Here is a 576716-nt window from a genome sequence, read left to right as displayed (position 1 = left end):
TGTGTGCTGATGTATATCAGAATAATAAAACAGAATACCAAACATAATGTTACAGCAAAACCAAAGGTGCAGAGAAAGATCAACTCTAATATATAAGGGGTCCATTAATAAGTCTGACAACAGTGGGGAAGAAACTATCCTTAAATCTGTTGTGAGATGTTTTCAAACCTTTCTTTCTTCTGCCTGATGAAAGAGGGTAGAAGAGATTATAACCAGGGTGGGAGGGTCTTTGACTATATTGGTTGATTTTCTGAGGTAATTGGAAGTGTAGACAGCGTCAATGGAAGGAAAGAAGGTTTTTGTGTTGGACTGAGCTATGTTCACAACTCTCTATGATTCCTTTCCATCTTGGGCAGAGTGGTTGTCATTACCAGGCTGTGATGCATCCAAATAGGATGCTTTCTATGGTGCATCTATAAAAAAAATTGGTAAGAGTCATTGTGGACATGCTGAACTTGCTTAACCTTCAGAGGAAGTAGAGGCATCGGTGTGCTTTCTTGACAATAGAGTCAGCGTGGATGAACCAGAATAGATTGTTGGTGATACTTACTCCTAGGAACTTGAAGCTCTCGACCATCTCCACTTCATCACCATTGGTACAGTCAGGAGTGTGCCCTCCACTCTGCTTCCTGAAGTCAATTACCTTCAGTTTGCTGACATTAATGGAGAGATTGTTGATTGGGTTAATCAAATTGAAAAGTGTAGCTGCAACAACAAATTCATGGATTGCATGAGGGATAATTTCTCATAGGATTATGTAATGGAGCCAACCAGACAACAGGCTGTCTTGGATCTCATAATGGGTAACGAGGCAGGTTTAATGAATGACATTTAGATAAAGGATCCACAAGGAAGTAGTGATCATAATATGATAGAATTTAATGTGCAATTCAAGAGTGAGAAACTTGGATCGGAAACATCTGTGTTTAACTCAAATAAGGAGAATTGCCATGAAATAAAGGTGGAGTATGCAAAAGTGTATTGAGCAGATAGATTCACAGAAATGATAGTAAGCAAGCAGTAGCAGACAGGTAAGGAGGTAATCAGTAACTCTCAGCAAAAGTCTCCTAATTTTGAGTTAAACACAGATGTTTCCAATCCAAGTTTCTCATTCTTGAATTGTACATTAAATTCTATCATGTTATGATCACTACTTCCAGTAAGGAGAAAAGATTCTAAGAGAGAGATAAACTAACCATGGCTGGCCACAGAAGTTAGACAATGCAAGTCAGGGATGATGTGAACATCCAAGTCAGTCAGAGTGAGTGAGAAGTCTATCAACAAACAAAGAGCTTGAAGATACACCCAGTGTATCCCTGAATGTAACATGTTCTTGCTGCAGTATTTCAATGATAGTTCCAGTACATGCCAAGGGATAACATTGAAATACAGAAGCATCTTGTAAGTGGATTGGGAGATGTGCCCACATGGGTCATAGGGCTGGCAGATGTCAGATGCAAATGTCTTTGGACATGGGGTATGTGTGGTCAGTGCCACGGAAGGTACCCTGCTGTCCTGATGTTGATGCACTATGGAGGTCATTTGAGGTTTGCAGTGAGTTGACCCCCTGAAGAACTCACTCTAGTTTCCATGTCACATTATCATGACGGCTAGTTTGTTTGGCAAGTTTGGTAAAAATGCAACCAAAATATTAATGTGGTTGGTTGAGTCGTACACAAGGCAATGAAACTCTGGTGTCTTGAACTCCACCCATTTGTTCACCACTACATCCACGCCACCTCTCCTGGTACATGGGATTGGAAAAAGGGGGGTTGCTACAAGACCTGGGTGCCCTTGTACACAATTGCTGAAAGTTAGCATGCAGGTGCATCAGGCAATAAAGAAGGCAAATGGCATGTTGGTCTTTTTAGCAAAAGGATTTCATGACAGGAGCAGGGCCTTGGTGAGGCCAGACCTGGAATATTGTGTACGTTTTGGTCTCCTTACCTGAGGAAGGGTGTTCTGGCTCTAGAGGGAGAGCAATAAACGTTTACCTGACTGATTCCTGGGATGCAGGAGTGATGTAGGACTATTTTCAATGAACCTTAGATAAATGCGACATGATCACACAAAAACCTATAAAATTCTCATGGGACTAGTCAGGGTAAATTCAGGAAGGATGTTCCTGATGACCAGGGAATCCTGAACCAGGGGTTACAGCCTAAAGACACAGGGAAAGCCATTTAGGAATGAGATGAGGAATGAGAATGGTGAACTATAGAATTCTCTGCCACACTAAGTAGTTGAGGCCAAAAAAGTGAATGTTTTCAGGAAGGAGATAAATGTAGGACTAAAGGGATCAAAGGGTTTGGAGAGCAAGCAGATACAGGATACTGAGTTGGATGACCAGCCATGATAATATTGAATGGCAGAGCAGATTTGAAGAGCCAAATGGGCTACTCCTCCTCTTTTCCATGTTTCATCATGTCATTCCTCCATAATAAGGTTAGAAGTTGGAGGTGTTCAATAATTGCTGCGTAATATTCAACAACTTAGACATTGAAGCAGTCTGTGTCCATATGAAGCAAGCCGTGGACAACATCCAGGTTTGCAGTGGTGCATAATATTCCTGCTTCGCAAGTGTCAAAAGCAATGACCAACTTCAACAATAGAGAATCTAACAGTCATTCTATGACATTTGATGGCATCACTATCATTGAATCTCCCAAATGCCTGGATGAGTACTTCTTCAACCACATTGAATAAGTTTGACACGACCAGGACAAAGCAGCCCACCTGATTAACACACTATCCACTATCTTCAGCAATCACTTTCTTAATCACTGACACATAATAACAGCAGTGTGCACCACCTACTTGAGACACTGCATGTGGAATGAACTGACAGTGGTGGATGCAGGTACAGTTACTACATTTAAAAGACATTTGGACCAGTACATGAAAAGGAAAGATTTAGAGGAATATTGGCCAAACACAGGCAAGTGGGGATGGTTTGGTTTGGGAAATTTGGTCAGCATGAGTTCAACCAAAGGGTTTGTATCTGTGCTGTATGATTCTATGAGACCATTAAATTACAAGAGAAAGCATATAAGAAGGCTAAAGTCAGTGATAGTCCTGAAGACTGGGATAAAATCAGAATTCAGCAAAGGTGGACAAATGAAAGTAAAGAAAGAGACAATAAACTACAAGGGAAAACTAGTGAGGAATATAAAAACTGACAATAACAGCTTCTTTAAAAATATATATTGACCAAAAAGAGAGGTCAAAGTAAATATATGCCCCTTAGAAAAGAATCTGGGGAGATGGTTTTAAGGAACAAGAAAATGTCAAAGGTGTTACACAGATGCTTTGCATCAGTATTTATGCTGGAAGATACTGTGAACATCCTATTAAAACTAAAGAATACACAGAGGGGAGTTAAATACCATCATCATCACTTGAGGAGTAGTATTAGACAAACTAATGGAGCTGAAGGCGGATACGTTCCTGGCCCAGCTGGTTTGCATCCTTGGATTCTAAAAGAGGTAGCTACAGAGATGTTGTGTCAGACCAATATATTAGAGTTTTTTAAGGAAGTCTCAGCCAGAGTGTATCAGAACCAGTGGATGTCTTGTATTTGAACTTCCAGAAGGCATTCAACAAGATACATCACAAAAGGTTAAGTCATATAATAAGGCACACTGTGTTGGAGATAGTGTATTGGCATGGAGAGAGAATTGGCTCACGGGCAGGAAACAGTAAGTGGGGATAAGGGGTTCTTTCTCAGGTTGGCAACCTGTGACCAGCTGGGTTCCACAGGGGTTGGTGCTGAGACCAGAACTGATTACAATATAGATTCATAACTTGGAAGATGGACGTGAACATACAGTAGCCAAATTTGCCGATGACACTAAAATAGGGTGATACAAACCCTTTCTAGTTTGTGGTGAGATATTGGTAAGTTAATTAAGTGGGCAAGAAGTTAGCAAATGGAGCATAATGTGCGAAGTTGCTTATTTTGGAAGTGAGAATAAAAGAACAGAATATTATTTATGTTGAGGAAATACTGCAGAAAGCTGCAACACAAAGGGACTTGCAGGTTCTTGTGCATGAAACACAGAAAGCTAGCACACAGGTGTTAGCAGGTAATCAGGAAGGCTAAGGGAATGTTAGCCCTTATTTCAATGGGATTGGCAGGTAAGAGTAGGGAAACCTTACTTACAAGGTGATGGTGAGACGATATCTCAAGTCTTGTGTGCAGTTTTGGCCTTTTTTTAAGGAAGGATATCATTTCATTGGAGGCAGTTCACAAAATTTCACTAGGATGCTATTTGATTGTCTTATGAGCAATAGTTAAACAGGTTGGGACTCTGCTCACTGGAGTTTAGAAGAATGAGAGATGATCTCATTGAAATATGTAGGGTTCTTAAGAACTTGACAGGGTAAATGCTGGGAAGATGTTTCCCTTCATGGGAGGGTGCAGGACCAGAAAACATATCTTAGAATAAAGGGGCACTAATTTAAAACTGAGATCAAGAAGAATTTCTTCTCTCATGGGTTTGCGACAGAGAGCTGTGGGTGCAGAGTCCATGTGTATATTTAAAGCTTCTAGGTTTAGATAGACAGATAGAGAATGGGCGTGAGGAATGTTGGATCAGCCATGGTCCACCTGAATGGTAGAGCAGGCTTGAGGGGCTGAATGGCCTCCTTTTGTTCTTTTATTTAATTGTCTTATGGAAGGAGATGCACTGAGAACAGGTGCACAATAAGAAATGGGAGAAACTGTGATTGGCTTCCCTGACACACAAAAGTCATTGAATCTTTTCTGGTACTGGATCCAGGTTCTCTGCTCACTGTTGTGTGACCGTCAGTTATGCTTTGTTCAAGAGAGTTGGATTTCTTTCCATTTGGGGGAAAAAAGAACTTCATTCCTGATCCTCCTGCCTGGCAGCAGCATCTCTGGGGAGGTATCTAATAGCCTGGAAACCAGCCATCATAAAATATTTGCATTTTCTTTGACAACTTGCACCAGTATTTCGCTTCATACGGTGAGGCCTCCTTTGAAAAGGTGCATTCAGTTTTTAAATGCAATCTAGACTGCCGCTGGAATTTGCAATCTGTGGGTGGGAGGCTTGTAACAGACATGATGGGCTGGTCTTCCATCTATCAATCTCATGGTCATGAGGCTCTGTTGCTAAAGGCAGCTGTGACATCATTCACCAGGCAAAAACAAAATCAAAGCACCCTTTCATTGGCTTTTTAGAGAGGGGGCTTGCAGTGGACAGAATGTTGTTTGACCTCTGTTATTTAGGTTTTTAAAAATATACAAAACTGTAGGAGGACCTCACTGACTAAACTCTTCGCAAGCCAGACAAAAACACTCCAGCACCAATACCGATTTGTTCATGGAGATTAGACCCAATTTGTGGATCAGAGAAAATAACTAAAAAGACCCAGATTTATCAACAGCACGTGATTTCTACCCTTACCTGAATGGATGCCTTTCTGGGGAAGTTTTTTTTTGTTAAACCACCCACGGCATGGGGCAGCACAGTGGCTCAGTGGTGAGTACTGCTGCTAACTCAATAATGATTCTTTGGTTTTGCCGGTATTGAGAGCTAGGTTGTTCTCAGTGCACAAATTTTCCAGGTCCTCCACCTCCCGTCTGTAGTCTGTTTCATCACCATCTGAGATTCAACAGACTATAGTGGTGTCATCAGCAAAGTTGTAAATGGCATGAGTCTGGTATTTGGCAACACAGTCATGGGTATACAGTGAGTACAGTAGGGGGCTGAGTACTCACCCCTGGGGGGCTCCAGTGTTGAGTGTTAGTGAGGATGAAATATTGTCCCAGCTCTTCACTGAATGTGGTCTGTTGGTCAGGAAACTGAGGATCCAGTTACAGAGAATGGGCTTAGTCCAAGGTCACTAAGTTTAGTAATCAGTCTTGAGGGGATAATAGTGTTGAAGGCTGAACTGTAGTCAATGAGAAGGATTCTTATGGAGCTGTTCTTGGTGTCAAGATGTTCTAGGGAGAAGAGAAGTGCAAGTGATATGGCATCTGACATGGATCTGTTGGTCCGATAGGCAAGTTGGAGTGAGTCAAGAGTACTGAGGAGGCTGGAGTTGATTAATGCCATGACCAGCCTTTCAAAGCACTTCATGACCACCGAAGTTAGGGCCACTGGGTGGTAGTCATTGAGACATGCTGTATGAGCCTTCTTAGGTACAGGGATGATGTTGACCCTCTTGTAACAGGCAGGGACAGTGGCCTGCTGCAGGGAGACGTTGAAGATGTCCGAGAAGACCTTTGCTAGTTGATCTGTGCATGCTCTGAGTGCACGGCCTGGTATTCCATCTGGTCCCATCGCTTTCCTTGGATTCACACGAAGGAAAACTGACCTGACCCCTGATGCAGTGACTGTAGGGATAGGTTCGTCAGGACTTGTCGGAATAGATGTTACCTCTCCACTGAAATTCTGCTCAAAGCGAGCATAGAAGGCGTTGAGGTGATCTGGGAGGGATATGTCATCGTCTACTATCTTGCACTGTCTCTTTTTAGAACCTGTGATGTCATTCAGACTTTGCCGTGGTCGCTGGGTATCTGTCTGGGTCTCTAGTTTGGGTCAGTATTGGTCCTTGGCGGTCTTAATGGGTCTGCGAAGGTCATACTTGGCTTCTTTATATTTGAGTGAGTCTCCTGATCTGAAGGCCTCACTCTTGGTTTTCAGCAGGTTTTGTATGTCCTGATTTATCCAGGTTTTCCTGTTGAGGAACACCCGGACTGACTTCCTCGGTATACAGTCCTCCACATACTTGTTGATAACGTTTGTGATAGTGGTGGTGTACTCATCCAAAGTACCTGTGGACTGTTTGAACATGGTCCTACTATCCGATTGCAGACAGCACCGGAATCAATTCAAGGGATGTGGGCTTCACTACCAAGGTGAGCATTTATTGTTCATCACTAATTACCTTAAAAAAAGATGGGGATGAGCTACATTCTTCAATCACTGTCATTCACAGGGAGCACCAACATGTAACTGAATAATGATGAAGTTACACTCGTATAATTCTAGGTTAAGATGGCCTGGGCATGGAGGGGAAGGTGGCAAGTAGTGGTGTTCCCACATGACTTGCTCTCCTTGTAAAGGTCACAGGTTTGGAAGATGCTGAGGAAGTCTTTGGGAGATGATATACATTGCAGCCATACTGTGTGAAGGCAGAGGGAGTGGATTTGTTAGTTGATGGATGGGCTTCTGATCAACTGGCTGATAATCAGATGCTGTTGAGTTTATTCCATGTTTTTAAAACTGCATTCACCCAGGGAAGTGGAGAGGATCCCACCACACTCCTGACTTGGGCCCTGTAGATGGTTCCTTGGGCAAGCTTTGAGGAGTCAATTGGTGAATTACTCACCACAAAGTTTCTAGCCAATACCTGCAGTTGTAAACACAGTATTCACACCTTACCCAATTACATTTCTTTTCACGAGTGAAGTCTAGAGTATTGATTGGGGACTTCAGTAATGATTATGCAGCATTCAATGTTAAGGGGAGATGGTTACACTCCCTTGTTGAAGAAGCCCATTGTCCAGCATTCGTCAGCTGTAAATGTTACAGTCCCAGTTATGAGCCCAACCCTAGATTTTACCTAAAGCTGCTGCATGTTAGCACAGACTGATTCATCTGCTGAGGAATTGTGAGCATCTTCATTTCTTCAGTGCAAGAGCTGAAGATGGTTGAGCCTGGGACAAAACAGTTCCTGCAGCGATGTCCCGGATTGAGATGATTAGACTAAAATGACTAAAAGCTATCTTGTAAGACTTGAGCCAGTGGAGAATTTCCCCCTGACTTCCGACAAATTTAAACGTGAAAGGGCTCCTTTTGGTCGAATGTGCTTTAGGCCAAGGAAAGTTTCCTTTTACCCTGCCTCTATAGTTTGGGCTTTTTGTTCATCAATGAACCAGGATTGTAATGAGATCTGGAGCTAAGTATTCCTGGCAGATTCCAATGTGAGAGCCAGTGAATTTGTTATTAGTGAGCAAATGTCACTCAGTTGCGCCATTGATAACACCTTTGATCACTTTGCTGATAATTGAGAGTAGCTAGACAGGACCATAATTGCTGCATTGGATTTGGCTTGCTTAAAGATCCAAGCAATTCTTTTTTTACTTTGTAGGAAAACTAGCAGTATTAAAGCTGTACTTGAAAAGTTCGGCTAGAAATACAAACACTTTTGGAACACAATTCTTCAGAACATCACCAAGACATCATCAGGACCTTTAGCCTTTATCAAGTGTGTTCAGCTATTGCTTTATCATATGGCATGGACCGATTACATTGGTGATTGGGGAAACCTGAGGAAGATGAGGAGAAGTTGGTCATCTACTCAGCATTTCTGACTGAAGATAGTTCCAATTGTTTCACCCTTATCTTACACAACATAGGGTTTGCCATCATTGCTGAAAATGTTTAGGGAATCTCCTTTTCCTGTTAGTTGTTTAATTCACCACCATTCACAGCTGGTAGAGCTTTGACCTGATCCATTGGTTAAGGGATTGCTTAGCCCTATCTAGAACCTGCTGCTTTTGCTGTTTAGCATACACGTAGTCCTATTTGCAGTGTCACCAGGTTAACATCCTGTTTTTAGGTAAATCTAATCCTACTCTTTGGCATCTTTTTCTACATTCTTGAATCAGGATTAGTCATGTAGCTAGTTGGAAATGATAAAGAAATATGCCACACCAAGGAGGTACAGAACAATAGAACAAAATTCTGTTGTGAAAGGTGAAACTGTGAAACTGCACCTTCTCTCACCCAACAATCATATGTGTGTGTACCAAGTAGTTAGTAAACACAGATGATTTTATTCTGCCTCCCTAGCCCCTCCCTGTTGAGCTCAATATCAGATTCCTGGCCCAACACCAGCTGCGATCAGCTGACCTCATAAAGCATGACAGGAAGGGAAGCTTTAAACCTTTATAGTTTCTCCCTACCTAAGTTATACCTTTATCCAGTGAGGACAGTTTTGAATCTTGCTTGATCTCTGCACTTGATGGGACTCAGGTTGACCAGATTCGGATATCCTGATGAGTGGAAGGTAAATGTTAATCAGGGAGGTTCCACTCACTGGCGTACATCCTGAGGTGGCAGCAAGGCAACATTCAAACCATTTTACATCTGGATTTGCAGAGTGCTGACTCTGATTTGCTTTTGTGAAATCAGCCAATCACCTGAAACAACAGATGCTTCGAATCATCAACACTGTCAGAATTGGAATAGTGACCGCTTTTTTGTGATGTGGAATATGCCACCTCGGGAGTAATTGGGACTTGAACCTGAACCTTCTGGCTCACAGGTACGGACATTACAACTACACCATAAGAACTCTGGCATCAGCTGTATCACTGAAGTTCTTGGGCAACCAATTTCATTATTTCATGTCAGATGATTCAATTTAAAACTGAGCCTGTTCAGTTAATAAAGAAGAAAAGGTATGTAACCTCATTGCAAAACAGAATCTGATATCTGTTATTCTATTGCAGGGGAGTTATCTGATTAGTTTGTGGTGATGTCAGTATCCAGCACATTGTGAAATGATTGTCATGGTGATTTATCCTGTATGTTAAAACTAGCAAAAATTGTTCTGATGTAGCTGCTTTCCATTTATAAAGGAATAAAGCCTAATTAAAATGTATGCTCTCTTAATAAAGGTGCAACTACTGTATTTGTTCCTTGGAACAAGTTAACCAGTTCCTTGTGTGCTAGGCACTGATGTCATTTTGACATATCATAGATTAGAAATTTGGAGATTTTTTTTCCAAGTTTTAAACAACCTGGCTTTTGTGACAGAATTGTGACAACATTGTGAAAACTAACCACTCTCAAGTCTGTGTGGTTCAAACAAGGCCCTGATATATTATTTGAGCATAAACCAGGGATAAGCTCTTCTTAACTTTCCCAAAGAACCTACCAAAAATACTGGTTTGCAGCACACAATTATAGTTCTTAACTTCATGCAGACTACTGTTATCGCAACTTTCAGCCTTGGGTCTGCTAGCTTCCTTAGTAATTCAAATGTCGTATCTGTTCTTTATCTCTTTGTTCTTTGTAGCAATGAATGAAATGCTTACACAGCCTCCGAATGTTACAACATGGGGAAAAAAAACAAGCATAGTCACATCACTAATTTCAAGACATATGGTGTACTTTAATGTTAATCGTAGAAATATTAAGCTCTTCATTCCCACCTCAATACTATTGAAACTAGCTGGCAAAGTTTTGCAGTAAATTTACACTGTCAACAAAAAATGTTGACTTGTCTTTGGGAATAGCATAGAGTTTTAAATTTGTGGCCTTTAAGCTGTGATCATTTGTAAATCTTCTGTGAACCTTCTTGGAACTCACTGGCCAGTTAAGTGTAATGATTTCAAAATGAATAGTTGAAATGATCAATTAGAAATGATTTCCCGTCATTGAATTTGTAATATACCTGGCCTGACAAGAAAATGACACCCTTTTTAGTATAAATTGTGATAAATTAATGTAAACAAGGGATAGAAAGTGCCATAATTGAAATAGCTGTGGTATTACATTAATTGACATTATCAGCACCTCATGGCATCTGTCACCTCTGTCAGAATAAGATTCAAAGTAAGGATTGGCTGAGGTAGTTTGCTGTCACAAATCCTTTTTTCAGTCTATACTTTGTCCAGAACCAGTCTAATGGTTAGTGGAAAAGGATATACAACCATTGAGTATTTACAAAACTGGCATGGTCCTTAGCTAACAAGATTGTTTATTGCAAGAGTACAATGACATTACACGTCAGGTATAATTACTAAGATTTTTGGGAGCTATGCCATAGGCTAGTGTACCACTTACTGCCTCACACACCAAATTGTGTGTGACAGTCACAAAAGGGATGGAGTTCGATATCACAATAACATGAACTATCTTCAAAATTTAATACTTTGTACCACATCCAGATCTACTGTTGAAATGCTGTAACAAATTGACTTTCATTTCATTCTGACTTCATGATGGAGGGGAATTTCTTTTGACATGGTCAAATGGGCAGATCCCAAGATGCCATTGTCACCTTCCAAAAACCTTGGAAAATTCCGGAAGATTTGGAATCAAAATCATCACCTATATTAGGTTGTAGTTCAAAACAGAACCACAACACAATGAATGTGTAACAGCGAGAAATGAGAACTCTGATAAGTGTGGCCAATTGGACTCTTCAGAAAGTATTGGCAGCACCTTCAGTCCCTCAAAAACAAAGAAATGTCCTGCAAAATGGGGAATTTCCAGAGAAGTGGAAATCACGCAACAGGGAAAAATGTTCCTGAAGTTAAAGCTCCCAGAACAAAAAGTGAAGACAACGGTTCTACGGACAATCAGAGAGAATAAAACAGATTCTGGACCATCAGTGTAAAAGTACAATGCTTTGAAACAGAATTTAAACCCAACATGAAGCAAACGTTGCAACACTGACAATCAGCTGCCTGTGGTTGAAGTCTGTGAGAGTCCGATCAATAAACATATAGGTCCAAGGTGCAGAAATTACGGGGGCCAAATTACCAAGACATTTAGCCACAGCTAGCAAAATGCCAGTGAAGCATTATATATATTAAGAAATCTAATTTTTAAGCAAAACGGAATGGACTCACCTAAGTCTCAGTGACAGCGAATGTTTATTTTAGAATGGAGAAGGAAGAGAATTTCAACAAGAATTTCCAAAGCTATTTAAAATCTTGAAGAAGAAGCATGACAATACTCTGGGGTAGCACGGTGGCTCAGTGGTTAGCTCAGTGGTTAGCATTGCTGCCTCACAGCGCCAGGGATCCAGGTTCGATTTCAGCCTTAGGCGATTGTCTGTGTGGAGTTTGCACATCCTCCCTGTGTCTGGATAGGTTATCTCCGGATGCTCTGGTTTCCTCCCACAGTACACAGATGTGCAGGTTAGGTGAATTGGCCATGCTAAATTGCCTATAGTGTTCAGGGATGTGTAGATTGGGTGCATGAGTCATGGGAAATATTGGGGAATGGATCTGGGTGTGATGGTCTTCGGAGGTTCGGTGTGGACTTGTTGGGCCAAATGGCCCATTTCCACAATGTAGGGATTCTATGATGGTTAAAAAAAATGCTAAACCCTGAACAAGCTTTGAGAAGATTTGTAGCTCAGGGTGAGGTTCTGGATGTAGGTTTGCTCACTGAGCTGGAAGGTTCATTTTCAGACGTTTCATCACCATACTAAGTAACATCTTCGATGAGGCTCTGGACGAAGGACTGCTGGTAGTTCTTACTTTCTATTTATATGTTTGGGAGCCCCTATTTATTTGTATGGTGACAGAATGTCTGAAAATGAACCTTCCAACTCAGCGAGCCAACCTACATCCAGATGCTAAACCTTGCTCATATCATAGTAACAGGAGCAATACAAAGATGCTCAGGGGTGATAGCTGTCCCCAGACAGGAGAAGAACAAGATTGATAAAAGATCCCTCCAGCTGTTTGTCTAAAACCAAAAACAACATATTCAAACAAAGTTGAATCCCAACTCACCAATGTCAATAATTTTGGAATCACTGTCTTTTAAAATGGAAATTAGGAATATGTTTTGCAGTTGCCTGTCTATGAACGCTTACTTTTTGACTTTGCCTTCACCAGTTTTGTATTTGTCCTTGTGTAGTATATTACAATATTTTATCAATAAACATGCTATAGAGTTACTTTCATTTGGTTACATCAGAAATGAATCACCAGAATCTTAACTCCCACACTTTCGTTATCAAGAGCTACACCATAAGAAAGTGGAAACCTCCTCTGCAGTTTAAAGAACAGGAGTGCTGTGTTTTGATGAGACTGATAATGTTAAACCAGTTTTTTGTTTAAAGGAAGCAAATTAAAGAGGACTTCGGTTTTGTTTTAGCCATTTTTATCTGGAAACCATGAATATGCAAATTAATGTGCAGATGTCCTAAAGAGAAGAGGGAATCCATTCATTAATATGGTCACTTGCATTATACAAAAATTCTTTAATACATGTCATTTTAGTTCCTACATCAGGGGTTACCTGAAGGTTGCTATCAACCAGATCTTGCCTATTATTTGGAAAGCCAACAATGTCCCTTTCCAGGGAGGCCTACCAAACCATGATATGGAAATGCCGGTGTTGGACTGGGGTGTACAAAGTTAAAAATCACACAACACCAGGTTATAGTCCAACAGGTTTAATTGGAAGCGCACCAGCTTTCGGAGCAATGCTCCTTCATCAGGTGATAGACTCTGAAAGCTGGTGTGCTTCCAATTAAACCTCTTGTACCAAACCATAAACAGGCAGTAGTGAGGTCACCAGCAAGCCTTCACCTAGAATCAGGACCACAGGGCAGAAATCTCACCCACCAAGATGCCAATCACTCAAGAGTTAATGACTCCTGTGCCCAGATAGCACAGCAGGGAAGACAGTGTCTGTTTCAGGACAAACCTTCAACCAAGTCTCAGGATTATGAAGCAACCTTGACCAGAGATCAGTAATATTAGGAGAAGGTTCATAGAGCAGAGGTCATGGGTAGAGGAGTTGGCTGAAAAGGCACGGGGTAGCTTTCTGTATTGACCCCACTTCCCATTGTCAAGTCCTACAGTCAGGCCCTCAGCGCCATTGATCAAGTGACCTCCTCCCATTGGCTGACAAGCCAGCCACACAGTTTTAGCTGTCATGCACATTGCTTAGCAGCAAGCTTACCTCCAGCCTAGGTTTGTCCTAACACTGGCTGATGAGGCCCCTAAGTGAACATGAATTATCCACTTACTGGTTTCAATTGGCCAGAGGTGTGTAATAACAGCTGTGAATAGCTTGTAGAAAAATAGTTTGAGCTGTTTTCAATCTGGGAAGTGGTCTACCCCCTCCTTCCACTCATTATCACAAAATCACAGAATTATTCCAGTACAGAGGGAGGCTTTTTAGCCTATTGTGTCTACGTTGGCTCTGAACGTTTTAACTTGAAACCAGTCTCCTGCCTTTCCCTAAAATGCCCTAAATACAGATGCAAATGGATGGATGACCTGCTACCAGAGATTTGCCAATGCCAGAGCAAACTAAACATTTTGAGGGATTATTATTACTCCAAGTTTCTCCCTGTCCTGTGGTTTTGCTAATTAATAACACAAAGTTCAAACTAGCTGTTTTATTTTATGTCTTCCAAAGGAAATTGATTATAGTTATGTAAATCAAACTACTGAGTCATGGTGCGATATGCCTTTTGGCCCAGACATAGGGACAATACCACTGCACAACAAGACCCTCAGGCAGATGATTATATGATTGGCTTTGTTTAGAAATTACATTTGTTATACACTACGAGTTTCTGGTCAATCATCACGAAGGCTTTTCTATTACCACTTTTGCTCATAGAGTTCTAAAATATTAGCTATGGGCAAAATAGAAGGAATCGGTGCTAAATTTTCATTCTCTGACATTAATACTCAAAGGGAATATTTTGGTGGTCTGACTGAATCAAATGGAACATTACAGTTTACAGGTTGGGGTCTCCATGTGTAAAATGTGCAGGAAAGAAATTCTCATGAATATTGAACTATTTCCACAGACAAGATTGTTAATTTTTTTTTCTTTAAGAGTAATACCAAAATGTTTTCAATTTGTTTAAGATCATTTGGCAAGTTACACTGTCCTGTTTGTGCAGCAGTAATTTCGAAGAATCGTTTCAGTTTTGAGGATAGGTTGAACAAGGTGGGAGTGGTCTCCTTTAAAGAAGCAGTGCAGACATGATGGCTCAAATGGCCTCCTTCAGTGGCAAAAGACTTCTGTCATTCTAAGATCCTGATAAGGGCCAGGCTTGAGTAAACATAGATTGAAGCTAGGGTACAGTATCCCAATGCCCTGCCTCAGTTTGTTTATCTAAGGCTCTCAACTTGGATTCCCTTAGAATCATAGAATCCCTACAGTGTCGAAGCAGGCTATTTGGCCCATTTAATCCACACTGACCCACCAAAGAACATCCCACCCAGACCCAGCCATCCTTGTAACCCCATGTTTCCCATGGCTAATTCACCTAGTCTGCATATCCCTGGACACCATTTGCAATTTAGCATGGCTGATCCACTTAAACTGCAAATCTTTTGACAGTGTGAGGAAATCTGAGGAAACCCCATGGACATGGGGAGAATGTGCTAATTCCACACAGTCACCAATGATGGAATCAAGCCTGGATCCCTGGCATTGTGAGGCAACAGTACTAACCACCTTGTGATGCAAGTTATAACACCTGTAATTCAACGAGGTTAAATTTCATCTCTACCACTTGGAGAAAGTTGCCCATCCATTGTAGAAACTGTGTGAATATCATCCCATTGATATCCATAGATGAGTTGTACAATGGGCAGACAATTCACTTTTCCAGGTCAATGTTTGGACAAAAGAGTTGAAAATGACACTGACTTACAGACCACATACATTATAATACACTAACTAGATCAGTGCTGAATTTTCATACAAAATCCAAATAGTTGTCAGATCATAATAACTAAATAAAATGAAACGTTGACCATCCCGCTGATAATGAGTATCCGGATGAGGATATTTGGGGTGGGGGAGGGAGCATGATGTTTGAGAAAAGCTTACATCATTTATCAATCCTCTCTTGCCTTTGTTCAGAATTTCAGATTGAGAGTAAGGCTTAGTGTAAGTCACACATCTACTTTACATTCTTGCAAAACTAATTTTTCTAATCACCAATGATTAAATTATTTTGCCCTTGAAAAGATGCCCAATTAATAAAAGAGGCTGCTGGTAAGAAATTCTGATTGTAGCTGGTTTTGATCAGTTTATTTCCAAAGTAAGCAATGATATAAATATTAATGCAAAAGAGAGTTGACTTAATCCCATTGGACATTACAGAAAAATAAAGTGCTGGTTGGCATGGTCTGAAGTAAAATCGGAGGCCTTGGTTTTGAGAAAAAAAACTAATGTTCCTTGTAACTTCTTTTGAATCTTTATACCAATAGTTAAGATGTGTAAATATGTCTAGTTTATGTGATTCTTGCATCCATCCAATTAGTACAACTTCGATTTTGCAATTCAGAAACTCGAACCCATTTAACAAAAACCCTGGTTTAAGCAATGAAATGGCAATATTGCAATTCATTCATATGACTATTCATGTAACTCAACTGATGGTCAACTGGAGATTAAAAGGATTTTGAGCTAGAGTTCAAAAACTGTTCAGCTGTAACATAGCACCAGTAGTTGTTCAACAGTTTTTGGGTGCATGAATCTATGTGAAACACTAAAATAGATGGCATTACTGTTTGGAAGAGCTCCAAATGTATATGTAGGAAGCCCAGGCCGATCCAGCAGTAGCACCTTCTTTGTGTAATAACGAGGCATTGTAGGATTGTCACATTCAATGTAAAGCCATCCATGTGCTCTGTGCATCATCACATGGTGTCATGAGCAATTAATGTAATCTTTATTCAGTACTAAAGCTTTAGAGGGCACACACTACAGCTTGCTGTGGACTGAAGAGAGAAATACTTGTGTCAATCAGTATTGTATTGCAGTGTTTTGCTTTGTTAATTTATTTTGTAAATTGGTTAGACTCTTAAATACTTTTTTTTTGGCTTCTCCATGCCAGGTCTTTGCCATTCTGCTGAATTAGTAAAGCCTTGGTTCTGTGGAAGAGTTGTCAAGGTGCCAGAGCTGCGTGTTTTCACATCTCCTGCCTGCCTGCTGCAGTCTGTGCCTCCTCGCACATTGTGCAAGCAGCTCCTCTTGCAGAAAGAGAACAGTACGGGGAGTCCAGACAGAAAAGGATATTGTTCAGGGGAAACTGCAGCAGAACCTACAGAGGAGTGAGCAAAACCATCAACATGGGAGCAGCTCATGGCAAAAAGGTAGAGTCCTTTGTTCCTCATCTTGGTTTATCACTTTACATAATGAAAGAGGGGTCAGAACTCTTAGTAGCACATAAAATATGGGACTACACTACTAATATCTTATGTGCTGATTGTGAATGATTGCCTATATTGAAGTTAAGTACCAGCTGCCAAGAAGAACTGAAATAAACTGATTGTTATCTGAAAATAGAGAAGTAAGTTGTGGGATTGCATTGCTTTAAGCATGTTCAGTTTAAATGATTAACAAAAATGAAGTACAGGTTTTATTTATGTTTATCAGTAAAAACATGGATTCTTCCCTGATCTATTTTTTTCTCATACTTTGCCTTATTGTCTGGTTTTATCCAATGTAACAGATTGGGCACATTTAAATGTGTGGTATAGGAAACAGGAAAGATTGTGGGTATTGAAAACGTGGAGTTAGAATATTAATAATCTAACATTGGATCTGTACTTGCAATTCTTATCTTACTGGCATAGTTCTTACTACAGTAGAGCTTCCCAAAATAGTGTGATTGTAAGACAGTGAGTATTTGACAAAAAGGGCAAGACGATTCTGTTGAGTTGGCTGCTTATAGCTTTAAATTAAGGGGTGGTAGGTATAGGACAGATGTTAGGGGTAGATTCTTTACTTAGCGAGTCGTGAGTTCATGGAATGCCCTGCCAGTAGCAGTGGTGGACTCGCCCTCTTTATGGGCATTTAAACGGGCATTGGATAGACATATGGAGGATAGTGGGCTAGTGTAGGTTAGGTGGGCTTGGATCGGCTCAACATCGAGGGCCAAAGGGCCTGTACTGCGTTGTATTTTTCGATGTCCTACGTTCTATGTTCTTTCCCTTTGGCCAATGGTAGGGTGGTATAGCTGCTCACAGATTGAACAAAATTGACCATTGACCATTTCTGGAGTTCAGATGTTGACTGACCACAGGATCATTTATCCGTGAACATACACTGTCAAAGAGTAGATGGCTGGGCAAGATTCTAGAGTGGTTCATGCATGTGAAACTGTACCCTGCGAGTAAGTAATGTCTTCAGGGGAAGCGAAAGAGAAAACTTGAGGCACGAATTTCTCCTATCTACTTTGGCTCATGCTCAATGTAATTTGAAAGTTGAGTGGCTGTTGTTTATGTTTATGTATTTATCTTCAGCCAAATCTATTTTGGCCTCTTCCTGACCTCCCCAACATCACAGATACCAGCCATCAATGAATTTAATTCACTCCAAATGATATCACGAAACAGAAGAAGACTGCAAAGGCTGTGGGCCCTCACAATGCCCCTGCAATAGTACTGCCATCTTGTACTCTAGAACGTGCTAAACAAAGCAGTTTCAGTGTTATACCAGAACTATAACACTGGTACCTATCTGGCAATGTGGCAGATTGCCCAGGTATGACCTGTACACACAAAGTAGGACAAATGCAATTGCTTATTAATGTACTCTCAACTGTTGACAAAGTGATGAAAGGGATCCTCCCAACAGTGCTAACAGTGGCACTTCCTAAAGATTAACCTGCTCACTGATACTCAGTTTAGGTTCTATCAGGGCCACTCATTATAACCTTGATCCAAACTTAGTTGAAAAAAGGCTGAACTCCAGACATGACTGCCCTTGACATCAAGGGAAAATTTGACTGAGTGTGGCACTAAGGAGCCCTAATAAAACGGAAGTCCATGAGAAGCCAGAGATAACTAGCACAGAAGAAAATAATGTGGTTATTTGAGGTTAGTCATCTCAATCTGTCGTTCAAAATCTGAGTCAAAATCCTGCAACTCCTTCCCTAATTGTATTATGGGTGTCCCTACAACAAATTGATTGCAGCAGTTGAAGAAAGCAGCTCTTTACCAGCTTCACAATGACAATTAGGAATGGTCAATAAACAACACAGCCAGCAACACCCACAACCTTTCAATGAATTGTTTAAAAATATATATTGTAAATGGTGGATCTTGCAAGGCCATTGAACCATAGTGTAGCATTGTTTCTTAGGTAATAATTGGGAGTGAGAACTTTTGCCATTTACATGTGCTAAAGTCACTTGTAACGGACATATCCCAACTGAGATCAATTAATTCAGCACACCTCTGACTGAATGTTAAGGGTCTTGTGGTGCAGTGGTAGTATCCCTACCTCTGAACCAAGAGGCCTAGATTCAAATCCCACCTGCTTCAGAGGTGTGACATAATATCTCTGAACAGGTTGGTTAGAAAATATCTCAGACTGATAGTCATGGTCAATCAGGAAAGATTGAAGAGGCAGAGTTCTCTAGAGAACAAAACTGAGGGGTGACCTAACGGAAGCCTGTAAAATTATGAAAGGATATCAAAGGGTGGATACAGAGATAATGGCTACATTTGATGGGACGAATTAAACTAAATACCATAAATTTAAAACAGTCATAAATAAATCTCTTAGGAATTCAGGGGAAACTTACAGTTAAAAGACAGAGTCCTGTATCACAAGAAGAAATTATTGTATATTGCATTTTCATTTTTATGGTTATGAACTCAGTATATCTCCAGACTCATCATGGACAATTGGATGGCAAGTCATTTTGTTAAAAAGACGACATTGTTAATTTGTTAGTATCTGTATAGGTTTTTTAAGACCATCAAGCATGATATTTAAAAGACCAAGCACTGTAGATTCATTGCTGAGTCATTGGGTTAGCATACTGTCTTTTTACCTCTGATATTTTGGTTTAGATCAAGCTCCAAATAATGTAAAAGTTTCCTTTCTCAACCAGCTGCAAAGTGTTCTAACTGAAATTAATTTAGAGAGCTTCGTTCCAGTTTCTATTGGATATAGCTCAACCGTGTGAAAACAACTTAACTTGCCAAATGGGTGTCCTAATTCAGGGAGATTCCAGTCAAAGTTATGAATAACTAAGGCATCACATGTAAAGGTAAAGTCACTGGTGTGCTACCAGACCATAGGGCTGTTCTCTCATTAAAGAGAGACAACTGGTGGCAGTTTACCCTGAGGATCACCTGAGGAGAGAGGTTAAGAAGGAGAGTCCTTCACGATAATGTCAGATGGTAGAGGAATGGAATCCACGCTGTTGGCGTTATTCTGCATCACAAGCCAACCCTCCAGCTAAGTTAGCATTGCAGTCAGAGTCTAGGATTACAGAACTTGTTCTGGCTCGCAAAAGAAGCTTCACTTTGCATCTATGCCATCTACACCTGACTTGTGAATGTTTGATCTGATACTGACACTTGGGGCCAATAGAGAAATTGGTGTTTTATTTTGCAAGATTGATAGTGCTAATTTTTATGATCACAAGTATTTATCAAAATGGTTCCCTGTTTTTATTATAAACTAAAATTCCTCACATATATCAGTGCTGCTTCTAGAAATGCTCATAATCATACTGTCCTAGTAGATACTTTTCATCCTCTTCCTAATTGTATTTCCATATTTTTAGATATTTCTCTGTATTAAAGATGCTATACAAATGTGCCTTTTCCTTTAGATACTTATTATTGAACTCATGGGAGTTCACTTTTTTTTGGAGAAGATGATGGTGAGCTATCAGCCTGAATTTCTGTGGTCCATGGCATGCAGGGACACCTACAATACTGTTAGGAAGGGAGTTAGTGACAGTGAAGGAAAGGCAATATAGTTTCAAGTCACGATGATGTGCGGCTTCAGTGAGGACTTGCATATGGCTGTGTTTCCACATACCGGCTGCCCTTGGTGGAGACCATTGGTTTTGAAGGTGCGAGTGGAAGGGCCTTGGTGAGTTACTGCTGTGTATCTTGTAGATGTGAAGTCATTGGAGCTGCACTCATCCACGAAAGTGGAGACTATTTCATCCTACTCCTGACTTCTACCTTGGACAGAGTTTGTGAGAAGTAAGTGAGTTAATCACCTCAAAATACCTGACCTTTGACCTGCTCTTGTAACCACTTATATAGCTGGTCCAGTTCAACATCTGGTCAATGGTTACTAGCAGGGTGTTGATAATCAGAGTCGCCAGATTCTCTCTTGATGGAAATGGCTGTTACTTGGCACTTGTGTGGTGTGAATATTACTTGCTACACTTATCAGCCCATTCTGACGTTGTCCAGTACTAGCTCATATGCACAAGGACTGTTTAAGAATCTGTGTCGGGAATGATACTGAACATTGTGCAATTATCAGTGAACATTCCCACTTCTGACTAGTAAATGTTCCCAATTCTAACCTTATGATGGAGGGAAGCTTGTCGATGATGGGCTGAAGATGGTTAGGCCTAGAACACTACCCTGAGGAACTCCTGCAGAGATGTATTGGGGCTGAGATGATTGAACTTCAGCAAACCACAACCATCTTCCTCTATGTCAGGTGTATGGAGAGTTTTCCCCCTCATACCCATTGACCCCAGTTTTGCAAGGGCTCATTGATTTTGTATTCAGTCATTTGCTTTCTTGATGTTAAGTCCCTCTCACCTCACCTCTAGAACTCAGCTCTTTGTCTGAACCCAAAGCTGAAATAAGAACCGAAAGAACTGTGACTGCTATAAATCAGAAACAAAAACAGAAATTGTTGGAAAAGCTTAGCAAATCTGACAGCATCTATGAAAAAAAAATCAGAGTTAATGTTTTGGGGCTGGTAACCCTTCCTCAGTTCGGAGGTCTCCGTTCTCAGTTCTTGACAGATGCTGCCAGACCTGCTGAGCTTTTCCAGCAGTTTCTGTTTTTGTTTTTGAAGGCTATAATGAGATCAGGAGGTGACTGGCTCTGATGGAACTCAAACCTAGTGTTTGTGAGCAGGTTATTACTTTGCGGATGCCATTAAATAACATGTCAACATCTCCTTCCATTAGTTTCCTGATGAGTGAGACTGGACTGATAAGGTGGTGAGTGGCTGGGTTGGATTTCTCGACTTTCTCTCTATTGGACATACCTGGACCATTTTCCACTTTGTCGGGTAGAATCCAGATGTTTTGGCTGTACTGGAACAACTTGGCTAGGGGCACAGTTAGTTCTGGAGCATGGGTCTTCAATATTATTACTGGAATGTTATGACTCATAGCTTTTGCAGTTTCTTGATATCGTGTGGAGTGATTTGAATTAGTTAAAGACTAACATCTGTGATCCTGAGGACCTCAGGCAGATGCTGCAATAGATCATCCACTCAGCTTGTCTGACTGAAGGTGGATACAATTTCTTCAGTTTTTTCTTTTATACTGATGGGCTGAGCTCCCCTCTCATTCAAAATGAAGGCTCTTTCTCTTGTTTGGCTGTCAATTTTTAAAGATATTACAGGTGCTCTCAATTCTAAAAGTTATTTGCACTTAGGCCTAATCCATTTAGCAAAATAAATCTAAGAGGTGATTTAAACCCCTCCCACCACCACCAACACCATGCCCACGAAGGATGTTAAGAATTGAGTCACTGTCCTGCTCTACTGCTGAATGATGCATTCACTCCAATGGTATTTTAACTGTTTTGGGAGGATGCTGGCCATTGCTTGTTCAGTGCCTGATGCCAATCCAGAAGATCGCTCCCCAAACATATCTTTGCTGGGAATTACTCATGTAAGCCCTTGGCCAAGACTTGTCAGTTCTGGTTCACTGTTGCCCCATCACGGATGATGGATCTAAATGCAAACCAGGCATTAAGTGAGACCCAGGAGTTACCTTGGCAAGCTTGGGGTGAGATTGATCCTCATTTACTGGATCCACACTTGCTCTTCACCTCCAGTTAGATTAGATCAGATTTCCTACTGTGTGGAAACAGGCCCTTCAGCCCAACAAGTCCACACCGACCCTCCGAAGAGTAACCCACCCAGACTCATTTCCCTATATTTCCCCCTGACTAATACACTTAATACTAGGGGCAGCAGTGAGGCAGCAGTGCTAACCACTGAGCCACCATGCTGCCCCCAAATCAGGTGGGCATCAGATGCCCCAAATTAGGGAGCATAATTTTGACATTTTGTGAACTAGCCCAAAATAATGCAATTAATTATCCTTCAGGATGTTTATCTTATGTTGAATAAATCTAAAAAGGAAAAATGTGCAGCGGGAAAAGAGAAGTGAAAGGATGAATTGGACAACTCTTTCGATGAGCTAGCACAGACACAAGGAGCCAAATCGTCAGCCAAATGGGACTTAACATTTACTCCTGAATAAAATAAGTATTCTTCTAGTTGGGGCATGAGACTTGCAGTTGTTCCATTCACAATTACTTCTGTCATGTATTCATTCAGCCAATTTAGATAAATTTTCAAATGGTTTTCAAGGCACTGGTAGAGACAAGTGAGTCTTAGAGTATTTTCTGATTTTTTTTATTCACTCATAGAATATGGGTGTCACTGGCTGTGCTAGTATTTATTACCCATCCCTAGTTGCCCTTAAGAAGAGTCACTGAGCTGCCTCCCTGAATCACTGTTTAGTAGAGATTTCCTCACAATGCTGTTAGCAGTCATGGTCACAAGATAACAGATATTCCCAAGGCTCCCTGTGATGCTGGCTGGTACAGAAAGATATGCAGCTTAATTTTCCTTGTTTACTTTCGCTAGCCCAAAGTTTTTGTTTGCCTCCTGCTTTATACTGAAAAGACAGAAATATTGGATGAAATCTTCTGCTTTTATTGATGGTGAGCTTGGAGGCAGTAAAGAAATTTCATTGAGTTGAGGCGGGTACATTAACAACATTTGAAAGGCATTTGGACATGGGTAGGAAAGGTTTTGAAGGATAAGGCCAAGTGCAGGGAAATGGAATTATTGTGGAGGGACATTTTGGTTGGCATGGATCAGTTTGAGCCAAAGGGCCTGTCTCTGTGCTGTAGGATTCTATGACTCTGAGTGGAATTGTGATGTACTTGAACCCATTGCTTTCCCACAGCCACCATAAGTATGTTTAGAGTGGGAAGGCCCACATTCAACCTCATCAGCAATTACATGGTTCATTAATGATCATTAAGGGCCTCATCCTGAACTATGTATTGTTTTGTTCCATGATCCTGGCACGCTGGTGTGTAAACTTCCTGCGGGAGCCATGATCTCTCCGTAGTACCACTGATAATGAGCTGCTGACCTTCCATTTGGCCAGCAGCTCTCAGTGGGTGAGACTTCCACACACTCCCATCCTTCCCTACCCCCCTCCCAAGTGTCCTGATTCAAGGGAAAGACCCAATGGTGGCCTCACCATTGCCATATTAGGTTATGGTTTGATTCGCTTTCTGGAAAAGAGGCAACACAGGTCTCTCACCAGCTCTCCCACAGACTAGACCCCTGACACTTCAACAAGATTCCAAAGCATAGTGTTTCCTGACTCCAATTGAGGAATAGCTAACAAAAGCCTGGTATTTGAATGTACAATGGGATTTCTGTCTGCAGTGCAACTCAAGTCAATTGAAGGAGTTAAAGGAAGTAATGGATTCAGAGGTCAGATGATGTGTGTGTGTACTGCTCCAGATTTGTTCCTATGCTTTGAGGTAATCCAAACCTCATGACTACATTGCTGCTTTTAGCTTCCTCCGACTTATCCTTTTTTTTGCTGAAAGATAAAAATCCAATGTAAGCATGAACTGAACACTAAAAAAGCAAGTAAAATCAAAGAGAAATTGGAAGCCTTTTTAGAACTCAAAATACGAATTTAACAATTGAGAATCAGACAGAACACATTTTGTTCTTCATCTTATTAGCTTATTGTCCCACTGCAGTAATTTAAAAATATTTCATATTTCACTGGTGCAGAATGAATCATCTGTAGAATTATTATATTAGCTCAACGCTCCCATACTTTACTGTGTGATTCATTAATTAATCATCCAGGTTATCAAGTTAGTGCATTAAATCGATCTTGTAGATGTTTACATGACTGATGCATTCTCTGGTTCTCAATCAAAGTCAAAACGTGAGTTTTTTTTTATTCCAGTTCTTTCCAAGAACTCTGTAGCAGATCCTCACCTTGCCTGCTTCCCCTCAAAGAACACTCCATCGTTTCCCTTCCCCCACCCCAGCAACTCTAACATACCCCTCCCCAGAATCTCTAATCCTCTCCAGAATCTCCACCTTGCTTTTGCCCTTCCCTAGAACCTCCACCCTGCCCTCTCCCCATCCCCCTCCCTAGAAACTCCACCCTGCCCGCTCCCCATCCCCCTCCCCAGAAACTCCACCCTACCCTCTTCCCATCCCCCTCCCAGAACCTCCACCCTGCTCTCTCCTCATCCCCCTCCCCAGAAACTCCACCCTGTCCCCTTCCATTCCCTAGAAGTTTCACCCTGCTCTCTCCTCTCCCAGAAACCCCACCCTGCTCTCTCCTCTCCCAGAAACCCCACCCTACCGTCACACCTCCCAAGACGCTCCATCCTGCTCCTTCCCCCGAATCTCTACCTTGCACCCTCCCCAGAAACTCCACCTTGCCCCCTTAAATGTTGTAACAGTTTTGCCTCTAACACCCTTAAAGGCACCGAGTTCCAAATTCTCACCACCCTCTGGGTGAAAACATATTCCTCACATCCCCTCTAAACGTCCTGCCCTTTACCTTAAATCTATGCCCCTGATCATTGATCCCTCCACCAAGGGGAAAAGTACATTCCTGTCTGCCTTATCTATGTCTCTCATAATTTTATACATCTCAGTCATGTCATCACTCAGTCCTCTCTACTCCAAGGAAAATCGCCCCAGTCTATCCAATCTTTCTATTACTAAAACTCTCCAATCCGGGCAACATCCTGCTAAAGAAGCTCTGCACGCTCTCCAGTACCATCACAACCTTCCTATAATGTAGATTCCAGAACTTCCACACAATACTCTAATTGTGGTGGACCAATGTTTTATACAGTTTCAGTATAACCTTCTAGCTGTTAAATTCAATGTCTTGGACAATGTAGGCGTGAATCCCATATGAGTTCCTAACCACTTTATCTACCTATCCTGTTACATTAACAGAAGGGTGAACATGAACAGCAAGGTCACTCTCATCCTTGGTGTTCACCATATACTCACTTACCCTCCTACCTTATTTGTCCTGCTCAAGTCCACCACCACACACTTATCCAGATTAACCTCCATTTGTTGCTTATCTGCCCATCTGACCAGCCAGTCTGTACCCTTCTGTAAAACTAATGTTATCCTCCTCACTGTTTAGCAACCCACCAATTCTAATGTCATCCGCAAACTTACTGACCAACACTCCGATATTCAAGTGTAAATCATTTATGTATAGCACAAACAGCAAAAGGCCAAATGCTGATCCCTGCAGAATCCCACTGGACACAGGCTTCCAGTTACAAAAACATCCCTTGACCATCATTCTCTCCTTCCCGCCAATTCTGTATCCAATTAGAAAACATTCCTTGCATCCCATAGACTCTTACCTTTGCTATCAGTCTCCCATGTTGGACCTTATTGAACTATTAGACTCATCAAATGCAGTGTCCTCAACTACATACCTGGTTAATCAAGTTGGTCAGAAATGATGTCTCCTTTATCAAAACAATGCTGACTGTTTTTGATTAATCCCCAACTCTCCAGATGCAGATTAATTGTGTCCCTAAGAATTACTTCCAATAGTTTCATCACCACTGAGGTTAGACTTACCAGCCTGTAGTTTTCTGGTTCATCCTTTGCTCTCTTCTTAAATAACTTCCTTCAGTCCGCTGGCACCTCCCCCAAAGCCAGAGAGGAATTGTAGTGTTTTGTTTTTCCAACAGCATGATGTCAACATTACTTCAACAAAGTGAATAAAGGGGTTAAACGTTGGTCAAAGGATCAAAGAGCTGAACCTTCACTAGAGGTATTACTGTAGACTTTGATTTAATTGCCTTAAAAATTGTCAAATTAAAATGCTAAACAAAAAGAAATCCAAAAAAAATGAGCCTATCTTGATGGCATAGACAGTTGGTATTGTTCCAATGTTTTAAATGGGACTTCGAAACAATTTCATGCAACATAGCCATTTTATTCCCATTTAAAGCATAATCAAATTCATTGATAGTGGGATAGATATGTTTATAGACTAAGAAAATTGAATAATAATAACTCAGTAAAATTATGTTGGAATGTATTTTACATGAAAGCACACATAAACACAAGAATTAGTTTCAGGATGAAACCAATCTGCCCTTTGAGCCAAGCCATTTCATCGGAACATGGCTGATGGCATCAACTCCACTTTCTTCCCTGACGCCATAATCTTTACTCACTAGTTCATTAAAAATACGTCTAACTCATCTTTGAATTTATTCAATGATCCAGCACCTGTTGCTCACTGGGGAAGAGAATCCCACAGTCTAATGACCCTCCATCTCTTTAAACTGCCTGTCAAACTGTGAAAGCAAAATTTCAGATGAGATAAATATACCTTCTGAAATTCAGCCAAGCATTCATAATGATATAATAGCCTTTGTGGAAATGTCTAAAAAGAAATTAAAACTGTAGATCCAAATGATAATTTATTTTCTAATCTGAACTAAATGACATTTAGATTGAAGTAGACCAGCAGAGTGTTTTTCTTAATTTTCATTGAAAATTTGTCTGTTTGGTCATATTTAAAAGGTAGTTTTAACAATTCAGATCATGATACTTAACCAGACCTTATTCAACTTTCAAGAGCATTTACATCTACTCCATCAATTTGTAACTTTCATTCTGCAGTTTAAATCCATACAACAGTCAAGAAGGGTATTTTTAAACTCAATGCCAAGTTCTAAAAACCGTCCTGAGTTTGAGATTTTTAAAATCAATCAACCAAAGTCCCTTTTCCCCTCAGCAAAAATGGGACATGTCAGAAATGAAAGCAGGAGCTCTGCCTATTTATAAGGGTCCTAATGAGAAAGTAAGTTGTAAGCAAGATGCAAAGAGAATATGGATAGTTCATGTTGTTTAGATAAAAATGTGGCCAATATGATGCAATGTGAGATAGCATGAAATTATCTACTTTGGTCAGGAAATAGCAAAGCAGAACATTTAAGAAGATGTGAGGTGAGTAAGTGTTAGTATTCAGTGGTAATTGGGTGTTATGGCAGGCCATCAATCACAAAAAGTTAGCAAAGAGGTAGAACAACTGATTAGCAGGGCAAAACCCTGATTGGAAAAGATGGGAATACAAAATTTAAGGTAGTCTTTCAATTACGTTGATTTGGTAAAAAAACGTTGAGAATATTTATGCAGCTTTGATCTTCTGATCTAAGGAAGAGGTGCAAAAAAGAATTCACTAGATGCGAAGGCTGTTTTAAGATGAAAGATTAATTAGAATGGGCCTATATTCTCCACAACAAAAATGAGAAGTGGTCTCGTTGAAACAGAAAAGGTTCTGAAAGAGCTTGACAGGGTGGTTGTTGAATGGCTATAAACTCTGACTGAAGCATCCTGTGCAAGTTTGAGGGCTGGACTTTCCAGCAGGATGAAGGAGGCAGAATGGAGAATGAGTGAGCTATCTCATCTGAATTAATCAAATGCTGGACATTCTATCAGTGGCTAGTGGGAAGGCACTTATCAACGCGACAGTGGCTAGTGGAAAGGCAGTTATTAGTGTGACAGTGGTCTCACCCCTGATCTGGAGTTTAGCAAAGGTTATTATCTGCAGTATGGTGAACAGAATTCAGTAACAGCTACAAGTTTAAAGACCCCCTAGTATCTCTGAATGTCTCTATTTTGGCCAACTCAAAAACTGCAATAAATGTTTTCAAAAATCACAAAGACATTGTTGTCATGTTCACAAACAGAATCTGCTCCTTTATGCATGATTTCAGTGACAGGTCTTTACTTCTGCCCTCTTGGCATTCCTCTACAAGCTACCATAAAGCACTTCTTAATATTTTCCCATCTGATGGATGAGAAATGCCACAAAAGATTGTGCACAAGTAGCTCTTTAACAAGCTTAATAACTTGTTAATTGGCCATTTCAAAATGGCAGACAGGCTTCTGATTTTGGCATCCGTTCACCTTCCATTATTTCTGAGACTAGCATAATGACATTGCATTGTCACCCAATGTTATCACGTTGTATTTTCTATATGTGCAGGAGGGTGGCCCACTCTTTATGCAGTTTCAGAATAAGGAGTTGGTCATTTAGCACTGAGGTGACAAGAAACCTCTTCACTCAGAGCAAGATGATTCTTTGGTGCACTTGAGTATTGAGTTGATTGAGTGTCTACAAAACCAAAGTCAATATTGTTTTGGATCCAAAAGAAATTGAAGCAAATGGGAACAGGGTAGCAGAGTGGATTTGATTTAAAAGTTCAGTGTCATCTCTTTTGGACTGCAGAAAAGATTTGCTGGATAATGAGGTCTGGTTCTGTTCCTATTTCTTACATTCTCATGACCCATAGCTCCTGCACTGCACTGCATGTTATGTTGCCATTTAAAAACATATTCATGGATATAATGGGGATGGTGTCACAGCTAAGAATCAGACATTTATTCACAGCTGCACAATTTCTTTCCAATGTGATTTACAACTATCAGGAAAGCAGCAATATTAGGGACTATTGACTAAGAAGGGGAATAAAGCCTCTGGTATTGAAGAGGAAACAGCAGTCCAGACTTTGTGATAAAAATAGCAACGAGTTTATCAATTCTCACCATTAACGATTCAATTGGACAACAGCTATCAAGTGACTGCATGTTAGTAAATTAAGAGAAGCAATGGTCCTGCACTCCACAGCCTTCATTAAGTCATTACCTTTCCAAGAGACTAGATTGAAACGAATGGAAAACCAATAGTTTGCTGTACTTCAAGAGTAGATATCCAATAAACAGGCCAGAAAATGTTAAGGTTTGTCTGTGTTAGTGTAAGTAAACTAATAACAGCATGACACAGTTCTTAATTCCTGACAACAATCTCTTGAGCATTGAAAGATAACTTGTGCAAATCCTTCAAATTTTAGTCATTGGGAAAAAAAGCTAATTTTTATTTTACACCTTTTCTTCTTCTTTCATTTCTCTCTTAAGTATGACATGCCATTTTTATTTTGTCTACCCCACACATTCAGTTTCCTTTCCTAACCAACATTTCTTGGTTAAGCTGTATTGGGACAAAATTCAAAACTCCCAAAGATAGGTGCAGGGATCCACTCCACCTCATTGAAATGCATACGGCTGGCCAACTTTCCAGCCAGCATTAACCACACTGTTTAATAATTGGGTGTGTCATGAAGGGAGCTAATATTCTGAGTTGCTAACACCGCTTAAGACTAACCTGCACTGCACCAAGCTAAGAGAAATGCCTTAAAAAAGGAGGTTCACTGGATAATTAGAAATCATGGTTGCACAGGAAAGAATGGGAATGGCAGAGTATCAAGTTCCAATGTATTTGGATACTGTTTTGAAAGTCTGAGTGGACAGGTGAAATGAAGGAGATGTGTCATGTGTATTCACAAAGGCAAAGCATACCCTTTATACCCATTCAAAAGGTTGTGGAAACAGATAACCCTTACAGTCAATGCTAGGAATCAAGCCTCCAGGATCTGGATGCATAAGAATTTCAATGACATTGTGTGAATGGTAAAGGTAAGTAAATGCATCTTCAGTATGGCATGGTGGTTCAGTGGTTAGCACTGCTCCTCACAGCAACAGGGACCTAGTTTTGATTCCAGCCTTGGACAACTATCTGTGCAAACTCCACACATTCTTCCTGTGTTTGCATGGGTTTTCTTCGGGTGCTCCGTTTTCCTCCCACAGTTTTCCTCCCACAAAGACAAACAGATTACATGGATTGGCCATGCTAGATTGCCCGTAGTGTTCAGGGTTGTGTAGGATAGGAGGATTAACCATGGAAAGTGCAGAGTTACAGGGATAGGGTTAGGGGTGGGTTTTGGGAGGGATGCTATTCAGAGGGTCGGTGTGGATTTGATGAGCCAAGTGGCCTGCTTTCATACTGTAGGGATTCTATGATTCTATAAAATACTACATTCAACCAGCTACACAATCAGCATTAACTACTGCTGAAGTCACGAAACCTCCATCACTCAGTACCAGCAATCTTTATCATTCAGATGTCATCAACTTGATAGAGACCAGTAAAGTGTTAACTTTTATTTTAAATCTTAAAAATCCAGAAGTTTACTGCAAGAATGAAGCCACAAGGTAGATAGTTAAAATCCAATGTATTTTATTTCATAAAAGTCACACAATAAGAAAATTAGTAATTGCACTCCATTATAAATAGTCAGTACATTAAAGATATTACAAGTACAATGATAACAAATGCTTTTACTGTAAAACAAATTTCTTAACTCAACGTTCCTTCTCCACTCATTCGGCGTGCACTCCCAATATACGCCCCAAGATATTTGTTAGAAATTGGAAGATTGAGCATTTGGCCTGAGTACTCTTTTAAATATCTGTATAAGGGCTTTACTTTCTTGGATTTTCTGCTTACTTCTGGCAAAGTTGTCATTTTAAAGGTCTTCCAACAGTCCAATGATTGTAGACTCCCAAATCACACCAAGCACAGCAACTGTCTTAATTGTAGAGACCTTGAGTCAAAACTCTCCTGGTTTTGAATATTCTGTAACTCTGGAGTTTTCTCTCTCTCACTGTGTCTGTCTGTCTGTCTGTCTCTCTCTCCTCCTCTCCTCTCCACTTCTCAAGTTGGCTATCCCAATTCACCGCTACAGGGGCAGCACCCTGCCTCACAGTGCCAGGGACTTGGCTCGATTCTAGCTTTGACCTACTGACTGTGTGGAGTTTTCACATTAACCTGGATTCCCTTCGGGTGCTCCAGTTTCCTCCCAGAGTCCAAAATGTTCAGTTTAAGTGGATTGACTGCTGTAAAGTGGTAAATTGTAAATTGCCATGGTAAATTACATAGAATGTTACAGCGCAGTACAGGCCCTTCAGCCCTCGATGTTGCGCCGACCTGTGAAAATAATCTAATGCCCATCTAACTTACACCTTTCCATTATTATCTATATGTATGTCCAATGCCCATTTAAATGCCCTTAACGTGGGCAAGTCTGCTACTGTTGCAGTCAGGCTGTTCCACACCTCTCCCACTCTCTGAGTGAAAAAACTACCCCTAATATATGTCCTAAGCCTATCACCCCTCAATTTAAAGCTATGTCCCCTTGTGTTAGCCTTCACCATCCGAGGAAAAAGGCTCTCACTGTCCACCTATCTAACCCTCTGACTATTTAAATGTCTCAATTAAGTCACCTCTAAACCTTCCTGCTCCAATGAAAACACCTCGGTTCCCTTAGCCTTTCCTCATTAGACCTTCCTTCTATAGCAGGCAACATCCTAGTAAATCTCCTCTGAACCCTTTCCAAAGCTTCCACATCCTTCCTATAATGCAGTGACCAGAACTGCAGCAATACTCCAGGCACGGCTTTACCCGTGTCTTGTATAGCTGAAGCATGGCCTTGTGGCTCCTAAATTCAATCTCCCTAACAATGAACATAAATACACCATATGCCTCTTAACAACCCTATCAAACTGTGTAGCAGCTTTCAGGAGTCTGTGCACCAGGACACTGAGATCTCTCTGTTCATCGACACTGCCAAGAATTTTACAATTAGCCCAGTACTCTGCATTCCTGTTATTTCTTCCAAAGTGAACTGCCTCACACTTTTCTGCAAGAAACTCCATTTGCCACTTCTCAGTGCAGTTCTGCATCTTACCTATGTCCCTCTGTAACCTACAACATCCTTCCGCACTATTCACAACTCTGCCGACCTTCGTGTTATCTGCGAATTTACTAACCCATCCTTCTACGCCGACATCCAGATCATTTATGAAACTGACAAACAGCAGTGGCTCCAAAACAGATCCTAGCAGCACACCATTGGTAACTGAACACCAGGATGAACATTTCCCATCAACCACCACCCTCTGTCTTCTTTCAGCTAGTCAATTTCTGATTCAAATCGCTAAAGCACCTTCAATCCTGAAAATATGTATTTTGTGCAATAGCCTACCATGTGGAACCTTATCAAATGCCTTACTGAAGTCCATATACACCACATCAACCGCTTTACCATCATCCACATGTATTGTCACCTTCTCAAAGATCTCAATAAGGTTAGTGAGGCACGACCTACCCTTCACAAAACCGTGTTGACTATCCCTAATTAAATTATTCCTTTCCAGATTATTATAAATCCTACCTCTTATAACCTTTTCCAACACCTTACCCACAACTGAAGTAAGGCTCACCGGGCTATCCGGAATCACCTTCTTAAACAAGGAAACAACATTTGCTATCCTCCAGTCTTCTGGCACTACACCTGTCAACAATGATGACATGTCGCTCAAAACCAAAGGCTCTGCAATTTCTTCCCTGGCTTCCCAGAGAATCTGAGGATAAATCCCATCCAGCCCAGGGGTAATATCTATTTTCAGGTCTTCCAAAACCTCCTCTTTGTTGATCGCAATCCATATAATCTTGTAGTCTGTATCTCCATTCTCACTAATATTCCCTTTTTCCAATGTGAATGTAAATATAAATTGTCCCATAGGATCCAGTGATGTGCAGGTTGGGTGGATTAGCCACTGTAAAATACGGCGTTGTGGGGATAGGGGTAGGGGAGTGGGTCTGGGTAAGATGCTCTTTAGAGGGTCATTGTAGACTCAATGGCCCAAATGGCCTCTACTGCACTGTAGGGATTCTATGGTTTTTCTTGGAGTTTTGCAGTTACCAGAGGGTTGAACTCTTTTCCAGCATTTCAAGAGATGCTTCCTGCAGCAAGCTTGATCTAAACTAAAAACTAATGAGAATTTAGACTCATGCTATCATGTCTATATTAGACTAACACCCCCTCTCCCACAGCTGATAAATTGACTAACTTGAAGTTATTGCTTGAGACCAGAGCCACACTGGCAATTACTATGAGCAACTTGTTGTTGACATTTTCCTATCGTTCATCTCTGAAGTAACTTATCATATGTTCACTTAATGGAAGCAAACTGCAGTAAAGCTCCTTCCTAAACATGGTGGTGACCAGGACAGGGATCTAGGCAGAGCTTTGTCAGATTCAGCGAAGTTGATTTTGGAGGCATTTTGCCTGATTGGTTTTGTGCCTGTCTTCAATAAGTAAACTAATATTTGTTCAATGGATCTTCAAAATTTCTTTGGTTCTCTCTTGTGTCTCTGAAACACAGTCCATGTCTCTCCGCATTACAAGAATGTGGTGATGACAGTAGCTCTGTATCCTAATTTGGAGATGCCGGTGTTGGACTGGGGTGTACAAAGTTAAAAATCACACAACACCGGGTTATAGTCCAACAGGTTTAACTGGAAGCACACTAGCTTTCGAGGCGTCGCTCCTTCATCAGGTGATAGTGGAGAGCTCAATCCTAACACACAGAATTTATAGCAAAAATACATCACACTGTAAATTTTTGCTATAAATTCTGTGTGTTAGGATTGAGCTCTCCACTATCACCTGATGAAGGAGCGACACTCTGAAAGCTAGTGTGCTTCCAATTAAACCTGTTGGACTATAACCTGGTGTTGTGTGATTTTTAACTCTATATCCTAAGACTTCCATTGACTTAATACATCCCACACAGTGTGACCACCTTCAAAAATATATGCCCATGAACTCCAAGGTCTGTGTGTTGATGCACATTCTTTAGACTAATGTTATAATGTCAATAATAAAACAAAGAACTGTAGATGCTGGAAATCTGAACCAAAACCAGAAATTGCTCAGAGAAATGCAGCATTTGTGGGGAGAAAACAGAATCAAATTTTTGAGTCCAGTGATTCTTCATTAGAGCCATAATGTCTATATTAGACTTGCATCCCCCACCCCCGCCACCGCCCCCACCTGGCAGTTTAACTGTCTAACTTGTAGTTACTAGAAATGCCTTTGAACCCTTTCTTGAACAAGGTGTTATATTTGCCACTTTCTAATCTTCTGACACCTGCCCTATACATAGGGTAGACTGAAGTGCTACGTCATTTGATAGCACAGTTGGCAATACTTCTATAATGCTTTACTGATGCTGAAACAAGTCATTGACCAAAATGTGTGGTTCTGCTTGCTCTCGGTACAGAATACCTAGTCAACTTTCCACTCTGTCAGGTGCATATCAGTGTGGCTGCTGTACTGGAGTAGCTTGCATGGGAGCACAGCTAGATCCAAAGTACAGGAATTTTTGCCCTACTAACCAGAGTGTTGCAATGTGAGACAACAGAAACTGAACTGAAATATAGAAATTCAGAGTTATGTAAACCAAATTAAACTGGCCAGTATCTTCATGGAACAAGTGCCTGCATTCTTTCCATTCTTCACATGAAGAAAGTGAAATTAATTGAGATGGAATATCTACGCTCTAATGACTTCAATAACAATTGATTTCACCAAATAGATAGCATTACAGAGAACAAATTGTGCATATGTTGAGTCTAAATCTGCTCTCAAAATACATACTGAATTGTGATTAATGTTAATGTACTGCAATAAACTTTTCCAATTTTTGCTGTCCTTGCATTAAATTTTATAGAACTAGATTCATGGAAAGAGAACAACATAAATTGACTAGCATCAAAGACATGGAAAACTAAGCTGTATTCACTGGATCAAAGAGTGTCAGAGAAGAACCAGGAAATATATTCAATATTTTGCAGGTGTTTCAGAGACGACATAGTCAAAGAGATTTTTTTGCTAGTAATTAATTGGTAACAGATTGACATAAACTTGAGATTAGAGTTAGAAGAAAAACAGAGATTAGCAATATGCCCTTCATGCATCATCTTAGTACATTATCACTCGTAATTATTAAAGTTAAAATGCAATATTTAAAAACGGATAAGACAGAGAAATATTGAAGGTACAAAGAAATTGGATTAGCTTTGATGTAGAGCAAGCTCTGGAAAAGACCCAATGAGCAATAAAGCTTCCTTTTGTATTGACATTTTTATGTGGGTGAGACACAATGAAATAACTGACTGATAGAATGTCAAAGGAATTTTGCCACAATGCAGTATTTCAAAGGAACCTATGTCCACGGTAACAGCACAGTAAATTAGAAGTGCAACATAATGACCGATAATAGCATGAAGAATATAATTTTGCTCAGACATTATGGTGATTTACCTGCAGTCTTATTAGCATGAATACTGCAATAAATGATCACCTCAGGACTATTAATGACCACAATGGACAGCAAATAATGTAATCTCTGAACTATAATCTTGAGGAGGAATATATTTATATGCAGTCAATCAGTTGACAGAGAATTCAAGTGTCAAGGTGAGGAAGTGAAATAATATTGAAGCAATCCATATTTAGGAGGAAAGTTCTGTACTTTGTAATTGTAATTATTATTAAATTCCGCTTGGAATTAACTAAAACTGTGTTTTGCACTATATTATCTGAATTCACACTACCTTGGTGAATCTAATATAATTTAGAGAAGGAAGTCTGCCACTCTTACCTGGTCTGGCCTACAAGTGACTCCAGACTTACATCAATGTGGATGATTCTGAAAAGATTCAGCGATCCCACTTAGTTGTACCATGCTGCTACAAATTGTAAAGGAAAAAACATTCAGATAAGAAATTTTTGGAGGAATATGGGTCAAGCATTGGCAGCTGGAACCAGTTTAATTTGGAATTGTGATTGACATGGACTAGTTGGACCAGGGAGTCTGTTTCCATGCTATATGGCCCTGCAACTCTGACTACAGCCTGGTGTTCTGAAGAAGATAGCTGAGGAGATTGTTTGCCATCATTGGTTGAAACATTGAGTATAGAAGTTGAGATGTCATGCTGTGGCTGTACAGGACATTGGCGAGGCCGCTTTTAGAATGCTGTGTTCAATTCTGGTCACCATTCTATAGGACAGATGTGGTTAAGCTTGAGAGGGTAAATAAAAGTTTTACAGGGATGTTGCCAGAACTGGGTGTTTTGAATTATAAGGAGAGGCTGAATAGGCTGGGTCTTTTTTGCCCTGGAACATTAGAGGCTGACAGTGACCTGAGGAGGTTTATAGAATCATGAGAGGCCTGGATAAGGTGAATAGCCAAAATCTTTTCCCTGGGGTGGGGGAGGCCAAAACTAGGGGGCATATATTTCAGGTGAGAGGGGAAAGATATAAAAGAGACTTAGGCAACTTTTTCATGCAGTGGGTGGTGCATGTGTGGAATGAGCTGCCAGAGGAAGTGGTGGAGTCTGGTGCAATTGCAACATTTAAAATGCATCTGGATGGGTATATGAATAGAAAGGGTTTAGAGGGATATGGGCCGGGTGCTGGCAAATGGGGCTAGATTAGGTTTGGATATCTGGTCAGCGTGGATGAGTTGGACTGAAGGGTCTATTTCCATGCTGCACATCTCTATGGCTCTAAAGAAATGAAACTGGATGGACCACTTGGAAACTTGGATATAGGCAGTGGAAACACAGCTGTGTTGACCCCACAAAGTTTCCGTACCAACATCTGTGGGCTCGAGCCAAAATTGGGAGAGCTGTCCCATGGACTAGTGAAGCAGCTGCCTGGCATTGTCTGTAACGCATGCTTCCATTAATATGACTAAGTTTCAGACATCACCATTCCTGTCCGATCAGCAAGACAGACTCATTGAATCTGGGGTAAGGGCCAGAGTGCACGGTGGTATACAAATGGGAGAGAGTTGCCCTCGGAGTCCAGATATTAACTCCAGACCCCTGTAAGCTCATGATATCTGGTCAACAGTGGACAAGGATACATCCTGCTGATTACTACCAACCAATACTGTCTGCTGATAAATCAGCACTCCTCAAGTTGAGCACCACTGAGAGAAAAAACTGAGGGTGACAAGTGTCAAGAATGTACTCTGTGTGGGGAACCTCAATGTCCATCACAAAGCATTTCTTGGAGCTAAACTGCTAATGATGCTGGTCAAGACCTAAGGGCCATGGCTACTAGACTGAGCCTGAGGCAAGTGGTGAGGGAACCAAGGAGAGGCAAGTGGAGAGGGAAAATTCTACTTGAACATGTCCTCACTAATCTACCAATAGCAGATGCATTGGTCCAATGCTGCCGATAGTTTTTTTTAGATTAGATTAGATTACCTACAGTATGGAAACAGGCCCCCAACAAGTCCACACTGATCCTCCAAAGAGCAACCATCCAGACCTATTCCCCTACACCTAACACTATGGGCAATTTAGCATGGCCAATTCACCTAACCTGCACATGTTTTCTGCTTTCTGCCCCTATCTTCTTGAACAGAGGGTTTATGTTTCTAAATTCCAGTCTAATGTAACCTTTCCTGAATCTCGGAATTTTGGAAAAATAACATCAAAACATCTACTACCTCATTAGCCACCCTCTTCCCGGAGACTTACCAGCCCATCTCTCCTTCAGTTTGCTTAGTACCACTTCCCTCATGCTTGTATTTTCACAACGTTTCTCTCTTCTTTCCACCTACTGATTTACAATTATTCCTGCAATTTTTTTTATACTCTCTCTGTGAATCTCTCTGTGAAGACAAAAACAAAATAATTGTTCCTTTCATTTTGTTATCTACAGTTAAAAACCCGTTCTCACTCTTCCAATCACTAACAGTTACTTTACATCAATAAAAGCAGATGCTGGAGATCTGAAATAAAAGCAGAAAGCGCTGGAGAAACACAAAAGGCCTGGCTGCATTCTGTGAAGTGGGAAAGGGAGATAAATCTAGTTAATATCGAGTTTAAAGACACTTCTTTCTTGGAGAAACTCTTGCTTTACATTCCCACCTAACTTCCTATTATACTCAAATTTCTCCCTCCAGAAGCACCTTTTTAACATTCTCTGCTGTCTTTATATTCTGACATGATGTGCCACTCATCTTCGAAGAGTTATACTTTGTTCTTTGTGTTTGATACTTTTCCTAACTTTACTTAACCACAGGTAATGGGTCCTCCCTTTAGAATTTTTCTTTGTAGTAGGAATAAGTTATTCTGCATGTTCTAAAATATATCTTTTAATATCTAACTCTGTAATTCTGTTGATCTATTCCCTAGTCTTGTATGTCATTTCACTGCAGCTAGCTCAGCTCAACATAGTTGCCTTTATTTAGGTTTAAGTCACTTGTCTCGGACCCAATCTTCTTCCTTTCAAACTTGGTGTAACATTTAATCATATTGTGGTCGCTGCTACCTAGGGATCTCTTTACTCTGAGGTAATTAATTAATTGTGTTCCATTACATAATTCCAAGTGTAATATAACCTGTTCTCTGGTCAATTCCAAAATGTGTTGCTCTAAGAAGCCGTCTTAAATGCATCTGTGAACTCATCAAAGCGATCGTAACCAAGCTGATTTTTCCAGTTCATATGTAGATTAAGTCACCATGGTTATTTGCATCTCTTTATCACAAGCACCCACTATTTCTTCTTGTATATTTTGTTCCACATTGTGATTACAGTTAGGAGCATTGGAAAGCAGTAGATCATTCAATCAGTCAAATCTGTTCTGCTATTGAATATGATCACGGCTAAAAGAACATTTGAATACCTTTTAATCAACCCATAATCCTGGATGCCATTTGTAATCACAAAGCCATTACTCTCTCCCTGAAATAAACTCAAAGACAAGCTTCCATAGCCCTCTGCGGTAGAGAATTCCAAAACATCACAGTCCTCTAACTTAAAAAAGAATCTTCGTCTTGGAGCTCAGTAGTTTATTTTTGAAATGAGCCCTGGTCTCAGAGTCCCCAAGCAGGGGAAGCATCACATCTGCATCTGTATTTTGTAAATTTCCATGAGATTACTTCTCATTGTTTGAAGCTGTAGACAATACAGGCCTAGTTTGACGAATCTCTCTTCATAGGACAGAGGCCGTCATCGGAAGAGCAAACCTGATGACCTTAGTTCATCTGGTTTCATTCCTTCAATGATAGAAATATCTCACCTAAGGTAAAGAGACCAAAACTGCACACAATACTCCAGGTACAGTCCAACCAAGCTCCTAAACAATTGAAGCAAGACTTCACTACTCCTGTACTCAAATCCCCTTGAAATAAAGGCTAACATTTCATTAGCCTTCAGTGACTTATAGACAAGGACAGCCAAGCCCCTTTGTACATCCACATGTTTTAACCTTCTGCCATTTAAGAAATGGTCTGTACATCTGTACCTTCAATATTTTTTCCACATTGTGTTCCATCTGCCATGTTCTTGCCCATTCACCCTTTACCCTCACATTTTCACTCAGCTCCTGACATCATTGCAGCTTGGTTCAAACATAGATAGAAGAGCAGAATTCCAGAGTTGAGGTGTGAGTGATTGCCTATGACATCAAAGCCATTTTTGACAGACTATGACCTAGCAGAACTGGAATTAATGGGAATCAGGGAGAAAGCTCACTGCTGTTTGGAATCGTACATGGCACGAAGAAAGATAGTTGACTGTTGAAGGTCAACATCTTAGCCCAGAAGCAGGAGGAGTTCCTCAGGGTCATGTTCCAGACCCAGCCATTTGAGTTGTTTCTTCAATGACCTTCCCTCCATCATAAGGTCAACATTGAGTGTTTACTGATGATTGTATAATGTTCGGTAGAGTTCATGATTCCTCAGATACTGAAGCAGTCTTTCCACATTCAGCAACTCCTGGATAGATTCCAGACTTAGGCTGTTAAGTGGCAAATATCATTTGCACCTAACAAATTCCAGGTAATGACCATCTTCACCCTGGTATCTCTGGAGAAGGAGCACATGGTGTCTACCAACACCCTTGAGATCTTCAGGGAAAGGTGAGCACCACGCAGGGAGTGGAGTGTATTATTTCCCACTCCAGCCCTATTTTGATTTAATCCCTGCCCTCCCCTTCACTGTTTGAACACGCAGCATTGCCTTTTAATGTGAAAGGCACTGCTTGTCACTGGCCACTTGGGTGTTTCCTTTCCGCCTGGTGGTGGCATATAAATAAAGATTTACACACTTGTTGCTTTTCACTGTGTCTGACACCTGCACCATCGCCAACAAAAGCGAACCTACCCCTCATCCTTGTCAATATCATTACCAGCACTGAATCCCCCACTAGCAACATCCTAGGGAAATTACCACTACCTGCAAGTTCCCACCTGAGCCACACATCATCTTTACTCAGAGCTGTATTGTCATTTCTTGGCTATTGCAGAGTCAAATTCCTGGAACTTCCTTCCCAACACCACATCCAAGCTGTACCCATGCCCAAGGAGTGCAGCAGTTCATAAGAACATAAGAAATCAAAGCAGGAGTAAACCATTGAGCCCCTTGACCCTGCTTTGCCAATCAATAAGATCATGGCTGAGTTTTTCATGGACTCAGCTCCACTCGCATGAATCAACGCCACTGCCCCATGGCCAAACACTTTAACTCCCCCTCCCACTCGCCAAGGACATGCAGGTCCTGGACCTCCTCCATTGCCAGTCCTCAAACACCTGACAGCTGGAGAAAGAACGCCTCATCTTCCACCTTGGGACACTCCAACTACACGGGATCAATGTAGATTTCACCAGTTTCCTCATTTCCCCTCCCCCCAACCTTACCCCAGATCCAAATTTCCAACTCTGCACTGCCCTCTTGACCTGTTCTATCTGTCCATCTTCCTTCCTGCCTGTCCGTTCCACCCTCCTCTCTGACCTATCACCTTCAGTCACACCTTCATCTACTTATCACATTCCCAGCTACCTTCCCCCCAGACTCACCCCCCACCTATTTATCCCTCAGCACCCTTGGACCACCCCTTCGTTCTGGATGAAGAGCTTATGTTCGAAACATTGATTCTCCTGCCGCTCGGATGCTGCCCGACCGGCTGTGCTTTTCCAGCGCCACACTCTTCAACTCCACTCACCCACCCACGCACTATAATCCTTAATTTCATTACAGTTCAAAAATCTACCCATCTTTGCCTTAAAAACACTCAACAAGATAGCCTCGACTGCTTCAGAATTCGACAGATAGATGGCAAATTACCAACATTTTCTCCAGGGCAATTAGGGAGAGGCAACAAATGCTGACCTAGAAAGTGACACCCACAGCTCATGAATGAACATAGAAATAACTTGCCTAACATTGAAAATCTGCTAGTACCTTTAAAAACTGAGAAGAAATATACAAATGTTCGGAATCAACAATGAGGACGCAAAAAGCTGAACAAGTTACTGCATGTCCATCAGGTATAACTCTTCATACTCCAGTTCTGATCAATGATTACATCCAAGTCATTATCTTGTCATTTCTCTCTGCAGATGCCAACATATTTCTTGTGTTTCTCCACAACCCTCTCACTAATAATGCTCACTTGTCAATGTCATAAAATATAAGTCTGCTGAACATTCTGCATCATTGCATTCTGACAACCACCACTGTCACAAAAAGGAATAAGAAGGAAATAAAACCATTTGAAATGCCATTACGCAGCTACAGTATGTGATGACAGGCAAGCTGAAGAACACAATAAAGAAGGTGGTAGAAAACGGGAGAATTCCAATTATAAAATGTTAAGCATATACACACGTGAGTGCATTGCTAATCTAAACACCCAGTTAACTGAACTCATTAAAACTGACAGCTGGAACTTAGCTTTATAACTTACCACTCAGTATTTTAATTCAGACAAGAAATCAAGTGGATCACTTTTTTTTGTTGAGCTAAGGAAATCTTGCAATGTGGGTGATGGGAATAACGCAAAGTTTATAATGATAGACAGTCTTTTCCATGAACAATTCGCGATTGCTGTTCAGACGGTGAATTTTCTCCTCCATGTGCATTGATGTGCCAATATGGACTTAAAAGGTTTGAATACTGGCATGAATGATTACAAATCAGCTAATAGACAGCATCAGGGAAGCACATTTTTATCCAGAAACAGATGATAAGGGTCAGTGTGGAATATTTGGGTGATCAAACTTCCTGCAGTTGTTATTCTTCACCCTGTCTTGACCTGAGTAGATTTGATCAGTTTTTACTTGGAAGGGATTAGGATCAATTTACTAACTCTGAAGCAGACAGTTGTGCTGGATTAGTGAGTCTGTGGTATTTGAAAAAGACCTGATTACCACTGCAGTCCAAAGGTTCCCAGAACTTTATTGCACTAGGTTTAGGAACTCAGTGCTATGATCAGAATGGCCCAGCAGGAAAGATCAGACTTTTAAGGAATCCAAATGGTTGTGGATTTTGAGGAATAGGTGACAGACGGCAGTCTCTCGACACACTCAACCAGCTGGTTATATGGCTCTAACAGAGCGGGTGGTTGTGGGGGACAGATGCTGCTGTCTTGAGATGCAGCAGCATCACCTGTGAAGGCAGGCCTGTCTGTTCAGGGGCTGTCCCTCAGCATCTCTGCGGCACTGCATGGGGACAAAAACAAGAGTGATAGGACTCTGTGAAAATACAATTTGCTGACACAAATTTCTATTCTTCCATGCAAATGCACATGGGAGGCAGTCCAGGGAAGGGTCACTAGGTTGATCCTGGGTTTGGAAGGGTTATTTTAGAAGGAGAGGTTGAGTAGGTTGAATTTGTACTCATTGGCGTTTAGAATAATGAGAGGTGACTTTATTGAACCATACGTTAGGGGCAGATGCAGAAAGGTTATTTCACCTTGTAGGCCGGTAAAGGACATAAACTCAGAATAAAAGGTTACACATTTAAGACAGACGTGAGGATAGTTAATCTGTGGAGTTTTTTTAACCCCATTGAGTTGTTGTGGCTAGGTGGCTAAGGCTGAGACAGACAGATTTTTAATCAGTCTGGGAATCAACGGTTGTGGGAAAGCAACAGGAAGGTGCAGTTGAGAAATACCAGATCATCCAGGATCTCATTGAATGGCAGAACAGATGAATTGTGTAAATCATGTTCTGCCATGCTTTTGTGGTTGGTTTGTTTTGGCATGAGCTCATTTTCCAGATTTTGGGATATCCTGACATACGAAAGGTTCTGTACAAATGCTCTTTTGACTATAAAATACAGGAGCAGAATCATAGAATCCCTACAGTATGGAAACAGGCCCTTTAGCTCAACAAGCCCACACTGACCCTCTAAGTTGGGCATTTGGCCCATTGAGTCCGTTCTGCCATTCAATGAGATCCTGGATGATCTGGTATTTCTCAACTGCACCTTCCTGTTGCTTTCCCACAACCGTTGATTTCCAGACTGATTAAAAATCTGTCTGTCCCAGCCTTAGCCACCTAGCCACAACAGCTCAATGGGGTTAAAAAAAACTCCACAAATTAACTATCCTCATCTCTGTCTTAAATGTGTAACCTTTTATTCTGAGTTTATGTCCTTTCCTGGCCTACAAGGTGAAATAACCTTTCTGCATCTGCCCCTAACGTATGGTTAAATAAAGTCACCTCTCATTATTCTAAATGCCAATGAGTACAAATTCAACCTACTCAACCTCTCCTTCTAAAATAACCCTTCCAAACCCAGGATCAACTGAGTGACTTTTCTCTGGATTGCGTCCCATGACATTATATTTGGAAGGCTCCTGTGACACGATGACGGTGTCCCTGCTCCTGGGCCAAAAGACCATTGCAGCATACAGGAGCAGAATTAGGCTATGTGGCCCATTGAGTGCTCCACCATTCAATCATGACTGATATGTTTCTCAGCCCCATTCTCCTGTAATCTTTTATCCCCTTATTAATCAAGAACCTACCTATCTCTGCCTCAAAGGCACTCAATGTCTTGGCCTACACAGGCATCTACAGCAAGGCGTTCCACAGCATCACTGCCATCTGGCTGAAACAATTCCTCCTTATCTCAGTTTTAAAGAGCCATCCCTTCACTCTGAGGCTGTGACCTCAAGTCCGAATCTCTCCTCCTAATGGAAATATCTTCTCCACATTTTGCACTGTTCAGGTCTCTCTGTATTCTGTGTTCAGATCCCCCCTCCTCCTTCTAGACTCTATCAAGTACAGACTAACAATCCTCAATCATTCCTTATATGACAAGCCCTTCATTCCTGGAATCATTTTTGTAAACCACCTCTGGACACCCTCCAAGGCCAGCATGTCCTCCCTCCGGTTTGGGCCCAAGATGTCTCACCATATTCCAGACACAGTCGAACAAAAGCCTTATAAAAATCTGAGATAGCAGCACAGTGGGGCTCTTTTCCTTTTCCTTCCCTTTTTTTGTGTGTTTTTTTCCCTTCTGTCTTCTTCCTTATTTCTTCTCAACCTCAGTCTCCTGGCCTCAGCACGAACCCAGCAAGGTATCCCCTTGGCCTGCCGTAGTGCCCTCCCAGCCTGGTATGAAAGTCTCTTGGTAACCACTCAGCCCGGCTTGGCAGTCCCTGATCCTGGCATGGCATAATCTCAGGCCACACGGCAGTCTCTCAGCCCGGCATGGCATCATCTCAGCCCGGCATGGTGGCCTCTTGGCCTAGCCTGGCATCCTCTCTGCCTGGCGCAGCAGTCTCTCAGCCTGGCACGGCAGTCTCTCAGGCCATATGGCAGTCTCTCAGCCTGGCTTGGTGGCCTTTCGGCTCAACACGGCATCCTCCCTGACTGGCGCAGCAGTCTCTCAGCCCAATGTGGCAGTCTGTCAGCCCGAAGTGGCCATCTCTCAGCCCGGCATAGCATCCTCCCAGCCTGGCGCAGCAATCTCTCGGTCCAGCGTGGTGACCTTTCGGCCAAGCGCAGCAGTCTCTCGGCCCAGCGCAGCAGTCTCTCGGCACGGCATAGCAGTATCTTGGCACGGCATAGCAGTCTCTTTGCCTGGCATGGTAGTCTCTCAGTCTAGCGTGGTGACCTCTTGGTGCGGCATGGTGGCCTCTTGGCCCAGTGCAGCAGTCTATTGGCCCGGCGTAACAGTCACACCCAGCTTGGTGTGGACCGTTGTACTAAACATTTCATTTCTCTATTTTCTAATACATTCCTATAATCTGCAATGCTAGGCTTTATATATATTTATTTTTCTAATTTTCTAAGGACTTGTGCTGAAGAATCTGTACCTACATATCTTGTACCTAAGATACCACCATTAGTGGTGACTTGTAAACCTTTTCACTGTACTTATTTGAGTATGTGTGACAATAAAGCTAATTGAATTCAATTTAATTATACACCCTCAGCTTTACATCTCTGCTCTTGTATTGCTGCCATCTTTAAATGAATGCTAACATTGCAGTTGCCTTCTTAACTGCTAACTGAACCTACATGTTAACCTTAAGAGAATCCTGAATTAGGATTCCTAAGTCCCTTTGTGGTTCAGATTTCCTAAGCCTTTCCCCATTTTGAAAATAGTCTATGTCTCTGTCCTTCCTACTAAAGTGCATAACCTCACACTTACCTACATCGTATTCCACCTGCCACTTCTTTGCCCACTCTCCTAGCCTGTCCAAATCCTCCTTCAGCCTCCTCAACACAAGTCAGCATTGGTAAACCATAAGGTCATGTTTGCTCTTGGACTAACTTTCACACCCCTTCAGCTGTTCAACACACTACCTCTCCCTCCAACTGTCTTTGTGTCATCTGCAAACACAGTAAGAGTGCCCTCAGTTCCCGATTCTTAATGTATAACGTGAATAGTTATGGTTCCAACACTGACTAGCGGAACTCCACTAGTCACTGGCATTATCCCTTTATCCCTTCTCCCCGCCTTCTGCCAGTCAGTCAATCCTCTATCCAAGCCAGAATCCTAACCCTAACATTATGGGTGCTTATCTTGTTTAGCATCCTCCTGCATGGCACCTTGTAAAAGGCCTTCTGGAAAACCAAATCGATCTTGTCCACTATCCTCCATCTAACTTTCTCCTTATCTCGTCATAGGATTCTAAAAGAATTGTCAGGCCTGATTCTCCCCTGGATGACACCGTGCTACTCAGCCTTATTTTGCAATGCACCTCCAAGAACTCTGAAATCTCATCCTTAATAATCTTAAAAATCTTACAAATGACCAAGATCAGGCTAACTGGTCAATGATGCACTATCTTCTGCCTCCCTTCTTTCTTAAACAACTATGTTACATTGGCTATTTTCCCGTCCTCGGCAGCCTCCCTCATTCCAGTGATTCTTCAAAGTTCACCATCAATACCTCTACAATCTCTTCAGCTACCTCCTTCAGAACTCAGAGGTTGCAGTCCAGCTGGATAGGTTGTCCATCTTCAGACCTTTCACCTTCCCTAGTTCTGCCCTTTTAGTGATGGCCACTGCACTCATCTTTGCTCTATGTCTCTTTTAATGTTCTGATGCCTTCCATTGTGAAACATGATGCATTGTACCTATTCAGTCCCTCTGCCATTTCTTTGTTTTGCATGAATACCTCTCCAGCCTCATTTATCGGCAGTCCGATGGCCACTCTTGCCTCTCTCTTACCTTGTATAAATCCAAAAAAAACTGTTGTGATCTTCTTTTATATTACTAGCTAGCTTACACTCATATTTCATCTTCTTGCCCCTTATTGTTTTTCTTAGTGGCTCTCTCTGCTAATTTTTATAGCCTTCCCAATCCTTTGGCTTCCCATTAATTTTCACAACATTATGTCCTTTGAATGAAGGTCTAGGTTGAAGAGAGGTGGCATATCATGTCCGAGCAGATTGATTAAAATAATTATTTTTCCTTAGGTAAGGGGACCAAAACTGGTCACGGTATTCTCCTTATTGCCCACCTGAATTTGAGATTTGCTTTTAGTGATTTGTGCATGGGAACCTTCAAATCTCTGAGCTGTAGCTTTCTGCAGTCTTTCCCCATTTAAGTAGTATTCAGCTCCAGTGTTCTTCCTGCCAAAGTGCATATTCTCATATTTCTGCACATTATATTTCATCTGCAAAGTTTTTGACCACTCATTTAACCTGTTGATATCCCTCTGCAGACACTTTGCATCATCCTGACCTCCTGCCTTCTCACCTATTTTTTGTGTTCCCTTCCAACCCATTTTTGTCACCTTTTCAGGTAATTTCTAACAGCAAACTCTCATATCCTACATTTTAGATTCCAGATTGGGACCTCAGCACATAATTTGAAGTTCCTTGTTTCAAATTTGTCCATGTATCTATATTAACAGGAGCTGTGTCTTCCTCCTTACTGTGGAATTTGTCAGTAAATGTTTTGAACAAACTGTCTATCCTCCTCTTAACCAGTCACTTGACACCTCGTGTGATTGGAATTAATTGCACCAATATAAGAATGATTTCTCCCTTCCACCTCTATTTTGGTTTATCCCTCAGTCTCACTAAAGCTTTGAGTAATGGGAAATTCAGATGTTCTATTAAAATTGCTGGCAAGATCTCCATGTTGGCTGTTTTTGCAACAACCAAAGGGGTTATTGGTAACTCTATTGTCCTAAAGTAATAAACAAATTAAGTTTTCTTTTAAGTTGTTTATTTTCAATTCTGGTCAAATTGTATTGTATTTTCCCCATTTCCAATTAGCCTTATTCTATCCGGGAAGGGAAATTCTGATCTACCTGTACAGATTGTCAGTTCTGTGTCAGCCTAGTCAGTTTCTCTTCCAGCGGTATCGCTTGTAATAAACTGTTTGTCAATTTCACTTTGAACAGTGTTTTGTGATCTCCATCTTATTGGGCAGATTTCTCCAACACCAGGCAACATTCTGGAAAACCTTTTCTGTATGCTGTCCAAAGGATCCACCTTCTTCTGGTACTCTGGTGGTCAGAACTGTATACAATATTCTAAAAATGGCCGAACTAAAGTTCCATAAAGTTGCAGCATAACTTGCCTATCTGTATACTCAATGCCCCTTCCAATGAAGGCAAGCATGCCATTGGCCTTTCTTAACTACCTTATCTACTGGCGTTGACATTTTCAGTGATCTGTGAACCTGGACACCCAGATCCCTCTACATTTCAATACTCTAAGGGTTCTATCATTCACTGTATAAGTTCACATGTGTTTGACCTTTCAAAATGCATCACCTCACATTTGTGTGGATTAAACTGCATCTGCCATTTTTCTGCCCATGCCTCCTGATTTATATCCTGCTGTATCCTCTGACAATCCTCCTCACTATCCGCAACTCCACCAATCTTTGTATCATCTGCAAACTTACTAATTAGACCAGCTACATTTTCCTCTAAATCATTCATATAGACCACGAACAACAGAGGTCCCAGCACTGATCCCTGTGGAACTCCACTAGTCACAGCCCTCCATTCTGAAAAGCATCCTTCCACAATTGCCCTCTGTCTCCTATGATTAAGACAGTTCTGTATCCATCTTGCCAGCTAACCCCGATACCATGTGACTTCACATTTTTTACCAGCCTGCCATGAGGGACCTTGTCAAGGGCTCTACTGAAGTTCATGTAAGCAACATCAACTGCTTTTCCCTCATTAATCATAAGACCATAAGACATAGGAGTGGAAGTAAGGCCATTCAGCCCATTGAGTCCACTCCGCCATTCAATCATGGCTGATGGGCATTTCAACTCCACTTAACCGCATTCTCCCCGTAGCCCTTAATTCCTCATGATATCAAGAATATATCAATCTCTGCCTTGAAGACATTTAGCGTCCCGGCCTCCACTGCACTCTGCGGCAATGAATTGCACAGGCCCACCACTCTCTGGCTAAAGAAATGTCTTCGCATTTCTGTTCTGAATTGACCCCTCTAATTTTAAGGCTGTGTCCACGGGTCCTCGTCTCCTCGCCTAACGGAAACAATTTCCTAGCATCCACCCTTTCCAAGCCATGTATTATCATGTAAGTTTCTATTAAGTCTCCCCTTAATCTTCTAAACTCCAATGAGTACAATCCCAGGATCCTCAGCCATTCCTCATATGTTAGACCAACCATTCCAGGGATCATCCGAGTGAATCTCCGCTGGACACGTTCCAGTGCCAGTATGTCCTTCCTGAGATGTGGGGACCAAAACTGGACACAGTACTCCAAATGGGGTCTAACCAGAGCTTTATAAAGTCTCAGTAGCACAACGGTGCTTTTATATTCCAACCCTCTTGAGATAAGTGACAACATTGCATTCGCTTTCTTAATCACGGACTCAACCTGCATGTTTACCTTTAGAGAATCCTTGACTAGCACTCCCAGATCCCTTTGTACTTTAGCTTTACGAATTTTCTCACCATTTAGAAAGTAGTCTATGGTTTTATTATTTTTGCCAAAGTGCAAGACCTCGCATTTGCTCACATTGAATTCCATCAGCCATTTCCTGGACCACTCTCCCAAACTGTCTAGATCATTCTGTAGCTTCCCCACTTCCTCAGTACTACCTGCCTGGCCACCTAACTTTGTATCATCTGCAAACTTTGCTAGAATGCCCCCAGTCCCTTCATCCAGATCATTAATATATAATGCGAATAGCTGTGGCCCCAACACTGAACCCTGCGGGACACCGCTTGCCACTGGCTGCCATTCTGAAAAAGAATGGCTGCCATTCCCAACTCTCTGCCTTCTGTCAGACAGCCAATCCTCAATCTATCCCAGTAGCTCACCTCGAACACCATGGGCCCTCACCTTGCTCAGCAGCCTCCCATGTGGCACCTTATCAAAGGCCTTTTGGAAGTCTAGATAGACCACATCCACTGGGTTTCACTGGTCTAACCTACTTGTCACCTCTTCAAAGAATTCCAACAGGTTTGTCAGGCATGACCTCCCCTTACTAAATCCATGTTGACTTGTTCTAATCAGACTCTGCTCCACTCTGCTCTGAATCATCTTCATCACCTCTCAAAAAACTCAATCAAGTTAGTGAGGCATTACCTCCCCTACACAAAACCATGCTGTCTATCGCTATTAAGTCCATTTGTTTCTAAATGCGTATAGATCTTTTCCCTGAGAATCTTTTCCAATAATTTCCCTACCACTAACATACCACTTCCTCGGTTTCGGTGTTGTTGCATTTGAACAATTGGATACACTGATGATTTACTGGTGGTGAAAAATGCCAGTGGTGATTTGGTGATGGGGAAAACTGTTCAGTTGTGTAAAAGAGCACTTCTGGATTAAAGAAGAAAGTAAGTGTGATTGCTTTGTTAGATTAATGAAATAGGCTGCCACTTTGTTTGGTGTCCTCAGTTACTGTAGATAATGCTCAAACCCTCCAGCATCTTGAAGCTGGAATCCCATTTTGCTTTTTAAAGCCTTGTGAATTTACATTTTTAAAAACACAACCAATAAAATATCTCATCCCTAAATCCTCACACTACGAAAGGGAAAAAGTGTCAAAAATCAAAATTCTATAATTGGTTCTATAAAATAAAAACATTTACAACTTAAACAAGAGAGAAGTCATATATAAAACTAATAAAGAATCCTGCGTTATAATGTTTTAGTCGGTCTCTTGTGGCACAGCAGTCGTGACCCTGTCTCTGATCCAAGCGGCCTGGTTTCAAATCCTACCTATTCTAGACACTTGAACAGAGTGTTTAGAGAATAACTATAGTGCTGTCAGCGCATTAGACTTGGCGTCTATTCTGTTCACTATACTACAATTGAACAGTGAATCCAGCGTTCTAATTATTCACAAGAAAATAGCCAAACTATCTAATTAGGATTCATTCAAGTTTTAGGTGATTAAGACTCATGTCCAGCGTTAAATGGAATGCATCCACTGATGCTGGAGAAAGTGGAAGTGTAAGTTGCAGGGAACTGACCAGGTGTTCTGTTCTTAGACTCAAGAGAGGGTGTCAGAGAGAAGGAGAGGTGCAGATGCTCCATGCTTATTCAGGAGAGAATGTGGAGATGGGCCCAACTGCTATGGACCAGTTAGTTTGGCTTTAGTGGTGGAAAGGCTTTTAGACACAGTTGTACAGGGTTAGATTATTGGTGAGTTCTAGAATATAGTGAAAGTGTGTTTAACTCACTTAAGTATTTTGAGGGTTTGATAGGGATGGTGCTGCTGGTGTGCATTCATTTCCAGGGTATTTGGTGAGGTGCCACATGCAGGTTTGTGGGCAAGGTTTAGACCTCATGAAGTATGTTGACAATGTGAATGTGAAACTGACTGAGTGACAGGAAACAGGTCAGTGGTGAATGGTTGCCTGTTGGACTGGAGGGAAGTTTACAGTAAAGGTGGTGTTAGGATCCCAGCTCTCTCAGTTGTATATTGAAAGCAACCTTAGTGCATTGTGTACAATTTCAAAATTTGGAGCAATACCAAAATTAGATATTGTGAACTTTGAGGAGGACAGTGGAGAACCTCAAAAGGACATAGACACATTGATCAAATGAGTAGACAAATAGTAGATGAAAGTTACTGCTGCGAAGACGTATGAAGAACTTAGCTCCAGTTAGAGTATTGTATATAAGTATGGCTGTTATGCTAGGAAATATACAAAGACAGTAGAAATAGTTCAATGAAATTTTATTGAGAATGGTTTCAGGAATGAGGAACTTCAGTTACATAGTTTGGAAAAGTTGGGACTCCTCTTCTTGGAGGAGAAGGTTGAGCGGAAATGTAATGGAAGTTTTCAAAATCATGTTCAGTTTGAACAGAATAGACAGAGAAACTGTTGCCATTGGTGGTTGCAGCAAGAACCAGCGTGCACAGACTTTAGATAATTAGCAAAAGAGGCAATGGCAACTTGAAAAATTAAACCGCAGCAAGTGGTTAGGATCTGGAATGCAGTGCCTTGGACTAAGGCAGAGGCAGATTCAACTGAGGTTTTCAAAAGGGAATTGGATCCTTATCTGAAAAGTAAAAATTTGCAGAGATAAGAGGAAGCAGTAACCATGAAGGGTCAATATAGGCAAAGCAGACTGAATGGTTTCCTTTCATTCTGTGATTCCATCCTCAAATTGTGCTTTTGGAGTTGGACATCAAGAAGCCATTGAATCTAAATCTTCAAATTCCAACTTGGATTCTGAATTTGTCCATGCTGAATCAGTACAGATCGGATTGTGCAGGCAACTCCTTATTAATTGCCGTGTCCACTTTTTCATGAATTTATTTGCAGTTTGAATTAATGTGACAATAATTCTAATTGCTTTTGAGAATGCAAAACCAGTCTATAATTCTGTTTTAAATAAATATTTGACCAGAATTGAGAATAAACAACTTAAAAGAAAACTTAATTTGTTTACTACTTTAGGACAATGGAGTTACCAATAACCTCTTTGGTTGTTGCAAAAACAGCCAACATGGAGATCTTGCCAGCAAATTTAATAGAACATCTGAATTTCCCATTACTCAAAGCTTTAATTGATTAATTAACCACATAAATAGTTGTTTTTCTTTTGTCCCCCAGTAATCCAGTTCTATCCTGTCACACAACATTGTTCAAATTGACGCTAAAGAAGATTCTAGCTGCACCAGGAAGATAATTTATTATCTGTGCTTACAAACTGGCAGCCAGCCCTGGCTTTAACTATTTTTAGATGACTGACTTCATTAGAAATAAAAGATTGTTCAACTAACATTGGTTTTCTCCAATTTGTAAAACAGACAGAGCTTACTTCTGCCTTCTTGCCAGTTTCTGCACTTTCTCTTTTGAAATCTGTTTTCTGACATATGGGCCTGTGAATATGAGTAATCATAAGAATATCAGAAGTATGAGCAGCTGTAGGCCATTTGTCCTCTCAAGCCTACCCTGCCTTTCTATAAAATCATGGCTTATCTGTCCCAGGCCACAGCTACTCTTTCTTCTGTTCTCAGCATCAATTTCAGTGATCGTTGTTCATGTTCATACCTTGCCAGCAGCTAATGGAAGGCTGTCTAACCACGGGAGAGCAACAGAGTCATCCCAGATTCTGTTTCCAACTTACTTCCAGATGCTTGTAGTATTAAGAAGGTATCATTCAATAAAGATTGGAAACTGCAATCCTCGCCTGTTCCACACTACGTGTAACTGAAAATAGGCGAGATGAATTGCTGCAGTGCATCTTATAGATGTGATTCATTGCTGTCACTGTGTACTAATAGTGAAGAAAATGAAAGTTTAAAATGTGGATGGCATGATCATCAGTTGAGTTATAGAATCACTATAGTGTGGAAACAGGCTCTTCAGCCCAACAAATCCACACCAACCCTCTGAAGAATAACCCACCCAGACCCATTCCCCTACATTTACCCCTGACTGATACACCTAGCCTACACATCCCTGAACACTGTGGGCAATTTAGCATGGCCAATTCATCTAACCTGCACATCCTTGGATTGTGGGAGGAAACCAGAGCAAATCCACGCAGACATGGGGAGAATGTGCAAACTCCACACAGACAGTCACCGAGGCTGGAATCAAACTCGGGTCCCTGGTGCTAACCGCTGAGCCACCGTGCAACCCGAGGTGGTTTTGAATAGCTTGAGAGTTGTTGGAGCTATACTCCCCTGGTTCAGTGTAGAAAACTCTATTGCATTCCTAACATGTGCTATACGTGACAGATATGCTCTGGGGAGTCAATAGGAAAGTTACTTGCTGCAGAGTACCCAGCCTCTGACATATTCTTGTACTCAGAGTATTTAAAAGGCTGATCCAGTTCAGTCCCTGATTAATGGTAACTCCAGAATGTCAACGGTAGGAATTCAGCAATGGTGATGGATGTCATTGGATATCAAGTAGAGCTGCCTAGATTCTCTATCTTGTTGGCAATAGTTGGTGAGAATGTCATTTGCTATTTATCAGGCCAAGCCTAAATATTGTCCAGATATGGCTGCATGTGGGCACAGATTGCTCCATTATGTGAGGAGTTGTGATGGTACTGTAGATTGTGTGAATATCAGTGAAATTCACACTTCTCATCGTATGCTGGAGAGCAAACCATTATCGAAGCAGCTGAAAATGGTTGTTCATAGGACATGAGCGTGCCATCTGTTGTGATGTCACTGCTGAGATGTTTGACCTCCAAAAATCCTTTATGCTAAATATAATTTCAACCAGTAGAGGAGTCTTCTCATGATTCCCATTGATTTGAATATTACTAGATTGATTCTTAAGGTCCCATAGTTAGTCAAATAGTGCAATAATTTTGCACTCACAATACCTTTTGAGTTCAGCTCTTTTGTCTATATTTTACCCAAAACTTTATTAAGGTCAGGAGAAGGGTCGTTAACATTCATTTAGAGCAGGGATGTACTGCTGAGCCTGTATTAGGCTTGATCAGACCACATTTGGAAAATTGTGAACAGTTTTAGGTCCCATATCTAAAGAAGGATGTGCTGATCTTGGAGGAAGTCTACAGGACGTCTACAAGAATGATCCTGGGGATGAAGGACTTGTTATATGAGGAGCAGTTGAGGACTCTGGGTTTGTACTTGTAGTTTAGAAGGGTGGGAGGAGATCTGATGGAAACTTATACAATACTGAGAGGCCTGGATAGTATGGATGTGGAGAAAATGTTTCCACTAGATAGGAGAGACTAAGATCCACAACCTCAGAGTGAAGAGACAACTCTTTAGAACTGAGCTGAGGAGGAGTTTCTTTGGCCAGAGGGTGGTGAATCTGTGGAACTCCTTGCCACAGAAGATTGTGAAGGCCAAGTCATTAAGTGCAGTTAAGACTGAATTCAGTGGGTTCTAGCTTAGAAAGTGGGCTGGTGAAGCCCTGAGTGAGACTCTGGCGGTGGCATGGCATGGACAGGGAACCCCAGAGTGGGACTGTAGCAGTGGAGAAGGAAAGTTTGGACTCTCTTCAAGTTTTTTTGTTCTAAGTTAACATGAATGGTGCCTATGTATGGCAATGGTACACATTTTTCACTGTATTTTATATTGAATACACCAGATAATAAATGACTCAAATAAAAAAAAACAAATGTTATGGAGAGAAGCCAGGAGAATAAGGTTGAGAAATATATCAGCCATGCTCAAATGGTCAGGCAGACTCGATGGGCTGACTGACCTAATTCTGCCCCATATCCTTGTGGTCTTGTTGTCCTGCTGGAACTCACAATGTGCATTGTTGAGCAAAACTGTCCATGTTCCAATTCATAGCACTGTCAATGAAATCTTCCACTATTTCGCTGATAAGAGTAGACAGCATGGTAATTGTCCAAAGTGGATGTGACCTGCTTCTTGTCCCTGCAGGACATAACTGCTCAATGTTCTGCATCACTGGATATATGCTAGATTTGCAGATGTATTGAAACGACTTGGATCGAGGGGTGGGTAGTTCTATAATACAACTCTTCAGTACTACAGATGGATGTTGTCAGGGCCCATAGCCTTTGTAAGTGAGTGTCTTCAACCATTTCCTGATTTCACCTGAAGACTGGAATCTATGATGTTGGAGACCTCAGTAAAAGGCCAAGATGGATCATTCACTTGACAGGTAGGGTGCTAATGTTTCAGCTTTGTCATTTGCACTGGTATGCTGGAGTCCCCATTGTTAAGGATAGAATTTATAAAGCCTTATTCTTTGGTTATTTGTTCGATTATCCACCACTGTTCCCAATTAGACATGGCAGGATTACAGATCTATGAACGATCTATTTTGGGAGTGCTTACCACTGTCTACTTTATGCTCCTTCAGGTATGCATGTAGGCCAGCCAGGTCTACACCTCATTTTTAGGTATGCCTGATGCTGGCTCTAGTTTGTTCTCCTACACTCGTCAAGATTGATCTTCTGGTTTAATAGTAGTGGTAAAGTGAAAGATATACCAGGCCATGATTGTGGTGAAATGGAATTCCTCTGCTGTGGATTGCCCACAGTGTTTCATAGATGTCCAGTGAGCATCTGCTCAGCTTATTCTGAAACTATTGAAGTTTGCACAGTATTTGTGTCACACAATATAATGTAGGATATTCTTAGCATTGAAATGGAACATCTTCTCCATAAGAACTGTACAGTGGTCACTATCACAATACTGTCATGAATGTATCTGTCTGGATCAAGTTGATTGGTAAGGAAGAGTTCAAGATCAGGTAGATATTTTCCCCTCTTGTCAAATCTGTCACCTCCTGCAAGCTCAGTCTTGCCACTATATATATCAGGACTTGGCCAGCTAACGGCACGACTGAGTCATTCTTGCTAAAAGACCCTCTGTGCTATCTGATTACTCGCTCAGATTTGCCTTGAAGATATGGGAAAATTTAATATTAATCCATTAAGGGCCAGTAGAGTTCAGCCACAGCATTCCGTTCAAAATTATGCTCAGACAAAGAACAGAAGTTTCAACTGATGTTGTTGCTTTCCAATTGATGGATCATGTGTTTTAAGTTACTAGCAAACTTCTTTCACCATATGTTGATATCAGGTGATACAAATAGAAAAAAAACACATTCCAGAAGTGACAGATATCATATTTCTTTTTTTAAAAGTTTCCTACTATCCAACCCTTCTCTCGATTTTCTTTGCAAAAGTTGTTTGAGCAGAAACTTTTGATAATTGAATGATTATCCCTTGCATATTCGTTTTGATAATGCTGCTCTTTCTTTAGATCACTGGAAGAAATAACAAATTATGTTCTTGACATCTCCAGCTGAGTAGGCAGAAGCTAATGAGGTTTGAACACAAAGTTTGGATCATTCTTCCACAGGAACTGTTAAAGAATTAAATAATAGCACAGCTCCAAAACATGTTGTAGTTATATTTAATATTTATAGATGCAACTACAGATCCAAAAATAACTTATTTTCATTGTGAATAATGTTTTTTGAATTATGTATGAAATACTCTGACAGTGGTGAATTGGATAACTTAGAATAAGTTGAGACATTTTCACATGTAAATGTCATAATATTAGAGATTTTCTGCAGCACAACACAGAACAATGCAAATAGAATCAGAAAACTCTTAATTATAATATGAATGTTAAAAGATCCCTTGAATTTTACCAAAAACTTAATATTCCGTCTTCTACATTGGAGTTTATAGAACTTATTCCAAGATCATGCCAAGCACAGTCAATTTCCTATAGAAAGAGTTCTTCTGTGCAGTTGCCTAGATTTCTCTCAGATTACACCTTCTTATTGAAGGTAATTGGAGCTACACTGCATTGATGGAAAACATCAGGAAGCACTGTATTGCAATGTAATTCAATGTTTTCTGGGTAACCTAAATGCAAAGAAAGCTGTTGCATTTGATTTTTTTGATTCCTTCATGGTTTGTGGGCATTGCTGGTGAGACCTGTATTTACTGCCCAGAAGGGGGTTAACGTGCAAACAAGGAATAAGTTACCACTTTGCCCTTCAAGCCTGCTCTGCCATTGCTGACCTGATTTTAACCTGAATTCTTATATTCTTGTAAATCTCTAATAATTTTTTATCCCCTTGGTAATCAAATATTTAAGGTAATCCCCTTGCCTTAAATATACCTAAAGGCATCCATTGCCTTTTGAGAAAGGGTTCCAAAACTCTCAAAACTCTGATAGAAAAAGTGTTTCCATATCTGTTTTAAATGGACACCATTTTTAAACTATGACCTCTAGGTCTAGATTCTCCCATATGAGGAAATATCCTTTCACTACTCACACAATCAAGTCCCCTCAGCTTCTTATATATCTCAATTAAGTCACTTCAAAGGATAAAGGCCTAGCCTATCTCACCATTCCTCAAAAGGCAATTCACTCATTCCTGGTATTAATCTAGTAAACCTTTTCTGAACTGCTTCCAGTACATTAATATCCTTCCAGGTAGTACCATGACCAGTATCATACACAATACTCCAGATGCAGTCTCACCAATACCCTATATCAATGAAGCATGACCTCCCTAATCTTGCATTTGATTCCCCTCATAATAAACAACAACTTTCTATTAGCTTTCCTAATTACTTGCTGTACCTGCATATTGACCTTTTGTGATTCATGCACTAGGACACCCAAATCTCTCTGTATCTCCAAGCTCTGCAGCTACTCACCATTTTGATAGTAATCTTAATTTTTATTCTTTCTGCCAAACTTCAAAATTTACCACATTGTACTCCATTTGCCAGATATTTCCCCACTCAACAATCTCTATCCCTTTGGAGGCCCCTTGTGTCCTCTTCACAACTCACTTTCCTGCCTATCTTTGTGTCATCAGCAGATTTAGCCATCATTCCTTTGATCCCTACATCCAAATTATTTGTATAAATTGTAAAGAATTGGGGCCCCAGCACCGATCCCTGGCATACCATTCATATCATCCTGCCAGCCTGAAAAATACCCACTTATTTCTACCCTCTGTTTCCTGTTAGCAAACCAATCATCATCCATGCCAATATGTTACTCCCCAGACCATGGGGAGTATTTTCTGCAATAACTTTTGATGTGGCAATACACCCACTGGTTCCCTTTACCTGCGGCACAAAATACTTACAGTCATAGAGACGTACAGTTCAGAAAAATGTCCTTCAACCTATCATGCCTGTGATGGTCAAAAACAATGATCGAACTATTCTAATCCCATCTTCTAGCACTTGACCTACAGCATTGTTTGTCTTACATCACAAGTACATGTCTAAATATTTCTTGAATTTGAGAGTTTCTGCTTGTACTGCCCTTACAACCACTGAGTTCCAAATTGCCATCACCCTCTGGGTGAAAAAGATTTTCCTCACATGGTCTGTAAACCTTCTGCTACTACCTTAAATCTTTGCCCCTGGTCATTGATCCCTCTATCAAGGAGAAAAGTTACTTCTTCAAAAAACTCCAATAAATTAGTTAAACATGATTTTCCTTTGACAAAGCCATGTTGGCTTTGTCTGATTACCTTTAACTTATCAAAGTGCCTTTAATAATAGCTTCTAAAATTTTCTCTCTGAGCGATGGTTAAGCCCATTGACCTGTAGTTTCTAGATTCCTGCCTCCCTCCCTTTTTGAATAAATAAGTTACAGTAGATATTTTCCAGATTAAAAGAACATTCCCTGAATTTAATGATTGGATATTCAAAATCAATGCACCAACTATTTCACTGGCTACTTCTCTTAAGAATCTAGGATGAAATCCACCAGAAACTGGGGATGTATCAACTTGTAGTTCCATCATTTTACTCTGTGCTACTTCCTTGGTAGTTGTAATTTACTTGAGTCCCTCCCTCTCTTTAAATTCCTGATTTACAACTATTTTCTTCTAGTGAACACCAAAATAAAACATTTTTACAATTCATCTGCCTTCTCATTACCCTCCATTGTTCATTCTCCAGATTCATTTTCTATAGGACCAAAACTTACTTTGATAACTCTTTTTTAAAATTTCCTACTTTTTTATATCTTTTTGGCTTTGAGTTTAATGCTATCTTTAACATATTTTAGTTCACCACAGGTGGCAAGTCCGTCTCATAAAAGTTTTCTTATTTATATTTATTCTGTGCTTTCTGGACATATTCTCTCAAATGTTTACCACTGCATCTCTATTGACTTGTCCCTAGAGTAAATTTCTAGATCACTTTCACTACCTCTGACTTGATGGTACTAGTTAAGTGGGGGATACGCTACGCCATGAGGTTGCAGAATTTGTTGGAGTATGATTTTGCTGCTGCTGGTGGGCCACTATGTCTCATGGATACCCAGTCTTGAGTTCCTAGATCTATTTGAAGTCTGTCCCTTTTAGCTTGGTGATAGTGCCACACAATACAATGCAGAGTACTCTCAATGTGAACCCAGGACTTCATCTCCACAAAGACTGTGAATTGTGAGCTGGAAATTGACTTTGGAGTAACTAGGAGCCATATTTTTAATGTGAAAGGAGAAGATTTAAAAAGGACAGGCGGAACTACTTTTTTACACAGAGAGAGGTTAGTATATGGAATAAATTGCCAGAGGCAGTAGTGAATGCAGGTAGAGTTATAGTATTTAAATGATAGTAGGATAAGTATATGAATAGAAAAATTTTGGAGGGATATAGGCCAAATGCAGGCAGATGGAACTACTTTAGTTTGGGAAATGGTTGGTTTGGACTAGTTGGACCAAAGGATCTGACTGTAGGATTCTATAACAGACTAAATTGAAATAACTACACAGAGGCTAATATCCTGTCACCGAGCCACCCTTTATCTACACATGAACAGTCCTTGACTATTGTCCTGCTTTATTCAGAGTCAGAGTGTTCGTTTCTCTGACACTCCCCATTTTGTATATCAGCTAGAACTCCCTGATTAGACCAGATTAACAGCCCCAATCAGGGAACTCATATTCTCTGAAGTCCACCTGGCTGACCTCATCATAATCACTGCAGAAACCAGCTTTGTTTATTGTGAGGCAGGCCTGGAGGTTAATTGCAGGCTGATCCTTGATGTGGGTTTGAACAGACACAGCAACTCTGGGAAGAGTATTGTGTTGAAACAAATAGCGGGAGTTGGCTATTAGCAAGATTTGTACAAGAGAATTGGTTCCAGAAAGTCAGATGAGAGAGGATGGCAGTTATTGATTAGTTATTATAACTTCAGGAAGAGACAATCAGTCTATTCGGGCTGAATCAGAATTGATTTTTTAAAACGGTTTTCTGGGAGATGGTTTTTGGCTCCTGCATGAAAATTTGAAAGTTCCCTGCCTAATCCACTACATCAGAAATGCAAAAGAGTAGAAAGCTGAGTTGAAAATGTTGCTGCCTTTACCTGAGTGAACTGAGAAAGTGACCCTGATTGCAGATTCCTGAAAAGCAAGGAAGGAGCCCGGTCCTGTGCCTGTGAAATAACATACAGTGTCATGAAAACCATTTAAGTAAACCTGCCAGTTTGGTTATTTTCTTTTATCCATTCCTTCCCTGTGTTTGCTTGTCTGTCTTTCCTTTGTATGAATGAGGTCCAAAAACAAATGTTTTAGTTTTGAGGCAAAGACATTAATGAGCCTACCTTGGTGTTTAAGTTTTCCTCTACTGAAGTTATTGCATACTTAATAAATGGTTAAGTCTTTTGTATGAGATACAAAACAAGTGTCTGGAATTAATTATTCACAAAGTTTGAGATTGGTTATGCAAATCGTAGGGTTAATATTGAATTAGATCTATGAATTAATGTTAATATGTTGCGAATACAAAGGTAGAAAGTCTGATTTGGTTCTGTCTGCCTCCAGGATGTAGCACGCTTTCCCATACTGTCATGAACAAATGAATATACAGCAGGCAGATCAATGACAATGAGGTCTGGTATGTTTTCCTTCTTGCTGATTCCCTCACCAACAGCAGCAGAGTTCTCATCTCCTGAGGCATCGGTGTTCCTGCTGCAGTCCAAAAATAAGGACTCCCTGAGGTCTTTAACACTTTGCAGAGACCTTGTAGAAACCCTGGAGCTGTGCTTGAGACCCAGTTTGAACAAAAGATTAACTCTGATTTAAGTTCTTTTTATTCTTTTTGTAACTCAAAATGGTGCAGGATTGTGGCAAAAAGCACTTTTCACTGAATCTTCCTAGATATATGTGAGAAAAGAATAAAATAAAATACGAGGTAAATAAAATAAGTAAAATCACCTGCCACAGATCCAGTCCAGCGGCAACACCCTTTAGGACTTGGCCGGCTCAGTCAGTAATGGTGCTGCCAAGCCAGTCTTGGTTATGAACATTCAAGTCCCTCATCCAGATTATATCCTCTGCCCTTGCCACCTTAAATGCTTCCTCCTAGAGGTGTTGAATATAGAGGAGCACTGATTCATCAGCCAAGGATGGAAATCAGTAACCGTTCTTCTTGCCCATGTTTGACCTGATGCCATGATACTCCATGGGGTCTGGAGTCAACTTTGAGATTTCCCAGGATAACTGCCTCTCGAGTGTATGCCACTGTACCACCAGTTCTGCTGGATGTGTCAGTCAGATAGGATGAAACTAGTGTTGGTGATGGTGGTTTCTGGGACATTGGCTTCAGGATATAATTCTGTTAGTGTGACTGTCAAACTTTTGCTGAGAGTCAGATTTGTGGAGAGAGATGCAGAGTTAATGCTTTGAGTTCAAAGTTACTCCTCTTCTTCATACAAAAGACTTGAGCTGGTCATTTGTTAGTTCCATAACTGGCAGTAATTCAAACATATTTATATATTCCAATTATAATTCAAGTAGCTCCTCTGGGGAATTACCTTAAAAATCAAGGCTTTGCTGTCCAAGCAATAAATGATTCTTCTTCCGCTGTTGAGTACCACTGGTGATTTCCATTGCTGCTTTGTCGATAGGGCAGGATCGAAGGTCTTTCACATTCCCCTCAGTGATTATTGTCTTTGGTGAGTTTCACAAACTCACTGTTTCTGTTCCATAGGGTTAGAATGCAGAATATACAGTAACATGAATTAGTGTCATCTGTTTTATAATGAGATTCATGTGAATTAAGATGATGTAACTGATCCCATGATTCAGAATCGGAAGAATGAAGACATCAGTCTAAAATGAGAATGTGAAGAGAGGGGAGTTAGGAACTACACTAGAGAGCTGTATTTGAAACCTTACTATTACAGGAGTTGGGGAGCTTTCATTAGTTGTCAGGGGCAAACAGTCAGAGAGACCAAAAACCTGAGTTACATCAGACCACAGTCTCATCGTGTTTGTAGCAGTATTGCCTTAAAGCACCAAACAAAGCACCAGCCATCTTGATGAAAACACTTCAGTCTGTTTCAAGACATGACCAGCTTGAGTCTTTTGTGTGAGAAGTCATTTCAGACTCAAAATATTCACTCTGTTTCTCTCTCCACATATCTGTCCTTTTAAAAGTCCAATTTCCAATTCCAGCCAATGAATGAAAAATTAATATTACATGTAAGTACATCTCTGTGACACTCTACACATGCCTCCTCCCACACCCTCCATCTGTAGTAGTGAGTTCCACATTTTGCCTACTCTCTGGGTAAAGACGTTTCTGCTGAATCTTTTATTGAATTTATTAATGACTACTTTATTCATAGCCTTCAGTTTTTGTCTTGTTCAGAAGTGGAAAAGTCACCCTGTCAAACCCTTCCATAATCGTATTGACATCTATCAGCTCACACCTTCTTTATAGAGTAAAACAATACTTAAAATAAAAATGCGATGGCTTTCCTATGAAATAATTATTTGCCTATTTAAGGCTTGCTACCTTGTTGTTGCTAATTTCAACTGTAAACAGGTGTGACAATCTTACCAATGCCACATTACATCTGAGGGAAGCTAAATTGCTTAAGAATGATTTTGCAAAGGTGCTTTTGTATTCAGATCTGACTGATTAGCTAGCATCTGAATTTCTTTTTCTGTGAAATCAGCATTTCAACTCAATTTCAGACCATAATGGATTTAGCACTGCTCTCTACTCATGTCTACCTGTTTACTTCCCTATTTCTTAATATCTTAGACCTTCTGTCCACCCTAATCTTCCCATAAAGGTGGCAACTGATACTTGGATAGAATTCCATTCATGTAAGTTGTCTTTCAGCATCTTGTCAAAGTGGACACTGTTTGTACGTGGGACCGGAGAAACTACCTTTTGATTATGGGTGAGAGCCACTAAACCCATGATGAAAACTAATAAATGATTGATTCTGTGTTTTTACAAATTGTCACACATTTCCTTCCATGAAAGGTTCCTGGATAATGATCAGAAGTAAGAATTTTGGCTTCTTTTTCAAACTTGCAGTATCCCCATTCCTATTCATCTGAAATCAACTTGAACCTATGCTTTTTAAACTTTATCTGCTTCATTTGTCATAATTTCTTTATAGACTTGTTCATGAACAACTTTGGATGCATTATTTCTTATCAGTTGGAGTTTGTGTGGAATTTGTACATTGGTAGTTTACCTGGTGGTTTAAGGACAGATATATCTCCACTTCCACTATTGATTCTGCAGAAGTCATATCTATGTTAAATCCTGGTTGAACTCAAATACAAATATTTTTATAATTATTCTGCACAGTTAAGTCCAGGTTTATATCTTCTGAAATCAAAAGATGAAAAGATATATACGCTTCTTCCTTTTCATTTTCCAGATATTATCTGAACATTTGGATTTTGTTTATAGTTGCTACTTCGTGACATATTTTATAAGTCTGTACTTTTTCCTGATATATCCACACGCAAAGTTACCCATTTTACATTGGAGGATGGGGCTTTAACGTTTTATGATACTGGTTTGAGAACATGGCTACCTTTCTTTTATAATCTGGGTAATAACGGACTTCTCCACCTATAAAGCAGTGAACTATATTCTTAAAATGTCCCTGGTGCTGAATTTGTATAATGAACAAGGTATCACTTAATTAATCATAATTCATAGGATCCCATTCAGCCTGTCAAAGTCATCTTGACAGAGGAGTTAACAAGTACTCCTAAACCTCTGAGCTCTGCAGTTTTTCCCCACAAGTACTTATCCAATCCATTTATGAAGTTATGCAAGAATAGTTTCTTGAAACTAAATTAACAAAGGAATCGGATTCTGTGTTCCAGACTATCTTGGATTTTCCCCTTCTGTATTTTATCTTTATGATTCGTCATTCAACATATTGCTACTTGTAAATTACTTGACCTGTCTTGTTGTTGCCTATTTCAAACAGATATCATTAGCAACAAACCATAATGTTTAGATTTGGTGATACTGTAATTAAACTTATCAGTAGGGCCATTTTCAATATTGGGACAGATGTTCCCATTTTTATATTCAGTTAATGGCTTGTATTGTTAAGTACATTTGTATTTTCTCAGTAATAATGCTGACTTTTTAAGGTCTCTCCTCTTTCACAGAGTTTTGTTCAAATGAAATGAATTAAATAAAATGAATGAGACAGATTTACAAAAATGTTTAATAGATACAATATAAAGTGAGAAGCTATTAATTATTTGATATGCTATTTAAAGTAGGGACAGTTCATTACGAGCTAGATTTAGAAACTTGTCTCACATATGAAAATAGCATTGAAGAATAAAATAACTAATAAATTCTACAAGTGCTGGAAGACTGCAGCAGAAATACAGCAATATTTCTAAATATCCTTTCCTTCTGCCCACTTCTCTTTCTGCTTGTATGCGTATATTAATTCATACCACATATCACAGACCGTAATAACTTAGAAGTAGGTTGTTTCACTCAGATACATTTATGAAAATGTACTTCAGCTTGAATTTGTGAAAGTGAACATTTGATTACTTAAAATGCTCTCGAGTTTCTTGAATTTGTTGTGTAATGTTGAATCTGTATTGTGTTGTAAAGATTCTTTAAGTATTATAGTCAACAGGCACTTGCCCATGTGCATTTTTAAGGGTTACTTCAGAGTGTCCATTGGCTTCTCCTGCACATCTGATTTGTGATTTTAAATTCAGTGGCATAACCTTGTTCCTGTCCTACATTTTTAATACTTCATTAATCAATCTGTTATAACAAAAAAAAATTTGGAATAATTGTAGTTGTCTCACATCAGTGAGACAATGATAATTAGTAACTTAAAATCAGCTTCGACCAAAGAGGAAGCGAGCAGACAGTGGTTTAATGACCAATGAGGGGAGTAAGATGTAGTTGTAGAAAGGAGGGACAACAGTAGGAGTTCCATTTGGCCAAACAATTCATTTATTTATTGGCAAAGTACCGTGGATGCTGGAAATCTGAAATAAACACATAAAGTGCTGCTGAACCTCAGCAGGTCTGCCAGCATCTGGAGAGACAGAAACAGAGTAAACATTTTGAATCAAGTATGACTCTTCTGCAACTCTGAAGAAATCATACTGGAGTCAAAGTGTTAAATCTATTCCTCTGTCCACAGATGCTGACTGATTTGTTAAGTTTCCACAGCATTTTCTATGTTTGTCACTTATTTATTGGTGCAATAGTTGCATCTTTTGTTTATAATGATTAAAAGTGAATTCGGCTGACTGAAATGCAGAAAAAAACAGTCCTGGAAATCACTGAGAGCTCAGATACCGTCTTCAAATGACTGACCCCCCCCCCCCCTCCCCCTCCCCCGCCCCCCTCTCCAAATGAAGACAGACAGACTGACAATCTGGGTAAATTCAGAGTGCTGATCATTCTCAAATAAAAAACACACATGCCCATCACACAGGCTTCACATCTGACTTTTTGAGAGGAAAAAGGAAACTTCAGAAAACTCCAGAGTCCCAGAGGAGAGACATTGGATCAGTTATCCGAATAATCAAATATCCGAATGAAATACTGCCCGCCCATCTCATTCGGATAATCGAGGTTCCTCTGTGTTCAGTTTATAGAATAAATTGCTCTGATGCTGAATCTCTCTAATAACACCTGCCTATCATTATAACTCACTTCCTTTCCTTTAAGACACTTATCAGAACTAACTGGGATGTTCAACAATGTTAAAGCTACCATTTTAATGTAAATTGTTATTTGTTTATTATTTTCAAAGATGGAAATGTCTGACTGGAGTTACATTCTGTATAATGGCACTTTGGATTTCAGACCCACTTATATCAGCAATGAGGTTGATATGGAGCAGACCAAGGCTGAAAATATGAAAAAAAGATAAGAACCAACCTCAGTGGTTACTCGGGGTACAGTAACAATTCATAACTTAAAAAAAAGGACCACACTGACAGTGTTGAGACAACCATTGAAGATAGCAATGTTTGTTGGCTCTCTTGGCAGTCTGAGGAAAGTCGAAAACTGTGGAAAAGCACAACAGGTCAGACAGCATCCGAGGAGCAAGAGAGTTGACATTCCATGCATACATTCTTCATCAGGAATGTGGAGTGGGGGAAGAGGGTTGGGAAATAAATAGGAGGGTGGGCTGGAGAAAGTAGCTGGGAAGGCGATAGGTAGATGCAGGTGGGGGTTGATGGTGATAGGTCAGGGGAGGGTGGAGCAGAAAGGTGGGAAGGAAGATGGACAGGTAGGACAGTTCAAGAGAGCGGTGCTGAGTTGGAGAGTTGGATCTGGGATGAGGAGGGAGGGAGGGAGATAAGGAAACTGGTTAAGTAAGGTTGGAATTTGAGTTGCTGGCATGATCGTTTATAACCATTGGGGATCAGGAAATGGGGGAATAACCAGACTAAGGCAATAACTGGACAGGCTGAAGAGTAGGGTGGGGAACATAAACAGCTAACAACAGGCGACATGAGTGGAGATGAGTAGTGGTCAGTAAATAAATTCTCTCATAAATATATCAGATTTCCAGATCAATGTTTTAGACTTTCTCAATGAACCAAGCCACAATTATTTAATTCTGGTAATGTGGGGCATGTGGCTTGCTGGTCTAGATGTATGATTCTCACTTGGATGAGAAGGTTGAGGGGTGGTTGGTAAATTTGTAGATGACACAAGGTTGGAGGTGCCGTTGATAGTATCGAGGGTTAATGCAGGCTGCAGCGCGACATAGACAGGATGCAGAGCTGGGCTGGGAAATGGCAAATGGAGTTCAACCTGGATAAAGGATTAAAGACAGGATTCTTGGCAGCGTGGAGGAACAGAGGGATCTTGGTGTGCAAGTGTATAGATCCCTCAAAGTTGCCACCCAAGTGAATAGGATCGTTGAGAAAGCATATGGTGTTTTGGCTTTCATTAACAAGGGGATCAAGTTTAAAAGCCGCGAGGTTTTGATGCAGTTCTACAAGTCCCTGGTGAGACCACACTTTGAATATTGTGTCCAGTTCTGGTCGGACTATTACGGGAAAGATACAGAGGCTTTGGAGAGGGTACAAAGAAGGTTTACCAGGATGCTGCCTGGGCTGGAGGGCTTGCCTTATGAAGAGAGGTTAACTAAGCTCGGACTTTTCTCTCTGGAGAGAAGGAGGAAGAGAGGTGACCTGATCGAGGTGTACAAGATAATGAGAGGAATGAATAGAGTCAATAGCAAGAGACTTTTCCCCAGGGCAGGATTGACTGGCACGAGGAGTCATAGTTTTAAGGTATTAGGAGAAAGGTGTAGAGGGGACGTCGGAAAAAGGTTCTTTATGCAGAGAGTTGTGAATGCATGGAATGCATTGCCGGCAGTGGTGTGGAAGCAGGGTCATTTGGGGCATTTAAGCGACTGCTGGATATGTACATGGATAGCAGTGAGTTGAGGGGTGTGTAGGTTAAGTTATTTTATTTTACATTAGGATTAACCCTCAGCACAACATCGTGGGCCAAAGGGCCTGTTCTGTGCTGTACCTTTCTATGTTCTGTCTTTTATGCTCTATGTTCTATGGTAAAGTTGTCTCAGTAGTAGTAAACTATTCTATATGAACTGAAAATAAGAGATATGCATAGATTCCCTTACATTCTTGGATGACAATGAAATGAACTTTTGATGGTTGTGATTGAGGTCTTGGAAGGTTTGGAAGTTCCTGGAGAAAGTGGGGTGGTACAGTGGCTCAGTGATTAGCATACTGCCTCCCAGTGCCAGGGACCAGGGTTCAATTCCCACCTCAGGAGACTGTCTAGAGTTTGCACATTCTCCCAATGTCTGTGTAGGATTCCTCTGGATGCTCTGGTTACCTCCCACAGTCCAAATATGTGCAGGTTAGGTGGATTGGCCATGCTAAGTTGTTGCAAAGTCTCCAGGGATGTGCAGGCTGGGTGAATTAATTATAATAATACAGGGGTAGGGTGAAAGGCTGGGGCTGGCTGGGATGCTTGTTGCAAGGTCTGTGCAAACTCAATGGCTGAATGGCTTCTTTCCATACTGTAGAGATTCTATGACCAAGGAGTTACTCGAAGATTGATTGACTCTGCCCAAATTAAGGCGATCTCTCTTGGCCAGATGAATATGCCTGTTAGAGATTGAGACGTGGCCATTTGGTTGCATGTCTATGGTGGAGTGGGAGGGGGAGTTGAAGTGTTGAGTTACGGGGTGGTTGGGTTGATTGGTCCGGGTGTCCCAGAGGTGTTCTCGAAACGTTGTGCAAGTAGGCGGCCTGTCTCCCCAATTTCCATATCTGCCACAAATTCACCTGCACCTACACACACATCATTTACTGCATCCGCTGCACCCAATGTGGCCTCCTCTATACTGGGGAGACAGGCCGCCTACTTGCGGAACGTTTCAGAGAACACCTCTGGGACATCCAGACCAACCAACCCAACCACCCTGTGGCTCAACATTTCAACTCCCCCTCCCACTCCACCAAAGACATGCAGGTCCTTGGACTCCTCCATCGCAGACCATAGCAACACGATGGTGGTAAAAACAATGACTGCAGATGCTGGAAACCAGATTCTGGATTAGTGGTGCTGGAAGAGCACAGCAGTTCAGGCAGCATCTGAGGAGCAGTAAAATTGACGTTTTGGGCAAAAGCCCTTCATCAGGAATAAGGCAGACAGCCAGAAACGTGGAGAGATAAGCTAGTAGAAGTGGGTGAGGGTGGAGAGAATGGAGCATGCAGTACAATAGGTGAGTGGGGGAGGGGATGAATGTGATAGGTCAGGGAGGAGGGTGGAGTGGATAGGTGGAAAAGAAGATAGGCAGGTAGGACATGTCATGAGGACAGTGCTGAGCTGGAAGTTTGGAGCTAGGGTGAGGTGGGGGAAGGGGAAATGAGGAAACTGTTGAAATCCACATTGATGCCCTGGGGTTGAAGTGTTCCGAGGTGGAAGATGAGGCATTCTTCCTCCAGGCGTCTGGTGGTGAGGGAGCGGCAGTGAAGGAGGCCCAGGACTTCCATGTCCTTGGCAGAGTAGGAGGGGGAGTTGAAATGTTGGGCCATAGGGCGGTGTGGTTGATTGGTGCGGGTGTCCCGGAGATGTTCCCTAAAGCGCTCTGCTAGGAAGCGTCCAGTCTCCCCAATGTAGAGGGGACTGCCTTGGGAGCAATGGATGCAATAAATAATATTAGTGGACGTGCAGGTAAAACTTTGATGGATGTGGAAGGCTCCTTTAGGGCCTTGGATGGAGGTGAGGGTGGAGGTATGGGCGCAGGTTTTGCAGTTCCTGTGGTGGCAGGGGAACATATCAGGATGGGTTGTAGGGAGGCGTGGACCTGACCAGGTAGTCACGGAGGGAACGGTCTTTGTGGAAAGTGGAAAGGGGTGGGGAGGGAAATATATCCCTGGTGGTGGGGTCTTTTTGGAGGTGGCAGAAATGTCGGCGGATGATTTGGCTTATGCGAAGGTTGGTAGGGTGGAAGGTGAGCACCAGGGGCATTCTGTCCTTGTTATGGTTGGAGGGGTAGGGTCTGAAAGCGGAGATGCGGGATGTGGACGGGATTCATTGGAGGGCATCTTTAACCACGTGGGAAGGGAAATTGCGGTCTCTAAAGAAGGAGGCCATCTGGTGTGTTCTGTGGTGGAACTGGTCCTCCTGGGAGCAGATACGGCGGAGGCGGAGGAATTGGGAATACGGGATGGCATTTTTGCAAGAGGTAGGGTGGGAAGAGGTGTAATCCAGGTAGCTGTGGAAGTCGGTGGGTTTGTAAAAAATATCAGCGTTAATTCGGTCGTCATTAATGGAGATGGAGAGGTCCAGGAAGGGGAGGGAGGTGTCAGAGATGGTCCAGATAAATTTAAGGTCAGGGTAGAATGTGTTGGTGAAGTTGATGAATTGCTCAACCTCCTCGCGGGAGCATGGAGTGGCGCCAATGCAGTCATCAGTGTCGCGGAGGAAGAGGTGGGGAGTGGTGCCGTTGTAATTACGGAAAATCGACTGTTCTATGTAGCCAACAAAGAGACAGGCATAGCTGGGGCCCATACATGTCCATGGCCACCCCTTTGGTCTGGAGGATTCGAAGGAGAAATTGTTAAGGGTGAGGGCCAGTTCGGCCAATCGAATGAGAGTGTCGGTGGAAGGGTACTGTTGGGGACTACGGGAGAGGAAAAAACGGAGGGCTTGAAGGCCCCGCTCATGGCGGATGGAGGTGTAGAGGGATTGGATATTCATGGTGAAGATGAGACGTTGGGGGCCGGGGAAACGGAAGTCTTGAAGGAGGTGGAGGGCGTAGGTGGTGTCACAAACGTATGTGGGGAGTTCCTGGACTAGGAGGATAGTACGGTGTCGAGGTAGGTAGAGATGAGTTCAGTGGGGCAGGAGCATGCTGAGACAATGGGTCAGCCAGGGTGGTCAGGCTTGTGGATCTTGGGAAGGAGATAGAACCGGGCAGTGCGGGGTTCCCGGACTATGAGGTTGGAAGCTGTGGGTGGGATATCTCCTGAGGTGATGAGGTTCTGTATGGTCTGGGAGATGATAGTTTGGTGATGGGAGGTGGGGTCATGGTCGAGGGGGCGGTAGGAAGAGGTGTCCCTGAGTTGGCGTTTGGCTTCAGCGGTGTAGAGGTCAGTGCGCCAGACTACCACTGCGCCCCCTTTATCTGCTGGCTTGATGGTGATGTAGCAACACGACAGCTGGAGGAAGAGCACCTCATCTTCCGCCTAGGAACTCTCCAATCACAAAGGATGAACTCAGATTTCTCCAGTTTCCTCATTTCCCCTCCCCCCACCTTGTCTCAGTCCCAACCCTCAAACTCAGCACCACCTTCTTAACCTGCAATCTTCTTCCTGACATCTCCACCCCCAACCCCACTCTGGCCTATCACCCTCACCTTATCACCCTTACCTTAACCTCCTTCCACCTATTGCATTTCTAACGCCCCTCCCCAAGTCCCTCCTCCCTACCTTTTATGTTAGCCTGCTTGGCACACTTTCCTCATTCCTGAAGAAGGGCTCATGGCCGAAACGTCGATTCTCCTGCTCCTGAGATGCTGCCTGATCTGCTGCGCTTTTCCAGCAACACATTTTCAGCCACGTGGCTGTCATAACTTGAACCAAACTCCATACAGACATTACTGTCTCAGATCTCATGACCCCAAAAATTTTAGCCAGCGAACCCTCTTGGAGTCCCAACTTATACTTTGGGGGGACCCCTGGGTTAGGGTCTAGGCAGACAAAGTTTGGTGGAGCAAATAAAATTGGGAATGGACAAGAAATTGGAATTCCAGGAGTGCAGAGATCCCAGTAAGTTGTAGGGCTAGAGATCCAGTAGTGTCAGTGAAGAAACCTTCCCAGGGTTTCCCATGTTGTTTACTGAGCTCTCCTTTGGCATTGTAATAGGAGAATAGGACGCTCTGTGACAGCTGTATGTGATCCTAGATCCAATAGTCCTGCCACAAAGAACTGTCTGCTGTTGGCGTGGGATTCTCTTTGTGCATTATACAAATGAGACATGTGATACAATTAGATCAAAGAAAAACTGGACAAAAATGTTGCTGATTTCTAGTTGTATCTTGCCTTGTTCTAAGCTTCAAACCTAAAATTATTCTCTTGAGTGGCAATTCAGATGGACACATTCACTGTAGCGAGCTGTTTTGTGCACAGAGTCTACTTCCTGACCAATGACCTACATACTTCTCATTCTACAGGATTTTGTCATTATTTTTCAACAAAAAGAAATTGGTGGGGAAATGCTGTACGTTATTTGCTTCCACGTTAATTAAAATGCATTTTATATTTTTTCTGTGACAGTGTTTAAAACATTTTCAGGGATAAATACATACCTGGTTCAGGTTGAGTGCAAACATTGGCTGGTTTGATTTGGTAAAACGTTGGGTTTGTCCTTCATTAGGATTTTATTTCCTTTGGAAGTGAGAGATCTGTATTTGGAACAGCAATTCTCCTTATACTCTGCATAATGAGGACTTCCCTCAGCATTACATTACCAGCTCTGCATCTCCTAAATATCATTCACACTCCAACATCTTTGTTATTGGTTTCATGATGTGCTTTTAAACTGTAATTTTCTGTTACTGTCCAGATGGCAAGAAGTCGACAAATATTTCCTCATGCAGTTTTAGAAAAAATTTTATTTCAATAAAATGCATGTTATCAGCGAGTGGCATTTCTCCCTCTCCAGAATTTCGATGATCAGAGTTGAAAGGCATTAACCTGTTCCAAACCTTCAAATTTGCTGATGTGACAAACAACATACAATAAGACTTACGAGACACGATATCCAAGAAACCTCAAACCCACAAATAAAATCATTAAAGTGTACAACTGAATATTTGACTGGAATTATCTGAGCCCAGTGGAGAAGGTTTTGGCAGTGGGACAGGGAGGGAAATTCAGAGATAGAAAGATCAGGCTGACTCCCTGATCTCCTTTTGTCATAACTGCCCCGAGAAAAGTGGTAATGAACTACATTCTCAAACAGCTACAGATCTAGGGTATGGTCACCCATGGTGCTGCTAGGAAAAGAGTTCCAGGATTTTGAGTGAGGCAACACATGTCCAAGTCAGAATGGTGTGTGACTTAGAAGGCAACATGCAAGTTATGATTTGGAGATGCTGGTGTTGGACTGGGGTGTACAAAGTTAAAAATCACACAACACCAGGTTAGAGTCCAATAGGTTTATTTGGCAGCACTCGCTTTGGAGCGTGGCTCCTTCATCTGGTGGTTGTGGATAGGTGATAGATGGTACAAATTGTTGCTACCATGTCAGTGTTGGAGGTAGTGAATGTTGAAGATGGTTGATGAAGTTCCATTTAAGTGAGCTGCTTTATTCTGGATATTATCAAGCTTCTTGAGTGTTGCTGGAGCTAAGCAAGTGGAGTGTATTGTGACTTGTGTTTTGTAGATGGTAGATGGGCTTTGGGAGAGTCAAGAGGTCAGTTACTTGTCCCAGGATTCCTAGCTTGGGACCTCCTCTTGCAGCCACAATATTTATATGGCCTGCTCAAGATTTTCTCAGGAGGGAGTTGCAAGGGTAATGGAAAACCATGTGGTAACAAAGCGTCAGCAGTTGAAGAAATTGGTGAGGGAATTGCATTTCAGTTTTGTATACCTTTACTATTTCCTCTCAGGGTGTAAGCGATCCTGCAGTGTTCTTCATTTAGCAGCTCCCAGGAAGTGAATGCATTGGAAGACACCTGGTATCTTCAGCTTTCAATGAGATCCATGAATAATCAGAAGTTAATAAGATCCAAATAGGATCTTGGGATTTTCATGCTAACTCAGGCCAAACTCCTGCGTTACTTTTAAACGTTTATCAATAAACTATGCACAATAGGAAGGCTTCAGAGCTCCATGTACTGTCAAGGTTCCAAGCTCCCAGCAGAGTACTAGTCATGACCATTTCAAAACAGCTTTCCTCCAAGATCTACCTGAATATTTGTTCTATCCTTTCTGTATAAATGGGAAGCCTCAGGATAAGGAGAAGAGGAAGAGCTGTTAATTGGCCATGTCCTATAAAATTAAACTCACAGAAACAATATGGAAAAGGGCCCAGTCTGCAGCTAGAAATCGTCCCAATGCTCCAATTTTTAAAGGGAGAGAATTATAGTTTTTGTCTTTCAAAATATAGAAACCAGCATTAATGTTTGTGAGGAATGAGTAACTCCAAGGTCACACAGAATTTTCAAAATTAAACCTACCCACAGTGGGAAAGATGCTGGAGTCTATTATAAAGGATGAAATTACAACACATCTGGATAGTAGTAACAGGATAGATCAGAGTCAGCATGGATTTATGAAGAGGAAATCATGCTTGGCTAATCTTCTGGAATTTTATGAGGATGCAACTCTGAAGATGGACGAGAGAGTTCCAGTAGATGTAGCGTACCTGGACTTTCAGAAAGCTTTTGATAAAGTCCCAAATAGGAGGTTAGTGAGCAAAATTATGGCGCATGGTATTGAGGGCAAAGTACTAACTTGGATTGAAAGTTGGTTGGCTGACAGGAAACAAAGAGTAATGATAAACGGCTCCATTTCAAAATGGCAGGCAGTGACCAGTGGGGTACCGCAGGGATCACTGATGGGACCACAGCTTTTTACAATATATATTAATGATATAGAAGATGGTTTTAATAATAATATTAGCAAATTTGCTGATGACACAAAGCTGAGTGGCAGGGTGAAATGTGAGGAGGATGTTAGGAGATTACAGGGTGACCTAGACAGGTTAGGTGAGTGTTCAGATGCATGGCAGATGCAGTTTAATGTAGATAAATGTATGGTTATCTACTTTGGTGGCAAGAACAGGAAGGCAGATTACTGCCTAAATGGAATCAATTTAGGTAAAGAGGCAGTACAAAGAGATCTGGGTGTTCTTGTACACCAGTCAATGAAGGTAAGCATTCAGGTACAGCAGGTAGTGAAGAAGGCTAATAGCATGCTGGCCTTCATAACAAGAGGGATTGAGTATAGAAGCAAAGAGGTTCTTCTGTAGCTGCACAGGATGCAGGTGAGACCACACCTGGAATATTGTGTGCAGTTCTGGTTTCCAAATTTGAGGAAAGAAATTCTGGCTATTGGGGGAGTGCAGCGTATGTTCACGAGGTCAATTCCTGGAATGGCGGGACTACCTTACGCTGAAGGACTGGAGCGACTGGGCTTGTATACCCTTGAGTTTAGAAGACTGAGAGGGGATCTGATTGAGAGATATAAGATTATTAAAGAATTGGACACTCTGGAGGCAGGAAACATGCTTCCGCTGATGGGTGAGTGCCGAACCAAAGGACACAGCTTAAAAATACGTGGTAGACCATTTAGGACAGAGATGAGGAGAAACTTCTTCACCCAGAGAGTGGTGGCTGTGTGGAATGCTTTGCCCCAGAGGGCAGTAGAGGCCCAGTCTCTGGTTTCATTTAAGAAAGAGTTGGATAGAGCTCTCAGTGGAATCAAGGGTTATGGAGATAAGGCAGGAAAAGGGTACTGATTAAGGGTGATCAGACATGATCATATTGAATGGTGGTGCAGGCTTGAAGGGCAGAATGGCCTACTCCTGCACCTATTGTCTATTGTCTATTGACTATAACAACAACGTGAAGCTAACAAGGGTCAAATTTAGATGGAAAATTCTACAGGATTGTTTTGTAATGGTCATGGAAATAAGATTGTAAAATTTTCAAGTAACTTAAATTGTTTGGAATTCTCTGTGTGCTTTCTGCTGCCAGGTTATTATGTTTCAAAATAAATTAAAATACTTGAAAATAGTTTCATGTAAATGATAATAAGCTGCAAATGCAAAGCTATTTTACCTGTTAATGGAATATCCTTTCACATAAGAGATGAAAAGTAGCTGCAGAATCAAAACAGCAAGTGAGAATTTGAATATTGTTGAAAAGAAAGTCATGTTGCCACAACATTTTGTCTTGCATTCATCAGGATAAATGCAAGGATCCCAAATGTAAGGAACCATGTATTTTTCCTTTTGGATTATAAACTAGTGGCTCTCAATAGATTTAACAAATTGCAGAGGTAAGACGAATTGCTCACCACAGAGTTCCTATCCTCTGACCTGATTTTCTAGCCATTGTATTTACACGGCTAGTCCAGCTCAGTTTCTGTTCAGTACTGATCAGCAGGTTGTGGATCATGGGAAATTCAGCAATGGTAATGCCATTAAAAGCCAAGGGGCAATGATTTGAATCTCTTGTTGAAGATTGCCATTGCCTAGCACCTTTGTGACATGAATGTTGCTTGCCAATTATCAGCCAAAGCTAGATATTGTCCAGGTATTGCTGCATATGAACACGGTATGCTTCAGTAACTGAGGATTGCAAATGGTGTTGGACATTGTACAATTATTGGCGAACATCCCCACTCCTGCCCTGTAGAAACTCTTCTTATTTTTATATATTCAGTTGGCTTTCTCTTGTACTCTTGATTTCTCACTCTTTATTAGCCTTATTGTCATTTTTTGCTGTTTGTTACATTCATTGCAATCTTCAGACCTACCCCTCATCTTTACAAAATCATATGCTTGTTCTTTCAATATGATACTATCTTTAGTTTCCTTAGTTAGGCACAGATAATGCATCCTTCTTTGACAATCCTTCTTGCTGGCCCAGATGTAATTCTTGCTAGTTTTATAGATGGAAATGCTATTTAACATCACTTCCTAATTATGCATTTTGAAGAGGCAGAAAATCACAGATGAATCTTTTAAAGGTCTGTTTTAAGTATTTGGCATTTCTCCTATTACACTTCCTGAGAATGTGGGTGGCATATTTTAAACAAAACTGCTAAACAAGAGCTGTCAGTACTACTCCACATTCAAATAACGGAGGTGAATGTCTGTATGAAAGCCAAGCAATAATAATATTACTGATCCTCAGGATTTCACAGGATATATGACCCAGCAACAGGCCATTCAGCCCAACCAGTCTTTAACAGATAGGAGGAGGATCCATTTGAGCCTTCTCCTAACTGGTCTCATCTGAATCTTGTGTTATTGCTCTTGATTCCTTTCCCTTTCAAATATTTGTCTAGCTTCTGGTCAATTGCCTTCATACTATTTGCTTCCACATTATCGCCACTTTTCAGTTTGGGTTCTTCTGAATTCCTTATTAGATTGCCTAACATCGATCTTGACCTTTAGTTATAATCCTCCCCATAAGTGGAAACGGTCTCTCTGCACTCATTCTCAAACCCTTTCATAATTGTAAGGCTCTCTGACAATTCACACTTCAGATTTTTTTCTTTTCAAGAGGAAAGTAACACAACTTGTCAATCCTTTCCTGATATATATAACCACATGTGTTTGATATCATCCTTCTAAAGTATTCTCTGCACCCTCTGTGTACTTTTCATAAGGTAGCAATCACAGTTGCAATCATTACTTTGAATGTGGTCTAACCAAGATTTGATACAGGTGTACCATAATTTGCCCAGTTTCCAATTTTATTCTTCTATAAATAATACCCAGTTCTTGGTTTGCTTGTTTTACAGGCTAGCTTAACCATGGCAAATGATTGATGTATTTGTTCCTCTGAGATCCCTTTGCGCTTCCACCCCAACTAGACTGATACCTAACAAGCAATGTGACTTGCTTATTTCAGCCAAAATGTACAGTGTCATGTATTTCTGTGAAAAACATCATTTGCCAATTTGACCATTCTGCAAGTTCATTAATGTCACCTGTCATATTGATTACCTCTATCCCTCAATATGATGACATTTGCAAAGTGAAAAGCTATATTTATGATTTAAAAGGCTACATTATAAATTGTAAAGAGCAACGATCTCAGCATTGACTCGAGTGAAACATGTTTCCCACCTTCGGCTACTCTGAATAACAATCCATTACTCCCATGACCAGGCTTGGCCTTGAAGCGGCTAGCAATCTGTTTTGCCACTTGAGTGTTGTTTGAGTTGTATTCCATGGTGTCGGACTTCTTGTATGTTGTTAGAGCTGCACTCATCCAGAACGTTGTCTGTAACATATGATTCTGTGAGTACGACTATAATGCTGTCACTTTGCAAGTCTGTGAGACAATGATCCCAATTTTGACACAAACCACAGATGTTATTAATGAGAACTTTGTAGAGTCAACAGAGCGAGTTTGGTGTCGTCATTAATGGTGCTGAACTTAATGCCAGGTGGTCGATCCAGTTTCATTCTTTTGAGATCTTTAGTGGTTTGATGGAATTGAATTGTTTACTAGGCCATTACAGAGGATAGTTAGGAATCAATCCCGTTGTTGTGGGTCTGGGGTTGCAAATAGGCATGTAAGAGCAGCAGAATTCTTTTCCTGAATGGCATTAATGAAACAGATGTTTTATTTTAATGGCAATGAACGATGATTTAATGGTTATTATTAGGTTTTTTTTATTCCAGATTTTTAAATTCTAATTCTGCCATCTACTGTGGTGAGACTCAAACACAAGTCCCTACAGTATTAACTTAGTCCCTGGATTAGTGGTCCAGTGACAATACCACATTGCCATCTCTTCACCAATTCCCAGCTTCTAACCTGTTGTTGCAGCCACAGACTTAGATTAGATTAGACTTACAGTGTGGAAACAGGCCCTTCGGCCCAACAAGTCCACACCGACCCGCCGAAGCGAAACCCACCCATACCCCTACATTACCCCTTACCTAACACTATGGGCAATTTAGCATGGCCAATTCACCTGACCCGCACATCTTTGGACTGTGGGAGGAAACCGGAGCACCCGGAGGAAACCCACACAGACACGGGGAGAACGTGCAAACTCCACACAGTCAGTCGCCTGAGTCGGGAATTGAACCCGGGTCTTCAGGCGCTGTGAGGCAGCAGTGCTAACCACTGTGCCACCGCGCCGCCCGCTTGATGCACCAATTCAATTTCTGGTCAGTGATTATCTCAGTGTTGATGGTGGGTAATCAGTGATGAGAATGCTTTAAGTGTCAAGGGATGTTGGTTATTGGAGATTGTCACTGCCTCATACTTTTGTGGCACATATGCAAATTGACACTTAATCAGCCCAAGCCTGAACCAGCTCCTGTTGCATATTGGTACAAGCTGTTTCTGTATCTGAAGACTGATGAATGGTATTGAACAGTATGTAAGCATCAGTGAACATTCCCACATCTGACCATATGATGGAAGAATTGTTATTAATGATGCAACTGAAGACGGTTGGGCCAAAGTGACTTTCATGAGGATCTCCTGCAGAGATGTCTTTGGACTGAGATGATTAATCTCTCACAACCACAACTATCTTCCTTTTTTATGCAGAATGACTTCAACTAATGGAGAGATTCCTCGTGTTCCTATTGCTCAGCCCAGTGTCATCTTCTGCCTCCATTGTTTGGCATGTGCGAGTAGCCTTGTGTCATGTTGTGCTGCTCCCGGCTGCCCTCCTGCACTTTTCATTGAACCAGGATTGGTTCCCCAGCTTGATGGTGCTGGAAAAACACAGCAAGTCAGGCAGCATCCGAGGAGCAGGAGAATCGACGTTTCAAGCGAAAGCCCTTCATCAGGAATGCCCAAAACATCGATTCTCCTGCTCCTCAGATGCTACTTGATGTGCTGTGCTTTTCCAGCGCCATACTCTCGACTCTGATCTCCAGCATCTGCAGTTCTCACTTTCTTCCCAGCTTCATGATAATAGTAGGCTCAGGGATACTTTGGGCCATGGGTTATTTTGTGTGGTCAAATACAATTAAATCAGATGTTAAAGGGAAAGAGGAAATTCAAACAACTACAAACACCATGGAAAGAGTACGGAGAAAATTATTAGAAAGAAAAGCTGACAGGTCTTTACATCCCAATGGATTTCATCCTGGGATCTCAAAACAAGTGGCTGCTGTGATTGTAGGTGCATTGATTTTAATATTCCAAACAATTCCCTAGATTTTGGAAGAGTTCCATCAGACCAGAAAATAGTAAGCATGACTCCCCTATTTAAGAAAGAAGGGAGACAGAAAGGAGGAGATAAGGACCACTTAGAAATTCTCAACACAATCAGAGCAGATTCAATATAGATTTGTGAAAGGGAAGTTTTATTTAACTTTTTCAAGGAAGTAACAAGCAACACTGATAAAGGGGAACCTGTCAATGTGGTGAACTTAAATTTTCAGAACGCATTTGACAAAGTGCCAAATCAAAGGTTACTACATAAAATAAGAGCTCATGCTGTCAGTGTTCGTATTTTAGCATAGCTAAGACTTCATTAGCTAACAGGAAACAGAATAGGAACAAATGGGACATTTTCAAGTTGGCAAGATGAGATGAGTGGAGAGCTAATGGGGTCAATTATTTACAATTCATCTCAGTGATTTGGATGAAAGAATCAAAGGTATGGTAGCTACATTTGCTGATGCCATAAAGGTAAGTAGGAAAGTAAGTTGTGAAGAGGGCATATGGAATTTCCAAAGGGACAGGTAGGCTAAGTGAATGGGCAAAAATTTGGCGGATGTAGTAAAATGTGGGAAAATCTGAACATGCCCTTTTTAATGGCAAGAATTGAAAAGCAGTACATTTTTAAATGAAGAAAGATTGCAGACCTCTGAGATACAGAGGATCTGCTTGCCCTGTTACAGGAATCAAAAAATGTTAGTACAGAAGTATATGTGTGTAAGAAAGAATAGACAAAAAAATTGTGGTTTATTGCAAAAGGAATGGAATATAAAAATAGGGTTTTTTTTAGGGAACTGTAAGTTGCTACAGCAGGACTTTGATGAGATGACATCTGGAGTTCTGTGTACAGGTTTTGTTTTCCTTATTTATGCAAGATTATAAATATATTAGAAGCAACTCAGAGGAGATTTCATTGACTGACTCTTGGGATGCAGAGCTGTTTTCCTGTGAATAAAGTTTGAACTGGTTGAGTCTATATCCATTTGAGTTTAGAAGAATGAGGTGTTATTTTTGGAACATATAAAATCTTGAGGGGACTTGACAGGGTAGATACTGAAAGGATGCTTCCCCTTGTGGGAGAGATTCAAACTATGGTTTGAAAATAAAGGCTCTTCCACTTAAGACAGAGATGAGGAGGGTTGTGAGACTTTGGAACACTTTTCCCTAAAAAACAGTGGAAACAAAATCATTCAGCACTTTTAAGGCAGAGATAGATAATTCTTGAAGAAGATTATCAGGAGCAGACCAGAATATGAAACTGAGGTTGCAGTCAGAACGGTCACATTTTTTTGAATGATGACATAAGCTCGAGGGGCCGAATGGCCCTCTCCTGTTCCTAATTCAGAGTCTGTATGTTTGTAGGTGTAATGAACTCAGATAAAACGTTGTGATAGCCGGGATGGATTTGGATTATTGTCAACTCATTTAGCACACACACAACTCCTGACAATATTCTGAAATATTTCAATTATGTGAGATGTAAAATTGTGACTTGTTAATCAGTAATTGGTTATTCATTGGCAAATTTGACATTATGTATGATACAGCCCATTCTAACTGGCCTTCGACGGAATTCTAATAATTAGCTTTTGTGAAACATATGTTGACTAACTCTTCCAGTTACCAACAGAGGGTAGTGTTTGCAAAGCTAAAATCTGAAACCTGTCCTTCATTTGATTCAGTGGAAGTTTTCTGTAAATTCACAAAAACCCAATAAAAAGTTTCTAAGTTAGCTGAGTCATTCACACTGAAAGCAACATCATTAACTGTGCTCCTTGTGAGTAATTTGAGTGTAGCCTTCATGGATACAGTTGTTCTGAATTTCCAAAGGTTTTGCATTCAATTGTCAGAACTCAATAGAATTGAATTTAAGCAGAATTGGAGCCAGAAGTTATTGACTTCAGCATATGCTGGCTGAGTAAAACAATCCATTAATTCATTCAAATGCTGTCCCTGCTTCGATGTAAGTGGATACTGGAGCCAGTTATGTCCTGCAAGGTCCTGAAAATCCCATTGAGATAAATGGCATAAAAAAAGAAAATGCTACAAAATACTCATCAGGCAGCATCTGTGAATAGAGGAAAACAGAGTTAACATTTCACCTCAGTGGCGAAAGTGAGGACTGCAGATGCTGGAGCTCAGAGTCAAGATTAGAGTGGTGTTGGAAAAGCACAGCAGGTCAAGCAGCATCCGAGGAGCAGGAAGATCAAAGTTTCAGGCAAAAGCCCTTCATCAGGATTTCAGGTCAGTGACCTGTTTTCAGACTGGAAACTGATCAGAATTCATCAACTAATACAGATTGGCAGCAATGAGTGCATCATCTGCAAGATTCACTGCAGCAATTCACCACGGAGCCTTTGGTAACACCTTTTAAACCTGTGAGCTCAAACATCTATAAGTTTCCATTCAACTCCCACAGCATCCTGACTCAGATCTGTTCCTTCACTGTCACTGGGTCAGCATCCTGGAATCAACAGAATGCAGATGTCCTACATCCCAAGGGCTAAATTTGTTCAAGGAGCCAGCTCACCACCATCTTCTCCAGAGCAGTTAAGCATGGGCAGTAAATGATGATCTGGCCAGTAATGCCCACATTCTATGAAGGAAATATGTTTCAAAGGAAGACCAGAAGTAAATGGGCCCATTGTTTTCTGCCACCACTGAGTGTGCCTATCTCCTGCCGTCGTTCACTTCTGTTCTGGAACGATCAGAGGACTGTAGAGTGTAGGCCAAGTGACAGTCACCCAGTGGTGAATGGTCCATTAGGTTGATTAACAGGTCTATAAAGGTCAGTCCAATATGGCAACAGTTGGCATGCAGTTTCGCACTGAGGCTGAAACACAGCAAAGGGTAAGCCTGGCATTAAATTCAACCAGGAAGCACCAGCTCCTGACCTGCCATAACTGCAGGCCAAAGCTGCAGCCATTGACTATCCAGTGGAGAAGTTCCAGTTTTGCATCTGTTGCATCGCTTGAATTTAGTTTTTTACGATCACTTCTGAGGGCACCTCCATCTTGAAGCATCATCTATCTCTTCCGTCATTAGCAGCATTCACTTTTGAAGACGAAGCTACAGACCCCAGTTACTGAAGGTCCTGTCTTGGAAGGCTGCCTACTGAAATGAAATGGATGTCAAGTAGGCACTGTGACCAATAATCGACATACACATCAAAACTCACTGACCAAACATGGCGTCCATATAGAACAAAAACTTAATCATGAGCTGTTTTCCTCACCATTGACATGGCTGAGCATTAATTCAGACATTAATTTTATATTTTATTTAATATTTTCAGCAGCTGAGGTATTTTAATTTTAATTTTGTGAGATAAATTATTTATATTTGATGTTGTGGAAAGAACAATATCAATCAAGACACTGAGATAGCCACAAAAATAGACGACATGAGTGGACACTAATGAGGCTGGTGGAGTATAATGTGGAAAAATGTGACTTACTTTAGTTCACTTTAGTAGGAACAATAGCAAGTAAGATATTAAACTTTTTAAATGTTGGTGTTTGGAGGGACTTGACTCACCTCAGAAAAGTGACACTGAAAGTTAACGGGTAGATACGGTAAACAATTAAGAAGGAAAATAGCATATCTATTTATAAGGTGGTTGGTGTTAATTAGAGTTTAACAGGTCTTGCTAAAATAATAGAGGGATTTAGGAAGACCATACCTGGAGTACTAAGCACAGCTTTGGTCTCATTATCAAAGGATGGGATGTATTTATCTTGAAGGTGATGCAACAGAACTGCACTAGATTGATTCCTGGAATGTGAGGATTCTCCTAAGCTGAGTGCTTGACTGGAGTTTAAAAGAATGAAATATATTCTTATTAAAAATATATAAAATTCTGAGAAAGCTTGACATTGAGTGACTTTCTCCCATGGCTGGAGGATCTTGACCCAAAATGCATGGTGAAGGTGGTTAATCATTTAAAACTGAAGTAAAATGCAATTTCTTCCCTTGTAGGTTTTCAAATCTTTGTCTTGTTCTGTCTCAGAGGACTGTGGATCTTGAAGTCATTGAATATACTCAACGCTGAGATTTATTGGAATCAAAGTATATGGAGATCAGATAGGAAAGTGGAATTGAGATCCAAGATCAGTGATGATCTTACTGAGAGATGGTGTAAGCTCGAGGGACTGTATAACCTACTTCTGCATTCATTTCTTATATTCTTTTGTTCTTTGGATTCATCAGATCTAGCAGATAGTGTCTCACGTAAACATCACATTCAAAACTGCCACACCTCACAATGCAGCATTCCTTCAGTACTGCAATAAAAGTCAATTAGGATCAAAATCTGGGGAAAACAATTTGATTCAACTTTCCTTTGCAATGCAGCTTGTTATAGAGGAGGGCTTTTATAACCAATCAAAAGTCTGAGTGAATGAATTTTAACAATTTAAGCTGAGATGAACACAACTTTTGAATCTTGAGTCTTTTTCATAACAAGAAAACTCCTAACGTTTCAGTATTTTAGAGACCTAGCTGTATCTATCCCAACGGCCTTTCATTTCCCCCTCCACTGAACAGTACACTCCTCCAGCCATGTGGAATTAATTTCTTGTGTAAAACGGTAATTTGAGAATAGCCAGTAATAGGATATTTCAGAATGCTTGAACATACTGGCCTGAGTATTCAAAACTATATTAAGCCTTTTATGTCTTTGTCAAGGTGCTGAATAAAAATGATTAATGAAAAGGTTAATGAGATGATACAATATGATGCAAGCTTGGAAGCATTAGTCTGTGAAGATGCAAGATTCATCAGGTCATTCAGAAATTCTAAGCTAAACATTTTCAATTCAGGTAGCCCTCAATGTAATATTAAGCACCAAAATACAGAATAAATATCATTTTGTTTACAGTAAACAAAAGAAATCAATCGATTAATGTGTTTTACCATTATACAAAGTTGAAATGAATGCAACTTTAAAGTAAGATTATTGGGCAAGCAATGTTTTCTAAACTGAGATGCAACCTCCATGATGAATAAGACGGTGTTATTTTCTGGGTCTGTAGATTGTGAAGGAGCAAAAATGACCTTTAATAGAGTGATATGTACTTCTTGCCAGATGTGGGAGTTTAAAGAGAGTTTAAAGTTTACAGTGGATTATATCTAGGAGAAAGTGAGGACTGCAGATCCTTGGAGATCAGAGCTGAAAAATGTGTTGCTGGAAAAGCGCAGCAGGTCAGGCAGCATCCAAGGAGCAGGAGAATCGATGTTTTGGACATAAGCCCTTCTTCAGGAAGGGCTCCTGAAGAAGGGCTTATGCCCAAAACGTCGATTCTCCGGCTCCATGGATGCTGCCTGACCTGCTGCGCTTTTCCAGCCACACGTTTTTTGGTGCGGATTATATCTGTCATAAATGCTGTAGGCTGCGAATCTTATCAGATTGAATGGATCAGTTGGAGTTATAGTTAAAAGCAATGAGGAATTTGCAACAGCAACAGTATGTGATGGATGGCAGTTATTGGAAGGTGAGAAAGTCTCAGATACAGTCACATAGATGGATTAACTCCAAGAAAGGTAAGAGAGGTAGGCAGCTGGTGCAGGAGTCTTTTGTGGATATACCCATTTCAAACACTTGTGCTGTTTTGGAAAATATAGGGGATGATAAATTCTCAGGGGAACATAGCACAAACAGCCAAGTTTCTGGTATTGAGACTGGCTCTAATGCAACGAGGGGTACATCAGGTTCCAAGAGATCAATTGTGTTAGATGATTCTCTAGTCCAAGGTACAGACAGATGTTTCTGTGCCCAGCAGCGAAAAAGCAGAATGGTGTGTTGCTTCCCTGGTGCCAGGATCAAGGATGTCTCCGAGAGGGTGCAGAATGTTCTCACGGGGGAGAGGGGCCAGCAAGAGGTCATTGTCCTCATTGGAACCAACGACATTGGAAGGGAAAAGGTTGAAATTCTGAAGGGAGATTACAGAGAGTTAGGCAGAAATTTAAAAAGGAGGTCCTCAAAAGTAGTAATTTCTAGATTACTCCCAGTGCTATGAGTGAGTGAGGGCAGGAATAGGAGGAAAGAGCAGATAAATGCATGGCTGAGGAGCTGGTGTATGGGAGAAGGATTCACATTTTTGGATCATTGGAATCTCTTTTGGGGTAGAAATTACCTGTACAAGAAGGACGGATTGCACCTAAATTGGAAGGGGACTAATATACTGGCAGGAAAATTTGCTAGAGCTGCTTGGGAGGATTTAAAAGCTAGTAAGGTGGGGGGGGGGGGGGGGACCCAGGGAGATAGTGAGGAAAGAGATCAATCTTAGGCTGGTATAGCTGAGAACAGAAGTGAGTCAACCAGTCAGGGCAGGCACGGATAAGGTAGGATTAATAAATTAAACTACATTTATTTCAATGCAAGGGGCCTAACAGGCAGATGAACTCAGGGTTAGGAACATGAGACTGGGATATCATAGCAATTACAGAAACATGGCTCAGGGATGGGCAGGACTGGCAACTTAATGTTCCAGGATACAAATGCTACAGAAAGGATAGAAAGGGAGGCAAGAGAGGAGGAGGAGTGGCAATTTTGATAAGGGATAGCATTACAACTGTCCTGAGGGAGGATATTCCCAGAAATACATCCAGGGAAGTTATTTGGGTGGTGAAAATGTGTTGCTGGAAAAGCGCAGCAGCAACACATTTTCAGCTCTGATCTCCAGCATCTGCAGACCTCACTTTTCTCCTCGAAGTTATTTGGGTGGAACTAAGAAGTAAGAAAAGGATGATCACCTTATTGGAATTGTATTATTCACCCCCTAATAGTCAGAGGAAAATTGGGAAACAAATTTGTATGGAGATCTCAGCTATCTGTAAGAATAATAGGGTGGTTATGGTAGGGGATGTTAACTTTCCAAACATAGACTGGAACGGTCATTGTGTTAAGGGTTTAGATGGAGAGGAATTTGTTAAGTATGTACAAGAAAATTTTCTGATTCAGTACGTGGATGTACCTACTAGAGAAGGTGCAAAACCTGACCTACTCTTGGGAAATAAGGCAGGGTAGGTGACTGAGGTGTCAATGGGGGAACACTTAGGGGCCAGCGACCATAATTCTATTAGATTTTAAATAATGATGGAAAAGGATGGATCAGATCTAAAAGTTGTTCTAAATTGGAGAAAGGCTAATTTTGATGGTATCTGGCAAGAACTTTCAAAAGCTGATTGGGGGCAGATGTTCGCAGGTAAAGGGACAGCTGGAAAATGAGAATCCTTCAGAAATGAGATAACGAGAATCCAGAGAAAGTATATTCCTGTTAGGGTGAAAGGAAAGGCTGATGGGTATAGGGAATGCTGGATGACTAAAGAAATTGAGGGTTTGTTTAAGAAAAAGAAGGAAGCATATGTCAGGTATAGACAGGAAAGATCGAGTGAATCCTGAGAAGAGTATAAAGGAAGTAGGAGTATACTTAAGAGGAAAATCAGGAGGGCATAAAGGGAACATGACATAGATTTGGCAACTAGAGTTAAGGAGAATACAAAGAGTTTTTACAAATACATAAAGGACAAAAAAGTAACTCGGGAGAGAATACCTCCGCTCCACCCTTGCAGCCATGCGTCGCTACCTACATTCCCTGCAATCAGCCGTACCCCAGCTCAGGACAACACTCTCACAAACTTGTAAAGGACCTCTACTGTTCTTCATCTACAGAAGAATCCACACACTAAACAAACAGTTCTTCCTAGCCATATCAGAAATTAAAGACAGTAAGTACCGAAAACTTTCATGTACTTACCCCCACACTCGTGGTTCCTCAATAGTCATTCCTGATGAAGGGCTCTGGCCCGAAATGTCGAATTTCCTGTTCCTTGGATGCTGCCTGACCTGCTGCGCTTTAACCAGCAACACATTTTCACCCCTCAAAGATCAGAAAGGCAGCCTTTGTGTGAAGCCACAGAAAATGGGGCAGATACTAAATGAGTATCTTGCATCAGTATTTACTATGGAAAAGGATATGGAAGATATAGACTGTAGGGAAATAGATGGCGACACTTTGCATAATGTCCATATTACAGAGGAGGAAGTAATGGATGTCTTGAAATAGGTAAAAGTGGATAAATCCCCAAGACCTGATCAGGTGTACCCTAGAACTTTATGGAAAGCTAGAGAAGTGATTGCTGAGTCTCTTGTTGAGATATTTGTATCATCGATAGTCACAGGTGAGGTGCCGGAAGACTGGAGGGTGGATAACGTAGTGCCACTGTTTACGGAGGGTGGTACGGACAAGCCAGGGAACTATAGACCAATGAGCCTGACGTCTGTGGTGGGCAAGTTGTTGGAGGGAATCCTGTATATGTATTTGGAAAGGCAAGGACTGATTCGGGATAGTCAACATGGCTTTGCACTTGAGAAATCTTGTGTCACAAACTTGATTGAGTTTTTTGAGGAAGTAATAAAGAGGATTGATGAGGGCAGAGCAGTAGATGTGACCTGTATGGACTTCAGTAAGGCATTCAACAAGGTTCCCCATGGGAGACTGATTAGCAAGGTTAGATCTCACGGAATACAGGGAGAACTAGCCATTTGGATACAGAACTGGCTCAAAGGTAGAAGACAGAGGGTGGTTGTGGAGGGTTGTTTTTCAGACTGGAGACCTGTGATCAGTGGAGTGTCACAAGGATCGGTGCTGGGCCCTCTACTTTTTGTCATTTACATAAATGATTTGGATGCGAGCATAAGAGATACAGTTAGTAAGTTTGCAGATGACACCAAAATTGGAGGTGTAGTGGACAGCGAAGAGGATTACCTCAGGTTACAACAGGATCTTGACCAGATGGGCTAATGGGCTGAGAAGTGGCAGATGGAGTTTAATTCAGATAAATGCGAGGTGCTGCATTTTGGGAAAGCAAATGCACGACTTATACACTTAATGGTAAGATCCTAGGGAGTCTTGCTGAACAAAGAGACCTTGGAGTGCAAGTACATAGTTCCTTGAAAGTGGAGTCGCAGGTAGATAGGATAGTGAAGAAGGCGTTTGGTATGCTTTTCTTTATTGGTCAGAGCATTGAGTACAGGAGTTGGGAGGTCATGTTGAGGCTGTACAGGACATTGGTTAGGCCACTGTTGGAATATTATGTGCAATTCTGGTCTCGCTGCTATTGGAAGGATGCTGTGAAACTTGAAAGGGTTCAGAAAAGATTTATAAGGATGTTGCCAGGGTTGGAAGGTTTGAGCTACAGGGAGAGATTGAACAGGCTGGGGCTGTTTTCCCTGGAGCATCAGAAGCTTAGGGGTGACCATATGGAAGTTTATAAAATCATGAGGGACATGGATTGGATAAACAGATAGTCTTTTCCCTGGGGTGAGGCAATTCAGAACTAGAGGGCATAGGTTTAGGGTGAGAGGGGAAACATTTAAAAGGGACCGAAGGGGCAACTTTTTCACATATGCATGGACTGAGCTACCGGAGGTGTTGATGGCTGGTACAATTATTATTTTTAAAAAGCATATGACTGGTCATATGAGTAGGAAGGGTTTAGAAGGACAGTTGCTGGCAAATGGGACTAGATTACGTTAGGATATCTAGTCAGCTTGAACAAATTGTACCAAAGGATTTGTTTCTGTGCTGTACATTTGTATGACTCTCTGACTGAAATAACTCCATGGAAGCCAGGCTCCCATCACCACATCACCCTTTATCTACACATGCACAGTACATGGAGTCTGATCAACTAGCTCAGAGCCAGTCCCTAGATTGAGAAGAATCTTGGACACTGCTGTTTATTTCTGTAAGCCAGGACTCCCTGATTGGCCCAGGTTAACAGCCTCAATCAGGGAAATCATACTCAATGAGATCCACTCAGCCCTTATTCTAATCACAATATTAACCAAATAAATTTTCCATTAGAACATAGAGCAGTACAGGACAGGAACAGATCCTTCTGCCCACCATGACTATGTCAGCCATGATGTCATTCTAAACTAATTCCATCTGCCTGCACATGCTCCATATCCCTCTATTCCCTGGCTGTTCATGTGTCTGTTTAGATGACTCTTAAACATTACAATCATATTTGTTTGTACCACCTCCCCTGGCAATGCATTCCAGGCACATATTACCCTCTGTGTAAAAAAACTTGCCTTGCACATCTCCTTTAAACTCATTTCCCCCACCCCTCCTCTCCCCACCCCCTCCACTCACCTTAAATCTATGTCCATATCGACATTTCCACACTAGGTAAAAGATTCCAAATCTCCATCTAATTTATGCCTCTCATGATTTTACATACTTCAGGGATTTTACATAGGGCGGCACGGTGGCACAGTGGTTAGCACTGCTGCCTCACAGCGCCAGGGACCTGGGTTCAATTCCCGCCTCAGGCGACTGACTGTGTGGAGTTTGCACATTCTCCCCGTGTCTGCGTGGGTTTCCTCCGGGTGCTCCGGTTTCCTCCCACAGTCCAAAGATGTGTGGGTCAGGCCATGCTAAATTGCCTGTAGTGTTAGGTAAGGGGTATATGTAGGGGTATGGGTGGGTTGCGCTTCGGCGGGTCGGTGTGGACTTGTTGGGCCGAAGGGCCTGTTTCCACACTGTAAGTAATCTAATCTTCTATCAGGTCACCCTCAGTCTCTGACTCTAGAATGAAAACAATCCAAGTTTTTCCAACCTTTCCTCATAGCTAATACACTGCAATCCAAGCAATGTCCTGGTAAATTTCTTTTGCCCCTTTTCCAAGGTCTCCACATCCTTCCTATAGTGTACCGACCAGAACTGCATGCAGTACTCCAAATGTGACCTCACTAAAGTTTTATGCACCTACAAAACTACTTGCCAACTTTTATACTCAATGCCCTGACCAGTGAAGGAGTTATGGACTTGCACCTCAAGATCCCTCTGTTTATCAATGCTGCAAAGGGTCCTGCCATTTACTGTATGTCTTCTTCTTGCATTTGGCCTTCCAATGCATCACCTCAAACTTTCCATTCTAAGCTCCATCTGCTATTTCCCTACCCTACTTTCCAACTGATCTGAATCCTGCTGTGTCATTTGACAGCCTTCCTCACTATCTACAAGTCATCAATTTTTGTGTTGCCTGCAAAATTACTTGTAAACTTACAAGTAAATATACAAGTAAATCCAGTCCCTAAGAATTTTCTCCAATAGTTTTCCTACCACTGATGTAAAGTTCTTCAACCTATAATTTCCTGGGTTATCTCTGTTGCCCTTCTTAAACAAATGAACAACTTTGGCTATTCGCCATCTTCTGGGACCTTACCTGTGGCTAAAGAGGATACCAAGGTCTCTGTCAAGGTCCCAGCAATCTTCCCCTTTTGTCCCTGAGTATCTATGGATAGATCCCATCAAGCCCTGGGCACTTTGCTACCTCAATATTTTTCAAGACACTCAATACCACCCATTTTTTGATATTGGCATACTTCATATTGTCAACATACTCACTACCCCACCTCCATCTTACCATAATCCACGTGATGAATACCAATGTAAAGTACTCATTAAAGACATCACCCACTTCCTCTCACTGACTGTAAAGTGTAGAGATGGCATTGGGGGCAGCAAGTTATCCCAGCGCATTTATGGAGGGAGAGTGAGCCATGAGTGGTGGAAAGGAAGCCCAGCACTGGGGAGAGTGGACCTAGTGCCAAGGAGAGCAAACTCTTACTTACTTTTCCAGGTGAGCACAAGACCTTGGAATCAGCGGCTGCTACATTGGTGGAGATGCGGTCGGCCAAGCAGTGAGAGATGGCACCTGAGAATCAACAACTTCAACATCAGTTAGAACTAGCATAGTTGGCGATGAGGCAGTAGTGATTCCAAGTTGGTTCAGAACTCAAACACAGATGGATTTCTCTTTAAGTTATATCTTTTCATTTTCTTTGCATTCTTAGAACTATCATAATAATGCCGTGGTGATGAATGAAAGCTTTTCACTATATTTTATTATCTTTCACACTGTAAAATAGACAATAAATAAATAAATTAATTAATTCATACATAAGTTCATTCCTTTGATAATGAGTGGACCTAAACTTTCCCTAGCTCCCCTCTTGCTCTTAATATACTAATAAGATGCCCCAGATTTCTCCTTTATCCCACTTTCCAAGGACTTTTCAGTGCCCTGTTTAGATCTCCTAATTACTTATGTTCTTTCCTGCTACATTTATATTCCTCAAGGACCTTGTCATAAACCTTACATATGCTTCATTTTTCTTTTTGACTAATCTTTCAATATCTCTCATCATCCAGGGTCCCTGAATCTTGCTGTCTGTAACTTTCATCCTCGTAGGAACATGCTGACCCTGAACTCTGATCAACTGACCTTTAAAAGACTCCCATGTGTCAGATATGGATTTACCCTCAAACAGCAGTCCCAATCTAATTTCTCCAGTTCCTGCCTACTACTGTTGTAATTAGCCTTCCGTCAATTTAGCATTTTCACCCGAGGACCAATCTCATCCTTATTCATAACTAAAAATTTACAGAATTATAATCACTGTTTCTAAAATGTTCCCCCTCTGAAACTTTGATCACCAGGCCAAGCTCATTCCCGAGGACAAGGCCTAGTACAGCCCCTTCCCGATTGGACTATCTAATTATTGTGCCAAGAAGTGCTCTTGGAAGCACATAAATTCAGCCCCATCTGAGCCTCTTGACTGGGAGTCCCAGTCAATATTGGGAAATTAAAATCAGCCAGTACAACAACCCCGTTGTTTTTACATCCCTCCATGATCTGCTCACATGTCTGTTCCTCTTTCTCCTGCTGGCCACTGGGAGATCTATAATATAATCTCATCATAGTAGCTAAACCTTTCTTATCCTTGAGTCCTACCCTTACGGCCTTGCTTGGTGAGCCTTTCAGGATGTCCTCTCTTAGTGCAGCTGTGACATTCCTTAATCAATAATACAACCACCCCCCACCCCTATTACATCCCTCTCTATGATCCTGAAACATCTAAACCCTGGAATGTTGAGCTGCCATTCCTGCAATGGTTACAACATTGTAGTTCCAGATACCAACCCAAGCTCTAGGTTCATCTGCCTCATTTGTTATTTTCCTTGCATTATAATAAGTACACTTCAGACCGCTAATCACACTGCATTCATTAACCTGGACCTGTTCTTCCTATTAAACTTACTTGCCTTAAACTCTACCATCTCATCAATCACTCCACATGCTGACCTACCACTTTGGTTCCCAATTCCCTGCCATGTAAGTTTAAGCCCTCCCAAGCGGCAAACCTCCTTGCCGAATGAGGTGCCACCTGTCCTTCTTGTATAGGTCCTACCTGCCCTGAAAGAGATCTCAATGATCCAAATACCTGAAGCCCTCCCTTCTGCACCAGCTCTTCAGACACACATTCAACTTTATTATCTTCCTATTTCTGGCCTGGCCTGCACTACTTAAGATATTCACTAATTTGAGACGGTATCAAAGGAAATCTGAGAGCATGACGTGTTTTGTAGTATATCCAAAGACATAAGGGTTATATTGTTCTTCCCAAATACATTATCTCCCAATTTATTTTGGATCTAAGGTCATGTTTCAGCTAATGGAACACACAGACTTGACTACAGAGGTGTCAGTTGCACTAGATCTGAGAAGTAGTGTTGGGAGACTTGAATTGTAATAAACACCCATTGTGAGCATTACGTCAACTGAAACCTCATTGACACAATGATGGGGGAAAGAAAATCAGAGGGACACAAGCTAGTCTGGGAGAGACAAGGTCATGAGAGATTTGAACACAAGAATGAGAATTTTAAATTTAAGATATTGCTGAACTGGGAACTAGTGTAGGATAAAGAGCTTGGAGTGATGGGTAAGTGGAATTTGGTGCAAGATCGAAAGTGGGCACAGAGTTATACAAACTGTATTATTGCTGCTGATGCCTCAAACTATTCAGCACTTCTTGCCTCCTGTTACCCCCTGCTACCTGAATAGTGTACCACAGAGTTCTAAACATTCAGACTTGCACAAAATGGTATTAACCCCAAATGTGCACAAAGTTGCAATCACTGATAGCAAAGATCTTATCACTAATATATCCAGATCCTTTAACTTGGAAACTAGTATTCAAAGCCATTGACGGATGCTGTAAAAGGAACACTCACCACCTCATAAAAGTACCATTAAACAAGACAAATTAAGCACACTCAAATAGCCTGTGTAATAGACACATAGCCCTACAAGGACATATGCATATTATTTCAACTGTGTGATTTTAGGGTTAACCAGGATGACGGCAGCAGTTGAAAGTAGTGATAGGCAGGATTCCAAAATAGCCTATCTGTGGTGTTGGGAAAGGAATGTTAAAGAATGAGAATGGTGCCAGGTCGTCTGGTATTGAATAGGGAGTGAAAGGCATGAATAGAGCTTTTTGTAGAATTTATCAGAAAGAGATAAGAAACTATGTCTGACAGATTCGGACACTCTTGTAAAAAGAACCATGAAGGGAGATTAATGGTACTGCCCAAAGTTGCAAAGGGAGCATCATTCAGTATGGCTACATAACAGACACAAAATGTTTATGTATTTGTTGGAAGTAGCTAGGATATGATGATGTAATGGCACGATGTGGAGAAAATATAATATTCCCAGTAAAAACACAGAACATCTAAATTCCTGAAAACCTTTATTTATCTTGTTTAGTCAAAGCAGCACACTAACAAGTACAGTAATATCAGATGAGTCCATTGCACAAGTTTGTTTGTTTCTAATATATTGTCTGTATATTGATTGCATAAAGTGTGTTAAACAGTATTTTGAGTCTATAACTATATTAAAGATTGCATGGGAAATAGTATTTGTGTGAGGGTCTATGCAGACGTAGGTCACGTCACCAGGGAAGGCAGTGTCAAGTATAACTGCTTGCGTGGTCCCTGAGCCATTCTTCAAAGCTGTCAAGGATAATGTCACATGCATTACTATCTATACACCCCCATAGCTTTGCTTGACCCAGGAATTCACTGTAAGTCTGCATGACATCACTAGAAGCAGCATGAAGCAAACAAATTTCTCCCTCAAACTACCCCATCTACCCTACAGCTGACGCACCTTTAATTCCAATGGCTCCATCACACACACCAACAAACACTGATATACAAAATTCTTTACATCCTATTCTCAAAGGCTATAGTGCATCAATAGATCACTAATACGCTCACAAAAGTAATTCATGAGTAAGTACCTAACACAAATACAACAGACAAAAAAACTAGCTCTTGTGCTCTTCTAAATTGCATAGGAAAAATAATCATAAAATGGTAATTTTCAATTTAAGTTTAACTTACTTTTCCATTTGTGAAAGGAACTTTAAGCTGGGTTGCTCCCATACCTCTTTTCTAGACCATTCAATTGCAGACACAATCACTCACCCTTTAAAGCACACTTATTCACTTTCAACACCATGACAACAATTTGAACAGCGTGATTTGAAAGGGTCACAGTCGCCAAGTCTGTCAGGTCAGCCTCATTCACACTGACAGACATTCTTTCTATTTCTTGCCTCCTTGTGCATCCCCACCCGGTCTCCAGGATTAACATGTCATTCACATCTACTCCATTTACTGGCTCAGCCCTCTAATTCATCTCTCTCTCTCTCCATTAGATTTCCCAAAATCTCAATCAAAATGGAGTCACCAGAAGCAAATCCCTCCAAAAAAATTTGATTTGTATAGCTTGGTCGGATTGCATCTAAATAGAGCCAGAACTGAGTTCATTCTGAGTGGTTCACTGGTGCTATTCGAGATTGTTTAAGCTAACTCAGTAAAAGTGTGACCGGGACCTAGGTGGTGGATAGATAGAGGCCCAATAACTGGGGCCTGGATGTCTTCTAGCATGCTCAGGCCAAGAGCAGCAGTGAGGCCTATGATTTCTGTCCCTGCCCCGAGGTGTGTGAACAAGAAGGAAATATCAGAGAGGAGTAGAAAGATACAGAACACCATGAGAGAGAGGACATACTAGAGTTGGGAATAGTAGATTATTAGTTGATGTCAGCATAAAGAAGAAAATAATAAAAGTCATAATGAAGTAATAAATCAGGGCTAATGTGAATCTGTGAACATATGGAGGCTATCTAATAAGATGGATAACTATCGGCACAGATGGACAAGTGGAAAAATGATGTTGAAGCTATAAAAGAACCTAGCTCAAAGTTGGATAGGATAGGTGTTAACTATTCCTGGGTGTAAGATGCTCAGGTAAGAAAGAAAAGGGAGAGGTAGGGATTAGGAAGTATTAGATTAGGAGAGTACTACAGTGCTAGCAAAAGAGAATGTACTAGACACATCTAGGGCAGAATTGATTTGGTTAGAGCTAAACAATAAGAAAAGCATGCAAATACATTGCTCAGTGTGGTCAGTAATTAGTGGGAAAGATACAGAGGTGCAAATTTTCAAAATAATGACAAAAAGGTGCAAGATTTATAAGGTGGTCTTAACAGAGGACTTCAATTATCCAAATATAAACCAGGTTAGAAATAGTGCAAAGATCAGAGAGGGCAACAGTTCATACAGCGGGTTCAAGAAAATGTTTAGTAGCAGCATGTTTCCAGTCTAATGTCACAGCAAACACTCCTGGACTTCATTCGTGGGAATGAAATGGCCAATTGAATTGAATATCAGGAAGAAAACATTTAAAAGACAGTGAACCTTGTTTCATGAATTTAGGCTGGCTATGGCAAAGATCCCAGAATAGTTCACAATAACAATAATAAGCTGAGGAAAGCCTGCTTCAATGAGGTGAGAATGGATTTGGTCTGAAGGATTGACTGGAGAAACAATAGCTGAACAATGGGCTACCATCAAAGTTGAGATACTTCCAGCACAGTTGAGGTATACTCCCTTGAAGGGGAAACAAATCCAAAGCTCCCTAAGTGACAAAAGGGATAGATATCGAGATGATGAAGAAAAACTATGTTTATGACTGATGTCAGGTGGATAATGCAATTGAAAATCTGGCTGATTGTAAAACATTCAGAGGAAGGATGAACAAAACAAAGAAGGGAAGTGAAGAAGGATTGTGAACAGAGACTGATGCCATAAGACATAGGAATAAAAGTAAACAATTCAGCTCATTGAATCTACTCAATAAGATTTGAATTTGCAACTCCACTTTCCTCATAATCCTTGATTCTTTTCTTGAATAAAAATCAGTCTTAGCCTTGAAAATATTTAATGATCCAGCCTTGATAGCCATCTGCAGTAAAGAATTCTACAGATTCTCTACCCTCTGAGAGAAATTTTCATCTTTGTCTTAAATGGGTGACCCCTTATTTCCTTTCTGGTCTCCTACAAAGTGAAGCAACTTTTTCACATTCACCCTACCAAGTCTCTAAGAACCTCCTATATTTCTGTAAGGATGCTTATCATTCTTCTAAACACAAATGAGTACAGATCAACCTATTCAATCTCTCCTCATACAGCAGTATGTTCATAGCCAGGATCAACCAAGTGAAATGTCTCTGAACTGTCTCAAATGTCAGTATACTTTTCCTTAGATAAGGGGCCCAAAACTTCACAATATTCCAGTTGTGGTCTGATTCATACCTCGTGTAGCTTACCAAAACATCTGAACTTTTGTACTCAATTCCCTTTGAAAGGCCAACATTCTATTTACCATAAATGAAAGCTGAAAGAACTGTGGATGCTGGAAATTAGAAACAAAAACAGAAGTTGCTGGGAAAATTGGAGCCTCCTGTGAAGCGCTGCTTTGATGTTTCTTCTGGTATTTATAGTGGTTTGTTCTTGCCGCTTCCGGGTGTCAGTTTCAGCTGTAGTAGTTTGTATGTGGGGTCCAGGTCGATGTGTCTGTTGATGAAACTGAAACTGACACCCGGAAACGGCAAGAACATCCATCAACAGACACATCGACCTGGACCCCACATACAAACTACTACAGCTGAAACTGACACCCGGAAGCGGCAAGAACAAACCACTATAAATACTGGAAGAAACATCAAAGCAGCGCTTCACAGGAGGCTCCAATAGCACTGATGATGTTCCCTAGCCAGGGAACGAAACGTTTGCAGCAAAAACTTCCAGCTCGGCGAACAGAACCACAACAACGGACACCTGAGCTACAAATCTTCAACCAGACTTTTGCTGGGAAAACTCAGCAGGCCTGGCAGCATGTGTGGAGAGAAATCAGAATTAATGTTTTGGGTTTCTCTCGGGAACTGAACAGCCTTCTGGACTGAATATCAAGTTAGCAATTTTAGGACTTGGCATACCTTCTCCAAAGTCCTTACCCTGACCCCAACACCTGAGGCCTTGTTATAAAGTTGTGTAAAAAGTGAGGTCTGCAGATGCTGGAGATCAGAGCTGAAAATGTGTTGCTGGTTAAAGCACAGCAGGTCAGGCAGCATCCAAGGAACAGGAAAATCAGGCCTCCTGATGAAGGGCTCTGGCCCGAAACATCGAACCTCCTTTTCCTTGGATGCTGCCTGACCTGCTGTGCTTTAACCAGCAACACATTTTCAGCTTGTTATAAAGTTGGTCCGCTTTACGCAGCACCCATTGTTAACCACTAATAGTTCCCATTAGTAGTTATTCATTGTCCTAGCTGATAGTTATCCACTCCTTTGTCTGTTCAACTGTTCTTCTCTCTCCTTGCACTCTTTCTCCACCTATTGTTGACTCCTTACACCTTTCTCCCACCATATCAAACAACAATGAGTCAGAATACAGGAAGGAGATAGATTGCTTGGTATCATGGTGCAATAATAACAATCCCTGTCTCAATGACAGCAAAACAAAAAAACTGATCATTGACTTCAGGAAGAAAGGAGGAGGAGGACATGCCCCCATCTACATCAAAGGAGCTGAGGTGGTGGGTGTCAAGAGTGTCAAGTTCCTAGCAGTGATGACAACCAACAGTCTGTCCTGGATACAATGGTCAAGAAGATGCAGCAACACCTTTTCTTCCTCTGGAGGCTAAGGAAATTTTGTGTGTCCATAAGGACCCTCACCAACATTTATGGATGTACCATAGAAAGCATTCCATCTTGTGCATAATGGCCTGGTAAGGCAATTGCTCTGCCCCGTTCCAGAAGAAACTACAGAAAGTTGCTTGCACAGCCCAGACCATCGCGGAAGTCAACTTCCCATCCATGGGCTCCATTTACACTTCTTGTTGCCACAGAAAGTTTGCCAGCATCATCAAAAGTCCCCTCCCATCCCAGTAATGCTCTGTTCTCAATCTCTTCCATCAGGCAGAAGGTACAGAAGCTTGAACACACAAATCAACAGGTTCAAGTGCAGTTTTTTTCCCTGTTGTTATTAGACTGCTGAATGGACCTCTCTAACTTCAAATAATTGTTGATTTTGCTCAAGATGATCTTGCTTTGTGTACTTCCTATGCAGCTGTAACCTTGTATGCCTCGTTCTGTCTAAGCATCCCATGATCTGTATGTCCTTGTTTGCTATGATCTGTCTGTGCTGCACACAAAACAAAGCTTTTCACTGTACTTAGATTAGATTAGATTCCTTCGGCCCAACAAGTCCACACCGACCCTCTGAAGAGTAACCCACCCAGAACCATTCCCCTACATTTAGCCCTGCACCTAAAACTACGGGCAATTTAGCATGGCCAATTCACCTAACCTGCACATCTTTGGACTGTGGGAGGAAACCAGAGCACTTGGGGGAAACCCGCGCATACATGGGGAGAATGTACAAACTCCACACAGACAGTTGCCCGAAGGCAGGAATTGAACTCAGATCCCTGGCACTGTGAGGCAGTAGTGCTAACACTGAGCCACCGTGCCGCCCATGTGACTACAATAAATCAAATCAAAATCAAATCATTCAACTCCAGAATGCTCCCTGACAAAATGCATTACCTCATATTTTCTCACACCAAGTTCCATCTGCACACTTCACAATCAACATAAAAGGAAATGCACATTCCTGTTTCAGTATTGTAAAAGAGGGGCTAAAAACGTGTTTAGGGCCGATTTAGAATCAGAAATGGGATTTACACTTGGAGGCTGTGGGCATAGCTAAGGTTTTAAGTGAATACTTTGTACCTGACCCCACCCCCATCACCAAACCATCGTCTCCCAGACCATACAGGACCTCATCACCTCAGGAGATCTCCCACCCACAGCTTCCAACCTCATAGTCCGGGTACCTCCTTCCCAAGATCCACAAGCCTGGCCACCCTGGCAAACCCATTGTCTCAGCATGCTCCTGCCCCACTGAACCCATCTCTACCTACCTCGACACCGTCCTATCCCCCTTAGTCCAGGAACTCCCCACATACGTTCAAGCCACCACCCACGCCCTCCACCTCCTCCAAGACCTCCGTTTCCCAGGCCCACAACGCCTCATCTTCACCATGGATATCCAATCCCTCTACACCTCCATCCGCCATGACCAGGGCTTCCAAGCCCTCCGTTTTTCCTCTCCCGACATCTCCAACAGTACCCTTCCACCGACACTCTTATTCGTTTGGCCGAACTGGTCCTCACCCTTAACAATTTCTCCTTTGAATCCTCCCACTTCCTCCAGACCAAAGGGGTAGCCATGGGCACACGCATGGTCCCTAGCTATGCCTGTCTCTTTGTTGGCTACGTAGAACAGCTGATCTTCCGTAATTACACCGGCACCACTCCCCACCTCTTCCTCCGTTACATTGATGACTGCATTGGTGCCACCTCGTGCTCCCGCGAGGAGGTTGAGCAATTCATCAACTTCACCAACACATTCCATCCTGACTTTAAATTTACCTGGACCATCTCTGAAACCTCTCTCCCCTTCCTGGACCTCTCTATCTCCATTAATGACAACCGACTTGACACTGACATTTTTACAAACCCACCGACTCCCACAGCTACCTGGATTACACCTCTTCCCACCCTATCTCTTGCAAAAATGCCATCCCGTATTCCAAATTCCTCCAACTCCGCTGGATCTGCTCCCAGGAGGACCAGTTCCACCATAGAACACACCAGATGGCCTCTTTCTTTAGAGATCGCAATTTCACTTCCCACATGGTTAAAGATGTCCTCCAACGCATCTCGTCCACTTCCCGCACCTCCGCCCTCAGACCCCACCCCTCCAACCGTAACAAGGACAGAACGCCCCTGGTGCTCACCTTCCACCCTACAAACCTTCGCATAAACCAAATCATCGGCCGACATTTCCGCCACCTCCAAAAAGACCCCACCACCAGGGATATATTTCCCTCCCCACCCCTTTCCGCCTTCCGCAGAGACCGTTCCCTCCGTGACTACATGGTCAGGTCCACGCCTCCCTACAATCCACCCTCCCATCCTGGCACTTTCCCCTGCCACCGCCGGAACTGTAAAACCTATGCCCACACTTCTTCCCTCACCTCTATCCAAGGCTCTAAAGGAGCCTTCCACATCCATCAAAGTTTTACCTGCACATCCACTAATATCATTTATTGTATCCGTTGCTCCCGATGCGGTCTCCTCTACATTGGGGAGACTGAGCACCTCCTAGCAGAACGCTTTAGGGAACAACTCCGGGACACTGGCACCAATCAACCACACCACCCCGTGGCCCAACATTTCAATTGCCCCTCCCACTCTGCTGAGGACATGGAGGTCCTGGGCCTCCTTCACCGCCGCTCCCTTACCACCAGACGCCTGGAGGAAGAACGTCTCATCTTCCGCCTCGGAACACTTCAACCCCTGGGCATCAATGTGGACTTCAACAGCTTCCTCATTTCCCCTTCCCCCACCTCACCCTAGTTACAAACTTCCAGCTCAGCACTGTCCGCATGACTTGTCTGGACTTGTCCGACCTGCCTATCTCCTTTTCCACCTATCCACTCCACCCTCTCCTCCCTGACCTATCACCTTCATCCCCTCCCCCACTCACCCCTTGTACTCTATGCTACTCTCTCCCCACCCCACCCTCCTCTAGCTTATCTCTCCATGCTTCAGGCTCACTGCCTTTATTCCTGATGAAGGGCTTCTGCCCGAAACGTTGATTTCGCTGCACCTTGGATGCTGCCTGAACTGCTGTGCTCTTCCAGCACCACTAATCCTGACTGCTATTCGAGGTAAAGATTGTTCAGATTTCATCATTAAGAGAAAATATTTGTACTTATTGTAAACACATTTAATTTTTACAAATGGAGACAGGTACATGGATAGGATAGGTATGGAGCGATACATTCCAAATGCGGGCAAATGGAACAATTTCAAATGTGAAAACTGGGTGCTATGGACAAGTTGGACCGTAGGGCCAGTTGTTATGCTGGAAATCTCTATGATTCTAAATGCCAGAGAAAAGAGAAGATTACTAAGCTACTGTTACGAGACTTAAACTTTATCCCTTTAAAACAACAAATGAACATGCACCCATCCAGGATTAAGAAAGACAAGAGACAGACTATCTGTCACAGATACTATGAGTAGAAGAATATAGACAGGGAAAAGAAAATTCTGAATATCAAAACTCCAGATCACGACTGCAGGTTAAATTGCCTTAGATCCATTTGGTTTCAGCATTGATGAAATATTGTTGACTGTAAAGCAATACTCGTTTGTCACTTTGATAGTTGATCCAATGGACCTGGGTCTTTACTTGAACTAAATTTCTTACTTTAAATTTCTTGTTTCATTTGTCCTTTTACACACTAAGGGAAGTTTTCTGTTTGCCGGCCCTGGAGGTCTCTTGCTACGCTGGATTTACAGATCTATCACAATCTCCAGTTGGATTAATTCCAGGGCTGTCGTCAGGCAGTTCTTCTCTCAGAATTCCTGGTGCCACTCTGTCTCAGATTATCCACCTCACTGCATCAAAAAGCAACATTGTCTTACACAGCTGAAAATATGCACCACTTGATTGTTCCAAAACTGTTGGTACTTCAGTGATATAGCAGGATCTGATTTCTGTTCCAGCTGCTAGTCCAAAAAAAGAAAACTATGTGGTCCCTTACAACAGTTTGAGTATCCTAGGCTTTATTACCAGCAGCATAGAACACAACAGCAATAGGACTATGTTAAATGTGTACAGGACATGAGTTCAGCCTCAGCTGGAGAATTGCATCCATTCCTGGGAATCACACAGTAGGAGGCATGTAATGACATTGGAGAAAGTGTAGAAAAAATTGAAGAGAATGGTTCCAGTGCTGAGGAATTTTAACTATGAGGATATGTTGCAGAAGTAGACACTCAGTTGGTTGGAGAAATGAAGACTGAGAGAAGATTTGATGGAAGTGTTCAATATCAGGAGGGATTTGGACAGATAGAATGAAACTGTTCCTGTTTGTGAAAGTATTGTGAATAAGGGGGCATATATATAGAAAAATCTGTTTTTGCAGTGAGTTGTTAAGGTCTGCAATGCCCTGCCTGAGCGTATAATGGAGGTAAGTTTAACCAAAGAATTCCAAAAGGAATGGAATGGTTATTTCAAAAGGGAGAATATGCAAGGTTATTGGGAGAAGGGAAAGGAAAGGCATTGAGTGAGCAAATGACTGCAGATGCTGGAATCTGTACAAAAAACATGCAAGCTCTCTCTCCATGGATGTTGCCTGACCCACTGTGATCTCCAGCACTTGTTGTTTTCAGTATGGCATTGGGTGAGATGCTTATTTAAAAAGCCAGTGCAGACGTGATGGGTCAAATGGCTTTCCTTCTGCAGTATGACAGGACTGTGATATTCTCCCGTTGAAAGAGGCTGAACAAGTTCACAAAGCTGTTTAAAGCAGCATATGGGATCCTTGGATTTGTAAATAAGCAACTCAATGTGCAAAGCACTACAAAGTTATGCTTTAGATGAGCTCCAATGAGTGAGCATTGTGCTCAGTTCTGGCACCAGCCTTGGTAAAGGATGTCAAATCTTGATGAGGATTCAAAGGAGAATTTACCAGAATGATGCCAAGGATGAGAGACTGTCGTTGTGTAAATAACTAGAGAAGCTGGGATTTTTCTCTCAACAGCAGAGCATGCTCAGTAAAGTTTTAACAGAGGTATTTAAAATTATGACAGACTTTTATGAAGTAAATAGGAAGAAACTGTTTTCACTGGCAGGACGGTCAGTAACAAGAGTGCACAAGATTTAACAAATTGGCAAAATAACCAGTGAGTGGTTTTGGGTGAATTGGTTGGAATTAACAATCATATATGGAAAGATGTTGCGAAGATGAACTATTTCCAATTACTAAGGATTGGTGGTTTGTGAAAAAGCCACAATTTGCTTGGTGGAAGAAATCACACAAACAAAAACGAAATGTGACTTTTCTCAGTCAATGAGAAATAATTACATTTAAAATATGTGGTTGGCTTACACATAGGCTGAATTTTTGGTGCTCCCCCGAAGGTGACAGCGAAGACAGAAATCCTCAAGGAATATCAGTGGAAGTCGATGTCCTAGTTTCAAGGTGTTGACAATGAACATAATGAAGCACAGGACAGGAATCCTGCTCCCATCCCCATTAAGTCATTCAACACTGTTTTAAAGACTCATTAAAAGCTCGTGGAAAAGGTATGGCTGGGATATGTAAAGGTCCAGGTAAGTCTTAGAAACTGACATGTTTAGAACAGTGAAGCAGACTGAGTTATAGCTGCCCTAATTACAATACCAAATCTCATACAAAAATCAGTGGGGGAACGGGAATATAGACACTTGGTACAGGGCACCAAAGTGCTGCATTATTAGCAAAGAGAGTGGGTATTCAGCTACCTCTGGCATCACTGAGGCAGCTAGCAAGTGGCAAAAGTGCCAAGGTCACTTGCGCAGCTAATTGTCCAGGTCAAATGCTTCAGTTGGTGGTGAGGCATGACTGTCAGATTCTGTGTCCCAAGGTGATGAAGGCAACACCCTTCAGGAAAAGTGCTGATGCCTGAGCATTGGGAGAGAAGGAAGGGCAGGAAAGCCAACTAAGTTCAAACCCCTAAAGCAGGATCAACCACTAGAGATAACATTACCTGGAGATGACTGAGAACCAATGTCCTGGTCACTCTTCTGTTCACTAGTCACAGACATTAATGTCCTTATTGGAAAACCTCACACCACTGGCTGCCAAGACCTGCCAGTGGTCATCAAAGTCATTGTGGGATTGAAACCCTTCACTTGTGCCTCATTTGAAGGATCTGCTGTGGATGGTCATGGCATCTTCAGAAAGTTTGCTTACTGCTGCTTTTGCTGGTCACTAATGACTTTTTTGCTAGAGCTAGTCACAGAATCACAGAATTGTTACAGTGCAGGATGAGGACATTTGGCCCACTGTGTCTGCATTGGCTCACGAAATGGGTATCATTACCTAGTGTTAATTGCCTCTTTATTTTCCCCATACTCTTGAACATAGAATAATTCCATCTTGAATGCCTCAAATGAACCTGTCTTCACCACAATTTCAGGCAGTGCATTTCGCAGCCTAACTGCTCACTTTCTGCAGAAGCTTTTCACCACTGCACCCACAGCCAGAACCTCCCAAGGAAAGGGGCAGTATCACATCTATCTCTGAATACAGTATTTTAATTTTAATCTCTGAATAAGCATGGTGGTTATTTTATAATAATAGCTTCTAATGATGCTGTTCTAACAAGATCAATTATTTTCTCTATATCTGTGCTATTGAAAGCTTTCACTGTTTTGAAGACGTCCATTAGGTCATCCCTCAGTCTTCTCAAGACAAAGGAGACTGAGCCTGGCAATTCTTTCCTGGTATGATATATAAGCACACATTTCTGATGCCTTCCTTGTCAATTTTCTCTGTATCCTCTCCAATGCTTCTAGATCCTTTCAAAACGCAGTAACCAAAACTGCACATGCTAACCTTAAGTGTGGTCCAACTAATATTTAATACAGACTTAACAAATATTCATTCCTTAGTATCTGTGAGGATTCCATTTCTGAAAATCCCAGGGAATAATGAATTCGCATGTGCAGACCTTAATAATTGATGGTGAAAATAGGGTTAGTTTCCTGGACTCAAGATTCTGACTTTGTGCCTCTTATTTTTGGATTTTTTTGGGGTTAAAATAATAAGCATTAAAATATCTGAAATGAAAGTTAATATTGATAGAATAAAATATTTAAAACTATTGTAATGTATTGCAACTTACCGATTAGAGCAGTAAATTCTGCATTATAGGACTGGGCATTGTTGAGGAGGTTATGAATGGTTACTGGGTGTGGTAAGAGTAGGACAGTGCAGACATGCTCCCCTCCTAGCCAGTCTCCCCCAATGATGCACCCTCCTCTTCTACCTCCATCTGACAGATGTCCTGAACCTATTCATCCTCCTCAGAACCTGTGTCCTTGCTCATGGAAGTATGAGGAGAGCAGCTCTGTACTGGAATAGGTCAGCAGCGAGAGAGAGATTACTGTGTAAGTGAAAGTGTTTGCAGATAGGTGAGTTTTGTCCACGGATTTTGAATGATTGGTTACTTTTCTTTACTATGTATAGACAAATTCACGATTTGTGAGTTTGCAGATACAGAGGAATGACAGCATCTTATTCATCTTTCAATTCTATCCTTGTTGAGGTAAAGCATTTGTACTTGTTTAATTTTTTTTAATGACTTGCTAATCCACAGTCCATTTTTACCTGATGGTTGTATTTATATTTAGAGAACCCTTTGCCACTGTACTCCACTTTTATCTTCCAAGTAATGTAACCTCCCAGTTATTCCTACCAGTATATCCTGTGCACGCCAGTTAGACATCCAATACGAGCCTGATATCAATTAAGAGTTCACCCCGTGACAATCTAAACTTTAGTCAGATTTCCACAAGAGGTGGCTTACTGATGCACAAACAGACCACCCAACTCCTTTCGTCCTCTTCAGTGAAAATTCAGCCCCACGTGTTTGCAAACCAGAGTGAACCAATTTCATTGAGGTTTGCTGTGACTGTAGACTGCTTTCAATGATGTGGTGTAATTCATGCCTTGTTCCTGCTTTGAATGTGTTTAATTTTGTCCTTTCATGTGTGCACAATAGGTCACCATAGACAGGTATTTCTGTGCACTGTTTCATTTCATGTGTGTTAATAATTGATCACTTTTCCTATAATAAGCTAAAGTAATTTTTAACCCGGCCACTAACAATATAATATTAAATGTCCTTTTGTATTTCTTTATTATCCAAATTCAATCCAGAGAAATGATAGTCTTCAAAACTCTTCCACAGCTTAACTTGCATGAACTTGTAACCTTTGCAAACCAATGTAATAGTTTCTGTACTCACACTGAAAAAGTTGTATTCGGTCAGTTAACATCAGAAGTGGAATTTCTGCTTTGATCCAGTTACACCGAGGTTAATAAATGTCAATCATCACAGAATCTAGTGAGAAGAATAAAACCTGTCATTTTGAATATCTTCAAAGATGATCTTTCTGATCATCTAGTTTGCCCAGTAATTTGTTCACATTTCCTGGAGCAGCACATTAAAGTTATGCAAGGGTTTATTGAAATAACTCAAGCCTGGAGCCAACATTACCATATTTCTTGGACACATGCCTGTTTGAGAGCTAGGAGCCTGATACCAGGCAGTTGCGGCTCACTTGAGCTCCCCTCTGAACGAAGAGAGAAACTGTTGCAATTTGCAACCTGCAGATTTGGTGTTCTGGATTCTTCAATCCTGGTTGAGATGTGGTCAGGTGGAGGGACATCCCCAGCACCCCCCTCCCCCCCCCACTTCCACCCCAAGAGGGCAGAAAGCCTTCTAAGCAATGCCTCCAGTGTAAGTGAGAAGAGGTTGTGGGGGCAGTCAGTGGTCAGTGCTTAGCTGTCTGGAATCAGCTGAATGCCTATTAAACAATCTGGTTCAATGTACTGGTTGATATGTTTCCAACTCAGAGTCGAGAGTATGGTACTGGAAAAGCACAGCAGGTCAGGTAACATCTGAGGACCAGGAGAATCATTTCTGATGAAGGACTTATGCCTGAAACTTTGATTCTCCTGCTCCTCGGATGCTGCCTGACCTGCTGTGCTTTTCTAGCACCACACTCTTGACTCTGAGTTGGAAACATATCAACCAGTACATTGAACCAGATTGTTTAATAGGCATTCAGCTGATTCCAGACAGCTAAGCACTGGCCACTGACTTCAGCATCTGCAGTCCTCACTTTCTCCATATTTCCAACTCAATACGCTTGCAAGCATAACCTTGCCTATTGAATGCCTAAGTGTCAGTTTTGTTCTTAAAAATTGCACAGAACCTCCGAGCATCATCTCTATGCAAAGTTAGTTGTGTATCTTCAAGTAAACCTTACTTTTTTCTATTCATATGTGGTCATGGACATTGTTGGCTGGGCCAATATTTATTGCCCATCCCTAGTTGCCCTTGAGAAAGTGGTGGCAAGCTGCCTTCTTGAACAATAAGCTGTCCAGGTGCTGTAGATAGACCCACACATTCGTTAGGGAGGAAGTTCCAAGATTTTGATGTAGCAATAGTGAAGAAATGGCTATATTTCCAAATCCAGTGTGGTGAATGGTTTGGAGAGGAATGTGCTAGTGATGTTGTTCCCAAGTATCTGTTGCCCTTGTCCTTCTATATGGAAATGGCTGTGTTTGGAAAGTATTGTTTAAGGTTCTTTGGCGAGTTTATGCAGTACATCTTGTAGATATTGCATGTTGCTACTACTGACTGATTGTCATCACATTCACAAACATTCAATCAAGTGAGCTGCTTTGTCCTGGATGGTGTCAAGCTTATTGAGTGCTGTCGGAGTTGAACTCATCCAGGCGTGTAGGGACTGTACTGAATTAAAGGTGTTTGTGTGAAAATGCTTTCAAAATGTTCAGTGAATCTACCTCCACTGTTCTCTGGTGTGAGAGTGCCAAAGACTCTCAAACCTCAGAGACAAAAGAAAACTCCTCATCTCCATCTTAAATAGAAGACACCCTATTCTTAGAATGTGTCCCCGAGTTCTCGTCTGTCTCACAGAGGAAAACATACTTTCAGCACCTAGCCTGTCAAGTTCTTTCAGGATTGTATATGTTGCAGTAAGATCACTTCTTACTCTTCTAGACCATCATTTGTGGTAAAATGTTACCAATCTATGAACTTTTAGACATTCTAACTTGGATAAAATGTTAACATGCGTTTTCTTAATATGTTTATTGGTTGATACGAATGCAAAAGGTGACAGGATTACTACTGCAATAATAAAGGTGAGAAACTTTTCATGTTACAGAAGCTGATGGAATATTTTCACACCTATTTTGCTTAAAATTCCGAGTGCTTTCAAGCAGTTCTAGAATAAACTAGCATCAGTGACATGAGTTTGAATTATGTGCCTCATTCATAGGATTGTTGTTTATTATATTTGATTTCCACTGGCTGTACAAGACATCTAATTCAATTGTGAAATGAGTTGGAAGAATATCAAGAATAGTCTTATCGTGGTATCTGTTCAATGAAAAACAAGCAAGGGTGCCAATAATTTTAAGAGAGTTAGAGACTGGGAAATGCCTGTGAAAGGGAGCAGTGTCTGACTAAGTATTGCCTAGCAACTACTGAAGTTGACACAATAACCTCACATAGAAAAATGGAACGATACAAAAGCTCTTTTGTTTATGCAATTCAAGTTTTGCAGTGTTGCTATGAATTACGTAGTGATTTCTTAAAACTATTGGGAACATTTTTACAACTCTGCATTTGTATTGGCTATCTTACTATTTTGTGGTTCCCAGAAATGGTTTAGCATGCCTTAGGTTACTTCCAATAGCACAATGCCAATGTGACATCAGCTCAACTACGATAGTGACAAGCATGTAATGATAGGTAGATTGGTATAACAACATCACCAGACATTTCAATTCAATGCATTTGGGATTCTGACAATACAGATACCACAAACTGAATAATTTCACCAGTTGTGAAGATCATGTTAATTTACTGTCATTAACTAGCAATTCTTCAAAGAAAAGCACAGGTAATTTTACCAATGGAACATGGGATTCTCAATCTGAGACAGTGAGGTAGAATTTCTGACAGATTGTGGAGGGTTTTCCAGCATAATTCACCTGAAATCGCCAAAACCAGCACACGAAATTGAGATGCTACAAACCTAAATGATGCCCAGTGCAGAGAGTATTTCCAAGATCTTTTGCATTGACTTAAAGGATTTTGCATTGAAAGTCAATCATGCCCTCAAAACTGACCATGTCCCCAGAACAAATTAATCATCAGGGCAAATTTCTGTTATTGATTTTCATTTTTGACCCTTCAAGAATGCTGTTAGCATTAAGCAACATTTTTAGTGCAAGAGCTGAATAAGCTTTTAAATATAGTGTTTAATTAACCAATATTATATATTAACAAAACATGTAAATATATCTTTATTTTCTTAAGTCAATTCAATGTTAATTGAAATTTGGATTTTTCACAGGTGATAGTCCAGTCTTTCTGACTGAAATGCTTCTTGTTTTGATTAAATGCAGGTTCAGCAAGGTTGCATTCCCAGCCACCATCTCCACTGCTCACTCATGTGTAAAAATTGGAGTACTGCTTTTAAACTCACATCCAGCAACAAAGCATCATTTACCAAATGAATCACGTAATCTTAGGCTTGATTTACAAGTAATTACACTACACTCCCACTGTTATAGGAAATCCAGTTAACAGGGATAGCTGTTTTGATTCATGAAAAGATCTACAAATAAACAGACTGCTCTGTATAAGCTGCTATGGCTAATTGTTAATAGCAAGGGCTTCCACCAGATATTAAAGTCATTGGCATCTAAAACCCCATCCAATTTCAGAAAGAGAAATGTATGATTGACCATGTATTAATTTCTTTATAGAGCGCATTGTCAGATATAACCACAGGTTTGCATCCAAGGTACCAATAAAAACTCTCCTTTTGTTCCCATCAATTGTTATTGTTACTAAATTTCAGATGGATTATAGTGGCCACTTTTATTGGTGGTGCACTTTTTCTTACATTGGAGAACACATTGGCAACTCTGTTTCAACAATACTAAATGAAACTGAACCACCTTACCACTCTTAACTATGTCAGGTAATATTTTAATGCAAGAAAAAATAATCCACTTCAAAGTCCTGCTTGATAGAAGTGGCGCATAGAGGATTTGATGTTCAACAATATAAAAATGAGTCTGAGTGGAAATTTGAGCAAAACAATCAATTCAGAGAATGAATGCAATTTTAAGTATTATTTGCACATGAATTGCTGATAGCACACAAACATAAAAATACACATTTATGTTGAAATCTGTTTCTATTCCACTATCAATATCAATATGCTTAAATATTTGGACCATTTATGGATGTGAGACTTTTGCTATTAGTAGTACAGAACCTGAGTGTTGCTGAAAAGAGACATTTAGAATTTTTGAGTTACTTTGCCTTTCTAGGATTCTTTGAGATAGACCAATCACTTTTCAGTTCCAAAACTGAGGGCCTTTGTCCCATTTGTGTGCCTGTGTCTTACACAGAAAACAATTATTTGTAGGTGCCAGTGTTGAACTGGGTGCACAAAGTTAAAAAACAGTCACACAACACCAGGTTATGGTCCAAAAGGTTCATTTGGAAGCACTAGCTTTTGGAGTGCTGTTCCTTCATCAGGTGGTTAAGGAGTATAAGATCAGAGGACACAGAATTTATAGCAAAAGACTTTGATCTTCACTTACAACTTTAAGCCTACAGATGGCCACTTGTACTATATTTTTCAAAACAAAAACTGTGTCAAGTGAACTAAACTCTTGTCTCTGAAGGCAGATCATGTAAAGCTACTATGTACAAATTACAAATGCACAATGCTGTGATAGGTAGGAAAATGGCCTCAATCATTTTAGAAGAAAGAACTACTGGGAAATTAATTTATGTGAATCCTTTTGAAGTGTACTGGTTTTGAGTTACTCTTTTGAGACACAGTATACAGCTAACTGAACCAACTGTATCCATGTGACACTGTATTAATTCAACAACAATGATTTTTTTAAAGCAGCATAGCAGGAAGCTCAGATCAGGTCCAGTTATTGTTAGTACTTGTACAGTCCTGATGGTGATTCTGCCAGCGATAACATTGTTAATGAATGAATTCTGTTCAAGCAGTGTAACTACATTGACTATTTAAATCTGATTCAATTTACTCTCTGCATGTCACCAAAAGCATTTCTGATATTTACACCTGGGAGGAATGGATAACATTACTTGAGGAGAACCACAGTCAAGAGTGTGGTGCTGGAAAAGCACAGCAGGTCAGGCAGCATCCAAGGAGCAGGAGACTTGACATTTTGAGCATAAGCCCTTCATCAGGGCTTCATTCCTGATGAAGAGCTTATGCCCAAAATGTCAATTCTCCTGCTCTTCGGGTGCTGCCTGACCTGCTGTGCTTTTCCAGCACCATACTCTCGACTCTGATCTCCAGCACCTGCAGTCCTCACTTTCTCCTTGAGAAGCACCATAGTTGTTCACCACTACCGTTCCTATATTTTAATGGGTTTGATCGCAGTCATAAACAAAGAGGATAATTGTCATCTCCTCTATATTGTTGGTTATGATGAAGAAAATCTTATTGATGTTTCTTGTCAAAGCATGGGCTCATTTTCTAAGCTTGACTGGCTGATATACATCTCAGAAAATTGCAAATGTATTTCTTCATTAATTCTTCAGGGGAGTTATTCTATGTTTCCACACAGGTTAAATAATTCTCTTAACAATAGAGCAAATGCTGGAAATATGACACTTCTAGCAGAACATTGGGCAGAAACTGGGGAAAAAAAATTCTCAAACAGTCAATTTGGCCAATGAAAAACATGCAAATATTTATGTGCATATCCATGAATATTTTTCACTTTTTTTCTTGCAGAAAGAATATTCTTTGCAATCCAAGTCACAAAGTGAAAATAGACAACACATACTGAATGGCTCGGGTAAGCTCTCATTCTAAGTTATATGAAGTCCAGCCAGAACAAAACTATATGAATGCAAATTTTAAACAAACATTGGATCCACATTAGAAAATGTAGCCAAATGAGATTAAGTTCAAGTCACTCCTGTCAATGACTAAACTGATTGTCCAAAGGGTATATTTATGTTAAGATCCATTGAAGATCCCTTAGAGACAATAACATGCTTATATCATGTTGAACCACAAATCATAGGGAAGGTTTTTGAATATGCAATTGAAATGTGATTATTACATTCAAGCATGGAATTTGCATCAACTGGTCCCACAACTTCATCAAAAATGTAGTTTACCCCATATAATGAGGCCTTCTCCGCAGTTCCACAGAAAGGGTGCAGCCTTGAAAATACCAAATCAAACTGAGATTTTACAAACAATTTCAATCAATACTTATTTTCCTCAGTATGGGAGTCTCAATGTTGTGCTGTTTTTAATGGACGAAATGCATTTGTTAATGCTTGAACAAGAAATTAGGAAATTCCATCATTGCACATTTACATTTTACTTTGGCAGTGATGTTCTACTGTTTTCAAAGGCACAGGGTAATGTTACTGCTTGTCCAAATTCTTGAATGTATTGTCAGGGGCAAGATTGCCTCCTCAATTACAGCATACAAGCATCGTTAAATCTATTACTACTCAACCCCTTCATATCATTACCTTAACGCGTCTGTGGTCATATGAAAACATTCTTTGGCATGTAAACCTGTAATGTCTACCATGTAGTCTCAAAACATTCTGACTGGCAACTCATGTCTAACTTGGAGATTGTGTTTGACCAATCTCCTGGACTTCTTGAGGAGGTCATATGTGCTGTGAATCAATGGGAACCAGTGTATGTACTGTGTTTAGATTTCTTGAAGGCTTTTGATAAGGTGCCACATTGAATGTTACTATGAAAAACGAAAGCTTGTGGTTTAGGAGTAGCATATTGGTATGGTTGGCTAACAGGAAACAGAGAATAGGCACAAATATATCTTTTTCAGGTTGGCAAGATTTAATGAATAGTGTGCCACAGGAATTGGTGCTGTGACTTCAACTGTTTACAACCTATATAAATAACTTGGATCAATGGACAGAAGGTTTGGTTGTCAAATTTGCTGATGACACAATAATAGGTGTGAAAGTAATTAATGAAGAAGATGTGAGGCTACAAAAAGATATAGGAATGAAGTGATGGAGCAATGATCTAGCAAATAAAGTATAATATGGGAACATAGGAAATTATCCATTTTGACAGGAAGAATAAAAAAGGATATTATCTAAATGGTGAGAGATTGCGGATTCATGAATCACAAAAAGGTTGGTACGCAGGTGCAACGAGTAATTAGGAAAGCTCATAGCATGTTATCATTGACCATAAGGAGAAGTGAATATGTGAATATGGTATAGAAGTGATGGCCTCATGGTATTATCACTGTACTATTAATCCAGAGACACAGGTAATATCCTGGGGCCCCAGGGTCAAATCCTGTCATGGCAGGTGGTAGAGTTTGAGTTCAATAAAAATCAGGAATTAAAGGTCAAATGGAACCACTTGCTAATTGTCAGATAAACACATTGAGTTCACTAAAGTTCTTTAGTGAAGGTAAAGAACTTTACCTACTCCAGATGGTAGTTGAAGCTTAATTGTCCTGTGGGCAATAAGGGATGGTGAATAAATTATGTTCTATCGGTAATAAATGATGCCAATATCCCACAAATGGAGAAAGATTTTGCTTCAGTTAAACAGGAAACTGGTGGTGCACATCACATTACTTACAGTGTAGAAACAGGCCCTTTGGCCCAACAAGTCCACACCAACCCTCCGAAGAGGAACACCCCCCCCATATTTACCTCTTCACCTAACACTATGGGTAATTTTAGAATGGCCAATTCACCTAACCTGCACATCTTTGGACTGTGGGAGGAAACCAGAGCACTCAGAGAAAACCCACGTAGACATGGGGAGAATGTGCAAACTCCACACAGACAGTTGCCCGAGGCAGGAATTGAACCCGAGTCTCTGGTACTGTGAGACAGCAGTGCTAACCACTGTGCCACCATGCCACCCACTGTACTGTGTACAATATTAGTCAACTTAATTCTGACAGAAGGATGTAACTGCATTGTAGACAGTTCAGAAAATGTTTACCAGATGAATACCTGAATGAGAGGGAAACAAACAGAAATTTCTGGAGAAACTCAGAAGGTTGGCAGCATCTATGGAGAGAAAACAGATTGAATACGTCAGGTCAAGTGACCTTTCTTCAGAACTAAGTAACAACAAAAGTAATGACAGTGTACTGTGAGAAAGATTTGAATGGAAATCCTATTTTACCTGAATGAGAGGATTGTCTTATAGGGTAGACTTGTATTCACTCGCGTTAAGAAGACTTCAATGAAGCACAGAAGACTGTGAGGAATCTTGGCAGGATACATATGGAGAGGATGTTTTCTCCCATTGGTGAACCTAGAACTAGGGGTCACTATTTAAAACTCAGCAGATGTTCTGATATGTCTGGGTTTATCCACTTGAAGAAGCTTTTAAGTGTTTTTTTAAAAAAACACTTGAACAATGAAAGGGGAGCGGCCAGTTCTCCCAGTTCCGGGTTTGGTTTTAGCAAGCTGTTTTGTTCGCAGTTGCTGGTCAGGTTTTAGCTGGGAGCCCAGAGAAGCTGCTGGACCCAAAGAAACAGCTCCATGCTGATCCTCTCTCTCTATCGCTCCTGTAAGAACCTGGGTTTGAATTTACCTTTTTGCCAGAGTGTATGTTATGGGATGTTGCAGGTATTTGGAAAAGCTGTTCATTAATTTGTATTTTCATGTCAGTTGGGTTTTCAAGTAGTTATGTTATTCTAAATTCAGTTTTCTTTTGTTCATGTTTATGTTTTGTTTAAGATTGAGTGGTTGGGCCAGCTGCATCACCTTTGGAATATCCACTTTACACCTGCTTACAACAATTAGAAATGTTCGGGTCTGGGCTGCCTTTTTGAAAGATTTTGAGGGGGCCTGCATCTAAGGATATTAAAATCTAAGGATATTAAAGGAATAGCTACAGAGGTAGTGGATGCACTGGTAATAATCTTCCAGCAATTCAAACATTCTGGAAAAGTCCCAGAGGATTAGAAAACTGTGAATGCAATAGCTTTATTTAGAAAGAGAAGGAGACAAAGGCCAGTTAGCCTAATGTCACTTATTGGGAAATTGTTAGATTCCATTATAAAGGATGTATCAGCAGAGCAGCATCAGCATGGTTTCGCAAAGAGGAAGTCATGCTTGACTAAAATTTACGAGAATTCTTTGAGGAGGTAACAAGCAGGATAAATAAAGGTGAAGCTGTGGGTGTAATATATTTGGATTCTCAGAAGGCACTTGACAAGGTACCATACATCAGGCTACTTTAATAACATAATAGCCTATGATACCAGTAGTAGTACAGAGCATGGAGAGAGGATTGGCTAATGAGTAGAAGACAGAGAGTTAGAATAAGGGAGGCATTTTCAGAAAAGCAACATGTAACTAATGTACTGCTATAGTGATCAGTGCTGGGGTCACAGTTATTTTCAATATATATCAATGACCTGGATAAGTAATGTGAAGGTGCTATAATCAAGTTTGCAGGTAACACAACAATAGGTGGGAAGGCAGGTGGTGAGGATAACACTTCCTGAGGGATATAAACAGGTTAAGTGAGTGGCAAAAACATGGCAGATGAAATATGATATGGGAAAATGTGAGGTAATGCACTTTGGCAGGAAAGATAGAGGAGTTGAATATTATTCAAATGGAGAAATACTAGAGAAAGCTACAGTGAAATTTGGGGGTCCTTATACATGAATTAAGACAAGCTAGTATCCAAGTTCAGCAGGCAATAGGGATGGCAAATGAAATGTTCGCCTTTATCTCAAAGGGAATAGAGTATCAAAGTAGGAATGTTTTGCTAAAACTATACATGGCACAAGTTATTCCACACCTGGAACTCTGTGAACAGTTTTGAGCCATTTATCCTAGAAAAGATATACTAGCATTGGAGGCAGTCCAGAGAAGGTACATTATATATTAAAGGAGTGTGGTTTTATGAGAAGAGGTTGAGTAAGTCAGTTGAGTAAGTTAGTGAGAGGTTAAGTACTCATTGGAGTTTAGAACAATGAGAGGTGGAGTTATTTTTAATCAGTGAGGGAATCAAGGGTTACAGGAAATTGCAGGAAAGTGGACCTGAGCATGACCACGTCAGCCATGATCTCATTGAATGGCAGAGTAGATTTGATTGGCTGAATGGCCAACTCCTGCTCTGATATCTCAATGTCTAAAGAATAAATCATACATTAAATCATATTTTTTATCTTTTAATCTAGTTGTTCATTCATAATACGGACAATGGACAGCCAGAAAATTGACAAAATACTGAAATCTCTGGTATTAAAATAGAATAACATCTCATCTCAGTCTGTGGACAGGAAGATCAGAATACTTTTATTTATTGTTTTACATGATGACAAATGTTTTTTTGCATTCACACCAAGAGCCTTCAAAACCTATATAATTCTAATGCAATAATAAAAGCAAAATGCTGCAGAAGCTGAAAGTCTGAAATAAAGACAATAAGCGCTGAAATAAACTCAGCAGGACTGGTATCGTCAGAGAAAGCAATTGTTAATGCTTTGAATTAAATATTATTTCTTCAGAACTTAAGTTCCAAAGACTTGAAACATTAATGCTCCACAGATTCTGCTAGAACTGCTGAGTTTTTCTCTTATTTTCTGTTTTAATTCTGAAGCAGTTTGGGGGTGCTGGGAAACCTGAAAACGGTTCACAATACCAATGTTACAGATCTCCTGTAAAATCAGTAACCAGAGCATAAGATTTGCATTGAACTATGGATGCTGAGTACATAAGAGATGATTCTTCCCAGCAGATGTACTTAAAACTACAGGTGTTTTCAGTTTTCTCTCCATTTCTTCTGTCTCAGCTAGAAAGACTTAGTGTGTGTGTGTGTGTGTGTGTGTCTCTACACTGAGGCCTTAGCTACCTGTACAGGTTGACTGTACAGGGGCTTGTCGTCAATCTGTTTAGCGAACACCACTCTCAAAGTGTATACATAGTACCTTTTGATGGATGGCTAGTCCTTACAATTGGATAGAACAGGATTTGGAAGTTACTGAAAACAAATTTTTGTTGTGAATAGTATCATAAATATAGCATTTTAGCACATTCATCAATATTTCACAAGCTCAGCAAGAGCCTCAAATTCAAGGTGCTTTATTACGATAAATTTGTTCTCAATTATGTCTCACTGAAATGCAAGTGTACGTTGTATGTGACGGTTCAGCACATCTTTTAAAACAGACACGCATAGTTCATTATATACAAAGTCATGATGTGATATCACAGTCAAGTGTTGATAGAAAGTTTTTTTTAATAGATTTATTTTTCCTGAAAAATGTCTACTTTTGCCATAGACTTCTGCATGTACGGGTAAACCTTAAAATGAATTTGTGAGAAGTAATGTAAGTTTGTCCTTTTTCAATTGCAATCTCCCATGAGTTTAAAATTTAAGACCATAAGAAGTAAGAAAACAAGTAGACTTTTCCAATCCTCAATCATGACTGATCCAACATTCCTTACTTTCACTTTGCTGTCCTTTCCTTGTAATCCTTGATTCCCCTGCTGATAAAGGATTTATCTAATTCAGCTTTATATATACGCAAGGAATTTGCTCCCATGTTCTCTGTGGTAGAGTTCCAATGACTCATAACCCTCCTAGAGAGGATATTGGGCGACACGGTGGCACAGTGGTTAGCACTGCTGCCTCACAGCGCCAGAGATCTGGGTTCATTTCCCGCCTCAGGCGACTCTGTGTGGAGTTTGCACATTCTCCCCGTGACTGTGTGGGTTTCCTTTGGGTGCTCTGGTTTCCTTCCACAATCCAAAAATGTGCAGATTAGTTGAATTAGCCATGCCAAATTGCCCGTAGTGTTAGGTGAAGGTGTAAATGTAGGGGAATGGGTCTGGGTGGGCTACGGTTAGGTATGGACTTGTTGGGCCGAAGTGCCTGTTTCCACACTGTAAATAATCTAATCTAATTTAACTGTCACCCTGCCAGTCCACATGTTGACGTATCTTCTTGAATTGCTGCAGCCTCTGTAATAATAGAGTCTCAATAATGCTGCTCATTCAGTATGTCAGGGATTTTGACCTAGTAGCAGTTAAAGAATTGTAACACGTGCAACTTTGGATACACTATGACCTGATGAAAAATTGACAGATAATGGTGTTTCAATGCATCGACTGTCTTCTTACTCAAGGCAGTTAAACTACTGTTGCAAAATCTGTACGATAGCATTGTACAGCAACAATGAAAGGAATGGGTCTTCACAGGCTCAGCAATGAGGTGCACAGACTGTTTTGTCCTGGATGGTGTTGAGCTTGAGTGTTGCTGTCTCACCCATCCAAGCACATGAAGAGTGGTCCATCACATTTCTGGTTTGTGCCTCCATTGTGTTGAAGAGGTTTTGAGGAGTCATGAGGTGAGCTATTCACTGAACAATACCTAACATCTGAGCTGTTCTAGTAATGATGGTGTTGATTTAGCTGGCCCAATTAAGTTTGTGTCAGGATCCAATAAATGAAACAACCCCATAGGTAAAGTGTCAGAATTCTCATGAATAACTTTCATGGTTGATTTTTATGAGATCAGGAAAGTTTGATTTCACTTATTTTCACCATCTTTATGATGAACGTCTGTAGAAACCTCACTCGACACCTTGCAACTAGACATTTCAAATTCTCCTTAGGATTGGAAGATGTTTAAAGTGTGAGCAGAATTTTTTTAAAGAAGTGTTGCATTGACTTCTGGGTATCATGTGGTTTTCTATCTGTACATTACTAAAATGACTTTAATATTCCAAAGAGTTGTGTCAGGATGCAAAATGTTTCCAATGATCCTATGATAGCACTCCATGATCAACTCTATCTTTTCCTGTCTTTTTGGCTCTTCCTGATTCAGGATTTATAAAAACTGAAAAACTCTAAGTGTCAGTTTTTTAAAGATATATTTTTATTGACAAATAGATTTTTTAATATTGCAAAATTAAATGTCAGTTTTGATGATGTAGATTAGATTAGATTACTTACAGTGTGGAAACAGGCCCTTCAGCCCAACAAGTCCACACCGACCCGCCAAAGCACAACCCACCCATACCCCTACATTTACCCCTTACCTAACACTACGGGCAATTTAGCATGGCCAATTCACCTGACCCGCACATCTTTGGACTGTGGGAGGAAACCGGAGCACCCAGAGGAAACCCACGCAGACACGGGGAGAACGTGCAAACTCCACACAGTCTGTCGCCTGAGTCGGGAATTGAACCCGGGTCGCAGGCGCTGTGAGGCAGCAGTGCTAATCACTGTGCCACCGTGCCGCCCATGTAGTTTCATGTAATCTTGAAGACTAGAGTAACCAAGTCTTTGTGCTTAATTTCAAGTTTCATAAGTATTAATGTTGATAGGTTAAAGGTACAGCTTGAATTCCTTTTCTTAAGCACGTAACATTCTTACATAAACACTGATATCTTCTGAATTAGTGAAGGTTGGTTAAGTAAATGTTTCTCAGAGGTAAATTTAAAAATTGAAAATATGTAAGATCAATGCAAATGAAAGTAATTAATTCAATTATGCATCAAGTGAAACATGGGTGTAATTGGCTTATAACATCCTTTTATTTGAATTCTCTTGTGTTTACTTCTGTGGGGTGTATATATATTGTCCCAGGGCAATGTTTGAATTGATTTGGTAGAACAATGACGAAAAGAACAATACAAAAGTTATGCAGAGGAGGATGCAACTCATAAATTGATTACTCACATTGCTGTGATCAGAACCAGTTTAACTATTTATCAAACAAAAATTTTTAATAATTTGTATTGTCTGATTCCTCTACCCTGCACAAGTTTTCCCATACCATAAAGGTGGACAGGGTTCTTGCTCTCAAGTGACACCACAGAGGCCATGAAGGACTATGTCTTCAGCTTTTTTCTGTTGCCATTTCAATAATGCCCATTCCATGCACTTCTATCTGCGAATGACTCGGCTAAGTTTGGCAAGTCAAATTTAGGGATTGTTAAAAATCTTTTTATTGATTGTTGTTCTGAGGTATTGTGTTATAGGCTATCTTTATTGATTCACTCATAGGCTCACTATATTCATTAATACAAGATTCCCATTCATTCATTCATTCATAATCTTTTATTAACCCATTATTTACTATAACATGGCTTCATTCAGTCATTCATAAAACCGAGGATCGGTACTATCCAAATTTAAAAGCAACCCTTTCAAATCCATTATTGCATTTCCACACCTTATCAGTCCTTGCTCAGCATACAGAACAATACCATCCCCATTAAGTTTCCACAAAACATTATAATATTAATCAGCCATTACCAACCATCTCCTGGACCTGAATAGATTAAATATCTGTTAAATACCTTTTAACTGGGCCATTATCCCTTTAAGTGTTTGCGTGAAATTGTATGAATGAATGAAACTCATTCCAGCTAATAGTAAATAAATCTCACGATCTAGCTGCAGTTATCAGTTTAATATCCTTTATTCTTTTTTTAAGTATAGGTACAATTTTTAACTTATTTAGAGCATATAGGTCTAGCGTTTTTTACTAATATTTAAGAACTTAGAAGACAAAGGGCTAATACCTCCTAATTATGCAAGCAGACTGGACAGATGTCTCATCAGAAGTAGCAGCCAGCACTTAGCACATGGAGTCATTGAAATGTATAGCACGGAAACAGACCCTTTGGTCCAACTCATCCACGCCGACCAAATATCCCAACCCAATCTAGTCCCACCTGCCAGCACCCGGCCCATATCCCTCCAAACCCTTCCTATTCATATACCCATCCAGCTGTTTTTTAAATTTGTAATTGTACAAGCCTCCACCACTTCCTCCGGCAGCTCATTCCACACACGCACCACCCTCTGCGTGAAAAAGTTGCCCCTTAGGTCTTTTATATCTTTTCCCTCTCACCTAAACCTATGCCCTCTAGTTCTGGACTCACCCATCCCAGGAAAAAGACCTTGTCTATTCATCCTATCCATGCTCCTCATGACTTTATAAACCTCTATAAGGTTTATAACCTCTTCTGCGTCAGGCAGAACAAGGGAATCTTGAGTAGACAACACGTATGGTTCTTGGGGAGCAAACCTTATCTAAAATACTTTAATGCACTTCCACTAAAACTCCTACGATGGGGTGAACTATGTATGTCAAGGCAGATTGTCATTTAGTTTTCCTGGATCCTTTTATTAGTCACTATCTTGTTTTCTTGAATTTCAATGTCATTCCAAATAAAAATGACCACCCTCTAAATGTACCCAAGGATCTTTGGCTTTCAATGTTTCCCACTTGATTTTCTCAGTTTTGTTGCCAAATGTGGAAACTGAAAAATGTAAAACCATCTAAGTTGTAAATGTCAAGATTCTTAATTAGATCTGACAGGGCAGTTCTTCATGCTGGTCATGGATGGCTGATAACTGTAGAAATGGCAAACCTCATGATTTTGTCTGAATTGAATTGAATTCAATTTATTGTCACGTGTACCAAGGCACAGTGAAAAGCTTTGTCTTGCGAGTAATACAGGCAGATCACATAGTTAAGCAGTATAGACAGTAAATAATAGGTAAACAGCAAATAAATAGGTAATCTTGAATTTATCATAATGATGGCACCATCATTCTGAGCTTAACATATGAATTCAGGCATGGTTAGGAACACGGGACTGGGATATCATAGCAATTACAGAAACATGGCTCAGGGATGGACAGAACTGGCAGCTTAATGTTCCAGGATACAGATGCTATAGGAAGGACAGAAAAGGGGGCAGAGAGAGGGGGAGAGGCCTTTTTGATAAAGGATAGCATTACTGCTGTACTTAGGGACGATATTCCTGGGAATACATCCAGGGAAGTTATTTGGGTGGAACTGAGAAATAAGAAAGAGATGATCACCTTATTGGGATTGTATTACAGACCTCCTAATAGTCAGAGGGGAATTGAGAAACAAATTTGTAAGGAGCTCTCAGTTATCTGTAAGAATAATAAGGTGGTTATGATAAGGGATTTTAACTTTCCAAACATAGACTGGGGCTGCCATAATGTTAAGGGTTTAGACAGAGAGGAATTTGTTAAGTGTGTACAAGAAAATTTTCTGATTCAGTATGTGGATGTACCTATTCGACAAAGTGCAAAACTTGCCCTAATCTTGGCAAATAAGGCAGGGCAGATGACTGAGGTGTCAGTGGGGGAGCACTCTGGGACCAGTGACCATAGTTCTATTAGTTTCAAAATAGTGATGGAAAAGGATAGAGCGGATCTAAAAGTTGAAGTTCTAAATTGGAGGAAGGCAAGAACTTTCAAAAGCTGATTGGGGGCAGATGTTCACAGGTAAAGGGATGGCTGGAAAATGGGAAGCTTTAAGAAATGAGATAACGAGAATTCAGAGACAATATATTCCTGTTTCGGTGAAAGGAAAGGCTGGTAAGTGTAGGGAAAGCTGGATGAATAGAGAAGTAGAGGTTTTGGTTAAGAAAAAAAAAGGAAGCATATGTCAGGTATAGATAACAGACATCAAATGAATCCTTAGAAGAGTAAAAAGGCAGTATTAGTGTACTTCTGAGGGAAATCAGGAGAGTAAAAAGGGCAAATACAGTTAAGGAGAATCCAAAGGGATTTTATAAATACATTAAGGACAAAAGGGTAACTAGGGAGAGAATAGGGCTCCTCCAACACCAGCAAGGCGGCCTTTGTGTGGAGCTGCAGGAAATGGAAGAGATACTAAACGAGTACTTTGCATCAGTATTTGCTGTAGAAAAGGACAAGGAAGATACAGAATGTGGGGAAATAGATGGTGACATTTTGAAAAATGTCCATATTACAGAGGAGAGGGTGCTGGATGTCTTGAAACAAATAAAGGTGGATAAATCCCTAGAACTCTGTGGGAAGTTAGGGAAGTGATTGCTGAGGTATTTGTATCATTGTTAGTCACAGGTGAAATGCCGGAAGACTGAAGGTTGGCTAACATGGTACCTTTATTTAAGAAAGGTGGTAAGGAAAAGCCAGGGAACTCTAGATCGGTGAGCCTGACATTGCTGATGGGCAGATTGTTGGAGGGATTCTGAAGTGACAGGATTTATATGAACTGATTATGGATAGTCAGCGTGGCTTTGTGGGTGGAAAATCATGTCTCATGAACTTGACTGAGTTTTTTGAAGAAATAACAAACAGGATTGATGAGGATACAATGATAGGCATGATCTATATAGACTTCAGTAAGACATTCGACAAGGTTCCTCATGGGAGACTGGTTAGCAAGGTTAGATCTCATGGAATACAGGGAGAACTAGCCACTTGGATACAGATCTGGCTTGAAGTTAGAAGACAGAAGGTGATGGTGGAGGTCTGTGACCAGTGGTGTGCCACAAGGATCGGTTCTGGGTCCACTATTTTTGTCAATTATATAAATGATTTGGATGTGAACATAAGTTTGCAGATGACACCAAAATTGGAGGTGCAGAAGACAGCGAAGAAGGTTACCTGAGAGTATACAGGATCTTGATCAGATGGTCCAATGGGCTGAGGAGTGGCAGATAGAGTTACTTTAGGTAAATGTGAGCTGCTGCATTTTGGGAAAGTAAATCAGACTAATACACTGAATGGTAAGATCCTGGACAGTGTTGCTGAACAAAGCGACCTTGGAGTGCAGGTTCATAGTTCCTTGAAATGGAATTACAGGTGGATAGGATAGTGAAAAAGGTATTTGATATGCTTTCCTTTATTGGTCAGAGTATTGAGTAGAGGTGTTGGGAGGTCATGTTGCAGCTGTACTGGACATTGGTTAGGCCACTGTTGGAATACTGTGTGCAAATCTGGTCTCCTTCCTATCGAGAGGATGTTGTTAAACTTGAAAGGGCTCAGAAAAGATTTACAGGGATGTCTCCAGGGTTGGAGGATTTGAGCTATAGGGAGAGGCTGAATACACTGTTTCCCCTGGAGTGTCGGAGGCTGAGGGGCGACCGTATGGTGGTTTATTTAATTGTTAGGGGCATGGATAGGATAAATAGACAAGGTCTTTTCCTAGAGGCAGGGAAATCCAGAACTGGAGGGCATAAATTTAGGGTAAGAGGGGAAAGATATAAAAGGGACCTAAGGGACATCCTTTTCACACCAAAGGTGTGCGTGAATGGAAAGAGGTGCCAGAGGAGGCAGTGAACGCTGGTACAACTACAGCATTTCAAAGGCTGGATATATGAACAGGAAGGATTTAGAGGGATGTGGGCCAAGTGCTGGCAAATGAGACTAGATTAGGATAGGCTATCAGGTCAGCATGGATGGATTGGACCGAAGGGTCTGTTTCTGTGCTGTACATCTCAATGACTCTCTGAAAAGAACATGAGAATTTACTTCCCCATTCATGAGAAACCAAGTCTATCTCAAATCAAATTTGAACATGAGAAGCTTTCTTAATTCCTTTTTGCTTCACTGAGATCATCTTGTACTGCCACAATCTTGCTTTGCAGACAGATTTGATTCTTGAATCTGCACTTTCAATGACTCCTGTTACTTATTAGTCATAAACATAGCCACCACCCATGTTTCAGTAACCTCCCTTGGGAGATGAGTGATAACATAACAATGTAGTTAAATTTGGGAAAAGAAGTCCTGAGTCATCTCCAAATCCAAATGAGGAGGATATTAAAGTCACTATCCAATATATCTCCATAACACAGTCAATAAACTCAACACCATCAATACCTCATGTTAATACAGTGCCTCTGATAGAAGACCACTCCAGGATACAAGCATGGGAGAAATGAGACAGAAATATATAAATCTCAGGAGGTAAGGACACAAATCTATGGTGATAAACTCAAATAAATGTCCAAAAGCTTATTTAAAACAAAATTAGTTCTGAGAAGTTTTAAAGGCGGAGGAAGAAGTGGCAAAGTGCAGAAGTTTGGATTTGCAGCTGCAGTGCTCCAAAGTGTAGAGAAGGCAAACTCAGAGGAGCAGAGAATGTGAGCTTGGGCAGAGAGTTGCATGAAGTGAACCTGTGGAGAAAGTTCATCACAGAAATAATAAGCAAATAATATACCAACAAGACAAAACTCTTTACATCTGGGTAAGGAGTCACTGTGATATTTTGGGTTTTATTAGCTAACTTATCAAATTCAATTTCTACTGCGTTTTTGTTACACCACTGTCTTACAGTTTTACGAATACACACGGGCTTCAGCAATATATTTCCACTTCCCAAACTATCCGGGGGGGGGGGGGAAGGAGGTGGCCGATTGGGTAATGCTGAATAAAGTCAGCCTCTGCTCCAACTCCATTCACTTTTTGACATTTATCAACATTGTGGCTCAGGCCAATCTGTGGGGAACCCCTGTCCCGCCCACCGAGCCCTCTGAATGGACAGCTAGCTGATTGGACTTTGTTCGGGGAATGTTGTCAGTCACTGTGCAAACATTCGCTGCTCATAGATGGGACCTACCTTTTCTCGTGTTATTCACTGTTTCTCCAATTTTCAGTGGCTAGAAAATTTTCGTGAGTTATTTTGTTCCGTTTCACTTAGTTTAAATGAAGTAACAGGGACCTGCACGTATTGATGGGATATCTAAACAATGCCAAGTTATTCTGAGGTGAATTCCGGGTCACTGAGTTTAAATAGTTTTCAGCAGGTAATTTGTTTTATTGGCTCTTGAGTAGAATATCTGGGAACAGCCATGTACAGACTAGCAGCTATTCAGTAAACATTTACAGTCAGCTGCTTAACGAAATATTTAAAATTTTACTGTAGTTGTTTTAAGATGAACTCGACTTTTCACACTGTTGGTATTTTCTGTCCAATTTGGCCCCAGAGTTATTCTTTAAAGTAACCCTACATATTAAATTCTATCAAGCACAAACTTGGTATGGAACTTGATTCCAAAATCCTTTCAAGTAGTGAGTTTTAGATTTTTTTTAGCAGCCCACTGGAAAATAAACCTTATCTCCTATTAGGGCTTTTGTTATTCTATTTTAAATCTAAGGTTTCTGTTTTATTGTCTCCCTTCCCACAAGATGAGGTGAATGGAGCAAAGCTATAGAAACCCTTTAGTTGTTTTGAATAATTGTGAGGACTCCTCAACTTTATTTTGCTGTAAGGAAAACATGTGAAATCTGTCATGCCTCTGTATAGGAGAATGTTTTCATTCCTGGTCAACATAACTTTGTCCTCAAAAGGCCTTTGGTATTCTTGCTAAAGTGTGATCTTCACAATCTTATGCATGCAATATGTTGACTGAGACCAAACCAGAGATCTGTAAAAGACTAGAATATCTTTCTTGTTTTTGTAGTCCATGCCTCAATTAATAAAGTCTCACACTTCATATTATTTCCTAACTGCCTTATCAATCTGCCCTTTCTCCTTTAAAGTCTTGAGTATGCATGTTTCACTCTCCTGCATCCATTCATATTTAAAATAGGAACAAGACCATTTGGCCTTTTCACCTCTGACATTCAACAGTGTCATGATCTCCACTGACCATTCTGGACAAGTGACACTTCAAAATGAACCCAGGTTTGAAAGGTCGCATATTTAATTTTTACAGTTATTCAACATGGTGGTTAATCACTAAGGCATTCATGTGGGGCTGCAGATATCTTTTAACAATGGAACATAAGTCTTTTATACAAAAGGAAGAAACAAACAATATTTACATACAAGATAGCTAAAAGAACTTAACAAACATCAAAACAAAGATTCAACTGGTTTTCCAATACTATCCATAAGAAACTCAATCCCAGAGAAATATCATTCCATCCTCAACTTTTTAAAATATTCCTTTCTCTGACTTTCCTTAGTCTCTCTTTCTTGAACTTTAGAGACAATTTTAAGATTTCTTACTGGTTCCTATGACCTAAACTTGTTCCGTTTTTAAAAACAATTGAAGACTTCTATGCAAGCCCTCTTGGGCTGGAAGCACCATTGATCAGAAACCAGTTGTACTGTTGTGGCTGGTTCCCCTGAGCTAAACCAAAAAAATTAGGTCCCTTGCTTAGAGATATGGGTGGCACGGTGGCACAGTGGTTAGCACTGCTGCCTCACAGCGCCAGAGACCGGGGTTCAATTCCTGCCTCAGGCAACTGTCTGTGTGGAGTTTGCACATTCTCCCTGTGTCTGCGTGGGTTTCCTCCCACAATCTAAAAATGTGCAGGTTAGGTGAATTGGCCATTCTAAATTGCCCATAGTGTTAGGTGAAGGGGTAAACGTAGAGGAATGGTCTGGGTGGGTTGTTCTTTGGAGGGTCGGTGTGGACTTGTTGGGCCGAAGGGCCTGTTTCCGCACTGTAAGTAATCTAATCTAATGTGTAATGAACTCAATTCTTCTGGACTAATATTTTGAACATTCTGAAGTGAAAACTAAGCTAGTTGCCTTAATGCATTTGCATTACTTTCACAAACCCAACAATATAAACATTTTTATCCATTCGTGCAACAGGGGATCTCCTAGACATTTGAGCTACTACAGTCTTATTCTTTCCTGGAATTAATATATTTGGACCACTGTTCCAAATTGACTCTGACCTTTCAAAAAAAACCCTCAAAGAAATTACCTACATCCATCTGCTTCTATTTTGAAATTCAAATTTTAAAAAATTATGGATTTTCAATCCCAACAGAATAATGGCAGATCTTCTAGCTTGACTCTGCTTGGCCATCCTCAAATTCCTTTGTTTCTTTAGTACCCACCAATCTGTTGACCTCTGTCTTGAATGGGTTCAGTGACTGAGCATTTTTAGCTCTATGGGATAGAAAATTCCAAAGGTTTATCATGCATTGAGTGAAGAAGTTTCTTTTTGTTTATGACTTGGAGGTACTGGTGTTGGACTGGGGTGTACAAAGTTAAAAATCACACATCACCAGGTTATAGTCCAACAGGTTACATTCTCAAGTGAACTTGAAAATGTAACTTTAAGAATGTTCTGGGATTTATACATGAAAGAACTGAAATTACACCCTCACTCATGGAGCAAAGACATTTTTACTCAACTTAGTCTTAACTGACTAGCATCCTTATTGATTTTTCCTATTCCTCGGATGCTGCCTGACCTGCTGTGCTTTTCCAGCAGCACTCTAATCTAGACTCTGATTTCCAACATCTGCAGTCCTCACATTTGCTCACTCTAAAAGATGAGAGACTTAACAAACAATCCAGGTATTTTTCAGTATGTAATTTCAGTTACATCACACTGAACTTTTCCTATAAATTCTGTGCTGAAATCTAGTGCTTACAATTAAACCTGTTGGACTATAACCTGGTGTTGTGTGATCTTTTTGTTTACAGTCTTGAGTGGCTGACATCTCTTATTTTGAGACTGTTCTAAATTCACCAGCCAGAGGAGTCATTTCCTTAGCACTTACCATTTATTATAACCTATATAATACTGCTTCACCATTGTTTCTCCTGATGTTTATCACTCCACAATTAACAATATGGAATTGTATTGCAATGCTTCTGACAATTCCAATGCTTCTGTCCATTTTACTAGTCTGTGGCTTCTTGAAGCCTTACTGTTATCATTTTTAAATTTTAGCAGTAAATAGTGTCATCTGCAAACCTTAAAACTGTACTCCTATATGTCCTAGCTGAAAATGTGTTGCTGCGCTTTTCCAGCAACACATTTTCAGCTCTGATCTCCAGCATCTGCAGTCCTCACTTTCTCCTATATGTCCTAATCATTTACTTATAGACTATGTATTTATGATACTAACTTTCTGTATTTTCAAATATAGAAGATTGGTCCTAATACTGACTTTATGACCCCATGGTATATGTTGGTCCATCAAAAAAATATATTCACTATTACTGCTGCATATTATCATTTGTACCCAAGTTACACCCTGAATACTACGTTGCTTCTGTTTTTGAATATTTATGTTGTACTGCTGTTTTTCAATTGCTTTTTTTGAAATTGTTGTATACTTCTCCTGCATGCCCATTATGATCCCGTTCAAAGTTATAAAATAACCCCAATCAAGTTAGTCAAATGTGACTTGCCTTTAATAAAGCTGTTGTTGGCTGTTCATAATTATCTTACGCATTTCAAATGAAATTTAGTTTTCCCTATAGTAGCTTTCATCAGCTATCTAGAATGCATCATATCTGGGCCAAGTGCCTGAGTCAATTTGAGGGTCAACCATTTTCTAATCTCTCCATTGTACATTTTTTTAAATTATCCAATATCTCTGATCCCCTATACAATACTACAGTGTTAACTTCATTCTCTTCTGTGAAGACAGAAGCAAAGTACTTATTCGGCACCTCTACATTGCTAAAAGTGAGGACTGCAGATGCTGGAGATTACAGTCGGGTGTGTGATGCTGGAAAAGCACAGCAGGACAGGCAGCATCTGAGGAGCAGGACAATCAAACACTTTTTTGCCCGAAACATTGATTCTCCTGCTCCTTGGATGCTGCCTGACCTGCTGTGCTTTTCCAGCACTACACTCTCGACCTCTACTATGCCCTCATTCTCTCAGTCTTGGTTCAGTTGATAGCATGCTTCTGAACCACAGGGTTAGAGGTTCAAGTTTCACTCTCAGGCTTGAGTGCAAAAATCAAGGTTGACACTTCAATGTAATACTGATCTTGGAACACTTCATTGGAGATGCTATCTTTGAATTAAGATATTTAAACAGCGTTTAACATGGATGTAAAAGCATTATTCAAAGAAGAGCAGTAACGTTATTCTCATCTCTCCACTCAATATTTGTCTCTCAAACAGCATCACAAAAAAAACATATTATCTGGTCATAATCACATTACTGTTTGTGGAAGTTCACTGAGGGCAAATTGGCTGCTATGTTTTCGATGTTACAACAGAAACACATTGCATTGGCTGAAAAACACTCTATCCAGAAGGCACGACCAGTGCCATTATAAATGGAAGTCTTTCCTTTTGTTACTAAATCAGTCCCATCGTTCCTTAAAATATACATTTGCTATTTATAATTGTAAGGTTGGAGGGTTTCTTCTTATCTAATCTTTCACTTTACTCACTCTTTGCACTTTATCACTTCTCACGATGTATTCTATCTGGCTTTCAATTGCATTTTGAGTAATTTTTGAGAGAAACAATTTGCAAACATTTCCCATTGCTTCAGTGGTATCTGTTGGCTGCACCACAACAGAATCACATTGTTTGTTGCAGCATAAAATTAGGGATGATCAGGAAGTCCAACAAGCTAACTTGCAATATCCCCATTAATGCGAACAAAAACATTTCTTCTTTTTGTTTGATCAGAACAGACCAGTTCAATATTCTAACTAAAAGTATATTAACTTTTGTTTGTTAATTCAAATGGTGAGAGCATTAGTAGCTGGGTCAGCATTTACTGTTCATCCCTAGTTGAGAAGGTGGTAGTGAACTGCTGCCTTGAACTGATGCAGTTCATTTGGTGCATCTACAATCCTGTTAGGGAGGGAATTTCAAGATTTTGATTCAGCAACAGTGAATGAATGGCAATATATTTCCAAGTCAGGACGTGCCTGGCTTGGAGTGAACTTGCAGATAGCAGTGTTCCTATATATCCTGCTGCCCTTGTCCTTCTAGATCATGGTGGTAATGAGTTTGGAAGATGCTATTAACATGCCTTGGTGATTTTCTGCAACACATCTTTTGGACAGTATGCATTGCTGCTACTGAGTACTGATGATGGAGGAAGTGAATGCCAGTAAAGCTGACTCCTTTGTCCTGGATGGTGATTATCTTTTTGAATGTTCTTAGAGGTGCATTCATCCAGACAGGTGATAAGCATTCCATCACACTCATGACTTGTGTCTTGTAGGTGATGGACATGCTGTGGGGAATCAGGAAATGAGTTCCTTACTGCAGGACTCCTAGCCTCTGACCTGCTATTGTAATCACAGTATTGATATAGCTAGTCAAATTCAGTTTATGGTCAATGGTAATCTCTAAGATACTGATGGTGAGCGATATAGTGATGCCATCAAATGTCCATGAGTAATGTTAGATTATCTCTTGTTGGAGATGGTCATTGCCTGACACTTGCATGCTGAGAGTGTTACTTACCAGTTGTCAGTCCAAACCCAGATATTGTTCAAGTCTTGTTGCATTTGCTTATGGACTGCTTGAATATCTGATTACATGCGAGTGGCACTGAACATTGTACAATCATTGGCCAACATCCCTGCTTCTGGATGGAAGGTCATTGATGAAGCAGCTGAAGATACTTGGATCTAGATACTAGCCTGAGGAATTCCTGCAGAGATGTCATGGAGCTGAGATGACTGACCTTCACAAGCACAACCAGTGTCTTTCTGCCGGGTAAGACTTCAACCAGTGAAGAGCTTTTCCTTGATTCCCATTAACTCAATCTTACTCGGGCTCCTGATATCATACTTGGCTAAATACGGCCTCTTGCCTCACCCTGGAATTCAGTTGTTTTGAACCAAGCTGTAATGAAGTCATTTGTGAGTAGCCTTGTCAGAACCCATACCAAGGGTCAGTAAGCAGGTTATTGCTAAGCAAGTGCTGCTTGATAACACTGATGACCCCTTTGATCAGTTTACTGATGATCGAGAATAGACTAGGGCATTAATGGCCGATTGGATTTATCCAATTTTTTTTTGTGTACAAAATGTACCTAGACAATTTTCCACATTGTCATGTAGCTGTCAACATTGTGACTCAACTGGAACAGCTTAGCTAGGGTGTAGCAAGTTCTGGAGCACAAGGCTACAGTAATATTGCCAGATGGTTTTGGAACATGTTTTTGTGGTTCCTGCATCTTTCGCCATTTCTTGATAGAGTACCACGTGAATCAAATTGACTGAGAGCTAACATCTCTGACAAAGCCCCAGTTCTAATGGATTGCATCTGTGATAATTTAAAATAATCTGGGGAGGAAACAGTATTGTAGGGAGTGCTGGTCAGTTTATTGTACAGCAGCTCCCTGGTTTAAACGCTGAGCTTATGTAGTGGTGGTGAAAAACACAGGAAGCAGATGCTTCAGAGGCAAAGGAAACTCTGGATTTTATTAAAAACAAGCAAAATTGTGAAAAAAAAAAATATATATATAAAATCCCTGACAAGAAAATGAATATTTACCAAAAAAATGCAATGCATCAAGAGAAATGTGACTTGTCTGATAGCCACTAACACCTCAATTAACCCTTGCAACATCAATTTAGTATAGTGGCTTTTTAATTACAGAGAGTTGTTAATTACTAGATGATGGGAAAAGAGAGAGAGGAGAGGAAACGCGAATCTTGGGGTCCTATCCTGCTTCCCTTCTTTGGGGGTGCCCTGCACCATCAGCCCCGAAACCCACCCTTCCTACCCTATCTTACTGAGCTGGGACAGAGGGTCTCGATGATCTTATGCTCACCCCCAAAGTGGCTTTTGTTGGCTTGGACAGTGGTGGGTGTCCCTGGCGCTGCCCCTAGTCAGTCTCTCTGCTTTCCAGTCAGTACGTGGAGGTTCATGGATGAGAAGATCGCTCACGCTCCTTCCTTTCCTGAGTCTGTGACTGGCTGTGGCTGATTTCTTGATGCTGGCTGGACTACTGGTTGAACCACACCAGAGATCAGGGTTCCCCAGTTATACTGACTGTCGATTTCCATTATTTCCCACCAAATCTGGATTTGATCTCTGAGCTGTTGTCCTTCCTTGTGGGGCTTAATGAGCTTCCTGAGTATTAGATGAGGTGTAAATGGTTCTTCAATTAAAGTGAATGAGTTTCCGTTAGTTTTGAATATCCACTATTGCTCTTAGATGAGTGTAGGTTAAGGTGTTGCTGATAGTGTGAAGGCCTTCCCATTCAAGGCAAACAGGTTTGCATGTTGTACAATGATGCAGAATGTTCAGTATCTCTGCTTCCAAGCAAATGTTTAAAAGTTGAATGGTTTTGTAGGCTCCAGATTGTCTCAGTTGTTTTCTCTGCAGACTGGTGTTTATTGTCTATTAGAAGAAAGCGAGGACTGCAGATGCTGGAGACCAGAGTCGAGAGTGTGGTGCTGGAAAAGCGCAGCAGGTCAGGCAGCATCCAAAGAGCAGGAGAATCGACATTTTAGGCATAAGCTGTTCATCAAGGATAAAGGTCATTGCCTTTTAGCTGAGGCATTTGCGGGGGCCTTCCATTAGCTTTATAAGCTAAACCCCTGTTCCAGACAGCTACCTGTAAGCTTGCATATTGCCTCATCTGTCTCAGCCAGTGACCTCAGAGAGTTTTAGTTCAAATGTGAATTTCACAACCTCCTGTCCCAAGTTCAGAGGGTTTTAGTCCAGGATATCTGATGGGAGTTTTTGCCCCACCTTATATTATAGACATCACTGCTCATTTAAAAAAAAAGTTAGAAAAATACAGACTGATAGCTGAAGCAATTCTGTAGAAACTACTTTTTATTTTCCTGTATTGTTCATTGTGGATTGAAGCAGCAAAAGAACTGTTTGTAAAAGAAAGATTGTGGAAAGGATTCCTGCACGTTTTCCAAAAGTAAGTTATCAGCACTTATTGTAAGTGTTGTTGACACTGTTGCTTTTTAACCAGTGAGGGAAGCTTTGTTGTGGATGAACTGGCACCAAGGAGGTGTGTATGAAGTGAGATTCAGCCTGCAACAAGTAGCTGATTGGTCAGTGTACTTGTCAACAACGATGTGAAAACATCTAGGTAGCTGAACAACTTTTAGGTGTGAACAATAAGGTCAGAAGCCGTTGGGTCCCTGGAAAAGAAGGTACTTTGCTTTGCTCTGCAGTTTTTTTTAAAAAAACCCTAAAGCCTGAAAAGAGCCAGTTTATTTTTCCTCACCATATTGCTCCTGCCATTACAGAAATTTGGTTTAGAGCAGGGCAGGACTGACAGCTCAATGTTCCAGGGTTTAGATGTTTCATGATAATAGAAAGGGATGTAAAAGTGATTGGGGAATTGCAATACTGATTAAGGAGAAAGTGCAGCTGCACTAAGAGAGGACATATTGGATATGGGTAGAACTCAGAAATAAGAAAGGTGCGATCACTATGATGGGGTTACATTACAGGCGTCCCAATAGCCAATGGGTGATAGAAGAAAAGACACGTGGAACAGATCATGGAAAGAGGTAAAAACAGCAGGGTTTTTGTATTGGATGATTTTAATTTTCCCAATATTGACTAGGACTCCTTTAACACCAGGGGCTTAGATGGGGCCGAATTTGTTTGGTGCATCCATGTGGATAGTCCAACTAGGGAAGTGGTTGTACGAGACAGTCATAGTATCATACAGCATGGAAATCCTTCGGTCCAACTTGTCTGCACCGACCGGACATCATTAACAAATCTAGTCCCATTTGCCAGCATTTGGACCATACTCTTCTCAACTCTTCCTTTTCCTATACCAATCCAGATACCTTTTAAATGTGGTAATTGCATCCACCTCCACCACTTCTTGTGGTAGTAAGTTCCATACACGCACCACCATCTGTGTGAAAAAGGTTCATTTTAAATCTTTCCCCTCTTACTGTAAACCTATGTCCTCTAGTTTTGGGCTCCACCACCACAGTCCGGGAACCCCGCACAGATGGGTTCTACCTCCCACTTCCTCCAGACCAAAGGGGTAGCCATGGGCACACATATGGGCCCCAGCTATGCCTGTCTCTTTGTTGGCTACATAGAACAGTTGACCTTCCGTAATTACACCGGCACCACTCCCCACCTCTTCCTCTGCTACATTGATGACTGCATTGGCGCCACCTCGTGCTCCCGCGAGGAGGTTGAGCAATTCATCAACTTCACCAACACATTCCACTCTGAACTTAAATTTACCTGGACCATCTCTGACACCTCCCTCCCCTTCCTGGATCTCTCCATCTCCATTAATGACGACCGACTCGACACTGACATTTTTTACAAACCCACCGACTCCCACAGCTACCTGGATTACACCCCTTCCCACCCTACCTCTTGCAAAAATGCCATCCCGTATTCCCAATTCCTCTGCCTCCGCCGTATCTGCTCCTAGGAGGACCAGTTCCACCACAGAACACACCAGATGGCCTCCTTCTTTAGAGACTGCAATTTCCCTTCCCACTTGGTTAAAGATGCCCTCCAACGCATCTCGTCCACATCCCGCAACTCCAACCATAACAAGGACAGAACGTCCCGGTGCTCACCTTCCACCCTACTAACCTTCGCATAAACCAAATCATCCGCCGACATTTCTGTCACCTCCAAAAAGACCCCACCACCAGGGATATATTTCCCTCCCACCCGTTTCTGCCTTCCGCAAAGACCGTTCCCTCCGTGACTGTCTGGTCAGGTCCACGCCCCCCTACAACCCACTCTCCCATCCTGGCACTTTCCCCTGCCACCGCAGGAACTGTAAAACCTGTGCCCACATCTCCTCCCTCACCTCTATCCAAGGCCCTAAAGGAGTCTTCCACATCCATCAAAGTTTTACCAGCACATCCACTAATATCATTTATTGTATTCGTTGCTCCCGATGCTGTCTTCTCTACATTGGGGAGACTCGGCGCATCCTAGCAGAGCGCTTTAGGGAACATCTCTGGGACACCCGCACCAATCAACCACACTGCCCCGTGGTCCAACATTTCAACTCCTCCTCCCACTCTGCCGAGGACGTGGAGGTCCTGGGCCTCTTTCACCACCGCTCCCTCACCACCAGACCCTGGAGGAAGAACGCCTCATCTTCCGCCTCGGAACACTTCAACCCCAGCACATCAATGTGAACTTCAACAGTTTCCTCATTTCCCCTTCCCCCCACCTCACCCGAGTTACAAACTTCCAGCTCAGCACTGTCACCATGACTTGTCCGGACTTGTCCTACCTGCCTAGCTCCTTTTCCACCTATCCACTCCACCCTCTTCTCCCTGACCTATCACCTTCATCCCTTCCCCCACTCACCTATTGTACTCTATGCTACTTTCTCCCCACCCCCACCCTCCTCTAGCTTATCTCTCCACGCTTCAGGCTCACTGCCTTTATTCCTGATGAAGGACTTTTGCCCAAAACGTCGATTTCGCTGCACCTTGGATGCTGCCTGAACTGCTGTGCTCTTCCAGCACCACTGATCCAGAATCTGGTTTCCAGTATCTGTAGTCATTGTTTTTACCAGGAAAAAGACCTTGCTTATTCGCCCTATCCATGCCCCTCATAGTTAAAAATCACACACCAGGTTATAGTCCAACAAATTTAATTGGAAGCACTAGCTTTCATGCTCCTCATGATTTTATAAACCTCTATAAGGTCACCCCTCAGCCTTCATGCTCCAGGGTATGAGCATGGCCAGGTAATCAAAGTTTCAGTGGGAAGTATTTCGGGAACGGTAGTTTTCTTAGAATCTCTACAGTGTGGAAACAGGCAATTTGTCCAACAAGTCCACACAGACCCTCCGAAGAGTAACCCACCCAGACCCATCTCCCTACCCTATTACTCTACATTTACCCCTGATGAATGCACCTAGCCTACGCATCCCTGAACACTGTACGCAATTTAGCATGGCTAATTCACCTGACCTAAACACCTTTGGATTGTGGGAGGAGACTGAGACAGACACAGGGAAAATGTACAAACTCCACACAGACAGTCGCCTGAGGCTGGAATCGAACCCAAGTCCCTGGTGCTGTGAGGCAGCAGTGCTAACCACTGAACCACTTTGATGCCATTATTAGTCATAATTCCATAAGTTTTAAGGTAGTTATAGATAAGAATAACTTTCTTCAGGTGACAGTGGTAAATTTAGGGAAAGCTAATCACAACAGTCATTAAAGGCCAGTTGATCAGAATTCAGGTGTTGAAAGCATGAATGCTGGTTCCACTTTGGGAAATGTCAGCAGTGACGAGTCATTCCAGCTAAGTTTTGGGGGCTAGGGCATCATAGGGGTAGGGTAGGCAATTAATCAGGTAAGTTTGGTAAGGTGCTGAAACGAAACTCTGATCAAACCTTGCAGAAGAAAACCCCTCTGTAGAACCTGATCAAACTTGTACTGAGTCAACTAACTGTATGACTCAGCCCAATCTCTTCCAAGATGCTTCAGCATTCTAGCAGAAACCAAAACAGGAGGCCATGATTTAAACTGACAGAAGATTGCATGCTGAGTGACACTCAGTTCTGTATCTCCTCAAAGTCATGATTTTGAACGTTTTCACATTTTGTTTCAAATCATCAGCTCCAGAACGTCTGATGGAAACAAATCTTAGCTACAGAAATGGTAAAGGCGGTCCAAGAGTTAATTTATTAACTTTCAGGAAAATAAAAATGGGTCTTCAGTGATGATAGCACTTCTTTTTACAAAATGTGTCCTTTCTGAAGGGAAATGCTGCAAGCTTCCAGTCTGTTTGCTCTCAATATGTTGAAGGGTAAGAGAAGCAGCCTCCTGTTTGAGCTGTCTGAAGCTGACAGCAGGAGAGGCTGGAGTTCTGCAGCAGGGCGAGCCACGTGACTCATCTTTCTGCTGTTCAGGCTGAGCTGCAATAGACTTCATACATTGCAGACAGGACTGGGGAGGGGAACCCAAGAGAGCAGAAACCAATGAAACAATTCACTTCTCGGATCCATTAGTTTGAGAGAGGTACGCAGCAATAGGAAAACATTGCCTGAAGTCTCAGAAAATGTGGGAGCAGACAAGAGCTCCAGCTAGGCCGTCCCAGGGACTGTTGGTTAAATCAGGTAATTACAAATGTGTAAATGTGAGGATGTGATAGTTTAAGCCTGCTCAAAACATTAGGCATGATTCACCTGAATATTACTTTTTTATCTGATTCATTCTTTGAATAAGGAAGCATTTAAATAAAAACATATTCTTTGAATTTTAAGGCATTGTTTGAACATTAAGGATCTCGAACAGAGCACAGAAATTTGTTAAGACGGTAACTAGTTTAACCTGTACTACAGGATGCGATTTTATTATGTAATTTACTTTGCAAAGCTTTCTCTATATAAAAATAATGTTTCTGTTGTTTAGAATATGAAAATACAGAGTTTTAAGGGATTTGTTTCCAAACGTGAAAAAGAAACTTGTCTTTTGTAAAATCAACTCGTCCTTTTTCTCGCCTTGCTAAACAACTACACACATTCCTATTCCCTAGTGGATACTAAGAACAGAAGTTCCTGCTGGCAGGGCTGTATGTCAAGGCAACACCTTACAGTTAGTGTTTGTTTGCTCTGACGCTGAATGACAAGAGAAACAAGTTCTAACATTGATTTGTGTCTATGCAAGGGGCAGCCTTTGCTGCACTTGGAGAGATTTTGTACATGAAAGGATAAAGCTGCTGTTGAGTGACCATGGCAACCTTCTGTTATATAAATGAGAACATAAGCAATTTTAGGGAAAATTGCACTAATAAGAGATGGAAAGTAGCATTTTTTTTAAAGAAATAACAACCCCACATTTTCTTTTCTCAATAAAATAATTGAACTAGTGTATATTAGTGCATTCTTCTTTATTAATGCAAATGTGAGCACATTGCAAATTCAATGACCATATGGAGAAAAAGCATAAGTTGACAAAGTTTTTAATTTTTAACATAGCAATCGAATAATACGAAATAGAGCAATGCATATTCATGAGCTGTAATCTGCTTTTAATTTCATTCAAGTGGAAAAGTTCACACAGTGACCTAAATTGTCCCCAATAGGTTTTCGGAGCCAAATGCTTAGTTGAGTTTGATAGGAAGTTTAATTGAAAGAAAAGGCAAATTTAAACTCTAACGCCATTTAATATTTCCACTTTTTGGTGGACGTGAGCATTAGTTTAGTGATCAATCATCTCCAATTTGTTTAGATTTTTCATAAAATTGAAAATACTGAGATAAGAGTCAATCTGATTTTCTTATTCACTCACCACTTTGCTCAAGGGATCCTTGGCGATGATGGGAATTGATGGCAAAAGCCTGCTTGTTACTATGGTAATTTGTGATTTTTGTTCTTTATGCTTTCCTAGACTAAAATCCAGTTCAGCTGTTACGTATGTGCAGTGTGTATTCAACTTCACAACTGACTACAAATTTATAAAGGCAAAAGTGAGGACTGCAAATGCTGGAGATTAGAGTCGAGTGTGGAAAAGCATAGCAAGTCAGGCAGCATCCAAGGAGCAAGGGAATCAACCTTTCAGACAAAAGCCCTTCGTCAGGAATGAGGCTGAGAGCTGAGGGGGTGGTGAGATAAATGGGATGGGGGGGGTGGGGCTATGAGGAAGGTAGCTGAGTGTGATAGGTAGATGGAGATGGAGGTGGGGATAATCATGATAGGTTGGGGAGGAGAGTGGAGCAGATAGGTGGGAAAGAAGATGGATAGGTAGGACAGGTTATGAGGGTGGTGCAGAGTTGGAAGTTTGGAACTGGGATAAAGTGGGGGGAGGGGAACTGAGGAAACTGGTGAAATCTACATTGATGGCATGGGGTTGGAGGGTCCCAAGGCAGAACAGAGCCATTCTTCCTCCAGGCGTTGGGCAGTTAGGGAGTGGTGATGGTTTTTATTTCTCAGGTCCTGCACCATCTCCATTGCCTTGGAATTTCCTACAAGGGGACAGCCTGGAAGTTTCAACTCAAATGATGCTATCTTCTAATGTCAAATTAGACCTAAATTTCCTGCTATATTTTTAGTATAGATGAAACTGCAAAAAATGAATGTGCATAATGGAAAATGCTAAACTCGCATGTATATATTCTGTTCCTGAATTTTACTAAAGTTTTGCAAGTTTCTTTTGGTGCCATTCCCATGGTGTCTGTGCAACAAGCACAAAAATTGAAGAATTTTAAGCATAAAAATTAAAGTTGTACATCCCAATAAGAACAACTCATGTTTCTGCAATCTTTTTCAATGATTTTAAAACCATCATACTGAAAGCACACCCTAACATCAACATAAATTATGTTGGGATTTTCTCTAATTGTCGAGGAGAAAGTGAGGACTGCAGATGCTGGAGATCAGAGCTGAAAATGTGTTGCTGGAAAAATGCAGCAGGTCAGGCAGCATCCTAGGAACAGGAGAATCGACATTTCGGGCATAAGCCCTTCATTCCTGAAGAAGGGCTTATGTCCGAAACATCGATTCTCCTGTTCCTTGGATGTTGCCTGACCTGCTGCGCTTTTCCAGCAACACATTTTCAGCTCATTTTCTCTAATTATACTCATTTGACTGCTTCAACGATTTAAGCTGGATCATTTTGATGGAAGAAAATTTAAATTAACGACCTAATGAGAAAACAGTTTTTTAAAAGATACTTTAGTCATTTGGAATTAGGTTTCTTCCAATTGGGAGATTGGATCTAAGTTTCAACTGCTTGCTTTCTAATGATAAACCTATTTTCTATTAAACAAACTTTGCTGACTTATTCATAAAAATGTCAATGAATATTTCATAAAGGAAACATTTTAAATGTATTGTTTTTAAAACACCAAATTTTGGTCATTCAAGACAAAGTTTGCGTTCAGTGTTACACAAATAAATTAGGGAGAAATCTGGGCCTGAGGGAAATACTTAAAATGAGTGTGATATTGGGAGCGTATTTAGGAGCCCTGACCAGGGAAGCTTTTCCCATTTTTGTAATGACTTGTACAAGAACATAAAAATTTGCACAACAATCACAGTGGAGTGCTAGAAATAGGACTTTGTTCCCCAATGCACCTGAAAATCTAGTTTAAAATTTGGGAGAGCCTAAACACTTGGAATTGCAGGAGCCTGGTTTGGGAAGCTCTAACTTAAAGTGGATCCATTACTACAGGTGGAGAGAGCCAGTATAAATACTTGAGATTTGGAGGTATTGTTTTTATGTGCATAAATTGTGCCCAAAATTCCATGATTGTTTAGTAAGGATAATTGTTTTGTTTTATTTGTGCATATACTGGTGCAAAAATATCAGATCAAATTTAGTACCAATGGAAAATTGTCTAACTACAAATTGAAGCATCATTGCTGTCAGAAAATTAGTGATAACAATCAAAAAGTAAATGTATCCTGAAATACCATAGATATCAGTATATAAGTCATCTGTCAAAGCTTCAAACTTCCTCAAAACTGTCATTGACTTATACTGCAATTTTAGAAGCAAATCATCAGCATGAGTATATGTGGTCGCCATTTTGAAATGGCATTGATATTGGACTTTATGGGCATGTTTTAACTCTTGCACATCTTTACAACACAACCTGTCTCAATTGCTTTGAAAGAAAACCCAAAGAACTGCATATGCTGGAAATCTGAAACACAAACAGAAATTGCCACAGGAGCTCAGTAGGTCTGGCAGCATCTCTGGAGAGAAAGTTTTTTGAGTTTTGAGTCCAGTGACGACCTCCAGAAGAAGTTTCGAGAACAAGATCATGGCTGACTTAACAGCTTAATGCCATTTTCCTCCCTGTATCCGTATCCCTTAATATCTTTAGATTAGATTAGATTCCCTACAGTATGGAAAAAGGCCCTTCGGCCCAATAAGTCCACACCAACCCTCCGAAGAGTAACCCACCCAGACCCATTGCCCTACATTTACCCCTGACTAATGCACTTAACACTATGGGCAATTTACCATGGCTAATTCACCTGACCGGCACATCTTTGGAATGTGGAAGGAAACCAGAGCACCTGGAGGAAACCCACGCAGACACGGGGAGAATGTGCAAACTCCACACAGACAGTCGTCCAAGGCAGGAATCAAATCTGGGTCCCTGGTGTAGTGAGGCAACAGTGCTAACCACTGAGCCACCCTATAGAAATCTATCATAGAAACATAGGTTCAGGAGTAGGCCATTTGGCCCTTTGAGCCTTCACCACCATTCAATATGATCATGGCTAATCATGCAGTTTGAGTACCCCACTCCTGCCCTCTGTCCATACCTCTTGATCCATTTAGCAGTAAGGGCCACGTCCAGCTCCCTCTTGAATATATCAAACAAACTGGCCCCAGCAGCTTCCTGCAGGAGAGAATTCCACAGGTTCATAAGTCTGAATGCAGAAATTCTTCCTCATCTCAGTCCTGGATGACATACCGCTTTATTCTTAGACTCTGACCCTAGTTCTGGATTTGTCCAACATCGGGAAGATTCTTCCCACATCTAACCTATCCAGTCCTGTCATGATTTCATATGTTTCTCTGAGATCCCCCTCTATTCTTCTAAATTCCAGTGAGGACAAGCCCATTTGATCTAGTCTTCCTTCATACGTCAGTCTTGCCAACTCAGGAACCAGTCTGGTGAACTTTCACTGGACTCCTTCAATAGCAAGAATGTCTTTCCTCTGACTAGGAGACTAAAACTGCACACAATACTCAAGATGTGGCCTCACCTCATTAGATTTCCTAGCTGACTGCTGCATCTGCACACCAACCTTCAGTAACTATTCTACCATGACACCTAGGTCTCGTTGCATCTCACCATTTCCTAATCTGCCACCATTCAGATAATAATCTGCCTTCCTTTTCTTGTAAGCAAAAGTGAGGACTGCATATGCTGGAGATGCCCTCATGACCTGTCCTATTTGTCCATCTTCCTTCCCACCTATCGGCTCCACCCTCCCCTCTGACCTATTACTATTATCCCACCTCCATCCACCTATCGCACTCTCAGCTACCTTCCCCCACAGCCACCACCCATTTAACTCTCCACCCCCTTGGCCACAAGCCTCATTCCTGATGAAGGGCTTTTGCCCGAAATGTCAACTCTCCTGCTCCTCGGATGCTGCCTGACCTGCTGTGCTTTTCCAGCACTACACTCTTGACTTCCTGTTCTTGTATCCATTTATCCACATGTTGCATTTACCCACTCAGCCAGCCTGTCCAAGTCACCCTGCTACCTCTTAGCATCCTTCTCATAGCACAAACTGCCACCCAACTTGGTGTTGCTTCGTTCACTTGTCTTGAACTTATTTGATGGCTGAGCATCTACAACCCCTAATGAGAAGATGCTAAAAATCATCACCGTCTGAGTGATGAAATTTCTCCTTACCATAGTCTTAAATGGATTTTCTGAGACAGTATTTTCTGGTCTTAGGCTTCACAGCCAGAAAAATATCTTTCCTTCCATCCTTCCTTCATTTATCCTGTTAGACCTTGTCAGAATTGCATGCTTCAATGAGATCACCACCTCTCTTTCTTTGAAACTCTAGAGAATATGGGCCCATTTTCTTTAATTTCTCCTCCCAGGATAGTCCTGCTATCCTAGTCTGGTGAAATTTCATCAACACCCTGTATGGTAAAGATATCCTTCCTTAGAAAAGGAAATCAAAACTGGTTACCCATACTAAAAGATGAAAGACTTAACAATGATCTAGGTTTGTTCACTATATCATTTTGCTTGAATGACACTAATCTTTTGCTATAAATTTTGTGCCTTATGGTCCTGCTTCACAACCACCCGATGAAGGAGCAACGCTTCGAAAGCTAGTGCTTCCAAATAAACCTGGTGTTGTGTGATTTTTAACATTCCAAACTAGATTCTGATAATTCGCAGACTTGGGGATTACAATCTTATGTTTGTAATCATCTAAATCAAAACACATCTAAATCAAATTATGTGGTTTGTGTATAGTGAGTACTGATTCTTGTGATACCCCACTAATTACAACCTGTCAATCTAACAATAACCGGTTTATTCTTACTGACTTATCTCTGATAATGAATTCTCCATTTATGACCGTATATTACCCCTAATTCCATGTGTTCTAATTCTGACTAGCCTTCTGTTTTAAGTTTCCCCAAAAATCTAATGTATCACATCACATTTTAAAATCTTTTCCCTTTAAAGAGCCATGACTCTCCTTTCATAGATCCATGCTGACTCTACCAATCCAACTATAATTTTCTAAGTGACCTATTGTAATTCTAGCTGATGTTATTATGGAACAAGTCAAGTACCAAACTGAAATCTAGCTTGATCGATCGTATTGTGTTTTGTTTTTAATGGGGTGGTCTCTCACTGAAAAAGAGCAGGCAGTGTTCCAAATTTGGCTTATTAAGCAAAGAAAGATGGAATAGACTAAACTATTTATACATAACATGCCTCAAGATTATGAAACACAAGGTAGAAATATAATTTTATTAATCCCAAAACATTCACTTGACAGTAGCCAAAAGCACCCTTGTATAGTACTCACAACAGAGAAAAATCTCTTTCCCTAACCTCTCGATAATCTTAAATTAATTGTGACTTCAAATCCTAATTTGGAAAAAAATGAGTCTTTTCCTTGAGCTTTCGCACATGTTTTAAACATTCTCAGTTTCAGAGTTTATCCAAATATTTCTCCTCTGAGATTATCACTAACCTTCTTACTCTATAGTAATCTTGTTTTACTATCTTAACCCCTTCTTGATGAGTAGTGATTTATGAATCCACTTTCATCAAAGGGCTTCTGCAGAACCTGTCCAAACTGAAAACCTAAAAAATGTTTTCCCAAAGCTTACAGGTGTTTTCCTTCAGTTTAAGAAAAAGCACAATTTGACAACATTGACACAGAAGCTATGATGCATAATTATTAACCTTTTGTTCTAAGCCCCGGCTAAGGTATAGAAAAAGCCATTAGCTTTGAAAGCTATTCCCTTCAGTTGTTATAAAGGAAATCACCGTGGCAATGGAGATACTGAAAAGTTAATAATGAAATTCCTCAAATACACAGAAACGCCATACATTATTATTTCAAAAACTCCAGTGTTAAAGTAAATGACATTGAAATATATTGGAATCTCACAGTCCAGTCATTGCATTCTTTATAATAAATTCTAATATGATAGTAATTGCTAATGTTAACTTAGCAAGTTTGTGTTCCCTGTGTTTTCTCTCCCTTTCTTAAATTATGATATTCCATTTGCTACCTTCCAATCTACAGGTGCTGTTCCAAAATCTATAAAATTTTGGAAGGCAATCACCAATGCATCCACTATCTCTGTATCACTTCTTTCAGCATTCTGGGATGCAGGTTATCAGGTCCAAGGGATATATTCACTTGTAATACTATTTCTGTAGTACTTCTTGTTAACTAATATTAAATCCTTTTCAGTTTCTCATTTTTGTTAGTCTCTTAGTTCCCTTTCTAGGAGATTTTCCATATCTTTGTCAATGAGGTCAGCCACACAAAGTGTTTGGCTTATGCTCGAAACGTCGAATTCTCTATTCCTGAGATGCTGCCTGGCCTGCTGTGCTTTGACCAGCAACACATTTGCAGCACACAAAGTGTTTGTTGACTTAAATATATTTGTCTCTGCTAATCTTCCTTCTAAAATATCTATGGAGTTTTGTTTACAGTCTGCCTTTTATATTTCTGACATCTTGATTCTCACATAAAATTTTTCCCAATCCTCAGGTCTACTACTTTTTGGCAACTGTATCGGCACTTTTGTGTCGTTTGTCAATCTACTATTGCTGATTTGCTCCCCATGTCTTTGCAGTTATTTTTAGATTTAAGATGTTTGGAACCAAAGATAGTTCACTTTCAAATTTGATGCACACTCCATCATTACAGTCAGTTTCCTTAAAGGTTTCTTTCCTATGAAATTTATATTTGGCCCTTTCTCATTGCACATTGCTAGATCTTAGATAGCTAATTAGTTGGTTACTCAACATACAGTTTACAAACCATCTTGCATACTATCCAGGAAATTGTTCTCCATGTCATTACTGCTTATTAGATTTAGCCAGTCAATATGTAGTTTGAAGTTAGCGTTACTATATCCAACTCTGATTTCCGAATTTATATCTTGCACTCCGTTACGATGCAGGCCTATAAATGAGCCCCACCAATATTCGCTAACTCTTGGTTAGCTCCACCCGAACCGATCTTACATCTTGTGTGCTTTGATCTAAGATTCTGTCTCACTAAGGGATTGCTCTCATCCTTTGTTAACAGTGCTTTCCCACTCTCTCTTCTGTTTTCTTCATAAGTGTTGAATACTCCGAGCGTTCAGTTGCCAGCTTGGTCACCTTGCAGCTAAGTCCTTGTACTGGCAGTGACATCATAAAGGCAAAATATTGCAGATGCTGGAAATCTGAAACAAACAGAGAATGCTGGAGAAACTCAGCAGGTCTGACAGCAGAAGTTCTGAAGAAGTGTCATACCGCACTCGAATAGTTAACTCTGTTTTTCTCTTGTCAGATGCTGAGAGTGTGGCAAATTTCTTCAGCATTCTGTAATTGTTTCTGTTTACTTCCGTTTGGGCTGTCAATCCATCTGCCTTGTTGTAAATGCTGCATGTATTCAGGCAGAGTGCCTTTTTTAAAAAAAAATCACAGCTTCTAACCTTATATCCTGGTTCGCTCCATTTGAACACCATGTCCCTTTCTGTTACACTCTCATTATCAATTTTCATTTTTCAACTTTGCAAACTTTACACTTTAATTTGTCACATCTTCTCTCACTTGATTCCTTATTCCCACTACTTAGTTCAAAACCGTATGTAAAATTCACTGGAACACATTTCTCAGCATGGTTTGGGTAAAGACCACCCCTTAACAATCTTTGAGCCATGCATTTAATGCTCTAATCCTATTTACCCTGCTCCAATTTGATTTTAGCTCATGTAAATATCCCACAGTCCTGCTTTTTGTTTTATCTGTTCATGTTCTCTCAGCAGAACCTGTTTCCTAGATCCGTCAATGTCTTTGGTATTCGCATGAATGATGGCAACTCAATCTTCTTCCTGTCATTGTAAGACCCTTTCACCGTCAGGGCAGAAGTGCTGAACCCTGGCACTACATGCAGCATTGCTATTTGAACACCAAGACGCTCAATTGCGGAGAACTGTGTCTATACACAGACTATCCTCTACTACCATGACAATCTTTTTAATTCCCTCCACAGTCCCCCTTGAATGTCTTTCTTTACCGCAATGCCATAGTCAATTTGTTCCTCTATCCCACAGCTACACAAAGTGCAAGAGCCTCAACAATTGAAATGGGCACTCCACTTCTACTTGCTCAAACTCCAGAACTTTCTCTCTTGCAGTCACACCCTCCAGTCCCTGGCTACTGACTAAACCAGATGAACTTATCTAAATTGGTGTGTCCACCTCCTCAAAAGGGTAACCATGTAATAGATTTGCTAATGTTGGTAAGTCTTATTTTTATTCCCAGTCACTTGGGTTTTGACAGATGGATGAGGAAAACTACCAGGATGGATGCTGCTGTCTGTCTGGGCCATCCTCACTCTCTCTCTCTTTTCTCACTGGCACTGTTTCTCTTTGACAGTTTTGATAGCAGGGCCTAGGAGTTTGGTCAGATCTAGTAATTCCTTTATTTTGCTATAAACTATTCCAAAATAGCTGAGTCAAGGGGGCTTTGTGAATTCCTACATGATGATAATATGCTGATTCAATAACAGAAATTGCTGGAAAAACTTAGGTCTGGCAGCATTGGTAGAGAGAGAAAAATAATGGCAATTGTTTGAGTGAAAGTTATTTCTTTCTCCCCAGATGCTGTCAAACCTGCTTTGTTCCTTCAGCACTTTTCTTAATTATTGCAGATCCCCTGCAAGCTACAGTATTCTGTGTTTATTTATGAAATGTTGATGAATCAGATGTGTACTAAAGGAAGACAGCCTTTGTAAATGTCATTTAGAGATGCAGGGAGAGACATTGCCAAATTGACTGCAAATAATGTAGAGATTTGCAGGTATCAGGAACAAAGCAAAATGTTTAACCTTTTCTTCCTCAAGTAGCTGAGATATGTCCATGGCTCCAGCATTCGAAACAAAGCCTGGATTCACTGTGTGAAAGGAGAGCAGAGACTGAGAAGTGACTGATTAAGTGATTCACAGCTGGTCGTACAGAGTGCAGGCTGAGTGCCAGTCACACAGCCATGACTCTGAATTGGCATTAGCATTTGATGGAGAAAGTGAGGACTGCAGATGCTGGAGATCAGAGCTGAAAATGTGTTGCTGGAAAAGCGCAGCAGGTCAGGCAGCATCCAAGGAGCAGGAGAATCGATGTTTCGGGCATGAGCCCTTCTTCCTTTGATTAGCATTTGATGGCCAACCTGCTTTTTGGAATAGTGTGTACGCAGACAGGCTTGGCTTCCTCTGTTCAGTGCCTATTGATGTGAGGCAACCATCCCCGCGCGAGAGTCTCTAAATTGTTCAGCAAATGCTTGCAAGTGAAGATGCTGTGCTCATGCTAATGTCAAAAGACTAGTAATCCAGAGAGCTGGGCTACTGCTCTGGGGACATGAGTACAAAATCCACTGTGGCGAATAGTGGAATTTGAATTCAGTTAATAAATTTGGAACTGAATGCGTGTCTCTAGAATAGTTACCATCAAACTATGAATATATAGCAAGTAAAAACTGTGATTGAGGTAAATCCCAAACAACAACAGAAATTGCTGGGGAAGCCCAGCAGGCCTGGAATCATCTGTGAAGAGAAATCTGAGTTAATGTTTCGGGTTGAGTTCTGAGGAAGGGTCACTTGACCTGAAACATTAACTCTGATTTCTCTCTGCCAGACCTGTTGAGCTTTTCCAGCAATTTCTGTTGCTGTTTATAAATGTAATTTAAAGAGGGCTATTTAAAATCTGTTTTCACTAAACTATTTTCGAGAAGAAAATCAGTTGCCTTTACATGTTGTGGCCACCTATGACTCCAGGTCCACAGTAATGTGTACTCTGAAGTTGCTGAGCAAGTCATAGAGTCACAGAGATGTACAGCACAGAAACAGACCCTTCGGTCCAACCTGTCCATGCCGACCAGGTATCCCAACTCCATCTAGTCCCACCTGCCAGCACCCAGTCCATATCGCTCCAAAACCTTCCTATTCATATAACCATTCAAATGCCTTTTAAATGTTGCAATTGTACCAGCCTCCACCACTTCATTCCATACACGAATCATCCTCTGTGTGAAAAAGTTGCCCCTTAGGTCCTTTTTATATCTTTCCCCTCTCACCCTAAACCTATGCCCTCGAGTTCTGGACTTCCCCATCCCAGGGAAAAGACTTTGTCTATTTATCCTATCCATGCCCCTCATAATTTTGTAAACCTCTATAAGGTCACCCTTCAGCCTCCGAATCTCCAGGGAAAACAGCCCCAGCCTGTTCAGCCTCTCCCCATAGCACAAATCCTCCAACCCTGGCAACATCCTTGTAAATCTTTTCTGAATCCTTTCAAGTTTCACAACATCTTTCCGATAGGAAAGAAACCAGAATTGCACACAGCATTCCAACAGTGGCCTAACCAATGTCCTGTACAGCCGCAACATGACCTCCCAACTCCTATACTCAGTACTCTGACCAATAAAGGAAAGCATACCAAACGCTGCCTTCACTATCCTATCTACCTGCAACTCCACTTTCAAGGAGTTATGAACCTGCCCTGTAAGGTCTCTTTGTTCAGCAACACTCCCTAGGACCTTACCATTAAGTGTATAAGCCCTGCTAAGATTTGCTTTCCCAAAATGCAGTCTGATTTTTCGCTGCTGGCCACAGAAACATTTATCTGGACCTCGGACGAGAGAGTCCTCTAACACAATTGATCTCTTGGAACCCGACGTACCCCTCATTGCATTAGAGCCAGTCTCAATATCAGAAACTAGGCTGTTCGTACTACGTTCTCCTGTGAATCGATTTTCCAAAACAACATACTTGTATGAAATGGGGATAGCCACAGGTGACTCCTGCACTAACTGCCTACCTTTCTTGCCTTTCCTGGAATTAACCCATCTATGTGACTGTATCTGTGATTTTTCCCCCTTTTCTATGACTGCCATCTATCACATACCATTGCTGTTGCAAATTCCTCATTGCCTCTAACTGTCTCTCCAACCGATCCATTTGATCTGATAGGATTCGCAACCAATAGCATTTATTGCAGATAAAATCCACAGTGACCCGTAAACTCTCCTTAAACTCCCACATCTGACAAGTCATTCAGCACAAGAACAGTTAGGGATGAACAATTAATGCTTGACTGAGTTTTTTTGATGAAGTAACAAAGAAGATTGATGAGGGCAGAGCAATAAATGTGATCTATATGGACTTCAGCAAGGTGTTTGACAAGGTTCCCCATGGGAGACTGATTAGCAAGGTTAGATCTCGTGGAATACAGGGAGAACTAGCCATTTGGATACAGAACTGGCTCAAAGGTAGAAGTCAGAGGGTGGTGGTAGAGGGTTGCTTTTCAGGCTGGAGACCTGTGACTAGTGGAGTGTCACAAGGATCGGTGCTGGGTCCTCTACTTTTTGTTCTTTACATAAATGATTTGGATGCGAGAATAAGAGGTACAGTTAGTAAGTTTGCAGATGACACCAAAATGGGAGGTGTAGTGGACAGAGAAGAGGGTTACCTCAGATTACAACAGGATCTTGACCAGATGGGCCAATGGGCTGAGAAGTGGTGGATGGAGTTTAATTCAGATAAATGAGAGGTGCTGCATTTTGGGAAAGCAAATCTTAGCAGGACTTGTACACTTAATGGTAAGGTCCTAGGCAGTGTTGCTGAACAAAGAGACTTTGGAGTACAGGTTCATAGCTCCTTGAAAGTGGAGTTGCAGGTCAATAGGATAGTGAGGGTGGCGTTTGGTATGCTTTCCTTTATTGGTCAGAGTATTGAGTACAAGAGTTGGGAGGTCATGTTGCAGCTGTACAGGACATTGGTTAGGCCACTGTTGGAATATTGCATTAAATTCTGGTCTCCTTCCTATCGGAAAGATGTTGTGAAACTTGAAAGGGTTCAGAAAAGATTTACAAGGATGTTGCCAAGGTTAAAGGATCAGAGCTACAGGAAGAGGCTGAACAGGCTGGGGCTGTTTTCCCTGGAGCGTCAGAGGCTGAGGGGTGATATTATAGAGGTTTACAAAATTATGAGGGGCATGGATAGAGTAAATAAACAAAGTCTTTTCCCTGGGGTCAGGGCATCCAGAACTAGAGGGCATAGGTTTAGGGTGAGAGGGGAAAGACATAAGAGATCTAGGGGGCAACTTTTTCACGCAGAGGGTGATACGCGTATGGAATAAGCTGCCAGAGGATGTGGTGGAGGCTGGTACAATTGCAACATTTAAGAGGCATTTGGATGGATATATGAATAGGCAGGGTTTGGAGGGATATGGGCTAGGTGCTGGCAGGTGGGACTAGATTGGGTTGGGATATCTGGTCGGCATGGACAGGTTGGACAGAAGGGTCTGTTTCCATGCTGTACATCTCTATGATTCTATGACTCTAAATGCCGGCCTCGTTAGCAATGCTCAGTTTGCATGAAAGAACAAACAAATGGTCAAATAACTAGTGTGCAGTATACCACAATGAGATGTGGAGAAGTGAGGGATGGAATGAAAATTGGAGATGTAATGGCGCGTTGTGCAGTGATTCTGACAGAGTGAAAGAAGTGGTGGATCTGAGTCTTCTGTTCAGTGAACTTGCAATGTTGGAGATGTAACAGAATAAGTGTAGTATGTTACTATGACAACCCTGGTGATGTCATTGAATATTTAGCATTGTAGCCATGTTCTGAGAACTAAGAACCCTGGCCTTGATTTCCTCTTTGTCTTTCACTAGCAGTGGAAATATTGTCCAGAAAACCTATTGCCTCTTGTGGTTGAGGAAGTCTCTCCTCCTATCTTGTAACATCATGCAAGGTGCCATCAGAACTATGCCCTGTCAGTATTTGTCACAGCAATTCCACAGTGCAGGATTGTGTTCCTGGCGTCTACAGCTAGTGTGCAGCTCCTACACTGGTTTATACAATTATTGTGATGGTAATGTTATAAGTGATTTCTGTCTAGGCTTTCTGAATCTCCGGAGAATAGTTCCTGACACTTGGCTAACTATTCTAACTCTAGGGATCTGATTCAGAACAACCAGGTCCTGCCTCCGAACTCTGCCAACCGCGGACTGTCCTTTAACCCTTGTATCAAGGGAGACTGTCCGCAAGGTTAAGTTCAAAAAGGCGAACTCCAAGTTGACTGGTATCAGCCCTTATCCCCACCAGCTATCACTTCTCCCGTGGCAAATCGAAATACTGCGAGACACACACAAACGGAGCAACAGATGTTTATTCAATCTTCGAAGATTGGGCGAGTTCCAAAAGGGACTTCGGAAGTCGCAACGGGAGATTTTATAGCACTAATACTTCTACATTATTTTTCCATTCAAATACATTGGTGATAATTTCATTGGTTTAAACATCTCACGCTATGGATTTTTCTTACATCAAAAATCATTAATGACAATTCCATTGGTTAAAGCATTTCACGCTTTTCTCTGCCAATTTCTTTAATTAAAATGTTATATTATTTTACAATTTATCTTCATGTTCTATTAGTTATAACATTTGTTGATTTTTGTGTATGTCATGAAAAGAGCTTTCATTGTATTTTGCCCTCTGTGTCTAATCGAAGCATTCCTTGGTTTCTTGCCCAAGGTTACCATGTTCCTGGCTTTACAGAGGTAACTTCTAGTTCATGCTTCATTATGGCCTAGTCAATCATTAGTTTCATAATTTAGCTTCTATTCATTAAACCTCAGTTTTAGTACAGAAATTACCCCACTCATACCAAGAGAATGTGTGTGTGTGAGTGAGTGTGTGTGTATGTGTGTGGGTTTATGTGTGTGTATGTGTGTGGGTTTATGTGTGAGGTGTGTGTGGGTTTATGTGTGAGGTGTGTGTGGGTTTATGTGTGTGGTGTGTGTGTGTGTGTGTGTGTGTGTGTGTATGTTGTGTGTAGGTGTGTGTGTGTAGGTGTGTGTGTGTGTGTGTGTGTGTTGTGTGTAGGTGTGTGTGTGTGTGTGTGTTGTGTGTAGGTGTGTGTGTGTATGTTGTGTGTAGGTGTGTGTGTGTGTGTATGTTGTGTGTAGGTGTGGGTGTGTGTGTATGTTGTGTGTATGTGTGGGTGTGTGTGTGTAGGTGTGTATGTGTGGGTGTGTGTGTGTAGGTGTGTGTGTGTGTGTAGGTGTGTGTGTGTGTGTGTAGGTGTGTGTGTGTGTGTGTAGGTGTGTGTGTGTTGTGTGCAGGTGTGTGTGTGTGTGTATGAGTGAGTGTGTGTGTGTGTGTAGGTGTGTGTATGTGTGTGGGTTTATGTGTGAGGTGTGTATGTGTGTTATGTGTGTGTGTGGGTTTATGTATGATGTGTGTGTGTGTATGTTGTGTGTGTGTGAGTGCGTGTGTAGGTGTGTGTATGTGTATGAGTGAGTGTAGGTGTGTGTATGTGTGTGGGTTTATGTGTGTTATGTGTGTGTGTGTGTGTGTGTGTGTGTGTGTGTGTGTGTGTGTGTATATAAATGCATGAAACTGCAGAAATTACATTAACCATATCAGTAATGAGGAGGCAGCATGAATATTACATTGTACTTGGGACAGCATCATCAAATGCAGATTGTCTATTTTAAGGCTAAATCAAATGTCTTAATCAGTGAGCCTTTGCACAGCTGTCCATGAAAATCATTGGCAAATTCTTCTTTTTTTTGATTTTAGAATAGAAAACAACTTCAGCTAATTTTCCTAAGCTTCAGCCAGTGAGACAACCTCTGGCAAATTATTCTTTTCCGTTGAAAGCATACTGAAGTGCTGTAATTGAAAGATGTCATAAACAGTAAAGGATTGTTGTGTAAATTTCTACTTGCTGCACAGGCTGAGGAAAGCCCACCACCCACCACCCATTCTCACCACATTCTCCAGAGGGCTCATTGGGAGAGTAGCCTGAGCTGCTGCATCACTGCCTGTTGGGAATTGCACCATCTCGGATCGTAAGACCCTACAATGGATCGTGAGGACAGCTGAGAAGAAGCTCTTCCCTCCATTACAGACATTTACTCCACACGCTGCAATGGAAAGGCTAAGAGCACTGTGAAAGACCCCACACACCCCTCACTCAAACTCTTCTCCCTCCTGTAATCTGGCAGAAGATACCAGATAATACGGTCTCTCACAGGCAGACTGTGCAACAGTTTCTTCCCCCAAGCCCCCCTCAGGCTCCTTAACACAGTATAATCAGACTCTTTCCCATCTGAATTTCTTTTGTATTGCTGCTAGATAAATGTCTATCATTCATCCTCCTTCTGTTACACTGTAATTTGCGTGTTTTGCACTTCTTATGCACTGTATGCCATGTACAATTGTGTAGTTTGTGCTGTCAATGTTGCACCCTCAGTAGTGGAGGAACACTGTCTCATTTTACTGTATCTGTTGTATAATGGTAGAAATGGTAAATAAAAACTCCTCTAGAGTCATAGAGATGTACAACACAGAAACAGACTCTTTGGTCCAACCCGTCCATGCCGACCTGATACCCCAATCCAATCTAATCCCACCTGCCAGCACCCGGCCCATATCCCTCCGAACCCTTCCTGTTCATATACCCATCCAAATGCCTTTTAAATGTTGCAATTGTACCAGCCTTCACCACATCCTCTGGCAGCTCATTCCATACACGCACCACCCTCTGCGTGAAAAAGTTGCCCCTGAGGTCTCTTTTATATCTTTCCCCTCTCACCCTAAATTTATGCCCTCTAGTTCTGGATTCCCTGACCCCGGGAAAAGACTTTGTATATTTATCCTATCCATGCCCCTCATAATTTTGGAAACCTATATAAGGTCACCCCTCCGCCTCCGACGCTCCAGGGAAAACAGCCCCAGCCTGTTCAGCCTCTCCCTATAGCTCAAATCCTCCAACCCTGGCAACATTCTTGTAAATCTTTTCTGAACCCTTTCAAGTTTCACAACATCTTTCAGATAGGAAGGAGACCAGAATTGCACGCAATATTCCAACAGTGGCCTCCCAACTCTTGGACTCAATACTCTGACCAACAAAGGAAGGCATACCAAACGCCTTCTTCACTATCCTAACTACCTGCGACTCCACTTTCAAGGAGCTATGAACCTGCAGTTCAAAGTCTCTTTGTTCAGCAACACTCCCTAGGACCATACCATTAAGTGTATAAGTCCTGCTAAGATTTGCTTTCTTGTGAGGTTTAGCCATTCATAACTAATTCGCTTATGTTTCATTGGCTAAATGCTCAGACTTTACTGCATGGAAGGTAAGTTAATTAGAATCTCATTAGATATGTTTGTTAGATCTTTTTACAAGCTTAAATTACATTGAATTTTTTTTAATTGCACGTAAGTAATCTTGAGGACAATGATGCATGATTTCTTTGCATTCCTTCCTCTTTCCAAAATCAATTTGATAATATTTTCAATGTTACCTTTTAAAATATATTTTGTGTCTCTGTCTAATTATGGTTAAATACCAAATAGTTAGGTTGACTGGGTAAATATAGAACAATATGAGGAGTGAAAAGAGCTGTAAGGCTAAGTAGTTAGTACCATCTATCAACTTGGTTTTCATCTCGTTCACTGGCTTGGATCCAAACATAAAAGGCGAAATCATAAGGTTTTTTTTATTGACTAATTATAAATTGTGTCAAATGCCAGGGGGATTTCTCTGTGCAACATCTAATGAGTTTTCTTGCATTATCATCCCAAGCTCACCTTATCAACTACCTACCTCCACCCTGTGAGGCACCTTTTAGCCAATGCTATCCTGGTTCTCCCACTTGCTTTAATCAGTAGAGCTCGCCACTCTCTTGATATTGCAGAATGAGTTGGAATCCCTTGCACTGGTGTCATATTTAAAAAGGATATATACACCTGGACAAACACGGTCAGACTAGAGGAGGCCACAACATCAGTCACTGCCAGCCTGATCTGAGATTCCCACCCAGGCCATTGTGCTATCTGGCGAAGTAAAGCAAGTGCTACTGTCTTCATTCTGCTACCTCAGTCTGCTATTCTATCTTTCGTACCACACCCAACTCCCAACAAGACTTGTGCTATACAATTCTCTCTCATGTGCAAGCACCTTCCCCCCCCCCAATTCCCACATTGCTAACACTACATGGCCTTTGTGCTGCCCATCTGCACCAACACCAACATCTGTGAGACCTACTTTCACCCCCTTACTCTCATTCCAAGAACTAACAGCCCATATTAGGCCAGAAAGAGCCAAGAACAAGTGGCGAGCTGCCCAGCATTTGGACTCCTCACTCCATATGAAGAAAGGACCCTGACTGAATCAAGCCCCTGGACTGGTATCAGAGGCTGCCCCTTTGGCTCGCTTTGCCGAAAACTCTGACTTGACTGAGGCAGGCTGACACCCCTGACAAACTTGCTGGCATTGTGTTAGCATTAAACAGCAAGGCAGGATAAAAGTAATATGATCCTGGTAGCTCTGGCTATAGGGCAAACAATGCAAGGCAGCTATGCTATGTGGATCCAGCCAGGCTTAGTATGAGTAAAAGCTGACAGCAAGGAGGCTGCCCGGAGATGCGGCCTGGTCTAATTGATGAACTGAGTGTTTGTGCATGGGTGCAAAGGGTTCTTGCTGCAGCAGTGCAGTGATAATTACTGGTGCAGCTTGAAGTCTAGTAGCCTGGTTCAAGTAAATCAGAGATGTGCTATGATGATGCAGAGAGGCTGGCAGGTGCCAGGGTCTGTGGATGTGAATGTGTGGGTTCACTGCCATAGCAGTATTTGCTGACACCAGTAACTATGCATGTGCATTAATTGGGCAAGCACTGATGGCATCACAGATTTTATATATGATGTGCAAATGTATTACTGTGCATGCACAGGGAAGCGTGTACAATTTTGAGTTGGACTTCACTGTTGGGGAGAGGGATGCTGGATGCAGGACAGAGGGATCCCCTGGAATGAAAAAGCCCCAGAAACTGAAGGTTTAGTTGGGGTGGGAGATGACGAGAAGATTTCAGAATGCAGGAGGGAGTTGCACAAGGAGGGCCCAGGAGCTGGGATTCCCTCTCCCCCTTCCACACTCATCCTTAGCTCTCTTCACAGGTCCTGCCAATCTCTTTTCCCCTCCCAACCCTCAAAATCTGCACATGTGCTTTAAATTGTACGTGTCAGGTCAGTAAACGCATCTTCCTGTGAATAAGCAACTCGCTACTCCTTAGTGAAAATCTCATCTCAGCATCCAGAGTTCTGTTGGAACATATAATTAATTTCTCAAGAAACTCCTCACAAAACTTTCCATGTAGTTATTTCTGAATATCGTGCCATAGCATAGCTTATTCAGGCTCCTGTAAAATTCCATCCATAGAATTAATTGTAGACTGAAATTTGTCTTTTTTGAGAAAAATAGCTGAATTAAGTATAACCTTTTAGAGTACTATGTCCCACCAATGTTTTGTGAAAGTGAACCTTTAAAATCCATATAAGTCAGTGCCTGTACGTTTGTATAAAGCGATGTTGTATTCTTACTAAAGACAAAACAAAGTATGGCCTTTACACTGAGACTTCCCATGAGAAGCAGGAACAGGTTAAAGTTTTGTAAGAGACTCTAGAATTGGAAAGCAAGGAAGGTTTGGAGAGCCGATTAACATTCACAAAGTGTATGTGAAAGATGATTTGTTAAAATGCGTACCTGGTGTGGTCAGACTTGATCAATTTAGAAAGTTGGATGGTTATTTCATAGAAGAATATGGAATTTAACAGACTACATTCAAGATTTGAAAAAATTCTCTTTAAAAAAAAAGATATTTTTATTAGAAATTTAATATTTTGACAGATTTACAAAAATAAACAGAACTTTCAGGCACAAACATTAATATAAAAATAGATCTTAAATATATAATCATCAAAATTCAAAGAAATGATACTAAAGAAGAAAGAAAAACAATGAAACTCAGTTAACTACTAATCTAATCCACAATTATCCAGAGTGTATAGTTGAGTCACTTACATCCTTCAAACAAGAGAAAATGTTCTCTAATACACTCATAACAGTATAATAAAAAGGAAACCATTTCCAAACAATAAGAACAAAAAAAAAATAAAACATGTTTGAATGGAGATCCTCCCCCTTGTTCTCAGGGGGCCTTACTTCCTTTCTAAAGGTCCACCATATCCTCTCCCAAACAGTGTCCCACCCTTGACCCGGGCGCTCCTTAATAGGATTTAGATATAATACCGAGCTAGAGTTAACAGTGAGCGCCCCACCCCCACCCCTCCCCACCCATACCTGAGTATATCTGATAGCATCAATGCCACGTACAAACACACATAACTATAAAATTACAACTCCAACAGATTACAGTTAAGTATAATAACATAAAATAGCAAGGGAAGACAACCCTGCTCCCAGAAGCAAAAGTAAAGTAAAGTATCCACTTCTCCCCACGGAGTGTGGAAGAGGCAAGCCAACATAAATTGTCTCTTACGATTTATTTAAACGAGTCTAAAAGTTCCTTAGCCTCTTCTGGTGATCTAAAATTATACTCGGATCCTTCGTGAAAAAAAAATTCTCTTTGGAGATATCCAACTCCAATTTTTGCTTTAAAAATTGTTGGCCTGTGCTAAGATATCAAACATAGACTCCTACTATTAAAAGAAGGAAACCCATAAAAACATAGAAAATTGGAGCAGGAGTAGGCCATTTGGCCCTTCAAGCCTACTCTGCCTTCAATATGATCATGGCTGATCATCCAACATAGTACCCTGTTTCTGCTATCTCCCCATACCTTTTGATCTCTTTAGCCTAAGAATTATATCTAACTCCTTGAAAACGTTCAATGTTTTGTCCTCAATTTCTTTCTGTGACACAGGATTCCACAGGCTCATCATTCTCTGGGTGAAGAAATTTCTCCTCATCTCAGTTTTAAATAACCTACACAGTATCCACAAACTGTGAACCCTGGTTTGGGGGTTTTCAAAACATATTTTTGAAAAGATGTCAGAGGCCTCATCACCTTCCTGGGGAAACATTCATTCCAGGTAGCTTTTGTAGCTCTAGCTCAAGTGGGACATTCATTGCTTCAACAAAGAATGGAGAGTTCAATGATAGCATCAATGCTGACTGCCAACATACAGGGTGGAAGTGCCAGGAAAGGAGAATTATAATTAAAAGGAGTGAGAGTAATGTTATCCCTGGCAATTAGAACAAGTGACAGGAATTAGGGATTCAGAAGAGAAATTAACTCCCAGGGATGTCCAGCTATTTTATTGAAACCAGGCACAACACAGAAGATTTGAAAGAAGAAGATTGTGATAGTGTTAAGGCAGAGTGAATTGTACAAGAAGCGCCAGGCCAGCAATAAATGTTTTATTTGCAAATTCATTCATTTGCACTACATTGGAGTATGTCCACTGTGGGAAGTGGATTGGATTGGATTGAAATATTACGTTTATCCTTTAAAAAGTATGGCCTGGAGTAAAATTGTAAGCTATGAGAGTTGGATGGGGATGATAACATACTGAGTTAAAAATCTCACAACACCAGTTGTGCGATTTTTAACTTTGTACACTCCAGTCCAACATCGACATCTCCAAATGATGATAACATACTGAAATCACTAAAAATAGTGTTAGTTCCCTGTAATGTCACACACTGGGGAAAGCAGTTTAACAGTGTACTATTGAGCAGGTTGCCTATGAAAGAGACTGAGTTGAAACTGGACATCAAATGTGACCAGGTAATTGCTTTTGATATTTCAGTGGAGTATGGTTTACACAATACAGATGTTGGAGAAGATAGATGTTGTCAAAGGAATACAATAATCAAAGTGTGAAGCAAGTATTATTGGTATCAAGAGAGGAGTTCAATGGAAAAAAAGGCCACTTATCTTTAAAACTGTATTGGTTGCAGTCCCACCAATCTTATGTGTTAAAAATCTGACTGATGGATATGGGAATAAAAGGCGATGAGGAGAATAAACTTGCAACGTATTGCTTATGTCCATATATAAAAATGATATTGGAGGATGTCATCATGGCCCATACTGAGTCTACTTTTATCAAGACTTGAACAAACTTGTAGAAATGGACCTGCAAGTATGGAATAAAGGGTTTTAGTTTGTGTTACATAGATGCGATGATGAGATTTAATCTCTCCAGAGTGATATTGTTAAAGAGAAATGTGTTATAATGAACAAGCCAATGGAGAAATGAACAGGGAGCAGAGTGGATCCACCAGCTAAATTCCTAACTGATAAGAGGGAGATTTGTGTGAATCTGTGAGAAAATAAGGACATTGTCATGATCATACTAATGAAAAATCGCTTTAGTTTTGGATATGTGAAAGAAACCAAGCAGTAATAAATGCTTTATAAAATCATAGTAGACCAACCAAGTTGTAAATTAGTATTTACCCTGGGCATGAGTAGTCCATTAAACGACTCGCTGCCCATGATTATCAGCTATTATCAACCTTTTTGGAAAAGATCCAAAAATTCCTTTTTCATAATGATAGATCATCCTCCGACTTGGGAAAGGGCTACAACTGACTCCACTTTTCTATCTGAACAGCATGTGAATGCCTTGGATTTAAGTTTGAGGTGCCAGAGAAAGTTCCAGCCTTCCAGTACCATATAAAGCCATAAGAAATTCATTTTAACCTAGGGATATGCGGCATAACAGAAGGACAGGAAGTGGAAAGGTCTGGGTAAGATTATAAATAATGATGGGAAAATGGTAATTTTACAACATGTCAACCAAACCATTAATGATCCATTCTTTGAGGTTAATTGACACAGATTACCAGTGTTCCCTTTGAAGTAGCTCACCTGTATGTGCAGCCCCTCCAAAGTTCCATGCATGGCAATTAGGCATCAATCACAGCATTGATTTCTGGCTCTGGACATCAGAAGCCCATGCAGCCAGAAAGCAAGTTACAGGCAACGCTACAGGTGACTCATTTTTTCAGAATCTGAATATATCGTAGAAAGTAATGAGACACCACATCTTCTGCTTACACATGTTGAACAATTGTAAGAATCAGATTGTGGCGGATGAGGGCTGACTGAATATGGAGAAAGGGTTAGTGATGTAGAACAGTGTTATTTGCCTCAGGGGTAACAACAAAATGTTGTTACCAAAATAACATGCATATTCCTGATGAAAGGCTTTTGCCCGAAACATTGATTTTCCTGCTCATCGGATACTGCCTGACCGGCTGTGCTTTTCCAGCACCACTCTAATCTAGACTCTGATTTCCGGCATCTGTAGTCCTCACTTTTGCCTATGCCAGAAAAAGTCAACGAATGGAGGAATGCCACAATCACAGGGAAACCCACCACTTATTGCAAACATTTGATGCTCAGAATGAGATATCTATGGACTGACATTTGAGGCCAAGATGTTTTCTGGCCTTGCACAAAGTACAAGTTCTGAAATTGAGCCTGCAGGTAAATGTGGATTGAGTCCACGTGGGGCTTTGGGGTTTGGGTCACAGGAGTTCGTATTTGGCGGAGGGTTTTTTTGTTGGGTCTTGTGACACTGCAGGGGAGGATGTCAGGTCAGATCGGGTCTGGTCTGGGGTTGGGAGAAGGGTGTTGGATCCATAGAGGCACTGGGAATTGTGGAGCAGCAAAGTTGTGGGTCAGGATCTGAGGACTGCAAAGAGTAGGTGTTGTACATATTTAAAGGTTAAAATGGGGTCAGTTTAGTACCATCCCATCTCACTGATTTTAAACAGAGGCTTTTAGAGGGTTCCAGGTATAGTCTGTAAACCATTGCATCATGTAAATGTATTAAGTTCAGTGCTGATGCTTGCCATGTGTGTATGGAACAGGTATAAGTACCCAAAATAGTTAGTTTCAACTAACCTGCTGTGGGTGAAAGCACAACAGCAATCCGATCAGTGATACTGTTATAACTGAGATGGGATGAGTGTATATTGTCTCTTTAGTCCCACTACTCTGAACGTCACTACATAAAATTAAATATTCAACCCAGTTACTGATATTGGCAATTGTATGCTTTAGTCTAGACCTAATTATTTTAATCAAACAGTAAAAGTAATCCAAGATGGAGGATGGGAAAAATTTGTGGCTGTAACAGTTGCTCCTTTTTTGAGGGACTTTAAGTGCTGGAGGTGATTTCCTCAAATTGCACGAGCAGCAATTACTGTTTTATATGCTTTTGCATTGTTTTGGAACTTTGGGAAAAAAAAATCAAAACAACAGCAGTTTTCAAAGGGAGAAGAACAGACAAAGAAAGCACATGGTGAAGTCACTGCAGGAAAAAGAGAGAGAACCTGCATAGTTACCGCCTTTGATGTTTGAATTCGTGTATCGCTGAACATCGGGGTGCATCTGGGAAAATTAACAAACAGTGAAATTCACAACTAATCTTGGAGGAACTGTTGGGTGAAGTTCACAGCACAGAATCAGATAAGTTAACTGTTGTTTTAAGTGTGGCCTACAGAGAATCTGCAGTAGTGAGTAGTGTGGGTTCTTTCTTGATTATATGTTTTTGGAGATATGTCTCTTGATTAAACTTAAAATATAAGCCATAACTATTCATTTAACCTGAGGCAGTGTTTGTAGAGGAATAAGGCGGTGTTATTTTCTGGGTCTGTGGATTGTGAAGGAGCAAAAATGGCCTTTAATAGAGTGATATGTACTTCTTGTCAGATGTGTGAGTTGAAAGAGAGTTTAAGGGTTACTGCAGATTATATCTACCATAAATGCTGCTGGCTGCGAATCTTATCAGATTGAATGGATCTGTTGGAGAGACAGTTAGCAGCAATGAGGAATTTGCAACAGCAACAGTGTATAATGGATGGCAGTTATAGAAAGGGGAGAAAGTCTCAGATATAGTCACATTGATGGGTTAACTCCAGGAAAGGTAAGAGAGGTAGACAGCTAGTGCAGGAGTCTTTTGTGGATATACCCATTTCAAACAGGTATGCTGTTTTGGAAAATGTAGGGGGTGATGGATTCTCAGGGGAATGTAGCACGAACAGCCAAGTTTCTGGTATTGAGACTGGCTCCAATGCAACGAGGGGTATGTCGGGTTCCAAGAGATCAGTTGTGTTAGGGGATTCTCCAGTTCGAGGTACAGACAGACATTTCTGTGGCCAGCAGCGAAAAAGGAGAATGGTGTGTTGTTTCCCTGGTGCCAGGATCAAGGATGTCTCCGAGAGGCTGCAGAATGTTCTCACGGGGGAGAGGGGCCAGCAAGAGGTCATTGCCCATATTGGAACCAACGACATTGGAAGAGAAAAGGTTGAGATTCTAAAGGGAGATTACAGAGAGTTAGGCAGAAATTTAAAAAGGAGGTCCACGAGAGTAGTAATATCTGGATTACTCCCAGTGCTATGAGTGAGTGAGGGTAGGAATAGGAGGATAGAGCAGATGAATGCATGGCTGAGGAGCTGGCGTATGGGAGAAGGATTCATATTTTTGGATCATTGGAATTTCTTTTGGGGTAGAAGTGACCTGTACAAGAAGGACAGATTGCACCTAAATTGGAAGGAGACTAATATAGTGGCAGGGAAATTTGCTAGAACTGCTCGGGAGGATTTAAACTAGAAAGGTGAGGGGGTGGAGGGAAGTGGGGTGGGACCTGGGAGATAGTGAGGAAAGAGATCAATCTGAGACTGGTACAGTTGAGAACAGAAGTGAGTCAAACAGGCAGGGACAAGGTAGGACTAATGAATTAAATTGCATTTATTTCAGTGCAAGGGGCCTAACAGGGAAGGTAGACGAACTTGGGGCATGGCTAGGAACATGGGACTGGGATATCATAGCAATTACAGAAACATGGCTCAGGGATGGGCAAGACTGGCAACTTAATGTTCCAGGATACAAATGCTACAGGAAGGATAGAAAGGGAGGCAAGAGAGGTGGGGGTGTGTGTGGGGGGGGGGGGGGCGGGGGGAGCGAGGGAGGAGTACTACAGCTGTACTGAGGGAGGATTTTCCCGGAGATACATCCAGGGAGGTTATTTGGGTGGAATTGTATTATAGATGCCCTAATGATCAGAGGGAAATTGAGAAACAAACTTGTCAGCTATCTGTAAGAATAATAGGTAAAAACAATGACTGCAGATGCTGGAAACCCGAATCTGGATCAGTGGTGCTGGAAGAGCACAGCAGTTCAGGCAGCATCCAACGAGCAGCGAAATCGACGTTTCGGGCAAAAGCCCTTCATCAGGAATAAAGGCAGTGAGCTGGAAGCATGGAGAGATAAACTTGAGGAGGGTGGGGTGGGGGGAGAGTAGCATAGAGTACAATGGGTGAGTGGGGGAGGAGATGAAGGTGATAGGTCAGGGAGGAGAGGGTGGAGTGGATAGGTGAAAAAGTAGATAGACAGGTCGGACAAGTCCGGACAAGTCATGGGGACAGTGCTGAACTGGAAGTGGGGTGGGGGAAGGGGAAGTGAGGAAGCTGTTGAAGTCCACATTGATGCCCTGGGGTTGAAGTGTTCCAAGGCAGAAGATGAGGTGTTCTTCCTCCAGGCGCCTGGTGGTGAGGGAGCGGCGGTGAAGGAGGCCCAGGACCTCCATGTCCTCGGCAGAGTGTGAGGGGGAGTTGAAATGTTGGGCCACGGGGCGGTGTGGTTGATTGGTGCGGGTATCTCGGAGATGTTCCCTAAAGCACTCTGATAGGAGGCGCCCAGTCCCCCCAATGTAGAGGAGACTGCATCGGGAGCAACGGATACAATAAATGATATTAGTGGATGTGCAGATAAAACTTTGATGGATGTGGAAGGCTCCTTTAGGGCCTTGGATAGAGGTGAGGGAGGAGGTGTGGGCATAGGTTTTACTGTTCCGGCGGTGGCAGGGGAAAGTGCCAGGATGGGAGGGTGGGTCGTAGGGGGGCGTGGACCTGACCAGGTAGTCACGGAGGGAACAGTCTTTACGGAAGGGGGCAAGGGGTGGGGAGGGAAATATATCCCTGGTGGTGGGGTCTTTTTGGAGGTAGGGTGGTTATGGTAGGGGATTTTAACTTCCCAAACATCGACTGGGACTGCCATAGTGTTAAAGGTTTAGATGGAGAGGAATTTGTTAAGTGCGTACAAGACAATTTTCTGATTCAGTATGTGAATGTACCTACTAGAGAAGGTGCAAAACCTGACCTACTCTTGGGAAATAAGGCAGGGCAGGTGACTGAGGTGTCAATGGGTGAGCACTTTGGGGCCAGCGACCATAATTCTATTATATTTAAAATAGTGATAGAGAAGGATAGACCAGATCTATAAGTTGAAATCTAAGTTGGAGAAAGGCCAATTTTGACTGTATTAGGCAAGAACTTTCAAAAGCTGATTGGGGGCAAATGTTCGCAGGTAAAGGGACGGCTGGAAAATGGGAAATCTTCAGAAATGAGATAACAAGAATCCAGAGAAAGTATGTTCCTGTCAGGGTGAAAGGAAAGGCTGGTAGGTATAGGGAAAGCTGGATGACGAAAGAAATTGAGGGTTTGGCTAAGAAAAAGAAGGAAGCAGAAGGGCTTTTGCCCGAAACATCGATTTCGCTGCTCGTTGGATGCTGCCTGAACTGCTGTGCTCTTCCAGCACCACTGATCCAGAATCTGGTTTCCAGCATCTGCAGTCATTGTTTTTACCTATATGTAAGGTATAGACAGGATAGATCGAGTGAATCATTAAAAGAGTATAAAGGCAGTAGGAGTATACTCGAGGGAAATCAGGAGGGCAAAAAGGGGCATGAAATAGCTTTGGCAAATAGAATTAAGGAGAATCCAAAGAGTATTTACAAATACATTAATGGCAAAAGGGTAACTAGGGAGGGTATAGGGCCCCTCAAAGATCAGCAAGGTGGCCTTTATGTGGAGCCGCAGAAAACGGGGGAGACACTAAATGAGTATTTTGCATCAGTATTTACTGTGGAAAAGGATATGGAAGATATAGACTGTAGGGAAGGAGGTGCTGGATGTCTTGATACACATAAAAGTGGAAAAATCCCCAGGACCTGATCAGGTGTACCTGAGAACTCTGTGGGAAGCTAGAGAAGTGATTGCTGGGCCTCTTGCTGAGAATTTTGTATAATCGATAGTAACAGGTGAGGTGCCTAAAGACTGGAGGTTGGCAAACATGGTGCCACTGTTTAAGAAGGGTGGTCAGGACAAGCCAGGGAACTATAGACCAGTGAGCCTGACGTTGGTGGTGGGCAAGTTGTTGGAGGGGAATCCTGAGGGACAGGATGTACATGTATTTGGAAAGGCAAGGACTGATTAGAGATAGTCAACATGGCTTTGTGCGTGAGAAATCATGTCTCACAAACTTGATTTAGTTTTTTGAGGAAGTAACAAAGAGGATTGATGAGGGCAGAGCGGTAGATCTGATCTATATGGACTTCAGTAAGATGCTCGACAAAGTTCCCCATGGGAGACTGTTAGCAAGGTTAGATCTCACGGAATACATGGAGAACTAACCATTTGAATACAGAACTGGCTCAAGGGTAGAAGACAGACTGTTGGTGGAGGGTTGTTTTTCAGATTGGAGGCCTGTGACCAGTGGAGTGCCACAAGGATCGGTACTGCGTCTTCTACTTTTTGTCATTTACTTAAGTGATTTGGATGCGAGCATAAGAGTACAGTTAGTAAGTTTGCAGATGACACCAAAATTGGAGGTGTAGTGGACAGCAAAGAGGGTTATCTCAGATTACAACAGGATCTTGACCAGATGGGCCAATGGGCTGAGAAGTGGCAGATGGAGTTTAATTCCGATAAATGCAAGGTGCTGCATTTTGGGAAAGCAAATCATAGCAGAACGTATACACTTAATGGTAAGGTCCAAGGGAGTGTTGCTGAACAAAGAGACCTTGGAGTGCAGGTTCATAGCTCCTTGAAAGTGGAGTTGCAGGTAGATAGGATAGTGAGGGTGGCATTTGGTATGCGTTCCTTTATTGGTCAGAATGTTGGATACAGGAGTTGGGAGGTCATGTTGCAGCTGGTACAGGCCATTGGTTAGGCCTCTGTTGGAATATTGCTTGCAATTCTAGTCTCCTTCCTATCGGAAAGATGTTGGGAAACCTGAAAGGGTTCAGAAAAGATTTACAAGGATGTTGCCATGGTTGGAGGATTTGAGCTATACGGAGAGGCTGAACAGGCTGGGGCTGTTTTCCCTGGAGTGTCGGTGGCGGAGGGGTGACCTTATAGAGGTTTACAAAATTATGAGGGGCATGGATAGGGTAAATAGGCAAAGTCTTTTCTCTGGTGTCAGGGAGTCCAGAGCTAGAAGGCATAGGTTTAGGGTGAGAGTGAAAGATATAAAAGAGACCTAAGGGGCAACTTTTTCACGCAGAGGGTGGTACGTGTATGGAATGAGCTGCCAGAGGAAGTGGTGGAGGCTGGTACAATTGCAACATTTAAGAGGCATTTGGATGGATATATGAATAGGAAGGGTTTGGAGGGATATGGCCAGGTGCTGGCAGATGGGACTAGATTGGGTTGGGATATCTGGTTGGCATGGACGGGTTGGACCGAAGGGTCTGTTTCCATCTCTAATTAAAAAAGTATTGATTATATTTTACAATTATTCTTATATGCACACACTCCATCTACCCAGTAAAATAAATAAGAAAACCGATTTCATTGCTGAATTCCATTTTGTGAGAGAAAAACATGGCCAGTAATTGTCAGTGCTTGAAAGTGTTACTACTGAAAATGATATTCTGTATTCAACTTGTATCACTTTTACTTTAATACCTGAGAATTTCATGAACTAAAATGGGTTTTAAAGGAAAGCATCTTTCCTGATGAAGGGCTTTTGCCAGAAATATCGATTTTCCTGCTCCTCGGATGCTGCCTGACCTGCTGTGCTTTTCCAGCAGCACTCTAATCTTGGCCTTAACAGCAATGCTACTGACCTAAATTGGCTAATCTGATCACCTGGAGGTTATGAAATTGTCTATACCAGAATTATCATGTCAGTCAAGAGGCATTAAAGCTCAGTACGGCTCAAGAAATTTGCATTGCTTGTTTTACTCACTCTTATGTTATGAATTCACTTTGGAAGGTGAAAGGTCCATCTTTCAGTTAGCTAGACTGGAAAAGCAATGAGCAGATGCGAGAATATACAAGTGGATCTCTATCAACAGTTGCTACTGGGGAGAGATGAGGAAACATGGATGAAACTTCTCATCTCCACCTCAGAAAACAGTGTCTGGTGATTTTAGCAACAACAACTGTGCAATAGTAGCTAAACAATCTAGACTTGGGTCGTTCTGACAAGGCAAGGGTTCTAAGAGCTTTAAACTGTGATTTTCTTTTTCCTACTTGACTAGTAGACATCCCTCTTACATTACTCTCCTCTTTGTAAACTTACCCTATGCGTGTGTGTATGTCTTTGAATATTGTTTTTACTTTTTCTTTCTTCTGGGGTATCAGCTTAACAAAAATCTCTCTTTTTGCTCAAAGCATTGTAACTACTTGGCCCCTTCATTTTGACCTAGTTAAGAGTTCTGTTTGAACTGTGATTGCTATGGCTTGAAAAAAACCTGAAAACTTGTTGCAATTCATTGAGTGGGGTTGATGAGAACAGAGTCAATCACCTTTCATCCTCCGGTCATAACAAAGTCAAAGAAGATCAGCTGTAGAATGTTCAGGTAGCTGTCTGGTGTTCTGGCATTTGTGGACAGGTCTCCAAACGTACATAGAGTCATAGTGATGCACAGCATGGAAACAGACCCTTCTGTCCAACTCATCCACGCTGACCAGATATCCCAGCCCAGTCTAGTCCCACCTGCCAGCACCCGGCCCATATTCCTCCAAACTCTCCCTATTCATATACCCATCCTGATGCCTTATAAATGCTGCAATTGACTAGCCTCCTCCACTTCCTCTGGCAGCTCATTCCATTTATGTACTACCCTCTGCATGGAAAAAGTTACTCCTTAAGTTTCTTTTATATCTTTCACTCTCACCCTCATCCTAAACCTATGCCCTCTAGTTCTGGACTCCTCCCACACCAGGAATGTGCCATGTGATTTCATAAACCTCTATAAGGTCAGCCCTCAGCCTCCGACACTCCTGGGAAAACAGCCCTAGCCTATTCAACCTCTCCATATAGCTCAAATCGTCCGACCTTGGCAATATCCTTGTAAATCTTTTCTGAACCCTTTCAAGTTGCACAACATCTTTCCGATAGAAACGGAGACCAGAATTGCACGTAATATTCCAAAAGTGACCTAACCAAAGTCCCGTACAGCTGCAACATGACCTCCCAACTCCTGTACTCAATACTCTGACCAAAAAAGGAAAGCATACCAAACGCCGCCTTCACTATCCTATCTACCTGCGACTTCATTTTCAATGAGCTATGAACCTGCACTCCAAGGTCTCTTTCTTCAGCAACACTCCCTAGGACCTGACCATTAGGTGTATAAGTCCTGCTGAGATTTGGTTTCCCAAAATGCAGCACCTCTCATTTATCTAAATTAAACTCCATCTGCCACTTCTCAGCCTACTGGCTCATCTGATCAAGATCCTGTTGTAATCTGAGGTAACCTTCTTCATTGTCCACTACACCTCTAATTTTGATGTCATTTGCAAACTTACTAACTATACCTCTTATGCTCACATCCAAATCATTTACATAAATGATGAAAAATAGTGGATCCAGCACCGATTCTTGTGGCACTCCACTGGTTACAGGCCTCCAGTCTGAAAAGCAACCTTCTACCACTACTCTCTGTCTTCTACCTTCAAGCCAGTTCTGTATCCAAATCCAGGCTAGCTCTCCTTGTATTCCGTGAGATCTAACCTTGCTAAATAATCTCCCATGGTGAACTTTGTTGAATGCCTTACTGAAGTCCATGTAGATGACGTCTACCGCTCTGCCCTCATCAATTTTGTTACTTTGCTACTTCTTTTAAAAAAAAACTCAATCGAGTTTGTGAGACATGATTTCCCACGCACAAAGCAAGCCATGCTGACTATACCTAATCAATCCTTGCCTTTCCAAATACATGTAAATCCTGTCCCTCAGGATTCCCTCCTTTCAGTGACACCTTTCTTAAAGAAAATCCAGTTTTCTACAGAATTAGGTTTTAAAATGCAAGCGGTCCGGAAAGTATAATGGAAGCCTTCATATAATATGCAACAAGACAGCCTGAGAGTCATGGTACTGAATTTGTAAGGCTGTAGCTTTTAGACAGCTGTTTGTTCAAGCAGGTAATCCCTCTAACTTTTTGTGATTTACATCATAGTACTTACTTTAAGTTTAAGATACATTTGTAATGTTTATCGGGATCTCCCTGACTTCAAAAACTGCAGATACTGAACTTTGAGTCTCATTCTACATGAATGTGATAGTACAGTAAGTCCGGTTTTAAAAATATAATCCCAATACTACATAAAACTTGGACTAATTGTAGAATTGGACTTGCAATCATTCTCACTTTGAATCTAAATCATTGTTGTCTAGTTTCACTGATGACAGCCCTGTTTCTCAGTGAACTTGATGCTGCCCTTTCCAATAGCAGATGGTACCACCCATCCTTCTTCAAATAAACAATATTGTTAAAAGGTTTAGTATGACTAATAGCAAAATCATGAAAGGGCCAAACCTTCAAATCAAATAGTTTTTAAAGATACAGTATAAGGCTAACCTGTTTCATCATAAATTCATTATATTAGTAATTCTCCTTTGCCATCTGCAAGAAGTGCTAATTCGGGTATTAAGTAAATCTTGCAGTTGGAATTACTTACTTTTGTGTAAAGTCTGAAATGTTGTCTGAATTTCCACCAGGAAAGAGGATGGTGACAGCAAATCTCCCAGCTGAATTTTACACCACAATGAGCTGTAGATTCCTCTTGCAACATTTATGGCTCTTGGTAACACTGAACTGATCTTCGCAATAGAAAAAATTATTTTAAAAAAAGGCTATCACTTATTTAAATGCTCCTGTAACTATTTTTGTAACAATTTTTAAAACGCTTTCTATTTGTTTGTTCCTTTCTCTGCTGCTTGCATTCTTCCTGTGATTAACACCTTGTTCATAAACAACTGTTTATTCTCACTTTATCAATTACTCCTAATGTAAGGCTAGTCTTTATTCCATACTTTTCTGTATGTTTATCTTATGCATTCCCTTTTCGTCTTGTGATGTCTTCCGCTATCTTTTTACCTTTTAACAGGAACCCTGCTTAGAGACCAACTTGGTTCCCTGTTAGGTGGGGAGATGATACATCAATAGCTACTGTAACTAAATTAACTTTTTTTTCTATATCAAAACCTGGAGAGCAAAAATATTTGGAAGCAGGTGGATTTTTCTTTTGGTTCCTAATTTGGGTTGGGTTGGGTTTCCTCATGGTACAGATCACCTTTGAGAGTCAATGGACTCTGCTCCCTTATTCGAGGGACTAGGCTCATTGAAAGTGTACATGTGTGGTGTGAACTGCTCATGCCTGTAGTAGAGCTGGCAATGGTAGAAGTCATCCTGACTCAGTAAAGTTCTAGGTGTGCATTATCACATTGAACCCCCCAATCTGTCATTTTGAGATTTTAAAAACTTATCACCTCCTACCTTTGTCTTTCACTCCACGTTTCTGCAGGTTTCCCCTTCCTTTTGGTGGGCAGGAGGCTAAAGGTTTTGAGCTCTGACCCAACTCAATATCAGAGTCCTGGGATTGGCCATTAGATTGGCTACCATGAATCAGAAACTTCCCCTGGGATGCCTATTGCAGGGCCTGTTAATCTCAGATCCATTTGCATGTTTTGACCAGATGTTGCAATTTAACATTGCGTCAATGAAACTGTATGTAAGCAAATATAATGTATGCTTTTGGGGTATTTTGTGAACTTGATCCACTATGACCTAAATTTACCTTCACACCAGGACCAATCCCCAGGACCTGATCAGGTGTATCCGAGAATTCGGTGGGAAATTAGGGAAGTGATTGCTGGGCCCCTTGCTGAGATACTTGTATCATCGATAGTCACAGGTGAGGTGCCAGAAGACTGGAAGTTAGCTAACGTGGTGCCACTATTTAAGAAGGGTGGTAAGGACAAGCCAAGGAACTATAGGCCAGTGAGCCTGATGTGGGTGGTGGGCAAGTTGTTGGAAGGAATCCTGAGAGACAGGATGTACATGTATTTGGAAATGCAAGGACTGATTAGGGATAGTCAGCATGGCTTTGTGCGTGGAAAATCATGTTTCACGAACTTGATTGGGTTTTTTGAAGAAGTAACAAAGACAATTGATGAGGGCAGAGTAGTGGACTTATCTGTATGGACTTCGGTAAGCTGTTCGACAAGGTTCCCCATGGGAGACTGGTTAGCATGGTTAGATCTCATGGAATACAAGGAGAACTAGCCATTTGGATACAGAATTGGCTCAAACATAGAAGACAGAGTGGTGGTGGAGGGTTGTTTTTCAGACTAAAAGCCTGTGACCAATGGAGTGCCACAAAGATTGGCACTGGGTCCATTTTATATAAATGTTTTGGATGTGAGCATAAGAGGTATGGTTAGTAAGTTTGCAGATGACACCAAAATTGGAGGTGTAGTGGACAGTGAAGAAGGTTACCTCAGATTACAACATGGTCTTGATCAGATGGGCCAATTGGCTAAGAAGCGGCAGATGGAGTTTAGTTTAGATAAATGCGAGGTGCTGCACTTTGGGAAAGCATAGTTTAGCAGGACTTATGCACTTAATGGTCAAGTCCTAGGGAGTGTTGCTGAACAAAGAGACCTTGGAGTGCAGGTTCATAGCTCCTTGAAAGTGGAGTCACAGGTAGATAATATAGTGAAGAGGGTATTTGGTATGCTTTCTTTTATTGAGTACAGGAGTTGGGAGGTCATGTTGTGACTGTACAGGACATTGGTTAGGCTACTGTTGGAATATTGCATGCAATTCTAGTCTCCTTCCTATTGGAAAGATGTTGTGAAACTTGAAAGGATTCAGAAAAGATTTACAAGAATGTTACCAAGGGGGATTTGAGCTATGGGGAGAGGTTGAATAGGCTGGGCTTTTTTTCCCTGGAGTGTCAGAGACTGAGGGGTGACCTTATAGAGGTTTACAAAATGATGAGGGGCATGGATAGGCTAAATAGGCAAAGTCTTTTCCCTGGGGTGGGGTAGTCCAGAACTAGAGGGCATAGGTGTAGGGTGAGAGGGGAAAGATGTAAAAGAGACCTAAGGGGCAACTTTTTCACACAGAGGGTGCTACGTATATGGAATGATCTGCCAGAGGAAGTGGTGGAGGCTGGTACAATTGCAACATTTAAAAGGCATGTGGATGGATGTATGAATAGGGAGGATTTTGAGGGATATGGGCTGGGTGTTGGCAGGTGGGACTAGATTGGGTTGGGATATCTGGTTGGCATGGATGAGTTGGACCAAAGGGTCTGTTTCCGAGCTGTACATCTCTCTGACCATCAATTTGATATAAATTATAATGACATATTCAAATCAAAATGTCAGAAGTTTCATAATGCAATATTTGGTTGTTTTCTCGATATTTATAAAAGTGTTTCTGGAGGCAATCCCTTGTTATCTGGTTACTTGACTTCTCACCAGTGTGTTTAGAAAAGGATGCCAAAAATATCTTTGTTTGACATCCAGCATTGAGTGAGCTCTGTAACATCTTATTCCTGAACTTAAGGCTGTAAATCACCACCCTCTGTGACTGCTCTAAGTTTTGTCCTAAATTTCATCCCTGACCACTGACGTTGGCTGAAAAAACTGTTCCAAACTATGTCAGCTGGTAGTCTGTCTGACCCAGAGCACCGCCATCATAAAAACCAATTCCACAATAATGTGCCCTACCTCTGCCCTACTGTATTCTATCTATGAATACCAACATAATTGATGGATTTTCCAAGAAGTGTTTTCTGAAATTCAATTTGAAATAGACTTTTTCATTTTGCAAATTCTTCTGATGAAAGCTATTTGATCATTGTACCTGAGAGATGCAGTTGAATAGCATTTCCTTTTTAACAGTCTTGATTAATAAATCTTCATGACCACTCTCTCAAATGCTTTACTGCCAATGAAGTACTTTCTGTACTACTCATTGATGAAAAGATACAGTATTATTCCCAATAAAAATCTGTAAAACATGCTGTTTAAGTTAACATATCTGGAAATAGTCTAATGCTAATCTGATTGATTCAGTAACGTGAGACTAGTTTTATTTTTAAGAAGTGTAACAATGAGACAGAATTAATACCAAAATTAGGTGAAAGAACATCAGTACTAGTGTAAAAACCTCGGAGATGACGTGCTTGCCTTAATCATGACATTTAGATGGAAACTTTAAGATAAATGATAGAGTTCACTATTACCATGCAAATGACTTTTATGGTTTGGAAACTCCTTCATTGAAGTCCAAAGCATGGTTATCTTCATGCAGGGAGAAGCATTCCTGGCACAGCCAGTACCATAACTCAGTATTGGAATGTTGAAACATCATTTCGAAAGGCAGTGGGTTTAAGTGAGAATGAATATTATAACTTAAACAAGTAAACACCATCATAGTGCTTGTGAAATCCATTGTGAAATTGTACTTTAAACTGTTGACATTTAAGAAATAGACAGTAGGTTTGATCTAGTGAGGCTATGCTCATGATCCAGACTAGGCAATGCTATAAAGGGAATGTTAACAGCTGCAAATGTGAACTATTTGTTTGGAATTTGAAGATAAGTGAATGCAGTAACCACTTAGCTGCCATTTCTTTCCATTTTGATCAAGTGCTCAAGTTTGCATCTCAGAGTGACATAGTCATTTACATAAGCAAAGAGCTACATTTTATAACCAAATGGTTCAGAAATTTCGTTCTCGCTCAATAGAAGGATCTGCCACCAATTCTCTTTCCTTTCACTGGGTCAAAGGGCCGAATTGGCTTAGTGGTGAAAGATCAACCGGGTGCTCCGGTTTCCTCCCACAGTCCAAAAATGTGCAGGTTAGGTGAATTGGCCATGCTAAATTGCCCGTAGTGTTTGATGAAGGGATGAAATGTAAGGGAATGGGTCTGGGTTGGTTGCGCTTCGGCAGGTCAGTGTGGATTCGTTGGGCTGAAGGGCCTGTTTCCACACTGTAAGTAATCTAAATCAACCATATTGAGTGTTAACAAGAAAATGCTGTTGTCTTAACAAGATATAACTCCTATCTGGTACATATTGCTATCAGATTATGTTAGTTTGTTAGATGTTGATACTGAGACCTGAATATTATGTTTTTTGTTGGAGAGATTCTCACCATGATGTCAAGCAAGCGTTCTGTAAAATCTTATTAAACTTGCCATTTTACCTGCTGTTCCTGCTCTGATGGTGCCTATCACATATGATATCCATCCTCTTTGCATCCTGGAACAACTTACTGCTTGCTGGATATCCTAGAACTGACCATTGTCGCCTGATGCCATCTTTAAATGCCTGTTGTACACCTGGATAAGTACGGTCAGTCCAGAACTGCCCTACATGATTGCTGATGTTTACCCCAAACATGGCAGATACAGTCCCGGATTCTTGTTTTCTCCTTCTCCCAAAACCAGCTGAGGAGTCCAGTCACTAGTATATGCCAGCTCAGTCCAAGGTTGTCGATAAAGCAGTCTCAGCCACCTGGAAGAATGCACTGCAAGAAGGAGGTCACCTGCATTAATACAACTGTCTCTGTCCAATACCATGCCCTCACTCCATCAGCTACTGCATCCACTTATTACCAAGCTACGTGCTCTACCACTCTCACTGTTGCCTGAAACATCTTGCCCACTTTTCCTCCCCATCTCCTCCAGCCTGTGATATCACTAGCCCCCATATAGCCACTGCACCTGCTTACTCACATACTCAGGACACCTCCCCCTCCACCTGCAGTGGCAGTAATAGCTGTGCCACTTTCATCTCCCATCTTCACAGAGGACAGCAGCCAACAACAGGGCTGAGAGTTGGGCCATGGGCTACATGTCATTTGGCTTCTCACCCCTCATAAGGAGAGGATCCTGACTCTGACTTACTGTGCCAGGATATAATGAGCAAAGGCTATCACCCTTGACTGGACTGAGGCTTGCTGGCAACTGTAACAAGCTTCCAGGCTTTGAACTCGCACCAGATGGCTCGGTAGGACAGAGTTAATATGAGGTTGTATCTTTGGCTGAGGGGGTAAATTACAAAAAGGCAAAGCAAGGCAATGCATGGATGTTGCAACAATCCAGCTAAGTTCAGTGGGAGAGTGAATGCTATGAGACTGTGAGAGTCCAGTCCGTTAGCTGGTCATGTGCCTGAACACAGTGTACTTGTAGCAGCATTACAATGGTAGTCGTCAGTGCAGCACTGAAGTGCAGAAGCTTCCTGTAAGTGAGACGGAGATGCATCATGATGGTTTTAGAGGCTGGCAAGCATCAGATGCCAATGTCTGTGGAAGTGGTGTGCACGTGGCCTGTGCGTATGGAGGGTGCCCAAGATATTGGTACCTGAATTTAAAGATAGAGATTGTTTGGGGTGAACAGTGAGCTGAAGCTGTGAAAATCCCATTCTGGTATCACTTTCAAACTTTCCTGATGGTTAGTTTGTACGCTGAGATTGATAAGATCACAACCAGAATACTAATGTGATGTGTTGGGCTGTTAACAAAGTGTTAAATAACCAATAATGAGCATTGTTTGGGAACTCGTTGCTGCCTAACATGATGGGCCTGGCTCAACATGTCACCTGATTTAGCCACGCATCTCGTCATAGTCCACATTGATCAGAATCTGATAGGAGAAGAGGCTTTTGAGGACTCCTGTGGCACTGTCCGAACTGCTGTAGAGATGAATCATGGCATGTCTGGAACAGGTTGATTAGAATTATCTGAGGAGACCTGTAAATGTAGATTTTCATTCTATCCTGTTCAGAACACCCTATATAATGATCTGCCTTATTTCCAGCCAAGCCAATGACTTTAATGGTGGAATATTCCATGTAGTTAGATCATGCCAGACCCATCATGGCAGGATTCATGCAGAAAATCACCTTTTGAACTTGAAGCTTATCAGGTAATGCTCAGCATTTGATGTCCTTGGGGTCCTGCAGGAAAAGGAAAGGGCAGATCCTGTTGGTTCTATGAGCAGACTGTAAAAATAACTTGGCAGAATTTATAAATACACACCATGATAGTAACTGGCTAACATTGAGAGAGACCCTTCCTTTCAGTCCTTCCTACCTGCCCAGAATATCTTTGTTTTTGAAACATTTTCCGCTTCCTTGTGGGATTCATATATATATAATCCCCACCGTGTAAAAGCAGGTCATTCGGCCTATCAATACCTCACCAACCCTTCAAAGAGCATCTCATGCAGACCCACTCCTTACCTTATCCCTGCATTTCCTATGGTTAGTTCACCTAACCTATACATCTCTGATGTGCCTTTATAAAGAAGGGCTGGATAGAGATGCTATGCAGTAGTCTGCTTTACAGGTTGTTTCCCAAGCCTGCACATTAGGACAAAGATCATTTGTGCCTGGAGAATGCCTGTAGAAGGCATTCCTTTTTGGTCTGCCCAAAATTTGCTAGTCTACTAATGCAAGGAGTTGTTGTCAATTCATTGCTCTAGACCAGCATATTCTAAAGCCCAGGACTACGTGCTGAGCGTCAGATTAGAGCATGTGCTTAGGGTAACTACCACGTAGGTGTCATGGGGAAAGGTTGCTGTCCAGGCCTTTCAGTTAAAGTACACCAATGACACTTTTTCAAATCCTGTATATAGCCCTGTAAGGCTGTTTGTCTTCCAAAGAATGCAATAGTGAACATCAAGAGCTTTTGAAGTTGTCTTGAGACACCTGAAGATTGAAACAAGATTCATAAAAATGTTTATTTCTCTGTTTTCTCAAAAAATTAAAATTCAGTTTGAAATGTGTTGCCTTCAGGTTGCATACCTTCTAGTATGTAACGTATGTTGTAAGTAATGAGGCTGTTACAATTCAGACACCCAAGAGTGGAACACAATGTTCGAAGACACATTGAATTTTCTTGTAAATTCTGTAATTTTCAAGTGGAAACAGTTCATAATGTTTTTAGAGGTTTTATGAATAAAGTATATTTTTGGTAAAAATTACGTTAGAGATTACATTTAAGTTCCACCCATTGTTGTATAAGGTAACGGTTCTGAGGGGATTAATGTTCATGTTACATTGTCTCCTTCCACAGACTGAGACAGGGAGTTTTACGCTAGCTTTCAGAGCAGATCTAAGCAGTACCAATTCCCTAAGGTCCTCATAATTATGTCCAAACAAATGAAGTTGTACTTATTGCTATCAGAAGATAAACCTTCTAAATCCTCCTCTAAAAATATGGTGATCTGCCCTCTACTATTCTTCACTGCATACTGCAAAGACAAAAGAGCATTGTGGGCAGTGAGTTACCTCAAACAGCGCTTACTCAGTAAAACAAACTAGGTGCGGTCGTATATATCACAAAGTTCCAAGAATGATCATCTAGAGAAAGTATTCCATTCATCACAAATAGAACAATTATATTTACAATATTTTTCCTTTGTGTCTCTCTGTCTGTCTGTCTGTCTCTCTCTCTCTCTCTCTCTCTTTCCTCCCAGCACCCACCCCGTCCGTCTCTGTCTCTGTTCAGCTGTCTACATTGCCAGAAGATCAAAAATCATGTTCAAAGTGTAAAAGGAAAGCATATTCTGAGAGCAGAGCTAAAGGTTTTATATTGTGACTGATACCCATTCACTGAAAGAACTTTGGAAACAAATAATTTTATACTGGGACTTTTGGCTTGATAAAGGAGGAGCTGAAAAATGTGTTGCTGGAAAAGCGCAGCAGGTCAGGCAGCATCCAAGGAACAGGAGAATCAACGTTTCGGGCATAAGCCCTTCAGGAATGAGGAGGGTGTGCCAAGCAGGCTAAGATAAAAGGTAGGGAGGAGGGACTTGGGGGAGGGGCGTTGAGAATGCAACAGGTGGAAGGAGGTTAAGGTGAGGGTGATGGGCCGGAGAGGGGGTGGGGGCGGAGAGGTTGGGAAGAAGATTGCAGGTCAAGAAGGTGGTGCTGAGTCTGAGGGTTGGGACTGAGATAAGGTGGAGGGAGGGGAAATGAGGAAGCTGGAGAAATCTGCATTCATCCCTTGTGGTTGGAGGGTTCCTAGGTGGAAGATGAGGCACTTTTCCTCTAGGCGTCGTGTTGCCATGGTCTGGCGATGGAGGAGGCCAAGGACCTGCATGTCCTTGGTGGAGTGGGAGGGGGAGTTAAAGTGTTCAGGCACAGGGCAGTTGGGTTGGTTGGTGCGGGTGTCCCAGAGGTGTTCTCTGAAACGTTCCGCAAGTAAGCGGCCTGTCTCCCCAATGTAGAGGAGGTCACATCGGGTGCAGCGGATACAGTAAATGATGTGTGTGGAGGTGCAGGTGAATTTGTGGTGGATATGGAAGGATCCCATGGGGCCTTGGAGGGAAGTAAGGGGGGGAGGTGTGGGCGCAAGTTTTGCATTTCTTGCGGTTGTAGGGGAAGGTGCCGGGAGTGGAGGTTGGGTTGGTTGGGGGTGTGGACCTGACGAGGGAGTCGCTTTCCGGAACGCTGATAGGGGAGGGGAGGGAAATATATCCATGGTGGTGGGGTCTGTTTGGAGGTGGCGGAAATGACGAAGGATGATGCGATGTATCTGGAGGTTGGTGGGGTGGTAGGTGAGGACCAGTGGGGTTCTGTCCTGGTGGCAATTGGAGGGGCGGGGTTCAAGGGCGGAGGAGCGGGAAGTGGAGGAAATGCGGTGGGGAGCATCGTCAACCATGTCTGAGAGGAAATTGCGATCTTTGAAGAAGGAGGCCATCTGTGTTATTCGGTATTGGAATTGGTCCTCCTGGGAGCAGATGCAGCAGAGGTGAAGGAGTTGGGAATATGGGATGGTGGTTTTACAGGGGGCAGGGTGGGAGGCGGTGTTATCTAGGTAGCTGTGGGAGTCGGTCGGTTTATAGTGAATGTCCATGTTGAGTCGGTCGCCCGAGGTAGAAATGGAGAGGTCTAGGAAGGGGAGGGAGGATTCTGAGACTGTCTAGGTAAATTTGAGGTCAGGGTGGAAGGTGTTAGTAAAGTGGATGAACTGTTCAACCTCCTCGTGGGAGCACGAGGCAGCGCCGATACAGTCATCGATGTAGTGGAGGAAAAGGTGGGGGGTGGTGCCAGTGTAGCTGTGGAAAATGGACTGTTCCACATATCCGACGAAGAGGCAGGCATAGCTGGGGCCCATGCGAGTGCCCATGGCTACCTCCTTTGGTTTGGAGGAAGTGGGAGGATTGGAAAGAGAAGTTGTTCAGAGTGAGGACCAGTTCAGTCAGTCGAAGGAGGGTGTCAGTAGAAGGGTACTGGTAGGGTCGGCGGGAAAGGAAGATGCGGAAGGCTTTGAGGCCTTCATGATGGGGGATGGAGGTGTATTGGGACTGGATGTCCATGGTGAAGATAAGGCATTGGGGGCCGGGGAAGCGAAAATCATGGAGGAGGTGGAGGGTGTTGGTGGTGTCCAAAACGTAGGTGGGAGTTCTTGGACTAAGGGGGACAGGACTGTGTCGAGGTATGCAGAGATGAGTTCGGTGGAGCAGGTGCAGGCTGGGTCAGCCGGGGCAGTCAGGTTTGTGGATTTTGGGCAGGAGGTAGAAATGGGTGGTGCGGGGTTGTGGGATGATGAGGTTGGAGGCGGTGGATGGGAGATCCCCTGAGGTGATGATGGTTTGGTGGTGGGAGGCGGGGTCATGGTCAAGGGGGCAGTAGGAGGAGGTGTCCAGAGCTGGTGTTTAGCCTCAGCGGCGTAAAGGTCAGTGCGCCAAACTACTACCGCGCTTCCCTTATCTGCCAGTTTGATAGTGAGGTTGGGGTTGGAGCGGAGGGAGTGGAGGGCTGTACGTTGCGAGGGTGAGAGGTTGGAGTGGGTAAGAGGGGTGGACAGGTTGAGGGGTTAATGTTGCGGCGCCAGTTGGCTATGACTACATCGAGGGCGGGTAAGTGGCCAGCACAGGGTGCCCAGGTGGATGGGCTGTATTGGAGGCAAGAGAAGAGGTCGTCAGAGGGTGGGCGAGAATCCTGGCTGAAGAAGTAGGCGCGGAGGTGAAAATGGCAGAAGAATTGTTCGATGTCTCGCTGCGTGTTGAACTCGTTAATCCGGGAGCGTAGGGGGACGAAGGTGAGGCCTTTGCTTAATTGTCATTTGTGTTACCATAGCCTATTCTCTCATAATATAAATGTTTCTCCAGCCCAAGGTCCAACTGGTCTGTTACAAACTTGAACAAAATAGAGCTGACAACTTCAAACCAGAAACCAAGAGAGACTTTGTGTATTATAGAAATGTCCAATCTGTCTCGGTGACTTAGATTTCTTGTGTGTTGTGTCATAAAAATGAAAGAATGTTGACTGCCCTGCAGCTTGCATTAAGGTAAGCATGTGACCAGCTGCAACTTCCCCTCTAATTCTTTGCTTTTGTATGTCAAAGATCCACTTTCAGACTGTTGAGTTGTTGGCTTTTTTCAAAGATATTTCTGTTGACCAGGCTACTTATCATTTTTCTTGGTTAATATATTTACATCAATTACCCTTACCCGATGCCTGAAGTAAAGGACTGCTCCATGTTGTGTTCAACTTTATTTGTGATGCAGGAAGGTGAGCCTGAAGGGTGTAAGGAGGTTCGAGTAGTGTGCTGACTGCTCGGCTCTACGCTGATAACTAGCTTCTGCAACCACTTCTACCTCCCTTTCATGACCATGCTGGGAAATAGTACTTCTTCCTGCACTTCTATCTCCATGAATTCAAAGGTATCAGCATAAGTGTTAGCGCCTTGTACAAGTGTAAATGGTGATGTTGGGTGCTATGCCGTTAAGTGTTTCATTGGTAAGGCTACGCTTTGCTTCTCTGTCCCATAATCTGGGTAATAAGTACAAGTACTTTAAAACACTTTTTTTCTCATTCATCATTGCCCTTTTAAGTAATGGAATAGAAAACCCAAGTTCTTGATAGGACAACATTGAGTAATTAATTATTCTGGAGGCTAAGGGATGTTGGCATGAATTTGGCATGTACAAGCTGGCTGACAACTTGACCTCTTATATAGGGTTGTGCTGTCTGTCTCCATGTCAGTGTAGGCCAGCATAATTTATTCACTGGTTGCCAGGGCTTTTTGTATTTCTGTTTGCCCCTGCCGTTCCCTGTCTCTGTTAAAATGACATGCAAACATGACAAGCTAGAAATGAACTGTTACACTATAGACATTACAAATATACGGGACCCCTCAAATTGAAAACAAAATTCTTTGCTGTGATATGTTCACCCAATTGGCTGTTGGTGTAGGCTAAGTGCACCTCAGTTGTGGAATAGGTTATAAGAGAAGGGTGTTTATTGTTAGAGATTTACAAAACTTTGGTTCAGCCACAGCTGTAGGATTGTGTGGAGTTCTGGGCACCACAGGACAGGAAGGATGTAACTGTACTGAAGGGGCTGCAGAGGAGGTTCACTAGGATGTTGCCTGGGTTGGAGGGAATGCTGCATAGGTTTGGTTTGTTTTCTTTGAAGCAGAGAAAGCCCAAGGACATGACTGAGGTGTACAAGATTGAGGAGCATGGACAGTGTAGATAGAAAGCAGCTGTTCCCTGGCTGAAGGGCAATAACTAGGGGCATACTTTTATCATGAAAGGCAAGAGGTTTGAGGAAGAGTTTCTTTTCCACACAGGCTGGTGAGAATTTGGATGGCACTGCCTGAGAGAGTAGCAGTGACAAGAAATCTCAATCTTTAAAAGGTAGGTGGATGAGTACTTGAAACGACATAACAGTCTTGTCCTAGGCATATTGCTGGAATGTGGGATTAGTGTAGATAGGTTGGTGCATACTAGAAGAGCCAAAAAGTCTCTTCTGTGCTGTATGATTCTGACTTGTAAAAATACATTACAATAAAAGGTTTCCACTGAATTTTCTTATAGATTCTGAAATTTAACTTGTACCCATTCTGGCATTTTGATAGAAATACATCATAATTTTGATAGAAATTATCATAATACTAATATATATTCTCAGGTGTATAGCCTGAGAGCAAAACATTTCAAGTGGAAATTGCAGAAAATGTAATAGACACGAACATTTCTCTAAACGTCAGGTTTCTCTGAGATGCCTCAATAAAATTTCAATATTCTTAATTGTCACAATGTAAGTTTTTTTTTGTAAGGCACACAACCCAAGATATTTGTCAGTTTTCAGCCCTGCAGTTTACCATGCCTGCAAAGACTTGGACAGTAAACTTTCTCCAGCGAGGCTGGTAGCTAGAGGGAATGCTGGATGACTAAAGAAATTGAGGGTTTGGTTAAGAAAAAGAAGGAAGCATTTGTCAGGTATAGACAGGATAGATCGAGAGAATCCTTAGAAGAGTATAAAGAAAGTTGGAGTATACTTAAGAGGGAAATCAAGAGGGCAAAAAGGGGACATGAGATAGCTTGGCAAATACAATTAAGGAAAATCCAAAGGGTTTTTACAAATGTATTAAGGACAAAAGGGTAACTAGGGAGAGAATAGGGCCCCTCAAAGATCAGCAAGGCGGCCTTTGTGTGGAACCACAGAAAATGGGGGAGATACTAAATTAATATTTTGCATCAATATTTACTGTGGAAAAGGATATGGAAGATATAGACTGTAGGGAAATAGATGGTGACATCTTGCAAAATGTCCAGATTACAGAGGAGGAAGTGCTGGATGTCTTGGAATGGTTAACGGTGGATAAATCCCCAGGACCTGATCAGGTGTACCCGAGAACTCTGCGGGAAGTTAGAGAAGTGATTGCTGGGCCTCTTGCTGAGATATTTGTATCATCGATAGTAACAGGTGAGGTGCCGGAAGACTAGAGGTTGGCAAACATGGTGCCACTGTTTAAGAACGGCAGAAAAGACAAGCCAGGGAACTATAGACCAGTGAGCCTGACCTCGGTGGTGGGCAAGTTGTTGGAGGGAATCCTGAGGGACAGGATGTACATGTATTTGGAAAGGCAAGGACTGATTTGGGATAGTCAACATGGCTTTGTGCGTGGGAAACCATGTCTCGCAAACTTGATTGAGTTTTTTGAGGAAGTAACAAAGAAGATTGATGAGGGCAGAGCAGTAGATGTGATCTATATGGACTTCAGTAAGGCGTTTGACAAGGTTCCCCATAGGAGACTGATTAGCAAGGTTAGATCTCATGGAATAAAGGGAGAACTAGCCATTTCGATACAGAACTGGCTCAAAGGTAAAAGACAGAGGGTGGTGGTGGAGGGTTGTTTTTCAGACTGGAGGCCTGTGACCAGTGAAGTGCCACAAGGATCGGTACTGGGTCCTCTACTTTTTGTCATATACATAAATGATTTGGATGTGAGCATAAAAGGTACAGGTAGTAAGTTTGCAGATGACATCAAAATTGGAGGTGTAGTGAACAGCGAAGAGGTTTACCTCAGATTACAACAGGATCTGGACCAGATGGGCCAATGGGCTGAGAAGTGGCAGATGGAGTTTAATTCAGATAAATGCGAGGTGCTGCATTTTGAGAAAGCAAGTCTTAGCATGACTTATACACTTAATGGTAAGGTCCTGGAGAGACCTTGGAGTGCAGGTTCATGCTCCTTGAAAGTGGAGTCGCAGGTAGATAGGATAGTGAAGAAGGCATTTGGTATGCTTTCCTTTATTGGTCAGAGTATTGAGTACAGGAGTTGGAAGGTCATGTTGTGGCTGTACAGGACATTGGTTCAGCCACTGTTGGAATATTGCGTGCAATTCTGGTTTCCTTCCTATCGGAAAGATGTTGTGAAACTTGAAAGGGTTTAGGAAAGATTTAGAAAGATGTTGCCAGGGTTGGAGGATTTGAGCTATAGAGAGAGGCTGAACAGGCTGGGGCTGTTTTCCCTGGAGCGTTGGAGGCTGCGGGGTGACCTTATGGAGGTTTACAAAATTATGAGGGGCATGGATAGGCTAAATAGACAAGGTCTTATCCCTGGGGTGGGGGAGTCCAGAACTAGAGGGCATAGGTGTAGGGTGAGAGGGGAAAGATGTAAAAGAGACCTAAGGGGCAACCTTTTCACACAGAGGGTGGTACATGTATGGAATGAGCTGCCAGAGGATGTGGTGGAGGCTGGTATGTTTGCAACATTTAAGAGGCATTTGGATGAATGTATGAATAAGGAGGGTTTGGAAGGATATGGACCGGGTACTGGCAGGTGGGACTAGATTGGGTTGGGATGTCTGATCGGCGTGGACAGGTTGGACCGAAGGGTGTGTTTCCATGCTGTACATCTCTATGACTAGTTCCTTCAAGGCACCTAGATTGAGCCAGTCTGAAATGGTCGGTTAAAATTAGCTCTTGTACTGGAAGATCAGCAAGTTTCAGGCAGCCTAAAGAGTGTCTTTCACTGAGCTGATGGTTCTTTCGGCATGGTTAATGTGTATGGGCCAGGTGGATCCCATGGACAACAGAATCCTGTGTCACAGAGTTCTTGGGAAGAACCTTTACAAAAACCACGGCATTTCTCTCCAGACCTTCCTCATAAAGACACACTCCATGAGGAGGGAGACAGCAGTCTATTTTCCCCCACTCCCACCTCCACAGTCACTTTGAGCCAAGCAGTGTCTCAATGCTTGTTTGGAAGATTTGGAAATGAAACTTTCTTCCAAATGTCTTTGTCAATCTGCTTGGAGAAACATAGGATCCAAAATCTCCTTTTGCTGCAGAGCCTTGAGGACATTGTTGACAAGTCCATCAGGCAAGTAAAGGTGTTCACATTTCTGTCAGTTTGCCTTGTCAAATTTAAATGACTTCTGTAAGTGATAAATGTTGTCAGTTGTACTTTTGTCCATGTTTTTTTTGTCACATTTACTATATAACATCGTAGAAATGATATGGTTAAGAATAAGACCATTTGGCCCATAATTTCTGTGTTAGTGCTCTGAGCATTTTGGCTTTGTGACAATCTTCTACCTTTTCCCAATAATACTACATATTTAAAATAATCCTTTGCTGCCCTCTTAAATGTTTCAGGCAAACCCACCTTCTCCATCTTCCAGACTCTGCCTTCCGGACCTTCCTTACTTGCTGTGCAATAGTCTTGTTTCTCTTCTCACATTTGCTTCTTTTACAAAACACTTTCAATCTATGATTTCTGGTCCCCAATCAATTTTATGAGCAGGAACGGTTTCTCCCTATCTAATTTGTCCAGATGCCTCATGATTTTGAAAACTCCCATCAGATCTCCTCTCAACACTTCCTCTGTTTTCTCTTCTCCAACGTCTCTGATATATTCTCATAGTGGAATGAAATTTTTCATCCTTGGAATCATTTTTGTAAACATTTTATGCACTTTCTCCAATGCATTCACATCCTTCCTAAGTTGCAGTGCCCAGAACTATATAAAATACTCCAGCTGAAGTCTAACCAATAATGCACATAGATTCAGTACAACCTCCCTTCTCCTGAAATCTATGCTCCTATTTATGAAGCCTAGAATACTGTATGCTGTATTAGTTGCTCTCACTGCTGATCTGCCACATTTAATAACTTATGCACACATTCCTATGTCTCTCTGCTCCTCTGCACCTTTACACAAATGATTCTATCTCAAGGTAGTTTGCTTTCAACTTATGGTAGGTATGCAGGTGCATTTATTTTAATTCTTGCATATTTATTGCTTAGGAATGCAGAAAATTGATCAACTAATCATCTTACTTTGTCCCACACCTTTTTCCCAATTTCTAACAAATTCAAGCCTTCAAGAATTATGCATTTCACAGCACTATTAAATTTACCATTGATCTGTAGTTTAGCTTAGTGCAAATTTATTTAAAGGCCTCAATCAGCATTACTCTTGAGCTTTTCAATTGCAATTAACACACTTGTCTCCAAGACCCATTTATCCATAATTCTCCAGATGTAGTAATCTGAGTTTGCATGGAGTGAAGAATTTCCTACAATGCAATACGCCAAATCTTAATCAATTTATAAACACTGTCCCCTCTTACAATAACAGAAATTCAGTTTTCAAGATATGAGAGAACCAGTTGGATAGCTAATCTGTCATAGAGTGAAAAAGCACAAAGGAATTTAGTTTTCTACAAAAACTCGAGGAATTTTATCTGAGCATTAATCTGATAGATTCATTTGCCATTCTCAAAATGCCAGTAAAGAGTTGCAGAGTTAATTTTGAAAGGCGTATGAGAATTATGGAAGCCATACTAATTTTGTTTATATTTAGAAATTGTGAATAATTATTGTTTACAGCAAATGCAATTTAGATTTCTAGGCCTCTTTTTTTTTCCCTCCACCCTGTCCCTTGGGAAATTCCAACAAATTTCTACCTTGATCTGATTTCAGGCGTGACAAGGAGCCCCATACAGAGGGATCATATTTTAAAAGGCAGAGGTGTGACCTGAAGCATTCCTTGCTTTGTGCACATCATCTTAGCCATGGACATGACAAAGACCTGCCCAACTTCAAGCTTGCTGATGAAAGCAGGCACGAGCTTGGGGATAATGTGCAGTAGTTTTATTTTAAATTTGCGTGTGCACCTCCTGTTCTATTATATCACACAGTTTGCATGTTACTGTACTCTTTTGAGATACATACTCATCATATCATCACAACACCATAGCATAATCTGAGGGTATATTGCAGTTCAGTTAACAGCTCCTGGGCTCGGGTATGCTGGAAATCCGAGCCAAACCCGTCATGTGGAGCTGGGCTGAGATCTCAATGCCAAGCAGAGATGAGACCTCCTCACTGGGCCATTTGAAGACCCAAAATCCACCTCTAAAGCAAGTACCTCCATGTCAAGCTGAGATCTCCACGCTGGGACTCGACCTTCACACTGGGCTGCTGGAATATCCAAAGCCTCCAAAGACTACCTCTATGATGGGACAAGAATGCCACTCCAGGCCTTTTCTAGACAAGACCGCCACACCGGGAACCACGCCTGGACCGGGAGAAAATCCCTTCCACCAAAGTTACTAAAAGATTAGAAATACTTTTTTTAAAAAAGTATAAGGAGAAAAGTAAAGCAGATGGAATAGAAGAGCTCTTGGCTCCTCGACTGATGAGCCCACATGTTGTACTTCATTACAAATGGTCATGTAAACATTGCTGCACAAAGTACAATAATTGCTGGAGACAAATTAAATCACATCACTCCATCCTGTCTGGCACACACTGAGGGTCATTTTGACTTTGGCTGCTGATTTAAAGTGGGCAATATTGATTCAACTCCCTGTTATACACTATCACCCAATGATCATTTCCATTATGTTCAGCTTCTAAGTTACTCCCTATTGTATGTGAGCTCTCATATTGTCTAATATAAGAATGTGTTTCACATTTGAAGAATGCCTTTGGAAGGTAGAGGTAAACACACCAGAAAATACAAATAGTCCTCCACCAGTGCAGGTATTCCATTATTGCAGATCTCTGGTACACCTTCAGTGTGGCAAAGCTTTTTAACACCAGAAAGATATTGTCTTGTCGGTCACATCCAGTTTCGGGCCTTGTGCAAAATCAGATGATTTCATTGGGTTAATGTCTTTTTTATTAAAATCTCTATCCAGAGGAAGTGTGGATCATGTTGAAGCTGTGAAGAGTGGTGTGCCACAAGGATCGGTGCTGGGTCCACTGCTTTTCATCATTTAAATAAATGATTTGGATGTGAATGTAGGAGGTATAGTTGGTAAGTTTGCAGATGACAACAAGATTGGAGGTGTAGTGGACAGTGAAGAATGTTACCTCAGAGTACAATGGGATTACAATGAGTTTAATTGAGAGCATTGAGTATAGGAGTTAGGAGGTCATGTTGTGGCTGTACAGGACATTGGTTAGGCCACCTTTGGAATATGGCATGCAGTTTTGGTCTCCTTCCTTTCCTTCAAGTTATAAAACTTGAAAGGGTTCTGTAAAGGTTTACAAGAATGTTGCCAGGGTTTAGAGGATTTGACCTATAGGAAGAGGCTGAATAGACTGGGGCTGTTTTCCCTGGAGTGACTGAGGCTGACCTTTATAGAGGTTTATAAAATCATGAGGGGCATGGATAGGATAAATAGACAAACTCTTTTCCCTGGGGTGGGGGAGTTCAGAAGTAAAGGACATTGGTTCAGGGTGCGAGGGGAAAGCTATAAAAGGGACCTAAGGGGCAACATTTCCACAAGGAGAGTGGTGTGTGTATGGAATGACCTGCCAGAGGATGTGGTGGAGGGCTGGTACAATTACAGCATTTAAAAAGCAGTTGGATGGATATTTGAATAAGAAGGGTTTGGAGGGAAATCGGCCATGCGCTGGCAAATGGGACTAGATTAGGTTAGGATATCTGATCAGCTTGGACAAGTTGGACCGAAGAGTCTGTTTCCGTGCTGTACATCTCTATGACTTTATGTCTCAATAAGCAGTTGCAGTATTCTGTTCCTTGTGGTCACTCTGTAATTGCTATTCAAAAGCAATGTTCTTGAACAGCCACTAAAATGTACTTGGGAGTTCCTGGCTTCCAGCTTCACTCTGAGACAAATGACTGTGTTCATTATCTGATGTGTTATGGTAGTTTGCAGTTTGTATCAATATGGTAAGCTAATATATGAAAGAATGCACTAAATCTTATCTGGCAGTACTGGCAAAAAATCTGAAGAACACAATAAAAGTAGGAACATTAAAAATGAACTAGCACTTCTGGATGTGAGCTTCAATTATTTGGTGCCTTGCAACAGTTATTGAACAAGGCATTATCTCCTGCAAACAATTGTTCAGGGAAAATCAATGCTGTGCTAACGATGATTTACAGGCATCCATCCCTTCTCTAAATTGGGTTGACAGTTTATTTTTGTTGACAATATTAACCTAATTATTTTCTCTCTAGCCTCCATGTACTCTGAAAGGCACAGCAATCCCTCGGAGATCAGAAGCCTCATGGCTGAACCTGATTACTTTGATGATAATCCCGAGCTCATCAGGCCCAAGAAGCTTCTCAATCCAGTCAAAGCCTCTAGGAGTCACCAAGAACTGCATCGAGAACTCCTCATGAACCAGAAACGGTGAGGAAACTATGAAGAGTATCACCTTAATTTGGTTCTGCACTGCTTTACTAAATTATATTGAGATGGTGAATCTTACAGTAGATTTAGGGATCTAACAGGCGATAGGAAGCTATTATTTGGAACCAATAGTACTCCCTTTTTTTTAAATCAGACAAACAAAGAAATGCGTAAAAGTGGATAAATCCCCAGGACCTGATCAGGTGTACCCTAAAACTCTGTGCAAAGGTATGGAAGTGATTGCTGGGTCTCTTATTGAGGTATTTGTATCATCGATAATCACAGGTGAGGTGCCGGAAGACTGGAGGTTGGCTAATGTGCCACTGTTTAAGAAAGGTAGTAAGGACAAGTCTGGGAACTAAAGGCCGGTGAGCCTAATGTCGGTGGTGGGCAAGTTGTTGGAGGGAATTCTGAGAAACAGGATGTACATGTATTTGGAAAGGCAAGGACTGATAAGGGATAGTCGACATGGCTTTGTGCATGGGAAATCATGGCTCACAAACTTGATTGAGTTTTTTGAAGAAGGAACAAAAAGGATCGATGAGGGCAGAGTGGTGGACGTGATCAAGATGGACTTCAGTAAGGCATTCGACAATGTTCCCCCGGGAGACTACTTAGCAAGGTTAGATCTCATGGAATACAGGGAGAACTAGCCACTTGAATAAAGAACTGGCTCAAAGGTAGAAGACAGTGGGTAGTGTTGGAGATTACTTTTCAGACTGGAGGCCTGTGACCAGTGGAATGCCACAAGGATCGGTGCCTGGGTCCACCACTTTTTGTCATTTACGTAAATGATTTGGATGTGAGCCTAAGAGGTATAGTTAGTAAATTTACAGATGACACCAAAATTGGAGGTGTAGTGGACAACAAAGAAGGTTACCTCAGATTACAACAGGATCTTGATCAGATGGGCCGTTGGGCTGAGAAGAGGCAGATAGAATTTAATTTAGATAAATGTGAAGTGCTGCATTTTGGAAAGCAAATCTTAGCAGGACTTATACACATAATGGTAAGGTCCTAGGGAGTGTTGCTAAACAGAGACCTTGGAGTGCAGGTTCATAGCTCCTTGAAAGTGGAGTTGCAGGTAGATAGGATAGTGAAGGAGTTGTTTGGTGTGCTTTCCTTTATTGGTTAGAATATTGAGTATAGGAGTTGGGAGGTCAAGTTGTGGCTGTACAGGACATTGGTTCAGCCACTGTTGGAATATTGCATGCAATTCTGGTCTCCTTCCTATCGGAAAGATGTTGTGAAACTTGAAAGGGTTCAGAAAAGGTTTACAAAGATGTTACAGAGGGTTGGAGGATTTGAGCTATAGGGAGAGATTGAATAGTCTGGCAGTTTTCCCTGGAATGTCATGATCTTATAGAGGTTTACAAAATCATGAGGGGTATGGTTGATTGAATAGACAAAGTCTCTTCCCTGGGGTGTGGGTGGGGTCCGGAACCAGAGGACATAGGTTTAAGGTGAGAGGGGAAAGATATAAAAGAGACTGAAGGGGCAACGTTTTCATGCAGAGGATGGTACATGTATGGAATGAGTTGCCAGTGGAAGTGGTAGAGGCTGGTACAACTCTGGATGGGTATATGAATAGGAATGGTTTGGAGGGATATGGGCCTGCTGCTCGCAAGTGGGACTAGATTGCGTTAGGATATCTGGTCGGCATGGACAAGTTGGACCTAAGGGTCTGTTTCTGTGCTTTACATCTCTATGACTCTGACTCTAATCAAAGTTGGAGATGTGCCCAGCAATCTGTATAATTCTATAGCAAACTGTTCAGTGTAAATTTTACCAGACAGAATATGTGGAGTTTGTGCTCTTCAATTTGGAAAGTGAAGATGTAAAATGAGGGAATGATGTTAGTCAGTGCTCAACCTGTGACCTTTGATTTCTTTCATTTACTTATGTGATTTGGAATTAAAGTATTAAAAACAAAGGAACAGAATGTTTTGATTACCTTAATATAAAAGAATAGCAAGTTATGTAATGAATTGTATTTTATGTAATGCCACAAGGAAAAATTGGGATTATTTAAAATATTTATTTTTGCCTTACCTGATTTTCTGATTTATTGTGCCGTATACACATACCTTCTAAAAAGATTCTTTTGATAGGATATGACCACCCCACTTGCCGTCAAGGTGATAATGAATTGTTATCTTCACTTGCTGCCGTAGATGTCCTTTTGGTTCATCCAGAGGGGAAAGGATCTCCCAGATTTTTGATCCAGCAACTTTGCAGGAATGACAATATAGTTCCAAGTCAGGCTGGTATAAGGTTTGGAGTATAGCTTGCAGGTGGTGATATTCCCATGCATCTGCTGCACTTATCCTTTTAGATGGTAGAGATTGCAGGTTTGGAAGGTGCTGCTTAAAAGGCCTCGTGATTGCAGTGCATCTTGTATCTAATTGGGTGCTGCCACTGTGCATTGGTGTTGGATTTTGGGAATGGGGTATCAATCAAGCAAACCAAAAGGTTTGAAAAATGTGCTGGAAAAGCACAGCAGGCCAGGCAGCATCTGAGGAGCAGGAGAATCGACGTTTCGGGCATAAGCCATTCCTGAAGAATGACCTGCTGTGTTTTTCTAGCACCACATTTTTCAACTCTGGTACTCCAGCATCTGCAGTCCTCACTTTCTCCTAATCCCAAAAGGTGTCAAGCTTTGAGTGTTGGTGGAGCTGGACTTAACCAGGTGATGGATAGTATTCCACCACCTGAGATACTCTAGACCTTGAGGCCAAGATGAATCATCCAATCGGTACTTCTGTCTGAAGATTATTGTAAATACTTCAGCTTTGTCTTTTGCACTGATGCGGTGGGCTCCCCCATTGTTGTGGGTGAGGACATTTGTAGAGCTTTCTCCTCCAGCTCCATCACCATTCACAGCTGGATATGTCAAGTCTTTAGAGGTTAGGTCAGGCTCACTGGTTGTGAAATTGTTTAGATATATTTGTCTCTTGCTGCTTATGGTGTTTAGCATACAAATAGTCCTAATTTGTTACTTAACCAATACTTCAGTTTTAGGTATGTATGGTGCTGCTCCCTCTTACATTTCTCATTGAGGCAGGGTTTATCTTGTATTTTGATGATAATGGTAGACTAGGGTATACTCCAGGTCATACAGTTACATTATGGTTGAATACCATCCAATGGTTCACAGCACCTCGTAGGGGTCCAGTCTTAAACTGCTAGGTTTGTTATTCATCTCATTTGACATGGTGGCAATGTCATATAAGACAGTAGTCAATGAAAAGATGAGTTTCCACAAGGACTTCATGGTGATCACTCTGTGACATACAGATCGATAAGAATAAAGCTTAGTAGGTTACACTCTTGTTGCCCCCTTCACCACTTGCCACATACCCAGTCTAGCAGCTTGTCCTCTTAAGACCTGGGTCATTAATGTGCACCCAAACTACTCTTGGTGATGGACATTGAAATCCCCATGCAGTGTGTACACTGTGCTCTTACCACCCTCAGTGTTTTTTCCAACTGGTATTCAATACAATGGAGTATTGATTAATCAGCTGAGGTGGTGAGGAGAGGGGAGTAGGCGGAGGAGGAAGATTGTAATCAGCAGGAGATTTCCTTACCCATGTTTAGCCTGGTGCCATGAGACTTTGTGGAATGCAGGGTGCACTTTGAGAGCTCTCAGAAACCTCTGGACAGTTGGACAGAATACCCTCCAAGAAGATCACGGCAATGAACGTTGCCGATTGCATCATGTTTACCTAATCATAGTTTATCAGGCTATTGCTTGACTTGCCTGTTATCCAGCTGTTTTCAATTTTGGCAGACACCTCCAGATACAAGTACAAAACATGTCATCAGGTGAATATAGTGGGTATGCCCTTGATGTTTCCTGTGGGTGCTACATATATTCAGTCTGGTTTTATTGTTTTGTTACTTTCTTGTAGCAGTTTAGTACAACTAAGTGATTTGCTAGGGCATTTGAGAGTCAACCACTACACTGTGGGTCTGTAATCACATGTAGAAAAGGCTAACAAAGCACAGCGGATACCCTTCCATAAAAGACCTCCATGAAAGAAATCTTTGTTCTTTATGACAACTAATAATAGTTTTGTGGTATCATTACTGAGAATAGCTTTCAAATCCAGACTTTTTTTTGAATGAATGGATTAATTAGTTAATTGAATTTGGATTCCGTCACTGATGTGGTAGGATCTTAACCCATACCTTCAGGCATTGACCATAGTCCAGGGATTATGCCTAACCCTAATCTATCTCCCCAATTGAAATGATTCAGAATGCACATTTTTTGTCTAGTATAAATAAGACCTGGGACTGTAAGTAAGTGTTGAATAAGAAATGTTATTTGAGCTGAGCTATCTCTAGTAAATAGTCAATCAAGTTCATTGCAACTGGCACAATGGGGTCAAATGCTTGTAACTAAAATCCTTTTAGAACTAACAATGATTGCATTTTTTTTTAATGCAAGCGAATTTTCTGCACAAATAGTAAGTGAAGTTTTCAGGAGATGTGAATATTCTTAGTTTTCTGTTCCCCAGATTAGATTCTAACAGATGAAGACTGAGATAGGAAATCAAACCAGATTGAAATGAATGGCCAAGGAGGTTGGGGATTTGGCTGAAATTTGCCAACAAATAAGAGCTCAGGAAAGAGGTAAAGCAAATTGGGACTTTCCCCTTTTGTGGAAGGAAAGCATTTTACTGCTGCATGGTGTATCATTATTACAAAAACTGTGTTGCACATTCAAGTGCTTTTCCTATGGCTATTCTTCACATTCAAACAGGTTGTAAAATATGAGATGTAGTGACCACACAGCCCAGCCCTATATTGTCTGATGCTGCTAGTGTTTTGGTTAAGCAGAAATGCTACGCTATATTGCTTTCACCTATTGGATTTCAAGATCCTGGGGAATCCATGTTTTCCGATAACATCCAGCCACTCCACTGATCAATTCCAATTTATAGACCAATCAAAACCAGGAGACATTTAGCAGACATGAGGAACTTATCCAGGACAAAATTAAAAATTCAAAAAAGAAACCTCTCCATAACTGTCCATGATTCTAAGATGATCTCCAGCTTTGATCCTAATTGGAGACTTGATGCCTGGCAAGAAACTGAAGAATTTTCCCACCAATAAAAACAAGAAGTAAATATTCTAGTATCAATGAGCAAGAGGTATGTGCGATCAGTTCTTGCTGGTGTGCTGCAGTGATTGGTGCTGGGTCCACTGGTTTTTGTCATATCTAAATGATTTGGAGGTGAATACAAGAGGTAAATTGGAGGTGTAGTATACAGCAAAGAAGGTTACCTCAGCGGAAAATAGGACCTTGCTTAGGTGAGCTGATGGGCCAAGGACTTGCAGATGTATTTTAATATAAATAACTGTGAGATGCTGCATCTTGGTAGGGCAAATCAGGGCAGGACTTGTACACTTAAATAGTAGGCCCTGGGGAGCGTTGCCAAACAAATAGACTTCGAAGGGCAGGTTCATATTTCCTTGAAAGTGGAGTTCCAAATAGACAGGGTAGTAAAGCAGGTGTTGGGTTTGCTTGCCTTTATTGATCAGTATATTGAGTTTAGCAGTTGGGAGGTCGTGCTGCAGCCATGTAGGACATTGGTTAGGCCATTATGGAATACTGTTTGCAATTCTGCTGTACCAGCTTTAGGAAGGATGTTGGTTCAGAGAAGAGTTACAAGGATATTGCCTGGGTGGAGAGTTTGAAATATAGAGAGAAGCTGAATAGGCTGGAGCTATTTTCTCTGGACTGTTGGAGGCAGAGGGATGACCTTAGAGGTTTATACAGTCATGAGGGGTAATCATAAATAGGGTGAATAGTCAAGGTCTTTTCGCCAGGATGGGGTAGTCCAAAACTAGAGGATGTAGGTTTAAAAGGAGTGGGGACAGATTTAAACGGAACCTAAGAGGCAGCATTTTCACGTAGAGGGTGGTACATGTGTGGAATGAGCTGACAGAGGAAATGATGGAGGCTGGTACAATTACAACATTTAAAAGGCATCTGGATGGGTACATGAATAGGAAGGGTTTTGAGAGATATGAGCCAAATCTGCCAAATGGATTAGATTAATTTAGGATATCTGGACAGGTTGGACTGAAGGTTCTGTTTCTGTGCTGTACATCTATGGCTGTATGACTGTCAGCCAGCTCAATTGGTTGGCAGCTCTCTGTGAGAGTCTTGCTGCCAGTGGAGGATGCAGGTCCCTGCAGAAGTTTGTTTAACGCATCCACAACCCAAAACAGTGGATCTATAACTGGCCAGTTGGTTGACTGTGCACTTCTCTTCTGGGGTTGGGGGAGAGAAGGCACAAGCCATAGAACATAGAACATTACAGCGCAGTACAGGCCCTTCAGCCCTCAGTGTTGCACCAAACTATGAAACCAATCTGAAGCCCATCTAACCTCCATTATCCCATTCTCGTCCATATGCCTATCCAATGATTTCAATGCCTTTAAAGTGAATGAGTCTACAACTGTTGCAGGCAGTGTATTCCATGCCCCTACTACTCTCTGAGTAAAGAAACTATTTCTGATATCTGACCTATATCAATCATCCTTTAATTTAAAGCTATGTCCCCTCATGCTAGCCATCACCATCCAAAGAGAAAGGCTCTCACTGTCCAACCGATCTAACCCTCTGATTATCTTATACATCTCAATTAAGTCACCTCTCAACCTTCTTCTCTCTGATGAAAACAGCCTCAAGACCCTCAGCCTTTCCTCATAAGACCTTCCCTCCATACCAGGCAACATCCTAGAAAATCTCCTTTGAACCCTTTCCAAAGCTTCCACATCCTTCCTATAATGTGGTGACCAGAACTGTATGCAATATTCCAAATGTGGCCGCACCAGAGTTTTGAACAGCTGCAGCATGTCCTCATGGCTCCGAAACGCAATCCTTTTACTAATAAAAGTTAACACACCATATGCCTTCTCAACAATCCTATCAACCAGGGTGGCAACTTTCAAGGATCTGTATACCTGGACACTGAGATCTCTCTACCAAGAATCTTACCATTAGCCCAGTACTCTGCATTCCTGTTACTCCTTCCAAAGTGAATCACCTCACACTTTTCTGCAATAAAGTCCATTTGCCACCTCTCAGTCCAGCTCTGCAGCTTATCTATGGCTCTCTGTAACCTGCAACAACCTGCACTAACCACATCTCGACCGACCTTGGTGTCATCCGCAAATTTAATAACCCATCCTTCTATGCCCTCATCCAGGTTGTTTATAAAAATGACAAACAACAGTGGACCCAAAATACACCACTAATAACTGAACTCCAGGATGAATATTTCCCATCAGCCGCCACCCTCCATCTTCTTTCAGCTAGCCGATTTCTGATCCAAACCACTAAATCACCCTCAATGCCATGCCTCAGTATTTCGTGCAATAGCCTACCATGGGGAATCTTATCAAAGTAAAAAATGAGGTCTGCAGATGCTGGAGATCACAGCTGAAAATGTGTTGCTGGTTAAAGCACAGCAGGTTAGGCAGCATCTCAGGAATAGGGAATTCGACATTTCGAGCATAAGCCCTTCATCAGGAATGAGAGAGAGTAGCCAAGCAGGCTAAGATAAAAGGTAGGGAGGAGGGACTTGGGGGAGGGGCGATGGAGGTGGGATAGGTGGAAGGAGGTCAAGGTGAGGGTGATAGGCCGGAGTGGGGTGGGGGCGGAGAGGTCAGTAAGGAGATTGCAGGTTAGGAGGGCGGTGCTGAGTTGAGGGAACCGACTGAGACAAGATGGGGGGAGGGGAAATGAGGAAACTGGAGAAATCTGAATTCATACCTTGTGGTTGGAGGGTTCCCAGGCGGAAGATGAGGCTCTCCTCCTCCAGCCGTCGTGTTGTTATGTTCTGCCGGTGGAGGAGTCCAAGGACCTGCATGTCCTCGGTGGAGTGGGAGGGAGAGTTAAAGTGTTGAGCCACAGGGTGGTTGGGTTGGTTGGTCCGGGCGGCCCAGAGGTGTCCTCTGAAGCGTTCCGCAAGTAAGCGGCCTGTCTCCCCAATATAGAGGAGGCCACATCGGGTGCAGCGGATGCAATAGATGATGTGTGTGGAGGTACAGATGAACTTGTCACCATCAAACCCGCAGACAAGGGAGGCGCGGTGGTAGTTTGGCGCACTGACCTTTATACCGCTGAGGCCAAACGCCAGCTCGCGGACGCCTCCTCTTATCGCCCCCTTGACCACGACCCCACCTCCCACCAAACCATCATCTCCCAGACCATCCATGACCTCATCACCTCAGGGGATCTCCCATCCACCGCCTCCAACCTCATAGTCCCACAACCCCGCACCGCCCGTTTCTACCTCCTGCCCAAAATCCACAAACCTGCCTGCCCCGGCCGATCCATTGTCTCAGCCTGCTCCTGCCCCACCGAACTCATCTCCCAATACCTCGACACGGTCCTGTCCCCTTTAGTCCAAGAACTCCCCACCTACGTTCGGGACACCACCCACGCCCTCCACCTCCTCCAGGATTTTCGCTTCCCCGGTCCCCAACGCCTTATTTTCACTATGGACATCCAGTCCCTGTACACCTCCATCCCCCATCACGAAGGACTCAAAGCCCTCCGCTTCTTCCTTTCCCACCGCACCAACCAGTACCCTTCCACTGACACCCTCCTTCGACTGACTGAACTGGTCCTCACCCTGAATAACTTCTCTTTTCAATCCTCCCACTTCCTCCAAACTAAAGGAGTTGCCATGGGCACCCGCATGGGCCCCAGCTATGCCTGCCTCTTCGTAGGATATGTGGAACAGTCCATCTTCCGCAACTACACTGGCACCACCCCCCACCTTTTCCTCCGCTACATCGATGACTATATCGACGCTGCCTCGTGCTCCCACGAGGAGGTTGACCAGTTCATCAACTTTACTAACACCTTCCATCCCGACCTCAAATTCACCTGGACTGTCTCAGACTCCTCCCTCCCCTTCCTAGACCTTTCCATCTCTATCTCGGGCGACCGACTCAACACAGACATCTACTATAAACTGACTGACTCCCACAGCTACCTGGACTACACCTCCTCCCACCCTGCCCCCTGTAAAAACGCCATCCCATATTCCCAATTCCTTCGTCTCCGCCGCATCTGCTCCCAGGAGGACCAATTCCAACACCGCACAGCCCAGATGGCCTCCTTCTTCAAGGACCGCAGATTCCCCCCAAACGTGATCGACGATGCCCTCCACCGCATCTCCTCCACTTCCCGCTCCTCCGCCCTTGAGCCCCGCTCCTCCAACCGCCACCAAGACAGAACCCCACTGGTTCTCACCTACCACCCCACCAACCTCCGCATACAACGTATCATCCGCCGTCATTTCCGCCACCTCCAAACGGACCCCACCACCAAGGATATATTTCCCTCCCCTCCCCTATCAGCGTTCCGCAAGGACCACTCCCTTCGTGACTCCCTCGTCAGATCCACACCCCCCCACCAACCCAACCTCCACCCCCGGCACCTTCCCCTGCAACCGCAGGAAATGTAAAACTTGCGCCCACACCTCCACACTCACTTCCCTCCAAGGCCCCAAGGGATCCTTCCATATCCGCCACAAGTTCACCTGTACCTCCACACACATCATCTATTGCATCCGCTGCACCCGATGTGGCCTCCTCTATATTGGGGAGACAGGCCGCTTACTTGCGGAACGCTTCAGAGAACACCTCTGGGCCGCCCGGACCAACCAACCCAACCACCCCGTGGCTCAACACTTTAACTCTCCCTCCCACTCCACCGAGGACATGCAGGTCCTTGGACTCCTCCACCGGCAGAACATAACAACACGACGGCTGGAGGAGGAGCGCCTCATCTTCCGCCTGGGAACCCTCCAACCACAAGGTATGAATTCGGATTTCTCCAGTTTCCTCATTTCCCCTCCCCCCACCTTGTCTCAGTCGGTTCCCTCAACTCAGCACCGCCCTCCTAACCTGCAATCTCCATACTGACCTCTCCGCCCCCACCCCACTCCGGCCTATCACCCTCACCTTGACCTCCTTCCACCTATCCCACCTCCATCGCCCCTCCCCCAAGTCCCTCCTCCCTACCTTTTATCTTAGCCTGCTTGGCTACTCTCTCTCATTCCTGATGAAGGGCTTATGCTCGAAACATCGAATTCCCTATTCCTGAATCTTATCAAAGGCCTTACTGAAATCCATATACACCACATCAGCTGCTTTACCCTCATCCACCTGTTTGGTTGCCTTCTCAAAGAACTCAATAAGGTTTGTGAGGCACAACCTACCCTTCACAAAATCATGTTGACTATCCCTAACCAACGTATTCCTTTCTGGATGATTATAAATCCCATTCCTTATAATCCTTTCCAACACTTTACCCACAACTGAAGTAAGGCTAACAGGTCTATAATTTCCAGGGTTGTCTCTACTCCCCTTCTTGAACAAGGGGACATTTGGTATCCTCCAGTCGTCTGGTACTATTCCTGTAGACAATGACGACATAAGGTTCAAAGCCAAAGGCTCGGCAGTCTCCTCCCTGGCTTCCCAAAGAATCCTTGGATAAATCCTATCCGGTCCAGGGGACATATCTATTTGTACACTTTCCAGAATTGCTAACACCGCCTCCTCGTGCACCTTAATCCATCTAGTCTGGTAGCCTGTATCTCAGTATTCTCCTCAAGCACATTGTCTTTTTATTGTGTGAATACTGATGAAAAGTATTCATGTAGTGCTTCCCCTATCTCCTCTGATGCCATGCACAACTTCCCATTACTAGGTTTGATTGGCCCTAATCTTACTCTAGTCATTCTTTTATTCCTGATGTGCCTAGAGAAAACCTGAGGGTTTTCCTTGATCCTATCCGCCAACAACTTTTCATGTCACCTCTTGCTCTTCTTACTCTCTCTTTTAGGATCCATCCCTCTAAACTTTGGTAAGAGTAGTCAGATCATGTCACCTTAATCTTGATAGAACCTTCTCTTTGGCCAGAAATGCATTTTATGAAACAGTGAACTAGCAGAATGCTTAGGTGCGTGAGTTACTTAATAAGACCTCTGTATGCTTCATTGTGTGCTGGAACCAAAATAAATGGCCAGTCACGTTAACTACTGAGCAACAATTAATTGAGTTAGTTAATTAGAAACCCCTCCATATAATTAAACAAAACACGGCGGCACGGTGGCACAGTGGTTAGCACTGCTGCCTCACAGCACCAGAGACCCGGGTTCAATTCCCGCCTCAGGCGACTGACTGTGTGGAGTTTGCACATTCTCCCCGTGTCTGCGTTGGTTTCCTCCAGGTACTCCGGTTTCCTCCCACAGCCCAAAAATGCGCAGGTTAGATGAATTGGCCACGCTAAATTGCCCGTAGTGTTAGGTGCAGCAGTAAATGTAGGGGGGTGGGTACGCTTTGGCGGGTCGGTGTGGACTTGTTGGGCCAAAGCGCCTGTTTCCACACTGTAAGTAATCTAATCTAATCTAAACAAGAGTAGGTGTGAACTTCAGAGACGGCTGGAAATAAGATTGGCAGATCGTTAAATCACAATTAATTTAAAAATACAACTCAAGTGATAAATGGCTTGAACAGTCAAAGTTTATCTTTGGTCAAATTGTCACAAAGTTATTTGTTTCCCATTGTTCTAAGGAGTGAAAGAAGTTAAAAGTTTATTTTTGTTTTAGAAATCCTGGTAGTGGCCTTTATTGCATATGTTTCTGGTTTTGTAGTGTACTTTGTATCTTCACCTTGTTAATATTGCCCTTTTACCTTGGAGTTTTGGTTTGATAATTAACAGGAATCCAAGGAAAAGAGTAAAAATGCACAGGTTTTGTTATTTGTCTTCAGAATAAACCTCTGTACTGAGCAGATAGTGAGCATGAGACCTTGGGCCAGATTTTCAAGGAGTGGCAATCTCACTCTGGTTACCCCTCTGCAGTTTTTCACATTAAGCAAGAGCTCTGCAGTTCTGATAGGAACAGGTTCATTCAGAAATGTGGAGCTGTGTTTTAAATCTGACAGGTCCTTTTAGTATAGGGTAGCCTTTATTTAACTGCAGCGATTCCCTCCGAATTCTCTGATTTAGATAGATATTTTTAGAGGTTCCAGGGTTAGGAGAATTGCAAGTAGAATCTTCGATTCCTCAGAGAATGCCAGAGAATGTCTGTAAGTAACTAAACTAAAGAAGGAAAGGGGAAAACCATCTCTACGTTGAGTTCAGTAAGACACTGCCTTGTTTTTCTGGACATTATAATTTGTTGAAAGGTTTGGTGTACCAATCAATTCCCTAAGGCATTTATGGTATTTGTTGCCACTGCTCTCACAATGTTCTCTATATTTTCAAGACATTCATTGATTTTGTCAGAGCTGACGACAGCCTCAAGCAAACTCTTTGATTGGCACAGCCAACACTGGGTAAATTAAATAGAGGTCAAAAAAATCAACATGGCTAAAAATCAATCTGACTTAAAGGAAGCCCTATATTTTAATCCAACTCCACTCTTCTGTTGCTGTTGATATAGTTGCTGCTTTGTTTACCATCAGATTAATGGATGCATTAGAAATCACACTGAGGAGAAACATCATAGGCTGCATTATGTTGACCCAGTGCAGAAGCTGAATATCCTTCAGGTTGTAAATTTGCTTGTTGAGCTGGAAGATTTATTTTCAGACAATTCATCACCATACTAGGTAACTTCATCAGTAAGCCTCTGGTAAAGTGCTGGTGATATGTCCCGCTTTCTATTATGTGTCGTGGTCCCTTAAGGTGTGTGATATCATTTCTCAGAAGTTGGCAAATGGGATCCAAATCGATGTGTTTATTGATGAAGTTCTGGTTTGAATGTCAGGCCTCTAGGAATTCCATGCATGTCTCTCTTTAGCCTGTCCTGGGATGGATGTGTTGTCCCAGTCAAAGTGGTGCCCTTCTTTCAAATTCTACTTTCAGTTGCCCAGTTCTGTTCACTGTGCATTTACATTCATGGGCGGCACGGTGGCACAGTGGTTAGCACTGCTGCCTCACAGCGCCTGAGACCCGGGTTCAATTCCCGACTCAGGCGACTGACTGTGTGGAGTTTGCACGTTCTCCCCGTGTCTGCGTGGGTTTCCTCCGGGTGCTCCGGTTTCCTCCCACAGTCCAAAGATGTGCGGGTCAGGTGAATTGGCCATGCTAAATTGCCCGTAGTATTAGGTAAGGGGTAAATGTAGGGGCATGGGTGGGGTTGCGCTTCGGCGGGTCGGTGTGGACTTGTTGGGCCAAAGGGCCTGTTTCCACACTGTAAATCTAATCTAATCTAATCTAATCTAAAAAATTCACACAGTTTAACCCTACCCATATTTCTTCCTTGCCCATTGGAAGGCGACTATTTCTTCATTCACTGTCAACATTCAAGCCTTCCATCGCTTTCTTTTCCCCATTTCTCAACTCTCTTTTGCCCTCTCTAGCACTTCCAATACTAAGCCCATTAGTCACCCCAACCCCTGGTGCTTTCTTCAACTCTCTTACATGGATTGATCACTCTCATATGGATTGGTAAGTAGAATAGGTTTAATTTGTTGATAAATCTGTAACCAGTTTTCTTAACAGATAAACTGATCATTTTCAGTTATGGAGCAAATTCTATATACGTCATTGGTTTAGCATGCTGCCGGTTATGTAGGGTCATCTCGGTTCTTGACTCATTATTGTACTCTGCTGTTAAAGGCATACCATCACCTGTGAGATGCAGGAAAGGTTAACTTGGAGAAAGGAAAGCTGGGATAGATTATATTTTCATAGTAGAACTCTCTGACTCTGTAGCATCAGCAGTCCTCACTTTCTCTCAGCAGATGAAATTTTATGCAGGCAAGTTCTGAAAGTACTCCAGACTGGCAGATAAAATAAATGACTATATGAACTGAACTGAAATAGTTCTGATTGGAATTTAGAAAGACTCTAGAACTTAAAATTTGACGTGACAACGCAGAACCACAATGAACAAAGGCAATGGAATAGAGGAACTATTTAACCAAAAGAGTGGAATGCAAAAACAAGCTTGATCAAACTGTGTATCCCTGCTGTGGTAGGATCGAAAGGAATCTCAGAAATAGGGGAGGATCAGAAACAACCTGGGTAATCTGAGGAGTAAGCTTTGTGATCTGAGCAGTCAAGTATTGACCTCACACAACTGACCATGTAGTGTACTCCTCAATGCAGTAGAACATGGAGGATTCTTAACAAGAGAGACTAGCGAATGTCTGGATGTTGGACATCGTGGATCTTATTTCAATTTATGCAGCACAATCCACATCATGCGGATAAAGGAGAGATTGTAAATTCAGTGGGATTACTGAAATCTGTCTTCACCTCCCAGTAATACTCAAGAAAGAGAGCATCGCATGTGAGAGCATGTAGGTGAATGCTTACAGTTCAAGGTGAATGGAATGAAACTCCTTGTTCTGGAACAGCCAGAACTGTCATTGTGAGTTGTGGCCCACAGGTGATACTTGTAAAGTTACCAGTAATGAAATAATTGTGGTCAGTCTGTAATGACTAAAGACATGGTCAAGATTAATCGTGGCCAGGATTTGTACCCTGCAATTTTGGACACTGGATATGTAGTTCACATGCAGAACAATACGACTATAGACAAAAACAGAAATTGCTGGAGAAACTCAGCAGGTCCAGCAGCACTTGTGGGGAAAACAGAAGAAAAGAGAGTTCACATTTTGAGTCTGGGGGCATTTCGTAAGAACATTTTATTTTGTATCATTATAGATGTCTACACCCTGTTCTGTGTAAAGGCCTGATTAATGCAGTTCTCCATGAAGAGATATCACTCACAAGTGGAGCGTATGTGCTGAGACAGAAAAAACTACTTACCCCACCCATTCCAGGTGTGTTTGCAGCCATTGTCCATTTCCATCATACATTTATAAATTGGACAAGGATGGAAGGTGACTTTATTGAGTGAGTCACAGACATATCTTAGTAATCTGGCCACAAACCTTTATGTTACTTCCTCCCCTGCACTCCCTGTTAACTACATCAATAGAAAGCTTGTGCATGCTCTTGCAGCATGTTCTTGGTAAGCTCTAATATTTACATCTTCATCTCCCAATATTACCTCATGAACCCCAGCTCTACAGCTTAGACATGCTAACTTTGGTGCTGCACTGTTTCCCCACACTCCATCAAAATCATGGTGGTGACTATCAGTTTGCCACTTCTCACCTACAGTAACCCATGTCATTATTGTCTCCCACCCTTATATGGCCTGTTTCATGGATTGAAGCAAAGTGCATCTGAGGACTCCTTGCTTGGTCTCTTAGCACTAATTCACTTTGTGTCTATTTGAATGCTTCCAGTGTCTCCGCCTTGCCTTGTAATGTCTCGTTCAGAATGCACAGGCTCACCATACTTCTGTGTTGTCTTATCTTTTAGTTCAGACACAAAACCAAGCAGCTTGTCATGGTTATCAGCAAAGATCAGTCAAAGGAGCAGAACCTGCTGTGTATCACTGTTGCATCAATCTTACAATTAAAGCATGTGCCAGAACTTATGTGACAAACAAACTGAAGGTGTGTCATGCAAATGGCCCGGTCTCAAAGGCTAAAGCAAGTAGTCCTCACTCAGATTAAGGAGGGAGAGCAGTCGTCATTTGAGGGGTGTCACCACAGTTTGTTAGGGGCAGTGTGTGATCTCGCTCCAAGAGCATGGCCATGGTCAGTCAGCTGTTGGGACAGTCTGGGTCAGTGGTCCCATATCAATGTAGGTGACTGGGCCCCAGCCTTTCCTGCAGGTACATTGCATCCAGGCCTGAGATTCTTGTTAAGTCAGTCAGGGAGCTGTACAGAAATTAGTCAGGGTCCAGTCACTCATATACATATGTCAGTCATATACATATGTCAGTCACTGTACCAATTACAGAGGAACCTCAATTATCCAGCTGGGCAGGGAGTATTTGGTTCAGATAATCAAATGCAGGATTACCGAGGTTCCTCTGTAATAGCTTTCAGAGATCTGTGCAGCGGTGATTAACATTACTGGAAAATTGGTGTCACAATGTGATGCTGATGTATTCTCAGTGCTAACCTCTGTGGACAAAGGATGCAAGTGGTTGCACGCCCTGAGATACCACCTGGAGGTGCCCACTCTAACTTCCATATCATGTATTGTCATTGTCCAGTTTCTTGTACCATGTGGGGAAAAAAGAAAATTACATAGAATTTAGGTGAGTTTGGGTATTAAGGAGGTGCAAATTCCATTGGCCTGCATGTTGTGCTTCTGCTCCATTGCTGTGTTTCTATTGACTAATGTTTAATAGTTTTAGGGGCCATGTGACCAATTCAGAACGGAGTAATAGAGTCATAGAGATGTACAGCATGGAAACAGACCCTTCAGTCCAACCTGTCCATGCCGACCAGATATCCCAACCTAATCTAGTCCCACCTGCCAGCACCCAGCCCATATCCCTCCAAACCCTTCCTATTCATATACCCATCCAAATGTCTCTTAAATGTTGCAATTGTACCAGTCTCCAGTTTAGCCTTTCTTTATCTTTGCTGTTCAGTTAAGGATTTATAAACATCAGGGTGCCTGATGCCCAAGTTGGGGTGAATAACTTGATTGTTGGCAAAGTGAATGAAGTAGTAACTCTCTGACAGACATACAATGTGTGGCACTCCATAAAATGTGCTCAATGAAATAAGAATCAAGTTTATTAAGAAATAAAATTAGTGAAATTCAAATACTTTCATTGATAATATTGGTCTAATTTAACTTGTCTGTTTTGAAAATATTGATTTAAAACCTTCTCACAGTCTAAAATAGTGTTTGACAATGAGTTTGTAAATAAAATTGAATAATGTTGCCATTAACTTCCAGCTTAACAGCTGTATAACAAAGCAGGTAATTGCAAAACAAACATTGTGGGAAACATCAATATATGATCAGATAATGACAAAAGCAGATCTAATACAATATCTTTACAATCAAGATAAACTATACTGCAACAGAGGTGATTCACTTTTAACAAAGTTAAAATGATACACATTCTGGAAGTCTGAAATAAATAAAAACAGAAAATGTTGTTAATGATCAACAAGTGCAGCAGTACATGCAGAAAGAAAAAACGTTGGGTAAACATTTTGGGTCAACTACCTTTTCATCTGAACTGGAAGTCTGAAATAAATAAAAACAGAAAATGTTGTTAATGATCAACAAGTGCAGCAGTACATGCAGAAAGAAAAAACGTTGGGTAAACATTTTGGGTCAACTACCTTTTCATCTGAACTGGAAGTCTGAAATAAATAAAAACAGAAAATGTTGTTAATGATCAACAAGTGCAGCAGTACATGCAGAAAGAAAAAACGTTGGGTAAACATTTTGGGTCAACTACCTTTTCATCTGAACTGGAAAGATCAAAGAATGTAACTGACTTTAGGAAAGTACAACAGTGGGGAAAATGGTTGTGAAGGGGAAATGAGAATGAAGGAGAAAGGTTACTAATAGGGTAGAAAGCAGGTGAGATTAAATAAGCAAAGCAATGTTGATGAAAGGCAGTAAACAGGGGTAATTGGCCAAGTACAAGATTCCTGATGAAGGGCTTTTGCCTGAAACATCGATTTCACTGCTCCTTGGACGCTGCCTGAACTGTTGTGTTCTTCTAGCACCACTAATCCAAGTACAAAGATGAGTTTAGTGGAGACAAACAGTTATAGAAAATAGCACAAAAGGGAGAGGGAATGGGAAACCAGAGTAAAAGGCTGCTATGGTCTTGAATTGTAACAGATGAAAGGCAGATGGACCCCAGGTGGTGAACTGGAGTGTGTTCACAACACAGGAGCTAGCACTCCACTGTGAAGCATGGCAGATGCACACTCAACACTGGTAACAGGAGGAGAATTTTAACAGGCATTCATGTTGATCTTAATCCATTTCCAAATCACAACTGCATCAGGTTAAACAAAAGCTGATGGGCTACTAAATTACTGTGCACACTTTAGGAGTAGCAGGACAAAAAGGGCAGCTCCTGAAGGGAAATTACAGGAAAGTACAGTGTATATTAAAACAAAGCAGAAATGATCCATCAAAATTCCAAACACGGCTCAGAATTTTGAAGACTACTCCCAAGGGCTTCTCCTAGATTTTTCTTTGGCTCTGACAACCTTTTATACATTTGTTTAAAATACACAACTCTTTTGCTGCAGGATTCAAGTTTCAAAGCAACATTTGATATCGTGTATGTGCAATGCCACTCCACTGACTGGTACAGCCATCCTCTGTTGTTAACATGGTCAATAGAAAATGAGTGGGTTGATGAGTTGTAAAACTGTTAAATTCAGTCAAAAAAGTGCCCAGGAGATTTTTCATCCCCTTTTTGTATTGTTGCTTTCCTCTCCTTTCCCACTAACAGCCCCATCTGGTAAATTGGGTATTTTACAAATCTTTGATTTAATTATAACTAAGGTGGCAGAAAGGAAATGTGTTGGGAACGTCACAGACTTAGCTTTTGCTTTATGTTGAGCTTGTTGCGGTAAGAGTAATAGAGTTGTACAGCACGAAGCAGAACCCTCAGTCCAACTCGTCCATACTAAGTAGACATCCCAATCTGACCAAGTCACATTTGGTCCATATCCCTCTAAACCCTTCTTATTCATATACCCATATCTCCAATTTGTTTTGAAGTGTTAATAAACAAGAGACAAGATATTAAGCGGGGTACTGCACTTCACCCTTCAGCAGGGATTGCAACATACTGATCATGGGTGACGATGGTTTCAAATCTTAAGTGATGCTCCACCGAGGTCAAATGGTCTCTTGACACGTGCATCAAAAATAATCATGGGAACAAATCTCATAAGTATAATGAAATTATTTATCACAAAATACAAATTTACATTAAGTTACGTCCAAGACAATTGGTAATCAGCAATCTACATGATACCAAACTATGTTATAATGTGACTCCTCTGTCAAACCCTTTCAGCTTACATTCCAGATGTACATGAAGAAAGAGATGTCTGCAGATGCTGAAGATTAGAGTCAAAAGAAGTGGCACCGGAAAAGCACAGCCGGTCAGGCAGCATCTGAGGAGCATGAGAGTTGATATTTCAAGCATAAGCTCTTTGTCAGGACCGAGCTGACGAAGAGCTTATTCTCGAAATGTTGACTCTCCTGCTCCTCAGATGTTGCCTGAACGGCTGTGCTTTTCCAACGCCACACCTTTTGATTGCAGATGTACATGTTGAGTTGTTGGTTAACTGCTACTTATAAGAGTTTCCTGTTGGCATGTTTGCCTCTGAGGTTTGTTTGAATGCCTTAATGAGTCAGATTGGATTTTTTCAGAGATTTACCTGAATGTTCAGTATTTTTGTTTGTGTATTTTTTCCCTCCATGGTAGAAGGAAGGACCAGTGGATGATCTTTTTGTGCATTTCATTTCTCTTTATTTTTATAATCCAGATATATATTAGCTGTAATTTAAGAACATATAAAGTATTATCTTGTAAATTGGGGAGGTAACTCCTTATTTACTCAATTATTCTGACTTGCATGTCTCTGAAGTTTAAAATCTGATTGAAGATTTGTAGTTCGGGTATCCGTTGTTGTGGTTCTGCTCGCCGAGCTGGAAGTTTTTGCTGCAAACGTTTCGTTCCCTGGCTAGGGAACATCATCAGTGCTGTTGGAGCCTCGTGTGAAGCGCTGCTTTGATGTTTCTTCCGGTATTTATATTGGTTTGTTCTTGCCGCTTCCGGGTGTCAGTTTCAACACACACAAACGAAGCTGCATCAGGACACTATTCAAAAGGGCCACAACACACTGCAGTACACCAGAACTGCGAAAAGAGGAACAGGAACATCTGTACAAGGTATTTGCCAAAAACGGACACCCACGCAACTTTATCACCAGAAGCCTAAGAGATAGACCGAGGAACGAGGACATGCCACAACCAAAAGGACTAGCCACTCTACCATACGTCAGGAGCGTCTCAGAACTGACAGCCAGACTACTGCGACCCTTAGGACTCATAACAGCACACAAGCCAACATCCACGCTCAGACAACAACTCACTAGAACAAAGGACCCAATACCCAGCATGAGCCAAACTAACGTAGTTTACAAAATACCATGCAAGGACTGCACAAAACACTATATAGGACAAACAGGAAGACAGCTAACAATCCGCATCCATGCACATCAGCTAGCCACAAAACAACACGACCAGCTATCTCTAGTAGCCATACACTCAGACAACCAGCAACATGAATTTGACTGGGAAAACACTACCATCATAGGACAAGCCAGACAGAGAACAGCCAGAGAATTCCTAGAAGCATGGCATTCATCCCCAAACTCCATCAACAGACACATTGACCTGGACACCATATACAAACCACTACAGCTGAAACTGACACCCGGAAACGGCAAGAACATCCATCAACAGACACATCGACCTGGACCCCACATACAAATCACTGCAGCTGAAACTGACACCCGGAAGCGGCAAGAACAAACCAATCTAAATACCGGAAGAAACATCAAAGCAGCGCTTCACACGAGGCTCCAACAGCACTGATGATGTTCCCTAGCCAGGGAACGAAACGTTTGCAGCAAAAACTTCCAGCTCGGCGAGCAGAACCACAACTGTCTCTGAAGTATCAGGAGCTCCAGATTCACATCAGTGTGACACCAGCAAAACCTGTAGAAGCAAAATTTGGCTTTGATTTTCCATGGACAAAGCCACCAGAGATTTCAGTTAACATTTTTTGTTGCAGAGGTTTGGGTTCTGAAAACAAGCCAGAGCTGCAGAGGGTGCTGGAATACCGGCGGAGAGATCAGCTGATTCGACAGAGAAAGGAGGAAGAGGAGGCAAGGAAAATCAAATCTCCTTTTGAACTTCAGCTTCAAAAAAGACAGCAAAGATTAGAGCAGGTTTGTGTTGTATGTGCACCTTGTCTTTGAGAGAATTCACCTTTTTAAGAGCTCCTGGGCTTTGTATATTGAATGACTGCAATGTTTGCAAGCTGTTGGTTTGCTGAATAACTTGAATGCTTTACTCTTTTAAGTAAACTAACTGACAATTAACCAAAGCTCATAATCAATTGACAATTAGATCATTATTAACATCCGTTTGAATAAACAGATATTCTACGGAATTCTCAATGTTTGTGTTGTGACTATTCTATTTTTCTCTAGTTACTTGGGATTTAACAGCTTTTTAGGCTCAACTTCTCCATCGTTGGCAATCTCAAAAGATACCTGATGTAACCCCAAAAAGATTCCTAGGCTCCATCCCCAGGGTGTTCTAGGACTATGTCTGAAGGGATAGGCCTGCTATCTAAAAGAACTATGCTGTGAAAGACCTGCTGTTAGCTCTAATCTCTACATTCTGACTCCCAGGAAATCCCAAATCTGATTTTCAGAGTGCTGACAATTTGACAATTAAATGGTCAAGGATTGCACATCCATGAACTATGCGTCATTGCAATCCTAGTGGGACTTGGGATTCCTGGCATCTGCTGACTTTTTTTTGTCATAGCAGGGATGTCCATCCTCCTGACAAGAACCTAGGCAGTTGTGTTTTTCAAGCACCATGTATTAGTTATTTCTGCTGTCAACAATTGAGACGACAGTTTGAAGATGAAGCCAAGTGGATTATTTTCTTAAAATTGGTTCCTTCCCTTTCTGATGCTGACAGTTTAGTAACTGTACAGTTCATCTGTACAGCTTCATCTATGATGTCATTAACCAAACCAACCTTAGTGATGAACATTGAGTTCCTCAATGTTTTGTATCCATGATTCCTTTAATGATTTCTGAACGTGATATTCAATATTGGGGAGTTATGCTTTATCAATATTACTGAAACATTAATTGAGATGGGTGGGACAGGAGAATCTGCACAAAGTTCCAGCATCAACTTCCAAAATTGTCAGAGCCATTCCTACCTGACTGTTTAGCATTGTAAGCCCATCTCTATTACATATATCTCCCTGGTGGGAGCAGGACATATCCATGATAACGGTAGAACAGTTTGGAAAGTTGTCCCTGAGTGCCCCCATGGCAGTCTGTAGCAATGCTGATTAGTCTGTGTGACTGCTTGCCCAACTTGGTTGCTGGTCTCCCTATGTTGTTGCTGAAACTGCTTAATGGCACAACACCTTTACAACATTTAAAAAATGTTATTGCAAGGGGTAAAAATAAACTTTGTAATTGTTACGGAATCTGAGATGGGATGAATGGGATTTGTAAAGAAAGCTTTACAATCTTCCGAATAGCAATAGGATAATTCAGTAAATCCTTGATGATCAGTGAGTACTAAATCAAGAAGAGACAGTCATTAATCTAATATGTTATGTAGGGACCTGATCAACTGTACGTAATGCTTCACAACATCTGTGGGTCACTTGTAGCAAGTTCAAGTCAAAATCTATGCAAGAACCCATTATAATATTTACATGTTGTAAATGTTATCTTGCAGTTGGAACGAGAACAAGAGAGGAGTGGAGAGGAACAAGAGAATGCTCCTGAATTTATCAAAGTCAAAGAAAATTTACGGAAAACCTCCACTTTCAGTACAGAACAGAAAGCTGGTTAATGCTGCGCCTTCCTGCCTCAACTGAATTTAACTGGTTGGTTAAACTTGGCACCAGTTCTACTTGACTCATTTGCTATGCGATCATTGTAGAGTTCATTTAATGTTCTTGTCTTACTTCAGAGAATAATGAAATATGAAATGTTTATTCTGCTGTGAATGGATGGCCAGCCTTTTTGGATATAAAGAATGTTGTTTCCATTCACTCACCAAATCTGGTTATTTGGTGAACACACTAGAGTACTGTCTATGGTGAAGATAGCAGTTTGAAGAAAGACGAACAGTTAGTGTCCACTGACACTAGATGAAGCTGGAAGGTGATATGCTAAAGCAGAGTTTGAGTGATCATCAACACTATAAATCCATTACACACTGCTAAAACTGATGATATGATCTGCATTGAGTTAATTATGTTCTTGCAAACATTGCATAATTTTTATGCAAAGGTCCTTCCATCTAAATAACATCAACTGATTTTTTGCAGTAGTGATTCTTAATTGTTTAATGAGAACATAATAGAGTGTTCCCTTTGACAGGATGGCATAGTGAGACATATTACAATATTGGGTTTTGTATCATCAAACCAAGTTTTTGTGCCTGCATTTGACCAGATTTTCAATGACTCATGTGTCTTGGTTTATTGATACAATTATATTTGAATTAAAAGGTTATGACTAGAAGATTACATCATTGTAAATGCTGCATATATATTTTACTATTAATCTTGAGTTCCTGATCAACAGTAAGATAAATGATAGTAGTAGTATTTTATGGATAAATCCTTGTATAGATACACACATATACAGCCTTCAGCTAAATTCACAAGAATCTGCCGGGAAGATTCAGAGCTGTAAGCTGCTGATTTTTAGCAATTGAATTTAGATAAAAGAACACCTTGTATTTTGGAAATATATACCATGTTTCTCAGTGGGATAATTGTCTATACACGTGGGTTGAGTAATGACTGGGGTCTGCACAATTATAACTTTTACAGCAAACAGAGTAACAATTGACCTAAACACTTTAGAAATCTGTAAGTATCTTCCAGACAATATTTTAAATTCTGTACTAATCTTATTAAGACATTACTGTAGTAAGTTATTAGCTTGGTACTTTTCTTTAATGCTTCATTACTTTATTCAGTCTTCAGAAATCACGAAATGTAACCTGACAGAGCATGTAGAATTTCATGGACATAGCACAAGAAATAAAGTGACTACTGGTTTAAGGTCAAACTTATTTTTTTAAGAAGTGCTCATGTGGTTAATTGGTGCAGTATTTTTATATGTTTCATGTTATTTCACTTATATATTTCACAATACTAATATAAGTTTTGGTATTTAGTCTTGAGGTCATGGATACAATGCTTACTGTAAAAAAAAAACCTTAATTGGTTATGAATGTAACTCTGAAATCACTTAAAGTATATTTGAATTTGGGCTGCTGTTAGCTTTGCTCTCTGTGTATTAGATTCACAGTATATAAATTTGAAATGTTTTCTTGCATTTTACTTGAACACGGTTGTGAAAAAGTACAGTTTGGCTAACACTGTTTAAATGACAGTTAGTATTGTTTATAATGGTAATAGTTATCTGTATATGTTTGCAAATATTGCCTTTGAGATGTTACTGAATAGGTATTGACTGTTGGGTAAGTTTTATACCTATCACATCACTACACTAAACCATAGTCTGATAAAATATATCAAGCACCACTAATTATGGAATGGATTTTATTTTTCTCACTGCTCCTTTTTTGGGGATTTATTACTTTTCTGTGTATAAAATGTGTATCAAATTCACGTCACCATGAATGTGGTTATAGTTACTCAGTTCAATTAATAATTACAGGAAAAAAACTGTTACATTCAGCTGTACTGACACCATCTCTGTTTGTGTCATTGTACCTTATAACTTTGAAATAAAATAGATGCTTATTTTACTTTGTGGAAACTAATGGTTTAATTAGGTTTATATTTTTTGCTTCAAGAATTGCAATTACCATAATATTACAATATTTTATACATTCCAAATAAATTGTTACTGCTACTTACAGACAACTATTGGCATTTTACAAGACTTAGAGCTGAGGAGGAAGATTTTCCATCACAGGCACCCAATCGTGACCTCATTTGGTTTAGATTGACCTATCAATGAATGAATTACATTTTGAAATGTAATCATTGTTCTTGCTGCAGCCAGGATACACATAGCAAGATACCAAAAACAGCAAATGACCAACGAATCAATCATGAAGGACTCTGTTCTACCAAGAGTCATGAGAGCATTTATATTGCCCTAAAGAGGCAGAAAGTGTATTATCTTAACATCTTAACTAATCGAAGGGGCCTTGATAATGCAGAATTCCCTCCAGAATGAAGTATTATTATGTATTGAAATCTGACTAAGATGATACTTGTTTGTACATTTCAAAGCAATATGTCTTATCGTCCAGTTTATCTAATTTTGTTGCTAAGAGAGCTAAACTCTTAATTCCATTAATAACTTACATCTAACATATTCAAGATTCAAGAACATGAATATTTATATATCATAAAATACTTCAAAGTAGATGCAAATTTTTTTATAACAATCTTCGGTGCATTTCTTTTTACTTGGCAGTTTTCCATGGACTTCGAGTACAGATATTTCTATCTGCTGATGTTGAATTACGTAAACATAAGTTGTCTGGAAGATCCTCAACGCTAACCAGAGTTAACAGTGTGGAAGCTTGAAACTTGGTCTTTGACCGAATGTTGGGGCTGGCACATTCCAAAGTCCAAGACTACATGCTAAGAGACAAACTAAGGGGCTGGCACGATGGCAGTGTTTCGCACTGCTGCCTCACAGCACCAGAGACCTGGGTTCAATTCCCACCTCAGGCAACTGTCTGTGTGGAGTTTGCACATTCTCCCCGTGTCTGCATGGGTTTCCTCCGGGTGCTCCGGTTTCCTCCCACAGTCCAAAAAATGCGTAGGTTAGGTGAATTGACCAAGCTAAATTGCCCATAGTGTTAGGTGAAGCGGTAAATGTAGGGGAATGGGTCTGGGTGGGTTGCTCTTCAGAGGGTCGGTGTGGACTTGTTGGGCCGAAGGGCCTGTTTCCATACTGTACGTAATCTAATCTAATCTAAGTTTTTGGACAATTGCTGTGAAAGTTCAGTGGGGAAAGTCCACTGTATGAGGTCTCCCTGCTGAAGTTAAATGGGGGCCCTCCGAGTGTCCTCCAATCTTCAGGTCAGCGTCCTCGAAGGCGAACTTTGAGATATGCGACAACGCAAAATCATCGAGCAGAAGCTGATAGCAAAGTTCCATACCCATGAAGATAGTCTCAACCATGATCTTGGATTCATGTCAGACTGCAGGTAACCCCGCCATACTATATACTCTCCTCTCACACACACACACGCACACTTATACAGAACCTCTCCCACACACAAACACACTCACGTTCACTCGCTCTTGCTCATCCATACACACACACCGACACGGAGGAATTATTTCATTCAAGATTCTTTTTGGTCAAAAAAAAGGACCTTAGCTTAAAACATAGATTCAATTTGGGTCCCCACACCTAAAGTGCATTGTCTAAACTAAGATATCACCCCTTTGTACATTGATAAAATCTTGCTCCAGATAGCAGATTGTGATGGTGAAAACAACAAATGCTCGAGATCCCAGCGGGTCAGGCATTTATGGAGGGAGAGCAAGGTAACGTGTTCTGTGATTTAATAAAAATAAAGAACTGCAGTTGCTGAAAATCAGAAACAGAAAGTTGCTGGAAAGCTGAGCAAGTCTGGCAGCATCTGATAGAATCAGAGTCAATGTTTCCCATCCAGACCTGCAATCACTACTGCACGTGTTAGCTGTTGATCCAATCCACAGAGGGACAGGGCGGGTTGCACCAATAGGAGGCGGTATGGGCAGGGCTCTGCTGGTGGCAGGTCCCAGGCACAGGTCATTGCCCAGCCAGTTGCTGGAGAATGGCGGCGGTGAAGGGCCCGTACAAAGTACAGTCCGCAGCTATCAACCCGGACATTGCGAGCGAGAGGACGGCGCCGGGATTCCCGCTGGAGAAGTTAGTGAACCTGTTAGATGGCGGCGCGGAGCGCACTCGGATCCGGAGAGCGGTTGGTGAGTAACAGGCGGAACGGGGAACAGTGTCTGATCCCCCCCGGGGAAACAGTGCCTGACCCCCCCCCGGGGAACAGTGCCTGACCGCCCCCCGGGGAGGGGAGGGGGAACAGTGCCTGATCGCCCCCCGGGGAGGGGAGGGGGAACAGTGCCTGATCGCCCCCCGGGGAAACAGTGCCTGACCCCCCCCCCCGGGGAACAGTGCCTGACCGCCCCCCGGGGAGGGGAGGGGGAACAGTGCCTGATCGCCCCCCGGGGAGGGGAGGGGGAACAGTGCCTGACCGCCCCCCGGGGAGGGGAGGGGGAACAGTGCCTGATCGCCCCCCGGGGAGGGGAGGGGGAACAGTGCCTGACCGTCCCCCCGGGGAGGGGAGGGGGAACAGTGCCTGACCGTCCCCCCGGGGAGGGGAGGGGGAACAGTGCCTGACCGTCCCCCCGGGGAGGGGAGGGGGAACAGTGCCTGACCGCCCCCCCGGGGAAACAGTGCCTGACCCCCCCCCCCGGGGAACAGTGCCTGACCGCCCCCCGGGGAGGGGAGGGGGAACAGTGCCTGATCGCCCCCCGGGGAGGGGAGGGGGAACAGTGCCTGACCGTCCCCCCGGGGAGGGGAGGGGGAACAGTGCCTGACCCCCCCCGGGGAGGGGAGGGGGAACAGTGCCTGACCGCCCCCCGGGGAGGGGGAACAGTGCCTGACCGCCCCCCGGGGAGGGGAGGGGGAACAGTGCCTGACCGCCCCCCGGGGAGGGGAGGGGGAACAGTGCCTGACCCCCCCCCCGGGGGAACAGTGCCTGACCCCCCCCCCCGGGGGAACAGTGCCTGACCCCCCGGGGAGGGGGAACAGTGCCTGACCCCCCGGGGAGGGGAGGGGGAACAGTGCCTGACCCCCCCCCTGGGGAGGGGAGGGGGAACAGTGCCTGACCACCCCCGGGGACAGTGTCTGATCCCCCCCCCGGGGAGAGGGAACAGTGCCTGACCACCCCCCCGGGGAGGGGAGGGGGAACAGTGCCTGACCCCCCCCCCCCCGGGGAGGGGAGGGGGAACAGTGCCTGACCACCCCCGGGGACAGTGTCTGATCCCCCCCGGGGAGAGGGAACAGTGCCTGACCGTCCCCCCGGGGAGGGGAGGGGGAACAGTGCCTGACCGCCCCCCCGGGGAAACAGTGCCTGACCCCCCCCCTGGGGAGGGGAGGGGGAACAGTGCCTGACCGCCCCCCGGGGAGGGGAGGGGGAACAGTGCCTGACCGCCCCCCGGGGAGGGGAGGGGGAACAGTGCCTGACCCCCCCCCTGGGGAGGGGAGGGGGAACAGTGCCTGACCCCCCCCGGGGAGGGGAGGGGGAACAGTGCCTGACCCCCCCCTGGGGAGGGGAGGGGGAACAGTGCCTGACCCCCCCCCTGGGGAGGGGAGGGGGAACAGTGCCTGACCCCCCCCCCCCCGTGGAGGGGAGGGGGAACAGTGCCTGACCCCCCCGGGGAGGGGAGAGGGAACAGTGCCTGACCGCCCACCCCTGGGGGAACAGTGCCTGACCGCCCACCCCTGGGGAGGGGAGGGGGAACAGTGCCTGACCCCCCCCCCGGGGAGGGGAGGGGGAACAGTGCCTGACCCCCCCCCTGTGGAGGGGAGGGGGAACAGTGCCTGACCCCCCCCCCTGTGGAGGGGAGGGGGAACAGTGCCTGACCCCCCCCCCTGTGGAGGGGAGGGGGAACAGTGCCTGACCGCCCACCCCTGGGGGAACAGTGCCCGACCGCCCACCCCTGGGGAGGGGAGAGAGAACAGTGCCTGACCCCACCCCCCTCCCGGGGAGGGGAGGGGGAACAGTGCCTGACCACCCCCCGGGGAGGGGAGAGGGAACAGTGCCTGACCGCCCACCCCTGGGGGAACAGTGCCCGACCGCCCACCCCTGGGGAGGGGAGAGAGAACAGTGCCTGACCCCACCCCCCTCCCGGGGAGGGGAGGGGGAACAGTGCCTGACCACTCCCCCCCACTTCCGGGGAGGGGAGGGGGAACAGTGCCTGACCGCCCCCCCCCCCCCCCCCCTTCCGGGGAGGGGAAGGGGAACAGTGCCTGACCGCCCCCCCCTTCCGGGGAGGGGAGGGGGAACAGTGCCTGACCGCCACCCCCCCTTCCGGGGAGGGGAGGGGGAACAGTGCCTGACCGCGCCCCCTTCCGGGGAGGGGAGGGGGAACAGTGCCTGATTCTCCCCCCCCCCCCCCCCCCCCCTTTCCGGGGAGGGGAGGGGGAACAGTGCCTGACCGCCCCGCCCCTCCCCCCTTCCGGGGAGGGGAGGGGGAACAGTGCCTGACCGCCCCCCCCCCCCCCCCTTCCGGGGAGGGGAGGGGGAACAGTGCCTGACCGCCCACCCCTGGGGGAACAGTGCCCGACCGCCCACCCCTGGGGAGGGGAGAGAGAACAGTGCCTGACCCCACCCCCCTCCCGGGGAGGGGAGGGGGAACAGTGCCTGACCGCCCCCCCCCCCCCCCCCCCTTCCGGGGAGGGGAAGGGGAACAGTGCCTGACCGCCCCGCCCCTCCCCCCTTCCGGGGAGGGGAGGGGGAACAGTGCCTGACCGCCCCCCCCCCCCCCCCTTCCGGGGAGGGGAGGGGGAACAGTGCCTGACCGCCCCCCCCCCCCCCTTCCGGGGAGGGGAGGGGGAACAGTGCCTGACCGCCACCCCCCCTTCCGGGGAGGGGAGGGGGAACAGTGCCTGATTCTCCCCCCCCCCCCCCCCCCTTTCCGGGGAGGGGAGGGGGAACAGTGCCTGACCGCCCCCCCCCCCCCCCCTTCCGGGGAGGGGAGGGGGAACAGTGCCTGACCGCCACCCCCCCTTCCGGGGAGGGGAGGGGGAACAGTGCCTGACCGCGCCCCCTTCCGGGGAGGGGAGGGGGAACAGTGCCTGATTCTCCCCCCCCCTTTCCGGGGAAACAGTGCCTGACCCTGGGGGAAGGGGGCAGTACCTGTCCGGTTGGGATTGTGGGGTGGGGGAGGGGAGAGTGACCATGCGTGACAGAGTTGGAGTGGGAGGGGAGCAGTGCTAGGGCCTGTCACTTTAGGGAGGTGTAGGGGGGTCTGTGCCTGTCGTATCGGGATGGTGGGGCTGGAGCAGTAAGGGATGACAGTGACTGTCGCATTTGGGGCGGTAGTGGTGGGTGATAGTGCCTGTCATATGGGAAGAGGTTGCGGGTGCTGTGGGAGGTGACGGTGCCTGTCCTATCGGAGGTGATGGTGGGGAGGAACAAGTGGGAGCACAGAAGAGAATTCAATTAACAATGAAATGAGTCGCGTTTTAGATCCTCAACTTTGATTAAATCGACATTAGTTTTGAATTGGTTCAATTTAAGTAATATTAAATGTTTTAATTTCATTTACTTTCTTTCTTTTATTAGAACATGTCATTAATGGTGATACTGTATTTAGTCGAGAAAATGAGTATTTCTTGACACCGACTGAGCAGTATGAGTTAGCTGTGAAAAGAGCAGTACACCTGTGGCAGAAAATGAAGGAATTGGGATGGATGGATGATGGACCTGAGATGCAGTTTGCTTATAGGTATATTTTATGACCTAGGAGAAAGTGAGGACGGCAGATGCTGGAGATCAGAGCTGAAAATGTGTTGCTGGAAAGGCGCAACAGGTCAGGCAGCATCCAAGGAACAGGAGAATCGACGTTTCGGGCATGAGCCCTTCAGGAAAAGGGCTCGTGCCCAAAACGTCAATTCTCCTGCTCCCTGGATGCTGCCTGACCTGTTGCGCCTTTCCAGCAACACATCTTCAGCATATTTTATAACCTGTTTGTAAGAGTTCCCACTCCCTCGGGTATCAAACACGATAAGAGATCTACTATCAGTTTTGTTCCAGTGATGTCACAAGAAAGTGCATGTGTGGTCTGAACTCAAGTCTTCATTTCCTTCTGTGGAAATATTCCAGTCAAACACTGCTCCACAGTATTTTAACTAGAGTCAAAAATAGACGATGCATGGAGTCAAAGGCATATATCAACACTAAAGCATAGTTGCTATGGCATTTTGTGTCAAACTGAGAATATTGGCTATAGTATAAATTTTTTGTTTTTAAGAACACTGATGCATTCACAAGCAAAATATAATTATAAAAGGCATGATCTCAAATAAGATACCTTTGCTGTAAAATTATCTCTTTCAAGTTACTTATGCTCAGTCTTGTGACCTGCGTCTAAATTCTTGTTACAGTATGTTTGGTTTCTATGTCCTGTTTTTTTGATTTCAGAAAACCTTTTGTGTTTGCATGGTGGCATTACCTAATTACTCATTGTTCACATTGTTTTACATTCTGAACTGATGTAAAGAAATCTTTTTGGGTATGAATGAAACTGACTCAACTTTCTCTCCACATTTTACCAACCTTACTACAAACCAAAAGTCTCAAATCCCTGTCAAGATATTTCTAATCACTCTCTGTTCAGAGATGTTGTGACCTACCTAGGACCAGGTGGGATTTTAACTATGGCTCCTGGTCCAAAGGTAGGAGCACTACCATTGCCCTGCAAGAGCCCTCCAAACAAATTCCTCTTATCTCAAGTCCACAAACCTGCTTTTAACTACCAGCACCATTCACAAGGAGTTTTGAAAGTGTCCTCTTGTGGTGCAATAGTAGTATATCTAACCCTGAATTGAGAGACCTGGGTTCAAAACCCACCTGCTCCAGAAGTGTACAATAACATCTCTGAACAGGTTGATTGGGGAAAAAACAGGACAAAGAGGTATGAGGACTCTTGTAGTTCAGTGGTATTGTCTTATCTCTGAGCTAGGTGGGCCGAGTTCATGTTCTACCTGCTAACATCTGTGAATATGTCAAGTAGAAAAATGTCAATAAAGGCTTTTAAAGTTTACAGAATACAACTGGATGAGTAGGTAAGGACCAAGATACTCAGTCTACATTCATGTGCCATTCATTTGAAATACTGGAATTTCTGTGAATTGCTATTCTGCTCATCCCTGTTCTTGTGCTTGGCTTTTTACTTGAGGAAAGCATTTTTGTTATCGAGTCCTTCAGTATTTCCTTTGTCATCCATACTAGTCTCCCATTTTTCTCTCGCTTGTTAGTCTGTAGTTAGAAGCTGTTAACAGACGTGGAAATTTTCCATCTTCCTCCTTCCTCTTTCAAAATTGTGGTCCATTTTGGTGGCTCTAGCATAAACTTGATGCTAAACTCTACTGCATCTTGGTCACTATTTGCAAAACACTCATACTTCAGCTGTGGGTTCAATACAACCAGGTTCATTAATTGCTTAGCCAAGCCATTCTCACCTGGTCTGGCCGACATATGACTTCAGACCCTCAGTTTGATACTTAACTGCCTTTTCATATGGACCTGTAACTGTTCTCGTCAAGGGCACTTAGGAATGGGCTAACCCCATATATCCTGTTCATTATAGCCAGAAATCTGATTTCTCACCTCTTACTCTCATTGAAATCTTCCAAACTTACCTTGAGTAAACTGAAGATTTAATTAAATGAAACCAGATATTAATTTTTAAGCTGTCACATTTCATGGATTGTAAGACAGTGTCCAAAGTAATTGTGGAAAGCATGAGTTCTGAAGAAAAACATGAGTTCTGAAACTTTAACTCTCTTTCTCCCCCCACAGATGCTACTAGACCTGCTCAGTTTCTCCAGCACCTTTCTTTTGTTTATTTTATAATCAAACTAAGAACCCTTTCTACTCAAAAACAAATAGGGTACTTTATTCCTAAGGCGGGCTGGCTTATTTTTGCCATTATATTTCTTTCTTCTAACTTAAAACTGTTGCCAGATTTCAACTCTTGTTCTAAACCACAAATGTATATCTTACAGTCCTCTTTACAAAAGCAGAGAATACTTTCCAGTACAGGGCTTTGTCAGTAAGGGGGATTTGGTGAGGTGATGACATAGTGGTAACCCTACTACTAGTCGCCCAAGGGCCTGGGCTCAAATTCAACTATTGTGGAATTTTAAATCGAATTTAAATCTGGAATTAAAAATTAGCCCCATTAGTTATAATCATGAAACCTATGCCATAAGAATCCACCTGATTCATTGATGCCCTCCTGAGGGGAAGAAATCTGCCCTCCTGACCTAGTCTAGCCTACATGTGACTCCAGACCCACAGATTAACTCTTAACTGCCTTTTTATAAAGACTGGTAACCATTGCAGTCAACGGCACTTGGGGATGGGCCAGCCCCACAACCCTTTGTGAAAGAATAAAGAAAAGAAAGCCTTTGGAATATTGGAGATGTGTTCTTCACCTCAGAATTCCAAGCTTTTGACTCTGTGCTTTCTCCTGGCTTTAGAATCATGGGAAGAAATTTGGCTTTTGTAGTCCACAACGGAGTCTTTATACCAACCATCACAGAACTGGGAACAGACGCACAAATTGCCAAGTGGGTTCCACTGGCTAAGGATTATCAAATTATTGGAACCTATGCTCAAACTGAACTAGGCCATGGTAAGAGGACAAATTGACAAGCTAATATTTGAGCACTTTTTCCAGCACAATTATATTGTACCAGTTGATTTATGCTTCATAATTTTACAGAATCAAACTCCGATAAATTAGGCTTTTAGAATTTACAGAAGTCAGCTTCTAAGTGAATATTGGTGCTTAATGTACTATGGCCCAAATCAGAGGAAAGTGTTTCTGTTGTGAACCAGACAAATAAATTCTGATCTTGGTTGTGCAACCATTCAGTCAAATTCACAATGGCTCCTTTCTGAAAATAATTTAATGACTATCAATTTTAGATCAAGTTATAGATCAGTTTAATACTACTCTGTTCCAGTAACTGATATCTGGCTGTCTAGCAGACTTTGTTTATATAATTGAGGTAGTTGAATAGATATGCCATTTCAGTTAGGTACATATAGTAATCAGTTTAGAATATTTGTATGATTGGAACCTCTAAGCAATACTTTACTAAAGTCAACAATGCAGCCAAACCTGGCTCAAACTCATCAGCTGAACCTGAAATAAGTGACAACCAGAAAGAATAGTAGTCTTTTGACGGTAAATGAATCAACTTTTCTTTTCCATCTGTCATCTCTCATTTTCCATTTATCCCGGTCTTAATCAGTATGCTTGCTGTTCATTTTTAAGGCACCTATCTTCGAGGACTAGAAACAACTGCATCCTTTGATCCTTCCAACCAGGATTTCATCCTCAACACACCAAAACCATCATCAATAAAGTGGTGGCCTGGTGACTGTAAGCCTCAAAACCTTTCACTCACTAGACTTAAAAAGTCATTCATTTCTGTCTGTCACTGACCATATAGTTGCTTTGAATTAAAATGGATTTCTAACTCCAGAAAATCTATGTACATTGTACTCCTATAATTCAAGACTATAACATTACAGGTGCTATCTAAATGCATGTTGTTGAAGTATAATGGCCTTGGCCTTGCTGGAATCAAGTGTATTGTGGTGTATGTCCTCAGCTAGATCTTTTCTGAATGCTTCACTTCATTGAATTGCTCCACCATTTCTTGCTGGAATTGAGAGCTTATAATGGTGAGATGATGAAATGAATTCTTTTGAATCTGAATGAATGACAGAATCAACAGTGTTTTTAACAAATAAAATTTGAGGGTGGAGAAAGAAACCATAACATTGGAGAAAGAAAGTTAATTGGGGTCAAATCAAGTGCTAAAGAAAGATAGAGAGATGGGAAATTGAGAAAGTAAAGACAGTTAAAACCTGTCAGCAACAATTCAATACATGAAGGGATGAAACTGAATTAATTGGCATTGTATTGTCAATTATCACTTTTGTTTAAAATATAGAAAATTATGCCTAACTGTTAAAAGTGTAAACTATTACACAATTCAGGGGCAATTAGTGTGTAAATCGAGCATTCTTAAAAATACCAGGAAGGCTATTAACACAATGCCGTTTGTTTGAAACAAACAGAATATTGTAAATTGACCAACAAGTTGGGGGACAAGCTTTAATATAATCTATTGCATTTTATTAGAGAGGTCTTAATAAAATGTATTTACTGCTGTCAGTGGGTAGGTCGGCAAATCACGCTGTGGTTTTGGCGCAGCTGTATATCCAGGAGAAGTGCCACGGGATGCATGCTTTCATTGTTCAGATTCGCAATCTACTGGACCATTCAGCTTTGCCAGGTAACATTCTGCTTGTTTTATTTTCCTGACAGTTTGGAAGTCTTTTTAGTAATAAAGTCTGCCTTGTCTTATTCTGACAATGGATGAGTTATAATGAAGTACTGTTTTCATTGTTATGCTAATAAATTACACAGCTATGTTGCCTCTGATTAATAACACTGAACTTACCCAAGTGTCCTGTTATAACTTCTTTAATGAGAGCTTCTAATCATTTCTCTCTGATAGATGTTAAGCTAACTGGCCTGTAGTTTCTTGCTTTTTGTCTTCCTCTTTGAATAAATATGCCATCTTCCAATCTGATGGCAGTTCTCCAAATCGAGGAATTTGGAAAATAACCAATACATCAACTATTTTACTACCCGCTTGTTTTAAGACCCCAGGATGAAGTTGATCCGGATCTAGGCGCTTGGTAAAAACTATGACTGCAGATGCTGGAAACCATATTCTGGATCAGTGGTGCTGGAAGAGCACAGCAGTTCAGGCAGCTGAAGGACTCAAAAATAAGGATGGAAAAATTAGAGTACCGGCCAAAGCTAACCAGAAATATAAAAACAGTTAATAAGGAGATTCAACAAATTTTTTTTAAAGAGAAAGAGTTAGCTAAGTGAACATTGGTCCCACAGCAAGTGAAATTGGACAATTAATAATGGAAACCAAGGAAATTCAGATCAACTGAACAAGAATTTGGCATCAATCTTCAACATAAAAGATACAAATAACATCTTGGAAGCTGCAAAAAGTCAGGATTTTCAATGCATGGAGAAACTCAGAAAAATCAAAATCACCAGACCGCGCACCCTTCCCCAATAAGAAGTGATACTTAGTAACTTATTTAAACTGTGGGCAGACAAGTGCCTAGATCCGGGATCAGTGGTGCTGGAAGAGCACAGCAGTTCAGGCAGCATCCAAAGTGCAGCGAAATCAACGTTTTGGGCAAAAGCCCTTCATCAGGAATAAAGGCTGTGAGCCTGAAGTGTGGACAGATAAGCTAGAGGAGGGTGAGGGTGGGGAGAAAGTAGCATAGAGTACAATGGGTGAGTAGGGGAGGGGATGAAGGTGATAGGTCAGGGAGTAGAGGGTGGAGTGGATAGGTGGAAAAGGAGATAGGCAGGTAGGACAAGTCATGGGAAATAATTAGGCAAGTTAGCCTTGGAAAGAAAGTCCTTACTCCCCAACTCTATAGTTAAGTGCTGGCCAAGAAGGCCTACCAGCAACCTCCTGAGTTAATGTTCTTACCCACCCTACAAGAAAAAGAAAAAAAATCCCTTCTCTTTACTGGATCCTCTGAACTGGGGGTTCTGACCAATGGACTTCAGAACTAGAAGTTACCAGACCCTGATTTAGCCAAAAGCATGTGGTAACCAGGTCACCAAGACTGAGTTTTGTCTGTCAGATGTTAATGAGCTAATTGATGGGTGATCAGGTGAGTTCGCTGGCCAGTGGACATGGCGTGTTTGTCACTGCCTAACATATTAGTTTCCACATTTAGAAATATGTTAAATTTTCACCCTCCAAAAACAGAGGACACAGGAAAGAGGAACAGGAATGAGCTATTCAGCCCATTGAGCCTACTTTCCCACTAAATTATATTCAGACAGTTATCTTCCATAATTTTATGCTGTAGAGAAGTCCACAGGCTCTCACCTTCTGAGCTAAGAAATTTCTCCTCTGTCATAAGTGATCTCCTGCATTTCCTGAGAATGTGATGCATTGTTCTCGAGCCCAGCTCAGGAAAATATCATCCTACATCCAGTCTGTCTGGCTTGTCATGTTATACATTTCATTGAGATCTCTGCTCTTCTAAACTCAAAGAATACAGACCTGATTGACCCACTATCCTCATAAAACAATGCTGCCATCTTCAGTACCAAACTAGTGAGCCTTCATTGCACTTGTTCAGTAGAAAATCTCTCTGAAAATCCAAAGGCATTCAGAAACTTCTGGTATTTCCTTCTCAATTCTACTAGTTTCATCTTCAAAAAAGTCCAGTAGGTTTGCTAAACCTGTTTTTCCCTTTCATAAATCCACATTGATTTTGTCTAAGTGCCTTGTTAGTACTTCCTTTATAGACACTGTAATATTTTCCCTAATAATGACATTACACTAACTTGTTAATAATTCCCTGTTTTCTCCATCCCTCCATTTTTTTTTGAAGTGTTGGGGTTATTTTTGTCATCTGCCAATCTGCTGGGACTGTTCCTGAATCAACAGAATTTTGGAATAGGGTGATCAATGCATTCACTAATTTGCATATACCTTGGCATCCTGGAATGTAGATCATCAAGCCCCTGGGGATTTATCATCTTTCAGACCTATTAATTTCTCCAGGGCTTTTTAAAAAGTCTAATACTAGATTAGATTAGATTTCCTACAGTGTGGAAACAGGCCCTTTGGCCCAGAGGTCCACATCGACCCTCCAAAGAGTAAGCCATCCAGACCCATTTCCCTCTGACTAATGCACCTAACAACAATAGATGGGCAATTTAGCATGGCCAGTCCACCTGACCTGCACATCTTTGGAGTGTGGGAGGAAACCAGAGCACCTGGAGGAAACCCATGTAGGCAGACAGTCTGCCTGAGGCTAGAATTGAACCTGGGACCCTGGTGCTGTGAGGCAGCAGTGCTAACCACTGAGCCACCTTGCCACCCCAATTTCCTCTACTAATTTCCTCCTATTTCTCCTTACTAGAACCTTGGTTCCCTAACATTTCTAGAAAGTTCTATTTGTTTTCTTGCACGAGGACAGAACTAAAGTTATTTAATTGCTCTGCCATTTCCTTATTATCAACTGTCCTGTTTCAGAATGTAAGGTACCTTAATTTCTCTTCATTAACGTTTTTCTTTATACACATTTACAAAAGCTTTTACAGTCCACTCAGTTTGATGCGAAATATATGCAAATTAAATAAAATCTTGAGCAAATAAAAAGTTATCTAAAAAGCAGTACAAAGTTTGGTGATCTGTCCAGGATTGAAATTTGATGTAGTCTTCTGATGGAGGAGACATCTTCTCACTACAGGTCTTGAATTAATATGTCAATATTTGGCGGAGGACAGAGTAAAAATGTGATTCTGTCTTCACTTTAGGCCTTGACTTTATCTTTGATGTAGATTTTGTGGAGGAACTGACTTAAGCCTTTCACCTCTTGGTGAAGCTCATCCTGCTTTTGTGAATACACCCTCTTTTTAACTGTTTGTAAAGGGAACATTGTGATAAAGTTCAATTCTTTGCACATCTAAAAAGAAGAATTACTTGAGAAAGGGGACTGAGGGGGAAAGTTTCTCAATTTTCCCATTACCTGCATGGATTCAAGCATCTGGGTGGCACAGTGGTTAGCACTGTTGCCTCACAGCGCCAGAGACCTGGGTTCAATTCCCAACTCAGGCGACTGTGTGGAGTTTGCATGTTCTCCCCGTGTCTGCGTGGGTTTCCTCCGGGTGCTTCGGTTTCATCCCACAGTCCAAAGATGTGCGGGTCAGGTGAATTGGCCATGCTAAATTGCCCGTAGTGCTAGGTAAGGGGTAAATGTAGGGGTATGGGTGGGTTGCGCTTTGGCGGGTCAATGTGGACTTGTTGGGCCAAAGGGCCTGTTTCTACACTAAGTAATCTAATCTAATCTAATCGTAACACAATGGTTAATGTGAGAGCACCAAGATTTTACTCAGCTGACTTTATGATAGATTCCATTTTCTTAAATGACACGGTAAGGATTATTAGAGTTATGGAACATGAATGGTTCTGTAATCTTTGTCAGTTTGTTGAATATGGGAATTTCCATCCCTGGGAGAACTTAAATTCAGGACTGGGGTCCCTGATTTGAGTGTCAAATTTACAAACATGATCCCATACATGCTTTTTAAAATTTAAATACCCAACATATGAATATTTCTTACACATTCGACTGCTTTCCATTGTCCTGAATTGTGTTCCAAGTCGAACAATTTGACTTGCCAATGGACTGTAGAATAGGACCCATTTGTAACCCAGGGACTGCCTGTAAATTTAATAAAATCTGGAATAAAAACTTAATATCACTGGTGATCATGAAACCACTGGATTTCCAGGAAAAAAAAACCTGGAAAAAAAAACCATCTGATTAGGCAATGACCTTCATGAAAATGAGTCTGCTATCTGGAGACAGCCTGGCTTCCATGCGACTGCCTTCTGAAGATAGCCAAGTGCGCTACTCATTGCACTCGGGAATGAGTAGTGATCACCAACACTACAAATTAGTTTGGGATATACAATAAATGCCAGTCTTGCTAATGATGTCATCATCCAAGGAAGATTTAATAAGAAATGGACAATAATGCTAATGCAAATTTAATGTAACTCCAGGTGTCAAGATTGGAGATATCGGTCCAAAGATGGCCTTTGAACATGTTGACAATGGATATTTAATGTTGCAAAATGTTCGTATTCCCAAGGAGAATATGCTGAACAGACATAGTGAGGTATTTAATTAAATTTCTTCACATAGTTCTTAAGCTGGAATTTTCAATTGAAAAAATATATACTTGGGATATTTGAAGTCATTCACAAGGCAACATTTATAGCCCTTAGTTGCTCTTGAGAAGAGTGTACAGGCCATTTCGCTAGGAGAATAAATAAATGCAGAACATCTCCCCAAAAAAACTGAATCAATCTCATTCCATTGCTTTGGAATTTGGTAGTTTTAAAAGCTAATTTTTGTGATGGCGGTATGCTTTCTGAAACCACTGTAGTTTCTGTGCTAAAGGTGAGGAGCTAAAATTTGAATTTAGGCAACAAGTATATGTAGATTTTTATTAAGCACAAAATAGTTTTTCAATTTAAAAGAATACTATAAAATGGCTGTGAGAATACTGATTGAACCCTGTGACCCTGTACTGCTGATTTGTGGAATTAAACTGAAATTCAATAAGAAGATAAATACTGACACGTTAATTGACCATTCGAACTAACCTTGAACTGATACATGGCTTGACAATTTACATAAAAAAGATTTCTTTTCCAAGGAATACCATTAGATTAGCCTGTTGTCAATCGTGTCACCATATTACAGTTGATTGGACTTTTCTTGTAATTAAGAACCCTTTCCCAGGAAATATCATTGGTATAACTTGCTGTAAATCATGTTAGCTTATTATATGTGTTTGGCCTTTCTTGTAATTAAGGTTGTACTGCCTCTTAAAAAAAACATAAATAATGTGTAATTTTCAAATGTAATTGCGCAACTTCACCATGGAACACAGAAGCCTTGACCTCTGTGTTGCTGGATAGAATTGTATCAAGGTACCTTAATTCAATAAACTAATGACCCTTGCTTTTGAACAGACTTTTTGTTGATTCTTTTGACCGATCTCGAAACAAGAGGCCCCTCTTGAGGGGTCATGGACCTTCAAAGGTGCTTTTACAAGTCTGTTAGATAAAGAATATTTCAAATTTTGATCCAGCAGCAATTAAGGAATGGCAATATATGTTGAAGTCAGATTGAGTGACCTGGAGGGAATGCTATGGCCCTTTATGTTGATGGTATAGAAATTTTGTGAAACTGTAGATGTTGGGTGTCATGGGAATAGGTTAAATTTTTTTTGTGAAAAACAAAGTGATGAGGACCACAACCCACATTGACTAAAGCTACATTGCTACATTCTCTAAATATTGCTGTGCTGATGATATGCCAGTCTTGCCTTTTAGAATGTGAATAGCTTATGTTATGATAAAGCCTCCTGCTTAATTTAAAACCAGGAATACCAAAAAGATTTATCACATGCAGTAATCTGTAAAAGTCGAGTGGTCAAGAACTACTTAAAGTAAAAATTAACAACTTTATTCCTTAAAATATAATAGAGAATAATGAACTAACCATTATAGACAATTTCTTTCTCTAAACTATCTTTTAGCTTCCCTTCTATAATACTAGTCCGATAAAACTCCCAATTAAAATTTACAAAACAACACTACTTTTCTCAAAACCCAGGCAGTTGTGGGTTCTTGTCTTCAGATCTTCCACTGTCATCTTTTCTCATTGTTAGGAATTTCTGCGTTATACGTTACTGATTGAAAAGGTACTTTTTTAAGAGAGATTTTTTTGAAGCAGTCTCTTACTTGCTAGGACATGGCAGATCTCCTCTCAAGTGATCAATTTTCCCCAGTCTTAAACTCCAGAGCATCAGTTTGTGTCATTGGTGTTTAAGATATGTCAATATATTCAATTCAAACTTGATTAGAGTTTTGTGTGTTCTGGGTATAATTCAAACTGATTGGCAGAATTGAAATTTGCCTTTGTCTCTGGGCCACTCAGTGAGTGCTGTTACTTTGTAAATTCTCCACCACTCTGTGTACTTGCCAAGCCCTTCTCTCTCTGAAAGATACACCCACATCTTCATAACGCTTATAAATTTCATATGCCAGTCTTGCAGATTATAATTCATGCGCAGAATAATGTTCGATATTAATTACTCCTTGTTCTGTTAGAAATACCACTTCTTTTACATTAATCCCTTCTGCCATTCTAGGTTACTTCAGATGGCCGCTACATTAAAAAATCGTTCGACAGAATCAATTACATTGCTATGGTATTAACTCGAGTGAAGATAATAGCTTCAGAAATGGTGATTCCTCTTTCCAAAGCCTGTGTTATTGCTCTTCGATATTCTGTGGTGAGACGCCAATCAGAGTTAAAGCCTGGGTATGTTGGAATTCTGTCACTTAATAAATATTTGTATGGAGTGAGTGTTTGCTTACATATTAACGGTACATTTAAGTGTTTTTTAACTTTTGCTGCAAATTTTACTTCCAAAGTAAAAGCAGCTTTACTTGAAGGAATTTTCAGATATTTAATCTGAAAACTATTTTTATGGAAATATACAATAAATTTCTCACCAGTACATTTAGGTGCTGATTGCAACATAAGAATTTTAAAATTTTCAAGATCAGCAAATGTCTTTAGATTCAACAAATGTGGATGATAGATCAGCCTATTTGCATAATATTCTTGATATAATCCTTGAAATGAAGGAAATGTACCGAATAATGGATATTTAATGTTGTAAAATGTTCGTATTCCAAGATCAGTACACTGAACAGATATAGTGAGGTATTTAATTAAAGTTCTTGGAATTCTTAAACTGGAGTTTATTTCTGAACTAGACCTCATTGTCTTGATGCAGTTACTGTTTGCTTAAGAACTTCTACTGGTAGAGTGTAGTGCAGGAAAAGCACAGCAGGTCAGGCAGCATCCAAGGAGCAAGAGAATCGACATTTCTGGCAAAAGCCCTTCATGAGGAATGATTCCTAATGAAGAGCTTTTGCCCAGAACGTCGATTCTCCTGCTCCACGAATGCTACCCAACCTGCTGTGCTTTTCCTGCACTACACTCTCCACTCTAATCTCCAGAATCTGCAGTCCTCACTTTTGCCTAACTTCTACTGATGGCTAATTAGGCAAGTTTGTTCCCAACATCTAACATAGAATTCTACCTCGCATTCTTTCTTGCCCCTAAGTTATAAATTTTTAAACTATGCATTGTTGTATCTGAACCCTTAATCAGACTGAACATTCTGACTTCTTCATTTTTGACAGTCACCTCAATAATGTAGAGAACTTTAAATATGTTTACGCCCAATCTCCTCTTTCTCAAAGAAAGTAAACCTAGTTTTTCTAACCATTCTTAATATATTCTGATTCCTGCAGTCATCTTGGGTACCCTTCTTTGTACTCTTCCATGTACAATAAAATCCTACAATGCAGTGATAACTTGCCACAGTATGACAGTTAGGATGAAACCAAATGTTGTACATTAACCCTGTAGTACAACCTGTTACTCCCCATTCCTTTCCTAATAGTTATATTTTTCACTGAAACCAAGTTTGATTTCATAGTTTTCAGTAGTGATTCCATTAATAATGTATCTATTAACTGAATTGTTGCAAACCAACAAAGAAGATGGTAGTTCCAGTTGAGAAAATGTTTAACACAAAAATTACATTATGTCAAAGATTACCATTTAAAAAGGACCGATAATACCTGTCTGGTTAACGTCTTCATTCAACATTCAGAGGAGAAAATGAGGACTGCAGATGCTGGAGATCAGAGTCGAGAGTGTCTTGCTGGAACAGCACAGCAGGTCAGGCAACATCCAAGGAGCAGGTGAATCCAAGTTTCGGGCATAAGCCCTTCATCATGATTCCTGGAGAATGGCTTATGCCCAGAATGTCGATTCTCCTGCTCCTCGGATGCTGCCTGACCAGCTGTGCTTTTCCAGCAAGATGCTCTCAACTCATTCAACATTCAGCTTTGTGATTCATGGTTTTGAAGTTGTGATCTGCCCTCAGTGAAATGGAAGCAAAAATTCTCGATTATCAGACCCAGCAACAGAAGCTTCTTCCCCAGCTGGCAACAACATTTGCCTTTCATTTCATGTCCTCATCATTGGATACCTTCTGCAACCAAGTGAAAGTACAGATCAAAAGCAAGGGAGATGCCTCATCATTGCCTGAGGTAAGATAATTTGTCTTAATGCTAATTTTAGGAATGTACAGATAGAGCAACATGCAATCTGCACAATAATCAGGATTAAAACCATTGCATCTGCAGCCCAGACTTTTAAAATGATTTATAGGAAACATGCAAGTCATATCAGCTGCCAATTTCTTAAGGTGCAACATACCAGCAGTGCTAGTGCGTAATAGTGATTTAAAATCAGTGAAATAGCATATTTACATGCAAGTATTAGTGGAGGGTAGCTTGGAACTAATGACTTTCTGACACAGGCAAAACTGATGCCATCGAACCAAGCTGACGTTACCTACAGAAATGTGAGAAAATATCAGAAAAAATGCATAATGTGTTAACTTTAAATATCAGCATTTCTGAGGAATGTAAAGCAGTCTTAAATTTGCCTATGATTTATCAACCAGTATATTTCTGTTCAGAATGACGTTTTACACAGTTAGTCATTTTGCTTTATGGACTCAAGCTCCGATCCCTAAATGTGATGTAATTGATGCACTTTGTGCAGTGTGTTCTCAGAAAAAGCTTAGTATCTGAAAGTGTTTAATAAGAGTGAGTTTCCATCTCCCAATATGATGAACAGCATGTGGAACTGAACTGATTCATATCATACAGTTTGTCAATGTGACCATCGGAGTGGTTTAATAAATATTTTAGACACATTATTAAATTCAAGATGTGAAAAGATTATTTGCAATTTTAATTTTAGAATGTTATGACATATCAATCTAATCTGTCTCATTTTTATTTCTTTGTCAGTTTTTTTCTTTCAACTTCATCTCAGAATCTTTAAACTCTGTTCTTGAGACCTGACAAAAATATGCCTTGAACATTTTAATTGAGTAAGTCTATTTGAGATGTACTCTAAAAATCATAGGCAAAGCCTTCCTGTAGGATAAAATCAACTGAAGAAGTTGAGGTCAGTGTCAGAAACTGGACCATCTCTCTCTGTCTGTCTATAAAAATGGTTAGTAATTGCCAAATTTTGTGTGTCTCAGACTGAGCTGCTACTTTTGTAGATTTAATTGAATCATCTACCCAAAAGCACCTAGATTAAGAGCAACAATAAGTAAAATACATAAAAATACCTGGGGAGAAAGCAGGAACAGGATACTAAGTTGGAGCTTGCTATTCAATAGACCAAATGGGCCTAATCCTCCTATTTCTATGTTTCAGTAAATACCTTTGTAATGTGGCAATTAAGATGTAAAATGCAACAATGCATTTATAATATGTTTCAGTATTGAAAGCATCAGTAATGAGAGAAAAACTTGTGAGTTTTCAAACTAAATTCAGGAAAATATGGCAGATAATTGTGATTTTGTACGCACACTTGCTAGTAAATTTTGTTCTGCTAACAGTGGAGAATGTTACACTCCAGAAGATCTGAACTTTACAGACTTCACAAATTAATTAGGAAAAACAGATGCTAGAGATATTCAAAATAATGGATCTAGTCAAATTTGATGTGGAGAGACCACTCCAATTGGTGGAAAGATTGAGTACCCAGAGCGTATATACTTATCATGAGTGACATAAAAAACAGAAGTGACACAAGACAAAACTTTTTTTTAACAGTGTGCTATTAGAATCTGAATTCTCAGAATAAGGGGCCTCTCATTTCAGAGAGAGATGAGAGGAGAAATCTCTTATTTGGGGATAATGAATTCATGGAATTCTTTACCACAAAAGACTGTCATCTTTGGCTTGCTGAGATAGACAGATGTTTCATCTGTAAGGGAATCAAGGGTTATGGAGTTGAGGGTGATTTAGATCAGCCATGGTCTAATTGAATGGCAAAACAGACTTGATGGGCTAAATGGCCTACTTTTGCTCCTATATGTTTTGGGCTTAAAAGGTCATGGCTGATCTGCCCCTGGCCTCAAATCCTCTTGCATGCCAGCTCATCATGACCCTGAACTCCTGATATTTCACAAATTGATCCTCCACTTGTTTCCCATACTGTAGGGAATCTAATCTAATGTAAACTTCTAGATATTTTAGTAGTCTAGCCTCCACAACACTCTAGGTTAGAGTATTTCAGATATTTGCTACCATTTGAGATAACAAATTCCTTTGTATCTCCGTTTTAAATGAAATGGCCCCTTGTTCTGTAACTCTGTCCCTTAGTTTGAGATTACCCCACCAGTGAAACAGTGACCTAATCTGTCAAGCCCTGCCCCTTTGAGAATCTTGCAGGTTTCAAAAAGATCGCTCTCATTCTTCTAAACTAATAAATGAAAAACTAATCTGTTTAGCTATTCTTGATGAGGTAACTCTTTATCCTAGGAATTGGCCTAATGCCAGAATACCCTTTTCTAAATGTGGGAACAAAAACTACACAGTACTCCAGCCTCAACAACACCCTGCACTATTGAAACAAGACACTTCCATTCTTAATAAACTCGAAACTCAAGCAATAAAATTTCATTTGCCGCCTTATTTACTTGCTGCATCTGCATGCTAACTTTTTGTTTCAAGCACAAGGTTGCACAGGTCCTTCGGTGCTGCACATTTTTGTAGTCTGTCTCTATTTAAAAGCATGACTGAAAAGCATGATCTTACTTTTTTCTTACATTAAACCAATTTTTGCCCATTCACTCAACGTATCTGTATGCCTTTGCAGATTCCTTATGCCTGCATCACAACGTATCTTGCCACATGATTTAATTATATCAGCAAATTTCGTTGCACTGTTCCTTTTCCAACTCATTAAGATAGATAGTAAATAATTGAGACCCAAGGACTGAGGCATGTGGCTGCTATGTTACTTACTTCTTTATGTGACTACACTTGGGAAAAACATTTCATGAACTGTGATCCGTTGATAGAGAAATACTGGCCAATAAAATACTTCCTTGAAGAAAAAGAGAAAATGACAGCCTTCTGATATTTCTTAATAGAGAATTGGTCAATACTTGTCCAACTTTTTATTCCTCTGCAGCTCCATGCCTTGTCAGCAGGTCTGAAAGCTTTGATATCAGATGCCTGCAGTGCTGGAGTCGAAGTGTGTCGCAGAGCTTGTGGTGGCCATGGTTACTCAAAACTGAGTGGTTTACCCTCTCTTTACACTCGGGTGGTAGCCTCCTGTACATATGAAGGGGAAAACACTGTATTGCAATTGCAGACTGCACGGTATGATAGAAACGTCTTTAAATATTATAAGATTGCTCTTTAAAGTCTGTTTCAAGTCTAGTACTTAGAGTTATAGTTATAAAGCTCAGAAACAAACCCTTCAGTCCGATTTATCCATACCAACTAGATATCCTAATCTGACCTAGTCCCATATCCCTCTAAACCTCTCCTGTTCATATACCCATCTAGATGCCTTTTAAATGTTGTAATTGTACCTATTTACACCAGTTCTTCTGGCAGCTTGCTCCATATATGCGCCACCCTCTGCATGAAAAAGTAGTCCCTCAGGTCCCTTTTAAATCTTTCGCCTTTCACCTTAAACCTATGCTGCCTAGTTTTGGAGCCCCACCATGGAAAAAAAGACCTTAGCTAGTCACCCCATTCATATCTTAATGATTTTATAAGCCTCTATAAGATCACCCATCAGCCTTTGATGCTCCAGGGAAAATTACCCCAGCCTCTCCCAATAGCTGTTATTCTTCGTAAGTATCTATAAGCCTATAAATCCATAGGGAAATATATTACATGTTCAAATAACAGCACTGCTGCTATCCCAGTGTGCTGTACTACACTTGGATACACACCAATCTTTCCTCATTGTTGACAAACCCCGACCTGTAGGAATAAAGCTGCCCACCCTTCCATATTTCGCTGCCTAAGATCTGGACTAGATGATTCTGCATTTACAGCACAATCTATACACCAGTTCTGCTGCAAGCTTCTGTGTCAGACGAGCATTCAGGACATCTGAGGACTTGATGTTGCAAACTCCGTAATAATCCAAACTCCAAATTGCCTCTGTTGAGACCATTACCTCAGACCAGCTCCTGGAGCTGTGCCTTCAGTCCAACTTTAGCTGTTTTGACTCAACTTGCACATCAGACAGAGTTTGACTTTTGAATCTAGCTTACCCCCGACACAAATTAAAATAAATTATAGGAAATGGTAGACTTTCCAAATTGCTGTCTAATGATGTTAATTTGCTAGTGTAAATATTTAATGATGAAAGCAGTTTCTAGACTATATTTCATATGTTTTTGGTAGTGTAGCATTCTTTTATTTTAAAGTAGATGAGGATTTTGTACAGCTTTGTAAAATGAAATATGCAAAATTATAAAATGGAATTTGCATGGTATCTTTTTAAATAGCTCAGCTTTGCAATGAAGATGATTTACTATCAAATGTTTCTATGTAATTGATACAATATTTGTTAAATTTTGCTTGCATTCCAATGTTGAGCCATAATTAACTTGCCAAGCAGTCCTAACAGAGACTTGGACACACAAATCAACTTTAGAGCTGTATTGAACAGTAAATGATTACAAGCAAGCACATACATCAGCTATGTTTGCAAGTAGGATATCCAGTGGGAGTAAGAGCTCCTCCTAGCTATAGGAGATTGTAATTTTGAGTGCCAAATGATGCTCAAGTCCATTCCCCTAATTTATATCTTGAGACTCCCCTATTTTGGTCATAATGTGATTTAATCACAACACTACATGGTATGCTTTTTGTCTAAGCTGTGAAAAATCAGCAGTCCACTTCTGTATTTCAAATGCATCTTCTTGGTATAAAATTAATGTTTTTTTCTGCAATTTTATCCAGTCTGTGTTTTATAGCCAAAACAGCTGTTTTAAACCTCACTGCTCTATTCTCCTCCTCTAGGCATTTTACAAGGTTTGTAGTTAATCAGACGTGCCAACTACGTTATGGTAGTCGTTTGTTATGTCACGTTGTCAGCTTAGCATGTTTTACATTTTCAGGGTGGGTAGGGCATGAATTTATATTGACAGCTTGACAGAGAATGCTGACCACCTGGTGTTGACCTTGGGGGAGGCGATGGCCTAGTGGTATTATCATTCGACTTTTAATCCAGAAACCCAGAATAATGTTCTGGCGATCTGGGTTTGAATCCCGCCATTGTAGAATTTGAATTCAATAATAAAAATCTGGAACTAAGAGTCGACTGATGACCATGAAATCATTGTCAATTGTCAGAAAAACCTATCTGGTTCACTTATGTCCTATAGGAAAGGAAATCTGCCATCCTTACCTGGTCTGGCCTAAATGTGACAACAATGGGGTTGACTCTCACTGCCATTCAGTTGTATCAATCGCTAGATACGACTACAGAACAAACAAATAAAACCGTACGGACCACTTGGCATCGATCTTGGAATTGCAAAAGACAACGGCAAAAACACAAACAGCCCTGTCGACAATGCAAAGTCCTCCTTATGGGGGCTAGTTCCGAAATTGGGAGAGCTGCCTCACGGACTAGTCAAGCAACAGCCTGATGTAGTCATTCTTACGGAATCATGCCTTACAGATAACACCCCGGACATCACCATTACCATCCCTGGATATGTCCTGTCCTGTCAGCAGGGCAGACCCAGCAGAGGTGGCAACACAGTGGTCTACAGTCGGGAAGGAGTTGCCATGGGAGTCCTTGACATTGACTCATGACCTCAGGTTAAACATGGGCAAGGAAACCTCTTACTGGTTACTATATACTACTTTGGCTGATAATTCAGTACTCCCCCATTTTGAACAATACCTACAGGGTGGCAACGGCGCAAAATGTCCTCTGGGTGGGGGATTTCAATATCCATCACCAAGAGTGGCTCAGTAGCAGCATTACTGATTGAGCTGGTTGGGTTCTAAAGGATATAACTGCTAGACTGGGTCTGCGGCAGGTGCTGAATGAACCAGCAAGAGGAAAAAACATACTTGACCTCATCCTTACTAATCTGTCGGCTGCAGAAGCATCTGTCCGTGACAGTTTAGGTAAAAGTGAGCACTGCACTGTCCTTGTGGAGATGAAGTCCTGCCTTGAGAATCACCTCCACCGTGTTGCCATGCGCTATCACCATGCTAAATGGGACAGACTTCGAACTGATCTAGCAGCTCAAGACGAGGCATCCACGAGGCGCTGTGGGCCACCAATAGAAGTAGAACTGAACTCCAGCACAATCTGCAATCTCATGGCCTGGCATATCCCCCACTCAACCATTACCATCAAGCTAGGGGATCAACCCTGGTTCAATGGACAGTGCAGGAGGGCATGTCAGGAGCAGCAGCAGATATACCTAAAAATGAGGTCTCAACCTGGTAAAACCACCAAACAGGACTAATTGCGTGCCAAACGGCATTAACAGCAAGTGATAAACAGAATGAAGGGTTCCCACAACCAATAGATCAGATCTAAATTCTGCAGTCCTTCCACATCCAGTTGTGAATGGTTGTGAACAATTAAACAACTCTGTAGAGGAGGAGTCTCCACGAATATCCCCATCCTCCATGATGGAGAAACCAGCACATTAGTGCAAAAGATAAGGCTGATGCGTTTGCAACAATCTTCAGTCAGAAGTGCTGAGTGGATGATCCATCTCTGGCTTTTCAGCATCACAGGTATCTGTCTCCAGCCAATTTGATTCACTCTACATAATATTAAGAAACAAGCTGGAGGCACTGAATACTACAATGGCAATGGGCCCTGATAACGTTCCGGCAATAGTACTGAGGACGTGCTCCAGAACTTGCAGCTCCCCTGGCCAGCTCTTTCAGTACAGTTACAACACTGGCATCTACTCGACAATGTGGAAAATTGCCTAGGTATGTTCTGTACACCAAAAGCAGGACAAATGCAATCCTGCCAATTACCACCCAATTAGTCCGCTCTCCATCATCAGTAAAGTGATTGGAAGGGGTCATCAACAGTGCTATCAAGCAGCACCTGCTCAGCAACAACCTGCTCAGTGATGCCAGTTTGAGTTTCGCCCGGGTCACTCTGCTCCTGATCTCATTACAGTCTTGGTTCAAACATGGACGTGAGAGTGACAGCCCTTGATATCAAGCTCGCATTTGATTGAGTATGGCATTAAGGAGCACTGGCAAAACTGGAATCAGTGGGTATTGGGGGCAAACACTCTGCTAGTTAGAGTAATACCTGGCACAAAGGAAGATGGTTATGGAGGGTCAGTCATCTCAGCTCCAGGACATCTCTGCAGGAGTCCCTCAGGGTAGTGACCTAGGCCCAACAATCTTCAGCTGCTTCATCAACGACCTTCCCTCTGTCATAAGGTCAGAAATGGGGATGTTCGCCGATGATTGCACAGTGTTCAACACCCATTCAGGACTCCTCAGATATGGAAGCAATCCATACTCAAATGCAACAAGATCTGGACAATATCCAGGCTTGGGTCGACAAGTGGCAAGTAACATTTGCGCCGCACAAATGCCAGACAAAGACCGTCACCGATAAGAGACATTCTAACCACTGCCCTTTGATATTCAACGGTATTGCCATCACTGAATCCCCCACTGTCAACATCCTTGGGGTGACCGTTGACCAGAAACTCAACTGGACTCTCACATAAACACAGTGGCTACAAGTGCAGGTCAAAGCTTAGGGATTCTGCGGTGAGTAACTCACCTCCTGACACCTTGAAGTCTATCCATCATTTACAAGGCACGGGTCAGGATTGTGATGGAGTACTCCCCACTTTCCTGGATGGGTGCAGCTGCAACAACACTCAAGAAGCTTGACACCATCCAGGACACAGCAATCCACTTGATTGGCACTACATCTACAAACATTCAGTCCCTCCACCACTGACGGCCAGTAGCAGCAGTGTGTACCATCTACAAGATGTACTGCAGAAATTCAGCAAAGATCCTTAGATAGCACCTTCCAAACCCATGACTACTTCCATCTAGAAGGACAAGGGCAACAGGTACTTAGGAACACCATCACTTGCAAGTTTCCTCCAAGCCATTCACCACCCTGACTTGGAAATATACAGTCGTTCCTTCATAGTCATTGAGTCAAAATCCTGGAATTCCCTCCCTATTGGCATTGTGGGTTAATCCACAGCAAGTGGACTGCAGCAATTCAAGAAAGCAGCTCATCACCACTTTCTCAAAGGCCAGTAGGGATGGGTCATCCAGCAATGCCCAAGTCCCACAAATGAATAAAATAAACGTAAGAGTCATGAGCATCCATACAGGCTGAGTCAGTGCTTTTTCAGTAGCTCATTACTTTGTGGTATTTTGATTAGGTTACTGGTCAGTCATAGAATAAGGGGAGGCAATGGGCTAGTGGTATTATCACTGGACTATTAATCCAGAGACCCAGGTAATGTTCTCGGACATGTGTTCAAATCCTGCCACAACAGATGGTGGAATTTGAATTCAATAAAAATATCTGGAATTAAGAGTCTAATGACCATTTTTGGAAAAAACCCATGTGGTTTACTAATGTCCTTTTAGGGAAGGAAACTGTCATCTTTACATGGTCTGGCCTACATGTGACCTGAGACCCACTGTAATGTGAATGATTCTTCACTGCCCTCTGGGATATTAGAGATGGATAATAAATGCTGTTCTAGTTAACAACGCTCTCATCCTGTGAATGAATAAGAAAACAAATGGTTACGAGAAGAAGATGGAGAAGTTTCAAAAGTTTTAAAAACATAATTTGATACCAAACTGAAATATACTAAATAGGGAAAGATTCTACAGCAAAGCAGTTTAATAAATTAATAACTTGTGAAATCTGGACCAAGTAGCCTCTGTGTCAATAGTCCTGTAGCTAAATTCAGTTTCTTGCAGTCATTGGGTAGGGCCAATCTGCATTTATGAAATTGCCCTGCTATAAGTTTACATTTTAACCTACTGGAACTAATGTAATTTTTCTTCTCTATTTAGGTTTCTAATCAAGTGCCTTAACAAAATAGATTGTGGTGAGCCTCTGCCCCAGTCTGTCTCTTACCTGTGTGAACCGGTAACTTCTCATTGTTCTGCAAAGGAAAAAAATGATTTCCTCAAACCATTCATTTATATAGAGTCCTACAAGCACAGGGCACACAGGTCAGTAACATTACTATTTGGGATTGGAATGTATCAATGACATAGATTCGGAATGAGCAGAAGAGTGTGGAAAAAACTTTCTAAAAGAACTTTTAAATCATTGTATGTCTTTTAAAATTGACTCAGCAAGTATCCATAGGAAAAAAATTCCCCAAATGTAATGTCACATGACATTCACAGCATGCGAATGCCCGGCATGTTGCCAACAAGAGATAATTTAACTATCGCCCTTTCAGTTCCTGGCCACCAACTAGAAAACACAGTCTTTTGTCAGTTGTTGCAGAAATCCATTTGGAATCCTTTAGGTAGGAAATCTACTGTCCTTACCTTATCTGGCCTACATGTGACTCTAGACTGTCAGCAATGCAGTTGACTCTTAACTGCCCTCTGAAATGGCCAAGCATTTTACACATGTTATGGACCAGGCCAGAACCCCTCAAAGCATTTCAAGAAAGTAGCCCAGACCCTAACTCCGCTAGTTGGTTTAAGCAGGTGCAAAGCGGATATCCCAGGAGTGATGCAGTTGGTCAAGCAACTTAGTCTGTTGGGTTTCAGATAGGTTAAGTTATAACTATCGACTTAATGATGCTGTTCCCAATACTTGCAACAATCCCCTTGACACAAAAGGTAAAATCAAACACTGGGTCTTACAGGAGAGAAGTCAAAGAGAGAGTTTCAACATGAATCTGCTTCTTTGGGTCCAGCAGCTTCACAACTGCCTGACTGCTTTCAGTGAATAGCCAGACCAGACCAGACCAAACCAAACCAAAGAAAAGCTGAACTGGGGGAACTGGCCACTTCCCTTTCATTGTACAGGTTTTTTTTAAACTTAAATGCCTTTTGCCTGAAGCAGTATCTGTTAGCTATAATCAATTTGGGCCTAAAGTCCTTCAAACTTAGACTTTTCAGAGTCTGTCTTTTATGACCTCTGAGGAAAAAAAAAGCCAAGGACACCATAACCTTGTTAAAGGAGCAGCATCATCACACCTACTTGAAGGTCAAATAGGAGAGGGCAATAAACTTTGACCTGACCAGTGATGTCCACATCCCACGAACAGTTCGGAAAAGTTTCCCTTTAGTCTACTCCAAAGGAAATGAATGAGCTTCAAGTTTACTCCTGGTCAAGTAAACTGTAAACTTTAGATGCATTATAATAAAGTAAGGTGATGATTCATTTGGCAAGACTATATTAGTTGGATCTTACCATGTGGTAAGCCACAATCTACGCCTGTTTTTGTCCTAATATGAGAGCACTTGGGATTTGAACAACAATCTTGAGTAGCATGTTCAGCCATTGATAGCACAAACAGTAGTTGAAAACACAAACAGGATTGTTGGATGTGGTATTCAACAAAAACAGCATCATTGTGGATTGTGTGAAGCTTCGGGACATTTTAAAGTGAATCCGTTGGAATGGGAATCAAAAAGACCAAGCCACACCAATGGGTAATGACTTTAGTGCAGTATTTTCTCTTAGAATTGGAAGAAAAACAAAACAGTAGTTGTGATTGTACAGTGAGTAACAGCTAATCCACAGGATGGTGAAAGCAGATACACAATATTGACAGCCAGTGAAGGCAATTTGCTAATGACCCATTCAATCATGTAGTGACCTAGTCAGTGTCTTCTGAGATTTACCAAATGTAATTCGAACAACATCACTTGTTTCGAATGAATGTAATGTCATGATCAAAATGTTATTCACTTGATACCTTTGATAGGACAAAATTAATGAAGCTGCCATCCTGAAAATTACAGCTTGTTTCTTGTTAAATTCACAAAGCTAAAAATCAGCAAAGTTTGCAAAGCAAAAGTTGTTGCATAATATTTTCCATTAAGTAAAACTTTACTGATTAAATTGGACACATATAAAAGTAAGGTACTCCAGTGGATTTTTTATTACAATTCTCCTAGTGCAAGGAGAAATTGTCTTGATTCTCCATTTAAATTAAAATCGAAAAACTTCCTAAATTCGATGAATGGCATTGAACTGGCCCTGATCTGGCAGTGAAATTAGGCTTTGTGCAGGAAATAGCTAATGAATGCAAAGGAATAATAATCATCATAGTGAACAGAATAATAAACCATATTGCCAATACAAGCCTGAAGCAGTAATGTTGAAACAGGACAGTGCTCCATTCAGACCAGAACATAATATAAATTTAGAAGTCAAATAGTGATATAAACATTCTACATAGAAGTGATATCTGAGCTGTGGACATGATAGTGAGGCCATCACTTGTTAGTATATTAGGATACCTTTTACCATAAACAATAATGTAATTGGAATTTAATATTCATTAAAAGGAAATAATATTAAGTGTCAATATAGTGTAATTTTGTAGTGCAGAACAATCTTTTTCAGTAATGATACCATACACTCATTCAATTTAGAGTCATTTTGAATCTGATTAATTGTCTTTTAAGATTACTCTGTCGTGTGTTGTTCTATTTCCTTCAGACTGATTAAGGATGCTGGGATCAAGTTGCAGTCTCTGCTTCAGTCTGGGGTTGAGCAACATGTTGCCTGGAATAGCACTTCTGTACAGCTTGCAAGGGCTGCTGTTGTAAGATTATGGTTTATATGTTCTCATTACTTTTAGTCAAAAAGTAAACAATGATTAAACATACACCCATAATTATATTGCAGTTACATGTTCCCTGAATCTCCAAGTTATCGTTGCATTAGTGCCACGTTAACCAAATGCAAGTCGAAATAGCTTAACCTGTACACCCAAATCACAAATTGATTCCATCCTGAGAGAGCAAAATGATTTGAAAAAGTCATATTGGGATATGAGAGAAAATTGCAAATAAAGAAAGCCTTGATTTGATCAGCAAAAGTGTATTTTGATTTCATGCAAGGGATAGGGTCCCACTTGATGACACAGTGAGGAAGATGTGTGAAATTTCAACCCCAGACCCCAGGCCTACTCTCCCATTACAGAGACAGGTGACTGGACGTAGTTTAATCTGAGGATTGCCTCAAGCGAGGGGAGACGTTGAGAAGGAGAATCCTTCGTCGTAACTTCAACTACATATGTATGAATGATTTACTTCCTGAAAATATAGAAGATTTCAGTATAGACTACAAATGTCCACAGCAACATGATATGTCATCAAGCGCTATCATTTTTTGTCTTCAAATTTCACAAGTGTCTTCTCCTGTCTATTTAATAATTTGCATTAATTTTACATTAGTATGTGGAGGCACTGAGGAAAAATATATATGTTGAAACATGAAAATTAATTCAATTAATCTAACTTGTCAAATGTAAGGTCCGTCTGCTCAGATCACTTTCATGTTTTTGCCTTTGCCAACCCTTCTATATTAAAGTACAGCCATTCCTTTTGCAAAGTTGCTTATATGTAAAATACTGTTGGCTTATCCATGATCAGATCTACCTTTCAAAACAGTGTGCAGCACTTACGTTTTGCATCACTTCGTGTCTTAGATCATGCTAAACAAAAAGCCATTCCAGGTGTAATAATGCGCACTGCATTTGGTTTTATTCGTTTATTAGAATACCAGCTTCTTAACTGGATTTTTTAGCTTTTGTCTAGTAAAGTGTTTTTATTTACAAATGCCTGGTAATTATGCAATAGTGAAAGAGTTAACTGTGATAGGACTAGTTCACATAACGTAATGAATGAATAATACTCTATTTCCACTTTCCCTACTGACTCCATTATGTAATAAATTAAATATAGTCATAACATTTATTAATTTTGTTCTTAACCTCACTTACTAAAATACTTTTAGTAAGAATACTTTGAGAAAAGAAGTGTTTGTTGAGTTTGGGTTCCATTTATTCTGTATTTTGACATTCCAGGCTCATTGCCATTACATAGTTGTGAAGAACTTTGTTGAGACACTGGAAAAATTGAAGTTTGAGCCTGAACTCCAGCAAGTGGTCAAAATGTTGTGTGATCTTTACGCACTGACTGGCATACTAGACAACGCTGGGGATTTCTTATATGATGGCTTTCTGACTGGAAAACAACTAGACTTGATGACTACCTCTCAACAGCGTCTTCTATCCCTTGTCCGGTAAAGTCACTGCTTTGTGTACATTCCATTTCAATGAGAAAAAAATATATAGATCTAATGTATTTTGTAGTCTTCACTTGGTAACCAGATGAAACAAAAAATCGCTAACTATTGGAGAGTGGATTTCATTACTATCATCAACTCCATTTTATGCAAAATTGACGAGATCTAACTTTCAAAACAATATACAGTGCTTATATTTTTTATCACTTCTCTTAAATCATGCTGAACAAGTTGGTGTTTGTGATTTTAGTTCATGTGTAGCTGGGTGGGACTACAGCTACTGCAGTTGTAGACTCAGTACTCTTGTCAATAGTACCAGTGATTTAGTTCTGATATATGTTTTAGATTGATAAAATCATAAGATGCAAAAAAAGAAATAGACTTCTGATATAAAATTAGTTCAAATCTTATTAATTATCTATTGTAATGTTTCTTGAAAAGCTAAAGATTTTAACTGCAGTTGAGAGTACTGAGAGTGAAGAATTCATCTGAAGACACACCTCAAAACCAGAAAAGCAAAATGTCAGCATGCTCATTTCAGCAAGAAAATGTTACAGCAAGTTGTTAATTTGTTTGTATTACTAATGAATACCAGTACTTCCATTAATATTTATATGAATATGCAAAAACATATCCTAATGAAAAATTCTGTTTTTAGGAAAAAGGCTGTCTCCATAGCTGATGCATTTGATTATCCTGACAAACAGCTGAATTCTGCAATTGGTAATTATGATGGCTATGCTTACCAGCACCTCTTTGAATGGGTTCAGAAAGCCCCCACAAATGCAAAGGTACCCTGAGTTTCATTCATTTGAATAACACATTGTACATGCAGCCCATCCAGTGGTGGCGCCTGTAAGATTTCTTTTGTGCATGCATGTCTTATGTCTCAACTCACAGGGATAGTGTACTAAAAGTCAGCCCCACTATTCCTAGGGTTGTCAGAAAAGTTAAAGTTCTTTAAACATACACAATGATTCCCTCAATTTACTGGTCTTCTAGACCCAGTTTTCTATACTTAGCAAGAATGACTAATTATTACAATTAATTGGAATCTAATTGCAGGTAAATAATTACAAACAGCATGCCCTTCTGAGGTCTGTTTGAGGCAACTACCAAGGTTAGAGGGAATGTTATTTACTAACTATTGCCATATAACACTAGTAATTGAAACTATAATCCCTTTATAAACTCCCTTTTTATATGCACATATAAACACACACACACTAGTCTTTTGTTCCCAAGTTAAGTTGGTCCTTTTCAGAAGATTTTTTTCTCTGTCTTCTGTTTCCAAATGCTTCCATTGGTTTTCAAGAGGCAGAAAGTGGCTGGTTCACTTCATGTTTCTTGACTTATCAATTAAGAGTCACAACTTACAGCAACTGCAGAGGGAAAGATTAACTAGTTTTCTTCAGAATAAAGTGGGTTTTGACAGCAGAGAACAGAGGAAAAACCTGAGCTGGTGGACATCTGATCACTTCTCTGGATTTGAATTCAAACCCCATGCTGATCAGTTCCCTGAGGAACATTCACACAGGCAAATGGCCATAGACCTATTAACTGCTTGTCACCAAGCAAAGCTCCATCTGAGTACAACCATGCATGGCATTAGTGTTTGATTACTTGCTTTTCAAAATAGACTGCAATCCTTGCAAAATACTGGCTTTAAAACAGTTCTTTCTCAATTCAATCCACAATTACAAAAACGCTAAAAGGTTAGTCTTTACGCTTTGTTAAAACACACCCACAGTTTTGCTGTAAACAAAGAAATCTGCTTTTCTTGTCAATCTGTCCCCACATTACTGGCCTAACTGATGACATTCAAATCTCATGAAGGATAATAAAACAAAAATTGTCCTTTAATTCTATGGGTTCATTATTGTTGGAGTTATAGCTCACAGTCTTTGACTGTTATTGTTTAAAACAAGAATGTTATTATAAACTATTCACAGTTATAAGCACATTTCCTTACACTAGCTTCTTTCCATGCTACTTTCTTTTTTAATCATGAACTCAGAGTCCATGTCACTTCCTCTTTTGACATCACAGACTATTACGGTTAATCCTTTATAGGTCTTAATACGATATATCAGCAGGCCTGAGTTGCAAACAAATTCAGTTCTCGACTCTTTGCAAGTATAAAAAAGCCATTCATAAGTATAGGAAATGTTTGTATGTCTGATCTTTACAATTATACTGCATATGGGATCCCATTTGTAAGCATAACCATTCATAAATTGGGGACCCCCACAAGCCATTATACTACAGATTCTGCATCTATAAAATTGAAAGTATAGTTGATGCATTTACTGGAAGAGGGATCTTTCTATGTTGTTAATGGTAAATGACAATTGGGGTTGTTTACTAAAATATTCATGCGAAAATATGAAATCAAAAATCAACATTCACCTTAAGTTATAGAGTACAACAGTTAACTCAATTTCTGTCTTAAAATTTACATTGTCTTGTCGCAGCAGTGATATTTGCTTTGTTTCCTCGATATGACATTCAGGTACATATTTCTTGCATTTTTGGTACCCTATACACATCTAAACATCTAATCTGTTCTATGGACTCAAATAATGACATATCGAAATAATGGAGTATTGTAAGGTGGATTGATAAGTTGAAATCACACCAGCTAGTTCATTTCCTTATTCCCATTAACCCCATCAAGACTCCATTTGATCCCAGGTCATACACCATCCTTACAATTAATACTGTACGTGCTGATTTGTATTTTAGGAGTGTATGAAAGAGAAAGAACTTGAATCCACAGTATCTTATGCTTGAATGTCGTAATGTGTCTATTAATTATTTTGCAGCCTATTTTTTTTTTAAAGTAGTCTGTTGTTTAATAGGCATATGCAGAGCCAATATGCAAAGCAAGTTCTATGAACAGTAAATAAATAGCTAATCTGTTTTGATTGTGTTTAAGGACTAGATACTGACTGAAATATTGGCAAACCTTTCCAACTCCTCATTGAAAGTATTGTAGGATCTGTCATATTTGTTTATGTAGTACCTCAAACAGTGCATCACTTCCTCAGTACTCCACTGTGGTAGTTTAGTTTATATGCCCAAGTATTCTGACTCAGTCGGATTACGACTGAAATGAAGATAAAAAGAGAAAATATTTAAGTGCTGTTGGGGGAAGAAAAACTGGTGAATGAAACTAATTGGATAACTCCTTTTATAGATCAGCACTTTGGGCTAAATGTCCACCTCCTTTCTGTATCATTCAATAAGGTTTTGCATCTTGTAATGTTGGTTAACTTCCCTGCTGCTAATAAAATAACATTTTCTGGAGTTTAATTTCCAACATCCTTTTCCTTTCATAATTGTCCTGCATTCTTGTTAGCTAGAGCTGATTATCTTTATGAAAATAAAAACATAAATGAATAAAGCAACAAATAATATTGAATTGTATCTAGGATCAGTTAGAATGTAGTGATCATAATTTGTCTAACTTAAATGGAAACAGACCTTTCAGTCCAACTCGTCCGTGTCAACCAGTCCCTCAAGAATAGAGATGTGATGAAGGTGTTCAGAATTATGAGGTATCTTGACAGCATGGATAGAGACAAATTGAATCCATTGATTTGAGAACCAGAGGACACTTAAGGTGCAGGACAAAAGAAGCAACAATAACATGAGGAAAGTTTTTAATACGCACTGAGTGGTTAAAATCTGGAATGTGCTACCCAAGTGTGGTAGAGGCAAATCCATCCAAAACATTGCATTCAAAAGAAAACTGCATTATTATTTGAAGAGAAAAGATGTGCTGAGTGGTTCTAGGAAAGCGAAGGTAGTATGACTAGCTAAGTTGTTCTTGCATGAACATGCTGAACTGAATAGCGGCCTAGGAGAAAGTGAAGACTGCAGATGCTGGAGATCAGTCGAAGATTGTGGTGCTGGAAAAGCACAGTAGGTCAAGCAGCATCCAAGGAGCAGGAGAGTTGTTTCATCAGGAATCCACCTCGCTTTCAATTAGAACAGTCCAACATGGAATCAATTTAGGTAAAGGGGCAGTAGAAAGAGATCTGGGTGTTCTTGTACACCAGTCAATGAAAGTAAGCATGCAGGTACAGCAGGTAATGAAGAAGGCTAATAGCATGCTGGCCTTCATAACAAGAGGGATTGAGTATAGAAGCAAAGAGGTTCTTCTGCAGCTGTACAGGGCCCTGGTGAGACCACATCTGGAGTATTGTGTGCAGTTCTGGTCTCCAAATTTTGAGGAAAGACATTCTGGCTATTGAGAGAGTGCAGCGTAGGTTCACGAGGTCAATTCCTGGAATGGTGGGACTACCTTACACTGAAAGACTGGAGCGACTGGGCTTGAATACCCTTGAGTTTAGAAGACTGAGAGGGGATCTGATTGAGACATATAAGATTATTAAAGGTTTGGACACTCTGGAGGCAGGAAACGTGTTTCCGCTGATGGGTGAGTGCCGAACCAGAGGACACAGTTTAAAAATACGGGGTAGACCATTTAGGACAGAGATGAGGAGAAACTTCTTCACCCAGGGGGGTGGTTGTGTGGAATGCTCTGCCCAGAGGGCAGTGGAGGCCTAGTCTCTGGATTCATTTAAGAAAGAATTGGATAGAGCTCTCAAGGATATTGGAATCAAGGGTTATGGAGATAAGGCAGGAACAGGATACTGATTTAAGGATGATCAGCCATGATCATATTGAATAGTGATCCAGGCTCGAAGGGCAGAATGGCATACTCCTGTACCTATTGTCTATTGTAACTTTCTGGCTTTGATTTGCTGCTGATTTTAATGGTTAAGACTATTAACAGTATGGAATACTGTTTGTCATAAGTCGTTGCAAGACTAATAATGGCTTCCTGTGTAATAACCATTGATCCTGATTCAAAAGGTTGTTGCAAAAAAAAAGTTGCCAGTCTCCTGTTATATCTTCCAAGCACGTAACACCTGATGTGATTTGCCAGCCTAGAACTATCTCAGTAAGAGAATCATAAACACACAGTCCACACTTTTTCAATTACATGCAATAGCAATGTAAGATGTTAGGATTAACTCGTGGGTCAAAGTACTTTAAGCTTTATTCATACATTTGCTGTTGGTTTAGAAGGGTATTGCTAATCTAGAAGGTGTTCAGCTATGAGAGTAGATCTTCCCAAGTGCTGTCAAAGTTCTTGCGTATTTAATTCTATAATGTTCTATGAAACTTTGATTTTGTCCTTTAGATTGTATAATGGAAGTAAATGCATTGGTTATGAAATTCCATTGAAATGCAGGGATATTCTTGCGAAAATGGAGCAATTCTTTGCATTTATTGTTGTCAACATTTGAAAGTAAATAGTTTATTGGATTTTTGTTTCCACAGGTAAACCCTGCATATGAGAAATATCTGAAGCCTCGCTTTCAATTAGCACAGTCCAAGTTGTAATTTTCTGGATTTGTTTTGCTGCTGAATTTAATGGTTAAGACTACGTTAACAGCATAGAATATTGATTATCATAAACAATTGCAAGTGGCCACTATGACTCTTGACAGCCAGGTTTATTCACAATAATCAAAAATGTTAGTTGTTGAACTAAGGTTCACTTGATTTCTTTTCAAATTTCTAATGAATATCTACTTGTTTTCAGAGAAATTAAAAATCCTTACTCAGTGCCTGATCTATGATACCAATAATTTCAGAAGGCTCAGGATTTGAATGCATTCTTTTTTTATGCTGCTTACAACTATAAAACATATTTCTATATCCATTCATTTTACTAACATTAGCCTTATCAGATTTCATTTAATGTATCATATGTTAACTATTAAATAAACCAGGGAGAGCACTGCTTCATTACAACAATTCTTGTAAGAACCAAATAATGTAACATTTAAGGTGTATGGTCTCCTTTCTCCTACTTCCCCACTAAACTCACACCTGCAAGTTATGCTAATCATGTAAGCATATACAAATTTTTGAAATAGAGAACTCAAGATCTCCAATGGATTTAACTCTGTCAAATCTCACTTCAGTTGAAATTCTGATATTTTGTCAGATTCCTGATCAAAATCTCCAGCTAACGTGGAAAATGAGCTTTCTTGCACGCAACACTACCTAGGCTACAAACTTGAAATTTAAAACAGCACATTCTAAAATTGAATACACAGTGCAACTGCTATGGTTTGTGATCTTTAATTCAGTCATAAAGACAAAGTAATTGTTGAACCATTTGGTTCATGTAGAGAATTAAAATATCACCTTAACACTTCTATTTGAACGAATATGCCACTCAAAACACTTTTTTTAGGAGTTCCATTCAGTTCCCTATGACCAAACTTGTTAAATAAAATTAGGTTGAGTAATGTTGCTTCATCCACTTGGTGATTTTAAAGTAATAAATAGCAGTTTAAAATACATCATGCTCAGCAAAATCTTTGGTGCTAAAATATATATTCAGCATCTTTGTTAAACTATGGCAATAATTCAAAGATGTTTACACAAATGTAATATACGCTATACATAATATTATGTATAATATACTTGCTCTGCAGTGCACTCCATCAGATGAACTGGTGCAAAAATTGCCAATTATTGCTTTAAAATAAAACAAGCTAGTTTCTGCAATTACAGTTTGGGGTAAATACACAAGGCTCACTGTGACAAAGGTTTAGCAGATCAATGCAAAGAACATGAAGGAAACATTTCTCCATATGGTTGCTGCAGAAATATCAACACAAATCAAATTTTACATCAGGTAAAAGATGAATGCTGAAAATCGATGATTTTCCAAGGGTCCTAAAGTTACATCATGGAAATTCACAGATTTAAAAAATCAGCTCACATTATATTCATTTAAATACACTTTACTAACAAGTTTAAAACGATGTTGGGCAGAGATTTCACAGACTAAATCTTCATTTAAAGAAGAAAAATGTACAAAGACAATGTTTTGATCTATTCGAACTATTTATTTCATCCATATATGGAGAGAACAGAGAAAAACTACAATTTCATGTACTTGCTTGAAGAAAACAAATCTAGAATATATTGTTAACAAAACATTAAAGGAGTATGTATCTTACATTTTAATACCTTCTCTCAACAGCATCATTTGGTTACACTATGCATAGGGAATACTTTGCTATTGTACAAAAAGTAACCTTTCAATAGAAGAATTGAAGAACATGGTTACCTGGATATTCAGTTACATTGTGTCATATAGTGTGCCATAACTCTTTATTGTGTGGTTATGTCATTTACCACCATAAGAATGGTCAGTCTTCAGTTTTTCGTGCCAGTCTACAAAAAGTCCAGTTGTGTTCCACTGTGTTCTCATTGGCTCTTTCACTCATGTGATGTACCCTTGTCATTCTGATAGTAAAGCCTTGCTTTGCAATGTACTCCATTAGATGAACACGAAGAGACACCTCCTGATGATAATCACAAGGTCCAAATGTGAAGGACACCTGGAAGTCTCTGGTATCCATCATGTGTTTGTTCCATTTTGTGAAATAGTTTGAAATACCCTCCAGCAGTGAGTGAACTTTAGTAGTGATAGTCAGCTGTGTGATTATAACAGCTACTGGATTTGAATATTTGGAAAGTTTGCGGGTGCTAGACAGTTCCACCACCTCCTCAAAGGTATCTAATGGATAAAGGGGCTTGGGATCATTCAGACAGTGAATCAAAGGCTCTATCTGATAAAAATCTGCCTCCTTTCTTAGGAGGTCAATTTCTTTGAAGCCATGAGGTAGCGTCAAAGCCGCAGTCCTTAAAAAATTCAAGATGTATCTGAAGAGAGGTCCATCTCTATCAATGAAGTAGTTTCCTTGAGAGTCTTTGGCAGTGGGGAAATCACCCCTAAACATGACTCCTAACATGGAGTCTGGGTATCTGGTTAGTGTGGATATTGATGTTGAATATAAGTGTCCTCCGACGTTAAGGGTGACCGGATCAGCCATCTGTAGTGAGCAAAGGAAATGCAGGCCATGAATTGTTACAACAGAAGTTTCTTTACCCATATTACCATAGTCAGACACATCCATATTGTTCAATTTATATAAAAACATTTTCAGTAGGTGTTTCATTTGTCCGCTGTCCAAGTGATATTTTTGAAAGAATAAAAATCTCATACAAATGACATTTTAGGTAAAACAGTATGCAAACCAACATAATTTTGAAACTCTAACTATGGAAGGCATCAAATTTAAATTAAAGTTATTCATTATGTAGATCCAAACACTGAATAAAATTTTGTCTGTTTTTCTTTTCCAAAGTTCAAATATTGTTGTTGCATGAGTATATCCTTGAGGTAATGTATGTATTTTTTTAACTATGAAAGACATCAAGGAGCCTTAGCATAACTAGGGTCAATGGGAATCGGGAAACTTCCTACTAGTCGCAGTCCTACCTAACACAAAAGGAAATCATGGTGGTTGTGATCAGTTATCTCTGTAGAAATCCCTCAGGATAGTGGCTTGGGCCTAATCATCTGTGGTTGCTTCAACGACCTTCCCTGCATCATAATGTCATATGGGAGTTGTGCAATGTTAAAGAGAATTCCCAACTCCCTCAGATATTACAGCAGACCATGTCAAATGCAGCAAGACCTGGACGATATCCAGGTCAGCTTGGGCTGACAAACTGGCAATAAGATTCACAGCATCCAAGTGCCAGACAAACTCCATCTCCAGCAAGAGAGAATCTAACCATTTCCCATTGACACCAGCACAACTGAGTCCCTATCAAAATTCTAGGGCTTACTATTGACCAGAAATCAAATTGGATTAGCTACATCAATACTGAGGCTGCAAAAGAAGATCAGAGATCAAAGGTTCTGTGATGAGAAACTCACCTCCAGACTCCTCAAGCCTGTCCAGCATCTACAGGGCAAAGTCAGGAATGTGATGGATCAATTTCTTGGATGTACACTGCTCCAAAACTCTCAAAGTTTGAAACAAGAGAATAAAGTAGCATAACCAAATGGCACCATGTCAACAAACATATTCCCTCCGCCACTGACACTTAGTAGTAGCGTGCGTACCATCTACAAGACGTACTGCAGAAATTCACCACGTCTTCCCAGCACCTTCCAAACCCTTGACCATTTCCACAAAGAAGGACAATGGCATAGGATGCTAACCCTAACCATCACCTGCAATTTCTTCTCCAAGACGCTCATCATCCTGATTTGGAAATATATTACTGGTCCTTGTATTGCTGAGACAAAATCCTGAAACTTCCTCCCTAATGGTATTATGGAGTGGGGACACCTGCACTAAATAAATTGCAGACATACTAAAGCTTATGGAGGTGCTGCCAAGTGTGGAAAGACCACCATCTAAGGTCTTTTGCCAAAGTACAGCAGGCAGGGGTCCATTCAGTTCTTGGATTTTCCCAATGCCTCAGAAATGCCTATAGATTAATTGTAAGAATAGAGAAAGACAAACCCCAATGCTTCCTCTCTGTGAGTAAAGACAATATAGATCTGAACAGCTTTCTAACTGTATGCACAAAAAGACTTATGAATAAAAGTATATTTTTTTCAATAAATCTTTTACCAGTTTAGTATCTGATACATATGAATGTACACTCCAGCATCTGCAGTGCTCACTTTCGCCTACAAGGATAGACCAGATCTAAAAGATGAAGTTATAAATTGGAGAAAGGCCAAATTTGACAGTATTAGGCAAGAACTTTCAAAAGCTGATTGGGGGCAGATGTTCGCAGGTAAAGGGACGGCTGGAAAATAGGAAACCTTCAGAAATGAGATAACGAGAATCCAGGGTGAAAGGCAAGGCTGGTAGGTACAGGGAATGCTGGATGACTAAAGAAATTGAGGGTTTACTTAAGAAAAAGAAGAAAGCATGTATGAGATGATGACAGGATGGATTGAGTGAATCCTTAGAAGAGTATAAAGGCAGTAGGAGTACACTTGAGGGAAATGAGGAGGGCAGAAAGGGGACATGAGATAGCTTTGGCAAATAGATTTAAAGAGAATCCAAAGTGTTTTTTACAAATGCATTAAAGACAAAAAGATAACTAAGGACAGAATAGGGCCCCGTCAAAGATCAGCAAGGCGGCCTTTGTGTGGAACTGCAGAAAATGGAGATACTAAATGAGTATTTTGCGTCAGTATTTACTGTGGAAAAGGATATAGAAAGTAGCAAAATAGATGGTGACATCTTTCAAAATGTCTATATTACAGAAAAGGAATTGCTGGATGTCTTGAAATGCATAAAGGTGGACAAATCCCCAGGACCTGATCAGGTGTACCCAAGAACTCTGTGGGAAGCTAGAGAAGTGATTGCTGGGCCTCTTGCTGAGATATTTGTATCATCGATAGTCACAGGTGAGGTGCCGGAAGACTGGGGGTTGGCTAACGTGGTACTACTCTTTAAGAAGGGTAGTAAGGACAAACCAGGAACTATAGATCAGTGAACCTGACGTCAGTGGTGGGCAAGTTGTTGGAGGGAAGCCTGAGGGACAGGATGTACATTATTTTGAAAGGCAAGGACTGATTAGGGATAGTCAACATGGCTTTGTGCGTGGGAAATCATGTCTCACAAACTTGATTGAGTTTTTTGAAGAAGTAACAAAGAGGACTGATGAGGGCAGAGCGGTAGATGTGATCTATATGGATTTCAGTAAGACGTTTGACAAGGTTCCCCGTGAGAGACTGATTAGCAAGGTTAGATCTCACGGAATACAGGGAGAACCATCCATTTGGATACAGAACTGGCTCAAAGGTAGGAGACAGAGGGTAGCGGTGGAGGGTTGTTTTTCAGACTGGAGGCCTATGACCAGTGGAGTGCCACAAGGATTGGTGCTGGGTCCTCTACTTTTTGTCATTTACATAAATGATTTGGATGCGAGCATAACAGATACAGTTAGTAAGTTTACAGATGACACCAAAATTGGGGGTGTAGTGGACAGTGAAAAACGTTACCTCAGATTACAACAGGATCTTGATCAGATGAGCCAATGGGCCAAGAATTGGCAGATGAAGTTTAATTCAGATAAATGCAAGGTTTTGGGAAAGCAAATCTTAGCAGGACGTATACACTTAATGGTAAGGTTAAAGAGACCTTGGAGTGCAGGTTCATAGCTCCTTGAAAATGGAGTCACAGGTAGAAAGGATAGTGAAGAAGGCATTTGGTATGCTTTCTTTATTGGTCAGAGTATTGAGTACAAGAGTTGGGAGGTCTTGTTGGGCTGTACAGGATATTGGTTAGGCACGGTTGGAATATTGCATGCAATTCTGGTCTCCTTGCTATTGGAAAGATGTTGTGAAAGGGTTCAGAAAAGATTTACAAGGATGTTGGCAGGGTTGGAGGATTTAAGCTATGGGGAGAGGCTGAACAGGCTGGGGCTGTTTTCCCTGGAGTGTCGGAGGCTGAGGGATGACCTTATAGAGGTTTACAAAATTGAGGGGCATGAATAGGATAAATAAACAAAGTCTTTTTCCCTGGGGTGGGAGAGTCCAGAACTAGAGGGCATAGGTTTAGGGTGAGAGGGGAAAGATATAAAAGGGACCTAAGGGGCAACTTTTTCACATAGAGGATGGTACGTGTATGAAATGAGCTGCCAGAGGAAGTAGTGGAGGCTTGTACAATTGCAACTTTTAAAGGGCATTTGGATAGATATATGAATAGGAAGGGTTTGGCGAGATATGGGTCGGGTGCTGGCAAATGGGACTAGATTGGGTTGGGATATCTGGTCAGCATAGACAGGTTGGACCAAAGGGTTTGTTTCCATGCTCTACATCTCTATGACTCTATAAATTGTTCCTAGCCTAAGAAAAAAAAATCTGCAGATTAGCTGTACGCATTGAGAAAGTCAAACACCAATTTTTTTTTCAGTATACCAACACTGTATAGATCTGAACTGTTTTATTAACTATGTACATAAATATTTTTTTAAAAAAAGATTGCACTGATTCGAGAAAGCAACTCACCACCTCAAAAGCAGCCAGGGATGAACAATAATCGATGGCCAAGCCAGCAATGTCAAAACCCAGTGAATGAATAAAGTACTGCCCAGTTAATTTTTCGCTGTCGACGTTGTTGTAACCAATCAGAACAGTGCAATAGCTTATAAATAATATAAATTAGAATGAGCCCCCCGCCCCCACCACCACCAATATGTGCAGGTAAATTCATTAAAATGATTCATGAGCCTTTTTCCTCATTTTAGTTCATCTTTAAGTGTGGATGCAATGATATCGAAGCCAACAATGAAAGACGATAGAATACTAATTATGTATTTGCCCGAAAAAAAGCTAACAGAAAATGAATACTGCAGATGCTAGAGATCAGAGTCGAGAGTGTGGGTGCTGAAAAAGCACAGCAGGTCAAGCAGCATCTGAGGGGCAGGAATATCAACATTTCGGGCATAAGCCCTTCATTTTAAAAAAGAGTCGCCTGGTTGAGGGTAGGTTGAACTATACTCAAATCTCGAGGTAAGCTCTGCGATTCCCAATCTGTTCTCCCTCCACTTGTCCGAACACACACACAACTGTGAGACTGCAGCTCCCCTGGACAGGCCGGCCGGACGGCCGCCACGCAGCAGCAGCTCCGTCCCCTGGCCGACCACACGCGCTCGCCGAGGACACCAATAGCAGGCGCCCTGGTACCCACACACGCCTGCTTGCTTTCGCCGGCCAGCCTGCCGGTTCTTACCGCCTGGCTCCAGTCTCCATTATCCATTCGCTCCGGGCGCTTTGATCAAAGCTCAAACCTCCGCACAGCCACCGCTGAATCCGCGCATGCGTGCATAGACAGGCGGACGGCGAGCATGCGTACTAGCTATCACCATGGCGTGTCCCTTTGAGCCGGGCACCGCCATCTTTGATAAAGGCAATACGACTTTGATCAAAATGAGGACTCGCTCATGAACGAAGCTGCGGAGACTTCAAGTGGGAAATCCAGAGATACTCAAGGGATTTTCAAGTTTTTAAATATATGCTTGGTATTAAAGTTTAAATACTGCCTTGAACCAGTACTCAAATGACTGAGAAGCCAATTCTTCAAGCATTATTCAGATCAATGTAGACCTGGATTAATATTGAGATAACTAAAGGTAATTCGCCTCAAGCAAACCTTTGGAAACGGATTGAAAATCTGGCCTTTGCACAACAAAAAATAGTAGTGAATTACATCCGTTCTGGACAAACTGCAACAATTTCGTTCCGATATCCAGGCAATAAACATAATTATCTTCACTACATTGTAATAATCCTTAAGTGAATGGCTGCGCCTCAAAACACATCGAGAAGTCTACATCACTGATTGAAAAACGGTTATTTACATTTGAGAATAACATGATTTTTAAAATCTTTGCGTTTGTACGTGTCCAAGCTAAAACAAAAGAATCTACACGAAACATTTTGCAATTATTATCGGTTAGAGAAAGAACAGATGAATTGCTATAATGAACTGGAAGCAGAAATATTGCATTACCGTTATTCTATAGTTGTCTGCTCACCAACTGCAAGCAATATGTACAGTATATCAGCTTCGTGCAATAGAGCAAATGATTTCCTCCCTGTTGCTTTGGTAATCCACTCATCAAAGCGACTAACCAACTAAATCTTAATAAATTATACAATATTATTTCCTAAAGTGTCAAACCCAAGTATGTAATGTATAAAATATTTAAGATGTTGGAAAGTCCAACATGAAAGGTACTTGTAAATTATGACTTCAAGAGTAGGTTTGAATATATTACTGGTCTAGTGCGGTTCTATGCATGTTTATAATTTGGTTTTTTTAATTCATTCATGGGGTGCATGAGTTGCTGGCTAAGGTAGTATTTATTACACATCCTAATTGCCCTGAAGAAGGTGGCAGTGAACTGTCTTCATAAACCACTGCAGTCCATTTGCTGCACCTAGAGTTGAAAAGTGTGGCTGCTAGAAAAGCAGAGCAGGTCAGGCAGGATCCGAGAAACAGGAGAGTCCACGTTTCAGGCATAAGCTCTTCAACGGGAATGTGGGTTTGGACGCTGAGAGATAAATAGAAGTGTGGGGATGGGGCGGGGGGGGGGGGGGGGGAAGGACAGCTGAGAAGGTAAATGCAGGTGGGGGGGTCATTGTGATAGTTCAGTGGGGAGGGTGGAGCGAATATGTGGAAAGGAAGATGGACAGGTCAAGAGGGCGTTCTTGCTGTAGTAAAGTAAGAGCCACCAATGTCGCTATGGAGGACATTTCCAGGACTTAGACTCACCAGTATTGAAGGAGCAATAATATATTTCCCAGACAGGAATGTGAGTGGATTGGAAATGAACTTGAAGGTGGTAGTATTCCCATGTCTTTGCTCTCCTTAATGGATTGGAAGGTGCTGTGTGAATTTCTGTGAGTTTTGTACATGATACACACTGCTGCGACTGAGCATCAACCGGAGTGGAGGTGAAGGAAATGAATTTTGTTGGTGCGATGCTAGTAAGGCAGACTGCTTTGTCCTGCCAGGTGTTAAGCTACATGAGTGTTGTTGGAGCTGTACCAATCTAAGCAAATAGGGAGTAATTAAGGGAGTTGCACACTTAATTTGTGCCTTATAGATGGTGAAAGGGCTTTGAGGAATCAGAAGCACCTGCAGGATTCTTAGCTTCCAAACTGTGAGTTTTGAGAAGATTTGTAGCTCAGGTTGAGGTTCTGGGTGTAGGCTTGCTCGCTGAGCTGGAAGGTTCATTTTCAGACGTTTCATCACCATACTAGGTAACACTTTCAGTGAGCCTCTGGATGAAGCACTGTTGATGATTCCTGCTTTCTATTTATATGTTTGAGTTTCTTTGAGTTGGTGATGTCGTTTCCTGTGGTGATGTCATTTCCTGTTCTCGAAAGCCTCTATAAAGTCACCCCTCAGCCTCCAAAGCTCCAGGAAGAATAGCTCCTCCTATTCAACCTCTCCCTATAGCTCAAACCTCCAACCCGACAACATTCTTGTAAATCGTTTCCAACTTTTCAGGTTTAACAACATTCTTCCTAAAGTAGACAGACCAGAATTAAACACAATAGTTCGAAAGTGGCCTAACCAATGTTCTGTAAAGTCACAACATGACATCCCAGATCCTATACTTAATGCACTAACAAAAAAAGGCAAGTGTACCAAATACCTTCTTCACGACCTTGTTTAACTGTGACTCCATCTTTAAAGAACTATGAACCTGCAACACAAGATCTTTTTGTATCATCCTATAATATTGTTACTGCATTCCATAGCAGAGATAAGTGATAGGGAAGGGCCGTGAGATGTGGGGAAGTGAATTGGCAGCGAGGGTTGGGGATGATTTTTGATAGGTTCCCTCTTTCTTAAGTCAGGTATAATCGAGGGATACCTCCCATGACCAATTCCACCCTATCCTACACCATGTCAGCAGCTTGTAAACAACCATAAATGGGGCTGAAGGCTCCAAAGGGCCTCTCACATGCTTCTGTATTCAGTATAGAGAATACAAAAACATTCCATTTGTAGCTAAGAATCAGGATGTGGAAGGATGAGAGCAATTTACAAAAGTAAATCACCAAGGAAACAGTACAGAGTATAATGGAGCTGCTGGATTTCATTCGACAGTTTTGAAAGAAGAGGCTAATGACATAGTAGATGTATTGTTGTTAATATTTCAAAGTTTACTAGATTCTGGAAAGGTTTCAACAAATTGGAAATTACCAAATATAACCCCTCTCTTCCAGCAAGGAGTGAGGCAATGAAACAGGAAACTGCATGCCAGACATCTGTCATAGGGAAACAATTTGAATTGATCATTTAGGTGGTTATAGCTGGGCATTTACAAAAAGTCAAGGTAACTAAGAAGAGTCAGTATGGTGTTGTGAAAGGGAAATCATGTTTAACCGAGGTGAGCACTTCGGGGACAGTGACCACAACTCGGTGACTTTTACTTTAGTGATGGAGAGGGATAATCGTGCGCCGCAGGGCAAGAGTTATAGCTGGGGGCAGGGAAATTATGATGCAGTGAGGCATGACTTGGGATGTGTGGATTGGAAAAACAGGCTTCAAGAGAAGAACACTAATGAGATGTGGGGATTGTTCAAGGAGCAGCTACTGCGTGTCCTCGATAGGTATGTACCAGTCAGGCATGGTGTAAAGGGCCTTGTGAGGCAGCCGTGGTTTAGTAAGGAATTGGAGTCCCTTGTGAAAGGGAAGAAGGCGGCATATGTAAAGATGAGGCGTGAAGGTTCAGTAGGGGCGTAAGGAGCTAAAGAGGGAGCTAAGAGAAGCGAGAAGGGGACATGAAAAGTCTTTAGCTGGTAGGATTAGGGAAAACCCAAAGGCTTTCTATAGGTATGTCAAGAATAAAAGGATGACTAGGGTAGGTATCGGTCCAGTCAAGGATAGTAGTGGGAAGTTGTGTGTGGAGGCGGAGGAGATTGGAGAGACATTAAATCAGTACTTTTCATCAGTATTCACTCAGGAACAGGACACTGTTGCTGATGTGAATATGGAATCACAAATAATTAGAATGGATGCCCTGGAAATATGCAGGGAAGAGGTTTTGGGAATATTGGAAAGGATGATGGCATTTACCCCAGGATCCTATGGGAAGCTAGGGAGGAGATAGCAGAGCCATTGGCCTGGATTTTTATGTCGTCATTGTCAACGGGAATAGTACCAGAGGACTGGAGGATAGCGAATGTGGTCCCATTGTTCAAGAAAGGGAGTAGGGATAGCCCTAGTAACTATAGGCCAGTGAGTCTGACTTCAGTGGTGGGCAAAGTCTTAGAGAGAATGGTAAGGGATAAGATTTATGAACATCTGGGTAGGAATAACGTGATCAGGGATAGCCAGCATGGTTTTGTGAAGGGCAGGTCGTGCCTCACAAACCTTATTGAGTTCTTTGAGAAGGTGACTAAGGAAGTGGATGAGGGTAAAGCAGTAGAGGTTGTGTATATGGATTTTAGTAAGGCGTTCGATAAGGTTCCCCATGGTAGGCTAATGCTAAAACTACGGAGGTATGGCATTGAGGATACATTAGAGGTTTGGATTAGGAATTGGCTGGCTGGAAGGAGACAGAGGGTAGTAGTTGATGGATTATGTTCATCTTGGAGCGCAGTTACTAGCGGTGTACCACAAGGATCTGTTTTGGGACCATTGCTTTTTGTTATCTTTATAAATGATCTAGAGGAAGGACTTGAAAGCTGGGTAAGCAAGTTTGCGGATGACACAAAAGTCGGTGGAGTTGTGGATAGTGAGGAAGGAAGTGGTAGGTTACAGCGGGATATAGATAAGTTGCAGAGCTGGGCGGAAATGTGGCAAATGGAATTCAATGTAGCTAAGTGCGAAGTCGTTCACTTTGGTAGGAATAACAAGATGATGGATTACTGGGCTAATGGTAGGCTACTTGGTAGTGTGGATGAGCAGAGGGATCTTGGTGTCCATGTACACAGATCTCTGAAAGTTGCCACCCAGGTAAATAGTGCTGTGAGGAAGGCATATGGTGTACTGGGCTTTATTGGCAGAGGAATTGAGTTCCGGAGTCCTGAGGTCATGTTGCAGTTGTATAAGACTCTGGTGAGGCCTCATCTGGAGTATTGTGTGCAGTTTTGGTCGCCATACTATAGGAAGGATGTGGAAGCTTTAGAACGAGTGCAGAGGAGGTTTACCAGGATGTTGCCTGGAATGGTAGGAAAATCTTATGAGGAAAGGCTGAGACACTTGGGGCTGTTCTCATTGGAGAAAAGAAGGTTTAGGGGAGATCTGATAGAAGTGTATAAGATGATTAGGGGTTTAGATAGGGTAGATACTAAGAACCTTTTACCGCTAATGGAGTCAGGTGTTACTAGGGGACATAGCTTTAAATTAAGGGGTGGTAGGTATAGGACAGATGTTAGGGGTAGATTCTTCACACAGCGGGTTGTGAGTTCATGGAATGCCCTGCCTGTATCAGTGGTGAACTCTCCTTCTTTATGGTCATTTAAGTGGGCATTGGATAGGCACTTGGAAGTTATTGGGCTAGTATAGGTTAGGTAGGATTCGGTCGGCGCAACATCGAGGGCCGAAGGGCCTGTACTGCGCTGTATCCTTCTATGTTCTATGTTCTATTGCAGTTCTTTGAAGGAATAACATGTAATGTGGATTGGGGGAGACCACTGACATTCTGTAATTGGATTTCTGGAATGCATTTGACAAGCTACCACATGAAAGGTTTTTGTGTAAAATAAAAACATATAGTGCAGGAGCAACATGCGAGCATGGATTGAAGATTAGTTGAGTCACAAAAAACAGAGAATAGGCTTAAATGGAATTTTGTTTCTGACTGGCAGGATGAGATGACTGGAGTCCCACAGGAATACTCCAGCTTCAATGTTTTACAGTTTACATCAATTACTTAAGTGAGGAAAACGAAGAAATGGTAGCTAATTTTTTGTTTGTTGTGAGGATGACATCAGGAGGTTGCAGACCAATATAGATAGGTTGAGTGGCAGACCTATGTTAAGTTAACGTAACTTAAATTAAGTCTGGCAAACAGAGAACAATGTGGGAAACGGTTTAATTTTTCACCTCTGCAAATGTGTTGCTGGTCAAAGCACAGCAGGCCAGGCAGCATCTCAGGAATAGAGAATTCGACGTTTCGAGCATATGCTCGAAACGTCGAATTCTCTATTCCTGAGATGCTGCCTGGCCTGCTGTGCTTTGACCAGCAACACATTTTCAGCTGTGATCTCCAGCATCTGCAGACCTCATTTTTTACTCGATAATTTTTCACCTCGGCAGTATTAGAGGTCCGTCTTATTGTTTCAATACTATGTGAAAAATTGGAAGACAAACAACAATTTAGACATATTCTGAATTGAAAAGGGCACTACGTGGTCTTATAAAGAATGAATTCAACAACTCAATATGTGCTGTAAGCTACCTGATGTTTACTGAAAATAGATTTTGTAGAGGCCAAGCAAAGAATTCAAGGAGAAAAGAAATCTGGTTGATGACCCTAGATTACACAAAAACATGGTTTTGAAAACAAGGCAGAAGAGTGCTTCTATTATTAATAATTGTCTCATGGCCCTTTCTGTTGTACAGACCTAAAGATCAGTGTTATGACACGAGGTAAACTCTCCTGCTTACCTGTAAATCAGCAACACAGAAAAGATTTTTCCTGTGCAGTATCTGTGAAAAGTCAAGAGGCTGAGAATGATTTAAGGTAAAAATTAACAACGTTATTTCTTGAAGTATAACAGAAAATAATTAACTAACAACTATTTACAACCCCTCTTTAACCTCTCTTTTACCTTCCCTTCTATAATACTAGTCTGATAAAACTCCCAATGACAATTTACAAAACAAAATTCTTATCTCAAAACCAGGCAGCTTTCAGTTTTCTCTGTATTCCAGTCATCTTTTCTTATTCTTGGGGATTCTGCTCCACAGGTTACTGATCGATAAAAAGAGCTATTTTTCAGACAGTCTTTAAATGCTGGTAGCTTGGCAGTTCTCCTCTCAACTGTCTAATTTTTCCCAGTCTTATACCTCCAAAGCATCGGGTTGTATCATTGGCTTTTAAGATATTCAATATACTAAATTCAAACTGGATTGGAGTTTGGTATTTTTGGGGATATAACTGATTGGTCTAATTCAAATCTGCGTTGTCATTTCCAGGCAACCAGCTCCCCTAGCTACCCCAGTAGCTGGAGCACATGTTACATTGTATCTTTTTCTGAACAATTGGTGCTGTCAGGTAGTTTTTTTGATAGCTTTTAACTCTCTTAAAATTACAGTACACCCATATCTTCATCACATCATTTTCCAAGTAAATGTTACTGGAAACCCGATAAAGTTTCTAAATATAAATATTTCTTATGGCCTTGTGAAATGTGAAAACTGGACTATGACCACTTTCCAAAGGGTAAGGTTGATTATAATCAGAACAGAACATCCTCCATCAGCTGTCAGCAATTTGAATTCTTAAATAGAAAACCCAGCTGACCACAAGATTATCATATTCTATCCTTCATTTTCAACACTTGGCCAACAGGAATATTTGTTCCTTTTGCATTTAGTTAAGTATCATCTCTGCAGTGACTGTTGTCTTTTTGTGTTCAATATGTCTGTGTTTGGAATCAATCTAATTCTGGATCACTGCTTAGAGGTTAACCTGTGTTTGCCACTTATTTGTAAGCCTAAGATTTATATTATAATAAATACATTGTTTTGAGTTCATCAAAGAAGCCTGGTGTAGCACTGTTTTATTCTGGATAATAGAACAAAAGAGAAGCATTTGACCATATTGGTGATTGAATTATATTCATAAATGATAATCATGCACATTTATACTAATGGTGTAATTCATGAAGTAGTGAGGCAGGACTATTGTCATTTTCCTCCTGTGATAGTTGTAATACAGGAAGAATAAAAATGTATATTACCTAAACAGAGAATGACTGCAAAATTCCAAAATGCAGAGATGTAGGTGTTCTAGCATGGGTCCCAAAAAAATTAGTATCCAAGTACAGCAAATAATTCAGAAAATTCAAAAAATTCAAATGCACATTTTATATCAAGAAAATTATCATGAGATAAGAATGTTTTTGCTTCAGTTATAAACAGGGCATTAATGAGACCACATTCAAATACCGTGTGAAAATTTGGACTCCTTATTTAAGGAAGGATGTAAATGCATTGAAATAATTCAGAGTCAGTTTACTAGAATGATACCTGTTTGTCTACTGAAGGTGGGTTGGACAGGTTGGCCTTTTTATCACTGGATTTCAAAAGTGCTTGCGGTGAGTTGATTGAAGTATGCAAGTTCCTGAACAGTTTTGACAAGCTAGGGAATCATTAGGAAATCATGAGCAGCATGGCGGTTCAGTGGTTGGGGTTAGCACTGCTGCCTCACAGCACTAGGTGCCTGGGTTCGATTCCTACCTCAGGCGACTGTCTGTGTGAAGTTAGCACATTCTCCCTGTGTCTGCATGGGTTTCCTCCAGGTGTTCTGGTTTCCTCCCACAGTCCAAAGATGTGCAGATCAGGTGAATTGGCCATGAGAAATTGCCCATAGTGTTCAGTACATTTGTCAGGGGAATGGGTCGGTGTGGACTTGTTGGGCCAAATGGCCTGTTTCCTCACTGTAGTTAATCTAATGTAACCAAACCCTATTTCCAATCCAAATTACCCCCTTACCTTTTTAAGTATTCTGTGCTGATGATTCCTGAAGCTGGTGGCTCCAGGTATGAATCCAACAACAAAGTGAATTGGCATGGAAGTCACATAGCAGTCAGTGTGCTATATTTTGAGATTTAGATGTCCAATGGCAAAGTCCACTACTTTGACAATTTCTGTGGCAGAGTAAGGAATAACTGGGGTTGTTTGCCAACCGGGTGAGGGAAATAGGGTGCCAAGAAGGCGAGGTGCCACCTGGGTAGCAGACCAGGCAGGTAGGGTATCAGATAAGTGAATGAGCGACTGATTCCGGCATTAGGAGGTGGTTCATGGCTCAGCTGCTCAGTTCTGGAGAGTTCAGAGTAACTGGTGTGGTGGTCGGATCCAAAAAAGAGGGGAGGCCCAGGGGATGTCAGTTCCTTTCGGGTCGGAAAATATCAAAAGACCAGTCAGACAGGGAGAGTTGGAGGGAGGGTGTCGGTTCTGGGAGACTTCAGGCTGTGGGCTGTTATCAGTTCAGGTTGGGCAGCATGGTAGCACAGTGGTTAGCACTGCTGCCTCACATCGCCAGAGACTCGGGTTCAATTCCCGCCTCAGGCAACTGTCTGTGAGGAGTTTGCACATTCTCCCCATTTCTGCGTGGGTTTCCTCCGGGTGTTCTGGTTTCCTCCCACCGTCCAAAAATGTGCAGGTTAGGTGAATTGGCCATGCTAAATTGCCCATAGTGTTAGGTGAAGGGGTAAATGTAGGAGAATGGGTCTGGGTGGATTGCTGTTTGGAGGGTCGGTATGGACTTGTTGGGCCGAAGGGCCTGTTTCCACACTGTAAGTAATCTAATGTAATGTAAGTAATATAATCTTAATTGTTGGCGTGTTCTAGGAATGAGGGTTGTCAAATCTAGAGACCCTCTGACTGTTGGTGTGGGAAAGGGCCACAGAGGTGTGAAGCTGGCCAGAGGTGGAGGGTTGTTTCAGTTCTGAGGGCCTCTCAGGTACAAGAGGAGGAATGGCCAGTGTCCAGCTGGGAGTGGGAAATGATCATGTCCAACAGTGGGTGGGGCATGTGGGTGGTGTGTGGGGGAGGGGCCTAAGTGAGGGGTAAGGCCAGGAAGACATTGCCAGGACACAAACAAACTACTTGGTAAAAATTGAAAAGAACAAGTGCTGGAGATCACAGTTGGTCAGGCAGCATCCGTGAAGAGACAGCAAGTTAACATTTCAAGTCTAGATAAGTCTTGTACAGAGCTGAAGTGAAGTGTGATGGGGGCAGCATTTAGTCTATAGCTTGGGGAGTGTGGGATGCTGGTGGAAAAAAGATGTTCAAAGTTCAGATTAAGTGACTGGAATGTGAGAATGGCAGAACAATGTGTCCAACTGCCAGATTTGAAAGGACAATTACTGGGTGGGCGCGGTTTGGAGGACATGATTACAAGGTAATGGAAAGGGAAGTCACGGAATTAGAATTTAAAGATGTGAAAACAGGCCCTTTGGCCCAACAAGTTCACACCAACCCTCCAAAGAGTAACCCACACAGACCCATTTCCCCTATCCTATTACTCTACTTATTCCTTGACTAATGAACATAACCGACACATCCCCAAACACTATGGGCAATTTAGCATGGCCAATTCACCTGCCTGCACATCTTTGGATTGTGGGAGGAACCGGAGCACCTGGAGGAAATCCACGCAAAAACAGGGAGAAGGTGCAAACTCCACGTAGACAATTGACTGAGGCTAGAATCAAACCCAGGTCCCTGGTGTTGTGAGGCAGCAGTGCTAACCATTGAGCCAACATGCTCAGGGTTCACAGTTTACAGATGTTGAACTCAATATTAAATCTAGAAAGCTGTTGAGTGTCTAGTCTGAAGCTGAGACTGGACACTCTAGTTCCTCCAGTTTGTGATGTGATTCCCTGGAGTACTGAAACTCAGTAGGTCTGGCAGCATCAGTGGAGAGAAAACAGAGTTAACGTTTCAAGTCCATTGACCCTTCACCAGAACTGATTGTAGCTAGGAAGTGTTTAATATAAGAAGGTAATCATATCGATTCTCCCAGGCTGACATTTACCCATTACTTTGTCTGCCCCACTGTCTCTCTCTCTCTCTCTCTGGGCTCCATCTTCACCTATCAGTTCTGAAGAAGGGTCATTTCTCTCCATAATGCTGCCGGTTCTGCTGAACTTTCGCAGCAGCTTGTTATTTTGTTACTGATTTCCAGCATCCGCAGTTCTTCGGTTAATTTAGGACGAGCCTTAACAGTAACAGAACCTGGAAAGCAGACAGCGAAGAGGGCGTGGCGTGGGTGGAGGGTGCGGAATTTGAGGAGGAGGTCGACCACGAGGGGAGGCGGAACGGGGCGGGGCCTGAATGGGAGAGGCGGGGCCTGAAAGGCAGGTGTTTCCTGGAGTGGAAGGCCCTGGACGATGGACGGTTCATGTGGTGGAGGGCCTTGCGGTGGCGGCTCACGCGGAAGGAGGCGGGGCCAGGCTTTTACCCCGACTGCGGCGGAACGTCACCCCCCCGCATTGCGCGATGACGTCAAACGGTCTCTATAATACGTATTACAAATGACCAACGATCAGAGACGGTCTCAGCATCACGCGTTTTGATTGGTCGATGCTTTTTGTTAGAAGGTCTCCTTGAAGAGGACAAGGAAAAATGGCGGCGTTGAGGAGTTTGTTTTGTGCAGGGAAGGTACGACGGTCCTTTGCATTGGGGACAGAAATTCATCGATTAAATTGCAGCAGTCTCGGTGCCTCTATCTGAGCAGTAACGATGACTTGTTTTTGTTTGTACAGAATACTTTTGGCGTGTTGTCACGGAAGGAGTTTCATCGGTCGGCTGTCGCCGCGGCTCAGGTAAAGCGGGTCACCTTCTGTCACTGCCTGCGAATGAGAAGAGTTTGTCGTTTGTTTTATCGCGGCTGTGATCTGTGGTGCTTGTTTAGTCAAGAATTGAAGGAATTTCAACTTCACTTATTTGTAGGAGTTCTGAAGAAGCATTACTGCACTCAAAATGTTAGCTCTGTTTTCTCTTCACAGATGTTGTCAGACCTGAGTTTTCCAAGTTTTGTTTTTGTTTTTATTTTAATTTTCCTGTTTAATAATACATTTGTTCTTTTAATGTTGTCAAGTCTTTGGGAATCTTCTACTGGATGTCACCACTGAAAAATAAGCCCAATTGATTGAATTCATGGTTTATATGGATGGTGTACAAATGTTTTTTCTTTGTTAGACAGTCTAGAATAAAAGGTCATAGATTATAGAATGAGAGAAGGTACTTCTGTTAGAGGGTTGTGAATCTATGGAACTCTGTCCCAGAGTGCAGTCATGGCAGAATCTATCAACAAGTTCAGGAAAAAAATAGATATTTTTCTGATGAAAAGTGGGATAGAGGGCTATAAGTGTAGTGATTGCAATAACTTCAGCCAGGTAGACCTCAGAAAATGATTTCCCTGAGGGGCTGTTAATCCAGTCCAATATCAGGGAGCCTTGGCTGAGAGATATAAACAGGAGTATCACCGTTTCTGTTCAGTATAAGAGCTGGCTCTGAGCAAGTCAGACTCGCATCAGGTATTATGTAGGTGTGAATAAAGGGTGACTTGGTGTTGGGATATCAGCATCTGGAGTTATTTCAGTGGCGATGAGTGGGATGCAGACCTAGCCATGTTGGTGGGACAGCACATAGTGCCATCAAGTACACTAGTTACTGACAGCGGCTCCCCTGTGTTCATGGGAATAGTCGGATAAACCCTGGACTGCATTACAAGTCAACTATACAGGTCCTTTCATTGGCTTAATGCTCTTGGTCATTGTGAATGCACAATCAAAGTGATTGAAATTTCATAGATCATTGGGGTGACGATTGAAGAGTTACAAGCATCTTTTGCAATGCATAGGCTCCTGGAAGTGTTGGTCACAGACAATGGGCCATCATTGAGAAAGGGAACGGGTGTTGAAGAGTGAACCTGCAACAGGAGAGTCAATGCCAGATACGAAGACTCTGAGAGACAATTTACTTCTGGGGATGAATTTTAGTGCTGATACAACGAAAATGGCCCTGCATGGGTAAGAGGCATGATTGATGTGAGGTTGGGTCCATGACATACAAAGCTTAGGTATGTGGACTACATGAAAGCTGCAAACTCTCAAGAGACAGGAGCAAAACTTATCTGATTCCTTAGAACATCTGGAAAGGCTTTTGGAACCCATAGGTTCTCTCCCTCCATCTAGCCTTGAAGAAAGCTCATGAGTCTGAAATCAACACAGCGGATGCCACAGTTTTGATAACTTCACTGCCTGACAAAGAGCATGAATTTCTTCCAAGATTTCCAAGCACAAGAGGCTCACTTTGATCCAGTACATACCGTTCATATCAGAGGTTGAGTTGGAGGAACCGGACCTGGTGTGTAAATGCCCCAGGAGAGGCTACAAGCAAAGAGCAGGCCTACGTCACTGAAGGTAGTGGGTGAAGGGTGTAGTGACCGCAATGAAGTCAGCTAAGTGGGCCTCCTAGAATAGTCTCCTGTTTGGGGCTGTGTCATAAGTACTATTCGTTCTGAAAACTGGCTCTGAGGAATCTGGACCAATGTCTACTACTGTACATGTGCGAATAAAGGATGACTTTGTGACTGGATACTGGCCTCTCTGAAGTTACTTCAGGAAGGAGGCAGGAAAGTGGAGTTAAGATCAGCCATTATCATGTTAAATGGCCAAGCAGACTCAAAGGACTGAATTGCCTACTCCCTCTCCTAATTGCTTTGTTCTGATATTTAATGGTGGTTTAAAAAAATGTCTTAATTCCAAAATATTGAGATTTTTAAAAAAAAAATGCATTTGTTAATTTTCATCATTGTATATTTGAGGTCTATGAGGAAAGGACAAACTGTTTTTGTGTAATAACATTAGGGAATTACATTAAAAAAGTAAGATATGAGTGGAGGACTTGAAACTGATTTTAAAAAAAGTGATATCTAACTGAAAATCAAAATACCTGTAAAAGTTTGAGAAAATGTGTGAACGGTCACTGTCTAAAAATATTTCCTAAATACCAGCAAATGAAAAGCAACCAGCAGAATTTCCCAAACCTGTTTCTATTTTAACTATTTTTGGCTGTTCTGTTGATTTTTCATAAGTGAAGTCAAAATTCTAGCCTCTTTATTTATTAATCAGATTATTTTCATACTATTCTAGTTGACCTATCGAGATGCTCTTACCCAGGCCTTGGATGAGGAAATTGAGAGAGATGAAACTGTATTTCTACTTGGAGAAGAGGTAGCACAGTATGATGGTGCATACAAGGTAAGCTAATGCTGGTGATGTGCCACTTTTTGTACATTTAGCACTAAATATGGCTGTACATATTCACGGTTCTACTTCTGCAGGTGAGCCGTGGACTGTGGAAGAAGTGGGGAGATAAGAGAATCATAGACACTCCTATTTCAGAGGTATATCTTATTAAGCAACCATTTTATCTTTAATGTGCATTTATTAACTTCACGTGTAAAATTGTTACACCTTTCTTTCAGATGGGTTTTGCAGGAATTGCAGTTGGTGCTGCCATGGTATGTACTTTTTTTTTACTGTACCTTATTCACAGGGAATTAATATTTGGAGCACTGAACCTTTTTTTTTAAAAAAAGCTTGTCTGTTTATCATTAAAGTTGATACACTTGGTTTCATAACAGAAAAGATTATATCAATTTTCCTTTGTCATAATGAAACTGTACTCAAAACTTAGTTTTTTTACATTAAGTCAACATATCAGGAGTCTACCATGAAAATATTTAAAATATTGAGTTACTTTTTAAATCTCAAGGCTAGTGCATATGAATGTGACTTGTAATATGTCCTTGGAGCAATAAGGTCAGATTCTTAATATTAACTCTTCACTGACTTATTAGGCTGGCTTGAGGCCCATTTGTGAATTCATGACCTTCAATTTCTCACTGCAAGCCATCGACCAAGTTATAAATTCTGCTGCCAAAACATACTACATGTCAGCAGGTGCAGTTCCTGTTCCCATAGTCTTTAGAGGTCCGAACGGTTCTTCAGCTGGAGTGGCAGCTCAGCATTCACAGTGCTTCGCGGCCTGGTATAGTCACTGTCCTGGCCTAAAAGTGATTAGTCCTTGGAGTGCTGAAGATGCCAAAGGCTTGCTAAAATCTGCTATTCGAGATGATAACCCTGGTAAGTTTTGAAAGGTTTTATTTTAAGGTTCTATTTCAGACGTATATTGTTAGAATGTATCAAGAGACCCACATTGCCATTCTTGTCAACGAACAAAATATGCTACAAATGTGGGTAATCACTTGGTGATACTACGAAACAGGAGTACTTGTATACCAAGCAGCAAGTGTTAGAGCCAAGTCATCCCACAACCAACAGATTAGGTCACTGCTTTGCAGTTCTGCCGCATCCAGTCATGACTGTGTGGTATCATAGCTCCAGGACAAATCTGCAGAAGTTCGTCAGAGTAATGTCCTAGGTTCAACCATTTTCAGCTGCTTCATCAGTGATCTGGGTCCAGGTTAGAAGTGGGGATGTTCACCAATGATTGCAAATGCTGCTGAATGTTACGCAAAGTGCGAAAGATAGTCAGTGTCCAGGCTTTGGTTGAAAAGTGGCAATACATATTTGTACCACACAAATGCCAGGCAATGATTATCTCCAATAAGAGACAATCTAACACCACTCCTTGCTATTCAATAGCATTACCAACAACATCCTGGGGGCTACCAAATGGGCTCACAAACAGTGGCTACCAGAACCGGTCAGAAGCTAGGAATACTGCACCAAGCAACTTGCCTCCTGGCTCCCCAAAAGGCACAAGTCAAAAGTGTAATAGAATTCCCCCAGCCAATTTGCCTGGATGAGTGCAGGTACAATAACACTGAAGCTTGACAATCCAGGACAAATCAGTCTGGTGATTAGCATCACATCCACAAATATCCAATCCCTCCATTGCTGATGCTCAGCAGTCAAAATTGCCAAATATCCTTAAATGGGATCTTCCACACCTACAATCACTACTTCCTGCATAGAGTTTGCACATTGACCAATGTCGACTTTTGGTTTCCACCGCTTGTTCCAGTTGCCCCTCTCAGTCCAAAAATGTGCAGGTTAGTTGGATTGGCCATGCCAAATTGTCCAGGGATGAGCAGGCTAGATGGGTTACAGGGATAACATGGGAAGTGGATCTGGATGGGATGCTCTTCAGGAGATCAGTGCAGACTTGACAGGTCAAATGGTGCCTCTCTGCATTTGTGGGGATTCTATGATCAAGAAAGACAAGGGCAGCAAATACATGGTAACCTGCAAAGTGGGCAGCTTGGAGAAGTTGGGCCAAAGGGCTTGTTTCCATGCTGAAGAAAATGTTCCCCTCGAAGCCACTATCAATACCTACTTAGAAATAAATTGCCGTTCTTTCATTGTTACTCGGTCAAAATCTTGGAATTCCATTCCTAAGGGCGTTGTGTCTACCTGCAGAATATGGGCTGCAGTAGTTCAAGAAGAAAGCTCACCATTACCTTCTCAAGGGCAACTAGCGAAGGGCAGTAGATGCTAGTACAACCACTGACAGCTACATCCCATGAGTGAAATTTTTGTTTTTTAAAAAACTTGATTTTTATTGCCTTTCCCAGGTTTTGTCCAAGAAGTCTAGTTGCATATGTTTTTAATGTTGAGAAATAAAGTTTGGAGGCAGCGCTTTTGAAGTTTTTTTTTTACAAAATCTTTAACTGATCTTCATTAACTGATTTGTCAGATATGCAGCTGCAAAGTGAACTGTGACTTGTCATTTATAGTCTTGAATGTTTATTTTAGGCTTGAACATTTTTCTGATCCCGATTTGAGTTGGTAAACACTAATCACTGGAACTCTTTTAGTTTTCTCCATTGAATCTACAAATAATTTTTTTTTGAAAGCCAATAGTTCATCACCTTTTAACTTTGATCTTTTTTCAAACTTTTATTAAATTTCTCATCAAATTCCAAAGGAAAGTGGGCAGGTGATGAATATGGTTATAGTTGTAAATATGCAGCATATCTCACAGCATGCACTAACCACTCCTTATATTGCAGTTGTTTTCTTGGAAAATGAACTGTTGTATGGAGTGCCTTTTGAAGTTTCTGAGGAATTCCAGTCAAAGGACTTTGTTATTCCAATAGGAAAAGCCAAAGTGGAAAAAGAAGGTAAGAATGTATTTTTTTAAAAGAAAGCTACACTTTGAATTTAACAAATGTTCAACAATAATAATTTAAATCAGTTCAATAACTTCATATTCTAATAGTTAATGCTTCTCTTCTCATGTTGGTGTAATGTCCTTTCCTCAGCCATTACATCTGCACGCTTCCTAAATCTTCTTTGGTTTAATGCTTTTGGCTGAAGTGGCCCTCCCATTTCCAAAATAATCATAACTGTTTTCAGTAATTTCCAATAGTGCTCCTCCCAACTCCTGATTAGTACCCTTCTTTAATTTATTGCTTCATATTAATTGTTAGATTAGGACATTTCTTCTTGAACTGAAATGTTGGTTTGATTTTCAGTTTGCTGTAGTAACCTGTATAGCAGTTTAAAAATATATCTTCAGAGTCAGTTGTAGTGGGACCAAAAGGATTGCTGCACATTTTAATATGGACCAAGCCAAGTCCCCTCAATTTTATAAAGGTACAGGTCATTCTGCTATAACGTGCATTTCGTTAACACGAATTTAGTATAATACAATTGACAAATTGTGGACACTGTTTCCAAAGTGTAGAGTTTTAATGGGGGCAATTGTGGCCCTATTAGTTTAAATGGTGCTGCTATTACGTGATTTTTTTTAACACTGTATTGCACAAGAACAGAACTATCGTGTTATAGCCGAACTGACTGCCTAAACCTTAACTTTTCTTTATTTTAAAGGAAGATGTGAAGTGGGTGTTCCAGGTGTGATGCAACCAGTCAAACCACTTGGCCTAAGCAAAACAATCTTTATTTAAAGACTGTAGTTGAAACACTAACAAAAGAAAGCGGAATTTAGAATAACTTAACCGACCCAAAAAAGCAACTTCACTAAGTAACTGTTCCAATTCAGTAATATCCCATAAACACACCCCTTGGCAAAAAGGTAAGTTCAAACACTTTCTTACAGGCAGGAGAGAACAACATCTAGAGACATTTCAGAGAAAGTCAGTTAGGAATCATTTCCTGAAGTTTGCAACCCTTCTGGACTCCAACATCTTGTGATTGCTACAGCTTTTTAAAAAAAACTAGGAGAACTGCCCACTTCCCTTCCATTGTACAACTCTTCTTTTTAAAAAAAAACGAAGGATCCCTAGATTCTTTGGCACCTTTTCAGCCTTTATAACCTCTCTTCAAAAACACATAAGAGAAAGTAATTTTTTTAAAAATGATAGCATTGTCACATCTTGTGCCTTTTTTCTTTTTTTAAAAAAAAATCAATATTACAAAGGTGGCTTCATTTTGAAACCCTTCGTCTTACTGTCACTGTACTGCGCTGTAATGTTTTCTGTTCTATATACATCGTCTGTAACCCTGTAAGCATTCACTACTGTGTCCTATTTTAGGCTGTTTACGTCTGCCACTAAATACCTCAGTCTGTCTTCATCTTTAAATTTCTCCAAAAATTTTAATGGGTTATGATCAGTATATACAATTATCTCGTCTCAATTGTGGAATATTTCCGTTGATGAATGTTCAATTTCCTGGATAAATACCCAATAAGTTTTTCAGTTTTTTTTGTCGTCGTCTTGTAAGGGTACAGTACTGACACCCATATCACTCACATTGATAGCCACCTTGAATGGCTTTGTGTAATTAGGTGTGGCTAACACCAGGACAGTGGTAACACAGCTTTCTGACTATCTGCCATCCACTGAAGTTTCTTGCATTACTTCATTAGGTCAGTGGATCAGCCACACCACTAAAATTCAATAACTTTTTTTTTCTGATAAAACCCACTAAATCTCAGGAATCATAATACTGCTGCCTTTGGCAGTATGGGAAGCTCCCCAATAACTTGCCTTTTCACATTCCATAGGGCCAGTAACATGGCCCAGGAACATGACTTGGGCTTTGACGAACTCACTTTTAGCCAGGTTTATCTCCAAACCTGCCTCCTTGAAGTTGACCGAATATTTTTGATAAATGCTGCAAACATTCCTTCCATATGTGACTAAAACATTCAGGTCGTCAATGTATAGCTCACAATTGGGTAATCTAGGAATTACTTTATTGGTTAGTCTTTGAAATGTGGCTCGTGCATTTTTCAAACCAGTGGCATATCTTTAAATTGGTGTGGTCCGTTCGGTGTTATGAAAGCTAAAATTGTCTTCTGATTCAGATAAAGGTATGTGACAGTATCTTCTGAATAAGTCCAACTTGGAAATATAAGTTGTTTGTCCCACCTTCTCAATAGTCTTCCAAACATGAAATTGAATATAAATCCAACTTTGAAACTGCTTTGACTTTGTGATAGTCTACACACATTTATTAGGTATCATCTGGTTTTGGCAGCATTATTACAGTGTTGCTCCATTCACTGCAACTCACTTCGATTTATGCTGTCTTGGAGCATGCATTCAACTCTCTTTGAACCTGTACTACTTACAGGGTTAAGTCTGTAAGGATGTTGTTTAATTGGAATAGTATTTCCTATATTTACTTCATGCACAATTAAATTAATACTTCCCTGCTTATTCCCACATATCTCCCCATGTGATAGTAATAACTCATTCCAGTCATTTTGATTTTCTCTGGAAATTAATTCAATTTTTGAGAACTTCCTCATTGTCCAATCTAATTTTGAGGCATGTCCAGTTCAGAATCCTCTGAACTTGGTTCTTCACTCTGTTGTAACCAGTAACACCTACTCCTTTTTGTTTTCCTTCCCTATCAAAATACTTTATCTCCTTCTCATTCAATTTCTTTTTGATTTGATAAGGTACACTAAGCCTTGCCTTTAGAGAATCACCTACCATTGGAAGTAACACACATGCTTTATCTCTGTTAGTAAAATTGTGAATTTTTGATTTCTTGTCTGCTTCTGTCTCATTATGTGCTTTGATACTTTTAAATGGACTCTAACCAATTCTCTCACTCCGTTAAATTTTAGGGAATGATTCGACATAGTTGAAATATGTACTGTCTGAAATATGACTGATAAATTTCAATTTAATTAATTTCAATGGTCCTCTCACGTCAAGCTGAAAAACTAAATCAAGTGGACTGAATTTCGTCAATTCATTTAGTGAATGGCAAAAAGTACAAACGCAATTCCTTTAGCTCAGTCATCTGGGTAGTCTTGACAATAAGCCCTTAACGTGGTCTTTAAAGTTTGATGCCACCATTCTAATGCTCCCTGTGATTCTGGTTGGTTTGCTGTGGATCTGAATTGTTTTATTCATAAACTATCCACAACTTCCCTGAATAATTTTGAAGTAAAATTTGCCCCATCATCTGATTGTATCTCTGTCTGTATCTAATGAAAAATTTTAGTAATTCCTCTGTAATTTTTTTTATCTGTGATGTTGCATAATGGAATGGCCTCTGGAAATCCAGTGGACACATTCATTTTTGCTAATCAATACTATTTCTATTTTTTATTTTAGATAGGGGTCAGAGATGTACAGCATGGAAACAGATACTTTGGTCCGACTCATCCATGCTGACCAGATATCCTAAATTAATCTAGTCCCATTTGCCAGCACTTGGCCCACATCCCTCTAAACCCTTCCTTTTCATATACCCATCCAGATGCTGTTTTAAAAAATGCAATTGTACCAGCCTCCTCCACTTCCTCTGGCAGCTCATTCCATACATACACCACCTTTTTATATCTTTCCCCTCTCACCCTAAACCCATGCCCTCTAGTTCTGGACGACTCCACCCTAGGGAAAAGACCTTGTCTGTTTATCCTATCCATTCTCGCTCATGATTTTATAAACCTCTATATAGTCACCCCTCAGCCTCTGATGTTACAGGGAAAACAGCCCCAGCCTGTTCAGCCTCTCCCTATAGCTCAAATCCTCCAACCCTGGCAACATCCTTGTAAATCTTTTCTGAACCCTTTCAAGTTTGATCCAAGGTGGAGGATGGAAAGAAAAGGGTCCTATGTGATCAATTAAAACCGTTGTTTTTAAAAAAGTTAATTTCTCTGAACTAAAACCATTCACTTTGTCTTTCACTTATTCTTGTTTTTCTCATCCATCTGATCAATCATGGTCTCTGATAATTCAACTTCATCTGTATTCTTTGATTTTTCCTCTTGTTTCAACTGGTGGTTTTGTGACCTTTTACCCCACAGGAAAAATCGCAGGATTTACTTTCTGTAATCCCTCAGATGGCTGATTTTTGTTTTATCTGGGTTTTCATTCACTCCTGTGATCCAGCTATATCGTTACCAAGGACAAATTGTATTCCTGGAGCTGAGAGTTTCTTCACTACTCCTACCACCACTTCTCTACTCTTCACCGGACTCTCCAACCTCACTCTACATAATGGAGTACTTTTTGTCTCCCCATGAATTCCATCGACTAACTCTTCCTCAGTAATCCTTGTCTCCTCCTCCTCTGAACATCAGAGATTGACATGATCCTGTATCTCTTAAAACTGTAACTTTATCTGCTGCTCCTGGCCAGTGTGAGTAAACCTTATCTTTGCAAGTACAGGGGAACCTTGATTATCCGAACGAGATGGGCGGGCACTGTTTTGTTCAGATAATCGATTTTATTCGGTTAATCGATTTTTAAATGCCTTTCCTCGAGGGCTAGGAGTTTTTAAAGTCTGCTCCTTGTCAAGAGAGTAGCAGCAGTACACAGTGTGAGAAACACTGCCCCCATCCCCTCCCATTCAACCCTGTCCAACAGTGCCCCCCAGCCTCCTCCCCCCCCCCCCCCCCCCCGGCAAAACCTGTCTGCAACACTGCACCCCCGCCCCGACACTGCCCCTACCTCCCAGCACAAAGCGCGTGAGCCCATGCCCCACATCACCCCATGCGCCCCCTCTCCGGGGCAACTGGACTGGACACCAACAACAAGACTGCTGTTGCTGCTGGCTTTGTGGTGCAAGTCTCCAAATAGCATGTGCCCACACACAGCTTTCTTTACTGCAACTTTTTGACCGTTTCCATGTTTGTCCTGTGCAGGACAATGTTGGAGAGATTGTGGGGAAGTGGGGGGGGCGGGGTGGATTTAGGGTACAGCCCTCTGTAGAACTTCAGGGAAAGTGTGGGGAGAGAGAGGGCGGAAGGTCAGTCATTTGGAGACTGAGCTTGTTTAATCACTAAACAAAAGACGTGATCACTGTTGGAAACACGTCTTTGATGTAATGTTTCTATTGGGACCTCACGATCTTCTTCGAATAGTCCGATTTTTGGATAATCAAGGTTCCCCTGTAAAAGGTTTAAGAAGATCTGGCACTTCCTTTGCAACAAATGTCTGACTAGGTTGTACGTTCTGGTACAGCTTTTTAGCCTCCGTTGTGCTTTCCTTTGCCCCTTTTTAACAAAATTCATTGGCTTCTCCTGTTCTCCTATACCTGTTTTCCCAGTGCTTTTTCTAAACCGCCAACACTCTTACTTTAAAAGGCCTACTTCATTGCATTGAATACACCTGAACCTTTTAACTTGTCTTTCCCCTTCATAGCTTTCCTTTTTTAACCTTATAATAAGTTATCCTTTTTATTCTCCTCAATGAGATCTACTTTTCCCTTATCACCTGAGAATTTCTCTTTTTCCCCAATTTCTATCGCTGACACTGTTTGATCCTTTCAAACTCCATGTCTGTTTAACTAGGGCCCCTTCCTGAAACATCTGTCGGCTTATTTATCGTTCTGGTCAAATTGAAGCAATGCTTGGACATATTTAAATAGATCCCCACCAGGCCTTTAGCTACGATGGGTTTGCTTATCCTCCTCAGTAAGCCTAACTTCTACCTTCACCTCCGTCCTTTTAAATTTACTTTCTTGTTGAATTACCAACTTCTGAAGTTCAAACTGTCTCCTTCTCCCTTCTGCTAGGGCTTTCCCCTCCTCTTTGCTTTTGATCTGCCAGGGAGACTTTCTTTCTCCCTCTCCCTCTCCCTCTTCTGATTCTAACTGTAATGCAGATTTTTTTTATCGCCCCCCCCCCCCCCCCCCCCCCCCCCCCCCAACCCCCCTTCCCGTTCAAGCTGCTTCATCTGCATTTGAATGACATTCTGATGGAATTTCCAACAAATTTAAATGTTGACCAATTGCTGCAATTATCTCCTTTTCTCACCATACAAAAGCAACCCTGTCTGCCAATTCCAACAGCTTTGCCTTGCTCACTTCTTATAAAGCTCCTGAAGTCACTTCTTCCACTCTCAAAACCTTTAGTGACTGCAACAGCCATTGCTACTTTAAAGTACAGTTTAAACCAACCAAATTCAAGCCCTGAAACAAAGACACTAATACTTAGCACTCACCACCTTTGAATCCAACAACCAAGTTAAATTCAAGTTAGAATTATAGAATTGTCCCAGGTAAGCCCCCAGCCTGTTATCTGCCAGGCCAGACCCCTGAAACTATTTTAACGTGGCAGCCTGGACCTTAGTCTATTACTTTTTAAAAAAAGGTGGATGTGATTTGGGTGTTCCAGATGTGATGCAACTGGTCAAGCCACTGGCTTTAAGCAAAACAGAATGTATTTCAACACCCCAGTTGAAACACAAACAAAAAAAAAATTGAATTTAGAACAACTTAACTATTGGAAAATGTAACCAACATGATATAGCAATTCAACTAAGTAACTGTTCCAATTCAGTAAACTCCCATAAACACACCTTTGCAAAAAAAGTAAATTCAAACACTGATTCTTGCAGACAAGAGGAAACAACGTCCAAAGAGATTTCAGAGGAAGTAGGTTAGGAATCCTTTTCTGGAAGCTTGCAACCCTTCTGAGCTCCAACATTTTGTGACTGACTGCTACAACTTTTTTTTTTTAAAAAACTAGATAAAGTTGATATGGGGAACAGCCCCCCCCCCCCCCCCCCCCCTTTTTTTAAAAAAGAAACCCGAAGTCTCCCTTGACTCTGGATCTTTGCAATCTCTGCTCAAAATATCTGGGACAAAAATTACCTTTTTAAAGCGACAGCATCATCACAATATCAAGTCAGGAAAAGGAAGAATTGTCAGAAGATGAGGAGACTTCTGTAAGCCACAACTGGGTTTTGATGGGTAATCAAATATCAATCATAGCAGGGGAATAAGAAGTCTGGTCCAAAGTGGAAAGTCCATATAGGAATGGAAGAAGGGGAAAGATAGTTAGGAAAAGATGGGTAGTTTTGGTAAAATAAAGAAGATAATTTTATAACCAGCACATCTCACTGAAATACTTCCAATACAATAGACACCATATACAGTAGCAGAATGTGCTGTGAAGAGTCTGTGTATGCAGAATAATCCTTCATTGAGAGTAACTGGTTCTTGCTTCCAGTGCCAAAGGGACTACCCTATATGGAACATGTGGGCATTCTTGCCTTTTATGAACTGAGCCTTTTCCAGACAACCTAATCTTTTAACTGATGGCTCCCTATAAGTAAATAGGTGTAAAGTGTACAATTGCGGGTACTCTGTATTTTATTATTTGCCTAAGAGAATGTGTCAGCTCGAATACAACTTACAATTATTTTGAGTGGAAGGTAGCCCAGTCTAAGTATTCAAAAAAAATTAATAAAATTAAACTTGGGTAAACCCCAATGTTGATTAGTATTGGTTTCTGTTTTTAAAAATGAGAACAAGTGGTAGATTAATAAGTTGTCAGACCAGTCAGATGAGCAAGTCTTTCTCAATATTGCACACGGTGAGAAATAATGACTGAGTTAAAGCAATTTAACTCTGTAAAAACACATCATGCAGAAGGAATAATTTGGACTTGGCAATATTAAAAATTGTTGATATTTGATAGTAAAACTAACACTAATCAAGCATGCAAAGGGATACGAAAATGCATGAGCAATTTTTTTTATACTAGGTAGTTAGGAGGCAAATTTTAATGTGAATCGGGGTGAAAGTATGCTGATAAGAAAAATGTAGTTATCACTTGCAACTTGGAAAATAGAAAACTGATCAGGGTAGAAGAATAGTGGAATCTAGGGATATAGATCAGAAAATCATTACAAGTTGAACTTCAAGTCAGCAAAGTATTTAGTGACCACAAAGCACTTACATTTATTTCTAACGGCATTGCCTTCAGTAGTAATGAAGTTATGTTGAACTTGTATAGGACTTGGTTGAGTTTGTACTTGAGTGCATAATTCCAATTCCAAAACAATCCTAGAACTAGGAGATAACAGCAATCGGGTAAGATCAGAGGTAGGGTCTTTTTCCTTAGAAAACAGAAGCCTTCGAGATCTGATCGGGATGGTTAAAAGAATGAATGGATTACGTAGGGTGAGTGGATTGTTTCTACTTATGGGGAAGTCTAAAATTACAGAACATCTTTTTTAAAACGGTAACTGATTAAATTAGTAGAGAAATGAGAAATTACTTGGAGCTACAGGAAGTGTTTGGAGGCAAATAGATTAATTTTTTAAAAAATGAAACTAGATGAGTATGTGCAAGAGCAGGGGTTCAAAATATATGAAGAAAGGCTGGGATTAATTAGATGGAATGAGAGGAGATTGTATAAGTACTAGCATAGGCTGGTTGGGCTGAATGGCCTGTATATGAAGGACAGACTCAGCAAACAGTTCCAGCATTTTCTTGGTTCATTTGTACTATGGATATTTGAAGACTGAGCATTTGTCTTCTGGTGCCTAGCTGCCAAGTGGCCATTCTTAATGTATGAGCTTAGCTTTTTAACTAGGTATCACAAATATGACTGATCTTGTACTTACTTGAATCTGCACATTTTACTTTCTAGCATTGTATCTCCCCTTGTGCAGACCTGTTATGATGCTTCTCTACTGCCATCCATATTGAGATTTATTTTATTATCTTTAGTGGTTTCCTCCTATGCAACAAAATTTATTGATGTGCACATTAAACACTATTGCACATCTTGATTTGAGTAATGATGGAAGTTGACTTAATCCATATTTTTAAAAGAACATTATTTGAGTACTGTTTCAGAGCAGTAACTACAACAGATGATCAAGCAGATCATCTACACTATTCCCAATTGGGAAAATGACCTGTGGACTTGATTGGTAAAGAAGTCTTTGCACTTTTTTCTTATTGTTTACTCTTCCCCTCCTTCCCCACCCTGTGGCACTGCTGAGATTAATTCCAACATGCTTCAGTGAATGCAGCTTAATTCTCATGCAAGTAATCTGTGTTATCATCCTTGTACTTCCCACTTTTGTGATTAAAGTGACCAGCTGACTACAATATCCAATACCTCCATGTGTGTATCAATTTGCTAACTTAATGGCTTTATAATTTGTTTCTCTCCTATATGTTGTGCCTGAATTTGAAACTAACTTGATATGTAGTGTTTTTAAATAATAATAATCATAGTTTTTATTTTGTAGGAACTAATGTCACTTTAGTTGCACACTCCAGAAGTGTGGGGCATTGTCTGGATGCAGCTGTTGCTCTTGCAAAGGAAGGCATTGATTGTGAGGTGGGTGACTGAGAAAGAATAAGACTGGTATATATAAAGCTGAAATGTAGCAAGTAGAGAAGGTGAATACGAATTATTAAGACTTTTGAGGAAACGTTCAAATGTTAACTGATTTACTTCCTCCTCATGTCTTCAATAGCTAATGTCATTTAAGTTGCTTTGTCCAACCAATTGTTCAGGGTGGAATGGTGGCTTATCGGTTCGCACTGCTGCCTCAATGCCAGGGACCCTCAGGCGAACTGTGTGAAGTTTGTATATTCTCCCCGCATCTGCGTGAGTTTTCTTAGTGCTCCGGTTTCCTCCCACAATACAAAGATGTGCAGGTTAGATGGATTGGCCATGCTAAATTTCCTGTAGTGTCCAAGGATGTGCAGGCTAGTTGGGTTAGCCATGGGAAATGCAGGGTCTCAAGGACCGGGCAGGAGTATGGGTCTGGGTGGGATGCTGTTCTGATTTTGGTGTGGACTCAATGGGCTAAATTGCCTACTTCAACACTGTTGGGATTCTATATAAATTCATTACATGTCAAAACTTGATCATTTTGCCTGCTTACTTTTTATTGTAATTTAATAAGATCAGATAGGGAAAAACCTTCTGATATTTAAAAAAGAATTAACCAAATAAGTGTTGATCCTGTAGAACATAGTCTGGGGTATTCGTACTCTAGGATAAAGAGGAGGCAGACAAGTTGAACATGTATTTTGTGTCAGTCCTCACTTGTGAGGATATAAGTAACATCTCCAATAACTAAATCAGGAATTGAAAGAGGAGTAACTCAAAGTTACAATTATTAGGGAAGTAATACTGAATAAATTGTTGAAATTGAGAGTTGACAAGTCCCTGGGACCTGATGGATTTTATTCTAGTGTCTTAAAAGTAGCTCATGAGAGTTGATGCATTGATTTTTAATTTTTAAAAAATTCATTATATTCTGGGAATGTTCCTTTAAAATGGAAAACAGCTAATGTAACTGCTTTATTTAGAAACAATAGCTTGGTTAACATTTGCCATAGGGTTAAAGGTGTTATAACAAGGTACTTGGGTAAGTTTTGTGGTAATCAGCAGAGCTAACATAGTCTTGTCGAAAATAAATTGTTTAATTTATCAGTTCTTTTGAAGAAGTAACTTCTATTGTAGATTAGAGGGGAATCAATGGATGTATTATACTTGGATATCCAGAACGTATTTGATGTGCCACATCAAAAGTTGTTGTGGAAAATTCAAGCTCATGGTATAGGGGTAACACATTGGCACTGATATGATTGGCTTGTTAACAGGAAGCAGAGAAGAGGAATAAATGGATTTTTTCAGGCTGGCAGAACATCACGAGTGTGCCACAAGGTCAGTGCTGAGGCCCCACCTCGTTGCATTCAAAATTACTCATTTAAAGGGATTGAAGGTATCGTGTCTAAATTTGTTACATACATAGGAAAGTGAGTTGTGAAATAGACTTGAAGACCATTAAGTGAGTGGGTAAAGATCTGGAAAATGGAGTACTGTGTGGGAAAGCTCTACTTTGAACGAAAAATAAAAATAAGCATTATTTAAATGGTGAGAGGTCACAGCTCTGAAATGCAGAGAGATCTAGGTGTTGTAGTGCACAAATTGTAGAAGGTTAGTATACAGGCACAGCAAAGAATCGAGAAAACTAATTGAATATTATTTCATTGCAAGGCAAATTGAATGCAAATTTTGCAAGGCAAATTAAGGAGGTTATGTTTCAATTTATACTGGGCATTAGGGAAACCATATCTGAAGTATTGTATACAGACTGCTCACCATGCTTGCAGAGGTATGTTAATGCATTGGAAGTAGTTCAGGGAGCTTACTAGACTAGTACCTAGAAAGAGCAAGATGGGTGGACATCAAAAGAATGTTTCTTCTTGAGACAATCTAACATTAAGGGTCAAGGTTAAAAAGAAAGGGTTGCCCATTTGAAACAAATGAGGAAAGCATTTATCTGAGGGCTTGGTCTTTGGAATTCCCTGCCTCAAAAGACAGAGCCTTTAAATATTTTAAAGCAGCGGTAGATTCTTGATTATTGAGAATATGCAGGAAGATAAGGTTAAGTTTAAAATCCGATCAGCCGGTATCTTATTGAATGATGGAGCAGGCTTGAAGAACTCAATGGCCTACGCTTCCACGTTCATATATTGTATACTACATGCCAGCCCCTTGTTGTCACTGGAAGAACAACAGATTTTGAAAGGAAATTTAATTTTCTTTTTAAAATGTATTTGTGTTAAATGATCTGACCTGAATACCTCTAGCCACCTTTTGCTTTTGTACAGGATGATTTAAACTAGAAAGTTACCATGTGAGAATTTTGAGTTGAGAGCGCACATCTGGAACAATCTAATATATTGTTTATTATTGACCACCTGGTGTCACTAGTATTTATCGCCTAAGTTTGGTGTGTTGAATATCTGTAAATCTCCAATTTTTAAAGGGCAGAAACATTTGCTTGGAAGAATTTTCATGAAAAGATGAAAGTAGCTATCATAGAATCATAAAATCCCTACAATGTGGAAAGAGGCCTACATTGATCCTCCAAGGGTATCCTCCCCAACCCTTTCCCCATAAGCCTGCATTTATCATTATGCAGGTTAGGCGGATTAACACTTTTTGACTGTGGGAGGAAACCCATGCAGACATGGGGAGAACATTCAAATTCCACCCAGTCACCAAACACTGAAATCTAACCTGTCTCCCTGAGTCACTATGCTGCCCAAGTCTTATTAATAGTAAACCCAAAGCTGTTGGCTAAGAAAGTTCGCAGGATCTGGAATTTTTTTGAAACTGTTTGACAAATATTGTCTTTTAAATACAGAAAATCCCAGCATTTTTGTTTGAAACCTCTTGAGGATGCTGCTCCTTTAACAAGGGTTATGTTGTCCTTGTTTTTTTTCCCAAAAAGGCCATAAACGACACCAGAGTCTGAAAAGTCTATGGTTGAAGGTTTTAGATTAGATTAGACTTACAGTGTGGAAACAGGCCCTTCGGCCCAACAAGTCCACACCGACCCACCGAAGCGCAACCCACCCATACCCCTACATTTACCCCTTACCTAACACTATGGGCAATTTAGCATGGCCAATTCACCTGACCCGCACATCTTTGTGACTGTGGGAGGAAACCGGAGCACCCGGAGGAAACCCACGCAGACACGGGGAGAACGTGCAAACTCCACACAGTCAGTCGCCTGAGTCGGGAATTGAACCCGGGTCTACAGGCGCTGTGAGGCAGCAGTGCTAACCACTGTGCCACCGTTAGGACCAATTAGATTACAGGTAACAGGTATGCCTCAGGCCAATGGCTTTTAAGTTTTTAAAAAAAAACACTTGTACAATGAAAGGTGAGTGGCCAGTACTTCCAGCTCACTTTTTTTCTTTCTCTGGTTTAGTTTGATTTTAGTACAGTAGAGTTGGAAAAAGTTGCTGGACCCCAAAGAAGCAGGTCCTTCTCCCCTGTAAGATCCTGTGTTTTGATTTCTTTCAAACCTTTTTTTGTGCCTAGGGGTGTTTATAGGGATTTTTACAAGTATTTGAATAGCATCATTTAAGTTGGGTTTTCAGATGGGTTGTTGTTCTGTATTCTGTTCTCTTCTTTGTTTCCTTTGGTAATCTTGTAAATAAATTCTGTTTTTAAAACTAAGTGGTTTGACCTACTGCGTCCCTCCTGGAATATGTTACACCTGCTTAATACAACTAGCCACGCTTTGGTCTGGGCTACTTTCTTGAAATGTTTTGAGAAGCTCTGGCCTGGTCTATAACAACAGATTGAACACTGGAGGAAATATATCAGCCAAACTATATGGCTGGCAATAGTTTCAGTAGATGGGATTCAGTCAAAAGGACTATCTTGTTAAATTCCATTTCCTTCTTGGTAAAGATTTATGATATGTTGCATTAAATGCAAAATTAAGAGTACTCATCAACATTTGTATTATTCCAGGTCATTAATATGCGTACAATTAGACCTCTGGATATTGAAACAATTGAAGCGAGTGTGATGAAGACCAATCACCTGGTGACAGTTGAGGGCGGTTGGCCACAGTTTGGAGTGGGTGCTGAAATTTGTGCCAGAATAATGGAAGGTAAAGTGATGCAGATTAAATAATATCAATATGTAAGACATTGGTTTTCCAAATTTATTTGCTTATTTCACTTGTAACCGAATGTAGACTTCTGAAATTTACAATAGTTTGCAATCTTGTTGAACTATAACTTTTTTTTCTTTTAAAAACAGGACCAGCATTTAACTACCTGGATGCCCCAGCTGTACGTGTCACTGGTGCAGATATTCCTATGCCTTATGCAAAAATCTTGGAAGATAACTCCGTGCCTCAGATTAAAGATATAATTTTTTCAGTGAAGAAGGTACTCAATGTGTAATTGTACTCAGTTTCTTTTCCCCCACCACTCCTTTCATTGGTGTATAAAAGTTTTTAATATTTGCTGGAAGATCCAAAATATTATGTGCCATGCGCTATTAGAAAAGTATTACTTTAAAAAGGATGTGGACTTTTAACTTGAACTGTGGTAATGCTCATATTCAATAATAAGATTTTTGCCTCTTCCCTAATTATATATTGGAGGTAGTGTACACAGCTCCAAAATAATTAGCATGGTACCAGTGAGATGTTTAAAGTGTGAAAATAGCTTGGATGTTGAATATGCTGAAAGGTTTGGAGAATCTGAATGATAGATTCTAACAGAAATGAGTATTTTAAGTAGATTATGCTATCTAGAAAACAAAATTTCTGGACCTAGCAGTTTTGAAAAGGGAGGTTATGCCCATTTAATGAAAGGATTGATCATCACTCTTTGGGAAACTTAGTACCTAATAATTAATTGATGTAAACATATCCAACGGGCTTTATTTAAATGTTGCCTTGTATCTTTGTTCAATTGAGTCTTTAATATTCACATTTGTCACTTGGGGACTTTATGAAAAAGGTAGCAGCATTAATACACAACTATTTATGATCCAAAAAAATGCACATTGATTAGTTTAAAAGTAAGTCAACCTCCTTGCTGTATTTTGAGTTGAGTTATGTCAGTGTCAATTGTATTTACAAGTTTGATTTGAGGGGATTCAGTTGTATTACACCAGTGCAAATTAAAATCAGTTATTAAAAAACCAAGTTGTTCTTTTTTTTGGAAAATGATTCTTCCTCCCAAAATCCTTTTGGCAACTACATTTTTACTGCTGTACAGCAGGATTAAATCTCTAAAATATTAAGCAGTTTTAGTTGCATTTTGGAAATTTATGATTTTTAAAATTACAGCCAACCAATAGGATTGATTTGTTTTGTTACTTATTCAATAATGAATCAGGGAGAGTCACTTTAGTTTTGAAATTAGGAATCTACCCAAGCTTGACATTGACCGTGTTACTGAAAAATATGGGTTCCTAACTGCATTAAGTACCAGTCATAAGGTTGAAATCACAAATGAATTGAATAAAGTCATTAAGTCCAAGCTTTGACCACCTAATAAATGAGTGATCATAGTCATTAAAACTCAAGCAAGGTTTCAAATACCAAGTTACTTGAACTGTTTGCATCTTCTGAAACATGCAAGAGAGGATTGTTGTGATGATTCGACACCCTACATAAAAGTACAGCCACATTTTAAAGAAAACATCTTACCAATTTTGGAAAAAGGCTGGAGACTGACTTACAACTGAAAATTCCCATGTGTTTTACTGAGTGTGTGAAATGGAGACAATCATTCTTAACATTGTCAACCTCCAGAAAAAAGTTACTGTATGGCCCTTTTGAAAATTCTGTATTCTTCTTGTTGCACAAACTCATTTAAAATGCTGAAAAAAAAGTAATGACCAAGAAGAAAAAAAATGCTCAAGAAAATTTTGAATGGCAGTTTGGAGGTTTGTTACATGGGAGTAGCCCTAGTAGTCTTCTCCCTTCTATTGCTCTGTTAGAAACATAAAGCTGTTCATTATTGAATTTTCATAGCAAACAAAATGGTGAACAATTATTAATAAAAATATTAAAACAATATTTAATTGTTTACAAGAAAATTTGTACAGATAATATACCACCAATCTTTCTGCATAGAAACAGCTGTTTCTTTAAGGTAAAACACAATTGTATCGTTAAAGTGCACTTTCTTCAGAATTTCAAGAGTATTAGGTGATTATGGTCAAACTGTAGCTAGTATTTTTAAGATACATCATCATGAAACAATCATTGCTATTTTTGCACTGCTTCAAATAAAATCATTGCAGAACATTTGGTTCCACAGGCTAAACTTACTGACAACTGCTAAGAGAGAGAGAGAATCTACTTCAGAAATAGCCATGTCCAGAAGAGGGCACAGCAAGCCCATAAGTAAATCTTTACACATTTGGCAGCAACACAGATCTTTAAAAAGCATTTGCTTTGAAAAGGAATGATTGTCCTGGACCAAACTCCACTCCACTCCACTCCACGTGCCCATTTTCTTCACTCATCAGAATTTCAAGTTTGGTATTCAAAGCAGACCAGTAGCAATGCCATTTTGTATTATTTGATTGTAGGGACACTGCGGTCATTTGTATCTGTAGGCTTCAAGTGCCCCTTTTTAAAGCTTTGAATTGAACTAAGTAAGGCTGCTCTACCTGCACCATTGGCAGTAGAAATTGATTGTGATGGAAGATCAGACTCAGACGTTGGAGGTGCAACTGGTGGTGGAGGAACTAGTGAAACTCCTGTAGATTAAGGAGAAAAGAAAAATAAGTTTTTTGTTGCCTAATGTTAAATATACATTAATCAACAAATAAGGAAAGTTAATATCTTGGCTATCACTCTAGAGCAGTGTATAGCCAAAATGTCATGTTTTTGTAGATATTGACATATGGGTTATCATTGTGACTTTATTTTTGACAATATTTACAAGCATCAAAAATGACCTGTATTTTTCTTTAGACATAAATAATTGCACTCCAGTCTAATTTATTCACTGAAAGCATTTTAACTAGAAGCACTCAGTTGTAAAAATTAAAGATGCAAACCAAGACATTTAAACCCACAGCTGGTAGAAAGAGGTTCAACATTAAAGTTTTGAAATTGAGTTCACAAAGAACAAAAGCAGCAAATTTCAACTGAATTACTGCAGGGTGCACCATCAAATTCCTGATTGGGATCAGAGGAGAGGCAGTCTATTCTTTCTCTGGCAGAGGGGGAGAAAAAAAAATGGAATGCTAATACAAACCCTAATAATTGGTTACATTACTAATGATTTGGAAACTGTATGAGAATATTATATCTATTAAGCAATATGACTGGTGCAGGAGATCCAAACATTGTTGCATGGATTGTAGCATTAGAAACAACAAAATAGCAGCTGTGCAGAACAATAGGAAGTAACACCACTGAATTGGATGTTGGTGATGGAAGCAGTGTCTTTTCCAAATGGAGTACTACTGTAATTTATTATAGACTAGAAGGTAAACAATTTCTATATAATATTCATTAAATGTCACACATTTGAAGTAGAGACTATGTAAGGTGTTGTAATATTACCTGAATGCATCTGACTAGAGCCAGGCAGAAATGGACATAGTTTACCATTCAGTCACTATTGCTGGAAGTGCACCAGTGGAGAGGTTAGCTGGAAACAGAATCCATATTGCCAATTTGCAATGGACCTAACTTTTTTGTCTCCCTTCCCCCATATCACCCAAAAAAGTGTTTTTTTTTCTCTTCAAAGTAAAGTACTTTACCTATTCCGTCCCTAATCAGTCCTCTGCATTCCTATTCTCCCACAATTGTACCATGGTTGACGAACTCTGTACAAGATTTCTTGCCACTCTCCAACAAATCTACTGTGGCACTTTTCATATTCTCTCCTTTTGCTGTCTCAAACAGAAAGGAGAATGTGAAAGACAGTAATTCTTTAACAATATCTGGTCACTTTATGTACTATGTGATTTAGTTGGTCACAACTGGGCTCTTATTTGAAGCCTCTACACTTAAATGCTACTACCACAGCCCTTGCCAATGTGTCACCTTCCTTTGGACATTCAAACGAATCCAACCTCATCTTGTTTCTAGAATCCTTTTCATCTACTGCTCCATTCCAAGTTTCCTTGAGATATTCTTCTTCTCCTCCCTCCAACTTCTACAACAATAGACTCATTGCCTGTGACAGTTGTCATTTTCCCATCTTGCCTTCAAATCAGCAATGCCCTCTTCTTCCACAAATATCTTCCCATCCATATTAACAGCCAACATCCTGAAGCTCTCTTTAGTAATCCCCTTTCAAATGCCAAAATCATGATTAACAAAATCAAATTACATCCTTGAATCACTCATTACTGACAACATTTACTTTATTTAAAAACTATTTTAAATGTGCCCATTAAGAAAGCATTTCCTCCAAATCACAAACTGTCAGCAGCTTTTGGTTTTCTATTTAATGTGATATAACTGCAGATCAGAGTTTCACCAAAATCTGAGCAAAACCACAACTACCTTTCATCTCAGTAGTTCTACTGTTAAAACTGAAAATTGGGATCTTAAGACTAAGGGCAAAAAAGCTATCCATTCCTAAATTGGTTGGCCACATTAGTCTCCCTACCAGGTTACATTATCATCTGCCAAAATCTCTCAGCATTCCAGCATCATGCTAGATTACAGTTAACCAAGGGCTCCTTTTCTTGCCATGAATGAAAATTCTTGGAGGTTGAACCCAAACTGATTTTCTAACTATATCCCCTCCATTAGCTATTTCTAGTTCTTTAGTATTATCCAACTCTGGTCATCCCTCCACTCACATTGCTGAAACCCTCATTCATGTCTTTGACACCTTCATATTTAACAAATCTAATATTCTTCAGGTTGCATTTTAATCCTCCAGTCTCTAAACTATAGCTCACACAAACTTTAGCAACATGCAACTTTCTCTGACATTGTTACATCACGCCCTGTTTGGTTAATGTAGGAAATCACTTAGGGGACCACTGTATTTAAATCAAATCACTCATTACTGACATTTGCCCTATTTAAAAACTACTTCAAATCTGCCCAATTAGAAAGCATTTCCTCCAAATGTTCTAAATAGCTAGTGGAGGGGATATGGTTAGAAAGCCAGCTTGGGTTCAACCTCCAAGAATCATCATTCATGGTTTTGGTTAGGGCTGGTTTGGTGCTGTGACAAGAGATGGTAAGCTGTTTTCAGGTCTTCACGTAGAAGCTTCAGCACAGTCATGACAGTGGTTTCCTTGAGAGAAAAGGAAAGCTGGCAATTTTTTGTTACAAGAATGGAAAGATGGAGGGTTTGTGTTTTAAGGGGATGAGTGACGACAGTAGTAATTGATAGTTTTAAAACTAATAACAGCAAGACTGCGAGAATGATGCCTAGCCTAGAACACTTAGGGGACCACTGTATTTAAATCTTTCATTAATGTCATAATTACCTCTAGCCTGCAAAATCTTTAAAGCACATTTTGATTCTTGCGTCTTCTGCATATTTCCTTCATCACACTATTGTGGTTTGGGGTTCAGATACGGAGGCATCAAACTATGAAATTCCCTCCATAAACACAATCCCTTTCTCAAGTAAATCCTCTAAAGCATTTTGGGCAAGGAATCCATTTTTTCATTGCACCCTGGGACAGATTTGTGTTAAAGCCACCTACTGCAAGATTGTTGAACAACGATAAGCATTTTGCCAATGTTGAAAATAATGAACAGAAACATTGGAGAAGCTCAGGTCCAGCAGCATCTGTGAGAGAAACAGAGTTAAGTGGTTCAAGTCTGGTATGACTTCTTGAGAACAGAAGACTCATACCAGACCTGAAACATTCACTCTGTTTCTCCCTCCACAGATGCTGACAGACCTGCTGGGCTTATTGGAAGTTACTGTTGTTTGCATAGTATGCACTGTACAAGCTCAAACAAAGAATTGGTACTTGAGATAAAAGGGGGAAAATAACAAAGGTAAAATAGAACAGACATACAAAGAATTTTGGAGCCAGGAGTTCAATTATAAAAGTTATCTGGTTCAAAAAAAGATTCCACCTCCACTGTTCTCCCAACCAAGAATGATTGCAATTGTTAAGAGCAAACTGATTCACCTTGATGACTGTGACCTCTTTCTGTAGCCTTAAGTTTTAGGGTGGTCTACATTACCCCAAAGTCAGGCTCAAAATGGTGTGTGCTCTACAGCAAAGACAGCATAGAAAGAGAGAAGCAATAAGTCATTACCAAGAACAAGGCATTCTGGACAATATACAAAATACAACAATGACTTTCAGACAGATGAATTACCATAGAAAACAATAAAGATAAAAGATTCCTTATTACACCAAGTGTCACATAGGTTTGAATGTTTTTGGATGTCTTCATATCACACTTTACAAATGTATCAAGTTCTCACAAGGCAGAATTAAAAAACATAAAAACAAAATATGATGGATGCTGGAAATCTGAAATTAAAACTGAAAATACTGGATATTGGACTGCAGCACCATCATCAAAGCAGGTCACCACCATCTTGCCTAGGGCAACTAGGGATAGGCAATAAATGCTGGTACAACTAGCAATGACCACGTCCCATGGATGAATTTTTTAAAACTCTAGATCAAGCAACATTTGTGCAGTAAGACAGAGTTAATGTTTAATTTTGATAACCTTTCATTCTGGAAATGTCTGTTAACCAGAACCACTTTCTTCTACAGCCTAATCTGCTGAGTATTTCCAGTATTTTGTTTTTAATCCCAATAACTAATGTTGTCTGCAAGAAAAAAAATGAAGAAAAACAGGCGAGAAAAGGACAAATAAAACATATGTACACAAAACAAAACAGCAGAAATTCTCATAAATAATACCCAGTCACAGTTCTCCACAGCACTGCCATAACCATAGCTCGAGACTTCACAATTAACAGCCAAGAACATCTTCCTTTCCTAGCTTAACAACACTGCTTCCCCAGCTCTAATGCCTCTCCTGGATTTGTGTGCCATAACACTCCCTCAAAACAAAATAGACTTAGATATAGTTACAGTAATTGAAACAAAATGAATGATTTACAGGAAGTCAATTAAGCAGAATCTAAACATTTTCATTTATACAGCACAGAATAAATATAAAAAATGATTAGGTTGCAGAAACCAATGGTCAGAACATAGCCTAATAATGAATGTTATAACCCAAGAAAAATAAGTTGAATGATAGATTATAGAACACTTCTTATTTTTAATACTGCATACAGAAGTCCCTTGCACGTCAGTGATGAAATGACCAATAGAAAGGAAAAGCATTTAGAACAGGGAGGAAAAGGAAGCTAATGCATTGTTTAGAATTTGTTGCTGTCAGATTTTCGGAAGTTTAGGTTTGCTGAATGAATACATAAAGCCAAATCTTTTGCCATTAAAAACAAAAACATTGGACCGAAAATGTAACTGTACCATACAACTATACAATTATAGTGATTTCAGCATGACTTTGCGAAATCCAGAAAACTCAAAAGACTACACTAATACCTGAACATTAATAATGTGGGAGTGTGACTATTAAATTTAGTGGTTTGAGCACATAAACAAAACATTAAAATTCCTGAATGGCATACAACATAAACATTTCACTTATAACTAACTTAAATCCTTCTGTTATTACTCACTGAGTATCCACAAAGAAAAATAAATGATGAACTGTGTTTTCAGAAGATATTGGGCAACATGGTAAACTTGTGTTTTGTAAAGTAGAAGGTCAGTACATGAGTTCACAGCATTTTCCACACACAGCACATTACCTTAGTAAAGCTCTGTCATAAACAGATGATAAACCAAGTAGTGCATCTGTGGCTATCCTCAACAACTGAATTTAAATAGAACCTTTCAGACACAAAAATATCCCAAAGTGATTCAAGAAGATGTAATCACAAAACTGGATCCCAAAATTTGGGGGTGGTGGAGGGATCATAAAAAGCTGAATCAAAAATGTAGATTTTAGTGAAAAGAGAAGCGAAGGTGTTTAAAGTTGAACAGAATACTGAGATTGTGAAACGCCAGCTTCAAAAGTCACTAGGGAGTTGGAGGAGGCACGAGCAAAGTTACATGTTTTATGGCAGAGCTGAAGGTTTGCTTTAGTCATAGAGATTTAGTCTTCCCAAACCTGACAGTAGACAGGCAATTGAGAGGTTGAGAGAGAGAGACACGTTGGAAGAAAAACAGAGTGTCAGTGCATATGTAGAAGCTGACCCATCTACAAATAGCATTCTGCCTTCAGTTACGACAAGGAGGAAGAGAATGTTCCAAAGTTGATCCTTTGGTTAACCACAAAAATAGAAGATGGAAGTGGGATGAGCAGACATTCCTGAAAATATCCAATCAAAATTGGAGAATGTGTGGAACCAAGTATTCACAGAACAACTGCACTGGCCAGTGAAGAGGAGCCATCAAAAGACCAGGCTGCAGAGGTCAAGGAGGAATAATGCGGCACAATCTCACAATATATCATTGGTGAGTTTGCTTAGGGCCATTTCAAGAGAAAGCAGAAGAGAAATTCAAATACAATGTGGGAAAATGAACACAGATTTGGGAGGTGCAATATGTTTAAGGATCGAAAAGAAAACAGAACGTTGCATTGAGCTCCATTAAAGATAGTTTCCTCGATATATCTTTGTCACTCCAACAATAACAATGACAGTTACTGCCTGCTACTGGCATGGCACGGGGTTGCTATCAATTAACTGGTTATAATTTATTTTAAGGTTCAGAGGTCAAAGCCAAAAGGCGACTTTTTTTAAACTTTACATAATACGATGGCCGATCACGCTAATTTGATCAATTGTATCAAAATTGACCTGTAGAAATGACTTGGGAAAATTTGTACTTGGTTTCCAATTGCCATGTTGAAATACTACGCCTAAATATCAAAGGGTGCAACAACTAATTCAGTGACTACTTAACACCGCATAAGATCTGTGTATAAAGTACAAAGTTTCTAGAGACGGGAAGGAATGCAAAATGTTGTAAAGTAAAAACCGTAGCTTTTATGCTGCTTTTGAAAGAGTGTAGGTCTGGCTTAATAGTGATATCAATTGCAGTTAAGAAATGATTATCTGGTGTACTTGTCAATTGAACAATGCAAAGCGACCATAAGTGAACTGGACCTGCCAGACAATGTAAAGAAACTTGCCTGAATTAGTGCAGCGCCAACAACACTCAAGAAGCCTGATGGCATACAGGACATGACAACCCACTTGACTGGCACCCCATCTACAACTTTCAACAGTCAATCCTTCCATCACCAATGCAGAATGGCACCAATACATACAACATGCAAGATGCATTACAGCAATTCAAGGCTCCTTTGATCACACATCTCAAACGCACAATCTTTGTTGTATAGATGTATGGGAATACTTCTGTCTGCAACTCAAACCATTTTCATTTGGAAGTATGTTGCTATTTCTTTGCCCCTCCCCTAGCAGTACTAGGGTTATATAAACATTACATTAACTGCAGCAGTTCAAGGCGGTGGTTCAATACCAATTTTTCAAGAGCACTTAGAAATGGGCAAGAAATGCTGGCTTTGACCAGTTATGAAAAAAATAAAAGAACCTTCATTTGTTATTTAATAATATATTCAGACTAATATTGTAATAAATGAAGGCATTACCTCAGTTTGAGAAAAGTTAATACATTTACAAATGTTGAAATTGCTGTTTTAGTGTTTCCCAAAGAGCTGCATATAAGCACTAGGCTTTCCTTCATGTATCTTGATTTGATCATTTTCAATTTCAAAATGTTTGTACAACTGAATAACTCTGCTTTTTAAAGAAACTTGACAACAGAACATTAATTAGAAATAAAAACAGAAATGCTGGAGAAACTCATGAGGTCTGGCAGTATCTGTGGAGAGAAAACAAACTCAATGTTGTGACTCTTTCAGAATAATGCTATTTCACTCCACTGCACGCTGAAAAATATCTGCAAAGTAGGTGTGTATTTGAATACGGCAGAATGGCCTTCTTCAAATTGTTAAATTTGTGGATATATCTTAAATTCATCAATGAGAATGCAGTGCTGAGTACAAACATTTTAAAAAGATTTTCCCTGCCCTCCAAATATAGGAAAATAAGATATCTACTCAGCCTTTCAAACACATTGAGCCATTCAATTAGATTATGGCTAACCTATATTTTTACACCATTTATCTATCTTCATCACATATCTTTTAGTGCCCTCACCAAAAATAAGTCATTCAATCTCAGCCTGGAAAATTTAAATTTACCCACATCTCTAAGCTTTCAAGGAATGAGATTTTAACTCACCTCGCTCAAGCAAATGTTTGCTGATTTCACCAGAGGAAGTAGTTTCTCATATTTGAATATCATGATAATTTTAAACACCTCAATTAGATCACTCCTCAAACCTTCTAAATTAAAAATTATGTCAACCAAGTTTAAGAGTGCTTTAAGCTCTGTTTTTATTCTTGCAAAATTATACTGTTCCAATTCAAACACAAAACTAATTAATAGTGGATAAAAAACACTTATATTACATAAAGATATGAAACAATATGAGACAAAGAACATGAATGAGCACCAGAACCCAAATCCTTAAAATCAGTGGCTGGCCTTCCTAGATGTTCTCTAATCAACCTATTCAGAGGCGTATTATTCACTTCTGGCTTGCGTGGAACTTGAACCCGGGCCTCCTGGCTAAGAGGAATGGACCACTGCACCACAACAGACCAATGGCTGACCTCCTAAAAATGTTGCTCGCTGTTCAGGAAGACAATCATTGTCCTATTGACTGAGTGACAATTTAAGTCCACTATGTGGAATGGGTGCATTCCATATGATGATAAGGTAAATTAGTAGTTGCTCCCTAGTTACTCCTGAAAGCAAACATTAAAAAAAAGTACTTTTCTTCTTTACTCATGCCAATTCTAAACATTTGAAATATGTGTTTAAATTATAGAGTCAGATAGCACAGAAACCAACCCTTCAGTCCAACTCATCTGTGCCAATCAGGTTTCCCAAAGTGAACGGATTCCATTTGCCTGTATTTGGCCAAGATCCCTCTAAACCTTTTTTGTTCATGTCCCTGTCCAAATGCCTTTTACAAGTTGTAACTGTACCTACATCTACTTCTTCCTCTGGCAACTCATTGCATATTGGACCATCCTGTGTGAAATTATTACAATATCTGCGGAATTGTTTTCCACGGTTTCAGTTACCCGCAATTTACAACGGCCCGAACGTATTATAGAAAACCTTCCCGAACCAGGGACCGGGGGCTGCCGGGAAGGTAAATTTCCACATTTAAATTAATGGGTTCACTCCTATCCGTGTTTTTGAACATATCCCCCGCAGGTACACAGGGGACTACTGTACTCAGTTAGTTGCACAAAATTAGAATTAATTTCGTTAATATGCTTACATAAGCCCTGGGCGGGAAACCTCCAATATAATCTGATAATGGCAAACCTTGAAAAAACATTTTAACACTAATTGTCATAATATCGTTAGATGAATTAATGATTTGAGCTTGGATTTTTAAGAATAAGTTAGTAATTTGCTATTGTTCTAAAATAAGACAACTGTTAATAACACAATGACACATCATTTTCATGTTAAGAAACACTTGTACCTACCAGTTGATGGAGGAGTAGGAGAAGATGGTGATGTTAGAGGAGAACTGGCACCAGAGCCTGAAGAGAAAATTATAAATTGAAAAGGAATGAATACTCAAATTTTATTTATTCAATACTGACAAATAAATATTTTGTTTTAAAATGCTGAAAGAACTACCAAAGTGGTCATCAGCCCAATGTTTCCTTAAATGTCACAAGCATTCCTTCCCATGTTCTACAATACTACAAATCCATAGAAATGCTCAAATTGGTCTGGGGATAATACACAATTTTCAACTATGTGTCCTTTGTAGTTCATTTGTAGTGTGTTCATTGCATTGATTCAGCTGGATTCTGTACAACTCACAGATGAAATACTGGATCTCAAATTGACTGAAGCTTATAAAATCCATGGAACCCACTGAAATCTTTTGGCTCAGTGATGAAAAAGTCCTACTAAAAGTTTTTTTTCATTCCCAACAGCAAACACAACAAAAGCTTTATTTGATTGTCGATGCTTGCTTAATAGTGTGATCAGATGACTTGCTTGAGATCAGCACCGTACAACCTTCATTTGCCACCATGTGCTACACATTGACTTCTGGGCAATATATAATCTGCAAAAATAAAGGTGAACAGTAGCAGTTTGTTTTCTTCATTTTTCTTGACTCTGCCTTTCAAAATATGGTTATTGATCATAGCTTTTGTGTAAATATGTAAAATTATGGACTTTGAATAAAAACTAAATTTACAATTTTAAGAACAAGTAGGTTTAGTTTTTTAAGGCATGGCACAACAGCACAGCAGTTAGCACTTCTGCCTCACAGCGTCAAGGACCTGGGTTCAATTCCAGTCCTGGGTGACTATCTGCGGGGAGATTCACGGTCTCCCCATGTCGGTGTGGGTTTCCATTGATGCTCGTTTCCTCCCCCAGTCCAAAGATGTGCAGATTAGGTGGACTGGCCATGCTCAAACAGTCATAGTGTCCAGGAATGTGCAGGCTAAGTAGATCAGCCAGGGGAAATGTGGGTTATGGGTATAGAATGGGGGTGGAAGTTCCTCAGAGGGTCAATGCACTATAGGAATTATATGATTCTTATATTCCCCTTAAAATTAATCATTTTAAAAGATGTAATGAAGAATAATGTATGAATAACCTTCAGAGGATGCCATCTTTCAGATTAGGTGTTAAAACAAAGCCCCAGGTCTCTCAGGTAGACATCAATGGCCGCTCAGAACTATTTTGAAGAGCAGATGAATTATGACTACATCCTGTCGCTCAATGAACATAAATTATCTGGTCATCATCAGATTGCTGTTTGGGGTGTTTTATCTGCCCAAATGGGTGGACACAACAGTGATCACATTTTAAAATTACTTCACTTTCTGAACTCCAAGGCTCCACAGAAATGAAAGTCTATTTTCCCCTTTTCTTTAAATTCATAAAACATTAAAAATACTTAAATTTTACTGAATTAAACCTTGGTACTATTGATATGACAAACTGGCAAATGAAGGAGTAGGCTATTCGACCCTTTGAGCTTGCTCAACCATTCAGAACAATCTTGGCGGATTGTCCAATTCACTACCCTGTATCCACCTTCTTCCCATTCCATTTAATCCCTTTAACCCCAAGACCTATATCCAACTCCTTGAAAACAATCAGTGTTTGAGCCTGAACTATTTTCTGTGGCAGAGAATTCCATTGGCTCGGTGAAGAAATTCCTCCTCATCTCAGTCCTAAATGGCCTGCTGCATATCCTTAAAACTTTTGACCTTTTTTAGGGTGTAGGTTTGCTCGCTGAGCTGTAGGTTTGATATCCAAACGTTTCATTACCTGGCTAGGTAACATCATCAGTGGCAACCTCCAAGTGAAGCTTAAAATGAAGCTTCACTTGGAGGTTGCCACTGATGATGTTACCTAGCCAGGTAATGAAACGTTTGGATATCAAACCTACAGCTCAGCGAGCAAACCTACACCCTAAACCTCAACCTGAGCTACAAACCTTCACAAATTTTTACCTTTTGTTTATGGACTCCCCATCCTTCCTGCATTTCCCTGTCTAGTCCTGTTAGAATTTTATAGGTATCTTCCCTCATTCATCTACATTCCAGTGAATACAGTCCTAACCAGTTTCTCTTCGTATGTCAGCCCTGTCATCTCAAGAATCAGTCAGGTAAACCTTCACTGCACTCTCCCCATAGCCAGAATATCCTTCCTCATAAGGAGACCAACACAGCACACACCAAGACCTTGTACAATTTTTTTTCCTTATTCACTCTTGGGATGTGGGTGTCACTGGCTCTGCCAATCTTTTTGCTGAGCATTTTTGCCCTGGAGGTGGTGGTGATGAGCTGTTTTCTTGAATTGCTGCAGACAATGTGCTGTAGGTGGACTGACAATGCAGTTAGGGAGAGAATTCCAAGATTTTGACCAGCAACACTGCTGGAACTGAGATATATTTCCAAATCAATTGGAAGAAATCATCTTTGCTCATGTACTTGAATCCTTTCACTGTGAAGGTCAATATATCATGTGCCTTCATCATCAGCTGCACCCACACCTTGAGTAACTGATGTCATTCAGATAATAATCTACCTTTCTGTTTTTGCTACCCAAGTGAATAACCTCACATTCACATACATTATACTTTGTCTGCCATATGTTTGCCCACTCACTCAACTTGTACAATTCACACTGAAGCATCTCTGCATCCATCCCACAGTTCACCCTCCCACCTTGCTTTGTGTCACCAGCAAACCTAGAGATATTACATTTACTTTCCTCAGCTGAATCATTAGAATGTACTTTGAATAGCTGGGGTACAGGCAGTGATCTCTGCACTACCTCACTAGTCACTGGCATCTCAAAAAAAAACACCCATTCATTCCTTCTCAGTTTCCTGTTTGTCATAACGTTCCCCATCCATTTTAGTATTCTGTCCCCAATCCTCTGCACTTTAAGTTACATTCTTTTTCAATTAGGTTAGTGTGGGCAGCATCCATTGAGAATGAGTTGCACTGTACAAAACTTTGACATTTAATTAAAACCAATATATTCAGTAGCTCCATTTGAACATTACCCTAAGAGTTTATTGAAGAATGGCCCAGGAATTTTAACTATTAAAAATAACTTTAAAACAGACATCTTTCTTCACTAACTTGAATTAATTGCTAAAGAAACATACCAGAGTTCACATTGTTTGAGTTGCTGCTTTTAGCTGAGATGTCCACTTCATTTTCAGTTACAGACTGCTTTGATTTCTGCTCATAAGAAAAAGCATATTTTATTTTAAAAGACTGAGAAATACCTATGAAATACAACTATACCATACTACAGTCATGCAATCAGAGAAACAGCAAACTTCAGTGTATCGTGCAATGCTCATTAGAAATGAACATGCAATAAAGCAGATAAAAATATAAAATATAGATAGCTGCAAATTAATTCAGAAAAGCTAAAGGACAAGTAAAATAATGTAACTAGACCTCTCTTGAATCAATTTTTGTTACCTTGGCTTGCTACAATAAAAGAACAGAAGAGTTTTATTATTTAAGAAACAAAGCCACAGTTTTATAGAGTTATTCGGACTAAAATTGAATATTAATTTAAAAATATGAACAAAATTAAATATCATCTTTACTAAACAAAGGCATCCTATCATTGCATTGTTTTTCTAGTACATCTCTTAGCAAGCTGTTCAGTTTGAATGATTGTTAGTAAAGGCAGTGTTTCATAGGAATGCCATCGAGGAATGCTACATCACTGTTTAGTGCAGAAGCACCTCCCTCCAGTCAGAAGAGTAGTCTACTTGGCCAGCTTTCTGGTGTTCTGTAAAGTGCTGCCTACTGAGTTCCAGGCCAGGGAGCCTTGATGCTGCTAGTGTTACCTTCCTAATGCCCAGGTCAAACCTGGAGCCAATATCTTTCACCCCAAGCACGAGAAAACTGCCTGGTTGAACAGCAGCATTACAACGTGATCTCTTCTGCACTCCCCCCATCCCCCCATACCGTGAACTTTGACCACAGTAGGGCCATCTGCACATACCCCAACTGGTATGATATTATGATGCAGGGAATGTAGTGGCAGCAGCCACACAGGCAGAGATTCATTCTGAATCAGGGACATCTGTTGCCAGTTACTGACATCACCGTCACCATCTGTGCATGCAACCATTTTCACAGCCATCTTTACTTGTGTGCTAATCATTTCATTTATTAAAATGTTAGAATAAATGTTCAAACAATAATGTTTTAAAATCTTTTTAACTTTAATTTACCTTTCTTGCCAAAGTCTTCCTCCTCTTCTTCTCTTCCTCTGATCCATGATGAGATTGTGCCCGTGTCAGCCTCTTATACCGATGAAGCTTTTGGAAAAGAAACAAATTGAAATAATGATTCCTGGCAGCATTAGAAAATTTACAAGATATGTTCTAACTATTCTACGAGTTTGTGCTGATATACTTGACTTTCTGTTTATCAGTGGTAAAGTAGGAAAGATTTTTGCCCTGCTTTCACAGGGTACTGGTGCCATTGTATTGTGTGGGGCTAAGGTTTCAACTCACTTCAACTCTGCCACCATCTTGGGCCTTCTGCCAGTGATTTCTGCATTATCTAAATCAGGTCAGGTCCTCATCAACCTATGCATATCTGGGTCCTCAGGCACAAATAGGATCCTGAGGGAGTTATGTGAAGCATTGTACAAGTATCTGCCATAAATTCTCTACTCCAGAAAACCTGGTGAATAGAAAGGGACTGTTAGAAGGCAAGGTTAAAATTATTTCATTGGGTACAGAAGTACTCCTCCGGTATCCTCAAGATCAACATGATCCTCTATAATCTATAACCAATCTCACCTTCCTACTGGTTGGGTCAGCTTATGAAATGCCTACAAATGTGCAGAATCAGACCTAGAAATCTGCAACAGTACAGGTTTTTGAAACATGCAAGACTCAGTCCTTAAAATGCAACAGGCCTCTTAGCAAAAGGACCGCTCTTAGAATAAAAAAAGATCAGATGGCTTTCTTGTCAGTCAACCTGTTTAGACATGTTATGACACACCTTTACAGCAGGTGGGACTTGAATATGAACTTTCTGGCCTAAAGGTAGGGACACGGTCACTACGCTGCCAGAGACCCTGAGCAGCCACCTGATGATTGACATTTTTCCACATTTAGACAGAACATTCATCATTTAAAACATACAGAAGTAGTTACAATCCAGAAAATAGAAATCTAACTTCTTCTGCATTATTCAATCTCTTCTTCATTTCTTATTTCAGAGAGTGACGCTTGCTAATTTACTGTGTCACAGGTGCTAGTCGACAATTTGTTTTGCATAAATTCAGATAAAGAAAGATGACAGGCTTTTCAATTGTGGTGAAACAACCCTAATCCTACCTCCAATGCATTCAATGTGCACTTTCCAATGGTGTTCAAGACAACTGTATTCAAACATTCAAGACTAGGTGCCCGAACTGATTTCTTTTCCCTTCATGATCCAAGGACTGACAGACTAGACTACATTAGATTAGATTCCCTAAAGTGTTGGAAACAGACCTTTCAGCCCAACAAGTCCACATCAACTCTCCAGAGAGTAACCTGCTCAGACCCATTTCCCTCTTACTAATGCACCTAACACAATGGGCAACTTAGTGTGGCCAATTCACCTGACCTGCACATCTTTGGATTGTGGGAGGAAAAAGTTTAAGCACCTTGCACATATAGTTTTGCCACATTGATTTATAATATCAATTGCATTTTCTATTTAGTCAGCAGTAAATGAGTGTGCTTTAAAAAAAAACAACATTCAAAACAAATGAGAAATTTCAATAAACCGCAGAAATCCTCGATGTTGTAGCTCTAATATATAGCCAAACCTGCACTGAAACATCAAGTATAATCAGGAATATTTTGCACTCTGATCATATATTAGAGATGTTTGAAATAAAGGAATGCTGATCTTGATTTCATTTTAGATTTGGATTGTAAAGTCAAATATTCATGAGGCTGCCACAAACTGCATGATACAAATATCAGATTACCTCTAAATCAGGAAAGCTATCTGTTACGTGAAGTTTTAGTTAGATGAATCATCGTAGCACATGGACTGACTCAGAGAGAAACCTCTGATGTCACTTACAGTCTAAACATGCAACAAACTCCTCACCTCGTCACATACAACTCAGGCAAAAGCCAAGCACATCACTGATAACATGTTAACCGCAGCCAAAGAAAAGCTGAAAATAGCAGACTGAATGCAGACAGAGCTAAGACATTTCTACACTTCTCTACATTATCAATAACAACACCATGTTCCAAGATAGAAATGCACTTTGAATCCAAAATGGCATCATCTTAATTTCTAGACATGTTACAGACTTAACACTGTAGCCTGGGGTTTTTTTATTCAAAAGTAAGGGCCTGTTAAACTCACAGCTCTTTGTTCTTCATTTAGCTTGTTCTCCATGCATTCTTTTGCTGTTTTTAAAGCTTCCTTCAGTTTTGTAGGGATCTGCCACAAAAATAATTCCAAATGTTAGACACTAGTCCATTTCTTTTTGCAGCTTTCTACATGTATAAATGGTATTTAAACTGCTTTTCTTGGGAAGAAATAGCAATTGCCTCAAAATTAGAAAACTTATTCATTTGTGTAATTTTTTTGTAAATCATTAACAACCAAATCAGAAAATTTTTAGAAACTCCATTTGCCTGGCATGTTTTCATGTTTTCAAAAAATCAAAAGCATATGAAGAGGTTTTTGCTATTCATTCATTTGAAACTTTCGTAATGGCTGGCCAGTGCATCAACTCCGTCCATCTCCCTGAAAACAAAAGATGCTGGAGATCACAACAGATCACACACCATCCATGGAGAGAAAGCAAACATTTTCAGTCTAGATGACTCTTAGAGTCATAGAGAAGTACAGCATGGAAACAGACCCTTCGGTCCAACCCGTCCATGCCGACCAGATATCCCAACCCACTCTAGTCCCTCCTGCTAGCACCCGGCCCACATCCCTCCAAACCCTTCCTATTCATATACTCAGGAGAATCAATGTTTCGGGCATAAGCCCTTCTTCAGGAATGAGCCCTAATTCCTGAAGAAGGGCTTATGCCCAAAATGTCAATTCTCCTGCTCCTCGGATGCTGCCTGGCCTGCTGCGCTTTTCCAGCGCCACACTTTTCAACTCTGGCCTCCAGCATCTGCAGTCCTCACTTTCTCCCATCCAAACGCCTCTTAAATGTTGCAATTGTACCAACCTCCACCAATTCCTCTGGCAGCTCATTCCATACATGTACCACCCTTTGTGTGAAAAAGTTGCCCCTTAGGTCTCTTTTATATCTTTCCCCTCTCACCCAAAACTATGCCTTCTAGTTCTGGACTCCCCGACCCCAGGGAAAAGACTTTGCCTATTTACCCTATCCATGCCCCTCATAATTTTGTAAACCTCTATAAGGTCACCCCTCAACCTCCAATGCTCCAGGGAATACAGTCCCAGCCTGTTCAGCATCTCCCTATAGCTCAAATCCTCCAACCCTGGCAACATCCTTGTAAATCTTTTCTGAACCCTTTCAAGTTTTACAACATCTTTCCGATAGAAAGGAGATTAGAATTGCACGCAATATTCCGACATTGGCCTCACCAATGTCCTGAACAGCTGCAACATGACCTCAATTCACTTTCAAGGAGCTATGAACCTGCACTCCAAGGTCTCTTCATTAGAGCTGATGTGGGATGTGGAGAGGACAGCATTTACGCAATAGTAATGGTGGGTGGGTTGGGGTAAACAGAGAAGTGCACTGGGGGAGAAAGGGTGCTAATAGTGCAGATTAAGTGATCAGAATGTGAGAATGGCAAAACAATGGTGTGTCTAACTGCCAGACTGGAAAGAAGACAGTCCCACTCGGATAGGGGCAAGGGAATGTAACAAGTAAAGCTAAAAGGGAAGAAATGGGAGTGAGTTCACAATTTGAAGGTGTTGAACTTAACATTAAGTCCAGAAGATTGCAAAGTGTCTGAAGATGAGATGTTGTGATTCACTACAGCATTGCAGCATGCTGATGATAGACAAGTGGACATGTGAGCAGGACAGTGTTAAATTAACCGGCTACAGGAAGGTTAAGGCAAAGTGGTTACCCAATCTACATTTGGTTTCTCCAATGTAGAGCAGGGCACACTGGGTGCTGTGAATACACAAGATTGATGTGCCCACCATTGTTCCTTATTGCTCAATAGCCTTATCTCAAAAAAAAGTATCAATTTCAGTCTTGAAAATTTCAACTGATTTTGTATCCACAGTCTTTTGCAACTGGGGTGGGGAGTTATGTTTTTGACTGGGGGCCGGGGGGAATTGTATGCCCCACATTTCCACTATTACTTGTATAGAACTAGTGCTTACTTAGCAAATAGATCTGAACATTGGGAAAGATTGCTAACAATGCTCGAGAAAGATATTTTAAACTTGTGTAGGTCAGGGTCTTGTGTATTAAAAGATGCAGCTTCTAGCACATGTAAACATGCCACACTGCAGCCCAACTGACTGGCCTAAATTTGTAGACAACACAAACACATGTAGTGTGCCTTTTTCAAATCAATGATGATGGTCATTGGCTGGTACATTTCTCAGGGCAATGCTCTCACCAATCAAATCAACCTGCCTGTTATAAAATGTAAACAGTGCTTGGCAGTCAATCATCATTTGGTACAATATATTACAAAAAATAAAGAAAATTTACAGCCCAGGAACAGGCCCTTCGGCCCTCCAAGCCTGAGCCGATCCAAATCAGCTGTCTAAACCTGTCGCCTAATTCCTAAGTATCTGAATCCCTCTGCTCCCCACCTACCTACGCATCTGTCCAGATGCATCTTAAATTAATCTACCACGCCTGCCTCCACTACCTCTGCTGGCAATGCATTCCAGACACCCACCACCCTCTGTGTGAAGTACTTACCGCGTGTATCCCCCTTGAACTTCCCACCTCTCACCTTGAAAGCGTGACCTCCCGTTATTGAATCCTTCACCCTGGGAAAAAGCTTGTCCCTATCCACCCTGTCTATACCCTTCATGATTTTGTAAACCTCATTCAGGTCCCCCCTCAAATCTCCTTTTTTCTAAAAAAAGTAAACCTAACCTACTCAACCTTTCTTCATAGCTAGCACCTTCCATTCCAGGCAACATTCTCGTAAACCTTCTCTGCATCCCCTTCAAAGCGTCCACATCCTTTTGGTAATGTGGCACCCAGAACTGTACACAGTATTCTAAATGCGGCCGATCTAATGTCGTGTACAATTTTAACATGACTTGCCAGCTCTTATACTCAATACCCCGTCCGATGAAGGCAAGCATACTATATGCCTTCCTGACCACTCTATCCACTTGTGCAGCAACCTTCAGGGTACAATGGACCTGCACTCCCAGATCTCTCTGCCCATCAACTTTTCCCAAGGCTCTTCCATTCATTGTATAATTCACTCTCGAATTAGTTTTGCCTAAATGCATCACCTCACAGTTGTCTGGATCGAAAACCATCTGCCACTTTTCCGCCCAACTCTCCAGTCTTTCTATACCCTCCTGTATTCTCTGACAGAACCTTATGCTTTCCATTACTCCACCAATCTTCATGTCATCTGCAAACCTGATCATATAAACAGTGCCCTCTTCCAGATCATTTATGTATATTACAAACAACAGTGGTCTCAACACTGATCCCTGTGGAACACCACTGGTCACCTTTCTCCATTTTGAGAAACTCCCTTCAACTACTACTGTCTCCTGTTGCTCAACCAGTTCTTTATCCACCTAGCTAGAACACCCTGCACACCATGTGACTTCACTTTCTCCATCAGTCTACCATGGGGAACCTTATCAAACACCTTACTAAAGTCCATGTATATGACAGCAACAGCCCTTCCTTCATCTATCAACTTGGTCACTTCCTTGAAGAACTCCATTAAGTTGGTAAAGCATGATCTCCCCTACACAAAACCATGTTGCTTATCACTGATAAGCCCATTCTTTTCTAAATATAAATAAATCCTATCCCTCAGTACCTTCTCCAGCAACTTTCCCACCACTGATGTCAGACTCACTGGTCTGTAGTTACCTGGAATATCTCTACTACCCTTCTTGTACAAGGGGACAACATGAGCAACCGTCCAGTCCTCCGGCACCTCACCTGTATTTAAGGATGCCACAAAGATATCTGTCAGGGCCCCAGCTATTTCCTCTCTCGCCTCCCTCAGCAACCTGGGATAGATCCCATCCAGTTCTGGGGATTTGTCCACCTTAATAACCTCTAGCCTACCCAACACATCTTCCCTACTTATGTAAACGTGATCCAGACTAATCAAACTTCTATCTCTAATCTCAGCATTCATCATGTCCCTCGCCTCGGTGAACACTGATGCAAAATAATCATTCAGAATCTCACCCATTCGCTCAGGCTCGACACACAGCCTTCCTTCATTATCCTTTAGTGGACCAATCCTTTCCCTAGTTACCTGCTTGCTTCTTATATAAGAATAAAATGCTTTGGGATTCTCCTTAATTCTACTCGCTAAAGCTATTTCATGGCCCCTTTTCCTCGTTTAAGACTTGTCCTACTCTTCCGATATTCCTCCAGGGCCCGTTCTATTATTAGCTGCCTGGACCTTATGTACGCTTCCCTTTTCCTCTTGGCTTGTCGTACAATTTCTCCTGCCATCCAGAGTTCACAAATCTTTCCCTTCCTATCCTTTGCCTTCCACGGGACATGCTTATCCTGCACTATCTTTGAAAGCCTCCCACATCTCAAATGTCGACTTCCCTTCAAATAGCTGCGTCCAATCCACATTTCCGAGCTCCTGCCTAATTTTGATACAATTGGCCTTGACCCAGTTTAGTACTCTTCCCTTAGGACCATTCTCATCATTGACAGAATTGTGGTCACTGTTCCCAAAGAAACCCCCACCGTAACCTCTACCACTTGTCCTGGCTCGTTCCCCAGTACCAGGTCCAATATGACCCCTTTGCTTGTCGGACTATTGACATACTGCTCTAGAAAACTCTCCTGGACGCTTCTTACAAATTCTACCCCATCCAGACCTCTGACGCTAAGTGTACCCCAGTCAATGTTGGGAAAATTAAAATCTCCCATCACCACTACCCTATTGCCTCTACATTTTTCCATTACTGTTTACCTATTTGTTCTTCTACCTCAGGCTCACTGTTGGGAGGCCTGTAATACAGCCCCAACAATGTAACTGCACCCTTATTTCTCAGCTCCACCCATAATGCCTCACTACCCAAGATCTCCATGGTGAGCTTCTTTAGCACAGCCGTGATATCATCCCTGACCAGCAATGCAACTTCCCCCCGCCTCCCACCTTTTACTTCCTTCCCTATCCTGTCAGAAGCGTCTATATCAGGGAACATTTAGTTGCCAATCACCATGCCCTTCCTTCAACCAAGTCTCTGTGATTGCAATAATGTCATACTCCCAGCCACCAATCCAAGACCTAAATTCATCTGCCTTACACACTATACTCCTTGCATTAAAGTAGATGCATTTCAGGCCACCAGATTTTTGCGCTCATCTTCTCTCTGCGTACTCTGAGGGATAGGATTTATGACTATTTGGCAAAGCATAGTGTGATTAAAGGTAGTCAGCATGGCTTTGTGAGGGGCAGGTCATGCCTCAGAAATCTTACTGAGTTCTTTGAGGAGGTAACAAGACAGTTGAGGATGGTCGAACAGTGGATGTGGTGTATATGGATTTCAGCACGGCATTTGATAGGGTTCCCCATGGTAGGCTCATTCATAAAGTCAGGATACAGGGAGATTTAGCTATCTGGATTCAGAATTGGCTGGCTAACAAAAGGCAGAGAGTGGTTGTAGATGGAAAGTATTCTGCCTGGAAGACAGTGTTGAGTGGGGCCCTGCAGGGCTCTGTTCTTGGGCCTCTGCTCTTTGTAGTTTTTATAAATTACTTGGATAAGGAGGTCGAGGGGTGAGTTAGTAAATTTGCAGATGACACAAAGGTTGGAGGTGTCATCGACAGTATAGAGGGCTACTGCAGGCTACAGTGCGACAATGACAGGATGCAGAGCTGGAATGAGAAATGGCAGATGGAGTTCAACCTGGATAAATGTGAAGTGAAGCAATTTGGAAGGTCGAACTCGAATGCTGAATATATGATTAAAGACAGGATTCTTAGTGTGGAGGAACAGAGAGATCTGAGTGTGCAAGTATATAGATCCCTCAAAGTTGCCACCCAAGTGGATGGGGTTGTTAAGAAAGCATATGGTATTTTGGCTTTCATTTACATGAGTATAGAGTTTAAGAGCTGCGAGGTTTTGCTGCAGCTCTACAAGTCCCTGGTGAGACTAGACTTGGAATATTGTCCAGCTCTGATCTCCAGCATCTGCAGTCCTCACTTTCTCCTAGAAGATTTTAACCTATTGCGAATTCTCTTGCAAGGATGCCTTCCTTGAAGAAGCTCTCTTCCTCATTCCTGAAGAAGGGCTCATGCCCGAAACGCCGACTCTCCTGCTCCTTGGATGCTGCCTGACCTGCTGCGCTTTTCCAGCAACACATTTTCAGCTCCAGTTCTGGTCACCCTACTATAGGAAAGATACAGAGGCTTTGGAGAAGGTGCAAAGAAGGTTTACCAGGATGCTGCCTGGACTGGAGGGCTTGCCTTATGAAGAAAGATTGAATAAGCTCAGACTTTTCTCTCTGGAGAGGAGGAGGAAGAGAGGAAACCTGATCAAGGTGTACAAAATAATGAGAGGAATAGATAGAGTCAATAGTCAGAGACTTTTCCCCAGGGCAGGATTGATTGGCATGAGAAGTCATAGTTTGAAGATATTAGGAGGAAGGTATAAAGGAGACGTCGGAGGTAGGTTCTTTACACAGAGTTGTGAATGCATGGAATGCGTTGCCAGCGGTGATGGTGGAAGCAAAGTCATTGGGGACATTTAAGTGATTGCTGGACATGCACATAGATAGTAGTGAGTTGAAGGGTGCATAGGTTAAGATACTATATTTTACATTAGGATTAAGTCTCGGCACAACATCGTGGGCCTAAGGGCCTGTTCTGTGCTGTACTTTTCTATGTTTTATGTTCTACTCTTCCCTTTAGTAATGCTACATTCATAATTCTTACAGTCTCCAGTCTCCACCTCACTGCCTACTTCTCTTCTGGCTCCCAGCCCCCTGCCACATTAGTTTAAAACCTCCCCAACAGCAAAAACTCCCCCAAGGACATTGGTTCTGGCCTGGTTCAGATGTAGACCGTTATACAGCACATAAACAGACCCCTCGGCCCAACTCAAACCAACATTACTTCCTAAACCGAACTAGCCCCATTTGCCTGTTTTTGCCCACATCCCTCTAAATCTTTGTCTTGACCAGAGCATCAAGATCTCTAGTCATCCAGTATTCCCTATCCTACCAGACCTGTCCTTCACACTAACCAAGCAGGCCACCAGTGGCGTTAATGCATTGAATAGTCAAACTACTGAGTTCATGACAGATGGAGAAAAGCAGTTCATAGGCCACTAATTTGCCTTTGACTTCAGGACAGAAGAATCATGTTTTCAGATCTGAAGAGAGTTTAGACCCACCACAAAAGAAATTTAGTTTGTGAAGCCTTCAAACTGAGATTTTGTCTAGAAGCTTGCAAGTTGTCAGAACAGGAGAGGTTAGGCTACAAGATCAGAAAGGCTTCATACCAGCAGGAAGAAACTGTAAAAACTGCTTCAACAGTCTTTTAAAATAAGAAATTAAGGAGTTAAGTTAGCAGTGATATTTCTCTGGAATTGAGCATTTGTGAAAGGTTATTAGTAGGAAAAGACTGAATCTTTGATTTCATGATTTGTGTTAAGAATTTTCTAAAATGACTTATATATAGCTTTGTTTTTCCTCTTCTTCCATATAATAACCTGGTCGCCTTTAGTTAAACAACATTTTCAGTCATACATATATTCAGTATGTAATTTACCATGGTAAGCAACTGAATAAATTAAAGTTTGAGCTATCAAGCCAGGTTTCATTCTGGGGTCTGAATTGTTCAGTATTATCATCAACTGGGATCTTAACACTATGAACCATCACGAGAGAAAGCAATCATAATAAATCTAACATTCAAATGTAACATTGCCATTGTTGAATCTCCTATCAATATCCTGGGAGTTACCATTGATCAGAAACTGAACTAGACCAGACAAATAAATATTATGGCCAAAAGAGAACATCCAAGGCTAGGAATTCTGTGGCGAGTGAGTCACCACCTGTCTCCTCATTGCCTGCCTACCATCTAAAAGGCACGTCAGGTGTGTGATAGATTACTCTCCACTTGCTCAGAAGAATGCAGCTCCCACATCGGAAAGGTTTGACACCATCCAGAGTTGAGTAGTCCATTTGCTTGGCACCCCGACAAGACCTTAAATATTCATTCCCTCCACCACCGATGCACAGTAGCAGAGTGTGTGCCATCTACAAGATGCACTGCTGTAGCTCAACAAAGATCCTCCAACCAGCACTTTCCAAATCTATGACCTCAAGCAGCTACAAGGAGAAGGGCAGCAGATGCCCAGGAACACTATCACCTTCAGGTTCCCCTCCAAGCCATTCAACAACCTGACTTGGAACAATATCACTGTCCCTTCACTGCCAACCAGTGCATCAAAATCCTGGAACTCCCATCCTAACAGTTCCTCTAACTCAAGGGCAGCTTATCACCAACTTCGCCAGGATAATTAGGGACTGACAATAAACATTAGCCTAGCCAGTAACACATCTGATGAATGAATGAATGAATGAATGAATGAATGAAAAAACAGAAAAGGCTGATACATTCCCCTGTTATGAAATTAAAGATTTTTTTAAAATTATGAAACAATCTGATATACAAATAGGGATGGGTTTTTTTTCTTTTACACATAGGGGAGGCAAAATCCACAAAGTAAGACATCACTGAAAAAATGGCAACAGGAAATTAGGAAGAAAGCTCTTTACCCAATGAGTGAAACAAATATGGAATATGTGATCTCAGTGAAAAAATTAAGCTGTTTGCTTATAAATCTTAAGCACGCACCACTTCTGTAAAGTGTACAAAAGCCTTACCTTAAATTGAGGCTTTTCAGTATTAAGCAGCACAACATCATTGAATAACCTGAAATGTGACAAGGAAGCAATCATTAAAACATTAAAATCATTAAATCTTTAAAAATTACCTATTTGCTAGTTTTTTATTTGGAGGTTTGGCAGCAGTTCTGCATTAAAAGATTGCTACTCTTCCTTATCAAGTAGGACCAAACAAACCTGCAGTATACAAATATTTGAAGAAAACAAAATTGAAATGGTTTCTTTGAAAACAAAGCACCATTATACTTATTTCTAAAACACCTTGGTCATGATTGCTCACTTTAGAGAATGGTTCACCAGCAAGAATTTATGGATGTCTGGAGATCCATAGGAATCTTCCAAGTGTTTGCAAAATACTGTCAGAAATCTTACAGAGAATCCAGCTGTATGGTGGATGATGTGGGTAGTAAAGGTAGCCTTGGTGTGAGCCTTGCAGCCACCACATACAACAGTGGCTTAGCTTTTCCAATCAATTGGGAAGTGCACATGGAGGGGTTACAAGCACAGAGATTGCTACGTTGTGCATTAAATGTCTAAATAAATACCTGCCTTCCTAAATGTATTAAAACACGCTTCACTTCATATGGAAAACTATATAAGATAAATGAAATGGGGCCCGGTTCAGTGAAGTTCACTTAAAAGAGATTCCATTGCTAAAATTAATTCAGAACCACTGACTTAAAAAAAAAATGCCGATTGATAGGAACCTTAAAATAATTGATCACAAAATTCTTGTCAAAAATCCAGATGCTCTGTGGTAAAAGAACATTACAATATTCTAGTTATGAAGCAAAAAAATATCAGTTTGAAAAATGTGTGTGTTTCCGCAGACAAGACACATGCTCGAATACTTGAAAGTTTCCATTCTGCTAAACAATAGTCTGGGAAACAGTGATCAAACAATTGAGACCACATTGATGATATCTAACACCTATAAACACTATTAGTGGACATGGATGTCACAGTGGGCCTCAAACTCTATGCCAGGGCTCATTCCATATCAGTGTATCTATTATTTCAGTCAGTTTGCTGTGTGTAAATTTCATGTAGAGATAGCAGATATCTTACTCCATAGGGTCCATTTAGCCAATGAAACATCAGAGTCAAAACAATTTTATCAGTCTGCTAGCTTCCCCAGAATCCAACACGAATTTCTCTCAATGACTCACTTGAGTCTTGCATTAAATGCATAAGTAGTTTTCTACAAAAATATCCAATTGTTTGTTAATGGCAACAGAAAATCCCACAATATCATATTAGGCAGTAGCAACACAATGTGTGGGTTCCTGTCTGGAGTCTGTTCTGTCTATGTTTACTTTTTTCCATCTTCTTTCTTTGTTTTTCCTTACTTCAACTTCCTTATTTTTTGCAGAGTGTTTGGCAGCTTCAGCGCATCTGATGTAAGATTTCTTCCCGGCAGTGGTGGCAGAGGAAATGGAATGTGCACTCCTGGTGGTGGCAGTGAAGAAGGGAGTGGGTTTGTGTTCCTGGCAGCAGTGGTGGAGGAGGGAAACAAGAATGTGTCCCCAGAGAGATGAGTTTGGGCCCAGTGGCCTCAATAGTGGCTGCACTGCCGAGATCGGCCCAGCTCAGACTCGTGGAGGTGACTTTGTTGGTAGAGACAAGGTGGCACCAAAGAGTTGTGACTCCAGCTTGTGACTGGCTTGTCCTGGTGTTAGCATTGGTTTTTGCGTGGTGGTGGAAGAGTCCAGATCCAGGCCCATATAACCCTTTTATGCACTTAAGGAGGGCTGTAATATTGAACTTTTAACTTATTTCATGGTTTTCTACTTTATATTTATGATTTTGTACCTAGGTACCTTTCGAACTAAGATGGTGCCAGGAATGGCGACTTTGTGCACTTTTCACTGTACTTTTGTACTTGAGCACACATGACAATAAAATCTAATTCTAATTCTATTGAGACAAACCTGTGTTTACCTCTTACTTGAAGCAAGATGATTTCTGCTGGCAAAACGTATAGCTGTTTCTTATGCCAACTACGTTGTTACAGCATAGCTTCTGTTAGGGCAGTGATGCAACATTATCACTGTTATCTGTAAATAACAACGTACACGCCCATACAATACAGCAATCTCCAACATTTATCTAGGACATGAAATAACCTTCTGACAACGCCCAAATAATGCACATGTCATTGCTTCATTTGTACCCACTGAAATTCATATTTGAAGCATTCCATGGTTAAAGCCTTCATATTTTACCGTATGTACAGCAAAACAGGAGTGGCTTGGATCATTTTTATTCGTGCTTATGTATGCAAGTGCTGAACAGAAATCGTAATCCTTTATGCAAATCTGTAAACAACAAAGACATGATTTTCCTTCTCATATCCATGACAACCTGAAGATTCTGGAAGCTATATTCATTATGAAGATGTTTTCCCACTGTTAGAAAACTAGCTAATTCTAGGAGAGGGATCATACCGTCTCAGTAAAATAGGTTTTTTTCTCTGACCTCTCACTCGTAGCAGTGCCTAATCAGCTGCTTTTTCACTACTTTCGGTGCTCTGTGTCCACTCTGATATTATTGGCCACAAACACACACTACTTTGTGTGCATTTTCAATCAATGTCAGAACTCAATAGGTCCTTGAAACGATGATAAAGGACAGATTACACAGTGCTGAAGTGCACGGACTATGAAACACTGCTAAAATAGGAAGATCACAAGTTCAACACACAGCACAGTAACCAATTTCAATGCACAGAGCATTCCAATAGTGACTCCTTCATAATGTTTAAAATCACTTCTGCCAAAGAAATATTATTAAAAACCAAAAAAAATTCAGATAGCACAGGTTATAATTAAGTAAAGAAAATGCCTTAATTGTTTTTATCTCCCATTACAATTATTTGAATCATCACAGAATCATAAAACCATAGTGTGGAATCAGGCCATTCAACCCATTGAGTCTGCACCAAACAGCATTCCACCCAGACCCACCCACTACCTTATCCCTATAACCCTGCATTTCCCATAGCTAACCCACCTACCTGCACATCCCTGACACTGTGGGGCAATTTAGCATGGTCAATCCATCTAACCTGCGGGAGAAAACTAAAGCACCTGGAGGAAAGCATAGGGTAAATATGCACGCTCACACAGTCAGTCACCCGAGGGTGGAATTGAATCTGGGTCCCTGGCATTGTAAGGCAGCAGTGCGATATACTGAGCCACCATGCCACCCTAAAGACTATTAGGTGAACAAGATTTTTAACTGAATTTTAATATCATCATCTAGTGGGATTCGAAACAGCACTGCCTGTGGTTCTGGATTGCTAATTCAGTGACATTACCATAATGCCACCACCTCCCCTTGAAGGAAACCAAATATCAATTCAAATGAATTGCATCCTACTGTTCAGTATAACTAGCTTTCTGTAAATTACAAGTGTTGCTCTGAAGCTTCCTGAGATTTACAAAACATATGTATTATTCATAGAAGTAATGCTCACACAAGCAACACAACAGCACAACAACATAAAAATTCTTGCTTAGACCACAGATAAATCAACCACCAAGTTACCAGGTGTCTGCAGTTGTGCTAAGAAATTTAAAAGGGCCATAAACTTAAACAATCTGTGCATTCCAAAAACAAAAGAGGGGACATTGGTGAAACCACTAGCAGTCAGTCCAAGTGATATATCAACCAAGGACAACATTCAAAAAATGCTAAAAAACACAGGATAGATCCATGCTTTAATATCCTCATTCTGTGGAGGTCTTCATTTTGTTCATGTCCTACACTGCAATCCTTTGAATTCTGTCAGATAACAACATTGACACATGGCTCAACATAGAGTCATAGAGATGTACAGCATGGAAACAGACCCTTCAGTCCAACCCGCCCACGCCGACCAAATATCCCAACCCAATCTAGTCCCACCTGCCAGCACCCGCCTATATTCGTCCAAACCCTTCCTATTCATATACCCATCCAAATGCCTCTTAAATATTGCAATTGTACCAGCTTCCACCACATGCTCTGGCAGCTCATTCCATACACGTACCACCTTCTGCGTGAAAAAGTTGCCCTTTATGTCTCTTTTATATCTTTCCCCTCTCACCCTAAACCTATGCCCTCTAGTTCTGGACTCCCTGACCCCAGGGAAAAGACTTTGTCTATTTATCCTATCTATGCCCCTCATAATTTTGTAAACCTCTATAAGGTCACCCCTCAGCCTCCGACGCTCCAGGTAAATCAGCCCCAGCCTGTTCAGCCTCTCCCTGTAGCTCAGATCCTCCAACCCTGGCAACATCCTTGTAAATCCTTTCTGAACCCTTTCAAGTTTCACAACATCTTTCCAAGGGGAAGGAGACCAGAATTGCACGCAATATTCCAACAGTGGCCTAACCAATGTCCTGTACAGCCGCAACATGACCTCCCAACTCCTGTACTCAATACTCTGACCAATAAAAGGAAAGCATACCAAACGCCTTCTTCACTATCCTGCACTCCAAGGTCTCTTTGTTCAGCAACACTCCCTAGGACCTTACCATTAAGTATAGAAGTCCTGCTAAGATTTGTTTTCTCAAAATGCAGCACCTCACATTTATCGGAATTAAACCCCATCTGGCACTTCTCAGTCCATTGGCCCGTCTGTCTCAGGGAAGCCACAAACAGATGTCCAGGGACACATTGATCAGGTAGTTGGCTGAAGGCAGTAATGACCAGAAATTCCTTTGCAATAATGGATTCAATGGTACACCTCAAAGTTACTTTCAGAGTGTGAATTTTGCTTCAAGAGTAGCGGAGATTCGCAAACTGGTTTACATGTGGCTCGTACAAATTCAGGCAATTTGACACACAAATCTACAAAATAAGGTAACAAAATAAATCCGTGTCCAAATAACTTTCATTTTATCATGCACTGAAAGATAAAAATGGTTGCTGTATTGCTATGAAAAGTTGCTAAAGCAGGAAGCCTAAGATAAGTGCTTTCTCACTTACGGTGTCTCCAACAGCTGGGCAATCGTTGGCATGTTTGTTTTCCAGGCTTCTGCAGAAAGGATAGACTGCAACACAGATACTGTAAAGAAAATAAAACTCAGGTTCCATTTTTATGCACCGTCCTGCTTCTTTCACACATTTTGTTTCATCAAATGAACCTAAAAAAACAGAAGACTAGCAAATATGCACTGGAAAAAATGTATAACATGTAATGAATACCTCACCTACAGTAGCAAGTAGGAAATAGTCAACAAAAATGGACAATGCAGTAGCTTGGAGCTAATAATACAGAATCATAGAGATAATGTACAGAAATAAACCATTTAGCCATGACAGTTATGCTGGCGTTCTCTTCAAATGCTGTTTTCTTAATTCAGGTCCAAAAACCTTTGAGAGGCAAATATGATAAACATGAATACCCTCTTCAAAAGGGCATAAGCAGATATTGGGCAAGAGAAATCTAATCTGCAGTTCACAAAAAACATGTTCCATCAACTGACACAAGGTGGTTCTAGCAGCAGACTCTAACTTATAATGCCCCAGCACAAATTGACCCAATACTAAACTAACAATCTCATTAGGTTATAAACACTGACATTAAATCCCACTTGAACAAGTGTTCAGTGAATAAATTTATTGTATCATCCTTGGACCTAAAAATCAAAAACCCTGAACAGAGTTATATTAACTAACTCAACTGGAGTAGTAGCAAAGCTGATATAATCAGTTTTACCAGGCTGAGTGTTTTCCTGTGACCATCATCTAAGGATTTTCCAGCCATAAACGTGTGAATAAAAGATAAAAACAGGATCTTAATAGAAAATAACAGCGCAGTACAGGCCCTTTGGCCCTCAATATTGCACCGACCTGTGAAACCAAATCAGAAGCCCATCTAACCTACATTATTCTATTCTAGTCCATATGCCTATCCAATTACCATTTAAACGTCCGTAAAGTTGGCAAGTCTACTACTGTTGCAGGCAGGTTGTCCCACACCCCTACTACTCTTTGAGTAAAGAAACCACCTCTGACATCTGTCCTATGTCTATCACCCCTCAATTTAAAGCTATGTCCCCTTGTGCTAGCCATCACTGTCCACCTTATCTAACCCTCTGATAACAGTTACATAGCTTATTGATATTGACTGTACAGAGATACATGCATGGACAGTATCCCTGAATAAGTCTCATCCTTTAGGAAAGGAACTGCATGTACAAAAAAAGGGGAGAAGGAAAATTTGATTTAATTATCTTTGAAAACCCCAAACTTCAGGGTCATAATGATTTCTCTGGAACTGTTAGAGCATTTGAAGTCTGCTGTTAAAATCTGTAGCTAACTCCAACTACAAATTCAGAAGTTAAGACACTTCAGAATGGCTGCCTACTCCAAAGTAAATTCAAAATATGTGCTATTTAAGGCAACTTGCCTAAAAAAAACCCACTGCTTTAAGAATTTTAAATATTGCAAAATCAATATAATATGCCTGAACACAAATATGAACTATTCCAAAGCTGTATCTTTTTTAGTTGTGTTCACAGATTATACCAAGTGAGCAATATTTAGAGGAAAGGTCCAAGGTGCCGTACCCATTCAAAAGCAAAACACAAGATTCCACATATGCAAAAATCTGGCATTCTACACAACAACAAAGTTTACTCAACAGTATAATACCTAGCAACATATATTCAAGTCAGAATGATGTACGACCTGGAGAGGAGATTCTCTTATAAACGATGGAGGTTATAGGACTGAGATACATTACAAAAGTAGCCCTAGCAAATTACTGCAGTGCATCCTATAGATATAAACACATCAGCTAGTGATTGGGGAGTGGAAATAACAATTGGAATGTTTGAAAGTTATAAAAATTCACTGCATAATTGAACTCAAAGAATCAGAATTGTACCTTTGTATCATCTTCCCTTACATCAACTAATACATACCAGCAACAATCAATAAAGACAAGACTTTTAAAAATTCTAACCTATATCTGTTGATGGAACAGATGGAAAACTGTCCACTGGCACAGAATCTGGCGGCCTTCCATATGTAATTTCATACAGCAAATGGCCAAAGGAATAAACATCAATGGCTTCTGTTGTCTAACAGTATACAAATATACAGAACAAATATTAGAAGTGCTAAAAGAGATCAAATATTTTGATGTTAAAATTCAGTCTTTTTTTAATTAAACTTTCAAAGCAATCTTAACCAAAGACACACAAATGAATGAATTAGGAGCAGGAATAAGCCGTTGTGCTACCAATACCGTTAGAATCCTCACTGGTATTTCATTGTTTTTATTCTTTTATCAATTTTGCTTTGGAACTGTGAACTGGGATTGTGACCTGAAGATGATTTGTGGACTTTAGGAAAACTTACAGTAAAAGGAAATCAACAGAGCAAACAAGTTTTTGTTTGTTGAGAGGCCAGGCCTGATGATTAATTGGATGCTGATGCTGGACTAAAGTGTTCCTACGGATACAGCAAGCCTAGGAAGAGCATTGTGCTTAAATTGAAAGCAAAAGTTGGCTAGTAATTGGATTTGATTTCTGCAAGTCTGAACGAGACCCGACATTCAAACAGGTGGCAGATGTTGAATGGTAATTGGGGTTTCAGGAAAAGAAGGTGAATCTGTTAGGGTGAAACCAGAGTTGGAGTTGTTCTTTTCAAAGGTTTTATCTGGGAGAAGGGTTTGGCTGATGACACAGCTTGAAGATTTGAAACCTCCACACCTAACCTCCCTCACCAGCCTTTGGAAGCACAAACAGTAGAAAGTTGAGTTACAAGTGTCTGTGACTGAGTGAACTGAGGTGACCCTGATCAGTATCTCCAGAAAAGCAAAAAGGAATCCATATCTATGGCTGCGAAACAACATAAGATGAAAACCATTTAGGTAAGCTGGCCAGTTATGTTATTTTCTTTAATTTAGCCCATACCTGTGTGCGTTTGTCCCTCTTTTATGTAACTGGGGGTTGTAAACAAATGTTTTACATTTAAAATATGGACATTAATTAGACTACTGTGCTTGAAATAAATATTGGGTGTCTTCAATGGTTTTAATTTTACTGTACTGCAAGTGCAGAGTAGAAGGCAGTGTGTCTCCATGTTACAACAAGGCTCACAGTTGATCTGATGTTCTTCACACGCCTGCTTACTCCCACTAGCCTTTCACCCCTCGTTTTTTTAAGAATCTATCCACCTCTGGCTTAATTAAGTTCAAAGACTCTGTTTCCCCCACCTTTTGGAGGAAGAGTGTTCCAAAGACTCGACCCTCACAGAAATAAAATTTTCAACTGTCTTAAATGAGGAACCACTGACTTTAAACAGTGACCTTTTGTTCTACATTCTTCCACAAGAGAAAAAATCCTCTCCACATCCATCCTGTTAAAATTTCTCAGGAGCTTATGCTTCAATAAAAGTTTCTTCTTATTCTAAACCCAAACAGATACAATCTGAGCCTGTCCAACATTTTCTTATAAGACAGCCGATTCATTCAACATTTTACTCTCAAAACTTTTCTGAACTGCTTCTAATACGTGCGCAGCCTTCCATAAATAAGGAGACCAATATTATACATAGTACTCCAGACACTGGACAATGCCTTATCTACCAAACAAAAACTTTTCCACTTTGGTATTCAATTCCCGTAAAACTAAAGCATTCTATTAGCTTTCTTAATTACTTCCTGTACCTGCATACTAATCTTATGTGATTTATGTACTAGGATCCCTAGATTCCTCTGCAATCTCTCACCATTTAGATCATATGCTTTTTCTCTTCTACCTACCAAAATGAACAATTTCACGTTTTCTCACATTATACTCCTTTTGCCATATCTTTGCCCAGTCACCAAATCTACATAACTTTGTGATGTAATAAGAAAGAGCTATCACACTTGACTCAGCCCTATTTCCACTTTGTCCTTAACTTATAGGAAAGCAACTCCATCCCTCTTCCCTTCTCAAGACCCTACCCACCAATGCTCTTCTTCAAACTAAACAGTAAAACAACTAAAATAATTTGCAACGGATATTCAATGTGACGCATTAAGGAGTGCAAAATTCCACCTTAATAAAAACGCAAAAAAGGGTGGTAACGAATCAACCAGCTATTACACCACACCAGGTTTTCATGGTGGATAACAGCTGAATTTTACTCAATATTATCTGGAGGGAACAGAACCTATCCTAATCAGCCTCAGTTAACTAGCCTTAGCTAGTGAGAGTTGGTTTGTAAATTGGTTTGTAAAACAAAACAAAAAGGATCCAGTCTTTTTCGTACAAGCAACAAATCAGTATTTTTAGATTTAACCTATTATGAACAATTTTAAATTTAGTCCATTTTCTATTCCGCAAAATAGTAACTGTTTCATAGACAACAGTGTTAAAAAAACCCTTTAATTCCAGTCTTAACTGGATTCAATTTCATCTGCCATGACTGAATCAAATGATGCTAAACAGGGGCTGCTAGATAAAGGATTTTATCTTCAGATATTTTATCTTACAAAGCTAATTGCTTCGTATAAGTTGTCTTCTTTAGATAATGTAAGCAGCACTATGCATATCATCATATCATTTCAACTGCAAGGGAAGTAATTAGGATATAAATCAACAGTGTGATATGAAAGCAAGTGAAAGGTAACAGCCTTAAATGAAAGAAACATTATTTACATTGATTTTTCTGGACTGTGTATAGTAAGCTCTATAGTAGCTGGGCAATCCTAGTAACGAGTTTTCTAAATCCAGTAATTTACACGTATCTCCATCAAGCATCACATTCGAAGGATGAAGATGTCCATATGGAATTCTTTTTTCATGAAGAAACTTCAACACCTGAAATTTAAATCAAATTAATCACTTAAGTCAAACAAGAAAAGTCACAAAAGACAAGAAGAATTCTCTTTAAATGAATATTAAATAGAGTTACTAAACAACAATTTGATAGGGAGGGTAACAGCAAAGTCGATTTACCTCAAGTATTTGTCGCCCAAAAGTTTTTATTTGTTGAAGATCAAGCCCCTGGATTTTCTTAGGGTTGCAGTATTTCTTTACAAAAGGATCTTTTGGCTTAGCCTTTATGCAAAATAAACAACTACTTTTAGCAAAATTGGTTTCTTGTTGTTGGTGCTTAAATATCACATTTTGGAATATTCTGAAAGTGAACCAAATAACTGATGTATTACTGATTTGCGACTGGCACTATTCTTAACAAGACAGCAACTGACCGACTGATCTGCCATGAACAGTCAAACAGTTGATATTCTTTGTTACCCTAGCAGGATGTAAGATACAAAACTATATTTTATATTCACAAATATTTAAAATCCGATAGATATTTGTACCTCAGTAAATGAATAAAAATGCATTTATTTAGCCATTTACAAGATTGTATAATGTACTTGCTTCAGAACATTCAATTACATTATTTGAACAATATGGAAATAACCATCTGCTATAAATCAACCACTAACGTTTAGAAAACTGCAGGACTTTTACTAATTTGACCAAATCTCCACTTCACACTTTTGCCAGCAGACAATGCATGCATAGAACTGCTCAAAATAGAATCCAAATAAACTACGATATGGAAATGTTAATCAGAAAGCTCAACAATATGCCCTCAACTTTGAACAGCTACTTACTTACATAATTCTTTTTACACTAAATTTTCAGCAACCATTTCTTATTTTCAAAGATGTCCTGAACAACCTACCAGTACAACCTGAAGATGGCTCTCCAGAGAGTAAGTGGACTGTATTTTCAATTGCATAAAAGTTCTGGAATGAAAGTTCCAGGTCCACAGCAGGTCAGTTACTGATTAGCCTTGCCCGAAGTGCAATTTAAAATTTAACTTGATTAGAATTTTCTGGAGAAACATAAGTGTGCCAGTGTGCTGTAAAGTTGATACCCTTATTCTTTGTTGGTATGTGAAAGTAAAAGTTCAAATCATGTTTAGAAATACTGCCAGGAAAGATCATTGGAAACTATAAAACAGTAATATGCTGTTTAATGTGGCTTACCTTACAGATATAATCTCTTAGCGTTCCTTTCTCATTATACATTCGGATTACAAGTGCTGATGAGTCACTCGCTGTGGCAAAGGTTACAGGGTAGATATATGGATGCTAGAGGTTAAAATAAAACGTATCTTTTTCAGAACAGAAGCCAGCTCATGCTGAAAGTTTACTAACAGATTTGAATTCATAAAAACATAATGACCAGTGGCTTAAGGGTCACAAAGTGCTGAACCACATCGACCAGATATCCAACCCAAACTCTGGTGAAGGGCTCATGCCCGAAACATCGATTCTCCTGCTCCTCAGATGCTGCCTGACCTGCTGTGCTTTTCCAGCACCACACTCTCGATTCTAACCTGCAGTCCTCACTTTCACCTGATAGTACAGGGACCCTAACAGTAAGGGGCTCAAAGAAAATGTCTGTGATTAAAACTGTCTACCTCTGACTAGTATTTTAGCCTGTGTTTAATTTGATATCGTATTTAATTACTGTCCTCTGTATAATTATGTCAAAAAGGCATTTGCCTTTTTTTATTTCTTGTATTATCTTTAGCTTTCGAAGTTAAATAAACACAGATTCTTTTGCTATGAAACACCTGTCTACTGCCTTCCTTGTTTCACATTTCCTAAATAAGTCCATTATCAGAACCATGGATCTGGGGGTGATTCGAACCACCTATATATTAAAAAAAATCAGCAAATTACTGATTGCAAACCAGAAACCCTACAGAGGACAGGAGACACCAGTGTTCTGTTTGAGACGGGGATGCGAGTCCAGAGTTTCAATCTCTGATTCAGCAACTTGGGAAGCACATATGCATGGATGTCAGATGAGAAAGGGCATTCACTTTGATGTCACAAGTTTGAATATTTCACCACTGAACAGAGTAAACAAATTGCTGTGTAATTGAAGACATGCATATTTGTTTTATTCTAACTTTTTTTTGATTTAGTATGTTAGGAACATGACTAGATCAGCAGTTTTATGCTGTGAGAAATGAAGAGCAAATAATGTCACATTCTGATGAGAGATCAGTAACCTTTGTGTTTTTTTTAAAAAACTAAACAAATAAAACTGCAAGGTTTCACCATTTTGAACAAACAACAATCCTAGCTGGGATACAGACAGACTCTAATCTCGTACCTTTATGCATTATCGGAGCTGAGATGTCACTTTTTAAAAAAACATTGATAAAACCTTAGGTTATCTCCAAACTGTTACTTGAAAGAAGTTCTGGGATTTACATATTAATCAATCGAAACCCGCATCCCCATTCTAAGTGATTAAAGACTTAGCAGCAGTGTAGATTTGTTCAATATATCGCATCAGTTATATAACATTTTGATCTTTTACTATAAATTCTGTATCCTATGATCCTGCCCTACTAGTTCACTAGCTCCACAAAGGAGCAGTGCTCCAAAAGTTTAAACCTGGTGTGTGATTTTATAGTCCACCAGGTTTATTTGGAAGCTCGAGCTTTCGAAGCTCTTCTTCCTCAGGTGGTTGTGGAGCAGAATCATAAGACAGACTTTATAGCAATAGGATTGCAGTGTCATTGAATGTAATATTAAACAAATTTAGTTGGAATCTTTCATCTTTTAGAATGATCATTTTGGTTTTGGCTTCTTCATATGTAAATCACAGAATTTTTTTTTTTAAAAGCTACATTCTCAAGATAGCTTGTAACAACAGGAGCCATCTCAACTCAGATAATACACTGAAGGTGCGAAGTTAAAGTCTGTGTCCCAATGTTAGGTCAGACTGATTCTATTTCTAAAGTGGGACTTACAGAATCTTACATTGGTTAATGCAGTTTTTGAGCAAAATAAAATGTAGCTCTGCAGGAAATTTCACCCCACAAACATGTGCATGCAAGGGAGACCGAGTGAGTGTGTGCATGTGGAGGTGTGAGTGACTGTGAGAGAGTGTGCCTGTGAGAGAGTGTAATGGGGTATAAGTCTGTGAAAGGGTGTCTGTGTGGGTGTTAGTGTAGGGGGTTATGTATGAGCATATGAGATAGAGCTTGTGTACAAGAGATGGTCTGAGTGAGTGTGTGGATCTGCGTGAGTGCGTGCATGCATGTGTGTGAGAGTGTGCATAGTGCAGTGGAGTCACTGTGAATGAACTCAAGATCCTGATTGAGGCCAAAAGTTGGTGCTTTCAAATAAACCCAGTGGATGAAAACCTGTTGTTGTTGTTGTTGTTGTTGTTAAGTGATTTTTAACTTTGTTAACCCCATTTCAACACCTGCACTCCATAGTCTGGGTTCAGAATAGCAATACAATCTACAATATCTTATCTATAATTCATCTTAGTTCTAACACCCAGTAGTAACATCTGGTAAACATTAGTAATATACTGTGATTAAACACCCTATAGCATGCATCAAATCGCAAATACAATCAAAGACCGATCCCACGGATTTCTCAGCAACTCGTTCCAGGCATTAATGATATGGTAGGTCATAACCTCTTACTAAACTTTATTTTTACAGGTTGGCCTTGAAACTCCCTTGCAAGAGCTGTTGTGTCATGGACTAACTCAACAACTGTTCCTGTTGTTGTCAATCATCCAACTGTCCTGAGTTTATGTTCCTATTGACTATGAGCCCAGTCTGATTTTTGCTTCCTCAACCTTAAGCAAGCTTCCTTCTTACTCTTGACTAGATGTTCCACATCTCTTGTCATCCAAGGTTCCTTCGCCCTACCATCCTTTCCTTGCCTCAGTGGGACAAACAATTCCAGCACTTGCAGCAAGTGCTCCCTAAACAACCTCCATACTTCTGTCACACATTTCCTGAGAATATCTGCTCCCAATTTATTCTCCACAGTTCCTGCCTAATAACATTGTAATCCCCCCGCCCTCAATTGAATATTTTGGCATATCGTCTGCTCCTATCCTTCTCCATGACTGATTGATTACTTACAGACCAAGAAGGTAAAAGTTTCATTGTTGATTGAAGATCTTTGTCAGACAGAAACATATCTGGACCAAAGTCAGCCTACAAACAGATCACAAAACAAACAAAAAAGGTGAAGATATACAAATGACATACTGGTACAAACATGTGAATTCAGAGGAGTGGGCCTTCAGCCCTTCGAGCATGATCCACCATGGCTGATTGATTGTATACTCAATTCTGCATTCCTGACAATCTAATGACCTATCACAAGAAGGGTATCTACCTCTGTTCCCACCCTTTTCATTAACAGACTTCCAAAAAGTCTCCTGCCTCCAAAAAACATTCATCTCACCTGCTTTAAATGGGTAACACCTAGCCCTCATTCTACATTCTCCTGAAGGAGGTAACACCCTCTCTCCATGTCTACCCTGTTAATGGTCCTCAGATTAGATTAGATTGGGTTCCCTACAGCATGGAACAGGCCCTTCGGCCCAACAAGTCCCGAACCTCCAAAGAGTAACCCACCCAGAATTGCGTGGGTTTCCTCCGGGTGCTCCGGTTTCCTCCCACAATCCAAAGATGTGCAGGTCAGGTGAATTGGCCATGCTAAATTTCCCCTGGTGTTAGGTAAGGGACAAATCTAGGAGTATGGGTGGGTTTCGGGTCGGTGTGGACTTGTTGGGCCGAAGGGCCTGTTTCCACACTGTAAGCAATCTAATCTAATCTAAACCCATTTCCCTCTGACTAATGCACCTAACACTATGGCCAATTCAACTGACCTGCACATCTTTGGACTGTGGGAGGAAACTGGAGCACTTGGAGGAAACCCACGCAGACATGGGGAGAATGTGCAAACTCCACACAAACAGACAGTCGCCCAAGGCTGGAATCAAACCTGGGACCCTGGTGCTGTGAGGCAGCACTGCTAATCACTGAGCCACCGTGCCGCCCCAGGATTCTAGATTATATCAAGCCATTTCTTACTCTAAACTCCAGCGAAAGCAAGATTGTCTAAGCTGTACCTGCAAGCCAACCCTCTCATTCCAGGTATTTGTCTGGTAAGCCTTCTCAAAACTGCCTGCAATGCATTTTCATCCAATGTTAAATTAGGTGATGAATAGTTTGAACAGTGATCCAGCTGTGGTCTCACCCATGCCCTGTATAACTAAAAGATAACCGCTCTACTTTTGTATTCAATTCCTTTGTAATAAACTATAACATGCCATTAGCTTTTTTTAATTACTTGTTATGCTTGCATACTAACCTTTTGCAACTAATGCAGGAGGACACTAAAACCCTTCTGCATATCGGATCTTTGCAATATCTTATTTGTATAATGATTTTACAATTCTTCCTACTATAATGGACAATTTCACATTTCACACATTTAAACTTCATTTTCCAAAGCTTTGCCCACTCACTTAACACAACTATATCTTTTTGTAGCGTCCTTACATCCTCTTCACAACTTACTTTTCAACTTATCTTTGGGTTGTCAGCAAGTTTGGCATTCCATCCTCTCATCCAAGTCATTTATATAAGTTGTAATGAGTTGAGCAGCAATTCCTGTGACAACAACTCCTAACATCTTCCCAACCTGAAAAAGACCCATTTGTACCTCCTCTGCTCCCTGTTAGTCAGCCAATCTTCTGTCCATGCCATATGGTACACACCTACAACATTATTTTTTATTTTCTGCAATAATATTTGATATGGCAGGTTAGCAAATATCTTTTGGAAATCTAAGTACACAACATCACCAGTCCCCTCAAAAAACACCAATAGTTTGGTTAAAAGAGTTCTCTTTCACAAAATCATGTTAACTCTATCTGATTACCTTCAACACATCCAAGTGCCCTGCTGTAACTGCTGTAATAATAGCTTCCAAAATTTTCCATGAAACAGACATTAAGCTAACTAGCCTGTAGTTTCTGATTTTCCTTTTTGAATAATTACATTTGTTATCTGACAATCTAATGAAGAGGGAGTTTTTTTCCTTCTATTCAGTCACAGGATGAGTGTGTTGCTGGCTAGGTCAACATTTATTGCCCATTCCTAATTGCTCAGGGCAAATAAGAATCAATCACATTCCTCTGGGTCTGGAGTCACATGTAGGCCAAACCAGGTAAGGATGGCAATTTCCCTCCCTGAAGGACATTAGTGAATGGGTTTTTCTGACAATCAACAATGGATTCCTGATCAGACTCTTAATTCCAGATTTTTAAAAATTCAAATTCTACAATCTGCTGAGGTGGAATTTGAATTCAGGTCCCAGAACATTACCTGAGTCTCTGATTAAATAGTCCAGTGACAAAAACATTAGGCCATCACCTCCCCAAACTTTAACTCACAGGTCTTTAAAAAATTAAAACCAATGCATCATCTATCTCACTAGTCACTTATTAAAAAAAAATCCCAGGACAGTGGTTTTCAACAACAAGGTGAGAAATATGCCTCAAAATGTTCAGAAAACTGCACTGTTTACCTCAGTATCCATGTATCTGCTTTCGTCTGGAGTCTTAGTGTCTATTACTGAAGGCGGCATCACCTGACACCAAATGCTCCAGAGCCATGCATGTGTAGACTTTCAATGTCACAAATATGTAATGGAAAAAAAATAGATGTACCGTGTAACTTGATACCAAAAAGGGTTGATAACCACAGCTCTAGGATTAAACAAAAACAGAAATGGCTGGAGAAACTCAGTAAGTCTGAGACTCTTCATCAGATTTGAACAGTGAACTCTGCTTTCTCCCCACAGATTCTTCCAGACGTGCTGAGTCTCTTGGTAAGTTTTGTTCAGACCATCAGCATCCATAGCTTTGTTTTGCTGCCCATGATGAATTCCATCAAGACAAAGGTCACCTGTCAAACTGCAGTTCCAAGAATTTACTCAGTAGCACTTCTCTGGAAATTGAGATTTGCGGAGTTTCTCTCTCTCTCTCCCATATTCTCATTTATCACTGATTTTGCAACGCTGCTTTTATTATGTGAAGATTGATGCTAAATACCACTTCAATTCATCTCTGTTCAGTTTCACTTTCAACAGGACCAAAATTCGCTTTGTTGATTTGTTTCTTCTTCAAATACTTACCTTACTAGTTATTTTATAATTTTGCCTGGCTTTCTCTTGTACTTCAATTTTTCTCTGAATGTTTTGATCATTCTTTGCATTTTTCAAAATATTCTGTCCAATCTTTTGACGTGACACCTGTCTTGGCATTAGGTTGGCTTCAGAACATTCACAAACTATCTTGAAAATGTTGTATAAATTCCCCTAGGTGACCTTTGCCCATCGCCATGCTTTTTAGTGTTTCTACCTTTATGCTTCGCTCAACCATGAACTTACTGTGCGGGTGGCCTCCCCTAACAAATTACTTCTTGCCTTTATAATTTCTCACTTCTACCCACAGTTTTGAGATCTAGCTTACTTGGGCTAGATCATCCCTCTCAAATTTTGCCAATATCATCATTCACTAAAAGAGCAACCCTCCACATTTTCCTAGATTCCTGTCGTTTCTAAATTTCCTGCAACATTCAGAGTTCAGGTCCCAAATCATGTTATCCTGAAGCCATTTCTCTGGAGTCGCTATCATTTCAGATCTATTTGCACTGTCACTTTGGCTGTTTTGTTTTGAATGTTCTGTGCATTCAGAGATATAGCCTTTTCCTAAATTTTAGTCTTATTTATTGTTAAACTCTCAAGATTTGTGCGCTCTAGCCATGCATGCACCTCTCCAATGTGCTTTGCCCGGTGTCAATTTGCACATGGCTCAGCTAATAATGCAGAGATTGCAACTTGTGAGGGTCTTGCTCACCAGGCTGACTACAATAACTTCATCTTTATCCTGCCTATCAGTGCCATTGACTTAGACCACAATGACAAGATCCTCCACCTCCCAGTTCAAATTCCTCTCTATCTGCAAGCAGATGTTCCAAGCCTTGGCACCAAGCACGCAATACAGCTGTCTGGAATCATGCTGCTTGTTGCAGCAAAGTGCGCTATTCCCATCACTTTACTTTCCCCTAATACCACTTCTTCATCCTCGCCCCCAGTTATAAATGTTGCAAGTTTGAACATGAATAAACTATATTAAAGTGAAAATTACTACATAAAAATCATTCCATTGAGCAGAATAAGTATTTCAAGATTAATATTCTAAACCAGAAAATCGTATGTAAGGATATACCTTAACTGTTAACTTTTGCATTATAAACTCTCATGCGCAGATTTACAATAGAAACTGACAATGCTAAGTTGTCACACTGCAGTTCAACTTTCCCAAATGAATCTCCATCATTGCTTAGGAAATTTTGAAGACAACCAAAGATTGCCAATAATAGTGAAATATCCGAGAAGCTTTATAATATTATACACCAATGTTTAACCTGACAACAGAAAGCTAAGTTCAGCTTGTACAATTATTTCCATTGTAGGCCATGTATATTTGGTGTTTAATTCAGGGAGAATTTGCAGGAGAAGTAAAAGTGAAAAGGCCAGACAGCATCAATCTACAACACCAGGTTATAGTCCAGCAGGTTTATTTGGAAGACACTAGCTTTCAAAGCACTGCTTCTTCTTTAAATGGGTGTGGAGCAGAATCATAAGACATAGACTTTATAGCAACAGATCGCAGTATCATGGAACTATCATACCAGCATACGTGGAACTACAACTTCATACTTGTCATTCCACACAAAAGCATTTTGCTAATGAATCCTCCAAGGGAGTTCAGTTCAAACTCCGTGATTTGACCATTATGTTCAAGACTCCAAAGGTTACAGTGGAGTGAAATTTATAAATTCGAGTTCATGATTTTAGCCATTTAAATCAAACTTACCCAACTTAATACTTGCCGCTCTTTGGGTCGATCCTTACTTTTTATCAAAAAGTGCCGTTTTCTTAATCTCCAACCTTGGAAAAACAAGGAAACACTAAGCAATTTATAGCTGTATAAATTATCTACAATTTTAAAATCAATGTTAATGAAAACATTAGTATAATGTACAATACAAACTTTTTAAATTGCATAGTCAGCATCTGACATTATTGTATTCCAAACCTTTCCCCAGTATTTCAGTACTTTCCAGTATTACAAAAGTTAATTCTATCCGATCTCAGCGCAGACAAAAAAAAAAGTTACAGCTTAAAAAAAATTCACAAACTTTACTAAATATAAAGTTTGAAGCTGATTAAACTATTGCATGTTCTTTGATATATGACAAAAAGATATCCTGTGAAATCTGGTTTCAAAATCTAGTATAGTATCTATATGTTCATGCAACAATTGGTCAACACCAGTGTAGTTTTATACCACAGATCACACCAAAGGTTGCCAGTGAATACAGAACAAAATAGGACAATTTTTGCATTTCTATATAAATTTATAATAACTGATATGAAAGGTAATTATTAAATCAATAAAAAACCTATTTTACAATAATTCTTAAACTACTCTTTTCATGTGGTGGCACGGTGGCTATGTGGTTCGCACTGCTGCCTCACAGCACCAGGATCCCAGGTTCGATTCCAGCCTTGGGTGATTGTCTGTGTGGAGTTTGCACATTCTCCGTGTCTGCGTGGGTTTCCTACAGGTGCTCCGGTTTCCTCCCACAGTCCAAAGATGCGCAGATCAGGTGAATTGGCCATGCTAAATTGCCCATTGGGTGTGCTACTCTTCGGAGGGTCAGTGTGGACTTGCTGGGCCGAAGAGCCAGCTTCCACACTATAAGGAATCTAATCTAATCTAATCTAATTATTAGCTATAGCAAGAATTCAAATCATTTTAAAAATTAACATTGAACATTCTCTTACATTATTCATGCCCTAAGAATTAATTTGTAACGCACATCTCTTGAAGCTAGCAAATTGAGAGCAAGCATGAAGCTTAGGGTAAAAATCAGATAATGCACAAAGCTTTGCAGAGTATGGGCAAAGGACCAGGCTAAAGAGGCAAAGTTACAGAAAAGACCTGAAATAAATAATGTTGACAGTGGAGCACAGACGATGCCAAAAGTAGAGTACAGTGTGGATTTTAGTCAAATCTAAAACTTGTAAAAGTCCACACATTTGCACTGTGTTTGTGTTAACAGAATTTCATGTCTTTTCAGGTGATCTCTCTTTTTATTCTTTCACTTACATTTATTGCCTATCCCCATTTGCTCTTAAACAGAGTGTTTGCTCGGCAATTTCGAAGACAGTTAGGAGTCAACCTCATTGCTGTGGGTCTGCATTATTAATTTTGCGACTAGAGAAGGATAGCAGATTTACTTCGCTAAAGAGCATTAGTGAACTACATGGGTTTTAAAAAAAAATCAATGAAAGCTGCCAGGGTCACCATCACCAGTACTTGCTATATATTCCAAGTTTATTAATAGACTTTAAATTCAAACAGGTTTCATGGTGAAATTCAAAGCCAAATCCCAGAGCATTAGTTTTGGAATACTAGTCCAGTGACCTTATCAGTTCACCACCACTTCCTCTACTTCACAACAAAAAGCATACAATAATCCATTTGCCTCAGAACTTAAATTTAATATAATACCATTATCTGCATCTTGGATATTTTTTAAAACCTTAAAATCTGATTGGATTGCATTGATTTTGAAGGAATACACTTTGCAAAGAATACTTAAGCTGGATACAAGGTTTTGGCTTTGGTGAATAACCAACATAGAACTAAGTTGAGAAGACATTTTACAAAACTGATGAACATTCAATCTATGCAAAAGGATATGGCAAGCACAAGAGTGCAAGATTTTAAAAAAAGTAGAATGTTTATCATCACCAGGACTCATCTTGATTAACAATGAGATAAAAGATTTTTTTTGTCAACTGTTAAGGTCCTCTGTGAAAAACATTAAGGAAGCCACAACCCACTGATATAATCAAGGAACTACTTACAATTCAATACTAGCCAGAGAGGTGACAACTTTAAAAACAATGTCATTGCAACTAGGAATAAAAATAATCACAAGAACAGAGAGATGCTTACACCACATTAGCAAACCTTTCTGCATGTACTGGAAACAAGCAAGAGTGTTTTCTAAACCCTAATTATGAAACATCTCTCCTCAATAAGCACAACAGTTCACACAATAAAAATGCTCACTCACCTATTTCCTTCAGTGGTTCTACCACCTCCCAGTTTGGTTCAGAACGGAAGAACATGGATACCTGCTGTAAGGCGATTTCTGTTTTGCATGTTAGAGAGAGGGAAAAAAGGATTGTAGACCATTACATAAACATGTCCAATTCAGAAAAATGAAAAATAAGTCAGTCTTAAACTGATAAAGAAACAAAAATGGCTTTAAAAATGGTTTACAGTACTCATTATACTTGATAGGAATATGGGATATGCAGTAACTAACAACTGTGACTTAAGGGTTACTATTTATAGAAACAACACGGGTTTGCAAATCTTAATTGGTTCATTGATTCAGCTGCAAGAACTTGCAATGCTTTTCCCCTTTTCAGTTTATTCCATTTAATTTTAAACATGAGTTGCTCAACAATGAAACATCAATTTTGACTAAATCAATGGAAATAATTTAACTATCATATTGCTCTTAGACTCTCAGACTACATTTAAAATAAAACTTAATTCTTCATGTGTAAGGAGCTCACTAATCACAGCTAAGATAGCAGAGCGACAAGAGGCTACAACTGGCCACAGGTTCCCATACCAGGAACAATGAAAAGTCAACTCAAAAGATCATAAGCTTCCAAATCCTATCCAGAAATCTGTTAGTGAAATATATGAGCCAATGATATGATAGCATTGCCCTAGACTTAATGATGACTGCTTCACAAATCAATGCCCAAGTTCAAACACAAAAAATAGCACCTGTGCAAAGCACTCAATGAATGTCGCCACTTGCAAACCAAATAAAAGCCAGGAGTGAACAATGATTTAACTAATGAAAGCCAAAAAGGAGAGTAACTCTAATTTCAGTTAAAGTTTAAGAACTAAAGAAGCTGAATTTTTACTGTTTTCAACCCTTAACTTAAACCAATGCCTTTACAAATATCTATCGTGTTTAAAAATAATATTTACATTTTAAGAGCTTTGCACAAGAACAGAAAATTCCATTCTCTGTTTCTTCTTTCTCACCATACCCATTGATTCTTTTCACCCCAAGAGCTATATTGTTGTTGCAGCAATTACCAATTCAATCATCCAAAACAGTGTACTAATTCATCGAGGATGCAATTTTCAGTAACTCAACTTAAAACTAAATCAAATGATAGTAAAGCACATAAGTCCACTTTTGAAGCACTGACCAGTGTAGTTCGATGAATAGTTGGTGGGATCAAGAAATTTTTTAACCAGTTCACAGTTTGACAGCATATGCTGTGTTGTGATGAAATTCAGGTAATTCTGAAGTCCTTCTTGTCTTTCTGCTATGAACTCAGGGTCCATATTTCCAATGAGCTTTTTGGGAGGTAGAGGTAGGATTAGGCCCGAGATCTGTAATAAACTCAAATTTAGTGTAACTGTAAGAACACTGATTACTTGACAACATTATTTTACGGCAGAAGTGGGTACTGCAGATGCTGGAAATCAGAGTCTAGATTAGAGTGGTGCTGGAAAAGCACAACAGGTCAGGCAGCATCCTGACCTGCTGTGCTTTCCCAGCACCACTCTAATCTAGACCCCAACATTATTTTATGTTTATGATTTAACAAATTTATATTCCACAACAGTAAATTTATTCTTCTGACTTGCAAGCATTATAATGGCAACTTCTAATAATGTATAATAATGCACAGTTGTCATAGAAAACAGTAGTGGTGGAAGGATCTACAGAATGGAGATCAGTAGCTGGTGATGTTCTGCAAGAAGATTTGTTGTTTGTAATGCATATATAAATGATCTGGAGAAAAATGTAGGTGGTCTAATTAGTAAGTCTGCAGAAGACACCAAAATTGGCAGAGTTGCAGATTGTGAGGAGGATTGTCAAAGGATACAGTGAGAGATAGATAGATTGTGAAACTGGGCAGAGAAATGGCAGATGGAGTTTAATCCAGACAAATGCAAGGTGATGCATTTCGGAAGATCAAATTCAGGTTTGAGTTATACAATAAATGGTAGAACCCTCAGGAGCATTGACATATAGAAAGATCTGGGTATACAGAGTGGCACTACAGGTGGTCAAGGAGGCATACAGCACACTTACCTTCATCGGCTAGGGCACTAAATATAAAAGTTGGCAAGTTATGTTACAACTGTATAAATTTGGAATACTGTATGCAGTTCTGGTTGCCACACTACCAGAAGAATGGGGATGTTTTGGAGAAGGTGCAAAGATATTACCAGGATATTGCCTGATCTGAAGGGTTTTAGTTACGATGAGAGGTTGGATAAACTTGAATTGTTTTCACTGGAAAGACAAAGGCTGAGGAGCGACCTGATCAAGATCTTCAAAATGTTGAGGGGCTTGGATAGGGTGGATAATCAGAGGCTTTTTCCCTGGGGTGGAGAGGTCAACTACAAAAAGCACAGAATCAAGGTGAGAGGGGGGTACGTTTAGGGGAGATGTGTGGTGAAAGATTTTCACGCTGAGTTTGGGGAGTTCCTGGAATGCACAACCAGTGGAGGTGGTAGAAGCAGGCACTTTAGCAATGTTTAAGGCAATGTCTTGATAGGTGAATTAACAGGAGATGAACATGAGGGGTAGAAATCATGTACGAGTAATAAGTAGGAGGTCTAAATCAAGATTAGTAATCAGCTTGGTGGGCTAAAAGGTCTGTTCCTGTGCTGTACTATACTATATAATTTTAAAATATTCATTAGCAATTATTCTATGACAAAATAAGATTTAAATTTTTAGTCTTTGTAATATTCTGCAAGCTGACCTTTTTAAGATATAAAATTAGTACAAAATTAATGACATTTTGGAATTCCATCCACCAAACTTTGAATGACTCAGTTTTTATATTTTATTCCTTTAATCTTTAATATTAAGATTTGCTCACTGGAATGCTTTCTCTTAGTAAGTCAGACATTTTTCAAAATTTTACAAAACTGGTCTGCTCCTGGAGCATATTAAAAATAAAGGAAAATAATAATAAATGAGATACCTGTAAACTAGCATTCAGGACATCAAAGTCACTGTATCTTCTGATAACCTGAAAATAAAAAAAAACTATTATAAATCATTACTGTTTGCCTTTAGATTCTGTAATTACACTGCATAGATATAAAATAATGCCAGGCTCAATAAATGAGCATCTTTTGATTTATTAAAAAAATCGTAAAATCTTCAATTTAACCTTAATAGTAAACTACCATTCTATGGATGATGATATTCCTGGGGTGAAAATGTTACCAAATGTGATTACTACCCAGGAAATGATGATAGTCAAGGGCACAATGAACTTACAATCTGACAGGACAAAATTTCCCTCCACTCAGTGGACATGCCACACAAAACTGTGCTCAATTTTGCACTATTTGGCAATTTCATTCAGATGGTACAGGTTAACTAGTGTCATAAATTGAAAAATACCACACTGACAGAGCAGATGGTTTTTGTGGAGGCATAGTCTTAGGAGCTGTATTTAGTGCTGAAACTGAATGCCTTAAATGGGGTCTTCTTTCCCAGAGCACCAAGACCTCACAGAGGTTTATAAAACCATGTGGGGTGTGGATAGGGTGAATAGCCAAGTTGTTTTTCCCAGGGTAGGGGAGTCCAAAACTAGAGGACATAGGTTCAAAGTGAGAGGGGAGAGATTTAAAAGGGACTTGAGGGGGTAACGTTTGAGGGGGGGCTTAAATGAGCTGCCAGAGGAAGTGGTGGAAGCAAGTAAAATTATGACATTTAGAAGTCATCTAGAGGGTATATGAATAGGAAGGGTTTAGCGAGATATGTTTCAATGCTAATTAAGTGCATTGACGTCTAGTTACTGCACACAATATGTTCACAATAAAATCCAAAAAAAATGACATAACAATTAGACGAATGGATTTTCACCAGAGGGGTAAGTATTAGGCAGAATGTGAGGGATAACTTCCCCTTCCTCCACTGATCTATAGTTACAGCTATAGATTCTTTTATGTCCACCTGAAGACAAAGAGGCCTGATTACATTATTTCCTCAGCACTATGTTGAAATATCTGCCTGGATTTTGAATTTATGTTTCTAATTCAAACTTCTGTCTCAAGGATGGGAGTGTTACACTGAATCATATTCGTTACTATGATATAGGGAAATAATAGTCTGATTAAGTTAGAGACACTTCACAATTTTACCACATATTAAGACCAGAAATTCTCAAATGGCCACATCAAAACTAGGGTGGTCATAACGGTTTTTTAAAAATTCATTATCAGGATGTGACTGTTGCTGGCCCAATGGCCTTTGAAAAAACTATGAGACACTTTCCTGAACCAATGCAATCAATGTGGTATTGATACAGCCACAAATGTTTTGTTTTGCCACAATGGTTTGATGCAACTGAGTAGCTTGCTACTTCAGAGAGCAGTTAAGAGACAATCATGGTGTTACAGGTCTGGGATCACAGATAACCCAGAACAAATAAAGATGGCAGATTTCTTTCCCTAAAGAAGGGTGGAAAACCAGGTAAGTTTCTATGATAATCCAGTAGCTTCACTATCATTATTGAGACCTAATTTGAATTCAGATTAATTGAAATTAAATTCTCCCAGCTACCATTTTTAAACTCTTATCTCCTCAGCATTAGCCCAGACCTCTGGATTGCTAGATCATTGACATTACCATTTTGCTACAGAGTCACTCCTCACAGATAATTATAAAGCACCTTTAGTACTTCATAGGAACACTGGGAAACTGGAGAGGAAAAATTAAAGTCTGCACAAAAAGGAAACTTCCCCTGCAACATTTTCGTAGAAAAATTATTCATATAGAAAATCCACATTATTTAACTTAATCCCAGAAATAAAGTGACTTCATAATTCAGAAATGACAAGGCAGTACTTAATTATTTTTATTTCATCTCTAGTAACCAAGTAGAGGTTGCTTCGGTTAACAGAAAATAAATCAATTCAGAGTAAAGCCGAATTTCAATAGCTATTGTATGACAAAACCAGTGCTTCTTTTTTGCAAACTATTAGCACATTAAATTACTTGTCCCCTTGACGTCAAGCATATTTGAATTAAATTATTGACTCAGTACTTGTATTTATTCAGTAAGGTGGGCATACATAAAGAACAAGTTGTTCTTAGGCAACTGCTCTTTATTAGAAGATAGATAATGATTGGTTACCTTCTAGGTGCTATACACAATTAACTGATAAAAATGTAATAGGGTGAAAGAATTACATTGAAATTATATACCTGCCAACTGTTTTCTGCTGAAACTCCACGTTGTACACGAATAATGTATTCCTATAAAAGTAAATGAGATTTGCAAATTAGAGCAAGGCAGGAACATAATGCCTCATTCTTTTAAAGTACAATACAATGGGCTGAAATTTGAGCATGCCAACAATTGTTGCTGGTTCAGAAATTAGATTTTTAGTTCAGAGCAGCAGATTGCTTTAAACTGGCTTTGTAAGAAAAGGCAAACCCAGGAGTAATGTCTAAGATATGAAGTTCAAATTCTAGTTTTCTTCGTTAGTTACAGTCATACAGCATAGAAAACAGACCCTTTTGTCCAACTCATCCATCCCATTTGCCAGCATTTGGCCCATATTCCTCTAAACCCTTTCTATTCATATACCCATCCAAATGCCTTTTAAAAGTCATAACTGTACCTGCCTCCACCACTTTCTCTTGCAGCTCATTCCATACATACACCACCCTCTGCATGAAAAAGTTACCCTTCAGGTCCCTTATAAATTTTTCCCCTCTCACCTTAAACCTAATATACACACTAATTTTTCCAACTTACAAAAAAGACCTTGGCTAATCATCCTATCCATTCCCCTAATGATTTGACAGACCTCAATAAAGGTCACCCCCTCAGCCTCCAACGCTCGAGAGGAAAAAAGCCCCAGCCTATTCAGCTTCTTCCTATCACCCAAACACTCCAGTCCCAGAAACATCCTTGTAAATCTTTTCTGAACCTTCACAGATTTAACAACATTCTTCCTATAGAAAGGCAACCAGAATTGTATACAGAGCTCTATAAGTTGCCACAACATGACATCCCAACTCCTAAACTCAATGTTCTGACCAATGAAGGCAAGCATGCCAAATGCCTTTTCTAGCACCCTCTCTATCTGCAACACCCAAGGCCCTGCATCCAGGATAGGAGAGAAGCAAGGGAGAAAACTGCATAGGTACAAACCACAATCATCCATTCCTACTTAGGTGGAACCAAAGGACTGGAGAGCTACAAATGTTAGATCTTAATCAAAAAAGGGTGTAAGGATAAACCCACTACCAGCAGGCCCATCAGTTTAATCTTCTGGTGAGAAAGCTTTGAAAGATGATGAGTTTGGGCAAAAGTATTGGCATTTGGACAAGTGTAGATTAATAGGGAACACCAGCACAGATGTGTTAAGGGTAAATCCTGTTTATCTAATTTAATTTAGTGTTTTTGATGAGAGTGACAGAAATGATTGATGAGGGTAATGAAGTTGGCGTGGAGTACACTGACTTTAAAAAGACATTTGATAAAATGCCACTTAATAGATTTGACAGCAAAGTTAAAGCCAACAGAATAATAGGGACAGTGGCAGTAAGGACATAAACTTGGCTAAGTGACAGGAAACAAAGAACAATGATGAACAGTTGTTTCAAACTACAGGAAGATTTACGAGTGGGGTTTCTCAGAGATCAGTACAATGACCATAGTTTTTCAAAATAAATGACCGAGACTTGGTTGTGTAGGATGTCACTTCAGAATGTGGAGATGATACAGAATTTGTACAAATTGCGAACTGTGAAGAGAGCAATGATTGACTTCAAGAGGGCATTGACAGGCTCATGGAATGAACAGACACACGGCAGATGAAAAAAATAAATGCAGTGAAGTGTTATTGCAATATATTTTGGTCAGAACAACAAAGAAAAAAATACAAAATAAGGACCCAATTCTAAAGTGGGAGAAAATGAGGACTGCAGATGTTGGAGAGTCAGAGTCAAAAAGGGTGGGACTGGAAAAGCACAATTCTAAAACAGGTGCAGCATTTGGGTAAATGTGCTCAAATCATTCAGGCAAGTTGAGACAGTCAATGATAAAATAGATGGGATCCTGGACTTCACAGACAGAAGCACAAAATATAAAATCAAGGAATGTATGATAAATGTTTATAAAAAGTTTGGCTTTGGTTGAATTGAAGTGTTGGATCCAATTTTGGGCCCATACTTTATGGGGCAAGTGAAGGCAACAGAAAGAATGTAGAATGGGTTAATGAGAGTGGATTCGGGCACAATACTAACAATGCACAATGTTTAAACCACAATTGTATTCACTTACGCTTAGCATATTTTTGTAATTTATGACCTTTTAAATATTTTGGCTTAATGAGGTAATTTGTTACTTTTGCCTTAACTGACAAAGAATGGGTACTGAGCCTGACAGGGAAATTCATTAAAGGAAAAGTCAAGACATGCTATGCTGTCTCTCACTAAGATCATTTTACAAGATAATAAATTAAATGTTATCCTAGGTGCATTTGTTCCCAAAAAAAATTATGTTTTTTTTCAAAAAAGCTTTTTGCATAAACACAAGCATTTCAAACAGCAATAAATAATGCAGCAGGGGAAAAAAAACAAAGAAATTCACACAGTAAACAGGAAACAATATTCAACAAGCAGATGCTGATGTCCAGCATGAAAACCAGAGGGAACACTTCTCGGATTATTTGGTGATATAATTACCTGATACTTAAGCACCATAAGTAGCTTTAACACAATAATATATCCCAAGAAGTTTTAAAGAATGTGCAATGAAATAATATACATCAAGCCACATAAGAAAATAACAAGAGGCAGCCAGGTCACAAGGTAGGTTAAGAGAAATTAAGCTTCCGGGAGGTAGAAACATGCAATGGTTGCGAGAGGAAATGCAGAGCTTTGGACATAAAACAAAAATTGGACACAAGCAAAGAAAAGGACAAAAATAACAGTGTAAAAGATACACTCATTGGAGATGAAACAGGATTAAAAAACAATGCAAGATACCATAGAACACAACTTTCCAGTATAGAATACATAACAAAAGGCTCTAAATTTCTCTCATTTAAAGAGACTACTTTCACACAGAAAATTCTAAAATTTGATCTGAGTTTCCTTTGGCAGTGACACGTTGCACACTAAACAACTTAACTGAATTTTAATAAAAACTTCAAATCTCATTTTCAACAAACAACTTTTTGTATTTTTTCTTAATTAGATCAGTAACTTTTATTTTGGCGACACCAATATTCTCAAAAATACTTAGAATTTTACAAAACTGCAACTTGGCAGTTGAGATAAGGGAGACAGACTGATCGGGAGGTCATTTAAACTGTATTATGCATATTGTATACTCAAACACTTTCACTGAGAGAACAGTAGGAAAATTTCATGGTAAGAAACTTCAGTCCTGAAATCTAACCCAAACTTTTAATAAAGGAAGTGAAATGACTGAGTTAGTTGAAGAATGCACATATTTATTTTCATTCTACAAATAGCATCAGAAAGGAGGAAGTTCCACCACACATTCGGAAAGCTCACTGGCAGATATTTAAGAAATAGTTCATGACTTACAACAAGGATATATCGCACTGAGGAAGGACTCAAGGAAGGGGATAAACTGACCTTTATTAACCTAGGAAGTTAAGGATAATATCAAATTGAAAGAGAAAAAAAAATACAATGTGGCAAGTGGCAAAATAACCATCACTGGGGAAAATATACTGCAGAAAAAGGCCAATCAGTCCTTCAAACAGATGAGTTGTGTTCTATGTTGTTTTACACGAAATAGCTACAAAGGCAGTGACTGCACTGGTAGTAATGGGGAAGCAATGGCCTTGTGGTATTATCACTGCTATAGGGAGAGGCTGAATAGGCTGGGGCTATTTTCCCTGAAGCATCAGAGGTTGAGGGGTGATCCTACAGAAATTTAGAAGATCATAATGGGCATGGATAAGGTCTTTTTCCTAGGGTAGGGCAGTCCAAAACTAGAGGACATAGATTTAAGGCGAGAGGGAAAAATTTAAAAGGGACCTAAGGGGCAACATTTTCACACAGATGATGCATGCATGGAATGAACTGCCAGAGGAAGTGGTGCAGCCAGGTACAATTACAATATTTAAAATGCATCTGATAGGTTTATGAATATAAAGGGGTAGAAGGATATGCGCCAAATGCTGGCAAATAGGACTAGGATATATTGGGGTGGTCTGGTCTGGTCAGATTGGAGGAGTTGAACTGTTTCTGTGCTGTACATCTCTATGATGCTAGACTAGCAATGCAGACACCGAGGTCCAAGTTCAAATCCCTCCAAGGAAGATGGGTAGAATTTTAAAAACTGAGATGTACAGTCTAATTATGATCATGAAACCATTGCTGATTGTCAGGTAAAACCAACATGGGTCCGAATGAAGAGGAATAAATAGTGCAACTGTCACATCAGATGTCAATTCTGACTTTAATCAGGGTTCTGGCAGAACTGTTCAGAGATATTTAAACATGTAAATTCAAGCAATAATTCAGCAGGGGTATTTTTAACTTATGTGTAGGATAGAAGTATACTTGAGCAGTTGCTGCAAACTCGAGGAATGGTTGTTAATTAAAGTTATGACTACTCATAAGCTTTTACAGTAACAAACAGAATACAAAAATATTAACACTTCAATAAATACAGGTCAGTTGGAACGTGTGTAGTAATGAACCAAGTGAGAAATACGGCACCAAGCTGGAGGCGGGGGGACCCCTGGATGTTGCAGCCCTTCGCCAGTGTCAGTCCAGGGACAGAGCAGATACTGAACACTGCAATAATTTCACAAACATGAACAGCCCCAGCTCTCCGGGGAGTGACGGGGCTTCCAGCCGAAAGGAAGGCTCGGGATCCCGGCCTGTCGCTTGCCACAAGCCGGCTTTCACATCAGCTCGCAGCCGGCACCAGGCCGGCTTCCAGAGCGGAGCCGCGGCCTAGGCACCTCCTCCGCACTGTCCCGGGCCCCTGGGGCCTGGGGCCTGGGGCCTGGGGCCAGGCCTCTCTCTCTCCGCACTCACCGTGTGTGATTGCAGGTTCTGGCTGGCCTCGATCAGACAGCTCAGCGGCACCGTGTCGTCCAGCAGCACCTTGCCCGGGCTCTTCTTCTCCATGAACGCCATTACTAGGGCAGGCAGGCAGGCTGGGTGGGTGGGTGCTCGGCAACATGTGAGGGCACAGCCCGCGGGGTCCTACACTCCGCCCTTCACTGACCCCCCCGCGCTATACACACACACACACACACACAGCCCGCGGGTCCTACACTCCACCCCCCACTGACCCTCCCCGCCCCCCCCCCCGCGCTATACACACACACACACAGAGCCCGCGGGGTCCTACACTCCACCCCTCACTGACCCTCCCCGCCCCCCCCCGCGCTATACACACACACACACAGAGCCCGCGGGGTCCTACACTCCGCCCCCCACTGACCCTCCCCGCCCCCGCCCCCGCCCCGCTGTACACACACACACACACACAACCCGCGGGGTCCTACACTCTACCCTCACACTGAGCTAGGGACACCTCTGGCACTCAGTATCCCCACCGCGTTGTATATACACATACACACAGAGGAGGAAAACCACTGGAACACACAGGTGAAGTACGCTGGAAAGGTGCCAGGTCACAATGCACAGTTGCAACAGAGCCCGGGAGAAGGCTATATTCGTCATTTTTTAAAAATGCTTGAAACTAATTGGAAAATAGATCTGAAGTGCCTGAAATATAAAGATGTGTCATCCTGCAGAAATCAGTTAAATAATCAAGGACAAAGGAAGCGTGAATTTTGCAACTTATAATAACCCCTCTTTAAATATATAAAGTGTATTTCGAATTAAATCGGATCGAAACATCATTTATACAGCTTACACGCAGCATGTTTTAAGAAATGATTCGTCGGCACTTGTCATTGCTTAATGTCACTCACTGGCAACGACGTAAAAGCATATTCTAAAGAAACACGCTAGTGAGACTCTAAGCGTGAATACGTAAGGAAACAACAGTGGTAGGAGTTAGGTGTATATTTAGAATAATAGCAGGCAGTGTCATAAGACTAAATACCAGGAGAATAGGAGAAAAGTTGAAAACACAGGAAGGCAAAGAGAGACGATGACGTTAAATTATCAAGGAACATACAACAAGACAACATAATATTTTACAGACACATCAATTAAAAAAGGTTGTGATAGGAATATGGCTATTATTGGATAGAAAGGGTGACACCACAGGGGAGATTAAAGAGATAACAAAAGTTTTAAATAATCATTTTCATTTTAGCGTTTATCAGGAATAAAGAACAAGTAGATATGAGATTAAATCGTGAGATTATCAATTATATCAGTGCTTTTGAAATTAAAACAAGAACTTATCGAATAAGCTAATCAAATTCAAAAGATTTCTGCCCCAGATGGACTGCATTTTAAAAGAATCCAGGAAAGAGAGGTGTTACACATTATTAATTCATTAGAGTAAGGTGTAGTGCCAGAGGACTGGTTGATAACTAATAAAATTTATATATTTAAGAATACGAACAGAACATATCCAGGTAAGTTTGGACAAGTTAACTTAACATAGAATCGTAGAATCCCTACATTACATAAGAAACCATCCAGTCTGCACCAGCCCTCCAAAGAGCATCTCACCCAATCTCCATAACCCCACATTTACCATGGCTAATCCATCTGGTCTGCACTTCCTGGACACTACAGGGCAATTTAGCATGGTCAATCCACATAGAGATGGACAGCATGGAAACAGACCCTTCGGTCCAACCCATCCCCATGCCAACCAGATATCCCAACCCAATCTAGTCCCATCTGCCAGCACTCGGCCCATATCCTTCCAAACCCTTCCTATTCATATAAAGTAAAAAATGAGGTCTGCAGATGCTGGAGATCACAGCTGCAAATGTGTTGCTGGTCAAAGCACAGCAGGCCAGGCAGCATCTCAGGAATAGAGAATTCAACGTTTCGAGCATAAGCCCTTCATCAGGAATAAGAGAGAGAGCCAAGCAGGCTAAGATAAAAGGTAGGGAGGAGGGACTAGGGGAAGGGGCGATGGAGGTGGGATAGGTGGAAGGAGGTCAAGGTGAGGGTGCAGAGGAGATGACCTGGGGGTGCAGTGAGAGAGGGACTCACTGAAATCCTTGTAGAGGGAGGAAGAGAGCTTCTTCAAGGAAGGCATCCTTGTAAGAGGATTCGCAGTAGGTTAAAATCTTCGAGTAAAAAATGAGGTCTGCAGATGCTGGAGATCACAGCTGCAAATGTGTTGCTGGTCAAAGCACAGCAGGCCAGGCAGCATCTCAGGAATAGAGAATTCGACGTTTCGAGCATAAGCCCTTCATCAGGAATAAGAGAGAGAGCCAAGCAGGCTAAGATAAAAGGTAGGGAGGAGGGACTAGGGGGAGGGGCGATGGTGGTGGGATAGGTGGAAGGAGGTCAAGGTGAGGGTGCAGAGGAGATGACCTGGGGGGTGCAGTGAGAGAGGGACTCACTGAAATCCTTGTAGAGGGAGGAAGAGAGCTTCTTCAAGGAAGGCATCCTTGTAAGAGGATTCGCAGTAGGTTAAAATCTTCGAGTAAAAAATGAGGTCTGCAGATGCTGGAGATCACAGCTGCAAATGTGTTGCTGGTCAAAGCACAGCAGGCCAGGCAGCATCTCAGGAATAGAGAATTCGACGTTTCGAGCATAAGCCCTTCATCAGGAATAAGAGAGAGAGCCAAGCAGGCTAAGATAAAAGGTAGGGAGGAGGGCTTCCTATTCATATACCCATCCAAATGCCTTTTAAATGTTGCAATTGTATCAGCCTCCACCACATCCTCTGGCAGCTCATTCCATACATGTACCACCCTCTGTGTGAAAACGTTGCCCCTTATGTCTCTTTTACATCTTTCCCCTCTGACCGTAAATCTATGCCCTCTAGTTCTGGACTCCCCAACCCCAGGGAAAAGACTTTGTCTATTTATCCTTTCCATGTCCCTCATGATTTTGTGAACCTCTATAAGGTCACCCCTCAACCTCAGACGCTCCAGGTAAAACAACACCAGCCTGTTCAGCCTCTCCCTATAGCTCAAATCCTCCAACCCTGGCAACATCCTTAAAAACCTTTTCTGAACCCTTTCAAATTTCACAACATCTTTGGAGTATGGGAGGAAACTGGCGGAAACTCATGCAGACACAGGGAGAATGAACAAACGCCACACAGTCAACCCAAGGCTGGAATTGAACCCAGGCCCCTGGTGCTGTAAGGCAGTGGTGACATCAGTTTTAGGAAATGTAAAGGAATCCATACTGAATGAGACCATTGAAGAACACCTCAAAAATAAATACATGATAATGAACAGTCAGTGTGGATTTCAAAAGGGAAAATCTTACTTGAACAATTCTTGATTTTTCTGAAGAGATAACTTAGAAAGTAGAAGGTAATGCAATAAACATGGTTTATCTGGATTTTCAAAAGGTCTGTAAATAAGTTGTCCCATAACAGATCAATGAAAATAAAGAATATGAAGTCAGGAGCCAACTGGCAGAATGTATTGCTAACTTGCATCAAGACATGAAGCAGACAGCCAGATGAAGGATAGCTATTCAAAATGGCAGACGCTGGCAAGTGCTGTTCCAAAAAGATCAGTGTTGGGATCACTGCTGTTCTTGTTTTACAGTAATGAGTTGGACCTTGGAATTGTAAACACAGTTTCTCAATTTGCACCAAATTGGGGGTGGGATCCCGAGTGTTTAGGAGGACCTCAACAAATTATAAAAGGACATTAATAAATAATTGGTAAATTAAGTTCAACACAAGTAAATGTGGGGATATTTTGGTCGGAAGAATCTAGAGATCAGTTATTAGTTAGAAAGTGCAGGACCATATAGGGTAAAGGAGCAAAGAAATCCCAGGATATAAATACACTGTCACAAAGCTAGTTCATTTTTTTTCAAAAGCTGTTCCTTGGATCAAGGAGACTCTGTCCTTGACTTTTTTCAGAGGGGTAATAAACCCGGCCGGGGTCTGATCGGTCTGGTTTGGTACAGAGATTAAGGGGGATTGAGAGACCTTTTTTAAAATATGTAAACAGATGAGACTTCAGGCTAAAGTGGTCATGTTTTAGAAGTGACCTCTATAATGAAAGGGGAGTGGTCAGCTCTCTATAGCTGAGCTGAGCAGTAGAGTTCAGTCCAGAACTGGTTGGAAGTTCAACAGTGAGCTGTGTGGAAACAAACTCTCTCTCTCTCTCTCTCTTTCTGCCTTCTAACTTTAACTTGTAAGTATCTGGTCCTTTTTTGTACTGTGTTTTAAAGGAGTTTTGCTCATTGGGACTGTTTTGAATATTCAGAACAGCATACTTAAGTCTAGTTTGGATAGACTGAGTTCTGTAGGGGTTCTTTATTCTGCTCTTCATGTTTCATTGTGTAATTTTGTGAATACATTTTTTGACTGTTTTAAACCTGGTAGTCAACCTCGCTACCTTAATCCGGGTAATTTTCACTGTACACTTACGAAACAAATTGCAAAGTTATGGTCTGGGCTGCCTACTTAAGAAGGTTTTGAGTGGTCTAGTCTAGCCCATAACAACACTAATCATTAAAAGTTGTAGTTAGGCCATTATGAAAGAAGCACTTCAATTTCTCGGCTTTATTTCTAGAAGAATAGTATTGATAAGTGATAAAATAATCCTGAATCGTGGTTAGATCACATTTAACCGTATAGAATGCAGTTCTTATCAAAGTATTAAAAACAGGATATAGAGGCACTGGAGCAGGTACAGAGAGAATTTACTAGGATAGCTTCGGAAATGCTTGGGTATACATTTCAGGATGGACAGTCCGAGTTTCTTTTATCTTGACAAAAAGCTGGGGGTTATCTAATAGAGATCTTTAAGATTATCAAAGATTTTAAAGACTGGATAGAAAGAGGATATCTCCTCTTGCAGAGGAGAACATAACTAGAGGAAATCAATATCAGATAGGTATCAGAAAATCCAACAGGGAATTCAAAAGAAATGTTCTTACTTAAAGAGTGATGAGAATGTGAAACTCAAGCACCACAGTGAGTGGTTAAAGCAAATAATATATCTGTATTTAAGGGAAAGCTAGTCCAGCATAAGGAGGAGATGGTCCTAAAGGTAGATTTGGAAAAATGATGGCAGGCTTGAGTAGGTCACATCTCTGGACTAGTCTGGTCAAATAGCCTTTTTTTTAATGCAGTATATCTTACGCAGTCCTATGCAATGTAAACTATTTAAAAATACAAATCTCAGTGGAGTTAAATATTTTAAAATGACTTAAAATTCACAATACAACATCTGAAAATGACTGCCTAAGATTCTGCATATATTTTTACGTGTTAGTCTCTTAGGAGAGCAAGGAATTTTTTAAATTACATATTATCATATTTTCAGCAAAGCTCCTCAGTTTATTATTGTCGAAACGTGTGGCACTGGAAAAGCATAGCAGGTCAGGCAGCATCTGAGGAGCTGGAACATCGATGTTTCAGGCATAAACCCTTCATTAGGTATGTTGGGGGGGGGGGTTGTGGGGAAGTTGGCGGCTGAGAGATAAATAGGATGGTGGGGGTGGGTCTGGGGGAAGACAGCTGGGAAGCATTCCATGAGTTCACCTTCCATTCCCAACACCCTCCCTTGCTGCCGTAAGAGGTGTAAAATTTGTGCCCACATCTCCACCCTGACCTCCATCCATGACCTGAAAGGATCCTTCCACGTCCAGCACAGATTTTTCTGCATATACAATGACCTCATCTACTGTGTCCATCGCTCTCAATGTGGTCTCCTCTATGTTAGGGAGACAGAATGCCAACTCTCAGAACGTTTCAGGGAATTTTTCTGGGACACACGCATCAAACAATCCCACCATCCTGTAGCCAACCACTTCAACTCCCCCTCACACTCTGCCAAGGAATACAAGTCCTGGCCCTCCTCCACCACCAAATCCAAGCACCCGACGCCTGGAGGAAGAATACCTCATCTTCCATCTTAGGACCCTCTAACCACATGACATCAAGGTCAATTTCACCAATTTCCTTATCTCCCCTACCCCCACCTCATCCCAGATCCAACCCACCAACTCGGCACCCCCACCCTTGAACTGTCTTACCTTCCCATTTTTCTTCCCACCTATATGCTCCACCCTCCCCTCTGACTAATCACTAGCATCCCACACCTTCATCTACCTATTGTCTTCGCAGCTACATTGCCCCACGCCCAGCTCGACTCCCACCCTCCTATTTACCTCTCAGCCCCCTTCCCCTCACCCCACCTTCCTGATGAAGGGCTTATGCCCAAAACTTTGATTCTCCTCCTCCTCGAATACTGCCTGACCTGCTTTCCTTTACAGCACCACATTTTTTGACTCTGATCACTAGCATCTGCAGTCCTCACTTTCTGCTCAGTTAATTATGCTAAGTCTTTGCTTCAAACCTGTCTCTGCAAATAAATGTAGACAATTCCAATCATAATTCAGAGCTAAGAAATACAAGAATGTATAAAATTCATCCTCATTGTTACATTCAAAATTACAGATTCTAGCAAGGGCTTGTAAAATCCAGTCATTGGTCAAAAAAACTTGTTGATTATTGATTTGCAATTTGCTGCTCAACAGCACCACACATCAAGAAAGCATCAGAGCATCAGAGATCAATGCTGAGTCACTGCCCAGCAGAAAATCATCAAATATAAAATTTGAGCACCAAAACAAGACAAAATTTCAAAGTACTTTAATACATAGACAGAAAACAAGTGCAGGGATAAAATTCATTGATGCAGTACCTCACTACTAGAATGTTATATTTATCACAGAACAACAATAAAATATAGAACAAAAGAAAGGTATTTGTTCCTTCAAGCCCACCAAAAAAAGGTGAAGCCAGCATAGAAATGATTGGTCAGTTGTGAACTTCAAGTCACCATATAGTTAATGCAAAGCTTAAGCATTATTTAATCAGGATTAACTGAGATTGTGACAGCGCAGCAAGATACAGCTTCGGTTGAACAACCTCTGTGGCCCCAAAGCAATAATTTTACAGACCCCATAGCCTCAAAAAGGTCTTTCAAAGGTTTATGTTCTGACATTTTATATTTCTGCTTTAACCTCGCTTGTAAGTTCCAATTTTTATTTCAATAACTGCACAGTGATTTATATTCTCTGGTTTTTTTCTACTTTCTGCTTTACTACTGATGAGAATTATTCAATTTTATTTGCTGATTAAGTTGCCTGCTGACTACCTTATTGCTGCACCCCACATGCACTATAGAAGGCAACAAATTCAAAGTGACAATAAAGGGCATCTGTGCTTTTGAATCCATTGCAAGTTTTCTGGGAAGCTTTCTGAAGATCGGTGGTCAGCACTATTCCTACACTATTAACTGTACATTTTTGGCCTTTTGATGTTCCTCATTTTATACATAGTATAAATTGTTGGTGAATTAGAGAACTAAGTACTAATAAAGCATGGCAAATAATATAATAGGGAAAAAGGATTCTGGGTAATCCAAGATAGAGGACAAGGAAAAATATCTGGCTGTAACAGGCTGCTCCTTTTTTGAGGTAGTTTATGTGTTGAAAGTGATTTCCTCAAATTACAGAAGCAGCAATTACTGTTTTATGTGCAGTTGCATTGTTTTGGAATTTTTGGAGCAAAAAAAGCCAAACAACAATGAAATTCACAACTAATCTTGGAGGATTGTTGAGAGACGCCACAGTATAGAAACAGATAAGTGAATATTTTTAGGTGTGGCCTTAGAGTAAGTCTGCAGTAGTGAATAGAGTGGGTTCTTCCTTGATTATAAGTTTTATTGAGATGTGTCTCTTGATTAAACTTAAAAATATAAACCGTAAGTACTAATTTAGCCTGGAGTCGTGTTTTGTAGAGGAATAAGACAGTACTATTTTCTCAGTCTGTAGATTGAAAGAAGCAAAAATGGCCTTTAGTAGAGTGATATGATCTTCCTGTCGGATGTGGGAGTTCAGGGAGAGCTTTTGTGTTACTGAGGATTATATCTGCAATAAATGCCGTTGGTTGCGAATTCTATCAGATTGAATGAATCGGTTGGAGAGACAGATAAAGGCAATGAGGAATTTATAAGCGCAAAGGGTGTGATGGATGGCAGTTATAGGAAGGGAGAAAAGTTGCAGGTACAATCACATAGATAGGTTAACTCCAGGAAAGGTTGGAGAGGTAGGCAGGTAGTGCAGGAGTCTTCTGTGGCTATCCCCATTTCAAACAAAAATACCGTTTTGGAAAATGTAGGCATGATGGATTCTCAGAGGAATATAGCATGAACAGCCAAGTGTCTGGTATCAAGACTAGCTCTAATGCAATGAGGGGAACATCAGGTTCCAAGAGATCAATTGTGTTAGGGGACTCTCTAGTCCGAGGCACAGATGTTTCTGTGGCTAGCAACGAAAAATCAGAATGGTGTGCTGCCTCCCTGGTGCCAAGATCAATGATGTCTCAGAGAAGGTGCAAAATGTTCTCAAGGGGGAGAGGGACCATCAGGAGTCATTGTACACATTGGAACCAATGACAAAGGAAGGGAAAAGGATGAGATTCTGAATGGAGAATATAAAGAGTTAGGCAGGCATTTTAAAAAAAAATCCTCGAGAGTAGTAATATCTGGATTACTGCCGTTGCGACAAGCTAGTGAGGACAGGAGTAGGACGATGGAGCAGATGAATGCATCTGCTAAGGAGCTGGTGTATGGGAGAAAGATTTACATTTTTGAATCATTGGAATCTCTTCAGGGGTAGAAGTGAACTGTACAAGAAGGATGGATTGGACCTGAATTGGAAGGGGACTAATATACTGTTTAAAATCTGATTGAAGATTTGTAGCTCGGGTATCCGTTGTTGTGGTTCTGCTCGCTGAGCTGGAAGTTTTTGCTGCAAACGTTTCGTTCCCTGGCTAGGGAACATCATCAGTGCTGTTGGAGCCTCGTGTGAAGCGCTGCTTTGATGTTTCTTCCGGTATTTATATTGGTTTGTTCTTGCCGCTTCCGGGTGTCAGTTTCAGCTGCAGTGATTTGTATATGGTGTCCAGGTCAATGTGTCTGTTGATGGAGTTTGGGGATGAATGCCATGCTTCTAGGAATTCTCTGGCTGTTCTCAGAGAATTCCTAGAAGCATGGCATTCATCCCCAAACTCCATCAACAGACACATTGACCTGGACACCATATACAAATCACTGCAGCTGAAACTGACACCCGGAAGCGGCAAGAACAAACCAATATAAATACCGGAAGAAACATCAAAGCAGCGCTTCACACGAGGCTCCAACAGCACTGATGATGTTCCCTAGCCAGGGAACGAAACGTTTGCAGCAAAAACTTCCAGCTCGGTGAGCAGAACCACAACAACTAATATACTGGTAGGGAGATTTGCTAGAGCTGCTCGGGAGATTTACACTATTAAGGTGGGGGGGGGGGATGGGAATGGGACCCAGGGAGATAGTGAGGAAAGACATCAATGTGAGACTGGTACAGTTGAGAACAGAAGTGAGTCAAACAGTCAGGGACAAGGTAGGACTAATAAGTTAAACTGCATCATTTAAAGGGAACGCAGATGAAATCAGGGCATGGTTAGGAACTTGGGACTGGGATATCATAGCAAATACAGAAACATGGCTCAGGAATGGACAGGACTCACAGCTTAATGTTCCAGGGTACAAATGCTATAGGAAGGACAGAAAGGGAGGCAAGAATGGAGGGGGAGTGGTGTTTTTGATAAGGAATAGCATTACAGCGTGCTGAGGGAGGATATTCCTGGAAATATATCCAGGGAAGTTATTAGAGTTGAACTGTGAAATAAGAAAGGGATGATCACCTTATTGGGATCGTATTATAGACCCCCTAATAGTCAGAGGGAAATTGAGAAACAGATTTGTAAGGAGATCTCAGTTATCTGTAAGAATAATAGGGTGATTATGGTAGGGGATTTTGACTTTCCAAACATTGACTGGGACTGCCATAGTTTTAAGGGTTCAGATGGAGAGGAATTTGTTAAGTGTGTACAAGACAATTTTCTGATTCAATATGTGGATGTGTCTACTAGAGAAGGTGCAAAACCTGACCTACTCTTGGGAAATAAGGCAGGGCAGTAAGTGGGGGAACACTATGGGGCCAGCGACCATAATTCTATTAGTTTTAAAATTGTGATGGAAAAGGATAGACCAGATCTAAAAGTTGAAGTTCTAAAATTGGAGGAAGGCTAATTTTGAAGTTATCAAGCAAGAAATTTCAAAAGCTGATTGGGGGTCAGATGTTTGCAAGTAAAGGAACAGCTGAAAAATGGGAAATCTTCAGAAATGAGATAACAAGAGTCCAGAGAAAGTATATTCCTGTTAGCGTGAAAGGAAAGGTTGTTAGGTGTAGGGAATGCCAGATGAATAGAGAAATTGAGAGTTTGGTTAAGAAAAAGAAGGAAGCATAAGTCAAGTATAAACAGGATAGATGGAGTGAATCCTTAGAAGAGTGTTAAGGCAATAGGAGTATATTTAAGAGGGAAATCAGGATGGCAAAATGGGATCATGTGATAGCTTTGGCAAACAGAGTTAACATGGTGCCACTGTTTAAGAAGGGTGGTAAGGGCAAGCCAGGGAATATCCAGTGAGCCTGATGTCGGTGGTGGGCAAGTTGTTGGAGGGAATTCTGAGGGACAGGATGTACATGTACTTGGAAAGGCAAGGACTAATTAGGGATAGTCAACATGGCTTTGTGTGTGGGAAATCATATCTCACAAACTTGATTGAGTTTTGTGAAGAAGTAACAAAGAGAATTAATGAGGGCAGAGCTACGGACGTGACATATATGGAGTCAAGATTAGAGTGATGCTGGAAAAGCATAGGCAGCATCCAAGGAGCAGGAAAATCGATGTTTCGGGCAGAAGCCTTTCATCAGGAATGAGGCTGGGACCCTCTGGAATGGAGAGATAAATGGGAGGTGGGTGGGGGTGGTGGTGCAGAGGAGGTAGCTAAGAGTGCAATAGGTGGATGGAGGTGGGAATAAAAGTGATTTCCACACAGATAGTGTGGAAGATGCAAGATGCCATCATCATGAATTTTGTATCAGAACACTTTGAAAACAGTGGTAGAATCAGACATAGTCAGTGGATATGGAAAAGGGAGATCAAGCTTGAAAACACACTGGAGTTCTTCAAGGATGTAATGAGTTGATTGGGGGAGCCAATGGATATTGTTTACTTGGACTATCAGAAGGCATTTAACAAAGTCCCAAATAAAAGATTAATGTGTAAAATTAAATTGCATGGGATTGAGGTAGTGTATTGATATGGATAGAAATTTTGTTAGCAAACAGAAAATGGCTCTTTTTCTGACTTGCAGGCAGTTAATTGTGGGATATACAGGGATTGATACTTAGGACCCCAGCTATTCATAATATTTAATGATTTAAAAGAGGTAACTAAATATATCTCAAAATTTGTAATTAACACGAAGTTGGGTGAAAAGGGTAAGCTACAAGGGGAATGCAGAAATGTTAGTGTGATTTGGACTGGCTCAGTAGTGGGCAAATGCATGGCAGATTCAATATAATATGAATAAATGTGAGGTTATCCACTTTGGCAGCAAAAATCGGAAGGCAGATTATTTTTTGAGTGGTAAAAATTTGAGAGAGAGAATGTTCAATGAGACCTGGCTGTCCTCGTGCATTGGTCATTGAAAGTAAATGTGCAGGTGCAGAAGCCAGTAAAGAAAGCAAACTGCATGTTGGCCTTCATAACAAGAGGATGTGAGTTCAAGAACAAGGATATGTTTCTGCAATTGTACAGGGCATTGGTGAGTCCACACTTGAGTATTTTGTGCAGTTTTGGTCTTCTTTATCTCAGGAAGGATGTGCTGGATATAGTGGAGCAGTGAAGGCTTATCAAATTGATTCTTGAGATGGCAGGACTGATGTATGAGGAGACAGGTTAGATGCAGAAAGGATGTTCCCAATGGTGGGGGAGTCTAGAACCAGGCTTCATAGTGTAATGATAATGAATAAATCTTTTAGAATTGAGATGAGGAGAAACTTCTTCACCAGAGAATGGTGAGCCTGTGGAATTCATTACAATAGAAAATGATGGAGGTTAAAACGTTATGTATTTACATGGAAGTAGATATTGCTCTTGTTGCTAAAGGGATCATCAAGGTGTGTGGCGGGGGTGGAGGAGGAGGAGGAAGACCGAGGGCAGGACTACATTATTGAGGTCATTGATCAGCCATGATCATATTGAGTGGGGGGAGCAGACTCAAAAGCTTGAATGACTTACTCCTGATCCTATCTTCTATGTTTTAATGTATTTGATTGCAGACAGTAAAAGCAAGAGGGTTTTCTGGTCAGCCATCCTGCAGAAGGCAACATCACATAATTGCTGTACATTTCTATAAGGCAGACCAATCCAATGGAAGTCCATGGCCAAATCTCCCCAGCGATTTGACAGAAATGGTGAAAAACATTTTTTTGACTCTATGACAACAACATTTATGGCCTATTTGTGTCACTTCATCAAAATCTACCAAAGATAAAAAAAATTAGATTAGCTTTTAATTTGCTTTCAACTGTGAATAAACTTGTTTCTGCCACTGATTTGTTGTCAGGAGATCTGCTATCATGGTGTGCCACTTAACATGTTTATATTATCCTCTCATGCTCATCTACAACCAGTCTGTGACAGCCAAATCTAACTAAGTCTAAGTCAATCCCTCTTCAGGCTGTCCTCAATCTACCAGAGAGCCCAATAGCTTTTCAGCTTTAATCTTATGGTCAAAATACATATATTTCATTTTCTGGATGTCATTTTAGAGGTTGGTCTTGCAATTTCAAGTACTTTTTCTTTTGTCTTATGGTGTGTTTGTGTAAGTTTTAACATTTATTTTAGCATCTACATTTGAAGGGTGAACTTGCCTTCCACGGATATTTATTGTCCAGGTTTCTGAGCCTTATGGAAATGTGGATAGAATGAAGCATTATCCCAGGTTTCTTTTCTTTATTATAAGCCTGAGTTTTCCTGTTGTTAATATTATTCATTTCATGAAATCTCTTCTGGTTACTTCTATCCTTCTCCTAACTTCTGCATGACATCTACCATCTTCTGTTATAATTTGTCCAAAATAGACAAATGTCTTGTTCCAGTGGGTCACAATCTACTTCAATCATTACTGCTTTCTGCTAATATATCCCTTTTAATTACTATTGTTTTGGTGCTTTAATATTCATACTCAAATCTATATTCTAAATGTTGAGGTTTCCCTTGAAGTATTATCATTTGTAAAACTTACTCAGGTTCTGCAGTGTACCACAACTTCGTCATCAGTATGCCACTAATTTGTTAAATGCATACTTCCAATTTTTACCCTAAAAGTAAATCTAATCTCTGAATATTTGCTGTGTATGTATATTGACTAAATTCAGTGACAGTTCACAGCCTTTTATATTCCTTTTTTCATGTTAAGTAATAATATAGCAATTTTAGAAAAGGGCTGGTGCATGAATAAACTCAAAAATCCATAACTTCTATCCTAGTTGTGCCACTGTATCATTTACTGTGCAAAAATGGCTTGTATGGTGACTAAGTGTTAGGAGTCCTGCACTTCTACAGGCTGAGAGATTTGGCTTACCAACAATCTCCAAAACAGGGCCCAAGCTATTTTTCATTGTGCAAGGTTGAGATACTGTGCATCAAAACCTACCTGTAGGTATATTGGTACTTCTTGTAATTTCCAGGTGAGTACAAGACGTTAAGGGATATTTTTATTATTGAAAGATTGTGTCCCCTTTACAATGTTAGCACATCTCTAGTTGCCCTTCTGACGTACTGTTGACGTTGAACCAATTTCTTATATCGTTGCACACCATGTGCTGAAGGTGACCTATAGCGCTATTTGGCAGAGTGTTTCTGGACTTTGCTTAGCAATGTTGAAGGAGAGATGGTATAATTCCACTTCATGTTGATGTGTGACTTCATATCAGACCTCCACCATCTTTAATATTCTACTTATTGCCCCAGACATTCTCTGTTCGAGGTAATCTGTTTGTAAAACTTGAAGTTTTAGTTTCACTTTAATTCTCAGAACAAAGTAAAGTGGAAGACTATGTTAAGACAGCCAATCTAAGTGTTTACTAGCCTGGATTAGTTACAAAACCCATCCCAAAAAGAAGAACAAATGTTGCCACAAATTTTTCACAAGTTACAAGACAGTATTTACAATCATTGGTATTTATTTTAAATAATATTCAATGGCTGATATGTTTGTAATAATCAGTTTTCAACTTACTTGAATTTTCAATCATTTCCACAGAACATTAATTTACAAATACTCACATGCCCAAATAACTTTTCCAAGTTATTTTTCAGTTTCAATGATAAATTCATACACTTTGATCTCTATTCTCTGGCAACATGATCTTCACTTCCCCCTTCATTATAACTTTCTTAGTTTCTTTGACAATACATGAAACAGCAATCCAAGCTATTGACCTCCTTATTTTAATAACATCTGCAATTGCTGAGGCCTGCTCACCTATGTACAAGGGTGCTAAAAACCGGAGTTCCTGGGATAGAAGAACACATCCGGGTACCTTGGTTCCCAAAACGGCAGACATTAATCCACAAACCAATACACCATGCACAACTAGCTTTCCAAACTTGTTGTCTTTGGCAAAATCTTCATTAAGATGTAATGGGTTAGTATCACCAGTTAACTCTGAAAAGGTGAATACATCACTCTGTGAAAAAGCTTTAGTAAGTTCAGCTCTTTCGCCAACCTGAAGATGCACAGTCCGAAGAAAAGCATTTTGTGGTATCAACATGCTGCTTGTGTGCCAGTGACCCATCTTTAATGGGCTCTGAAAGATACGAAGTATAACTCTTTGAGTACAAAATAGCATTTTTTAGAGCGGTCACTTTAAACACCTGTTAATTGTCAATGACCTCAGTTTAACACCAATTCTCTACTGTTGCCCGATAGTGCAAGAAGAAATGGCGAGACCTATACAATAAAGAGATAAAAATGCAATTAATTACCAATTAAAAACAACAATCAGGTTGTTTTAAATTCTTTTTAACTACATTTGGAGATTTAAAATATAAAGATTAGTTTCCTTTCTCCCATCAGGAGATATTACATTTTGATGGGTTTTTCCACAACTACAGAATTGGAGAAAGAAATATAAAATCAATATCCAATACATCGTTCTTCCAGATCTGCTCCAGTGATCATTCCAACCAAATAAACATCCCAACAAAATGCCTTGTCCTGCTGAATTCAGACATCACAGTTGGTCTTGTTCTCAGTGAATTTCAAGATTCTACTAGAATTTGGGCTGTTACAGTTTTCCTCAACCTTGAAACCAGTTTATACTCTATAGTACAATGGTCTAAATGATTAATAGGAAAATAGACATTATTGTTATAAGTGTAACACAGCTATATGTAGGAGATAGGCAGAGTAGAAGGGAGATAAAGAGACAAGGGAATACAGGCAATAATCACAAAGAGATAATATAAATATGGATGAATTGAAATTAATTTCAAGTGAAATAATCTGAAGATTCAACATGTTGGAAAATGAAAGAATAGTAATAAATGAAAAAGAGAAAGAGACAAACAGCAGGTGGAAATGAAAAGTACAACTCCAAGGAACAAAAATAACACTTCACTTTAAATTATTGCTAAAATAAATAAAAATTTGAATTAAATTAAAGAATGGATACTTTAGTGATTTGGATTCATAGTGATTTGCAACATTGTAAAAGCCAGGTTTATGTTTTCTTTGATAAAAATAACTATTAATATAACCGCTAGGTAACAGCTGAAGAACAGCAGTTTTCTATTTTGTTTTGTGGTTAAAGAATAACTTAAAGATTATTTTTTCTATAATAAACAAATACAATACCTGCATCACTCTGAAAGCACACTTCTGATTTTGATAAGATCCCAGCAGGGTCAGTGCACTCCACAGCTTCACAAGGCCACTGTAAACATATATACTTTTAATAAAACTTGCAAGAGTTAGACATTGACATTTGTTTTAGTGTTCTTCGTTCAAACATTTAAAATTCGCATAGTGACTTTAAACTAATATTCCAAAATACTTAACCGATAAAGCAATATAAAATGCAACCTAAAGAGAGATTGAGCAACAATTTAAACTCTTTTTCTAAAAATAATGCTTAAGTCTTCAGGGAGGGCTTGGAGGTGCGAAGTGTGAGGTTTAACAGGAGAATCGACAGCACAGGGCTCAAATGATGAAAGAATGTGGTGCAGAAAATAAAAAGTGGGCTATACTAGAAGAGTCAAAGGAACAGAGTTTGAAGTAGAATGGGTGAAGGATATTACTGAGAAGGTCAAGTTGTAAAAATAATTTAAACAAAGATAATTTTATATCTGAGGTATTTAGTGACCTTGAACCAGTAAGGTCATTGAGGACATGGAAGATGTATGAGCAATGCAGACAGAGTTCACACCACATGTTCAAGTTGATGTACAGGAAGCACTACTTTGAGGTACATGTGTGGTGACAGCTTACCACCACCTTCTCAAAGGCAATTAAGATATAGGCATAAATGTTTGCATTGTCATCACAGCCCAAGAAAGCATTTTAGAAAAAGTATTCCAGTTACAGATGGGTTGAAGCTGGGGCAAAGGCAGAACAAATTACAAATTTAAACCTGATGGGTTATGTGATGAAAGGATCAGGAAACAAAGCTCAGCTTGGCAAAATTGCAAACAATAGGGCTCACAATACAGAGTTGAAGGCTAAAAACAATGGTTTCAGTCTTTCCTAATATTTAGCTGTAGATAAACCCAAAGAGAAAACAGGATACCTGTCAAGCACAAAGGAGGAGAGAACACATGAGAGATATGGTGGAAATGTAGTCCTAAATGTAGCCCCCCTGGAAACTAATGTGTGCTTACAATTGTTGTGGTTCTGTTCGCCGAGCTGGAAGTTTTTGCTGCAAACGTTTCATTCCCTGGCTAGGGAACATCATCAGTGCTACTGGAGCCTCCTGTGAAGCGCTGCTTTGATGTTTCTTCCGGTATTTATTCCGGTATTCCGGCAGCGCTTCACAGGAGGCTCCAATAGCACTGATGATGTTCCCTAGCCAGGGAACGAAACGTTTGCAGCAAAAACTTCCAGCTCGGCGAACAGAACCACAACAACGGATACCCGAGCTACAAATCTTCAACCAGACTGTGCTTACAATTATATTGATAAGGGGCAGCTTGTTAATCGTGAACAAATTGTGACCAAAAATGCATTTTTTCAATAACCTGAGCAGGATAAATTAGGTAACTGTGGAACCAAGTGAGGTCATTCAATTGAGCTGGATAACAGAGGAACTTCATTGACGAATCTGCCAACATTAGGAAAAAGATTGTGAAAGGATAATAAAATGCAATACATATGTGTAAGTTTTGCCATTGATCAGGATTGTTTCAGTTATCTGGCAAAGATGGTTAGCTGGACAGAGATCAAAATAAACTGTTACAGAAAAATTGAGCATAGATTTGGGAAGGACCACTATGTTCAAACACTTGAGACTAAAGGGAGAGTGGAGATGTAATTGCAGTTTGCAAAGACAGAAGGGTGAAAGTTGCCTTCGTCTGGAGGGCATGGCAATTTTGAAAGAATGAAGGAAAAGATCTAAGGAGACAATATTTTTTTTAAATGCCATTGAGCATTTTTGGCAAGGAAAGGAAATTTAATGTAGTCACTTAGTAGTAATGGACTAATGAAAGTAGGACCTGGGTCTTACAAAAAAGCTGATCTCAGAGGGCACAAGGGAAGATGATAGGAGAGAAATGGCAGAAGTAGTTAAATTCATAGGTAAAACAAGGGAGCTTGAGATTCAGTGTTAAAAATGACAACACCAGCTTATAGTCCAACAAGTTTATTCGCAAGTACTAGCTTTTGGAGCGCTGCTCCTTCATTAGGTAGCTGTGGAGCAGGTTCATAAAATACAGAACTTATAGCAAAAGATTACAGTGTCATGCAACCAAAATGATATATTGAACAAATGTAGATTGCTGTTTAGTCTTTCGGCGTAGCAGCACTAGGGTCCCAGGTTGAATTCCAGCCTTGGGTGAGTATCTGTGTGGAGTGTGCACATTCGCCTTGTGTCTGCGTGGGTTTCCTCCCACAGTTCAAAGACGTGCAGGTCAGGTGAATTGGCCATGTTAAATTGTCCATAGTGTTAGGTGCATTAGTCAGAGAGAAATGGGTCACTCTTCGGAGGGGAGGTGTGGACTTGTTGGGCCATATGGCCTGTTTCCACAATGTAGGGAATCTAACCTTTTAGAATGGGTTGCAGGTTTCACCAGAAGTTTAGAGGAGGGACAGAGTGTGTGAGAGAGAGAGCGAGTGCGAGCGAGAGAGAGAAAGAAAGAGAGAGAGATGTTTGATATATTAGGAATGAATAGCAAGCTCTTGTTCCCTTCCATAATGATTGCAAAGAAAAGTCTGGTTCTGGCAGAAGACAGTACTTGACCTAGTCATGCACCATAAACCAGTTTTCCACCTGGAACTTTTTCATTTTTGAGTTCAATAAGGCTTTTTTCAAATAAAAATGTACTACAATGATTTTTTAAGTTATATTTATCATAATAAAGTACCTTTAGATCATCACTATGCACACCCACCTGCTTCTTACTCTCAATGTAGCTGTCAATGTTGTTTCTTCATATCTCAATACATCAACAGGTAAGGCAGCTCCAAACTGCAAAATAAATATTTTAAGAACATTAATCTTTAGAATGACAGGCATGAATTTCTAAAGCATACTGAAATAAATACATTTTCCAAAGGAAACTGAGTATGGATATATACTCTTGTTAAACTCTACACAGTTTGTGAATTATTTGTGATACAGAGATTGGAATAAATAATCATCTGTATGGATGATACAACAATGTTTAATCACACACCTACTGGCATCTAGAACACCACTACAAATCCTGAAATTCCCTACCCAACAGCATTTCTGGGGTAGCTACACCAAATTGAACCACTGTGGTTCGAGGCGGCACTACCACCTTCTCATTGGCAACTCGGGATGAACAAAAAAATGCTCAACCCCGAGCAGCACGGTGGCTCTGTGGTTAGCACTATTGCCTCACAGCACCAGGGTCCCAGGTTTGATTCTAGCCTCGGGCGACTGCCTGTGTGGAGTTTGCACAGTGTCTGCGTGGGTTTCCTCCCACAGTCCAAAGATGCGCAGGTCAGGTGAATTGGCCACGCTAAATTGCTCGTAGTGTTAGGTGCATTAGTCAGAGGGAAATGGGACTGGGTAGGTTACTCTTCGGAGGGGCGGTGTAGACTTGTTGGGCCGAAGGACCTATTTCTACACAATAGGGAGTCTAATCTAATCTGACAACGATATCCTATGAATGAATTAAAGGAAAAGTGCAATCGCACCTGTGGTGTACAGGACAATATCAAATGTGGATTGGGTGTTTTCCTACTGGGAAGTGGGCAACTTAAATTTGAGGGCTCCAAACTGCCTGCAGATATTGAAAGGGTCACTTGTCTAAAACAAGTCTAAACATTTTCATTAGCAAACCATACCAATCTTGACCTTAAGATAGAGGGAAGGTCATTGAGAAAGCAACTAATGATATTTGGAGAATTGAGAGAGGAAAGAAAGATAGACAACAATAAAGTACCCAGTGATTCTGGAATACAGACAAGAAACAAATAGTAAAACTAAACTACAAAACAAAATCTGGAACAGAAGTGTGTTTGTGAGGACACAAGGCTGAAGATGATCAATGAGATAGGATGAGATGAAGTCATTCAGAGATTTGAAAATGGAGATAAGATGCAGAAAGGAATTTGTTGCAGCTGGGAAGGGTGATGTTGATGGAAACAAAACCAAATGCAGACGAGGATACAGGTCATGGTTAGGGAACATTTAAGATATGAAGATTTGAGATGAAAGCAAGTTGCTTAGTGATTCAAAGTCGATGAGGTAACAAAAAGCTGTGGTCACAGTCACAGACTGCTGGCTCTGACTTTGATCTGCAGTTTTTGTTGCAATAAAAATAATTTTTGCTGCACATAGTTCAGGTAGCTACTGGCAGGCATTCTGAAATATTAGAGGATCTGCAGCTGGCTGTTCAAGATATTATTGCTGAACTATACTATTACAGAATTGCTGGACTACTTTATAGGAATAGAAAAACTGGATCCAAAGAGAAGCAGATTTTTTCTTGATAACAGAACTTTGCCAAATAGGGTATTTGGGGCTGAAAGTCAATAGCAATATCCAGATTTAGGTTGGGGGTGGAGAAGGGAGGATCAAAGCAAACTTATATCAACTGCTGACGATGAATGCTGCAACGTCGTGGTAGAGTATAGAAAAGCCAAGGAATGTCAGTACCAAGGATGCTAACTAACTCCCAGGGAGCAGAAAAGAAGACAACTTTATGAATGCTACAGTCATAGTTCAAAATGAGCAATTCTTTCCTCCCTCTGAAGATTTGTTTTGTTCAAAAATGGCAACAATGACATAAAACTTGGTATTTGTTCTTTCAGTTTTCAACTGGCAGAATTACTAAGTCAGCCACGAACCTCTATCAGGAAAAGAGCAAATGATTTGTACAGTTTATCATTAATTTCCTGCAGGTTAGGACTGGTGACAGTACAGTTATGGTTATGCACTGGATCAGAGTTGAGTGTAGTGTGCTGGAAAAGCACAGCAGGTCAGGCAGCATCTGAACAGCAGGAGTATCGACATTTCAGGCATAAGTCCTTCATCAGTCCTCACTTTCTCCTATACACTGGATCAGTCTGGTTTACTCATGATCCTCAGGGAAAGAAGTCCGGCCTATGAGTTTCAACGTGGTTGACTGTTACCTGCCCTGAGATGGCATAGCAAACCATTCAGTTAAGGGATACAGAGGGCTGTGCAATAAATGCTGGTCTTGCCAACAATACCCACAGCCCAATAAATCCTGACCTGTGGTTCACAAAGGAGTGTGCTGACACATAAATGGTATGAATAAATTAAGGAATATGTATGAAGGAGAGTAATAAAGGTTGTTAGAGTGGAACTTATATCATATTTTCCAACCCTAAGGGGGAATTACAAGCTAGAGCTTATAAGAGGAATCAGAGTGAAGATGTTAAGGAAGGTCCCAATTACAATATCTCAACAGAAAAGTGGAAACTTTTGCCTCCAGGAACAACTTACTTTAGCAACGCTTGGAGACATGAACAATTACATAGTGACTCTAAACTAATAAGATTTTATGAAAAATACATCCAAATCTCGGGAGCATTTTTTTATAAGGAGAGTCATTACCCTACTTAATCTGCTTGTAAAGAATTGTCATTTAAAGAATAAGACAGCAATCAATGATTGTTTCCTGTCATTGAGTTAGTCTTACAATAAAAGTTGAACCATAGCTGCTATCAATTAGTTCTGTGAAGGTAACTCACTACTTAAATGTAGTCAAGACCTGGATACAAGTCCCATCTGTCTTGGATGTGTGTTGTGTGTACACGAATGGGTTGATTAATTTTTATTTAGAAAAAGATCCAACCTCAAACAAAGTACTTCAGCATAGCTTCTGACGTATGGTTCCCTCATGCCAAGCTGAGTTCTGCCGTGCTGTTCGTTTGAACTGAACACAGATCAGCTACATTCATATATTCAGTGATTTTAAAAAATGAATTACATCTAATAATTCTCAAAACATTGGTAAACATTTATTCAACAGTGTCTGGAAGGAGGTCACCTGTCCAGCATTGTCAGGTGGGAGCTAATCCTAATGAATAGAAAGATGAATAAAATTTGAGGAGACAAAAACATTCTGAAGAAATAACATTTTTAAGAAACCAATCATTCTACAATGTAGAACACAACCAAAACCAGAAATTGGTGGGAAATCTCAGCAGGTCCGACAGCATCTATAGAGAAACGTCGAATTTCCTGTTCCTTGGGTGCTGACTAACCTGCTGTGCTTTAACCAGCAACACATTTTCAGCTCTGATCTCCAGCATCTGAAGACCTCACTTTTTACTCGTAGACTCTTCTGGAGTACACGTTACCGGAATATCTACTCTAGACAATTGATCTTTTGATGCAAAAGTTCGGTCATATGTCACAATCACTCAAATTACCACTATCCAGCTCCTGAACTACCACATCCTATTCTTCAGGACCTTCAGCACAATACAAGAACGTCTGGGTTGCAGGGTGCTTCATCTACTTCTATTAACTGCATAGAATCCACAATTTTGTAATTAATTCAAATTAACAATGAGGAACTAATCTTAATCGTTGACTACTGTGTTTGATTATACCTTACCATCACAACATTACTTTATCAAGGCTTTAAATTTTTAACAATCCTTTCATTTACTATACAACAAATATTTTGAGTTAAATTCTGTCCCAGATGGTGTTATACAGTGCAGAACTTTCAGAATTTTCTTCAAACTGTCAGGCTTAGAATGTCAACCCTATTGCATTTAATATATTCAAATACTTAGGAAAAAGGGTAGTACCTTTACAGTAGCAGGACTATGAGAACAGAAGGCAGTTTGGAATTTCATGCTAAAATCTGCGTTGCCAATCATCTGAAGGGATTTCTTTTTGCATGAACCCACATTTCCCAGTATAATTAGCAACTCGTAGTCTGATCAGCTCAGGTGTATGCACCATGCTACAGATTACCATATGATACCTTTTACCAAGTCATTTGCTGAAAATACTTTTAGCTATGATATCTGAGACTATGATGTTCATTCTTATTGCACATCGCCAGTACACTTTACATACTTCACATTTGCCAATAATTCTGTACCCGCCTGGTGTAGTCTTCATCAACTACACCAGCATCTTTGACAAGCAGTGTGAATAGATTTTCCATGTAACTTTAATACAATTTGCTTATTTTCCTCTTTCTTATCACTTGGTTCCATTACTACTCGTCTAACATCATATTTTGTTAAGGGGATATAATAAAGCTTTCACTGGGTAGAATGCAGGTGACTTACCAAAAGAATCAGCCTTTTCAAGCTAATGATGAAGCGCTTTTGCCCGAAACACTGATTTTCCTGCTTCTCGGATGCTGTCTGACCTGCTGTACTTTTCCAGCACCACTCTAATCTAGACTCGGATCTCCAGTATCTGCAGTCCTCACTTTCACTTTTTCAAGCTAATGTCCATTTCCATTCAGTTCTATTTGAGACTTTTTAGTAGAAAGTTTACTCAGAGGATTTTTGTTATTTCATGGGATGCGAATGTTGCTGGCTAGGCCAGCATTTGTTGTTCGTCATTGCCCTCTGGCTTAGTGACATGCTAGGCCATTTCAGAATTCAGAATGAGAGTTAAGAATCAAACAAACTGAGTCAACCACCACATCCAGAGTCACATTTAGGCAAAATAGGTAAAGCTGTCTAGTTTCCTTTCCCATAGATACATTTTTATGGCTTTTGAAGATAGTTTCATGTTTGAGAAATTAGTATTCAATTCAGAACTATTAATTGAATTCAAATTCTACCAACTGCCATGGTAAATTATTCAAAGCTACATCCTCAGGGCATGAGCATGGGCACCTGGAATACTTCCACAGTGACATTACAATACCACCATCTATGCAGAGAAGGGATCCCACATCAGTATTTTAAAAAAGTTTACTCCAGCAATTTTTTGTGGAATTACAATCATCTCTAGTAACCTTGATGCACTGGCACTAGCAAACCTAAAGGTTCCTCCTACTTGGAACAATTTTCAAATCTTTTTGCTCCCTCTCTCAAACCTTCACATCAACCCGAAAGTGTATGGTGTCAGAGTTAGATAAAAGAATGCAAATGAGACCAAATTGCCAAATGGCATAAAGTGGAGGTCATAACATTTCACAAACCCAGGTCAGTCTGTTGGAAACATATCACTGCCCTACACAACACACTAAAAACACCCATACTGCCTTTGTAGTAAGAGATTTAGTAAAGTAGTTCTAGATAATTAATATTTTGCTCGAAATTGCCTTTTCAATTCAAATTTTATGGGACAATGTCTCCCTTTTCCACAATGTGGAGGAGCCGATTTTGGACTGGGGTGGACAAAGTTAAAAATCACACAACACCAGGTTATAGTCCAATAGATTTATTTGGAAGCACTAGCTTTAGGAGCACCATTCCTTCATTAGATAGTTGTGGAGCAGGATCATAAGACAAAATTTATAGCAAAAAGATTACAGTGTCATGCAACTGAAATGATATAATGAACAAGCCTAGATTGTTGTTAAGTCATGTTCTCAAGATGACTTATGGTTGTATATAAAAAAGTGACATCTCACCTCAGACAATACATTAAAAGTGTGAGGTTAGGGTTTGTCTATATCCCATCTTGAGTCAGACTGGTTCTATTTCCAAAGTGGACTCTAGCCTCACATCTTTAATGCATTGTCTGAGGTGAGATGTCACGTTTTTAAATAAAACCTTATGTTAAGTCAAGAATGTGACTTAGAAGTAGTTCTGGGATTTACATATTAACGAACCAAAACCTGCAACCCATTCTAAAAATGAAAGACGCAACAACAATCTAGCTTTATTCAATGTGTCATATCAGTTGCATGGCACTCTAATCTTTTGCTATAAATTCTTTCTTATAGTCCTGCTCCACAACTATCTGAAGAAGGAGCAGCGCTTCGAAAGCTAGTGTTTCCAAATAAACCTGTTGGACTGTATCCTGGTGTTGTGTGATTTTTAACTGAATCCCTTTTCAATAGCGTGTCACTATCTGGACGTTACATTCAGTCTGTATTCCCTTGCGAGACCGATTGAGCCATAAATGATAGTACCAGGGGGTGGAATACCGGATTATTGCACTCATACCTCTCCGTGCAAATCCTTCAGCGCCGAAACGATCAACTGTTTAAAGTGAGCAGCGCTCACCTTGAACGCAGGCCTCGTTTCCCCAAACTCTCTGTTTTAAAAAGAAACGAAACCGGAGTGAGTGCAGTCGAACAGGGGGAACTCAAAGATCGGCGTGGTGCCGAGGAATCGGGAGATATTTCTCACTCACAGGCCGACCTTCAGGTAGTGGTAAAGGCAGCTGTTTCTGGAAACGTGCCGCTCGTAGGCCGCAACTTCCCGCTCCTCCCCCGGACTGTTCATGGCGACGGCCCGCTCCAAACTGACAGGCAGCTCGAGCGGACTGCCAGAGCTCGTCACCCGGCAACGGCCGGCCACCGGAACGTCACTTCCCGTTCTGTCCCCGGGCAACGGCCGGCCACCGGAACGTCACTTCCCGTTCTGTCCCCGGGCAACGGCCGGCCACCGGAACGTCACTTCCCGGTCTGTCTCCCGGCAACCGTCGGTCACCTTCCGTAAAGCGCATGCGCCATCCACCCTGACCGTGGGTATTCCCCAGGCAACTTGCTCTGAAATAAAGGAAGTGAAGAACCTGTTAATTTTTTAGAAACTTGGATTAGTTTAGCGACCGGAATGCACTATAAGGTAGAAGACGGGGATAAAATAAAGAACTGCAGACGCTGGACATCTGAAACTAAAACCGAAATTGCTAATGCTAACGAATAAAATTTAAGATGAGACCAAAATATTCTAAAGAGATAATATTTTAAGAAACCAATCATTCTACCATGAAGACACAAACAGAAATTGCTGCAGAAACTAAGCAGGTCTGGAGAGAGAAGGCAGAGTCAGTGTTTCTTTATTGGACTTGAAAGGTTAATGAGAAATAGGCAGCTAACGTAGAGTGTACCAAACATTTATACCAACGTTTTCCTCGCTACAGTCAGATTTGAAGGACCACAGGATCCGAAACATCAACTCTGTTTTCTCTCCATGGATTAGATTAGTTTCCCACAGTATGAGAACAGGTTCATTTGGCCCAAAAGGTCTACAGCGACCCTCTGTCAGCGAGACTGGTACTCTGCTTGAGAAGGTAGATTCCGGATCAGTGGTGCTGGAAGAGCACAGCAGTTCAGGCAGCATCTGAGGAGCAGAGAAATTGACGTTCATTCCTGATGAAGGGCTCTTGCCCGAAACGTCGATTTCGCTGCTCCTCGGATGCTGCCTGAACTGCTGTGCTCTTCCAGCACCACTGATCCGGAATCTGGTTTCCAGCATCTGCAGTCATTCTTTTTACCTTCTTGAGAAGGTAGAAGTGGAGCATCACCTTTGCATTTGCAATTATAAAAGTTCAGGATGATCACAGTCTCCTGCGCCTCGGATACTACCTGACCTGCTGTGTTTCCTCTGACTAATGCACCTAACACTATAGGCATTTTTAGCATGTTGAAAATGTGTTGCTGGTTTCAGAAACGTCGAATTTCCTGTTCCTTGGATGCTGCCTAACCTGCTGTGCTTTAACCAGCAACACATTTTCAACTGTGATCTCCAGCATCTGCAGACCTCACTTTTTACTCGCATTTTTAGCATGGCCAATTCATCTGACTTGCACATTATTGGACTGTGGGAGGAAACCGGAGCACCCAGAGGAAACCTATGCAGACATTGGCAGAACGTGCAAACTCCACACAGTCACCTGAGGCTGGGATCGAACCCTGGTTCCTGGCACTGTGAAGCTGCTGGTCTCCAGTTTACGCATCCATTCTGCAGCTCCCACTTCCATCTATAAAGACTGTGATCATCTTGAACTTTTACAATTGCAAATGCAAAGGTGATGCTCCACTTCTACCTTCTCAAGCAGAGTACCAGTCACACCCTACTTACAGTCACACCCTGCTGTCAATGACCACTGATCAAATCAGATGACTGTAGTCTAAGGGATATGACCAAAGTGTTCAAATAACTTGCGCCCTCCCAGATGCATCTCAGTGTGTACAGGTCAATCTGCAGTTCAAGGAGGCCAAATCGAACTTCTCGGAGTACACATACTTAATCCACGCATGCTTCTCCTAGGTCACGCTGGTGTCCTGGACATCCCACAGTCACAACTCACTACCATAATAAAGTCAACCGGGAAGGCAATTTATTTGAAATTTTTAACAAAACCTTACAATAACTAAAAATTTGTGAATTTTGACAGATAGATGAGCAAAATATCCACCAACCAATCATTTATCTGTTACTCTTATGACTTTTTTAACAGCAACGTCAGTCCCTGGACTTCAGGTTTTCTTGCAAGTTTAAACAGTGAAACTGCTGATAATCGTTTGTTTGTTTAAACTGTGAAACTCCTATTTCTCTCCTTTTGCTGTTTTGAACTGTGAAACTTGTGCTTTTTATCATTGATTTAAACTTTGAAACTGCTGCATTTCCCTTTGCAGCATCTTTCAGAATAATCCAGATATATTAAGGTGCTGAATATAGCTCTTTTTAAATAATGCACAGCAGATGATCCTTCAAAGACATGATCATGTGCCTATTCAAAGAAACTTTAAAAAACAGAAGATATGTTGCGGGGGTGTGGGTGGTACTAAATCAAGGCCAGCAATATCCTTCCCAAAAAGATAGGGGAATAGTAAAGCATGTGAAATTGGGTCCATCTGGTGTGCCCTCGTGTTTGCAGTAGTAATGTCAAATGTTGCAGATTTCGAAGCTGCTGCGTGACTTTGAAATGTAGATTCTCCGGCTCCTCGAATGCTGCCTGGCCTGCTGTGTTTTTCCAGCACTACATTCGTGACTCAGATCGCCAGCATCTGCAGTCCTCACTTTCTCCTGTACAAATCAATGCCAAGGGTAACATGGAAGTCTAATTTATAGAATGTATCTGGAATTGTTTCTTTGAGCAGTACATTGCAGAACCTACCTGGGAACAGGTTATTCTAGATCTAGTAATGTGTGATGAGCTGGAATTGATTATAGATCTTGTAGTTAAGTATCCTTTGGGGTTAGCAATCACAAAATAGTAGAACATCAAATTCAATTTGAGGAATAGCAACTTAGAACTCAAACTACTGTCCTCAACTTAAATTAGGGCAATTACAGAAGCATTAAGAAAGCATTCTCTAAAGTGTACTGGGAACATAGATAAAGAGGAATGTCAATGGATGAGTAGTGGCAGATATTTAAATAGATATTTCATAACGCTCAGCAAATTCCAATTAAAAAAGGACTTGATGAGAAGGATGAACCACCAGTGGTTAACAAAAGCAGTCAAGCAGTGTATCCGACCAAAACCTAAGTGATGGAAACCCAGAGGATTGGGAATTTTTTTTTAGGATGAGGAGTGGATGACTAAAAAACTATAAAAAGGAGAAATTTCATGATGAAAGTAAATTGGCAAGAAATACAAAAACAAACAGCAAGCGCTCTATGGATATGCAAAAAGTAAGTAAGTAGGTTAAAAGCAAGTATAGGACCATTGGAGAATGTGACTGGGGAATTAATAACAGAAAAATGGTAAATAATTTAAACCAATATTGTGTATTGATCTTCACAGTGAAGGACACTGTAAACATCCCACTGTAAACTCCAGGAGAATTCCAGCAGATTGGTTAATCTCGAATGTGACGTCTCTGTTAAGAAGAAAGATTGAAAGCAGGAAATTATAAGCTAGTTAGACAAACAATTGTTGCTGGGAAAATGCTGGAGTTTCTTATTAAGGAAGAAATAGCAGGACATTTAGAAAATCTGGACACAAACCAAGTCAACATGATTTCTGAAAGGGAAATCATGTTTAACAAATTAACAAAGTTTCTTTGAGGATATAATGAGCAGAGTTCAATATGGGGAATCAGGTAAATGATTTTCAGAAGGCATTCAATAAGGTTATTGCACCAGATTGGAACTCTCAAATTTGGGATAATTGCACAGATTGAGGACTGGCTAACACACTAAAGAGAGAAAGTCAGGAATAATGGGTCTTTTTCAAATTGGAAAGATGTAACTAGTGGAGTGTTACAAGGATCAATCCTGGCTCCTCAGTTATTTACTATCCAATTTACTATTTATTCTCCAATGACTTGGAGGAGGGCACAGAATGGAATGTGTCCAAATCTGCTAAAAATAGGTGGGAGGGCATATGGTGATGAAGACAGAAGGAAACGTCAAGGGGTTGGAGACGAGTTGAGTAAGTGACAAAAACTTGGCAGATGGATTTTAATGTAGGAGAGTGTGGAGGTGTTGCACTTTGGTAGGAATAAAGGGTACACTGTTACTTAAGTCGAGGGAGACTCTTAGGAAAGTGCACCATAGAGGGATTTGGGTGTTCTTGTGCACAAACCACACATGGTTAGCATGCACTTACAACAAGTAATTAAGATGGCGAATAGAATTCTGTCTTTTACTGCTAGGAGTACGAAGTTTGGAAAAGGCAAGATGTGTTACAAGTGTACATACTGTTTGTGATGCCATACCTGAAGAAATGTGTACGGATTTTGTCTCTAGATTTAAGAAAGGATATATTGGCGACAGTTCAAAAGAGATTTATCAGGCTAATTGCTGGGATTAAAGGATTAACTTATCAAGAATGGCTAAACAGGATCTTTATTCATTACAGTTTAGAAGATTGAGAGGTGTTCTTATTGAAATGTACAAGATTCTGAAAGGGTTTGACAGATTTTGAGAAAATGCTTTAACCAATGGGACAATCTTAAACATAGAACATAGAATATTACAGTGCAGTACAGGCCCTTTGTCCCTCAATGTTGCGCCAACCAGTCATACCAATCTGAAGCCCATCCCACCTACACTATTCCATGTTCGTCCATATGCTTGTCCAATGACGACTTAAATGTACTTAAGGTTGGCGAATCTACTACCGTTGCAGGCAAAGCATTACATACCCTTACTACTCTCTGAGTAAAGAAAATACCTCTGACATCTGTCCTATATCTATCACCCCTCAATTTAAAGCTATGCCCCTCGTGTTCGCTGTCACCATTCTTGGAAAAAGGCTCTCCATGTCCACCCTACCTAACCCTCTGATTATCTTATATGTCTCTATTAAGTCACCTCTCAACCTTCTTCTCTCTAGCGAAAACAGCCTCAAGTCCCTCAGCCTTTCCTCGTAAGACCTTCCCTCCATACCAGGCAACATCCTAGTAAATCTCCTCTGCACCCTTTCCAAGGCTTCCACAACCTAAACATCCTTCGTCACTATCCACAACTCCACCGACCTTCGTGTCATCTGCAAATTTATTAACCCACCCTTCTATACCCTCATCCAGGTTGTTTATAAAAATGATGAACAGCAGTGGACCCAACACTGACCCTTGCTGTACACCACTGGAAACTGGACTCCAGGATGAACATTTCCCAACAACCACCACCCTCTATCTTCTTTCAGCAAGCCAATTACTGATCCAAACTGCTATATCTCCCACAATCCCATTCCTCTGCATTTCGTACAATGGCCTACTGTGGGGAACATTATCGAATGCCTTGCTGAAATCCATATACACCACACCAACCGGTTTACACTCATCTACCTGTTTGGTCACCTTCTCAAAGAACTCAATAAGGTTTGTGAGGCACGACCTACTCTTCACAAAACTGTGCTGACTATCCCTAATCAAATTATTCTTTTCTAGATGATTATAAATCCTATCTCTTATAATTTTTTCCAACACTTTACCAACAACTGAAGTAAGGGAATCTTGACCTAGGAGACATCATTAGAGAATAAGGAGACACTCAAAACAGATGTGAAGGAGTTTCTTCTTTTAAAGGATTGTGAATGTCTGAAATTTTCTGCCCCAGAGTGTGTGGAGGCTACATCATTGACAATAGAGCACTCAATGAATGGCAAGACACTAGGAAGATCAGAGGGATTGTGGGGTGCTTGTCCATAGATCCCTGAAGGAACAAGTTAATAGGGTGGTTAAGAAGGCATACGGAAAACATACTTTTATCAGTTGTGGCTTAGATTAAAAGAGCAAGGAAGATATATTGGAGCTGTACAAACTTTGGTTTGGTTCGGAGTTCTGAGTGCAATTTTGTTCTGCACAGAAAGAATGTGATTGCATTGAAAGGGGTGCAGAGGGAAATTGTCAAGATGTTTCCTGGTTTGGAGCATTTTTTAGATATGAAGAGAGGCTGGATAAGCTTGAGTTGTTTTGTTTAGAGCTGAAAATGTGTTGCTGGAAAGGTGCAGCAGGTCAGGCAGCATCCAAGGAACAGGAAATTCGGCGTTGCGGGCACAAGCCCTTCATCAGGAATTCTTATTTTGTTTAGAGCAGAGAAAATTCAAGGAGGGACCTGACTGATGTGTTTCAGATTGAGGGGCATGGACAGGGTGGATAGGAAGCAGCTGTTGCCTTTAGTTGAGGGATTAATAATGAACATAATTTTAAAGTGAAGGTAGGACATTTAGAGGGAATTTGAGGAAAAGATCTTTCACTCAGAAGTTGGTGGGGACCTAGAAGGCAAAAGATGGGAGTGTAGTAGAGGCAGAAAATCTCAACTTTTAAAAATTACGTCAGTGGGTACCTGAAATGTCATACCATTCAAGACTACGGGCCAAGTGCTGGAATGTGGGATTAGTGTAGATAGGTGGTGCATTTACGATAGGCCAAAGGGCCTCTTCTGTGCTATAGGATTCTCTGTGCAATGCTTCAGATTTCTGGCATGACCTATGAATCTAAAGAGGATTGGAAAATTATGGCAGGTGCTTCTGTAATTTTCTCCTCTACATTCCTCAGTATCCTGGGACACATCTGATCTGATCTGATCTGCTGACCTCTCATATTTAAATATATTCATAATTTCTAACACACTTTCTTTATCAACTATTCGCATATCCAGCATTTCAACTACCTCTTTGAATATAACTTTGACAGGATCTCCCTGACAGATACTCTCTGCTTCCCTATGTAAATTATCTTTTTGCTCCCTAACCATTCCTATTCCTTTTTTGGTTTTCTGTTTACTACTTACGTACCAACCCGAAACCTTTTTGCATACACTAGTGCTTATTTTTATTCTGGTGCTTAAGTACAAATAAACATACAAAAAAAACTGTTAAGATTTGCAGTTAATTTACCTACTTAAAGATGCTTGCTGAGGAGATGCAAAGGCTAAATACTTTATTCGATATTGGATGCTTTAGGGGCTTTTACAGGTAAAATAAGTTATGTAACACTCATGTCCACTCACAAGAGAGAGAAAACATGGGTTGGTGTTTGAGGTAAACTCTGAAGGATAAGAGCTGAAAATGTGATGCTGGTTAAAGCACAGCAGGTCAGGCAGCATCCAAGGAACAGGAAATTCGACGTTTCGGGCCAGAGCCCTTCATCAGGAATGAATGGATAAGTCCATGCTAACACACTTGGACCATTTGAGAAGTCATGAAGCTATGAGACACTGAAGAAAAAAGAAGAATAAAGACAACTGGGGGTCTAACGATACTTAGGATGAAATGTAAAAATGTGTGTAAGGAGTGAATTCATCACAGAAAGCAAAACAATGATCAGGAGATTTATTTTTATTTTTTTCTATAACATGCATATTTAAAATTACTCCTGTACATTAACTGGATGTAATCAAATGGAAGAAGTTCAAAAAAAATTATTTTCATTCCTCGTTTCAACAAACTTGTTGTACTCTAAGGTACAGCATTATTTACTCATGTACCTAAATAATGCAAATGTCAGTCAGGGAGCTAAACACTTGCTAGCATCTGCAACATATATTGAATTATAAGGCTGAACATAAATTTTTCAAAGAAATCTCATTCATAACTCCTGACCTTGTGAAAAATAACCAATTACATCCCCATCAGATTATTCCGGTAAGCAAGCTGATTTTCTTCAAATAGTCTATTGGATATCTTTTCCAGTTATACCTTTGCCTTATTCACAAATCTGCAATAAACAGGATAGCTAACAGCAGGTAGGCTGGGGTCTTCACTTCTGTGGCCCCCGACCATTCATTTATGCTACATCATTTTAATATTTTCAATCAGAAAAGTTCTAAAATTAAAGGATATTAATCATTTTATTAAATTTAGCACTTAGGCTGAGAAAGATAAACAATAAATAAACAAAGAACCGAAAATGCATTGTGTATAATTAGTAACTTAGTACAACTTAGCAAACCCAGGATAAGCAAGGCAAACTTTCAAAATACAAACCTCTCCCAATTCACGCAAAGAGATATTGGCTCTAGAAAGTCACTCCACAGGATACAATCTTTTCCGTGATGTATATTCTTATAGACTGTAAGTGAACCCACCCATGGTACCACATTCAAAAGCAATATGCTTATGACAGAGAGTCAGAGGAAGAAGGAAGAAACTACTTTTTCTGACAGTTCTACTTTCATTCCTTAGTCACAGAGATGAAAAGATATTACAGAACTCAGTTCTAGAAAGCAATGCTAATATTAACATATTTCCAAAGTTTTCAGTGAAAGTTTTTTATGGAAAAACTGTTTACTTGGATCTTAAAATATTCATGAACAAAAGCATTTCAATCTCAGTTATACATTTTAGTATCCCTAGTAAACTATAACACTTCCCATTTGACTTAGAACATCCCCATACTTATTGATCTTTCCTGCAGATTTCAGTACCATGAACTGAATTCCCATCAACATCAGTTGCTGAAATGGAGCACAATGAGGGCTGCTGTTTCAACCTGTTTTGAGGTGCAACACTCATAGTCATAATTCAAGAGTTAGTGCAATTTGCCAAATAATTGTAGACAAACTCAGCTGATGCATTATTCCTTTCTCAACACTCATGGGATTCCAGCACTTGACTGCTAAAACAATTAAACTTGTTTCCACAATTTAAATGTGATCGTTGATCATGGGAATATTGGTGCATCACAAATGTTTTACATATATTTATTATAATAGCAATAGAATTCACAGAATTCATAAGTCATTGGTAGAATAAAGAAATGATAACTACGATACCTTACTCATTGTCGAAAACAGCTTTCGCCGATTTGTTTAAAGATCTACAGTCATCTCAGTTGAGCCAAATAACAGAAGGATAGGGAAAAGTCTAAACAATGAACTAACGCAGATTTGTGGATAAAGTAACACCTTACTTCTTGGTAATATTCTTCACGTAAAGATTAACTTGTAAGATTAAAATTTACTATGAAAGACTCCTACTTCTGAAGGTGTATCCTAAGTGAACATTTTTATTGTTCGATTCACTGACTTCATGAAATCTGTTTGCTCAGGGCTGGTTTATTTATAAAATACTAAACTGAGCCAATGTGTTAAACCTCAACTAAATAAATGTTTCAAAGTTTATGTAATGTATTAGTTATTTCCCAGCTTATCGTATGTTAAAGCAGATATTATGCAACATTGTGTTCATGATGTTTATTACTGCAGTGAAGTTTAGCAATTGTTTCAGAAGAAATTTTATTATACATTGTTACAAACAAATAGCCACTCAAATGCAAATTCCTATCAAAATGACATTAAATATCCATTAAACAGTATTGATAGCAACTGTACCTTCCCTTCAACATCATGGTTAAAAAAGTTACTACTAACCACAAAAGCTTTGAAACCACCTTCTACAGATTTAAATAACCAAGCAATCAAAAAATTTCTAAATTACATATTTAATAAATTATGCTAATGATTTGTGAATTTTATGAAACTGGTCTTGAACTGAAAAATGGGAAATATTGCATTGCTGTTTGCATCAAATGGTGAAATATAGACTACCAAAACGAAGATCAAACGAGTGTGGGAAATCTGGCAAAGAACAGCATTTTTCTGAGATTTATGTTCCTTTTTATATACCGCATGCATATAGTTTCTGGCAATACTCTGTGTCTTTCAAAATTGTGTTTATGTGATTTGAAAGCACTACCAAACATTAATGCTCTTAACAGATGAAATTGCGGCATCAACATTCAATCAAGTCATTTTGCTTCCTGGGGAATTATTACAGCATCACATTTTATTTGCAATCCAAAGCAATACAGTTTTCATTTATAAATGTTAGGCTAACTTCTTATTGCTTTCTGATCTTGTGTTTTGCAGGGAAGCTGAAAACTCCAGGATAATTTTAGCACTTTTACGGGGCCGCTCCATCACCACAGAATGGCCACAGTTTTCCAAGAGATCCACTCTACAGCCAGGAATATTATCAGCAAGGACTCCAGCTCCTGAAACATCCAGTACCTAGGGACAGGAAGAACATGGAACAGGAATCTTTAGATCCCAGCAGGAGAGCTGTATAGTGAAATGAGCACATATGTTGAATGACTCCTGATGAAGAAATTACCAGCAGCATTCTACTTTTTGTCCTTAGCAGGCAAATTATTTTTTAAATAAAGAAGTAAACTTCATTTTTAGTTGATGCAAAGATCATGAGACAGTACAAACATCTCCATCTCTCACTGCCTAAATGTGGCAACATGTAACTACATTATGCTGTCCCTTTCATCACGCAGGTTGGTCAACTATCCATATGGTCAGTTCGTGACATTTAGTTTCTCCAAGTTTTTCATATCGATTTGCATGTTTTAGACCATTTTAATCACTTTGCATAGGGCCTTTTTATCTGTCAAAAAATGATTTGCTTTTTCTCACAAGAATTCTCTGTGTTGCACCCATGCCTATTCTCCTGCTCCTCGGATGCTGCCTGACCTGCTGTGCTTTTCCAGCACCACAATCCCAACTCTGATCTCCAGCATCTGCGGTCCGCACTTTCTCCTGCACTCATGTCTATGTTTGCTTTCTCTTTATGTCTGCTACCAGTTTCTTTGCTTGTAGCACTCTTTCGTGCTTGCCAGCCACACCTCTTCATTTTCTCGCCAGCAGTTGCAGTGGGAGGAATGACAGCAAGGACCAGAGGCTTAATGGGAAGGTACGAGTAAAGTTTAAAAACTTACCTCATGTATAGGCAGAGCAAACGCTGAGCAGGAGCGGACACGGGACTGTTGGCTTTATATCTGGCAGTTGCTTTACCCAAAACACTACTCAGGTAGTGTCTCCCACCCATCCTCCTCTTCTAACTGAAACAAAAGGTTCTGTGCGCCGGATTGATAAGGTGCCTAGTCTTTTTTTTCCCCCTCTTCTAGTTTTCATTAGGCCTGTTGGGAATTTGGAATCATGGGAATGGAGGTTAGGACAGTTGAATGTTCCTCCTGCAGGATATGGGGGGTAAGGGTCACCACCAGTGTCCCTGCTAACTGCATCTGTGGAAAGTGCACCCAACTCCAGCTCCTCAAAAACCATGTTAGGGAGCGGGAGCTGGAGCTGGATGAACTTCAGATCATTTGGGAGGTGGAGAGGGTTATTGACAGGAATCACAAGGAGGTAGTCACAACTCAGGTCCAAGAAGAAGGTAGATGGGTTACCATCAGGGGATGGAGAGGGAACTGGCAGCCAGTGCAGGGATCCCCTGTGGCCGTTCCCCTGAATAACAAGTATACCACTTTGGATACTGTTGGGTGGGGAACAACTTACCAGGGGTAAGCAATGGGGCACAGGGTCTGTCCCTGTTGCTCAGAAGGCAAGGAGGAAGTGAATAAGAGCATTGGACATTAGGGACTCCATTGTTAGAGGGACAGACAGGAGGTTCTGTGGGAACTAGAGAGACTCACAGTTAGTGTGTTGCCTCCCAGGTGCCAGAATTTGTGATGTCTCCGATTATGTTTTTTGGGATCCTTGAGGGAGATGGGCAGCAGCCCTAAGTTGTGGTCCACATAGGCACCAACGACACTGGTAGGAAGAGAGATGGGGATTTAAGGCAGAAATTCAAGGAACTAGGGTGGAAGCTTAGAGCTGGAATAAACAGAGTTGTTATCTCTGGTTACTTGCCCATGCCACAGCTAGCGAGGCGAGGGATAGTGAGAACTGCAGCTGCTGGAGCTCAGGGTCGAGATTGTAATGCTGGAAAAGCACAGCAGATCAGGCAGTATCTGAGGAGCAGGAGAATCGAAATTTCGGGCATAAGCCCTTCATCAGGAATGAGGCTTGTGGGTCGGGGCTGAGAGATAAATGGGAGGGGTGGGGGTTGGGATGGGGGAAGGTAGCTGGGAAAGCAATAGGTGGATGAAGGTGAAGGAGAAGGTGATAGGTCAGAGGAAGGAGTGATGGATGGGTCCGGAGGGAGGTGCCATGTTGGAGGCTTGGGATTGGGATAATGTGGGGGGAGGAGAAAAAAGGAAGCTGCTGAAATCCACATTTATCCTGTGTGGTTGCAAGGTCCCAAGACAGAATATGAGGCACTTCTCCTCTAGGCGTCGGGTGGTAATGGTTTGGTGGTGGAGGAGGCCCAGGATCTGCATGTCCTCAACAGAGTGGGAGGGCAAGTTGAAGTTTTCAGCCAGGGGGTGGTGGGGTTGGTGGGTGCGGGTGTCCGAGATGTTCTCTGAAACAATCCGCAAGAAGGCGTCCTGTCTCCCCAATGTAGGCCATACCGGGTGCAATGGATGAAGTAGATGGCATTGGTAGAGGTACAGGTAAATTTCTGACGGATGTAGAAGGATCCCTTGGGGCCTTGGATGGAGTTGAGGGGAGTGGTGTGGGCGCAGGTTTTGCACTTCCTGCCATGACAGAGAAAGGTGCCAGGAGTGGGGTGTGAGTTGGTGGGGGGCATGGACCTGACGAGGGAGTCACGGAGCGAATGGTCTCTCTGGAACACAGATAAGGGTGGAGAGGGAAATATATCTCTGGCAGTGAGGACCATTTGGAGATGGCGAAGAGGTGGAGGATGGTGCGTTGTATGCGGAGGTTGGTTGGTGGAAGGTGAGGACCGTGGGGTTTAGTTCTTGTTGCATTGGGAGGGGTGGGGTTCAAGGGCGGTGTTGTGTGAAGTGGAGGAGATACGCTGAGGGCATCGTCAACTATGTGGGAAGGGAAGTTGTGATCGTGGAAGGAAGAGGTCATCTAGGACTTTCTGAGATGGAATTGGTCATTCTGGGAACAGATGCGGCTGAGTTGGAGCAATTGTGAATAAGGGATGGTGTTTTTACAGGAGATAGGGTGGGACGAGGTGTAGTTTAGGTAGCTGTGGGAATTGTTGGGCTTGTAGTATATGATGGAGAGGTCCAGGAAGGGCAGAGAGATTTCCGAGATGATCCAGATAAATTTGAGGTCAGCGTGGAAGGTGTTGGTAAAGTTGACAAACTGTTCAACCTCCTCATGGGAGCATGAGGTGGCGCTGATACAGTCATTGATGCAGTGGAGGAACAGATGGGGTGGGGGTGGGTGCCAGTGTAACTGCGGAGGATGTAGCTGACAAACAGGCAGGCATGTCTGGGTCCCATGTGGGTGCCCATGGCTACGCCTTTGGTTTGGAGGAAGTGGGAGGATTGGAAGGAGAAGTTGTTGAGGGTGAGGACCAGTTCAGTTAGGTGGTGTAGGTGAAAGGGTACTGGTCGGGACGGCTTGAGAGGAAGAAACAGAGGGTTTGGTGACCTTTGTCGTGGCGGATCAATGTATACAGGAACTGGATGTCATGGTGAAGATGTGGCATTGGAGGTCGGGGAATCAAAAATCTTTGAGAAGGTGAAGGGCATGGGTAGTGTCACAAACGTAGGTGGGGAGTTCCTGGACTAAGGGGGACAGGACGGTGTTGAGGTAGGAAGACATGAGTTCAGTGGGACAGGCGCAGGCTGAGACAATGGGTCGACCTGGGCAGTCAAGTTCGTGAATCTTAGGAAGGAGGTAAAATTGGGCAGTGCGGGGTTCACAGAGGCTGTGGAAGGGAGATCCCCAGAGGTAATGATGGTTTGGTGATGGGAGGTGAGGTTGTGATCAAGGGGCAGTCGGAGGAGCTGTGGCCTAGTTGGCGCCTAGCTTCAGCAGTGTAGAGGTTGGTACTCCACACTACTACTGCGCACCTCCCCACATCCTGCCCTTGTCTGTGGGTTTGATGGTGAGGTTGGGATTAGAGCAGAGATCTGCACGTTGTGAATGGAAGGTTGGAGTAGGTGAAGCAATTGGACAGGTTGAGGAAGTCGATGTCATGGTGGCAGTTTGGAATGAAGAGGTCAAGGGTGGGTAACAGGCCAGCATGGAGTACCCAGGTGGATGGGGTGCATTGGAGGCAGACGAAGGGGTCCTTGGTGGGAGGGTGGGTGTCTTGGTTGAAAAAGTGGCCACGAAGGTGGAGGTGGCAGAAGAAACATTCAAGGTTGCAGTGTGTTGAATTCATTAATCTAAGACCGTACAGTGATAAAGGTGAGGCCTTCACTGAGGACTAAACGCTTGTCCTCAGTGAGGGGAAGCTCTGGGGGAATTGTGAAGACACAGCAGGGATGGGAGCTAGGACCTGGAGTGGGACTGGGGCTCGAGGTGGGGGCACAGACAGTTAGTTGAGTGGGCATGGTTATAGGATAAGTAGTGATGTCACCAACGGAGTGACACTCACAAAGGGGAGAAAGTGATACTTATGGCTGTGTTAATGGGGGTGGAAGTGCCATCATGGCGGTGGGGGCATAGTTTCTGTTAGGTACTTGGCTGATGACATCACTGGCAGTGGAAGTGATGTTGATGATAGAGCCTTCCAGCGGGGAGGAAGTGGTGGCAACTGCGGAGGCGGAAGTGACGTGCAAGGTAGGTATCGCGTCTGTGCTGATGAATCTAGCGGCGCCGGTGGATCCTGGGGAGAGACAGGAGTTGAACACATTGCTATAAGGATGGTGCAGGAGGGAGGGTTTTGGATTCCTGGATAATTGGGACCTCTACAAAAAGGGGTGGTCTTCACCTGAACTAGGGGGTACCAAAATCTTAGGGAGAGGAAATTTGTTAATGCTCTTTGGGTGGGATCAAACTAATTCAACAGGGGATGGGAATCTAAACTGTAGTTCGAGTATAGAGGAGGTTGAGAGTAGGGAGATCTGAAATAAGGTTTCAGGGTCGCAAGAAGGCACCTGCATGCAAAATGTTGGTTTAAAATGTGTCTATTTCAATGCCAGGAGCATCTGGAAAAAGATGGGTGCACTTGCAGCGTTGGTCTGTACCTGGGATTTCGATGTTGTGGTCATTTCAGAGACTTGGGTAGAGCAGGGACAGGAATGGTTGTTGCAAGTTCGGGGATTTAGATGTTTCAGTAAGAACAGGGAAGATGGTTTCATATGGTAGGTTGCTGGAGAAAATGCAGAGGCATGGAATTGAGAGTGATTTAGCAGTTTGGATTAGAAACTGCCTTTCTGAAAGAAGGCAGGAAGTGGTGGTTAATGGAAAATATTCAGCCTGGAGTCCAGTTACTAGTGGCGTGCCACAAGGATCTGTTTTGGGACCACTGCTGTTTGTTATTTTTATAAATGACTTAGACGCAGGCATAGGTGGATGGGTTAGTAAATTTGCAGGCGACATTAAAGTTGGTGGAGTAGTGGACAGTGTGGAAGAATGTTACAGGTTGCAGGGTGACTTGGATAAACTGCAGAATTGGGCTGAGAGGTGGCAAATGGAGTTCAATGCAGCTAAATGTGAGGTAATGCACTTTGGGAAGAACAACAGGGAGGCAGACTACTGGGTCAATGGAAAGATTGTTGGTCATGTGGATGTGCAGAGGGATCTTGCAGTCCATGTACATAGATCCCTGAAAGTTGCCACCCAAGTTGATAGTACTGTTAAGAAGGCATACAGTGTGTTAAGTTTCATTGGCAGAGGGATTGAGTTCCAGAGCTGCAACTATACAAAACGCTGGTGCGGCCGCACTTGGAATATTGTGTACAGTTCTGGTCCCCATATTTCGGGAAGGATGTGGAAGTATTGGAAAAGGTGCAGAGGAGATTTACCAGGATGTTGCCTAGTCTGGAGGGAAGGGCTTATGAGGAAAGGCTGAGAGACTTGTTCTCATTGGCAAGAAGACGGCTAAGAGGGGATTTGATAGAGACATACAAGATGATCAAAGGATTAGATAGGGTAGACAGTGAAAGTCTTTTTCGTAGGATGATGACGTCAGCATGTACGAGAGGCATAACTACAAATTGAGGGGTGATACATTTAAGACAGATGTCAGAGGCAGGTTCTTTATGCAGAGAGTGGTAAGGGCGTGGAATGCATTACCTGCTAACATAGTCAACTCAGCCACATTAGGGAGATTTAAACAATCCTTAGATAAGCACATGGATGATTTTGGGATAGTGTAGGGGGACATGTAGGGGGACGAGCTGAGAATAGTTCACAGGTCGGCGCAACATCGAGGGCCGAAGAGCCTGTTCTGCACTGTATTGTTCGTTCTAAAAGTAGTGGGGGCATGGCATTGTTAATCAAGGACAGTATTATGGCTGCAGAAAGTACGTTTGAGGACTCGTCAACTGAGGTAATATGGGCTGAGATTAGAAACGGAAAAGGAGAGGTTGCTCTGGGAGTTTTCTATAGGCCTCTGAATAGTTCCAGAGATTTAGAGGAAAAGATAGCAAAGATGATTCTTGAAAGGAGTGAGAATGACAGGGTAGTTGTTATGGGGAGTTCAACTTCCCAGACATAGACTGGGAATACGACAGTTCAAGTACTTTAAATGGGTTTTTGTCCATTGTGTGCAGGAAGATTTTCTGACACAGTATGTAGACAGGCCAACAAGGGGCGAGGTCACATTAGATTTGGTACTGAGTAATGAACCCGGCCAGGTGTTAGATTTGGAGGTAAGTGAATACTTTGGTGGTAGTGACCACAATTTGGTTATGTTTACTTTAGTAATGGAAAGGGATAGGTATATACCAAGGACAAGAGCTGCTCCTGGGGAAAGGAAATTACAATGCTATTAGACAAGATTTGGGATGCAAAGGATGGGAAAGGAAACTGCAGGGGATGGGCACAATAGCTACCGTGTGTCCTTGCTAAGTATGTACTTATCAGCTACATTGTCGAGCACAGGAGCTGTGGTTTCCTAAAGAAGTTGAATTTCTTGCCAAAAGGAAGAAGGCTCATGTTAGAATGAGATGTGAAGGCTCAGTTCGGGCAATTGAGAGTTACAAGGTAGCCAGGAAAGACCTAAAGAGAGAGCTACGACAAGTGAAGAGGGGACATGAGAAGTTGTTGGTGGACAGGATCAGTGAAAACCCTAAAGCGTTTTATAGATAAGTAAGGGATAAAAGAATGACGAGAGTAAGATTTAGGCCAATCAAGGACAGTAATGGGAAGTTGTGCTTGGAGTCATAGGAGATAGGAGAAGTGCTAAATGAACATTTTTCATCAGTATTCACACTGGAAAAGGACAATGTTGTCGAGGAGAATATAGAGTAATAGGCTACTAGATGACATGGAATTGATGTTCATGAGAAGGGAGTGTTAGCGATTCTGGTCAGTGTGAAAATAGATAAATCCCCTGGGCCGGATGGGATTTATTCTAGGAATCGCTGGGAGGCCAGGGAGGAGACTGCCGTGCCTTTGGCTTTGATCTTTGTGTGATCATTGATTCCAGGCTAGTACCAAAAGACTGGAGGACAGCGAATGTTGTTCCCTTGTTCAAGAAGGGGAGTAGTGGCAACCCTGGAAATTATAGATTTACTTCAGTTATGGGTGAAGAGTTGGAAAAGGTTATAAGAGATAGGATTTATAATCATCTCAATAGGAATAAGTTGATTAGGGTTAGGCAACACGGTTTTGTGAAGGGTAGGTCGTGCCTCACAAACCTTATTGAGTTCTTTGAGAAGGTGACCAAACAGGTGGATGAGGATAAAGCCATTGATGTGGTGTATATGGATTTCAGTAATGCCTTTGATAAGGTTCCCTGTGGTACGCTATTGCACAAAATACGGAGGCATGGGATTAAGGGCGATTTAGTGGTTTGGATCAGAAATTGGCTAGATGAAAGAAGACTGAGGGTGGTAGTTGATGGGAAATGTTCATCCTGGAGTTCAGTTACTAGTGGTGTATTGCAAGGATCTGTTTTGGGTCCACTGTTATCACTCATTTTTATAAACGACCTGGATGAGGGCGTAGAAGGATGGGTTAGTAAATTTGCGGACAACACTAAGGTCAGTACAGTTTTGGACAATGCAGAAGGATGTTGCAGGATACAGAGGGACATGGATAAGCTGCATAGCTGGGCTGAGAGTTTAATGCAGAAAAGTGTGAGGTGAGTCACTTTGGAAGGAGTAACAGGAATGCAGAGTAATTGGGAAAATGGTATTCTGGGTAATGTAGATGAGCAGAGAGATCTCAGCGTCCAGGTACAAAGGTCCTTGAAAGTTGTCACCCAGGTTGATAGGGCTGTTCACAAGGCATACAGTATGTTAGCTTTTATTAGTAGAAGATTGAGTTTCGGAACCATGAGGTCATGCTGCAGCTGTACAAAACTCTGGTGCAGATGCACTTGGAGTATTGTGTGCAGTTCTGGTCACCGCATTATAGGAAGGATGTGGAAACTTAGGAAAGGATACAGAGGAGATTTACTAGGATATTGCCAGGTATGGAGGGAAGGTCTTACGAGGAAGGGTTGAGGGGTTTGAGATTGTTTTCGTTAGAGAGACATATAAGATAATCAGAGGGTTGGATAGGTTGGACGGTGTCACATCCTTTTCCTAGGATGATGATGGCTAGCACGAGGAGTAATAGCTTCAAATTGAGGGGTGATAGATATAGGACAGATGTCAGAGGTAGTTTCTTTACTCAGAGTAGCAGGGGCATGGAATGCACTGCCTGCAACAGTTGTAGACTCGCCAACTTTACAGGCATTTAAATAGTCATTGGATAGGCGTATGGATGAGAATGGAATAGTGCAGGTGAGATGCGCTTCAGATTGGTTTCATAGGTCGATGCACAGATCGAGAGCCAAAGTGCCTGTACTGCACTGTAATGTTCTATGTTCTATCTGCTTCCTTAACCTGCTAGTTTGCACTGCTTTCAGGTTAAATGTCACATGACCAGTATTTTTTATTGTCCAAGAAAAATACAGTTGAGCCTTTTAAAACTAATGCAAACTTATACATAGAACATAGAACATAGAAAAATACAGCGCAGTACAGGCACTCCCCAATCTCTTCAGCCTTCACGCACAACTTCCCACTACTATCCTTGACTGGACCTATTCCTACCCTAGTCATTCTTTTATTCCTGACAGTTCTTTATTTATTCAGTTCTTTGCAAACGTTCTTCAAAAGGATACAGACTTTCAAACCAAATAACAATTTTTCCTTACTGTACTGCTTTTTGATCAAAAACTCACACCAAATTCCAATTTAGATTCATTTAATAATGAATTGCAACAGATCTGATTCTTAAACATTTACATAAAAATTGAAATCCTAAATATGTAACTGATTTTACTTTCAAACTAATGATGGACCAATGACTCTTAATTGATCCTGTCAGAGATGTGTACTTCACCTAAATTGTCTTGGATCATAATAATACTATGAGCACTCAGCTGCAAATCAGAGAAATGTTGCTATATATAGAATTCCATCCTGCAGGAATCCTTTTATTCAGGACAGAAGGAGAAAAAAATTGGAGGGAAGTAATAATTTATCTATTACTTATGTCATGTTTGAGTTCAGAATTATGTTCATCATCATAATATTGTCTGAGGATGGTATTATGAAATGATGTCAGCTTTGGTTCTGTGGTAACAATGTCACCTCGAGAGTCATAAAGCTAATTTTAGTCCAATTACCAGACACAAGTATATAGTCTAGAATATTTAAATGCAGTACTGAACAAGTCTGCTGTTTAAGATGGATGTAAAAGTTCACTGGCATTATTTGAATTAAAGAAGAACCATCCCACTATTCTGGCCAACATTTGTTTCCCAGTCAATTTTACTAGACAGGTTGCCTGGTTTTCTATCTCATTGCAGTTTCTGAAACTTAGCCATGCAGCCATACTTTACTTTCAAACATCCCATGGTTGTGAAAACTACTGTTCAAGTGATTTCCTTCTTTTAAAAAAAGAGTGCCAATAAATTTTGCATTTAGATTAAAGTTATGAATACAAATATCTGAGCATTGAGTTTCAGCGTTTTGTTAGGCCAGTAATATAACGCCGAAATAATCTGAATATCATAATTATTTATTTACCTGGTCCTGCTTTCCCCAAATGACCTGGGTTGGAGCTCTGATGAATTTCATGTTTTCCTGCAAAGTGTGTCTTGAGTTTTCTCCAACGATTTCCAGAAACACTGTCAATTGTCATAGGAGATAGAATTGAAAATAAAACCCACAAAATTAAAGTCTTAACTATGAGATGTTTAAGCTTAGAATTATAAAGGGTTTTGACAAGAGTCAACTTTTAAAGTATATTTCACTTCTTTCGATGAGGAGGTCGGTTACAAATATGAATGATTGACACAAAAAAACGAAAGTCCACAGTTTGACTGAATAGCAATGAGATTAACAGGGCTCGCTGTTATTTATGCAAATAATAAAGCAACTTCAGGTGAGGGACAGATCGATGGTTAAAAGAAGAAATACAAAGTTTGCTTTTTGAGATGCACTGATGTACTGTTAGTTTGCGAAAACACTACGTCAGTCTGGCTTATTGAAATGCTTTCAATGGCATGAAATTGCTGTATTTGCATAACAGTTGCAAACTAAACTTGCCGCAGAAAGTTAGAATAGGCTGGTTTAATGTGATGCAAAGGAAACATTTTTACAGCCATATAATATGCTTCAATACCAGACTAATTCCTGGCGTGGCAGGACTGACATATGAACAGAGGTTGATTCAATTAGTATAATATTTGTTGGGATCAGAAGAATGAGGAAGGATTTCACTGAAAAATACGTATTCGATTAGACACAGTAGATGCAAAAATGATGTTTCCAATGGTGGGAAAATTCAGAACCAGGGATTCGAGTTTAAGAATGAAATATAATGTGGGACAACGCAGAAAAATGCTGCACAGAAGAAATGGGGATTCTTGTCATGAATCACAAGAAGCTGGAATCCCAGTTCAGAAGGGAATAGAGAAGGCACATTGACAGTTGCCTTTATTTTTCCCCAATGACACATGTTAAACTAACAGGCCTAAACATAACTGCTTTTTGTCTCCCTCTCTTTGAATAAAAGGTATAACATGGGCAGGTTTCAAATCCCCTTGGACTTTTCCAGAATCTAAAGATTCTCGAAAGATTACTACTGGTACATCCACTATGTTTGTTGCTACTTCCTTTAATATTCCGGCAGAGACTTGTTGGAATTTAGTCCTCTTAGTTTTCCTAGTAATTTTTTTCCTCTAGTGAATATTATTGTACTTATTTCTGCACTGCCTCCAACCTTTAACTCCTTGAATATTTCACATTTGTGGAATGGTATTTGCATCCTCTATCTTGAAGTATTCAATCAATTCCTCTGTCGTTTTCTAGCTTTTCATTGTTATTGCATCAGCCTCTTTCTCTGGTGGCCTATGTTCACTTCGGTCTCTCTCTACCTTGTTATATATTTCAAAGAGGCTCTTCCTGTCTGTTTTGATATAACTTGCTAGTTTGCCCATATAGTTTATCTTCTCCCTTCTTCTTAATAAGGAATTCCAGTTTGTAAGGCAGTAATAATGAAAGAACAAGAAATATATGTCAAAATGAAGATGGTGTATGTTTGGGAACAATACTTGAAAGTGATAATGTTCCTGTGCAACTGCTGTCCTTGTTTGGTAGTCATAGATTTGGGAGGTTAAGGTTGTAGCCTTCAATGAAAAGTAGAACAAGCTGGGGTTTGTTCTGAGTGGCTGGACCAATATTGTTCATTTTTATGCTCCTGATAGTTGAAAGTTACATCTAACAAATAAGAGATAAAAGATTGAATAAGACCAAGGAATAGACTTGCAGCAAAAGAGTGAACAAAACAAATACAGCACAGTAAAGATGGTTTATTTACCAGAAACTGTAGCTATTCGTGAATTTTTGTACTGCGATTTCCGTGATATTTGACCTTTCTCCAATTACTAATTCAGCATTTTTCTAAACTTTTACCATGTCAAATCTACAGCCCTATTCATCACAAAAGGCATTCATGGGAGTATAAATTAAATGACACATCTTTAATCTAGCCTTGCTTTGAAAAAGTAAATACATACCTTTGTCAGCAACAAGGTGAGTGCGTTCTCCACATAATGACCACCAGATGGAGTAAGTGTATAAACTGCAAGGTGTTTGTTAAGTTTGACTCGCATGTTTGCTGTTCTAATAATCTTAGCTGGGATAGAATGTAGACACTACGGCTGGCTTTAATAAACCCAGGTTGGACAAGGGAAAAATAAGTCACTGTTTTGCTTCCTCATGATTACTAACCAATGAAGCATAGCAAATGGAGACAAGGACAGAATAAGTCTGTGTTGTGCTATCCCATTTAGTTTAATTGCAGAACACAATAACACATTGAGTGATGTACATTAATGTAACATGAAGTTTAACACAAAAAGTAAAAAATAGCACAGAAAATAATTGTGGCATTTTAGATTGAATAAAAAAATACAGTTCAACGTATCATTATTTTGTTTAAAGTGAGAAAAGTCAGCACTTAAAAGGTTAATTTGACATTTTCAGACTTAATTCCAATCAAAATCTTGCTCTAATTTTAGTGAGAGCTTACTATTTTTACTATTGAATCCAGATGTTGTGGGCTTTATGCCTTATCTTCACAATATAAGTTTGTGAAAACAAAAACCACCAACAACCTAAAGAGAATGATTTGAAAATCAGTAGGATGTTATAGTACCAGCACCAATGTCAAAATGACCCACTTTTTCTCGAGACTGACCCATTTTCTTAACTTAGAAATCTTTTTGTGACAATTTTTACAAGCACTTCAGATCATTAAAAAGATGCACCAAAGAAAAGAAAGGCTGTAATAACAGTCAATACAGTTGTGATGATTAGCACTTATAACCAGCGGACACTACCAATGTGCTCAGCAGACCATAGCTGAACATGAACCACAAGCATGAATAGAAGGGACAAAAGGACAGGGTATTAAAGAAAATATTGAAGATCAAAAGAACTAAGCATCTTGTCATCCATGAGTAATAATCTTGAGAGACAGGATTGTGAAAAAGTAGTACTCAAGGTAAAAATTCACCAAAGTTCATTTAAACAAGATTATAATTACTGGCACTGAGGGGTGATAAGGAGACCTTTAAAGGATGTAAGTGGGAGCATTGCAAGTGACCTCACTATATTCTTCATTCAGAAGCCATTCCTAGAGATTACCCAGAAATTATAGACCAATTAGTTTCCCATCCACTGTTGGGAAATTATTAGAAATTTTAGTTAAGCTTAGGGTGACTGAACACAATGAAATTTTGTTATCTGATCAGAGCAATTCTGTATGGATATTTAAAGGGAAGGTCATGTTTGACAAATATGGCAACAACATTTTTTGAAGCAGTGACCAAAATAATGGTCAGGAGAATATCTAAGGACATTAATCATATGAACCTTCATAAGGCAGCTGGTAACGTCCCCCAAGAGATATGGTGAGCTGAAGTTGAAACTCATGGAATTGAAGGCAAATTATCGACCAGATTCTAAAATCTGCTGACTGGAAAGAGCTGGACTTATGCTAATTAAAAAATGTTGCCTGGACGGCTGTTTAGTGATGCCAAGGTATGGATGCAATTCCTGCACGGGCTGAAGTTACCATGAAGCACTCGCTTTCTCAACCTCTCCTCTCATTTGACATGCACTGACCCTCCATTTAAACCAGTATCAGTTGTCTCTGATGGGACAGCACTCCTATGATCTGGTAAGACTATGATGACTTTATCTTTATTTGGTGTCGAGAAATAAATTAAATGGGACTGCAACTAATACCTTATATAACATCTGACATGGCAGGATAAAAACCCATATATTCAAGCTGATGACAGAAAAATAGATGACATAAGCAGAATAGATGGAAGCGTCACATTACAAAGAGAGATATTGGTAAATTTACTGAAAGGGCAAAACTGTGACAAATGGATTTAAGTGTATGCAAATATGAGGAAATCCACAGTGGAAGCATGAAATATCATGACAGTCTATGCACATAAATCATTAAAACATCATGAGCAGAAACAGAAATATATAAAAAGGTTCATGAAATGTTGGTTTCTACATCTAATGGATAGAAGTCATGCTTTGGATATCAAAATCCTTGTAAAGGCACACCTGGAGTACTGGGGGTTTTGAGCACGATATCTTATAATACTTTGCAGAGAGTGAATTTATCACCATGATAGCTGGACTCTCAGGATTAAATCACAAGGGGGAGATTACATAAAATAAGATTGCATTTCTTGGAATTTAAAAGGTTAGGGGTTGATTAGATCAAAGTTTTGAACACATTATGGGGAACAGATAGAAGAGAAAGACCTACTTCCAGGAATTGGGAGTGTAGGATCAAAGGGCCCGGTTAAAAATTAGAGCTGAATTTTTGAGAGATAAAATGGGAAATGTGCTGTGGGTAGACACATAACGCTAATCTCTTTGTGATGTTAATATACGGACATGAATCTTTGCAATGATATGGAGGAATATTTATAGGGTTGGCATCACCAAATTCTGTTTTACAAGCATCACAAGCTAATCAATGTGTAATGAATGCCTACGTTTTTAAACTTAGAGGACGGTTTTCTCCATTGGAATTAATGGAACCTTAGTATTTTTATGTTGTTTTTTCAGCTTTTTCATATAACTAGTTTCACAGAAATTACTTCATAGAATGATTGTATGTTTAATGAAACGAGAAATTAGAACAGACACGAAATGCTACATGATGCTGTCAGATGTGATGAAGATAAAAATCACACAACACCAGGAGAGAGTTAGAGTGTGAGAGAAAGAGGCATACACCCCCAACACTCACAACCACATGCACACACTCTCACAGGCTTATATTTTGTCACACTCACTCACTCTCCTTCACATGCACACATACATACACATGTCTATCTGGTGAATTTGCATTTGCAAAATTGTATTTGCAGAAATATTCTATTTTTGTTCAAAAAGTACACAATCTGCAGGCAGTCAATTCATATAACATTTTATAAATTCTGACTTTGGAAATAAAACCAGTCAGACTCAAGATTGGGATACAGACAGACTCTAATCTCATACCTTTAATACATTGTCTGAGCTGAGATGTCACTTTTTAAAAATAAAACCTTAAGTTATCTCTAGAATATGACTTGAAAGAAGTTCTGGGATTCACATATTAATGAACCAAAACCTGCAACCCATTCTAAAAGATGAAAGACTTAACAATAATTTAGGTTTGTTCAGTATAGCGTTTTAATTGCAGGACACTGTGATCTTTTGCTATAAATTCTGTGTCTTATGATCCTGCCTCACTAGTTACCTGATGAAGGAGCAGCGCTCTGAACGCTAGTACTTCCAAATAAACCTGTTATGGAGTGATTTTTAACTTTGTCTACCCCAGTCCAATACCAGCCCCTCCACATCAGGTTTGATGAAGAATTGTGGGAGAAGTTTCACACAAAGCATTGACATTAGTATGAAGAGCTTGGGCCAAGAGAGTTTGTTTCTGTACTGCATATTCAATGTAGTTTTTTTTTGTAAACACTGATTACACTTTTGGTTTATATATCGACATAAATCATTTTGAATGATATGGTAATTATTTTATTTACTTTATTGAACTGGGTAACTCTGGTATGTAATGGGATATAATTTGAATCCTTTCTAATTAAATGTTGAAGTGTGGTGTTGCTAAGTGTGCTACCTGTTACAAGTTATAATGAAGATGTGAATGCCTGTTTATATGGACAACGGTACGCTATGACTCCAATCACCAAAATCAGGGTTGGGACCAGAGCCCTAACTCATTCCTTATGATTTTATTGTAATATCTCCTAAACAAAACTGTCCAGGATCCCATCTTCTACATTAATCTTTAACAATTGCAGATTAAAAAGGACTAATTTATGGTAAAGAGAGAAAAGTATATTAAATAAAATGGTCTTACATTCACGATAAAAGTCATTGTGAGGCAGTCGAACATCCACAAGGCCCTGAAGAATCTAAGAAAGTCAAAAGGTATAATTATATTTGATAGTATATACATTCCATAGTTACGTGTCATTCTAGTGAGGAATCAATTTATATACAATTTTACATTTAACTGTTATTAAATACATGTCCAAGACCTATTAAACCTGTTCCACCATTTGATACAATCAGTGTTTTAATGCCATTTTCTTGTCTGCTCTCCATAACACTGTTTCCACAAGACACAAAAACACCTGACTGTTGCAAAATTAAAGATCTTTAGAGATGGACCATCCACAATCCTCGAAGGGGAAAGAATTTCAATGATCTATTACCCTTTGAGGGAAGTAGCCTCTCATCTCCATCCTAAGTGCCTGATTTGTTATTCTGAAATTGTGTGCCTGCATCTTAAGATTCTCCAGTCGTGGAAAATAACATTGCAATATGTATCCTGTCCAACCCCTTTATAATCTTGAATGTTTCAGTGTAATCATGTTTCATTCTCCTCAACTTCAGGGAGTATAATGCACAATATTACAGTGTAGAGATTGCATACACTGGCCATTATTTATATTGATCGTGTGACAGGAATGAATCCCCACCAATCACAACCCTTTATGATTGGGCTCAATTGGACACCTCAGGCAGTTGCCAGACAACCTGATTGGATGGCAACATGTAAAGTCCAGCAGGGGAGAGGTCTGGGATGTGAACAGTCTCCAGATTCCAAATCCTGGATCAGCTAAGTACAGGGGATCCCGTGATGGGACAGGGATATATGAACTAATTTGGCAGGGCCTTGGCTGGGAATGAACCAGGATGGAGAGACCAGGATTGATGCAGAGGCCAGGATGACAGGAAGCTTCCCAGGTGTATAGCTCTGAGATAAGGGAGCCTTTGAGGGAGACATTCCCTTATCAGCCCAAGGCCCAAGCATGGTGACCTATTGGGCCTTCCCACTGTCCTTGAACTCCTTCTGCAGCTTCAAAATTGAGGGAAATGACCTCTAAATAAAGTGCCTCAATTCCGGGCAATCTGGTCGGGGGGGGGGGGGGGGGGGGGGGGTGCTGTGCCAGGCTTCACCTGTCCCACGTAAACATTGTTGACAGGACATTGCAGATGGGGTAGGTGTGGGAAGAACATCAGGGAATATTACAGGATCTCCCACCTCACAAACCTGCCAAGCAGGAGACAGTTATACTCTGCCCTATATTCCTTTGAGTCTAGAAGAATATAAGATCTCAGTGAACCATTGCAGATTATAAAAGAATTTGACAGAACACACACTTCTATGTTATTCTCCCTGGCTGGGGAATCAGACATAGTTTCACAATAACAAATCAATCATTTAGAATGGAGGGGATAAGAAAATACTTCACTTAAATGGTTATGATCAATGAAATTCTCTCCCCACCCCTGCCCACCAAGGACTGTGGACGCTACATCACTGAAGATATTTAACTTTGAGATAGGGAGGTTTTTTAAGTGTCTTGGGAAAGAAGTGTTACTGATAACAGATAAAAAAAATGGTGTTGAAACCATTATCGTATTGAATGGCGAACAGGTTTGATGGCCTGTATAGTCTGCTCCTATTGCCGGTGCAGTTACTCCATTTCGTTACACAGCAAAAACAAATATAAAGTCCTTTAAAACCATCAATGAGCTAAATGATCAATTGCCTGATTTTCATTGAGGGAGAAATGTTGATAATGATATATTCCAGTTTTTCTTCCAATACTGTGGGAACTTTTACATCTATGATGTATTCTGACAGCATTTCCTCAGTGTTGCATTGAAGTCTTAGCTCAGATTATTCCTCACGACTATTCATGGCATTTGAGTCTATTATATCCCACTCTGAAACACTACTTAACTAAACTGATGAAAAGAACTTCTCCATTTGGACATAAAGGATCACAAATCAGAAATTTCATGGGTAGTAATATCCTTCTGGATCCTTCTTCCACTTCATGTCCCTTTGACTCTATCCTTTCTTCCAGCCTTAGTACCTGTGATGCATTCACAATCTCTCTGATCTTGTCTTCTCTGGTCCTGAAAGATCTGTCCTTCGTCAAAACCAGAACCTCTCTTCCTTCTGCTTTCACTTTAATAAATTCTGTACATTTGGAGCCTTGAGCCTGTTCTGACATTCAATAAGACCAAGGCTGATCTGAAGACTCGCTTAATTTTCTACTTAGGCAGGTCACAGCGTTCAGGACTCAACATCTGCAAGCTCTTGTTAAGCTGGAAGGTTTCTCCCAGCATTTCCAACAGGAACTCACATGTGGGGTTCTACCCTCTCGAGATCTTTTAATTGAGAAACGTCAACATAACATCAGTTACATCAACAACAAAGCCTTCATCCAGCAATCCAGGAAAAAAAAACTGGTGAAAGTGGTCAGTACAGAGGAACTACTACCTTGTTGTAACATCAGTTGACATATTCAGGGAAGCTCTTAAAACTCTTAGTGTGTTGGTGAGTGTGGTGAGAGGATGGTTGAATAAGTGGAGATAGAGAAACTGGGAGAAAGGACAGAGTCTTTACAGATGCCAGGCCATCAAAACTATAAGCATTCGGAAGCAGCTGGTATTTTGCATGAAACCCAACTAAAACTTAGTTCCTGAAAGGGTTGGCACGATGGCTCAGTGGTTCACACTACTGTCTCATTATGCCAGGTTCAACTCCAGCCTCGGGTGACTGTCTTTGTGGAGTTTGCATTCTTCCCATGTCGGCGTGCATTTTCTCTGGGTGTTCCAGTTCCCTCCCACAATCCAAAGATCTGCAGGGTTAGGTGGATTAGCCATACCAAATTGTCCCAGGATGTGCAGGCCGGATGGATTAGCCATGGGAAATGTAGGGTTACAGGGATAGGGTGGGGATGTGGGTCTGGGTGGGATGGTCTTCGGAGAGTCAGTGTGGACTCGATAGGCTGAATGGCCTGCTTCCACACTGTAGGGATTCTATAATTCTAAGAAAGCTGATCTGACAACCTGAAAGTAAACATTAAATCTGTTTCTGTCTATAGATGCTGCATGACCCACTAAATGCTGTGTGATAAATGTTTTCTGTTAATATCCCAGTTTAATATTGCCAGATTCACCAAGGTCAGCTGCAGGGAAATATTACTGTAGATTTTTAATTTGCTGTAATCGTATCAGCACACACTTCCTCTCTATTTACAACCACAATGATTATGGATAACTACTTCCTCTAGTATACAGTATCCTATCCTGTTCCTCAGGGGTACATCAAGAAAGATTGTTTCCACATCACTATTTTCATAGCTGTTTTCATTAATGAAGCTCTTTTGTAGATTCTTAGATTAAAGCCAAACCAGATTTAAAGTTGAACATATTATGGGGTGACTGTTAAATAAGTACAATAACTAATAGACTCTTTGAAGATGTGCTCGTATTTATCGATCAGACTGCACAATTTTGACTAAGTTATATCAGTTGCTTCAATTCTTCTTATGTTTCATTTATCTTGTGCTGTCATTTTTGAATAAAATCCTGAATAAAGAGAACATGTGCACTAATTGAAAGTTTACTTTAACATATATGTAAAAATGAAAAAAATGTCTTAAGTCCATCATAGACTTGTGATACTTAAAATGGTGAACATAATAGTCTTAAAAGTGTTTTTGTTTAAAAGAAAATTTCCTACCGTCTTTCTGACCTTGATGTTTTGGCCTCTCCCCAAGTTCAGGTGCTGGGAATTTATGGGCAGATGATTTACACAGACACTTCCCTCGATGAGCCTCTTGTTACTCTCAGCATGTACTGTTTACCATCTCAGAATTTACATCGCAAAAAACACCTCAGCATTGACTCTTAAAGGGACAGGCCTGATTAAACGCAATAACCTAACCATCAACATAATGCTCCAGACACACTGGATGGAATTTTTGACTCCCTTAAGATGAGTGGGGGATAGAGAGCATGTTTAGAAAATAGTGGAAGAATGAAAAAAATCAGAATTTTTACAAATGAAGTAATTCCCAATTTTCCTCTTGTGCTTCATGTGACAAGTTTAGTATCATGAATGGCAACTACATTATTTCCATGCATTTGCGTCTCAATACTAGCCTCATCTCATTCATGTGCCACTTTCAATTCTCCCTGATTTCCCTGGGAAACTAGACAGTGCCAATTCCTGCTTTAAATTCAAAGCGCTATCTGGCGGCTGCACCAAGACTTCACCTAAGTCTGACTTCATTACGATATTTGGATACTCCATTGATGCCATCCTTCTTCACCATTAGCCACCAGCCTCACCTCTTCATTATGCCTGCTCTTGGACCAACTCTCACATCATTTCAGCTCTGCAGCACTTCAGTTTGGGCCTATGACTTGCGCACTTCTGCCAGGTCACTTTGCCCATGAGGACACATTTGCATCCCATGCATCTACAAAGGATGCACCCCCTGGTTCTGAGCTACATCTTCCAGCACCCACTCACATTGGGCTCAATTGGAGGCTGCAGTCTCTCTGATTTGTGTTGCTTTTTATTGTAGAGGGTGAGGCAGGCAGCTTGTCACACTTCAGAGCACTAAACAGTCAAGATGTTACAGCAGTGCAACGTGTCAGCAGCTTACACAGCAAGCAGAGTGCACGTGCTTCTACCAAATGCATGGGCTTCTAAACGCCAAGTCTAAAAGTCAAAGGGGAAACAGACCTCATGGGGGTCAAGGGTCAGCCAAGTTTCCATGCCTGGATCTCTCTAGTGAGCCTTGAAGTATTGCCCAGAGAGGATGCCCCTACATCACTGTGCCATTCACAGCTAAAGATTATAAAGTGAGGGGGGGGGGGGGGGGGGGGGAGGGATGGTATCCTGGATATAGAGGGAAGGGGGGATCAACAGCAATCTTCTAAGGATGAAGATAGTGATCAGGATCAGAACATTGACCAGGATGTACACGCAAGACAGCATGACAGAGCAATGCATCATTGTACATAAGAAACTAGAGATAGCCTGAATGGAAGCTCTCTCTCCAGGATGAAAATAAAATAAAAATAAAAACTATTGGAGAAACTCAAAGATTCCAAAGGGGAGAAATCCTATTCATTTTGTTTCTCTTTCCATAGATTGTGTCAGTCCACTGAGTTTTTCCAGCACTTTCAGTTTTTAATTCACACATCCAGTATCCACAGCATTTTGCTTTTAGTCCAGAATGAATCATTTGGGTTTGGACTTCCTTCAATTGTTTAATTTTCTGTCCCTTATTTGGCAAGCAATCTTTGTTTAGTGGAAAGGGTAAGTGGACCTGATAGTTTGGCAGTCCTTGACCTTTATGTTGTTGAATAAGTTGTGTCACTGTAGTCTTGTCAGACCACAGAGGCTGTTCTCTCATTAGAGAGAGAAGCGATTGTGTTCATTTAACCTGAGGGCCACCAGACCTCAGGCAAGGGAAAATGTTGAGAAGGACAATTCTTCACAGTAACCTCAAACCAGTGATTGGAATTGAACCCACACTGTTGGCATCACATTGCTCTGCAAACCAATCATCCAGCCAATTGACCTAAACCTGAAGCATCAGAGGCTGAAGGTGACCTTATAGAGGTTTATAAAATCATGAGGGCCATGGATAGGATAAATAGACAAGGTCTTTTCCCTGGGGTGGGGAAGTCCAGAACTAAAGGGCATAGATTTAGGGTGAGAGGGGAAAGATATAAGAGACCTAAGAGGCAACTTTATTATGTAGAGGGTGGTGCACATATGGAATGATCTGCCAGAGAAAGTGGTGGAGGCTGGTACAATTACAATTACAAAAGGCATCTGGATGGGTATGTGAATAGAAATGGTTTAGAGGGATGTGGGCCTAGTGCTGCCAAATGGGACTAGATTAATTTATGATATCTGGTTGGCATGGACAGGTTGGACCAAGGATATGTTTCTTTGCTGTACATCTCTATGACTCCATATGTGGAATCAGCACTAACAGAAGTCCTGCACATTGTTTTTAGTGTCAGTGCTGTCCATATTCAAGTGCAATGTCTTAGCTTCAGCCAATAACATGATGTTTCAATGATTCATGATGTAAGATATTGCTTGTGATGTCAAAGTTAACGATAAGCAATGCTTGGCAATGTGGCTTCTTTCATATCGAGGATATCGGAACAGGTTGGTCATCCCTCACATGAGTGTGACCTCACTGGAGTGACATGTGACAAACACTCTAGACATTTTAATAGTGAAAATGAACAAATATTTACACAAGTGCAGGATCATTTACAATGCTGTGTCATCCACATCACCTATGAGTCCTTAGTAAGCTTTCATCTTCCTTTCTCTCCCATTACCGAGATGTGTAGTAATCCCAACTCCTGAAGCTGCTGTGAAGTAGCTGTGTTGTTTGGTCAGATGTATCAATGGGCATTTGATCCCAGAGGGCCTAATCTTGATGAGATTCTAGCCCTGCCTAGAATCAGGCTCAGTCTCAACTTCTGCAGACTTTGGAATCACAGGCAGAGAGAGGGAAGGGGCTGGGCACCTCTGGATTGTCCTAAGAAGAAGCTTCTGGGGGCTCTGGCAGTGATGCCTCCTCTGTCTTAGTTCTTATGGACACCACCCTGTCCCACTGAGAGGAGGAGACATTTAGGAGGGAGATCACCACTCTCGTTGCCAATCATGTCCAGTACCAATGACTACAGCAGTGGAATGCAGATCCATGCACATCTGACAAATTTGCCTGATGTTCCTGTGCCTGCTTGTGTATTTTGACCAAGTTACTAATGGCTGACACCGTTGGATTGGCTCATGTCTGGGACTGAGCAGTTGCCTGGAATGCTGCAGAAATGTGCCAAAGATGTGTTCAGTGCATTATGCTCCTGAGTCTAATCTACAAAGAGAATCGACTGAGGTGGAGGCCTCTGAGCTGGTGCAGGATGCAGGTGAAAGCCTTGCCACCATCTGGGTATTGAATGGCCTACTCCACAGGTGGGGTGGGGAGGTTAGCGTTGACGGTCCCCAGAGCTGGCTACTTTGGCGTGAGGGTTCACTGGGTGTCACTAGGGCAGCATAAGAGAAGAGATGGAGTTAGTTTTCTAATAGGAGTAAAAACGTATGCAGATTGAGAATGAGTTAGCATTGGTGGTAATGGGAGATCATTGCAGCACAGCATAATAAAGCCCACCCACGTAGGTCTCACACAGCCCCACTCGTTGCACTCTTTGCCAGCCAAATTAGATATTCCCCATCCAGCACGAGAAGTCTTACGTCTGCTCCTCCCATGCCAGGCTTGGCCCTCTTGGCCAACTGTGAGCCAATTTCACCCACAATGAGATAAAGAGAGGAATTGAGTTTGACGGAAGTGGATGGGAGAGCCATTAATGGTGATGCAGGAACATGAGAGGTGGTGATGCGTTTCTGTCGGGGGCAGGAAGGGTTAGTTGGGAGAGTGAGAGCCGCTGAGTGCCATGACACATGTAGTACTGAGAGTTATATTCCAGGAGCTTTGATGAGATGCATGAGCAGTAGCAGAGTTAGAGTGAGAACTGGCCCTGTCAGTGTGAGGTAGCAGACAGAAGATGGCAACACTTACCTGTGCAGACCGAGGTAGAGCACCGAACTTCCTTTTGCTCTAACTGAGCATTGCATTTTACCTGGGATACTGCACTGACATGGGTCACTATCTCAGTCCAGGTTGCTCATGTCTAGTGGTGTAGCTTCCTTTCCCAGAGAGCAGGATACAACACAGCTCTCTCCTCTCCACTGCCCTGTTCACCAGCACCTCCAGGCCCCTGCCAGCAACCAAGGAGTTAACGTCCCCCCGGGCCATGTCCAGTATGCACAGTGTGGTGCGCAGCTGGGCTTTACCGAATGTGTGGTGGCATGAATGCCAGAAGGTCCTGGCAGTGGTGAGTATTTCCGCCTCTTCTTTCATGATTCCACAAGATGGTTGCTGTAATTACTGAGGTGAACAGTGGAAGATTGCATTAGAGAAACTTCTGTGAGCCATGGCAGACTGGGCATTGTCAATTTTACTTCAAAATACACTTTGCCCAAAAATGGGAATATTCAGCCCAATGTGACCATCTACAACATCACAGAAACCTTATCACTTGCAACATAAGTTAAAGGTGGAAAGAACCAAAGCAGTACAATTAGAATTCTAAGCCTCAACCAACAGAACTTTTGAAAATGTTTCCTTTCAATTCAGAGTTACAGGGCTACTCTCTAGGGTTCCATTTTGAGCTCTTTTTGGCGTTAGCTGCAGCTCAGTTGGTGAATATGCATCTCAATCACAAAGTCCCAGGTTCAGGTCCCACCGACAGGACCTGAGCACAAAAGCCAAGGCTGTTGCTCTAGTGCATCACTGACAATGCGCTAAACTCTGATGTTTATCATGTGAGATTTCAAACCCAGACCCTGTCTGCCTGTGCTACTGAATATAAAAGATTCTGTCAAACTATTTCAAGAGCAGGCAAGACATCCCTGGTGTCCTAGTCAATATTTATCCCTCAGTCAACATCACAAATCATATTATCCATTCATGGCAGTTTGCACGAAAATTGATTACTATGCTTCCTGCATTAACAACAGTGACTACAATTCAAAAAGCATCTCATTGCCAGGACAGTGGGTTGGGACATCTGTGGTCAAGGGAAACACTACATAAACACAAATATTGCTTTTCCTTCCGTTTGCAATGTAGCAAATGGGTCAGAACGATTCATGGCACAAAGATCCATCTACAACATGTCCAGCCTCAATTGATGATACCAGTGTGTCCGCCTTTTTAGAAAAGGAAATCAGATTAGCCACGTTCCTCCTGTTTTCTGTCACAAAATTTGCTTCCTGCTGATGATTAAGAACAGAAAGCACAGGGAAGACAAGGGTGCTTACAACTGCAGGCATGAAGCTGTGACCTATGACCAGAGTTCTGTTTCCGGACAATCAAATCCACAAGGATATAAACATAACAAACTTTAACGGAGATCATTAATGATACGTTTTGAGGTCAACTTCATTAGTCTCACTAAATTTGGGCAGTAGAAACATGGAGGAATACAATACTTATTTGGTACTGATGAATGGAAAGGATATCGAACTCTGTTGTCAGTGGAAACATTTGCTGGTAAAGGGAACATATGCTTGATGTCAGCTGACCATATGCCAGAAGCATCACCCATCATGAAATGTCTGTTCTCATTTACATTGCAGCAGGAGTCTAGTTAAGAAAAAAAACCTTAACATAGCTTTTCATTGTTACACAAGAAGCAGATGCATAAAATACACTTCCACGGGAATCACTTGCCTCTTTTTCACCATCTTCCTCCTGCAAGCTATTAACTTTGAAATGAGGTCACTTACCTGCTGAGGTACTTTGAAGCGGACATAAGAACAAAGCTTCAGCATCTCTTCCATCTCCTCGGGGGTAGACGGAATTAGGGGAACTCTACTAACATCTCCTGTTTCCTCTAAGGACTTCAGTTCTTTCACAAATTTGCTTTCATTGGGATACCGCAGACCTATACCAAGAAAGAAGGATTTCACCTGATTAATATTAAACACAGCAAATAAACATTTTGAGTTTTACATGCTGTACCTCTAGTGAATCATGAGCCAATGCCCTGTTAATGTGAATTTACCATAGCTTTGGACCCCCACCCTTACCTCCGCACCTCCCACCACCCCCTACCCTGTGCCCCCACCCCTCCGACCCCAACAACCTCCTCACACACACCACATGAAAATACAATTCCAGTCCACAGAGGACATCAATATTTTAATGCCTGTTTCATTCAGCTTGATTGCTTCCAATCTGCTGCAGTATTGGCCTGGGGTAATGTCAGATGAAATGAACAACGTGAACCGTATCCATGTGAACTACAATAATCTTCATTAAATTTCAGGTGTCACATTAAACTTCAAAGCATTTAAAATCAGTTGTCACTTTTTCTGCCTTTTCTCTTTCAACATTGTTTATTTTTCATTATTTTCATGATTCTTTGCCATTGATGAAGCACATTTTTTCTACAAAACTCTGTAACGCAGTATAGGAAAAGAAAGAGACTACAAATATCACAGCCACTTAACTTTACAGTTTTTGTTACTGGTTTTCCACAAACTTCAACTGTAGCCCAAAGAACACACATGGCACTGAAACAGCATTAAGAAAGACAAAGTCCTGATGACCAATAACTGAAACCCAATCTCTCAGGGAGCTTGCTGATCCTAGTATATCAGCAATAAACATACAAATCGTTAGCATGAATTGAGCCATTCAATCCATGCTGTGCGCTGTCAACAGGATTACTTTCAACTCAAGAGAAAATTCCAACAGAATGAAGTACTATCCCAGGAAGTCATTTCACAATAGGCCACCAGTAATATATATAAATAAGTATCAATAGTGGATACCTTGTGCTGTCACGTTGATCAATGCATTTTAGTCTTCAGCACAGGCCAGCAACATAGTTTATGCTTTGCCAGCCAGTCCTTTCTGCTTCACAATCAGCATTTGCTTTTGTGCAAGACAAAGCCAGAAAATTGCAGTTTTGACTTCAGAAGAACTATGGAAGCTTAGTTCCATAAAACCTAATCTAAACTGTGCTCCAGAATTTAAACAGATGAACTTCCAACACACCAGTTTTGCAGTTGTAATGGCAACAAAACCATCAACACTTGCCATTAATATAACTTCGACAGCAACTTCTGAAATCCTGGGATTTTCAACATCACATTGGGAACCTGACACCTGGACATATTGCAGGTGCTGTCTCCATGCCCAATCAGTGACACTTTCCTGTGGTCATTTGTAAATGCCAATGGCCTAATGAAGCAGGAGCTGCCATATTGTAGCTGCTGCCACCTTGCCATTTAAACTGGCAGCTTCTCAAGGTAGAATGTGTTGGAAAGCAATTGGGAAGGCAAATGGCATCTTGGCCTTTATTGCAAGAAGATGGGAGTTCAGAAGTAGGAATGTCTTACTGCAGTTTTACAGGGTCTTGATTAATATGTGCACTTTTGGCCTCCCTACCTGAGAAAGCACATACTTGCCAAGAGGGAGTGGAGTTAAGGTTCACTAGCCAATACCAAAGTGTAGCAGACAGTCATACGAGGACAGATTGGTTTGACTGAGCTTGTACTCTGTAGAGTTTAGAAGGGTGAGTGAGGGGGTGGGGAGGGGTAGGAAGGTTAGAGAATCTGATTGAAACATATGAAAATTCTAACAGAGCTTGACAGACTAGATGTTTCCCTTGTTTGGGAGTCTAGAACCAAGAACCATGGTTTCAGGTTTTGGAGAAGACCTTTTAGTGCTGAGATGAAGAAACATTTCTTGACTCAGAGTTTGGTCAACCTATGGAATATCCCACCACACAAGGCTGTGGAGGCCAGGTCACTGAGTATATTCAAGAAAATAGATCGATATTAAAGGCCTCAAGGGGTACAGAGAGAAAGCGGGAACGTGGCATTGAGATAGAGGATCAGCCGGATGCTTAGGCTAGGGCTAGGGCTGGGGCTGGTGCTGGGAGCCAGCAACTATTTTCCAGAGGCCATTATGAGAGGGGGTCAGGAGCCATCTTCTTACCAAGATGACCATCTGCAGTGGAAACCAGTACATACAATAGCTCTTTATGTCAATGTATTATTTACACTTATATTAATAATTTTCAATTTTGTAACTTTGTTTTATTTCTTTACTATTAATGAATGTAAACTGGTTTTGGTGAAGCTCTGCGGGCTGGGTTTATCTCATGTTGCATTTCATTGATTGGCAAAGAGGAAATTTGTACCCGCACCAAAAATACTACATTGTGGCTATGACAACAGCAAGGCAGCAGGGGAAATTACAGAAATGAAAAAGAAAAGTAAAAGAATTATACAGACACTTGAAATCAGAAATAAAAACAGAAACTGGTGGAAAAGCTTGGCAGGTCTGACAGCAACTGTGGAGAGAAATCAGAGTCAATGTTTCAGGTCAGGTGCCCTTGCTTCGGAAGCCTGGTTGTTGTTGGTTGCGTTTGTGCAAAATTGTATAGATTCTTGCCAGAAGTCTTCAAAGTTTAAAAACAGTGTTGGAATATTGCGCCTCATTATTTCTTTGCCCACAAGGATAAAGGAGTTGGAGATAACACCGATGGGAGCTGCCTGTGTTTCTTCAAGCATAACCTTGAAAAGAGGTCAGATACAATACATCTGGTGATGACTTCAAACAGGACAGTGATAGAACATAGAACATAGAACAATACAGCACAGAACAGGCCCTTCGGCCCACGATGTTGTGCCGAACATTTGTCCTAGCTTAAGCACCTATCCATGTACCTATCCAATTGCCGCTTAAAGGTCACCAATGATTCTGACTCTGCCACTCCCACAGGCAACGCATTCCATGCCCACACCACTCTCTGGGTAAAGAACCTACCCCTGACATCCCCCCTATACCTTCCACCCTTCACCTTAAATTTATGTCCCCTTGTAACACTCTGTTGTACCTGGGGAAAATGTCTCTGACTGTCTACTCTATCTATTCCCCTGATCATCTTATAAACCTCTACCAAGTCACCCCTCATCCTTCGCCGTTCCAATGAGAAAAGGCCTACCACTCTCAACCTATCCTCGTACGACCTATTCTCCATTCCAGGCAACATCCTGGTAAATCTCCTCTGCACCCTCTCCAAAGCTTCCATATCTTTCCTAAAATGAGGCAACCAGAACTGCATACAGTACACCAAATGTGGCCTTACCAAAGTCCTATTCAGCTGCAAAATCACCTCACGACTCTTGAATTCAATCCCTCTGCCAATGAACGCTAATACACCATAGGCCTTCTTACAAGCTCTATCCATCTGAGTGGCAACTTTCAAAAATCTATGAAAATAGACCCCAAGATCCCTCTGTTCCTCCACCTTACTAAGAACCCTACCGTTAACCCTGTATTCCGCATTCTTATTTGCCCTTCCAAAATGGACAACCTCACACTTGACAGGGTTGAACTCCATCTGCCACTCCTCAGCCCAGCTCTGCATCATATCTAAGTCCCTTTGCAGCCGACAACAGCCCTCCTCACTATCCACAACTCCACCAATCTTTGTATCATCTGCAAATTTACTGACCCACCCTTTGACTCCCTCTTTCAAGTCATTAATAAAAATTACAAACAGCAGAGGACCCAGAACTGATCCCTGCAGAATTCCACTTGTAACTGGGCTCCAGGCTGAATTTTTACGATCTACCACCACTCTCTGACTTCAACCAGTTAGCCAGTTCTCTATCCAACTGGACAAACTTCCCACTATCCCATGCCTCCTGACTTTCCGCATAAGCCTACGATGGGGAACCTTATCAAATGCTTAACTAAAATCCATGTACACTACATCCACTGCTCATCCTCATCCTTATGCTTGGTCACCTCCTCAAAGAATTCAATAAGACTTGTAAGGCAAGACCTACCCCTCACAAATCTGTGCTGGCTGTCCCTAAACAAGCAGTGTCTTCCCAGAAACTCATAAATCCTATCCCTCAGTACCCTTTCCATTACTTTGCCTACCACCGAAGTAAGACTAACTGGCCTATAATTCCTGGGGTTATCCCTATTCCATTTTTTGAACAGGGGCACAACATTTGCCACTCTCCAGTCCCCTGGCACCACCCCCATTGACAGTGAAGATGAAAAGATCATTGCCAACGGTTCTGCAATTTCCTCTCTTGCTTCCCACATAATCCTAGGATATATCCTGTCAGGCCCGGGGGACGTGTCTATCCTCAAGTTTTTCAAAATGCCCAACACATCTTCCTTCCTAACAAGTATCTCCTCTAGCTTACCAGTCTGTTTCATACTCTCCTCTTCAACAATACGATCCCTCTCTTTTGTAAATACTGAAGAAAAGTACTCATTCAAGACCTCTCCTATCTCTTCCAACTCATACACAGTCTCCCACTACTGTCCTTGATCGGACCTACCCTCGTTCTCATCATTTTCATGTTTCTCACATACGCATAAAAGGCCTTGGGATTATCCTTGATCCTACCTGCCAAAGATTTTTCATGCCCTCTCTTAGCTCTCCTAATCCTTTTCTTCAGCTTCCTCCTGGCTATCTTGTATCCCTCCAACGCTCTGTCTGAACCTTGTTTCCTCAACCTTATGTAAGCCTCCTTCTTCCTCCTTACAAGACATTCAACCTCCCGCATCAACCAAGGTTCCCTCACATGACCATCTCTTTCCTGCCCAACACGTACATACATATCAAGGACACGTTGTATCTGTTTCTTAAAAAAGTTCCACATTTCAATGACACCCTTCCCTGACAGCCTGTGCTCCCAGTTTATGCTCCTCAGATCCTGTCTTGCAGCATCGTATTTACCCTTCCCCCAATTGTAAAACCTACCCTGTTGCATGCACCTATCCCTCTCCATAACCAAGGTGAAAGTCACAGAATTGGGGTCACCATCACCAAAATGCTCACCCACTAACAAGCCCATCACTTGTTCCAGTTCGTTACCGAGTACCAAATCCAATATGGCCTCCCCTCTGGTTGGACAATCTACATACTGAGTTAGAAAAGCTTCCTGGACACACTGCACAAACACTGCCCCCGTCCAATCTACTTGATCTAAAGAGCTTCCAATCAATATTTGGGAAGTTGAAATCGCCCATGACTATTACTCTGCGGCTTCTGCACCTTTCCAAAATATGTTTCCCAATCTGTTTCTCCACATCTCTGCTGCTATTGGGGGGCCTATAGCAAACATCCAACAAGGTTACTGCTGCTTTCCTATTTCTGACTTCAGCCCATACTACCTCCAAAGGCAGATCCCCCTCGAATTGCCTTTCTGCAGCCATTATCCAATTTCTAATTAGTAACGCCACCCTCCCCCTCCTTTTTTACCCCCCCCCCCCAATCTTCCTGAAACATCTGTAACCAGGAACCTCCAACAACCATTCCTGTCCCTCTTCTACCCACGTTTCCTTGATGGCCACAACATCATAGTCCCAAGTACCGATCCATGCCTTAAGTTCACCCACCTTATTTCTGATACTCCTTGCGTTGAAGTATACACACTTGAGCCCATCTCTGCGTCCGCAAGTATTCCCTGTCAGTGCTACCTTCTCCACAGCCTCCCTACATTCTTGGACATCCTGAAAAACAGCTAACCTACTTTCTGGACTATAAGTCCAAATCCCACCCACCTGCCAAATTAGTTTAAACCCCCCCCCCTGAAGAGTGCTAGCAAACCTACCTCCCAGGATATTGGTGCCCTTCTGGTTCAGGTGCAACCCGTCCTGCTTGTATAGGTCCCACCTTCCCCAGAATGCAGTCCAATTGTCCAAATACCTGAAGCCCTCCCTCCTACACCATTCTTGCACCATCAAAAACCAATTAAAATGGGCCAAACCCAGATATTACCTTATATGGTACATTCAAAGCAAAGGAATAAGTATTTTCAAAAACACATCATAAATAACCCATTGGTACAGTTTGTTCATCTGCTCCAAAATCAGACTGGGAGATCCATTGATGGATTGACCCCCTGAGACAGACAGGTTTCTGGGGCTTCTAAGCAATTAGTGTCATTGTGAGTATGTAAAGTTGCTTAGTTGTGTAATATAAGTGCACCACATGAAGTGGAACAGAATCCAAAATTGTTGTCTGCTCTTGATACCTGACCCAGAACCTTTAGGCACAAGTAGGGGTGTTTTACGTTAGAAAAAGAAATGTTTCCTGAGGTGGAGAGGGCGGGGTGAAGAGGGAGAGGCTGCAGGAGGGGTAGAGAGAAGGAGGTTGCTGAGAGGGTAGAGTGTTAAACCTGGCAACAAAGTATCTCAGATAACTAGGAACCTGAAAAACCTGAAATCACTGACGTAATAAATTATTTGGAAATGAATGTAAAATCCTATGTTACGACACACAGCAAAATCAAAACCACTTCCCTGTTCCTATATTTGCAACACAATAAAATAAAATTACTCAATGTTTCTCAAAATTACCCAATGGTTCCTAACCAGTCTTTTTCAATAATCAATATTAGACTTTGTGAACAAACAGACACTAGGTTCATAGAAACAAAAAGATATAACAATTTATTCATAACACAGTAGCTTTAGCAGAGCAAAATTAAACAACAAAGTAATGTACTGCCAATCGTTTAAACACAATGTTATTTAATTCTAGACCTCACACAAAAAGACAGAGAGACAAACAGAGACAGTTAAGGGATAAATCAAAAGAAAAACTAAATGAGAAAACTGTCCAGTTCACTTAAAAAGACTCCACATTACAGCCACAAGGGATTGAATCTTGCTTGGTTTCTGAAGACACCAGTGGATGAGAATAGCTTCCAATAGGCTCTGAGGAATATTCACTTGATACTTATAACTGAGATTCTATTCTCCAAACTTTCTCCAAACAAAATGGGAGGACAATCAGGGAGCAATCAAACCTCAGGTTGTAGCTTTCCCAGGCACAATCCTTCTGACTTAAACGCAGTCCAAAAACCAGTTCAAACTTTGGTCTAAGTTTGTTAGACTGGTTGTTTCCCTGTGTGGTCCCAGTTCACATTGAACATCTATCGTCTATTTCAGCATATTGCATCTCCAGAACCAAAATATCTGGAACATTCTTTGAACAAGAATCAACCAGCAATTAATTTTCAGTTCTGAACCAGTTTGTGTGTTCCTTTTTAAAAAACAAAGTGGCTGCTCAGAGTCCAAGGTCACCTTCAGTTCTCAGCTCACAGCTCAGAGATCGAAACCAAAAATGATAAAAATAAAGAAAAATCATCAAGGGTTCTAACAACTCACTTAAAGCTGGAGAAAAAATTTGGTTGATGCGATTATAACATCCACCGTGTAAAGTGTTAAATTTAAAGCTGAGATTGAGGTCTAACATGCAATAAAGAGAAACCAGAGTAACTGCCTGGTTAAAACATTCCAGCTTTATGGCCTTGCAATGGAAACACATTCATTGTGACCAGTCAAGAAGGTGTGTTTACGGCAATAGCCTTTATGTGCACAGAACTTTATGTCAATTATTTTCAAAAACAAAATTTGGTTGCTGACTTCTACCTGTTGCCTGGTGCCAATTCAACTACAGTAGTATCTAGGAAATCAAGGTTTTCTTTATGTGATGCGACCTTATATTTAATGGATGGTTGATAATTATTGGTGATACTGATGAATTCTTCCAATTCTGCTTCTGTAGAAGTCCAAATACCCAAAGCATCAACACAAACTGAAGGCAATGTCACTACAAGAGAGCATCTCCTAACACAGGAGTTAGTGAGAATGAGAAAACAAAACATATTCAATTAACAAAATTTGTTGCCTTAAAATAATGTTGTTGGAATTTGGTCAAGAATCATGAAAATTGACAAAATTTCATAGGTCAGTGCTCTGATGAAAAACCTTTGAACAGAAATATGGACTTCTGAAACTGTCTCCACAGATGCTGCCTGACCTGATGAGTATTTCCAGCAATATTTGTTTTCATTTCAGATTCCTCGCATCCACGATATTCTGTTTTTGTGCAGGTCAGTGTTTCACCTCCTAAACTGAAGTTCCAAGTCAGCAAGAACCTACCTGCAGGACAGATGAGTGTTAGGCCACAGATGTCTGTTGGGTGCTGAGCAGCATATACACCAGCAACGTTACCACCCATCGATGTACCAATCAGATGAAATGGTTTCCTATTCAACCCAATGCACTCAACAAACTGGAAAAGAGAGAACACAGATTTTCAAGGTTTGCGGCTCAGCTCAACAAAGTTGACTGAGATCCTCAGATTCTCTGTCTTCAGAAACAAGACACAGTGACATGAAGAATAGTTTCTACAGAGGCACACATTTCTCTGCTTCTTTATCGATGGAATAAGGTCTGATTCCTTTTGCAAGTAAACAGCAAATCCCACCAAGTAAATTCTAAAAAGTTCAAAGCTAAATGTTCTAGAAAAAGAATGTGGAGGATTACAGAATACACATGGTGGCATGTAAATTCAATACATTTCTTTTTCAATTTACTGAGAGCTTCCAGGGCATTATCTTTTCTGGAAAATTCATCACATGACGATAAATCAGAGATTATCCTCTGAAACCTTACTGAAAGGAGGGATCAGCTTATGAATTTAATCAGCTTCAGGAGCAATCAGTCATTGAGAATGATGCCCAATTAATAAAGACCAGCTTTGAGGAGATGTTATCATATGGATCGTAAGTTCATGTGTTTGTTTTCCTGTTCACAGAGTAATTTCCTAATTAAAATAAAATTAAAATAAATCCAAGCTTTGTTAACATCGAAACAGATGCTTTGGATTAGCTGAAATGGTTAAACATATTAAAGAAATGAAAGTATGCTTGATTTTGCTGAAGGAAAGAAACAAGTTGCCATGGTGATCAGCTCAATTACCCTAGGAGAACCCAGGTTCATTTATTCAGAATGTTAATTAAAATCCTATGTCATCAAGTATGAAACCCTTAAACAGACATTGCTGGAAAAGCTCAGCAGGTCTGACAGCATCTGTGAAGAGAAAACAAAGTTAATGTTTCAGGTCCAGTGATGTTCCTCAGCTCTGCCGGGCTTTTCCAGTAGTCACGGTTTTTGTTTCTGATTTACAACATCTGCAGTTCTTCTGGTTTTTATTAACATTTCACTATCATAGCTCATCAAGAAACAATCCACTTCAGACTTAAAATATTTAACGATTCTGTTTCCACAGGGACAGAGTTCCAAGACTCATGACCCTCTAAGAAAAACAATTTTGTCCAATCTCTGTTTTAAATGATTGACTCTAACTTTTAGACAGTGACCCCTCGTTCTAGATTGCCCCAAAAGAGGAAACATCTGCTCTAAAACTACCATGTCAAAACTCCTCAGGACATTGTAGGTTTCAATCAAATCATCTCTTAGACTTCGAAATTCCAGCAATACAAACCCAGCCTGTCCAATCTCTCCTCATAAGTCAACAACCCCATTTAGTAAGCCTCCTCTGAACTGTCCCCAAGGCACTTACAGTCTTTATATCAGTTTGCAGATCTAGTCTAGGACTTTATTAGTATTCCTTATCAGGACTTCTGAATTTTCCCTCCACTTGGATTCTAATAGTGGGAATATACCAATGTAGTTTTGAAATGGTTTTGAAAAAAATTGTACAGTAAACAATCCTGTTGTACAGGCAGGCGTCCCTCAATTTGCATCAAGTTAATCTATCTAACAACAAACTTTATTTGACAATGAGTGTTAATATTGAAAAATGTGGTGCTGGAAAAGTACAGCAGGTCAGGCAGCATCCAAGGAGCAGGAGAATTGACATTTCAGGCATAAGCCCTTCATCAGGAATGTGGGGGGGGGGGGTGTCCCGAAGGGGGCTGAGAGATAAATAGGAGGGTGGGGGTTGGGGTGGGAGTGAGGTTGCTGGGAAGACAGTAGGTGGATGCAGATGCGGGGTGATGGTAATAGGTCATGGACAGGCTGGAGTGGATAAGTGGAAAGGAAGATGGACAGATAGGACAGGTCAAGATGGCAGTGCCGAGTTGGATGGTTAGATCTGGGATAAGGTGGGGAAGGGGAGATTTTGGAAACTAGTGAAGTTGATGTTGATGTGGTGTGGTTGAAGAGGTCCAAGGAGGAAGATGAGTTGTTCTTCCACCAGGTGTCAGGTGGCTTGGATTTGGCAGTAGAGGTGACCCAGGACTTGAATGTCCTTGATGGAGTGGGAGGAAGAGTTTAAGTGGTCTGCCACCGGGCGGTGGGTTGTTGAGTGAATATGTCCCAGAGCTGTTCTCTGAAACTTTCCGCAAGTTTCTGTCCCCCCGATGTAGAGGAGACCACATCGAGAGCAACAGACACAGTAGATGAGGTGGGTGGATGTGCAGGAAAATCACTGCTGGATGTAGAAGGATCCTTTGGAGCGTTGGATAGAAGTAAGGGGGGAGGTGAAGGAACGGTTTTACGCTTCTTGCAGCAACAAGGGCAGGTGCTGGGAGTGGAGGGTGGGTTGGTGGGGGCATGGACCTAACAAGGGAATCACAGAGGGAAAGGTCTCTGTGGAATACAAATGGGTTTGGGAGGGAAACATATCTTTGATGGTCGGATGTGATTGTAGGTGGCAGAAATAGTGGAGGATGATGCGCTGTGGGGTGGAAGGTGAGGACCGGGAGGGTTCTATCCTTGTTGCAGTTAAAGGGGTTGGGTTCAAGGGCAGAGCTGCGGGAAGTGGAGGATTTGCATTGGAGGGCATTGCTGACCATGTGGGAGGGGAAATTGTGGTCCTGGAAAATAGGAGGCCATCTGGCATGTCCTGGAGTGGAATTGCTCTTCCTGGAAGCAGATATGGTAGAAGCAGAGGCATAGGGAGTAAGTGTTTTAACAGGAGGTCGAGGGGGTGGGAGGAGGTATAGTCCAAGTAGCTGTGAGAGTCAGTGGGTTTGAAATAAATGTCCATGTGAGTCGGTCACTGGAGAGATCCAGGATGGTGTCTGAGATGGTCTGGTCAGGATGGAATGTGTTAGTGAAGTTGATGAACTATTCAACCTCCTCGTGGAAGCATGAGGTGGCACCAATACAGTGATCGATGGAGCAGAGGCAGAGGTGGGGAACAGTGCCAGTGTAACTACGGAAGATGAACTGTTCTACGTATGCTATAAAGAGCCAAGCCACCTTCCCCTCCTGCAAAAACACAATCCCTTATTCCCAATTCCTCCACATCCGCCATGTCTGCACCCAGGAGTAGCAATTACTCCAGGAACTTCCTGATGGCCTTCTATTTTCCAGGAACACAATTTCCCCTCTCACGTGATTAACAATGCCCTCCAGCACATCTCCTGTACTTCTTGCACCTCTGCCCTTGAACTTCACCCCTCCAAGCACAACAAGGATAGGGAGGTTTACCAGGATGTTGCCTGGTATGGTAGGAAGATCGTATGGGGCTGTTTTCATTGGAGAAAAGAAGGTTTAGGGGTGACTTGATAGAGGTGTACAAGATGATTACGGGTTTAGATAAGGTTGACCATGAGAACCTTTTTCCACGTATGGAGTCAGATATTACGAGAGAGCATAGCTTTAAATTAAGGGGTGGTAGGTATAGGACAGATGTTAGGGGTAGATTCTTTACTCAGCGAGTCGTGAGTTCATGGAATGCCCTGCCAGTAACAGTGGTGGACTCTCCCTCTTTATGGGCATTTAAACGGGCATTGGATAGGCATATGGAGGAAAGTGGGCTAGTGTAGGTTAGGTGGGCTTGGATCGGCGCAACATCGAGGGCTGAAGGGCCTGTACTGCGCTGTATTTTTCTATGTTCTATGTTCTAACACCTCTGGTCCTCATCTTCCACTCCACTAACCTTTGGACACAGTGCATTATTCTCCACCATTTCCACCACCTACAACCAGACCCCACCAACCGAGATATATTTCCCTCCCCACCCCTGTGTTCTGCAGAGATCATCCCCTCTGCGACTCCCTTGTTAGGCCCACACCACCCCACCCCCCCCACACATCCTCCACTCCCGGCACCTTCCCTTGCCACTGCAAGAGGTGTAAAACCTGCACCCACACTCCCCTCTCCTTTCTGTCCAAAGCTCCAAAGTATCTTTTAACATCTGGCAGAGATTTTCCTGCACATCCAAACTGCTCTCTTCTGCCCCGGATGCTCCCTGACCTGCTGTTCTTTTCCAGCACCACACTCTTCGACTCTGACTCTCCAGCATCTGAAGTCCTCACTTTTCCCAATAAATGTTAATGGGCTATTTGATCCTGGCAGCATTATACATGACCTAGATACTGTCCTCATTAGCCGTTTTGAAATACATCCCTGTTACTAGCAAAGGTTCCAGGACAGTGTTTAGGAATAGCAATCTTGAATGTATTCCACAATTCTTGAATACTAAAGTTTAACCTTAGTATACTTAGTATAGCTTGAGGAAATGATGGATCGATCAGAAATGAATTTTCCTTCTGACTACTGTTGGTTTCCTCTATGTCCCACTATCGGGAGGAGTATCTTAAATTGTCATGGCTGGATATTTTAGCAGGATGGGTACTGTGAGACAAGAGACTGGAAGACTGTGATCATGGTTCATACTTCTGTTACACAGCCCCCTGACTGAGGTGGAGTTTAGGTACAATGCAGCTCACTCTTCAACCAGGGCCACAGTGGAACAGGTGACAAGCTGCTTGAAGTTGAGGTTTCAATGCTTGAATCAGTCGGGGTACATTGCAGTACACTCCAGACAGAGTATGCTGCATTATCCTAACCTGCTGCGCTCTGTACTAGTGGAGCAGGAAATAGGTGAGGAGCTGGAACAGCAGCAGCAATCTGGGGAAGATGATGAGGTCATTGAGCAGGAGGACACCATCACCTTCTGCATGTTGGAGTGCAGCAGCATCACACACAAGTCAAACAGGCCTGAATTGACACTCGGTTCCAATAGATGTGAGCTGGCTGCAGTGACCACTCACTGACTATTAATTTGTTCCTGTTCAAAAGGTCAGCAGTCCCTGTTTGTTCTCAGTGCAGCTTCTGTTTGTTTGGTTCACATTTACTGTTACTGAATAAAAGCAAATGTTTTCAACTGTTTGAAAGATTGGAAGGTGATGCTGACACATCAAACAATAGTAATGCATTGACAAATGTGCATTTGTATTTGCAATGACTTGTCAGTTGCGGTAGCTATGTATTCTGAGGTGTGTTTGTTTTTGGGTCCCTTCCCACTACATTTACCGTGAAGGGCAGATCCTGACTGACTTGACCAGGGGCACAGCTGGGCTTTAAAGATGGTACACTCCAGGGATCCTGGGAAGTCCCAGCAGTGGCAGGAGGGATGATCCAAGCGGTATGCCATGTGGGGCATGATAATGAGGCAAATTTCTGAAATTAGCATGAGAAATTTCAGCAAGTTCCATGGAGAATTTCACCCTCCATGAAACTTGGAAAGTTGATAGATGATTTCTGGTAAAATTAAGCCGACAGCATTAAAGGGGCAAATGCTATATCAAGGGATCAAGTAGAGACACAAAATTGCTCAGAAAAAGAAAATCAATTTAGGAATACAAACCTGAGTTGTGAGGAAGGATCACTGGACCTGAAACGTTACCTCTGATTTCTCTCCACAGATGCTACCAGACCTGTCGAGCTTTTTCAGCAATTTCTGTTTTTGTTATAAATTTAGGAATACAAGCAATAGTGGATTCAACCTGCTCTGTCATGACTGATCATACATTAACTTCATTCATCCATCTTAACTTCCTATTTCCCCTGGTATCCCTACCTAACAAAACTCTACTGATCTCACTCTTGAAAAAAATTGGTTTCTCAGTATCCACACAGCCTATTTAGGAGACAAAAATTCCAGATTTTAACATTGTTTTGTGCTTCTTGATTTCCCTTCTAAATGCCTGGCTGTATTTGAATATCAGCACTTGTTCACGAATATTCAAGTACTGTCCATGATTTCCCCAAGAGGAACTAGATTCTCTTCATCTACCACTTCTAAATCTTTTTAACACCTTAGAGATCTCAATATAGATCACCTCTCAAGGCAACACATGCCAGGTTTATGGAATCTGTCCACAAAATTTAACTAAGTTCCTGTAACATTCGGAACATTTTAAACAAACTCAACACTATGCCTCCAATATCTTGTAAGGCTCTTTTTACCCTTTTGGTGGGTGTGATAGGTCCTATGGCACTCTTCAAGAAAGAGTGGGAAATGTCTCCTGGTATCCTGGCCAGGAATTAACCCTTAATGAACATTACAGTAAGGGAGATTATCTGGTCATTTCCCTAATTTCTTTGCTGGGTGCAAATTGGCCCATACTTACGGGCCAGACGGTCTGGGTTCAAGTGCCATCTGCCCCAGAGGTGTAGCACAACATGCTTGAAAAAGTTGATTTAAAAAAAAACTATAACTGCAATAGATTTTCTCTTTCTGTTCCTGTAAAACTGTCTGAATGCAGTTCTTGAGCTGAATATTTTTGAAGGATTTTGTTGAATATACAGTTGAATATTTTTCAGTGAATTTAATTCACTGCATTTATTTTGTTCTGCACTCTGTTTTAGATTGCATCAGTTATTAAAAACAAGTCATTTTTTGAAGAAAATCTAGATAATAGAGCTGACAGAAATCAGACTAATATTGCTATCATGTAAAATTTCACATTTTGGAGAAATCAATCTGACCTGTGCAACAAATGCAGGTAAATCAATCTAACCCTTATCTCTGCAAAAAGCCAATAATGGTTCCTTATAAGATTCATGAGGAAAGCTGATATTCCAGTTAAGCCACCAGATTTGATGAAAGTGCAACTTCAGATTCATAAGCAATAATCAAAACTTACAATAAAGGAGTAACTCACCTGGTGAATCCTGTTCACTTGTCCCTCTATGGAATAATCGTCCACACGAGTACGTGTTGTGCCCTCATGGCCTGGCATATCAACGCAGATCAGATGCAGGGTTTTAGGTAAAAACTGATCAAGAACATAAAAATACCCACATTAAGCTACTTCAGTTCAAATTTCACATGGCTATCTGTTACTCAATCAATCCCAGTGACATCACGTATGCTTCTTTTGATTCTTCTATGGTCTGGAAGGACTGGTAACTTTATCTAGTACAGAATCTACTTAAAAGATGCTCTTTACATCCCTAACTTCCACAGTCAGGCCACTATTCATGTGCAAATAAATTTGATGGTTTATTTTTTTCCTGACTACTATTGTGCGATTATTTTTATCTTTTGTGTGATAACTTCATATTTACTACTGTTTGGTGTAGTGGTCACCTCAAGTACAGAGGAACCTCAAAATATCCAAATGACACGTACGGTGAGTCTTTTGTTCGGATAATCGATTGCCGGAGTAACACAGTTTAGCGAAGCAGCAGTACCTTTCAATCTTGTCCGGATAATCCGAAATCTGGATAATCAAATGTTGGGTAATCGAGGTTCCCCTGTAGTCTCTAGTGCATAATACGACACTTAAGTCTTTTACACTTATCTTATTTGAATATTTCTATATCAGACGCATGGAAACTTAATTATCACTGTCACAACACAGTCCAATGCCAGTCATTACAGTTGAGAAATGTGAAAACATACATGTTTCAGATTATTTTTTGTAAGAACACAGTTAAAGAGATCAAACCCAAATGTTTTCTTAAGCTGCTGCTAGATTTATGCTAATTAGGGCCTTGCGATGCTCGTTCCTGCAGTACTGGTCTTGTGTAGCTAGAAGCAATCCCCCCACTCCAATCCCTCCCCATCTTGACCACGTTCTCCACCCCACAGAAACCTAAATGTATTGAGGTGGCCTAGAATTATTGGTCACACATGTTTCAGCAAACTGTGTTACAAACACCCCGCTGACGCTTCATTAATTAATCTGTGGAATGTGCTGCCTGCTCAGCAATGGACTTGTTTCACTGAATTTCTGCAAATTAGAGCTGGACTTGTTTCTGATTTGAGATTAACTCCTACAAAAAGAGGGAATTAAGAAATATCCTGGAGCAGGTTCAATGCATTGGCAAGGAATTTCCTAATTTTCTTCCCTACAATGGCCTGGATTTTTAATGTTTTTTCACCCTCTCCTAGTAGAACGCAGGGAGAGGTACAATCTCTGTTTATCATGATACACAAAGCATCACAATAATAGAGGACAGGCTGGATGGATCAGAGGGTCTTCTGTTGTCTATTATTGCTCAGCAAATCTGTGATTGCGCAGACACAGAAGGTGATCTGAGAAAGTGAGGAAGTAATAGGAGAAGTTTGGATTAATTTTAATAATCATAACCTTTTAGATACCTTCTCAAAGAACTAAATAAATGATGCATGTAGGAACTAACCTTCACCACAGATAGCCACATGTCCTTATGAGCTGAAAATCCATGCAACATCAAAATAGAAGGTTTACTGCCAGGTTTCCCACGGCAGGAATAGCAGAATCGATAGTTGCCACAGTCAGCATTTTTAACTTGCATACCTAATGTTGTTCGCCAGTACCTGTACAAAAACACAACAATCCAGCATACCTAGAAGTCTACTGCACACCTGTAACAGCTTTTCTGTTAGTTCTTGCAAGTTTTCAATACAATTTTCTTAAGGGTGATGGAAGAGGATAACACTTCATGCGATTTGTGCAGTGCCTGTCTTGCTAATCATGCGATTTGACATAAAAAACAGGTTCTTAAAAAGAAATTGTTTTACTTCTCGCAGCTCACTGGAAATATAATTGCTCTATGCACTGGGGAAGAAATATTCTCAAGTGCAATACTATCATTCAGCAATAAGAGTTATATTGAACCAAAGTACAATCACATTACCAGGGAACTTACATAATTTCAATTCACAATCAACTTCCAGGTTGAGAAGAACTTCCATTGAAATAAAAGGTGATCTTGACTGGGAACATTAACTCAGTTTCCCTCAATGTTCTCTGCGTTCTGAGGAAGAGTCACCACACTTGAAATGTTAACTCTACCCCCTTCCCATAGATGTTGCCAGACCTGCTGAGTTTCTCCAGCCATTTTTGTTTTTGTTTCTCTCAACAGATGCTTCCAGACCTGTCAAACATTTCCAGCATTTTGGGATTTACATTTCAGATTTTTCTGCACCTGCAGTTTTTTTTGCTTTTTTGTTTTGATTTATCATGAAAAACACATCCATTTTTCTTATAATTTTCAATATCCATAATATCATTGCAAATCTGAAAATATAACACCAAAGAAATCTGACAACCAGAACATAAATGCAATAACAATAGTGAATGAAAAGGTGTAAAGTTAAATCATGCTTAAGCTGGTAGGTGCCCATGCAATTACTCTACTTAACCTATTTAAATATGAACTATTGAAAAGCTCTTTGCTGTATTCCAGTTTGCTATTCTATATTGTTGGGAAAACTAGGTCTAATTTACTAATCTTGCACTCCCAGCAAGGATGCATGCTCAATTAAGCCCAGATGAGAGACAGGGCACTATCTGTGGTGCACTTCCTTTGAGCGTACATTCTTATGGGGAGTGCAGGGACAGTGAAAACTGTCATAATATGAGCCTCTTCTACAAGACAAATGCCAAATTCAGTAAATTTTATTCTTGATGTTGAGTCTTGTCTAACAGGTACACAAACCATAAAATCAAGCGAAAAAGATTATCAAAATACAGCATCTCCATTTTCTGGTGATACTGGCGTTATGCAAAAGAAACATCAGTTGGTTTATATCCATAAATTTGCAGTTTAACTAAACTAAGTTTTCAAGAAACCATTTAAAAATGAGAATTTTAAACATTTTTACTGCTCACTAATTCCTTATCCTCAAAATCTCCTCTCCCATTTTGATTTCCCATTATTCAGTAGAATCTGCAGTTTTAAGGTTCTTTTTAACTTTAAACCATTTATCTATTCTCCATTCTCCCCAGAGAAATGCACTATGAGAATGGGGCTGACATTGAAACCCTTAGTCTCTATCATTTGAAAACCACTTCAATAATTGATGGTGGAAAATTGATATGCCTATGCCTGTGGGTGTCAGCAGAACAGCCTTTAATGTCTTTTCACTCTCTGATGCATGCGCTGCAGGTAACCTTTTGTTCCTTTTCTCCTCATATTATCAATGAAATCATTTACATCTTGCTGACACATGAAAGTACAGCAGCTTTTGATGCTCTGCTCATGTGACAATAATGTGCAAGATTTGAAACAGTGAACTTCAGTAAGAATTCATCTCAGGCTATGAACCAGGGGCGTGGGATTGAAAAAGCAGGCAAACTGTAACTCAAACGTTCACGCAATGCACAAGGGCTATATAGCAATCAAAACTAAAAATCGTGCCTATTTTCATTATCCTCATTCATTGAGGTCACCTTTGGCTCCCTGGTTTGCTACCCTGAGGTGTCCCATCTCAGCACAGTTTGACGTCAGGACCTTTTTAGTCTCACTGAGTGTTCCCCTTCACCTCCAAATCCGCATTTATGTGGTTCACCATTAATTGACTGAGAAGAACGTAGAACATATAATAGTACAGCACAGGGACAGGCTCTTCAGCCCACCATGTCCGTGTTGATCATGATACCATTCTAAACTAATCCCATCTGTCTGCTTATTGTCCATATCCCTCTAGTTTCTCCGTTCATGTGTCTGTTGAAATTCCTCTTAACCATTATTATTATATCTGCTTCTACCACCTTCCCTGTCAGTGTGTTCCGAGCACCTAGCACCCTCTGTGTAAAAAAAAACTTGCCTCACAGATCTCCTTTAAACTTTCCCCCTCTCACCTTAACTCTATGTCCCCTAGTATTTGACATTTCCGCCCTATCCATGCCTCTCATAAATTTTATATATTTCCATCAGGTCACCTTTCAGCCCCTGACACTCTAAAAAACAAAATCCAAGTTTGTCTAACCTCTCCTTCGAGATAATATACTCCAATCCAGGCAACATCCTGGTAAACCTCCTTTGCACCCTATCCATGGCCTCCACATCCTTCCTATAGCATGGTGACCAAAACTGCACACCATAATCCAATGTAGCCTAACTAAAGTTTTATACAGCTGTAACGTGACTTGCCAATGTTTATACTCAGTGTCTGAACTGATGAAGGCAAGTATGCTGTATGCTTTCTATACCACCTTATCCACTGTGCTACCACTTTTCAGGAATCTACACAGAGCCCAACATTTCAATTGGTTTCTGGGAGAAGTGAGATAGATCACCATATAGAAATCCAGAAAATAGCTCAAAATTGCTTTGTCTTTCCAATCTATGTCTCACGCACATCCTCATCCATTCAAGTGCAATGTAAGTTCAGTGGATGGACTACAGACTGGCCAGTTTTGCACCCTGTACTGGTTTAGATGCCACTCTCCTTTATCACCTTGAGAGGGTGGACATATGAGTTTCATAAGCACTCCATAAATCTGGAGATGCACTTCAGTTTGGACTTGGCATACCTAAGGCTGATCTCACCAGGTATAGCTAGTTGACAGTGGCAGCAGGAGTTATACCAGTTAAATGTCAAGGCACAGAGTCCCAGCTGAGACTGAGGACTATTGGAGTGGGAGAAGGAGGGGATGGGTCCACAGGCAGGGATTTCAGAGTTTTCTTTATGTTTCAAAGTGTCTCTGGAATTCATGAGGGTATGGGCAGGCAGAATCCTCTTCTCGGCAAAAGTGAGGACTGCAGATGCTGGAAACCAGAGTTTAGATTAGATTGGTGCTGGAAAAGCATAGCAGGCCAGGCAGCTGGCCTGGAAAATCGATGTTTTGGGCAAAAGCCCTTCATCAGGAAAATGTCGATTTTCCTGCTCCTCAGATGTTGCCTGGCCTACTGTGCTTTTCCAGCACAGCTCTAATCCAGAATCCTCTTCTGCTGAAGGATACCTGCCACCCATTTGAACTAGAACAGAAATTGCTGGTGAAACTCAGCAGGTTTGGCAGCATCTTTGGGGAGAAAGCAGAGCTAATGTTTCAAATCCAGTGACTCTTCATCAGAACTACCTTAGTTTCTGATTCCATTTCAGATCAACAGTTCTTCTGTTTTATTTTACCCACTTGAACTAACCAGTTCATATTGGAATTTCTAAGGTGGTGAATGTGGAGATTAATTGTGGATGTCTCTCACCCCAAACACCAAAGATAAACTTTGAACAACCATTCCCTTGACCTGTAAGCCTTTGGACAGTCAATAATAACCAAACCTCTGGACTTCTTAGTGATTGTACATTTTATAGCAATGGTAACCCAATAACTGTTTGCTCATTCTGTCTGTAAGTGTAGTCATAATGACGAAAAAAAAAAGGTACAACCATCACTAAAAATGAACATATGTACACTTACCAGTAATAAAATCTAATGAGTGCTGCAGGACACAGTAGAAAGGAAGCTACAAAAGCTAGAATGGGTATGGCAAGCGTGCCTCCTGCCAGGACACACATGTTCATTAAATCCAAATCCATTTCCCTATTGTCACACCTGAAAGAATGAAGAATAAAGTAGAAGAGCATTAGGAAGTACACAGAACATATTCTGCTGAAGAACTTGTTTGCTCTGCAGCTCCTTGGGTCTCGGACTAAACGAATACATTCCTCTGGATTATATGCATTAGCCTGCCTGACATCATGTAACCAAATGCAGTAAAAGAACAAGACTTTTGGAAAGTGGATTGTACCTGCACTTCTTAAAAATCATCAGTGAGAGTCACTTAAATGTGGAACAAACTAACACTTGCAGCACAACAGCTTACAACTATTGATAGCAGGACAATGATAGATGGCGTGGGTTTAATGTTATATATTACAAAGTGCTAGCAGTTTTGTATTTTTAATAACCAGATGGCTTGTACACTATACAAAAGATGATCTCAGACTTATGACTCTATTGTATGGCTGGATTAAGTATGCAAAACTTCCCAAGGTAAGTGATTCACTTCTTGAAATTCATATGACATTTCTAGGCTTTGAAGGAGTCTAAACGTCCAAAAATATTTTTAATGAATTTTTATGATATCAACTCAATAACATTTGTTAAGCACTTGTCTCATAAAAAAATGAATTGGCAACCCTGCAATTGTTTTACAATAAAAAAAGGTGTGATTTGTCGTGAAAGGAGTGACCTATCACTTTTGCACAATTAAGATAATCATTTATTCTTTGATCCCTTTTCTCCAGAGTCTGGCTAAACATTTCTTTTTGAACATACCCCTTTATTTTCGCTGTTTAAGGTGTTCCTATACCTCAGGAAACCAAATGGAGCTTGTTGTTATTTTATTGCCACATTTGACCTCAAGGGGATTCAGGTGAAAATCATTTAAAGGGGGCAAGCCAATTGGTGCCACTGTTTAAGAAGGGTGGTAAGGACAAGCCAGGGAACTATAGACCAGTGAGCCTGACCTCAGTGGTGGGCAAGTTGTTGGAGGGAATCCTGAGGGACACGATGAACATGTATTTGGAAAGGCAAGGACTGATTAGAGATAGTCAACATGGCTTTGTGCATGGGAAATCACAAACTTGATTGAGTTTTTTTGAAGAAGTAACAAAGGGAATTGATGAGGGCGGAGAGGTAGATGTGATCTATATAGATCTCAGTAAGGCGTTCGACAAGGTTCCCCATGGGAGACTGATTAGCAAGGTTGGATCTCATGGAATACAGGGAAAACTAGCCATCTGAATACAGAACTGGCTCAAAGGTAGAAGGCAGAGGGTGGTGGTGGAAGGTTGTTTTTCAGACTGGAGGCCTGTGACCAGTGGAGTGCCACAAGGATCGGTGCTGGGTCCTCTACTTTTTGTCATTTATATAATTGATCTGGATGCAAACATAAGAGGTATAGTTAGTAAGTTTGCAGATGACACCAAAATTGGAGGTGTAGTGGACAGCAAAGAAGATAACCTCAGATTACAACAGGATCTTGACCAGATGGGCCAATGGGCTGAGAAGTGGCAGATGGAGTTTAATTCAGATAAATGTGAGGTGCTGCATTTTGGGAAAGCAAATCTTAGCAGGACTTACACGCTTAATGGTAAGGTCCGAGGGACGTTGCTGAACAAAGAGACCTTGGAGTGCAGGTTCATAGCTCCTTGAAAGTGGAGTCACAGGTAGATAGGATAGCGAAGAAGGCGTTTGGTATTCTTTCCTTTATTGGTCAGAGTATTGAGTACAGGAGTTGGGAAGTCATGTTGAGGCCTCTATTGGAATATTGCATGCAATTCTGATCTCCTTCCTATCGGAAAGATGTTGTGAAACTTGAAAGGGTTCAGAAAAGATTTACAAGGATGTTGCCAGGGCTGGAGAATTTGAGCTACAGGGAGAGGTTAAATAGGATATGGCTGTTTTCCCCGCAGTGTCGGGGGCTGAAGGGTGACCTTATAGAGGTTTACAAAATTATGAGGGGCATGGATAGGGTAAATAGACAAAGTCTTTTCCCTGGGGTCAGGGAGTCCAGAACTAGAGAGCATAGGTTTAGGGTGAGAGGGAAAAAATATAAAAGAGACCTAAGAGACAATGTTTTCACGCAAAGGGTGGTACGTGTATGGAATGAGTTGCCAGAGGAAGTGGTAGAGACTAGTACAATTGCAACATTTAAAAGGCATCTGGACGGGTATATGAATAGGAAGGGTTTGGAGGGATATGGACCAGGTGCTGGCAGGTGGGACTATATCGGGTTGGGATATATGGTCAACATGGATGAGTTGGACCAAAGGGTCTGTAACCGTGCTGTACATCACTATGACTCTATCTGGCCACAGTAGACTGGAAACAACTCCTTGCGGTAAGTCTGCAGAGGAGCAACATGGAGCATTTAAAAAGGAATGCATTGCCTGGGAGAGTACAGATTCAACACGTACACTTTAGAGGGAAGTGTAGCAACGGTATGTTCAGAGACTACCAGGTGCTGTCAGGTGGGACTAGCTTGGGTTGGGATATCTGTTCGGCATGGATTGGACCGAAGGGTCTGTTTCCATGCCGTACATCTCTATGATTCTATGAGAAGATGAACATTGAGATATTTACCTGTACGATGTCCCAGCCTGTTTAGTGAATTCAAAAAGATCCATTCAACATCTTGCAAAGTACAGACTGTTAAAGAATTCCTCAATGGAGTCCTGTGTTCAACTTTCCATCTTTCAAATTACAGTGCAGAAATTCTGGGGAGATTTAACCCAAGGAAGTGTCCTTCGAACAAATCGACTCATCACTTTATTACGGGTTTTTACTTTAAATTAGACCTTTAAAGAAAGATACAACTGTATGCAACTGCTGGAGTGCTTCATCTTATAACAGCACCTTGTCTGTTCTACAACCGTCTGGGTTTGAAACATCATAATCATTATTACATCACAATTAAGACACCTTTAATAAAGACCCAGAACCTTAGCAACACAGCAAACTTGTGGGAGAAGTCACTATAAGCATTTTGTGTGGATGGATATGGCCAGCAAGTGTTTACATATGGCAAGTTGAATTGGGCCTTTTGTTTCCATCTGCAATTTTACAAAATGGCTTTTTCCAGTTCTTATTCGAGTACACATTGCAAACCACAATGTATATATTTCTAATATTTATTTTATTTATATTTTGCCCTGTTTGTAAGATTATGCACTGAATTCTGACTGGCTATCAGGAATAAGCTGCTATTTCTTAACCTTTAAATAAGGAGCAAACTATTGCTCACAATCCAGTTGCAGTAACCAGATACACAAACAACAAAGAACAGGCGACCTCTCACTCACTAGAACCAAGCTGCTGTGGGCATTAAGCCAATGGCAAAACACTGGGGGTCAAAAGATCAATGGCATTCCAGCTGAATTGCTTGGAGACGGCAGGGCGGAAATGCTTGAATAAATGATTAGCTTATAACAATGAATGGATGTCATTCGAACTACAATCTCACGAATTCAAATAAGGTGTGGTGATCTCCTGTATTATCACAAGGAAATGGTAAACAATGCAACAAGAGGTGCGTCCTTCATTCTTCCAGGCCGTTTCCCTATCACTCTGTCCTGCAGTACTTGCGGAGTTGTATCTAGTTACAGAGTTTGCTGATCTAAGTCTTTCAGATTCAACATCTCTACTGGATTGTTAACTTGATGTCAATGGTGAGTGATAACTTCCCATTGATTCTGGAAAATTTCAAACTCTGTCTTAGCATCTTCAACTTGCTTCATAGGGACCAGAGCTCTCCACAGAACAATGCAGTCATTTCAATTGTTTCGATGTCACATCCAGATGCTATCTCTATAAACAAAGTAATGGCCTTTGAACACACTTTAGACAGAAACAATTTGAGAATGATATAAGGAAATAGCTTGTAGTCAGACTCCACAGTCACTCTTTCTCTGTCTCTCAAACATGGATTAAAATGCTTGGAAGTAAAGACAAACATTTAGGGACTCTTCCTCAATTGGAATGTAAACACTCTCAATGCAAATACAACTGATTGCCCATGTTGCATAAAGGTGACTCAAGTCCAACAAATCATTGCACTGCTGTTGCATCTGTTGGCCACTGCATGATTGCTGTAGTTCTCATCCTGTCAATGAGTAATAGAGATGTACAGCACAGAAACAGACCCTTCAGTCCAACTCATCCATGCCAACCAGATATCCTAAATTAATCTAGTCCCATTTGCCAGCATTTGGCCCATATCCCTCTAAATTCCTATTCCTATACCAATGCAGATACCTTTTAAATGCTGTAATTGTGCCAGCCTTCACCACTTCCTCTGGCACCTCATCAGGAACATGGCAAAACTTTTCTGCTCCCTCTATATAACCCATATACTTGACATCAGGCATCTTCAATGACATCTTTTTCTTGTTCAGCATTAAGTTCATCTGATAACCTTTCTCTAGCAGTCACGTGATATTCTGATCATGCTTTGCAATGGCTTATTCTATCACATTTCTACATCTATAGACTAGAAGATCATTCACAACCACTTCTTGTCTGGCAAGACCACTGACTATCTCATGCTGTCTGCCATGACATTCTTTCAGAGGAGTGGAAATACCAAACACATGAGCACACATCTGTGTCTCCCAAATGGCATCCAGAACATGGGTAGAATACAGCTGCTTTCAGCCAATTTCAATTCCAGTAACCAGTCTTCACATGGAGCACCGTAAAGACCTTTCTTTGGCAAGTTGTGGAAAATTTCTTCAATGGCTGGCATGGCATAGTGAAATTTTTTCAATGCTTTACTGAGCTACTTTGGATCTATGTATAACTTCAATCTTCCAGAGTTTTCACTTCAGCTAAACATATCTAGAGGAGTTGTTACTTTTTTGATTACTCCCTTCCTTCTCAGCTTTCAAACTTGTCTTTCTCTGTAAGGCAACTTGAATTCTCCTCGGCAGATGCTGATTTAGTCTACCCTCTTACCTGCTTCAGGATGATATTCACCAACAAGCCATCCAAACCTAGAAAAACATCTTTGTAATATTTTATTCAACAGTTAGTGGCTTAGTAGCATGAGGAACGTTGCAAGTCTCCTTTAGCATAAATAGGGTTACCAGTCCGAGCTTGAGACTTATTTCAGATGACTTAAGTGGGTTTTGCTGAACATATATTACCTGGAACTGCAGACCTTTGTTCTTCCCATTACAGTGGGCTCTCAGCAATCTTTAGGTAAAAACAATGACTGCAGATGATGAAGGGCTTTTGCCCAAAATGTCGATTTTATTGCTCCCCGGATGCTGCCTGAACTGCTGTGCTCTTCCAGCACCACTAATCCAGAATCTCAGCAATCTTTGTCCTCTTGGGATGTGCATCATTCCATCTCAAAGCCTCAACATTACTTTCACATTGAGGTCACCATCTTCAGTCATTTTTGCAAAGGTCTATGGAACTCACAAGTTACTTGAAACACTGGTATCTATCAGGGACTTCACATTCACTGGATGCTCTCCCTCTGCAGTCAACATTCTAACAATCACCAATTTGATGTGTAATGAATCATCATCTAAGATCTCTCCCATTGTCACTTTTCTAGGCCTACCTTGCTTCTTTGTAGTTAAATACTTGCGTGCATAGTAATTCAACTTCTTGTACCCATCCAGATACCTTGTAAATGTTGTATTTATACTAGCTCATTCCATACATGCATCACCCCTGTGTGCCTTTGGTCCCTTTTAAATCTTTTCCCTATCACCTTAACCCTACGCCCTCTAATTTTAGACTCCCCTACCCTGGGAAAAAGACCACAGCTATTGACCCTATCTCTGCCCCTCCTGACTTTACAGACCTCTGTAAGGTTACCCCTCAGCCTCTGACGCTCCAGGGAGAAAAACCTAGCCTATTCAGACTCTCTCTATTGCTCAAACCCTCCAATCCCTGCAGCTTCCCAATGCACCTTTTCTGAATACTTTTATGTTTCACAACATCTTTCTTATTACAGGGTGACCAGAATTGTAAGTAGTATTCCAAAAGTGGCCCTTCCTGAAGAAGGGCTCATGCCCGAAACATCGATTCTCCTGCTCCTTGGATGCTGCCTGACCTGCTGTGCTTTTCCAGCAACACATTTTCAGCTCTGATCTCCAGCATCTGCAGTCCTCACTCTCTCCTCGTGGCCTAACCAATGTCCTGTACAACCGCAACATGAAGAAAGGATTTGCATTCAAGTGCCTTTCAGGAATTCAGAGCTTCCTAAACTGTTTAAGACCAATTAATTATTTTAAAGTGCAGTCATTGTTGTGAATGAAAATGGAGGAAATGTTGCATTTGGCAAAACAATGTCCCATAAATAGCAATGTGACCGTGATCAAATAATTGGCTTTCATGTGGTAATTGAATGGTAAATATTGGGTTAACTTTAAAACTATATCCAGGGTCACAGTTTAACATCTCAACCATGAAACACCACCTCTAAGAATGCAACATGTGCTCACTACTGCACTGAAGTATTAGCCTAGACTGTGCACTACAGTCTCTTGATTGGGATTTTAACTCACATCCTTCTTATTCAGAGGTGACAGTCATATGTTCTGGTTGCTGCAAAGCAGTTTCAGGTAATCAGACAGAGAAAAGAAGCTGTTAACTTTGGAGTTAAGGTTAATGATCTGACTCAGCAACTCTAAGCACCTCCCCTGTTATCCTGAACACTAAATCATAAGGAGTGGTCGGTCTCATTACAATTGGACTTCAAACTGGTGCTCTAAAGTTTCAGCCTGGTGCAAAGCCACGCTTCAAAAATATTTTTATGTGACCCACTGGACCATTCAGAACTTTTAAACTTCCATCAAATGCTGTGTAGGGAGAGACTGAATAGCCGGGGCTGTTTTCCCTGGAACCTCAGACACTGCGGGGTGACCTCAGCGGTTTAGAAAATCATGAGGGGCAAGGACAGGATAAATAAACAAAATCTTTTCCCTGGGGTGGGGGAATCCAGAACTAAAGACCATAGGTTTAGGATGAGAGGGGAAAGATTAAAAAAAAGGGACCTAAGGGGCAACTTTTTCACACAGAGAGTGGTGCGTGTATGGAATGAGCTGCCAGAGGAAGTAGTGCAGTCTGGTACTCTTGCAACATGCAAAAAGCATTTGGGTGGGTATATGCATAGGAAGAGTTTAGAGGGATATGGGTGCTGGCAAATGGGACTGGATTAGGTTAGGATATCTGGTCAACATGGTCAAGTTGCACCAAAGGGTCCGTTTCTGCGCTGTGCACCTCTATGACTTTTTTCAGTTTTGGATGTAGGTTTGCTCGCTAAGCTGGAAGGATCGTTTCCAGACATTTTGTCACCCTACTAGGTAGTATCTTCAGTTGGCCTCAGGTGAAGCACTGCTGATAATTCCTGCTTTCAATTTATATGTGTGGGTTTCTTTGGGTTGGTGATGTCATTTCCTGTGGTGAAGTCATTTCCTGTTCCTTTTCTCATGGGGTGGTAGATGGGGTCTAACTTGATGTGTTTGTTGATAGAGTTCCAGTTGGAATGCCATGCTTCTGGGAATTCTCCTGCGTGATTCTGTTTGGTTTGTCCTTGGATGGATGTGTTGTGCCAGTCGAAGTGGTGTCCTTTCTCATCCGTATGTAAGGATATTAGTGATAGAAGATCATGTCTTTTTGTGGATAGTTGGTGTCCATGTATCCTGGTGGCTAGTTTTCTGCCTGTTTGCCCAATGTAGTGTTTGTAAATGACATTAGTTTTTCTTGTCTGTATACGGTCTGTATAGGAAGCATGGCATTCCAACTGGAATTCTATCAACAAACACATCAAGTTAGACCCCATTTACCACCCCCTGAGAAAAGGAACCGGAAATGACATCAACCCAAAGAAACACAAACATATAAACTGAAAGCAGGAATTATTAGCAGTGAGGACCACTGAAGATGTTACCAAGGAGGCAGACGAACCATCTGGAAATGAACCTTCTAACTCAGCAAGGAAACCTACATCCAAAACCTCAACCTGAGCTACAAATCTTCTCAAAACTCGCTACTCTTTTCAGTGTTACAAAAGAAGTACAGCTCCCAGAGATTGGCACATGGCAAGACATACTGAGGTAAAGGTCTATGTTACTGGGCTCTGGATGAGGTGCTGCCCTCAATCTAGCTTAGGCCTGCTGGCAGACCACTCAGATAAACGGACGCCAGCACAATAACTCCATGTCGGAGCACAGGGAAAAGGGAGCAGGACCAGGCCATTGAACCCATCCAGCCTGCCCCATCAATCAACTAGATCATGGCTCATTTCCACCTTAATGTCATTACCCTGCACTATTTCCATATTCCTCAACATCTTACAACTTCAGTGAAGTTTTGTTAAACTAACAATAACAGCACAACCTTTAACCATCGCTTAATACATGTAAACTATGTATTATTTGCATGTCTATGAGATATCGTGTTAAACTGCAACAACCAGCCAAAGGTAAATAGTTCCATTTATTGTCAAGACTATCAATACTGCAATTCAAACACATACTAGCAATTAAAATACAAGGTCAAATCCAGCAGTATGTTATGCACAGTACAAGTTTTGCAGTTATAAACTATCACTTTGCTACACCCAGATCCTGAGCTGAAAAGCACAACAGGTCAGGCAGCATCCAAGGAGCAGGAGAGTCGACGTTTCGGGCATGAGCCCTTCTTCAGGAAAGGTCTTCATGCCCAAAACATCGGCTCTCCTGCTCCTTGAATGCTGCCTGACCTCCTGCGCTTTTCCAGCAACACATTTTCAGCTCTGATCTCCAGCATCTGCAGTCCTCACTTTCTTTTACACCCAGATCCTGAGCCAGGTTCCCCATTTGTTATGGCTCCAGATGGAATACCCAAAATCGTTCAGCTCTTAGGTGAGGAAGGATGAACTAGCTCACCTTCTTTATTCACCTACTCCTGGTTTGTAGAGTGAAATGTTGTTTGGGTGCCTTTACATATGGCATCTGATAGTTGGAACCCATAGTGGCTCTACGGTTAGTACTGCTGCCTTATAGTGCCAGAGACCCAGGTTCAATTCAACCCTTAGGTGACTGTCTGTGTGGAGTTTGCAGATTCTCCCAGAGTCTGTGCAGGTTTCCTCTGGGTGTTCTGGTTTCCTCCCAATCCACAGATGTGCAGGTTATGTGGATTGGCCATGCTAAATTGCTCATAGTGACACGGGATGTGCAGGTTAAGTGAATTGGCCATGCTAAATTGCTCATAGTGACCCTACATGTGCAGGTTTTTTTTTAAAGATATTTTTATTAGAAATTTAATATTTTGACAGATTTAAAAAAAACAGAACTTTCAAGCACAAACATTAATATAAAAATAGATCTTAAATATATAATCATCAAAATGCAAAGGAATGATACTAAAGAAGAAAGAAAAACAATGAAACTCAGTTAACTACTAATCTAATCCACAATTATCCAGAGTGTATAGTTGAGTCACTTACATCCTTCAAACAAGAGAAAATGTTCTCTAATACACTCATAACAGTATAATAAAAAGTAAACTATTTCCAAACAATAAGAACAAAAAAAATAAAACGTGTTTGAATGGAGATCCTCCCCCTTGTTCTCAGGGGGCCTTACTTCCTTTCTAAAGGTCCACCATATCCTCTCCCAAACAGTGTCCCACCCTTGACCCGGGCGCTCCTTAATAGGATTTAGATATAATACCGAGCTAGAGTTAACAGTGAGCGCCCCACCCCCACCCCTCCCCACCCATACCTGAGTATATCTGATAGCATCAATGCCACGTACAAACACACACAACTATAAAATTACAACTCCAACAGATTACAGTTAAGTATAATAACATAAAATAGCAAGGGAAGACAACCCTGCTCCCAGAAGCAAAAGTAAAGTAAAGTATCCACTTCTCCCCACGGAGTGTGGAAGAGGCAAGCCAACATAAATTGTCTCTTACGATTTATTTAAACGAGTCTAAAAGTTCCTTAGCCTCTTCTGGTGATCTAAAATTATACTCGGATCCTTCGTGGGTAAAGCATAACGTCGCTGGGTAGCGTAAGGTGTATTGAATATTTAAGTTCCTTAGACATTTCTTCACCTCATCAAACGCCTTCCTCCTTCGTGCCAAAGCCGGGGAGAAGTCCTGAAATAACATAATCTTGGATCCTTCATGGATCATAGCTTTAGGATCCTTTCCAAGCTTTCTGGAGGCATCCAGGAGTATCTGCCTCTCCCTATAACTCTGCAGCCGGAACAGGACCGGGCGTGGGCTCTGGTTTGGGCCAGATCCGCGTACTGCGACCCGGTAGGCCCACTCCACCCTTACCCGGTCAGTTTCAGCCCCCAGGTTTAAAAGCTGGGGCAGCCATCGCTCCAGAAATACTGCTAACTGTCCTTTCCCTTCTTGTTCAGGGAGGCCCAGAAGACGGATATTCTTTCTCCGATTTCTATTATCCAGGTCATCCATGTAGATTTCAAAGGCCCGGACTCTCTGCTCCAGAGCTCGCACCTGTTCTGCAGCTGTTTGTGCTGCAGCCTCGGAGGTCGTGGCCTTTAGCTCCGCCCCCTTCACTCGGCCCTGTAATTCCTCGAGAGCCTGGCTGTGTTTCTGCAGCTTTTCTTCGAATGCATTCCATCTCTGTCTGGATTCTGCGATGAAATTGACGAGTGTCGTTTCCAGCCTGGCAATCATCTGTTCAAGGCCTGTTTTTACATCAGCTGCAGCCGGAGGAGGAGAGGAGGGTGGGGGAGGGGTCTTTGTTTTCTGAGAGCTGCGGGATCCCTTTGGTTTACTCATTATCCACTTAATATTAAACTGCTTAAATATAATAGTAAGCAGCTAATTAAGGTTAGAAAATTTTTTTGGGTGGTTTGGTAAATGTGGTGGGGGTGAGTAACTCACTTTACCCAGGTTTTGGGAAGAGATGTGCAGGTTAGGTGGGGTTAACCATGCTAAATTGCTCATAGTGACCTGGGATGTGCAGGTTAAGTGGATTAGCTATGCTAAATTCCTCATAGTGACCCGGGATATGCAAGTTAAGTGGATTGGCTATGCTAAATTGCTCATAGTGACCCGGGATGTGCAGGTTAAGTGGATTGGCCATGCGAAATTGCTCATAGTGACCCGGGATGTGCAGGTTAGGTGGATTGGCCATGCTAAATTGCTCATAGTGACCTGGGATGTGCAGGCTAGGTGGATTGGCCATGCTAAATTGCCCATAGTGACGCAGGATGTGCAGGCTAGGTGGATTTGCCATGCTAAAGTGCCCATAGTGATATGGGATGTGCAGGTTAAGTGGATTGGCCATGCTAAATTGCCCATAGTGACACGGGATGTGCAGGCTAGGTGGATTGGCCATGCTAAATTGCCCATAGTGACCTGAGATGTGCAGGCTAGGTGGATTGGCCATGCTAAATTGCCCATAATGATCCGGGATGTGCAGGTTAAGTGGGTTACAGAGATAGCATTAGGGGGTGGTCTGGGTGGAATGTTCTTCAGAGAATCAGTATGGACCTGATGGGCTGAATGGCATGTTTCCGCACAATATGGATCCTATAGGGCCCTGGCAAGGAGAACTTGCAACTCACAAATGTGATGTTTACCCATGCATGAATATGGAACCAGGTGAGAAGGAAGAAATTACACAAGAAAACCTGGCTCACCTCCATGTAGAAGTACGTCTTGGCTTCCAGCCCAATGCCACACTTAGTTCCCAAATAAATAAGAAGTGGACGAGGGTAAAGCAGTAGATGTTGTGTATATGGATTTTAGTAAGGCGTTCGATAAGGTTCCCCATGGTAGGCTAATGCTAAAACTACGGAGGTATGGCATTGAGGATACATTAGAGGTTTGGATTAGGAATTGGCTGGCTGGAAGGAGACAGAGGGTAGTAGTTGATGGATTATGTTCATCTTGGAGCGCAGTTACTAGCGGTGTACCACAAGGATCTGTTTTGGGACCATTGCTTTTTGTTATCTTTATAAATGATCTAGAGGAAGGACTTGAAAGCTGGGTAAGCAAGTTTGCGGATGACACAAAAGTCGGTGGAGTTGTGGATAGTGAGGAAGGAAGTGGTAGGTTACAGCGGGATATAGATAAGTTGCAGAGCTGGGCGGAAATGTGGCAAATGGAATTCAATGTAGCTAAGTGCGAAGTCGTTCACTTTGGTAGGAATAACAAGATGATGGATTACTCGGCTAATGGTAGGCTACTTGGTAATGTGGATGAGCAGAGGGATCTTGGTGTCCATGTACACAGATCTCTGAAAGTTGCCACCCAGGTAAATAGTGCTGTGAGGAAGGCATATGGTGTACTGGGCTTTATTGGCAGAGGAATTGAGTTCCGGAGTCCTGAGGTCATGTTGCAGTTGTATAAGACTCTGGTGAGGCCTCATCTGGAGTATTGTGTGCAGTTTTGGTCGCCATACTATAGGAAGGATGTGGAAGCTTTAGAATGAGTGCAGAGGAGGTTTACCAGGATGTTGCCTGGAATGGTAGGAAAATCTTATGAGGAAAGGCTGAGGCACTTGGGGCTGTTCTCATTGGAGAAGAGAAGGTTTAGGGGAGATCTGATAGAAGTGTATAAGATGATTAGGGGTTTAGATAGGGTAGATACTAAGAACCTTTTACCGCTAATGGAGTCAGGTGTTACTAGGGGACATAGCTTTAAATTAAGGGGTGGTAGGTATAGGACAGATGTTAGGGGTAGATTCTTCACACAGCGGGTTGTGAGTTCATGGAATGCCCTGCCCGTATCAGTGGTGAACTCTCCTTCTTTATGGTCATTTAAGCGGGCATTGGATAGGCATTTGGAAGTTATTGGGCTAGTATAGGTTAGGTAGGATTCGGCCGGCGCAACATCGAGGGCCGAAGGGCCTGTACTGCGCTGTATCCTTCTATGTTCTATGTTCTATTCTGCCGCATCAGAAATTTTACAAGAGACCCAGGGCAGCTTGCCCACCTGCTCAGTTATTGGTCACCTACACTACTGCTGTGACCACAGAGCTGCCAACCAATCAAAATGGCCGTTAGCACTTGGAGGTGGGACTTTCCCTTAGTGACTGGCAGGCATCAATTAGCAGAGTAACACCTGGCTGTAGGATGGCTTAAACAGGTTAGGATGTGGTCACTGCTGATCGCATTGCAGGAGGATCAGGGAACCACACTGTCTGAAAGATTATGCCCCTTTCACCTACTTTTGAGAACTCCATCTTAAACACCTCAATCTACTCAATCTTTAAGCGCTTCTTAAAATGTATATTTAGTACCAAACTTTCAGTCAACGTTCCAAACTCTCCCATTTATTGTTTATTCTCATCTGTAAGGAGAGTCGGATTTTATATGGGCAATGTTCTTCAATGTTAAAGACATTTTATAAATAAAGTCATTTCCTCCACTGACAATTTGCATAATTTATCCCATTACAACAGCTGCCAGTACCTCAACGACAAATTGCAATTTCACAACTGGATAGTTATACATTTATCCGAAAAGATTCACATTCCAGGGATGCTGCTTATATGAGATAAGTGGCTTAGGGCTGCAAGATAAATGTGAAAGGAATATTATCGCAGCTTCACTGTAATTGACTTCTCAGCAATCAGATCTTCAATCCATTCATCGCATTGTCTCCATTTGTGGATAATAATTGTGATGGAAAATTGACATTGCTACCATCATCCTTCAGCTGGAGAATACATAATCTTTGGGTTTATGGAAAGTGAACAGTAAAACTTAAACAATGAAGGTTGGAAGACAAAGTCAATATTTCAGAGTATGTTTACCTCTGGAGAGCTGAGAAAATTTTACAGATCTTTTCATCAAGGCACTGAATATATTGGGTAGAATCTATGGAACCAAATTGTACACATATAACATTTAAAATTTTAACATTTCATACTTCACGCACTAAACAACACCTTTATTGTGTTTGCCTTCTCTTGAGAAGGGAGAGGCAGAACCAGCAGTTCATTCATTTCTTACCCGATTGCTCATTTTGAACAAATAAATTTCAGAAAGCATGTGTTGACATCCATTTAGTTGGAAAGTCATCTACCATCCAATTCATAGATTTATAGATGTGGAGGTGCCGGTATTGGACTGGGATGCAAAACGTCAGAAGGCACTCGACACCAGGTTATAGTCCAGGTTTACTTGAAATCACGAGACTTCAGAGGTAATAGTAAGTGAAGGGATAACCTATGATCCAATTAATAGAGGCAGAGAGATAATTGTAAAAAATTTAAAAATAAGATGGCGCTAGACACAAATTTGATTTTTTATATTTACCTTTCTGCTTCAATGAATTGTATCACAGGTCATCCCTTCACTTACTATTAGCTGTTGGCTCTTTACTCACACCATTTGACACTTTTGATCACCTGCAAAGACTTGCTATTCAGTTTGTCAACACTCCACTCATACCATTTGTACTACCTACTGTTAATTACCTGGAATAATTTTGCAATGATCTCTCCACCTATAAATTCTGTGCCTGTGCACTTCCTTCCACTTCGCCTGATGAAGGAGCAACACTCCGAAAGCTTGTGATTTCAAATAAACCTGTTGGACTATAACCTGATGTTGTGTGACTTCTGACTAGATTCACAGAGTCAAAAAAGGCCCTATGGCCCATTGATTCTGTACCAACAAAAAAGGTGCACCAATCCCGATTTCTTGCACTTGTCCCATAACCTTGAATGTTACAATTTTTGAAATGCTAATCCAAATATATTTTATAGGTTGTAAGATTTCCAGCCTCCATTACCTTCCCTGGTTGTGCATCCAGATTCCTACCACAAGCTGAGCAAAAATGTTTTTTCTCCAAATCCCCTTTGAATCTCCTGCCCCTTAGCCTATAAACTATGCCCTCTCATGATTGATCCCTCAATCAAAGGAACAGCTGCTCTCTACCCACCTTGTCCATACCCTTCAAATGTTATACACCTCAATCATGACACCCCCCCTCAGCCTTTTCTGCTCTAGAGAAAATCCAAGCTATTTAGTATCTCCCGACAGTTCAATTTCTCCATTCCAGGCCACATCCTGATGAACCTCCTCTTTACTCCCTCTAGTACTGTCATATCCTTCCATTAGTGGGGTGATCAGAACTGCACACAGTTCTCCAGCTGTGACCTGATCAATGTTCTGTACTACACTAACATTACCTCCTTGCTCTTATGTTCTATGCTATGACTGATGAAAGCAAGTGACCCATATTCCTTCTTAACTATCATATTCATGTGCTCTGCCAAGTTCAGAGATCTGTGAATAGTTACCTCATGACCCCTCTGTTCCTCCAAGCTACCCAGTGTCCTGCCATTCATTAAATACTCCCTCATCTGGTTTTTTTCTTCCAAAGTACATCACATTTATCAAAGTTAAATACCATCTGCCACTGCTCTGTCCATCTGACCAATCTGTCTACATCTTCCCATAACCTAAAGCCATTTTCTTTGCGATTAAACACTACCAATCTTGATGTCATCTGCAAACTTACTTAATGGCACCCCCACATTTTCATCTCTATCATTTATGTATATAACAAACTGTAAGGGTCCCAGCACTGATCCTTGTGGTAATCCACTGGACACTGGCCTCCATGCACTTAAACAGCTTTCTACCACAACATTTTGTCTCCTATTACTAAGCCACTTTCTAATCCATCTTGCTACGTTTTCCTCAATTTCTTTTGTTTTAACCTTCCCAATCAATCAGTCTCTGTGTAGACCTTGTCAAAAGCTTTACTAAAATCCACATAAACTACATCAACTAACCTATGCCTTTCAAAGTGGTATTAATTCTCTCCTTTAGAATTTTCACCAACAGTTTCCCTACCACTGACATAGGACTCACTGATCTGTACTTTCCTGATTCATCTCTACCATCCTTCTTAAAAGGTAGAGCCACATTAGCTATCTTCCAATTATCTGGCACTTTCCCATGGCCAGACAGGAGTTAAAACTTTGTGTAAGAACCCCTATAATTTCTTGCCTTGCCTCCCACAGCAACCTGGGATGAGGTTTATCTGGGCCAGGGGATTTGTCTGCTTTTAAGTCCAACAGTCCAATACATCCCCATTTTCCACGTCAAATTGTGCAAGTTCTGCACAGCACCTTTTCCTGAATTCCACACATATGTCCTCCGTTTCCAGAATGAAGACTGAAGAATATTCATTCAACACCCTTCCAATATCCTGCAGCTTAACACAGAGGTTAGCCCATTGGTCCTTAAAGGCCCTGTTTAACCTCTTCCCTTGAATGTATTTATAAAATGTTTTAGGAATTTCCCTAATCCTGTTTGTAAGTCCCTTTTTCATGCCCCCTTTCTGCTCTTCTACTTGCTTTCTTAAGTTCCCTCTTGCACTCCTGTATTCTACTATAGGGCCACAGCTGAATTGCTCCCTTTGGACATTATGAAAGTCCTGCTCTCCTCCCTCATCCAGTCCTGAATTATCCTAGATATCCAAGATTCTCTGAACAAACTGATGCTACACTTCACTCTAAGTGTACGTGTTGAATCTGTACTCTCCCAGGCAGTGCATTCCTTTTTGAATGCTCCATGTTGCTCCTCTGCAGACTTACCACAAGGAGTTGTTCCCAGTCTACTGTGGCCAGATAGAGTCATAGAGATGTACAGCACGGATACAGACCATTCGGTCCAATACATCCATGCAAACCACACATCCCAACTGAATATAGTTCCACCTGCCAGCACATGGCCCATATCCCTCCAAACCTTTCCTATTCATATACCCATCCAGATGCCTTTTAAATGTTGCAATTGTACTAGCCTCTATCACCCTCTGGCAGCTCATTCCATACACGTACCACCCCCTGCGTGAAAACATTGTTGCTTAGGTTTCTTTTATGTTTTTTCCCTCTCGCCCTAAACCTATGCTCTCTAGTTCTGGAATCCCTCACCCCAAGGAAAAGACTTTGTCTATTTATCCTATCCACGCCCCTCATAAATTTGTAAACCTCTATAAGGTCACCCCTCAGCCTCTGCGGTCCAGGGAAAAGAGCCCTTGCCTATTTAACCCCTCCCTGTAGCTCAAATTCTCCAACCCTGGCAACATCCTTGTAAATCTTTTCTGAACCCTTTCAAGTTTCACAACATCTTTCCAAGAGGAAGGAGACCAGAATTGCATGAAATATTCCAACAGAGGTCTAACCAATGTCCTGTACAGCTGCAACATGACCTCCCAACTCCTGTACTCAATACTCTGACCAATAAAGGAAAGCATACCAAATGCTTTCTTCACTATCCTATCTACCTGCAACTCCACTTTCAAGGAGCTATGAACCTGCACTTCAAGGTCTCTTTGTTCAGCAACACTCTCTAGGACCTTACCATTAAGTGTATAAGTCCTGCTAAGATTTGCTTTCCCAAAATGCAGCACCACACATTTATCTAAATACAACTCCATCTGCCACTTCTCAGCCCATTGGCCCATCTGATCAAGATCACATTGTAATTTGAGATAACCTTCTTTGCTGTCCACTTCACCATCAATTTTGGTGTCATCTGCAAACTTACTGACTATACCTCTAATACTCACATCCAAATCATTTACATAATCCTGGTTTATTTTAATAAAATCTGTTCCCCAAATCCACAGCCACCTTTTGAATGCCATTTTTGCCTTGTCCAGAAGAAATTTGAACCATACCGTGTTGTGATTGCTATCGCTAAAACGTTCCTCCACTGCTACACTGAACACTTGTCCAGCTTCTCTCCCCACAGCCAGATCCAGCATTATGTCATCCCTTATTGGACCTTTTCAAAAAGCTTCCAGGATATATTTCAAGAAATCTGCTCCCCTCTAAACCCTTAATACTATGACTATCCCAATTTATGTTGGGAAAGTTAAAATCCCCTAGTCTATTACCCAGTTATCACTCTTACACACATCTGTGAACCATCTACATATTTGCTCCTCTCTATCCTGCTGAATCTTTGAGACCTATAATACATTCCAAATAAAATAGCTGCCCCTTTAACATTACTAAGTTCTACCCACAAAACCTTGTTGGAGGACCCTTCCAAGATATTATATCTCCTTATTACAGTAATTGACTTCTTAATCAATAGACTACACCTACACCCTTTTTCGACCCTCCCCTGTCTCACCAAAAGATTCTATAGCCCAGAATGTTAAGTTTTCAGTCCAGCCCTTCCATCAACCATGTCTCTGTAATGGCAATAGTATCACACTTTCATCACACTTCCATCAATCTACACCATTAATAGATTAATCTTACCTTTTACATTCCTACTATTAAAGTAAAAGACCATCCGGCCTGGCCTTGTTCTCTTGACACTAATCATAGCTGAACCCACTGACACTTGCTTCCTTTGGTGTAGCATGACATCGATATTCTGTGTCCCCTTCCCCTGCCAGTCTAGTTTAAACTGGTCCCTACCGCACCAGCAAACCTACCTGGGAGAATGTTGGTCCCAGTGTAGTTCAGGTACAGATCGTCCCATTTGAACATGTCCCACCTTCCCCAAGAATGGTGCCAATTAACCAGGAATCTAAAACCCTCCCTCTTATACCAACTCTCGAGCTTTCATCTGTCTGTCCGATTTTTTTATCTCTATACTTGCTAGCACGTGGCACCAGGATTAGTATGAACCGTACTGTGTTGTGGTTGCAATCACTAAAATACAATCACTGAGGTTCTGCTTTTCTCTCTACCGCCTAGCTCCCTAAATTCTTGGTGCACAGATGTAATTCCTCACTTTGCCCATATCGTTTGCCCAATCTTCTCCCAAGATCTAATCTGTACTCTTATGTCTGGATCAGATCAGTCTGATGATTTTTTTGCTTTGAATACTTTATGATTTCATCCCAGAGCCATTGGGAACACCCACTCCCCCACCCCTTATTCATAAATCACCTTTTTTGCGAAAGGGCAGGGACAACCAAATTGATGATATGTACCACACTGCAGTTTTCATATTTGCACTGGTTTTGGAAAATCCTTTTACTTCAGGCTTCTTCCAGGCTTGCATACAATTAAATACAATTAATATAGCATTAACCTCCTCTCTCTCTATAAATGCAATTTGAGATATGAACAAACAATTACTTTTAAAAATACACTGAATACATCTATATTTTACACATAGCATTGCACTGAGATATCCAATAAATTGTACTTTTCAGTTTATTATTGAATTTTTATGGAGTTAACAAGCATAGATTGAGGCCACCTCACAGAAAACTTGTTTACCTTCTCACTTTGGAAAAGAACATAAACTGCCTGAGATATGTTGAGCTTGATTCAGGTTTCCTTGCGAACATTCCTATATTAAATATATCAACTGCGTCTCTGGCATTCCTGTGAAACATTGATTCATCACACTTACTCTAAATTTACCTTTGCTTGTAATAGCTAGATTTGCTAAAAATGCTTTCAGCTGCTGCCTGACTTTAATCCTTCCTTTGTATTGACACCAGAGTTCTGTATCTGAACTTTCAGTTCTTAGTAGACATTTTCTGGGCAGATTTGCCAACTCATGGTTCCAAAATCCTGTTTTGAAGCCATCCTGTTAGCTACTAGGAAGGATGTCACTGCAAATGTGACTTGCACCATCACATCAACTTGTGCAATCCAGATTCAGGGTGACGGTGTGAACTTCTAAATGTGAGCAGTGACAAGGTCAGACGATTTACCCCTCAAGATTCTTAGTGTAACTCAAGATTCAACACTTCGTAGTTTAGATCACAATGTTCCCTTCAGATCTTTTCTCCCAATAACAAAGATCTCACTCTCACGCCATCAAGTCTGTTTATTCTGATTAAATAGAACTCTAAATCCAAAATCACTCATATCATGATTTAAACGAGTTCTCAAACCCATATCTTCCTAACAACCGCAACACTGCAGTGCAGATCTCTTGAAGCAGACTGCAATAACTTTACAATGCCAAATAGTCACATGCAGTCCATCTTCTGATCCATGACCACAAGTTGCTGCATTGCCCCTGACAATGTACTTTCAACATCAGAATATGACGGCAGTTAGAATATAATGGCAGATTTAAATAAAACTATTTGACGTTGCCATGCTTTTTATAACAAATAAATTACAATTTGTGCTGCAGTCATGCAGCCAAGAATGAAACTGATTACATACTTATCTGCAGAACTACAGCACTTGTCAGATGCCCTTTTGGAAATCTTTGGTACATGAAGCCTTGCAAGGAGAGCGGCGAATGTTTCTTTGTTGGATGCATTAATTAAGAGTCCGAGAAATCTGATCACCTACAATGTGGTGCAGAGGTGGCAAGGGATACACGCCAGTTGCAATATTCCTGCTACCTGAATAATTTAATCATCCTGACATACAGTAATGAGCTGAAAACGTGTTGCTGGAAAAGCGCAGCAGGTCAGACAGCATCCAAGGAGCAGGAGAATCGACGTTTCGGGCATGAGCCCTTCTTCAGAAATGATAGTTGTGATACTTGCACAACTCATTGGCTCTACAGGGGATATATATATCACAGATCTGTAATGCCACTTAAAACAAATGATGCATACTAAATAGGAGGTATAATTTGCCTATAGCAATACTTTATAAGCAGAAGGATAGCTGAAGAAAGTAATGAGAGAGCAGCAAAGCCTGGTATAGGCTGTGGTCTTCCTATACCTCTCAGAAATTGGAAAGACATCATTGTTGATAGACGGAAGAGGTTAAGAAATTGCAAGAACATCCAGCACATGGTTGCAATGTCAGAAGCAATTAATTGATTTCACTAAAGTTGTTAAGACCAGAATATTGCACTCTGCTCAAATCTCCACCATTTTACAGTCTCACTGATCATAAAACATCATTCCCCTGCTCCTCTTCCCTGTCCTATACTTATAGCACCACATTTTACCAGAATCCTAACTCACACCGACTAACTTTGTGCTGAGCAGACTGTCAAGAAAATTGCACATAGAAGGGCAGAATTGTCCCAGGCCTGAACAATGTGGGCCTTTGGTGAGGAATGTGGGAGAATGGTGTGAGAGGTCAAGCAAGGCCTTTCTCGATGCCAATGAATTGCATTTTCTGAGTTCTTGACATTTGTGAGCAGCAAGTGCTTTATTACGGTGATTATCACTCCAGGTCCCTGTCTACAAAGTGAGACACCAATTTCCCTTTACCCGTCATAGTTGCAGTAAATGCCATGAACTGTGCCATTTGGCACTGGATTGAGTTCTTTATCAGTCACATAATGCCCTTTTAAAGGAAGTGCCAATGCCAGGGATCCCAGGACATCCACTGTTTCTGGATACAGTGAGTGGGAGAATCGGGCTGGCATGAGACATTGGGACAGAGTAGGCAGTTGAGGAAGAACATCTGGAATGATAGCACGAGAAAACATGCTAGGCCAGCGGGAGAGAAACCGCTCAGCCAATCTCAATGAAAATAACACTTTGTCAAAATGTGGCAAGATTACAGAGCATGTAGGAGTCCAGCTAAAATTTTCCTCAGGCTTTTTACATGGAATATTACAACACAACAAGCAGCTACACAGCAGAACAGGTCTACAGTGGAATTTATGCTCCCCATGCCCTTAAGTGACTGCATCATCCTTCATCACAGTCCTTCCCTGATACTCGCACACTCATCATTATTACACTGGCTAACCTGACAAGGAGATTCCACACAATGCTAAATGGGACTGCAACTCACATCATTTATAAAAATGTTCATATTGTGCAGTGCATGGAACTATTCAGTACAAACTCCTATGATAACAGTCAGTTTCATCAATAGTTCAGCTATTGGTGCTGGCAGAGGTAGGTATTTGGTTTTGGAGGCCAAGATCAACAGAAACCTCCAAAGCAGCACAGCATTTTTACATTTAAAAGGACAAAACATCTGGTTTTACCTTTGAGCTTGGGGTCTACTATTCAATATGATCCTGGCTAATCTTCTCCCTAAACAACACTCTCCACCTGTTGCCCATGGCCCTTGTTTCCTCGTGAGCCCCAAAGCCCTGTTGATCAGTCATGAAAATATCCCACCATGGAGCATCCATGTCTCTGCCCGATAGACAACTCCAAATATTTACAAACCTCTCAAAGATGACTTCTTTTCTCATCTCAGTCCTGAATGATTTGACAGTTCAATGTTCATATTGCAACTCTAGGTGTAGCGAGGTATTTTCCCAGGATAATTATGTTGATTTTTGCAAGAGAGACCTTTCTCAGAATGGCAGCCTGCTGGCTCTCCTACTGAACACTCTGCCACTTCCCTTGGAGGTGTCACACAACCAGCAGAGTTGCTCTGATCCATGCTGAGATGCTGTCAGTCTGCAGCCTGGATTCCTGAGAGCAGAATCACACAATTTCAACCATCACATCCAAGTGAAATGTCTTCAACAGAATTTCAGCAGCCTTCCACTTCCAAAGCTGTAGCCACATGTGTCATACATTACAGAGGCACTAGGGTAAGGAACAGAGCACACACAAATACAAGAGTGATTCTCAATTACTTCTGTTGGCTAATAGAAATGTAACTGAGTTGATAATGAATCATATTTTTGTTCTAGTTTAGAATTGGTCTTTATCTTTGTAATGAACAGAAGGCAAGATATATCTACCCAAACTGAAGGACTGCCACTAAATAGTGATTATAAGGAAATTGGTGAGGACTGTGGATTGTTGATTCATTGAGCATAGAAGTGTTGATTTAGGTGAAATTGTCCTTAATAAGCTACTCTCTGAATTGAGCTCTGCCATGGAAGACCACTGACAGTTACTGAGTTTCTTTTAATTGATGAACATATGGAAGGCAATAGGGGATTCAGTATATGTCACATGAGCAAAAACTCTCTTGGCTTGCTTCCCTTTGTCCACAGGAAGGGGAAGGAGATGTAGTTATTTCTTCTGTGTATGGGCCTTGGTGATCTCCCTAATTTGTTGATGTTCTGTGAACTGGAATGGTGTCACAGCCCCAAAAGGCAATCTTCTTTTAATGACAATCTTCTTTATGAAATACAAAAAGATGCTGCCTGAATATGGAGAACCTCCTCCTCTCTGCTGCTCCTCCTCAAAGACAGACCTATGAGATAGCCATGACTACAGTCAAACTACTTGAGAAAAAAGGACGTGGTATAACTGAATTTCTGGGCCAGAGTGTTAGTAACAGCTAACAAGCCACATGACAGCATGTGACAAGGATACACACTCACATCTCCTTTGAAGCTAGTCATGGAGTCTGCTTAAATTCAACTGGGGATCTATTTAAGTTTAGTAAGTTGTTGCCTTGTTATTGCCACAAAATCAAACACAAGGAAGAATTTAGATTTTGTTTTCAAATTAATCTCAAGAAAGACTTCTGTTACCTTGCACAAATAGATTCAGGTCAATAATACTAACTTTTATCAATCTAAGTCAATCAGCTTTAAAATGAATCATGAAAATGAGGGAATGTCATCTATTTTCACAAACCTAATGTCTACACTGTTAGTAAGGTGCCACTGCATGCAAGTATACTAACTGAGGGTTTGTTGTTTTAGACAGTTCAGCAATTCTCCAAAAGCAGCTTTAAATTTCACTGCGACAGTGTTCTGAAGTCCCGCATTGCCATGCTCCTTAGCAACCTTGTATCCTAGCAACAGAAACAAAGTATGAACAGGCCTAACTGCAAGACTTGTCAGCAAGGTAAGTTCCTTTCATCCAGTCAGTATCTGTTTAAAGGTCTGGTGGAAAGTAACCAATAAAACAAAAAGACACTTAAAAAGAATGAAGTAAACATAACCATAACGTGACAACTACAGCTACTTATCAAAGACAACAGATAAACATCTGCCCGAGGCTTTTCGGTATGCAGTACTTACAACTATGGATTCTACCTGAAAATGTAGCTGATTTCTTTTTGTTCAGTTTGGCAGCCCAAATAGTGACAATTTCACAATTTCATTCTTACGGAACATACCTTGCCCAACAATGCCCCAGTTTATTATAGAATCAAAATTAAACATGATTCTGCAGTGATAATTTCTGTAAGTTTCGTTACTGGTCCTGACTTGCCATTTAAAATGCTGCAAATATCTGCAACACAATGGAACAATCGGTGACACAAAGAGGTATCAGCAATAAAAGGTAATAATATCCCTAAAAGGTCAACTGGCAACAGAACAGCCTAAAGTGGCAATCAGCTATTCAAATAAGGAAAGCTCAAATTTGATTGTTAATCTCAGCCAGGCCAGTGGAAGTGCTGATGTTACCATACGTTAGGTAAGGAAGGGCAAAATGGCTACAGGAATTTTTCTCATCTCTTCCAGTAGTTTGTTGATATAAGTGTTTGCTTATGAGCAAGCCACAGGAGGTGAATGAGCACAATCAAATCCTTATCTCAATTTGTACCATCGAGAAAGGAAGAAAGAGCAATGTCTTCCTTAAATATTGCCCTTATGGAATTGCATCAAAGGGCAAAAGGTGTAACTGGTTAAGGAGGAGACAGTAAATACTTGACATACATTGTTGTATTGTTATAATCCCTGTCCCCAATGTTTCACAGAAATGAAAATACCACAGAAAGGAAATGTCGCTAATTGTCTAGCATATAGAAGTACAATTCGTAAAATGATAGGATCCAATCTGAAGATTCAATTATTACAAAATACAATATGCCATCCTCTTCTTAAAAGCTTCATGTGAAAAAAAAATTGAAACCAGCAAATAGTAAGGTATAAATAAACAGGAATAAAATCATTCTTACTGACAACCTCCTTTTAAATATTCATAATTTGAAACAGCATTTGAGATTCAGACAATCAGCAGCTAGATATTGAAATCTGAAGTTTACAAATTCCCAATATTCAGAAATTCAAATACAAATTTCAATGAGCTTTTCCCTTTAGTAATCCCTGAGCCAGAATTTATGGTTGGTCCAAGTGCGTGATGCTCTCTGCTAAGAGCACGAACCTGTAACATTTACCCTTTTATTCTGATTGGAACTTCAGGATCAATTGCATTGCTCTGTTCACATTACAGGATTAATAACCTGAAATATCAGCATTTAGGCGCTCAGTTCAGAAGAATAATAATTTCAGCAAAGCAGGAACACTGTTTATCAGATTATCAAAGGCAGATTTGAGATACATGATTCACTGTATAGCTTTCTTTATTACTAAATAATGCAACTTTCTTGGAATGTCAATATTATTCTAAAAAGATGATGTAAATGTGTTGCACAAAGGTGAAAATGCACCTCAATTCTGTGACTTTTGTGAAATCTGCTACATAAGGTATTAAAGGAGATTATACTGAAAACTTGTCTGATACAGTGCCTGGTATGTTTTTTATCCTATCAACACTTTGATACAGTGATATTAGAAAGCTAAAGTTGGACCAGTATTTCAAAATAAATGCACATTACTTACTTACCTGACAACCACATCGCCTCAGCTCATTACTTACAACACTTACAAGCAGATCAATACAAAGACCAAAGAATATAGAAAATTTACAGCCCAGGAACAGGCCTTTGGCCCTCCAAGCCTGAGCCGATCCAAATGTACTGTCTAAACCTGTCGGTCAATTCCTAAGCATCTGTATCCTTCTGCTCCCCACCTACTCATGCATTTGTCCAGACACATCTTAAATGAACCTACCGTCCTGCCTCTACCACCTCCAAATGCCCACCACCCTCTGTGTGAAGTACTTACCGCGTGTATCCCCCTTAAACCTTCCAGCTCTCACCTTGAAAACGTGACCTCTCGTTATTGAATCCTTCACCCTGGGAAAAAGCTTGTCCCTATCCACCCTGTCCATACCCTTCATGATTTTGTAAACCTCAATCAGGTGCCCCCTCAGTCTCCTTTTTTCTAATGAAAATAAACCTAACCTACTCAACCTTTCTTCATAGCTAGCACCTTCCATTCCAGGCAAAATCCTCATAAACTTCTCTGCACCTTCTCCAAAGCATCCACATCCTTTCGGCAATGTGGCGACCAGGACTGTACACAGTATTCTAAATGCGGCCGAACCATCGCCTTGTACAATTTTAACATGACTTGCCAGCTTTTCTACTCAATACCCTGTCCAATGAAGGCAATCATACTATATGCCTTCTTGACCACTGTATCCACGTGTGCAGCAACCTTCAGGTTACAATTGACCTGCACTCCCAGATCTCTCTGCCCATCAACTTTTCCCAAGGCTCTTCCGTTCATTGTATAATTCGCTCTAGAATTAGTCTTGTCTAAATGCATCACCTCACAGTTGTCTGGATTGAAAACCATCTGCCACTTTTCCGACCAACTCTCCAGTCTATCTATATTCTCCTGTATTCTCTGACAGTCCCCTATTCTTTCTGCTACTCCATTAACCTTCGTGCCATCTGCAAACTTGCTGATCATACTAACAGTGCCCTCTTCTAGATCATTTATGCATATTACAAACAACTGTGGCCCCAACACTGACCCCTGTGGAACACCACTGGTCACCTTTCTCCATTTCGAATACTTTCGAATACTTCTACAATACTTATTCCTCATACATTCATTCATGGGATGTGGGTGTCCCTGACTATGATAGCATTTACTACCGTTCTTAATTAGCCTTAAGAAGTTGGTGCTGAAGCTGCCTTCATGAATGCTGTAGCTCATATGGCACAGGGGCAACTACATGCTGATAGGGTGGGAGATGCAGGATTTTGACCCCATGACAGTGAATGAAGAGCAATATGATTCCAAGTCAGGATTGTATGACTCATGGCAGAAGACCGGTGATCCCATGCATCTGCTGCTCTTGTCTTTTGTGGTGTTAGAGGTCATAGGGTTGGAAAGTGCTGTTGAAGGAGCCTTGGCAATTTGATGCAGTGAGTTATGTAGATGGTACACACTGCTGTCAGCAGTGAGTGAATATTTAAGATGGCAGGTTTTTGGTGAGATGTGGTGGTACAACGACTGTGCTAATAATCCAGAGAATCAGACTTGTGTTCTGGGAACCTGGGTTCAAATCTCATCACAGCAGAGAATGGAATTGAAGTGCAACTAATAGATCCTGAATAACAGGATTCCCTGCCTCTGATCTGCTCTTGTAACCACAGGTATTTATATTTTTTTCTTTCATGGGATGTGGGCATCATTGTAAAGGTCAGCAGTTAATGCCCATCACTACTCCCTTTTGAAATAAATGATTTACGAGGTAATTATAGAGTCAATCACATTGCTGTGGGTCTGGAGTAGGCTAAACCAGGTAAGGATGGCAGCTTTCCTTCCCAAAGGGACATTAGTAAACCAAATTGTATTACATGATAATTGATAATAGTTGTTGTAGCTAACAGAGATAGCTTCATATGCTAGATTTATGAATTAATTGACAACTATCAACATCCTGGGGTGAGATGTTGACTAGAAATTGAACTGGACTAGCCATATAAATACTGTGCAACAGGAGCAGGACAGAGCTAGAAATACAGAATTCACCTCCCAACTCCTCAAAGCCTGTCCACTATCTACAAGACACACGTCAGGAGTGTGATGGAATATTCTCTACTTGGCTGGATGAGTGCAACTCCAACAACACTCAAGAAGATCGACACCATCACAAACATCCACTCCAACACCGATGCTCATTAGTAGAGTAGTGCCTAGATGTAAAAGTTCACCAAGGCTCCTGACAGTGCCTTCCAATCTCACAACTAAACCGCCAAGAAGGACAGGTACAACAAACACATGGAAACATCACCACCAGTAAGTTCCCTTTCTGGCCACTCATAGTCCCGACTTAGAAGTATATTGTTGTTCCTTCAGTATTGCTGGGTCAATATCCTGGAATTCCTTCCCTAACAGCATTGCAGATGTATCTACACCAAAAGGACTGCAACGGCTTAAGAAGGCAGCTCACCACCATTTTCCCAAGGGCTATGGTAATAGAAATGGGCAGTCTTAGTGGCAAAGTGAAGTTGGTCAGAAAGTCATTTCTGTGTAAAATTGAATGCATGTATGCATTCTGGTTCAATCCCAAACAATTATTAGGGAGAGGAGTTGTGGCTAGGGAAAGGTGTTTTTTAAATCCATGCATAGGATGTGTGGTGTTGCTGGCCGGGCCAGTATTTATTGTCCATCAGGAGACGGTGGTGAGCTGCCTTCTTGAACCACCGTCGTCTACTTGTTGGAGGTAAAGCCACAAAGCTGACGGTGGGGACAGGTAACATTCTCAATATCTAGGTGAAGGTAATTTCTACTCATTCAATGCAGAAAGCTTGACAAGCAGCGTCACAAATATATGACAGTGAATGGGTTAAGTGAGGTGAAGCTATGTTTCATTAGTATACACATAGAACCCAATATTGTGTTTTTCATAATGTCTCTGTGGGACAACATTGTAGGACAGAAAAAACTCAAATATAAATCCTTGCTGGAACTCTGGAGATATTGATATTGGAAGGAAAGAGAAACCAATGAAGGCAATTGGAAAGGTACGTACAGAACTAGGCAATGGTAGACCAGCCAGCTGCACTATAGCATAGAGTCATTGCAGGAGAGAACAATGACAGAGGTTGCAGATAGGTGCAAGAAAGACAGTTTACTAGAATCCCAGTCACAGAGTGTCATTTGTGACTTTGGTAAAGGCTGTGACATGGATGAAAATATGGTTAGAGCAATTCAAAAACAATTGTGATAAAGATGGACAAAAATTTTGGAGGAGAAGGCATGTTTATCGATTTGATAAGAGATATTGGATGTGGCATGATTGTTTATAAATGGCAGAAGTGTTAAGGGCACTTTCCTTGAGGAAAGGTGATGATAGTGGACTTGAAGAGGAGAAAAGAAGACTGTTAATTATATCATCCAAGTTGAGGAACAAGGGGGAAGTTGGGTGGTCAGTAATTTAACAGGATAGGGTTGACAGAACAGGAAGATCAATTTACAATGACACAGGATGATGGGGTGACATTGCTCAAGACCTTTCACTGAATTATTTGTTATTCTGCAAATTACCACATATCATTAGGCAGAGACTGAAAGTTTCTCATAGAGACTGAGGAAATAATTGAGAATAAACTGGCAGTAATCTACAAGCAGCTGCTTCTTTTAAAGAAGAATGTGCACAAGTTGCCTTTCCTTAGTCAACCAGCACAATTTGTCTGGTTTGAAACTCAGCTGCAAGCAACAGTGTAGAGCAAGTAGTTGATAGAAAATAAATTCTGCCCTCACCTTAAGCAATTTAATAAGTGGCTGTGGCCAGTGTAGAAAGCCTTACATGTTTCCCTCCATCAACCAAAATCCATTCTATGAATGAAATTGGTCTCTTTACTACAATGCATTGAAAGTCATTAAAATACTGGTCTATAATTCTGCAATTATGGAAAGGCAGCACATTTTAATAAATATCGTGGCTTTCTGCAGGACTCAGTAAAGGACGACTTGATTAATTATATAGACTGGGGCAGTGTGTTTTAGGGGAACCCAAAGAATTTTATTGTGAAAATGCTGCAGAAATAAATGAAAGGGGAAGCTGGAAGGCAGCACATTATTAGTTGCGTGCAATTTTATGAAGGGTCATCAAAGATTAGAGAATCCAATGTAATTATGGATACTGGCAACTACAGAGACTGTGTGAACAGTGAAGGAGGAGAATGTTGTCTGGATATTATTTCAAGGACGACATGGAAACAACCTTACTCACTATAATTCAGCACAGAGCAGGAACATAAATCAAGCAGTTCTGAAAATCACACACAATTAGAAGGCAAGAGAACTGCTTTTGCCTATCTATCTCAGTTCACCACTTAATTTGTTCCCAAAGGTCAAAACAGTGCATAGGTTCTGCATACATTACTTTCACATTGAATTATTTAATCACAGAGTAGTTCCAGTTATTGTAAAATAACAGGGACATTTACAGATAATCTACATAACTTCATTTTTATTTTGTACCCTATTGTTTGGCAGATTCTTGGGAATCACTCATATTTCATTATGTTAAGATTTTCTTGGCATACAATTTGGGAAGCTGCAATAGTCCAAACTACCAGAACACATACGCTAAATTAACTTAGTACTAAAAATAATTTCATATTGCAAAATATCTTGCATTGACAATCAAGCTCAATTCTAATGTATTGGACAACAGTGATCCTACAGCTGGCATTCATATTTTTAAGTTTCAATTTCAACTTGGATCACCCACCCTGGTATAAACCTGAGCTCAAAATTCAGATCTCCAACCTTTCTTCAAAAAGATATTCAGAAATGGACTTCTCCTAGACAGTCATATTAATCTCTGTACACTGCTCAATTTCATATTCTTGGAGACAGATAAAAATCAACAGCATCTGAGGAAATGACAATGCTAGTTATTCCCCAAAAATGGTTCTGTTCAGCATGAGGATGTGAATGAAAGTATCATTCAAATTGTATTCCCTATCATGCTAATATGTTAGAGTGGTAGCATCTGTTAAGCATTCTGGAGCATGGTCATTTTGGTGTACAAGTTTGAGCCTCATATTTCACTGCAAGTAGTTTTTCTGACTGGTTATTCCCAGATTGTCTCCCTTTCCATTTCATGTGAGTTTTATCAAAATGGAAGTGAGCACATTATGCACAACTCTATAGGCTTGTTTAATGACTGAGAGTAATGGTCATGTACCCTCTTCTCCCATCTATTTTCCCAACCTTTTCATCTGTTACTCTTCCCCCCTCTTCCATGACCACATCCAGCTTTCTGCTGTCCCTTTAAAGCTTCATACATCACCTCATCTAGACTTCCTGTTTGAAAGAATACATAGGCGATGAGCTAATGTTCCTTCATAAAAAGTAAAGTCTGTGGAGTTTAGGCATGCTTAGCACTTCCTGTTTCTCGACAGGATGAGACCCCGACTGAACCCAGAAGCTTCACTGGAGAAAAGAAGGAAAAGGGGAGGCTGGATCACTCCAGAGCAAATCAGAGGCTTCTATCAGATAGGAAACAGCACTCCTCATGTTCCACACCACTTTCAAAGTCCAATAATGGTGACAAGTACAGAAAATCTACCACCACTAGCAACACTCCAATTCAGAAGCAGGCAAATTGAAAACAAAGTGGATCAAAAAATGGTTAAGTAACTGGCAGGTTCTAGAAATAAGGTTTTGAAAAAGGTTGGAAGATGAGGATAAAGCCTCTGGTTACAAAATGTCTGGCCTCATTGAAATAGCTGGGATTTCAATAAGTAGGACCACTGTTCAAAACATATTGGACGGATTGACATGAGTTTTAAATGTAAACTGAGCTCAAAGTGCTGCAGAATTTCTTCACCCCAATCATTTATATCCTTCTGAACAGCAAAGTCAAACTGATGTTGATTTCCTGGGTAGTGTCATTCACCTTGGGCAACCATGATTTTAATATCTAAATTAGAAAATACTTATGGCGACAGGCCTAATATTTAGTTCAAATTCTAATCTATGTTCTAATCTATAACTATAATCTAATTCCAGATTATTCCAAAAATGCATTCCTTACTTCTAGTCAAAATAGTTACATAATGTCAGCCAATATTTACAGGAGTTTCAGCTAATACCAATACAATTTTTGCAAGACTTAAACAAATTCGCAAATGCACTTGAAAGCATTCAATCCATGCTCTTAACGATATCTAGGTAACAAGTCACCGATTTCTTTGCTTTACTTTGTGCTTATCAATATGCACCAGGTGGTTTATTGAGTAAAGCAGATTCCATCAAATGTTCTTCCCTAAGCTGCTTATGGTAATCTAATTATTCTGAGTTGAGAGGATACTCACAAAGTAATCACTTAGTTTTCCTTTTGCTTTTTCATACAATTGGTTCTGGAATCAGAAATGCATTCCCTACTTAAGTATTTTTCTCTGGTCTGACCTCATTACAGCTTTGATCCAAAAATGGGCACAACAGCTGAATTACAACAGTGAGCTACAAATGATTTCTTTCATCTTCGAGGTAACATTTCAGTCAGTGTGTCACCAGGGACCTAAATCAGTGAGAATTGGGGTAAATTCACCAGTGGCTGGAGTCAGGCCTGGAATAAAGGGGGATGGTTGTGGCTTTTAGAAGCCAGTGGATGTGCTGCTGAAGAAGCCAGTTGCCGCAGTGCACTTTGTACATATTCACAGTTTGCTGTTGAAGAGGGCATACACAGAGGTACACAGTTTAGCAACAGGCCCTTTGGTCCAACTCATTCTTGCCAACCAGATTTTCTCAATTGAACTAGTCCCATTTGCTTCCGTTTGGCCCATATCCCTCTAAATCCTTCCTATTCATGTACCTGTCCAAATTAAGTGTATCTGCCTCCACCATTTCCTCTAGCAGCTCATTCCATACAAGTACCACCCTCTGTGTGAAAACGTTGCCCCTCAGGTCCCTGTTAAATCTTTCCTCTCTCACTTTAAACCAATGCCCTCTAGTTTTGGACTCCCTACCGTGGGGAAAAAATTTTGGCTATTCACCTTATCTATGCCCCTCATGATTTTAAAACCTCTATAAAGGTCACCCCCTTAGCCTCCTAGGCTCCAGGAAAAAAAGACCAGCCTTTCCAGCCTCTCCTTATAATTCAAATCTTACAATCTCAGTAACATCCTTGTTAGGCTTTTTTGCATGCTTTCCAATTTAATAACATCCTTCCTATAGCAGGGCAACCAGTATACAGTACTCCAAGTGTGATCTTACAACCCTATATAGCTGTAACATGATGTCCAAACTCCAGTTCTCAATGCTCTGATCAATGAAGGCAAACATACCAAACATCTTCTTCAGCACTAATGAACCTGCACCCTTAGGTCTCTCTGTCCGACAACACTCTCCAGGGCCGTACTATTAACTGAGTAAGTCCCATCTTGGTCTGTTTTACCAAAATGTAACATCTTGCATTTTTTTAAATTATCCATCTGTCATTCTTCCGCACCCTGGACCAGTTGACCCAGATCTCATTGTACTTTTAAATAACCTTCTTCACCATCCACTATGCCACTAATCTTAGTGTCATCCGCAAACTTAGCATGCTTCCTACATTCTCATCCAAATCGTTTATATAAATGACAAACAACAATGGACCCATCACAGATCCTTGTAGCACACCACTAGTCACAGCCCTCCAGTCTGAACAACAACCCTCTATATTTCCAACATACAAAGCCATGCTGACTAGAGTTGGTAGATGTTTTATTAGCTTCTAAAAGAAGGAATGGACACGGCACAAGAATTTTTTGATATAGAGGCTTGATAAATCAAATAACTCCCCACTTGGAACTGTGATGAAAGCAGAAAACATGATATTTTCCTACTTGCTATTGAAGACCTATGTGTTTTTTTTTAAAAGGGAGCTTGGAATTTGACTTTTTGGACAGTTCTTTCAAAGAGTCCTCTATTCCTTTCTCCCACATGCTTATCTAGTATCCCATTAAATGCATTCTTCATTTTCACTGTGATGGGAAAGTGACACAAAGTGAATTGCTCTTGTAAAGAGCCAATACAGACAAACCAGGCCATATGGCCTTCTTTGGCATTGCAACCATTTCATGATTCTTACTCCCTGTGTCCATCAGTTCCACATTCTCATCATCTCATGGGCCAAGCAATTTCTTCTGAATTTCTGACTGGATTTCTTACCTATGAAGTTATATTTTTTGTCTTCATTAAGTTTTACATTTGGACGGCCCTTGACTCTTGCAGTAACCTGAGCTTAATGATGTCGGCTGAAGCAAGTGATAACCTCTTTTTGCCTGTAGTTTCTGGTTTGTCATTGGATGAAAATTTTCACAGAATACCCAAAGCATCATTTTTTCAGTTGGAAATTGTATATTCCCTGAAAGAGTAAATGAATTATAAAAGCACATGATGTTTCAGACAGAAACCAAAAGCAAACTGTCCTCTGTTTTACTTCAGAGATAAAACCTAGCTTGGAAAAACAGCACAATGGGAATGATTAAACAACGAGTTTTCTGTTTCTTTAAAGAACTGATTTCTCACAAGTTCTTTCATATAATTAGCAAAAGTTGGAGACAACCTACATTGATAAAAGAATGTTTAACACCAAAATTCTTCCCAAGTCAGTTATTGCTAAGCAAAACACGACAATGTCATATACATAGAGCAGAGGGCCAAAGGCTTCGTCAGTGGGAGGTTTAAGGAGCATCTTAAGAAAAGGGAGTAGAGATTTGAGAAGGACTTCCACAGTTTTGCCACCTTGACAGAATGAAGACATAGACACCAATGGCAGACCAACTAAAATCAGGGACACTCAACCGATCAGAATTATATGAATACAGTTATCTCAGAACCTGTGGGCTGCAGATGACAGATTAGGTGGGGGAAGGGGGAAGGGGGAAGGGATAAGGTCATGGAGGGAGCAAGAGCAAAGGATGAAAATTTTGAAATCAAGGCTGTTTAACTGGGAACCAATGTAGGTCAGCAGGCATGAGTGAGGAATGAAACATTCATATTGAGTGTTCAGATGGTAAAATGCAGGACACCTGCTAGTAATGTGTTTTAGTAGTTAATACTAGAGGTAACAAACACGTGGATGAGATTTTCAGCAACAGTGAGCTGAGACAAGGGCAGACTAAGGGGTTGTTACAGGTGGAAATACTTTTTTAGTGTTGAGCCAAATATGTTGAGAAATTCAACTCAGGTCAAATATGACACCAAGTTTATAAACTGAGATTAGCCTCAGACAACTGCCAGAGTGAAGGATGCAATTGGTAGTTAGAGGATGGTTTAAAGCAGGGACTGAAAGCAATTACTTTAGTCTCCTCAGTATTTAAATGGAGGTAATTTCTGCACATCCAGTACTGAACATCTGGTCAGCTGTTTAATAATTCAACAGTCATGAAAGAGTCAAGAGGAATAGTGGTGCTGGGTACTGTCAGTCTACTTGTACAAATTAATACTATATCTTTAGATGATGTTACCAAAGCTGTATGGTAATAAGGTATAGGAGCAGCAGAAGTCATTGCAAAAAATACTCTAGCTATGTGTAAACGCAAGTGCAAGACAAACAATGATTAACAAACTCTCACTCACAAATTGATTACAACTTTAATGAATATTTTTGATATATTTAGTGACTTGTTTTAAACTCACATGGAACAATCCAACAAAGATGGCTACTAGAATCATGTGACCGGACTTAGTAGTAATCTTCTAAAAACTTCCCAGAAGTCAAAATCAGCCAATCAACATCTCAGATACCTAGTGATGGAGTCAAAATGCTAACTATTGTGTTATAAATTGCTACAGAAAGGAGCATCTGTAAAAGAATTATAGGTTATCCCCATTCTGTAAGATGATGTTAATAGCTCCACTCAATTTAAGGTGCACTGTAGATAGGTGATTACTTGCAATGCAAGCTTTTGTCTTGATGCTAACTGTTTCCTCACTTCACTGAACATTCACCACCTAAAAAGGTTTGATCACATGACTGGCACTGTACTCAATCCAACTGCCTCATAATTACACAATTTTGAAATTGCTATCCATTAGCTCTTTCATAAAATATCCACTGATGATATCAAAACCCCTAACTCCAAACTATAAAGGAAAAGCCTCTAGCCTCTGAAGTCCAGTGAGAAAAAATTCAAATTTTGCTTTCTATGATCAACTTTCTTTTGTAAAATCAGCAAATCAGTAATTACATTTTAGGAATATTCTTCAGAAGTCCTTCAAAGAAATTTGAAAGAGAAAAAACTGCCCACAATTCTTGAACAGCCAACTATCCTTAAAGGGACGCAGACTGCTGACTCCAATTTGGACTTTCGGAATTCATCTTAAAAGGAAAGACACCGATAAACAGGTGTTCCTCAGTTGTTACTAACTGAATTATCTATTAATCTATTTTGATTGGCTATGTTCCTGCATGTTTGTGTGTCTGTGTTGCAAAATATTCATCACTGGCACCCCCAATATGTGAAACAGAAACTCCTATTTCTTGTATAGCTTTACAACAGTGTAGTGAAGTTTTTACAAAGTCAGAGTTCAGAGGGGCATTGGGCAAATGTGCCACTACTGTTTAAAAAATGGAAGAAAATTAAATTGGAACCTTGTTATGGACAGGTGATGAGAAAAGGGAGAGAAAAACTGTCCACAACAGAATTCAAAAGCTTCCAAACATATACATTATATATAAAATTCCAAGATTTAATTGTGGTGTTTTTGGTTGTGTTGAGGGAGGCGAGTGGTCACAGAACAGGGAGAGCTCTTGTTCTTCTTCAAATGCAGCAAGAAGGATATGGACATGGAACTGACTGACCCTCAGGTTATTATCCAAAATTACCTCTAATATTCCAACAATGAGCCTGATTCTAAAACTCTCCAATTCACTGATACTTCCAATCTGAGGATACACTTTACTTGCATATTGGAAGTGTTTAAAATGTATTCTGATACAAAATCCCATATTGAACCAAAATAAACAGATTAAAACAAAGAACATTGCCACAGTTTTCAAATGAAATGAAGTACCAATCAAGCAGACCATTTATTCTAACTCCGGCCATTTCTATAATTGCTTCATCTTGATCAGTGTTCACTGATGACAGCAAAATGCTGAGCTCCAGTTCCAACCTCCACCACTAATACCTTGGGGGTTGCCATTGACCTGAAACTCAGCTAGACTAGTCACAACAGAGCTGCGTGTATTACAGTAGGTCAGAGGCTAGGTATTCCCATGTTGCATGGCTCATCTTCTGACTTCTCCATCACCGACTAATAACAGCAGAAATATGATGGAATAAACTTCATTCGACTGGAAGGGTTCAGCTGCAACAGCACTCAAGCTCAATACCATGAGACATAACAGTCTGTTTGATTGTCAGCTTACTTACTTGTTTAATATCCACCCACTCTATGCTCCATTATAGACATAAATTACTCAGCAGGCCAGGTATATTTCAAATTCAATTAAACATTTCAAAATGTTAACTGTGTTTCACTCTACACTGATGCTTCCTGTCAAGAGTGTGGTACTGAAAAAGCACAGCAGGTCAGGCAGCATCCGAGGAGCAGAAAAATTGATGTTTTGGGCATAAACCCCTCATCAGGAACGCTTCCTGGTCCACTGAGCATTTCTTTTATTTTCCTTCTATTTTTCATATTTTTAATCTCCACACTATTTTGCTTTTGTACAGTGGCTGCATTGTGAACTACTTACAAGGTAATTACAGCAACTCACTCAGCACCTGCCAAATCTATAACCTCTACTACCTTGAAGATTAAGGGTAACAAATAATTGGAAATAACATCACCTCCAACAAAATAAAATTCCTGACTTGAACATAAACTCTGTTTTTCAATTGAGGCTAGGTGAAAATTCAGGGCTCCCTCTTTAAAAAAAACTGAAACTTTTGCACCAGACATACCAAGATGAACCTCCATTACCTTCTCACATTGCACATGGATGCACAATAAATATCAGCTTTGCCCTTTATATATGATATGCACAGAAGGTTACTTTTTCCATAAATACAGAATAATGTACTAATCAATGTGGAGCTGGGAATGGATAAAGAAAGACTATTGTAATTTGCAAGGTGAAAAAGGTGAAAACAGGTGTCAGCTTGAAGGGAAGATGGAGGAGTGCCAACATGAAGCAAGCAACATGGGAATGCAGGGAAAGAGCAGCCATATTGACTTGTCACAAGGTGAAGTATGACAGGGGATAGCAGATGAGTTCCTGCATGAACCTGGTCAAGCGTGTTGAGAAGTACTTCTATATGCTGGAAGACGTGAGTAAAGTTCCATCATGTTATGACACAACTTAACAATCTAGAGAACGAGAGAGAAACAACAAGGGCTTTTGCCCAAAACATCGATTTCGCTGCACTTTGGATGCTGCCTGAACTGCTGTGTTCTTCCAGCACCACCAATTCAGAATCTGGTTTCCAGCATCTGCAGTCATTGTTTTTACCACATATATACAACAGTCCATTCATCTTCCTCCACTGGTGCTTTTCTCTAACTTCTCACAGTTACACTCTGATCGATTATTATGTTTTTATGAAGCTAGTATTTATAGGCCATATTTTTTCTGCAACAAATAGGTTTAGGTTTTCACAAATTTTAGTCTAATCATCTCTGAAGCAATGTTGAGTCCACCCGGAGCTGTGGTCATGACAAAACTACACCAAAACAAACTTTCACAGAATAATACTAAGCACTACTTTTAATGTGTGATGTGTTTTGAAGTTCTGACAACATTCTTTGAAGTTGAACATCCCCTTTATTAATTTTCAGGTTGCAATTTACATAAGTTACTGCCCTAGCCAAAGTGATAAAAATAAACTGCACCTAAAACACAAACAAAGGAATTAGAAAGTAGTTGATCCTTCAGTAGGCCTAATTTAGAAACTGGAGATAGAATGCAGACAACAAAAAGCCAAGTACTTACCAGCTTTAATGTGTACCAGAAACACTGTCATTTGACTTACTCAAAGGACTAGTGAACAGCTCAGTCAACAAACAGTTTCAGCAACCTAATCATTAAAGAAAGTCATTTCTTGAGCATTCATGAGAGAAACTAATAGCCCAAGATAGGCCAGGGATTCCAACCAATTTAACCATTAACATTTTACAATTCTTTATTTTTATTTTTGAATACTGCATTAACCTAGCTTTAGAATAACAACTAATATGTTCGATAAGCTATACATAATGCTGTGATAACAAAAATAGCAGTTGTTTTGCCATTTTGGAAAGTCATCAATCGTATAGATTTACTGTATTCATAATCTGCTTCTTTACAGCCAGAAATATTATTTTAAAGAAATTTAAGAGGTAGAAAAATGTCAAGAACCAAGAAAGATGTTTTTGGGTGCAGTTATAGTGTCATGTCTGGCAACAGGCAACTAATTCTAAGTGTACATCAAGTAAATGAGTGGCAGCATAATCACAATTTGAACCCCTAGCCCAATCAAGCAAGGCAAGAAATCCCCTCAAAGACAGTTTCTTGTAACTCCAATGACAGAACAGCTTTGAACTTGCAAATGTAACACCAAACCTGGAGGATCTGGTGGGAACTTCTAAAACTTTGAGTTATTTTAATTGTAGAGTACATTGTATTATCACCCAATGGTAAAAGTTGAAGATTGAAAAAGCACAGCATCTATGCCCATTAATTCTTATTGTTACACCTCAGTGCAGTCAAACTGAGCTCAGCTGCAACAGAACAAAGGATTGCTCATCTTGATTAAAAATAGAAGAATGACAATTTTACATTCATATTGCTCTTCTAACATTGTGAAAACATCCAAGTGCCTTGTATAGAAGTATTTTCAAATTAAATCTGACATAAAACCATAAAATGAAGAATTTCGACCGAACTGATCAGAGTTAACATTTAAGGAGCTTCTTAAGGGAGGAAAGAAAAGTAAATAGGTGAAGACAATTAGGGAGGAAATTCCAGGAAGGGCTTCAGCACTTTATGGCATGACTGCCAATAGTGGAGTGATTAAAATTATAAATATGTCAGAGGAAACAATTGGAAGAGTGCAGATATTTTGAAGTGTTGTTGGGCCAGAGGAATTGACAGAGATGGACAAGGCTTGGTTGTGAAGGGATCTATCAAAAGATGAAATCCAGGTCAACCATGACATCAAGGGGGGGTTGTTCACAATCTGATTCGACTTCAGACAGTTCCCATGAAGAAGAATGGAGTCAATAGTTAGGAAAGGAGTTTATGAGGGGAAGCGAAGACAATGGCTTTGATCTTATCAATCGTTCATTGGAATAATGTTACTAATCACAAACTAGATGGTGGGTAAGCATCTGACAATCATGATACAGTGGTGGAATTGAGAAAGGCAGCAATGGGATTTGGCTGGGTATCATCTGAGTCCAAGTGAAATCAGAGGTGTTTTGGCTTGATATTTAAGGGGGTCAACATATAGATACAGTAGGGGCTAAGGCAAGATTTGCATGTAACACTAGAGATAATCGAATGGATTTGGGAATCCCATTGCAAGTGATTCTCAGCTTCAACTAGACCAAGCAAACTCATAATAGAGAGATTACATAAGAGGAGGATTGCACAATTAACAATGTCAAGATAGTATACAGATTAAGAAGAGTGATGGGGACTAGAAAGCTGTTGTTTTCCTATTCTACTTTCCCCACTGTTATGGACCAGATCATACCCCTTTCAAATATATCAAGGAGATAGACTAGACCTAACATACCTCATTTAAAGTTTAGATCAGAGTGGTGCTGGAAAAGCACAGCAGGTCAGGCAGCATCCGAGGATCAGGAAAATCGACGTTTTGGGCAAAAGCCCTTCCTCAAGAAGTTTTCCTGCTGCTCGGATGCTGCCAGACCTGCTGTGCTTTTCCAGCACCACTCTGATCTAAACTCTGGTTTCCAGCATCTGCAGTCCTCACTTTTGCCCTTATATCTCATTTAAAGGCAAATGTGAGGTGCTGTGCTCCAGATGTAGTTCAACTGGTGACACTATTCAGCTTTAATCAAAACAACACTGTACTTTAACTGTATAGGGTAAGAATAAAAAGAAAAGAAAGAATTGGTATAACTCTATTGGAAAACTTAGCAAATAGTAAATTTAATTACTAACAGCAACTTAAAATAAGATCCTTTGAACACACCTTTAGCAAAGGCATAATCAGTAAAATAGATCGTCTCACATGCCATGTTTCTCAAGTCCAAGAGGAAAAACCACAGAGAGAAAACCCTGGTAGAGGGAGAGATATATGGCAGCTTTGACAGCTAACTTCAACACTCCAGTAATTACTATAAGCTAAACAAAAACTTAGCTCGGTATCATCAACTGGATTAGTGAAAATAAGAGAAGAGTAGGCCATTCAGCCCTCTGAACCTCTTCTGTCATTAAATATCATCATGCCTGACCATGCAACGCTTTGATCCCTTCAGCCCGTCTAATAGGAATAACTGCAAATATCGCCGGGTGCAAGTTTAATGCACAGAAATGGGATTGGCCCGCAATTTGAACAAGATACAAACTGAATTTTTAAAAATCAGAAGCACACGTGGATGTGAGCAAAGCTCCTTTAGTGATCTGCTATTTGACAACATTGCGTTGACAAAGGCATCCGTTTGAAGTAACTTGACATAATCCTGTCCAAACGATAAACGCCATGCACCAAGAGCAGGTGCCGGTCCCTGAGACATTAAACAGCAGTCAATACCTGACACCCTCAGCAAGGAGCAGCGCTCAGGGAAACTGGCACAAAACTGTCAGCTCACAGAAATAACCCCCTCCCCGGCCCGCATGGTTTACACAACACCCTGTCCTTACAAATCCCGTTATGCTTGTCCGTGAGGGGATTTCACCCTGTGTCAATATTGTGTGCTGGAACCAAAACATGCGAAGTCACTCATCATTGTGCTGTGTAAGTCAGTGATGCAAAGGCACCGATGATTGTGCTTTCTAATCGGTGTGACCTGTAAATATTGTCAGTAATGTAAAAGGCACTAACCGCTCTCTGTCAGATCACTGCAGCGAAACCAGCTCCAGAATCCGAATCTAGGTTAAAATGCTTCTGATGATAATGTCTTGCAATCATTTCAAAACACTTCCGGGGCAGAACTAATGTAGTCTGTGGATTGAACGCTGCAGCACGGCCAGTGTTTCCATTTCACTGCGTTGGGAGCTTACACCGTGCTCCATCACCGCGCACACAAATGCGGCGCCAGTACTTGGCCACACAGCTCTGCCTGGCTTCTTATTTAATCTTTCTTCGAGTTCCCATTCACTCGTCAGGGTCGTCAGTCCATCTGACTTTGGAGGTCACATTATCATCGCTTGGAGTTACAAACATTGCAAACTCGTTTAAACTACGTTTAGTTGAAGATTGACACTGCACCCAGATAGTCCTTCAACTCAACAGAGTGGATAAGACACACAAACAAAAACAGAAATTGCTGGAAAAGCTCAGCAGGTCTGATGGCATCTGTGGACAGAAATCATAGTTAGTGTTCCCAGTCGAGTGACCCTTCATCAGAACTCATTCTTAACGCGTTTTTAGTTTGAAATTTTGAAATAAAGCTATCACTAATGCACCCAGGATCTCTCCAATTTTCATTACAGCATCCGCGCCCTCCCCCACCATCGCCACCTTTTAATGCCTGGTTGCTTTTAGAGGTGGTGGGAGGAAGGCTGTAATAAACCAGAACCTTCGTGAAGTGCCCCCTGCTTCTGGAAGATTACAGGATTGACACTGACCTGAACTCTGTGGCCAAGGGGTAAAGGTCATCACTGACTCCAATGAAAGCTGCACACTTAGAATTATTCAATAATCAAAAATTTTTACCATCCAGCAACAGTGATCAAAAAAAAGCAAAGAACAAAGAAAGTTATAGTACAGGAACAGGCCCTTTGGCCTTCCAAGCCTGCACTGACCCAGATCCTCTACCTAAACCTGTCACCTATTTTCCAAGGATCTGTATTCCTCAGCTCCCTGCCTATTCATGTATCTGTCTGGATACATTTTAAATGACACTGTCATGCCTGCCTTTACCACCTCTACTGACAATGTGTTCCAGGCACTCATCATCCTCTGCATAAAGACATTTCCATGCACATCTCCCTTAAATTTTTCCCTTCTTACCTAGAACTCGTGACACCTAGTAATTGAGTCCCCCACTCTGTAAAAAGGCTTCTTGCTATCCATCCTGTCTATCCCTCTCAAGATTTTATAGAAATCAATCAGGTCCCCTCTCAACCTCTGTCTTTCTAATGAAAATAATCCTCATCTTCTCAACCTCCCTTCATAGCTATTGCACTCCATGCCAGGCAACCTCCTGGTGAACCTCCCTGCATCCTCTTCAAAGCGTCCACACTCTTTTGGTAATCTGGTGACCAGAACTGCATGCAGTATTCTAAATGTGGCCAAACCAAAGTCCTACACAACTGTAACATGACCTGCGAACTCAATACCCCGTCCAATGAAAAAAGCATGCCATATGCCTCTTGACCATTTTGTCAACCTGCGTTGCTACCTTCAAGGTACAATGGACCTGAACACCCAGATCTCTCTGTACATCAAATTTCCCCAGGGCTTTTCCACTTACCATATTGTTTACTCTTGAACAGGCTTTTCCAAAATGCATCACCTCACATTTGCCCAGATTGAACTCCACCTGCCATTTCTCCACCCAACTTTCCAATCTATCTATATTTTACTGCATTCTCTGATAGTTCCCTTCACTATCTGCTACTCCACCAATTTTAGTGTCATTTACAAACTTGCTAATCAGACCACCCATAACTTCCTCAAAATCATTTATATGTATCACAAACAACAGTGGTCCCAATATGGATCCCTGTGGAACACCATTGGTCACAGTTCTCCATTTTGAGAAACTCCCTTCCACTACTACTCTTTATTGCCCAGCCAGTTCTCTATCCATCTAGCTAATACACGTGGTTCCCATGTGACTTCGCTTTCTCCATCAACCTATCATGGGAACCTTATCAAATACCATACTGAAGTCTACATTTTACAAAATTACAAAATCACTACAAAATAGTGTGACGACTTTATAATATAATGACAATAACAGAAAACAAACTACTACTCTACTCCACAAACCACTGAGGAGAGAGCTTTTAAAAACCTACAAAAACTACAATTCAATAAATAACTAAGAAAAAAAAATTAAACCAAGTTTTACCAAGGTAACTTAAGTTATATTCAGTTAAATTACTATACTCATCACAATCCCAACAAAGCTCCCACCAACGGGAGCATTAGTAAGCAAACCCGTACTTGTTCAGGAATTTTCAACCCAGGGGTCCCGGACCACCAAACATAGCTCTCATGACTACACTAAGGCCCTGATCAATGTAGCCAACAAGTCTGCATCTATATAATTCAGAAAGGGCTGCCATGTTCTAAAAAACAGCTCTGTTTTCTGGTGCCCCATTCTCGTAAGGAAATCCATAACTAATCCACATCAGCCCGAAGGTCCCGGGGATTCTCCGACACCCAGCTCATTAGAATGTTCTTCCTCACACAGAATGAAAGAATATTAAACAATTTCTTCCCATACCATCCAAAGAGGGGAGAATTGGAAGACCAAAGAATCATAGGGTCATAGAGATGTACTCATCCATGCTGACCAGATATCCCAACCAAATTTAGTCCCACCTGCCAGCACCCGGCCCATATTCCTCCAAACCCTTCTGATTCATATACCCATCCAGATGCCTTTTAAATGTTGCAATTGTACCAGCCTCCACCACTTCCTCTGGCAGCTCATTCCATATACGTGCCACCCCCGAGTGAAAAAGTTGCCCTTTAGGTCTCTTTTATATTTTCCCCCTCTCACCCTAAACCTATGCCATCTAGTTCTGGACTCCCCCGCCCCAGGGAAAAGGCTTTGCCTATTTATCCTATAGAGGAGGGACACCAGATCCAACTTAACCTCAGTTCCCAAAACCTCTTCCAAAACACTCGCTCTGGCATCCCATTACCTACGAAGCTTGTGGCATGACCACAAGCAATGAGTAAGAGTGCCAACATCTGTTTTACATTTGGGGCACACTGGGGACACTCCTGTCTTAAATTCCGCAAGCCGCTCTGGCGCCAAATGAGCCCTGTGGACTGCCATCAGTTGCATAGCCTGCATCCTATTGCAAATCAAAATCTTCTTTACCTTCACCCAAATATCCTCCCATGCCTCTGACAAGATTTCCACTCCCAGTTCCTGAGTCCACATTCTGCATAACTGCTCAATGTCCTTCGGAACATTACTTCCTAATAAGTGATAGAGGGTGCTGACCGAGAGAGTGCCCGTAGACCAGAGCACTCTCCTCTCCATATCCGACTTATAGGGACTAACCACCAATGTAGTCTTTTTCTGTGTAAAGTCCCTAATCTAAAAGTAATGAAAGAGGTTCCCTCCTAGATAGCTCATATTTCTGACTCAGCTGCTCGAAAGACATCATAACCTTTCCGTCAAATAAATCTCCCAAACAGGAGACTCCTCTAAGCTCCCAGAACTTGAAGCCAGAGTCCATGGACTCTGGCCAAAATCCTAACATTCCCACTATGGGAGTGAAAAGGAAAGTTTTTGTAAGTTGCCCTTGCCTTGCCATATCATTCTCCATGCTTTAACTGTGTTAAGGACAAGTGGGTTTCTGCAATGGTCCATAACAGTCCTCATCTTGTCAATTAACAACAAATTGATGAGGGGGCATTTTGTCCTGATGTCCATCCAAATTGACCACAGGGCCTGGCAGGCCCAGTCAGCCACATAGGAACTCCACTGATATTTCTTAAAGTCCAGAAAATCCAAACCTCCCATCCCCTGCGGAAGCTGCAATTTATCCAGCTTAATAAGAGGCCACCTACAATGCCAGATAAAAGATCCGAGCCAACTGTAAAGGCTCATTAGTTCTTGCCTAGGCAGCATTAAAGCTGAAAATGTGTTGCTGGTTAAAGCACAGCAGGTTAGGCAGCATCCAAGGAACAGGAAATTCGACGTTTCGGGCCAGAGCCCTTCATCAGGAATGAGGAGAGTGTGCCAGGCAGGCTAAGATAAAAGGTAGGGAGGAGGGACTTGGGGGAGGGGCGATGGAGATGTGATAGGTGGAAGGAGGTCAAGGTGAGGGTGATAGGCCGGAGTGGGGTGGGGGCGGAGAGGTCAGGAAGAAGATTGCAGGTTAGGAGGGCGGTGCTGAGTTGAGGGAACTGACTGAGACAAGTGGGGGGAGGGGAAATGAGGAAACTGGAGAAATCTGAGTTCATTCCTTGTGGTTGGAGCGTTCCCAGGCGGAAGATGAGGCGCTCCTCCTCCAGCCGTCGTGTTGTTATGTTCTTGGACTCCTCCATCCACCTTCCTAAATGCTGCATTAATCTTTTTTGGCAAGTAAAAGAAGCAGCACTCTCTCTGATGGATATGATAGATTGGGGGGCATTATTCTTTCTGGCCAGGTATGCTGGATATCTACATGGTTTATCACAAGACTCAAGTAACCTCTGTTTCGCAAAAGAGATTTCCCTTTTAGCTGCCTGGATGAGAGCAGTATTCAAAGTAGCCCTAAGGGCTGTAATCTGCTGCAATTTGGTTACAGACGGTCTGTCAAAGTATGCTGTCTCAGCTGCCTTCAGGCAAGCCTTGAGCATATGCTGCTGTACTCCCCTCTGCCGCTTCCAGGTCGCTGAGTAAGAAATAATCAAACCCCGTGCATAGCCCTTGGCAGTCTCCCAGAGCACTGATGGATTGGTGGCTGTACCCAAATTAATGTCCCAAAAGGTTTTAAATTCCCACGAAAAATACTCTATAAATGTGCTATCTTTCAAGAGGAAAGGGTCCATGCCATAGTGTGCCGAATACAGTAAACAGTTCGTAGAAATCTAAAAATACAACTTCCAAAACTACCAAATCAAAACTTCTAACAGCTACCTCTACAACATATCAACATATAACACAGATGAAAGGAGACTTTACCCCTTGCCCACAGGGGGGCGCTCATACTACCCAATAACTCCTCCATGACTCTTTCTAGTTGAAAGCATGCCCCCACCCCAGCCAACACAAAGTAAGAAAAAATACACACATCTTATGACAAGAAAGTTAAAAGTGGGAACTCAATCCGTCTCCTCCATACCATAACCCTAAACACTCCTGGTAGTACAGAAATATATAACCTCTCCTCGTTTCTCCCAACCGCCCACCACCCCAATCCCATACCAGAAATAAAGAACAAAAGGAAATGATATGAAAAAAAAGGGGAACAAAGGATGAAGGGATGGGAGAGAGAAGAAGAGAGAGAAAAAGGAAAAAAGAAACAACTATGACCCTGACAAATGTTTAAAAAAAACAAAACTGTCCCCCGACAATCAGGTAAACAAGGGAAATTACAGAGAAAAAAAAACAATGTTGTCCATATCATCCAAACCAGTCAGTGTATTTTAAAGCATTCAGGAAGTTCTTTGCATTTTCTGGTGAGTCAAAATTGAGCACGGACCCTCCATGGCTGAAATGCTATATTGCCAGATACCTTACAGAATACTGGATATTCAAGTCCCTCAGCCACCTTTTTACCTCATCAAAGGCCTTCCTCTTATGAATCATGACTGAAGAAAAGTCCTGGAAAAGCATGATTCATGTTCTTTGGTATATCAGAGCCTGTGGATCCTTTCCCAGTGCTCTAGAGACTTCCAGCATCATTTGTTTATCTCTATAATGCTGGAGTCACACTAAGACTGGGCGGGGGCGCTGGTTCAATCCAAGCCTGCACATTGTGATACAGTGGGCCCTGCTAGACCCACACCCAGCCTGCCTTGACTTCCAGCTTCAAAAACTGCAGGAGCCATTGTTCCAAGAAGCTGACCTGCTGTCTTTCCTCCTCCTGTTCAGGAAGCCTGTGTTCTTCCGGTGACCTCGATTTTAGAGGTCGTCGACCTGCTCCAACAAGGCCCGTACCTGCCATTCCAACGCCTGGGCCAGACCTGCTGAGGATTCTGTCCTGGTTTCGAATGCCGCTGCCCGTTGCTCCACCTCCCCGACATGCTGCTCAAGGCGCTGGATACCCTGGTCATGCTTCTGCACCATGGCCGAGATCGGTTCAAACCTGGCCTGGGTCTCCTCTATCGACGAATCCATCTTCACTCGGAGTTTCACAGACTCCGAGATCAGGCTCTGCTCCATAGGTAAGTCCCCTGGGGTGATCGTGGAGGCCACCGCTGCAGCCATGGAAGTCCATTGTTGGGGGGGGGGGGGGGAGTTCCCTGCTTGTTGCGATCCTTATGGTTTCTTCCCTTTGGTCATTTTCCTAATGATTTGAAACTGACACTGAACAATTCTAGGGGTCAAAAAATAATTATTTCAACCACATTGAGTGCATCAATTTGGCTGGGTTCTGATGCAGAGCTCAGCAGGGCAGACCTACTGGGTTGCTGCCCTCTTGAATCCTCCCCACTACACTTCTTAAACAAGTGGATAACTTTAGCAATTTTCCAGTCCTATGGGACCTCACCTGTTTTCAGGGATGCTGCAAAGATATCTGTTAAGTCCCCAGCTACTTCCTCTCTTGCTTTCCCCAGTAACCTGGGATAGATCCCATCTAGACGAGGGGACTTGTCCATCTTAAGGCCTTTTAGACTGCCCAACACTTTCTGCCTCCTTATGCTGACTTGACCTAGAGTAATCAAACATCTATCCCTAGTCTCAAAATCCATCATGTCTCTCTCCTCGGTGAATACCGATGCAAAGTACTCATTAAGAATCTCACCCATTTTCTCTGACTCACTGCATAACTTCTCTCCTTTCTCCTTGATTGGGCCAACCCTTTCTCTAGTTACCCTCTTGCTCCTTATATACAAATAAAAAGCTTTGGGATTTTCCTTAAGCTCGTTTGCTATAGATATTTCATGACCCATTTCAGCACCCTTAATTTCTCCTTTCAGATTGGTCCTACTTTTCCAATATTTTTCCAAAGCTTTGTCTGTTTTCAGTTGCCTAGGCCTTATATACACTTCCTTTTCCTCTTAGATAGTTTCACAATTTCACCTGTCATCCATGGTTCTCTAATCTTGACATTTCTATCCCTCATTTTCACAGGAACATGTCTGTCCTGCACTCTAATCAACCTCTCTTTAAAAACCTCTCACATATTGAATGTGGATTTACCTTCAAACAGCTGTTCCCAATCCATATTTCCCAGCTCCTGCCTAATTTTGCTATACTTGGCCTTCCCCCAATTTATCACTCTTCCTTTAGGACCACCCTCGTCTTTGTCCATAAGTAATTGTGTTCACTATTCCCAAAATAATCCCCTATTAAAACTTCAACTGACTGGCTGGGCTTATTCCCCAACACCAGTCCAGTATGGCCCCTTCCTGAGTTGGACTATTTACATACTGTTGTAGAAAACCCTCCTGGATGCTCCTTGCAAATTCTGCTCCATCTAGACCTTTAACACTAAATGAATCCCAGTCAATGTTGGGAAAATTAAAATCTCCCACCACAACTACCCTGTTGCACCTACGTCTTTCCACAATCTGTTTACATATTTGTACCTTTAACTCATACTCGCTGTGGGAAGGCCTGTAGTACAGCCCCAACATTGTTACAGCATCCTTCCTATTTCTGAGCTCTGTCCATATTGCCTCACTGCTTGAGTTCTCCATCATGCCTCCTTCAGCACAATTGCGATATCCTCTCTTGATCAACAAATCAGTTGAAGAATTCCAACAGACTGAAAACCAGAAAATTTAGACAACTGAATTATATTTTAAGGGTGATTGTAATAAAAATTGTGTCAGACATGTGGAATTGTTTTGGAAACTGAAGCATCATGAACAATACTTTTATCATGTTTAAATTTTTAAATCATGGAATTAGGAAATAAAACCTCATGTTTATAACATAAGTCTCTCCACAGATGACAAATTTCTCCAACATTTTCTGTGTTTTGTTTTAGATTTCAGCATTCAGTATTTTGATTTTATATAAAATTATGTTTACAGGGCCTGACAATTTTCATCAGTAATCATGGCTTGAAATAGTATTATTTCTATTAAAGAATGGATGGAAAGAACTCACATGGCATCTTCCACATTTTCAAGACTTCACAACCAATGCATTATTTTAAAGTATTGCTATTAATGTTATAGAGGGAAATATAGCAACCAGCTTAATACTGTAAAGTTCCACAAAGAACAATGAAATAAATTATTAAATCATTTCTATTTGGTTCAGATTTCTAAAAGATGAAATTGAATTCATATGATAACTTTTACAACCAGGGGAGATCCTAAACCAATTTACAATCAGTAAAGTACTTTTTAAACCATAGTCACTGTTGGAATGCCAAACAACACAGCAGACAGTGTTTGTACAGCAAACTCCCAACAACACTGTGATCATCTGCTGATGTTGAATGAGAAATAAATATTCATTACAACACCAGGGATAACCATTACTCTACTCCAAAATGCTCTAGTTGGAACTTTTACATACACCTGACAAAGTGGAGAGCGTCTCGGCTTAACATCCCTTTAGTACTGTCCTGGAATATTAAAGTAGGTTTCAGTTGTCAAGTCTCTGAAAAGTCTTCTGACTCAGATAAGAATGTTACCAACTGAGCCACAGTGGACACACTTGATCACGGCATAATGTTTGGGAACTCCTGTTTGACCTTCTCTGAAAAGTGTTTTCACTCATTTAGTACCATTTTAGAATCCATCAGTTTTAATTTTAAAATAACCAGCAGCACAGCTTTACACTTTAAAAGCTTAGTTTATTACACAATTATTGCTGAAAGTTATTTAGGTAAAAAGCAATATAGTTACTTGATAAGGTGCAGATGCACAGATTTAAAATAACTAAGGAGGAAAGATTCTAAATGAGAGAGATAAATCTTCGAGTAAAAAATGAGGTCTGCAGATGCTGGAGATCACAGCTGCAAAGATTTCTCCAGCTTCCTCATTTCCCCTCCCCCCACCTTGTCTCAGTCGGTTCCCTCAACTCAGCACCCCCCTCCTAACCTGCAATCCTCTTCCTGACCTCTCCGCCCCCACCCCACTCCGGCCTATCACCCTCACCTTGACCTCCTTCCACCTATCCCACCTCCATCGCCCCTCCCCCTAGTCCCTCCTCCCTACCTTTTATCTCAGCCTGCTTGGCTCTCTCTCTCTTATTCCTGATGAAGGGCTTATGCTCGAAACGTCGAATTCTCTATTCCTGAGATGCTGCCTAACCTGCTGTGCTTTGACCAGCAACACATTTGCAAATGAGAGAGATAAACCAACTTTAGCTAACCAAGGAACTTAAGAGGATATTAAGTTGAAAGAAAAACTATATAAGGAGGCCACAATCAGTGATAGCTCTGCAGACTGAGATAAATTCGGAATCAAGAAAAGAAGGATGAAAAATTAATAAAGATAGATAATAAATTATGAAACTAGGAAGGAAAATAAACATTGACAACAAGAGCTTCTTTCATGTATAAAAAGGAAGAGAGAGGTCAAAGTAAATACAGAAAAATGAATCTGGGGAGACTGTTTTGAGAAACAAGAAAATGGCAGAAAAGTTAAACATGTGTTTTGCATCAGTTTTTATGGAGTATACTTCAAATATCTTATTAATATTAAAGACTACAGAAGGGTAATTAAGTAAGCACCATCACCATCACTTGAGAAGTAGTATTCGACAAACTAATGGAGCCAAAGGCAGATAGTCCCTGGCTCTAATGGCTTGCATCCTAGGATCCTTAAAGAGTAAGTTACAGAGATAAAGGATGCATTCATTGTAATACTTCAAGAATCTTTGGATTCTGGAGAAGTTGAAGAGTATTGTACAACTGCCAATGCAACAGTTCTATTCAAAAAGGGCGGGGGGAGGGGGAGGAGGAGGCAAAAAGCATATAACTATACACTGATTAGCCTAATATCCATCATTGGAAAAATATTGGAATCAATTATTAAGACATAGAAGCAGAACATTTAGGAAATCATAATTTAACCAAGCAGAATCAGCATAGCTTCATGAAAATGAAGTTGTAGCAGATTAGTTTATTAACATTTTTAAGCAAGTCTCAACCAGACCGAATAGAGGGGAACCAGTAGATGTGTGTATTTGGGCTTCCAGAAGGCCTTCAACAAAAGTACCTCACAAAAGGTTAAGACATAAGATGAGTCCACCATGTGTTGGATGTAGTATATTACCATGGATAGAGAATTAGCTAATGGGCAGGAAACAGCGAGTGAGGATAAGGGGCTCTTTCTCAGATTGATGACCTGTGATCAGTAAGGTTTCGCAGGGATCATTGATGGGACCAGAACTGTTTAAAATATATATTAATGACTTGGAGGAAGGAAGGGAATTTGCTATAATCAAATTTGCAGATGGCAGTTTGTGAGGAAAACAGAAATCTGGGATGGCTGGATTATCTTATATGCAAAGGCTAAACAAGTTGGACCTACTTTAGCACTACTAACCAGAATACAAGAAAATGTTACCAGGCTTCTTTAATGAACTCAAAATAATGTGTTTACCATAATTGCAATCCTATTCTTCAAACAATTGGCAAACACTGAATAACATCTCAACTTTAATCTGGAATTTGCACTGTATCTCCTTATTCCCAACACAGACATACACATACTTCACCAAAATATGATGTTCTCTGCGGAGACAATATAAAGGTATAAGAGAAAAAGATACTCATGTGGGTCAAAGGTCTGAACACCAAGGGTCTGAAAATCAAGTGAATGCAGGAGGTTGAGACGTGACCTGATAGAAGTTTTACTAAATCATGAGGGGCATAGATAAGGTAAATAGCAAGGGTCCTCTTCCTAGGGTGTGGGAGTTCAAAACTAATGGGCATATTTTTAAGGCAGGAAGAGTGCATTTTAAAAAGGACATGGGTGCAACCGCATTACAGATAGAGAGTGGTTCTTGTGCGGAATGAATTGCCAGAGGAAACTATGAACTCAGGTACAATTAAAGCATTCAAATGACATTTGGATAAGTACGTGAATAGGACAAGTTTGGAGGGATGTTTAGGGATTAGTTTAGTTTGGGAACATGGTCCAAAGGATCTGTTTCCATGCTGATGACTCTATGACTCTATACTCACTGGGGGTTTCGAAGAACAAGAGGTGATATCATTGAAACAAAAAGGATTCTTAAGAGGCTTGACAGGATAAAACCCAATCACCTCTGGGCCGCCCGAACCAACCAACCCAATCACCTCTGGGCCGCCCGAACCAACCAACCCAATCACCTCTGGGCCGCCCGAACCAACCAACCCAATCACCTCTGGGCCGCCCGAACCAACCAACCCAATCACCTCTGGGCCGCCCGAACCAACCAACCCAATCACCTCTGGGCCGCCCGAACCAACCAACCCAATCACCTCTGGGCCGCCCGAACCAACCAACCCAATCACCTCTGGGCCGCCCGAACCAACCAACCCAATCACCTCTGGGCCGCCCGAACCAACCAACCCAATCACCTCTGGGCCGCCCGAACCAACCAACCCAATCACCTCTGGGCCGCCCGAACCAACCAACCCAATCACCTCTGGGCCGCCCGAACCAACCAACCCAATCACCTCTGGGCCGCCCGAACCAACCAACCCAATCACCCCGTGGCTCAACACTTTAACTCCCCCTCCCACTCCACCGAGGACATGCAGGTCCTTGGACTCCTCCACCGGCAGAACACAACTACACGACGGCTGGAGGAGGAGCGCCTCATCTTCCGCCTGGGAACCCTCCAACCACAAGGTATGAATTCAGATTTCTCCAGCTTCCTCATTTCCCCTCCCCCCACCTTGTCTCAGTCGGTTCCCTCAACTCAGCACCGCCCTCCTAACCTGCAATCCTCTTCCTGACCTCTCCGCCCCCACCCCACTCCGGCCTATCACCCTCACCTTGACCTCCTTCCACCTATCCCACCTCCATCGCCCCTCCCCCTAGTCCCTCCTCCCTACCTTTTATCTTAGCCGGCTTGGCTCTCTCTCTCTTATTCCTGATACCTTATTCCTGATGAAGGGCTTATGCTCGAAACGTCGAATTCTCTATTCCTGAGATGCTGCCTAACCTGCTGTGCTTTGACCAGCAACACATTTGCAGAGAGGATGTTTACCTCATGGAAGAGTCTAGGACCAGAGGGCATAGTCTCAGAATAAAGGGGCACCAATTTAAGACTGAGATGAAGAGGAATTTCTTCTCTCAGAGGGTTATAAGTCTTTGAAACTCCTTGCACTGCCCAGGGAGATAGTGAGGAAAGAGATTGATCTGAGACGGGTATAGCTGAAAACAGAAGTGAGTCAAACAGTCAGGGCAGGCAGGGACAAGGTAGGACTAATAAATTAAACTGCATTTATTTCAATTCAAAGGGCCTAACAGGGAAGGCAAATGGACTCAGGGCATGGTTAGGAACATGGGACTGGGATATCATAGCAATTACGGAAACATGACTCAGGGATGGGCAGGACTGGCAGCTTAATGTTCCAGGATACAAATGCTACAGGAAGGTAGAAAGGGAGGCAAGACAGGAGGGGGAGTGGCATTTTTGATAAGGGATAGCATTACAGGTGTGGTGAGAGAGGATATTCCTGGAAATATAGGGAAGTTATTGGGTAGAACTGAGAAATAAAAAAGGGATGATTATCTTATTGGGATTGTATTATAGACCCCCCAATAGTCAGGGGGAAATTGAGAAACAAACTTGTAAGGAGATCTCAGCTATCTGTAAGAATAATAGGGTGGTTATGGTAGGAGATTTCAACTTTCCAAACATCAACTGGGACTGCCATAGTGTTAAAGGTTTAGATGGAGAGGAATTTCTTAAGTGTGTACAAGACAATTTTCTGATTCAGTATGTGGATGTACCTACCAGAGAAGGTGCAAAAGGGGTTGTAATATAAAAAAGGGTTATCTCAAGAGGGTTGGAATATAAAAGCACCGTTGTGCTACTGAGACTTTATAAAGCTCCGGTTAGGCCCTATTTGGAGTACTGTGTCCAGTTTTGGTCCCCACACCTCAGGAAGGACATATTGGCACTGGAACGTGTCCAGCGGAGATTCACACGGATGATCCCTGGAATAGTTGGTCTAACATATGAGGAACGGCTGAGGATCCTGGGATTGTATTCATTGGAGTTTAGAAGATTAAGGGGAGACTTAATAGAAACTTACAAGATAATACATGGCTTGGAAAGGGTGGACGCTAGGAAATTGTTTCCGTTAGGCAAGGAGACTAGGATCCGTGGACACAGCCTTAAAATTAGAGGGGGTCAATTCAGAACAGAAATGCGGAGACATTTCTTCAGCCAGAGAGTTGTGGGCCTGTGGAATTCATTGCCACGGAGTGTAGTGGAGGCCGGGACGCTAAATGTCTTCAAGGCAGAGATTGATAGATTCTTGATGTCACAAGGAATTAAGGGCTATGGAGAGAATGCTGGTAGCGGAGTTGAAATGCCCATCAGCCATGATTGAATGGCAGAGTGGACTCGATGGGCCGAATGGCCTTACTTCCACTCCTATGTCTTATGGTCTTATAAAACTTGACCTACTCTTGGGAAATAAGGCATGGCAGGTGACTGAGGTGTCAGTGGGGGAGCACTTTGGGGTCAGTGACCATAATTCTATTCGTTTTAAAATCGTGATGGGAAAGGATAGACCAGATCTAAAAGTTCAGGCAGCATCCGAGGAGCAGTAAAATCGACGTTTTGGGCAAAAGCCCTGATTCCTGATGAAATTGTCGATTTTACTGCTCCTCAGATGCTGCCTGAACTGCTGTGCTTTTCCAGCACCACTCTAATCTTGACTCTGATTTCCAGCATCTGCAGTCATTGTTTTTACCCAGATCTAAAAGTTGAAGTTCTAAATTGGAGAAAGGCCAATTTTGACGGTATTAGACAAGAAATTTCGAAAGCTGATTAGAGGCAGATGTTCGCAGGTAAAGGGACGGTTGGAAAATGGGAAGCCTTCAGAAATGAGATAACAAGAATCCAGAGAAAGTATATTCCTGTCAGGGTGAAAGGGAAGGCTAGTAGATATAGGGAAAGCTGGATGACTAAAGAAATTGAAGGTTTGGTTCAGGAAAAGAAGGAAACATATTTCAGGTATAGACAGGATAGATCGAGTGAATCCTTAGAAGAGTATAAAGAAAGTAGGAGTATAGTTAAGAGGAACATCAGGAGGGCAAAATGTGGGCATGAGATAGCTTTGGCAAATAGAATTAAGGAGAATCCAAAGGGTTTTTACAAATATATTAAGGACAAAAGGGTAACTAGGGAGAGAATAGGGCCCCTCAAAGATCAGCAAGGTGGCCTTTGTGCAGAGCCACAGAAAATGGGGGAGATACTAAATGAATATTTTGCATCAGTATTTACTGTGGGAAAGGATATGGAAGATATAGACTGTAGGTGACATCTTGTAAAATGTCCAGATTACAGAAGAGGAAGTACTGGATGTCTTGAAATGGTCAAAGGTGAATAAATCCTCAGGACCTGATCAAGTATACCCAAGAACTCTGTGGGATGTTAGAGAAGTGATTGCTGGGCCTCTTGCTGAGGTATTAGTATCATTGATAGTCACAGGAGAGGTGCCAGAAGACTGGAGGTTGGCAAACATGGTGCCTCTGTTTAAGAAGGACGGTAAAGACAAGCCAGGGAACTATAGACCGATGAGCCTGACCTCGGTGTTGGGCAAGTTGTTGGAGGGAATCCTTAGGGACAGGATGTACATGTATTTGGAAAGACAAGGACTGATTCGGGATAGTCAACATGGCTTTGTGCGTGGGAAATCATGTCTCACAAATTTGATTGAGTCTTTTTGAAGAAGTAACAAAGAAGATTGATGAGGGCAGAGCAGTAGATGTGATCTATATGGACTTCAGTAAGGCATTCGACAAGGTTCCCCATGGGAGACTGATTAGCAAGGTTAGATCTCATGGAATACAGGGAGAACTGGCCATTTGGATACAGAACTGGCTCAAAGGTAGAAGACAAAGGGTAGTGGTGTAGGGTTGTTTTTCAGACTGGAGGCCTGTGACCAGTGGAGTGCCACAAGGATCAGTGCTGGGCCCTCTACTTTTTGTTATTTACATAAATGATTTGGATGCAAGCATAAGAGGTACAATTAGTAAGTTTTGCAGATGACACCTAAATTGGAGGTGTAGTGGACAGCGAAGAGAGTTACCTCAGATTGCAACAGGATCTGGACCAGATGGGCCAATGGGCTGAGAAGTGGCAGATGGAGTTTAATCGGCAGATAAATGCAATGTGCTGCATTTTGGGAAAGCAAATCTTAGCAGGACTTATACACTTAATGGCAAGGTCCTAGAGAGTGTTGCTGAACAAAGAGACCTTGGAGTGCAGGTTCATAGCTCCTTGAAAGTGAAGTAGCAGTTAGATAGGATAGAGAAGAAGGCATTTGGTATGCTTTCCTTTATTGGTCAGAGTATTGAGTACAAGAGTTGGGAGGTCATGTTGCGGCTGTACAGGACATTGGTTAGGCCACTGTTGGAATATTGTATGCAATTCTGGTCTCCTTCCTATCGGAAAGATGTTGTGAAACTTGAAAGGGTTCAGAAAAGATTTACAAGGATGTTGCCAGGGTTGGAGGAGCTGAGCTACAGAGAGAGGCTGAACATGCTGGGGCTGTTTTCCCTGGAGCATTGAAGGCTGAGGGGTGACCTTATAGAGGTTTACAAAATTATGAGGGGCATGGATAGTATAAGTAGACAAAGTCTTTTCCCTGGGTTCGTGAAGTCCAGAACTAGAGGGCATAGGTTTAGGGTGAGAGGGGAAAGATATAAAAGAGACCTAAGGGACAACATTTTCACGCAGAGGGTGGTACGTGTATGGAATGAGCTGCCAGAGGAAGTGGTGGAGGCTGGTACAATTGCAACATTTAAGAGGCATTTGGATGGGTATATGAATAGGAAGGGTTTGGAGGGATATGGTGCTGGCGGGTGGGACTAGATTGGGTTGGGATATCTGTTCCAAAGGGTCTGTTTCCATGCTGTACATCTCTATGACTCTATGATCCTTGTGGCACATTGTTGGTCTCAGGCCTCCAGTCTGAAAAGCAAACCTCCACCGTCATGCTCTGTCTTCTACCTTTGAGCTACCTTTCTGTATCAAAATGGCTAGTTCTCCCTGTAGTTGATATGATCTAATCTTAGCTAGCCAGTCTACCTCGTCGGATGCCTTACTGAAGTCCATATAGATCACCTCCATCACTCTGCCCTCATCAGTCCTCTTCATTACTCCTTTAAAAACCTCAATCAAGTTAGTGGGACATGATTTCCTACACACAAAGCCATGTTGACTATCCCTAATCACTCTTTGCCTTTCCAAATTCGTGTAAATCCTGTCCCTCAGGATTCCCTCCAACAATTTGCCCACTACTGATGTCAGGATCATCGGTTTTTAGTTCCTTGGCTTTTCCTTACCACCTTTCTTAAATAGTAGCACCGCTTTCGCCAACCTCCAGTTTTCCAACACTTCACCTATGACTATCAATGATGCAAATATCTCAACAATGTGCCCAGAAATCACTTCCCTAGCTTTCCACAGCGTTCTAGAGTACACCTGAACAGACCTCAGGGATTTATCCACTTTTATATGTCTTAAGCCCTCCAGCTCCTCCTCCTCCTCCTCCTGTGTAATATGGACATTTTTCAAGATGTTCATTATTTATTTCCCCACATTCTATATCTGCCATGTCTTTCTCCACAGTTAACACTGATGCAAAATACATGTTTAGTATCTCACTCATTTCCTACAGTTCCACACATAGGCAGCCTTGCTGATCTTTAAGGAGCCCTATTCTTTCTCTAGTTACCCTTTTGTCCTTAATATATTTGTAAAATGCCTTTGGATTCTCCTTAACCCTCTTTGCCAAAGGTATCTTATGTCCCCTTTGTTCCCTCCTGATTTTCCTCTTAAGTATACTCCTACTGCATTTATAGTCTTCTAGGGAATCACTCAATCTCTGCTGTCTATACCTGACACATGCTTCCTTGTTTTTCTTAATCAAAACCTCAATTTCTCTCATCATTCAGCATTTCCTACAACTACTAGCCTTGCCTTTCACCCTGACAAAAACATACTGTCTCTGGACTCTCATTATCTCACTTTTGAAGGCTTCCCATTTTCCAGCCGTCCCTTGACTGCATACATCCGTACCCATTCAACTTTTGAAAGTTCTTGCCTAATACCATTCAAATTGGCTGTCTTCCAATTTAGAACTTTAATTTTTAGATCTGGTCCATTCTTTTCCATCACTATTTTAAATCTAATAGAATTATGGTCATTAGTTCCCAAAGTGCTCCCCCACTGACACCTCAATCACCTGCCCTGCCTTATTTCCCAAGCGAAGGTCAGATTTTGCACCTTCTCTAGTAGGTACATCCACATACTGACTCAGAAAAGTTTCTTGTACACACTTAAACAAATTCCTCTCCATCCAAACCCTCAACACTATAGCAATCCCAGTCTATATTTGGAAAGTTAAAATCCTCTACCATAACCATCCTATTATTCTGACAGAAACTGAAATCTCCATACAAATTTGTTTCTCAATTTTCCCACTGACTATTGGGGGATCTATAGTACAATCCCAAAAAGGTGATCATCCCTTTTTTATTTCTCAATTCCACCAAATAACTAGATATACTCCCAGGAATATCCTCCCTCAGCGCAGCTGTAATTTTATACCTAGTCAAAAATGCCACTCGCCCCTCCTCCTTTTTATCCTTCCTATAACATCTATACCATGGACAATAAGCTGCCAGTCCTGTCCTTCCCTGAGCCATGTCTCTGTAAGTACTATGATATCCCAGTCTCGTGTTCCTAATCATGCTATAAGTTCAACTACCTGTTAGGCCTCTTGTATTGAAATAGATGCATTATTAATCAACAGTCCTACTGCTTTGTTCTTGCCTACTTGGACTATTTGACTTGCTCTTTTTCCCAGCTGGACTATTTTCAGACTGGTCTCTTTCCTGGATGTAAGTTTGATTGCTGAGCTAGAAGGTTCGTTTTCAGAGGTTTCATCACCATGCTTGGTAACATCATCAGTGAGTCTCCAGTGAAGCACTGCTATTACTCACCCACTTTCTATTTATGTGTTTCAATTTCCTTGGGTTGGTCACATAATTTTCTGGGGTGATAGCATTTCCTGTTCTTTTTCTCAGAGGGTGGTAAATAGGGTCTAAGACCTTGTACAGACAACAAGCAAACTAATGTAATTTACAAAATACCTTGCAAGAACTGTAACAAACACTACCAGGATACCTGAACATCAACCAGCCACAAAAAAACATGGCCAACTCTCACTAGTATCCTTACATACAGATAAGTAAGGACACCACTTCGACTAGGACAACACATCCATCCTAGGACAAGCCAAGCAGAGAAACACACGAGAATTACAAGAAGCATGGAATTCCAACCGGACCTCTATCAACAAACATAGAATTAGACCCTATTTACCACCCTCTGAGAAAAAGAACAAGAAATGACATCACCACAGGTAATGGCATCATCACAGGAAATGATGTCAACAACCCAAGGAAACCTAAACACATAAATAGAAAGCAGGTCACTAATAGCAGAGGCTCACTCATGATGATGCCTAGTATGGTGATGAAATGATTGAAAACAAACCTTCCAGCTCAGTGGGCAAACTTACAGTCAGAACCTCAACCTGAGCTACAAATCTTCGCAAAACTCAGTGATCCCTTTCCTAACTAGCTCCATGGGTGTCTCCTTCCCTCACCCCACCTGACTAGTTTAAATCCTCCCAAGCAGCTCTAGCAAAGCTCCCTGCCAGTATATTAGTCCCCTTCCAATTCAGGTGCAATCTATCCTTCTTATTAGGTCACTTGTACCCCAGAAGAGATTCCAATGATCCAAAAATGGGAACCTTTCTTCCTGGCACCAATTCCTCGGCCACACATTCATCTGCTTAATCCTCCTATTCATACCCTCACTAGCTCATGACACCAGGAATAATCCAGAATTACTACCCTCGAGGACTCTTTTTAAAATTCCTGCCTAGCTTCCTATATTGTCTCCTCAGAATCTCATCCTTTTCTCTTCCTATGCTACTTCCAATGTGTACGATGACCTCCAGCTGGTGCCTCTCTCCTTTGAGAACATTCTGCACCCACTCTGAAATATCTTTGATCCTGGCTCCAGGGAAGCAACACACCATTCTGATTTCTTGCTGTTGGCTGCAGAAACTTCTGCCCGTGCTTTTGACTAGACAACCCCTATCAGAATCCATTATTTGGAACCTGACAGACACCTTGTTACATTAGAGCCATTCTCTGTACCAGGAACCTGGCTGTCAGTGCTACATTGCCCTGAGAATCCATTACCCCCTACATTTTCCAAAACAGCATACTTGGTTGAGACATGGATAGCCACAGGAGACCTCTGCATGACCTGTCTCCCTATCTTATCTTTCCTGGAGTTAACTCATGCACTTGACCGTAGCTATGTTTTTCTCCCTACAATTGCCAGCTATCACACCCCTAACTCCCGTAAGTTCCTCATTGCCTCTAACTACTGCTCCAAGCAATCCATGCAATACAGTAGGATTTGCAAACAAACACTCTTCCTGTCGGCATAAACATCAGTAACATGGACACTCTCCCTAACTTCCCACATCCAACAGAAAGAGAACATCACTTTATTAAAGGCCATTTTTGCACCTTAACAATCTACAGACCCAGAAAATAGCCCGAAACGTTGATTCTCCTGCTCCTTGAATGCTGCCTGACCTGCTGCACTTTTCCAGCAACACATTTTCAGCTCTGATACTCCAGCATCTGCAGACCTCACTTTCTCCCAGAAAATAGTATTGTCTTACTGCTCTAAAACCACTGCTCCACAACCTTAGTACCAATGTTTTATTTTGTAAAATTTAATCAAGAGACAGATCTCAATAAAACATAAAATCAGAAAGGAACTCACTCTGCTCACTATAGTAGCTTTCCAAAATAAACAGTAAGGTTACGCTTTAAGAAGCCACTTAGTTGTTGCCCTGCAGTGACCTCTCGCACACAGAATTCTGCAAGGTTAGCTGTGAATTTTGCTGTTTGTTTATTTTTCTTAGATGAACTCAGATGTCCAGAGATATTTGAAAATCAAACAGCAGAGGCAGTAGCTGTGCAGATTCACTGCTGTGTCAGTGTTGGTTTCTTTCCACGTTTGAACCATTTCCAATGTGGTCACTGCCTTTGTCTGTCTTCCTCCCTTTTAAAAGTGTTGTTGTTTTGAACCCGTTTCTCTCCCAAAGTTAAAAAATAATACATCGGCCTATAAAACAGTAATTACTGCTCCTAGAACTTGAGCAAAACTAGAGGGCGCAGATTTAAGGTGAGAGGGGAAAGATTTAACAGAGACCTAAGGCACATCATTTTCACACAGAGGGTGGTATGTGTAAGGAATGAGCTGCCAGAGGAAATGGTGGAGGCTAGTAGAATTAAAACATTTAAAAGTCATCTGGATGGGTATATAAATAGTCAGGGTTTCGAGGGATATGGGCCAAATGCTGGCAAATAGGACTAGATTGGGTTGGGATATCTGGTCAGCATGGACGAATTGGACTGAAGGGTCTATTTCCATGCTATACATCTCTATAGCTCCCAATGACTCTCTATCAGCCCCAACACTGAGAATAACTCCAAAAGGGAGCAGTTCTTACATCCACAAATTTTTTTCCCATCCTCCATCTTGGCTTACTCAGAATTTTAGTTTGGAAGGGTCTCATTCTCAAATTATTCTATGAGTTATGAAGAATCACTCACATCTCCATGGGAACTGTTGATAATAAATTCCTGTTTACCCTTGAAACATTCATTGAATTTCAAGGGTTGACCATGATTTCTCCTTGAGATAATGACAGCTTATCCCAATACCAGCTGAATCTACTTCTTGGAACCATTTTGTAAGACTTTTGTCCATTTTAAAGTCAAATTAGCTTTCTTTACAAAACATATACTTTCATTACATATTTGTGATATAGAATAATTAATGGTACCTAATAATTTAATGCCACCTCTGACAATGCAACATTTCCTCTATACTGCAATGCTGTGTTAGCCTAAATTATGTAGTTTAAGCCACAGAAAAGCATTTGAATTTACAGCTTTCTGACACAAAATTCAGAGCCATGTTAAGATTCATTGTGAGTCCTCAGATCATTCAATTTCTGCTTTTTCCCCATTATGGAGCCAGACTGTCTCGACAATCGCATGATCAAACAGCAGATAGTCCCTGCATTTTCATTATTGTGAAATAATGTTGATGTCTGCATTATTAACTGATAAACAGCTATGTGATAAGTACTGACAACAATAGAATAATACTCCTACATTAGAGCTAAAGTGAAGATGAAAGAGGTATTTTCTCCAATGCGCCAACGACACCAGGTTATAGTCCAACAGGTCTATTTGAAATCACAAGCTTTTGGAGCGCTGTTCCTTCATCAGGTAGAGTGATTTTGTCCATCCCACTCCAATATCAGCATCTCCTCTACACCAAGAAAGTGTGACACAGGAGCACTCGCAATAAGTTTTATTGAAATTTGACTAATGGACGTATCACTAAACTTTGCATTTCATTAAATCTTTTGATTATTGACTTAATTTCATCCTTGTTATCTTGAGACCATTTTGTCTTCTCCTGTGTTAAGTTCAGATCTGGTATTTGTTTAGTTCAGAGTGAGTAAGTCAATATTATTAAAGTGATGAATCAATGAGTACAAAAGCCATGCTGAAAATGATGTGTAATTACAGCACAAAACTTAGTGCAAGTATTTTCTAAGTCTTTTTTTGCAGGAAGAGAAACAGGTTGCAAAATAAATTTTTGTTCTGCTTAATGCTTTTTCAATTAAAACGTATTCAGTATACCACTCAGCTATTAGGAAACATCTTCAAAAGTCCCTCTGAAAGAATTATGCTAATCTGAGACACATGATTTGGTGTAAGGAAGTTACAGACAAGATCTTGTTTCTCCACATCAATGTGGCAGCAAATTTCATGACTCTATTTGGTCACAATTGGTCAATAAACTAAAAAGAACCAATACAGTGCAGAAGTATACGATGGAAATTTATTTTTGCAGCTTCAACTCAAAGGGAATTTTTTTTAATTGTTTCTGTATTTTGACTTTCAATTATTAGAAATTTTCAGTTATCACAATTTTGATTTGACCACAGTCTACCTCTGAATGAATGGGAAGGTCAAGGTTTGTATATATCTTTAAAGTTGTGTCAATTTTCAAAAAAATGTCTCTCTCTGGCAGCTACTTTGAGGATGTACCTACACTGTAAGGTTTACCCAGTAAAGTTTCACTTCAGTACAACAGGAAAATGTGACACAGAGAGAATTGGTGGCTTGGTGGCACGGTGGCACAGTGGTTAGCACTGCTGCCTCACAGCGCCTGTAGACCCGAGTTCAATTCCCGACTCAGGCGACTGACTGTGTGGAGTTTGCACGTTCTCCCCGTGTCTGCGTGGGTTTCCTCCGGGTGCTCCGGTTTCCTCCCACAGTCCAAAGATGTGCGGGTCAGGTGAATTGGCCAAGCTAAATTGCCCGTAGTGTTAGGTAAGGGGTAAATGTAGGGGTATGGGTGGGTTGCGCTTCGGCGGGTCGGTGTAGACTTGTTGGGCCGAAGGGCTTGTTTCCACACTGTAAGTCTAATCTAAAATGGCGATAATTTAATGTTGAGAGTCAGTTAACAAACAAGTCACCTGAAGTTTTCAACTTCATCCCAACCTTTCAAACAGTCAATCACACTATGTAAGTCATGCAGTATCTTGCATGTGCTGGGTCAACATAGCTGAGAAGCAAAATGAGCCAATATTCGTCCTGTACTGAAAAGTACATGTGTTTTTCTGCTAAAAATCATACAACTGTTTTTTTCAAGTTATTTAGTTACAATAGTGTTTTAATGAGTCCAAAGTATTTGGTGTTAAAGGAGCACAAGATGTACGATTGGGCCTGTATTCTTTGGAGTTTAGAACAATGAGGGGTGATCTCATAGAAATGTACAAAATTATTGAAGGGATAGGCAAAGTCAATGAAAAAAGATGTTTCCTCTGGTTGTGTGGTCTAGAACCATGGACCAGTCTCAGAGTAAAAGTTAAGTCATGTAAAATGGAGAAAAAATGGAATTTCTTCACTCAAAGGGTTGAAAATTCTTGGGATTCTCTACACAACAGGGCTGTGGACTCTGAGTCATCGAATATGTTCAAAACAAAGATTGATAGGTTTCTAAATACTAATGACATCAAGGGATAGGCAAAGAGCTGGAATATTGCATCAAAGTAATTGGTCTGTCATGATCTAGAATGGCTGAGCAGATTGAAGGAGATGAATAGCCTACTGCTACATAGGATGGAATGTTTAAAGTAAATGTGGTGCCATTCAAGGGGACTGCCTCATACTGGATGGTGTTGAGCTTCTTGAGTTGAAGCTGTTCTCATCCAGACAAGTGGACAGTATCCATTATACTCCTGATTTGAGTGTTATTGTTATCGGACAGACTTTGGGGAGATGAGAGGAGAGTCAATTTCCACAGAATCCCAGTCTCTTACTCGTTCTTGCAGCTAGAGTAATTATATGTCTGTTCCTGTTCAGTTTCTGGTCAATGGTAACACCTAGAGTGTTGACAATGGATGTTTCAATGATGATCATGCCATTGAATCATGGATCATGAATAGGATCTGAAGTGAGAATGTCCATTTGCCAGTTTACTAGATCACAGGCAAGCTCTACTATGGAGCAAGAGAAAGTGAGGACTGAAGATGCTGGAGATCAGATTCAAAAAGTGTGGTGCTGGAAAAGCACAGCCAGTCAGGCAGCAGCCGAGGAGCAGGAGAGTCGACATTTCAAGCATAAGCTCTTCATCAGGAATGTCGTCATGTGCTTTTCCAGTGCCACACCTTTTGACTTTACTATGAAATGCTTAGACAACAACTTTGAGTTTTCAACCAATTCAATTCACTCTAGGTGATAGCAAGAAATGCCCAGAGGCATTGATACTGCAAAGGCTGAGTCCTGATAACATTCAGCAATAGTGCTGCTCTGGAACTCACACCACCCTTGTCAAGCAGTTCCAATAGAGCGAAACCCTGGTTCCACCTGACAGAGTGGAAAATTGTCAGTCTATGCCCTTTACACAAAATGCAGGGCAAATCCAACCTGGTCGATTACTGTGCCATCAGTCTATTCTCAACCATCAGCAAAGTGATGGAGGGTATCAGCAACCACGTTATCAAGCAGCACCTACTCAGCAATAACCTGGTCTGTGATGCCCAGTCTGGGCTCTGCCAGGATCATTCAGCTCCTGTGATCATCACAACCTTGGACAAAAGAGCTGAATTCCAGAGGTGAGGTGAGAGTGACAGTCCTTGACATCAAAACTGCATCTGACTAAATCTGGAATCAAGGATCCTTGACAAAATTGGAAACAAGGGGATTCTGGGGAAAAAAGTAGCACATAAGAAGACAGTTGTGATTGTTGGAGGTCAGTCATCTCAGCTCCTGGATTCCTCAGGGTTGTATCCTAGGCCCATTGGTCCTGGAGCTGAGATGACCAATGGGCCTAGGATAGAACCCTGAGGAATCCAGGAGCTGAGATGACTGACCTCCAACAACCACAGCCATCTTCCTACTTGTCAGCCAGTGGAGAGTTTGCCTCAAACCCCATTGATTCCAGTTTTACTAGGGCATCTTGATGTGAAGGGCTGTCACCCTCACCTCACCTCTGGAATTCAGCTCCTCTGTCCATGTTTGAATCAATGTTGTAATGGAGTCAGGAGCTGAGTGATCTTGGCAGAACCCAAACTGGCCATCAGTGAGTTTACCAAGGCTAATCCTTGATCTCTAACCTGTAAGTTTGTCCCTACGTGAACGCAGCCCAAATCCATCATACTTTTGTTGGCAGAGCAAGGAAATCAAAATTTCAACTATATATTTTACATTTGGTTCAACATACTGCAAATCGCCTAAGAGGTGATTTTTTGACATGTAATAAATCGAACATGTGAAACTTCCTCGGGGCAGATTAATTCTCTTTTAGTGGATAATTCAGCAGAATACTGGTGAATTTTTGGATTCCTGAATTGTCCATAATACAGTCAATCAAAGGTGTCTTAAGTAAATATACATGAATAACCAAAGGTTAGACAGAAAATAAAAGCCAACCACAGTCACATTTAGTATGTTATTGTTAGTATGATAAAGGGAAGTGGCATGGAACTGAGATTGAGCTCAAACTTCCTCTTTACTGAGAGTTTACACAAGTCCACACCATTCATCTTTGCAATGTGTCTTAGCCTATTTCAAATTGCAGATTGCAGACAGATGTCTTTGTTGACTGCTGGGTGTGGATATTGATGGTATCCAGATGGTATGGCAGTAGGGAAGATCTTGCCACTGGAATTTTTCCAGGCAGTTGTAGGTGGGATTGGTGGCAGACAGGCTGGGATATTAGTATAAAAGACATGGGTTAGTAACTGAATGCCTTCCTGTTTTGCTCTGGATTTCCCAGGAGAGAGTTGTCAGTAAGGTTGGGAATGCAGCCAATTTGGAAAATTAAGGCAAGAGCTGTTTTATACATACATTGACTCTTTCCAAAAGTGACTCAGGCCACAGTTTAAGGAAGGTGAATGCACACTGGGCAGTCATTGATGGTTCTGTTGCCCATTATTGCAGTATTATAAAGACAGAAGCTGCCAATCATTAGTGTGAGGCCTAAATGATTACCAACTTGTAAATCCTTCCAACTCACATCAATGGCACATGGCATGAGGATGAGAAATTCCTGGTCAGCCATATGATGACTGAGGCTTTCTCCACCACTTTCCCTGAGTGATCTAAAACACAGTACCTCATTCCCTGAATGAACTGAAACACAGTACATCATTAGACTTTTAACCCTGTGTCCTTACATGAGTACAAAAAGCTCTTCATAAAGTTGGACCCACAGCAGCTGGAACAGCAAGAACCCAGGAGCAGCAGATCCAGCAACCAGCACAGGGATCAGCACCGATACTCCGCAGGAGGAATAGCTAAGGAAAAGCACCCAGACAAAAGTGCTACCCTGAGTACAGGCTGTGTACAGGATCTACAGGCCAAGGATCAACCTCCTTGAATATGTCAGAGCAGGCTGCAACTGTCATGTTAGGAGCATTAATATGTGCTCCTGATGGATGAAGGCTGAATGATCTTAGGAGTAAAAATGCAGCTCCTTTTCCCACTAACAACTGCTACATCACCAGTGCATCATCCAGAGGCTCGCTGAAGATGTTACCTAGTATGGTGACAAAATGTCTGAAAATGAATCAGCGAGCAAACCTACACCCAGAACCTCAACCTGAACTACAAATCTTCTCAAAATTGCTGTGGTATTGAAGATGATCTTGAACTATGGTGGGGGGAGGGGAAATGAGGAAGCTGGAGAAATCTGCATTCATCCCTTGTGGTTGGAGGGTTCCTAGGCGGAAGATGAGGCGCCCTTCCTCCAGGTGTTGTGTTACCATGGTCTGGCAATGGAGGAGGCCAAGGACCTAAATGTCCTTGGCAGAGTGGGAGGGGGAACACCTCTGGGACACCCGCACCAACCAATCCAACCGCCCGTGGCCGAACACTTTAATTCCCCCTCCCACTCCGCCAAGGACATGCAGATCCTTGGCCTCCTCCATCGCCAGACCATGGCAACACGACGCCTGGAGGAAGAATGCCTCATCTTCCGCCTAGGAACCCTCCAACCACAAGGGATGAATGCAGATTTCTCCAGCTTCCTCATTTCCCTTCCGCCCACCTTATCTCAGTCCCAACCCTCGGACTCAGCACTACCTTCTTGACCTGAAATCTTCTTCCCAACCTCTCCGCCCCCACCCCCTCTCTGGCCTATCACCCTCACCTTAACCATCTTCCACCTATCGCATTCCCAACACCCCTCCCCAAGTCCCTCCTCCCTACCTTTTATCTTAGCCTGCTTGGCACACCTTCCTAATTCCTGAAGAAGGGCTCATGCCCGAAACGTCGATTCTCCTGCTCCTTGGATGCTGCCTGACCTGCTGCGCTTTTCCAGAAACACATTTTTCAGCTTAAGAACAAGGACTGCAGGCACCTAGATGATTGGCAGGTGCAGTCATCCTGTAGATTGTAACACAGCTGCCACTCTGCTATGGTAAGGGATGGAGTGAATATTTAAGATTGTGCATGAATTGCTGATCAAGCAGGCTGTTTTGTCCTGGAAGTTGTTGAACATCTTAATATTGTTAGAATTGCACTCACTCAGGCAGGTGAAGAATATTCCACAACTCTCCTGACTTGTACCTTGTAGATGGTAGACAGACTTTGCTGCTTGACATCACTGGAGATTACCCTTTCCTTAACTTTGTTGATGTTTTAGTGTAGTCTGATGAGGCAGGAATGGGCTGGATTGATTAGTTGTGGGAAGAACATGATGAAGAGTCACTGAACTCAAAACACCAAGTTATTACCTGGTGTTGTGCGATTTTTAACTTTGTACATCCCAGTCCAACACCGCCACCTCCAAATCATGAACTCAAAACGTTAACTCTACTTTCTCTCCATGATGCTAACAGACCTGCTAAGTTTTGCCAGCAATTTGGTTTTGTTTCATATCATTCACATTTTGTTTGTAGAGGCATCACATAAATTTAGGCAAAATGTTTGGAATTTAACTTTAAATCTCCCATAGAGGAAGATTGGTGGACCTCAATCTCTCTGAACAAAAAAACACCTGATTTTCCAGCTGAATTGTATTGATTGAACAGTCGCAGATCACACAATCTGGACCCATCTTGGAGTTCAAAAGTAAACCTGGTTAAACAGATCACCTTGTGGATAATTCTAACAATTATTTCTCCTCAATCCCCAATTTCATTGTTAACAGAAAGGAACGCGATGGCTAGTATAATTTCAATCCCTCCAATAGGTGTCAGAGTATTTGAGTGTAAGAGTTGGTCCTTTTTCAGGTGGATTCTTGCTGAGATGAGAACTGAAGTGCCACTGTTATATGGGGCTTTCCTCCCTCGGGGTATTTGGTCCTGATAAAACAATACTTATGTTGGCTCCTGTAAGTTAAGAATGGGATAGGGGTAATATGACACTGAAAGGTTTAGCAGATGTTTGTTAAGCTTCCGACATACATAACCCTTACAGTCACAGGCACGTCAGTGTCTGGACTAATATTAAGCTATTTGATTATAAAGAGTAGCATGCTGAAATACAATTACTGACTGCAGCAGCCACAGTAGCAGCAGACAAAGAAAAGTCAGCACTCCAAAGGCAAAACTTCATTCAGAAGCTGTTAAGAAGCACTAGGGCAAGTCTGTGCACTAGGAAAAGATAAAATGCCAGCTATAGTTTGAAAATACAATAGCTTTAGCGATGAAAGCTCTGTAAGGAGCAAGCAAAAGCTCAAGGGAGATAAGAATAAATTTATTAAAAATGACTCAAATATTAGAAACAGGAAGTAAAGCAGTTAAGGTTGGAGTTCCCATCTTTCATAATAAATATTGCCGCCCTTGCCATTAGACTCCGTGAGGAGCAGTTGCCAGGATCAGTGAAAGGGTCAGGAAGAAAATTTATTCTATGGCTTCAGAATCAACATGTCACAGAATTTAGTAAAGCTGGAAATGAGCAAATTTAAAGAAATCTAATGCAAGAGTTCAACAGAAGCAGATTCCAAAGGGCCAGCATTCAGTAATTGAACTTTCTGTAGCCAGGGCAACGCAAAGAGGAAGAGGCAGTGTGTCTCCAAGAGCCCACGTCACATGACCTAATCTTGATAGTACATGGAAGGAAGTCATATGGATAGAGGTCACCTCCTTCCATTTCTTTTACCCATCCCCACACCTCAGGCTCTGTCAACGCATGGACTACTTTCAGCACAGCTAATCCATTTCCTCTATTCATTGTCCCCATCGCCACTTGTTCTTCTTCACTGACTTACTTTCAACCATTCCCCCATCTGCTTAACTTTCTTTCTCTCTCTCTCTCCAACTATCCACTCACTCCTTTCCCCCATTCCCTCCATCATTAACATAAATACTGCCTTTTCCTAACTACTATCTGAAGAAGGATTACTGCTTTTGAAACATTAATTCTGTTTCTTTCTCCATGGATATTGCCAAACTTGCTGAGTATCTCGAATACTTTCTGTTTTTTCATTAAAGATTGATTTGTTTGATAGTTTTGGAGAGGGTAATAGCTCAAAAGAGGATGTTGGTGGGACAGTTTACAGGAGAACACCAGGGAAGAATTACACACAGATGTTGAGTGCATTTGTTTGTCTGACAGCCTCCTGTTAACTGTTAAGGGCCATGCAGGAGTTGACTCCAAGTTGGCAGAGTGTAAGGCATAGAAGATTTCCTCTCCACACTCTCTGTCCCATCTCCTTGTTGTGCTGGAGACTCAGAGTCACTGGCAGAGCCTGAGCCAGCCTTTCTGCAGCAAGGCTGCCTATTCCTGCACCATCCATGTGAAGATGCAGCCACATTCTCTGGCAAGGCCAGGGATTCACTAAAGTACAGCCAAGGTCACTCACGTGGACTTCTAGCCAAAACCAAAAATTGCTGGAGAAACTCAGCAGGTCTGGCAGTAGCTATTGGAAGAAAACAGAGTTAACATTTTAAGTCCAGTGACTCTTCTTCACAATTCTGTGACTATTTATCTTTACTTTCATTGATTGATTCAATACCTGAAACTTTAATGTCAAAGGAAAACAAAACTTTAAATGAGCCATTGCACACTGTTTTAAAATATTTGCAGACGTCATCTGACTGACAAGAGTCCAAGTTTTTAAAATCCTCTGATGTGGATTAACAAACGACAAGGTCAGGCAGTTCCCCTGTAGAATTTCACAATTATCTTCATCTAAATTACCTGGAAAAACAATTAAAGGGTAATAAGCAACAGCTTTGTCTGCAGTAATTTCCAGGAAGAACAAAAATCTGTAAAAATCCATAATGCAAAAGGGTGTTGACGATTCTCCAGTACTCACTGGAATGTAAAGAATGAGAGGAGTCCTTATTAAAAACATACAAAATTCTTAGTGGATTTAACAGGGTGAATGTGGAAGGATTGTTTCCCATTGCAAGGGTCTTGTGCTCTTGTACAATCTCAGTGCATAATCTCAGAATAAAGAGTCACATACTTAAAACAGAGATGAGTAGGAATTTCCTCTCTCAGGGAATGCAAATTTGTGAAATTCTTTACCACAGAGACTACTGAATTTGGTCATTGAGTATATTCAAGGCCAAGATAGACAGATTTTTAATTAAGGGAATGAAGGGTAATGGGGAAAAGGCAGGGCAATGGAATTCAGGATTATCAGATCTGTCAAGATCTGATTGATGGCCTCAATGGCCTTCTTCTGCTCCTATGGTCTTATAATCTGTTCTAATGATGTTCAAAAACCTTGATGTTTTTGGGACGCTAAACCTCCTTTTTAAACATGGATTATGCAAGATACCATATGATTGAAATACCTCTTTGTGATAACCTAATTATAGCCTGTCTCTTAGAGAAGGAAGTTACATTCCTGCAGGCTGGAATAGTAACAGTTTGCTCTCACAACAGATTTCATCAATCTTGGGCCCTACTTCTGTTACAAATTGAAGTATTTCACAGAGAAAGAGAATGTAAAAATATAGGGAACTTCAAGTACTTGGGAACTACTCCGGAAAAGAAAAGAGATTATCTCCAGAAGAGCACCCAGCTGATATGGGCTGCAATCCCTTCCGAATTTCAAGATGACCAAGGAAACCTTAAAAAGTATAATTCTTCTTTATATTGTTTTTCTCGTTTCACCTCCCACCTCATACCTTGTGCAGCATGCTACTGTGGTTTGCAGGGATGGGTTTTGGCTTTTTGAAAGGTTTTGTAGCATTATTGTAAACTCACTCAAGTAAATTAACTCCTCAATTTTGTTACCATAAGAGACCAGTTTGGTTTATTTTCTCAAATAGTTTTACTTATGATCAAGTATATATTGAATTCTACAAAGAGCAAAGAAACAAAATATAGTATTGCACAGGCACAGGCCCTTTGGCCCACACACGATGAACTAAAATCCTTTAGTCTCTACATAGTCTGTAACCCTCTATTCCCTGTCTATTCATGTATCTGTCAAGATGCCACTTAAACTTGGCTACTGTATCTGCTTCTGCCATCTCCCCGGGCACTTCCCACCCTCTGTCGAAAAGGACATCTTTTAAATAAAAGTCAAGTTTTGTTATAACCAGTCTCAGGAGTGAAAAGAGAGAAAGTTACTCAATCCTGCAGACTTGGTCATGAAAAGTTTAACAACAAAAATGATTAAAAGAAACAGAACAATTCACAACATTAAAAACAGCTTGTAGAAAAAGAATTCACTAAAATGGTTAAATGCTTACACTATCAAAGACAAAACTACAGATGTTAAGCAGTCACTGGTTAATAAACTTCCAGACATTTACACTAACTTTCACACAGGAATCCAAGAAAGAACCCCACATTAGAGCATGCTGCATCCATTTGTAACTCTCATTTGTATCCTAACACAACGAGGGGAGTTTTGGTGTATGTTAGGAGGTCCTAGTTGTGGACTTTGATTTTTGAGTTCTCTGTCTCACTTGTAGTTGTTAATAGCTTCTGCAAGTTCTCTAGACTTTTCCTTTGATGTGATACTCACTACCATTACCTTCATTCCCCTTACAGATAAGCTTCATTTTAACTTTATTGGTTTATCATTCATTTTATTCAATTTAGCATGGATAATGCCATTCCCCAGGCACGGTTGCTTGTTACCCTATTTCTGATGTTTTAACTCAATTAACAACTTATCTGATTGTTTGATGCTCTTTCCATGAAACAGTGTTCAGACAGCCTTCTAGTCCATTGAATTCATCAAAACATGAGTGCACAAGTTGGTAAGGCTACTTGATTTATCAAATTGAACACAGCACTCTCAATGCAAAGCGAAGGAGAGGTACACGTTCATTTCCAGGACTTTGGTGAAAAAGTGAAAAACAGATTACATTCAGTAATGGCAAAATATAACACAAATTCAGATTTTTATATTAATCTAATAGAGATTAATGCTACTCTGATTCCCAGAATTTTTAACCATTGTGTGACACTCCTTGTTACATCAGAAACAACATTAACATTAAAGGGAGTGAAGATCTTATTAGTACATGTGGGCACATGTTGCAGGTAATTGGAGGCCAGTCGCATCCTGTTTAAAGATCACTAAATTGTTGCCAACAAAATATGTGTTGCACTTTAGTAGTAGTTCATGACTACATAATCATTTCATGACAAGAGATAACTTGCCTCTTTCCACTTTTACATCATATTATAAAACCACTGCCTTAAAAAGTGATTTATTTAGTCTTTGGTGTCAGTATAAATGCAAAGCACTTCCCATTCCAAACTTGCAACTAGTTACATTTGGCTACTTCCACACATTGGCTAAGAAAGCAAAGGGAGGAAGGAACAGGGTTGTGCTGTCAGTTGAATTAAAATAAGACAGAGATAGTGGAATTCTTACCACATTAATGAACGTGTTCCGACACTAGTTGGTATCTCTCCCAAATAATTCAATATGGTAAAGATGCTGTTTCTCCAGAGTGCTCTCTTTCTTGCTAGCTTACATGGAATTCAGACTCTTAAAATCTGTTCCTTTAACGTGAGATCATTTGGAAAATCAAAAGTAGCCAAGGAAGGAATCCTGGATGTGCTTGTGAAGGTGAGTTTGAGACATTTCTCTTCAGATATTCTTAAACTATGTTCTGACTCTCAAGATTCAGATAAATTACTTTTTGACAGATTTTATTGATCTTGACTAAATCAAATTAAATCTGAATAAATACAAGACTGATGTAAAGAATTCTTCTATTAATTATAATTTACTACTTTGTAAACATGTTTTTACAAATGATCAGATTTCAAGACACAGCTGAATTGTGAATGGAGAATTGCTTATGGCCCTCTCCAGTTATTTAGTAGAAACAGCTGTGTAGGATGAAAAGCATAAGTTATTTCCAGACATTAGTTTGAGTAAAATAAAAGCTGGAACTGGAATTAGTGCATGATATAAAAAAGTCCCAGTATCAACTAAAATGTTGCTGTCGTAACTATATTGTTAATGTGAATACCTCAATAGTATTAACAGATAAAAGAAATTTCAGATTGTCTTACAGTTTGTGGTGAAAAGGGCCATTATTACTTTTCTTGAATTTTCTTCCTTGCTCTTCTGAAGGTGCTGCTTGACTGATGCAGTATCTTTGGATCAAACACTTACTCAGAATCTAGTTGCAGTGACCATCCTTCATTTGTAAACCCAGACAGTGAATTTTAGATAGTTGCTGACAGCATGTGAAAGTCTTGCACTCACTTACTCATCCACATAATGTACAAACCAGCCACCTGCTGACAACCAGGATTCCCAGGTGATTTTTCAATCCCAGCTTTGGAATCCTGAAAGTAATTATAACCTCCAAATTGTGCAGATAAAAATCGTCCAATCTCAGTTAAACCTCATGTTCAGAATGCAACTATTTTCAATCTGAAGTTGCAATAACTGTAAGTCCAATAATGTCAGCAATAACGAAGGACATTTGGATAGGTACATGAATAAGAAAGGTTTGGAGGGATATGGGCTGGGGCGTATGTTCAGCATGAACTGGTTGGATTGAAGGGTCTGTTTCTGTGCTGTATGACTCTATATCCCTTTGATGGGGTTACAGTATCATACTTACACTTGAAGGAAAAAACATCTTGTGGAACTTGCAGCTGATGAGCAGTTATACACTTTGTTTATACACTTTGTTTTGTACAATTGGTGAAATGCCTCTCATGGGGAATCCCATGAATGGAATGCCTGAGCTTGGCTTCAATAGGAAGCTTAGAAAATCCATAAAGAATGATCAAAGCAGCAGTATTTAAAAATAATAACCAACAATAACAGATCAAGCAGCATAGTGCCAGAGTTTCTTAGGAAGTTTATAGATTCAAGCTCTGCATTTGTTTGAACTCCCAAAGGTTTAGGATGCTTGTGTTATAGGCTGCACAGCTGCAATTCTAAAGGTTACACTTGCAGAATTGACTGACAAAGTGAAAAGGAAATAGTGAATGATAACTTGCTGTAGGATTGACTCCAAGTGTTTTTAGACTTGCCCTTGCATGTTAGATTTTTAAAAGCTTTGCACGGTAACTTACTGGAAATGTAAGCTGATTACATCACAGCGAGGGAAACCAAGCATCTAGGATGTGAATGAACAGGGCATGATACTATCTCGCTCCTTAACCAAAATGATTGAAGGTTGTGAAATTCATAATGCAAATTTAGGTGGACATAGAAAGAGAAATAAAGTAATGAAAGATTGGATTGTGAGGCAGTGAAAAACACAGATCAGAAAATATGAATTATAGGCCAATCAATATGTTTTTCAATGCTTCTAATCATCTTTACTACAATTGATTATTTTAAATATATATAAATTTTGAATATAAATTCAACATTTACAGCAAGATTCATCATGTGTTTCGCTAAGAACCTATGTTTTGTTACTCATATCTGGGTTGGGAAGCTTGGAACAATAGATGGAGGACCCGCCTGCCTCCTCAGGCAATCATGAAAATCTTGGTAAACCATGTCAAGGAAAACAGAAAGTTGCTTGCAACCTCTTGACTGCAAACCTTTCTAAATCAACTTTTGCAATCAACTCTTCTAAACAGAGGATTTGGACATGCATTTAATTGCTGTTTGTGAAGTCTACTAGCTTAATTTGGCTGTGTAATTTTTCCGCAGTTGTGTCTATGTTTAATTAATATTTAGCTAGGTGTAAAGTATATCAGATGTCCCATGTTCATGAGTGGCACTTAATAAATACAAGCTCTTTCATTTACATAAAGGTAGTTATTTCTTGTTTCAAATAGAATCTGAATGGAATCTGTTTGAAATTTGAGAAAAATAAGTAAACGATGCTCAGCTTAAATCAGAGACAGCAAATCTCTTCTGAAAACGTTATTCTGATTTTCTGATTTGTTCAGTCTATTTGTGATATTCTGCTCCCTGAATGCTCTTGTTCTTGTTGGTTTTTATGTTTCCAGCCACAGTGACAAATTGTCCAAACAGGATCAGTCAGGATGTCAGCAATCATTGGTAACCTTTCTTTGCACATTCTGCACTTTTGTGAGAATGTCTTCTTCAACAAGTGTTATACGGAAAACTTCAGGCCAATTTTCCCATGGGTTCCCCAAATCTGATTCTTACCCCTAGGGTACAGCACAAAGCTGTGTCAATCAATCTCTGAGACAGCAGTGTAGAATCCTTTCACAGATAATTATATATAATCCACTCAGCACACCTGTCATTTTCTGCAGGTAATCTCCCGTTGTGATCTAATGTTGATGATGGAAATCAAGGATTCAAGAAATAAAGCATTTCCTATGCTAATGGAAAGACTGAATAAGTAAGACTATGGAGAAGTTTTTGTTTCTCTATAAAGTAACGGGTACATTACTTTGCATTCATTACTGTTCCTTATTGAAGCCACTTGTGACAGCACTGCTCCTATAATCAAGGTGATTAGTTCACAGGTCAGCACAACATCGAGGGCTGAAGGGCATGTTCTGTGCTGTATTGTCCTATGTTCTATGTGATGTTCTATGTTATGTTTTCTTTGTTTTTTTTGAGGTTGTAAAAACATAGACTCCGAAATGTCTGGGTTCCAATGGGTTTTAGGGCCAATTTGGTTATAGCTAACAGATACTGACTCAGAAAAAAAGGCTTTTAAGTTAAAAAAACTTGTACAATGAAAGGGGAGTAGCCAGTTCTCCCAGCTCAGCTTTTCTCTGGTTTGGTTTGGTTTTGGCAGTCTGGCTTTTCACTGAAGGCAGTCAGGCAGTTTGAGGGTCCTGTCCGAGAAACAGCTACATGAAAGAAGCAGGTCCATTCTGATCCTCTCTCTCTCTGACTTCTCTCCCATGGGACCTTGTGTTTCATTTTACCTTCCATGCCAAGGGGTGTCAATAGGGATTGTTGCAAATATTTGAAACAGCATCATTAAGTTGGTATAATCTGTTGTATTTTTTGGATAGGTTGTTATTCTGTACTCTGTTCTCTTTTGTTTGTGTTTCATTTGGTAATCTTGTAAATAATTCTGTTTTGTTTAAAACTAAGTAGTTTGACCAGCTGCAATAATATGTGGGACTGAAATAATTCCATAAATGGCAGTATTCAATCGCCAAGTCATCCTTTATTTACATGTGTACAGTATACTGGCTGTGGCCGACCAGCTCAGAATCAGTCCCTGAAATGAGGAGACTTTGAATCCCCTGTTTATATCTGTCAGCCAATGCTCTCTGACTGGCCAAGGGTAACAACCCCAATCAAGGATCTCAAGGTGTATATTACAGGGACCATCCATCTAAAGCCAACAGGGAAAAACAAGTACTCAGAACATAGAACACACATACAGATTGGGACTTTACTTGTGATGTAAAATAAATGTATTACTTAATTGTATACTCAATCTAAATTGTTAAATATTTTAATATTTTACCTTAGCCAAGGCAACGGTAATGAATACGAATTTGTCATTAGCAAACGCTTGGGACGAAAGGCCTACAAAGAACAGTATGCTTTCATTTACAGGTAACGTTCCACCTCACTTTTGTATTCCGAATGCACATTTTCTTATTGGAAAAATAAATAATAAAGAACATAAAGTGCCTGGATTCTATAGGTGTAAACAGCAAATAACACAAGTTCACAAAACACACATGCTGATTATTTTTTGAAATATTTAATCAGTCCATTAAAAGCAAGTTTCAGATTTTGGATTTATTTTGTGATATGTCCAACTGAGTACATATGCCAAATAATATGAAGCGAAAACTTGTTGTTAGTTAAATAATGTACCCGCTGCATTTTTGAGCAATTCAAGTTCATCACAGGTTTTCTTCCTTCAGTTTAGAAAAGCTACAATATTTTGCAATAATACTTTGAAAGAAGGGCTTCTCTCTCACTGAGAAATTTGAGTGGCAAGGAAAGCTGATTAAAAGAGCCAGAGGGAAATATTAATTGAACAGTGAGGTGAAGGGATCGAGACTAAAATAAATCTGAATAGTTTCTGCTTTATCTTCAGTTTTTTAAAACATTTGTACCTTTTGGTAAACTTTATCATTTATCAACTTGAAGAATCACCCAGCATCAAGTATACCTTGGTAAAATATTAAGTAGTTTAAATACAGAATATTTAATCACCATCTTCATCACCCCCACTCACCCTCACTCCATCATCAACCCCCCATGCACCTTAATCACCCCATCCCGTTTAGGTTGTGAAAATGCCAAGCTCTGCCAAGTCAGAACCCTTTCTTGTAAAATTCATAAAATCAAAAGGGAAAGATTCTGAATATTTCACAAAAGCATATAAGGCCATTAAAGAATTTAAATCTGAGGATTATCTGCAGATGATACATGAAGATGAAGTATTTAACTTGAAAGTAAAAGACAGCTCACTTTATATATGTGACCCATTTGAGGGAGACGCTTACAATCACCTGAAAAAGCTTGGATGTAGAATTGTTGGCCCACAAGTGGTTGTATTTAGTCTTCAGCAACAACAGAGTGTACCTGAAGCAGTACATCCTGTCTACAGTATGGTCATGGCTGATGTGGTGGTTTCATGCACCAGTTTGGATAAGCAAACCAGGGATGATGTACATAAACAAGTACAACCGATGGGTGGTAAGAGAAAATAATTTTTTAAAAAATCCCTGAAAGTTGCCACCCAGATTGACAGGGTTGTTAAGAAGGCATACCGTATTTTGGCCTTCATTAATAGAGGGATTGAGTTCCGGAACCAGGAGGTTATGCTGCAGCTGTACAAAGCTCTGGTACGGCCATACTTGGAGTATTGTGTACAGTTCTGGTCACCGCATTATAAGAAGGATGTGGAAGCTTTGGAAAGGGTGCAGAGGAGATTTACTAGGATGTTGCCTAGTATGGAAGGAATGTCTTACGAGGAAAGGCTGAGGGCCTTGAGGCTGTTCTCATTAGAGAGAAGAAGGTTGAGAGGTGACTTAATAGAGACATATAAGATAATCAGAGGGTTAGATAGGGTGGACAGGGAGAGCCTTTTTCCAAGTATGGGGACAGCAAACATGAGGGGACACAACTTTAAAGTGAGGGGAGATAGGTATAAGACAGATGTCAGAGGTAGTTTCTTTACTCAGAGAGTATTAAAGGTATGGAATGCTTAGCCTGCATCGGTAGTAGATTCGCCATGTTTAAGTGCTTTTAAGTCGTCATTGGACAGGCAAATGAACATACATGGAATAGTGTAGGTGGGATGGGCTTCAGATTAGTATGACAGGTCAGTGCAACAGCGAGGGCCGAAGGGCCTGTACTGCGCTGTAATGTTCTATGTTCTATATAATGCTTTAATTAGCATTGCTTATTATTTGTTTTAGTGACTATAATCTATTCATCAATGAATAACTGCCTGAAATTAATTAAGAATTCAATATCAAAAGTGCTGAATTATAGGTGCTTTGTGTTTTGATTAAATTATTAAATTTGTTTTATGTTCAAGCAGGTAAAGAAATTGCATCCTACATTTTAGTGTCATTTGAGAGATCAAGGGGCAGTGCATTACTCCAATGTGCTGCCTAATCCCCTATGACTTGCTTATCAAAATATTTTCTCCCATTCCTTATACTAAATTATCGGTGGTAAGGCCACCTTTGGAATACTGCGTACAGTTCTGGTTCCCCTGCTATAGTAAGGACATTATTAAATTGGAGAGAGTGCAGAAACAATTTACCAGGATGTTCCTGCAACTGGTGGGTTTGAGTTATAGGGAGAGGCTGGAAGTAGGGGAGTGTAGGAATTTCAGGGGCGACCTTGTAGAGGTTTATAAAATCATGAGAGGCATAGATAAGGCAAATAGCAAAAGGTCTTTCCCTGGGATAGGGGAGTTCAAAACTAGAGGGCATATTCTTAAGGCAAGAGGAGAAAGAGAGTGGTTCATATGTGGATAGAGCTGCCGGAGAAAGTGCCAGATGCAGATACAGTTACATCATTTAAAAGATATTTGGACAGGTACATGACTAGGAAAAGTTCAGAGAGATGAGGGCCAAATGTAGGTAAATGGGACTAGTTTAGTTTGGGAAACTTGACCATCATGGACAAATTGCACCTAAGAGTCTGTTTCCAACCTGTTTGACTCTTTGCCTCTAATGTCATCTCATCTCAGATCTTTATTTTCCTTCACTGAATTGCTCCTAAGCTTTTATGAATCCTTTCTGAAAACTGCTGAAAGTGCTGTGATAAGCTACTTTTAATCACACATCAAATATTCAGTAGGCACAAAACCACTATTTTATGAAGGTATCAATAATTCAATATTTTCATGAAGTACACACGGTGGCTCAGTGGTTAGCACTGCTGACTTACAGGACAGGGATCTAGGTTCAATCCCAGCCTCGGGTGACTGTCTGTGTGGAGTTTGCACACTCTTCCCGTGTCTGCATGGGTTTCCTCCGGGTGCTCCGGTTTCCTCCCACAGTTCAAAGATGTGCAGGCCAGGTGAATTGGCCGTGCTAAATTGCCCATAGTGTTAGGTACATTAATCAGAGGGAAATGGATCTGGGTGGGTTACTCTTCAGAGGGTCGGTGTGGATTTGTTGGACCAAAGGGCCAGTAAGGGAATCTAATCTACGTGGGAAAAATGTCAGCTTTCTGTGTTTGAAAGAAAATATGTCAAATGTTGCAGCATTTAATTCAGTTTGTTATCCAAAGCGGAAGCTTGAAAACACAATCTTTGCTTGTGTTTAATGTAAAATGTTAGACTGCAGGACAGTGTTCTAATGTACATGTTTCTATCTGTATTTTAGGCCAAAACTGTTAACAGTAAAAAGAATTTACCAGTACCCTGATCATCATGGAGACATTTTTGCAAGGGAGCCATATGTGGTATGGTTTTCATCGCGTTATACCAGTAAGTTAATTTAAGTAGTTGTATTCTTGTAGAAGTAAAAAGATATGAAATCTTCTGGGGCAGTTGAGGATGATTTCACACTGGCCCTCAAAATATTTTGTTCTTCATTGTAAGCTAACAAATAATATGGTTTGCTATAGTTGGTTATTCCCTGCAGTGTTTCTTCAGGTGTCATTTACTAGCTGTGCAGATAAGGAGGAATTCTAAGGCCACACCCAAAAGTTTTCTGATATGAAGATATACAAATTCACCTCAATTCAAATTCAGAGAAAATTCAAATCTGCAATTTTGTGGAGCTGAGGTAAAAGCAGCCAGCCAGGAGAAGCAGAGTTTGGGATATCATAATCAAACTAAATCCCATCCATGTTCAACATCCCTGTTGACTCATGTTCCAGCATAAGTGACCAGTCTTATGACAGAAACAAATCTTTTCTGACCACCCTACCCTAGAAAAGTTGTGTTTTCTTATAGGATGCTAGAGTGTGCTGCTGTCCAACATCAACTGTACATGGTGGCTTTTAAACTTTTCACTGCACTCATTTGAATACATGTGACAGTAAAGCTAATTCAATTCAATTCAATTCAGCAGACAGGCTGGGAGTTTTCTGGATCAGGATCTGGATGTGTAAGGCTGTACCATTCGCTGTAGTTGGTGACTGAATTACTGCTTGCCTGCAGTAAGATTATCGAACAGCTATTAAACTAGTTAGAATTTAAAAGTTATATTAACTATGGGATTCTTAAATTCTAATATATTAACTATTTTTACTTATCTAGACAGAAATAAATAATATTGTTTGTATTTATTGATGCTCACAATTACCTGTTACCTTTTATGTACATATATTTGCATGATCATACCATAAATGAGCATTGCTGAAAAAAGACATGTGGGTGAAATTTTACATCTTGCACTCATTGGAATATTTCACTAGAATACCATTTCAAGGGAAAAACCAACACTTACACTGCAGAAAGTTTCTAATCACCTTGATCAACCTTTGTAGCAGGTTCAATTTGAACCTGGGCCACCCAGTTCAGAGCTTGGAACACTACTGAAGGAGGTAACAGTGCTGATTGGTTGTCAAATGGACCCTGAGCAGTGGAGGTGTTGTCTTGGAGTATGCACCCATTAATGCTGATTGATAGGTAACAGCCAAGCTTTGGTTAAGTTTAAACAAAACAGTATACCCTGATCATTTCTTGCTCTATATCGTACAAACTAATTGAAGGCATTAAAGTGCTCACTGTTGGTCCAAAGAAATGCCCAGTCCATCTCAGGTTTTGCTGGAAGGGTAAGGCATCACAAAAATTGGAGCAACAGGTAAAGTTTGCCATTTTGCCTTACTATTGTGAAGTAACAACACAAGTGGTGTGAAGCCAAAAACAATGTGCTGTCTATTATAGAAAGGAGTGATGTCGTATATGAATTTCAGCTATGGTGTGGTTCCACATATGTAGCCCCTACATCCTAAAGACTGATGGATTGTATCAAATATTGTGTCTTGTTGGCTGTTTACAACAAGCACAATATTGCCTGCAGCCAACCAATTCACATGTGCAAAACTCACACTACAGTGTCTAACATTCACTACGGTGAATCTTCAACTGGATAACCGTTGCTGGATAATTCTGAATGTATGAGGAAATTCGATGACAACAAATTTAGGATTGTCAGTCGAGTTCACAGTATGAAGCACTTGCGTGAACAGAAAGTTACATGTATTAATACAAAACGGCCCAGTGATTTGCAGACAGAAAGAACATGTACATGCACTGTGCCTGTTTTAATTAATAAAATAAGTGACAAGCATTTTTAGTTTATTCTCAGGATAATGTCCTGATCAATTAGAGTTCTCCTTCCTGGTTTAAAATTTAAACAAAACTTAGCTGTTAACTGTCAATCAACATTAATAGGTGCATTCCCCATGGCAATGCCTCTACCAATCAGAGTTCACTTGCCCATCATTAGCACACTCCTCATATGCAGAATAAATGGTGTTTTTACCCCTGAATTTATATTTTTGTCAAATGTGTTGTTAAGTGCAAAATGAAAATCTTAGCCAAAGCATATTTTTTCAGCAATACATTATTTTTGTTAATTATATGTATCAAATTAAATGAAAAAGAATAAATAATGCAATACCACATAACTATGAAACATTAGGTAGAAAGGAAAGATTCGGTCTGAAAATGAAGCACAATGAGAATGAACAGTCAGATAATCAGCACATTTTTGATACTGAAAGTTTACTTCATTGAATCTAAATTTCACACAATTCATTTGTTTCATTCCCAATTAAGATCAAGTAACTTTTAAAAAAGTGATTGAAATTCCCAATTACCAACTCAAAGGAGTCTGAAAATAAGATTTCCAATTTTAAGAAAAGCATCAGTGGTTGATTGAGTTTTTCGAAATAATGAAGAGGATTGATGAGGGCAGAGCAGTTGATGTGATCTATATGGACTTCAGTAAGGCGCTCGAGAAGGTTCCCCATGGGAAACTGGTTAGCAAGGTTAGATCTCATGGAATACAGGGAGAACACGCCACTTGGATATAGAATTGGCTCGAAGGAAGAAGACAGAGGGTGGTGCTGGAGGGTTGCTTATCAGATTGGAGGCCTGTGACCAGAGGAGTGCTACGAGGATCCATGTTGGGTCTACTACTTTTCGTCATTTATATAAATGGTTTGGATGTGAACATAAGAGGTATAGTTAGTAAGGTTGCAGATAACACCAAAATTGGAGGTGTAGTGGACAACGAAGAAGTTTACCTCAGATTACAGCAGGATCTTGCTCAGATGGGCCAATGGTCTGAGGAGTGGCAGATGGAGGTCAATTTAAATAAATGTGAGGTGCTGCATTTTGGAAAAGCAAATCATAGCAGGACTTACATGCATAATGGTAAGGTCCTAAGGAGTGCTGCTGAACAAAGAGATCTTGGAGTGCAGGTTCACAGCTCCTTGAAGGTAGAGCCACAGGTAGATAGGATAGTGAAAAAGGTGTTTGGTATGCTTTTCTTTATTGGTCAGAGTATTGAGTGTAGAAGTTGGGAGGTCATAATATGGCTGTACAGGTCATTGGTTAGGCCACTCTTGGAATATTGCATGCAATTCTGGTCTCCTTCTCAGCGGAAGGGTATAGTGAAACTTGAAAGGGTTCAGAAAAAATTTACAAGGATGTTGCAAGGATTGGAGGATTTGAGCTATAGGGAGAGGCTGAACAAGCTGGGGCTGTTTTCCCTGGACATTGGAGGCTGAGGGGTGACCTTATAGAGTTTACAAAATCATGAGAAGCATGGATAGGATAAATAGGCAAATAGACATGGAGAGTCCAGAACTAGAGGGCATAGGTTCAGGGTGAGAGGGGAAAGATATAAAAGGGACCTAATGAGCAACTTTTTCATGCAGTGGGTGGTGTGTGTATGGATTGAGCTGCCAGAGGAAGTGGTGGAGGCTGGTACAATTGCAACATTTAAAAGGCATCTGGATGGGTATATGAATAGGAAGGGTTTAGATGGATATGATTCTGGATTAGTGGTGCTGGAAGAGCACAGCAGTTCAGGCAGCATCCGAGGAACAGTAAAATCGACGTTTCGGGCAAAAGTCCCCCGAAACATCAATTTTACTGTTCCTCAGATGCTGCCTGAACTGCTGTGCTTTTCCAGCACCACTAATCCAGAATCTGGTTTCCAGCATCTGCAGTCATTGTTTTTACTTAGATGGATATGGGCCAAGCACAGGCAAATGGCACTAGATTAGATGAGGATATCTGGTCGACATGGACGAGCTGGATGGAAGGGTCTGTTTCTGTGCTGTACATCTCTATGACTCTATGACTAAATAACACTTAGTTGGCAACTAACCCATAGACTATACTCTAAACTGTAGAAAAGATTTTCTCCTTTATCATTACTGAAATCTCTGTACTGCAGTTATACTTTACATCCTGCTCTCTGCAGATTAACAGTTTTAACAGGAACCAATTCCAAATCACTCCCAGCATCCAGTGGGTCCACTCCTCCAAATTTAACAAAGTTGGAACATCAAGTGACTGTCAAAAGACATTTCTCTCAGTTTTTAGAGAATTTTGAAACTAATTGCCAGTATTAATGTTTACTCTCAGGCATTCCTTCCCCAGGCTACCTCTGTGCAAACCTTTAAGGGTCTTTAGACTGTCACAGGATGTATATCTTTGACCAGTGTATGTATTCTAAACTGCATACTGATTGGTAGCCCACAGAAAGGGGCACACATTTCTCTGTTGACCACACTACTGTAGCCTTTGGTCTCTCCCATTCTCTTTCTGTCCAACAACAAAACATCTGAGATAGAAAGCCTGTCTGTAATTAGCCAAGCCACTCTTGTCTTTGTTTCAAGTCCTTGCCTGCAGTAGGCCTCAATCTAGGCCCTAATTTATCCCTATGATAACCAAGACACCCAGAATTATTGATGGGTAGAATTTGGAGATCACATAGTCCTCATCATTCCTCCATTTTACCTTGAATTAACAAAACAGCCCAAACACAACATCTAATAAATGATTGAATTCAGAATATTTTTCATTTCCCTGCCAAAGCACTACCACTATTCAAAACAGGATTGGATTTGTATTTGATAAGAAAAGTTTGCAGAGTTATGGGAAAAGGGTGGAAGGAGTGGAACTTGCTGAGTTGTTCTTGCAGTCAACTGGCACAAACTCCTCAAGCCAACTGGGACTTTTCTGTGCTTCGACATTAATGAGGTCAGTCTTTTCTTTTTGTTGAATATTACAGAATTGCAGAAATGTAATCATTTGTGTTTCTTACTTATGACAAATTCCAATGATAACTCAATTCCTTTGCTATTCCCCAAGCTGTAAGGGACTTTGTCATTATCCCACAACACACAGCACCAGATTCAGCAGTCCGTGAACTGAACGGGCTATACGATGTTTATGTGGAAATGAAACAACGCTGGAGAGCAAAGGTACTTGTAGTCTGGTCCTAAAGTGGATTATTAAGAATGATTATTGCACTTTGACTAAATGTTTTGAAAAACATAAGAACTAGGGCAAGTGGTCGGCCTCTGGACTTTTGATCCTGTACCATGGCTGAACATTTACATTATCTACACTTTTCACACTATCCCCATATATTGTGATATATAGTAATCACATACTAAATAAGCGGACCAAATGTTACCACAACAACTTATGCCAAGAGAAATTCAGATGAATGGGCAGACAGACTAATAAACTATAAACATACAGGGCTTCCCTTAAGCACATGTCTATTATACCTCAGAGTCAGACTTGAAAATGATACTTTGCATTGTGTGGCAAAATGTGTGTGTCATATTTATGAAATAGCAAAATTGTATTCATAAAACAACATTCAATTATGAAGTAAAAGATTAGAAATGCATGAATGAATGAGGAACAGATAGGAATGTAAAATTAATTATTCCCATGGAGGTTCAAAGTACAAAAATTAGAAACAACTACAAAGTAACCCAATTAATCAGATAAAAGGGCCATTGAATTTTCCACAAATATTTTTGAAAATTGCTTTGTCAGCTTTAAAAATAAATGCAATATTAACTGTTGAAAACCATCTAAGGTGACTTTAACTTGAAAACAGGATATTGCAAGGAGTGACAATTACAAGAAGGTTGGCCTCTCCATTTCTACTTTTACTGTTAGGATCCAGTTCCACATTTTCTATTGATTATTCAAATTCTAGCTTCTTCAAAAATGCGAAGTGTACCTGAAATCCAACTGCTCCCTCCTACTGGAGGATAGTTAGGGGATGTCAAATCATGCATCCTTCCTAACAGCAGTAAATGCTAAATTCTTAAGTATAAATGTCCTAAGACTGCACGTGTAATGTTCATCATCTTATTGCTGTCATTTCTGTGTTCAGTGGGATCATGTACCTAACCACCTCTGTCCTCACTCCCTAACAATAATGACTATTCCCTCAGTCCACTCCCTAAAACCCTTTCCCTACCCCTTTCCCCTGATGTTAATCGCCCCTCCCTCACCCTCAAGTCCATCAAGAAATGTATACATTTCAATAAGGTCACCTCTCATTCTTTTAAATTCCAATAAGTACAGACCCAACATACTCAACCTCTCATTATTAGACAGTCCCTCCATACCTTATCAGACAGTCCCTCCATACCTGGTATCAACCTAATAAACCTTCTCTGGGCTGCCTTCAATACCAGTATATCTTTCCATTGATATGTAGCCCAATACAGCTCACAGTGTTGCAACTGTGATATAACTAGTGCCTTGCACAGTTACAGCAAAACCTTTCTATTTTTATATTCCAGTATCTCTGAAATAATGATAACATTCTATTTGCTTTCCATTTGCTGAACATGGTTGCTAGCTTTTTGTGATTCATGCAAATCATATCCTCTTGCTTCAACAGTATTTCATACTTATGGGAGACTTCAATGCAGACTGTGAATACGTCCGCAGGAAGGAATGGCCAAGTATCAGATTGAGAAATGATACCAATTTTATTTGGCTAATTGGAGATAATGACGATACAACAGTAAAACATAGTACACACTGTGCATATGACAGGTGAGAAAGTAAATGAACTTGGAAAGAAATGGGCAGAAAGATCATTCTGACCTTATGTGAGAATGGTTTAAATGATATTTGAGTGACAAGCATGCTAGAATGGAGGTAGATGATATAGTAGAAAAACTCTTCATGGTATGTAAGACAATGAAATAGATAGGGATTTTTCTGCATTTCAGTTGTTTTTAAGAAGAATAATGTAAACTATTAAATATGCAAATTTTAACAATAACCTTATTCCTCTTCCAAAAAAAACTGAACAATGAAATCTCAACAAGGAAGTAGCAAGTATATAACATTAACTAAAGTAACCTCTAGCCTGGCTTTCTGCAAATAGAAAAACATCAAGATTGATATCCGGTTATACAATCCTAGGCACTGACGGAAATCACTTCACACATTGTAGCTATGCTGCCTAATCCCACTTTGCAGATTTGAGTCCAGTCTTGCCACTTAAGGTGTATATCTTAGTATTTTGTAAATATGACATTTTCTGCCACCACCATTCAGTCAGTGAAACAACATAACCTTTTGAGTGATAAAGTATCTCAATTTCCCTCTAATCCTTTTATATTAATGATCCCCAGTTATTGGCATCTGTGCTATGAGAAGTACATCTTTCCTATCTGCTCCATTTGGGCCCCATATCATTTCATACACTGTAATTATCTGTTCCAAAAAAAAAACCCAACCTATCTAATCTTCATAGCAACATCCTCACAAATCTCTAGTATGATCATATCCTTCCAATGACCACTTATTAGCAGATTCAAGATATTGCTGTAATAGCTGCAGAAAATGCAAGACAGGGAAAGGAGGAAACTCTAATCTGTCGCATCCATCTAACTGCAGAAAAATCAGCATTCATTGAATGAGAATTAGGCATACACATATTGAAGAAAATAATCCCACTGATGTTAATGAAAAATAGAAAATAAATTGTATTCCATCTAATAAAAACAAAAAAACATTAAAGGGATTTAATTGATGAAAGATGACAATCAGGTCATCACAATATCCTTCTCGTCTTTCAGTTGATGCCTGAAAACATCAACAACAACCCAACACATACAGACAAAACCTTGCTGATTCATTCCTCATCAACAATTCGAATGCAAAGAAGCAAGTAACAGGAAGGAGAAAACAATCTGATCCTCTCATCAAATTATACACACAACTGATATGGAAGAAATGAGCAGCCACAACAAATGTTAAAATGTATCCTTATGTTTAAATTAAATGTACACAAGTTGAGTGAATCTGTTTTGTTCCACATGTGCAATCAGATTTCACATGAATACATATGTGAACTTCACATCTCCAACGTTTCATCAGCAGTCTGATGTTTTATTAGGACGTTCAGACTGATTTCAATGAGCAGAATATCTTTTGTAAATACCCAGTCCTCTTCCTGTTTTATCAATAACCATATGCTGGTTATCTTCCAATTATGTGCACCGGTGGGGTACCTTCAGTAGTATACAAAAATTATTTTATAATCACATTTCCTTCATGTCTAAAAAAAACACAGGATTGTACTCCGTGGAGAAAAATTAGTAAACGCAGTCATTCCGAATTCAGCCAACATATTTAACTTCAAAGAAGCTTATGGCATGACTGAAAGACAGGTAATTCTATTATATCCATCTATATGGCAATTCTGCACAATTTCTGGAAAACACTGAATAATTCTGTCAGCATTTGAGAATAGTGTACAAAAAATGGTTAAAGGTGAAATTTTCAAATAAATGAGGATTTACTTGTAAAATATTTCAATACACAGAGCAATGTCAATCTGAAATAGCAATAGTAATATTACAACACAATAAAATGTCACAATGTCACTGAGAGATTAAAAAAAAGTAGAAGCATGCAGCAGCAAGGGGAGGCTAGTTAGCGGAGGCACGATCAAGCCTTGGAGCGGAGACTTGGAAGGGATAGAGGCAGCAAGGCAGACTTAGAGCAAAGAAACCAATGTGGTTCCAAATTAACATAAGATTAATGATCAAAGTTTGTGAGAAGATTCGTAGCTTGGGTGCTCGTTGTTGTGGTTCTGTTCGCCGAGCTGGGAATTTGTCCCCTGTCTAGGTGACATCCTCAGTGCTTGGGAGCCTCCTGTGAAGCGCTTCAGTGATGTTTCCTCCGGCATTTGTAGTGGTTTGTCTCTGCCGCTTCCGGTTGTCAGTTCCAGCTGTCCGCTGTAGTGGCCGGTATATTGGGTCCAGGTCGATGTGTTTGTTGATAGAATCTGTGGATGAGTGCCATGACTCTAGCCACGAAACGACACGACCAGCTATCCTTAGTAGCCACACACACAGATGACAAGCAACGTGAGTTCAACCTAGACAACACTACTATTATAGGACAAGCCAAACAGAGAACAGCCAGGGAATTCCTAGAGACATGGCACTCACCCACAGATTCTATCAACAAACACATCGATCTGGACCCAATATACCCGCCACTGCAACGGACAGCTGGAACTGACAACCAGAAGCAGCAGAGACAAACCACTACAAATGCCAAAGGAACGTCACAGAAGCGCTTCACAGGAGACTCCTAAGTATTGAGGATGTCACCTAGACAGGGGGCGAAACATCTGCAACACAAATTTCCAGCTCGGCGAACAAACCACAACAATAAGATTAATGAGCTAGGGAGTAGGATGCAAAGGCCTGAGTTGAAATAAGGGACTATTGTTTGGTGATTGGGTATTGAAAGTTGGGGGAATGATGAAAGAACCTGCAAATGGATTAAGGAATTTTGAGCTCAAAAGTTACAGGATGGGGAGTGAATAAAGATTAGAGAAAACCAGATTGATAGGCGACTGGGGAGCTAGTATAAGATAACACAGATGGTGGTAGTGTTTGGATTAAGTTGCAATTGAATGAGATTGGGTGACATGGACAGAAGTGGGCTTTATTGCATAAGTGGGAATAAACAGTTTTGGCTGTTAGGATTTGGAGTTGGGATCTTAACTTGGATTAAATGGGATACCATTGTTATGTACTACCGATCACAGACAGAGTGGGCAACTAGGGAAAAAGATAAAGTCAGGGCTTAAAGTGCTATAAATTTTAGCAGGAAGTGAACACGCTGATTTTACAACTTTATAGTAAACAAAATTCTACATCATCATGTTCTTGATGCTTGTTAAGCTGTAGGACAGGAGAAATTTAGTTGTGAAACCAGTAGTGGCAGGTAATTATATTTGGGTGTCTTTGTGTGTACAAGTGATGTCACTTATGAACAGCATGTCAGGAAGGAACAACAGAGAGATTTGGATGAAGACTTGGTATATAATCAAGAGTGAGTATATTGGGATGGGAGCAGCAGCCAAAGTAAGGAATGAGCTACTTTGGAAGGACAATAAAACTGGAACCATGGTAGGACAGCATCATGGATGTGACTGACATAAAGGATGGAGTGCTCAAATGTATGAAAAGGATAACTGCATGAACAAGAGAACACAGCTGAGTTACACAAAAAAATCATGTGTAGTGATGTAGGATGCTTTGAAACCAGAGTCAGTGAATTGATGTGAGGAACTGAGTGAAGAAATGAATGGTGTAGCTTGGCTTTCAAGGAACGGAGAAGGTGGTGATGGAGAAATGAAGAACAGTATATTATCAAATTCCAGATATTACTCCCAATTAATTACTGTAAAAATCCAGTGGATATTATAAGGTTAAATGTGGGAGCTAATTTAAGGACAGGAAGCTTCACGTACAGCAGATAAGAATAGAATCCCTACAGTGCAGAAATAGGTCCTTCAGTCCAACAAGTCCACACCGACCCTCTGAAGGGTAACCCACCCAGACCCATTCCCCTCCCCTATATTTACCCCTGACTAATGCACCTAACCTACACATCCCTGAGCATTATGGGGCAATTTAGCATGGCAATTCACCTGACCTGCACATCTTTGGACTGTGGGAGGAAACCAGAGCACCCAGAGAAAACCCACACAGACATGGGGAGAATGTGCAAACTCCACACAGTCACCCGAGGCTGGAATAAAACCTGGGTCTCTGGGACTGTGAGGCAGCAGTGCTAACCACTGAGCCACCATGCCTCAAGCAGATGGTTTTTGGAGCTGGAGGCAATTTAAGGAGAAGGAAGGGTGTTCGAGAGTGAATAGTCAAAGGGCAGTGATCGAACCTGAGCATGACAATGGTACTACACAAGGATTAGGGCAAGAAGCACGATCAAAGACTTCAATCAGGAAGTGGAAAGACAATATTTCCTGCTATTGCATTTGAATAGCCTGTAGAGTATTAATTGCTTGAACACTCTTAAAAGGTTTAAGGATTCATTTTCTAACTGAGCAATTCCATATTCAGTATACAAATAATTAATCTTCCATTTGTTCCTTACATAATAAGTTAAATCAGAAGTATAGTAACATTGTTTTCTCATAAATATCGTAAGCCCAAAAAAAAGTCTCTGACTCACAGATCAGAAAGAAGGCACTTGGTATGCTAGCCGTTATTGATCAGTGCATTGAGCATAGGAATTAGGATGTCATGGTGCAGCTGTACAGGACATTGGTGAGGCCACTTTTGGAATACTACATTCAATTCTGGTCACCCTGCTGTAGAAAGGATGTTCTTAAACTTGAAAGGGTTCAGAAAAGATGTACAAGGGAGAGGCTGAATAGGCTGGGATTGTTTTCACTCCCTCACCAGCCAACACCTGGAGGAAGAACACCTCACCTTCCCTCTCAGAACACTTCAACTCCAGGGCATCAATGTGGACTTCACCAGTTCCCCTCCCCCCACCTTACCCCAGTTCCAACCTTCCAGTTCAGCACCATCCTCATGACCTGTCCTACCTGCCAATCTCCCTATCTGCTCCACCCTCCTCTTTAACCTATCACCTTCATCCCCACCTCCATCCACCTATTGTACTCTTAGCTATCTTCTCCCCAGCCCCACACCCTCCCAATTATCTCTCCACCCTGGAGGCTCCCTGTCTCTATTCCTGATGAAGAGCTTTTGCCCAAAATATCGATTTTCCTGCTCCTCAGATGCTGAACTGACCTGCTGTGCTTTTCCAGCGCCACTCTAATCTTGACTCTGATCTCCAGCATCTGCAGTCCTCACTTTCGCCAGGGGTTGTTTTCATCAGAGGCTGAGGAGTGACCTTATAGAGGTTTATAAAGTTATCAGATGCATCAATAAGGTGAATAGTCAAGGTATTTTCTTCAGGGGAGGGGAGTACAAAACTAGAGGACATAGGTTTATGGTGAGAGGGGAGAATTTAAAAGGGATCTAAGAGGGTGGTACATGTATGGAATGAACTGCCAGAGGAGGCGGTGGAGACTGGTACAATTGCAACATTTAAAAGGCATCTGGCTATCAATAGAAAGGGTTTAGAGGGATATGGGCCAAGTGCTGGCAAATGGGTCTGGATTAATTTAGAATATCTGGTTGGTATGGACAAGTTGGACCAAAAGATCTGTTTCTGTGCTGTACAGCTCTATAACTGTAACTGATGTGAAATAATTGTTACTGTGGTTCATATCTTATAGTATGCGGGAAGTGAGCATTGCTGCTGGAATAGCATTTATTGCCCTTTGGAAGGTGGTGGTGACCCACTTTCTTTAATTACTGCAATCCAAGTGATATAGCTATATTCACAGTGCTGTGATGAAAGGAGGTCCAGACGTTTTGACCCATTGAAAGTTAAAGAGCAGCAATATCATTCCAAGTTAGGATGATGAGGGACTTGGAGGGGAACACAGGTTGTGATGTTATCCTATGCATCTGCTACCCTTGTCCTTCCAGGTGACAGTAACCATGGGCATGGAAGGTGCTGTGGAATAAGGAATTGAACACATCTGACTACAGTGGCTGTTGCTTTGAGTTCAGGAGCTGGGGCAAAGCCAACTATTGTGACAACTACTGGAATTGTCCATGAGTGGACATTGGATGAGGACAGGGTTCATCTTGACTGTGATGTTCTTTACAGTCAGATAGCCTACTGCTTCTCAATGTCAAGTTTCACAAAAGGGACTAGAACTAACTGTGGGACTGGAAATATGTGTAAAAGCAAGACTTTTATGAAGTTTCATTCTTTTGCCTTTCTCTGACTAAATGCCTAGCTTAGGCAAACTTCTTTTTAATGTGTTTTCCCATGACAGTGAAATTAAAACTGACAGTTGCCTCTTTTTCTACATTGGCAGGCCCTGAATGTGAGTGACCATTTTCCTGTGGAAGTAGACTTGCGGAGGTCGCGTAGCATCTTTTACTTTTTAAGATCTCTGGCAGGTCCAAAGGGTTAGCAAGCTGTTACATACAGTTCTATTAGCTCTAAGTTGAATAACAATCATTGCCTCGGTTATCAGTTTTAAACTGTAGAATTCATTATTTGCATCATCATGAAGTTACATTACGACTTTCAAATTCTTGTGTGAAATTTGCATGAAGTTTTGCATATCTCAAAACGGGTTATTAAGAGCTGGAGCCAAGGAATGTTGATTCCCTCTTAATGTTTATATTTGTCACCTCAAGGATTAATACTCCCTTCGCCCACATTAATCCTAAATGTATTCAATCTACGGCTCAGAGACAAATCTCATGCAATCGCCTCTACAATCATTCTGTCCTTGAGGAACTCCATTGGCTCTCTAATCCCTCGTATCAAGTTTGCAAGGTTCCCATTCTAGATTTTGATTGCCTCAATAGCTTCATTCCAAACTTTATGACTGACCTATTCCAGTGATATGTCCCAAATCATTCTGAATTGCTGCACATCTCTTGCTCCCACCACCAGAAGCTACCTTTTTGATTACGATGAATGGAATGAGATTCTGGCCATCAAACCGCACCTCCCATTGCGGACATCAGCAGTGAGAATTCAAGAAGTGGGTGACTTAAACTGCAGCACCTTGCCTACGTGACTAACTGTTCATACGTAAGCTGAAGGAAGCAGCAAGTGACCAGTCAATGTTTGAATGGCATGAACAAGTTTTGTTTCCACCATCTGGTGAACTTATACAACAAGATGTCAATTTTGACCAATACCGATGAGAAATTATGTGAAAATCCAACCAAACCAGGATAAGATGGCAGAGGAGAACATATACATTGAGCATCTTATTAAAACTTATGTTTGAACTTGCTGAAATAGAAAGAAATGCTTCTTAAAATATAACCAATAATAAATTACAGCAAATGCTTTGATAAACTGACAATGATGCTGGAATCAAAAGAACTTTGCTTACTGTTATCAAGTCATACAATACCATAACCTATAGCCATAGTACTTACATACAATATACATGATGTGTTTTCTGTGGAATCAGAATAAACAAATACCATTAAATAAATCACTTGCTCCAGTCAAAGAGTGATTTTCTGACAGTAAATAGCAAATTCAACTTCAAGTCAGACTGATGATGCAGAAAAAAAATCTCAGGATCAGATGCAAATACGGTATTAGAACTGAAGATGAACACACAATGGTGCAATGGCAAATCTGCTCTGGCCGCAGCGGTCTGGGCTTCCCATTTTACATTATATGAACTTTATAAACCTCATACAGAGTATTGTGGGTGGAATCTTATAGAGGTCTGAATGAGGTGGGCTCCTTCATCCACATCACATGGAGCACTTGTTCCAGCAACTGTCCTCTTCACACGGTAAGAATAACAACTCTCATTCCCCACATTAAACACCCTTCCAAAAGGGCAACTCCCACTCCCTGGATAGGTAAGGGCATATTTCTGGCCAGTCATTAATATTGGTCCTTCCTCTTAGGACTAAGTATACCACTCAGCTTAAAACTGGGTCATTATTGGTAGCACTCTGCACATGACTCACTGACATTGGTATAGAGTCATAGAGATGTGCAGCATGGAAACAGACCCCTCGGTTCAACCCATCCATGCCAATCAGATAGCCCAACCCAATCTAGTCCCACCTGCCAGCACCCGGCCCATATCCCTCCAAACCCTTCCTATTCATTTACCATCCAAATGCCTCTTAAATGTTGCAATTGTACCAGCCTCCACCATTTCCTCTGGCAGCTCATTCCATACACGTACCACCCTTTGTGTGAAAAAGTTGCCCTTTAGGTCTCTTTTATATCTTTCCCCTCTTATCCTAAACCTATGCCCTCTAGTTCTGGACTCCCCCACCCCAGGGAAAAGACTTTGACCATTTATCCTATCGATGCTCCTCAATCTTGTCTTCCTCGGTCAAAGTCGGGAATCCCCAAGTAGTGGCAACCTTGATAGGGCATCTACATTGCCGTGCTTCTCTGCCTAGCAGTAATTGCTGACAGAGGCAGTAACCATCTCTGCAGTTGTGCTGCAGCCATTGACAGTATCCCCACACACAGGCCTGTGGTCAGCAGCACAAAGTATCTGCCATAAAGAAATGGGTGAACTGCTTAACACCAAAAAAAATCATTCATTTTTGACTTGGGAATAATTCTACTCTGACTTCATTCGTGACCTCAATACAAATGTGATGGACTTTCCTCTCCATTTGGTAAGATTTGTGACAGTACAACGCCAATCCTACACAGTGAGGCATCACAAGCTGACTGCAATGGTAACTTCGGGTCGAAATGTGTTTACACTTCCAACTTTTTCGCCTTCCAGTAAGTCTCCACATGACCTGGGGTCCATTCCAAGGCCACCGTTTCTCCTACACCAAAGAACAGGTTTTAGCATGGTTTCCAGATCCGAGACAAACTCACTATAGTGATTGACAGGTCCCAAGAATGATCTCAGTTGAGACACATTCTCTGGTCTTGGATGCCTTGTGTAATTCCTTGCCATCAAATACATGGCCCAAGTATTTGATGGAGTCATTAAAAAACACTCATTTCTCCCTTGTCACTTGTAGGCCATGCTAAGTTGTCCATAGTATCCAGGGTGGTAAGGTGGATTAGCCATAGGAAATGCAAGAGGGTATGTCTGGATGGGATGCTTTTCCCAGGGTCTCCACATATTCAATGGGTTGAATGGCCTGCTTCTGCACTGTAGGGATTCTATGATTCTATGGAATGGAAAGGGAACAGATACACCAGCAAGCTCAGGACCTACCTGCATCACATGAGGCAGTTGCAGCTCTAGGGCCACGCAGGATGTGCAGGAGGCACCCACCGACTGGGCAGAGTATATCATTCTCGATGGTACTTGCACTAGATAAACAAGGCACAAACTGAGCATGTGCTGGGACACTGTCACTGAACTAGGCCTACTGCGGGAGTGGCACATGTGACCTGAAGGGTAGGTGGCACCCTATCCAAGTGGCCCTTCAGATGTCAGCCAAATTGAACTTTTAGATGACTGGAGTCACTTGGGACCGATGTGGGCTCTCTCAATCATCCACTTACAAATGCACAAGTGAACCAATCAAAGAGGAAATGTGATGGATGCTGAGGAGCTGTGACAGATCACACTATGTCATCTCATTTCCAGGTGAAGAGGTCAGCGCTGCAGCTCGGGCAGTATGCTTCAGCCTAAGGGACAGGGAACAATGGACTGTACACACATCAAACTAGGAGGATTAGATCAGAAAGGCTCATAGTTCATGAATGCGCAGGTGATCTGGATCATTGGTTCCACTGTTTAGAAATTTGCTCCCAGTACCCTGAGATCTGCCAGCTGATTATATATGTGAGAACTCTCATGTTCCTGCTGTGCCAGATGCTTTCCAAAGATTGTTACTGGAAAGACAAGGCTTATCCACTGTGACACAGCTTCCTTACAATACCCCTTGACTCAGCTAGAGCCTACATACAATACAGCCCACTCTTTGAGCAGAAAAGGCTGCTGGAAAGAATAGGTTCTGCAGCCTAGACCTGCCTGGGATGGGTGTGGGTGTTCAGTTCACACCATACACAGTTCTTGCACACTTTGCTCTGCACAAATGAACCAGACAAAGAGGGAATGGGATGGTTGCTGAAGAGTGGGAGAGTGGGAGCAGTTCTTACAAGGGGGAAGATGAAAGCATTGAACAGCAGGAGCAACACCTTCTGTCTGATAGCAATGGAGTTTAATTTAGATAAATGTGAGATGCTGCATTTTGGAAAAGCAAATCAGAACAGGGTTTATACACTTAATGGTAAGGTCCTTGGGAATGTTGCTGAAGAAAGAGACCTTTGAGTGCAGGTTTATCGTCCCTCAAAAGTAGAGTCACAGGTAGATAGGATAGTGAAGAAGATGTTTGGAATGCTTTCCTTTATTGGTCAGAGTATTGAGTATAGGAATTGAGAAGTCGTGTTGGGGCTGTCTAGGACATTGGTTAGGCCACTTTTGGAATATTGTGTGCAATTCCCAGAACGAAGGTGACCTGTGTGGGTGAGAGGGGAAGGATATAAAAGGGACCTAAGGGGCAGCTTTTTCACCCAGAGAGTGGTGCATGTATGGAATGAGCTGCCTGATGAAGTGGTGGACACTGGTACAATTACAACATTTAAAAGGCATCTGGATGGGCATATGAATAGAAAGGATTTATAGGGATATGGGCTGAGTGCTGGCAAATGGGACTAGATTAGGTTTGGATATTTGGTCAGCATGGATGAGTTGGACTGAAGGGTCTATTTCCATGCTCTACATCTCTATGACTCTACAACTCTATGAATGCAGTAGCGTTGGGTGCCTCAGGTCAAACAGGCCATTGTCCATTTCCTTGACCTGTCCATCTACATTTTGGGGAATAAATTGTCCATTACCACTCACTAGAAAGCCACTGACTCCTACAGCTACCTTCACTACTCTTCTCACCCCACGACCTGCATGGATTCCATCCCATTCTCCCAGTTTCTTCACCTACACTGCATCTGTTTGGACAATGCCACTTTCTAAAACAGAGCTGCTGACTTGGTTTCCTTCTTCCATAACTGTGGTTTCCCACTCACTGTGGTTGACAGGGCCCTCAACCACATCCAATCTATCACCCATGTTTCTGCACTTGCCCCTTCCCATCACTCACGAGAGTATGACCAGGTTCTCCTTGTACTCACTTTTCATCCCAGCAGCCTCCACATTCAAAGGATCATTCTCTGTCATTTCAGACAACTCCAGTAAAATGCTACCACTAAACACATCTTCCCCTCACTCCCCCCCGTCTGTATTTTGCAAGGATTATTCCCTCTGGGACAGCCTAGTCCATTCCTTGACCAACAACTCTCCCTCCCATGGCATCCAAATTTTTTGTATTGTATTCGCTGCACCGAATGTGGCCTATTCTACATTGGAGAAACCAAACACAGATTGGGTGACCGCTTTGCAGTACACTTCTGATCTGTGCACAAGCATGACCCTGACCCTCCCTTAGCTAGTTATTTTAACATAGCATGGGCACACGTATGGGCCCCAGCTATGCCTGTCTCTTTGTTGGCTACGTAGAACAGTTGATCTTCCGTAATTACACCAGTACCACTCCCCACCCCTTCCTCCACTACATTGATGATTGCATTGGCACCACCTCGTGCTCCCGCGAGGAGGTTGAGCAATTCATCAACTTCACCAACACATTCCACCCTGACCTTAAATTTACCTGGACCATCTCTGACACTTCCCTCCCCTTCCTGGATCTCTCCACCTCCATTAATGACGACCGACTTGACACTGACATTTTTTACAAACCCACTGACTCCCACAGCTACCTGGATTACACCTCTTCCCATCCTACCTCCTGCAAAAATGCCATCCCGGATTCCCAATTCCTCCGCCTCCGCCGTATCTGCTCCCAGGAGGACCAGTTCCACCACAGAACACACCAGATGGCCTCCTTCTTTAGAGACCACAATTTCCCTTCCCACGTGGTTAAAGATGCCCTCCAATGCATCTCGTCCACACCCCCACCTCCGCCCTCAGACCCCACCCCTCCAACCGTAACAAGGACAGAACGCCCCTGGTGCTCACCTTCAACCCTACAAACCTTCACATAAACCAAATCATCCGACATTTCCGCCACCTCAAAAAAGACCCCACCACCAGGGATATATTTCCCTCCCCACCCCTTTCCACCTTCCGCAAAGACCGTTCCCTCCGTGACTACCTGGTCAGGTCCACGCCCCCCCTACAACCCACCCTCCCATCCTGGCACTTTCCCCTGCCACCGCAGGAACTGTAAAACCTGCGCCCATACCTCCTCCCTCACCTCTATCCAAGGCCCTAAAGGAGCCTTCCACATCCATCAAAGTTTTACCTGCACATCCACCAATATCATTTATTGTATCCGGTGCTCCTGATGCGGTCTCGTCTACATTGGGGAGACTGGGTGCCTCCTAGCAGAGCACTTTAGGGAACATCTCCGGGACACCTGCACCAATCAACCGCACTGTCCCGTGGCCCAACATTTCAACTCCCCCTCCCACTCTGCCGAGGACATGGAAGTCCTGGGCCTCCTTCACCGCTGCTCCCTCACCACCAGACGCCTGGAGGAAGAACGCCTCATCTTCTGCCTCGGAACACTTCAACCCCAGGGCATCAATGTGGACTTCAACAGTTTCCTCATTTCCCCATCCCCCACCTCACCCTAGTTCCTTACTTCCAGCTCAGCACTGTCCCCATGACTTGTCCGGACTTGCCCTACCTGCCTGTCTTCTTTTCCACCTATCCACTCCACCGCTCCTCCCTGACTTATCACCTTCATCCCCTTCCCCACTCACCCATTGTACTCTATGTTACTCTCTCCCCACCCCCACCCTCCTCTAGCTTATCTGTCCACGCTTCAGGCTCACTGCCTTTATTCCTGATGAAGGGCTTTTGCCCGAAACATCAATTTCGCTGCACCTTGGATGCTGCCTGAACTGCTGTGCTCTTCCAGCACCACTAATCTGCATACCCTCTTGTCTGTCCTCGGCATGCTGCAATATTCCAGTAAATCACAGAGAAAACTGGAGGAGCAACATCTCATCTTCAAACTAGGCACTTTACAGCTTCTGGGCTCAATATTGAGATCAACACCTCAATATTCACCATTAAACTGTGAAAACATTCCTTCCATTACTTTTAGCTTTGCTTGTCACATTCTGTGGCACCCTCTCTCCAAACACCCCTCCTCCTCCCCCCTCCCCCCCAACTCCCACCACAACCTCCCAACCCGAGGGACAGTCTATTCTTTCAAATCTGACAGTTAGACGCAATTGTTCTGCCATCCTCACATACCAATCACGTAATCTGAATTATCAATGTCTTTTATCCCCCAGCATTCCAAGCATCAATCATCCCCACCACACTATAGCATAAATGCTGCCCCCTTCACACTTCACTTCAGCTCTGATGAACAGTCATCTACACTCAAAACGTTAGCTTGCTCTCTGTCCATGGATGCTGTCTGACCCACTGTGACCTCCCGTATTTTTTTGTTTCCAGTTTGAATTCCAGCATCTGCAGCAATTTGCTCCGAGGAGTTCACTGACAGCTGGTTCCAGTAACTGAGAGCTGGCTGCAATGTTCACTCATTATTTGTAAAAATATCCGATATACAACTTTTAGTCCAAAAGGCAAATGCAGTTTTGTTTGTGATTTCTGTTCACTTTTGCCGTTGGTGAACAAGTGACTAGTTTAAAGCATTTTAAGGTTTTCCTGCATGTAATCGTCCCTCATTGAACAACTGTAAGATGCACAGTTATGGTGGGCACTGAGAAGAGAGTAGCTGTGACTTAGTGAGGTTAAAAGATTACACACAGTCTTAGAGTCATAAAGATGTATCGCACAAAAACAGACTCTTCGGTCCAACCCGTCCATGTCAACCAGATATCCCAACCCAATCTAGTCCCACCTGCCAGCACCCGGCCCATATCCCTCGAAACCCTTCCTATTTATATACCCATCCAAATGACTTTTAAATGTTGCAATTGTCCCAACCTCCACCGCTTCCTCTGGCAGCTCATTCCATACACGCACCATCCTCTGTGTGAAAAAGTTGCCCCTTAGGTCTCTTTTATATCTTTCCCCTCTCACCCTAAACCTATGCCCTCTAGTTCTGGACTCCCCAACCCCAGGGAAAAGACTTTGTCTATTTATCCTATCCATGCCCCTCATAATTTTGTAAACTTCTACAAGGTCACCCCTCAGCCTCTGCTCCAGGGAAAACAGCCCCAGCCTGTTCAGCCTCTCCCCATAGCTCAAATCCTGAAACCCTGGCAACATCCTTGTAAATCTTTTCTGAACCCTTTCAAGTTTCACAACATCTTTCTGATAGGAAGGAGACCAGAATTATACGCAATATTCTAACAGTGGCCTAACCAATGTCCTGTACAGACATGTTGTTAAGGAGAGACGGATTACGCAGGCTGGTTTTTTAAACTATGATTGGGGTTGAAAAATATTGTCATAATGCAAGGAAGTATCAGCCGTGCCACCTCTGTCCTTTGAGAAGCATTGGTTTGTGGGTGCTGTGCCACTATGTTGATTATGTTGATGTTGAAAGGCAATTCTAGACTGCCAATGCTTGACTGGGTGCATTGCTGGCATTACAAGATGCATGGTGGAAGACATAGCACAGTAGTGGTAACAAAATCCATCCATGGAAAGTGGGAGAATGAGACTAGTATCAGAAAAGAGATCATAAAGCCATAAGATATCGGAGCAGAAATTATGCCAATCGGCCAGTTGAGTCTCCTCTGCTATTTGATCATAGTTTCTCAACCACATTCTCCCACCTTTGATCCCCTCAACAATCAAGAACCTATCTATCTCTGAGAGAGGCATATTAGAGATGTTGTACCCAGTTAATGAGGTGAATTTGAGATAATCACATGAGAAAACTCATTAGGCCTCACCGAGCGAAACCCTCCATGAAACTCTATGAAAATAAAACATAGCCAATGGCTGGTAAGATTCAGCACTAAGAGAAACTCCAAATGAAAAACCACGTTGGATATTATGATGGGGGAGATCAGAACTATTGAGGAGTTGGCAGAGGGAGGGAGACCATATCACAATACCAAAAAACACAAGGAAATAGGTAAATCCTTACCTACTCATCTTAACTCTTCATTCGGAAACAGCTTGGAGTTTAAGGGCTATTCCCCAGGAAAAATGTCAAAAAGATTCAATGAGTCATCTTACTAACTAACTGAAATTGTCTGTGTTTTTCAAAAACCTATTCTTTGATCGAGTATGGGGCTTGTTGTTGAAACTCACCCTTAATGCACTTGAACTGAGAAGCTTATCAGGCTACTTCAGAGGTCAATTACGTGTTGAGCACATTGTTATGGCTCTGAAGTCACACCCAGGCTAGAGCAGGTAAAGATGGCAACTTTCCTTCCCTAAAGGGCATTAGCAAATTGGATAGGATTTTACCAAATAGCTTCAATTCCATATTTTGTCATTCAATTTAAATCCTAACAGCTGATGTGGCACACTTCAAACATTGTGCCCTTACATCTGGATTGCTAGACCAATATAACAACTGCACTATCTATTTCACTACTATTTGTCAACTACCAAACAAATGAATTAACTCACTCTCTTGATGAATCAAAGTTGTCTGATAAGTCATGCACTAACAATTAACTACTTAATATTATTACTTTGTGGGCGGAACGGTGGCACAGTGGCACTGCTGCCTCACAGCGCCAGAGACCCGGGTTCAATTCCTGCCTCAGGCAACTGACTGTGTGGAGTTTGCACATTCTCCCCGTGTCTGCATGGGTTTCCTCTGGGTGCTCCGGTTTCCTCCCACAGTCGGGAGGAAAGATGTGTGGGTCAGGTGAATTGGCCATGCTAAATTGCCCGTAAGGTAAGGGGTAAATGTAGGGGTATGGGTGGGTTGCGCTTCGGTGTGGTGTGGATGTGTTGAGCCGAAGGGCCTGTTTCCACATTTTAAGTAATCGAATCTAATCCAAAACTAAAAATCAATGGACGTAAAAGATTTGATTAGAGTTACCTAGCAGTTACAGTAGTAAATAATTAATGAACAGAGTTATTTGTAAACATAAATGAAAGGGGTCATTAAAGGCAATTCAGTTCATCACTGTAATTCAGAGCAAATTAGATGCTAATATTAACCTTCAAATTAGATCATTGCTTGAGACTTAAATTAGTGAACAAAACTATGATTAAAACCCTTTATAGCTGACATGTTAACAGCATTAGATAGCCAAGGTACAGGATAGATCAAAGTCTCACATTGATTAACATACTTACTAGATTTTATTTGATCCTATGACCAATTTGATTAGTCCAATCGCCCTCCTTTTTTGGACACAGATGCTAATGTCTGCAGTATTATGTTGGTAAGTGTTTGATCAAAGAGTCGTCTTTTCTTTGTGGATCCTCTGTGTTAACAACCTCTGGGTTCTGCATACTCAATGATATCCCCTTGCTGATTCCACTCTTATGTTTCCTGGTCTCAAACATTTGTGTAGTTAATTGCCATACAGCTCTTATTGTAACTACATGGTTTTGCCACAATTTAACTTATTTCTCTGATTTTCTGGCCTGCTAGACTTTGTATTTGTATGTGTACCATCTTGCAGCTATGAGCTAGGGATCACCTTCAGACAATGAAGTTTATTTTCTAACAGACGTACGTTCAGATAAAGATCATGATTACTATATACCGCAAAGAGATCTGGTTGGAGGCGAGCCAACCCTCTCCTTTATTATAACTTTACAGAGATGTTTCCAACATTCCCTTTGAGTGACAAATGCTTCACAAAGTTTCATTCGTATTGGTGCCAATCATCTCCAACGAATGTGGAGGTTGCTGCAGATGTCCCTGAATCCTGAGCATGGCCTATGAGGTGACAAAGTCTGAATACCCTAGGCATATCAAACTCAGCCACTTAGCCAATTAATCAAGTTACCCAAACTTAAGGGTTTTTGATAGTTTTATATACATCTTAGAGCCAATCAATTGTTTTGGTGAAGCCCCTTAGTTTTCCACACAGGTCTACATGACACATTAAGCGATTGTGTGTTAAAAGACTCCCAACATGAGAAAAGAATGTCCTATTTGTACACATGAACATTTGGTTTTCAGCTTAGAAGCTTTATAAATTTAGATTAGAGTAGATTAGATTCCCGACAGTGTGGAAACAGGCCCTTCGGCCCAACAAGTCCACACTGACCCCCCCCCCCCAAACAGTAACCCACCCACACTCATTTTCCCTACATTTACCCCTGACTAATGCACCTAACATTATGGGCAATTTCGCATGGCCAATTCACCTGACCTGCACATCTTTTGGAATGTGGGAGGAAACCGGAGCACCTGGAGGAAACACGCACAGACATGGGGAGAATGTGCAAACTCCACACAGATAGTGGTCTGAGGCGGGCTTTGAACCAGGGTCCCTGGTGCTGTGAGGCAGCAGTGCTAACCACTGCTTAGTAGGTTAAAAATCTTTGACTCATTTTGCCCAAGAACATTTTGTTTCAGTTGCTTCCCAGCATCCAATGCAACCATTAACTCCATCTTGTGGACAGCTTTCAAAGTAAAACCTCATAATGTACACAATTTGTCAATTTACAAGGCATTTCTCCAACAAATCAAGTAACGAGCAAAATTAACAATCAGCTGATGAGTGCTGATGGACTCAGTAGCTGTTCAATCTGCACTTTATTCTATCTTAGGTAAAATTGCTTTATTATTGCTGCTTGTGATTCAAAAGCCGGCCAAGTTTTAATAATTTTTATCTTTAAGAGTTGCAATTCACATATCATACATATTTCAAAATTCTCCTTAAACTAAATATTCAGCTCAGACTGTAAACATTAGTATATTACACAGCCTCACAATACTGCAACATTTGAAGCATATGAACAAGGTGACTGACAGACATTTTAAAAAAACTTACAAATGAGGCAGTTTGGTAATCAATTATTTAACCAATCAATGGTAAATCAGAAACATTTCAGAATATTCCAGTGATCAAAAGCTCTTGAGAATTATTTCAGAGATAATTTAGAGAGAGAGAAAACAGGGTGTTACTGGAAATATTATTGTGGGAATATTTTCCCTGTTCTCAGTGTAGCTTAGCAAGAGCATCTGTTGCAGATGGCTTGTAGAAGACACCATTTCTTGAATAGAAAGTATTATCTACAGTCCTCAATCGACCATGAACTGGTAACTGGAGTTCCTCGATGACATCACCTGGTCAAACAAGTTTGAAAATAAGTGTTTAAACATGTTTTGAAAATTCAACTGTATGTTTTAGAGTACAATCAATGGTAAACTTTAACAAACTTTGTCAGCTGAAAATTAGTCAACTATGCACTCCAAATCAAAATGGGTTGGGTTTTTACAAAAATAGAATGGAGTTGCTCATTTACAGGCAGCTACTAGCTCGGTGTGAAATAGACCCAATGAGAAATAACACAGCAAACAAAATAACTTACATTTATATAGTTCCCTTTAACTTAGAAAAAACAATTGCTCAGCCAAAGGAGAGACTAAATGTGATAAAAGCAGAAAGTGCTGGGAAATCACAGTATGTTTGGCAGTACTGTGCAGGGAGAAATATGAGTTGGCGTTTTGAGTCCAAAGCTATTCTTTAAAAGTTTCAATAAAGTGATTTTGGACTCAGAATGTTAACTCTGTTTCTTTCTTCACAAATGCTTCAGCACTTTTTAGTTTTATTCCAGATCTCCAGAATCCATAGTATTTTGCTTTTATTTGTGGAAAAATGTGTTATGGATCTGTGCATTCCTTTTGTATTAGCACGGTATTATCTGTCTTCCTAGAAGTTCCATGGAGCAAGATGTGCCCTGTATGTCCAAGAAGTGTGAAAAATGTCAACATTACACAGGAAATAGTGCTGGATGCCTTGAAACGCAAAAAGGTGGATAAATCCCCAATCAGGTGTACCCTAGGACTCTGTAGGAACCTAGGGAAGTGATTGCTCAGCCTCCTGCTGAGATATTTGTATCATCAATAGTCACAGGTGAGGTGCCAGAAGACTGAAAATTAGCTGATATGGTACGATTATTTAAAAAAGGTGGTAAGGACAAGCCAGGGAACTATTGACCAGTGAGCCTGATGTCAGTGGTGGGCAAGTTTTTGGAGGGAATCCAGAGGGACAAGATTTACACGTATTTAGGAATGCAAGGACTGACCAGCGATAGTCAACATGGCTTTGTGCATGGGAAATCCTGTCTCACAAACTTGTTTGAGTTTTTTGAAGAAGTAACAATGAGGATTAATGAGGGCAAGGCGGTGGACATGATCTATATGGACTTCAGTAAAGCATTTGACAAGGTTCCCCATGGGAGATTGGTGAGCAAAGTTAGATCTCACGGAATACAGAGAGAACTAGCCATTCGGATACAGAACTGGCTCCAAAGTGGAAGACAGAGGGTGGTGGTGGAAGGTTGTTTTTCAGACTGGAGGCCTGTGACCAGTGGAGTGCCACAAGGATGGTGCTGGGTCCACTACTTTTTGTCATTTATATAAATGATTTGGATATGAACATATGGTTAGTAAGTTTGCAGATGACACCAGAATTGGAGGTGTAGTGAACAACAAAGAAGGTTACCTAAGATTACAATGGGATCTTGATCAAATGGGCTAATGGGCTGAGATGGAGTTTAATTTAGATAAATACGAGATGCTGCATTTTGGCAAAGTAAATCTTAGCAGGACTTATACATAATGATAAGGACCTAGGCAGTGTTGCTGAACAAAGAGACCTTGGAGTGCAGGTTCATAGCTCCTTGAAAGTAGAGTTGCATGTAGATAGGATAGTGAAGAAGGCATTTGATATGCTTTCCTTTATCAGTCAGAGAATTGAGTAGAGGAGTTGGGAGGTCATGTTGTGGCTGTACAGGACATTGGTTAGGCCACTATTGGAATATTGTGTGCAATTCTGGTGTCCTTCATATTGGAAAGATGTTGTGAAACTTGAAAGGGTTCAGAAAAGATTTACAAGGATGTTGCCAGGGTTGGAGGATTTGAGCTACAGGGAGAGGCTGAACAGGCTGGGGCTGTTTTCCCTGGAGCGTCGGAGGCTGAGGGACGACCTTATCGAGGTTTATAAAATCATGTGGGGCAAGGATAAATAGACAAAGTCTTTTCCCTAGGGTGGGGGAGTCCAGAAGTAGAGGGCATAGGTTTAGGGTGAGAAATATAAAAGGGACCTAAGGGGCAATTTTTTCACACAGAGTGCAGTGCATGTATAGAATGAGCTGCCAGACGAAATGGTGGAGGCTGGTATAATTGTAACATTTAAAAGGCATCTGGATGTGTATATGAATAGGAAGGGTTTAAAGGGATATGGGCCAAGTGCTGGCAAATGGGACCAGATTAGATCAGGATATCTGGTTGGCATGGGTGGTTTGGACTGAAGGGTCTGTTTCCGTGCTGTACATCTCTGTGACTCCTAGACTCTAAGTGGGGCAGGGTGAGGCTCAGCAATCAGGTGTGTGCCCACACAAACACTGCATAACTTCAAAGCAATCCCAAATCTGGGTATTTATACTGAGGCCCTAGAGGGGCTAATCCCTAAAACCCATCAAACAAAAGTACAAGACCTAGTGTGAGATACAGGATTGGCAGTTTGTTAATGTTGCCAACCAGCTACCCTTGACCAGTTTGAGGGACCATTGTGATGCTACAATTTAAATACATGCTGCTAAAGGTTAGTAAGTGGAGAAAACTGTACGATATACAGTGGAACCTCGATTATCCGAATGTGATGGGTGGGCACTATTTCTTTCGATAATTAATTATTTGGTTAATCGATTAAATGCCTTCTCTCTGTGTCTTGAATTTTTCAAGTCTGCTCACCGTTCAGGTGGTAAGGCAGCAAACCGCGCGCGAGACCCTGCCCCCAACTCCGTCTGACACCACCCCCCCCGCCCCTGTGCAACACTCCCCGCCCCAACTCCATCTGACACCGCCCCCACCTCCAACCCCGTCCAACACCGGCCCCCCATCCATCCCCAACCCTGTACACACCTACACACTCTCCGGGGCAGCTGGACTGGACACTAGCAACAAGACTGCTACAGCTGCCTTTGTGGAGTAAGTCTCCAAATAGCGCGCGCACGTGCACACACACACACACACACACACACACAGACACACACACACACACACACACACACACACAGACACACACACACAGACACACACACACACATACTCGAGGTTTCCTTCAGATAATCCGATTTTCGGATAATTGGTATTCAGAAAATCGAGATTCCTCTGTAATACACTTGGTACTCATTTGTAAACTGGAAGTATTATGTCAAGTGCATCTGTCATAGAATCAAAGAATCCCTGCAGTGGTGGAAGGAGCCAATTCAACCCTTAGAGTCCACACCGACCTTCTGAAGAGTATCCCACACAGTTGCAGCTCCCCCTTCTATTCCATAACATATGATTTGATCATTGCTAAAATTATAACGAGGCAAATCCGAGCCCTTTGCAAAAGTATTTTTAATATAATCCAGTGATCATGGGGAGGAAAATAGCAAGTGGCTAAAGGTTCACTAGAAAGTTGAAAATAACGATAGGCTGAATAGCCTGCTTCCACACTGTAGGGATTCTCTATGATGATAAAATGCAAAAGACTAACTGGATTCAATAGGTTGGTCGTCTACCCTTGTTTCTTATTAGGAAGAGTGGCCAGAGGGGGTCATTTTAAGAGAAGGCTTTATAAAGTTATAAAGGAATCTGTTTTTGAGACATCATCTCTTAAAGTAAGAACCAGACAGTTGTAGTGTCAATGGTGAACAGAAATTAGCAGGTTCATATTATAAAAGGCCAGCTAAAGGCACAAAAATGTTTGTGAATCAGGTTTGGACTGGAGGACTAAGATTGCTAAAGACTGTAAACACTAAGATGAGAATTTTAATTTTGAGGTAAACGAATGAGGAGGTACATGATCAATAAATGGGTAGAATGCATAAATAGATCTTGCAGGTTAGTATAAGGGCAGAGAAGTTTGTGGAAGGTGAAGAATTAGAATTTGGACAAGAATGGATTATAATAATTGACTCTGGAAGTGACAAAGTCATTGCTAAGTTTTTCAGCACAAGACTGGATGAAACAAGAGCAAAGATGGAGATGGAATCATTCAGTTTTTAAAATCAGAGATTAAGGAATTGGAAGGTCAGCTCAAGGTTGAAGCATGGTTGCAGAATCTGCTCCAGTCACACACTGTGGTCAGAATAGGTCCACGTGACAAGAGTCTCAAGTTTGTGACAGAGCTGAAGAGTTTCTGTTTGAAAGACATTACAGCTCATATAGGACTGATTTTGGACAAACAGCCAACTTAGATGGTCAAGTGATGGTTAAAGATGCCCGCCAACGCATTTAGTCCACATCCCGCACCTCCGCCCTCAGATCACACCCCTCCAACCGTAACAAGGACAGAACGCCCCTGGTGCTCACCTTCCACCCTACCAACCTTCGCATAAACCAAATCATCCGCCGACATTTCCGCCACCTCCAAAAAGACCCCACCACCAGGGATATATTTCCCTCCCCACCCCTTTCCGCCTTCCGCAAAGACCATTCCCTCCGTGACTACCTGGTCAGGTCCATGCCCCCCTACGACCCACCCTTCCAACCTGGCACTTTCCCCTGCCACCGCAGGAACTGTAAAACCTGTGCCCATACCTCCTCCCTCACCTCTGTCCAAGGCCCTAAAGGAGCCTTCCACATCCATCAAAGTTTTACCTGCACATCCACTAATATCATTTATTGTATCCGTTGCTCCCGATGCGGTCTCCTCTACATTGGGGAGACTGGGTGCCTCCTAGCAGAGCGCTTTGGGGAACATCTCCGAGATACCCGCACCAATCAACCACACCGCCCCGTGGCCCAACATTTCAACTCCCCCTCCCACTCTGCAGAGAACATGGAAGTCCTGGGCCTCCTTCACCGCTGCTCCCTCACCACCAGGTGCCTGGAGGAAGAACGCCTCGGAACACTTCAACCCCAGGGCATCAATGTGGACTTCAACAGCTTCCTCATTTCCCCTTCCCCCGCCTCATCCTAGTTTCAAACCTCCAGCTCAGCACTGTCACCATGACTTGTCCGGACTGGTCCAACCTGCCTATCTTCTTTTCCACCTATCCACTCCACCCTCTCCTCCCTGACCTATCACATTCCTCTCCTCCCCCACTCACCCATTGTACTCTATGCTACTCTCTCCCCACCCCACCCCCCTCTAGCTTATCTCTCCACGCTTCAGGCTCTCTGCCTTTATTCCTGATGAAGGGCTTTTGCCCGAAACGTCGATTTCACTGCTCGTTGGATGCTGCCTGAACTGCTGTGCTCTTACAGCACCACTGATCCAGAGTCTGGTTTCCAGCATCTGCGGTCATTGTTTTTACCAAGTGATAGCAAAGTTGAGCTAGATGTCATTGCACACTTGGAAGTTCATCACACATCTGTGAATTACATTCCATGGAAAAGTATTCTGATGATTAGGCCAAGGTTGGAACCTCAAAGGCTGGAGTTACGTGAGTCATAGTGATATATGGGGACAACATCACTGGTAAAACACAAATTTGATTCATGGATATAAAAAGGTAGCCTACTCACCCAAACTAGAAATAACATTTTTATCCCAACTGAAGATGCAGAGAATACATGACTTCTGCACCTGATGCAAATATGGGGCGGCACAGTGGCTCAGTGGTTAGCATCGCTGCCTTACAATGCCAGGGATCTGGGCTCAATTCCACCCTTGGGTGACTGTGTGGAGTTTGCAAATTCTCCCTTTGTCTGCATGGGTTTCTTCTGGGAGCTCCTGTCTCCTCCCATAGTACAAATATTTACAAGTTCAGTGGGCTGGCCATACTAAATTGCCCATAGTGTCCATGGATGTGTGGGCTAGTCAAGAGAAACGCAAGGTCACAATGATAAGGTAGGGGGTATGGCTTTGGGTGGGATGATCCTTAAAGGATGGGTGAGGATTAAATGAGGTGAATGGCCTGCTTCCACACTGTCAGCATTCTATGTTACTGAAACAACTTAATATGCCCAACATCTCCACAACTGATACACAGTACCTCTGTTATCCATCATCATGGAATTTAATGAGAATCTCTGTTTTGTATGACATGATATTATTTATCAAATTTGGTTGATTAAAATGACTTACCCAGTAACAATTGTTCTTATTTTAAATTTGGTGGCCATGAAGTCAGGTATGATTAGTTTGTTTCAAATTGCGACTATAAAGAGCTGCTTTAAGAGGGAAAGGTAATCTCTGGCTAGAACTGATCTCAGCAGGTCCATAAATGTTTTGGTAAAATGATGAATATGTAAAAAGTATTGCTAGAGAAACAATTAGTCTCAACTATCACAAAACCGTTCGTAAATCATGTTACTCCCACGATATTTGGATCACATCAACTATCTTCAAAATGGGAATATGTTATGAATTGAAAACCTTGTACTGTCAAATTCAATCATTAAAGTGTTTCTACTTTAGAAGAGCTAGATTTAGTTCATTATGTTAATTCACTTACCCTGTCTCCAACCGTACTCCCAGGAGGATAGAATAGGATACTGGAATTTTTCCTCAGGGTGTTTTACCTTCCTCTTTTCCAGGTACAGATACCTGCCTTTCTGTTCTTTTGAAAAGCCATCATATAATAAAGCTCGAATTTGAGGAGTTACAGGCCGCATTTCCTGAAACTCCTCAGATTTTGAAGGTGTTTTCTGAACTAGCTTATTTTTTTCTTCCTGCTGTCTTGGAATTTGAATCGCTGGAAGACTATAATTCTTGGCAGTTTGTTTGGGAACTTCACTCTTCTTGTTAGGAATGGCAGGTGGAACCCTGGAATATTTGGCCCCATATTTGTCTTTCCAGGCTATACGGGTGTAGGCTTCTTTCTCTATAAGTTCTGTCCAGCACTTCTGTGTGCGAGTGTCAAACAAATGTTTCATTTCTCTTCGTTAATTTGATAAGGAAACAATTTTAAGCTGAACAAAAGTAGCTTTGCTTTTGATTGTGATCGTATACTACAACTGGCACTGCAAAGTTACAGTAAAGGCTTCAGTCTGTCACCATGGTTACAGTCATCATGTTCAAGACCATACAAAGTCCTTGGGGACCTCTACTGGTTGGAGTGCTTTTCTGTCTGAGTAACTGGAAGTCTTTCTGAGCTGAAACATTAGAGATATAAAGAGTTGCTTGCCCTCTAATCTCAAGTAAAGTTTGTTACCAGTAAAGTGACCCCAAATCTGCTGCAGTATGTATCTTTATAATAAACAGCAAACTTGCTATGGCATAATTACTTAAGAATCATCAAGGTTCTTTATTTACAATCTATTTAAAGATTGAAAACCATTTGCAAAAACCTTTTAATATCAGACTCTGGCACTCTCTTGTCATGGGCGGCACGGTGGTTAGCACTGCTAACACTGGGGGAGTTGGGGTATCCTGCTGGAATGGCAGAAATGGCTGAAGGTGATACCTTGAACGCAGAGGCTGAAGGGGTGGAAAATGAGAAGAGGAACCTTATCATTGTTGTGGGAGGGAGGAGGGAGGAAGGAGGAGGGAGGAGGGGTGAGGGCAGAAGCAAGGGAAATGTGTCTCATGCAACTGCCAACCATGATGAGGGGGAATCCTCAATTGAGGGTTCCACTCCTATGGAAGGTAGCATCATTGGAACAGTTACAGCAGAGATGAGTACAGGTTATTCTGCTGCAACAGGACATGTGTGTTCCTCTGTGACTTAATGTTATAAAAAATTGCACTATGGGAAACTACTATAGAAAATCACACCGTAGAAGATCGCTGATAGAGAATCGCTATACCCATTCAGTATAAAGTTCGCATTATCTAAACAATGTCCACAATTTGTCAATTGCATTATAGCCAATTCATGCTGCCAAAATGAGTGGCACGGTGGCACAGTGGTTAGCACTGCTGCCTCACAGCGCCAGAGACCCGGGTTCAATTTCTGACTCAGGCGACTGACTGTGTGGAGTTTGCACATTCTCCCCGTGTCTGCATGGGTTTCCTCCGGGTGCTCCGGTTTCCTCCCACAGTCCAAAGATGTGCGGATCAGGTGAATTGGCCATGCTAAATTGCCTGTAGTGTTAGGTAAGGGGTAAATGTAGGGGAATGGGTGGGTTTCGCTTCGGTGGGTCGGTGTGGACTTGTTGGGCAGAAGGGCCTGTTTCCACACTGTAAGTAATCTAATCTAATGAGTGTTAAAGCAGAATGACCTGTAACTGGGAGAATGGAATGGAGTCTTTGCAGGAAGCAGGGTGCAAAGAATTGTAGTCAAGGAAACTGTGGGAGACAGTGGGTTTGTAGTGGATATTGGTGAACACTTTATCCCCAGAAATGGAAACAGGGAACTCTAAGAAGGGAAGGGAAACATCAGAGATGGAGCAGGCGAAGGGGAGAGAAAGAAGGAAATTGGAAGCAAAATTGAAGAAGTTTTCCACTTCCAGTACCGACAGCAGCACCACTGAGAGTGTTGTGAGAGGGAGCCTGAGTAAGACTGGAATGAGGAGTAAGTGAGGACTACAGATGCTGGAGGTCAGAGTCGAGAATGCGGTGCTAGAAAAGCACAGCAGGTCAGGCTTCCCGAGGAAGGGCTTTTGCCTGAAACGTCGATTCTCCTGCTCCTCGGATGCTGCCTGAACTGCTGTGCTTTTCCAGCACCTCACACTTAACTAAGACTGGAATGAGGCATGTGCAACATACCATACAAAGAGTCAAACAGAACTGGCACCCATGTGTGTACCTATAGCCATCTTTGATTCAGAGAAAATGAGAGGAGATAAAGGGGAAATTGTTAAAAGTGAGAATAAGCTCAGCCAGGCAGAGGAAGGTGGTGGTGGATGGGGATTGTTCTGGTCTATTTTCAAGAGAGAAGTGGCAAGCCCTCATACCATCCCAATAGGGGCTGAAGGTGTCGAGGGATTGCATATCCAGGGTGAAGAGGAGGCTGCTGGTGCCAGGAAAATAGAAATTGTGGAACAGACATAAAGTGTTAGAGTTAGAAAAGAGAAGATAGGGAGAAATATTTTAAATGGGACAAGAACAGTCTGAAAAAATAGATCTTGTTTGTAATTTTTAAAGGTGTAGATGCATGATAGCCAGGGTCTATGAGGTGGGAAACTGTGGGGGTGAAGATCTCCAAAGAAGATGAAGTCAGTGACAGTCCTGGAAACAACAACTTGATGTTTGGTGGAGGGGAGATAGAAAGAACTGTCTATGAGTTGGTGTTTGGCCTGTGCCAGGTAGCAGTCAGTCCACCAGATGACAACCCAAGATGTGACGTGTTGCTTTCTTTTTTGAACTTTGTTAGCCTTCAGGAGAGGGGTATTGAAAAGTTACACAAGACCAGACAGAGAGCCAGTGGATGTTCAAATCCTGAGAAGGCCTCTCACCCCTAACTCACCATCAAATCCAATTTAAAAATGGATATATGATTGATTGTGACTATTTTGCTCATTTACCTGATCTTTAAAACCTTAGGAAATTTTTTTAGTAAAGCTTTTGAGTGGAAACAAATCTTACAGGGAACAGTGGGGTTTATTAATTATTAATTATTAATTAATAATGACCCAATGAAGATGCCAGTGCAGTTGATGTGTTGTAACTATAAGATGTGGAAGCTGTCAGATACTAGCGTGGTCAAACATGGCTTTGGCTTAAAGTTTAAGAGTTAGAGGCCAAGTTACAGACATTGCAATACATCATGGAGGGGGCAATGTTACTTTATTTCAGAAAGTGGTCACACTCCTTAGGAGCTTGAGTGTTGTTGGAGCTGTGTCCATCCAGAGAGTTGGGCAGGTATGTGACTCAGGAGGTAGAGAAGTCTCTGGAATCAGGAGACGGGAGGAAAGTTACTTGCTACAGAATTCCCAGAAGAATTCTAAGAATTCTCTTATCTGTTTCTACATGCACAGAAAACATGACTGATCTGATATAGTTTCTGATCATGGTAAACCTCCCCCAAACCCACCCCCCAGGCATATTGGTAATGGAGGATACAGAAATGGTAATATAATTGAATGTCAAGAGAAGACAGCTTGAATTGTAGATGGCACTGAATATTGCACAATTATTAACGCTCCAAACAAAAAAGATTTCAGATTTCAGAGATGAAGCTAGTGGAATCCACATTTATCCCGTGTGGTTGCAGGGTCCCAAGGCGGAATATGAGGCGTTACTCCTCTAGGCTTTGTGTGGTAATGGTTTGGTGCTGGAGGAGGTCCAGAACCTGCATGTCCTTGATGGAGTGGGAAGAGGTATTGAAGTGTTCAGCCACGGGGTGGTGGGGTTGGTGGGTGCAGGTGTCCCAGGGATGTTCTCTGAAACCACCATCACATAGGCGTCCTGTCTCCCCCATGTAGAGGAGAACACACCGAATGCAACTGATACAGTAGATGATATCGGTGGAGGTACAGGTAAATTTCTGTCGGATGTGGAAGGATCTTTTGAGGCCTTGGACAGAGGTATGGGAGCAGGTTTTGCATTTGCTGCAGTGGCAGGAAAAGGTGCTAGGAGTGGGATGTGAGCTGGTGGGGGGTGGGGGGTGGGGTGCGCTGACGAGGGAGTCACAGAGGGAAGGTCTCTCTGGAATGCTGATAGGGTTGGGGAGGGAAATATATCTCTAGTGGGGTCCGTTTGGGGGTGTTGGAAGTGACGGAGGATGATGCGCTGTATGCGGAGGTTGGTGGTGTGAAAGGTGAGGACCAGGGAGAGTTCTGTCCTTGCCAGAGTTAAACCAAGTCAGTCTTTCTACTGATGTATTCACATACATTAAAATTAAAAGACTCTCAAAATTGACCCCAATGGTTCCTAGTCAAGATTGTGGTGCTAGAAAAGCACAGCCTGTCAGGCAGCATCAAAGAAGCAGTAGAATCGACGTCTCAGGCATAAGCCCTTTTTAAAATTAGATTAGATTCCCTACAGTTGGAAACAGGTCCTTCGGCCCAACCAGTTCACACCAACCCTCTGAAGAGTAACCCATCCAGACCCATTTCCCTCTGACTAATGCACTAACACTATGGGCAATTTAGCATGGCCAATTCACCCAACCTTTGTGACTGTGTGAGGAAACCAGAGCACCCGGAGGAAACCCATGCACACACAGGGAGAATGTGCAAACTCCACACAGACAGTCGCCTGAGGCTGGAATCGAACCTGGGACCCTGGTGTTGTGAGGCAGCAGTGTTCATCAGGAATGCTCGAAATCAGGAAGACCTTACTGATGAAGGGCTTATGTCAGAAACGTCAATTCTCCTGCTCCTTGGATGCCGCCTGACTTGATGTGCCTTTCCAGCACTACACTCTTGTCTCTGATCTCCAGCATGTGCATTCCTCACTTTCTCCCAATGGTTCCTAACCAGACTTTTGATTAACCAATCCCAGACTTTGTAAATAATCAATTCCAGACATTAGCTTATATCTTAAATGAAAGACCTAGCAATTTATTAACAATATAGTAATTTTAACAAAGTAAAATTTAACAAGTAATCTAAGTGGTGTATGCTATCAACTTCAAAGGCTTTTGTTTTCAGCCCCTTTCGCATAAAAATCACAACAAACCAACATTGTTAAGGGATAAGTATTCTGGCCAGTTTATTATTTTCTTTTGTTCGAGTGATTTTCACAATGTAGTGTTGCACGGGCAATGATGATTGTTTCTTGGTTGATTTTCTAAAGATTTTAGTCAAGGTCACCTTTTATAATGCACTCAGATTAAGGCAGTAATACACATAACTTGGTTTTCTATTCTCTGAACTTCTGAGAGCTGCTCATGGGAGGTTAGCCAGGGAGCTTTCAAATCTTCATGCTGCGGCATTAACAGTCAGTATCCTTTTTTAAAAACAGAAAACATAGTACAAAACCCAGTTCAAACTCTGGCCACTCCCTGATAGACTGACCATCTCCTCCATGAGGTCCCAGTCACCATTCAACATCTGCCAGCTGTTTGAGCATAAAATGTCAGAACCTGAAGGTGTCAGCACAGGTAGACAGGATGGTGAAGAAATCTTACAAATGCTTGCCTTCATTAACTGAGGCATAGAATACAGCAGAGTTCCAAGGAAATCTTGTTACGTATTTGTAACATATTGGTTAGGAAAACAGATGGAAACTACTGTGTACAGTTTTGCTCACCACATTATCGGAAAGCCATGTTTGCACTGGACAGGGTGCAGAGATGATTCACCAGGATATTGCCTGGAACAAAAACTCTCAGTTATGACGAGAGCTGTGATAGGCTGGATTTATATTTTCTGGAACAGAAGAGGCTGGTGCTGAAGGGACAAGAGATCTGATTGTCTCACATTGTTTTATAAACCCCAAAGACAGAGTAGATTGTGAGAATCTGCTCTCTATGGCATGTGTAAATACAACTAGAGAGCATAGGTTTAAGGTGACGCATAAGTGATAAAGATCTGAGTAAAGCATTTTTCACCCAGAGGATGGTAGCTATATGGAATGTGTTGCCTAAGAGGGTGGTGGAGGAGAGTATTTTGGAACATTTGAGAAACATCAGGATGAACACTTTAAATGCCAGGGCACAGTAGGCTATGGACCAAATGTGTAAATGGGACTAGTGCAGTTTGGTGTTTGTTGGTCAACATAGACATGGTGGGCAGAGGGCCTGTTTCTATGCTGTATGTCTTTATGACTCTAAGATCTTTCCAGACTTGTTGGAACCAATTCCCATGTACTGATCTTGTTAATAGCCAACTTCTACTATCTATTTAAATATGATGTTCCTTCCCAGTGATGAAATATAAACTGAATCTTTTGATCAGGGACCAACTTGCAACTAACTTCCAGGCCAGGTCCTCGCAAATTAACAAAAGCTTGTTTGGTCCAATTTCGTTTTAACACAAGCTGCTACACACAATCTAAAAGTCATCTTTATCTCTGTGAACAATTCCTAGTTCACAGCCCCAGTATTGATTAAAGAATAAAATAACAATAATGAGAACTCAGTGAGGGCTCTAACACTATTGCCAGAATGTTGTCAGAGCTCATAGCTTTTGGTGCATCCAGTGCCTTCAGCTATTTCTTATGTAACTACTGATTAAAATAATGTTTCAGTTGGACAGCAGGTGGCACTCTTGCAACACCATACACATCTTGGTGATTATTGAAACCAGGGACCAGAGATGGACCATCTATTTGGTAGTACTGGCTGAAGGTAATTTCAAATGTCTCAGCCTTGTTTTATGCAGTGTTATGCTGGACTCCAATGCCACTGAAGTAGGATATTTGTGGAGCCTTCTCCTTCAGTTAGCTGTTTAATTATTGACCACCATACGTGACTGGATGTATCATAGTCATACAGGCCATTTGGCGTGCTATGTCAATGCTAACCAACAAACACCAAACTACATCAATCCCATTTACCTGCACTTAGACAAAGCCTACTGTGCTCTGGTATTTTGAGTGCTCATCCAGCTGCTTCTTAAATGCAAGAGCATCACCCTTTCAGGCAGAATGTTCCATATTTCTGTCATGCTCTGTGTGAAACCATATTTTTTCTCTGATCTCCTCCAAATCACTTACACCTATCTTAAACTTATACCTTCTGGTCTTAGATATATCTACCATGGGGAAACTGTCTATGTGTTTTGTAATTTAGTACATCTCAATCAGAAACCCCCCTCAGCCTCCTCTGCTCCAAGGAAAGCAAACCCAGCCTATTCAGTTTCTACTTTATAACTGACACTTTTCATCCCAGGCAATATCCTTGTGAATCTCCCCCATACTATCTCCAGTGTGATTGCGTTCTGCCAATAATGCGGTGATTGGAACTGTATACAGTATTCCATTTGTGGCCTAACTAACTTTTTATAAAGTTGCAACGAGACTTCCTTGCTACTAAATTCTATGTCCTGGCTCGTAAAAGACAAGCATCCCATATCATTTCTTCACCACCCTATCTTTCTGTGCTGACACCCTTAGAAATCTCTGGCTTGCACACCAAAGTCCCTTTGTTCCTCAGCACGCCCTCGGGCCATACCATGTAGTGTGTACATCCTTCCCTCATTAGACCTCCCAAATGTATCGCCTTACGTTTATCAGGATTAAATACCGTGAGATGCCATTGCTCTGCCCAATTTAACAGTGGATGAATAGCACTCTCCTCCCTATCAACATCAATATACATGCCATGGCTGGAGATGGCAGTATTGCCAAGCCTTTCTGATCTGTTGGTTGTGGGATTGCTTCACTCAGTTTATCATATGTTGCTCTCACTGTTGCCATCATCTTTAAGTGTGCCTGGTGCTGCTATTCCGAGCATCCCTCCCTGCCCTCTTTGTGAATCTTCATGTTGCATTATATGCTTTTTAAATACTGCTATAGCTGATTTAGGACAATAAATAGCTATTACTCTTAAATAATTTAATGATTAAAGTAAATGAAGCAAGTGCAGTCAGTTTAGAATTTCTGATGTGAAATGTCAGCAATGTAGATATGTTTAGTAGTCTGTAAAAAGATTTTAGCTGGTTGGCCAACAGATGGCACTGTTAGTACACATCTCACAATTATCAAAACAGCAGCTCTAAAGGCAAATTGATGAATAACTTTTGGAGTTACACAATCATTAACTCCAGTTTGTGCAACAGCACAATCATATTTTACCTCTTTTTCGCTCTTTATTAAGCATAACTCTTGGTGTTGATGTTGGTTAGGTCACAGAACAAATATGACGACATAAAGGAAATACAGACTGCATAATGAGACAGTTTTAAATATTGGATCAGCATTACCTTATTGTAGAAATCATTGCTTAAGAAAACATACCTCAGGTATTGGGGCCCCCATTTGTTGAGAGGTGAGAGCGAGGATCAGAGGGCTGCTGGGAAGGTGAGTGAAACCGTGTTTATCTTGGAAGCAACTGAACTTGAAACACTACACGTGTCGTGTCTCCCACCCACCATCCTCCTCTACCCAAAAGAAAAGGACACGGTGGTGAGTTGATCAGGTAAAGTTTATCTATTTTCTTTTTTCTTGTATTGTTTTATCGAGTAAATTGGTAGAAACGTTTTTTCATTTACCTAAGCTAAGACTAAAGTTAAATTTAAGATTAAAAATGGCAGGAGATCTCACACCCGTTATGTGCCTCTTGCTCAACGTGGGAGCTCAGGGACACAGCTGGTATCCCTGGCTCCTTTACGTGCAGGATGTGTGTCCAGTTGCAGCTCTTGTTAGACCGCATGACGGTTCTGAAGCTGCAGATAGACTCACTTTGGAGCATGCAGTATGCTGAGGAGGTCGTGGATAGCACATTTAGTGAATTGGTCACACCACAGATTAGAATTGCTGAGGGAGAAAGGGAATGGGTGACCAAAAGGTGTCCCCTGCGATCATATCCCTCCAAAACAGGTAAACTGTTGGGAGAGATGGCTCACCAAGGGAAGGCAGCAATAGCCAGGTTCATGGCTGTTCAAAAGGGTGGGCAAGAGTGGAAGGGCTACAGTCATAGGGGATTCAATTGTAAAGGGAGTAGATAGCATTCAGGAGTCTGATTTTCGAACTGCCTATGTTGCCTCCCATGTGCACAGGTCAGGGATGTCTCAGATTGACTGCAGAACGTTTTCAAGGAGGAAGATAAAGAGCCAATTGTCGTGGTGCATATACGCACAAATGATATTTGTAAAAAAATGGGATGAGGTCCTACAAGCAGAATTTAGGGATTTAGGAGCCAAGTTAAAAAGTAGGACCTCAGAGATAGCGATCTCAGGATTGCTACCAGTGCCACGCACTAATCAGAGTGAAAATGAAAGAATAAGAAGGAAGAATGCATGGCTTGAGAGATGGTGTAGGAGGGAGGGGTGCAGATGTTTGGGACATTGGCACCAGATAGCAGGGATACTCTAGGTAATTATAGACCGGTAAGCCTGATGTCAGTGGTAGGGAAGCTGCTGGAGAAGATAGGGAGGGATAGGATTTGGAAGAAAATGGAATATCAGTAATGGGCAGCATGGTTTTGTGCAGGGAAGCTCATGTCTTACAAACCAAATAGAATTCTTTGAGGAGGTGACAAAGTTGATTGATGGGGGAAGGGCTGTAGATTTCATATACGTGGACCTTAGTAAAGCATTTGATAAGGTTCCCCATGGTAGGCTAATGGAGAAGGTGAAGTCACATGGAGTCCAAGGTGTTCTAGCTAGATGGTGCGAGAATTGGCTAGGCAACAGGAGACAGTTGTAGTGGAAGGGAGTTTCTCAAAAATGGAGACCTGTGACCAGTGGTGTTCCACAGGGATCCGTGCTGGGACTATGCTGTTATGATATATGAGCAGAGAAATGGCAAGTGGAGTTCAATATGGGCAAATGTGAGGTGATGTATTTTGAAAGACCGACTTCAAGAGCAAGCTATATAGTAAATGGAAAAGTCCTGGGGAAAATTGACGTACAACTAGATATGGGTGTTCAAGTCTGTGTTCCCCGAAAGTGGCAACGCAGGTCAGTAAAGTGGTCAAGGAGGTATACGGCATGCTTTCCTTCATTTGATCGAGTATTGGGTACAAGAGTTGTCAAGTCCTGTTACAGTTGTATAGGACGTTAGTTCAGCCACATTTGGAATACTGCATGAAATTCTGGGGCCACATTACCAAAAGGATGTGGATGCTTTGGAGGATGCAGAGGAGGTTCACCAAGACGTTGTCTGGTATGGAGGGTGCTAGCTATGAAGAGAGGTAGATTAGACTAGGATTATTTTCATTAGAAAGACAAAGGTTGAGGGAGGACCTGGCTGAGGTCAACAAAATCATGGGGTATAGACAAGAAGCTATTTCCCCCAGAATGCAGAACTCAATTACATGGGGTCACATGTTCAAAGTGACAGGGGAAAGATTTAGGGGAGATATGTGTGGAAAGTTCTTTAGGCAGAGGGTGATGGTGGACTGGAACATGTTGCCGGTGGAGGAGGTAGAGGTGGGTACGATAGTGTCGTTTAAGATATATCCTGTCTAGATACATGAACGGATAGGGGGCAAAGAGATACACATCCTTAAAAAAAATAGGCGTCAGGTTTAGATAGAGGATCTGGATCAGCACAGGCTTGGAGGGGGTGAAGGGCTCGTGCCTGTACTGTAAGTTTGTGTTCTTTGGCGGTGTTCGATATTCAATGTATCTTACTTGCTCCTAGAAGTAAAAGCTGCAAGTTAACAATGAGCCAAAATAAAGAACAAATACAAATTACACCAGGGGTAATCATGTTATTCTAAGCACATCTTTCCCATGTCATTTTGAGAGATACATCAGACAACATGCTGCAGGTTAAAAAAAAGGTGTTAATACAAATATTGTCACTATTTAACCAACTGTAATGGTTCACACTGCATTTGTTTTGACCTGTACTTATTTGCTCTGGAAATAACTGATGGTTTAAGTGAGTTTTATGCAGTTATAGAGTCAGAGACGTACAGCATGGAAAGAGACCCTTCGGTCCAACACGTCCAGATATCCCAACCCAATCTAGTCCCACCTGCCAGCACCCGGCCCATATCCCTCCAAGCCATTCCTATTCATATATTCTGCGTGAAAAAGTTGCCCCTTAGGTCTCTTTTATATCTTACACTCTCACCCTAAACCTATGCCTTCTAGCTCTGGACACCCCGACCCCAGGGAAAAGAAAGACTTTGTCTATTTACCTTATCCATGCCGCTCAATTTTTGTAAACCTCTGTACAAGGTCACCCCTCAGCCTCCGACACTCCAGGGAAAACAGCCCCAGCCTGTTCAGCCTCTCCCTGTAGCTCAGATCCTCCAACCTGGCAACATCCTTGTAAATCTTTTCTGAACCCTTTCAAGTTTCACAACACCTTTCTGATAGGAAGGAGACCAGAATTGCACGCAATATTCCAACAGTGGCCTAACCAATGTCCCGTACAGCCGCAAAATGACCTCCCAACTCCTGTACTCAATACTCTGACCAATAAAAGGAAAGCATACCAAACGCCTTCTTCACTATCCTATCTACCTGTGACTCCACTTTCAAGGAGCTATGAACCTGCACTCCAAGGTCCCTTTGTTCAGCAACACTCCCTAGGACCTTACCATTAAGTGTATAAGTCCTGCTAAGATTTGCTTTCCCGAAATGCAGCACCTCGCATTTATCTGAATTAAACTCTATCTGCCACTTCTCAGCCCATTGGCCCATCTGGTCCAGATCGTGTTGTAATCGGAGGTAACCCTCTTCGCTGTCCACTACACCTCCAATTTTGGTGTCATCTGCAAACTTACTAACTGGACCTCTTATGCTCGCATCCAAATTATTTATATAAAATGACAAAAAGTAGAGAGCCCAGCACCGATCCTTGTGGCACTCCACTGGTCACAGGCCTCCAGTCTGAAAAACAACCCTCTACCACCACTCTCTGGTCTTCTACCTTTGAGCCAATTCTATATCCAAATGGCTAGTTCTCTCTATATTCCGTGAGATCTATCCTTGCCACTCAGTCTCCCATGGGGAACCTTGTCGAACGCCTTACTGAAGTCCATATAGATCACATCTACTGCTCTGCCCTTCTTTGTTACTTCTTCAAGAAACTCAATAAAGTTTGTGAGACTTGATTTCCCACACACAAAGCTATGTTGACTATCCCTAATCAGTCCTTGCCTTTCCAAATACATGTACATCCTGTCCCTCAGGATTCCCTCCAACAAGTTGTCCACCACCGAGGTCAGGCTCACCGGTCTGTAGTTCCCTGGATTGCCTTTTCCGCCCTTCTTAAACAGCAGCACCACGTTTGCCAACCTCCAGTCTTCTGTCACCGCACCTGTGACTATTGACCATAAAAAATATCTCAGCAAGAGGGCCAGCAATCACTTCTCTAGCTTCCCAGAGTTCTCGGGTACACCTGATCAGGTCCTGGGGATTTATCCACCTTTAGCCGTTTCAAGACATCCAGCACTTCCTCCTCTGTAATCTGGGCATTTTGCAAGATGTCACCATCTATTTCCCTACAGTCTGTATCGTCCATATCCTTTTCTACAGTAAATACTGATGCAAAATATTCATTTAGTATCTCCCCCATTTTCTGTGGCTCTACACAAAGGCCGCCTTGCTGATCTTTGAGGTGCAAATGTGTTGCTGGTCAAAGCACAGCAGGTTAGGCAGCATCTCAGGAATAGAGAATTCGACGTTTCGAGCATAAGCCCTTCATCAGGAATAAGAGAGAGAGAGCCAAGCCGGCTGAGATAAAAGGTAGGGAGGAGGGACTAGGGGGAGGGGCGATGGAGGTGGGATAGGTGGAAGGAGGTCAAGGTGAGGGTGATAGGCCGGAGTGGGGTGGGGGCGGAGAGGTCAGGAAGAGGATTGCAGGTTAGGAGGGCGGTGCTGAGTTGAGGGAACCGACTGAGACAAGGTGGGGGGAGGGGAAATGAGGAAGCTGGAGAAATCTGAATTCATACCTTGTGGTTGGAGGGTTCCCAGGCGGAAGATGAGGCGCTCCTCCTCCAGCCGTCGTGTAGTTGTGTTCTGCCAGTGGAGGAGTCCAAGGACCTGCATGTCCTCGGTGGAGTGGGAGGGGGAGTTAAAGTGTTGAGCCACGGGGTGATTGGGTTGGTTGGTTCGGGCGGCCCAGAGGTGTTCTCTGAAGCGTTCCGCAAGTAAGCGGCCTGTCTCACCAATATAGAGGAGGCCACATCGGGTGCAGCGGATGCAATAGATGATGTGTGTGGAGGTACAGGTGAACTTGTGGCGGATATGGAAGGATCCCTTGGGGCCTTGGAGGGAAGTGAGTGTGGAGGTGTGGGCGCAAGTTTTACATTTCCTGCGGTTGCAGGGGAAGGTGCCGGGGGTGGAGGTTGGGTTGGTGGGGGGCGTGGATCTGACAAGGGAGTCACGAAGGGAGTGGTCCTTGCGGAACGCTGATAGGGGAGGGGAGGGAAATATATCCTTGGTGGTGGGGTCCGTTTGGAGGTGGCGGAAATGGCGGCGGATAATACGTTGTATGCGCAGGTTGGTGGGGTGGTAGGTGAGAACCAGTGGGGTTCTGTCTTGGTGGCGGTTGGAGGAGCGGGGCTCAAGGGCGGAGGAGCGGGAAGTGGAGGAGATGCGGTGGAGGGCATCGTCGATCACGTCTGGGGGGAATCTGCGGTCCTTGAAGAAGGAGGCCATCTGGGTTGTGCGGTGTTGGAATTGGTCCTCCTGGGAGCAGATGCGGCGGAGACGAAGGAATTGGGAATATGGGATGGCGTTTTTACAGGGGGCAGGGTGGGAGGAGGTGTAGTCCAGGTAGCTGTGGGAGTCAGTCGGTTTATAATAGATGTCTGTGTTGAGTCGGTCGCCCGAGATAGAAATGGAAAGGTCTAGGAAGGGGAGGGAGGAGTCTGAGACAGTCCAGGTGAATTTCAGGTCGGGATGGAAGGTGTTAGTAAAGTTGATGAACTGTTCAACCTCCTCGTGGGAGCACGAGGCAGCGCCGATACAGTCATCGATGTAGCGGAGGAAAAGGTGGGGGGTGGTGCCAGTGTAGTTGCGGAAGATGGACTGTTCCACATATCCTACGAAGAGGCAGGCATAGCTGGGGCCCATGCGGGTGCCCATGGCAACTCCTTTAGTTTGGAGGAAGTGGGAGGATTGAAAAGAGAAGTTATTCAGGGTGAGGACCAGTTCAGTCAGTCGAAGGAGGGTGTCAGTGGAAGGGTACTGGTTAGTGCGGCGGGAAAGGAAGAAGCGGAGGGCTTTGAGTCCTTCGTGATGGGGGATGGAGGTGTACAGGGACTGGATGTCCATAGTGAAAATAAGGCGTTGGGGACCGGGGAAGCGAAAATCCTGGAGGAGGTGGAGGGCGTGGGTGGTGTCCCGAACGTAGGTGGGGAGTTCTTGGACTAAAGGGGACAGGACCGTGTCGAGGTATTGGGAGATGAGTTCGGTGGGGCAGGAGCAGGCTGAGACAATGGGTCGGCCGGGGCAGGCAGGTTTGTGGATTTTGGGCAGGAGGTAGAAACGGGCGGTGCGGGGTTGTGGGACTATGAGGTTGGAGGCGGTGGATGGGAGATCCCCTGAGGTGATGAGGTCCTGGATGGTCTGGGAGATGATGGTTTGGTGGTGGGAGGTGGGGTCGTGGTCAAGGGGGCGATAAGAGGAGGCGTCCGCGAGCTGGCGTTTGGCTTCAGCGGTGTACAGGTCAGTGCGCCAAACTACCACCGCGCCTCCCTTGTCTGCGGGTTTGATGGTGAGGTTGGGATTGGAGCGGAGGGAGTGGAGGGCTGCACGTTCTGAGGGTGAGAGGTTGGAGTGGGTGAGAGGGGTGGACAGGTTGAGTCGGTTGATGTCACGGCGGCAGTTGGCTATAAAGAGGTCGAGGGCGGGTAGGAGGCCTGCACGGGGTGTCCAGGTGGATGGGGTGTGTTGGAGGCGGGAGAAGGGGTCGTCAGAGGGTGGGCGGGAGTCTTGGTTGTGAAAGTAGGCACGGAGGCGAAGGCGGCGGAAGAATTGTTCAATATCTCGCCGCGTGTTGAACTCACCTACCACCCCACCAACCTGCGCATACAACGTATTATCCGCCGCCATTTCCGCCACCTCCAAACGGACCCCACCACCAAGGATATATTTCCCTCCCCTCCCCTATCAGCGTTCCGCAAGGACCACTCCCTTCGTGACTCCCTTGTCAGATCCACACCCCCCACCAACCCAACCTCCACCCCCGGCACCTTCCCCTGCAACCGCAGGAAATGTAAAACTTGCGCCCACACCTCCACACTCACTTCCCTCCAAGGCCCCAAGGGATCCTTCCATATCCGCCACAAGTTCACCTGTACCTCCACACACATCATCTATTGCATCCGCTGCACCCGATGTGGCCTCCTCTGTATTGGTGAGACAGGCCGCTTACTTGCGGAACGCTTCAGAGAACACCTCTGGGCCGCCCGAACCAACCAACCCAATCACCCCGTGGCTCAACACTTTAACTCCCCCTCCCACTCCACCGAGGACATGCAGGTCCTTGGACTCCTCCACCGGCAGAACACAACTACACGACGGCTGGAGGAGGAGCGCCTCATCTTCCGCCTGGGAACCCTCCAACCACAAGGTATGAATTCAGATTTCTCCAGCTTCCTCATTTCCCCTCCCCCCACCTTGTCTCAGTCGGTTCCCTCAACTCAGCACCGCCCTCCTAACCTGCAATCCTCTTCCTGACCTCTCCGCCCCCACCCCACTCCGGCCTATCACCCTCACCTTGACCTCCTTCCACCTATCCCACCTCCATCGCCCCTCCCCCTAGTCCCTCCTCCCTACCTTTTATCTCAGCCGGCTTGGCTCTCTCTCTCTTATTCCTGATGAAGGGCTTATGCTCGAAACGTCGAATTCTCTATTCCTGAGATGCTGCCTAACCTGCTGTGCTTTGACCAGCAACACATTTGCAGCTGTGATCTCCAGCATCTGCAGACCTCATTTTTTACTCGTTGATCTTTGAGGTGCCCTATTCTCTCCCTAGTTACCCTTTTGTCCTTAATATATTTGTAAAAACCCTTTGGATTCTCCTTAATTCTATTTGCCAAAGCTATCTCATGTCCCCGTTTTGCCCTCTTAAGTATACTCCTACTTTCTTTATACTCTAAGGATTCACTCGATCTGTCCTGTCTATACCTGACATATTCTTGCTTCTTTTTCTTAACCAAACCCTCAGTTTCTTTAGTCATCCAGCATTCTCTACACCTACCAGCCTTCCCTTTCACCCTGACAGAAATATACTCTCTCTGGATTCTGTTATCTCATTTCTGAAGGCTTTCCATTTTCCAGCCGTCCCTTTACCTGCCAACACTTGCCTCCACTCAGCTTTTGAAAGTTTTTGCCTAATACTGTCAAATTTGGCCTTTCTCCAATTTAGAACTTCAACTTTTATATCTGGCCTATCCTTTTCCATCACGCTTTTAAAACAAATAGAATTATGGTCGCTGGCCGCAAAGTGCTCCCCCACTGACACCTCCGTCCTGCCTTATTTCCCAAGGGGAGGTCAAGTTTTGCATCTTCTCTCGAAGGTACATCCACATACTGAATCAGAAAATTGACTTGTACACACTTCATTCCTCTCCATCTGAACCTTTAACACTATGGCAGCCCCAGTCAATGTTTGGAAAGTTAAAATCCCCCATCATAACTACCCTATTATTCTTACAGATAGCTGAGATCTCCTTTCAAGTTTGTTTCTCAATTTCCCTCCGACTATTAGGGCGTCTATAATACAATGCCAATACGGTGATCATCCCTTTCTTATTTCTCAGTCCCACTCAAATAACTTCCCTGGCTGTATTTCTGGGAATATCCTCCCTCAGCACAGCTGTAATGCTATCCCTTATCAAAAATGCCACTCCCCCTCCCCTCTTGCCTCCCTTTCTATCCTTCCTGTAGCATTTGTATCCTGGAACATTAAGCTGCTATGATATCCCAGTCCCAAGTTCCTAACCATGCCCTGAGTTCATCTGCCTTCCCTGTTAGGCCCCTTGCATTAAACTGCATTTATTTCAATTTATTAGTCCTACCCTTTTGCTACTTGCTATTATATTTAACTTGAGGTGTACTATAAAGATGAAACAATTCAAAAAAAATTGAGCAAACTTAGGTGAAGTATATAATCGTTTGAATCAAGAGTTTGAGGGGTAAATGGAAGCGCTGTTGCTGTTACACATCTTATTTAGAATCTTTTGAGAAAGATGTGGGCAATGCTGGCTAGGTTAGCATTTATTACCCAGACCCAATTGTCTTGCAAAAGGTGGTGTTGAGAAAGTTTTTTTGAGGGGAGGATTTCTAGGACTTCAACCCAATAACATTTAGCAGGTACTGTTGAAAAGAGCCTTGGTGAATTACTGCAACACATCTCAGCTGGCGCATGCTGCTGCTGTGGATCATTGATGAAGGGAGTAAACGTTTAAGGCAGATGTAACACTAATCCAATTTGCTACTTTGATCTGAATGATGTCAAACTTAGTGTTGCATTCCATCACATCCCTGAAATGCTTTGTGGTTGGCTTGATTTTGGGAGCAATGAAGGGAGTTACTTGCAAAAACATTCCTCGCCTCTGACCTGGATCTTGCATCCACAGTAATTATAGGGTTGGAGCAGTTTAGTTGCTGATCAATGGTAAGCACCAAGATATTAATGGAATATTATTAGGAATTGCTGTTGTCTAGGCTGGACCACCGTCAAGACAATGTCTGTCCAACCACTGATCCCTTGGCACTCCTTTCAGTTCAACAAAACAAATGTAGTTTAGTGTATGGGTGAATGGTTTTATCTGCTTTGTATTCTCACCTCCTCTAAACATAGAAACATTGCATTCGACAGAACCAATTAAGCCAAGTAGTGAATATCAGCTGCTCCAATGCGGAGAAATTCAGCCTGAAACATGCTTGCACTTCTGCAGCAGGTAACACCACGTACTGATTAAAAGCCAAACACTATTCACGACAAAGATAGAGACAAAGATACAGTGCTGCTGGAGAAGCAAGGGTAGGATAGTCAGCTGAGAATTGAACTTCATAGTGGCTCAGTACCACATCATGCAAAACACTGTAAACCTGAAGTTTTGTAAAAGGTGAAACATCTTCACTAACATGAGAATTTATGGGTGCATGTGTAAATAGATTGGCAGATTAAATATATTTGAGTCCAACCAAAAGGTAAAAAAGTTTATGTGGAAGTGGCCCTGAGGGTTGGAGAACAGTAGGAAAATTAGTCTTTAATAAAGTCAAACTTAAAACAAATGACTGGTGGGTTTACACTACTGAACAAAATGCTTGCCTCCTTTTCATTTACTGTGGCACCTCATTATAGAGATCTCTGTAATCAAAAGGGGCACTCAGTCCTGAAATTTTCCTTCTGGGATTGAGTGCACAGAGGGTAGAGCTATCCAGGCAAAACACTTTTTCAAAAAAAAAGTGTCATTTGGGGTCTAGATGGATTTAAAAAAAAACTCATTCCAGGGTCTTCCCCAAAGTGGACTGGGTGAAAAGCCTGCTTCCATACTTGGACTATAACCAAAAGGTTAATAAGAAATTAAGATAGAGAACACCCTTTGTATTCTCATCTGCTCACTTGTGTGTACACTCTTCATACTCTTTATACTAAGTTATACGTGCCCTCACTTACCCCATATACACCCCCAAAATCCCAGTTTTTTTTATATAGCTTTGAATTAGTAGGAGATGCTAAATCATAGCAACCTCTGCCCTTCTTTCTGCATGCTAACTCATTAGCAATGTTGGTCTCCAGTTTGGGATAATGGAATCTATATAAATATTATGGCTATTGCTATCAGACCTAGGTTGTTGACCAGCTTGACAGCCAGGACTGCTGTATTATGCAGCCATCTGTTTCCTAAACAGCCAGAGGTTCTGCTGCTCAATTATAAGTGATAAAATCAATTAGGTAAACATCAGAATACAACTGAAACGTCAACTGCATACCCCATCCTAAACATCAAGATTGCTTTAAGCCAGTTTATCATTCATCACGACAGCCATCTGTTTTGTGCAGAATATACAGGGTAGGTTTTCCTTTTGTCCCTATTTGAGAAATGGCCTGTCATCATAAAACAATAAATAGACTACAGAAGTGAAACAGCTGTCAATGAGAAGCAACCGGTGTTTGATCTCTCAGGTGCTGTAACACAATGGAGAGCTGACAGAGGGGCTAAGTTACAGAAAATGCTAATAATCTTGAAGGTAAAAGGCTATCATTGACAAGGGTAGGTAAATAAAAAAAAAGTACTTTAAATTTTGGTGCAATAGACAGCATCATTGTACATGGAAAAGTATTTGAAATAAAAAGAGATGACTTTTCTGGGTATTTAAATAACTCAAGGCAAGAAACAGACAATTTGATGCATAAGGATGAAAACAAAAGCCAAGTCAAAGCTCCAGGCAGTGACATTGAACCTGATGGAATTTTGACCCATGTATTCTACACCAGGGTTGTGGTAATTTGTTAAAATCTGACAGTCATCCTTTGGGTTTAGGTGGAAACAAATTGCATCACTGTAGCTCTGGGCCATGGGAAGATACAAAGATAGCCAATGAGTTGGCAGATTGTGAAAAACAGCACATTGTCTCATTTAGAGAAACTGCTGATGTCAAGCAACTGGAATGCTGCTGATGAAAGGTGGCTCACTGATTAAATCTGACTTTCTCAGCGTGACACACGGAAGGTTACTATGCGCTGAACAAAACACTGTCCAGTTGATAGGAAAACTGGATAATCAACAAAGCAAAACAAATTAGCAAAAGAAGGAAGTGCTATTGAATATTCCTACTAAGATAAAACAAAGTTCAGAGTGTATAAAGTACTACATAAAGCCATCTTAAGAAAATGGGAGATACATACACTAGATTCATAGTAAACAGAATTGCCACCAGATTGCAGTACTGTCGTGCTCAGGGCAGCTTAGTATTGAGTTATGAAAAATCTCCAGATTGCATAATTGTATGGAAATTTCCTTTTGGAATTGTAAAAGTCAGTCAAGATTTTTCATCTCCACTGTGGGAGGCTATTAGAATTTGTGCCTTATTGGCTCAGCTTTTAATATTGTAAACAGTTGCTGAGGTCTTCAATTTGTCTATTAACATAAAAAAGGCCATCAACTGCTAAAAGTACTTGGAGATTTAGTTTTGCACTGGAAAAATAGAAAGAAAAAGAATCAAGTCAGCAACTATTAATAGCCATTGGTTTTAAATTGACCAAATAGCCAGTTGCATCACTATTGGAATAATCATGGAATACTAAAATATTGTATTGTCTAAATTTGCACCAATTTATTCATTCCAATTAATAACAATTAAAAATATACCATTTTTTAAAAAATGGGGTGGGTTTGCAATTAGTGTTTTTTTTTAAAAAATCACTCGACCACTGCTACATATGCAACTTTGTAAGTGAGTAGTTGACATTGCACACCTCCATTGATTTTAATTTTCAGCTCCAAATTGTAGCAATGTACTTTCCAGTATCTTGCTCAATTATAATCAATTGGGTAAACATCAGAATACAACTGAAATGTTAACTGCATACCCCATCCTAAACATCATAAGATTGCTTTAAGTCAGTTTATCATTATCAAAAGTGGAGTTGTTCAGATTAGAGCAGTCATGGAATCTGGACAGAAATTCATTGAAGGAAACCTATATCCTTCAATTACTAAAAAGTCAAGCACTCAGATGAAGAGCTTCCCTTCAACACATTCTTAAAAATTTGTTTCCCCCCCATTAAGACCCACACAAGTGTGGCCACCAGTTTGGAGTTTAATAAATTTTCAACAAGAGGACATCTTTTCTACAACTTCTTGAATTTAAGAAAGTTGTTATCTGCTAATTTTTCATCATTTACTTGGTCTTTAAAATCTTAGGAGATCTTTAAGAGTTTTGCCATTAAAAAGTAGTTAATTGTTTTTCTCCCAATACTTGACTAGTTAAATGAATGTCCATGCCATTAATACCTTGGAAACAAAAATGCCTTCGTGCACTTGGAAAAATAAAAATTTTCAGACTCCAATATGCATTAAATACACAATGTTCAGCATAATCCTCCCTCCAAAAATACAGTAAATGCCAGAGTTGTAACAAATCACTAAAAACACTAAAGACACATATTCCAACTAAAATCAGGATTTACCCCTACATGATCACATGGTCTTCAAAGCAATTCAAGGAGTTAGTCCAGTCATTTTTTTTAAAAAAAAATTATTGTTCTGTTGCTTTTGGCAGAAAACCAATTAAATTTAAACAGAATATGCAAGCCATCCCTGCGTTAAAAAGTGTTAAGTAAACAGCCTTTTCTTTCCCTGAAATGAGACTGGGATTAGAACAGGAATTAGTGCTATGGCTCAGCATCAAGTCCAGCTTTGAGATGCACAGAACTGGCCAGCCGTTTTACATCGATTCAAAGATGTAGAATGTTCAAGGGCCCCTCAACAATACCCCTCAACAAACTCCAATCCCAGTTTAACTGCAGGGAATAAATTGTTTTCTATCCAGTCAATATTACAAACGCATAAACAGTTGACTTCTACAATGGCAGTGGTATTAAAACCGCATTCTCATCTTTACTTATAAAATCTCACTCTAGGTTATCCAAGGAACTCCTACAGCTCATCTTAGTTGCACCAGCCCATTACTCATCCTCATCTAACTAGACGCCAATACAGGATCTGCTGCCCAACATTGGGGCCGAAGTCCATAGTCACTTCCAGTTTCCAGGTATTTTTCCTCTATCACTAAACACACTATCCTGCACTCTCTCCTCCCCCGCACCCCCCCCCCTTCCAATGGGGATTTTAAGTCATGCTGCAACAGTTACAAATCAAACTGGTCAACATTGAAATGAAGATATGAAATCTCCTTGTTGTATTACAATAGATTGCTCATCATTCTCAACTGATCTTGGAGGAACCTGTTTGGAGAGGTCACACTACAGAAACAGATAAAATATTCACTTAAGTATGGCCTTACAGTAAGTCTGCAGTAGTGAGTAGAGTGGGTCCCTTCTTGATGATTATATGTTTTATGGAGATAAGTCTCTCGATTAAACTTAATAAGTCATAAGTATTAATTTAATCTGGAGCAGAGTTTTGCAGAGGAATAGGACAGTGCAATCTGAAAGCTCTTTCTTGCACACTTGCAGATTTGATTGATCCCTCCTATTGTGCTGGCTGAGTACCTTCACTCCACAGCCTCACTCAGACACAAGTAACTCCTCATTTAATAACTTGACAAAAATTCAGTTGATATATTACCTCAGCCACACAGTGCTATATTGTTTCCTTCGCCTTCAACCAGATTATATTAAGTGAGTCCATTCTAGATAGGAACTTGGTTAATTTCCTAACTGGTCTCTTCCTATAAGAGCATACTCCTAACAGTAACAGATTTTAGCAGTGTTGACAGAGCATTGCCTGAAGAGGTTTTCCCAGAATCTTCAGGCACAGGGCTCAGCAACAAGTGATTAAATGTATAGAGAAAGACCAATGATTTTTCTGCTCTCATTGATTTTCAGCAAAAGATGCAGTAATTTCTTAGAGGGCAACATCAAGAATAATATGCTGTCAAATCTTTCAGCACTTCGGTTAACAACTGCCTCATGCCCAAAGTGACCATTAGCAGCTGCCCCAGGCGGAAAAAATTCTTTCAAAGAGAAACAATCCTTTCAGGGGAGAAAGCAAAAAGGAGCTGACTCCAGGTGTGGCCAAACACATTGATATTGATCAGAATGAAAAATCCACACAGACAGGGAGGTGAAAGTGATGAAGAAATTATATATGGGAGCATCAAGTCCCAAAGTGCACTTTTCTGAAGTACAGCCGTCCCCGGAGTCTAAACGCTGTATCTGCTGTGTCTCTGGGCAGATGCTACCAGACCTGAGACAGTAAGACATACTCAGTGGAAGAGAGTCCAGATTCAGGATTCTCTAAAGATTCAATTGGTGGGTGGAATACACTGTGGGAAAGTGTGAGGTTATGCACTGGGATTCAAAAGGTGAAAGATGGGGAGCGTTTTGTAAATGATGAAAGGCTTCAGAAATCTGCAGCTCAAAGGCACTTGTTAGGCAGTGTTCAGGATTGTATTCAGGTTGAAATGCAGCTTCAGTTGACAGTAAGGAAAGGTTAAATGTTCGTTTGAGAAGGTTAGAATACAAGAGCAGGGATGTACTGCTCATGCTATACAAGGTATTTGGAATATTGTTGGCAGTTTTGGATCCCATATCTAAAGGAAAGATTTTTATTTCAAAAGATATCTGGGTAATCCAAGATGGAGGACAGGAAAAATTTCTGGCTGCAACAGGCTGCTCCTTTTGGATATTTTCAGTGTTGGAGGTGATTTCCTTGAATTCCAGGATCATTAGTATTTTATATGCGGTTGCATTTTTATTCTCCAAAGTTTCAAAACAAAGTTAAAACAACAGCACTTTTAAAAAGGGAGATACACAGACAAAGGCAGCACACTGAGGCAAGAGCGCCACACTGCTAACTAAGACAGCAGTAAACCTGCAGTTACTGCCATTCCGGTTTGGATTCGTGCATTGCTGGACACCAAAGTGGGTCGGGGAAAACTAAAAACGGTGAAATGCATATCTAATACACAGTCAGATGTACAGCATGGAAACAGGCCCTTCAGTCTAACCCACCCAGTTATCCCATCCCAATCTAGCCCCACATCCTTCCAAACCCTTCCTATTCATATACCCATCAAAAAGCTTTTTAAAGTGTTACCATTGTACCAGACTCCACCACTGCCTCAGGCAGCTCATTCCATACACATACCACCTTCTGTGAGGAAGTTGCCCCTTGGGTCCCTTTTACATCTTTCCCTTCTCACCCTAAACCTATGCCCTCTAGTTCTGGATTCCCCGACCCCAGGGAAAAGACTTCGTCTATTTATCCTATCCATGCCCCTCAAAATTTTGTAAACCTATAAAAGGTCACCCCTCAGCTTCTGACGCTCCAGGGAACACAGCCCCAGACTGTTCAGCCTCTCCCTGTAGCTCAAATCCTCCAACCCTGGCAACATCCTTGTAAATCTTTTCTGAACCCTTTCAAGTTTCACAACATCTTTCCAATAGGAAGGAGACCAGAATTACATGCAACATTCCAACAGTGGCCTAACCAATGACCTGTACAGCTGCAACATGACCTCCCTACTCAATACTCCGACCAATAAAGGAATGCATACCAAATGCCTTCACTATCCTATCTACCTGTGACCCCACTTTCAATGAGCTATGAACCTGCACTCCAAGGTCTCTTTGTTCAGCAACATTCCCTAGGACCTAAGTGTATAACTCCAGCTAAAATTTGTTTTCCCAAAATGCAACACCTCCCATTTGTCTGAAATAAACTCCATTTGTCACTTCAGCCCATTGGCTAGTCTGATCAAGACCCCGTGGCAGAGGTAACCTTCTTCGCTGTCCACTACACTGGTATCAACTGCAAACTTACTAACTCTTCCTCTTCTGCTCACATCCAAATCATTTATATAAAAAAAAATGAAGAAAAAGGAGGACCCATCACCAATCCTTGTTACACTCCACTGTTCACAGGACTCCAGCCTGAAAACCAACCCTCCAACATCACCCTCTTCTACCTTTGAGCCAGTTCTGTATCCGAATGGCTAGTTTTCCCTGTATTCTGAGAGATTTAACCTTGCTAGTCAGTGTCCCATGGGGAACCAAGTCAAACGCCTTACTGAAGTCCATATAGATCACACCTACTGCTCTGCCCTCAATCCTTTGTTATTTCTTCAAAAACCTCAATCATGTTCATGAGACATGATTTCCCACAAAGCCATGTTGACTATCCCTAATCAGTCCTTGCCTTTCCACGTAAGTGTACATCCTGTCCCTCAGGATTTCCTCCAACAACTTGCCCACCACCTAGGTCAGGCTCACTGGTCTATAGTTCCCTGATGGGTCTTTACTGCCCTTCTTAAAACAGTGACACCGTGTTTGCCAACCTCCAGTCTTCTGGCACCTCACCTGTGACTATTGATGATACAAATCTCTCAGCAAGAGGTCCAGAATCATTTCCCCCACTTTCCCACAGAATTCTAGAGTACACTTGATCAGGTCCTGGGGATTTATCCACCTTTGTATTTTAAGACATCCAACACTTCCTCCTCTAATATAGAGATTTTAGAAGACTTTTTTCCCCCTACAGTCTATATCTTCCATGTCCTTTTCCATCTGAGGTGCGTGTTTGAAGGTCACAGCACAGAAACAGAAGTGAATATTTAAGCATGGTCTGACAGCAAGTCTGCAGTATTGAGTAGAGTGGGTTCCATTTTGATTATATGTTTTATTGAGATAAGTCTCTTGATTATTACTTAGGGTTTATGTTTAACTTAACCTGAAAAATGGCCAGTCAAGTTTACACATGTTACCGAGGATTATATCTGCAATAATTCTCCCCGTGTCTACATTGGCTTCCTCTGGGTGCTCCGGTTTCCTCCCACAGTCCAAAAAAGTGTGCAGGTCAGGTGAATTGGCTATGCTAAATTGCCCATAGTGTTACTAGAGGGGTAAGTGTAGGGAAATGAATCTGGGTGGGTTGCTCTTCGGAGGGTCAGTGTGGACTTGTTGGGCCAAAGGGCCTGTTTCCATTCTAGACGAATGCATGGCTGAGAAACTGGTGTATAGGAAAAGGATACACATTTTTGGATCAATGGAATCTCTTCTGGCATAGAAGTGACCTGTACAAGGACAGAATGCACTTAAATTGGTAGGGGACTAATATACTGGCAGGGAAATTTGCTAGAGCTGCTCAGGAGGATTTAAACTAAACTAGTTAAACTTGGGGAAGTGCAGGGTAGTGGAACCTAGGGAGATAGTGAGGAAAAAGAGATCAGACGGATACAGCCGAGAACAGAACAGAGTCAAGTCAGTCAGGGCAGAAAACAAGCAGAGAACAAAAGCAAGACAAATTAAAATGCAACGCAATGCAACAGGTCTAATAGGGAAAGCAGATGAACTCAGGGCAGGGTTAGGAACATGGGACTAGGATATGATGACGTGGCTCAGATGGACAGGACTGGCAGCTTAACATTCCAGGATACAAATTGCTACAGGAAAGACAAAAAAAAAGCAGAGAGGAGGAGGGAGAGTGGCATTTTTGGTAAGGAATAGATTACAGCTGTACAGAGGGAGGATATTCCCAGGAATACATCCAAGGAAGTTATTTGGGTAGAACTGAGAAATAAGAAAGGGATGATCATCATTATTGGGATGGCATTATAGATCCTCAAATAGTCAGAGTGAAATGGAGAAACAAATTTGTAAGGAGATCTATTATCTGTAATAATAATAGGGTGGTTATGGTAGGGGATTTTAACTTTCCAAACAGACTGGGACTACCATAGGTGTTAAGAAATTCCTCTTCATCCATTCCCTTAAGTGTGTACAAGACAATTTCTGATTCAGTATGTGAATGTACCTACTAGGGAAGGTGCAAGACTTTACCTACTCTTGGAAAATAAGGCAGGGCAGGTGACTGAGGTGTCAGTGGGGGAGCACTTAGGGGCCAGCGACCATAATTCTATTAGTTTTAAAAGAAAGTGATGGAAGAGTATAGACCAGATCTCAATATTAGAGTTCTAATTTGGAGAAAAGGCTAATTTTGAGGGTATGAGACAAGAACTTTCAAAAGCTGATTGGGTGCAGATGTTCACAGGTAAAAAAGGGACTGGAAAATGGGAAGCCTTCAGAAATGAATGAACCCAGAGACAGCATATTCCTGTTAGGGTGAAAGGAAAGGCTGGTAGGTATAGGAATGCTGGATGATTGAAGAAATTGAGGGTTTGGTTAAGAAAAAGGAGGAAGCATATGTCAGGTATAGACAGGATAGATCAAGGTGAATCCTAGAAGAGCATAAAGGCAGTAGCAGTAGACTCAAGAGGAAATCAGAGGAGGTGCCAGAAAACTAGAGGTTGGCTAACGTGGTGTCACTGTTTAAGAAGAGTGGCAAGGACAAGCCAGGGAACTATAGACTGGTGAGCCTAACAGCAGTGGTGGGCAAGTTTGAGTGAATCCAGAGGGACAGGATGTACACTTATTTGGAAAAACAAGGACTGATTAGGGATAGTCAAGATGGCTTTGTATGTGGGAAATCATGTCTCAAATTTGATTGAGTTTCTTGAAGTAGTAACAAAGAGGATTGATGAGGGCAGAGCAGTACGTGATCTACATGGACTTCAGTAAAGTGTCTGACAGGGCTCCTCATGGGAGACTGGTGAGCAAAGTTAGATCTCATGGAATAAAAGGGGAGAACTAGCCATTTGGATATAGAACTGGCTCAAAAGGGAGAAGACAGAGGGTGGTGGTGGAGGGTTGGTTTTCAGACTGGAGGCCCGAGACCAGTGGAGTGCCACAAGGATCGGTGCTGGGCCCTCTACTTTTTGTCACTTACATAAATGATTTGGATTCGAGCATCAGAGTTTGCAGATGACACCAAAATTGGTGGTGTAGTGGAGTGAAGGTTACCTTAGATTACAGCAGATTCATCAGACGGGCCAATGGGCTAAGGAGTGGTTAATTTAGATAAATGCAAAGTCCTACATTTTGGGAAATCAAATCTTAGCAGGACTTACCATTAAGTGTATAAGGTCCTGGGGAGTGTTGCTGAACAAAGAGACCTTGGAGTGCAGGTTCATAGCTCCTTGAAAGTGGAGTCACAGGTAAATAGGATAGTGAAGGCAGTATTTGGTATGCTTTCCTTTTTTGGTCAGAGTATTGAGTACAGGAGTTGGGAGGTCATGTTGTGGCTGTACAGGACACTGGTTAGGCCACTTTTTGAATATTGTGTGCAATTCTGGTCTTCCTATCAGAAGGATATTGTGAAACTTGAAAGGGTTCAGAAAAGATTTAAGGATGTTGCCAGGATTGAAGGATCTGAGCTGTAGGGAGAGGCTGAACAGGCTGGGGCTGTTTGCCCTGGAGCATAGGAGGCTGTGGGGTGTGACTGTAGAGGTTTACAAAGTCATGAGGGGCATGGATAGGGGTGAGAGAGTGAGTGAGTACTAGAGAGGGCATAGGTTTAAGGTGGGTGGGGTAGGAGGAGATAAACAAAGACCTTAAGGGGCCACATTTTCACACAGATGGTGGTGTGTATGGTATGAGCTGCTAGAGGAAGTGGAGGAGGCTGGTACAATTGCAGTATTTAAAGAGCATCTGGATGGGTATATGAATAGGAAGGGTTTGGAGGGATATAGGCCAGGTGGGACTAGATGGAGTTGGGATCTCTGGTCAGCATGGACAAGTTGGACCAAAAAAAGGGTCTGCTTCTGTGCTGTACATCTATGACTCAGATTTCCAGATTGCTGCTTTAAACAAAAGCACAGCTTTTGAAAAATTGCACATACAAAGTTTTACTTCTTGGAGGGTTTTCAAAAAAGATTAGCACGTGACAACATTGTGCTATTTTTGGTAGTTTTCTTAAACTATGAATAGTTGTGGTTCTCCACATTAGTCCATGTTGTATTACCACAATGTTGAGATTTTTACAGACAGGTCTTAAAATATTTATTGCAACATCAATCATTTACATGCCTAATGTCAGACTTGGGAGCCTGGCTGTGCTTAGTGTAACTGTACATTAACTACATGACCTCCATTACAGTAACTGAAGGTCAGACAGCTACCCTTATATTGCATGCAGTCATGCAATATGTTTTAGTTAAGGGCCTCTATTCTACAAATAGATGTAGAATAAGTTTGTTATGCAGTACATTGAAACAAATATCAGCACAGAATTGAAATTATAAAAAGTAAAACAATGTATCTGCAAAGAGTCCATATGATATAGTTTGGAAAACAGGAATAGGCCATATAGCCCTCAAGAGCTTGCTCCACCATACAAGAACATGATTAATGTTAGCCTCAGTAATTTTGTCACTCTTCCCCATAACACTAATCACGATTCACTTAGTGGACAGAACAAGTACATTAATGAGCACCCACTGCCATTTGTGTTAGTGAATCTCAATTTCATAACCCTTCCAAAAGGAAATTCTTCAACAACCAGCCTTTTCTCTAGGATTGTGCTGCGCTTTCCATCCTTGAGTGGACCTAAAAAACTCAGGCCAGCACAACGTAGCTTCTCACAGCAACTGTCTCACATTGGGATAGAATCTTGCAAATATTTACTGTTCTCCAAAGCAAATACAATCTTTTCTAACAGCCAACTCTGCACAATACTTCAGCTATAAAACTCAAAGCTCACTTCAACTGTCACAAAAATGGCTTTGACTTGTACTAATTCCCTTGTGATAAAGAGAAAAACAGGTCACTTGTCTTCCAAATGGTTTGCTGCAGTTGCTGGTTATCTTTCTGCAAAGAGTGTACAGGATTCCTGAGTATCAACAAATTTCTCACCTTTTGTATTTTGCTTTTAATTTTTACTACCAAAGTAACCTCTCACTTGCACAAGTTGTCCAAACCCTTGTTCAGCTTCTGTCTTCACCATTTGCATCCCCAAGGTTTGTAGTATCAGCAAACTTATGACACATCTGTCTCAGTGGCTTTTTTAAAAAATGGCCAGAATGGTCAACAAGTTAGTTATCTATTCCTGCTCACTCCTGCCCACTAACAAATACAATCTCTATTCTCTACAAACTCCATGCCCCTCAAAATCTTCCACATTTGTGGCTCAATTTCAATTGTGTTTTGAAAAGTTAAGCAATATTTACTGGTTTCCCTTTCTATCCTGATAGAGGTATCAGACACTAATTTGTTAATACCTTCCCTTTTGTTAAAAACACTGACTTTGTAGGATCATTAATTTTCTAACAAATGTCGAGACCTCCTTAAGAGGAGAGAATTTTCCTAATGGGTGTCAGGCTTGCAGGACTTTACTTGCCTGTTTTTGCTCTCCTGCCAATCCTGAAAAGCATAATGATACATTTGCCAACTTTCTAAAACATGCAGCAACTGTTATAATAGTCAATTCTGGAAAAAAACCATCCACTCTGCAACTACTCATTTTAAAAACCAGTGTAAGTTATTTGGTCAAGTTTCTCCAATTCTTACTTTGGTATTACTTAAAATTTTCACACCAGCTCATTTCCCATTATTTCTGCCTAATTGTTTGTTGCTTTAAAGATTAAGCAAATTTTGTACCTATGTGCTCCCCTATTTCTTCAAACTGGAGGTTGTAGTCTCATTGTAATGTTGAATGATGGAGCACAGAGAGCTAGTTCTATTTTCTGTGCCTGTTTTAATCTAACTAGGTCCAGACAATCTGGAACATGTTCAAATTATGCTGACAATGGAATTTAAAATACAATTAAAAACAATTGTCAGTAATGGTTACAAATCTGTCTGGCTCACTGTTTAGGGGGCAGATCTGCTGTCACTGTTCTACCAAACCTACAAAACAGCTGACTAACAGCTCTCAAGTGGCCCAGTCAGCTGGCCCCTCAAGCCTGCTCCACCATTCCACAAGATCACAGCTGATGTGACCTGACTCCATACCTGGCATTGGCCCACAAACCTTGGTGCTGAGGGGCAAGGGCTGATTCCAACCTCAGGTGACTTGAGTTTACACATGTAGGTTTCTGACAGATGCTCTGGTTTCCTCCCACAGTTCAAAGATATGCAGGTTAGGTGGATTTGCCATGCTAAATAGCGTCCAGTAATGTTTAGATTAGACTTAGGAAATAAAGGAATAGGACAGTGGTGGGTTTGAGTGGGATACTTTTCAGGTGGTTTGTACCAAAAGGCCTGATGGGATTTTATGAACCCTTCCTATTCATATACCCATCCAGATGCCGTTAAGATATTGTATTGTAATTTGCCAGCCCCCATTTCTCGATAGCTCATTCCAAAATTGGAGCACTTTGTTTAAAGGAGGTGAAAGATTTAGAAAAGGGCCTGAGGGACAACTTTTTAAAATATAGAGGGTAGTATGTATGGAATGAGCTGCCAGAGATGGTAATGGAGGCTGGTACAATTAGATTAGATTACTTACAGTGTGGAAACAGGCCCTTCGGCCCAACAAGTCCACACCGACCCGCCGAAGCGCAACCCACCCATACATCTACCCCTTACCTAACACTACGGGCAATTTTAGCATGGCCAATTCACCTGACCCACACATCTTTGGACTGTGGGAGGAAACCGGAGCACCCGGAGGAAACCCACGCAGACATGGGGAGAATGTGCAAACTCCACACAGTCGCCTGAGGTGGGAATTGAACCCAGGTCTCTGGCACTGTGAGGCAGCAGTGCTAACCACTGTACAACCGTGGGCAGCACGGTGGCAATGTTGTAATTTTAAAATTACATTTAAAAAAAAAAGAGGCAACTGGTTAGATGTATGAACAGGGAGGGTTTAGAGGGATATGGGACAAATGCGACTAGATCAGACTGGGATGTCTGGTTGGTGTAGAGATGTTGAACCAAAAAAGGGTCTGTGCGCTGTATGACTAAAATGGGACAGAATGCCCAAAGGCTTCAAACAGATATAACAACCTATTTTAATAGGTATCAAGGTTGAGCTATGTACTAGCTATTAAATAATAACGTATGGTTAAGATGAAAGTTCACATTACTGCTACTAAAACACAGCATTAGTAATAAATACAGATCCAGTACAGCACAGTTATTCCTTAAGCTCTGGCTAGTTCATCCCAGGTACTGACCTTTAAATCTTTGAGTAGAGCTTCATTGCATCAATTAACTCAGGCAGCCTGTTCTGCTATAAATGTGGTAGTTACATTCCCATAATCTGGTTATAGAAAGTTACAATAGAAATGTGCATAGGGGAAAAAACAGTTGAGGCAAACTAAAAAAAAAATCTATATAGTTAGCTTAACCAAGACCAGCACAGTCCAGCAAAGTTTAAAAATATTTTAAAATGCAATAAATTTAAACAGTATAAAAAGGGATTGAGTTTGTGGATTAACAGTGCTGTATTAAGACAGGGTTGAGCAATATCATTACTTTCAGGTGCAGTCCTGGGTGCAGTGTTGCAAAGAATGAATATTTAGTCCAGAAGTGGATAGCTGTGGTTCATTGGCTTAAAAAAGCATCTACTTTTTGCTGCTTTGCCATCTTTCATGAAGAAACTGTTCATAAGGTGCCAGATAAGACTTTATGCCATGAAGTGCTATCCTGCTGCATTGTAATTGTCCAAGAGCTTCAACTGTTTTTCAACTTCCCTTAGGATAGAAGGTCAAGAGTGAAAGTGCAAAGTTCATGTTGCTGCATCCTGGACATCATTCTTAATCACCAGCTTCAATTTCCACTGCAGCAACAAGTTCTATAGATCAGTTGTGGCAAGGTCTTTAAGGGCACTCAAATGCAACATCCTCTCACCACTTCAAATCACTCTTGCCAAGCAAGTCAGAATGTTCTTTGATTGCTGGAAGCTCCAGATGGTTCAACACCTTCAAAAAAGTCATGAAGAAAATCTGGGAGAATCTTCTGCCAACCTGCACATGAACAGTCCTTACTGACATCACCCCAGGCCTCCACAAAGTAGTCAATAGCATGCTCAAAAATGTTAAAGCTCTCCCAAAATTGAAGAACACTGTCCTCATTGTAGCTACTGGAGGGGAATAATCAACTTCCTGAAATGTGCACCTTAAGTCTTAAAAGCTGCTATATTGCACCCTGGTCCATAGGATCAGGAGGTGTTGTGTTTGGAGGTAAATTCATTTTGAGCTTTCTGCAAACAAACAAAGTTAGGATGGCTGTGTGTTGTCCAGGAGGAGAATCTCAAAATCCAAAACATTTCCTCCTGCAATAACATCTCAAAACATCAACAGTAAGGGAAGGTCAGTAAAATTTGCTCCAACATCTAACCTTTTGCTTGACCTGAAGTAAATGCCTAGAATGGACTCAAGGTAACCTTTCCAGGCTCCTGGGTTGGCAGAGTGGTACACCAATGTAGGCTTAAGTTTTAAGTCCCCACTAGAGACTTGGCATTCAACACCAGTCATATGCTCCTTTGTAATCTTAAAAAGGCAGAATGTGCTTCAATTAGAAAATATGTTGGTTCTGGATTGGAACTTTTCTAGTATAAAATAGTCTCATCCAAATTGAAGATTTAATCTGAAAAAGGTACAGCCTTCAATTTTTCCACCATGGGAGGAAGTGACAGCATATGTTCATCTGCACTGACAGTTTCGCCACAACTTTAATTATGAAAAAGCATAACAGTTCTTAAATCCAACAAACCAGCCACTACTAGAACTGCAGGCAAGCACAGCAAGATTCAGCTTTTTTCCTTCGATTCTCAAATTTAAGGTTTTGTTTTATAAGGAGAAAGGTGGTCTCAGATTGTTTGATTGGCTTCTAAATGTTTGGATCAAAGTTCCTTTGGTGATCTCAATCTAATGACATTGAATCAGAATCATTTATGCAAAGTTGATTTTACAAGTTAGTACTCATTCAAGTCTCATTAGTTCTCCAACAATACAAACAAGCAACCAAAGTTCAAGGAAATGCTTATACAAGCCAAGCGCAAGTTGCCTCAAAAAAAAAGGCTTGAATAACCCAAGCAGCCTGGCTACATTTAGATTTAAGAATGAAAGTAATCTCAAAAGCACAAGATTTTAAACTGGGATTTGACAATTCAATTTAGAAAAGTTTTACTCACTGAATAAGTCCAAAACTTTACAGCTAGTGATTCAACTAAGGAAATGGATCGGCGGATGATCAGAAACCTTAACTATGCAGATTCTCCAAGAGATCGCTCTGTTCCAATGGCCATCAGAGCTGAAACCCTAGTAATATTTCCCCATTCCCTAGACAGATCATGCCAATTGATGTTAACACAGCAGACATCACACTTGCCACAAGGCTCCATGTGCCATTGTATTTTCCTATAATTGTGAACTGAAATGGGAAACAAGGATTGCATGTGCTTTTTAAAAAAATAGTAACTGGACACTCAAAAGTAAACCACTATGTAAACTGTGCTTTATAAGCAGAAGCTGAAAGTGCAACTTAGACAAGCTGAAACATGTACAAAATGAGAACATGTAGCTGATTAATGACTAGTCAGCAGACCATTGCTAAATTATTCTCCTTGCCAACTGACTGGTTCACTATAGCTGAACAGCTTGGGGCTGTGAACAAATTATAGAGGCTCAGATCTACCAATTCAAGAACTCATTTTTTGCTGCAATGAAGAGCTACTTAAAAACTGAAGACAACCAAACTGTTTTCCACCACCCCACCATCTTTCTATAGTTGCTATAATGTGTGACTTTTCCTAAGGTCTTCACCCAAGTTTGAGCCAGCCAGCACCTCTAAATCCATTAAAGCAAGTGGAGACAGAGACCAAAAAGCTGCATCACTCAGATCTGCCCAAACATTTTTTCCTGCCTTTAAAGTGAGTTTAAGGGGATTAACATTTTAAACAACTATTATATTCAGATGAAGTGGAGACACCTGGCTGTTGGTTTCTCAGCTTGGTTCTGAAAGTTAGGTAAATTGGTGAACGCAGCAATAACATCCCTCCATTGTGCAAGATGGAGAACATGCCTTTTTGCAACAGCTAGGGGTTTTTTTGTGGAAGATCATGAAAACTCTACTTCATACATACTTCAAAATCAATGCTACAGAAATATGACCCAGAGCATTTTTTCTTGTCAATGTTTAGCAACTAGAATATATGCTGAGTGTTGTTGGAGACAGGGTAGTCAATAGTTAGTGGACTTTCTGCACTGATGTACAGTCCAAAAACTTCATTGAATACTCTATTAAATAATGTGAAATTTGGGAATTTACATTTTGAAAGATCATACTTTTGCAATGTGGGATAGGGGTCTAAATATAGATGTTCTATTTGATTTCCCATACATGACAGTGGTAACAGCCTGGAAATTAATACCAAGGTGGCTATAAGACTTGATATTTTAGTGGACAAGTACAATAACGTACCAGAATACTTTGTCTAAGCACCTATCAAAAAGTGTTTAACCTGGTGTCCGATAATGGCAAACTGGTGTCAAAAGGCACTTCAATATTCCAACATGCACTTCAATGATCTGAAACATCAACAGATCAGCAAGCAAATAGTTCAGGCTTAAACTGATAACTTGCAAACCAAACAGAATAAATCAGATGAACATTAAAACTGACAGTCCAAGTGGAAGTACTAGCAGGAACACCCAATGGACAAAAGCTGCTAGCCTGTCCCATCCATGCAAACAAATGTTGGCTAAAAGATAACAGACAACCATGCTGCCTTAGTTTCCTTCACCACCAGCTGGCTACAAAATGAGTTGAGTCAAAAGAATTTAACACATTCAAAATACATAAAACCACCACAAGATCAAACCACATGTGGCTTACTTCGAAGACATGGATAAGTCCTCACGTGACTTAGTATTGTCAAGGATAGTAAGCCAGGAGTTTTGCATACTTTGGCAGCAAAAGGGCAACTGAAAAAGAGAGAGAGTGACAGGAGTATAAAGTATGATTGCATTTAAAGATACTTTGCATGCTAACACTATAGTTATAAGCAAAAGAAAGATCAGTTAAGATTAGTAGAAAGTGCTAAAGTGTTCGACAACTGAATCCTGTTATTGTTTATTCATAAATTGAACCAAACCAGTCACCTTTTGACTTGACTGAAAATCAAGCGTTGGAGAGATCTCATGCTTAGATCTACTTTCAGCACTTGTAAAATGTTAAATGGTGGCTTGAAAACCCAAACAAATAGCTACACTAATGTGGGGCATTCAACATGTAGCCCTTTAAATGAACCCTCTAAGTTTGAGTAAATGTAATATTTCAAACAGCTGAAATTGTGCTTTTATTGAAGTTTATTGAGTCAGTTGAGTTACATTAAGCTTTTCACAGTAAGGCACAAAGCATTAAAAAAATGACAAACCATTCTTCCCCATGTTTTAAACTCCAATACAAAATCCAATTACAAAATCAGCCCTAGAGAAAGAATTAGTAAGATTAACACCAGAGTATAGATTAAGGTTCAGCTTAAAAGTTGTGCAATTTAGTAGCTTTTAATTTAAGTCAAAAACAAATATCCAGTTATACAAACTGACCTATTCACGTT

At 41.1% G+C, this 576716-nt stretch overlaps 10 protein-coding genes across 19 annotated transcripts; 4 read left to right on the top strand and 6 right to left on the bottom strand.

The window, feature by feature from the left end:
• The first annotated feature begins 16803 nt into the window (after nt 1–16803).
• Nucleotides 16804–215366, top strand: LOC132822356 (protein FAM107B-like). 3 transcript variants are annotated; one of them, XM_060835654.1, is made up of 5 exons: nt 16804–16858; nt 113154–113217; nt 190759–190933; nt 211657–211813; nt 213363–215366. In XM_060835654.1, exons 1-5 carry the CDS (start codon nt 16835–16837, stop codon nt 213477–213479), a joined length of 537 nt encoding a protein of 178 aa, XP_060691637.1. In that variant the 5' UTR covers nt 16804–16834; the 3' UTR covers nt 213480–215366. The 3 variants fall into 3 exon arrangements, with proteins under 3 accessions (XP_060691637.1, XP_060691639.1, XP_060691640.1); XM_060835656.1 differs by lacking the exons at nt 16804–16858; nt 113154–113217 and adding an exon at nt 126775–126853; XM_060835657.1 differs by lacking the exons at nt 16804–16858; nt 113154–113217 and adding an exon at nt 138790–138975.
• A 2035-nt stretch (nt 215367–217401) lies between these two features.
• Nucleotides 217402–252943, top strand: LOC132822352 (peroxisomal acyl-coenzyme A oxidase 2-like). Its single transcript, XM_060835645.1, has 14 exons — nt 217402–217608; nt 220989–221151; nt 223910–224064; nt 224713–224820; nt 225623–225742; nt 230081–230196; nt 232243–232415; nt 234061–234226; nt 237183–237373; nt 243083–243244; nt 245706–245811; nt 247078–247295; nt 247957–248089; nt 252654–252943. The coding sequence occupies exons 1-14, from the start codon at nt 217458–217460 to the stop codon at nt 252714–252716; spliced, it is 2025 nt and encodes a 674-aa protein (XP_060691628.1). The 5' UTR covers nt 217402–217457; the 3' UTR covers nt 252717–252943.
• A 1318-nt stretch (nt 252944–254261) lies between these two features.
• Nucleotides 254262–260034, bottom strand: kctd6a (potassium channel tetramerization domain containing 6a). 4 transcript variants are annotated; one of them, XM_060835647.1, is made up of 3 exons: nt 259952–260010; nt 256126–256214; nt 254262–255232 (listed from the first exon to the last, which is right to left on the bottom strand). In XM_060835647.1, the coding sequence occupies exon 3, from the start codon at nt 255230–255232 to the stop codon at nt 254546–254548; it is 687 nt and encodes a 228-aa protein (XP_060691630.1). In that variant the 5' UTR covers nt 256126–256214; nt 259952–260010; the 3' UTR covers nt 254262–254545. The 4 variants fall into 4 exon arrangements, with proteins under 4 accessions (XP_060691630.1, XP_060691631.1, XP_060691632.1 ...); XM_060835648.1 differs by lacking the exon at nt 259952–260010 and adding an exon at nt 259228–259348; XM_060835649.1 differs by lacking the exons at nt 256126–256214; nt 259952–260010 and adding an exon at nt 259228–259349.
• Nucleotides 260035–270972: 10938 nt separating this feature from the next.
• pdhb (pyruvate dehydrogenase E1 subunit beta) lies at nt 270973–291995 on the top strand. Its single transcript, XM_060835644.1, has 10 exons — nt 270973–271078; nt 271183–271242; nt 273577–273684; nt 273768–273830; nt 273912–273947; nt 274287–274572; nt 276465–276575; nt 285879–285970; nt 289925–290066; nt 290219–291995. The coding sequence occupies exons 1-10, from the start codon at nt 271043–271045 to the stop codon at nt 290362–290364; spliced, it is 1080 nt and encodes a 359-aa protein (XP_060691627.1). The 5' UTR covers nt 270973–271042; the 3' UTR covers nt 290365–291995.
• A 13-nt stretch (nt 291996–292008) lies between these two features.
• pxk (PX domain containing serine/threonine kinase) lies at nt 292009–347979 on the bottom strand. Of its 2 annotated transcripts, XM_060835642.1 has the most exons (18): nt 347742–347979; nt 342909–342959; nt 340672–340719; nt 338872–339058; nt 337704–337781; nt 335429–335502; nt 330612–330686; nt 327688–327792; nt 326639–326740; nt 326339–326500; nt 323650–323767; nt 321666–321744; nt 316671–316719; nt 307998–308075; nt 305843–305929; nt 304751–304826; nt 301584–301640; nt 292009–292684 (listed from the first exon to the last, which is right to left on the bottom strand). In XM_060835642.1, the coding sequence occupies exons 1-18, from the start codon at nt 347841–347843 to the stop codon at nt 292500–292502; spliced, it is 1713 nt and encodes a 570-aa protein (XP_060691625.1). In that variant the 5' UTR covers nt 347844–347979; the 3' UTR covers nt 292009–292499. The 2 variants fall into 2 exon arrangements, with proteins under 2 accessions (XP_060691625.1, XP_060691626.1); XM_060835643.1 differs by lacking the exon at nt 347742–347979 and having other exon boundaries at nt 292011–292684; nt 338872–339068; nt 342909–342961.
• A 13995-nt stretch (nt 347980–361974) lies between these two features.
• LOC132822128 (hydroxyacyl-thioester dehydratase type 2, mitochondrial-like) lies at nt 361975–362618 on the bottom strand. The gene has a single exon (XM_060835179.1). It carries the CDS (start codon nt 362616–362618, stop codon nt 362100–362102), a length of 519 nt encoding a protein of 172 aa, XP_060691162.1. The 3' UTR covers nt 361975–362099.
• An 11-nt stretch (nt 362619–362629) lies between these two features.
• rpp14 (ribonuclease P/MRP 14 subunit) lies at nt 362630–373026 on the bottom strand. The gene is made up of 5 exons (XM_060835180.1): nt 372768–373026; nt 372578–372668; nt 366373–366449; nt 363626–363704; nt 362630–362719 (listed from the first exon to the last, which is right to left on the bottom strand). Exons 1-5 carry the CDS (start codon nt 372857–372859, stop codon nt 362663–362665), a joined length of 396 nt encoding a protein of 131 aa, XP_060691163.1. The 5' UTR covers nt 372860–373026; the 3' UTR covers nt 362630–362662.
• Nucleotides 373027–381987: 8961 nt separating this feature from the next.
• Nucleotides 381988–502984, bottom strand: abhd6a (abhydrolase domain containing 6, acylglycerol lipase a). Of its 2 annotated transcripts, none has more exons than XM_060835175.1 (9): nt 502935–502984; nt 428240–428374; nt 424254–424410; nt 422768–422881; nt 416001–416133; nt 407792–407949; nt 398453–398507; nt 392566–392666; nt 381988–382768 (listed from the first exon to the last, which is right to left on the bottom strand). In XM_060835175.1, the coding sequence occupies exons 2-9, from the start codon at nt 428356–428358 to the stop codon at nt 382586–382588; spliced, it is 1020 nt and encodes a 339-aa protein (XP_060691158.1). In that variant the 5' UTR covers nt 428359–428374; nt 502935–502984; the 3' UTR covers nt 381988–382585. The 2 variants fall into 2 exon arrangements, with proteins under 2 accessions (XP_060691158.1, XP_060691157.1); XM_060835174.1 differs by lacking the exon at nt 502935–502984 and adding an exon at nt 469701–469905.
• LOC132822127 (deoxyribonuclease gamma-like) lies at nt 502142–523592 on the top strand. Of its 3 annotated transcripts, XM_060835176.1 has the most exons (9): nt 502142–502482; nt 505122–505210; nt 506308–506394; nt 509643–509746; nt 514601–514713; nt 516165–516322; nt 517854–517950; nt 522510–522603; nt 523100–523592. In XM_060835176.1, exons 1-9 carry the CDS (start codon nt 502339–502341, stop codon nt 523177–523179), a joined length of 966 nt encoding a protein of 321 aa, XP_060691159.1. In that variant the 5' UTR covers nt 502142–502338; the 3' UTR covers nt 523180–523592. The 3 variants fall into 3 exon arrangements, with proteins under 3 accessions (XP_060691159.1, XP_060691161.1, XP_060691160.1); XM_060835178.1 differs by lacking the exon at nt 522510–522603; XM_060835177.1 differs by lacking the exons at nt 522510–522603; nt 523100–523592 and adding an exon at nt 522112–522160.
• A 10626-nt stretch (nt 523593–534218) lies between these two features.
• Nucleotides 534219–541149, bottom strand: LOC132822478 (protein SPMIP1). Its single transcript, XM_060835855.1, has 2 exons — nt 540729–541149; nt 534219–534396 (listed from the first exon to the last, which is right to left on the bottom strand). Exons 1-2 carry the CDS (start codon nt 541147–541149, stop codon nt 534269–534271), a joined length of 549 nt encoding a protein of 182 aa, XP_060691838.1. The 3' UTR covers nt 534219–534268.
• Between the last annotated feature and the right edge of the window lie 35567 nt (nt 541150–576716).

This window comes from Hemiscyllium ocellatum, chromosome 14 (assembly GCF_020745735.1).
Source record: "Hemiscyllium ocellatum isolate sHemOce1 chromosome 14, sHemOce1.pat.X.cur, whole genome shotgun sequence".
Classification (NCBI taxonomy): Eukaryota; Metazoa; Chordata; class Chondrichthyes; order Orectolobiformes; family Hemiscylliidae; genus Hemiscyllium; species Hemiscyllium ocellatum.
Note: the sequence above shows the minus strand (reverse complement) of the source record. Positions and strands in the feature narration are given on the sequence as shown.

Bases quoted from the DNA above. Each gene is read 5' to 3' on its own strand.
- LOC132822356 (XM_060835654.1), top strand. From the start codon at position 16,835: ATGGGAGCAGCTCATGGCAAAAAG. The intron at 190,934-211,656 runs GTGAGGAAACTA...TTTTTGTTGCAG, and splicing joins CTCCTCATGAACCAGAAACG to AGGTTTGGGTTCTGAAAACA. The intron at 211,814-213,362 runs GTTTGTGTTGTA...GTTATCTTGCAG, and splicing joins GACAGCAAAGATTAGAGCAG to TTGGAACGAGAACAAGAGAG.
- LOC132822352 (XM_060835645.1), top strand. From the start codon at position 217,458: ATGGCGGCGGTGAAGGGCCCGTACAAAGTACAGTCCGCAGCTATCAAC. The intron at 221,152-223,909 runs GTATATTTTATG...TCCTGGCTTTAG, and splicing joins GAGATGCAGTTTGCTTATAG to AATCATGGGAAGAAATTTGG. The intron at 247,296-247,956 runs GTAAAGTCACTG...TTCTGTTTTTAG, and splicing joins CGTCTTCTATCCCTTGTCCG to GAAAAAGGCTGTCTCCATAG.
- kctd6a (XM_060835646.1), bottom strand. From the start codon at position 259,978: ATGGATAATGGAGACTGGAGCCAGGCG. The intron at 255,233-259,951 runs GTAAGAACCGGC...TGCTCACTACAG, and splicing joins ATGGAGACTGGAGCCAGGCG to ATGGCTGATCCGGTCACCCT.
- pdhb (XM_060835644.1), top strand. From the start codon at position 271,043: ATGGCGGCGTTGAGGAGTTTGTTTTGTGCAGGGAAG. The intron at 271,243-273,576 runs GTAAAGCGGGTC...ATACTATTCTAG, and splicing joins CGGCTGTCGCCGCGGCTCAG to TTGACCTATCGAGATGCTCT. The intron at 290,067-290,218 runs GTAAAGTGATGC...TTTTAAAAACAG, and splicing joins TTGTGCCAGAATAATGGAAG to GACCAGCATTTAACTACCTG.
- pxk (XM_060835642.1), bottom strand. From the start codon at position 347,843: ATGGCGTTCATGGAGAAGAAGAGCCCGGGCAAGGTGCTGCTGGACGAC. The intron at 340,720-342,908 runs GTATATAATTTC...TTTTATTTTCAG, and splicing joins CAGCAGAAAACAGTTGGCAG to GTTATCAGAAGATACAGTGA. The intron at 308,076-316,670 runs GTAAGGCTTTTG...TTTTTGTGGCAG, and splicing joins CTGAAAAGCCTCAATTTAAG to ATCCCTACAAAACTGAAGGA.
- LOC132822128 (XM_060835179.1), bottom strand. From the start codon at position 362,618: ATGCTATTTTGTACTCAAAGAGTTATACTTCGTATCTTTCAGAGCCCA.
- rpp14 (XM_060835180.1), bottom strand. From the start codon at position 372,859: ATGAACAGTCCGGGGGAGGAGCGGGAAGTTGCGGCCTACGAGCGGCAC. The intron at 372,669-372,767 runs GTGAGTGAGAAA...TTTTTAAAACAG, and splicing joins CACTACCTGAAGGTCGGCCT to AGAGTTTGGGGAAACGAGGC. The intron at 366,450-372,577 runs GTATGAGTGCAA...TTTATTTTGCAG, and splicing joins TGAAGGATTTGCACGGAGAG to TTTGGAGCTGCCTTACCTGT.
- abhd6a (XM_060835175.1), bottom strand. From the start codon at position 428,358: ATGGATTTGGATTTAATGAACATGTGTGTCCTGGCAGGAGGCACGCTT. The intron at 416,134-422,767 runs GTGAGTTACTCC...TCTCTTTTCCAG, and splicing joins AAGTGAACAGGATTCACCAG to TTTGTTGAGTGCATTGGGTT. The intron at 392,667-398,452 runs GTAAGACCATTT...GACAATTGACAG, and splicing joins CAATGACTTTTATCGTGAAT to TGTTTCTGGAAATCGTTGGA.
- LOC132822127 (XM_060835176.1), top strand. From the start codon at position 502,339: ATGGTAAAGATGCTGTTTCTCCAGAGTGCTCTCTTTCTTGCTAGCTTA. The intron at 505,211-506,307 runs GTAAGACTATGG...ATTTTACCTTAG, and splicing joins CTAATGGAAAGACTGAATAA to CCAAGGCAACGGTAATGAAT. The intron at 522,604-523,099 runs GTTAGCAAGCTG...TCCCACCACCAG, and splicing joins ATCTCTGGCAGGTCCAAAGG to AAGCTACCTTTTTGATTACG.
- LOC132822478 (XM_060835855.1), bottom strand. From the start codon at position 541,149: ATGAAACATTTGTTTGACACTCGCACACAGAAGTGCTGGACAGAACTT. The intron at 534,397-540,728 runs GTAAGTGAATTA...TTGTTTGACCAG, and splicing joins GGAGTACGGTTGGAGACAGG to GTGATGTCATCGAGGAACTC.